The sequence below is a fragment of the Bos taurus genome, chromosome 7 (genome assembly GCF_002263795.3).
Source record: "Bos taurus isolate L1 Dominette 01449 registration number 42190680 breed Hereford chromosome 7, ARS-UCD2.0, whole genome shotgun sequence".
Lineage (NCBI taxonomy): Eukaryota > Metazoa > Chordata > Mammalia > Artiodactyla > Bovidae > Bos > Bos taurus.
The window spans coordinates 32970743-33497839 of NC_037334.1; the positions used below are offsets into that span (position 1 = coordinate 32970743).

At 37.7% G+C, this 527097-nt stretch overlaps 1 protein-coding gene and 2 pseudogenes across 5 annotated transcripts; all 3 read right to left on the reverse strand.

Moving 5' to 3' along the window:
• Positions 1 to 95513: 95513 nt before the first annotated feature.
• On the reverse strand, positions 95514 to 95922 carry LOC100296599 (large ribosomal subunit protein eL32-like; annotated as a pseudogene).
• A 28878-nt stretch (positions 95923 to 124800) lies between these two features.
• Positions 124801 to 417795, reverse strand: PRR16 (proline rich 16). 5 transcript variants are annotated; one of them, XR_001500638.3, is made up of 4 exons: positions 417459 to 417795; positions 232922 to 233842; positions 231833 to 231936; positions 124801 to 126084 (listed from the first exon to the last, which is right to left on the reverse strand). XR_001500638.3 is itself a non-coding variant. In XM_059888698.1 (3 exons), exons 1-2 carry the CDS (start codon positions 417615 to 417617, stop codon positions 233087 to 233089), a joined length of 915 nt encoding a protein of 304 aa, XP_059744681.1. In that variant the 5' UTR covers positions 417618 to 417795; the 3' UTR covers positions 124801 to 126084; position 233086. The 5 variants fall into 5 exon arrangements, 3 of the variants coding, with proteins under 3 accessions (XP_059744681.1, XP_024850828.1, XP_059744682.1); XR_001500637.3 differs by lacking the exon at positions 231833 to 231936; XM_059888698.1 differs by lacking the exon at positions 231833 to 231936 and having other exon boundaries at positions 233086 to 233842.
• LOC782989 (elongation factor 1-alpha 1) lies at positions 311238 to 312808 on the reverse strand (annotated as a pseudogene).
• Positions 417796 to 527097: the final 109302 nt, after the last annotated feature.

Genomic DNA, 527097 nt, shown 5'->3' on the forward strand with positions numbered 1-527097 from the left:
GTCACCAAAGCCAGAGAAATGGCAAGAAACTATTCTAGACTGAAGGATAGTAAAGAAACTTTACAACTAAATGCAATATGTGATTCTAAACTGGATCTTTTGTCATGAAAGTTACTATATTGAAATCACTGATGAAATTTGAATAGGATTTATGGGTTGGATGGCAGTGCTGAATCAATATAAATTTTCCCAATGAGTAGTCTGAAATGTAGAGCATCAGAAAATCAGTTACTTTCAAATGATTCAGGAAGGAAATATTCTTTACAGTACTCACAACTTTTCTGTAAATTTGAGCATATTTCAAACATTCTTTTTAAAAGTGGTACCAAATTCAGTGTTGTGGTTTTGATTTCAAATCATGATCCCAACACTATACGATTTAAAATTTTTTAATTAAAAAGTGGAACAGCCGATTTTGATTTAATAACAGTTTCTATGTTTACTCAGTTAATTCATTTATTTATTTATGTTCATTTTACCTGTTCATGCAGCAATTTAACAACTAATCTGTATGGCACAGTATGGAATGTTCAGATGTTTATGTATATTTTTCATTTATTAATTATAATATCTCTGCACATTATGAGTTATTATTCTAATCTGTACATGGAAATAATGCTCAGAGAATTTATCTAATGCCACATAAAATATAGGAGAACCTGAGTTTAAGTCAAAGCCTAAAAAGTTAACACTTGACTCAATTAAGACATTTAAGGACAAATCATTTATCTTGATTAAATGGCTAGTTAATTAATAATTGTTCAGTTCAGTTGTTCAGTCATGTCTGACTCTTTGTGATCCCATGGACTGCAGCACGCCAGGCCTCCCTGTCCATGACCAGCTCCCAAAGTTTACTCAAACTCATGTCCATTGAATTGGTGATGCCATCAAACCAGCTCATCCTCTGTCGTTCCCTTCTCCTCCCACCTTCAATCTTTTCCAGAATCAGGGTCTTTTCAAATAAGTTGTGGTGTTATACAAAAACACCTTAAAACTATGGTATCATTAATCTTCTTTACTCAGTATTAACTGTTTCACAGTAACTCCTAATGCAGAAATGTGATCAGGAAAAAAAAAAAAAAGAGAGAAACTAAAATGTTTATTATTATGTGAAAGTATACAATCTGAAAATTCTACATACTTCTGAGACCAATTTGATGACATTGTGAAAAATGTAACAATCAGTTCAGTTCAGTTGCTCAGTTGTGTCTGACTCTTTGCAATCCCATGGACTGCAGCACGCCAGGCCTCCCTGTCCATCATCAACTCCCAGAGATTTCTCAAACTCATCTCCATTGAGTTGGTGATGCCATCCAACCATCTCCTCCTCTGTCATCCCCTTCTCCTCCTGCCCTCAATCTTTCCCAGCATCAGGGTCTTTTCAAATGAGTCAGCTCTTCGCATCAGGTGGCCAAAGTATTGGATACGGAGACAGTAAAATGACCAGTGCTTGCAAAGGGTTGGTGGGGAGGGAAGAATGAATGGATGGGGCAAAGGGGATATATAGAGCAGTGAAACTACTCTGCATGATACTGATATCAGATGTATACTATTCGTTTTTCCAAATGTGTAAATGTACAACACCCAGAGTGAACCCTAATGTAAATGATGGCCTTTGGGTGTTACTTTGTCAGGGTGGGTTCACAGACTTCCCTAATGTACCACTCTCGTAGGGAACATTGATAATGGAGGAGGCTATGCATGGTGGTAGGGGGAGAGGGATATGGGAAACCTCTGTACCTTCCACTCACTTTTACTGTGATCTTAAAACTTTTCTAAAATTAAGTCTATTAAAAGATTATGATCAGAGACCCAACATAGACCTGATACTTCCGCCTCATATGTGCAGCTAGCTGCTAAATCCCAATAATCTGGAAAACACTGCCAACATGAACCAGACAAAGACACCTACAGAGATGAGAAGATTCCCAACAAACTCTCCAGAAAATAAGGAAAGTATCAAGGTCATACTGTGAACCAAAGGAGACTCAGTTAAAACAAACAAATGTCCTTAATCACGTTTTGTCTCTCCTCTGAGCAAGAAATTATGATGATATCAATTTTTTTCAGGCAGTATAAGGGATTGCTTGCCACTGAAAACATTAAGAACATAAGAATGACTACATTTCCCAGGGAGAATATGCAGCAACATGTCTGAGCTAGAGCTCAAAGACAGCAGGAATAGATGGAGGGCCTGGGGATGAGGGTGAAGAGCAGTGTGGGGCTGTGAACAGATCCCTCCCTTGTTACCCACTGACATTCAGTAAAGTGGCAGGAGAGATCGCAGTGCTATTATGTGAGTTCCTGGGAAAGCTGAAAAGAGATAAAGAATGGAACCAAACTATTTGGGGGACAGAAGCTATAGGAAATCAGTAAATTTGCACAGGGTGGGAAAATGTGTCTCCCTAAATCTCCAAAAGTCAGGAAAGTCTCTAGAGTCCTTGGGTTGTATAAAAAGTGGCCCACATACATCATCAGATTTCCCTATCAACACATACCTGATGGAGGGTAAGTCCAGGGAAGAAGCTGAAAGTAAAGCTTGCTCATTCAAATTTTCAGTTTTTCTAAATGTGCTTGAAGAATTGTTGAAATTTTCTTCCTATGCCATTTGTGCAACGAAATTATTGATCATATGTGTATAATATTAATGTGCATATATTGCTAACATATCTGGAGAAGGAAATGGCAACCCATTCCAGTACTCTTGCCTGGAAAATCCCATGGACAGAGGAGGCTGGTAGGCTACAGTCCATGGGGTCGCAAAGAGTCAGACATGACTGAGCAACTTCACTTCATTCACTTCACTCACTTCATACTTTATCATTAGAAAAGGAAATGGCAACCCACTCCAGTATTCTTGCCTGGAGAATCCCATGGACAGAGGAGCCTGGCAGGCCATGGTCCACGGAGTCGCAGAGATTTGGACATTACTGAAGTGACTGAGCATGCCCACTAACATATCTACACTATCACAAATATATACTCATGTTTTTATACATGTAATGTACATCTACATGTAGAAGATATATACAGAGAACATAAATTCTCAACTTATGATGAATTAGGTTCCACAACAAGGACTCAGAAGCATTTAAAAAGGTGTGTGCCACAGCGTAAAGCATAGACCTTCCCTCCTTCGTTCTTTATAACACAATACAGTTTCTTATTAGAAATAATATCATTATTTCTTTGATTAAGGACTATATAAAGCTGGCTAATCTCTTTATCTTTAAACAGGAGAATAACACTTACATTGGTGGGTTTAGAGAAAAAATTTCATAAGAGACTGGCTAGGAGATAGCAGAGTCTCAACTCCCGTTCCTCCTTCCTGGACTAGGGAGAGAATAATCAGTACTACTTAAATCATAACCATTGTTCTTTTTGTGGGAAAAGTATGGAAATATAGATTCCCATTAGTTTAATGTATATGATAAAACTATATTCCATTAAAGTGTTTGTATGTATGAATTCCATCACAAGTGAAAGTGGAGGTTAAGAAAATCCATGAAGAAAAGCTTTAAAAAATATACCAGCAGGAAAATTGTTTTAAAATGAATTTTACTCTGTCACTCACTTCAACAAATAATTATTTTGTGTCAATCCAACACTGCATGCCAAGTAGCATGAAAAGTCTCTTTCCTATGTGTTTTGATATGAGAATAAATTAAGAAGGACAGGGAGGAAGGGAGGGAGGGGAGAAGGGAGGGTGAAAGCTAACTAAAGGAAAGAAGCTCTAGTTGATACTTTGAAAAGTACTCTTTAACTTTGCTTTTATGGTACTTATAAATTATATGGTAAGTTTAAAATCAGAATTGTTATTAATTCAATAAACCTGGAAATTCTATAGGCTCACTAGGCAATGATATAAAAAAGAAATCTGAATTTTTTTAAAAACACGTTAGAAAACTGAAAACACAGGCAGTGTGTTAAATAGTGGGTTAAGTAGGATTAGATTGAACAAGATTGAGTATGGAACTGAGAACAAAGGAAGTCATTGTTTATAGGTGTTCACCTCTACATGTGTAACAATATCCACACCATCCATGCAAGCTTGCATTTTGGAAACATGTATCTTTTAAATAATATAGACACAAAAATCTTATTCCTTAATCAGAAAACAGACCAAACCAACAAAACTCCAACTTGGCACACTCTCTGATATCACATCAATTTCATTCCCCTTGCCTTGCAGGCCCACAGAGCAATTTCCCCATGCAACAAGCCCATCACTGATATCTGTGTGGCAGCAAGTGATATTAGAAGACTGTATAAATTCTAGTAATGGCAGGTGAACAGTTATAAATCCCTGCTCAGTCATTATCTATGTCCATCTTATAGAGATGCAGAGACAAGGACCATGGCCAGTGACTCTGTTAAGTTTCTGGCTCCAGTTCAGTAATTCTACAAAAGGCAAACTCATCTTGTTTCTTGTACACAGTATCAGAGGGTAAGAAAAAACTCTACCACAATAGGTATGCCTATACACACATGCAACCTAAATGTTAGCCGGGGCATTTCCAGACTTCAAAAGCAAGGTAAACTTATTGTGAAACTCTGTGCATAAAAACTTAAGCCTCATCAAATTTCTGCCAAGCCCTGAGAATTACCCCTGCATCCAATTTCTATAGTTTCACATATGTTTCTCTTTCACTTCATGCTTTTACATTCATCTCAAATATAGACATCTGCAAGGTTTACAAAAAGGATACATTTTAGTAAATTTTACTAGCAAAGATAAAGTATGGAGAAGGTGGTTACAGCCACCTGCCCTCTAAATACACAGACTCCTCTCTAATCTCTCTCTTTCCTACACCCTTCTCCAACTCAGGATTCAAAACAGAAATTCTTATCACCTAGCGCACAGATTCATGCTCTTCTCCATAAACCCCAGTATTATCTGACATTCAGGCTCACAATGACTCAAATTCTATCTCAAATGAGCTTACCAAGAAATCACTCTCAAATAGTATGCACTGTAGGGGGAATTCTTATAAGGAGAATGTTCTCAAACTTATTACCTTTTACAGATGTAAAAGTTACACATACTTACTACAAGTATAAAAATCTGTACATGTGTGACAACTATCAGGAACTTTAACTAACAGATTTCACAAAGTGCTAAGCAGAGTCAGGAAAGAAGTTTAACTCATGACTTCTCTCTCCAGTGAGTTTACTGACAAAAGTGGCCTGAAATTTGGTGACCTTCTCTTCTCAATTTATCCCTTTTGGAAGCTAAATTTACTCAACTTTTTATTTCCAGAAACACTGAAGATTAATAATCTGAGACCATTCTCTCTGGACAACATATATTTATCAATATCATTAACACCTGGCTGAGTGCACATGGCATTAAAGGAAAACCTATAATGGCCATGATGTTCAGATAGTTTCTCTGACATTCAGTAGTCACAATGTTGGTCACTCAGCTGTGTCCAACTCTTTGCAACCCCATGGAGTGTAGCCCACCAGGCTATCCATGGAATTCTCCAAGCAATATTGGAGTGGGTAGCCATTCCCTTCTCCAGAAGATCTTCCCCACCCAGGGATCAATCCTGGGTCTCCTGCATTGCAAGCAGATTTCTTTACCGTCTAAGTCACCAGGGAAACCCTTCCTTGACATTCAAGTGTTTATAAAATATAGGTCCAATTCATCTCTCAGCTGCTACTGCTGCTGCTAAGTCGCTTCAGTCGTGTCCAACTCTGTGCGACCCCATAGACGGAAGCCCACCAAGCTCCTCTGTCCCTGGATTCTCCAGGCAAGAACACGAGTGGGTTGCCATTTCCTGCTCCAATGCATGAAAGTGAAAAGTGAAAGGGAAGTCACTCAGTCATGTCTGACTCTTAGCTACCCCGTGGACTGAAGCCCACCAGGCTCCTCCGTCCATGGCATTTTCCAGGCAAGAGTACTGGAGTGGGTTGCCATTACCTTCTCCCATCTCTCAGCAATTACTACCAAATAAAATTAGTGTCACATTAGAGGGTGATCATCGTTACTTTGGAATCATGCTTTCATGAGATTGTTCTAGACTAATACTACTGTCCCCCTCTGCCCTATCCCTAGCCTCTAATCCCAATTGTTAAATTTGGACGAAGAAACTGAGTATACCTTAAATGCAAATAAGAGCCCTTGTTTTTCCACGCTCCTCAGTCTTGCTGGTGCAAACAGCCTGTTCCAGAAAATAACACCTGAAATTATCCAGTCATACAATGGTTGGAATATGTTTAGGACAGAAGTAAAGCATTAGGAAGCCAGCTGTCAGTGCTGTCTAAAACTACATTTTCCAGTTGGCTTCATATGTGTAAAGCAGATAATGTTACACATCTTTCTCTCCCTCTCATGACCCTCTTCTTATTTGTTGATGTGTTTGAAGCTCTGGGAATCAGAGTAGAATATGAAGACAAGACTTACTGCTCTCTCCAAAATGCCAGCATGTTATAAAGTAGATTTATGAAAAAAAAAAAAATGCAATTTACTGTGACTGTCATCACTGAGCTGATGTCTGGTCCTAAGCACCCAAGAATTTTCAAAGTCTACAGGCTCAGTAAATATAATATAATTTATTTACAAACCAGACTAACTTCATATGCTTTCCAAGCACAGATTATTCCTCTATTGGATATTTGCCATGTTTAGTCATCCAGGGTATTCAGATCCATTTTCTGTTTAGAGAATTTCCTAAATTCTAAGTTTGGGGGCTAGTAGGCTCTTCTTTGGGGGTAATAGGCTGACAAAGGTCCCTATAGTCAAAGCTATGGTTTCTTCAGTAGTCATGTACAGATATGAGAACTGGGCCAAAAAGAAGGCTGAGTGCTGAAGAATTGATGCTTGCTTTTGAGTTGTGGTGCTGGGGAAGACTCTTGAGAATCCCTTGGACTGCAAGGAGATCAAACCAGTCAATCCTAAAGGAAATCAACCTTGAATATTCATTGGAAGGACTGATGGCTTCCATCAGTAAGGAGGTGGCTCTAATACTTTGGCCATCTCATGTGAAGAGCCAACTCACTGGACGACTCTGATTCTGGGAAAGATTGAAGGTAAAAGAAGCGGGTGGCAGATGGACAGACAGCATCACTGACTCAGTGGATATGAGTTTGTGCAAACTGTAGGATACAATGGAAGACAGAGGAATCTGGCATGCTACAGTCCATGAGGTTTCACAGAGTTGGACATGACTTAGCTACTGAACAACAACAACAAAGGCTCTTCAATGTTGAACCAATACCATCAGCCTCTAAGCCTGGTTCTTTAACTCTCCTGAAATGTCGTAACTTTTGCAATATCCTTTAATTGAATCCTTTGTGACTTGAACTACAGTAGATTCTGTTAAATACATCAAAGAACCAGAAAAAATTCTAATTTTTTCCAGGTAGCGTTATAGAGAATTACACTATCCCTGCCAGCTACAGCAGTATTCATTAACCTGAGGCTTTGCTCCTTATGTGCAGTCACTCAGCTGTATCCAACTCTTTGCAGCTCCATGGACTGTAGCCCACTAGGCTCCTCTGCCCACAGAATTTTCCAGGCAAGAATACTGGAGTAGGGTGTCATTTGCTACTTCAGAGATGCCCCTTATAATATCATTAAATTCAAGAGAGAAGCTTTTAACCAAAGGTCAATATATGTTAGATGTTATTTTTACTTTTCAAGTCTTAGAAGAATTTCCCATCTTCAAAAAGTTCTGCAAACCCTCATTTGTTATTTAAACTCTGAAAGCACAAACTGCCTACACAATGAGATTGTTCTTACTGAATATAGATTGCTTTTCCATGAGAATAGAGGGAGCTAATCTTATATTCAGTGTGCACTATGGATTATACATTGAGATAAATGCTTTATTTTACATTATGTCCTTTGACTTAACCATTTTAACTCCAAAAATAACATGAGTTTTCCATTCTTATTTTATAGGTGAAGAAAGCAAGGCTCACAGAAATTTAATTCTCCAACAGTCATACAGGCAGGACTCACATACGTCTATGTGATTTCAGTTATTTTCTTTCACTATAGTATACAATATAGATCTCATTTTTAGATCCATCTTATAAAATACTGAGTACTGTGTCAGGCATAACGTGTTGTATTTCAGGCAAAAGCCTCAGGGCAAGATGGTTCCCATGGAAACATGCACAGTAGAAAAGGAAAAAAAAAAACTGAAGCTTGAATGAACTCACATAAGGAATAGGAGAGGCCTGGTTGGTAGGTCCTTAGCAGCTGGCTCCTACATGTACCACCTGACGCATAACAGATTCATTCATAAAGAAGATTGTCTGCATTATTCTAACAATGACCACTAGAGCAGTTTTTTTCAGTGGCTAGCAGTAAGAAACCAGAATTAGAGCTAGATATTTATAAGCCATAAACAGACCATGAGGTCACTTCTTCTCATTATGTTTTGAGAATAGAGAACAATTGATGTTTGGGATTCTGATCATCAGTAGCAGAAATCAGCCATTGAGTCCTAAAATCATAGCAGAATAAAACACTCTCCGACATACATCACAAGAGGATCCTCTATGACCCACCTCCCAGAATATTGGAAATAAAAGCAAAAACAAACAAATGAGACCCAAATAAAATTAAAAGCTTCTGCACAACAAAGGAAATTATAAGCAAGGTGAAAAGACAACCTTCAGAATGGGAGAAAATAATAGCAAATGAAGCAACGGACAAAGAACTAATCTCAAAAATATACAAGCAACTCCTGCAGCTCAATTCCAGAAAAATAAATGACCCAATCAAAAAATAGGCCAAAGAACTAAATAGACATTTCTCCAAAGAAGACATACAGATGGCTAACAAATACATGAAAAGATGCTCAACATCACTCATTATCAGAGAAATGCAAATCAAAACCACTATGAGATACCATTTCATGCCAGTCAGAATGGCTGCTATCAAAAGTCTACAAGCAATAAATGCTGCAGAGGGTGTGGAGAAAAGGGAACCCTCTTGCATTCCCTCTGTTGGTGGGAATGCAAACTAGTATAGCCACTATGGAGAACAGTGTGGATATTCCTTAAAAAACTGGAAATAGAACTGCCATACAACCCAGCAATCCCACTGCTGGGCATACACACCAAGGAAACCAGAATCGAAAGAGACACGTGTACCCCAATGTTCATCACAGCACTGTTTACAATAGCCAGGACATGGAAGCAACCTAGATGTCCATCAGCAGATGAATGGATAAGAAAGCTGTGGTACATATACACAATGGAGTATTATTCAGCCATTAAAAAGAATACATTCGAATCAGTTCTAATGAGGTGGATGAAACTGGAGCCTATTAACAGAGTGAAGTAAATCAGAAAGAAAAATACCAATACAGTATACTAATGCATATATATGGAATTTAGAAAGATGGTAACGATAACCCTGTATGTGAGACAGCAAAAGAGACACAGATGTATAAAGCAGTCTTTTGGACTCTGTGGGAGAGGGCGAGGGTGGGATGATTTGGGAGAATGGCATTGAAACATGTATATTATCATATGTGAAATGAATCGCCAGTCCAGGTTCAACGCATGATACAGGATGCTTGGGCCTGGTGCACTGGGATGACCCAGAAGGATGGTATGGTATGGGAGGGAGGTGGGAGAGGGGTTCAGGATGGGGAACACATGTACACCCGTGGTAGATTCATGTCAAGCAAGCAAGCAATCGCTCAGTCATATCCGACTCTTTGTGATCCCATGGACTGTAGTATATCAGGCTTCTCTGTCCATGGGATTTTCCAGGCAAGAGTATTGGAGTGGGTTGCTATTTCCTTCTCCAGGGGATCTTCCTGACCCAGGGATCAAACCCAGGTCTCCTGCACTGCAGGCAGATGCTTTACCCTCTGAGCCACCAGGGAAGGATTCATGTCAATGTATGGCAAAACCAATACAATATTGTAAAGTAATTACCCTCCAATTAATATAAATTAATTTATATTAAATAAACCTTCAAAAATAATAAAAAGAATAAGATTAATAAAAGAAGGGGAGACCTGGATAATTTTATTAAACTATTAAATTTGGTCTTTTCTCTTGGTGGAAGAGAGATAATATTTTATTTTATTTTTGAATATATTTTTCTTATTTGGAAGTGGTGAATTATCAGCATAACAATTGGTTATCATTGATAGAGTAATCTTTTCAAAGACAATCTTTGTGCTTTTCGAAAGCACAAAGGTTTCGCTATTATATCTATATTGCTATTATATCGCTATTGTGTGTGAAATTTGAGAAGATTGTAGAGCTCCTTATGGGTAATATGTATGCTTCTAATGGGTTTTCACATAACTTTTAGATTTTCTAAGTATCTATTAAGTTTCCACATAGGTATAGGTGTCAAAATCTGGGAATCAAATTGAATGCTCAGTCATCATCATTTCAAATGGTTGCATAAACGTAATACTGAAGGAGAGATATTTCTAATTTATTCTTATCATCCCACACTCAATATTACCTTTATGTAGACAGGTCCCAATCACTGATTTTATACTGATAGGCTTTTCCCTCTACTTCTTTCTGTATTGTGATCTCTGCAAAATTACCAACACAGATCTCTAATCTAAGACACATATGTGCCTCTTCTAGGTATACAAAATACTCTAATTTTATGCTGTATTAAATAATAAAAGTGGTAATAATAGGGACAAATTCAAGAATATACACACAGAAATTATTTAGGCCAGGGATCAGCAAACTTTGTTCATAGAGGTTCAGAAAAATACACATATTAGACTTTGCAAGCCATATAGTCACTGTCACAACTACTCAAGTTTGTGGCTGTAGCTCAGAAGCAACCATATACAATAAACAAATGAGTGTGGCAATGTTCCAATAAAAGGTTGTCAAGTAGATTTAGTCTGCAAGCCACAGTTTGCTGACCTCCAATTTAGACACATGTACAAGAACACTGCAGCTATTTAATTGTAATAATTAAAATTTAGAATGCTTTCACTAGGGATGAAAGATTAAAATCAAAAGTGCCAGTTATCCGACATTTAAAGACTACAAAAACATAATCAATTACACACAATCCCTAAGGGTCTAACACGGGTCAATAAAAGCTGCTCTACTCAAGTTATCCACATCTTCCTCTCTTGTGACTCCCCACTGCTACTTTACACTCCACCTCCGGACAAACTGAAGGGGAGCATGAAATAAAAAAGGAGGAGATATATAACATAAATATAAACACTTTCTACCTTATGGGAACTAAATGTCAGTGGTGAGAAAAAGTGTCCCTCTGGATATAGTAAGGAAGCATTTCCCATCTCTTCAAGTCAAGTTTCGTGGTAGGAATGTCCAGCTTGAAAGTGAAAGTTGCTCAGTCGTGTCCAACTCTTTGTGACCCCATGGATTACACAGTCCATGGAGTTCTCCAGGCCATAATACTGGAGTAGGTAGCCTTTCCCTTCTCCAGGGGATCTTCCCAACCCAGGGATCAAACCCAGGTCTCCTGCACTAAAGGCAGATTTGTTACTGTTTGAGCCACCAAGGAAGCCCAAGAATACTGGAGTGGGTAAGCCTATCCCTTCTCCAGCAGATCTTCCTGACTTAGGAATTAAACCGGGGTCTCCTGCATTGCAGGCAGATTCTTTACCAGATGAGCTACCAAGGTCAAGCCTAAGCCCTCATAAACATCTGAGGTGCTAAGAAGAAAGGAAGATGATCACTTCATCCCTGGCTGGATAACTCATGTGCTGTAGAATCCTGAATTCCACCCTGTGATATTAATACAATTAGAGGGAGTTTGACCATAGGGAGATAGTTCTTGACATTTAACACTTGCAATTTGAGATAGTATGTAAACACTGAGGGTAGCTCATGGTATAGCTCAGCTGGTAAACCGTGAGCTCAGTATACATTTCTAGTCTATAAATTTCTAGGACTTGAAACTTCTTGGAAATGCTTGAATTAAAAAATGAATAAAGGAAACAATTATAACATTCTTGTGAAAAAATACAATCCTCCTCCCCATCTCAATCTTCATTATTAGAAGCCTTCACTCAAAACCTGCAGAAAATGAACTTGGCACTTTTGTGAAATAGGCACAAACTTCAGAAGAGGCAGTAAGCACTAGAAAACCCCAGAACCATCAAGTCTACTGTGTAGGCAATTTACCCAAGAATGACTTGAACATATACCACCAGTGAGATTGAAGGAGAATAAACCAATACCCTCTGAAATGTTCCTCAGTAAGGAAAGGGAATTGGATGAAATGGAACACTATTCCCAAAGAAACTCACAAACTTCCTACAAAAAATCAATCACACTGATGACCAAGGTAGAACCCATCAGCAGAAGACAAACTCTGACAAATTGATACTTCTCCATGATCAATGGCACTAGTGGTAAAGAATCCGCCTGTCAGTGCAGGAGATACAGGATACTTGGGTTCAATCCCTGGGTTGAGAAGATTCCCTGGAGTAGGAAATGGCAACCTGCTTCAGTATTCTTGCCTGGAAGATTCCATGGACAGAGGAGCCTGGCAGGCTATAGTCCATGGGGTTGCAAAGAGTCAGACATGACTGAGCACACATATGCAGGCATGATCAGTATAAACTTGTTTATAATAAGAACAATATTTTCCAAGTCTGTGTGACTCCAAATCTGGTAATAGCTGAAACATGAGAGATGCATTTATCATAGGTGTCCATGCTTTCCCTCTCAACTTTAAGCAGAGATAAAACTCAAGCCTATGATCAGGAAAAGAAGGAAGATAAATCTAAATTCAAACAGACTAAATTCTCATATTTAGAGGTTTATTAATTAAAGAAGAAATGAAAATCCTTCTGTTAAGGGATGTGAAGTGCATGCTAAGTCACTTCAGTCATGTTTGACTCTTTGTGATCCAATGGACTGTAGCCCACCAGACTCCTCTGTCCATGGGACTATCCAGGCAGGAATACTGGGGTAGGTTGCCATACCCTCCTCCAGGGGTATTTTCCCAACCCAGGGATTGAGCTCACATCTCTCATGTCTCCTGCATTGGCAGGTGGGTTCTTCACTAATAGCACCACCTAGGAAGCCCCTAAGGAATGTGAAGGGACATAGTTCTTATGTCATGCTTAGAAATAAAAAATTAATGTATTTCATATTTATTCATAAAAGACCAACTCAGTATATAACCCACAGAGTGATATGTCAGTTAACTGGAATATTCAAACCAATTATAAGATGATCTATAGAATACTTGTTTCAAAACAGGGAAAATTTCAGCTATAGTGAACATTAATATATATACATATATTTTATAGAGGCAACCATCCAGAGTATGGATCCCTATAATGTATACTGCTTTAGTGTGCTCTTTCAAAAAAGGAAGAAAATTGGAATATATTGCTGTTCCACCCATTTATCATGAATTCTAGAATATCCAGAAGGAATTTCCCAGAAAATATTCATTTATGTATGTCATCCAAAACTCAGATAAGAGTCAAGGAGCAGTTGTTGGGATCTAAACATGCTTGAAGTAGCACTGCATTTTCAAACAATAGAAAAAGCTTATTCTGTGACTATATAATAAAGGCTATGATAGCATCATCATATATCAAGGTGGTGGTATAACATAGCCATTGGTTATTCACTGTTTGATAGGTCACAGTCAAGTTTCTTCAATTACTATGGGATCAGTTACTCAATATGAGAGCAGTAAAGAAACCAGACCTTTTAAGTACCATGTGATTATTAAGTACCTTGTCTCATAAAATCCTTTAACCAAACAGTTCTGCTTTTATGAAAAATGTTAATTCCAAACACTGCAATTTACTGCCCTTAGAACATTACATAAAATTATATATGGTACCTAGCAAGGAAATGAAAGATTTTATAACACAATTTTATTCTTTCTATTAGTCAAGGGAACAATTTTAACATAAAGTATTATGCTGAAGGCATCTAAGAACAAAATAATCCTATGGTAAAGAATGAGAGGTACATAAAAGCAAAACTACAATCTTCCTTTTCAACAACTCATTACTGTATGCATCTACGACAAGTATGGGTATTCTAGAGATTTGAACAAAGATATAAGTCTGGGTTCCAAGAGAAGAATAAAGAACATAATATATTGGATAATCTAATAAATGAATGTCTTCTGAATACTTAGCAGAGATACACAGAATACAAAGCAAAAAAAAAAAGCCAACAGCTTTAGATACAAATGTGATGCCACATGATACAAAAACATTGTAATGATAATATATGGCTATTAGCGCGAAGCTTTCAATTAAATGTGATGGATCAAACTTCTGTTTATAAAACTATGTATTTAAAAGACATAAAGACTTATGGACAAAAGGAAGAAGAATGATGACAAAATGACAGCAAGTTAAAGGTATGAAAAAAATGATAGCAGAACTTGCCTGGTGGTACGGTGTATAGGAATCTGCCTGCCAGTGCAGGGATATGGGTGCAATTACTGGTCTGGGAGATTCCACATGACATGGAGCAACTAAGCCTCAACTACTGAGCCTGCGTGCTGCAACAAAGCCTGTGTGCCTAGAGCCTGTGCTCCATAACAAAAGAAGACACCATGGTGAGAAGTCCATGCATGGCAACAAAGACTAGCCCCTGCTCGCAGCAACTAGAGAAAGCCCGCATGCATAAAAGACCCAGCTGAGTCCAAAATAAATAAATAAATAATAAAAATATAATTTGTAGTTTCTTAAAAGAAATGATAGCAGCTTCAAGTTTTAGAAAATAGGAAGCAGAATAGCTAGAGATGACTGGTGTATCATAATAGATTAAAAAAAAAAAAATATATATATATATATATATATATATAAAATCACTTGGAGATCAGTAAGGCAATCAGAAGCAAACTCATAGCTACAGCATCATTTGCGGACTGGACACTCCTGAACCTCTGAAGAAATGGTGTGAGTTTTGTCTCAAAGCAGAATTTCTTGAAAACCTATATACATATAAGCATCATAAGATTGTTTTTTTTCCCAACTCCACCCAGCACAGGACTACTTATCATCCATCATGACAGACACTTAGAAAATCAATCAATGAAAGTTAGATTTAGGAACTTTCTGGATTTGGAGATACTGGTCACAACTGAGTGTGAAGCAGTTATACTAAAATATGATGATTCATTATAAATCTGGACAATGAAGTGGGAAATGTTCCAGTTCTCTATGTATGTGTGTGTTTAGTTGCTCAGTCCTGTCTGACTTTTTGTGACCCCATAGACTGTAGCCAGCCAGCCTCCTCTGTCTGCAGGGTTCTCCAGGAAGGGATACTGGAGTGGGTTGCCATTGTGCTCTCCAGGTGATCTTCCCAACCCAGGGATCAAATCCAGGACTCCAGCATTGTAGGCAGATTCTTTACCAGGGAAACCCTCCAATTCCTGAGGCAATTCCCCAAACAGATTTATCTCCCAGGCTGGAAAATGAAACATTTTGAAAATATCTGACTGACCCATAATAAAATTAAAAAATTAAAAGTAGTGTGATTATGTCAGGACCTGTCATGATAAATTGTATCTTGTCCACTGTGGGTCCCTATATTGTGGACAGAAATGTTGACTATGTGATTTGATTTGTTCAATGAGAAGTGACTAAAGGTAGCACTCTCCAACAGAAGTAAAGTCATTTCCTAATTTAACATATTTCTTTTTCCTTTGTTGGGATATCTGGCAGACCTATCAGCCTAGATACCACAGTACAGACAACACTGAGCAGCCACACGAGAGCAGCTTTGGACAAGTGGCATGAGTAAAATAAGGATATGGCTTGCAAAAGCAAAAATCAAAAGAAAAAGAAAATGAACAGCAACCAAAAAAAAAAAAAAAAACCACAGAGCCACACCAACTCACAATACTTCAACTAACAATGTTTCAGAATCTAATGATAAAATTAAAGATATAAAAAATTTCCAAAGAGGTAATAGCTATCACACTAATAATTACTTTTGTGAAAGGCATCAGACTACTCAGCTAACTGTAATACTGAGAGCTAGAAGACAGTGAATCAATGCTTTGATAATTTTGGTGGAAAATTATTTCCAAACTTGAGGTCTATTTTCAGCCAAAGTATCCATAAAACATGATAGAGAGATACAGTTTTGGACAGTATCTCAGAAAAACCGTATGAACCACAAACCAAGAAAAGCTTCCAGAAGATGCATTCCACAAAAATAATATAAAAACAGAAAAGAGAAAGACACGGCAGACAATAAAGAATTTGACCTTTTTCTCTGGTTCCTGAAAGGGAGATTAAATCCTTGGGATGTTTTAAGTATTATGAATGCCTATGTTAATCATGAACCCTTATATCATATATCAGTTTATGCTAATGAGATGAGTCCTGGAGGCTGGTCAATAAAAAGGCCAACTATGCAATCAAAGTTGAGACTTTGAGACAGCCCAAACTCCAGAAAGGGAAAGGGTACTAGAAAGTGAATTCAATCATGTGGCCAGTGATTCAATCAATTATGTCTACTTAATGAAACCAGAAAAAATAAAACACTCTGTACACCAAGGCTCCCTGGAACTTCCCAGTTGGTGAACACTTTGATGTGCTTGAACAGTGATGAACAATGAGTCCCATGGAATCCCATGGGAAGAGGGAATGGAAGTTCTAGGTTTGGGCTCACCCAAATCTTGCTCATTTTATCCTCTATAATTAAAATTTAATTGTTAACAAAAAGGACTTGACTGAATTCTTTGATTGATCCTAGCAAATCATTTAATCTGAGGGTATCCTGGTAACCCCTGAATCTGTAGACAGTCAAAGTTACAAGTGATCTGGGGACCCCAAAAGTACAACTGGTATCTGAAGTGAGGGCAGTTGGGCACCATGTCCTTTAAGTTGGGGGGGGGGGAGTCTTTGTTAACTTTGAGGAGTTATCAGAATAGTATTATAGTATAGCATTTGGTGTCACAATGGTACCAAGGCTGTTGCTCCAGAGTCATAGCCCTGCCCCTCTCTTGAAAGGAAACCAATTACTCTAATCTAAGATTCAGGAAGAAGATGCAAAGAGAGTAAAACAAGAACTGGTTAGAATCAACAAGGCCTAAGATGGCAGACCTTGAACTTCATTAGATGTTCACTGAAATACATTGACGTGCCAGATGACGCATCCACCAGCATCACAAAATGCCGGGAGCCGGCATATTGCATATTGAGTGCATATTGCATATTGAGTGCAGCACTTTCCACAGCATCACCTTTCAGGATCTGGAATAGCTCAACTGGAATTCTATCACTGCCGGGAGCCAGCGTGAGGAACTCCGCCCATGACAAAGGTCATGAGGAAGGAGGCTCGGCACACGCAAAGGCGGGATCGAGCCTCAGGAGTCCCCCTGGAAATTCTCGAGCATCTACCCCCAAAACCAGAGTCTGCCTACTTTCTGCTTGTGCTTTCACCTACACCTCTGACTTTACGGGGGGTTGTCCCCCACTACCTCTCTCTGAAAAAAAGAGTTAGCTTACAGCTCCAGTTAATAATTCCTGGGTGTGACAGTGTTTAACCTACAAACTCCTTTGGAAATCCTCTAGCCTACCTGAATAGGTTTTTCCGGCCACATGTGATTGTTCAGAGCCTCCCAACTGTGAGAGGCAGGAGATGTTCTAAACTGTCTAAACACAGATTCTTTTGAGTAGTTAAAAGATTGATTAGAAATTGTATTGGTGAAGGGATTTTCACTTGTTGGGCCAATGTTTGCTGTTAAGTTTCCATATCCCTTACCTGCTGTGTCCCTGGCAGTGTATTGATTAATATAATTGGTGTAAGTAGTAGCTTTAATGTTTGTAACCTGGGACCCTTGAGTTAATTCTTTTTCTTGTTATAGCCCACCACACCTTTGCGCTGTAGGAATGCAACTTTATCTAATGCTTTTGGAGGGTGGCTCCTGACCAATCACCTTTAGAGAAAAATAAGTTTTCTGAAGAAAAGGTCTTAAAATGTTAACAGGCCTCCGGGCCAGAAGATGATGCAAATCACCTAAGCTTTTGCATATGATAAGTTTGCAAGAAGAAAGCCTGGCTTGCTGCATGACTCTACCCCTTCCCCCTTTATCCTCTATGCATAACTTAAGGTATAAAAACTACTTTGGAAAATAAAGTGCGGGCCTTGTTCACCGAAACTTGGTCTCCCCATGTCGTTCTTTCTCTTACCTTCTGGCTGAATTATTCAGCCTCTTGTCTCCACTGAATTTCCTCACTGAGCTATCCTTATTTCAGCCTCTTTTCTCCACTGAATTTCCTCACTGAGCTATCCTCATTCTATTACTCTTTATATCCTTAATTAACATTTAATTAAGCAATTGTTTCCTGATCTTCGCCTACGCTGTCTCTCCTTCGAATACCCTGGATCAGCTGGGGCTGGTCCCCGGCAACGAAAGTTGACAATTGCCACAACTGGAAAAGTCCATACAGGGACTCACAGGAAGAGTTGCCTCAGTTCCAGGAGATCAAACCAGTCAATCCTAAAGGAAATAAACCTCGAATAATCACTGGAAAGATTGATGCTGAAGCTGAATCTCCAATACTTTGGCCACTTGATGCAAAGAGCTGACTCACTGGAAAAGACTCTGATGCTAGGAAACATTGAAGGCAAAAGGAGAAGAGGGCAGCAGAGGATGCGATGGTTAGACAGCATCACTGACTCAATGCACATGAACAAATTCTGGAAGGTAGTTTGGAGACAGAAGGACAGGGAAGCCTGGTGTGCTGCAGTTCATGGGGTCACAAAGAGTTGGACACAATTTAGCAACTGAACAACAACAATCAGTTCCAGTTCCAACCATGCCTTTGTTCTCAGATAACTCGTGAATATTCCTCCTACTCTTTCCCATCCGCGGAATGTTCCTCCTACTCTTTCCCATCCGCTCGCTTTTACCAGATTGTGCTATATATTGGGTTTCTCTGCCTGAATTGGGTTGAGAATTTGATCTGTTTCCCACTTCTCCATTATTTGGCCACTGAATTAAAGTTTGTGCTGTTCCAGTCTCAGTTTTTATCACTGGCTACATAAATCTTATCAGAAAGAAAGGCTCCCTGGCTGAGACAAAGGGTCTTGGCCTGGACCTCAGTGCCAGTCTAGTCAACCAATTACAATTCCTTGTAACAAGAATACAAGAAATTCAATAAGTCTAAGTGAGAGACAATTAGATAATTCCAAGGTTGCTAATGTGAGGAAGTTCCAGGTTGGTAGCTTGAAGGTTTAAAAAGAAACCATTCCAGAGCAAAGGATGAAGGAGGGCTCCTAGAAAAACTAAACTGAGAGATGACCTGATGGTTTGGATCATATACAGAGGATATTTTTGATTCCTTGATAGATTGTGATTGAATTATTGAAAGCTACATTAAAAAATAGCAAATAATAAAAAGTAATTATTTACTACAGGTAAATCATAAAATTATAGAGAATGAAAAGCATAATATATTATGTGTCTCAGCTCTAAATGATAAAGGCATTAATCATCTCTCAATCTTTTTTTAGAAATATGGATAGTAAAAGTTTGATATGAGGGAAATAAGTGCCTATCTACCTCTTTATTAAGTCAATATGTATTCTCCAAAATTTTAAATTTGATACTATAAAGCAAAATATCTAGATATATGAAGGTACAAACCATAAATGGTGAGTAAAAGAGTAGGGAATACTTTAAGTCAAGGATGATCTTAGAGCCTGGGTCTCTGTAAACATTCAAATTTACTGGGGATTCAGAGCTTGTAAGTTTTCCATTTAGAAAAGCAACAAATTACAAGTATAATAAATATTGTGTAACATATCCAGTGGAGTTTTTGGAAGTACCCTATAACATCTATATTCAAATTTATTAAGAAACCCATTTGAATGTTCACAGTTCTGCTGCTGCTAAGTCGCTTCAGTCATGTCTGACTCTGTGCAACCCCACGGACAGCAGCCCACCAGACTCCTCTCTCCACAGGATTCTCCAGGCAAGAATACTGGAGTGGGTTGCCATTTCCTTCTCCACAGTTCATGGACTACTAAATATATATAGTTTCCTGAAACTTTAGACAAAATATGGAATTAGTTTTTAAATATCTTTTGTCTTTCTAAGCTTTTTGAAAAGTAGAATTGTAGAGAAGAATTTCTTACCTGTTTGAAAATTTTATTTTTAAAATTATGTGTATCCTATTATTTGCTAATATACAGAGCTTAAAAGATAAATAAAGAGTAGATAATGATATTAGAAAAAATGGAAATGGTTTGGTCACTCACTTTCAGATAAACATGAAGGCTTATAAAATAGAGTTGGTGAAGAGATTCAAGGAAAGGCAAAAAAAAAAAAAAAGAAAGGTTTGAGTTTTGTGACCTTGAAGTTAAAGGGAGCAAGATAAAGAGCAAGCTAATTTAGTTAGTATAAAGGATATAAAAATACAAAAATTTGAGTGTGTAAAGGTACATTTTTAGAGTAATATAATAAATTATATTTATCATCAAAGAAAATATATTGCAAGTTAAACTACATTATATTAAACTTATAAAATATCTAAATGATCAATATATAAAGACCACCTGAACAATTTTACAGAGGTTGAGAGGAACCTGGTTTCAATGAATATTTCTTTATTTAATGATCTTCTTGTATCTAACACAAAGTGCTGTTTAGAAGACTGACAAAAATGAAGTATGTGAGAAGAGCACTGTAAACTCAATAATGTTCCCAGATATTATCTTTATGATGTGTCTATGGATTGCTGAGGTTGCCAACTGGTTCAATTGTTTTCTTTCACTCACATCTGATTCCCTCTTTCGCAGCATAATGAGGAAAGGATCATCTGAGATTTGTGTCTGGACGATGTCCCAGTGCCAAGGAAAAGGACTCTGAGAGTAGTATCATTCTTAACATGATAAGAATGTTGGAGACCCTTAACATGATAAGGGTCTCCAAGAGGTTTCCCAATGTCAGGGTCAATAAATCCCTCTTGAGCAGTGTGTTATCAGATATGTGGAATGACCCCTGTTCCCAAAGGAATTTCTAATTTGAAAAGTAATTAGAACAGATTCTTTCTTACTAAAGAGCCTTATTTTTCAAGGTTGAGCACAGTGTGGGGAGACTAAATTTTTGTGTGTAAACAAACCTGATCATTAATTGAATGCCCTACTCTAATACATAATTGATGGTTTATACTTTTTCTCTTTGAGCAGTTGTTTCCCCCCAAGCATGCCCTGCCACTTGCTGTGTTGTCTGGTCCTTGATCATCTTGTTACAGTAACAAGAAGCAAGCCTACAGAGGGAGCATCCAGTCTTTCCTTCCTGCTGAGCTTTCAAAGCCAGCTTCTATAAAAATGTATGTTACATGTAGAAAAAGATTTTCATAAGCTGTGAAAAGCATGTCTTGAAAATAACATTCTAAGTGAAATCACTGTTTTATTTTCCTAGATCAAAATAACAAATCGTAATTCAGAAAGGAAAACGGTTCTGCATTCTCTATAAACCACCATTCCTCTCTTTCTTTCCCCTGTATCTCACATATTGAAGTCTCTATTAAAGGCAGTAGAGTTCAGCCCACCTTCTGCAGCAGGGAGACAGGAAGACATCCCTTACAAAGACAGTAAGAAGTGCTGGCATGAGTACAATAGAGCATCAGAGAACATTTGTCTGATCTTCCTCCTCTTTTCCTTATATTTTCTGCTATCCTCTTCCTGTCTTCTATTTGCACCCCTCAGGACTTAAAAACATGAAGGTATTACTGTGAGAAATACAGAGACTATTACCAATGCAAATTCAGTGAAGAAATATGATCATGGATTGCTTACATCCCCAAGGACTATCCTATTAACATGAAGAGTAGCCTAAGAAAAGCAAAACAAAATCAACTTTATTCAACATGATTTTACAAAAGTAAAAAATCCAATGCTAAAAACAATCTTATCTGCCAATACTCTGCTAAAGTTAGCATCTTGTTTTATTTCTAGAACAAATTCCGAGTGTTACTTTGCATCATATTTCTTCATTCAACAGTAATATTTTGTGTTGTGTCTATTACATGCCAAACACTCTTCTATGCACTAGGGATTTAACAAAACAGACAGACTCTGTCGTGATAGAATCTGTGTTCTAAGGGGAAAGATTAGACAGCACAAAAGGCTTAAACAGGTTTATGTAGTATGCTTGAAAGTAACAAGTGTTTTACAATGAAACAAAGCAGGTTAATGTGCTAGAAAGGAAGGGAAAGAGCAATAGGACTTGAGTCAGAAAAGTAAGGAAGCTCAGCTCATGGTGGGCCTTGCAAAGGAATCCTTATGACTCTTGTTTTTAATATGAATCAAAGGAGACAGCCATTGGGCTGTTAAACAGATGAGTAACATTATCTAAACTAAGAATTTTTAAAAGATCACTGTTGTGAAATGGTACCTCATAGTGGTTTTGATTTGCATTTCTCTGATAATGAGTGATGTTGAGCATCTTTTCATATGTTTGTTAGCCATCTGTATGTCTTCTTTGGAGAAATGTCTATTTAGTTCCTTTGGCCCATTTTTTGATTGGGTCATTTATTTTTCTGGAGTTGAGCTGTAGGGGCATACACACTGAGGAAACCAGAAGGGAAAGAGACACGTGTACCCCAATGTTCATCGCAGCACTGTTTATAATAGCCAGGACATGGAAGCAACCTAGATGTCCATCAGCAGATGAATGGATAAGAAAGCTGTGGTACATATACACAATGGAGTATTACTCAGCCATTAAAAAGAATACATTTGAATCAGTTCTAATGAGGTGGATGAAACTGGAGCCTATTATACAGAGTGAAGTAAGCCAGAAGGAAAAACACCAATACAGTATACTACAGTATACTAATGCATATATATGGAATTTAGAAAGATGGTAACAATAACCCGGTGCACGAGACAGCAAAAGAGACACTGATGTATAGAACAGTCTTATGGACTCTGTGGGAGAGGGAAAGGGAGAGGGTGGAAAGATTTGGGAGAATGGCATTTTGGGAGAATGGCATTGAAACATGTAAAATATCATGTAAGAAACGAGTTGCCAATCCAGGTTCGATGCACGATACTGGATGCTTGGGGCTAGTGCACTGGGACGACCCAGAGGGATGGTATGGGGAGGGAGGAGGGAGGAGGGTTCAGGATGGGGAACACATGTATACCTGTTGCAGATTCATTTTGATATTTGGCAAAACTAATACAATTATGTAAAGTTTAAAAATAAAATAAAATAAAAAAAGATCACTGTGACATGAAATCATTATAAGAAAAAAAAAAGTTATACCCACAGTTCCTTCTTCTTTTTAGAAGCCTCAGGAACTAAATTCTTTACAGTGTTAAGTGGAATATTATGAACTAGATCAGCAGACTGGATTTACAATATCTGGAGGAAAAAGTTTTGGTCCAAAACCAAAAAGAAAAGGCCAAGCAAGCAAATTATTTAGAAAAGCATTCCAGCAGTTTCAAGAAATGGCTTTAAGAAATTAACCACCAGTGGAAACAACCCTTATCTGCTTTCTTCCTAAAGAAGCCTCCTGTTCATTTTATTCCTCTCACATCACTCATCCATGGTGGCTACTGTTCAGCCAGGCTTCACACTCTGAACACATCTGCTCTCAAGAACATCTGTGCTCATGCCACCTTAGAGACACATTATTTCCTCATCTCTGCTTCAGCCCAACTTAATTCATTTACTGCAGTGCCCTTTGATGTAGTCATTTTTCTGAAATGCTGTTTTAGAGACTCCTCACTTCTATTCCATAAGTGTTTTGAAGTACTTCTTGTACTTTAACCTCTTCATAAATGTTCTTCAAAGTTGAAGGATCTTAATTAGGCACAAATTAAATTGCTAATGTCTTTGATAAAGAGCCCCTTCATGGATCACAGCCTTGTCATGGTGAAGGGGCTTGCTTAACTCAAGGAAGCTCTGAGCCACGCCCTGCAGGGCCACCCAAGACAAGACAGGTCATAGTGAAGAGTGTTAACAAAATGTGGTCCAACGGAGGAGGAAATGTGGTCCAATCCAGTATTCTTGTCAGGAGAATCCTAAGAACAGTATGAAAAGGAAAAAGATATGACACCAGTGATGAGTTTCCTAAGGTCAGAAGGTGTCCAATATGCTACTGGGGAAGAGTGAAGGGAAATTACCAACAGCTTCAGAAAGAATGAAGTGGCTGGGCAAAAGCAGAAATGACACTCAATTGTGAGTGTATCTGGTGGTAAAAGTAAAGCCTGATGCTGTAAAGGACAGTATTACATAGGAACCTGGAAGGAATATTACTAGGTCCATGAATCAAAGTAAAATGAATGTGGTTGAGTAGGAGATGGCGAGACTGCACATCGACATCTTAGGGATACTGCTAACTGCTACTGCTACTGCTAAGTCGCTTCAGTCGTGCCCAACTCTGTGATTCCATAGATGGCAGCCCACCAGGCTCCCCCGTCCCTGGGATTCTCCAGGCAAGAACACTGAAGTGGGTTGCCATTTCCTTCTCCAATGCAGGAAAGTGAAAAGTGAAAGTGAAGTCGTTCAGTCATGTCCGACTCTTAGCGACCCCATGGACTGCAGCCTACCAGGCTCCTCCGTCCATGGGATTTTCCAGGCAAGAGTACTGGAGTGGGGGTGCCATTGCCTTCTCCGAAAATGGATGGGAATGGGTGAATTTAATTCAGATGGCCATTGTATCTACTATTGTGGGCAAGAATGCCTTAGAAGAAATGGAGTAGACCTCACAGTCAACAAAAGAGTCCAAAATGCAATACTTGGGTGCAGCCTCCAAAACAACAGAATGATCTCAGTTCATCTCCAAGACAAACCATTTAACATCACAGTAATCTAAGTCTATGCCCCAATCAATGATGCTGAAAAAGCTGAAGTTGACCAGTTCTATGAAGACCTCAAAGACCCCCTAGAACTAACACCAGAAAAAGATGCCATTTTCATCAAAGGGGATTGAAATGCAAAAGTAGGAAATCAAGAGACACCTGGAATAACAGGCAAGTTTGCCCTTGGAGTACAAAATGAAGCAGAGCAAAGGCTAATAGAGTTTTGTCAAAAGAACACACTGGTCATAGCAAACAACCTTTCCAAAAACCCAAGAGACATCTCTACACAAGGACATCACCAAAGGTTAATACCAAAATCAGACTGATTATATTCTTCACAGCTAAAGATGGAAAAGTTATATACAATTAGAAAAAACAAGACCTGGAGATGACTGTGGCTCAGACCATGAGCTCCATATTGCAAAATTCAGCCTTAAATTGAAGGAAATAGGAAAAGTCACCAGGTCATTCAGGTATGATCTAAATCAAATCTCTTATGATTGTATAATAGAGGTGACAAACAGATTCAGGTGATTAGATCTGGTAGACAGAGTGCATGAAGAACTATGGATGGAGGTTCATAACCTTGTACAGGAGACACTGACCAAAATCATCCCCAAGAAAAAGAAATGCAAGAAGACAAAGTGGTTGTCTGAGGAGGCTTTACAAATAGCAGAGGAAAGAAGAGAAATGAAAGGCAAGGGAGAAAGAAAAAGATATACTCAACTGAATGTGGAGTTCCAGAAAACAGCAAGGACAGATAAGGTCTTCTTAATAGCAAGGAGAGATAGAGCCTTCTTAAATGAACAATCAGATCAGATCAGATCAGATCAGTCGCTCAGTCCTGTCCGACTCTCTGTGACCCCATGAATCACAGCATGCCAGGCCTCCCTGTCCATCACCAACTCCTGGAGTTCATTCAGACTCACATCCATCGAGTCAGTGATGCCATCCAGCCATCTCATCCTCTGTCGTCCCCTTCTCCTCTTGCCCCCAATCCCTCCCAGCATCAGAGTCTTTTCCAATGAGTCAACTCTTCGCATGAGGTGGCCAAAGTATTGGAGTTTCAGCTTTAGCATCATTCCCTCCAAAGAAATCCCAGGACTGATCTCCTTCAGAATGGACTGGTTGGATCTCCTTGCAGTCCAAGGGACTCTCAAGAGTCTTCTCCAACACCACAGTTCAAAACATCAATACTTAGGCACTCAGCCTTCTTCACAGTCCAACTCTCACATCCATACATGACCACAGGAAAAACCATAGCCTTGACTAGATGGACCTTTGTTGGCAAAGTAATGCCTCTGCTTTTGAATATGCTGTCTAGGTTGGTCATAACTTTTCTTCCAAGGTGTAAGCGTCTTTTAATTTCATGGCTGCAGTCACCATCTGCAGTGATTTTCGAGCCCAGAAAAATAAAGTCTGACGCTGTTTCCACTGTTTCCCTATCTATTTCCCATGAAGTGGTGGGACCGGATGCCATGATCTTTGTTTTCTGAATATTGAGCTTTAAGCCAACTTTTTCACTCTCTTCTTTCACTTTCAACAAGAGGCTTTTGAGTTCCTCTTCACTTTCTGCCATAAGGGTGGTGTCATCTTCACATCGGAGGTTATTGATATTTCTCCCAGCAACCTTGATTCCAGCTTGTGCTTCTTCCAGTCCAGCGTTTCTCATGATGTATGCTGCATATAAGTTAAATATGCAGGGTGACAACATACAGCCTTGACATACTCCTTTTCCTATTTGGAACCAGTCTGTTGTTCCATGTCCAGTTCTAACTGTTGCTTCCTGACCTGCACACAAATTTCTCAAGAGGCAGATCAGGTGGTTTTGTATTCCCATCTCTTTCAGAATTTTCCACAGTTTATTGTGATCCACACAGTCAAAGGCTTTGGCATAGTCAATAAAGCAGAAATAGATGTTTTTCTGGAACTCTCTTGGTTTTTCCATGATCCAGCAGATGTTGGCAATTTGATCTCTGGTTCCTCTGCCTTTTCTAAAACCAGCTTGAACATCAGGAAGTCCACGGTTCACATATTGCTGAAGCCTGGCTTGGAGAATTTTGAGCATTACTTTACTAGTGTGTGAGATGAGTGCAATTGTGCAGTAGTTTGAGCATTCTTTGGCATTGCTTTTCTTTGGGATTGGAATGGAAACTGACCTTTTCCAGTCCTGTGGCCACTGCTGAGTTTTCCAAATTTGCTGGCTTATTGAGTGCAGCACTTTCATAGCATTATCTTTCAGGATTTGGAATAGCTCAACTGGAATTCCATCACCTCAACTAGCTTTGTTCATAGTGATGCTTCCTAAGGCCCACTTGACTTCACATTCCAGGATGTCTGGCTCTAGGTCAGTGATCACACCATCGTGATTATCTGGGTCATGAAGATCTTTTTTGTACAGTCCTTCTGTGTATTCTTGCCATCTCTTCTTAATATCTTCTGCTTCTGTTAGGTCCATATCATTTCTGTCCTTTATCGAGCTCATCTTTGCATGAAATTTTCCTTTGGTATCTCTGATTTTCTTGAAGAGATCCCTAGTCTTTCCCATTCTGTTGTTTTCCTCGATTTCTTTGCATTGATCATTGAAGAAGGCTTTCTTATCTCTTCTTGCTATTCTTTGGAACTCTGCATTCAGATGTTCATATCTTTCCTTTTCTCCTTTGCTTTTAGCTTCTCTTCTTTTCACAGCTATTTGTAAGGCCTCCCCAGACAGCCATTTTGCTTTTCTGCATTTCTTTTCTATGAGAATGGTCTTGATCCCTGTCTCCTGTACAATGTCACGAACCTCATTCCATAGTTCATCAGGCACTCTATCTATCAGATCTAGTCCCTTAAATCTATTTCTCACTTCCACTATATAATCATAAGGGATTTGATTTAGGTCATACTTGAATGGTCTAGTGGTTTTCCCTACTTTCTTCAATTTAAGTCTGAATTTGGCAATAAGGAGTTCATGGTCTGAGCCACAGTCAGCTCCTGGTCTTGTTTTTGCTGGCTGTATAGAGCTTCTCCATCTTTGGCTGCAAAGAATATAATCAATCTTATTTCAGTGTTGACCATCTGGTGATGTCCATGTAGAGTCTTCTCTTGTGTTGTTGGAAGAGGGTGTTTGTTATGACCAGTGCATTTTCTTGGCAAAACTCTATTAGTCTTTGCCTTGCTTCATTCCGTATTCCAGGGCCAAATGTGCCTGTTACTCCAGGTGTTTCTTGATGTCCTACTTTTGCATTCCAGTCCCCTATAATGAAAAGGACATCTTTTTTGGGTGTTAGTTCTAAAAGGTTGTAGGTATTCATAGAACCGTTCAACTTCAGCTTCTTCAGCATTACTGGTTGAGGTATAGACTTGGATTACTGTGATACTGAATGGTTTGCCATGGAAACGAACAGAGATCATTCACGCCAGGGGCAGTGGCCGGGAGGACCAACCCCACTTCCCAGGAGCCATGGCTGCATGGGCGCAGGAGGGCCTAGAGGAGCTATCCCACGTTGAAGGTAAGGAAGGGCGGCGGTGAGGAGATACCCCTCTTCCAAGGTAAGGAGCAATGGCTGCACTTTGCTGGAGCAGCCGTGAAGAGATACCCTACGTCCAAGGTAAGAGAAACCCAAGTAAGACGGTAGGTGTTGCAAGAGGGCATCAGAGGGCAAACACACTGAAACCATACTCACAGAAAACTAGTCAATCTAATCACACTAGGACCACAGCCTTGTCTAACTCAAGGAAACTAAGCCATGCCTGTGGGGCAACCCAAGATGGGCAGGTCATGGTGGAGAGATTTGACAGAATGTGGTCCACTGGAGAAGGGAATCGCAAACCACTTCAGTATTCTTGCCTTGAAAACCCCATGAATAGTATGAAAAGGCAAAATGATAGGATACTGAAAGAGGAACTGCCCAGGTCAGTAGGTACCCAATATGCTACTGGAGATCAGTGGAGAAATAACTCCAGAAAGAATGAAGGGATGGAGCCAAAGCAAAAACAATACCCAGCTGTGGATGTGAATGGTGATAGAGGCAAGGTCCGATGCTGGAAAGAGCAATATTGCATAGGAACCTGGAATGTCAGGTCCATGAATCAAGGCAAATTGGAAGTGGTCAAACAAGAGATGGCAAGAGTGAATGTCAACATTCTAGGAATCAGCGAACTGAAATGGACTGGAATGGGTGAATTTAACTCAGATGACCATTATATCTACTGCTGCGGGCAGGAATCCCTCAGAAGAAATGGAGTAGCCATCATGGTCAACAAGAGAGTCTGAAATGCAGTACTTGGATGCAATCTCAAAAACGACAGAATGATCTCTGTTCGTTTCCAAGGCAAACCATTCAATATCACAGTAATCCAAGTCTATGCCCCAACCAGTAATGCTGAAGAAGCTAACGTTGAACGGTTCTATGAAGACCTACAAATGAACAATAGAGGAAAACAATAGAATGAGAAATACTAGAGATCTCTTCACAAAAATAGGAGAGATCAAGGCATGAAAAAAAAAAAAAAACCAGAAATGGTAAGGACCGAACAGAAGCAGAAGAGATTAAGAGGTGGCAAGAATATACGGAACTGTACAAGAAAGAGGTCTTAATGGCCCAGATAACCACAATAATGTGGTTACACACCTGGAGCCAGACATCCTGGAGTGTGAAGTCAAGTGGGCCTGAGGAACAATTATCATGAACAAAGCTAGTGGAGGTAACAGAATTCTGGTGGGGCTATTTAAAATACTAAAATACGATGCTGTTAAAGTGTTGCACTCAATATGTCAGCAAATTCGGAAAACTCAGCAGTGGCCACAGGGATGGAAAAAGTCAGTTTTCATCCCATCCCAAAGAAGGGCAATGGCCAAAGAATGTTCAAACTACTACACAGTTGCATTCACTTCACAAGATAACTAGGATATGCTCAAAATCCTTCAAGCTGAGCTTCAGCAGTACATGAACCAAGAACTTCCAGATGTACAAGTTGGATTTAGAAAAGGCAGAGGAACCAGAGATCAAATTGTCAACATTAATTGGATCATAAAGAAAACAAGGGAATTCAGGAAAAACATCTACTTCTGTTTCACTGACTATGCTAAAGCTTTTGACTGTGTGGATCACAACAAACTGTGGAAAATTCTCAAAAAGATGGCACTATCAGACTACCTTACCTGTCTCCTGAGCAACCTGTAAGTGGGCCAAGAAGCAACACTTAGAACTGGACATGGAACAACTGACTAGTTAACAATTAATGAAGGAGTAGGACAAGGCTGTATATTGTCATCCTGCTTATTTAACTTCTATTGATGTACTTTATGATGTAGAGTCCATCATGCAAAATGCTGGGCTGGATGAATCACAAGCTGGAGTCAAGACCACTGGGAGAAATATCAACAACCTCATATATGCAGATGACACTACTCTAATGATAGTGAAGAGGAGCTATAGAGCCTCTTGACAAGGATGAAAGAGGAGAGTGAAAAGCTGTCTTGAAACTCAACACTGAAAAACCTAAGATTACGGCATCCTGTCCTATCACTTCATGACAAAGAGATGGATAAAAAGTATAAGGAGTGACAGATTTTTTTCTTGGGCTCCAAAATCACTGTGGACTATGACTTCAGCTATGAAATTTCCTTGTAAGAAAAGCAATGACAAACCTAGACAGCGTATAAAAATGAGAGGCATCACCTTCCCAGCAAAGGTCCATACAGTCAAAGCTAGGGTTTTTCCAGTAGTAATGTACAGATATGAGAGCAGGACCATAAAGAAGGCTGAACGGTGAAGAACTGATGATTTAAACTCGTGGCCCTGGAATACTCTTGAGAGTGCCCTGGAATACTCTTGAGAGTCCCCTGGACAGCAAGGAGATCAAATCAATAAATCCTAAAGGAAATCTACCCTAAAGGTTTTAGAAGGGCTGATGCTGAAGCTCCAATACTTTGGCCACCTGATGTGAAGAGTCGACTCACTGGAAAAGACACTGATGCTGGAAAAGACTGATGGCAAAAAGAGAAGGGGGCAGCAGAGAAAGAGATAGTTAGATTGAATCACCAACTCAATGACGTGAATTTGAGCAAACTTTGGGAGACTTAGTGGAGGACAGAGGAGACTGGCATGCTATAGTCCTTCGGGTGAGAATGAGTGGAACACAACTTAATGACTGAACAACAGCAACAAAGGATAAACACACACAATTTTCTATTCTTCTACGAAATGTTATAGGAAATTAAACTTGTTCATTAACTAGTTAGAAAAGTTTTTATGTACTGCTTAATACACCTACATGCAATCACCATCCTAGTTTTATACTTAAAAATGATGCACTTCTAGCTCTTTAAAAGTTCACAGTCCAGTGAAGTATAAAGACAATAAACAGGCAAGAGCAGATCAGAGAGATACTGGCAGACAAGAACTTGTAGAACTAGTACCTCCCTCACATTTGACAGAGGGGAGTCAGGAGTTGTCCAGGCAAAGAATACAATTCTAAGTAAAACTGAAAATACAGGTTAAAGACTGAAAAAGTTACATGAGACATCAGACAGCTTAAAGAGTCTTTGGACTAAATTGTGCTTCCCTCCAAAACTCTTCAGTTATAACCTCAAATGTGACCATAGTTGGAGATGAGGGCCTTTGAGAGGGCAATTAAAGTTAAATGAGGTGATAAAGGTGGAACACAAATATAATAGGAGTGGAGTCCTTATACATATATGAAAAGACACCAGGGCACGTGCACAGAGAAAAGGCCGTGTGACAACACAGAGAGAATGCTTGTTGCAAGTCTAGGAAAAAAGCCTCAATAGAAACCTAACCTGCCGGCACTTTGACCTCAGACCTTCAGTTTCCTGATCAGTGAGAAAATAAATTTTCTGTGGTATTTTGTTATGACACTCTGAGCTGACTAAGACAACAAGATCAAAGACAGCCAGGATCAAGGACAGTCAATAAATAAGACTAGGGCATAGGATATGGTGAGGAGACTCACAGAATGAGGACTGGCTAGCTGCAACTCTGATAAGATTGGCGGTTGTCAAATCAGGAAGATGGTCTGTAAGTCTGGACTGAAGCCTTCAATAGAAGTCAGACCAAAACAAGTTTCAGTTCAGTTCAGTTCAGTCGCTCAGTCGTGTCCGGCTCCTTGCGACCCCATGAATCGCAGCACACCAGGCCTGCCTATCCAGCACCAACTTCCAGAGTTCACCCAAACCCATGTCTATCGAGTCAGTGATGGATCCAACCATCTCATCTTCTGTTGTCCCCTTCTCCTCCTGCCCCCAATCCCTCCAAGCATCAGGGTCTTTTCCAATGAGTCAGCTCTTCATATCAGGTGGCCAAACTATTGGAGTTTCAGCTTCAACATCAGTCCTTCCAATGTACATCCAGGATTGATTTCCTTTAGGATGGACTGGTTGGATCTGCTTGCAGTCCAAGGCACCCTCAAGAGTCTTCTCTAACACCACAGTTCAAAAGCATAAATTCCTCAGTGCTCAGCTTTTGTTATAGTCCAATTCTCACATCCATACATGACTACTGGAAAAACCATAGCTTTGACTAGACAGACCTCTGCTTTGTAATATGCTGTCTAGGTTGGTCATAGCTTTTCTTCCAAGGAGCAAGAGTCTTTTAATTTCATAGCTGCAGTCACCATCTTTAGTGATTTTGGAGCCCCCAAAAATAAAGTCTCTCACTGTTTCCATTGTTTCCCCATCTATTTGCCATGAACTGATGGGACTAGATGCCATAATCTTAATTTTCTGAATGTTGAGTTTTAAACCAACTTTTTCACTGTCCTCTTTCACTTTCATCAAGAGGCTCTTTAGTTCCTCTTCGCTTTCTGCCACAAGGGTGGTGTCATCTGCATATCAGAGATTATTGATATTTCTCTTGGCAATCTTGATTCCAGCTTGTGATTCATCCAGCCCAGCATTTCTCATGATGTACTCTGCATATAAGTTAAATAAGCATGGTGACAATATACAGCCTTGACGTACTCCTTTTCCTATTTGGAACCAGTCTATTATTCCATGTCCAGTTCTAACTGTTGCTTCTTGACCTGCATACAGATTTCTCAGGAGGCAAGACAGGTGGTCTGGTGTTCCCATCTCTTTCAGAATTTTCCTAAGTTTATTGTGATCCATATAGTCAAGGCTTTAGAATAGTCAATAAAGCAGAAGTAGATATTTTTTCTGGAACTCTTGCTTTTTCAATGATCTGACAGATATTGCCAATTCGATCTCTGGTTCCTCTTCTATTCTAAATCCAGCTTGAACATCTGAATGTTCACGGTTCACGCACTGTTGAGCCTGGCTTGGAGAATTTTGAGCTTTGCTTTGCTAGCATGTGAGATGAGTGCAACTGTGCTGTAGTTTAAATATTCTTTGGCATTTCTTTTCTTTGGGATTGGAATGAAAACTGACCTTTTCCAGTCCTGTGGCCACTGCTGAGTTTTATAGATTTTCTGGCATATTGAGTGCAGCACTTTCACAGCATCATCTTTTAGGATTTGAAATAGTTCAACTGGAATTCCATCACCTCCACTAGCTTTATTCATAGTGATGCTTCCTAAGGCCCACTTGACTTCACATTCCAGGATGTCTGGCATCTACATTTGTTATCACAAAACTCCTGTTCTTAATTATCTTTATAATAACTAAGCAAATTAATATACCTATATACAATGAACAGTATGATTAATATTTTGAAGAATTTGCATAAAGATGTAGAATAAACAACACTCAGACAAAATAAAAATGTTAGAATCATCTGGACTGGCTCTCTCATTTTACAGACAAAAATGAGGTTGACGTAAAATAAAAAGTTCAGGGACTCCCTTAATGCTGTAAGGCCATACAGTAGTTAGAATTTAAGAGGGCTTATGCTTCCCATATCTGTGCTCTGCTTATGAACTCCATAAATGCACACACATTCCAACAATTCTTATAATTTTTACCACTAAATGCTAAGTGCTGTACTTTAGAGACTGAATATTTTAGGAACTGTGTAATCTGACTCTCTGTTTCACAGATGGCAGAACTAAGACCCATATATTCAATTAGGGCTTCTCTCATGGTTCAGATGGTAAAGAATCTGCCTGCAATGCGGGAGACCTGCCTTCAGTCCCTGGGTCACGAAGATCTCCTGGAGAGGGGAATGGCAACCCATGTCAGTATTCTTGCCTGGAGAATCCCATGGACTAGAGGAGCCTGGCAGGCTACAGTCCATGGGGTGGCAAACAGTTGGACACAACTGAGGGACTAACACTTCCACTTCCACTATTCATACTTAACTGATGGGACACAACATGAAAGAGTAGTCTCCTTATAAGTACAGAGCCAGACTGATGTATATTGCCTCACAGCCTTATTAGGTAATACAATGCCTGGTACACAAAACGGTGATGCAGTAAGGATTATGTGGATAGAACAAACAATCATAGGATGCATAATCTGCAGAAAAAAATAAGCTAACTATACAATTTGGTCTGTTTTTAATTATCATTATGTACCATTAATTCTAAACAACTTCAATGATAAAATATCATTAACAGAATCTAACTTGTCAACCTCCTAAACAATGTTGAAAATAGTATTTAGTTTTTTGCAGTGTATCCATAAGCTTCAAATTTACACATATTTATTATTTATCCTTTAATAGGCATCATGTTCTACATAGCAGGAAGTTTAGAGTATTCCCAGTTATCCAGCTCCAAAAGGAGTTTCTGATGCGCCTGGAATCGTTTTATGTATCAAGAACAATTGAGACTATACTCAGCTATTAAGATGGTAAAAGTGCATCTTGGTTAACAACTTGCCTATAAAGATGATTTGAGTATGTTGATTTCTGCTTTTATTGGCTTTCATTATGCACCACATATATTAATTTATTATACATAATATATATAAGAAGGGAAATTCAGCAAAAAGTTAAGCATTTTGCAGGGATAGGAACATTTTATTGTGAAATATTGAAAGAAATACTTGAAAGTTTTTATAAAAAATAATATCTACTTATTTTCTTCAATGTGTTTACCACAATGGCTCATCTGAGCTGAGCCTGGTGAAAGCAATGCCATGTCAAACCACGTGTCTTCTCCTTCCCACTCTCTCTATTCTATCAGAGGATAATCTGATAGAACATATAAGTAGCCCCCAGTGCCTACCGTATGTGTATACACAAGACAGTTTTTCACACTTCTTGAAAAAAAAATTCCAGTTTGAATTCAGGATCAATAACTTAATTACCCCACTTAGGGCTTCCCTGGTGGTTCAGTGGTAAAGAATCTGCCTGCCAATGTAGGAGACACAGGTTTAATCCCCAATCTGGCAAGACCCCACATGCTGTGGAGCCACAAAGCCCCTACCCCACAAATGCTGAGCCTGTGCTATAGAGCTCAGAGGTCACAACTATGGAGCCCACATGCCACAGCTACTGCAGACTGTGTACCCGAGCCCATGCTCCTCAACAGGAGGAGCCACCACAGTGAGAAGCTCTTACACCACAGCTACAGAGTAGACCCCACGTGCCACACCTAGAGAAAAGGCCATGTGGCAGTGAAGATCCAGCACAGCCAAAATAAATTTATTTTAAAAAACTATCCTACTTATTAAAAACCCCCAATCTTGAGCCCAGCAGTCTTATGTTATTATGAAAGTTAAACTGAAAGTCGCTCAATCATGTCTGGCTCTTTCCAACCCCGTGGTCTATACAGTCCATGGAATTCTCCAGGCCAGAATACTGGAATGGGTAGCCCTTTACTTTTCCAGGGGATCTTCCCAACCCAGGAATCGAACTCAGGTCTCCCACATTGTGGGTGGATTCTTTACGAGCTTAGCCACAAGGGAAGCCCAAGTATACTGGAGTGGGTAGCCTATTCCGTCTCCAGGGGATCTTCCACACCCAGGAATCATACTGGGGTTATGTTATTATGAACTCACTCAATTTAACTATGTCAATGGACACCCCAAGTCTATTCACAATGGATTATCCAGACAGGCTCTTCGTAGCAGGAACTTTTAGACTTTGTAAACTCCATAAATGCTCTAATGCTACATATAAAATGTTATATATGTGCAAATCTTTTTGACAGAAGATCCACATTTCTCACAAAACTCTACGAGGCTGTCAATCTAGTGAGCTGAGAAGTGAAAACCACATCAGTAAGTATTTATTCCTATATTCAAATAGTAAGGAAATTTCATTTATTAAATCTAGGGCACATGGGATTTGCATTTTCTAGTCATCTGTTCAAAATAGTTCATAAGCAAGTTTCTAAAGAATGAATATCTTGAAGACAATGGCAATAAATCAAATTTTCTTCAAATAAATATCTATCAGTGTTTCACGGTGAGGAGCTATTTACTATGTAGAGTTTACTAGATAGACAGACAGACAGATGTGAGTACAAAAGATTGTGTGCTGAGTCCAGATGTATGTTAATCCGTTATAGGATACAAGAAAGAAGTAAAACACCTTTGTTTCATCATGGCAAGAGCTGTCACTAAAATCCTGAGACACTAAGTGTGGCTTCTGAGATCTTTATGAGGACTCCATTCCACCCCAGGGTAGAATCTGTGCTCTAGAGGCAGCGCTGACTGAGAGTCAGTTCAAACTCTTTGATTTAAAGATACATTGTTTTATAATTAATAGAAATTAGAACTATTCTTCCTCTTGTTTGAGTAAAAATGCTACTGCTATTTACTTAGTACCTGGACAACTTCGTTTGGATTCTCTGAATGACTGGAAGTCAAAATAAAATAAGGAAGAGAGCAAAGAAGGAAAGAAGACTAGTACATGTTTTTTTGTTAAAAGAAACAAAATTAAATGCCCTATACAATACAATCATTCTTACTGTTCTATATTTAATCAGCATAAGGCAATTTACCAATAACTAGGTTCATACCAGGAGAAGGCAATGACAACCCACTCCAGTAGTCTTGCCTGGAAAATCCCATGGACGGAGGAGCCTGGTGCGCTGCAGTCCATGGGGTCGCTGAGGGTCGGACATGATTGAGTGACTTCACTTTCACTTTTCACTTTCATGCATTGGAAAGGAAATGGCAACCCACTCCAGTATTCCTGCCTGGAGAATCCCAGGGACAGGGGAGCCTGGTGGGCTGCCATCTCTGGGGTCACACAGAGTCGGACACGACTGAAGCGACTTAGCCGCAGCAGCAGCAGGTTCATACCAAGTAGAGAAAATTTAGCGTCCTAAATGCCAAAATCACTTATATTATTACAAATCCTAAATCCACAACTTAAAGACTTTAAAATTCAATAGAGTGATGAGTTATAGCATCCTACATGTGATATTCTGGTTGAAACAAGGGGAAGAAGGCAAAAGCGAATAAAACATCATCCCTTCCCATGTTCTTTTAGAACATCTGCCAGTCCAGGTTCGATGCACGATACTGGATGCTTGGGGCTAGTGCACTGGGACGACCCAGAGGGATGGTATGGGGAGGGAGGAGGGAGGTGGGTTCAGGATGGGGAACACATGGATTCATTTTGATATTTGGCAAAACTAATACAATTTGTAAAGTTTAAAAATAAAATAAAAAAAAAAATAAAAGATTGTATTCTAGTGAGCAAAAAGACAGGCAATATACAAGTTTATTTTTTCCTCTTTTGAAAATGAAAAATAAAAGCAAATAATACAATATTCAATTTATCACTCGGATTTAATAGAGGCTAACTTTTTTACATATGTAACTTATTTTTAAGAAATAAGATGTTAGATATTTTTCAGGATTCCCTTCTCTCTAAAACCAATAGGCCCTACTTCTTTCAACTCAATCCCTTCCCATCAAGTCACAATTCTGAACTTGTGTACATTCTTCCATGAATGCACTTATATCAATATCAATATGTGGTATTGCTTTGTGCAGATATACAATGAAAAGCATAGCTTCATTTATTTTCTAGAAAAAGTATTCTAGCCTTCTGTTTCATTATCATTTATCTGTTATCAAAATGTCAGTATTTGTTAAAATTTTCTATCTTAGAAAATGAGTTCTTCCTTGTCTGAATGATTGTTATGTGAACAAAAGTTAATCCACATAAAACAGAAAAGTGAACAAAAAGATTTATTAGAATATAAGCTTTACACATCAAACTAAATTTATAAAATTTCAGATTGTGATAATTACTTTAAAACATTAAATTTAAAAGATAATAATGTTTCAAGTGTTTCCCAGTGTGTTTTTCTAAAAAAAAATGTATGATAAAATAAATCTACATTTATCTCTTTGCATTTGACTTACTCTATCCTTATTTTGTTTTCATTATTGACTCTTTATCAAATTTTCAGTGTCTTCCTTAACCTGATACTCAAATCATTCTCTGTTGAAACTCAATTAAACACTCATGTAGATTTTCTCTTTTCAATTGTAAACTGCCCCATGTCTGCTATAAGGTTATCAGTAGCTTTGTTTGTAATTTACACTTAATACCACTTTCATTAACTTTCTAAACATTTTCAATTTGCGATTAGTTCCCACTGTCTTTTGTGTTCTACATAAAGTATTAACCATACTGGATTATGAAAAAATAAATCAAGATTATTACAGAATATATGATTGAAATTAGATTTACTTTATAATCATCAAATTCATCATTAAATAATTTCAAAAATGCTATGTTCTCAAATACTAAGATAGCCTAATGCTCCCCTCAGCCTGACAAATTTCTTCCTCACCATGGGTCCCCTGACCTCCCTTTTCTTAGAGCTCTGCCACATCTGTAATGGATAAATCTTCTTCAAAAGTCTCCTTGCAGTTTCAAGACTCAGTAAGGTCTTTTGCAAGTACCTGGAAATGATATCTTTAAAATATAATCATCCAGGAAGATCTAACAGTCTTTGGGTGATGGTAGGTGCCTAACTTCAAGGGACACCTTGCTCCAAATTGTAAAACTCCTGCTATCACAAAGATACCAGCTTACCTTAAGAAAAGAAAGAAAGTTAAGTCGTGTCCAACTCTTTGCGACCCCATGTGACCCCCTGCCAGGCTCCTCAGTCCATGAAATTTCCAGGCAAGGATACTGGAGTGGATTGCCATTTCCTTCTCCAGGGGATTTTCCCAACTCAGGGATCAAACTCTGGTCTCCCACACTGCAAGCAGACTCCTTATCATCTGTGCCACCAGGGAGGCCCATAAGCTTACCTTAGGACAAGTTCAGTTAGCAAACTGAAATGACCTGTGGTCTCCACATCCCATTCCAGCTCTTAAAAAGTCTCCAACCCTCGGTATACTTATGCCCTTTATATGTATACCTATGGCTGATTCATGTTGATGTATAAGAAACCAACACAATATTGTAAAGAAATTGTCCTCCAATTAAAAACAAAATTTAAAAATCTCCAGTCTTCAATTGAGTTAAGCTCAAACTCTTTCCTTTACGGTAACAGTTTTGAACAAAGCCTTCCCTGCCTGTTTAACTCATGTGATTCAATTTTTCTCTGACAATGCTTTTTCTATTTTATTCCCTTAATTGCCATAACTCATATATATAATGAATACTCAGCCAACCATAAATTCCTCTATTTCAGTATTAGACAATTTGGGAGGGTCCAATTGTTTTTTACAAAGAAGTTAAGAAATTTTGCAAAGTACAAAGCTTCATTATTAACATATTTACTGTTTAACTTTAATAGATATGGTGCAGTTTTATCATTCAAACTGTAATATTTGATTTTTAAGAGCAAGGGCCCTGCTTTACTGTTTTATCCATCATGCTTAATACAATACTGACTGCATAAAATGTTTCTAAAAAATGTGGTCCTGTTATGTGATTATGGCTATTTGATTCCTAAATTTCTATCCCTGAAAAATAGTTGAAATGTAATTACAAGTAATATTAAATTCAAGGTATTTACTTGTGTTTCAGACAACACAGGTGCACAAGAAGTGGGGGTAAAAAAAAACCTACATACCCAATTGTAGAGGAGAGCTAGTTTAATAAATTATAATAACACATATTTAGTGGGATAATCTGCAACATATATATCAATATATTTGATTGGATAAATGGTTAATTACAGACTTGGGGTAGGAAATACAAAAGGTGAGAATGTGTTATCTTATTACTACTGAAAAGGAAAGCCACCAATGAATTTGCATCTAGTCCAAACAGCATAGAATCCAGCCGAAGGGGCCAAAGATGGAACACATCGAGTAGCCAGATAAAACATTAGTTAGTTAATGCAAACAATTCAACACACTAGGACTAAAACAAGCTTTTTAGTTCACAGAGATTTTTCTAAAAAGACAAGGAAAGACAGAAATCCAAAACTCCAACTAATTTTATAAGGAGTAAATAGCACCAACACCTTATTCTTAAAATTGACATGTAAAAGAAAATAATTAAGCATTTATCTTAACTTTCTTGCATAAATTATTCAGTGACCACATAAACTTAGTTTATAAATGAAAATGATTATTTACAGACAAATTCCTATCAATACATGTGCAATGATGAAAATTTCAAAATCATAATTTTTAACCACTAATGAGATAATTGACTCAGGCAATGTTTATCGATAGATTATGCTAGTACATTATACCAACAGATAAAATGTTAGTTGAGATCAAGTCACCACCAATTGAATCCAGTGATGATTCTCAGCCTAAGTTATAACAAGCAAATATCGCACACTGGATGACTGGGTGACTACACATAATATGAGTTAAAGACACCACCACTTAAGTATTTTGCCACAAAGAAATGTCTAACCTAAATGTAGTTAAGACTGTAGCTGAATTATATTGCAAAAATACAAAGGACCATTTTCTTTACTGAATCAATGGCATTAAAAAAATTGACAGCAGAAATTGTTCTATTTGAGGGACATAACGATAAAATATTATATATGGTCTTTTTAAATATCAATCCAAAATTTAAAAGACAATTTTGATAGGTGTGATAGTTGTACTGTGCTCATAGGAGAAAATGTCCCTATATTTTAGAAGTATATACTTTATATATAATACAGATACTGAAGTATATATTAAGATTATACAACATCTACATTGGCTTCAAAAATATCTCAGCAACAACCGAAAAAGTGAAGGATTCATACCATGACCTCTAAAAGGTAAATTCTTCAGCATCATATGTTGATAAACAATAAACTGAGATTTAAATCCATATCTGTCTGGTTTGGTATCCAACTGTTCTTTGAAATGCTATGCTGGCACTACTCTTTTTACCCCAGGCATAGCCCAAACAGGCCTTATGCACAGATAGAACACAGAGTTCAAGTAAGGAAAAAAAGAGTTAAAGTCACTTGTTCCAGCTGTTTGTTGATCTGGAAAACTAAGTCGCTTCCATTTAAACCCCATTTGGATTACAGATCTCAATAAACTTTTAAAAAATTGCCACCAATTAAGAAATATTATTTAAAGGAGACTGCCAAATTGGCTCCTTTGTATTCTACAGCAATTATACTCGTGAGATGATACACAGTTCCTTCAATCCTTCTTTATCTCTGCAGCTGCATTCTACACAGTTATAGATGCTAAGAGAAATGGACAGCAAAAACCCTCGGCTCCCCACAAGGCATCACACCTGGTTCCCCAAAAGTCCTTTGGAACACAGAGCATCTAGGTCACATTTCATTTATCATCATGTTGCTCAAAAGAAAAAAATGGCACCCAGTCCATTTTACATAATCATAAGAGAAAGGATGGATACTGCATGAAAAAGAAATGCTAATTATAGAAAGAAAGCAGGTTGCTTCTACTTATTTGAATGAAGCTGACCACTCTGCCTCACAAAAGCAACTCCTACCCCAGATTTCCATGACACAGTCCTTCTACATATCAGTATCCTTTAAAAACTGAGTCTATCAAAATAAAGGCAAGCATCAATCTCTATCCCTTAAAAACTAAAATTTAATAAGTGGATGAAGAAAATGAATACAAGTTATGTATTCTGAAGATCTATTATAGAATTTCTATGATGTGTTCTTGGTCTTTTAAAATATAATAAGTTCACACCACTTGAAATCCAAATTTTTAATGAGCCTGATATCTTTCACACTGACTGTACCACAAAAAGTGACATTTCCTTAGCAAAGAGCGCATTTAGCACACACAACTAATTTCTAACCTATTAGTCTCTAAGCTATAATTTTTCTTTTTTGGCATTGATAGGTAGAATAGGAAAAAGGAGTTCAGCATGGTGGCAGCTAAAAGACAAAGAGGGGAAAAGCCCACAAAAGTAGAATAAAGGGAGGTTGGAGGACCGGAGTAGGACCTCAGGTAAAATAAACAGCCTCCTGGGTAGCCCAGTTTACATAGGGCAGGCTCATGGGGAAGAGAAAAAATATGTAAAAAGAGGAGCCAAACTTGAGCCGGGGGCCTCTCTTCTCTTTGTGTCTTTTGGGTCAGCATGCCCTCACGCCTCGAGGATGTTTTTTCCTTTACTTTCTAAATAAAATTAAGTTGTAACACAGAATCATAACATTGGTCCGTCCAAGGTCTGTCACCCTGGTCCTTCTGAGGGCTGTAACGCTGGTCTGTCCGTTGCTTCAAATTTTTGTTGCAACGAGACAGAACCGAGGATATTACAAACTCCCCCAACAGCATCACAACATATCCTGAATCCATTCACTTCCTTTGCAACCCTCCTACCAGAATTCCAGTCTCGCCATTTTTCACTAGAGCTGTCAAAGTAAATCCCTAAACTATCTACCTGCTTCCAATCTTACTCTCCTTCAAATTACCTTCCAAAGTAAGATTAGAGTGGTTTTCCAGAAAGCAAAACTGTTCGTAAACTTCTCATTAACCACCAGATATGATGCAAGTGATTTATCATGACATCTATGATCCTTCACTATTCTAGCTTTGCCAACTTTTCAACTTCACATCCTACTCCTCAGCCTGTACTCTGCACTGAAATTATCCAAAATCACTTCTACTTTCTTGAACAAACTAGGTAGTCTAAAACCTCATAAACTGACTCCTTTCTACTCACTTTTTCAGCTTCTTCCAGACATAAACACTGATCTGTTTCCACTGAGCAGTGCCCTGTGGGACTCTCTCCAGATACTATTAAATACATTGTTTGTTCTCCTAACTCATTCTGTTAATAAATCCTGCAACAAGTCTTTGATTCTCATCCTACTTTTGCTTCTCTACCCTCTTTCTCCAAACCAGAACCTGCCTTGTTCCCCAATTCTGTCCAAGTTACAGCATGATTTAGGTAAAATGGAGAGCAAGATTCCCCAAAGAAAACTTTCATTGACAGTTTCAAGAATTTCCACCCCTTTCCACCATCATCATAAGCTACAGAAACTCAAAGTCTCAAATTAGGTATCATCTTCTTTGAGAAGTCTTCCTTAATATCCCCCATGGAGCAAAACCTTGATTCTCTCTGCTTTTATAACTTAGGTACGTGTTTTCTTGTCTGTCTTTGCTAGACTGCAAACACCAAGAGGGCAAAAGCCCTCTTTTATGTTTGATGCCTAGGCAGGAAGTGAAATAAAAGTGGTGTTTTCAAGTATTTCTGGGATTAACTTGAAAAAAAAAAAATTATAATCACCTTTTACTGACCATTCTCCTTCTTATGCTCTTCACCTCAAGTCCGGTGCTACAAGTGACTTTGGTTCTAACATGAAGAACTATATTTAAATGAAAAATGAAAAAATATATATTTAAGAAAACTCTCTGGACTCTGAGAGGAAGTCAAAGATGGGTCAATATTTGTTTTATAAATGACATTAAAGATATTACTTCAGTACTTTCTATCATTATAAAAATATATTAGTATATACAAAGTTTCCCACTCTGTCTCATATGACAGAAGCTCTCCAAAACATGGGTATTAACAATATGGAAATACACAAAGCAATACCTGTAATGACACACAGCTAACTAGCCTTGGGTAATGAAGCCTTAGAGTATTTTCACAAAGGATGGTTGTTGTTGTAGTATGTACAAACCTCACCTCCTTAAAATATATACACTGGTAATGTGAGAAACTAATATTTACACAGTTGGCAGTTTTTAAATTGCTAGACTCCAGCTGAAGAATGTTTTTCATCTGTGGCCTCTGTATATTAGAGCCTGATTCTTTACCAAAAGGAAAACACTTAAGAAAGAAACATATAGCAGCAGATACTATGGAAACTCAAAGTGTTAAAGGCCTATTAATAATATCTTTACTGCTTTGTTTCTAGTCAATCTATATTCCAAATAGAGCAACATAAAACTTATTAACATGCTGTCACATAAAGGGTTTAACTTTGAATTCAAACATTGGTTTGAAATTTTGTATAATTAAGAAGACTTTTAAATTTCCAAAAGCCAAGCTAATAGGCTAAAATATTCAAGTTTCCTTCGGTTAAATGATCTCTCCTTTTTATTCACTGATGTGCTGTTTCCATTCTAAGCAAAACTGTTATCTACCTCTTGAACTCTTGGGAAATGGGAGCTGTATACACTCAAATTGACAATAATGGGTTTTGATCTCCTGATGAAACAGGCCAACTGAAAATGTGCTCTGGAAGCAAAACGCTCCCACATGTGAGGATCACCTATATCAGGGTTAGAGAGGTAGGCTGGACCCAGACAGACGGGAGCATTTCTTTTCACTATATATTCCCGATTTTCTTCTGCTCTGATAAACCTGCTCATGCTATTATTTCTACTAGTTCCACTTCTGTGATTCCTGGGTTCTTAAGTCTCATCAGTTCTACAAAAAGCATCACAATGACACATTAATGGGTTTGCCACTTCAACACCCTGGAGTACAAATGTTTCACACTTTCACAGGATTTGTATCTAAATTTAGCAAATATGATCAAAGTACTCATAGTGAAAATTATACTTAAAGTACCTCAGGAGAGCTCCACTTTCAGATTATCTTTCAAAAATCTTCTCCCACTCAGAAAGATCATTACTCTTGAGCTGAACAAGAGTAAAGAGATTCTAAGAACCCCATCCCAATATATGTCACTAGTCACACGTGATTACTCAGCATTCAAAATGAGGCGAGTGCCAAGGCAGTGAAGTGAAAATTTTCTTGAATATGTTTGACTCAATGAAATAAATTATTAAAATTAATTGTACCACCTCCAGTTTCTGGCCCAGGGTATAAGGAGCCTAGAAGTCACCAATCAGTGCCAATAACAGGTAAAAATCTGAAATACTAAAATATCAGTAATTCTTCTTAGACTTGTCAGAGATGTGAGGTCACAGAACAAACCACTATCCCCCACTTTGGAGAGACAAACAACAAATACAAAGAATCCTAACCTACTTGAAGGGAAACCCCTGAGCAGTAATCTTTGCAGGAATCAGCACCAGGTAGGAAAATGCTGGATGATCAGCATGGATAAGGCAGAGTTAAAAGTTTCAAGAGGACTAGTCATGGGGAGACGCCCACAGTTTTGTGAGTTTGACCCTCAGGACTCGACCAAGTTCTCACAATGAATATCTGAGAAAAATTCAACAAAATTTGCAAGGCATACTAAAAGGTGAAAAATCATATGAATCAGAGTCAAGTAAGGCAGGGATGCAGGAATTAACAAATCAGAAATTTTAAAAAATGTATTGTCAATGCACTCAGCATTTTAGTGGGAAAACTGCCGGGGTCCAGCCCCGGTGGATCCAGGGAATTCGAAGCGGGAACAGCGGGCGAGGATCAGGAAACAACTGCTTAATTAAATGTTAATTAAGGATATAAAGAGTAATAGAATAAGGATAGCTCAGTGAGGAAATTCAGTGGAGACAAGAGGCTGAATAATTCAGCCAGAAGGTGAGAGAAAGAACGACATGGGGAGACCAAGTTTCAGTGAACAAGGCCCGCACTTTATTTTCCAAAGTAGTTTTTATACCTTAAGTTATGCATAGAGGATAATGGGGGAAGGGGTAGAGTCATGCAGCAAGCCAGGCTTTCTTCCTGCAAACTTATCATATGCAAAAGTTTAGGTGATTTGCATCATCTTCTGGCCCGGAGGCCTGTTAACATTTTAAGACCCTTTCTTCAGAAAACTTATTTTTTCTCTAAAGGTGATTGGTCAGGAGCCACCCTCCAAAAGCATTAGATAAAGTTGCATTCCTACAGCGCAAAGGTGTGGTGGGCTATAACAAGAAAAAGAATTAACTCAAGGGTCCCAGGTTACAAACATTAAAGCTACTACTTACACCAATTATATTAATCAATACACTGCCAGGGACACAGCAGGTAAGGGATATGGAAACTTAGCAGCAAACACTGGCCCAACAAGTGAAAATCCCTTCACCAATACAATTTCTAATCAATCTTTTAACTGCTCAAGTAATCTGTATTTAGACAGTTTAGAACATCTCATGCCTCTCACAGTTGGGAAGCTCTGAGCAATCACATGTGGCCGGAAAAACCTATCCAGGCAGGCTAGAGGACTTCCAAAGGAGTTTGTAGGTTGAAACACTGTCTCACTCAGGAATTATTAACTGGAGCTGTAAGCTAACTCTTTTTTCAGAGAGAGGTAGTGGGGGACAGCCCCCCGTAAAGTCAGAGGTATAGGTGAAAGCACAAAGCAGAAAGTAGGCAGACTCTGGTTTTGGGGGTAGATGCTCGAGAATTTCCAGGGGGACTCCTGAGGCTTGATCCCGCCTTTGCATATGCCGAGCCTCCTTCCTCATGACCTTTGTCATGGGTGGAGCTCCTCACGCTGGCTCCCAGCAGTGATAGAATTCCAGTTGAGCTATTCCAGACCCTGAAAGAGGATGCTGTGGAAAGTGCTGCACTCAATATGCAATATGCACTCAGTATGCAATATGCCGGCTCCCGGCAGAAAACTAGTTAATGTTTTAGATATATGATGTAACCAGAGAGATGGGAATTCTAAGATTCAGAAATGTTGGAGATCAAAAACCCAATAAAGCCATGAAGGATACTTTTGAGGTGCTCAGTAATAGCTTGGACATGCCTAAGGAGAGAATCTCTGAACTTCTGGATATAACAATAGAAACTTCCAAAACTGTAAAGCATATTAATCACAGTTTTTTTTTTAAATATACATTCCTGGTTTAGAATATCTATTATCAAAAAACACAAGAGATAAAAAATGCTGGAAAGGATGTGGAGAAAAGGGAGTCCTTGTGTACTATGGGGGAGAATGTACATTGGTATAGCCAGTATGGAAAACATTAAAGCGGTTTCCAAACAAATTAAAAATAGAATTACTATATGATCCAGAAATCCTATTTCTGGATCAAAAAGAAATGAAATCACTATCTCAAAGAGATAGTAAACTCCCAAACACCCCCATGTTTGTTGCAATATTATTCAAAATAGTCAAAACATGGCTATCAAGTTAGAAATGGACAGAATAATACATATGCACCATTTATCATTCAGGTATGAAAAAGGAAATTCTGCCATTTGCAACAACATGAATGGAACTTTAGGACATTATTCTAGGTGAAAGAAGTCAGACAAAAACAAGTACTGTGTAATATCATTTTATATGTGGAATCCAAAACTGTTAAGTCCATAGAAACAAGGAGTAGTTTGATGGTTACCAGAGACTGGAAGATAGGAGAAATGTGGAGATTTTGGTCAAAACATACAAATTTCCAGTTATAAGATGAATAAGTTCTGAGGATCTAACACACAGCATGATGACTACAGTTAAAAATATTTCATTATGTATTTGAAAGTTGCCAAGAAAGTAGAACTTAAATTTTCTCCCCCAACACAAGCAAAAGATAATTATGCTAGGTGAGGAAGTTTCATTAGCCTCATTTAGGTAACTATTTCACAATATATGCTTGTATCAAACCATCACATTGTATACCTTAAACTTATAAGATAGTGTATGTTGATTATATCTCAAAGCTGGGGAAGATGTTATAGTTAATATTTAAAAATTAAAATGTATGCCCAAGATTTAGTACACTGACAACATAAATCCTGGCAAGAATGTGGAGGAACAAACCTCTCATTACTATTAGTGGGAATACAAAATTGTACAATCTCTTTGAAAGACAGAGTGTCAACATCTCATATTAAAACTGGATTATCTTACAACAAAACAATAATGTTTGTGCAATTCATTGGAGGAAAGAAATTTTGTCACTCTGTTCTAGATGTCTAGAAGTAACCTGCTTGAAAGCAGGACAGTTTTAGGTGTAAACATATATCCATATGATATGTTAGTAGGTTGATTCCCTGGTAGCCCAGACGGTAAAGAATCTGCCTGCAGTGCAGGAGACCCGGGTTCAATCCCTGGGTTGAGAAGATGCCCTGGAGAAGGCAATATCTACCCACTCCAGTATTCTTGCCTGGAGAATCCCATGGACAGAGCCTGGTGGGCTACAGCCATGGGGTCACAAAGAGTCAGATATGACTGAATGACCAACACTTAACTTTCACTTCAGTGGGTTGATTAATACTCATTAAAATAATGTTTGCTTATTTTAAATTTCAGTGTATAAATTGACTTCAGTTCACTGCATCTGATAATGATGAAGTAAGTTGAAGTAAACACACTTATCAAAAACAAGTAGAAAACAGCAACCAAAGGAACTACAATTTGGGCAGGTTAGAATTCTGGAAAGAACAAGAGCTCACTGAAGTGAGCTTGGCATAGAAGTGAACTATACTTTTCCCACAGGCATGTGCTGATTGCTAAGTTGCATACAGCAGAGAGGCTAAAAAAACAAGAAGGAAGCAACAACTAGAAGGATTATAATATGAGGTCAGCTTTCAGCAGCCTCATGGAGTTGGAGAACCAAAAGTTAAGAACTCAGGGCTACTAATCAACCAGAAAGTCTGAGGCCATTATCTCAGAAAAAAAGAAAGTACACTAAGATAAACAAACAGAAACTACTGTGTTGCTAAGGCATTCACTTATTTATAAGCAGCTTTGTGGTCAAGAGGCTAAGAAGGTAAGGAGAATGCTGGCTAAGAAGAGCACTTTGGGAAGTTTCATGGAGCAAGTTAACACAAATTAGGAATTAGAGTTGGCCAAGAGAGAGTGACTTTGGCATACACCTTAAATTTCCACATAAGACTCTGGAAGTGCTACAGCTTACGAATAAGTAAAGACCTGAACACGGGCCTACCACAACAAAAGTCTTGATCCTAATCACACAAGTTCAATCTCAAACTGAATTACAGTAATTCACTCCAATTCTACCTACATGTCAGGCTTTCCTGGTGGCTCAGTGGTAAAGAATCTGCCTACAATGCAGGAGACCCAGGTTAGATCCCAGGGTCAGGAAAATCCCCTGGAGAAGGGAATGGCAACCCACTCCAGTATTCCTGCCTGGAGAATCCCATGGACAGAGGAGCCTGGTGGGCTACATACAGTCCATGGGGTCAGCCAGAACTGAGCGCTAACACACACTACCTACATATCAGAAAGCAACTGGAATTCCTTTCTGGTAAGGAATAACACTGTCCGGTGTTTCTAACAATCTGTGCAAACTTTCATAAGCAACGTTTAATATGCAATCAAATTTGTGCTGTACTTAGTTGTTCTGTCATGTCTAACTCTTTGTGACCCCATGGAATGTAGCTCACCAGGCTCCTCTGTCCATGGTGATTCTCCAGGCAAGAATACTGGAGTGGGTCGCCATGCCTTCATCCAGGGGATCTTCCCAACCCAGGGATCAAACCCAGGTCTCCTGCATTGCAGGCAGATTCTTTACCATCTGAGCCACCAAGGAAGTCCAATAAAAGGTTACCGATTATATAAAGTAAAACTCAAATGAATGAAAACACCAAGGGGAAAAAATTCCAAAGATTCAAAGGCAATCCAGGTATTAAACCTCTTACACATGAATTTTAAAATAATAGTGATTAATATATTTTAAAAGATTAGAAGACTGAAATTTAATACCCAAACTATGTTTACTTTAAATAAGAACCTCATGGAAAATTTTTAAATAAAATATTATACTTAAATATATTGTAAAAATTGCTAATAGGGGATTGAGTACAATAGAAGAGAGGTGTCAGTAGACAGGTAAATAATAAATATTCAGACTGATGCATGGAGAGTACTGAAGGATGGAACATATATGATATAGCTGATATGGGCTAATAAAAATGACTAGTTGAAGACCCAGTAAGAAAGAAGTTGGGGGCGAGTGAGGAAAAAAGAAGTAGAGGTATAGGTACAAAAAAGTTTGAAGTAATAAGATATTTAAGTCACAGATGTAAAACTCTCAAGAAATAAGAAGGCTTTCTTCTCTCTCATTATTCTTTGAAATTCTGCATTCAGTTGGTTCTATCTTACCGTTTCTCCTTTGCTTTGTGCTTCTGTTCTTTTCTCAGTTATTCGTAAGGCCTCCTCAGACAACCATTTTGCCTTCTTGCATTGCTTTTGCTTGGGAATGGTTTTGGTCACTGCCTTCTGCGCAGTGATATGAACCTCCATCCACAGCTCTTCAGGCACTCTGTCAAATTAATCTCTTGCATCTATTCGCTACTTCCAGTAGAAACAAAGCAGGGTAAATATAAAGAAAGCAACACCTAGGCACAACACAGGAAAACTTTTGAAATCCAAATACCAAGAGAGAATCTTAAAAACAACCAGAAAAAAACTTAAATCCTACTGTCAAAGGAGCAACAAATAAGACTGACAAATAAGATTTCTGTGTTTCAACAGAAACAATGGAAGCCAGAGACAATTAAAAGACATTTTTTTGTGTTGAAAAGAAAATAATTGTCACCTTAGAAGTATATATAGCAATATTAAATGGTGAAATAAAGACATTTTCAGGTAAAAAAAAAATGAGAATTACCACTAACAAATTAAAACTAAAAGAAATATGTAAAAGAGATTTTTAAGCAGAAAGAACCTACTTCAGCTAAAAACAAAACAAAAAAGTGCAGAAAGTAATGAACAGTATACAAAGCACACCCTTATCTAAAATGATGAAGGTAATGAAGATGATACTGGTTTGAGAGTTTAAAGTGTAGAATTATAATTCATGTCAAGAATAACACGAAAGAATAGTGGCTAAAAGGAGACAAAATGGCATTCTGTATAGGAAGTGGTAAAAGTACTAATTTGTCTTAGATTCTACTAAACCAAGATTTCAAACTGTAATCTCCTAGGTAATCATTAAAGATGAGTTTATTTTACAAAATTAAAAGGCTAATAAAGGACAAAAATGAAATGATTAAAAACAACTTAAACTCTATATTGACCCAAAGGTAATGAAAAAACAAAACAAAACAAAACAAAACAAAAAACAGAGAATTAAGGAATTCAAGGGGAAATTTTAGATGGTATATGTAACCCAAATATAAGAGCACTTTATTCACTCAAGGCCAAAGATTTCCAATTATTTGGCAGTCAGTCCCTGCTAAAGCTGAACATAAGGATATTCTATGAACTAGTAATTATTCTCATAGTCATAGTCACATATATCCCACAGAAATGTACATGCACTTTTGTCAAAAGACACACAAGGAAGCTTTATTACTTTCAATAATAATAGCATTATTTGCAATAGCTGAAAACTAGAAACAATCCAAATATTTATCAACAATGAAATAAACTGTGTATAAAAATCTATTAAATTAATTACTCTGCTGCAGATAAAATGAACAAACTACCGCTAGAGGAATCACATAGCAAAATTTCATAAATAAAATGCTAACTTAAGCAAGCCAGACACAAAAGAGTACATAATGTACAACTACATTTGCTTCGAAAAAAAGTTAAAACAAAGACATTTAAAATCAGGATAATGGTTAATTTGAAGAGGATGGAGCAGGACTAATGGGGAAAGGTATTAAGAAGTTTCTGGTGTGCTGGTAATGCTCTTTGTTGATCTGGATGGTGATCATGTGGGATCTCTTTATGAAAATATAAATAAATGACATATTCTTTTCTGAATGATGTTATTTTTCAATATATGAATTCATCTTTCAATGTAAATAGGTCATGAGAGGCTCTCAATGTAAAGAAAATTTCAATATGTGGAATTCTAGAAATTAAACAAAATGAATTTAAAACTTTTAGCTAGTTTGTAAACTTTCTTATTCCTAAAATAGCATTGTCTCATATGTTATCCAAAGAAATAAAATTAATCAAGTCTAGATTTCCAATATTGATGTTTTCTAACAAAATGGTTGTGTATCTTTCTTTTAATCTATTTCTTTAGCAACTATTCATTACGTTTTCTGTGGGAAACTTTAGAGGCTTCACAGAAAACAAATGCTTAAATAGCATAATAACACTCCATGTTATATGAAATAAAGTGAAGAAATTGAAAATTTCAATTTTGATTCAATTGAAGATTTTAAATTATGATATTTTTTAAAGTGAAGAAAGTACGGAAAACCACTAGACCATTCAGGTATGACCTAAATCAAATCCTTTATGACTATACAGTGGAAGTGACAAATAGATTCAAAGGATTAGATCTCATAAACAGAGTGCCTGAAGAACTATGGACGAAGGTTTGTGACATTGTACAAGAGGCAGGGATCAAGACCATCTCCAAGAAAAAGAAATGCAAAAAGGCAAAAGGTTGTCTGAGGACACCTTACAAAGGCCTTCTCTTCTAGGCCTTACAAAGGCCTTCTCTGTGAATAGAAGAGAAGTGAAAGGCAAAGGAGAAAAGGAAAGATATATCATTTGAATGCAGAGTTTCAAAGAATAGCAAGGAGACATAAGAAAGCCTTCCTCAGTGATCAAGGCAACTAAACAAAGGAAAACAATAGAATGGGAAAGACTAGAGATCTCTTCAAGATAATTAGCGATACCAAGGAAAAATTTCATGGAAATATGGGCACAATAAAGGAAAGAAATGGTATGGACCTAACAGAAGCAGAGATATTAAGAAGAGGAGGCAAGAATACACAGAACAACTATACAAAAAAGAACTTCATGACCCAGCTAACCATGATGGTATGAACACCAACCTAAAGCCAGACATCCTGGAATGCGAAGTCAAGTGGGCCTTAGGAAGCATCACTACAAACAAAGCTAATAGAATTGATGGAATCCAGTTGAGCTATTTCAAATCCTAAAAGATATGCTGTGAAAGTGCTACCCTCAATAATCTGGAAAACTCAGCAGTGGCCACAGGACTGGAAAAGGTCAGTTTTCATTCCAATCCCAAAGAAGGGTTATGCCAAAGAATGTTCAAACTACCACAAAATTTCACTCATCTCATATGCTAGCAAAGTAATGCTCAAAATTTTCCAAGCCAGGCTTCAACAGTATATGAACTGTGAGCTTTCAGATGTTCCAGCTGGATTTAGAAAAGGCAGAGGAACCAGAGATCAAATTGCCAACATCTGATGGATCGTCAAAAAGCAAGAGAGTTCCAGAAAAACACCTACTTCTGCTTTATTGATTACACCAAAGCCTTTGACTCTGAAGATCACAACAAACTGTTGGAAATTCTTTAAAACATGGGAATACCAGACCATTACCTGCCTCCTGAGAAATCTGTATGCAGGTCAAGAAGCAACAGTCAGAACCAGACATGGAACAACAGACTGATTCCAAATAGGGAAAGGAGCACGTCAAGGCTGTATATTGTCACCCTGCTTATTTAATTTATATGCAGTGTATATCATGCAAAATGCTGGGCTGGATGAATCACAAGCTGGAATCAAGACTGCCGGGAGAAATAGAAATAAACTCAGATATGCAGATGACACTACTCTTATGGCAGACAGTGAAGAAGAACTAAAGAGCCTACTGATGAAAGTGAAAGAGGAGAGTGAAAAACTTGGCTTTATGTTCAACATTCAGAAAACTAAGATCATGGCATCTGGTCCCATCACTTCATGGCAAATAGATGGGGAGACAGTGGAAACAGCGACAGACTTTATAATGGGGGGCTCCAAAATCACTGCAGATGGTGACTGCAGCCATGAAATTAAAAGATGCTTGCTCCTTGGAAGAAAAGCTGTGACCAACCTAGACAGCATATTAAAAAGCAGAGACATTACTTTGCCAACAAAGGTCCATCCAGTCAAAGCTATGGTTTTTCTAGTAGTCATGTACAGATGTAAGAGTTGGACTAAAAAGAAATCTAGCACTGAAAAACTGATGGTTTTGAATTGTGGTGTTGTGAACTGCAAGGAGATCAAACCAATCCATCCTAAAGGAAATCAGTCCTGAATATTCACTGGAAGGACTGATGCTAAGGCAGAAACTCCAATACTTTGGAAACCTAATGTGAAGAACTGACTCATTGGAAAAGACCCTGATGTTGGGAAAGATTGAATGCAGGAGGAGAAGGGGACAGCAGAGGATGAGATGGTTGGATGGGATCACTAACTCGATAGACATGAGTTTGAGTAACCTCCAGGAGTTGGTGATGGAATGGGATGCCTGCCATGCTGCAGTCCATGGGGTTGCAAAGTGTTGGACATGACTGAGCGACGGAAGTAAACTGGATTTACATGAAATCGACATGAGAGAAAATGTGCTTCCAGGTTTTCTGTTCTCCTCTTTTCTGATGCTGTATCAAGCATTTCTTCCAAGAATGATACATCCTCTCCATTTAGGAAATTATATTCAAACTGGTTAGCAAATTTTATGTTAGTTTTTATTGAGTTACAGATCACTTTTGGAAGTATAAAAAATTGTAAAATTCAAAATTATTTTCTGTTTTTTAAATGAATTTATTTAAATAAATCTATTATGTCTTCCTGCTAATAACATTTGAGAAGGAGAAATAAAACAGAAAACATATGGTGAAGAGTTCACTTGTCAAGAAAACAATCCATAACATTCTTCATGAACTGCTTAGCCAGACTTCATCTCAGACTTCATGGGCAGTACACATTTGAGTTCAAGACTAACACCTGGATGACTATTTAATAGCAGCCTGCAGGGTCTCCTGAGATGGGATGGAAGAAGTCAGGTTGCATTTCCACTGCACCATCTTTCACAGCGTATGTTAAGTCCAAAATATCCTAGGGAAACATTAAGCCACTTGTTCTACAATTGGAAAAGGGAAAAGGTGTATGCTCCATCTCATAACAATACCCTCTCCAAAGCTCAAGGTCAACTTATAACCCTTGCTAAGTGTTAAAGTACAGCTACATCAGCTTTCAAATCCCCTAAATCACATAATGTGTCTCTTTATAGAGTGGGAAAAGCACTATGGGTCTGTGGAAGAGAAAATGTGCTGGATTGAGACGTAAAATCTATCTGAAATTGATTCGAAACTCTTAGTAAATGACTCCTGATGTGAAATGAAATCTGGAAAGACGTACTTATGAAAATTTGAGGATTCATTTAGAAAAGAGATTCTGTTATACTTAGAAAAGCACATGCCCTCACATCCTACACTATACCCTGCAATAGCGTTTACATTTCATATCAAACTTACTATCTTATTTTCAATAAGTCAATTGAACAACATTGGTTGAAGGTCAGTCTTCTGGCTGTCATTATCAATTAAGGAGCTGACAAAATCTGTGGATGTTATAAAATAATAAAGGCATTAAAGCACTCTAATATAGTCAATATAGAACAGTACAAGGAAATCTTTGTTCAGGTAAATTATAGGCAGGATAAAGAGTATACCCAAAGATCAAAAAATAAAAATGCATCTGTAGTATTTGGGAGATAGTGATGCAAAAGCCTGTTGGAAGTGAAAGCTATATGTTTCAGAACTAAGTTATAAAGTATAATGAAACATTAGAGTGCAAGGTATGGCAAACCTTGAATGTCAGAATAAGCATTATGAACTGACTCTGCACTCATTTCATTGGATGAGGTTGGCTTCAAAGTATTAAATAGACTAGAAAGAGATGAAAGAAGCCAAAAAATGGATGAGCCAGCTGGAAGATTTGTTGAGTTGATTCAGGCGTGTGGTCTAGAATACTATTAATAAAAATGAAGAAAAAGAGACCTGTGGAAAATTTAAGACAAACTGCTTAGCAGCTGAAAGGAAAGACAGGGATCACAGCCAAATTTACTAACCATGCATAATATAGCCTTCATTTGTGCTTAATATTATGAATATAGTTAATAATACCACAAAGGTGATTTTTAATAGTAATGACTAACTAAAAGCACTTAACTGAAAAGACTAGTTGTGTATGTTCATTTCTCTATGCATGGACATTTCAAATTACACAGATCAATAGGAAATCTTAATATGGATAGGAAAGCAGAGAAAGGCTTAATGTCTTAATTTCAGTCCTTTCACTGAGATAAATGATTTTTAAAGGCACATACTGAAATTTTAGAATGTTCTTATGACAAAATAATCACAAACAATAATAATGTTTATGCTGTCCTTACCGTATACCAATAACTATGTTAAACATTTGAATAAATAATTTCATCTATTCCTCAAAAAACCCCTTTGGGGTAATATCTATACTTAACTTCTTATTATAGGAAACAAAATTGATGCTGAGAGAGTCAAGAAAACTGCCATGGTCGTAGAGTTGCTAAGCAGGAGAACCTGAAGAGATAGACATAGGTCTACCTGTTGACAAACTCTGCCCTTAAATATAGGCATTGTCCTAAAGCAATCTTTTGTCAACCTTTCACAGCACTGTTTGTAATGTATTATACTATGCTAAATTGCTTCAGTCGTGCCTAACTCTGAAACGTCCTGGACTGTACCTGCCAGGCTCCTCTGTCCATGATATTCTCCAGGCGAGAATACTGGAGTGGGTTGTCATGCACTCCTTCAGGTGATCTTCCAAATTCAGGGACTGAATCATGTCTCTTATGTCTCCTGCACTGGCAGATGGGCTCTTTACTGCTAGCACCACCATGGAACATTTCACAGACCATATGACAGGAGTTAAGATACCTGAATATTAAACTTTGGTCTGTTACTACTGGCTCTGTGACTTTGGGCAAGTCAATTAATTCATCTTTATGATTCACAATTTCTCTGTATAAAAAATGAGAAGACTGGGGAACTCAGACTCCTTTAAAAATAACATTATAAGGTTAAGTAATATATAATGCGGTGGTGTTGGAGAAGACTCTTGAGTGTTGGAGAAGACTCTTGAGAGCCCCTTGGACTGCAAGGAGATCAAATCAGTCCATCCTAAAGGAAATCAGTCCTGAATATTCATTGGAAGGACTGATGCTAAAGCTGAAACTCCAATACTTTGGCCACCTGATACGAAGAACTGACTTATTGGAAAAGACCCAGATGCTGGGAAAGATTGAAGGCAGGAGGAGAAGGGGATGATGGAGGATGAGATGGTGGGATAGCATCCCTGACTCAATGGACATGAGTGTGAGTAAGGTTCAGGAATTGGTGATGGACAGGGAGGCCTGATGGGCTGCAGTCCATGGGGTTGCACAAACTCAGAAATGACTGAGTGACTGAACTGATATGATTAGATCATATTTATCATATAATTAAGTTTTCAGAACTGCAACGATTTATAATTTTTACTTATTCTGATTTTAGTATTCAATCAATAATAATTCCTCATTTCCATCTAGTCAGAGAGTTGGGATGCTTGTTGCTTGTTAGCAGCCTAAATTATAATTACTCAGCTTTGTAGTTGTTGATAAATACTTATTTGCTTTTAGAGCACTTTATTTTGCCCTGCTCATTCTGTCTGTTGTATATCATATTCTGGATAGCACTATACAGAAGAGCGTAGCATCTTTACTCTCAGCATTAATACTCAATCATGAGCTTTCATTGAAGCTTCTAATATCACAGCAGTAAATCCATTTAGTACATAAACACATTTAGAAAGAACATATTTAGCATGGATTACATTTGCACTCTACAATTAATATTCAATCCCTTCCAGAAAATTATAACTATGAGAAAACTACATGGTGAGATTGGACAAAGTTAAATTATGGTTTTTAATTTTAAAATCACAGATATGGATACATACACACATATAAAAGATATTTTTGCTTTTCCACATCTGGTAGTAATCTGAGTCACAACTTGCACTTGCTTGAATTTGGCAGCAACTGTTTCTTAAAATGTTAAGCATAAGCTCTCTGGATATATTCTAAAAGACAATATCAAATACACTTAGGTAATTAAAGTGTAAACAAATTACTGGGCTTCCTTGGTGGCTCATTGATAAAGAATCTGCCTGCCAATGCCTGAGAAGCAGTTTGATCTCTGGGTAGGAAGATACCCTAGAGAAGGAAATGGCAACCCACTCCAATATTCTTGCCTGGAAAAATTCCATGGACAGAGGAGCCTGGCGGCTATAGTCCATGGGGTCACAAAAAAACTAGTACAAAACTTAGTGACTAAACAACAATAACAAATAACTTACTAAGATTAAAGCAAATTTCATGGCATTTAGTAGTTATAATAAAAGAACTGGACTCCCCAGGTGGCTAGTGGTAAAGAATCTGCCTGCCAATGTAGGAGACATAAGAGATTCAGGAAGATCCCCTGGAGGAGGAAATGGCAACCCACGCCAGTATTCTTGCCTGGAGAATCCAATGGACAGACGAGCCTGGTGGGCTATGGTCCATAGGGTCACAAAGATTTGGACACAGCTGAAGTGATTTAGCACATAAAATAACTAATATATTTTCAGTTCAGTTCAGTCACTCAGTTGTGTATGTCTTTGCGACCCCATGGACTGCAATACACCAGGCCTCCCTGTCCATCACCAAATCCCAGAGTTTAATAAAATTCATGTCCATCACGTCGGTGATGCCATCCAACCATCTCATCCTCTGTCATCCCCTTCTGCTCCTGCTCTCAATCTTTCCCAGAATCAGGGTCTATTCCAAGGATTCAGTTCTTCGCATCAGATGGCCAAAGTATTGGAGTTTCACCTTCAATATCAGTCCTTCCAATAAATATTCAGGACTGATTTCCTTTAGGATGGACTGATTGGATCTCCTTGCAGTCCAAGGAACCCTCAAGAGTCTTCTCTAACACCACAGTTCAAAAGCATCAATTCCTCAGTGTTCAGCTTTCTTTACAGTCCAACTTCACATCCATACATGATTACAAGAAAAACTATAGCTTTGACTAGACAGACCTCTGTTGACAAAGTAATGTCTGTGCTTTTTAATATGCTGTCTAGGTTGGTCAAACTTTTCTTCCAAAGAGCAGGCGTCTTTTAATTGCCTGGAGCAGCCACCATCTGCAGTGATTTTGGAGCCCCCCAAAATTAAGTCTGTCACTGTTTCCACTGTCTCCTCATCTATTTGCCATAAAGTGATGGGACCAGATGCCATGATCTTAGTTTTCTGAATGTTGAGCATTAAGCCAACTTTTTCACTCCCCTATTTCACTTTCATCAAGAGGCTGTTTAGTTCTTCTTCACTTTCTGCCATAAGGGTGGTGTCATCTGCATATCTGAGGTTATTGATATTTCTCCCAGCAATCTTGATTCCATATTATACTTCATTCAGCCCAGCATTTTGCATGATGTACTCTGCATAAAAGTTAAATAAGCAGGGTGACAATATACAACCTTGATGTACTCCTTTCCCTATTTGGAACCAGTCTGTTGTTCCATGTCCATTCTAATGGTTGCTTCCTGACCTCCATACAGGTTTCACAAGGGGCAGGTCAGGTGGTCTGGTATTCCCATCTTTTTCAGAATTTTCCACAGTTTATTGTGATCCACACAGTCAAAGGCTTTGGCATAGTCAATAAAGTAGAAATAGATGTTTTTCTGGAACTCTCTTGCTTTTCCCATGATCCAGTAGATGTTGGCAACTTGATCTCTGGTTCCTCTGCCTTTTCTAAATCCAGACTGAACATCTAGAAGTTCAAGGCTCACATACTGTTGAAGCTTAGCTTGGAGAATTTTGAATATTACTTTACCAGCTTGTGAGATGGGTGCAATTGTGTGGTAGTTTGAGCTTTGGCATTGCCTTTCTTTGGGACTGGAGGTCACTGTTGAGTTTTCCAAATTTGCTGGCATATTGAGTGTAACACTTTCACAGCATCATCTTTTAGGATTTGAAATAGCTCAACTGGAATTCCATCACTTCTACTAGGTTTATTCATAGTAATGCTTCCTAAGGCCCACTTGACTTTGCATTCCAGGATGTCTGGCTCTAGGATGGTGATCATACTATCGTGGTTATCTTGGTCATGAAGATCTTTTTTTGTATAGTTCTGTGTATTCTTGCCTCCCCTTCTTAATATCTCCTGCTTCTGTTAGGTCCATACCATTTCTGTCCTTTATTGTGCCCATATTTCCATGCAAATTTCCCTTAGTATCTCTAATTTTTTTGAAGAGATCTCTTAAGTCTTTCCCATTCTGTCGTTTTCCTCTGTTTCTTTGCATTGATCCCTGAGGAAGGCTTTCTTATCTCTCCTTGCTATTCTTTGAAACTCTGTATTCAAATACGTATATCTTTCCTTTTCTCTTTTGCCTTTAGCTTCTCTTTTATTCACAGCAATTTGTAAGGCCTCCTCAGACAACCATTTTGCCTTTTTGCTTTTCTTTTCTTGGGGATGGTCTTGATTCTTGTCACCTGTACAATATCACGAATCTCTGTTCATAGTTCTTCAGGCACTCTGCCTATCAGATCTAACCCCTTGAATCTATTCGTCTCTGCCACTGTATAATCACAAGGGATTTGATTTAGGTTATATCTGAATGGTCTACTGGTTTTCTCTACTTTCTTCAATTTAACTCTGAATTTGGCAATAAGGAGTTCATGATCTGTGCCACAGTCAGCTCCTGGTCTTGTTTTTGCTGACTGTATAGAACTTCTCCATCTTTGGCTGCAAGGATATAATCAATCTGATTTCTGTATTGGCTATCTGGTGATGTCCATGTGTAGAGGCTTCTCTTGTGTTGTTGGAAGAGGGCGTTTGCTATGACCAGTGTGTTCTCTTGGTAAAACTCTATTAGCCTTTGCCCTGCTTCATTCTTACTCCAAGGCCCAGTTTTCCTGTTACTCCAGGTATTTTACCTGTATCAATTTTCTTTTTAAGAAGAAAATAGATAAATGACTACCACAAGAACAATAACATAGCCATAAATCTGGTTCAGGTTTTCCAAAAATATTAGGAGTAACAGTATTTGATTCTTGCCAAATATAGGCATTCAACGTTCTTCATTATGATACCCCACAATACAGGTATATCTTTTTCAACCACATGTAGTTAGTAGATGTTTTAAAAATCTCCATCTTTGAAATATGGAAAGCAAAGCAGCATCAAGTTAAACATATATTTCACTTGCACCAATTCAGTTCTGTGTTTCAAAAAGATCCTCAGTTCAGTTCAGTCACTCAGTCATGTCTGACTGTTTGAGACCCCAGGAACCGCAGATCACCAGGCTTCCCTGTTCATCACCAATTCCCAGAGTCCACCAAAACCCATGTCCATTGAGTCGGTGAAGCCATCCAACCGTCTTATCCTCTGTTGTCCAATTCTCCTCCTGCCCTCAATCTTTCCCAGCAGTAGGGTCTTTTCCAATGAGACAGCTCTTCGCATCAGGTGGCCAAAGTATTGGAGTTTCAGCTTCAACATCAGTCCTTCCAATGAACACCCAGGACTGATCTCCTTTAGGATGGACTGGTTGGATCTCCTTGCAGTCCAAGGGACTCTTCTCCAGCACCACAGTTCAAAAGCATCAATTCTTTAGCATTCAGCTTTCTTCATAGTCCAACTCTTACATTCATACATGACCACTGGAAAAACCATAGCCTTGACTAGACAGACCTTTTTTGACAAATAATGTCTCTGCTTTTAAACATGCTGTATGCTGCTGCTGCTGCTGTCACATCAGTCATGTCTGACTCTGTGCGACCCCATAGACGGCAGCCCACCAGGCTCCCCCACCCCCTGGGATTCTCCAGGCAAAAACAATGGAGTGGGTTGCCATTGCCTTCTCCAATATGCTGTCTAGGTTGGTCATAACTTTCCTTCCAAGGAGTAAGCGTCTTTTAATTTCATGGCTTCAATTACTATCTGCAGTGATTCTGGAGACCAGAAAAATAAAGTCAGCCATTGCTTCCACTGTTTCCCCATCTATTTGCCATGAAATGATGGGACCAGATGCACTGATCTTAGTTTTCTGAATGTTGAACTTTAAGCCAACTTTTTCACTCTCTTCTTTCACTTTCATCAAGAGGTTTTTTAGTTCTTCTTCATTTTCTGCTATAAGAGTGGTATCATCTGCATATCTGAGGTTATTGATATTTCTCCCATTAATCTTGATTCCAGCTTTTGTTTCTTCCAGCCCAGGATTTCTCATGATGTATTCTGCATATAAGTTAAATAAGCAAGGTGACAATATACAGCTTGACATACTCCATTTCCTATTTGGAACCAGTCTGTTGTTCCCTGTCCAGTTCTAACTGTTGCTTCCTGACCTGCATACAGATTTCTCAAGAGGCAGGTCAGGTGGTCTGGTATTCTCATCTCTTTCAGAATTTTCCACAGTTTATTGTGATCCACACAGTCAAAGGCTTTGGCATAGTCAATAAAGCAGAAATATACATTTTTCTGGAACTCTTTTGCTCTTCTGATGGTCCGGCAGATGTTGGCAATTTGATCTCTGGTTCCTCTACCTTTTCTTTTTTTTTTTTTTTTTTGAATCTGGGCAAAGTATTTATCTGAATCTTAATTCAAGACTATATACATCTTCATGTTATTATTGATTTCCCTCTACCTTTTCTAAAGCCAGCTTGAACATCTGGAAGTTCATGTTTCACGTATTGCTGAAGCCTGGCTCTGAGAATTTTAAGCATCACTTTACTAGCGTGTGAGATGAGTGCAATTGTGCAGTAGTTTGAGCTTTCTTTGGCATTGCCTTCTTTGGGATTGGAATGAAAACTGACCTTTTGCAGTCCTGTGGCCACTGCTGAGTTTTCCAAAGTTGGTGGCATACTGAGTACAACATTTTCACTGCATCATCTTTTAGGATTTGAAATAGCTCAACTGGATTTCGTCACCTCCGCTAGCTTCATTTGTAGTGATGCTTCCGAAGGCCCACTTGACTTCACATTTCAGGATGTCTGGCTTTAGGTGAATGGTCACACCATTGTGATTATCTGGGTTGTAAAGATCTTTTGTTAAGTTCTTCTGTGTATTCTTGCCACCTCTTCTTAGTATCTTCTGCTTCTGTTAGGTCCATACCATTTCTGTCCTTTATTGGGCCCATCTTTGCATGAAATATTCCCGTGGTATCTCTAATTGTCTTGGAGAGATCTCTAGTCTTTCCCATTCTATTGTTTTCCTCTATTTCTTTGCATTGATCACTGAGGAAGCCTTTCTTATCTCTCCTTGCTATTCTTCGGAACTCTGCATTTAAATGGGTATATCTTTCCTTTTCTCCTTTGCTTTTTGCTTCTCTTCTTTTCACAGCTATTTGTAAGGCCTCCTCAGACCACCATTTTGCTTTTTTGCATTTCTTTTCCTTGGGGATGGTCTTGATCCCTGTCTCCTGTATAATGTCTTGAACCTCCATCCTGTGGTTCAATCAGGCACTCTATCTATCAGATCCAGTCCCTTAAATCTATTTCTCACTCCCGCTGTTTAGTCATAAGGGGTTTGATTTAGGTCATACCTGAATGGTCTAGTGGTTTTCTCCACTTTTTCAATTTCTGTCTGAAATTGGCTATAAGAAGTTCAAGATCTGGGCTACAGTCAACTCCTGGTCTTGTTTTGGCTAACTGTATAGAGCTTCTCCATCTTTGGCTGCAAAAGATCCTAGTCAGCTAAAAATACCAATTTAAATAGTTGGAGCAACCTATGTCTCTTTACCTAAGCTTAGACATGAGAAGGAAGACAGAGATTTTCTGGTGTCTCCTGAGTTTTTTTCATTGTGCATCTCAGCAGAAGCACTCACTGGATTATATGTAATGTGAGTGCACAAAAGTATATATTGTATAACATGTGCTCAGATAGTAGCACATGTTTTAATACTTAATATTAAGTATATATAATACTTAATACAGTGTCAACCAACACAGAAACCAGCAGAGTATTAGTGTTCTGTTGCCAAGATGCCTATTGAAATTTATAAGGAAATCCAGAAAACATGTGAGTGAGAACAGATCTGTAGAGAGTATAGTGACCTGGAGGGATCAAGAGACCCTTTCAGGTTTCCAATGAGGTAAAAACCTGATGTAATGACACTAAGACATTGACCTCTTTTAGCGTTCTCAAGTAAAAGCGGAAAGCAGATGCCCATAATAATTTACACATCTTAGTAAAGAGATTCATGTTGGTTTCTAATGTATTCACAAATTATAATAAAGATGAATTTATATACTTAAAAAAGTAAAATCTAGAGCTTTACACATACTTTTCATTTTGTCAGTATAAAGGTATTCTTGTTGAGAAAAACAAAACTCTAACAGTTTACTAGCTAGACCTGTAATTTTTAAATATTTAGATTTTGAAATGTGGGCCTCTGTATTCTTGTAAAACAGAACTTAAAATTATGGGGGCAGGCGTGTTTTTCTTATGCCATTTTTCAATCAAAAGCTACTCAGAGGAAGGAAGAATACATGTGTTTTACACATGTTTTTTAACTAAACGAAAGAGCCTCTTAATGAAAGTGAAAGAGGAGAGTGAAAAAGTTGACTTACAACTCAACATTCAGAAAACCAAGATCATGGCATCTGGTCCCATCACTTCATGGCAAATAGATGGGGAAACAGCAGAAACAGTGACAGACTTTTTCTGGGGGACTTAAAAATCACTGCAGATGGTGACTGCAGCCATGAAATTGAAAGACTCTTGCACTTTGAAAGAAAATTTGTGACCAACCTAGACAGCATGTTAAAAAATAGAGATATTACTTTGCCAACAAAAGTCCATCTAGTCAAAGCTATGGTTTTTCCAGTAGTCACGTATGGATGTGAGAGCTGGACTATAAAGAATGCTGAGCACCAAAGAATTGATGCTTTTGAACTATGGTGTTGGAGAAGACTCTTGAGAGTCCCTTGGACTGCAAGGAGATCCAACCAGTCCATCCTAAAAGGAAATCAGTCCTGAATATTCATTGGAAGGACTGATGCTGAAGCTGAAACTCCAATACTTTGGCCACCTGATGTGAAAAACTGACTCATTTGAAAAGACCTTGATGCTGGGAAAGATTGAAGGCAGGAGGAGAAGGGGACAACAGAGGATGAGATGGCTGGATGGCGTCACAGACTCAATGGATACGGGTTTGAGTAAACTCCAGGAGTTGGTGATGGATAGGGAGACCTGACATACTGCTGTCCATGGGGTCTCAAAGAGTCGGACACAACTGAGCGAGTAAATTGAACTGAACTGAAGAAAGAATCTTTTTGACCCACCACCATTACTAGAACACAACTCAGGATATAAAGTCAGTAACAGATATAATAGTAGAGACAGCAGAAATCAGTATTTGATCTTTACTTTAACTATTTTTAGAATTTGTTCACATTGATTAGCATTCACCTATGAATGCAGGAGGAATATTTTTAATTTAAATATATATTTCTTTAAAAGAGAATTTATATAAATGAAACCTTATATTGGCAAGTGAGTCTATTCAATATAGATTTCTAAAATGAGATACTAATGCTATGTAAAAATAATTTTACATCTACAAATAGTGTTTAAAGATGCAGTTGTTATAACTGGGTGGTACTTTTACTGTAATTATGGCACTGGTAACTTATTAGGAAGCTGAGGGCACACTAAAAAACTTTATAATGCTCTCTGTGAAAAAGTGTGTGATAGATCCCCTTGACATATGATTAAATGTCTATAAAAATAAAGTCATATACCTTCTACTTCTTTAAAATCAGAACAGACCCATTTGCCAGAATAGTGATGCTTTTCTAACCCACTGTAGACATAGTATCTGCCCCATATATTGGTTTGTGTTTTATAAGATACTGGAAATTGCTGATGGGAAAGATTTCAGTACACCAGCACCCATGTCCACCAGAGAACAATTCAAAAGGAGTAGTGATCAAGCAATATTACATAGACTCAACAATTTTACTCCTAGAAATACTTACTAAACTCATAATTTGAGAAAAAAATTAAATCAATTTGTATAATTCAGCTATTAACAGATATAATAAAAGGATATTTCATTGCTTCTCATTAACACTTACTTGAAAAGTAATAATTTGGCTCAGAATTAAATGACATGATGAATCTCAAATGTTAGTTCAGGCATTTGCCTAATCATAGATTCCTTTGTTGGAGAAGGAAATGGCAACCCACTCCAGTGTTCTTGCCTGGAGAATCCCAGGGACGGGGGAGCCTGGTGGGCTGCCGTCTATGGGGTCGCACAGAGTCGTACACGACTGAAGCGACTTAGCAGATTCCCTTGTGGAACACACACATTACTGTAGGATTTGGGCCATAAAAGGATGGAATTTTTTTAATGGCTACTTCATAAATAATGCTTTTTTCTTTAAAGTGTTTTAACTTTAAAGTGTTAAACTCGAAGCTGGATTGTTCTGCTATCTATCTGTGGTACCTTCGTAATAGCATAAGGTCATGAGAACACAGTATGCCTGGTACACATAAACAGTAACTTTCTGTTTGTGTATTTAGAGAGAGATCTCTACAGTCACTCCTTGTGAAAATAGTTTGGAAGATATTAATAAATACTGGATACTTGCTCTGGAAGGGATGACTTTCCAGCAATGCATTTATATGAAACTCTATAAAATTAAAGTGACCACTTTCTAATTACATCCATAGAGCAATTGGAAAGAACTGCGAGTAAAGCCACATAGAGGGACATGCCTCTTATTGAAATAGTGAAAAGCAACGTGAAGTCCAACGTAAACATCCTATACTTGTGGAGAATATGATTCAATTTAATTTTTAATATCTTAAACGTGTTTGTTCTCTTCTCCACCAGTTTCGTAAAGGCTGCAAAAAGATGAGTGCTCAAATAAGGGCTTCACTGGTGGCTCGATGGTAAAGAATCTGCCTGTCAATGCAGGAGACATTAGAGACTTGGGTTCATTCCCTGGGTCTGGAAGATCCCCTGGAGGAGGGCATGGCTACCCACTCCAGTATTCTTGCCTGGGAAATCCTGTGGACAGAGGAACCTGGTGGGCTGTAGTCTCTAGGGTTACAAGAATCAGACATGACTTAGTGACCAAACAATAAATGCTCATGTAAATGTGCACACAGCTCATTTTGTCTTCCCTAAGTTCATTCTTATATTTCTGTAAATTGCTTGTAGTGTCTTTATTCTTGGTATATTTTAATTAAGGGAACAACAGATGGTTAGTTTTATGTGTGCATTGTTGCTGGTTATAGCATTGCATTGCACTTCATCTTAGGAAAAAAAAAGAATATACTTGGATCCTTGGATATAAGTGAACAAATATTTAAACACAGAACAAAAGAAACTTTGATTTGAATTCATTTTTTGATGTAACAGAAATAAAGTGGACAAGTATTACATAGAAGTGATAGTTCCGGCCACCCTCATGATTCTGCCTGAAGAGAGGCTGTGGGTGAAAGGCTCGGTTAGATGAACTGTCCTGCCACAGACCACCTGCCAGACCCAGGAATATAGTGAAACCAAGACAGGACACTGACTGTGAAGCCACAGTCAATCCTGTGAGACTTTCCATGAGACAAAAATATTGGGAAGAATGACAGAAACTGTTCAAAAATAACTAGTGATAACAGAAAAAGAAAACCCAGTGAGCTGAAAAAAACGTAGTCTGGTTGAACGGTAGGTAGTATTTGCATGGGGTGTGGAGCACGTATGTGTGTGTTTGGGTCTGTGTCTATGTTTAGGGGCATGCTGTGTGAGTCAGTCTGTCAGATATGTGTCTTCTGTGAATTTTCTACTCTACTATTATACATATACTGGGAATGTGTGGCCATTCTGCTTTTGGTCTTTTGGTAATACCAAATTAGTCTTAATGTTTAAGCACATATCTTTGAAGTTATTCTTTATGACTCTATGCTACCTGGAAATGAATTTCTATCAGAAAGTATTTAGAAAGAAAATAAAAATTTTCTTATTTCATAATATCTGATATTTTCTCTATTATAGCCAATAAGATCATGAATGCTCTCTTCAAATATATAGGATACTTTTTTCCCTTCAGCTGGTTCTATTTCAAGAGAAAAAATACACTAAAACTACTGTGTTTAGGATTTTCTTTTTTAGAGTTGGCATTTTCTTAGAAGAGAAATAAGTCTTCTTTAACTAAAGTTCATGCAATTACAATATGTTCACAGAGAGACCTGAACCAATGCACTTCCAGAGTGAAACTAAAAGGGAAAGAAAAATGGAACTTTGTGTGGTTATGTAATTTGAAAGGTGGAAATTAGATCAGAGTAGCCTAATAAAGAAAGGTTGGAAAGGAATTCTGGGAAGAACTGGAGACAGACTATGTGTCTGGGCACTGTGTAGAAACTGAGCTAATATAAGGATATGTCTGGGCATGGCAGAGGCAAAAGGGATACACAGAAAGTAAAATGATTCATACAATTTTTAAGTTGATACATATATTTTCCCCCAATTTCCTCTGTGAAATGAGTAACACCTACACATCACTCTGATGATTTTAGAGTAAACTCACTGGGGAAAACTTAAATTGGTCCTAAATTTGAAATATGAGTTTGTAGAGGATGAAAGGTAGTGAAAGTGAAGTCACTCAGTCGTGTCTGACTCTTTGCGACCCCATGGAATGTAGCCCACCAGGCTCCTTCCTCCATGGGATTCTCCAGGCAAGAGTACTGGAGTGGGTTGCCATTTCCTTTTCCAGGGGACCTTCCGAACCCAGGGATCGAACCCGGGTCTCCCGCATTCCAGGCAGACGCTTTAACCTCTCAGCCACCAGGGAAGCAGGTATCTAAAATACATATGTTCTGCAATGTTTTTTTTGTTTTTTTTTTCCAGTTTTATTAAGGTATAAGTGACTTAAAATATTTAGTAAGTTTAAGGTGTACAATGAGATTATTTCATATATATGAGCATGTGTGACTTTACATGTATGTTTGTGTGTGTGTATATATATATCAGAATGTTACCACAATAAGGTTAGTTAGCATATGCTTCAGCTCGTAAGACTTTGTGGTTGCAATTGTTATGGTGAGAAAATTTAAGTTTCACTCTCATAGCAACTTTCAAATATATTATCAGAAAACTACTAGAGCTCATCAATGAATTTGGTAAACTTGCAGGATACAAAATTAATACACAGAAATCTCTTGGATTCCGATACACTAACAGTGAAAGATGAGATCAAAAAATTAAGGAAACAGTCCCATTTACCACCACATCAAAAATAATAAAATACCTAGGAAACCGAGGCCAAAGACTTGTACTCAGAAAACAGCTGTGGTGTGTTACATGCACGTGAGTGTGCACTCAGTCATGCACCACTCTTTGCAACCCCGTGGACTGTAGCCTGCCAGGCTCCTCTGTCCATGGAATTTCCCAGGCAAGATCACCAGAGCAGATTGCATTTCCTATGCCAGTGGTTCTTCCTGACCCAGGGGCCACATCTCCTGTGTCTCCTGCACTGGCAGGCAGATTCTTTACCACTGAGCTATCTGGGAAGCCCACTCAGAAAACCATAGGATACTAATGAAAGAAATCAAAGATGACACAAACTGATGGAGAGATATGCCATATTCTTGGATTGGAAGACTCAATAACATGAAAATGACTATGCCAACCCATGCAATCTACAGATTCAATACAATTCCTATCAAACTACTAAGGATATTTTTCACAGAGATAGAACAAAAAACTTACAATATTTATGAAAATACAAAAGGCTTCAAATAGCCAAACCAACCAGGTTCAATATCATGTCAGAGGAGATTAGAAATAGACATAGAATGAAATCATTTGTAGCATGGAGACTGGATAAATAACTTTTGGTGTAGTCATATGCTAAAATATATTTATAGTATGGTAATAATAAAACATAAATAAATAAATCATGCCCACTTATAAAAGTGGGTGAATCTTAGGAAAAGAATGATGAGAGAAAAAAGCAAGTTAGACGATATGATACAATTCCATTTTTGTGAACTTCAAAACCATGCAAACCGAATAATATTCTGTTTAGAGATATAACCATATATGGTAAATATTTTTAAAAGTATTAGTTAAGACATTTAGTGAATTTTCATCACTGTGAGTGGAGAAGGATGCGATCTGGAAGGGACCCTCAAAAACCTTAAAAATTTGGATAGTTTCCTGTGTTCCTTTTTCCTTTAAGGTAGATAATGAATAAAAGGGAGCTTGCATTGTTATTCTTTATATTGAATCATAGGTCATAGATATTATTTTGTATATATTCAAATTTCACACTGGCAATTTTGAAAAAATCAAAATAAAAAATTAAGGATATCATAACTAGAAGATAATTAACATGTAGATTTTTAAATATTACTGGAGAAGGGAAGAAGATCAAAGAAAGAACTCCATCAAAAGTCAAAAAAAAGGAAAGCTAAAGCATGAAAAAATAAATAAGATCTCAGAAAACATAAAGTGAAAATATGCAAGGTTTCCTTTGGATTAAGGAAAAGAGCTGTCAGGGAATGGCAAGAAAACTGGTGGCTTTAGGGTGGGGTGGAAGAACGAGCCTGAAAATAGACAAGCCAACCTGAAGGAAATATTGTTCAGTTAATCAGTTTATGAGGTCTGCTTCTGGTTTTTTTTTATTTTAGTCCATTAAGATTTTTAAAATAGCATATCCTCAATATTTTATGTTTGAAAGGCAATTGTTTGTTCTGTGGGAGAGAACCGGAAAAAGTTCAGAAACAGGAAGAACAGTGAAGGGCTCAATATCATTGCAACTTACTTTTCACATTTAATGCAGACACTGTTTTCTAGTGTTTATGTTTAGACCTTCCACAGAAAATATACTTCTACAGTATGACTGGAATCAAAATCGCCGAGAGAAATATAAATAACCTCAGATACGCAGATGACACCACCCTTATGGCAGAAAGTGAAGAACTAAAAAGCCTCTTGATGAAAGTGAAAATGGAGAGTGAAAATGTTGGCTTAAAGCTCAACATTCACCAAACGAAGATCATGGCATCTGGTCCCATCACTTCATGGGAAATAGATAGAGAAACAGTGGAAACAGTGGCTGAATTTATTTTGGGGGGCTCCAAAATCACTGCAGATGGTGATTGCAGCCATGAAATTAAAAGATGCCTACTCCTTAGAAGGAAAGTTATGACCAACCTAGATAGCATATTAAAAAGCAGAGACATTACTTTTTCAACAAAGGTCCATCTAGTCAAGGCTATGGTTTTTCCAGTGGTCATGTATGGATGTGAGAGTTGGACTATGAAGAAAGCTGAGCGCTCAAGAATTGATGCTTTTGAACTGTGGTGTTGGAGAAGACTCTTGAGAGTCCCTTGGACTGCAAGGAGATCCAACCAGTCCATTCTAAAGGAGATCAGTCCCTGGGTGTTCTTTGGAAGGAATGATGCTAAAGCTGAAACTCCAGTACTTTGGCCACCTTATGCAAAGAGTTGACTCATTGGAAAAGACTCTGATGCTAGGAGGGATTGGGGACAGGAGGAGAAGGGGACGACAGAGGATGAGATGGCTGGATGGCATCACCGACTCGATGGACGTGAGTTGGAGTGAACTCCGGGAGTTGGTGATGGACAGGGAGGCCTGGAGCGCTGCAGTTCATGGAGTCGCAAAGAGTTGGACATGACTGAGTGACTGAGCTGAACTGAATGCCATAATTTCAATCTAGACCTGTGTGATAACCACTGTTTGCTAACTACCTTGCTTCTCATTTGGACAAATACGTGCAACTTTTCTTAAAAACTGAGAATATATCTTATCTTGAAGGTTAATCAATGATACAACACTTTAAAATATGAGATATCAGCTTCTGAAAGTACATTTGCCATTAGAATTCACAACTGAGAAGCCAACTTCTGTTAAAAATTGCATTAAAATAATTCATAAAGGGAATTATAAAAGACTAAAAATGGATCTATATAAAATATTTAAAAGACAGTATGTTAAATAAAAAGAACATTGACATGTTTTATTTCTGGATTAATGGTATTGGTAATTAAAGAAAATGTTTCTTTATAGAATTTTAGCTAGATGTTTATAAATTCCTTCAGCAAAAGCTACAAACAGAAACAGTATAGACTTGGGAAACAAGGAGACTAAAGTTCTAATCATAGTCCTGCATTTATTAATTATGTAACTTGAGCAAATTACTTAATTCTCTGAGTCTCAGTTTCTTCAGATACATAGTAAACACAATATTGTGATAGACAAAATTCTAAGATATTCCCCAAGATTTCTGGTCCTTTCTGTGTATGCCCTATATGATATTTTTGTTGTTTAATGTGTGAGTGATCTATAAATACGATTCATTTCCATGATTAGGTTCCATCAGATGTTAAAATGATATTATATAGGTGTAATTAGGTTCCCCAATTAGTTGATTTTGACTTAATCAAAGGGAATATTATGCTAAGTCAGCAGTTGTTCTTAAAAGAGTGTATAGATGTCACAGAGATGTACTTCTGTTGGCTTTTTAAAAACAGTAAATTGTCATGTTGTGCGAGGATAATAAGTAGGTGACCTCTTGGAGTTGACTTGCGATCTCCAACTGCCAGCCAGAAAGAAACCTCAGCCCTACAACCACAAGGAACTGCATTCTACCAGTATCTGAATAAGCTTGTAAGAGGACCTCTGGCTTCCAAAGAGACCATTTCACTGGCTCCAACTTGATGTTATTCTGGTGATACACTAAGCACCAGACCCAGCTAACTCATACCCATTCTCCTTTGGATTGCCAAATCATTCTTCTGGTAGAAAAGGAATCCCAGATTATAAAGCCTGAGTTACTTTAAAATGTCTCAGCTCTTTCTCTTATAACAAAGGAAAGGTGATTATAAGATACCACATTATAAGGTACCATATTTTTTAAAACTTCACTTATTTGTTTATTTCTGGTTGTGCCAGGTTTTCACTGCTGTGTGGGATTACTCTAGTTGCTGAGAGTGGGGGCTACTCTCTACTTGCGGTGTGCAGGCTTCTTATCGCAGTGACTTCTCCTGGTGCTGAGCACAGGCTCTGGGGCTCACAGGCTTCAGGCAGTTGTGGCACAGGGGCTCAGTAGTTGCAGCTCCTGGGCTCTAGAGCACAGAATCAACAGTTGTGGCATATTGGCTTAGTTGCTCCACAGCCTGTGGGATCTTCCCAGATCATGGATCGAAGTTATGTCTTCTGCATCAGCAGGTGGATTCTTTACCACTGAGCTACCAGGGAAGCCCACAACCATCAGATTTTTAATGACATACCATCCTTTCTTCTATTCATAAGATAAACCTTAAAAAAAAAATGCATTCCAGAAAAACTCCTTTTTAGCTACCATTGGGTTCCATGACTGTTACCAAAGGAGCATGGGATGACTATTGTTGGCACAGACCAATACAATTCATTCCATGATGATGGATACATGGATATCCAAACACTAGTGTTTCAATCCATGTTAGATGTCTCTCAACATGGAAAACCAGAAAAATGGCTATTTAATGACTACCTTTCTAGGGGTCTTTTCTCAGGGTTGTGCAAGATAAGGCTGCTTTTGGTGACCATTTATCTTACCCTAGAGCTTGGGATAAATTCTGAATGTCTTGTGGATTAAGGAATGGATTAAGGAATGACAGGAGGAGAAGGGGATGACAGAGGATGAGATGGCTGGATGGCATCACTGACTTGATGGATGTGAGTTTGAGTGAGCTCCGGGAGTTGGTGATGGACAGGGAGGCCTGGCATGCTGCAATTCATGGGGTCGCAAAGAGTCGGACATGACTGAGTGACTGAACTGAACTGAACTAACTGAGAAAAGGGGAAATGTATAAAGCTGTGAGCTTATGCTGCTGCTGCTGCTGCTAAGTTGCTTCAGTCATGTCCAAATCTGTACGACCCCATAGACAGCAGCCCACCAGGCTCCCCTGTCCCTGGGATCCTCTAGGCAAGAACACTGGAGTAGGTTGCCATTTCCTTCTACAATGCATGAAAGTGAAAAGTGAAAGTGAAGTAGCTCAGTCATGTCTGCTCTTCGCGACCCCATGGACTGCAGCCTACCAGGCTCCTCTGCCCATGGGATTTTCCAGGCAAGAGTACTGGAGTGGGTTGTCATTGCCTTCTCCACTATGAGCTTATAAGAGAAGGTAATTACCCTCTATCTTCCAATCATTCCCAAAGAACAATGCTGAGGCCTGGAAGATTTGCTGGAACAGTTTTCTGTTTCAGTGAAGGAACCTCATTCCTCCAATACTTTTCTTATCAGTTAAAGGATACACAAACTCCATGGACATCAAGATTTTGGTGCTCAGTTTTTATAGGACCTTTATGGAAATGATAGTTGCCCAGCACCTCACAATGAGTTCTATAAGAAGTTGCAATCTTCCTGCATAAAAGAGAAAGTCACCATTACCATATAAACTTTTTGAATACAGCACTTCCACTAGAAGGAGTTGAATGGATTGGTTCCAGCTGGCTTATTTCCCAGGCAATCCAGAATAAAATATAATCATTTTCTGAAAATTCTTCCCCAAGGTTTCATCAAGTATAATTTTCTATCTATTAGCCTGTCCACATGTTGAATAGGAATAGACTTCTATTATTTGTCATTCCTTCATCCTAACCTCTTATTCCCTGTTTGACTTTGGCATCCAAACTGAAGTTTATCATTCTCCATGGGGGTGTGTCAAAACTGTCTTTTTTTTTTTTTTTTAACATTTTGTTCTGGTATTACATAATAAGCTCTGTGAGAATAGAAGAGTTGTAGTCTGTCATCACCACTGACCTCTCTAAGAACAGGAGAAGATGAGTGGAAAACCACCCAATGCAAAGCCACTTTCTACTCAGGTCCTTTCAGATACAACCTAACATTTTCTTGGCTCCCCTGGTGGCTCAGCAGTAAAGAATCTGCATGCCAACCCACATGGAAAATCCCATGGACAGAGGAGCCTGGCAGGCTACAGTCCAAGGGGTTGCAAGAGAGTCAGACACGACTTAGTGACTAAATAACAATAGCAAATCATTTTCTCACTTAGGTGAAAGTAATGAAGAAATTTATTGTCTCTTTTTATCCCTTACTCAACCTGGAGAAGGAAATGGCAATCCACTCCAGTACTCTTGCCTAGAAAATTCCATGGATAGAGGAGCCTGGAGGGCCACAGTCCATGGGATCACAAAGAGTCAGACATGACTGAGCGACTTCATGATGATCCCTTACTCATAGATTTCCAAGAGTCTGGGAGCCCTGCCTGGGAAGACAGTTTTATTTGCTCCCTCAATGGGCCCTTCTTTCAATATACCAACTGAGATATCTTTAATTTGATCTGCCTCAAAGTTTCATGTGTTGGTGATCACTAAAGCCAGAGATGCAGGGAATGATTTTCTGAAGTCACAATTAGCGCTGATAGTTTCAAACGCTGATGACAGTGCTTTCTGTGTAGATACAGATCACTCCTACCCTCCTCAAGTGCTATGAGTACAGATGGCAATGATCCCAGTTCCTGAGATGCAGACGGCCACATTGCAGTTACACATGTCAAGGTTCAAGTGCTGATTTCTACACAAAAGCCAACAACTTCATTTGCAACTGCATTTCCTCACACAAATTCTAAAAATTCACAGACACCTTAAACTCTTTTTTAGTTCTTGCTTTCCCCCCCGCCCCTACAATTTCACAACATTATGATTTTGTCATGTTGGGCAGGAAGCTATTACTTGACTCTAATTTAATATTTTTTTGCATTGGAGAAGGAAATGGCAACCCACTCCAGTGTTCTTGCCTGGAGAATCCCAGGGACGGGGGAGCCTGGTGGGCTGCCGTCTATGGGGTCACACAGAGTCAGACACGACTGAAGTGACTTGGCAGTAGCAGCAGCCATTATCAGTGACCTGTCTTTTTCAGTTAGCTTTCCTTAAAATTAATTCTTTATTAGAAGTCACCTCATTCTCCCACATAAATTGATAAATACCTGCCCTAAACCAATAGTTTTCCAGGTATGCCTGAATGCTGGGATGAATACAGCATTGGCTGAAGTTAGTGATCCCCCTTCGTCCCACTCATGAGATTAGAATCTTAAATATCCTTTTCCAATATGTACTATTTTTTCACCTGTTTCCCTATATTGATTGTTAGTAAATTTTCTGAAGAATAAATGTGACCAAGTGACTATTTTTAAGAATATCAAAGAATAATACTCTCCCATATGTATTTCTGCATTGCTGAAAAGTTTTTTAAGAGTACACCATATTTCTGTCCTTTCAAAAAATATAAAACAATATATGAAAAAGGATAGAATACTTAGAAATAGGGAAGAAATGCAGCTTCAGGATATAGGCAGACTGATGACAGACACTGAGTGAAAAGAGGAAGTTGAACTTTGGTACTGAATATGTACTTTCCTATGATTCTGAGTGGAAATCTACAACTGATCAACAGAAATGAGCCTACACCTTTCCCCCCCACCCCCATCTCTTTCCCCACCCCCATAACTTCCTCACAGGATCTTCTTTTCAGGTCAAAATCTCTATATTCTTCATCTAGAAGGACTATTTCCTTCTTTTCTCTTCAAACAAAAGGTTCTGCATTTGTGCGAACCCTGAAAACATATTTATGATAAAGAGAATGTAGTGCTCTAACCTCCCATGAGACTGTCCTTTAGTGGCGCCTTCTGGAACAAATATACTCAGGGAACAGCAAGATTTACCAAAAATAAAAATAAAAACACAGAATGGTAAACTGACCTGAGTTTTCTGCCCTTCCATGAAATTGTTTCTCCTAGGCAACTTGAAAAACATTAAGAAAATGAGGAAAGCGACTACCAATCAAATGTAAACTGGAAGAAAATCACATGCTTGCACTAAAAGCAATCTTAGCCATTGAAGTACATGTCATTAATGTCCCTTAATTCTTTACCTTTCCCTTATCCATATCCTTCACTTATGACTTGGCAATACTTTCTCCCATGAAGGACACAGAAGATATTTCACCAGCTTTGGCTTTTGGGCTTGGCACATGATCTGCTTGGGTTAATGGGATGTTAACAGAAAATACATTTCTGCTGTTGTACCCACTCTCTTTCACATCTGCCAGAGCAGAGGAACCAGCTGGGGCTAAGGAGGAAGATTAGGGGATGCATGGAACTGAGCCATCCATGGATATATAAGCCTAGAACAGGAGACCCTCAGGTGACGTATAGACTGTGAACTAGGTAAGTGCATATTGCTGTGGAATACTGAGCTAATGGGGTTGATTTTGGCATTATATTAGTTGATACCATGTCCAACAACTTCAACTCCTTCCATTAATAAAGGAGAAAACTGAACCCCAAAAGTGGAAGCAGATGAAGAGTAGTGTCAGGGCTGGAAGCTAGGCCCTGAAACAGAACCTTGAAGATCTGAGTATTTACTCCAGGCCACATGCGCCAGCCACATGGACATTGGAAAGTCAATTAGTTTCTCTGAATCTCAATGTTCTGTTTGAAAATGAAGGTAAAAGGTATCTGAAACAAAAACTAGAAATTGTCTGTTTTAAATAAGGCATTTGATAAGAAGTTCAAGGTTAGTGCTTAATGAATGCCAAGTGCATTACGAAAACTGTTTACATGATGCCACTTTATCTCATTTAATCTTTTAGATACCTGCCTATTAATAAGATAGGTGTGCACTCATTTGTTAAAAAAAAAAAAAAAAACAGGTGATTATTGTGTGCTTACAGAGCCAGATTCTATGGACATTTAATGAACAAACAAATTCTGGCTAAGGGAACTTTAATAGCCTACCCAAGTAACTTAACCTCAAAAAACTTGGCATGTTTTTATTAATCAGTAGGGAGCCTGCTGATTGTAGCTCAGGAAAACTGTTAACCATTATAAAATAACTTTCTGCTACTGGTCACCCAGAAACATGCTAAAAAGTTATTCAAATTAAATTAGAGTGTCTGCCTAGAGCTTTGATGTGAAAATTTTTATTAGAAACATCTTTGTTTTTACTATCCAAGATGTCTTGATATAAATGCCATGCCACCTGCCATTAACAGTTACTCTTGTCTCTAATTACAACAACATTCCATCTGCTCTGGAAGATGACTACCCTTCTTCTCTCTGGGCACTCCCAAGGGCATAAGCTGCCTTTCAAATATGTCACAAGACCTGTATTTTGATTCAAATTACACCCAACATACCTTTAAAACTCAGTAATATGTATCTTTAGGTTCAACTTCTCAGCATAAGAAGGACTGACTCCTTTTTAAGGTATCCCATAACACTTCTCAAAATTGAATACATCAATACAAGCCTGTGCAAATCTGGGGAACACTCATAAGAGAAAAACCCATTTATTTGCACCAACAATTATTATTTGGGAAAACATGAGGTCAGTGCCCTAAATTACTAGGAAAGCTTATCAGCAATAAAGACTCTTGCTCTGAGTGAGACTTATACCATGAAAAAATTGAAAATTGTGTGAAAGCAAATAATTTCTCAGCTTCAGGAGTATTGAGTTAAAATTCCATTCCTGGCTTTCTAATTGCATTATTGTTGGGGTTGTTCAATTGCCAAGTTGCAACCACAAGGACTGGAGCACACGAGGCTTCCCTGTCCCTCACTATCTCCCAGAGTTTGCTCAAACTTACGTCCATTGAGTCAGTGATTCCATCTAACCATCTCATCCTATATCACCCCCTTTTCCTCTCGCCCTCAAATATTCCCAGCATCAGGGTCTTTTCCAATAAGTTGCCTTTTCACATCAGGTGGCCAAAGTATTGGAACTTCAACATCAGTGCCTCCAATGAATATTCAGGACTGATTTACTTTAGGATGGACTGGTTGGATCTCCTTGTAGTCCAAGGGAGTCTCAAGAGTCTTCTCCAACACCACAGCTCAAAAGAATCAATTCTTCAGGGATCAGCCATCCTTATGGTCCAGGTCTCAAATTTGTACTATAATTGCATTATGGTTATATATATGAGAAGCATGTTCTCTGAGATGAAATCTCATGTAATTTCTTAGGGTCTTCACAAATTTTAGTTAATCAAGATTAAAGTAAATTGATCAGATCATGAAAGGATTAAGATAATTTGCTTTTCAGATCAGATCAGATCAGATCAGTCACTCAGTCGTGTCCGACTCTTTGCGACCCCATGAATCGCAGCACGCCAGGCCTCCCTGTCCAGCACCAACTCCCGGAGTTCACTCAGACTCACGTCCATCGAGTCAGTGATGCCATCCAGCCATCTCATCCTCTGTCGTCCCCTTCTCCTCTTGTCCCCAATCCCTCCAAGCATCAGAGTTTTTCCAATGAGTCAACTCTTTGCATGAGGTGGCCAAAGTACTGGAGATTCAGCTTTAGCATCATTCCTTCCAAAGAAATTCTAGGGCTGATCAATCTCCTTCAGAATGGACTGGTTGGATCTCCTTGCAGTCCAAGGGACTATCAAGAGTCTTCTCCAACACCACAGTTCAAAAGCATCAATTCTTCGGTGCTCAGCCATCTTCACAGTCCAACTCTCACATCCATACATGATCACAGGAAAAACCATAGCCTTGACTAGACAAACCTTTGTTGGCAAAGTAATGTCTCTGCTTTTCAATATGCTATCTAGGTTGGTCATAACTTTCCTTCCAAGGAGTAAGCATCTTTTAATTTCATGGCTGCAGTCATCATCTGCAGTGATTTTGGAGCCCAGAAAAATAAAGTCTGACACTGTTTCCACTGTTTCCCCATCTATTTCCCATGAAGTGATGGGACCAGATGCCATGATCTTCGTTTTCTGAATGTTGAGCTTTAAGCCAACTTTTTTACTCTCCACTTTCACTTTCATCAAGAGGCTCTTTATTCCACCTCAAAATCTCTTTTCCAGTAAAATATATTTGATACAGATTCTACTGTGCATGCTAAGTCACTTCAGCTGTGTCCAATTCTTTGCAATCCTATAGTCTGTAGCTTACCAGGCTCCTCTGTCCATGGGATTCTCCAGGCAAGAATACTGGAGTGGGCTGTCATTCCCTTCTCCAGGGGATCTTCCTGACCCAGGGATTGAACCCGCATCTCTTATGTTTTCTGCATTGGCAGGCAGATTCTTTATCACTAGCACCACCTGGGAAGCCCATAGGTTCTACTGGCATGTCTTAAAATTTACAATATTCCAAAGATACTGGAGGATGATGCTGGAGGAAGGTAGTGGGACCCTACCAGCATCTGAGATGACTTCTGTCTGGGCAAGGTTTCATTCTGTTTATTTTCATCACAGAGTTACAAATTCAGGACACAAAGAAATGAAGGCACAAGGAGTAAGGACTTCCTCTTCAACTTCTTATAAAGTTTTGTAGGTGTATGTGTTCTTGTTTTTGAATAAAACTCCTTAAGTCATAATTTCTGAACAAAAATGGGTTGTAGACAAGAACTTTGCACACATTTCATATTCTTTTCCTTGTTGAAATAAGGAAAAGAAGCATACATTTGGAAAGAAACTCTTTGATAATTTGCTTGTTCTGGTTAAATAGTTTAATTGTATATATTATGTATATATATTTATATAAATGTAATAGTATATATAATTATATATATAAAAGTAGGTTAGTAGTAGTTTATGTGTGTATTTATATACTATATATATACATATATATAAATAATAGATATGGACAGGGCAGTATTCCCGTTCACAAAGGAAATTTGAACTTAAAAGGTCATTAACAGACAAAATACACAAAATACATTTTCTTACTGAAAATATTAATACACACTATGAAAGACAACTGTGGCTTTGCAGTAGTATCTGAGGCAGGACACAGATGGGCCCCAGGCTGAGCAGCTGGAGTTCATCCCCTGTGGACAAATACTCCAAAATAGCAGGAGTGAGAGAAGAGTTGAGCCCTGCACAGATGAAAGACCACATATTCATCATTCTCCATGTCAAGAAGACCTTCCCAACTACACATATGCAGAAAATCTCCTTGGAGGTCAAAAAGGGAGGGGGCATTAGCCCATAGCAGTGATGGCAATCAACCCATAGACCTCTTAGCTAGAATTCATCTTGGCTAAGAGATGCACACTCACAAATGGGAGGACCCTGAGAAAAACAAAATCTATCTGGTTCTGGACTCAGAACCAGGTGAAGCAAAATGACTGGCCAAAGAAACCAGTGATTCAAACCACAAGTGTGCAACTATGAGTCTGCCTGTAAGTCTATCCACATATACTCATTTTCATCCTAATAAAGGTTTTACTACTTTCTGTCTTAAAGTGAAAATTCATTTCTACACAGCTGAAGGGCCAGACTCTTGTCCCTGATCCCTAGGATTCACTGTTCTCACTGCCGCGGTCTGACTTCAGTCTCTGGCCAGGAACCAATACCCTGTTTCAAGGGGCTGCAAGCTGAGGCCATCCATTTGCATTTTGTAAACTCTAGGAAGTACTTTCTAATCCTCTGGCTTTATTTCAAACAACACGAAACAGTCACTGTGTCAGATTAAGTCATAATTTATATTCACAAATAAAAAAGTGTTCCTGAAGAAATGTGTTTTTCAGCATTATTGAGAAATAATTGAGAGATGAAACCATAAGATATTTCAAGTGTATAACGGGATGATTTGATAAAAATATTTGAAATGGAATTCTTTTATGGTTAGTAAAGTGTTTACTATGCTTAATCTCCACTCAAATCAACTTCCCTTTTATTTGAAGTTCAGTTCAGTTCAATTCAGTCACTCAGTCACGTCCGAGTCTTTGCAACCCCATGGACTGCAGCATGCCAGGCCTCCCTGTCCATCACCAACTCCTGGAGTTTACTCAAACTCATGTCCATTGAGTTGGTGATACCATCCAACCATCTCATCCTCTGTTGTCCCCTTCTCCTCCCGCCTTCAATCTATCCCAGCATCAGGGTCTTTTCAAATGACTCAGTTCTTTGCATCAGTTGGCCAAAGTACCATTGTTTCAGCTTCAATATCCATCCTTCCAATGAATATTCAGGACTGATTTTCTTTAGGATGGATTGGTTGGATCTCCTTCCAGGCCAAGGGACTCTCAAGAGTCTTCTCCAACACCACAGTTCAAAAGCATCAATTTTTCGGCACTGCATAAAAACATATGCTTGACGTTTCATGTTCCTTAACCTCAAAAAAAAATGTTCACGACCCAGATAATCACGATGGTGTAATCTCTCACCTAGAGCCAGATATACTGGAATGCGAAGTCAAGTGGGCCTTAGGAAGCATCACTATGAACAGAACTAGTAGAGGTAATGGAATTCCAATTGAACTATTTCAAAACCTAAAAGATGATGCTGTGAAAGTGCTGCCCTCAATATGCCAGCAAATTTGGAAAACTCAGCAGTGGCCACAGGACTGGAAAAAGTCAGTTTTCATTCCAACCCCAAAGAAAGGCAATGCCAAAGAATGCTCAAACTAATGCACAATTGCACTCATCTGACACGCTAGTAAAGCAATGCTCAAAATTCTTCAAGCCAGGTTTCAACAGTGCATGAACCATGAACTTTCAGATGTTCAAGCTGGTTTTAGAAAAGGCAGAGGAACCAGAGATCAAATTTCCAACATCCGCTGGATCATGGAAAAAGCAAGAGAGTTCCGGAGAAACATCTATTTCTGCTTTATTGACTATGCCAAAGCCTTTGACTGTGTGGATCACCACAAACTGTGGAAAATTCTGAAAGAGATGAGAATACTAGACCACCTGACCTGCCTCCTGAGCAATCTATATGCAGGTCAGGAAGCAACAGTTAGAACTGGACATGGAACAACAGACTGGTTCCAAATCAGGAAGGCTGTATATTGTCACCCTGCTTATTTAACTTCTATGCAGAGTACATCATGAGAAACACTGGGCTAGATGAAACACAAGCTGGAATCAAGGTTGCTGGGAGAAATATCAATAACCTCAGATATGCAGATGACACCACCCTTATGGCAGAAAGTGAAGAACAACTAAAGAGCCTCTTGATGAAATTGAAAGTGGAGAGTGAAAAAGTTGGCTTAAAGCTCAACATTCAGAAAACTAAAATCAAGGCATCCTGTCCCATCATTTTATGGCAAATTAAAAAGCAGAGACATTACTTTGCCAACAAAGGTACGTCTGGTCAAGGCTATGGTTTTTCCAGTAGTCATGTATGGATATGAGAGCTGGACTATAAAGAAAGCTGAGTGCCAAAAAATTGATGCTTTTGAACTATGGTATTGAAGATTCTTGAGAGTCCCTTGAACTGCAGGAGATCTAACCAGTCCATTCTAAATGAAATTAGTTCTGAATATTCATTGGAAGGACTGATGTTGAAGCTGAAACTCTAATACTTTGGCCACCTGGTTGGAAGAAGTGATTTGCTGGAAGAGACCCTGATGCTGTGAAAGATTGAAGGAGGGAGGTTAAGGGGACAACAGAGGATGAGATGATTGGATGGCATCACCGACTCTATGGACATGAGTAAGCAAGCTCTGGGAGTTGCTGATGGACAGGGAACTGTCCTGATGGTGTGCTGATGGTGTGCTGCAGTCTGCGGGGTTGCAAAGAGTTGGACACGACTGAGCAACTGAACTGAACTGATTCTGTTGTTTGAGAAAAGAAGAAAGGGGTTTTTCTCTCAATCTCAGCCCTGACTATTTGCACTGGTGTGCTGCTGCTGCTGCTGCTGCTAAGTTGCTTCAGTCATGTCCGACTCTGTGCGACCCCATAGATGGCAGCCCACAAGGCTCCCCCGTCCCTGGGATTCTCCAGGCAAGAACACTGGAGTGGGTTGTCATTTCCTTCTCCAATGCATGAAAGTGAAAAGTCAAAGTTAAGTCGCTCAGTCATGTCGGACTCTTCGCTACCCCATGGACTGCAGCCTACCAGCCTCCTCCGTCCATGGGATTTTCCAGGCAAGAGTACTGGAATGGGGTGCCATTGTCTTCTCTGGCACTGGTGTGCTAGTTAAAAGTTATTTTTTTCCAGAAGAAAACAAAGTCTTAATTTGTACTGTTTGTTAATTTATATGCTATAAATTTTCCCACTATGACCTATTTCAAACTATCGCTTTAATGACACTGCAATGTGAATGTGGGAAGAAATGCTCACAATCAGATCCTCAGAGGTACAATCAGCCAACTCAAAACACTTCTCACTACTTTTAAGCCATACACACTGGCAAAAAACAAGCATCTAGAAATAACAATATATGCTAAGGATACAACTCCCCATTAATAAGACTTTAGACAAGTACATAAAGAGAAGAAGTTGATGGCATAAATAGCCTAAGAATTATAACACAGACTTATTAACTTATAAGGCCATACACATTGTGTCTGAATTCATTACAGAATTCAGATGAATAAACTGAGGGTCTCAGCTTTACATAATTAGTAAATGGCCAAGTGGGGAACCAACCAAGGAACTGTTTCTCAAACTGTCTCTCTCCATGAGCTCAACTCTGGACACAATCACAAATCCTTTTCTCAAGACCTATATCCTAAAAAAAAAAAAAAAAGAGTCTTAGCTAGGCACACAATTCTTACCAGTTGATATATTTTTTAAGGGTAAACACAATCCAGCATGTTGAAAATATGAAAATCTGTCTGTGAGGGACAACCTTATTCCATTAACATCCTTTGCCCATAAATATGAGATATTTCTAATATGATCCAATGGAAAAAGAAATGAGTAACTTTTTGATTTGGAAGAAGAAAGTTACATAAATTTCAATAGTTTGAAGCTCTACTGTGATAGACGGGGAAGCAAATATAAGCCTAAAATGAGAAGAGAGGCAAAAATAAAGACCCCTTGGAAACAATAATTGGCTGACCTATTTATCTTTTTATCCCTCTGGTTCAGGATGTGATGTGGCTGAACTCAGAGTAGGTGCTAGATACTATTTTGAAGAATGGAAAGAAAATTGGAAGGAAAGCCAGATGGAAGGAAAAACAAAAGGGAAAGAAAAAATTCAGAAGGCAACAAGGGGTACCTGGTGAGCATTATTTTAGAAATGTGAACAGTACCTAAAAAGGATATGACTGCTGTGAAATATGAAATATGAAATATGTGAAATATGGCCTGACTTTGACATTCACCTGAGCACTGACTTCTACTGGACTATAATTGAGCAAACGTGTTTGTAAGCTTCACCTTGTTCACCTTGCCACAACATGGAATTCTCCTGATCACACTCATTTATAGGACATAGTTATTAAAAATTGTGTAGGGCGATGTAGGTTCTCATGTCATGTCTTTATATTTGTATATTTAACAGCAATTAATCATAAGGGATTTGATTTAGGTCATACCTGAATGGTCTAGTGGTTTCCCCTACTTTCTTCAATTTAAGTCTAAATTTGGCAATAAGGAGCTCATGATCTGAGTCACAGTCAGCTCCCGGTCTTGTTTTTGCTGACTGTATAGAGCTTCTCCATCTTTGGCTGCAAAGAATATAATCAATCTGATTTTGGTGTTGACTATCTGGTGATGTCCATATGTAGAGTCTTCTCTTGTGTTGTTGGAAGAGGGTGTTTGCTTTGATTATACAGTGGAAGTGAGAAATCCATTTAAGGGACTAGGTCTGATAGATAGAGTGCCTGATGAACTATGTATGGAGGTTCGTGACATTGCACAGGAGACAGGGATCAAGACCATACCCATGGAAAAGAAATGCAAAGAAGAAAAATGGCTGTCTGGGGAGCCCTTACAAATAGCTGTGAAAAGAAGAGAGGCAAAAAGCAAAGGAGAAAAGGAAAGATATAAACATCTGAATGCAGAGTTCCAAAGAATAGCAAGAAGAGATAAGAAAGCCTTCCTCAGCAATCAATGCAAAGAAATAGAGAAAAACAACAGAATGGGAAAGACTAGAGATCTCTTCAAGAAAATCAGAGATACCAAGGGAACATTTCATGCAAAGATGGGCTTGATAAGGGACAGAAATGGTATGGACCTAACAGAAGCAGAAGATGTTAAGAAGAGATGGAAAGAATACACAGAAGAACTGTACAAAAAAGATCTTCATGACCCAGATAATCACGATGGTGTGATCACTCACCTACAGCCAGACATCCTGGAATGTGAAGTCAGGTGGGGCTTAGAAAGCATCACTATGAACAAAGCTAGTGGAGGTGATAGAATTCCAGTTGAGCTATTCCAAATCCTGAAAGATGATGCTGTGAAAGTGCTGCACTCAATATGCCAGCAAATTTGGAAAACTCAGCAGTGGCCACAGGACTGGAAAAGGTCAGTTTTCATTCCAATCCCAAAGAAAGGCAATGCCAAAGAATGCTCAAACTACCGCACAATTGCATTCATCTCACACGCTAGTAGAGTGATGCTCAAAATTCTCCAAACCAGGCTTCAGCAATATGTGAACCGTGAACTTCCTGATGTTCAAGCTGGTTTTAGAAAAGGCAGAGGAACCACAGATCAAATTGTCAACATCCTCTGGATCATGGAAAAAGCAAGAGAGTTCTAGAACATCTATTTCTGATTTATTGAATAGGCCAAAGCCTGTGAGTGTGTGGATCACAATAACCTGTAGAAAATTCTGAAAGAGATGGGAATACCAGACCACTTGATCTGCCTCTTGAGAAACCTGTATGCAGGTCAGGAAGCAACAGTTAGAACTGGACATGGAACAACAGACTGGTTCCAAATAGGAAAAGAAGTACGTCAAGACTGTATATTGTCACCCTGCTTATTTAACTTATATGCAGAGTACATCATGAGAAACGCTGGACTGGAAGAAACACAAGCTGGAATCAGGTTGCCAGGAGAAATGTCAATAACCTCAGATATGCAGATGACACCACCCTTATGGCAGAAAGTGAAGAGGAACTCAAAAGCCTCTTGTTGAAAGTGAAAGAAGAGAGTGAAAAAGTTGGCTTAAAGTTCAACATTCAGAAAACTAAGATCATGGCATCTGGTCCCATCACTTCATGGGAAATAGATGGGGAAACAGTGGAAACAGTGTCAGACTTTATTTGGTGGGGGGCCTCCAAAATCACCACAGATGGTGACTGCAGCCATAAATTAAAAGACGCTTACTCCTTGGAAGGAAAGTTATGACCAACCTAGATAGCATATTGAAAACAGAGACATTACTTTGCCAAAAAAGGTCCTTCTAGTCAAGGCTATGGTTTTTCCAGTGGTCATGTTTGGATGCGAGAGTTGGACTGTGAAGAAAGCTGAGTGCCGAAGAATTGATGCTTTTGAACTGTCGTGTTGGAGAAGACTCTTGAGAGTCCCTTGGACTGCAAGGAGATCCAACCAGTCCATTCTGAAGGAGATCGATCAGCCCTGGGATTTCTTTGGAAGGAATGATGCTAAAGCTGAAACTCCAGTACTTTGGGCACCTCATGTGAAGAGTTGACTCACTGTAAAAGACTCTGATGCTGGGAGGGATTGGGGGCAGGAGGAGAAGGGGACGACAGAGGATGAGATGGCTGGATGGCATCACCGACTCGATGGACATGAGTTTGAGTGAACTCCAGGAGTTGGTGCTGGACAGGGAGGCCTGTCGTGCTGCGATTCATGGGGTCGCAGAGTCGGACACGACTGAGCAACTTAACTGAACTGAAGAGCAATTTAAATTAAATCAATAAAATTTATGTTTTAAATTGCATAGGCAATGTACATGCTTTTTATTTTTCTATGAAAAATAAAGGAGATTATCTTATTCAAAGCATACTGCAACAAAGAGTGAAATAAAAACGCTAGAAAATTCTCCCTTTTCATGCAGTGAAATAAACGAAATTTCTACCTGGAAAATGATGATCTCATTAGAATCACTTCATAGATTAATGGCAGTTTTTTGTATGTACCCATTGATAAAAGACTCTTTCTGGCTTTTAATAAAGTACTGTTTGTTCCATAGAGGATTTTATAATCTCCCAATCTGATTCTTTTTAGAGTGGTTCAGTTGTTTTTTCCACTACAGTAATTTCCATTCATTCTCCAAACAATAATAATCTAAAGTACACTCTCGGTAGCACTGTAGACTTAGATTATTAATGGACTTTTAACTGTCCAAGTTTTGTTTTTTTTTTTTTTTTTAACATAGCGATTATCAAGAGTTAACTATTTTATTCCTTGACCAGAGAGAAACATTTATGTTATGAACACTTTTATTATAAAAGAATGTAGTACCTCCCAATACCCTGTATAACTTAATGCTATTGGTTGAATATTTTTCCAAACCTTCAGTTCAACTGAAATTATCAGGATCAGCTATTCATCAAGTTTGAGATACTTATTTTTAAAAGCAGAAGCTATTCATATTGTACAAGGCAGACAATATCATTTGTTCTTCAGTTTAAAAATCAGTGAAAAAAAAGTATTTTTCATGTCTTTTTGCCTTCTTTATCTCTCTTTATCTGTTCAGAAGAAAAATTAGTATTGTCATTAGGCACTGTGTACCTAAGGAAAAGTAGAATCCCTTGACAGATGTGCTGCTGCCGGATAAGGGGAGATGATGGACGAAAGTCACTTTACAGAAAGAATTTTCCAAAATAAGCCAGAGGAAGACACCCAGGATCTATTGGATGAGCTGCTGAGAAGATAAGGCCACAGCCCTGTGCCTTAAAGGAATGAGACCTGGGAACAGTAGGCAGTTGGCAACCAGATTTAATGAATTTAATCACCTCCTACTTCAGGAACTCTGAATTCACTGAAAGGACAGTAAAATGGATTTATTCTATTAAAATTTAATTTAATAAAATGTCGGAGGCTTTTGCTGCTTACAGGGAGAAACTCTGTTTAAACATTCATGCATATCAGAGGTGACAATCAGTACAACACTTATCAATCAGGAAGAACATTAGTGACTACATGAATTCAGAATCCTTGAGGTGCCCTGAATTATACCAGGTACTAATCCTTCAGAGAGTGAATCATGGAGACTCGGGGATCTCTGATATAAAAGGTTAGTGAATATCTGCCAGGTTCAGTGTTTGTTATCAGTGCCTTCTAAATGAATATAAGCCCCATACAGCTTTTGATTTTGTACATACTTATTCCTTCTAATAGATAATGTTCAGGTTCTTTTTGACTAATGTCTATTTCTTCCTATCCTCCTAACCCTGATGCATTTTAAACAGGCGATAGTTCATCTCACTATCAAATTACAGCACTTAGATACTATACCCTTATGTTTTCCTCTCACTTCATATTTTGAGATTAACTTCCACAATGACACCATCGTCAAGGAATATAAAGTGATCCCCCTGTAGGTTGCATTTTCATCAATGATACCACTTTTTCTCACCATGGAGTTTGCAGATCACCCCCATTCTCCCTCCTGCAAATGGTGATTATTAAACTCACAAGAAATGTTTAAACAACTTACTTTGTTCACAGGCCAAAAATTAAATCTTATGTAGAAAGATATATTGGAGAAGGCAATGGCGACCCACTCCAGTACTCTTGCTTGGAAAATCACATGGACAGAGGAGCCTGGTAGGCTGCAGTCCATGGGATCGCTGAGTCAGACACGACTGAGTGACTTCACTTTCACTTTTCACTTTCATGCATTGGAGAAGGAAATGACAACCCACTCCAGTGTTCTTGCCTAGAGAGTCCCAGGACGGGGGAGCCTTGTGGGCTGCAGTCTATGGGGTTGTGCAGAGTCGGACACGACTGAAGCGACTTAGCAGCAGCAGCAGCAGCAGCAGCAGAAAGATACATAATAATCAAAAATCAATATAAACATCTACACTCCCATCATCTTTCCACACTCACCTTCATCTTACCTGGGGGAACATTTTACTTAGAATATTTTTCCTTTCATCTGCTTAATATGTTAATAAAATTAATGAGGACAGTATTTGGGGACAGGGAAGAGAACCAGAATGTGAATACTCATATGTCATAATTCCTCTTACACACATGCATCTTGAATATGATTATATAAACTGACTGAGATACTAAAACTTGAAGGGGCCTTGCATGCCACAGATGTTGAATGTGGATTTATGAGAAAAAAAAAAAGAACGGAAAATATTTATGTCTAGGAAGAGCTCTCCATCCACTAGATACCTCTGCCCTTCTCAAGCTATCATGGCTATGTCACACTGTGTAGTCAGCCACAGGTATGGCCAACTATCAGAACTGGAAAAGAAATATAAATGAACTAAATTCCTTTAGACTTGCAGATGATCTTTGCACACATTCTAGAAATGGTACTATTCTTTCCTCTTTTAACCTAGGATGATAGAGCGAGCACATAGCTAGAAGGAAAAAAAGAGCTTTACTGAATTTAGTCAATAAGTGCTTTTCAGTACCTACTATGGGCTGATGCTAAATCACTTGAAATCCCTTTGAGAAGTAGGTAAAGAATGATACACCAGGTACTGGTTAGCCATTAGAGATGCTAGACAGAAAAAGATGATTATAATATAGTATTGATAAGTACCAAGATGGGGATAAACAGTTGGGCTATTAGCTATCAGAGTAACACAGGAAGACAGCGCATGCAAGGAGAGGGGATAACTTTGGAAGCTTTCTGGAGTTGCTGTTGCTGAGCTGAGTGACTACCAGTGAGCCCCTCAAAGGGAAGGTAGAAAGGATGCTCCAGTCAGTGGAGGTTTGAACGGTTTAAAGGAAACAGGCTGTAAAGTTGTAAAGGGCAAAGGAGGATCTGAATCTGAACTCCCTGGTTTAGCATCTATTGGGCCTGGGCAGATGACTTTTTTCTAAGTATCTATCTACCCATTGGCAGCCTTAGAATGAGAGAGTGAAAAAGAGAAAAAAAAAAAACAACAACAATGCTTAGCAGCACTTAGGTACTTACACTCAGGAACTCTATACATCTGGAGCAAAAAATATCCAAGTTAGGTAATGATTATTGAGGTAGAAAAGAAAGTTGAACACTAAAGGACTGTCTGCTAGGAATTACTAGTTGTCGCAGGTTGTAATTTACAGAAGCAGATACCAAGCAGAGTATGGGATACAAGATGTTCATAAGGGATCAAAACATATGAAAGAAATGGTGAAATAGGATAAAGCAGAGGAAGAAGTCAAACTGCAAGGCAAGCACAAGAAAGCCCTGGCCAGCCCAGCAGAGAATTTGCGAGTGAGCAGTGCCTTTCAGAGTTACATACATGGGCCAAAATGGCCATGTCTTTATCTCTTTGCCTCACTCAGTTACAAGTGGACTGTCCCAGGAAAGACATGACGTCAGACAAGGCAGCTCCCAGCTCCCATTTGCTAAGACATGAATTCTCTGCATTTGGGCAGCAAGTATTTCCTTGAAGGGGGATCTAGGAGGCACATCTCTGTATCTATTGCAACAGCATTCCCTAAAAGCATGTCCTCCCCTTGTTCTGGGTGAAAGCAAGATGGCACTTCTCAGACCCTGACAGATGGGCTGTGCACCTGATTATTTGTGGATAATGAAGACCCTACTTGCAAGTCTTCTGTTTCTCTCCTGCACCAAGGAGACTGTATGTTCCATATGGCAGAACCAAAGGGCAGAGGAGCCACCCTCCACCTGCATTGAAGACCAACTACATGGACATGATTCCGAAGAGTTCAACCTTCAGATGTAATACAGTGAGGAATTGTGTGATAAGCTCTTAAGGACGATGGTGACATGATTAGATCTGCCTTTAGAAAGATCAGTTTAGCTACAATATGCAAAATTTTGGAAATCAATGAGGCAGACAACTCATTATCTACTACTGTTGGAGTGAGACAAACAGGGTAACAAAAGATTTCCAGTCAAAGAAAGAAAGTAAAGCCAGCTAGGGCTAACTATACTACTGATGACAGGTTGGATGAAGGTCAGAAAATGTAGTTTGTGAGGCTGGGGTCTCCTACTGTATTTCCCATAAGATCAGCTTGATAAAACAGTAAGAGCACTTAATGTTAACTAAATGCCTTTGTGCACTAGTCACTCTGCTACTCATTTTGCATGCATTGCCCCCTTAGCCATCACAGTCCTCCTATCTGCTTTGCTGGCAGAAACCCAGCTTTATGAAGGAGCTAAATTTTTTGTGAATCTTTAGGGGCCTTGCCTATCTCCAGGGCTAGATGTTAATCAGTCTGTGCCAGTCACGATAATTTCATTTCCCTTATCATGTCTCAGAGAAACAAGACAAAGAGGAAAGTCTAGTGAGAGGCTTCTGGGATTGTTTTTCTCATAACTAACAAAAGGGAAATAAAATAGAGATTCACTTGTTCCTACCTTTGCCATTGCCATGTGATGTCTCTATGTTGGGAGCTATTTGTATTCTCTCCGGGCTGAAAGAGGGAAAGTCTAGAGACTCCCAGAGAGAGTAACCAGGAACCCTCACACCATGGAGCCTAGAAGGTAACCAACTCTGATAGAGCCGACCTTGGGACTTCCAATTATGCAATACCGCACATTCACATTATTCTCTTTGTTTAAGCCACTTTTAGTTTATTCAGTGATTTCCACCTAAAGGATCCTAACTGATACACCTGTTTTAGTGTTAACAATGTTTGGTGGAGGTAGGAGAAGGAGCAAGGGAATGACCCAAGTTCCCGAAACCTACCAGAAAGAATAGGAAATCCTTTCACAATTTTGGTAGTCACCCCAGTGGAAGGACTAAAAGTTTAAATGCAAGTATTTGAGAAAATAATTTGCTTTTTTCACTCTCTTTTTTCCTGAGACTTGAGCTCAGGCTTTCACAACCTCATGTTTACTTCTCATGTGTAAGTCACCCTTTGTTTCATGGGATTTTGAAGTCACTTCATGCTCTGGCCCTTAAATATTTCACTGGCTCCATTCACCACACTATGCGAAGAGTTGTCCTTAGCTCCAAATGTAACTGGTCAAGAACTGACTACAGAAATTCAGTCTTTCACTAGTGACTGGTGTGCAATTCTGTAACACCCAATAGTCATGCTCTGTAGATCACAGGACTGGAAATGGCAGTTTCTGTGGCTGCAGATTTTTGAAGGACTATGTTCTTTTGAACAGAAGACCCTGCAACCACATTTTCATATTCTGTCTTTTGTTTCCACAGTCTCATCTGCTGTTCAGTCTCATCTGTTTTTCCATCAGGATAAAATTGTTAATTTGTTTTTTTCCTTCAATAAATACAACAAATAGTATAACCTTTAGAAAATTCATTCTTTTTATTTTCACTTTATAGGATATAAGGCAAGATATCCCTGAAGAATATATAGAACTGGGAAAATTATGTGTTCCAAACCAGAAAATAAATCAAAGAATATTAATCAAATCTTAACTTGAGCCCAATCTTATTTTGCTGATTTTCTTTTGGTTCTACATTAAGCACAAAGAGAGCAATACATACTTTTAGCATGATGTTATGTATCCCAAAATGAAATACGGCATTAATTATATATTAAATTCTTCTACTTGGGGTTTACATCCCATGGCTTCTTAAAGACTTTCCTCAAACACTCCCTCTCCTGCATCAATAATTTCTCATTTCTTGGTGTAATATTACCACCAGCATACAACTAAGCACTAATATTGGGTTTTTAAAAACTAATCAAATAAAATCTCCCATGACCTTGATCTAAATTATCTTCCTACCACTGTTCCATTCCTTCTCAATTCATTGTAAATTTTTTTGATAAAGAGTCATGTCAAAAGATCTTTCATATCCAATTCAATCAAGTTTTCATCCCTTCTATTCCAGAGGAAAAACCTTGTCAGGGTCACAAAAACAAATATCCGGTGGTTACAGTTCATTATTTAACCAGATCTTTCCACTGCTTTCTACATAGCTGGTCACCTTCCTTACTAAAACTTTCTCATCTCTTAACGTCTAGGACCCTATGTGCTTGTAACTGAGCGTCTGAACTGTTAGCTGTTTCATCTCTTCTTTGCTGCTTCCTCTTCTCTTCAATTATTAAATGTCCTGGGCTCTCTAGGAACTTGTTTACTATGACTTCCACATCTGTACCTCAATATCCAAATATGTCTTACAACTCCAGAATCATATATCCAACATCCACTGAATATTTGTCCACAGGCATTTTAAAAAGCATCTTAAAATTAACACAGTCAAGATAGAACTCTTGATTCTCCATATAACTCAACTACCAAACTAGCTGTTTTTTCAGATTAACTTTTTTGAATAAATAACTCCATCCAATTTAAGCCAAATTTTCAGGGATTTTCATTATTGCTCATTATCCATCAGAATCCTCACTGTCAAATGTACATATATAAATTATCAAGATATCATGTACAATTTGCCTTCAAAATATATCCTAAATCTGTTTTGTTTTCATTTCTATTATGTAAACCATCATTGTTCAGATTATTCACAGCACTCTAGCTAATCTCTCTACTTCCATTCTTCTTTCTACACAATAGCTTTTTGTTTTTGTTTTGTTTTTACTCATTAAATTTACTGAAATGTGATCTACATTCGATAACAAAGCACATATTTTAAGTTTACAATTTGGTGAGTTTGTCAAATGTATACACCCATATGTTCATCAACCCTATCAAGATACGGAATATTTCCATGATAATCCCCTGCCAGTCTTCCTTGTTTGCATTTTATCCACCCTCACCTCTGGCTTAGGCAATAACTGACATGCTACTACTACGGATTAGGTTTACCTATTCTGTGATAGTATATACATGGGTTCATATAGTGTGTGTTCTTTTGTGCCCTAGGTAGCTCAGCATATTTTTTGATATTTGTAAATGCTGGGTGCCTAGTAGTTTCAATTTATTGTTTGGATACACCACAACTATTTTAAGAAAACATCAAACAAAATTTTTGTGATCTTAAAGGATAAAACTACTAAATAGGCTATAATTAAAAACACCATCACATGAACTGCCCAAAATTAATACAACTTAAGAGCCCAGGGAGATGATGCTAGGGAATATACCAAACAAACCATTCATTCTAAAAATCACATAATCAAAAGGCTGTATACTTCTGAGCCCATTCTTCAATATGGAAGTACTAAGATAGAGTAATTAAACATAATTAATAGATACATAGTGAATTTGAGGGGAAAGAGATTGTTTTTCAGGATAATCACATATAAGTAACAAGCTAAAAATGGCATAAAATTCCTTGAAATTTCTTACATAACATTACAAAGTATCTGAGGGATCCACACTGGAGAAAATATGCCCTACCAGTTAAGGAATGGAAAGTTAGTCATAGGGCATTTCCAACTAATGTAGTAAATACTACTGTAGTATTAAGCAGACAGAAAGTCCTGCTTTCCAAATGAAATTGCTCCTATTATCTTTAATAAATGATGTGTGTACTTCAAAGTCTGGATAACCATAAAGGAGTCATCCCCGTAACATGCTTCCATTTAACGTGAAATCAAATGAAAGGTGTCCCAAACAACTGCTTGGTATCATTTTTTCAGTGAAGCATTAATCAATTTTATGCTCCACTTGTTGAATGTGCTCTTTGAAAACACTTTGTATTGTTGGGTGAATTATTCTATAAATTTCAATATGACTGTTGATTGATAATTTATTCAAGTCTTTTATATCCTTGTAATTTTCTGCAGAAATTTCAACCATAATTGTGGATTTGTCTAATTTTGTTTATAGACTTTTTCAATTTTTGCTTCATAAGTTTATGAATCTCTATTATTAGAGCTTCAGAATTATTATATTTTCATGTTGAGCTCACACTTTTTTTTTATGAAATGCTCCTTTTCATCTTTATTAATACTCCTAGGTTTGAGGACTTCGCTGTACACTTTTCCATCCTTCTCTCAGACAATCTGCAACTTCATATTTAAAATTTATTTTCTCTAGACAATATACAATTGGATTTAGTTCTAAAATGCAGTGTAATATCCTTTGCCATTTATTTGAAAAGTTTAGCACATTTATAATTAATCTAATAATTTATATGGTTGTTTTAAAGTATGATCTGGCTATTTGTTTTCAATTTATCCCACATATATATATATATATATTTTTTAGTTTTATGGTTTTAACACAAATATAATGTGCACACAAGCTATCTATTCATTTTCTTTGCTGTGCAGACTGGCATTGGGATTGGTGACTCTGATGGCCAGCCAGGCTGCTCTTTCCACAATGGCTCTGAGTTTCTTGGAGGAGACGATGTGAGCAATCACAGCACAGTAATGTGTGTTGCACATCAGCAGTGTTTCAAGTTCCTTGACGCTGTGGATGAGGAACTGCCAGAAGCCCCTGGGCAGCACATGCTTTGTCTTCTTGTTTCTCCAATAACCAATGCTGGGCATCAAGATCTGGCCCCTGAATCTTCTGTGTGCCTTACTGCTGATTCCACGGGGTTTCTACCAATTCCATTTAATTCTGACATAATCGGTCTGACTGGCACTGAATGGACTTCTTGCTCCTCTTTGTGGTAATCTTTGACTTCATGAGAGGTCTGAGGGTGACCATGATGCCAAAGAAATGACTACCACCTCCACAGGCAGCACCAAGGAAAAGAGTGTGCCATATTTTTTGTTATTTGTCTCTGAATTCTGACTATTTAAATATTTTCATTATTCTTTCTCTACCATGGTCATATCTTACTAGCTTAGCTATAATTTTTAAGTTTATACAGTAGAAGCTCTAGGATTTGCAATATGTGTCTTATCAGTCTTTCTTCAAGTAATATTATGTCTCTTCAGTATAAAAGGAATATTACTATTATTCCCACATCTACTTTTTACTTTTATTGTGAAACAATCTACATCTACCTATGTCATAAGCCCCACAATTTTTTTTTTAATTTAAACAATAACATATTTTAAAGAAATGGAAGTTCTGGGATTTGTGTTGGTACTATCTTAGCTCACGTTTCCTGAACATGTGAATTTTTAACAGAAAAGTTGCTAGACAGTGTTCTTGGGAAGTTCGCCTGTAAGAATGTGAGAAAGGCAAGATATGGTACAAAGAGAAGCTGAATCACAATGTACAGTTTACTTTTGAACAATGAGAGAGTTGTTGAACAACCCTCCACACAGTTGAAAATCTGAGTCTAACTTATAAATGGCCCTCACTCTGTGTGGTTCCTTCTTATATACTGTTCTGCATCCATAGATTCAACAACCTGAATACTATAGTATTTATGATTGAAACGTATTCAAATAGAAGTATGTGCGTGCTTCAGTCGTGTCTCTTTGTGACCCTATGGACTGTAGCTCACCAGGCTCTTCTGTCCGTGGGATTTCCCAGGCAACAATACTAGAGTGGGTCGCCATTTTCTCCTCCAAGGGATCTTCCCGACCCAGGGGCTGAACCTGCATCTCTTGCATTGGCAAGCATATTCTCTACCACTGAACTATCTGGGAAGCCCAATGTATATGTATAGAGAGTGACAATCGCTCAGTCGTGTCTGACTCTTTGCAAGCCCATGGACTATAGCCCGCCAGGCTCCTCTGTCCATGGAATTCTCCAGGCAAAAATATTGGAGTGCGTTGCCCTTTTCTTCTCCGGAGGGTCTTCCTGACCCAGGGATTGAACCCAGGTCTCCTGCATTTCTGGCAGACTTTTTACAGTCTGAGCCACCAGGGCATTTGTATATCTATAACTTCTCTTTATACCATGAATTTCTAAAAAGCAGGAACCATCTCATTTCCTTTTGATCTTTAGTGACTAGTTAAGGGACAGTTATCAGGTTATGTTTAAGACTTATTTTCTGACTTTGATAAATCCGTGTTACTCATATGTCACCCTTAATATAAAATGACAAAGCTAGGTTTCTAATCTTGTTTTTTATATGCTGGTAGCTTGCCAGTATCAAGATTCTGGTAGTGATGAATTAGTCATGTTAAGTGGCAATCCTATTTTACACTCATAGAACACTATACTTGAACGTTATAGCATGTTTCACAAATGTAATGAATTGGATATATATTTAGCTCTTTACTATTTTTTGCTCTTGTTCTACAAGGATAGAGTCTACGTATGTTCTATTGATGACTACAAATCTTATACCTAGTACAAAGCCTTGCCTTAAGAAGACACTCAATTTTTTAAGAAAGTATACATATGAAAATGTTGCATTTGCAGATCTATAAAACACTGTTATAGAAAAAAATACAACACTTCATATATTCATCACAGAAGATAAATTTTTGGTAGATTACTTTTGGTATTAACTGCCAATTAAAGAAAAAATTAGTGATTTACATTGAAGTAGTCGGAGAAGGCGATGGCACCCCACTCCAGTACTTTTGCCTGGAAAATCCCATGGATGGAGGAGCCTGGTAGGCTGCAGTCCATGGGGTCACTAAGAGTCGGACATGACTGAGCAACTTCACTTTCACTTTTCACTTTCATGCGTTGGAGAAGGAAATGGCAACCCAATTCAGTGTTCTTGCCTGGAGAATCCCAGGGACGGGGGAGCCTGGTGGCTGCCGTCTATGGGGTCACACAGAGTTGGACATGACTGAAGTGACTTAGCATAGCATAGCATAGCACTTTAAAAAGAAAGAACCAGGCTTCTCTGAGAAAAAAGCATGTAGATTTTGAGGCTAAGATTCTGAGCTAAAAGAACAGTCTTTGTGAGGACTAGGTGTAGTTACTGACCAGTTATTAAAATTTCTAAATATTCCAAATATTTAAAGTCCTGAATTTAGTCCCAAACAAGCACATACTTAGAAAACATATAGATCCCAAGGAAATAAATGTGCTTATGATAAACACAGTTATTTTCTGAAACAAATACCAACACTATCCAAACAGAAGAAAAAAGGCAAAGCTCTGTGGAGGATTTTCAAGGTAATACATTTGGTAAAAGGAAAACAAGAGTTGCTTACTAACTTAGCAAATGATAAGAGTACTAAAATGTTAGTGGATAAGAAAGTGGTAAGGATTATTACATGTATTAATATGCTATGTTAAATGTGTTATATTTACTTTTTTTCAGAAATGCAAAAGAAAATTTTTAAATGAATTCATTTCAGACTTAGTCAATTTTCTTGTTGTTAATCATGAAAATCAGCTGAGCTCAGAATTGTCCATTCATCCCATCTCCGTTCATTCCTCGATTGAGTCTCTCCTTCAGTTGACAACGAATGAAGCTATGTAATACTGGTTCCTACTAAGAGTATATTTGATGGAGGAAACCGGGTCTTATAAACTAAAATCAATGTTTGGCTTACATTATGATAGGAACTCAAACCTCCATTAGTCAAAGGACAGTTATAAATACAGCAAACCCATCAGGGCCTCTGATAATTGATGATTCAATATGCTGAAATAAATAGGGATGACTCACATTCCAGTAAATCATCATTACTGTGAGCAAACCAGGCTGTAACCTTTCAGTCTTCTTAGAAGAAATTGCTTATTGATCATAAACAAAAATCACAGAATTTGATATAAACATAATGAAATGAGGAGGGAAGTATTCTTCATGTTAAAGGCAGTTGACACTGCCATGGACCTTCTTTCAAAGTAATTCATATCTACTTTAATGAGATTCTCTCCCACAAGAAACATTTTCCAAATCCTGAAATTTACTGTGTTCATTCCCTTAGATGTGTGGCAGGATTTATTTTCTAGAATAATGGCTTTAGGCCCATAGAGCCTTCTTCCATTTCGGACTTATAACCTCCTTGTTCTTATTTCTTTCTTAGCTTATGATTAATGGAATAGCACATATAAATCTCCACAATTAATCATTAATTTCTTTTAGGCATTTTCCCTGTGCAGCTTCAAAGTAATTTTCAGACATGTAATATTAAGTATAACCATTTGCCTTTCAAAAATACTAAGAAAGATATGTCCATTGCTCTATCTTCAAACATCTAGATTACAGTTTTTTCTCCATGAAATTTCTTTTTACATTAGAATTTCATATCAAGTAACAATAGATGTTTTAATACTAAAACAAAGAGTTGAAAAAAAGGTTTTATAAAAACTACATTTTAATAATGACTATGCATGGTTCAGTATAGGCTGAGATATGAATGGAAGTCTCCCTTTACTACCTTAAAACACAAAAATTATGAATAAAATAAAAATGCTTCATAGGAAAAGATAATTAGCTTGTTAATGAATTGCCTTCTATATAAGGTTTAATTACAAACTACATCAACTTAAAAAATAATTTATATTTTAGGCAGAAATATATCCTATGAATATGTAATGTGAGCTCAAGTTTTTGTGTTAAATTGTAGAAATATTATCATTTGTAGAAATGAATATCATTTGTTAATGTAGAAATGTAGAAATATTTGTTAATAAATATTAACACTGTAAGGAAGACATCTGTTTAAACTTATAAATTCTAAAAATGGGCCAACAATCATTATTTTTAAAATCTTGAACAAGAAACATATTATTATAATTAGCTTTTTTTTTTGCCATGATATATAGTATATTTGATTTAGCCTTATGTATAACTGTAGAATAAATATAATACTTGAAGATTTAAATATAGTATTATAAAATATAATTAGAAATAGTATAGGGAATATTTGATGAGCATGAAATAAACACAATTACCCTTATAAACCAATCAGGAAAAAGGATAGAAAGATAAAATTATCAAAATTCAGAATGCAAGAAGAATATTTTTTATAGATTATTTGGACTTAAACTAAGAGACTATTAGGATCAACTTTATACCAGTAAACTAGATTACACAGATAAAATGGAAAAATTCTGTAGAAAACCTACTTACCAAAAATGACATAAGTTGATACAGAAGCTTTTAGTATCATTGTAAATACTACAGAACATGAATTAATTAAAGAAATCTTTTCACAAAACTCATAGCAGTCCACTGGTGAATTCTATCAAACTTGCAAAAAACAAATACTACAATTTCATACAGAAAACATGTTTAAAGATTGTAGAGGAAGAAACACTTCACAATTTATGTGGCCATCATAACCCTATACAAAAATTTGATAAATACATTTCAAGAAAAGATTATACATATTGAAAAAAAATCTAAGATGCATATTGAGCTCTAAATTTAAAAAGAAAGTATGTCATGACCAAACTGGGTTTATTTCTAGAATTCAAATTTAGTTTAACATTTTAATACTATATAATACAAGATATTAATGGAAAGAAGAAGAAAATTTACATTTATCTCAATAGTCACAAAAAAACCCTCTCAACTCACATTCATGATGAAAAAGAGAACTAAAAAATAATTCATTCACTCTGCAAAAACTTATTTAAAAATGCAGCTAAGACCATATATTATGGTGAAGTATTGAATTTTCCCTCCTAAAGATCAGTGACACTACATACATGTCACATATACTGTGGGTTCTATGCAATGAAATGAGATGATAAAAAATAAATAAAAGATCAGAAAGGAAGAAAGAAAACTGTCTCCATATTTGAAAATGACATAACTGCCATTTAATTCTGAGCAGATAATTCTAATTTCCAAATCAATTACTTCAACTAATAAGTAAGATAGAAAGATTTCCAGGTATAGTCATTATAAAAAAAAATCAATTATATTTTTATAAAGTTGCAAAAAACTGGAAAAATTTTGATTGTATTAACAACATTGTCATATAATACACTTGGATAAATTTCTTTCAAAAATATAAACACTTGTCACTGAACATATTACTTAGACAAAAAGAAAAGTAGAGATGTATCTTTTTTATGTATTAGAAGGCTCACTATTCCAATCCCAAAGGAAGGCAATGCCAAAGAATGCTCAAACTACCACACAATTGCACTCATCTCACACGCTAGTAAAGTAATGCTCAAAATTCTCCAAGCCAGGCTTCAGCAATATGTGAACCATGAACTTCCTGATGTTCAAGCTGGTTTTAGAAAAGGCAGAGGAACCAGACATCAAATTGCCAACATCCGCTGGATCATGGAAAAAGCAAGAGAGTTCCAGAAAAACATCTCTTTCTGCTTTACTGACTATGCCAAAGCCTTTGACTGTGTGGATCACAATCAACTGTGGAAAATTCTTCAAGAAATGGGAACACCAGGCAACCTGAACTGCCTTTTGAGAAATCTATATGCAGGTCAGGAAGCAACAGTTAGAACTGGACATGGAACAACAGACTGGTTCCAAATAGGAAAAGGAGTACGTCAAGGCTGTATATTGTCACCCTGCTTATTTAACTTATATGCAGAGTACATCATGAGAAACATTGGGCTGGATGAAGCACAAGCTGGAATCAAGATTGCTGGGAGAAATATCAATAACCTCAGATATGCAGATGACACTACCCTTATGGCAGAAAGTGAAGAGGAACTCAAAAGCCTCTTGATGAAAGTGAAAAAGGAGAGTGAAAAAGTTGGCTTAAAGCTCAACATTCAGAAAACGAAGATCATGGCATCTGGTCCCATCACTTCATGGGAAATAGATGGGGAAACAGTGGAAACAGTGTCAGACTTTATTTTTCTGGGCTCCAAAATCACTGCAGATGGTGACTGCAGCCAGGAAATTAAAAGACGCTTACTCCTTGGAAGGAAAGTTATGACCAACCTAGATAGCATATTCAAAAGCAGAGACATTACTTTGCCAACAAAGGTCCATCTAGTCAAGGCTATGGTTTTTCCAGTAGTCATGTATGGATGTGAGAGTTGGACTGTGAAGAAAGCTGAGTGCCGAAAAATTGATGCTTTTGAACTGTGGTGTTGGAGAAGACTCTTGAGAGTCCATTGGACTGCAAGGAGATCCAACCAGTCCATTCTAAAGGAGATCAGTCCTGGGTGTTCTTTGGAAGGAGTGATGCTAAAGCTGAAACTCCAGTATTTTGGCCACCTCATGCGAAGAGTTGACTCATTGGAAAAGACTCTGATGCTAGGACGGATTGGGGGCAGGAGGAGAAGGGGACAACAGAGGATGAGAAGGCTGGATGGCATCACCGACTCGATGGATGTGAGTTTGAGTGAACTCCGGGAGTTTGTGATGGACAGGGAGGCCTGGCGTGCTGCAATTCATGGGTTCGCAAAGAGTTGGACACAACTGAGCGACTGAACTGAACTGAACTGATAGTTAAAAACACAAATCATGCCAAAATGCAATACAAATCCAATCAATAATCCTAGCTGTTCTGTAAAACTTAACAAGCTAATTGTATTTTTTAAAATTGTTTTCTTCAATAATTTTATTTTTATTTATTTTTAATATGTTTATTTATTTTAATTGGAGGCTAATTACTTTACAATATTGTATTGGTTTCACCATACATTGACATGAATCTGCCACAGGTGTACATGTGTTCCCATCCTGAAGCCCTCTCCCACCTCCCTCCCCATCCCATCCCTCTGGTCATCCAAGTACACCAGCCCCAAAGATCCTGTATTATGCATTGAACCTGGACTGATGATTCATTTCACATATGATAATATACATGTTTTAATGCCATTCTCCCAAATCATCCCACCCTCGCCCTCTCTCACAGAGTCCGAAAGATTGTTCTATACATCTGTGTCTCTTTTGCTGTCTCGTATACAGGGTTATCGTTACCGTCTTTCTAAATTCCATACATATGCGTTAGAATACTGTATTGGTGTTTGTTTTTTTTTTTTTTCCTGGCTTACTTCACTCTGTATAATAGGCTCCAGTTTTATCCACCTACTTAGAACTGATTCAAATGTATTCTTTTTAATGGCTGAGTAATACTCCACTGTGTATATGTACCACAGCTTTCTTATCCATTTATCTGCTGATGGACATCTAGGTTGTTTCCATGTCCTGGCTATTATAAACAGTGCTGCAATGAACATTGGGGTACAAGTGTCTCTTTCAATTCTGGTTTCCTTGGTGTGTATGCCCAGCAGTGGGATTGCTGGGTCGTATGGCAGTTCTATTTCCAGTTTTTTAAGGAATCTCCACACTGTTCTCCATAGTGGCTGTACTAGTTTGCATTCCCACCAACAGTGTAAGAGGGTTGGTTCCCTTTTCTCCACACCCTCTCCAGCATTTATTTCTTGTAGACTTTTGGATAGCAGCCATTCTGACTGGTGTGAAATGGTACCTCATTGTGGTTTTGATTTGCAATGAGTGATGTTGAGCATCTTTTCATGTGTTTGTTAGCCATCTGTTTGTCTTCTTTGGAGAAATGTCTGTTTAGTTCTTTGGCGTATTTTTTGGTTGGGTCAGAGAGGAAGAAAGAAAAACGAATTAAAAGAAATGAGGACAATCTCAGAGACCTCTGGGACAATGTTAAATGCCCCAACATTCAAATCATAGGAGTCCCAGAAGAAGAAGACAAAAAGAAAGACCATGAGAAAATACTTGAGGAGATAATAGTTGAAAACTTCCCTAAAATGGGGAAGGAAATAGTCACCCAAGTCCAAGAAACCCAGAGAGTCCCAAACAGGATAAACACAAGGAGAAACACCCCAAGACACATATTAATCAAATTAACAAAGATCAAACACAAAGAACAAATATTAAAAGCAGCAAGGGAAAGACAACAAATAACACAAAAGGGGATTCCCATAAGGATAACAGTTGATCTTTCAATAGAAAATCTTCAGGCCAGGAAGGAGTGGCAGGACATACTTAAAGTGAAAAAAACCTACAGCCCAGATTACTGTACCCAGCAAGGATCTCATTCAAATATGAAGGAGAAATCAAAAGTTTTACAGACAAGCAAAAGCTGAGAGAATTCAGCGCCAACAAACCAGCTCTCCAACAAATACTAAAGGATCTTCTCTAGACAGGAAGCACAACAAAGGTATATAAACTCGAACCCAAAACTACAAGTAAATGGCCACAGGATCATACTTATCAATAATTGCCTTAGATGTAAATGGGTTGAATGCCCCCACCAAAAGACTAGTTGAATGGATACAAAAACAAGACCCTTATGTCTACAAGAGACCTACCTCGAAACAAGGTACACATACAGACTGAAAGTGAAGGGCTGGAAAAAGATACTCCATGCAAATAGAGACCAAAAGAAAGCAGGAGTAGAAATACTCATATCAGATAAAATAGACTTTAAAACAAAGGCTGTGAAAAGAGACAAACAAGGACACTACATAATGATCAAAGGATCAATCCAAGAAGAAGATATAACAATTATAAATATATATGCACCCAACATAGGAGCACCGCAATATGTAAGACAAATGCTAACAAGTATGAAAGGGGAAATTAGCAATAACACAATAATTGTGGGAGACTTTAATACTCCACTCACACCTATGGATAGATCAACTAAACAGAAAATTTACAAGGAAACATAAATTTTAAATGATACAATAGACCAGTTAGTCCTAATGGATATCTATAGGACATTTCACCCCAAAACAATGAATTTCACCTTTTTCTCAAGCACACATGGAACCTTCTCCAGGATACATCACATCCTGGGCCATAAATCTAGCCTTGGTAAATTCAAAAAAACTGAAATCATTCCAAGCACATTTTCTGACCACATACTACATTTTCTGACCACAATGCAGTAATATTAGATCTCAATTACAGGAGGAAAACTATCAAAAATCCCAACATATGGAGGCTGAATAACACGCTGCTAATTCTAAAATTTAAATGAAAACATGAAGGGCTTACAATGACCTAAACAATTTTGGAAAAGAAAATAAAGGGCAAAGTTAGAGGACTAATGACATGGATTTAAAGTTTAGTGTAGCACTATAATAATCAAGACAAAGGCATTGGCCTAAAGAGAGGCAAATAGATCGATGGAACAGAAAAATGACCAGAAATGGACCTGTATTTAAAATTCCAATTGAATAAAAGTAATTTAGCAGTGTGTGGACGCAAAATCTTTAAAACAAATGATGCTGAAGCAACTAGATATCAGTATTTGGGGAGAGTCGACAAAGATCTTGACTTAACTCACATCAAATTCAGAAACATATATTTAAGGTGTACTACAGGCACTTTCCAGACAGTCTAGTGATTAAGACTTCGCCTTCAAATGCAGCCGGTGGGGAGGTTTGACGTCTGGTCAGGGAGCTAAGATCCACATGACCTGAGGCTTAAAGTTCAAAATATAAAAAATAGAAACAAAGGTTTCCCTGGCAGCTAAGTGGTAAAGAATCTTCCTGCGAATGCAGGAGACACAGGTTCAATCCCTATTTCCAGAAAATCACACATGCCACACAGCAATTCAGCCAGTGTGCCATAACTACTCAGCCTGCACTCGAGAGCCTGTGGTCTGTGACAACAGAAGCCACTGCAATGAGAAGCCCCCACACTGGAACTGGTGAGTAGCCCCAGCTTGCCCCAACTGGAGAAAAGCCTAAGCAGCAACAAAGACCCAGCACAGCCAAAACTAAACAATTAAAAAAAAGAAAAACAAAACAATATTGTAACAAATTCAATACAAACTAAAAACAATTCACATCAAAAAAAGAGATGTACTACAGTTCTTAACATAAAAGCTAAAATTATAATGCCCTAGATGAAATGATGTGGAAATATATTTATGACATAAGAATAGGTAAATATATCTTTAATAGGACACAGGAAAAGAATAATTTGAAAAGGAAGAGAATAAACTAACCATCAAATTTCTTAAAAAGCTGTTAATCATAGGATACTATACCAATTGAAGTAACAACCGCAGATGAGGAAAAAACATGGCAAACATATATCTGATAAAATTGTGATATCCAAAATGCATAAAATAATTCTACAATGTGATGTTTAAAGCAAATAATCCAACAAAAAGCAGGAAAACTACTATAGATACCTTACAAGGGAAGGTATATGAATGCTAAATAATCCTATGAAAAAATGTTCAATTCTTTTAATCATAGAAATTTAAATTAAATATACTACACACCCACTAAAATGGTAATTCAGTTCAGTTGCTCAGTCATGTCCAATTATTTGCGAACCCTTGAACCACAGCACACCAGGTCTCCCTGTCCATCACCAACTCCCAGAGTTCACCCAAACTCATGTCCATTGAGTCAGTGATGCCATCCAACCATCTCATCCTCTGTCATCCCCTTCTCCTCCTGCCCTCAGTCTTTCCCAGCATCAGGAACTTTTCAAATGAGTCATCTCTTCACATCAGGTGGCCAAAGTATTGGAGTTTCAGCTTCAACATCAGTCCTTCCAATGAACACCCAGGACTGAGCTCCTTTAGGATAGACTGGTTGGATCTCCTTGCAGTCCAAGGGACTAAGGCTAACTTTATTTAAAAAATTTTAAAAGACCAACAACTCAAGAATTGTCAAGAATGAGAAGTACACAAACTCTCACACATTTGTGGTGAAAGTAAAATAATTTTAAAAATCTTTGAAAAACTGCAGTTTCTTTAAAAGTTAAACATATACCTACTTTATGACCCAGAAATTCTAATCCTATATATTTATCCAAAAGAAATGAAGATGTATGTTTACAAAAAAACAAAAAACTTGTACAAAATATGCATAGAAATGTCCATAGCTAAAACCTAATAAAAACAACCCAAATGACCATCAACAGAAAAATACATGAACCAATTGACTGTGGTGTGATTATATTATGGAATACTGTCCAGCAACAAAAATGAACAAATTACTTACACATAAAACAACATGATTATATAAGTAATCTCAAAGACATGTTGAGGAAAAGATGTTGAATACAGAAGAGTATATTCTTGATTCTATTTATATATAAACTAAGAAGACTCAAAACAAATCTATAGTGAAAAAAAGTCAGAGAAGTGAGTGGATATTGAGTCTCAGGGACTTGAACATTTCTGAAATGATGGAAATGTCATGTATCTTGACAAGGTTGTACATTCATCAAACTCACCAAATTATTAATAAACACTAAGATTTGTGCATTTTCTATGATTGATGAACCTATAATGACACATCACAATCACCCAAAGTTCATCAGAGTTCACTCATGTAGATTCTATGGGTTTGGACAAATGTATAATTACATGCATCCATCATTAAAGTACATTAAAATACAGAGCATTTTTTACTGCTCGAAAAATTTCCTGTGTTCCATGTAGTCATCTCTACTTCAAATCCTTAACAACCACAAATCCTTTTACTATCTCTATGGCTGTGCCTTTTTTTTTTTTTTTAATATAAGGAGTAATAGAAAATTTTGTGCTTGTGGGAGTTATTAAACAAATAAGAAAAACAAAATAATGATATAAGGCAGAGTTGGAGACAGCTCCTGGAGTGATATCCTTAAGCAGATAAGGCAAGATGTACTCTAGCTCACAAGTAGAAGAATTTCCTTTGGCCATAAATAAGTACTTGTGGATCATCTGTGATAACAGATGGAAAGGCACACTATGTAGGTGTGGATACCTGTAGATGGTAAGACTAGGAGTGGGAGTCTGTGGAAGTTTTCTCCTGACAGCTTCAATCGGCACAGTGGAGTAGTAATCAAAGTCAACCTCTGAGAATGAGTTGAGAGGACACGTACTAATGATATGAAGAGAAAGGAGAATATATGAGTGTAAGAGTGAAAGAGTTTTAGAAAACATTAAAGGCTTATTTGCTCTTCTTGTTCATGAATTTATAGTGGAATGAAGGTGTGTAGTTTTATTTTCTTTCCAATCATATCCAATTTCATTCTGTGTGTGTGTGTGTGTGTGTGTAAACTTGAACAGTTAGATTCAGTCATAGATGTAGTTATGCCCAGGATTTCCCAGGTGGCTCAGCAGCCAAGAACCCACCTGCCAATGCAGAAGATGTAGGAGACACAGTTTCAATTTCTGGAAAAGATCTCCTGGAGTAGGAAATGGCAACCAGCTCCAGTATTCTTGCCTGGAAAATTTCATGGACAGAGGAGCCTGGCAGGCTATAGTCCATGGGGTCACAAAGAGTCAGACATGACTGAGCAACTAACACTTTCACTTTTCATATTTTTAGCTAATAGATATTAAGCATTTATTAGATGCCAAGCAATGTAAATGTTTTGTAAGTGTGTATATATATATATATATATATATGTTTTAACTCAATTAATTCAAACATTATGAAGTACATGTGATTTTCATCCTTATTTTACAAATGACAAAACTGAAAGACAAGGTTAAATAATCTTAGCTAAGATCACAACACTAGTAAGTGTTTATATTTAGGATTTCATGCCAGAGAATCTGGCTCTGTAAACCTTGTATTTATCTATAAGCTAATAAATGACAGTAATGATGAATAGTAATTTTTCATTTGTATATGTGTGGTCTGTCTTAATAGAGTCTCATTTTCATAAATTAAATGTTGACCTAAAATAAATGAAAAAAAAACACAAAAAATTTAACTGAAAAAGAAAAAGATGCTCACTTAGAGAATTTCTACAACAGTGCACAGAATGAGACAATTATGTTGTTCTACTTTAATTCTCAGTCTTTAACTGAACACCTGGATTTACCACTTTACATTTTTGAGGATGAAAATGATGTATTTAATGAATTCAGTTAATTCCTCTTGGCAGATTTTAACTATTGAACAATTTAAAAACATTCATTTTTTACCTGCTAATTACAGCTATTAGGCAGAACAGAAATACTTACCACTCCAGAAACACAATTAAGGAATATTTTTGACAACAATAATGCTCCCAAGCCCATTCCGAAGTTTCCAGAAAAACATCTATTTCTGCTTTTTGACTATGTCAAAGCCTTTGAATGTGTGGATCACAATAAACTGGGGAAAATTCTGAAAGAGATGGGAATACCAGACCACCTGACCTGTCTCGTGAGAAACCTATATGCAGGTCAGGAAGCAAAAGTTAGAACTGGACAGGGAACAACAGACTGGTTCCAAATAGGAAAAGGAGTATGTCAAGGCTGTATATTGTCACCCTGCTTATTTAACTTACATGCAGAGGACATCATGAGAAACGCTGGGCTGGAAGAAGCACAAGCTGGAATCAAGATTGCCGGGAGAAATATCAGTAACAACAGACATGAAGATGACACCACCCTTATGGCAGAAAGTGAAGAGGAACTCAAAAGCCTCTTGATGAAGGTGAAAGTGGAGAGTGAAAACGTTGGCTTAAAGCTCAACATTCAGAAAACGAAGATCATGGCATCCGGTCACATCACTTCATGGGAAATAGATGGGGAAACAGTGGAAACAGTGTCAGACTTTATTTTTCTGGGCTCCAAAATCACTGCAGATGGTGACTGCAGCCAGGAAATTAAAAGACGATTACTCCTTGGAAGGAAAGTTATGACCAACCTAGACAGCATATTCAAAAGCAGAGACATTACTTTGCCAACAAAGGTCTGTCTAGTCAAGGCTATGGTTTTTCCAGTGGTCATGTATGGATGTGAGAGTTGAACTGTGAAGAAAGCTGAGCACTGAAGAACTGATGCTTTTGAACTGTGGTGTTGGAGAAGACTCTTGAGAGTCTCTTGGACTGCAAGGAGATCCAACCAGTCCATCTTAAAGGAGATCAGTTCTGGGTGTTCATTGGAAGGACTGATGTTGAAGCTGAAACTCCAATACTTTGGCCACCTGATGTGAAGAGCTGACTCATTTGAAAAGACCCTGATGCTGGGAAAGACTGAGGGCATGAGGAGAAGGGGAAAACAGAGGATGAGATGGCTGGATGGCATCACCGACTCAATGGCCATGGGTTTGGGTGAACTCCGGGAGTTAGCAATGGACAGGGAGGACTGGCATGCTGCAGTTCATGGGGTCACAAAGAATCGGACACGACTGAGCAATTGAAGTGAACTGAACTTACTCAGAATCAAGTCCAAAGTGCTAAAATCACTACAAGATTCCACAAAACCTGACAGAACCCTTACAACAATGTGCCCCATCTCCCGTTACTCTTCCCTCACTCATTCTAAGCCAAACAACTTTTCCACACTTGACACAGGGTTCTCACTCATATACTTTCCTTTCCTGAAATCGTCTTCTCACAGATCACACAATCTGGCTCCACAAATTCCTTTGGCTCTATGTTCAAATGTCACCTTATCAAGTGCTCAATAAAATAGCATCTTTACAACCCTGTCTTTCCAACCTTCGCCATTTCCTATTCCCCATATGCCACTGTATTTTTCTCCAGACATTTTATTAACATAATATTTTGCCATTTGCAACAACCTGGATAAACATGGAGGGCACTGTGCTAAGTGAAATAGGTTGAACAGAGAAAGACAAATACTGTATGATATCACTTACATGTGAAATCTAAAATATACAACTAATGCCTCACAGATACAAAGAACAAACTAGTGGTTACTACTGGGGAGAGAAAAGAGCAGAGGGGCAACATAGGGGTAGGGGAGTAAAAGGTACAGACTTATGTATAAAATATGCCACAAGCATATACTGTACAATATATATCCAATATAGCCAATATTTTATAGTAACTATGAGAATATAACGTTTAAAAATTGTGAATCTCTATATTGTACATCTGTAACTTGCCACCCCTCAAACTCTGAAAAAAAGACATATTCTTGATATTAAATTTGATATCTTGATATTAAAGTTGATATTAAATTTGAAAATGCAGAAGAACCAGAGATCAAATTGCCAACATCGGCTGGATCATGGAAAAAGCAAGAGAGTTCCAGAAAAACATCTATTTCTGCTTTATTGACTATGTCAAAGCCTTTGACTGTGTGGATCCCAATAAACTGTGGAAAATTCTTCAAGAGATGGGAATACCAGACCACCTCACCTGCCTCTTGAGAAATCTGTATGAAGGTCAGGAAGCAACAGTTAGAACTGGACATGGAACAACAGATTGGTTCCAAATAGGAAAAGGAGTATGTCAAGGCTGTATGTTGTCACCCTGCTTATTTAACTTCTATGCAGAGTACATCATGAGAAATGCTGGGCTGGAAGAAACACAAGCTGGAGTCAAGATTGCCAGGAGAAATATCAATAACCTCAGATGTGAAGATGACACCACCCTTATGGCAGAAAGTGAAGAGGAACTAAAAAGCCTCTTGATGAAAGTGAAAGTAGAGAGTGAAAAAGTTGCCTTAAAGCTCAATATTCATAAAACAAAGATCATGGCATCCGGCCCCATCACTTCATGGGAAATAGATGGGGAAACAGTGGAAACAGTGGCTGACTTTATTTTTGGGGGCTCCAAAATCACTGCACATGGTGATTGCAGCCATGAAATTAAAAGACGCTTACTCCTTGGAAGGAAAGTTATGACCAACGTAGATAGCATATTCAAAAGCAGAGACATTACTTTGCCAACAAAGGTCTGTCTAGTCAAGGCTATGGTTTTTCCTGTGGTCATGTATGGATGTGAGAGTTGGACTGTGAAGAAGGCAGAGCGCCGAAGAATTGATGCTTTTGAACTATGGTATTGGAGAAGACTCTTGAGAGTCCCTTGGACTGCAAGGAGATCCAACCAGTCCATTCTGAAGGAGATCAGCCCTGGGATTTCTTTGGAGGGAATGATACTGAAGTTGAATCTCCAGTACTTTGGCCACCTCATGCGAAGAGTTGACTCATTGGAAAAGACTCTGATGCTGGGAGGGATTGGGGGCAGGAGGAGAAGGGGACGCCAGAGGATGAGATGGCTGGATGGCATCACTGACTCGATGGACATGAGTCTGAGTGAACTCCGGGGGTTGGTGATGAACAGGGAGGCCTGGCGTGCTGCGATTCATGGGGTCGCAAAGAGTTGGACATGACTGAGGGACTGAACTGAAGTGACTGAACTGATCTGCCTATTTCCATCAGAATACAAACACTGCCTGTTCCTATGTATTATTTATTATATCCCAGTTCTAAGAATAGTACCTGGCCTAGTAGACAGTGATTAAATATTTTTTGAATCCATTTTTAATTCTGGTAGTCTGTCTTCTTGAAATTCTAACGGATTTGTTTCTTCTAAAATTAATATACTTCTCAAGTAATCAAACATACTATATTCTCTCAAATTTCTTCTACTCATCTAATTGTGTAAACCTTCAGTTACTGTGTCTTTGTCACTTCTAGTAAATGTTGGAATTTTAGCCATTAATATGAACAGAACAACAGATATTCAAATACATTGTTTTCTCAAATAAAACACAGGAATTAAAAACAAAAGCAAGGTTAATGTACAGGTTAATCATCTTACCATAAGAGGTCACACATTCATTTATAAAAATCTATTTATCTGTGTGCTAATGTAATTGGAAGAAAACACACAAATGAAACAGAACAGTAGCAACAAAATCATTACTCCCAGTTCCACAACTTCTGAGGAGTTATTTTGAACACATAAAAAATATTTCTGCTGCAATCCAACCAGGTTCCTAAAAATCTTTGTGTTAATGAGTACTCTCTTAACTTCTAAATTTTAGTAGGAAGCTTGGTAGAGATGGTCTTTATTGAAGAAAATATCTCAAAAAGGGTCTTAATGGTCAACTGCTGTATATCATAAAGTGACAATAAGGGGGTTGAAGGCAGCTAGAAGGGGAGAATAAAGGTCTAAACAGAATTGGCTGAGAAGATAGCTGTAATTTGGATAAGGAAGGAAAAAGAAAAGTGGGATCTAATCAAAGAGAAATCTCCCCTTGTACATTATCAAATGTGAAATTTTAGGTTACTATCATATAAATTATAAAGTAAAATGAGTGCTGGCACTTGAGCTAGACTAAAATCCTCCACCATCTCTCCTTAGTTTTCGTAAAACATTGTAGACTTGGAAAGTCTTGTGCTGCTTGTGCTTTGGCAGGAACAGAATAGGTGCAGTGTTGAGTCTGAGGAGAAAAGCTGTAAAGAACATCAGGTCCAGGGGACAAGATGCAGACAGATCAGTGACCATGGGCAAGGGGAGCAGCGGGGAGTGAGGAGAAACACACACTTCACAGACACTCTGGAAAGAAGCTGGGTTTTCCCACAATGTGAAGGAGATAAGAGTGAGGTTATTCAGGGTGACAAAACAAATCCAGAGGATCTGGGAACTCCCAAGCAACTTAAGTTTGGCTTATACAGAAGACGGGCTTACACACTGAGTCCTCCAGTTACTCCAATGTTTGGACTTGGAAAAATAATAAACAGACTGCATTAGCCTATTAACTCACAAAACTCCTCTTACTGAAAGGCACAGTACTTCCATGAAAAGCTCTCAGCTTTTATTTAATTTCTTGACAGTTTGTCTTCCTCTTTCTACAAAGTATGTGGCTCTCCTTTTCAGTTTTGCCTGGACTTACAGAAAGTTCCAAGTTAAATTTTACACTGAAGCAATGAAAATGCGGGACATAATATCCACTCAATATTAGTTGAATGAGTGAAGGAGATAACAGCAAGATATTAAACTGGATCTATCGTAAATTCAAGGATCATGGCTCTGCCAGAGAAAGTACAGATGGCCTGAAAGTTTTGGATTATAAGAAGACTCAAGAAGTAATTTCTCAAAAGTTGGGATAACTGCTTCCAGAAGAGACTGAAAGGGAATACCTTAGGGTGTCTTTCAGTAATTTAATATCTAGGTTATCTCAGCCAGAATCTCTAGTGAAAGTGAAAAGTGAAAGTTGCTCAGTCATGTCTGACTCTCTATGCCCCCATAGACTGTACTGTCCATGGAATTCTCCAGGCCAGAATACTGGAGTGGGTAGCCTTTCCCTTCTCCAGGGGATCCTCCCAACCCAGTGATCAAACCCAGGTCTTCCACACTGCAGGAGGATTCTTTACCAGCTGAGCCACAATGGAAGCCCAATATCTCTAGCAGGTAATGTTGGCAGATCTTTTCTACTGTGAAAGATTTAAATCTCAAAGAGCCTTCTCACAAAAAAAAAAAAAAAGAGGCTGTTTTTCAAATTTTGTTTGAAAGAAACCCTTGTCTTGCTGCCTTCTTTTGCTTCTTGCTTGTTCCAGTTGTTTTGATTTTCTCAGTAAAATTGCATTGTTTTACTCAAGAAAGCATTTGAGTGTCCAGGTTATATCACACATGCTGAAGAAAAAAAGATATGCAAAGGAAAATCTATTGGCAAAGACCACTTTTATTTCACTAGCCTCTTTGTCTACTCTCTAATGGTTTTCTTCTTTGATGGAGGAGTTTAGGAATTTAGAAAAGAAACTTTGTTTTTCCTTTCTTTTTGGTGGGGAAAAGGTGGTTAGGGTGCATTTTTAACTGAGAAAATTAGATGGTTTTATTCTCAACCATCTATTAATTGTTCCTGATAATACCTACCTATGGTGTTATTACTTGGGAGAACACTAATACAGAACATTAATAATGTAAATGTACAAATAGAATCTTCTGACATTTGAAGTTCAAATACATTATATATTTTCATCTAAAAGAAGTGTTAGGCTACCTAAGTGGATATGCCAGTTTTGTACAAAACAAACACACACAAGAAAAAAAACCCTCAATTAAATACACATGCCTCAATTAGATACACTTGGGAGACCAGAGGGCTTCCCAAGTGGCTCAGTGGTAAAGAATCTGCCTGCCAATGCAGGAGATGTCTGTTCAATCCCTGGGTCGGGAAGATTCTCTGGAGAAGGAAATGGCAACCCAACCCAGTATTCTTGCCTGGAGAATCCCATGGACAGAAACTCTTTATGGGCTACAGTCCATAGGGTCTCAAAGAGTTAGACATGACTGGGCATACACGCACAGGATACCAGAAGGGGCAGCTCTCACAAGAGGAAGAAGAAAATGTTTTCTTCTTTTCTGGCAAGAACTTAACCAATAAAAAGACATGCACCGTGTTTACTACAGCCCTCCCAACTTCCCCTTCCTCTCTAAGAAAGCACTCTTCTCCCCTTGCCATGGAGGGACCTGCACACAGCTCACGAAGTTTGCAGACCTTGAAATTCTCCTCTGAACCCAAATCAACCCGTCTTTGCTGGAGGAATAACTGATAGTCAGCTTGTTTTAGGTCAACTGTTTGGTCTTCCTTAATTACTACATGCACTTTCCTTCTGTAAATGATGATTTCTAAAGGAGTCAATTTCATGACTAAAACAGTTTTCATAAATTATCATGCAGAAAAATACATCTTCCATTTTATACTATAACTGAACAACTATTTTATCTCAAAAACATAATATCATTTCAGAAAATTTTAATGGCATCTTTAAAAGGAAGATGAAAGATTAACTCAACATTGACTGAAACCACACATTTAAAAAAACACAGTAGTTTTCAATGTTTTGCAAGCATAATTAAGGAGCATGTTTTGCTTTTTGAAATATACTTATTTTCTGTCTTCATGTTTCCTAAACTAATGCCTGCATCTACTTTTGGAAAGTAATAATTACTCCACCAAATGGCACTTTTCCAGTGAAATCTCCTATTACCTTTCAAATCTAGTTCTTATGTTCTTCTAGTTTCATTTCCTTTTAATTGAGTAGAATTTCCTGATATGAAAGAGACCTCACATACCACTATTACTACTACCAAATAATAATAAAATTTGAAATGCTATAATATTGGCCGTGCGTGTTCAAAGAAAAAAATGAATTTCAATTTCCACCTTAGAGTGTGTACATGTGCACAGAAAATCACCTCCAACTGGTGCTGCATGAAGAACTGATTATAAGAGCAAAAAACAAGTAAACTAAACATGTAAACACAAAGAAGTGAATAATTAAAAATGCATAGGGAATTACCAGGAGATACAAACAGCAATGTGGAAAGATCTTTAAGATTTATTCTTGAATAGTACAAGTTCAGGCTGTAAAACATTATATAAATTATGATGCCATTCATAGAAATCACATATATACTCATACCAATATGCACATCAATAAAGTATTGCTCTATTGGTATAGGTATCTATGCCAAAGGTTTTAGTGGTCCTTTGGAGACTGGATGGGGTGGGCAAATGGTAGTAAGTGGGAAATTTTATACAGATCATTTTTATGGTAATAATGAATTATAAATATATTTTAAAATAAAGTGAAAACTGTATACTTCCTCATTTTATACCTAAGTTCCTTTCCCTCAATTTCTAAGTATTCAAAATTAAAGTGTTAAGAATGTTACTCTAATGTATATCAAAATCACAGAGGTACCACCTCACATCAGTCAGAATGACAGTCATCAAAAAGTCTACACATAACAAATACCACAAAGAGTGCAGAGCAAAGGGAAACCTCCTATGTCATTGGTAGGAATATAAATTGGTGCAGCCACTGTGGAAAACAATATGGAAGTTGCTCAGAAAACTAAAATTAGAATTACCATATGATCCAGCAATCCCAGTCCTGGCATATACATGGAAAAAACTATAATTCAGAAAGATGCATGCACCCCTTTGTTCATAACAGCATTATCCCCAATAACCAAAATATGGAAACAACCTAAATATCCATCAACAGATGAATGTATAAAGAAGATGTGGTGTGCACACACACACACACACAACGGAATACTACTCAGCCATAAATAATGAATAAAATAATGCAATTTGCAGCAACATGAAGGCAACTAGATTCAAACTAACTTAAGCAAGTCAGAAAGACAAATCCCATATGATATCACTTACATGTGGAATTTAAAATATAGCACAAATGAACCTATCTACCAAACAGAAACAGACTTACAGACGTAGAAATTAGACTTGTGGTTGCCAAGGTGGGGAAGGGGAGGGAAAGTGACAGACTGGAATTGAGGTTGGTAGATACAAACTGTTACATTTAGAAAGGATAAACAAGGTCCTACTGTATAGCACAGGTAACTATGTCCAATCTCCTGGGATAAACCATAATGGAAAATCATTTTGAAAAGTGCCTATGTGTAAAACTGAGTCACTTTGCTGTACAGCTGCTGCTGCTGCTGCTAAGTCGCTTCAGTCGTGTCCGACCCCATAGATGGCAGCCCACTAGGCTCCCCCATCCCTGGGATTCTCCAGGCCAGAACACTGGAGTGGGTTGCCATTTCCTTCTCCAATGCATGAAAGTGAAGTTGCTCAGTCGTGTCCAACTCTTCACGACCCCATGGACTGCAGCCCATCAGGCTCCTCCATCCATGGGATTCTCCAGGCAAGAGTACTGGATTGGAGTACCATTGCCTTCTCCATTTTTCACCTCTAAATGTCAAATTATCTCAAATACATTTATTAATAGCTGTTATTGCATGCATTCGTAACTGGCACAGGACCTAAAATGTCTCTGACTTGTTAGGGAAGTGTACACATCTGTGGGGACCTACATTTTCTATGGAAACCCATAAATCTACTTCCTTAAATATTTACTTTTTAATTTTATGGTGTATTGATTTCCTCTACTGAAGCCTTTGAAATGTCTGAATCTTGTCACCACAACCAATGAACAAACATCTCTTTAGGGCTTCCCTGGTGGTTCAGACAGTAAAGAATCTGCCTGCAATGCAGGAGACCCAGGTTTGATCCCTGGGTTGGGAAGAGCCCCTGGAGAAGGGAAATGGTAACTACTCCAATATTCTTGCTTGGAGAATTTCATGGACAGAGGAGCTTGGCAGGACAAGAGGAGCTTGGCATGGACAGAGGAGCAGGCAGTCCATGGAGTCACCAAGAGTCGGACACAACTCAGAACCAATGAAAAAACATCTCTCTAGCTATGCTTAAACCAAAAAAAGAGAAAATGCTTTCTTAGAATCAGCATAAATTAATGAGTCCCCCAAACTCTGGTGCGTATTAAGAAAAAAGATTTGAGGCCTTAAATTTCAATGTTTCCTTTTTCCAAAAAACAACTGATAAAAAACACCCTAGTTCAGTTCAGTCGCTCTGTCGTGTCCAACTCTTTGCGACCCCATGAATTGCAGCACGCCAGGCCTCCCTGTCCATTACCAACTCCCGGAGTTCATTCAGACTCAACGTCCATCGAGTTGGTGATGCCATCCAGCCATCTCATCCTCTGTCACCCCCTTCTCCTCCTGCCCCCAATCCCTCCCAACATCAGAGTCTTTTCCAATGAGTCAATTCTTCACACGAGGTGGTCAAAGTACTGAAGTTTCCGCTTTAGCATCATTCCTTCCAAAGAAATCCCAGGGCTGATCTCCTTCAGAATGGACTGGTTGGATCTCCTTGCAGTCCAATGGACTCTCAAGAGTCTTCTCCAACACCACAGTTCAAAAGCATCAATTCTTCGGCACTCAGCCTTCTTCACAGTCCAACTCTCACATCCATACATGACCACAGGAAAAACCATAGCCTTGACTAGATGGACCTTTGTTGGCAAAGTAATGTCTGTGCTTTTGAATATGCTATCTAGGTTGGTCATAACTTTCCTTCCAAGGAGTAAGCGTCTTTTAATTTCCTGGCTGCAGTCACCATCTGCAGTGATTTTGGAGCCCAGAAAAATAAAGTCTGACACTGTTTCCACTGTTTCCCCATCTATTTCCCATGAAGTGATGGGACCGGATGCCATGATCTTTGTTTTCTGAATGTTGAGCTTTAAGCCAACTTTTTCACTCTCCACTTTCACCTTCATCAAGAGGCTTTTTAGTTCCTCTTCACTTTCTGCCATAAGGGTGGTGTCATCTTCATATCTCAGGTTATTGATATTTCTCCCAGCAATCTTTACTCCAGCTTGTGTTTCTTCCAGTCCAGCATTTCTCATGATGTCCTCTGCATGTAAGTTAAATAAGCAGGGTGACAATATACAGCCTTGACGTACTCCTTTTCCTATTTGGAACCAGTCTGTTGTTCCATGTCCAGTTCTAACTGTTGCTTCCTGACCTGCATACAGATTTCTCAAGAGTCAGGTCAGGTGGTCTGGTATTCCCATGTCTTTTAGAATTTTCCACAATTCATTGTGATCCACACAGTCAAAGGCTTTGGCATAGTCAATAAAGCAGAAATATATGTTTTTCTGGAACTCTCTTGCTTTTTCCATGATCCAGCGGATGTTGGCAATTTGATCTCTGGTTCCTCTGCCTTTTCTAAAACCAGCTTGAACATCAGGAAGTTCATGGTTCACGTATTGCTGAAGCCTGGCTTGGAGAATTTTGAAGATTACTTTACTAGCATATGAGATGAGTTCAGCTGTGCAGTAGTTTGAGCATTCTTTGGCATTGCCTTTCTTTGGGATTGGAATGAAAACTGACCACAAATGAGGTACTGATTAATTGTACTAACCAACACATTAGAATATCAGAACAATGAAGTGTAAAAATCTCCAAAGTCAAAATCTCTTATGTCATCTATAAATGCACATTATCTTCTGGAGCACAGTCACAATTAGTGTGATGAGATGTTCACAACAGGAAACATATAGAGGTTTTTCCACATCATTACCAATCTTGGGTATATGTTTACAGAAAGGAATAGACATGAGTATAGTAGAATTCATAAAAAAAATTAAATGTTCACAGGATATGACTCAACTATGTTATTTTGCTCTTGGAGACGAGTTGAAAATTTTATTTCCTAAGTTTTGCATATAATTTGGGCTTCCCTGGTGGCTCAGATGGTAAAGCGTTTGCCTGCAATGCGGGAGACCCGGGTTCGATTCCTGGGTTGGGAAGATCCCCTGGAGAAGGAAATGGCAATCCACTCCAGCACTCTTGCCTGGAAAATCCCATGGATGGAGGAGCCTGATAGGTTACAGTCCATAGGGTCACAAAGAGTCGGATATGACTGAGCGACTTCACTATAGTGACTAATATCTCCAACACTTAAGGCTTCCCTGGTGATCTAGTGGTTAAGAATCCATCTTCCAGTGCAGAGGACATGGGTTCAGTCTCTGGTCTGAGAGGATCCTACATGCCTCTGAACAACTAGGTCCACAAGCCACAACTACTGTAGCCTAGGAACTTTAGAGCCTGTGCTCCACAAGAGAAGGTACCGCAAGGAGAAGTCCAAGAATCGAAATAAAGAGTAGACTCTGCTTACCACAAGAGAATGCCCGTGCTCAGCAAAGACCCAGCACAGCCAAAAATTAAATAAATACATTTTTAAAAAATAAACAAAACAAAATCTCCAACACTCAATTCACGGCATGATGAATTGGTGCATTTCTAATGTCTTGCGGCAGAATCAGACAGTTGTGCACACTCTCATTCTCCCCAGCCTCTGTAATGTCCCATTACCAAGTTTAAGGTGGCAATGTGCCCACCCAAGGGACTACATTCCTTACCTCCTTATGCTGGTGTGGCCAGTTGGAACAAGAACAAATATACCAAAATACTGTGTGAACACATTTTAGCAAGTTTCCTTAAGGAGGAAGTGAGCTTTTTCTTAATCATGCTGGTTTGCATTCAGTTAGCCAGTCCATTCTAACGGAGATCAGTCCTGGGTGTTCTTTGGAAGGAATGATGCTAAAGCTGAAACTCCAGTACTTTGGCCACCTCATGCGAAGAGTTGACTCATTGGAAAAGACTCAGATGCTGGGAGGGATTGTAGGCAGGAGGAGAAGGGGACGACAGAGGATGAGATGCCTGGATGGCATCACCGACTCGATAGACGTGAGTTTGAGTGAACCCCGGGAGTTGGTGATGGACAGGGAGGCCTGGCGTGCTGCGATTCATGGGGTCGCAAAGAGTCAGACATGACTGAGCGACTGAACTGAGACATACTTTAACCCATTGTTCTATTGTGCAACTGTATGTGTTATTTTGTTTGGGAGTAGAAATAAAACCTTTGGATGGCAGGGAAGGAGTGGGATCAGCTTTAGTCTTTTCAGGAATTAAACCCACATTTGTTACAGCAGATACATACGCTATTACTTCCATATACTTACTATTTTTACCTTTCATGATGTTTGTTTTCTGCTTTACTAGGTAAGATCTGGCTTCTATTCCACCAGTTTTCCCTGTGCTACCCTTTTTTACCCTTTGCTCCAAGCTAATTGTGTTCAGGTGGTCTGACATCCTATTTTTATGCCCCTTTTCACTGCTTTGCCCATGATTTTGCTCCCTTTACCAATTTAGTCACCCTTCAGGTCTTATTCCTAAGTTTACTTCCCTCACTGAGTAAGATGCACTGGATACATGGTCTGGACATATAGCATACCTTTCTGCATAGAACTTAGAATAGTTGTACTTATTTTGTTAACCGGTGAAATTACATGTTTAATGTATTTCTCTCCAACTAGATTTTAAATTCCATTAAAATATCATCTGCATCTTTTTTGGTAATCTGTTTTTTCATAGTGCTCAACACAATTCATGTTCCAGAGTGAGCACTTAGTAAATAAAGAGAATTTCTTATCCATGTTAATAAACCTGATAACTACATGAAGTAGGACCAGCAAGGAGAGAGGTGCCTACAAATGTAACACACCTGTACTCTAAAAGCAACTGCAAGGAAGCAGAGATTACCTACACTGACATTCTCAACTCTAAAAGTGTGTATAAGTTGTACTTTTCAATGGAACCGAAGATTGTTAATAGATTTTGCAAAATTAATACTGAATTGTGAAGACAGCAAAGCTATCCTCTTGAAGAGAATGAAAGAAGATCCAGTGAAAGACAAGTGAAATTACTTGGAAAGTAAACCTAAGTTGAAGAGAATAAATAAATTTAATTCAAGGAAAATTTTGGACTTTTTTCTGGTCTGTGCCCCATCTTCCCTAGCCTCATTCCCTTTATAAATTACTACCAGTTATCCTGCTAAATAGCACTCCTGGTTATGTCACATCTTTGTAAAATCTTTTAGAGGTTCTCCATAGACCACAGCAGACATATCACTGTGTACTGTTAAGAATACTCACAAAATGAAGAACTATAATTTTTATCATTCATTCTTAATGGATTTTATTGTTAGATGTTTGGAGAGTAGCTTTCTATTTACAGTTTTAAATAATTCACAGCTCAAAGCAATCAGCATGGATTTTAAAAGACTTTGAAAGAGTCCAGGTATCTATACTTTAATGCCTCACATTCCACAAGAACTGGCAATCTGATTCTTAGCTGGATTATTCTCATGTACAATGTCTTCATTTTCAGGAGTTGAAATCGTGCGTGACAAACTAATTTTCTTCATTATGTTACAGGATACTCTAAGTATTACCAAGAGAGATTGCAGAGAGTAAATCATTTTAAGTATGAAGAACAATATAATGAAAATTTAGTTTCAGATCATACTTTGGGAATAAACCTAAACACCTACTCTTTTAATTGTTAAACATAATTTGTCTGTGGTTGTTGGGGGTTCCAGTACAAGATGGTGATGCAGGAGTCCCAGGAGGCTCTTGGACTCATCTCTATCCACAAACACACCGAATCTGTAGCTACATACTGAAAAACTTCCTCTGAAGAAAAGCTAAAAACCAAGCAACTCATTTGCATAGGCTAATAAGAGAAAGCTCACAGTGAAGCTGGTGGGAGAATGTGGAACACAATCTCACCATAAATGCCACCCATAGAGCAGAGACCCACAATCTGGAGCGAACTCAATCAGGAGCTTTTCTCCCTGTGGAACAAAGGGTTTGAACCCCACATTGAGCACCTCAACTTTTAAGACCTGCAGCTGAGAAACAAGTCCCTAAAACATCTGACTTTAAAACCCCACCTCCACAAGACTACTACAAACTAAGAAACGCTTTTAAATGGCTCATTTGACTCACCTGACCAAGGGCTCAATGCACAGGCTGCCAAACCAGAAACTTCAGATTTAAGTGAACAAGACTCCAGCCTTGCTTGCTTATCTTAAAGCATTAGCCTGAGGGGCAGGCATCTAACTGAGTTCACATCCAAGGACCTGCTGGCTGGTGGCACTGCCTTCAACAGTCCCTCTTCCTTGCTCTGTTGCTCTGTCCAGCAGGCACCATCTTTTTTTTTTTTTTTTTTAAGCATTGCTTTCTGGGTCCCCTCCAACATTCTGCTTAGGTGTTTTTTCCCCAGCTGGAGCCACTTACATGCTCCACCCCCTGCCTCCTTTTATCTATAGCAGACACCATCTTTTTTTTTTTTTTTTTTTAATTCTAAGCTTTTTTCACCATGGTGCCTTCTACACTCTCTCTATGCCTTCCTCCTAAACATAAATACCTCTCAGAGGGGAGTTTAACACACATCTAGTGCCCCCGGTTTGGGGAGGGGTGGAGTGGGCGGCCGCTCAGGGGACATCCCTTAATTGCTTGGGTCAGGAGGCCAGGGGGATATATGATCCTGGGCTCAACCAGAGAACCATTTCTTGGCCAACCACCACCCTCGGGCACTGCACAGAGACCAGAATGAAAGACCAGTCTTTCTGAGGAAAAGGCCTACTTACCTCTCCTGGAGCTTTGGCTTGAGGGGCAGACTTCTGGTTCAAAGCACAGCTTACCACCTAGGAAGGGCCTGGGTGGGGGTCTGTACGAAGACAGTTATACAGGCAGTCTTTGCGCTGTCCCTCTGCCTTGCTCCAGCTCCCTTGTGTGTCCCCTAAAAGAATTTATCTCCTTGTCCAACAACCCAAGTTTTCCGCCTGGTACCAGAGAACACTTCTACATTGCCTTGGCTCTGGTGGCCAATGGGGCTTATGCTTGTGGGTCCCACAGGATTTCAATCAAGGGAAAAGGAGTTCTTAAAGGGCTACTGCCTGCAGGGCACAGCAAAAGGCAACAGAAACAGATCAGTCTTTCTATGAAAGGACCCTGTTCATTTACTAACAGGTTTTCTGAGAGTCTCTCACAAAATACTCATCTAAGGGTTGAGTGTAATCCTTTCCAAAGACCTCAGAGGACCGGTGCTATGTCTTCCACTCTCCAGAGCATCCCAGACATATCCATAGTTAATAATACTCTACTGCATATTTAAAAGTAGCTAGGAGAAGGGGTCTTGCAAGTTCCCATCATAAGAAATAACTATGTGTGCTGACAGATGTTACCTAGACTTATTGCAGTAATAATTTTGCAATATACACAGATATCAAGTCATTATAATGTACACCTGAAATTAACATAATTTTATCAATTATATTCCAATTAAAAAAAAAGAATAATTTGTGGGAGCTGCACACTACTTACTGGTGATAGCAATGATCATAAATACAGGCTCCAGCTGATGAGTTGCAAGTAAGGATGAGAACTTTGTGGGCACTCAATAAGTCCTTGTTGATAAGAACACTGTTTTTGCTCCAGTATAATTGTCTAGTCATTTTTACATACAATGATGGAAGTTCTCAGCAGACCTCTGACTGAGGACTCATTAGATATGATTAATGGCCTATATATATATATATACACACACACACACACATATACATAAATTATCTTCTTTTAGAGCAGAATTTCAAGAAGACAATTTAGAGGACATCCTTATTGATAAAATAATTATTATTTTTTCTTTTCCAGCAATGTCCTCAGTATTTTAAAACTAACTTCAGATAGCATAACTAGAATATTAAAAAATAATCCTTTACAAGAAAGTTCTCATGAAAAATATATCAATTCTTCTTCAGAGTTTAGGGAATAGAAAACACAATTTTATACCACAAAATATTTGAAATTTTAGTATTCCAGAAGTTCTGAATTTGTATGACAAAAGCTTACCTATGACCAAAGAAAACTTATCTTCCAGGTAATGAAAAGCAAATCAAATGAGCAACTACGAATAATACAAACAACACATTTATTTAGAAAAATAAACTGAAAATGCTGTTTGTGTAGTACATTTCCCCATGAGGCATAGATAAATGGCTATAAAAATCTCTTATATGTCAAATACAAATTACAAATGATTTTGTTAAGAGAACAAATAGATGTTCAACACAGATGTTTAGTGTACAGTTCACTGTATTTGACTTCTTCGCTGTAAATGATATAAAATGATCCTCACTAAAAAAAAAAAAAAAAACAATTTTTGATCCCTTTTTCATTCGTTGGACCACCCTGATGCTTTTTCATTATTATTCTGTAGTTCTTTAATCTGAGACAAGTCCATTTTTTTATAACTGATTTTTTTTTTTAATGGAAGAAAGAGAAATCAATGCCTGGAGAATTCTTACATGTTTCCTTTTTGGACTCCTGCAAGAAACTGTTTGTTGTGGTCTCAAAACTCATGGGACCATCTGTGCAAATAACAGCACACATCATTACCCTGAATGGAAGTGACAGTGCAAATAGTAGAAGTGCGTTGGGAAGTAATCAGTAAGAACTGACCTCCCCTCTCTCAACCAGTATGGAGTGAAGGATCGAATGCAGAAACTTTTTAAGCAATTGACAACAATACTCTTACACCATTATGGCTTTGAAGGTGTACACAAGATGACAAATGTCCTCTCTGTTTGCAAACAACAACATTCTGTCCTTATACTGTTCATTGCGGCAATATTCCTCTGTTCAGTTTTTGTTGTGTATGTTTTTGTTTTGTTTACATATTTTGAAATGCTGAGTAATTCTAGCTATAGACACCTATTTCTATACTTTCACCTTCCCAAACGTTACATCAATTTATAATTTACTGGCTTAATTACTAAATATAAACTTTGGGAGGTTCACATCTGGGGATAATTTCAATGATAAAGTGAGATGAATTTTGTTTGTTTGCTTTTTGGTTTTTTGTAGGCTTGCTTATTTAGTCTTTTTCATTTCTTTTTTTTTTTTAATCTTCTTGGTAATTTCTGAGTGAAGACATTTAAGGCTGTGGCTTTTTTTTTTTTTTTTTTGCCCCCAGGGCTCTGCTCATGGCTGTCAGACTAGAGGCAGATAGTTTTAAGCAGACCATATCAGTGATCATTTGTGCTCCAAGTTGAGGGGTTTGCTGCTCCAAGATGGACAATTTTCTGGTTATTTCAAAATTAGATCTGGCCTCAAGAAGTCATAGTGATGAATCTGAAGTGAGAAAAATGAACTGACATGCCTCCAAATAAAGGTGTTCCTTCCAACCTGAAGGAGCTGTCAGAAAAAAGAAAGCAAAAGACAAAATATCAGTTTAAATAGCAAGTATAGTTTAATAAAAGATATAAAAATTATTTAAAATGAAGAAATAATTTGTTAGTAGTATGCAATTTAAAGTTCTTTGAATTATTAAGGATTTTACTTTAAAAGTATAATCACATTTTGAACATATATTCCATTTAAATCTTATATATAAAAACAATATTTGATAACAGTCATCAAAATTTAGTAGCACCATGTTTATATTTCAATTAAAAGATCTCTTACCTCTGACAGTTTTTAAAACTTAGGGTAAATTTGTCCACTTGTACCAAGTTCTCAAAAGAGTTCATAAATTTTAAGACAATAAACTTTTCAACATGCATCACCCTCAAAAAAAAGTTAATCAAGAAATCAGACCTATTAAGGTAGGACCTTCATTTTCAATTACCAAACAGTATTTTCAAAACATTTTGCCTAATGTAATGTTTCATTGCAATTTATATAGTCTAAATATATTATCAAACTGCCAAAAGACACCCTTTTTCATGATATACCACAACTGCCCAAGAACTAGCCTTTCTTTAGAATCTATGGTACCTTCAAATTAGCACCTTAAAATAACGTATATCCACATTTGTAATTAATGAATAAATTTTTCTGAAAACATTGGAAAATAAAACCTAGCCATAATTTTCACCCTGCCTTCCTGACATCAAACAGGCTCAGCACCACTAATGTCGAGCAAGTATGGTATTCTCTTTACATTATGATATAATAGAGAATATTTCTGTAATAATTTATTATAATAGATCCCAAAAGTTATTAAAATAAATCTTGGGCCATAATTGAACAGCAAATTATTAGAAATCTCAGAGACACAGAGTAATGGTTTTAAGTGTATTTTTAATCCCTTAAATCCATCTGAGACCCCCCTGTTTTAAACCTTTTCATTTGAGGGTAGGTGAGGCCCAAGTTCAAGATATTTTCTCCAATACACAGACATACATATAGACAACAGCATAAATCTTTTAGTCCTTCTGTGAGAGACCCTTAATCATTACCATTCTATTGGATGAATTAGAATTATTTTCATTTTTACTCTCAACTACCAAGATACAGTTCCACAATGAAATAATGTAAATAATCAAAATGAAAAAAATAATGCTCTCACTCAACTCTAAGATTAAAACTAAAGAAGTCACCCAACATAATTAGTAAATGTGTGTTGAGGACTTAATCTGGCTCATCATTAAAGATGTTTTATGAAAGAGAAGTCATAGAAGACAAGCTTTTGTCATGTAGTTGTTTAGGATGATGTGAGACTGTATCAGTACAGAGGAGTGGAGAAGGCTGGACTGAACTGGCCTAACCTGTACTCAGTGCAACATGGCTTGTATCTGCCTGTGTCATTTTGTATCACCTAGAAATATAAATCCTTTATATATGTTTTTCTTTTGCTTATATAGAGGCAATTGGCATTCAAATAATTACTAACGTATTAGCAACCGTTTACAATAATTAAACTTTCAGTTTTACTATTAAAAGCATGCAAAATACACAAAGGTGACTTTCTACAAATATTTAGGAACATAATTCATGTACTTGGGACCAAGACAAAAGTCAGTGTACCAATTATATTGTCATAGCTCTGTGATATCGGAGAAGGTGATGGCACCCCACTCCAGTACTCTTGCCTGGAAAATCCCATGGATGGAGGAGCCTGGTAGGCTGCAGTCCATGGGGTCGCTAAGAGTCGGACATGACTGAGCGACTTCACTTTCACTTTTCCCTTTCATGCATTGGAGAAGGAAATGGCAACCCACTCCAGTGTTCTTGCCTGGAGAATCCCAGGGACGGGGGAGCCTGGTGGGCTGCCATCTATGGGGTCACACAGAGTCAGACACGACTGAAGCGATTTAGCAGTAGCAGCAGCTCTGTGATATAGAACTCCTTAGTAGGCTATATCATTATTTATTACAGCTTATTGAAACTGGTAAAACAATCTATCGTTCATTCTAAAATATGTATTCACCTTCCATTGTATATCAAATATGCTATAGGAATCAGAGATATAAAAATGCAATCTCCTGCCCTCAAAAAGATTAGTACCAAAAGGTAATAGTCATAGTAAAAGAAGAGTTGTGTCATAAAATATATTTAACGAATGGGAGCATGCGAGTAGAAGCCTACAGAAAAAGGCATTTGAACTGAGACTTGATGGATGGGTTGGAGTTTGCAAAAGTGATATGTTGCTATTTATTATGAAATGTAAGTATTGCAGATGGAGAGAACTGCATGGGCAAAGATGCAGAAGCAGGGGAGAGTGTAGTACCTTTAATATTGTATAGCATAGAAGTGGAGGGAGAAAATATGAGGCTAGCAGGGGCCAAAAATGTCTTTTTATTCTATGTGAAAATATTTAGATTTTTATCTTAAATGCAATAGGAACCACTGGAAAATTCTGATGAGAAGAGTGGCTGGAGGAAATGTGGAAAGTACAACGCAAGGGAAGAGGGATGCATATGGCAGACATTTACAGAAAAGCAATGGCAAAGCCATCGGCTGAAAGCAACAACTAATAATTCCAGTTGCAGATGCTTTTTTAGTGGCAAAATGAAGAGAGAAAAATAACTCATTCTTTCTTTCTTCATTGGGACAGGGTTTCATTCATTTTCTACCTATTTACGATAAGAGCAAACATTATGAAACTTTCCTTGTTCCACCAAGTTTTCATGGAAGCAGATACTGCCTCTGAGCCCTAAGTGATCATACATTTAAAGTAGAGAATAAAATCTTCTATTCAATAACTAGTACATGTCTAAGTCCTCGATTAGATTCTAAGATTGGGTATTAAGGAACGCATTTAAGTCTTGCTGAGTTTTGAAGATACATTGCCAATATCCAGGCCTTTCACTGTATGGTATTAGATATCAATTCAATCTGTTAATCTCAGACTCAAATATTTCCTCCCACTAAAGAAAACCCCAAATAACATTTTGTGTATAATTTCACAATTAAAATTTTTCATTCATTTTCATTATTACAGGTCTTAAAATACAAACATTTTTAAATCTTAGCATTCTCTTTTTTTTTTATGTTTGCTTCAAATATGGAAACATGTAATACACCATCACAATTACACAAGTTAAATAAATTTACTCAGCAGTGAAATATGAAACATAAATAACATATACCAAAATTTTGTATAATCAATAAATTGAAGTGCTCATGGAAATGCTTTCTGATCCATTCTTCAGATTGGTGGGTTGTTTCATTCTTTTTAAAATTTTTAGGCTTTAAGTCATTAAATGTCAAATTACTTTATGTAAGTAGCATCTTAAGTGACTGAGAACATTTCTACACAGCAAGAACAACAAGATTTTAAAATGTCAAAGACAGCAAATAATGCTAAAAAAAAATTGAAAATATTACATAAATTTTGTCCAAATAGAAGTGTCTTATGATTCTATACCTATGTGAAACATGTAATTTTTATGATTCTTTCCTTTATATTTCTTAAATATAAATACATAAATTTTATATAAATGTGTACTATTCTAAAATATAGTTTATAAAAAAATAAGCATTTATATACAAATATATATTATGTACATATATATAAAATTTAAAATATTTTAAACTGTGGGATAATGTGTCATGTTTCATGAGTCTGTTTAATTTTAAGAAGTAGTAACTATGAAGAAATCAAAGTCATTTCAATAAAATCTGTCTTATTTCCCCCAAACTGTTAAACTGATAGCAGCAAGATAAAGTCAAACAAAGATGTATGAAGTACCTATTCTAAGGAAGATATTAGGCCAAGCATGGAAAATTGAGAATAAAAACTTAGATTTCTCTTATATCTAAACACAGAGCTAAATACTTTCACATATTATTTAATCATTATATCAAGCTATGAAATAGATAGTGGTGGTTTAGTTGCTAAGTCACAACTCCATGGACTGTAGGCCTGCTAGGCTCTTCTGCTCATGGAATTCTCTAGGTGAGAATACTGGAGTGGGTGGACATTTCCTTCTCCAAGGGATCTTCTGGGCCCAGGGATTGAACCCATATCTCCTGCACTGCAGACAGACTTTACCGCTGAGTCAGCAGGGAAGCCCCTAATGAAGTAGATGGTCTAACCAATTTCCAAGTATGGACATTCTGGCTCTGGTGAGACTAAACCTGAAGCCAAATTCACTATCCCTATGCCATTTGACACTATCGCTATAGAGATGACTATTTGTTAAACAGAGTAGGATCCACATAGACTGAAATATTTGCTATCTGAGCCTTTATAGAAAAAGTTTGTCCATCCTGGTTGAATCTATCTAACTTGTCTGTTGTAGTATTACTTATGAATCTAACTTCATATTTTCCAAATGGATTGCCAACTATTTTAACTATGGTTACTGAATTATCTAAATCTTACTGTGTTTTGATATTCTATTGTTATCATTAAACAATTCACATACATACATGATGTATGTCTGGACACTAGTCATCTCCAGTATACATTTCAGATTCAGATGTCTTTTTCTTTTAGCAAAATTTTAAAATTCTATGGGTCAGCATGGGATTTATAAACTAATTGGGGCAGAATTGACATCTTTATTACAATATTAAAGTATTAATATGAGGAACTTATTGGATCATCACAACTATTTAGACTCCCAGATTAGGTTGCTCAGTACTATTTTCTTCATAGGCATCTTTAACATTTCTTGTTCAATTTATTCCTAGATAGTATATAGCTGTTGTTTCTATTATGCTAGAATATCTTAAATCACATTTTGTGTTAATTACTGGTATAGAAGACTATGTTGAATTTTTAAATATCCTTATATCTAGCTAATTTAATTACTTTCTCTTATTGGTACTAATACATGAAGTGAAGTGAAATGAAAGTCGCTCAGTCATTTCCAACTCTTCGCAACCCCGTGGACTATACAGTCCATGGAATTCTCCAGGCCAGAATACTGGAGTGGGTAGCGGTTCCTTTCTCCAGGAGCTCTTCTCAACCCAGGAATGGAACCCAGGTCTCCCACATTACAGGTGGATTCTTTATCAGCAGAGCCACCAGGGAAACTAATAGGTTTTCACCAATTCTCTTGGATTATCAAGATAAATATTCATATCATCTATAAATACTGTTTCATCTTCTTTTCAAAGTTTAGACCTTTTGTGGTTTTTATTTTTGTCTTTTTTCATTTGTTTAGTATCTCTAGTAAAATGTTAAAACAGTGTCAGTGATAGAAGTGGTTCATAAATTTTTTTTATTATCATGCCTATAATATGGGAAAGTCTTGACTGCTTTTTGTTTTCTTCTCTTGTTATTGTTTTTAAAAATGTTTCTTGAGGCTTTTGGTTATTTATGTTTTTTCTATAAAATTAACTGTTCTACCTACACTGAAACATAGAAACCCTTCCCTTTAAGTGCTTTTCCTTCTGATTCCTAAAGTTCCTCACTTATTTTTTTCTTCCTCATCTTCAATGGCATGATAGACTGAGTAGTTGTATCCCTCCAAAATTCATACATTGAAACCTAATCCTCAATCTGATGCCATTCGGAGGTGTGGCCTTTTGGAGGTGACTAAGTAATGAGGGCAGAACCCTCACGAATGGGATTAGTACTCTTTTTTTTTTTTTTAAACTTTACAATATTGTATTGGTTTTGCCAAATATCAACATGAATCCACCATAGGTATACACGTCTTCCCCATCCTGAACCCTCCTCCCTCCTCCCTCCCTGTACCATCCCTCTGGGTCGTCTCAGTGCACCAGCCCCAAGCATCCAGTATCGTGCATCGAACCTGGACTGGCAACTCGTTTCATATCCTCTATGACCCACAGTGGGATCAGTACTCTTATAGAGAAGACGACAAAGAGCGCTCACCCATTCTGTCATTTAAGAAGTACAGGGAGAAGTAGTAACCAGGAATTGGGCTTTCACCAGACTCTGAACCTGCAGGTGCCTTGATCTTGGACTTCCTGGCCTCCAGTTGTGAGAAATAAATGTTTGTTGTTTAGACCACCCAGTCTAGTATTTTTGTTGACCCCAGTCCTAACTTTTTAGACATTTGGCAAAAAGAATTATGTTGACATTCTTTTCAAAATAAAACAAATTATTTTTAATCAAATCTTCTTTCATAGTTTGATAATTTTTGTTAATTTTGTTTTTGTTTTTATTAGTTTTTCTTATCTACTTTTCTTGAGATCATTTTATTATTCTTTTTTCAATTTTCTGAGTTACACTATAGCTGTCATTTTGAATTTTATTGCATTGTAAGTCAGAGAATAAGGCCTGTTTGGTAATTCAAATTCCTAATATTTGTGTTTTCTAATATGAATGGAGGGATGGCAAGATATTTTTTCCTTCTTTATGAAAAGAAATATGACCTTGAGAGAACTTTCTAGCTTAGTTTCCATGGAAACCTATGTCAGCTGTATTATCAGGCTACATTGCTTATCATAAAAATAAGCCCTGAAAAAAAAAAAAAAAAAAGCCCTGATTTGTAAACTGAATCTGGTCTGGGGGGCCTGTGTATGACTATAAATACCTTGTAGAATTTGAGTGAGGTACATTTTTGTAACTGGTGATATTTTTTGCTTATGGGCTATTATAAAAGATACCGACTCCTATCTGGGACATGGGAAATATTAGAATAGGTCTCATCCTTACCCATGATCTCATATTTATACCTGAGCTGTCATTTCACAGTACTGGAGAAAGACTTTAGCCCTAGACACTTGTGGGAACTGCCATGTTAAAGAATCACCTGAATGTGCTCAACTGATTCACATGGTTTATTGCATTACAGCCTTCTAATGGAACCATTGTCAAGTGTGGCCTGTTAGGGTCATGTGAGACTGACTGTCCAGTTGAGCCTAAAACCAGTACTGGGTATTATACACATGGAGGTTCTTTTTCATCCATGCATTTATAAAAATGTAATTGGCTTCAATATTCTGTGATGTATAGAAGGCTAAGCATAGTCAGGAGAAGGCTTAAGGGAAAACTGTGTACCCCCTGCATCTTGTACTATGGTCTGAAGATGTAACTAACACCTGAGTCCCCTCTGGATGATGCCAGAGTTGTCTTAGTCATGATATGCCTACAATAATGAAGTCTGATGCAAGGGAGAATTTTGAATGAGATTAAATAACACTCTTTCAGAAAGAATTAATAAAAATGAACAAGCCACTATAGCAAAAGAAGTTGGACAGAGTTTGTTTTTTTTTTTTTTAATATGTGCAAAAAAAATGTTTCAAAAACCTTTTAATAAGAATTCTGAGGCAATCTTTTTCTCAAAAGATAGGTAAGCAATGTGTAACCTGTTTGAAAGAGAATGTAGATGAAGCATTCTAGAACATAGATAAGAAGACCTAGGTGGGCTTTTAAAAACATGATGTGACATTTCCTCTCACTCATGTAGCATGCTTTATATTCTGCCCATGTATTGGGTCCAAGTTATAAAAAGTTGAATTGTTTTAGTTATTACACAGATACACATATAACTTGGTCTAAAGCAATTAAATTAGGAAAAGCCAGTTATGGATGTACTTCATTGTCATCTTTACGTTCCATTAAACATCTAGCTAGTTTGGCATAACATTTTAGTCCATGCTTCACGAACTATGAATACTGAGAAAATTACCTTGAAAATGTTTATTCTGATATGAAGAAAAGCATACTGCTAATTCCAGCATCATGTTTTACGTTGGCACAACTAATTTCTTCTTATGAATTATCTATGACATTTTCTAAAATAGAAGTGTGATTCTCTGATAGCTTTCCTGTTTTTCATATCCCAGAGCAGTGCAGATCCTGACTAAGAAATCTGTAATTCCATGAGCAGGACACACTGAACAAACTATGTAATAATGGACTTACTGGGGATATTTAGTAAATACGTGTGTGCCTGACCAAGCAACAGTTTAGAGAGGCGACATTCAAGCCTTTAGGAACAGATGTCATTTTCTAAAATACCTGATACCCTAAAAGACCATGCACCTCAGAATTTCCCTTCTCATCTGGGCTAGTGTATCAGACATGACATTCAATAATCTATTTGTAAATTACTAAGTCTAGTTCCAAAATATGCAGAGTCCAGTGAAAAATAGAATGAATGTCCCTTGTGCAAAAAGCAAGAACAAAAGCTCTGTCCTCTCCTCCCTAGTCTTTCTTTTGTGTGCTATCTAATGTCATGCTCTTCTGAGACAGGTTGAATGCAGACTCGCACAAGCTTTACCTTGCACATAAGAACACATCACACGGCTGCCAGTGTTTTGGCCTCCACCAAGCCAAAGGGCGGCAATGATCTTGGCATGTGGGGGGAAGTGGGTAGCCCGGAGCTCATCCTGGTGGGTGGTGAATGTAGAACCACACCTGAGGGAAAGCTTCAAGCCCCAGAACATTCTCTATCATCCTAACAGACTGTACTTATGCAACACAAATTCAAAGATAAAAATTACAAGACAATGACTGCAAAGCATTAAACCCCAAGCTTAAGGCGGTATGTGGGCACATTGCGGGGCGGGATGCTTCTGAAGACACGGCCCTATGCAATTGCAATGGTCACACACCCATGATTGAAAGTTGTCCCAAATAGACTGTTTCATTGGCCCCACTCCAAGCTTAAGGAGTTAAGCTTTGAAATTCAGAATAGCCCAAGCACATGTCTGCTGCTGCTGCTAAGTCACTTCAGTCATGTCCGACTCTGTGACCCCATAGACGGCAGCCCACCAGGCTCCCCCGTCCCTGGGATTCTCCAGGCAAGAACACTGGAGTGGGTTGTCATTTCCTTCTCCAATGCATGAAAGTGAAAGTGAAGTCGCTCAGTTGTGTCTGACCTTCAGCGACCCCATGGACTGCAGCCTACCAGGCTCCTCCATCCATGGGATTTTCCAGGCAAGAGTACTGGAGTGGGGTGCCATTGCCTTCTCCGAAGCACATGTCTAGCTTTGTCTATTACTATGTTCTGTTAGCTTCATTTTTTTCTTCAAAAGCAACTACATAAGAACAATGCACATACCTATATAAGGATTTACATGAAATAAGCTTATTTACATAAATAAGCTAAAGATACACCTTAAAATGTTTACATGACATGGCAACGTCTTAGCAAATGGTCACTTTATTGTAAGTAAATTATTAGTGCCCACTTGCTAAGATGTTTTTTTGTTTTTTTTTCATAGAAAAATAGAATCTTTATCTAGTGTGTAAACTAGCCATCCAAACGTTACCTTCTAAAATAAGGACATACTTTGTAAAATTCATGTATAATATATAGTGTTAGTGAAAATCACTCAGTCATGTCCAACTCTTTGCAACCCCATCTACTGTAGCTGGCCAGGCTCCTCTGTCCATGGAATTCTCCAGGAAAGAATAGTGGAGTGAGTAGCCTTTCCCTTCTCCAAGGTATCTTTCCAACAAAGGGATCAAACCCATGTCTCCCACATCATAGGCAGATTCTTTACCAGCTGAGCCACCAGAGAAGCCCAAGAATACTGGAGTTTGGTAGCCTATCCCTTCTCCAGTGTATCTTCCTAACCCACAAATCGAACTGGGGTCTCCTGAATTGCAGGTGGATTCTTTACCAGATGAGCTACCACAGAAGCCCATAATATATAAGTACTGGACAACTGAATATGGGGAAATTCTCTAAGAAAATTAGCAATAAATATAAATAAAAATATAGAAGTTTTCCTATCCATAGAATATCTGCATCTGCACAGCAGAAAACACTTTGTTATCATGTTAAACTTTAGATTTCTTTTTTCACATGTGTTTATCTATGTAGAATCCTATCAGTTTGAAAAGGATGTTTTTCAATTATTTTACCAATTAATTTAATTCAGTTGAAATCAATTTTATGACATAGTTTTTAATAATGATGGAAATTATGTGTTCTGAAAGATATTATTTACAATAGTGAAGTTACTATAATGTGGTAATGCTGTAAGGTATTAATGAGATATTTACAATTATTTCAATATATGTATATCATAAAAGACTTTCAAAAAAAATCTTAAAAGCTTACCTTAGACAGTGGATATTTTTGTCAACTTTTTGAAAAAAAAATTATTACTTCTACATAAATGATACAATTAAATATCATAGTTAAAGTCTTCTTTAGGATAAGAGTAAATTGTGTGGAAAAAAAAGTACTTTTATTTCATCCTTTCAGTTGAAGGTGGAAGTATTACCTTGAAGAATACTTTCTACAAATATTTTTCCTCTGCTCATTATGGGCACAAATGAATCACTAGATTACTCAAGATTGCCACCAACTTGGCTAATGCTAAACTCTGCATGGATTGATCAACTAGCAAACTCTTGCAAATTCTAAACACAGTGCCTGGTATGATGTTATGATTTTGGAGTCTGAGGATCATAATTAAGTTCCATACCACAGTACTTTTAAGGACAAGAAAGATTTTGAGACAAAATTTCCTCATTGGTCAAAAAAAAAAAAAAAAATCACATAGCATTGTTAGGGGAAGCACACTGATTGAAACCGCCCACCCTGGCCAGGCACCATAGTAACCATTTGCATGAGTTATTTTATGACAGAAGATCCTGATAAGGAATACAGAACTAATAAGCCACCACCAACTGGAAGAGTTCGGGAAAGATCTAAAGGAGACACCGTGTGTCCGTCCACTTCCCAGAATCCCTCTCGCTAGCATCCATCTTGACTGAGTGATGCGTGCACCACCAGGAAAGACTCTGAATTAGAATGATTGGCCAAAGACCACCCGGAAACTAATCCCATCACCATAAAACCCGAAACTGCGAGCCACGCAGCAGAGCAGTTCTCCTGGGTTCCCTTACCCTACTGCTCTCCACCCGGGTGCCCTTTCCCAATAAAATCTCTTGCTTTGTCAGCACATGTGTCTCCTCGGACAATTCATTTCTGAGTGTTAGACAAGAGCCCAGTTTTGGGCCCTAGAAGGGGTCCGCCTTCCTGCAACAGCATGAATGCCATTTGCAGCAGCATTGGTAGACCTAGAGATTATCATATTAAGTGAAGAAAGTCAGACAGGCAAAGACAAATATCACATAGTATCAGTATCACTTATACGTGGTGTGTGGGTTAGTCACTCAGTTGTGTCTGACTCTTTGTGACCCCATAGACTGTAGCCTGCCAGGCTCCTCTGTCCATGGGATTCTCCAAGCAAGAATACTCGAGTAGGGTGCCATTTCCTTCTCCAACTCATATGTGGAATCTAATTTAAAAAGTGATACAAAATGAAGTTATTGACAAAGCAGTTACAGATATTGCAAACAAATTTATGGCTACCAGATGGGAAACGTGGAGGGGAGGGATAAATCAGGAAGTTGAGATTAACAAACACACAATACTATATATTTATATATCTAATATGTAGTTACTTACAATACTATATATAAGATAGATAACCAACAAGGACCTACTATAGCACAGGGAACTCTACTCAATATTCTGCAATAATCTATATAGATAAAGAATCTGAAAAAGTATAAATATAAGTATATATATGACTGAATCATGTTGTACAATAAAACACTATATTGTAAATCAACTATATTTTAATAAATTTAAAAAAATGGAATGACATTAACATGTACCTCCCAGAGTTGATGAAGAAAATACATGAGAACGTAGGTAAAAATGATTTTACAACATTGACATATTTCCTTTCATAAAAAGAATCATTGGACAAATATACTTTGGGGCAGATAAGTCCAAAGGAGACTTGCCATCATCTGGTGCTCCACCTCCCACAGCTGGATGAGGCCACAGCAGTGGATTTCTCAGGAAATAAAACCAGAGTCAAAATAACCATTAGCAACAATGGCCATTTTTGCAACCAAAGTGTTATAAATGTTTTCTAATATGTAATTACTTTAGGGCAATAAAGTGCATGGTGAAAAAGTACAGAAGTGTAAACAAATGCTTAACGAATCAATATAGAAAAAACAGCAGTACACTTAGTCTTTTTCTGTGAACACAGAAAAGCACACTAAATGAGGATATTTACTTCTTAATCTGAGGAAGTTGGGGGGCGGGTGGAATTTAACTCTAAAACCTGGATGTTTACTTACCCTGGTTCCCCTTGATCTACACTAATGGTGTTCAGAGGACAGTGTTGTTTTTGTGTTTATATTGTTTTATTTTGTTTTTAAAAATTCTCTGCTTTCATAATGTTTTCATTAGCCTAGGCTAAACAGGAATATCACTCATGCTAATGATTTTGAATTGTTTTCTTCAAAGCCAAGAAGGTTTTAAAACCCCTCTTCTTCCTAAATCCCCTTTTTCCTGCCCCTCCTTTTAATTTCCTTTTTTTATTCACTGACTTGCTGCTTAAAGAAACAGTTGCAGCCAGATTGGAGAGCACTGTGAAATGAATGGCTGTGGTATTTATCCCTTCTTTTGGCAAAACTCCTTTGTGTAAGTGCACTAAAGACAGCTGAAACTAATGTTAACACGTGCACATTTCAGTGAGTTTCCCTGGAAATGAGGCATGCTGGAGGAATGGCATGATTTTTTCATGTTGGAATGAAAGTATCTTCAATCAAAACAAAATTAAAATGCTAACGCTGCTCCCTCCTCCTTGCTTAAACATTCTGTCAAACCGCATTCATTTCAGGTTTTTAATTTATTACATGAAACAAGTGATACCAATACTTCCCCCTCTAATATCTGCTGATGTTTTTCAACAATAAAGTTCTCCAGACAAGCAATAAAATGCTGCTCTCATTTTTATGATATGGTAGTTCTTTCTCCTGGCTTTTAAATAAATGATAGGATGCCGTCTGTGAAACAGCAAGTGCGACTTTATGGGTTGGATTTTTATTAACCTCATATAATCAGCTAACTAGTCTTTCTTCCCCAAGCACAGGTAGGGTTAGAAGTCAAGGACAGGGAAGTTAGCCATTAAAAATCTGCTGAATAAAGCAATTTTATAGTCTGAACAGGAAATCAGAGATTCTCTTGAGTTGCTAAGGTCTCTGAAGTTACTGGCATTCCCAGTAACTTCTGGGTGCAGTGGTAAAGAACTCACCTGCCATTGTAGGACACGCAAGAGATACAGGTTCAATCCCTGGGTCAGAAAGATCCCCTTGAGAAGGAACTGGCCATCCACTCCAGTGTTCTTGCCTGGAGAATTCCATGGACAGAGGAGCCTGGTAGGCTACAGTCCATGGCGTCACAAAGAGTGTGACTGAGCATGCACATGCATGCATGCAGGCTGAAGTCACTAGACTTAAGAAAAACATCTAGTTACCCATGCTCAGAGGCTACCTCTAGTCTCCATCTCCCTTTTTAAAACATTGTACTCAAAAGAAAATAAAAATAAAGCAAAATAAAATATATTCTCTTTAAATGTTATTTTTTATCTTCCAAAATGCTTTGCATTTTAGGCACACAGGACTGAATACTATAAGCTCAAGGATGGGCAAAATATCTTCCACCAACTATAATAAAATGGTATTTCTGGAAAGTTTTTGCAAATGCAGCATCTGGAATTTCTCTAACTTTTTTTTCTGCTCATCTTGAGAGGAGTAAGAGAATGTTACAAGTTTTTTAATTGGAAGTTATCTAGGATATTTTTCACTTAACTTGAGAAAAGGTCAATTTCCTATTACCTTTACTTCAATCTTGCCACCATTGGGAACTAGAAACCATGAGTATCCATATGTATACACTCACATTACCAATAGAAAACAGATGATCCTTAGTAAATGAGACAAGTAACTGAACAACAAGCTGTCTTCACTGCCATTAAACTTGAAATTAATCAGAAGGATGTCCCAGGTACCCTAACACTATTTGCCATGATACTTCACAAATACAATTCAATGACATATCTCTTTAATTCTAAAAGACGTAAACTATACTATCAAAGTGTCACTAACATATTATATTTAGAATTCAATTATTCTTTCAATAATGACTAAACCAAAAATAGTCTCAGTATTTGGCTTTCAAGGCACTTTTGAAGCCTAATATATTCTATTCAAATATTCCCTTTTTCACCTCAGGAAAAATGTACAGACAGCATGTATGATTTCTGCACTTTCAATTCTGCATTGTCAGTGGAATCCTAACTTTAATAGAGGCCCAGAAGCCAGTGTGCTTCTGGATAAACTGGATTCAGGGGTGGAGATGGGTGTAATTTGAAAAAGGCCTCATAGTATATACAATAAAAACTTAGAAGCTTGAGGCAACTTAGTGTGAATATAAACAGCCCCGTACATTTCAACAGCCTCCAGGTTCATCTTTAATAAAATATGTGCAATGTTTAGTATCCTTGGCATTACTAACATTCTGGTCTGTATAATTATTTCTTCAGGGTCAGGAGGTTATGTTGTGCATTATAAGCTATTTAGCATCATCCCTGGACTCAGGGTCATTCAATATCTTAAAACAAAAAGCTAAATGGTGTTACTTTGTTCATTCACCCAACTTAAAACCTGTGAACTCCTACCCTCTGCAATTAACTGTAATGAAGCTACTGTATATTTTTCATCAATAGCAATAGGAATTGTGGTTAAAAAGAGAGTAATACTTGTTCTACTTGAACAAGTAGATAATACTACATAATGCTTGTTCTTACATAGAACAATGTTCTATACTACTCATAATAGTATTTTAGAAAGCTAAAACGAAAGTTACAATTTTTAAGAGCTAATAGTAAAATTTTTATTTCATCACCCCCCCCCCCCGCCCCCGCCCGCCATGAATTCATCATCCCTCCATTATTTAGCCTGGCCAACAAAGACAGGTTTGACTACGATGTTCCAGTACCGAGCAACGTCTTGAATTTTACACAGTATTGTCAGTCCCATTACAGAAACATTTATTGGAAATGTTCATAGGTGCATGAATGGCTCAAGGCCTTTGGAAAACAAAGGTGAAGATATTAAAGGAAGTACCAAATGATTTTTGAGCAGAAATTAGAGAACAATGACCTCTGCTTGAAGGAATTGTGGAAGACTTTGAAGTCAGCTTCCTTGGTGTTCAATAAGAGAGGGAAAATTATTCAAGCAACACAGGGACAGAGTCAAAAATGCATATAAAGGGATGGTGAGAAATCAATGTAATTAAAATCTTACCTCCAGAAAGGGTAGCAATAACAGGAGACAAAGCCAGAAGGGGGAATGTTAGCAAGTAAATAACAGAAAGAGACCCTTCAGTGTTTTAAACTGGAAGGTGACCTGGTTCATATCTGCAGTTTAGAAGGACGGCTCTGCAGGTGTATGTAGAATGAAATGGAATAGAGCAGACCTAAAATACGAGATAGGGTTTGCTGTCCATTAAGGAGGTATTTCAGTTGAAAGTGAGATATTGAACTGAAAAAAAATTGCATAAGGGATTGAAAACAGAGGAAGAGATTCAAACAAAATTTAGGATGTAGAATGGACAGAACTGCAAAATGATTGGAGTTGAAAATGAAGAAATGAGGGCGATTTTTCTCTACTGTCTCCCATGAGGTGATTTGGCTAGATAGTAATGTCATTTTCAGAGATAGGAAAAGAGGCAAGGAACAAATTTTAAGGAAATGCATTGTTAACCGTAGAGAGTATGTCATTGCACTAAATACCAAAGCAACATGTATCACAAAGAATATTTACTGTATTCCTGTGTAAATTGTAGAAATGTTTGTTAAGATGGGAAATCTGGTTTCTTAAATCACAGGCTCTCCAAAAGGAACTTTACTTGTTGATATTATTTCTATTAATTATAGGGGATTCCACTGGGAATCTTTAAACTTCATTTCCATGAATGTAATGCCTTAATACAGTACAGTTAGAGAATGTGCTGGGAAACAGTACTTGAAACAGTAGTGTGCTCACTGGAGGGAAGAAAACTGCTGATTAATACACAAGAATTCTCTGACATTAAATTAAAGAAATTAATTTAAATTAATTAAATGCAGCCACGAAATTAAAGACACTTGCTTCTTGGAAGAAAAGCTATGACAAACCTAGACGGCATATTAAAAAGCAGAGACATTACTTGGCTGACATAGGTTCGTCTAGTCAAAGATATGGTTTTTCCAGTAGTCATGTACGGATGTGGGAGCTGGACCATAAGGAAAGCTGAGTGCTGAAGAATTGATACTTTCAAACTGGTGTTGGAGAAGACTCTTGAGAGTCCCTTGGACTGTAAGGAGATCAAACCAATCAGTCCTCAAGAAAATCAATCCTGAATATTCACTGGAAGGACTGAAGCTGAAGCCCTAATACTTTGACCACCTGATACAAAGAGCTGACTCATTGGAAAAGACACTGATGCTGGGAAAGATTAAGGCAGAAGGAGAAGGGGATGACAGAGGATGAGCTGGTTGGAATGCATCACCAACTCAATGGACATGAGTTTGAGCAAGCTCTGAGAGATGGTGATAGACAGGGAAGCCTGGCATGCTGCAGTCCATGGGGTCACAAAGAGTTGGACATGACTCAGTGACTGAACAGCAAATCCTCTAGACAAATAAATGGTATGGACTTATCCCTTAAAATAGGCAGATGTACACCTATGTAATCTTTCTCTTCCAATTTCTAAATTCATAGACAGCCTTCTAATTTCATGATTTTTATATTCATGAATTCCATTCTTTGCATGGAATTCATCTTGTACAACCCTTGATTTAGGGTTGTACAAATTTAATCATAGGTATTATTTTTAAAAATCAAATATATATATATACATGGAGGTATATCTTTAGTGTCAATAGGGAATATTCTTTCTTCCAAATAAACTCATATAGATCATGGTTTTACAACCCTGTACTACTGACATTTCAGTTGGATCATTCCTCACTGACAGTAGGGAAGGGGAAAATGTCAGGTGCACTGTGAACCTCTGCTCACTAGCATTAGCAACCCCCAGTTCTGACAATCTCAAATGTCTCCAGGATTTGTCAAATGTCTACTGGAAGGCACATTCACTCCATTTGAAAACCTCAGCTACAGAAAATGACTAGTACTTTTGTAAAACTCCCACAAAAGAATGTCTGATGTAATTGGCCTCTATTATCAATAGGTTTTGCATCCTCAGATTCAACCAACTTCAGACTGAAGATATTTAAAAAATTCAAGAAAGTTCCACAACTTGAACTTGCCACACTGGCAACTATTTACATGGCATTTGCATTGTATTAAGAGTATTAAAAATCTAGGGATGATTTAAAGTATACACTGGGTGGGGGGGGGGCATGCCTAGGTTATATACAAATAGTATGCCATTTTATATGAGGAACTTGGGCATCCTTGGATTTTGGTATCTGTGATGGGGGGATAGGTGTCCTGGAACCAGTCTCCTGCAAAGATACTAAAGGATAAACACAAAACTATGAGAGAAATCTAAATGACCTGGGGCAAAGTGATAGCTTTAGATACAAATCAAAAGTATAATCCATGAATTGTTCTTCTTTCCAAAGAAAAATCTTCTCATGGGAAAATTTTCTAGAACAGAAACAGCTAAGGCCAGTGTTTAAATCTCCTAGTTTGAGGGGGACAACTCAGTATTTTCTCCTACCTCCCTATTCTCATTGTAAGAGTGAAAATTTTCTATTTTTCATGGATGACTGAGATTTAGACAATAAAGTTATTATATCACAGCAGCTGCTTTTTATCTATTTTTTTCATCTTCCTTTTTACAAAATTAACTTTCCCTTTAAGAAATTAAATCCTCAAACTTGAGTAAGGAACAAACTGATATCTTCATATCAACAGGAAATTCATCAACTAAAAAAGAAGTGAAGTACTGTAAAATTTAGTTAATAATTGAATATAGTTCCATCTGCAATATAAGCAAGTTTATGCTCTTATGGAAAATGTTAACTTCATTTAATACTGTAATGGGAAATCTGTAACTTATGGGCAAGTTAAGGGATATATTAGGATCAGATACAAAAATCTGCTAATACTCATATAATACAGTTACTGAAGATTTAATAGAAAGCCTGTTTTTCTCTTCTCTGCCATTCCTTTGTCCCAGTCTTGCTCTGTAGAACCAAGTATTTCGTCCCTCTCTTTATTATCATTCATATTTCTTAGTCTTATTTTCAGGATACTAGAAATCTATTTGCTCCCTGTATTTATTTCCTTGTTTCCTGATATATTATCCATTTCATTCTGGGGGCTACTCCTCCCCTTAACTCTTAGCAGGTAGTCTGATAGAAATAGTGTTTTTCCCTTTAACACAGAACATCTGATTTTTCAGCTAGACAGTTGGTCACGCAGAATAGATACTATCCTGATGGTATATGTGGCCATCTAACAAAGCTGGAAGAGGATGGAAGTGAAAGTACTGAGTGGCAGCATTTGGAAAACTTTTTAAAAGAGAAGTTCCCCATACTGTTGTTAACGTTTCTCCCTTTCCTCAAACCTGTTACCTGGAATGTAGATTTGATGGCTGGAGCTCTGGCTGTACATTTACACATTTAGTATGAACACGCTATGTCAGAGATGCCCAAAAGCAATGCTGAAAGGAAACTCAGTGTTGCCTTTGTAGACCAGGACTGCCATATCAGCCCTCATCTGCCTCAAGACTTGTATATAAGAAACAAACTTGAATAATGCTTTGTTTCTAAAACTGTTGTGATTTGGAGACCCTGTTTTTCACATAGGAATCTAACTTTAACAGATATGGGTGAGAATCTACTCTGAATGGAGCACATGATCTAAGTCTAAGTTAAAAAGTTGATCACATTTCTCTGTTTCAGAGGGAGACATTTACTACACCAGTGTCTTGTAAGAAGGCATACTTAGAGCTATCTCAAACTCATACTTAGCCAGAAAAATATTGATAAGTGAACTATAAAGATGCTATCCCTCTCACAAAACCTCTAAGTATATTTTGGTTTAAATATCAAAATTCATATGACCTTGGTGCGTAGTAAAAACATCACATTGTCGTTGTTTACTCAGTCACGTCCAACTCTTTTTGACTCCATGGACTGCAACACGCCAGACTTCCCTCTCCTTCACTGTCTCCTGGAATTTGCTTAAATTCATGTCCATTGAGTTGGTGATGCTATCTAACCATCTTATTCTCTACCACCCTCTTCATCTTTTGCCTTCAATCTTTCCCAACATCAGGGTCTTTTCCAATGAGTTGGCTCTTTGATCAAGTGGCCAAAGTATTGGAGTTTCAGCTTCAGCATTAGTCCTTCCAATGAATCAGTTCAGTTCAGTTCAGTTCAGTCGCTCAGTGGTGTCTGACTCTTTGCGACCCCATGAATCGCAGCACGCCAGGCCTCCCTGTCCATCACCAACTCCCGGAGTTCACCCAGACTCACGTCCATCGAGTCAGTGATGCCATCCAGCCATCTCATCCTCTGTCGCCCCTTTCTCCTCCTGCCCCCAATCCCTCCCAGCATCAGTCTTTTCCAATGAGTCAACTCTTCCCATGAGGTGGCCAAAGTACTGGAGTTTCAGCTTCAGCATCATTCCTTCCAAAGAAATCCCAGGGCTGATCTCCTTCAGAATGGACTGGTTGGATCTCCTTGCAGTCCAAGGGACTCTCAAGAGTCTTCTCCAACACCACAGTTCAAAACCATCAATTCTTCGGCGCTCAGCCTTCTTCACAGTCCAACTCTCACATCCATATATGACCACATATTCAGGGTTAATTTCCTTTAGGACTGACTGGTTTGATCTCCTTGCAGTCCAAGGGAATCTCAAGAGTCTTCTGCAACACCACAATTCAAAAGCATCAATTCTTCGGTGCTCAGCCTTTTTTATGGTCCAACTCTCACATCCATACACGATTACTGGAAAAACCATAGCTTTGACTAGATGGACCTTTGTCAGCAAAGTGATGTCTTTGCTTTTTAATACACCGTCTAGGTTTGTCATAGCTTCATAAGCAGACTACATATGACTTCCAGGGGTAGCAATGAATGACCTCACAGTTACACAATTAAGACAAATATGTAGGGAATCATGAAGCTTCTTCACAGGCAATAAATGCTATAACTAGAACAGTCTGATGTGAGTTTAACATATTCTGGGATTTGTGATCTGTGGAAAACCATGGTGTCTGGTGCTAACTGCAAAATGCCTTTTGTTATGCGGCATGATGCAGGAGCTAAACCATCTTCACTCACTCATTCCAACCATTCCTTCCGGGTCCGCTGCACAAATGCCAGAATCACAATGTCTTCTGACCAGTGTGTGAGAAAGAGAAAAGGAAGCTTTGTAGCTTATGAAGGTATAACAAAATACAAATTATAAATAATACAAGGAAATACTGATTTCATTAAAAAGCAGTCATCCATTCTCAGTCACTAAAAGCAGTTCACATAGAATTAACTCAGCACTCGAACTAATACTACTTAAAGAACATAGTCCCTCTCTTAATTGTATGTTCAGATAATTAACTGAGCACAAGAGGCACAGTGCAGATCACAGCATTGAGTTTTCCCATCTTGTTTAAATTTGTAAAGATGTAGCAAGTGGATATATAAAATGTTCTTATACTTGTTTTTCAGTGCTAATGTATTATTTTACTTGAAATAATGCATGGACATTGAAAATGCTCAGAAAGTATGAACAGTAAAAGAAGGGGTAAAATATCACTCTTTCTGACACTAAAAGACAATTGATATTATGGCTTTGGCATATTTTATTCCAGTTTTTAATTTTTTCCTTAAATTGAACCAGTTTCTATTGCAAAATGTTTTTTTTTAACATATCAAAAATCTTTGCAAAATTATTTAATGGCTATATAATATTTTAAGGTAAAGCTATGTTCTCTGTCATTTTTAAAGTATATAAGTCCTTAATATAAAAAATACTAATACAAAAATAAACTCAAAATGAATTAAAGACCTAAATGTAGGACAGATACTATTAAAACTCCTAGAGGAAAACTTAGGAAACTTACATAAATTTCAGCAATATTTCTTTGGATCTATCTCCTAAAGCAAAGAAAATAAAAGCAAAAATAAACAAATGGGATGAAATAAAAGTCTTTGCATAGCAAAGGAAACTATCAACAAAATCTGTATTGAATGTTGAATAAGAGAAGATACTTGCAAATGATGAGTGGTAAGTGCTTAATATCCAACATATATAATCAGCTCATACAATTCAACATCAAAAAAAATAAACAACCTATCCTTTAAAAAAAATGGCAGAAGAACTGAATACACATTTTTCCAAAGAAGACATGCTGATGGCCATCAGGTGCATGAAAAGATGCTTGACATCATTAATCATCAGGAAAATGCAAATCAAGACCACAATGAGATATCACCTCACACCTGTCAGAGTGGCTATCATCAAAAAGAACACAAAAACAGTTGTTGAAGAGGATGTGGAGGAAAGGGAATAGTACCACACTGTTGGTGGAAATATACATTAGTACAGACACTGTGAAACACAATATGGAGGTTTCTCAAACAACTAAAAACTGAACCCCAGAATTCCACTACTGGGTATATAGTCTAAAAAAAGAAAAACACTAATTCAAAAAGATGCACACAACCCAATGTTTGTATCAGCATTATTTACAATTGTCAAGACAAGGAAGCAACCTAAGTGTGCATGAACAGATGAATGGATAAAGAAAAAGCAGTATGTATGTATGCATATATATATATATACACACACACATACACACACACACACATACATATAGAAAGAAATACTACTCAGCTATAAAAAATGAATGAAGTGTTGATATGTGCAGAAACATGGATGGACTTGGAGGGCATTATGCTAAGTGAAATATGTCACAGAAAGACAAATACTGTATGATATCACTTATACTGTTCATGGGGTTCTCATCACTTGTATGTGGATCAAAAAAAAACACAACACACTAGTGAATAAAACAAAAAAGAAGTGGACTCTTAGATACAAAGAATAAACTAGTGATTATCAGTGGAGAAAGGAGAGGGAGAAGAGGCAATATAGGGGTAGAGGGAAGACAAGGGGATTATTATAGGATTATATGAAATCATGTGTGTGAAAATTTTGAAAGTTACAAAGCACTGTAAAAGTTAAAGAATCTTTCACTCAATAAAAAAAGTACTTTAAGTACTAATAAGTATCTTGGACATAGGATTTCATACCTAAATAAACATTAATAGAGACCACATTAGTTACAGGACAAACTTTGAAAGAATAAAATAAGAAATGTGTTTCACAAATATGTTTGTGAAATACTGCATACAATTTGTTCCCTGTTGTAGTATCTTAAAAAAACAATAGCATTGATATGTCAATAATCATGATTTAAAGAAAACTAGCTGGTTTTCTTCTCATTTTCTCAAATTATTTTTATGACAAGAGCTTTTTCATATTACTTATTTGTGTGTGTTATATACTCTAGGAAATACTATAATAAAGAATTTTTAAAAAAACATGTTAGAGTGAGGCCAAAATTACCCACAATCTAGTTTTTAAATATCCCAGTAAAAGCATATATCCTATACTTCTTAAAATATTTCTGAAGAAATAATGAATGTTAATATTAACAAATGCAAAGAAGACAAAGAAGCAATCAAAATATTTCCCCAGTGGACTCTAAATTCTCTCATAAGAAATCACCACGACAAAAATGGAATGAACCCGATTCTAGGCATTTCTCAAATCACATATATAAAGATATAAAGACATACCAGTATGTAGGTATATTAATTAAATGTTAGTGGACAGGCTGATAGATAAGTAAATGATCTTTAAATTTTGCATTATGCTATATTTAAAAGTTATTTTAATAAAATGAAATTTTATTTTTAACCAAAGCAATATAAACTTGGAGACCCTGAAAATATTGGTAAGATACAAGTAAATTTTTCTTTCACAGATAAAATATTTTATAAACAATCTCTGTAAAGGTCAGATAAAATTTTGATAAATAGTAAGAGTTTCACATCATCCTTAGACTAAATAATTTAAACTACTTCAGACAATGTACTTTACTTCTAGCATTAAAGATGAAGAAATTAGCTCACTTAGCTTTTGTTCCACTTCTACTACATTCAAAAGTGTTGGAATAAATTTTTTAAGACCCAGTATGGTCTTGCAGTGTGTGGATTATAGTCTTTAGTTCCAGGATGTTTTCCTCTTTACATCTTTGAGTATTTTTGTGTTCTTCATATTCTTCAAAACTCCAGTCATGCTTCATTTTACTTTGACTATTTTTACATATAGTCAATTTTATCTTTATTACTTTCTCTTTCCTTTAAGTGCTTCTTTCAAGCCTATATCATAACCATAATCTCTAGTTGGGTTTCAATAGTTTTATGTTTTATAATATCTTTATCTTGTCACTCCTTTTTAAAAGAGAGGTCACATTTCTTTGCAATTTCTTTGAACTTGAAGAATTTTTGTCTGATATCTTGTTTTCCCCCTACAAGTAATTGTCCCATATTGTGTGTTCTTTAAGTATCTTTCTCTTCTCTTGTAGTTTCCATTTTTAAGGCCATGGATTTTATCTCCCCACTTAGGAGTTATGTTCAAACCATGACAGCTTGTGTACTGCATACTGTCAAATGAACATATAACACAACAAAAAGGAGAAGGGGCACCAACTTTGATTTCTTTTGTCTTGAGTACCCTCTTACTAAGTTGGCTATTTCATTTTGACACAAGCCCAGCCCCATCCTCACTCCTCCAATTATCAGCATTTAAGCAGTGCTAGCTGGGCTTCCCTGGTGGCTCAGCCAAAAAAGAATACGCCTGCAGTGCAAGGAGAGGCAGGTTCAATCCCTGGGTCGGGAAGATCTCCTGGAGGAGGAAATGGCAACCCACTCCAGTATTTCTGCCTGGGAAATCCCATGGGCAGGGGAGCCTGGTGGACTACAATCCATGGGGTCACAAGAGTCAGACACAACTTAACGACTAAACCATCACCACCACCAGAGGGGTGTAGCTCATTGATCTGGTGATTGCTGCTTCCTCTCCTCTCTTCACCCCTCTTGACATCCAGGACTCTCCTTTGCATAGAAGTTCAGTTACAGACAATAAAAATGACTACCATGTTTTCTCCATTAGTATCATGTTCACTGCCACGTTATGAGAATGAATTAGCTTTCTACACAGATGTCTCCTAAGTCTGTAATAATCTTAGAGCTCAGATGTCCTCATTCTACTCCAGGGATGAGGAGATAAACTTCCATCACTGCAACACCTGCTTTTACTTCCTGACCCAAGGATTGAACCAGGCTGTCCTGCATTTGCAGGCAGATTCTTTACCATCTGAGCTACAAGGCAACCTTGTAGCTTTCCCCCCCTCCCTTTTTTTCTATGTAGCTTCATCTCTCAGGCTATTCTCTGGCTCACATTTGGTAGTGGTCAGAGCTACTGGCAGCGTGTTCTGGTTGTTGCCAATACTTGTACCACTGATGCTCTCAATAGATTTTGAAGAAGGAAAACAGGTTAAAACTTTTCTTTTTTCTGCCTTCCATAGCTGGAAAACTGACTCCAGGCTTATAATCTTTGAAACATTGCAGGTTTATTTAAGGTGTGTTTAAGGATAGTTTGAGTATTGTCAGAATTTGTCTCTGTTTATTTTTAACTTGGAGTTTCCCTGGTGGCTAAGCAGTAAAGAATCTGCCTGTCAATGCAGGAGACACAAGAAACCTGGGTTCAATCCTTGGGTCACGAAGATCCTCTGGAGAAGGAAATGGCAACCTACTCCAGGGTTATTTGGAAAGTTCTGTGGACAGAAGAGCCTGATAGGCTACAGTCCATGGAGTTGCAAAGAGTCAGACAAGGCTTAGTGACTCAACAACAACAACACAAACAATTTCTAACTAAGTCAGCAAACATATCTAGTATACTTAATCTAGACCATGAACTATGCAAGGTAGCAGAAATAGAGAAATGAGGTTTTTTTTAATCTTACAGTTGAAGACTTCACAAATCCAGCACTGAAGGTAGACATGTAAATAAGCAGATAAGATGCAGTGTGTGTGTGCGTGTGTGTACATGTGTGTATTTTAATGACACAAATACACCAATAGAGGTATGGGAACTAAGAGGAGGGAGCAAAGGAATTGCCTATTACTGCAAAGAGAAGATGATATCTGAACTGTGGCTTAAAGTATTAATAGGAATTTACCAGGCAGAGGTAGACAGGAAGAAGTAGTTATTGAGAAAACTGTCTGCAAAGAAAGGCATGAAGGCATAAGATATCTTCGTTGGTTTGAGGACACTCAGTGACATTTTCTTTCTGAAAGAGTGGGTGTGTATAGGGAGGATAGAAGTGAATTTGAATAAGTAAACTTGGGACAATAATGTTAAGGACATTAACTTTTAACATAGAGAAATTAGTAGGGGATGATGGATGACTTAGTTTTGAGATTCTAATGAAGTAGGAAATGCAAGGCTGACCTTACATAGCATGTGTCTCTCAAGCACTAGATACTGCTTTGCTAAGACTGCAAAGTTTCCGTCTAAGGCATTTTGTCATCACAGCTTCAACTCTGTCCTCTCAAGCACAGCCCACTCATACAGAGCAACTCTATTATGTCTTAAGCTCGTTTTATTCTCAGATGCCATAGTATGAAAAGTGTTCCATTCCATTATTCAATTAGCTCCGCTGCAATATATAAACAGCAGGTACATTCACTCAAGACCACAGTGGTAGGCAACGTCTAAGCAGGGGAAGGAACTGGTCAAACCTGTTTTTGAATTATTTTGTTACACTTCACTTAAATTTGTCAATTATGGCTTCCTTTCAAATATTATTTGAATTTAATAGGAGTCCTAAGAAACATAACCTGCAGGAGCTCTTACTGCAAACCTTTAATTTCTTTCAAACAATTTTGCCAATCTTTTTTTTTTTGTAATTTCCTGCTCATAAAACCTCAGGTGGTTATTTTGCATGAAGTTAATTATTTTCCCCATATTTGTTGAGTATTAAACCAGGATAATGAGTTCTTGAGGTTTTTGCTTCAGCTTCTTCAAATGTACAATTAGAGGCAGATCAGAAAGTCAATATATTCAATTCATTCTATAGCAAAATAACTGAAAATTTCCAAGTACTGAAAATAAGAGAAGCCAGGGACCAAATATTGTACTATGGATAAATATACTATACAGAAATCTCAGTATGGGGAGAACATGACACAGTAAAATGAGTAGTAATATTAAGGAAAGAACCAATAAGTTACAATAGCTAACCCTTGTTCTTTAAAACCTTTTATAGAATGGTATTATAGGATTTTACTATTCTGCAAATACTAATCTATATTGACTAGAAAAAAAATATGGTGAAATTAACTGTATTGAGTGGACACCTCCTTTTATAAGTTCACTTATATGTGTCTATATATGACAAATGCACAGAAACCAAAAATCCACAGTGTTGGCTAGGGCTAAGAATGGATAGGTGAAATGATATTTAATAAGCATGGGGTTTTTCTGGGGTGATAAAATGTTCTGAAATTTATTGTGGTAATGCTTACATAATTTGGTGAATAAATTAAAAACCACTAATTGTACACTTCAACATGGTGATTTTTATGAAATGTGAATTATATCAGTGAAAAAAACAAGGTAACACAATAGAAGATTAGGAAAAGAGTTGAATAGACCCTTCACAAAAGAGGAAACCCAAATGGCCAAAAGATATGTCTTTTTTTTTAATGCTTAACTTCATTAAGCAGCAGAAAAATGCAAATAAAATGACACCAGTACATATCTATTAGAATAGATAGAGCAAAAGAGAAGTAATGCCAAATTTGGGGAAAGATGGGATACAACCACTACTCTCTTATTCTGACAGTGCGTGCGTCCTAAGTCACTTACGTCATGTTCAGTTCTTTGCGACTCTACAGACTGTAGCCCACCAGGCTCCTCTCTCTATGGGATTCTGCAGGCAGAAATACTGAAGTGGGTGGCCATGCCCTCCTCCAGGGGATCTTCCTAACTCAGGGATCAAACCAATGTCTCCTGCGTCTCCTGAACTGGCAGGCAGGTTTCTTTATCACTGAGCCAGTTGGGAAGCCCATTCTGACAGTAAGTATACTTAAACAGTTTATAAAAACTTTTTGAACTATCTACTAAAGCTAAACAAACAGATACATAAAACTCTTCAATTCCATTCCTAGGTAACTATACAATAGGTTTACATTGATAAAAGCACAGGTACTAAAATGTTCATGTGTGCTCAGTCATGTCCAACTCTGTACAATCCCAAGGACTATAGCCTGCCAGATGCTCTGTCCATGGAATTTTCCAGGCAAGAATACTGGAGTGGTTTGCCATTTCCTATTCCAGGGAACCTTCCTGACCCAGGGATCAAACCCACATCTCCTGCATTGGCAGGCAGATTCTTTACCACTGCAGCAAGTGGGAAGCACAAAATGTTTATAGTATCACTGTTTATAATAGCCAAAAAATTGGAAACCTCACTATTAATGATGTTTATCAAAACTGAATGGATATGTAAATTGTGGCATCAGTTCAGTTCAGTTGCTCAGTCATGTCTGACTCTTTGCAACCCCATGAGCTGCAGCACGCCAGGCCTCCCTGTCCAACTCCAGCTCCCACCCAAACTCATGTCCATTGAGTCAGTGATGCCATCCAACTATTTCATCCTCTGTAGTCCCCTTCTTCTTCTGCCCTCAATCTTTCCCAGCATCAGAGTCTTTTCCATGAGTCAGCTCTTCGCATCAGGTAGCCAAAGTATTGGAGTTTCAGTTTCAACATCAGACCTTCCAATGAACACCCAAGACTGATCTCCTTTAGGATGGACCAGTTGGATCTCCTTGCAGTCCAAGGGACTCTCAAGAGTCTTCTCCAACACCACAGTTCAAAAGCATCAATTCTTCCGCGCTCAGCTTTCTTTATAGTCCAACTCTCACATCCATACATGACTACTGGAAAAACCATAGCCTGGACTAGATGGACTTTTGTCGGCAAACTAATGTCTCTGCCTTTTAATATGCTGTCTAGGCTGGTCATATCTTTCCTTCCAAGGAGTAAGCATCTTTTACTTTCCTGGCTGCAATCACCATCTGCAGTGATTTTGGAGCCCCCAAAATAAAGTCTCTCACTGTTTCCACTGTTTCCCCATCTATTTGCCATGAAGTGATGGGACCAGATGCCATGATCTTAGTTTTCTGAATGTTGAGCTTTAAGCCAACTTTTTCACTCTACTCTTTCACTTTCATAAAAATATGTAACAATGAGAATAAAATCTGAAAGCTACATACAACAATATGGATGAATCTCACAGATATAATGTCGATTGAAAGAAGTTATAAAAACCTATGTTCTTATCTTCTCTTTTATATAAAGTACAAATCAGAAGAAACTAATCTGTGCCACTGAAAATCAAGAAAGCGATGACTCAGAATGTGAGAGATACTGACTGAAAAGGAGCATACAGCAGCTTTGGAAATGGTCTTCATGATCTACTTCTGTATCTCAGTGCTGGTTACCCAGTATGCTTAGTTTGAGAAAATCCATTGAGTCATAAACTAATAATCCATGGATGTTAACGTAAGCATATTGTAATTCAGTTTATTTTTATGGGTAAAAGAGGTTTTGTTTTGTTTTTGTTTTTTTAAAAAAACAAAAACAAATCTCTTGATTAAAAGATTCTTTTCATAGCCAATTCTTTTTATAAAAATTATTTTCTTAAATGAATATAAAGATGAAAAGACAAAACTTTAAGTGCTCTAAAAAAAATTCCCCCAGAGTTGGATTTTTTCAGTTTATATAATGCAGTTTGCTGAAGTTGATCTATTCTAAACAGTCTCTCACCACAGTGACAGTCCAAAATCAACAGTTTTTATTTATACATGTAAGGTCCTTCCAGGGTACATTTGAATCATCAAAGACAGACAAAGATGTGTTTAATTTCACTTGAGTCTATTTGGTTAAATCTTCACTCTTTGAACATCAGTAGAGTCATGTGTGATATCTAATGGAAAATATTTCAGACTATTTGCTTTAGCAGATGGCCATGTGACACTGTGTGATCTATTATTTATATTTTAAAGACATTTCATTTTAGAACTATATAATTTTGTTCTCTGTTTTCTTCCTTCCTTCTTAGGTATATACCCAATACATAAATGGGTTTACAAAAGTATAGGAACTAGAATATTTATGGCATCATTGTTTATTGTAGGCCAAAACTGCAAACTTCACTATTAATGATGCCTATCAACAGTAGAATGGATAAATAAACTGTGGTATATTTCCATAATAGTAGTATAGAACAATAAGAATAAAAATCAAAAGCTGTGTACAACAATATGAATTAAACTCACAGACATAATAGCAATTGAAATAAGTTCAGTTGTTCTTGAAACATTCATGAATCTCAAGGTTTAATTATTTATGTGTGAATAATATTCTGGTTGTATGTTTGTGTGTGTATGTATCCCAATTTGTTTATCTATTTATCTGTCAACACTTAGGCTATTTTCATGTGTTAACTATGGAATCATGCAGTGCACAATTTACATGACAATGCAAATATCTCTTTGACATAATGATTTTTTTAGTGGATTTGCTGGGTAATATGGCCCTTTTTTTTTTTTGGCTGAAACTCCAATACTTTGGCCACCTCATGCAAAGAGTTGACTCATTGGAAAAGACCCTGATGCTGGGAGGGATTGGGGGCAGGAGGAGAAGGGGACAACAGAGGATGAGATGGCTGGATGGTATCACTGACTCGACTGACATGGGTTTGAGTGAACTCTGGGAGTTGGTGATGGACAGGGAGGCCTGGCGTGCTGCAATTCATGGGGTAGCAAAGAGTCAGACACGACTGAGCGACTGAACTGAACTGAACTGAACTGATGGCCATTTTATTTTTAATTACTTGAGCAACCTCCATACTGTTTTTCATAGTCACTATATTAAAACTCTTCTTGATATAAAATTTAAAACAAATGTTAAATTTGTTACTTCTCAGTGCTATTGTAAAACCCATCTAACAAATGTTAACATCTATTTGTTGAATGTGATGAATATTTGACTAGAAAAGTTAATGTGTCAGAAACAACAGTTTTACAGTCAGGGTATTTAATGTTTACCTCTTCCAAGTTTTCTTTCCTTGATTTTCTTTAAGAAGGGAACTTAAGTTCAGGGATGTAAAACAATTTGTGGGAATAATGGACTTAGTGAAAGTAAAACAAATTTATCTCATATGAAGTGTTAATATTTACTCTACACCATCTCTTCAAAACAAACTGCATTGAGAAGCATGGGTTTTTTTCTGTATATATCCCATCACCCACCCAAATAAATTATAAACATATCCTATTCCAATAACAAACAAATGTATTCCTACAGTTATCCTCATAAGGGCATCAAAGTGACTATCTGCACTAAAATCTACTGGGCTTAAGAGGCCAGCATCACTCCCCTGACATATTAAGTAGGTTCCTGGGGAGTAGAGTAGAAGTAATGATCCTCTGAGAGGAGGTATTTGGAATATATTTGTGCCTAAACTTACCCACATTTATATGACATCCCACATTCCAGAGTCACACCTTTTTAGCTCCTCTCCTTAAATCAGAAAAGCTGTCAAACTATACAGAGTCATTGCTGAAGTAACTTTTTAGTGCATACGAAATCATTTAGTGTTTGTCCAACCAAGGGAACATGAGACAAAGCAAACAAAAAGGGAAAACAATTGAAATTAAAGTTTTAAAAATGTTTCCTTGGTAAAAATCAAGTTCCTGGTAACAAGTTTTGGTGGAAAATTATGCCTTCTCCCATGATATGCTTCAGGACAAGATAAAACCAGAAACATGGAAAAAATATTCAGGAAACAGCAATATATGGAACATGACACAGGAATCACAAATCTTTCAACATTGTCTATAAACAGTTCCTTTTCTAAACAAAAATTAATAAACACTAATACCAAATTCTATTAAGTTTACATTCTAATTTCTGAGCTTAATAGAAATGCAAACATTAGATTGCAAATGTTAAGTTATAACTAATGAACTAACATAAATGAGCCAGCAACCTAATAGTGTTCTTTTATTAAACCAGGATAATCAAAATCAGAAAAAGTAAACACAATGAGATATGTGTCATAGACATTTCAAGTATTAAGTGCATTGTTAAAGTTTTCTTTGATAATCTTTTCTAATATCTATGTCAAAATTCACTCATAGACAAGGGGAGTCTATGCACTAGTAGATGTATAAGATTGTTTTGAATTTCTTATTGTTTTGATTTTCTGTTCCAGCATTTCTCTTTCCTATGCAGCTGATAAGAAAAAACATAAGTACCAAGAAGTTTAGCAGAGCAATCTAAGAGTATGCACATAAAAACACCCACTAGTGTATGCTGACACATAAGTTGCCCAGAGACAGTATCTTTTAATGGTACTTAATATTTTTACTTTCCTACATTTTCTTTTCTTTGCACCCAGTGGACAACAAATAAAGATGAAAAGTATGGAAAATAAAAATAAGATTTAGATCATTCAAGTGTTTTGACTGAAGCCTTGCAATAAGTTGCCTACAACACAAAATTTGAAAAAATTGTTATTACAGACATGAAAAGTACTTTCAATTAGCAAGAATTTGTACGTACTAAATCCTGCTTACCTTTCTCTGAAAAGTGGACACGATACAGTAAAGTCTTTATTAACTGTAACCCCAGGAGGAATAATTACATTTTGTTCTAGAAAGTAGTTTCAAAATCAGGCAGTAATTGGTCCTGCCTCTGGGAAAGGAATATATGAGGATATATATTTCTCATCTAAAGAAAAAGCATAGCATATTTTGCCTAAATTTTCTATTTCCATTATATTATCAAACCACTAGTCATAGAAATAATGCCTCTGAATTTTTCCTTACTAAGGGATCCCATTATCAGAGGGGATAGTGTATTTTTCTACCATACTGGTCAACTGTTCAACACTATACACATATTCTGTTTACACAGTCATACCTTAAGGAAAAGGAAATAATTAAATTGAACACATGGAAGAAATCTGAACACTAGGAATTTTAATAAAACACCATATCTTTAAAATAAATAGAATATTAAATAAGCCCTCAGAAACCTGGATATTATTGGGTATATATTTTTAAATACATATATAAACATGTAATTTAGTTTGTAGATAGTCTTTACAGTGACAGATCAGTTAAAATGAGACAATCAAGTTAAAACTCATTTTACACATGACTACTGTCCTTATAAAAAGGGAAATTTTGAAGGCAAACATGTGCACAGGGGAAAAGCATCATGTGAATATGGAGGCAGAGACTGAGTTGATGTTTTTCTAAGTCAAGGAATTCTAAAGATTGCCAGAAAACCGCCAGAAGTTAGGAGAGTCATGGAACAGATTCTCTTTCACAGGCCACAAAAGGAACCAAGCCTACCAGCACTTTGATCTTTGACTTCCAGCCTCCAGAACTGTAAGAAATTAAGTCTTTGTTATTTAAGTCACCAAGTTGGTGGTACTTCCTTACAGCAGCCATAGCACGTTGCAATACCATGCTATATTCTGGTTTCCATAGTTTTATATAATGTCTCTTTTCTGTTCCAAGATCCCTCATAATTACATCCAATCATTATGTCTCCTAAGGATGCTTTTGGCTGACCCTGATAGTGGAGAAATAATAGATATTTTATAGAATGCTCCACTATTTGCATTTGTGTGGTATTTTTCATATGACTAGATTGTGATTATGACTTTGGGAAGGAAGACCACAGAAGTAAAGTGCCATTTCCATCACATCATAGCAATATGAGTTTTACATACTACCCACATGATTTATCAGTGTTGATGTTGACCTAGATCACTTAGCTGAAGCTGTTTTGTTAGTTGTCTCCAATGTAATGTACCTCTTTTCTGCTTCCTTTACATTAGTGTGAATTCTTCCTCAACAACAATGAAACAAAAACAACCCCAATTGAAAAATGTGCAGAAGATCTAAATAGATACTTCTCCAAAGAAGACATACAAAGGGCCAACGAGCACATTAAAAAGATGCTCAACATTAATAATTACTGCTGCTGCTGCTGCTAAGTTGCGTCAGTCATGTCCGACTCTGTGCGACCCCATAGACGTCAGCCCACCAGGCTCCGCCGTCCCTGGGATTCTCCAGGCAAGAACACCGGAGTGGGTTGCCATTTCCTTCTCCATAATAATTACTAGAGAAATGCTAATCAAAACTACAACGAGATACCACCTCAAACCACTCAGAATGGTCATCAACAAAGACTATAAGTAACAAATGCTAGAGAGGGTGTGGAGAAAAGGGAACCCCCCTACACTGTTGGTGGAAATGTAAATTGGTACAACCACTATGGAGAACAGTATGGGAAATTCCTCCAAAAACTAAAAATAGAGTTGTCCTATGATCCAGCAGTCCCACTCCTGGGCATATATCTGAACAACACTACAATTCAAAAAGATGCATGTGCACTGCTCATAGCAGTGCTCGTCACAATAGACAAGACATGGAAACAACCTAAATGTTCATTGACAGAGGAATGGATGAAGAAAATGTGGTATGTATACACAACAGAATATTCCTCAGTCATAAAAAAGAATGAAATAGTGTCATTACAGCAACATTGATGGACTTAGATATTATCGTACTAAGTAAAATAAGTCAGAAAGCAAAAGATAAATACTACATAATATCACTGTATTTGGAATCTAAAATATGACACAAATAAACCCATCTACAAAACAGAAAAAGATTCACAAACAGAGAATAGACTGTAGCTGAAAAGACGGAGGGAATGTGGGGGAAGGATGGATTGGGATTTAGGGGTTACTAGATGTAAACTATTATGTATACAATGGATAAACAGTGAATTTATACTGTATAGCATGGGAAACTATATTGAATACCCTGTGATAAACCATAATGGAAAAGAACTTCTAAAAGAATGTGCATGTATAACAATCACTTTACTGTACAGCAGAACTTAACACAACATTGTATACCAACTATACTTCAATTAAAAATATGTCTTCCTACTCTTTGGGAAGGAAATCACTGTTCATTATTTACATTTCAGAAGTTTTAAGTTATGCTCCTCCTCCTTGAAGGCATAGTATTTATATAACTTTTTGAAATTATCCTTCATAAGAGATATGCCTCTTCTCCTCCACTTATGTATTTAAACATTTATTTGCATCAATATAGACTCATGAAAGTTTATTTTATGCTTTGAGTTATAATTCAATACTACTTTCTTTGTGACCCAAATTGTTTGACCTTTGGCCATTGGAATTCTTTGTATTCTTTTGATAGATCTGTATTAATGTAGTATGTGTGTTTCAGCATGTCATTACTTTCTGGCACTAAAAGATGCTCCAAGATCATGTTGTGTATTTCCTGCCCTAGTCTTAAAATCAGCCATTCTCAAAAGATTCCTGATTTATTTTTACAAGAAATCAAAATCTGGGTACTACATTTGTACTAAAGTGGGTATTTGTACTAAATCTGGGTATTCATTTGTACTAAAGTGTCTTTGCTTTTAGGCTATTTTGGATGACGGTACAAAGAAACATATCGATTTGTATTTGCATACACATATATCTATAATTATGCTATTTCTATATGTAACCATATGTGCATTTGCAATAGCTAAATATGAGCTCTGAATGCTGTCTCCAATTGCAATCTATTACCACACGTATCATTCTAGCCTTCTCCCGTTGCTAATCTGTAAATTCATTGCAACACTGAGAAACCTGGCTCTTACCATCCACCATTCATTTACTTAACTGATCAATTCACTATACATGTATAGTAGCATCAGAATCAATTTGTACTTCAGTGGGAAGCAGCTTATTAACTACTGTTCAGTGTGTATGTGCAGTTCTTGGAGGCTCCACTCATATCCAGAGTTCCTTGGTCAGTACCTTTTAACTCCATTCCCTTAAGAGAAATTGTTTTATACATTTGTAATATGGTTAGATTCTCATCATATTCTGTACTTCTTCCTGGGATTTCCCATACCCTTAAGTAACATTAAATTTGCATATATTATGATTCACTTTGTGTGCTATAAAATTTTACAGGTTTTGACAAATGCATGTCATTTGTTGACCATTACAATATCTCATCTAAAAAGAATAAAATACTATGTTTCAACTATTCAACCCTGTGAGCTCTTGTCAACCAATGAAAATTTTACACTATATTTTTACGTTTTTGAGAATGACATATAATTGAGATCATATAGTAGATGCCTTTTTCAGATTTGGGTTTTCTTATTGTTGAATTTTAAGATTTCTTTGTATATTTTGAATACAGCTCTTTTATGAGATAAATGTCTTGGTAAGACAGTGAAGTAGCTCTAAACTTATTGGAAAGCTAAGAATTACATGTTATAAAGGAAATTTAAAGACTGATGCTATAAAAATCAATGGACAACTCTCAATTATTGCATTTTCTGCTTGTATTAAAAAGGATGTTTGAAAGGAAATATGCTCAAAAATAAAAATACAATAAAGTTATATCTTCATAGAATAATATACTTTTTTAGACTAAGCAAAAGAAAGATACCATTTTCCATATCATTTTTCATGTTCTACAACAGAATAAATTCCTTGAAGAAAAGATTAAAAATGATAAATAGTAAAATCAAAAAGCTAATATACATGAGGCCTATAATGAGAGAGTCATTTTCTAGGCAGGTTGATATGAAGTCTGCTGCTGCTGCTGCTGCTAAGTCGCTTCAGTCGTGTCCAACCCTGTGCGACCCCATAGACGGCAGCCCACCAGGCTCTCCTGTCCCTGGGATTCTCCAGGCAAGAACACTGGAGTGGGTTGCCATTTCCTTCTCCAATGCATGAAAGGGAAAAGTGAAAGTGAAGTCGCTCAGTCAGGTCTGAGTCTTTAGCGACCCCATGGACTGCAGCCTACCAGGCTCCTCCATCCATGGGATTTTCCAGGCAAGAGTACTGGAGTGGGGTGCCACTGCCTTCTCCCGATAAGAAGTCTAGGGGTCCCCAAGGAGAGAGGGGTCTGGAATTCTCAAGGAGGAAGAAAGGACATATGTTTTTTTTCCTCTACATTCCTTAGGATTATGTAACAATGTATCCTGCCTGAGGACAGTCTCTGGATTAAACCTTCTGGCTAATCCTGTTATCTTAAAATGTAAATTATGGGAGTAGGTCTGGTCTTCACAAGGATTATATAATAATAATGTATCCTGCCTGAGGACAGTCTCTGGATTAAACCTTCTGGCTAATTCTTAAATCTTAAATGTAAATTATGGAAATAGGTCTGGTGAGGTCTTTACAACCTCCAGACATCCTTTGGATTCATTGGAGAGTATATAACTCCATTGCTAACACTATCAAGAGGGTACTCTTTCTAACCCCTTCTGATGTCTATGTCAGAAGCTTTCTCTATGTCCTTTATACTTTAATAAAACTTTATTACACAAAAGCTCTGAGCTATCAAGCCTCATCTCTGGCCCTGGATTGAATTCTTCTCCTCCGGAGGCCAAGGATCCCAGTGTCTTTGCGTGATTCAGCAACAACCTTTCAATAATACAGAGCATCTAGTAATTGTAAGCCTTGGTACATATTTGCTCTTATTATTGTTCTCATTCATTATGAAATCAATATTCATACAAAATACCACAATTTGAGAGTATAGAAAACTTTGCCTAATACATTTCTTAATAAATGTAAATCATTTCCATTATTTTTACATCAAACTTGATTCAAAATAAGAACTCAATCCATAACCACAAATATTCACAGTTTAAAAAACTACTAGAGTGATGTGCTAATGAAGTTATCAACAATGTAACTACATTAAAATATATTTTTACATTCTAAGTTTATATGTAATTATTCCTCCTCTATATACTTAGTACATCTTGGGTTAACAATAAATTTTTACTCTAATGCACTTGTCAAAATTTTTATAAAATGATTATAAATATTTTTTCTTCCTATTTCAGTTTTCTTCCTATTTAAATCTAGAGACTAGAAATATCATTTTTGTTTTATGTATATGACTCATTAAAATTCTTCAAACTCAGAACTGTAAGAGGTTTTATTTGCAATTAGTTAGATACCATCAATTCTCCAAGCCTATGATCTCAATTTATCTGGCATCATTCTACAATTATTACTTTATTATTTAATCTTATAAGAGAAATACCATGATCTTATAGTTCAAAAATATTCATGTCAAAGCAGTTTTTATTATTATTCATATGATGATAACCAACAAAATAATTAAAATGACTAAGTTCTTATTTGCAAGCACTATTTATACTGTTCTATACAGCAAAAGAGAAGAACTAATGGGTCAAATTTTTGCCCATAGCCAACTTTTCCTAACTGATTTTTTTTTTTTTTAATTGTAATGAACTGTAAGCAAATTAAAATTCAGCTGATTTTATCTAAAATTGACTAATTAATTTCTGGTATTAACAACTTGCCTTCAGCTTTTCTGGTTGTAAGAAAGAGACACATACTTTAGAATGCTTTACTTGACAGGGGTTAATTATAAATTGTAAAAGGAGATAAAGAAACAGGAAATCTGCTCAATAGGGTTGGCCCTCAATAGTCTATATTCATGAAGGCTAAATGCCTTTTTTTTTTGCTTCTTTCTACCTGTTTTAAAATACAAACAATAATAATAGTAATATAAATTCAATAACTAATATTTATTGAAGACAAAAACTTTGCTATTTGCCATATGTCTGCCTTAAAATAAGCCCAACAACTTCATTTTGAAGATGAGAAAACAGAGTTAAAAAAAAGAATACAGAAACCTGCCAAATTAACATAACTAAGAAATTCCAGACCCAGGATTTCAACCCAACAGTTTATCTTCATAAAGTACCAAATTACTCTATTCTCAACTTTCTATAGTAAGACCTTCTAATAGGTTCACTCTATACCTCATGGCTTCTGACCTATATATTTTGATCCTGCCCTTAGCCTTTTTATCGCCAGTGGTATAAAGTTAGTAATAAATAAGATTAAAGATTGGTTTCTTCTGCTGAGGAAAACAACTCATTTGCTTTTTACTTATGTCAGGAAGACTGAAATATAAGATCATTTCTAAAAACATTCTGGTTAGTCAATGTCAGCTTTAAGGTAAATCAGAGTACATATCATTAAGTAACTAAATAACTTTCTACTTAAATGGGAATAGTAATAGTATACACCTCTGAGACAAGAATGAAGGGGACAGGGCACACCCATTAAAAGAATGACACAATTAAGGATACAGCAAAAACTGGTTACGACATACTAGGCCCAAGAGGGCAGAAGATTCAACTTCCAGTGGCCTTGGCCCTCATTATGTGCTTATTTTAATATATTAGCATACGATAAGTCATGGACCCACAGGTGTCATGACAGTTCTAAGGCTGACCATAAAAGGCCAAAAAGTGGGCAGTGGCCCAAATCTTGGAGATCCCTGCCCCTTCTCCAAAACAGAATATTCCTCCCACTTGATAGAATATGAAATTCCCCAGCCCATAAAATCTAACTACCCCCAAAATACCAAACCCTGGGGCTGCTCTCAACTTCTGAGATAGACTCACATGCTCTAATTAATATCTTACTTGCAACAAATAAGAGAAAAGTTAACTTCCTATGGCCTTATTTCCAACCATATTACTCTATTGAAATTATACTTTCACAAGTGACTGATTGTCAGATCCAAAGACCATTTCTTATTTTCTATGCTCCTGGACTTCTTCTAAAGCATTTAATTCATTTGACTCACTTTTTCTATAACCTTCTGTAACCTTCTATAACCACTTTCAAGTCTAACCTGCACACCAATATTTTACAAATGCTCTTTTTATCACATCACTGCTCGGCTGAAAACCATTAACATTTCTTCGTTTATTTGTGGGAAAAGAAAAAAGTCCTCAGCATTTCATCCTTCATTCTCCATAACCTTGTCTTCATTTGTCTTTATAATATTATCTGAATGAAAGACACAAAAAGTCTTATTTTGTGATCTGATTTCTTTAGCAGCATTTTGCCAATTCTCTCTGAGAAAATATATGTGCATGCTAAGCTGCTTCAGTCATGTCCGACTCTTTGTAACAGTATGGAGTATAGCCCTCCAGTCTCCTCTGTGCATGGGATTTCCCAGGCAAGAATACTTCAGTGGGTTGCCATTTCCTCCTCCAAGGAATCTTCCTGACCCAGGGATTGAACCTGTATTTCCTACGTTGGCAGGTGGGTTCTTTACCACTGAGGCACCTGGGAAGCCCCTCTGTAGATATATGTCAAAACCATACTCATAAAAAATTGATGATAGGACTTAATAAATATTAAAAATTCCTGTTCTATAAAGACACTATTGAAAAAATTGAATGATAAGCCCCAGCGTGGGAGACGTCAACACATCTCTTTCAGAATTGGACAGGTAAAGTGTGGAAAATAAATTGTATGTGGGAAATATTTAATATAAACAACAAATGTATGGAGAGAAAAAAAGGAGAAGTCTGTCTCTCAAAAAAAGTACATTGCTCTTATGTCAATAAAACACTTAAAAATGTCATATAACTTACCAGAAAAAATTTACAAAATTTGAAATATAAATTTGTATCTTGTATGCTCTGATAAATGGAAAATTAAAAATAAGAATTCAGAAATAGCCTGTGACAAAGATGAACTGTTTATAAATGAAGAAATATACTTACAAAAATTATTTAGCTCAAAGCTGAAATTAAAAGTATAGATTCTAAAAATCAAGGAAAATCAAAATAATTGATGACCACAGTAATAAAGCACAGTAAAATCTGTACTCAGAAAAAACTTATGGTCATGAACATCTTGAATTATAAAGAAGAAATAATAATTGAATAAAATACTAATTTGGGGGAAAACTAACAAAATAAACCAAAAGTAACAAATAAGAATGAAGGAAAAAATGAAATGGAAAACCACATGTACACTTGCATGTACATGCACAAACAAAATGTCTAAATCTAGTTTTTTTTCTTTTAATATGCCAAAAAGCAGAAAAGACATCTACAAGTTTAAGTTTATAAAATAGATAATAAAATAGTTCATATTTGGAATGAGAAAGAACAATTTAGTGAAGATTTATGAAGAGTATAAAAATAGGAGATTAGGACATATAATTTTATGGGAAATGAAAAAGGAAAGAAAATGCCTGAAGAAATGGATTATCATCTATATATGTGGTATATATATATTTCTCCAAATTAGAAAACTTGATTAGTCAGATTAACAGAAATAATTAGAAAGATGATTAAAATAATCAAGATCTATCAGTAAAGAGTATCAAAATACAGGAGATTAAGGAGAAATCTGGCAGAATCCAAGACAATTCATATCAACAGGAGAGATACAGATGAAGGAGTTCATATAACTAAGTATTCTTCTAGCAAAGGGAGTAATTCTCTTAAGGGAATAAATGTGGTTTACCCAAGTAAAGGGCAGAAATGGAAGAAACTGAAGGCATATTTTCTAAAAGAGGCAAATCAGAGTGGATTGTTTCAGATTTCTTATCTACAGTACGCTGAAGTTGCATGTGTCCAATAATTAATCAGATGACATATTTAAATACTTAATGAAAACAACATCTATAGATCTGACAGCAGGATAGATGACAGCCTCCAGTTCAGAGAATTCTTCACTATTTGGCCCAAGGGAATCAATTTAATCTCCTCAAGGTAGTAAGATTTCACTTATTTTCCTGAGTGACAGAGTACCCCTGGCCTGAAGTTTAAACGTGACTGCACATTTGTTGAAACTGACATTGATAAAGTCAGATTTCATGAAATTACTTTGCTTGGTTCTTTGATCATTTCTGCAGATCAGGATGTACAGAACAACTGCAGGACATTGGAACCAAAGAGAAAACTTCAGATAAATCAAACTCTCAAAAGCCTGTACAACAGGTAAATTAAGGCTGCTGTTATCGTTTAAGTCTCTAATCATATGCTACTCTTTTGCATTCCATGGACCGTAGCTTGCCAGGCTCTTCTGTCCATGAGATTTCCTAGTCAAGAATACTGGAGTGGGTTGTCACTTCCTTCTCCAGGGGATCTTCCCAACCCAGGGATCAAACCCAGGTCTCCCACATTGCAGGTGGATTCTCTACCGACTAAGCCACCAGGAAAGCCTGAATACCCAGCCAGGAAAACTAAAACTAAGGGGCAGTTTCTATTGTGTCCATCTCAAGAAATGAATAAGCTCCTACCTTCTTCAACTCAAATTCTACAGAAACTCTAACTGGGATCAAGTTGCCAACTTGGCCAGGAGAGGAAAGGACATTCTGCCAACAGTCCCTTTCAGATCTCAGCCCCTCTTAGACCACAACCCCCTTAGATCTAACATCATTGATGGTAGGTTAGTTCCTCAAAGCAAAATATATTGCTGTGCAAATATATGAGGAAATGCATAGTGGGCAGGCAAAAGCAAATATCCATTCCATACACCCTGTGATTTCATGATTCAGATATGTCCATTCTGTTTAAACACAATCATCAGTGGGAACCCATGACCATCCAAGGTAGCCTATTTCAGACAGCTCTGTTACACATTTTTCTCTTAAACTTAGCAGAATTTCCTTTGTTTATAGCTTTCATCTTTCACTTTGAATTCCACCCTCACAAAGCTCTCCAATCAATAATTTTCTGTCTTCGATATCAAACATTTGAAAGCAATTTCAAAAAATTTTAACTAACCACTGATCCAAACATCCAATGCGTGTATCTCTACCTTGTCTGGGGAATTGGGGAAACTGTTTAAAAGGCCTTGAAGTTTAAAAGGCCTTGAAGCTGTATCTCCCCAGTAGTGCCAAAAAAGGAGCTAAAACGGACATGACATTTAGAGACACGTTTCTAAGCTCTAGTGATCACCGCTTCCTTTTCTATTTTTTGTTTGTTTGTTTCTTTAAATCAATGTAATATTCGCTTGATCTTTTGATGCAAGTGACATCAAGCTTACTGATGATGAATGTGTGGATTCTATCTTCCTTTAAGATTATAAAACTAACACTTGCGCATCATAAAGCTTCCATTATCTTGCCCATTCCACAGAATGTTATTGAGATATTTCCTCAGTACTCTAAGAATGGAATTGTTTAAGACTCAGAAATAAGCACTCTCTTAAAAGTTCTCAGCATCATCAAAGCTCAAAAGTCTAAATGGGAAGAAACCCTAAAAACTGGTTCCACATCTTTTGTAGGTAAAGGGGATGACAAAAGTCATTTGTCTACATTACTTACTAATGGGGAACGCAATTCAGCTGTCAAATCATGTCTTTTCTTCTACCCACTTTCACATTACTTTCGATGAGTACTTTTTCTTGCTTGTACCATTACAAATGCCTTTTCATTTCTTAAATATATTTTTACCTATTTACTGAAACACTGCTGCTAGCTTAAAAATAATATTAGTAGGTAGCATTTATTTAACCTTTATTATATTCTGAGCATTATTGTTAACTGTTGACACATAATAACTCAATAATGCTCACAACAGACAACACGTTGTTTGCTTACCTGTTATCATACAGCTATTGTGTCCAGGGTCAGAATTTAAACTCAGGTGGTTTAATTTTAGATCTTGAATTCATAAAGATTACAAAATACTGCCTCTCAAAGCTCAGCTGTGAGTATACCACTCAGCTACTGAAATGGGCTACCATATTTATATGTTTATATATATACATATATATGAGCCATCATATATTTAGTTATATATACCATATATATCGGAGACGGCAATGGCACCCCACTCCAGTACTCTTGCCTGGAAAATCCCATGGACGGAGGAGCCTGGTGGACTGCAGTCCATGGGGTCGCTAGGAGTCGGACACTACTGAGCAACTTCACTTTCACTTTTCACTTTCATGCATTGGAGGAGGAAATGGCAACCCACTCCAGTGTTCTTGCCTGAAGAATCCCAGGGATGGGGGAGCCTGGTGGGCTGCCGCCTATGGGGTCGCACAGAGTCGGACACAACTGAAGCGACTTAGCAGCAGCAGCAGCAACCACATATATAAATTATATATATATACCCACACACATGTATATATATAGGCTTGCCAGGTGGCTCAATAATAATGAATCCACCTGCCAGTGTAAGAGGCACAAGAGACGTGGGTTCATTCCCTGGGTCAGGAAGATCCCTTGGAGAAGTAAATGGCAACCCACTCCAGTATTCTAGCCTGGGAAATCCCATGGACAGAGGAGCCTGGCAGGCTACCGTCCATGGGGTTGCAAAAAGTCAGACATGACTTAGCACCTGAGTACACACACACACACACACACACACAAATACACCCTCTTTAACCCTGGAAATGGAACACTGACTTCATAACTTCATTTTTCAAACTGATATTCCTACCCCACTTTCCTGTCAACTTTGTTAAAAAATCTCTAATGTACAAAACACTACAATCTGCAAGTCTGTTAGTAGCATCACCATTTTCTTATAATTCAACCCTTCCTTTAGTCAAGATTATTATGTTACTTTCAATATGTATCTTCCTTTAGTCAGAAGGCCCCGAAAATCCTTTCTGATTCCTAACTCTGTACCCTGAGACTTCAGTTTCTGATGTGTTCTTGCCCTTTATCACCGCCAGCCAAGTCTTATCCAACTTTCTAGTCATATCTCAAGTATAAGAAAATCCACGACTGTCTCTTAATAACTCACTGGGCTCTCATCTAGACTTATCTACTCTTTTCATATCTTCATTTCAGTTTGCCTTTAATTATAACCTTAAAAAGACAGACATGACTGAGCACAGATGCATAGACACAATCTTAAAAAAATTTTGAGTGTATTTTCCTACTTAGATTGAAAGTTAATTGAAGGCAGGAATCATGATGCACTTCTTTTCCAACACCTGATATCATGATGGACAAAAAGTAAGTGTCTAGTGAATAAATGTGCCTCAGTTCTTCATGTAAACTTATAAGACTTAACCCCCAAGTGACCTTCAGTAGGAAAATACACCATTTGATGAACTTTATAGTAAAATACTATTATAAATTTTTTAAAAATCAGGATTTTATTTTTTTTAACCCTATCATATACTGAGGACTAGCACATTTAAATTTCTAAACAGTAGTATTCTTGCCTGGAGAATCCCAGGGACAGAGGAGTCTGGTGGGCTGCCATCCATGGGGTCGCACAGAGTCGGACACGACTGACATGACTTAGCAGCAGCAGCAGTTTTTCTTCAGCAATTTCAATAATTAGTTGAAAAATTGTTTATCCTGAAGACTACAAATTACATAAGATACATATCAATAGGATATGTGTTCAGAGAAGGAAATGGCAACCCATCCCAGTACTCTTGCCTGGAAAATCCCATGGACGGAGGATCCTGGCAGGCTACAGTCCATGGGGCCATGGGGTCACAAAGAGTCAGACAGGACTGAGCGACTTCACTTTCACTTTAGTGTTATGATGAGGGAGTAACAGGGAGAGATTTTGACAACTAGCCAGAAAGCCAATGCAAACTTCCAGAGCATCTGTCTTCAAATGACTAGAAACAAATGAGTCAAATAATATTTAAATTACTGTGTATATTAAAAGTAAGTTAGACTGTGTTTATGACAATAACATAAGAGATAACATGTAAAATCTTCAGATTTAAACCCTTAAGAATTTTTCTAATGTTGTCTATGAAAATGTGCTTAACATTATCATTCAGTCGCTCAGTCGTGTCTGACTCTGTGACCCTGTGAATTATTGATTTAGCACTAATGCTTAGATATATGTAGTCTACAATGTTTTCAAAGAGGAAAAGAGTTTTAAATACATCTGTAGTTAAATCTTAGTATTTGCCCTCTGTGGCTAAACCTTTGACACACCATTGCCACTTGGTAGTGGCATACACAACAGAAATACTGGACTTTTTTTTTTTCTTTTAAATAAAGGTAAGTAAAATTTAAGCTGTAAAATTATAAAATTAAATTTAAGCAATGTTGACAATAAAATATTCTCTGATTTCACTTCTCTCACTTGCCTCAAATAAAAGTAAATTTTAATTCTAGCATTTCTAGATTGCTACATATTCTCTCATAGTCCCTAGTAATTCTTTCCCTTGTTCTCGGCCCACTATCCACACGAGCCTTCTTTCAGTTCCTTTAATTTCCCATACACGTTATCTTCTAACACAAAGATTTTTTATCACATTTCATTTATCTGTCTGACATGTTATTTACTAAATGAATGACTCTTTCATTCTCAGACCTGGGCTCAAATATCATTTCCTCATATAAGCTTTCCCAAAATTCATCTTAGATAATATCTTCCAAATGTTTCATAAGAACTTGTATTCTCCTCTCATACTATTACTAATGTTTTAGATGAAATATTCTCTGAATGCCAATTTCTCTCATGATTCCATATTTTCCACATTGACAGCTACTTTTTTAGCTTACTACCAGTCTCTGGCATATACTAGATGCATATAAAATGCTGGGAGAATGAATGAATTCACTAAACGATGAATTTTACATGAAGGAAAATTGCCTAAAAGAAATGTGATATTTTAGCATTTGTTCTCTAAAACTAAGACAAATATCTTCCTGGGAGAGAATCACCAGTATTTGGCTCAGGGAGGAAAATAGTTTTCAATCTTGGCTGTTTTGAAATTATCATTTTCTTTCCAATCTAAACATGCTGTGAAACTTACATGACTGATTAAAAATATGTGAAAGGAAGAAACCTATTTTTCTATTTCAATATGTTGCTCTCATAAAGCAAACATTATCGATTGGTGCTTGATAATTCCACCTACCCTAAAAGTGTAATCATTCAATAATATTAATATATTTACCAATGGTATCCCACATAGAGATTTGACAGTGTGGGAAACATTTACATTTTAGAGTTATTGAATAAAAAGTAGAAAACAAATGATGGCAATTTATGGTAAATCAATTAACTTTGTATAATTCTCAAGAAGAGTGATTTTTTAAATGTGGGGAATAGATTGTACCAAATGTAAATTTTTTAATCTCTTTAAATAAATATACTTGTGATAGCTATATTTTTGTTAATCTGAATAATCCATGGAGCAACATGAATAATAAATATCACTTTAGGAAATATTTGATAAATTCTTTCTTTTTTCCTTTTATTCTTTTCTTCCTCCCTTCCTCCCTTCTTTCCTTCTTGTAAAATACAGTAAATTCCTAGGTTCTAAGAAGCACCTGATTCTATTTACACATTTTGCTGTATTTCTTGGCTAAGTTATACCTAACAATTTAATATCAGATTGCATATCTACAGACATCCACTGTGGCTTTTTAGGTGGTCAATATGTTAGTTTCCTTAACATGTGAGACTATTGTTTTATAATAGTGACATCTCCCTCTGGTAGTCTTACAACATTTTGAGAATCACTGATATGATCTGGTCTACCAAGACTGGAAGCATTTTCTAAAAGATTAAACTATTCACATAAGATATAATAGAACCTGGTTAAAAACTCAGCCTACATATTTTACTCTGCCCTGAAAAGGGGCATTGGTTCTTAGCAGAGAAAAAGTTGGAATGCTTGATTTGCTGATGAAATTTTTTTTTTTTAAGAAAACTTGAATGTACAGAGAATGACTAAGATCTTCTAGTACAGTGGTCCCCAACCTTTTTGGAACCAGGGACTGGTTTCATGGAAGACAATTTTCCATGGACCAGGGTAGGGAGGGATCATTTTGTGATGATTCAAGTGCAATACATTTGTTGTGCACTTTATATCTCTTGTTATTACATCATCTCCATCTTAGGTCATCAGGCATTAGATCCCAGAAGTTGGGACCCCTGTTCTAGCAGCACAGTAGGTTAATAGGTAAATATAAACTATAGACATCTCTCTGCTGCTGTTGCTGCTAAGTCGCTTCAGTCGTGTCCAACTCTGTGCAACCCCATAGACGGCAGCCCACCAGGCTCCCCCGTCCCTGGGATTCTCCAGGCAAGAACACTGGAGTGGGTTGTCATTTCCTTCTCCAATGCATGAAAGTGAAAAGTGAAAGTGAAGTCCCTCAGTTGTGTCCGACTCTTCAGGATCCCATGGACTGCAGCCTACCAGCCGCCTCCATCCATGGGATTTTCCAGGCAAGAGTACTGGAGTGGGGTGCCATTGCCTTCTCTGAGACATCTCTCTAGCCTCACACATATGAGCAGTCTCTAAGGCAAAATCTGTATCTATAGTTCTTTTTTTAGTTTCTTTTTTTTTTTTTAAATAGTATTTTAAATATGTATTTAACTTATTTTTCTCCTAATGATAGCAGGTTTCAAGTAAGCTTGAAATCACAATTTCTCTTCAATAGTCAATGAAGAAATTAATCTTTCAGCAAATCTGATAGAGTAACATCTCAAATAGATCTGACTTAAACACTAAGGTTTTAATATTTTCATCCAAATTTCAAAAGAACACTTGCTCTGCTTCCATTTCCCAGAAGAAAAGTTCTCTTATTCAGTAAAGATGCTGGACAGTAATTTCAATCAAAATAATTTCTCTTGGGCTCCAGGTGAGGGGGAAACAATTTACTTTCATTTATTTTGAATTGCAGCTATGTTAAGCCAGTGTCCCCATACCATCACTTCTGAAGACTGGTTTCCCTCCTGATTCATTTTCTGTTACAATGGCTCTCAACTCTGGCTGCACCTTTAACACTTACAGGTGCTTTTTAAAAAAATACCATTATCAGAGTCCCTCCCCAGATAAACTGAAGCCAAATTTCTGAGGCTAAAACCTAAGCAGCTTTTTTTTCTTTAAACTTCCCATGTGCTTCTAATGCCCAATGAAGGCTGCAAACTCTTAATCCAGTGTTTCGTCTAAAAGAAATTAGTCAAAGGTAAATACCAAGGAGTTAAGGAAAAACTGTTGACAAAACCAGGAAGTTCTAGATTTACCTCCCAGTCGGTTCAAGAAATCCTGTTAAGATATGCTTCACCAAACAGTGCATATAAATGCCTGTCATGGCTCCAAATTTCTTATTTTCCTCCGAGACTGGAGGGTACATTTCAGAAAATCAATTTTAACTTCAGAGGACAGTTGTTTTCCCAGGTTCAAATCATGCTTAAGTACAACAGGGACAGGACTTGGAAGTGGACATCATTTGCCTCACTAACTTCATGCCAAAGTCAACTATACTTACATGGAAATCACATTCACCAAATATTTCCATACGGAACACTAATGGAAATGATCCAAAGGAATAAAAAGTAAAATAATTAAGTAGAAGAAAAATTACTTTTAGAAAAGACTTAACCGACCTCAATACAAACTTCCAAAGATAATAAAATTCTGTTAAGTTTTAATATTTCACTGCCTCCAAAGCTAAAACTATGGGTGTAAGTAGGCTAAACACAAAACAAAACCCACCAAACAACCAACCAACAAAAACCTTCCACAAATACAACAGAGGTCATCAAAACAAGAGCTGGTAATCAGAGAAAGAGAAGGCTTATTAAAAATATTCTACAAGGCCTGACTTGGTATAGCTCTATCTACTACCAAAATGAAAAGTACAGGGAGAGAGGGGTGATTTCACAACATTCTGAAAAATTTTTCTAAAAATCCATGTCTGGAAAGAGCACAATGTGAATACATGGAGGCAGCTCAAAGAGGACCAAAGACCTCAGTAAAAGGATAATCGATTGACCATTGTGGTTTTGTTTTTCCTGCTGGAAGAAAAGCAGAGAGAAAAAGCAGAGACATTACAGACAGGCAGAGGTAATAGCCCATGGATATACAAGAACTTAGTTAAATACAAGTACAGAGAAAAGAGATTTCTGGGGAAAGTATAAAATAGAAGAATCTGTGGAAAAAATCTTCAATCCACTCTAAACTAAGTGTTGGGACTTTAAAATCAAATTGTGAATCTTATCCTATTACGCTTTTGGAAATTAGAAAAAACTTGAGGAAGACAGAAGCAAATAGGGTTTAAAACTACTTAGGCAGCTGCTTTTTGATAAACACTGAGACTTCTAGACTTTTCACCAAATTTATAGATGCCATTTGAAGCTTGAAAATTTTCTAACATGAATTAGGATACATCTTTTGCAAAGTGAACTGGGTATAGGACAATGATAAACAAGGTACAGTTAAATTTTTCTGATTAGATTCATGCCTGGTCTCCACTGATTGCCACTGCTCCCCATTTGCTATTTCCTTCTCTCAGATAAACACAGAACACACACAAAGACTTGCTGTGGCTTTGAGAACAGATGAATAGGACTGACACAGGACCACAAAGAAAGCACTTACAAAAATATGCAAACAATATCAGTGCACATAGGAAGTGTCGGCCAAATTCTCCATGCTAAAATGAGCCAGGTGAAAAATAACAGAAGCTCTATTTTAGAAGAAAATTAATGAATAATTTACATTAAAAATTTTAATAGAAAAGATGATTCTAATAAACCAATTCCTAAGCGATAAAATTATAAAACAAGAGAAAGACATGAAAAGGGAGATTGAAGAGTGAGTAAACAAATATTGGGTCAATGTTACACTATTACTAAATTAGTGAATATATTAAATGCAGAAAGGAAAAAAATATAGACAGGTGAAAAATATCTGACAAATAGGAAAAAGATAATACATTCAGAAAAGACAAAGGATAAAACAGAGTGATTCAAGCAGTGAAAAGACTATGGGTATGGAAGGCAGTCAAAGATGACCAACCCAAGGCTAGCTGATCTCCCTGGAGAATCAGATTCAATGTGCTTAGACGTTCAGTTGTATCCAACTCTTTGTGACGCCATGGTCTGCAGCCCGCCAGGATCTTCTGTCCATGAGATTTTTTAGGCAAAAATACTAGAGTGGGTTGCCATTTCCTTCCCTGTGATGGAAAGATCCCCTGCAGAAGGAAATGGCAATCTACTCCAGTATTCGTGCCTGAAAAATCCTATGGACAGAGGAGACTGGCAGGCTGTAGACCACTGCATCCCAAAGAGGTGGACACGACTGAGTGACTAAGCACCACAGTCAGAGATGATCAATCCCAGGATAACCGGTAGAAGCAAATTCATTGTAGAAGCAAACTGATTAATGAAATATAAATACTTTTAGAGAAGGAGGAAACTTTTCTGAAATACAGAAAGTTTCAGAAACAAAGATGAGAGCATATAACATTTCTTGGGGAAAAATTTGATACAAAATTATCAAAATGAAATATGTCTTGATTAAGTAACTGAAATTCAATGAGGAAGAAATTTTGCAAAGTCACTTATGACTGGAAAAAGAGCAAGCTATCTTCAGACTTCTCCACTAAATTGAATGAAAAACTCATTAGTGCAATAACTCTGAAATTTTGAAGGAAAGAATATTTGACCCAAGGGGATTATACCAACCACACTGGTATTCTTAGTAAATGCTATAGCCTGCATCCTCAAACACACAAAAAATAATCACTTAGAAAATATAGCATTAGTGAAACTTTCTTGGAGAAAACAATCAAATGTAAACTTCTGAAAACTGAATTTTACTAATTAAGATATTAATAAAACACACTGAATTTATTTATATAAAATGTAAGGGGGAATAACCAGGGAAATAAGATTACAAGAGATTGTTAGTTGCCAACCTCATGAGTTTCTTGAGTGAAATCTGAAATTAGCTTCCATATATGGAGAACAAGGAGAGACCAAAGAAAGAGGCAGTCTACTTTGAATTTGTAGGTGGCCATTATAATAAGTAAGGGAACTCCCACGTGAGGTTTGTCATGGGCAGTCATAACATGAGTAGATCTTCCTTATCTGTCTGCCAGAATCTTAAAAGTTTATGGCAAGGCCTTAACTGGGTTTAGTCATGTTTACTGTCCAGATGTTCTTAACAATACATTGCTCTCTTCAGGCTGTGACCTTGAAAATGGCTCCCACTGTGGAAATGGTGAGCAGAATGTAAATTCCAAGGACGTGGGAGGGAGAGAAGAGCCACTGATTGCCCAGATCCACCAGCAGCCAGATTTTCTCACTGACCTCCTCCAACAGAGATACATGTTTGAATATAAGCCATATAACAACACTTGAAAAGAGATATTGAGGGGGAAAAAAAAGATGGAATACTACACAGAATAAACTCTCCCCTCCAAAAATGTCTCTATTCCAATTCTAGGAACCTGTCAGTGAGTTATATTACATGACAACAGGTGGAATGGGGGATTTACAAATGTGATCAAATTAAGGCTCCTTTGATGGGGAGATTTACTTGGTTTATCTGGAAGCCTTCAATGTAGTCACAGGGGTCCTTATAAGTGGAAGGTTATGACAAATAAGGAGACATAATAATGGACATAAAGGATGGAATGATACAACTGCTTGATGGAAGAGGGTCATGAACAAAGGAATGTGGGCTCCACAACCTGAAAAAGGCAAGAAAATGGAATCTCTCTTAGAGCCCAGAGAGAACCAGTCCTGCTGATCTTAACTTTAGCTCAGTGAGACTGACTGTGGATTTTTGGACTCCAGAGCTGCAAGAAAAATTTGCATTGTTTTAAACTGCTAAGTTTATGGGAATTTCTTAAAGCATCAATGGGTGAGTTGCCATTTCCTTCTCCGATGAACGAAACTGAAAAGTGAAAGTGAAGTCGCTCATCCGTGTCCGACTCTTCACATCCCCGTGGACTGCAGCCTACCAGGCTCCTCTGTCCATGGGATTTTTCAGGCAAGAGTACTGGAGTGGGGTGCCATCGCCTTCAACTAAAGCATCACTAGGAAACTAATACAAATGGAAAGCAGTTTAGGTGCATTCATTTTTAAACTTTCCTTAAAGAAAACTGCTGCAACTGCTGCTGCTCAGTCGCTTCAGTCGTGTCCGACTCTGTGCGACCCCATAGACGGCAGCCCACCAGGCTCCTCTGTCCCTGGGATTCTCCAGGCAAGAACACTGGAGTGGGTTGCCATTGCCTTCTCCAGTGCATGAAAGTGAAAAGTTAAAGTGAAATCACTCAGTCGTATCTGACTCTTAGTGACCCCATGGACTGTAGCCTACCAGGCTGCTCCATCCATGGGATTTTCCAGGCAAGAGTACTGGAGTGGGGTGCCATTGCCTTCTCCTAAAGAAAACTAATAGGCATTAAATATAGAAATAAATCAAGAAATAATGCTTTCAATCTATTTCATCAAATTATAAGAAGAAACCAAAAAATTTAAATAAGAAAATATCAACCAATACAACGGTCAACTGGTAGCTGGCACTGAAAAATGAAAGATCTTAACTTAGGATTTTATGTATACTATTAAAAGTTTTAGATATAATAGCTAATTTAAATAACACATTATAAACTTTCTAAAATACCTAAAGGAAAATAGGCACAAACAGACATACACATGTGTGTGTATGTGTACACATGAACACACAAACACAGGACTAAACTATAAACAGACAAATATGAGGAAAATAAAATAAAAATGAAAAATATTGAAAATAGAAAAAAGCGTTAAAAACAAAGCAGACATTACAGAATTACAAACTAATCCACATGTCATATCAATAAAAATTAATTCATTCAAGGGCTTCCCAGGTGACTTAGTGGTAAAGAATCCACCTGCAGTGCAGGAGAATGGGGTTCTAAACCTACTCTGGGAAGATCCCCTAGAGAAGGAAGTGGCAACCCACTCCAGAATTCTCACCTGGGAAATCCCATGAACAGAGGAGCCTGTCAGGCTACAGTTCATGGGATAGCAAAAGAATTGGACACAATTAGTGACTAAACAATTCATTCAATTGTAATAAAAGAAAAAAATTAATGTATTTTATCAAAAAATCTTTACATGTTGCTTGAAAGAAATGCATTAAACACTATGATTGAGAAAGCGTAAAGGTAAAAGTAAATAAAGGCATAATAGACAAATGCTAACATGAGGGTAGAAAAATATCTTAATAAAAGCAGAAAATTCACTTGGTAAAATGTAGCACTAATTATTACAGAAGAAAACTTAGGAAAAAGAGAGAGAGGGAGAGAGGGAACTTTTTAAGTCTAATAAGTATCTATAAAAGCCCCAGAGAAAACATCAAACTTAATGGTAAAATAATGAATACTTCCCCTCTGATATCTGGAAGAAGACAGATATACATCCAAACACCACTGCTGTTCAACTTTGTCCCTAAGGCCAAACTTTTAAAATAATTGAAGAAATAAAACTTGTAAGTGTGGGGATGGAAAAAATAAAATTTTCATTATTCATAGGTGACTTAATTACAAATATAAAAAATATGAAATAACATAAAATTGTAAGAATAAATTAGCAAAACCACTGAATGTATTAACATAAAATGATTGTATCTGTATTTTAAAAAATAAATAAAGAAGAAAATTAATAAACAAAATATGCTATTTATTTTTGCTATTGTTATTCAGTAGCTAAGTCATGTCTGACCCTTTGTGACCCTATGGATGGCAGCACACCAGGCTTCCCTATCTCCTGGAGTTTGCTCAAATTCATGTCCATTGAGTTGGTGATGCTATCTAACCATCTCATCTTATGTTGCTCCCTTCTCCTTTTGCCTGCAACCTTTCCCAGCATCTGGGTCTTTTCCAATGAGTTGGCTCTTCATATCAGGTGACCAAAGTATTGGAGCTTCAGCTTCAGCATCAGTGCTTCCAATGAATATTCAGTGCTGATTTCCTTTAGGACTGACTGGTTTGACCTCCTAGCAGTCCAAAGGACTCTTAAGAATCTTCTACAGCACCACAATTTGAAGCATCAATTCTTTGGCACTCAGCCTTCTTTATGGTCCAACTCTTACATCTGAACAAGACGACTGGAAATACCATAGCTTTGCCTATATGGGCCTTTATACTAGAAGCATAATCTATCAGATGTGGAAGAATATATATCTAAGGAAACATTTTCAAGACTCTTATGTCTACAATATTTTGAAATAAATTAAAAAAAAAACAATTAGAGAGATTATTATGTCTTGAGTTGGTATACTGCATGCCAAAAACACCAATTTTCCTCAAAGTAATCTGTATATTGAATGAAATTGCTTGAAAATCCAAGGAATGTTTTTCTGAGAATGTGGGAAAACTGATTCTAAAATTTATGTGGCAATAAGAAAGGTTAAGACTAGCCAAGGCAAAAATAGGTACAGAAGCCAAGGACTTAACAATACCATATATCAAGACCAGAGCTGTTGTGATTAAAGTAGTTTGTTATTGGAACATGCATACAGAATGAGCAAAGGAGCAGAGAGGCCACAAACAGACCAACACACTTAGAATCAATGGATTCATGATAAAGGTGGCAATGAAGTACAATAGAAAAAGTATTGCTCCTTCAATAAAGAATTGAAATGTGAAAACATGAACACAAAAATTTGCAGAAGGTCTGTAACTTATTTATAATTTTCAAATGGCAATTGTCTTTTTAATCAGCACCCAAAATACAAAAGCTAAGAAAGACATATTAGGTAAATTTGAAGTGTTGACGTTTTTAAAAGAGAAAAATTATAACTTTACAAGGGGAAAGCTGACCAATAGCTTATGCTTTCACAAATTACCCAGATAAAGGGCCACTAAGAGAAGAGGGGGAAAAAAATGAATCAGAGCACAACTTTTCTTACATTTAAGTAGACACATGCCCTTAAGAGATTAAAAATGAAGACGTAAGTACCCTAAGTATTCAACAACATTATCATTATTTTGGGAGTAATAATGACCAAATTGCACTCATCTCACATGCTAGTAAAGTGATGCTCAAAATTCTCCAAGCCACACTTCAGCAATATGTGAACCATGAACTTCCAGATGTTCAAGATGGTTTTAGAAAAGGCAGAGGAACCAGAGATCAAATTGCCAACATAATCCACTGGATCATAGAAAAAGAAAGAGAGTTCCAGAAAAACATCTATTTCTGCTTTATTGACTATGCCAAAGCCTTTGACTGTGTGGATCACAATAAACTGTGGAAAATTCTGAAAGAGATGGAAATACCAGACCACTTGACCTGCCTCTTGAGAAACATGTATGCATGTCAAGAAGCAACAGTTAGAACTGGATATGGAACAACAGACTGTTTCGAAATAGAAAAAGGAGTACGTCAAGGCTGTATGTTGTCACCCTGCTTATTTAACTTATATGCAGAGTACATCATGAGAAACGTTGGGCTGGATGAAGCACAAGCTGGAATCAAGATTGCTGGAAGAAATGTCAATAACCTCAGATACGCAGATGATGCCACCCTTATGGCAGAAAGTGAAGAGGAACTAAAGAGCCTCTTGATAAAAGTGAAAGAGGAGAGTGAAAAAGTTGGCTTAAAACTCAACTTTCAGAAAACTAAGATCATGGCATCTGGTCCCATCATTTTATGGTAAATAGATGGGGAAACAATGGAAACAGTGGCTGCCTTTATCTTTTTGGGCTCCAAAATCACTGCAGATGGTGATTGCAGCCATGAAATTAAAAGACACTTACTCCTTGGAAGGAAAGTTATGACCAACCTAGACAGCATATTGAAAAGCAGAGACATTACTTTGCCAACAAAGGTCCATCTTGTCAAAGCTATGGTTTTTCCAGTAGTCATGTATGGATGTGAGAGTGGGACTATAAAGAAAGCTGAGCACTGAAGAGCTGATGCTTTTGAACTGTGGTGCTGGATAAGACTCTTGAGAGTCCCTTGTACTGCAAGGATTCCATTCTAAAGGAGATCAGTCCTGGGTGTCAGTTGGAGGGACTGATGTTGAAGCTGAAACTCCAATACTTTGGCCACCTCATGCGAAGAGCTGACTCATTTGAAAAGACCCTGATGCTGAGAAAGATTAGGGCAGGAGGAAAAGGGGATGACAAAGGATGAGTTGGTTTTATGGTATCACCAACTCAATGGACATGAGTTTGGGTAGGCTCTGGGAGTTGGTGATGGACAGGGAGGCCTGGCGTGCTGCAGTGCATGGGGTGGCAAAGAGTTGGACACAACTCAGCGACTGAACTGAACTGAATTGAATGACCAAATCATTAGTCTACCATTCAATTAGTTAAACTTTAAATATTGAATATTAGATGGTGGTTTAGTTGCTAAGTCAGGTCTGACTTTTGCAACCCCAGGGACTGTAGCCTGCCAGGCTCTTCTATCCATGGGATTTCCCAGGCAATAATATTGCAGTGGGTTGCCATTTCCTTCTCAGTTGATCTTCCTAACCCAGGAATCCAACCCAGTCTCCCACATTGCAGGTGGATTCTTTACCAACAGAGCTACAAGTGAAGTCCTAGAATCCTATAAATTATAATATTGCCATTTCAGAATGTGAGTATATTTGCCACAAAACAGCTTAGTAGATCAAGATTCTGCCATTTCCAATTTTATTTATCATATAATTTTTAAAATATGCTTTAGTTTTTCTACTAATTTATCTGAGGCTTATTGAAAAATCACTTGAAAAATTCAGGATTTTTAGAAGGTTGACAATTGAAACATTCATCTATCTTTAAATATATTTTAGACACCACTGTCTTATTAAAATACCAACTTCTTATAGTAATCATTTTGCTAATGATAGGAAAAGCAAAGAAATTTCTATGGCTAAAATGGAATACAGAAAAGATTTCTTGGCACTCCCACTGATATGCTTAAAGTTATGGTATTGGTGTCATATGTACACATAAAATAGACCAGCTTGGTGACATGGTTATTTATTAACTTGATTTCTGTGCCAATCATGAGTTTCAATGTATTGTTATAAGAGGCTGACTTTTCTATATATAACTCACACATAACAACTGCTTTTTAAAATATTTGCTTTCAGACTTAACTTGGACAAAGAAATGTAATCTCTTCATTCTATATCTATATAACGTTTTGAGATCTTCAAATTCAGTCTTGTCATTAGATTGCAACAAACTTTTGATACATATTTAGATATAAGTAACTTTGGGAGTTCAGATCAATATTCATATTTCAACATTACAAGTTTTATAAAAATATCTAATAACTCATAATACAGAAAGCATGTTTTATAAGTACCCTAGAGAAGTATCGTTCTTGATGCATACTTAGCATAGAAACTTTAATTTTAATTAATGTCTTTTGCTAATTTCTTCTCTAAAGATGTTTTACCAAAATTATATAATATTATACTACTTGATTCCCCATAGCTCAGTTGGTAAAGAATCCACCTGCAATGCAGAAGACCTGGGTTCAATCCTTGGGTTGGGAAGATCCCCTGGAGAAGGGAAAGGCTACCCACTTCAGTATTCTGGGCTGGGGAATTCCATGACTGTTCAGTCCATGGGGTCACAAAGGGCTGGACACAACTGAGCTACTTTTACTTCACATACTACTTGCTGTGCATCCCAGGGGGCTCAGTGGTAAAGAACCCACCTGACAATGCAGGAGACAAGGGTTTCATCCCTGGGTCAGGAAGATCCCCTGGACGAGGCAATGGCAACTCATTCCAATATTCTTGCCTGGGAAATCCCATGGACAGAGCAGCCTGGTGGGCTACAGTCCATGGGGTCACAAAGAGTCCAGCACAACTAAGCAACGGAGCGCATATGCCAGCAGTACTGCCTACCACTCACCTCTGTTTGTTTCTATTTATATTTATGTTCCCAAGGGATATGAATGATGTCTTATTAGTCTTTTTATTCTTTGCCAGTACCCAGAAGAGCATTCTTATAGTATGTAAATAACATCTTTATATGCAGGAATTAATGAAGTGGCACAAATATTCAAGAAACCAGATCTCTGCAAAGATTAGCAATTGATCCAGTCAGTGCCTTCTACTTGATCTTTGCTTATCTCAGGAAAAGTCCCTATCTCTCCTCAGTGCTTTTTGCTAAGTAGCCTCTTAAAGGAAGGATGTTCCTGCTCAAAATTGTACTTACTGGGAATGAACACAGATCAGTCAGTCACACTCTGATGAGAGAATATTGCAGAAACCAGTAAGTGAGAAACCAAGCACCACACTCAGAGAGTTGGGGAACTCAGGTTTACTACACTGGTGGGCCCAGAGGAGTTAACACTCCAAGTTCTGAGCCCCAGTCGAAGGGGTTGCAGAATTTTTATGGACAGACTATAGTGGGCAACACTAGCTGCTAATAGGCTGGCTTGAGCTAAGGGGTTTCATGCACATGGGAACAGCAGTCGAGATGGGGAGAAGGATGCCTGACCTTTACATGGACAGGCATGATTAAGCAAGTTTGCAGGGGCTGGGCAATTGCAAACAGCAGGACAAGGGTGAGTGAGACAAGCTCCAATTTCTGGGATGGTAAGTCCCCACTTTCTGAGACTACGTGACCTACGAGATCCAGACTTTGCAAGGAGTAATCTGAATTACAGAGGCAGAAGGAGCAGGAGGTTATGTAAAATTTTAACTTTTCCTCTTCAATAAAATCAACTTGGTACACAGGTGGCTCAGATGGTAAATAATCCACCTGTAATGCCGGAGACCTGGGTTCAATCCCTGGGTTAGGAAGATCCCCTGGAGAAGGGAGTGGCAACCCACTCCAGTAGAATTTCATGGACAGAGAAGCCAGATGGGCTACAGTCCTTGGGGTTGCAGAGAGTCAGACACAACTGAACGACTAACACATTTACTTTCACACAGATGGCTACCAAGATTATAGGCCAAGTTCTGAGCTCTGATTTTAAGATGTGAAATCTAAGATATGCTGTGAGCCCATGACTTCTTACAATTGCTTGTTTTAGGTTCAGCTATAAGAAGTCACTATTAGGACTTCCTTGGTTGTCCAGTGGTTAAGAACCCACCTGCCAATGCAGGGATCGCAGGTTCCAGCCCTGGTCCAGGAAGATTCCATATGCCTTGGAGTAACTAAGCATGTGTGCCACGACTACCGTAGCCTGTGCACCCTACAGCCCATGCTCTATGTCAACTGCAAATTGGCACTTACCAAGATCATTGCCAATGACTGAACAACAAAGGCGTTTGCCGTCTGCCTCTACGGAGATTGAACCCCATGCTGCTATAGCTGGTGACCTTCAACACCCCCTGAGAGAGTTCAGAGTGGACTGAGGCACTCTGCTCCAGGGAATCTGGTGAGAAAAGTCTTTCAATAGTTGGATATTTTTAGGAACAGATTTTATGATCTCCATCATTGTATCTCCTCATATCTAGAGAAGCACTAAATCCCTTCATAGTGGCATCAGATCCTCATGACTAACAAAAAATCTTTTATAAATTGAGTGCTTCACGGCATTGAACTCCCCCTTCACCAAAACCTTATATATTGACTTTCCCCACTGCCGCTTTGAAGCAGTCTCTCAGAACTGTCTGAGATGCTGCCTCCCAGGCTGCAGTCCTCACTTTGTCCCAAATAAAACTTAACTTGCAACTCTCAAGTTGTACATCTTTTTTTTAGTTGACATCTGCAACAAGAAAAACCATCACAATGAGAAACCCACGCACCGCAACTAGAGAGTAGCCGCTGCTCGCCACAACTAGAGGTAGCTCATGTGCAGCAACAAAGACGCAGCGGTGAAGCCAAAAATAAATAAAAGTTTAAAAAAGAAGTCACTACTAGTTTAAAAGGGCTTACTAACATATGCAAACCCATCCCTAGTGTCAAATTAAGATGGTAGAGTAGGAAGCCATAGAACTCTTCCCAGGAACACATGAAAAATATATCTACATGTGCAACAGCTCTCACTGAAAACTAACTGGAGTCTGGCAGAAAAAACTCCTGTACAACCTAGGCTATGAGAAAGATCCACTTGGGTCAGAAGGGAAGAGAACTAATTAGGTCATAATCTGTTTTCTTCTGAATCCCTTCCAGGGTCACAGATTCAGAGAACGCCCCTGGGCAGTGTATGATTCAAGCTACCTATGGGGAGCCACAGCCCTGGGTCTGACAAGGGGAAGACAAGTTCCCTTGGCTGGTTGGAGGTCTGGTAGACTCGTAAGAGGACTGTGGGAAGCCTAGATTTCACTCATGAAAAGTGAAGTCTTGCTCGCTCCTAAAGTAGGGTGGAGAGGGCAGACTGAAACCTATGAATGGCTGACTGATTTCCTGTCATGGGCCCAGCATGCACCCCAACCTGAGTTGACAAACACTCCAGTCCTGCTGGCCTTGGATTGTAGCCCCACACTAAAATGAGGGCTGTGACAAATAAGGAAAAAATTGAGCCGTGAGACATTGAGGTTGGTCAAACTGCAAACAGCCTCTGAACAGGTAGGGGACAGCCACTACCGGTAATTGCACAGGTGGTATATCAGAGGCAGTCTGGATCTCTGATGTCACTCTGACCCTTGCCAAATACTCTTAGTGAATATGAGCAGAATCTGTGGGGCTCCTGTGCAAGGAAGCCCTTCCATGTCCCCCTCGTTTGTTATTTGTAGGAAATATGCTTAAGCCTCAATGACCTTCCTTGAGTTTTCCAAAGGGCTTTCCAAAAGGATTTAAAACAGTTGCTAATAAGGGAACAGAGGGGATGCAGAGACAAAGGAGGAGCAGTCTAGAAACAATAGTGCAGCCTTGGGACAGGATCCTGGTGCCCCCCAGGGGATGCACATAACAATATCTTTGAGCTCTTTGCAGAAATAAAACCCTCACCAAATGGAAGACTACTTAACCACTTGATGAAGTATTCTTCATTCCAGAGAGAAGTCACAGTTTGATAACCTCAAGGACCGCCTGAGGCCAGATTAAGGGAATGCAGGCCTAATCCTTATTAGAAACACTTTCAGATTCTTATTAGAAAACCCATCCTTGAACCATTGCTGTAAAACTTCTCACCAAATCCTCTAGGGTGGAGACACACAGTTTTTGAGGGCACAAAACTGCTATGTCCCCCTTTGCCTGGCAAAACGCTAAAGCTACTCTTTTCAACTTCATTCCAAACTGTGTCTCTGAGATTTGATTTGGCACTAATGTAGAGAGGCCAAGACTTTGCATCAACACCAGTCTCTCCTGCTCTAGCCCTGCTTCCTTCTGGGACAAGGGTGCAGGTGCTGGGAGGGGGAATGCTGCTGCTGCTGCTGCTGCTAAGTCGCTTCAGTCGTGTTCAACCCTGTGCGACCCAATAGATGGCAGTCCACCAGGCTCCCCCGTCCCTGGGATTCTCCTGGCAAGAACACTGGAGTGGGTTGCCAGTTCCTTCTCCAATGCATGAAAGTGAAAAGTGAAAGTGAAGTCGCTCATTTGTGTCTGACTCCTAATGACCCCATGGACTGCAGCCTACCAGGCTCCTCCATTCATGGGATTTTCCAGGCAAGAGTACTGGAGTGGGGTGCCATTGTCTTCTCCGGGAGGGGGAATAGCATAAGCTAAAAGGAAATTGAGGCAACCTGGACCCAACCTTCAGGGCTTCTGCTCCAGCAACTTGGACAGTTTCAGCTAGAACAAGAGAGAGGACTCAAACAATTTAAGAAATGAAAGGATAGTGGCAGCTACAAATTGGCATTTGCCAAGAGTATTTGCCAGTGAACAACAAGGACATTTGCCATCTGCCTCTGTGGAGAATTCACGGTGGAAATTGAGGTACTTTGTGCTCTAGGGAGACTGGTCTTTAGATAGCTGGATATTTTCAGGAACTGATTCCATCATCCCAATTCCTACATCTTCTCATTTCTAGAAAATTACTATATCCCTTTATCAGTTCTGAGTTTGAGTGAACTCTGGGAGTTGGTGATGGACAGGGAGGCCTGGAGTGCTGCGCTTCATGGGATGACAGAGTCGGACACGACTGAGCGAATGATCTGATCTGATCTGATCTGTAACTAGCAGAAAATCTTTTGTAAGGTAAAGGCTTGATTGCACTGAACTCCCCCTTCACCAAAATCTTATATATTGACCTTTTCTCGCTACCTCTTAGGAGCAGTCTCTCAGAGCTACCTGAGGTGCTGTCTCCTGGGCTACAGTCATCATCTTGCCCCAAATAAAACTTAACTCGCAACTCTCATATTGTGCATCTTTTTAGTCACCAGCAGATACCACTGGGATAAAAAAAACCATAAACAAATTGGACAACCTAGAAGAAATGGACACATTTCTAGAAACACCCAACTTTCCAAGACTGAATCAGGGAGAAATAGCCAATCTGAACAGATTATCCTTAGTAATGAAATTGAATTGGTAATTTAAAAATTCCCTGCAAATACAAGTACAGGATCAAATGGCTTCAGTAGGGAATTCAACCAAATGTATAATGAAGAGTTAATACCTATCTTTGCCAAAATCTTCCCAAAAATGGAAGAGGGTGGAACACTTCCAAATTTATTCTATGAGGCCAGTATTACCCTAATATCAAATCCAGACAAAGACATTAGAAAAAAAGTTACAGGTTAGACTATCTCTGATGAATATAGAAGCAAAAATCTTCAAGAAAATATTAACAAATCTAATTCAACAATATATAAAAGGGATCATAGACAGTGATCGAGTTGGATTTAATACAGGGGTACGAAGATCATTCAATATTTGCAAATCATTTAATGTGATACACCATGTTAACAACAGGAAGAATAAAAATCGAATACTAATCTCAATAGACAGAAAAAGCATTTTCCAAAATTCTACATCCATTTAAGATAAAAATTCTTATTAAAATTGGTTTAGAGGGATGAAAAGTTGGTATAGAAGTTGAAATACATATTTTAACATAACAAAGGCCACTTATGAAAAACCCATGCTAACATTATATTTACTGCTGAAAAGGCAAAAACTTTTTCTCTAAAATCAGGAACAATGCAAGGAAACCCACCTTTGCCACTTCTATTTAACACAGTATTAGAAGGCTTAGCACAGCAATCAGACAATAAATAAAAAGCCTCCAAATTAAAAAAGAAGAGGTAAAACTGTCACTGTTTGCAGATATGATACTATATACAGAAAGCTGTAAAGTCACCAAAAAGTTATTAGAACTAATAAATATATTCATTAAAGTTGAAAATACAAGATTAGTGTACAGAAACCTGATGCTTTTCTATACACTAATAATGAACTATCAGAAAGAAAATTTAAGGAAACAACCCCATTTACATTCACATCAAAAAAATAAAATACCTAGGAAAAAACATAACCAAGGAGATGAAATACCTATACCCTTAATACTATAAAACTTTGATGAAGTAATGGACAATGATATTAAGAAATGGAAATATATCACATGTTCCTGGATTAGAAGAATTAAAATTGTTAAAAAGTACATACTATGCTGGTGAGGGACAGGGAGGCCTGGTGTGCTGAGGTCCAGGACTTAAAAGAGTCTGACATGACTTGGCAACTAAACAACAACAAAACTATCTAAAGCAATCTACAGATTTAATGCAATCCCTGTTAAAAATCCCAAGGCATTTTTCACAGAACTAGAAAAAATAATCTTAAAATTTATATGAAAACTACTAAAGATTCTGAATTAATCTATAACAAAGGAGACAAGAATACACAATGAAGAAAAGCCAGTATTGTCAATAAGTGGTTCTAGAAAAATTGAACAGCCTCATGTAAAAGAATGATATTAGAATATTTCCTCACATCATATACAAAAATAAACGAGGTGGATTAAAAACCTAAAATGTAAGATCTAAAAACATAAAACTTCTACAACAGAATGCAGGCAGAATATGTGGACATAAATTGTAACAATATTTTTTTGGATCTGACTCTTAAGGGTAAATAAATAAAGCAAAAATAAACAAATGGATCTAATTAAACTTAAAAGCTTTTGTATAGCAAAGGAAATTATTGGCAAAATGAAAAGAAAACCACTGAATGGAAGACGATATCTGCAAATTATATGATTGATAAGGGGTTGATGTCTAAAACATATAACAGTTCGTACTGCTCATATAAACTTATATAAACAGCTCATACAACAATTCCACCCCAAAACAGAAAAAAAGCCCCATTAAAAAATGAGCAGAAGGCCTGAATAGAAGGCCTACATTATTCATAAGAAGATATACAAATGGGCAACAGGGCACACAAAAAATGCTTAATATCGTGAATCATGAGAGAATGCAAAGAAAAACCACAATGAGGTAACACCACATACTCGTCAAACTGGCTATTATTAAAATATACAAGTAACAAATGTTTGCCAGAAGGTGGAGAAAAGGGAACCATAGTATATTGTTAATGGTACTGCACATTGATGCGACCACTATCGAAAACAGTATGGAAGTTCTTCAGATAACTGAAAATAGAACTGCCATATGATTCAGCAATTCCACTGCTGGGTATATATCTGGAAAAAAAAAAAAAATGAAAACACTACTATGAAAAGATAGATGCAGCCCAGTGTTCATAGTAGTATTATTTGCAATAGGTAAATTTTAAAGCAACCCAAGTGTCCATCAACAGATAAGACATTGTGTTTATATACATATATATATATATATATATATATATATGTATACACAATAGAATATTGTTGTTTAGTTGCTAAGGCTTGTCCAGTTCTTTACAACACCATGGACTACAGCCTGCTGCTGCTGCTAAGTCGCATCAGTCATGTCCGACTCTGTGCGACCCCATAGACGGAAGCCCACCAGGCTCCTCTGTCCCTGGGATTCTCCAGGAAAGAACACTGGATTGGGTTGCCATTTCCTTCTCCAATGCATGAAAGTGAAAAATGAAAGTGAAGTCGTTCAGTCGTGTCTGACTCTTAGTGACCCCATGGACTGTATCCCACTAGGCTCCTCCATCCATGAGATTTCCGAGGCAAGACTACTGGAGTGGGGTGCTATTGCCTTCTCCCACAGCCTGCTAGGCTCCTCTATCTATGGGATTTCCTAGGCATCATTACTGGAGGGGGTTGCCATTTCCTACTCCAGGGGATCTTTCTAACCCAAGGTTCAACCCTGTCTCCTGTAAGTTTCTTGCATTGCAGGTGGATTCTTTACTGCTGAGTGATCAGGGGCCACAAAATAGAATATTACTCAGCCATAAAAAAGAATGAAATTCTGCCATTTGCAACAACATGGATCAACCTAGAGAATATCACGCTTAGTGAAATAAGTCAGACAGAATAAGAGAAATACCCTATGTTATTACTTACATGTAAAATCTAAAAAATAAACAAATTTATGTAACAAAACATATTCACAGATTTAAAGAACCAACTAGTGGTTACCAGTGGGATGAAGGAAAGGGAAGAGGAGGAAAAAGGATACGGGATTTAGAGACACAAACTGCTGTATGTAAAATAAGTAAGCAACAAGAATATTTTGTACAGCACAGGAAAATTTTTTGTCTTTTTTGTAATAACTCTAAATGGAATATAATCTATAAAACTGTTCCATCACTAGGCTGTACACTTAAAACTGATATTGCAAATTAACTACACTTTAATAAAATCAATAAAAATACTAACTTTGTCTGTGCCATACTACTGAACAGTCTTCATTTCTCTCTGAAATTTTGGGGCACAATTTACATATTAAAACATTGAAGAAAATAAAACTATAAACATAGTAAGCAAAAAAGAAGCATTCCCTTGCTTTCAGTCATGATGATGATATCATCCAGTTTATTAGGTACACAAAGTTGGGAAGCACTCGTCAATAGTATGACTTGAAGAGTCTAAAGCAAAGTTCTGAGGATTAAAGTAGACTGTTTGTGAAGTAATATTATATTCAAATAATTTCTAAATATAATACTTTTTTAATATAGTGAAGACATCATATCTAGGTTGGAAAATCTAGGGACAAGGCTGGGCAGACACCCTCCTTTTATCCTCACCCTCTAACTGAATGACAGTTACTTTTGTCTATTAAATCAAAAGGAACTTGTGAAAGTTGCTCAGTCATGTCCAACTCTTGTGACCCCATGTACTATAGAGTCCATGGAATTCTCCAGGCCAGAATACTGGAGTGGGTAGCCTTTTCCTTCTCCAGGGGATCTTCCCAACCCAGGGATCAAACCAGGGTCTCCTGCATTGCAGGTGGATTCTTTACTAACTGAGCTATTACAGAAACCCAGGAGCTTGCAAGATGTATAGTTGATAAGCTGACTGTTTAAACAAGAATGTCAATCATTCTTCATTATACTTTTTATGAAGAATTGTATTTTCTATAAATACAAGTTTTTTTTTCTTTTTTTTTCTGGTCATTTTTTCTTCTCGGTTGATTCTCTATATTTTCTTAATATCTAGTTTGTACACTTTTTGCCCTAAGACGCATTATCAAAGGCTTGGTTTCTTCTGTGTATTCTCTAGTTCCTAAATCAATCTCTACGAATTGTTTTTAAAAAGTGCACAATACATTGCCAAACATCAGTACTGAGTTAGTGGATAGGGGTACAATATCATTATCTGCCTAGATATTCTAAAATTCAAGCCTTTAAAAACACACTTTTTATTTATTCTGGGCATTCAAAACTGCTTAATAGAATAAATACTTTCTAAAGCAAGATTTACCTCTTGAAATGTATGCATGTATTTATTGCATGTAACCATTAGAAGCTATACAAAAAGCATGCCCATTTAGCACTTACTTGTATCTCCCAAACAATTTTAATCAGACATCTGGTTGAATGTATTTTAATCATTTGATCTCTGTTTTTCAGGAGAAATAAAACAAAACACAGCCCCAAATTCTGGCTTTCAGGAAAAATACAACAAAACACAGCCAGTGTTGTTCTCTGTTGTTATACTGCCTCTCCTTTTTCTAAGCTATTGTAAGTCATGAAGCTCGGTATTATGTCCTATACAGCAAAGCTAAAGCAAGCATGAAATCGAAAGTGGTAGTCACTTAGTCGAGTTCGTCCGACTCTTTGTAACCCCATGGACTGGACTGTTCATAAATTCTCCAGGCAAGAATACTGGAGTGGGTTGCCATGCCCTTCTCCAGGGGATCTGCCCTACCCAGGGATCAAACCCAGGTCTCCTGCATCACAAATTCTTTATAGTTTGAGCTACCCAGGAAGCCAAAGCAGGCATAGAAATCTTGAAACACAAAAGGATTTTAAAGCAGAAAAAGCAAATCAATATTAAAATTCAAAGCATGCTAACGATTCTATCTTCGAAGTGTAGAAGATGGATTTTTAATTTTTTTTTTCTCCTTTGCATGTCTTTCAGAATATAGAGATACAACTCTTCAGGTACTAGTACATTAGAAATACCAGCAAAAAAGAAAGGTTATAAACCCAAGTCTTAACCTCCAAGGAGTTGCTTGTTACTTTTATGGGATTTATAACATTACATTTTTTTTTTAGATTTCTATGCTCTGCTGTATCAAGTTGCTTCAGCCCTGTCTGACTCTTTGCAACCCGTTGGACTATAGCCTGCCCAACTCCTCTGTCTATGGGATTCTTCAGGCAAGAATACTGGAGTGGGTTGCCATTCCTTCTCTAGAGGATCTTCCCGACCCAGGGATCAAGCCCATGTCTCTCACCTCTCATGCACTGGCAGAAGTTTCTTTACTATTAACGCCACATGGGAAGCTCAGCCACAAAAGCAATCAAGAAATAGATTTTGTGAGAAATATTCTTAATTTTCTCAAGTAATTATTTTAAATATAATAATATTTTCCTAATAAGAGTTGGTATACATGTGTTTGGGATACACAAACGTTTAACAATTTCTAAAGGAGAGTACATGTATAAATGGGGAAACTGAGGCACAGATAATCAAAAGGAAAAAAAATCTTTTTGAACAGAAAATGTAAGAAATTCAGTAGCTACACATTACTCAGAGTTTCAAAAAACTTCATATTAAATAAATCAAGAGGAGATTGGAAAATAAAAGGGAATCAGATTATTTAACTAATGAGTTTGTAGCATCTATCCACCCCAACAGGGCTTCCCTAGTAGCTCAGTTGGTAAAGAATTCACCTGCAATGCAGGAGACCCCAGTTAGATTCCTGCGTAGTGAAGATCCACTGTAGAAGGGATAGGCTACCCACTCCAGTATTGTGGTCTGGAGAATTCCATGGACTGTATATTACATGGGGTTGCAAAGAGTCAGATATGACCGAATGGCTTTCACTTTCACTATCCACCCCCACCCCACACAAGTTTTAAATAAGGAATTATGTAGTTGAAATCAAATAAATGCAACTTTTAAGTATACTTGAATGTATTTGAAGTTATGACCAACCTAGATAGCATATTCAAAAGCAGAGACATTACTTTGCCAACAAAGGTTCGTCTAGTCAAGGCTATGGTTTTTCCTGTGGTCATGTATGGATGTGAGAGTTGGACTGTGAAGAAGGCTGAGCGCCGAAGAATTGATGCTTTTGAACTGTGGTGTTGGAGAAGACTTTTGAGAGTCCCTTGGACTGCAAGGAGATTCAACCAGTCCGTTCTAAAGGAGATCAGCCCTGGGATTGCTTTGGAAGGAATGATGCTGAAGCTGAAACTCCAGTACTTTGGCCACCTCGTGCGAAGAGTTGACTCATTGGAAAAGACTCTGATGCTGGGAGGGATCAGGGGCAGGAGGAGAAGGGGATGACAGAGGATGAGATGGCTGGATGGTATCACCAACTCGATGGATGTGAGTATGAGTGAACTCTGGGAGTTGGTGATGGACAGGGAGGCCTGGCGTGCTGTGATTCATGGGGTCACAAAGAGTTGGACACGACTGAGCAACTGATCTGATCTGATCTGAATGTATTTGAACTATGGTAAAAACTCTTTTCCATATAAATAAATAAATAAATGTACATATTTTTTTCTCAAATGAAAGGAAACATTGAAAACACTGTGAAATAAAAAGAGACACACAAAGAAAATCATTGGTAACAAGGACTTGAAAGAAGCCTTTTAACCAGCTCAGGAAAACTGTGGGAAGGCTGGGTAATCAGGATGGACGCTTAAGGTTCTGTGCCAATTAAAGCCTGAAAGCTATAGCTGCTTCCTGGTTGCATAATAACAAATTCACTGAGGAGATAATTTGTGAGAGAACTAAGCACGGGTCTAATGCTGTTCATGATTATAGACCCTCTTGAATACTGCATGAGAAATTTCAATAATTTTCAGTAATACAGGTAGAAACTTAACACAAGTTCTATAATGAAAATAACAATTTAGTGGAACAGTGGGATCAAAGGTGATTACGAACTTGTACCTGTTAATACAGCGCAGTATTTTGAATGGATGGCCAAAGGAAATTGGGTCTAACGACTCATAGCATAATATGCTTTCATTTCCAGACTGATCTTGCTGGAAATTCAGAACAGACACAAACACACGCCCTGGGCAATTGTGTTTCAGTGCTGCTGTTGTTGTTTAGTCACTAAGTCGTGTCCAATTCTTTGTGACCCCATGTGACTCCAGGCAAGAGTACTGGGGTGGGTTGCTCTTTCCTTCTCCAGGGGATCTTTCCGATCCATTGCTTGAACATGCATCTCCTGCATTGGCAGACGGTTTCTTTACCACTGAGCCACCAGTGAAGCCCCTGCCCTGTGTTTCAGTGTACCAGGGCATAAGAAGAGCCCTACTAATGGAGCATATTGAAGGCAATTGCATTTGCCTGTCTCTTCTGTTACTAATGCAACTCCAGGAATTATTATTAATAATCATGGCTCAATCGGTAAAGAGTCTGCCTGCAAGGCAGGAGACCAGGGTTCAATCCCTGGGTCGGGAAGATCCCTTGGAGAAGAAAATGCCAATCCACTCCAGTATTTTTGCCTGGAGAATTCCATGGACAGGAGAGTCTGGTGGGTTAAGTTCACCGGGTCACAAAGAATTGGACATGACTGAGTGACTAACACTTTCACTTTCTCCAGGAAAAGTAAAAAATTCCATAGGATCAATACAGCCTCTGTGTGCAATTTCAAGCTACCAAGAAGACCTGATTGGATATGGAGTTGAGAAAAGATGTGCACAATCAACTTTTACAAGAAGGTGTGAGCCAGCCACCCACAGAGACAGCAGCAGTCCCTAAATTTTGTAAGAACAGCAGTCCCAAATAATCATATACATGACTTCCCTGGTGGCTCAGACAGTAAAGCGTCTGTCTATAATTCGGGAGACCTGGGTTTGATCCCTGGGTTGGGAAGATCCCTTGGAGAAGGAAATGGCAATCCACTCCAGTAGTATTGCCTGGAAAATCCCATGGACAGAGGAGCCTGGTAGGCTACAGTCCATGGGGTCACAAAGAGTCGGACATGACTGAGCGACTTCACTTTGGCTTCTTGTATAACTTAAGAGCATTTAAATGACATTTATGAAAATGATTCATCCACCATTCTTGATCTCTATATTCAGAATCTATAACACATTTTAGTCTACTCTACACTATAAGTGTGTACTATCCACACAGATTTCTAACTTTTCAAGGGAAATATTCTATCAGATACATGCATAGGAATTTTGTTAGGTTCTAAGATCTGTTGAATTATCAAGTATCTTTTATTTCAACTTTTCCACACATGTTGTGAAACCTTAGTGTCATACTTTAAACATGGTTGAAGAATTTACATTTGATGGTAAGTTGTGAAAGTGAAAGTGAAGTGAAGTTGCTCAGTCGTGTCTGACTCTCAGCGACCCCATGGACTGCAGCCTACCAGGCTCCTCCATCCCTGGGATTCTCCAGGCAAGAGTACTAGAGTGGGGTGCCATTGCCTTCTCCAGAAGGCAATGTATAATTTATGTTTTAATGATATGCACAGCCTCATAGAAGATAAAAGGATTAACTCTAATCTCCATATGAACAGCTTGCAGTCTGAGTAAGGATAAGGATAAGTGAGCCTGGAGGCACTAAAAAGAGCAGAGAAGTCAAGTTTAGATAATACAGTAGCACTAGTAAAAGCATCTCAGGGTAAATACTCATTTATTTTCACATTTATGAGTTATAACTTTGACTCCTTATTTGATAAATCCCCCAGATAGCTTACATTCCATGCTCCATCATCCCTTCTTAAACAGTACGCTCATGGTTTTCACTGGTGCCAAACTATCCTAGCTTTCTTTGTACATAGGTTACAATTTCTTTTTTATCTCCTTGCTCCTTGTCCTAACCTCATGCCTGAAAAGTCAATCATCCCCAAGTGTCCATCCATGGCCCAGTGCTCTTCTCTTTGTAAATCTTCACAGATTGATACTTTAAATATTCTTATAATTTCACCCGTATGTAAAAGACTCTCAAATCGATGTGTTCAGCCCAGAAATTTCCCCAAGCTTCAGGTTCATCTACTATTTTTTCAGCTGGACAACTACTGCTGAGTATTCCACAAGCCCTTCATGGTCTGTATGACCTTAAATGTTGCATATCTATTTCTGCCTCTTGTTTTTCACATTGGTTGTACTGTGATTAACTCTGTTACCTACCTTATAGTCCTGAGAATGCATCCTTAAGAGAGCTGCTTAGGAGATCTATCAGACATACAAAGGTTTCCATACCATTCTATTGTACCGAGTAGTCCATTGTCACCATTAAAATGGTGTATTTCTCTCGATTGGAAAGAAGTAAAATCATTTCTAAAAATAAGCCATTACTCAAAACCCTGAATGTAGTACTCAAGGTAGTTTATAGAAATAAAAATAGTCCTGGTTGGCACATTATATTCAAGTTAGAGAAGAAAAATGGGAGTTGTAGGATAAACCCCACACACATGGCTTCCTTTTCACTTCCTTGGCAGTTCTGAGGTACTCTTGAGGAGCCCATTTGGGTCTCCATAGCAAAGACTGAAAGCTACCGGATAATAGAAAAATAGTTTCTTTCTTGGAACAGCATGCAAAGTCCTCCATGACTCAGTGCTCCTCCCCTCGTTACCCTTCACATCCCAGCAATATCAAACTGATGGCATTTTCCCCAGATGTCAGGCTGTTTCTCATTTCCCAATTTGCTTATGTTACCTCTTGATAAAATTACTCTTTGAGCCTCCTCACTCCTATCATGTGGCCATTTACTTTGCAGCTTTAGGATTTAAATCAGATAATATTTCATTCATTCAATTATTCAGTCATAAAAAGAAGATACTTGCTTTCATGGAGTCTTAAATTTTGTGGACTCTAGACAGACAGTAAGCAAACCAACATGCAAACCCCAGCTAAGAGTGAACTGCTTGAATCACCAAGCAGTGATGATTAATGCCATGATTAATGCCGTGTTGACCACATACTAGATCTTCTTGACCTTTAAGAAATCATGAATGAACACGATTGTCATGCACAGTGCTACATGCTTTCGTATATCCACTCATGTTAAATCTCAAAATTAAGAAATAAAAGTTATTCTGACACTTTGGTAGATGAGGTGATAAGGGTTCAGAAAGATTTACAAATTTACCTATGGCCACATAGATGGAGAGAGTCAGAATCTAAATACAGCTCCAGAAATGTCCAATTTCAGAAACTATCCACGTTCATGATAATATTGGCTTTCAGGTGATATAAAAAAAAAAAATAATAAAGGCTCCATCTTTATTTGAAATCAATTCATATGTTTAAATCGCCTCCATCAGAAATGGATTCGCTTAGTTCTAGGAAGCTTAGAGAAATTTTACATTGTAGCACTTTACAATTCAAAAGAACTTAATCATAAGCAGGGAATCTGCAAAATAATGCTCTCAGAGCCCCACTGATTTTAGCAATAGGGGAGAATAGTCTCCTGCCGCATCTGTTAGAATGAAATGACTCAGAGGCGGTAGAGGAAAAGCATAAATGATGTACCGAACACCTGGTATTTGAGGCATTCTTTGCTGTATAAGCACCAAATTAAAGCTTCAGTTATTCATCCTGAAAATGCTTCTATCTTTGCAATAAGATTCTCAAATAATAGATGTGAACTTCAAACATAATCACTAACAAATGATTTAATAGTAATACATGGCTGTTACAAGAATATAGTGAGAATAAGCAATGTTAAAAATAAGGCACTTGAGAGCCCGAACTGCAGGTTGCTGCTGCCCAGATGTAGAAAAACACTCCAGTTTGACAGACAGATAAAGCGTTTTCCTTTAGAGTCTGAATAAATGCTCTTCTTGAATCTGGCAACATGAATTCTCAAGAGAAAACAAACCCAGCAAATCTCAGGTTCATAGTTGATTTCAAATTATCCCCTTCCATTTATTGCTTATATAGTGCGGCCATATGGGAATTTAGTATAATCTGGACAGGTATGATTTGCCATCGGTGTGAAAATATCCCCTTAAGATCACTTCCTAATTATGTCATTAAAACTTAATAACCTAAAAACTGCCTCCTTGCTGGACAAGGGGAAAAATCATTTTGCTGTTTTTGAGTCACATTTTTTACACGCAAAATGCTTCCAGACTCCTCTAAGAAAATCCATTTTGAAAAAAATTTTTGTTTTTATTGCTGCTTTCTCAAAATATTATAGCCTGTTTAAATACTTAAATTAGTTTATTTTTAGGTCAGAGACTATTACTTTGCTAGTTTAATTTTTTAAATTACAAAAGCAAATTATAATAAATAATATTTTAAAAATTAACTCACTTTCCATATATAGCTATAATATATATTTTAAATTTTATTTTCATGCCATACTCTTTTTATATATAAATTGATCAAATAATACATGTTATTCTATATCAGAATTTCTTCTTATGATGTTAAATTATAAACACTGATCCACACTGTCAATAGAATACTGAAGAGAACATTCATTGAAAAAATATCCTGCAGTTTACTTAGTCAACTTTGTTTGTAGACATTTAGATAATGTTTAGATTTTCTCCGCCTGTATTATTACCTGTCTGCTTGATCTTTAAGAGACTCCATGCATTTTAAATATTAAAGTTTTCTTAATGATTCTAGAAATAAACTATGGCAACCTCTACTAGTGAACTTATTTTCTATGTCTCCATATTTTAACATGGATCATCATCTAAAGCCTCAGCTTTATTTGGATGCATGAAACAACACTCCATTATTTTTAAAACAATATTTACTATTATTTAAATAGTATTTAATATTTGCTATTGCTAAGTCACTTCAGTCGTGTCCAACTCTGTGCGACCCCTTAGACAGCAGCCCACTAGGCTCCCCCGTCCCTGGGATTCTCCAGGCAAGAATACTGGAGTGGGTTGCCATTTCCTTCTCCAATGCATGAAAGTGAAAAGTGAAAGTAAAGTCACTCAGTCGTGTCCGACTCTGTGCGACCCCATGGACTGCAGCCCAACAGGCCCTTCCGTCCATGGGATTTTCCAGGCAAGAGTACTGGAGTGGGTTGCCATTGCCTTCTCTGATTTAATATTTACTAAATATTTAAAACATATCTACTACATAGTCATCACAGCAATTCTGCAAGGCACAATTATTCTTGTTTTCCAGATAAACTATTCAAAGTGTTTAAGCAATGTTCTCATAGCTTGTTACAAGGGGTGTCTGCATGGCAGTACAAGTGATAAGTATTAAAAGAAATTAACAATACAGGTTTGTGGAAAGGAGATGGAATTTTGTCTTGAATATATTCAGTTTCTGTTGCATGTAGGATGCCCAAGCGCAGTTATATGGTAGGAAGATGAACACACATCTGGAACTTTGAAGAGAGGGTTCCTCTGAAGACACAATTTGGAAGTCCTTAGCTTATAAATGAATTTCAAACCATGGAACTGAAAGGGTTATCCTGGTAAAGTGCAACATGTGAGGCAAAGGCAGGCAAGTACAGAATCTTGGAGGCGCAGATACATTTGGCAAGAAGAAAGGACTTGGGGAAGGAAAAGGAAGAAAAGACATGAAGGAATTGTGGGTGAAGTCTTACAAATCAAAGAAGGAGACACTTTTAAGGACAGGACACTGATAACTCAGCAATAAAGGCAACATTGGTGATCTTGGTTAGGGGAAGTTTCAGTGGTATTCTGAACTGAAGAGGACTTCTAGTGGATTGATGAGCAGCTATCTTATTAACAGGACGAATTTTTTAGAGAACAAGCATGAAAAATGAGAAATCTACAAACTATGGTAACAGTGTTCCCACTGAGTGGGTAGAAGCATGAGTCAGTTGCCATGGAGATCTCAAAGGGGTCCTCTGAACATGCACAGCCTGAATTCAGCCCTGTTTATGGAAATTTGGCATGTAAAGTTTCCTCCCCATAAAGAGTAGACATATCCGTCAGAACAGTCAATAGATATCACTTTTCCATTAGTGCATGTCCCCAAAGACTAAAACCAACAGCAGGTACTACATTAAAATTTACTCTGTTCAAGTCATCTGTGGGCTTCCCTTGTGGCTCAGTGGTAAAGAATCTGCCTGCAGTGAAGGAGATTCAGGAGATGCAGGTTTGATCCCTGTGTTGGGAAGATCCCATGGAGGGGGACATGGCAACCCACTCCAATTTTTTTGCCTGGAGGATCCCATGGACAGAGGAGCCTGGTGGGCTACAGTCCATGGGTTTGCAAAGAGATACGACTAAAGAGACTGAGCCTGAAGCCATTGTTAAATATTAAAAGTATTAAACTACAAACCATGAAACATTAAACTAAGAGATACTAATTTATATAAGAACCAAAGTACTAAGTTACAATGGGGACAGCTACCTTATTCCAACGGCAGGCCATTTCTTTTTTGCTAAGAACCAAGAGAGAATGGTAGAAGTCTAGTTTTGTTACCTTACATACCTTTTATATATCTTAAAAAAAAAAATCAATAAATTGTAGGGCATTGTGGAAAGCTGTGCAGACATTCCTGTTCCCCCACTGCCCCCACCCCTCGTGTGACCTTTTAACAGCTCAGCTCTAACCTCCACCTCCAGCTGCACTGCCGACAGAAGGCTCAAAGAGGAAAAGTGCATCTGTGATTTCTTGACACCCACAGATAATTACTATACTGTTTGAATCTGAAGCAGATAGTTCTTTGTTCTGCTCTTCTTTTGTTTAGCAAAAAAAGAACTATTTACATCTCAACTTTCTTTATGTTTTACATTCAAAGCATTATCAAAACTACAGAGATCTCACGAAGCCCACGGCATTCTCTTATTCACTATATTCGGTACTGAAATGGGTAAAAGACACTTTTAATTACATAAAATGAATAAATTTAGTGCCAAGTATCAAGACATGTGTTTAGTATAATAAGCCTTCCTCTTTCCCAAGAATCCCCAAATGCTGATATTACCAGAGCATATTCAACCTCTCATGTTTCAGAGTGGCTAGATTATAGATACGCTGCAAGTGGAACTCACTGGCTTCCTCACTGAGATGACAGAAGTTCCTCTGTTTCATCACTGTGTTATTCATTCAAGGAAAAAATAATTGAACACATTTTTTGTTCAATAGTTTTTAGGACCTGAACACTCAGAAGAGTGAAGTGAACAGGAACTCACAGTCCAGCAGAATTCCACAGGAAGGACAGAAGGTGCTTGCTATCCAGAATGCTCCAGCTGGGTGCCTGGATGGGATAAGGGGGCTCCCAGAATGCCTGGTATGAGACTGGGCCTGTGGTTAGCTACAGTGTCTGAAGATGTTTTTTATTATAAAATTACTAAATATAAATTTATGTTCAGTTCAGTTCAGTTGCTCAGTCATGTCCAACTCTTTGCGACCCCATGAATTGCAGCATGCCAGGCCTCCCTGTCCATCACCAACTCCCGGAGTTCACCCAGACTCATGTCCATTGAGTCAGTGATGCTATCCAGCCATCTCATCCTCTGTCGTCCCCTTCTCCTCCTGCCCCCAATCCCTCCCAGGATCAGAGTCTTTTCCAATGAGTCAACTCTTTGCATGAGGTGGCCAAAGTACTGGAGTTTCAGCTTTAGCATCATTCCTTCCAAAGAAATCCCAGGGCTGATCTCCTTCAGAATGGACTGGTTGGATCTCCTTGCAGTCCAAGGGACTCTCAAGAGTCTTCTCCAACACCACAGTTCAAAACCATCAATTCTTCGGTGCTCAGCTTTCTTCACAGTCCAACTCTCACATCCATACATGACCACAGGAAAAACCATAGCCTTGTCTAGACGAACCTTTGTTGGCAAAGTAATGTCTCTGCTTTTGATTATGCTATCTAGGTTGATCATAACTTTCCTTCCAAGGAGTAAGCATCTTTTAATTTCATGGCTGCAATCACCATCTGTAGTGATTTTGGAGCCCAAAAAAATAAAGTCAGCCACTGTTTCCACTGTTTCCCCATCTATCTCCCCAAGACACAAATCTGATCAAAGAAGAAAAATTAAAAAGCTTTCCCCCTCAAAGCTATAAAAGGCATAAGTAATAAAATAGCCCATATAGATCAGTGAAGAGACATATCTAGACCTGTATCTCTACATAGAAAATTTTTGACAATCTAAAATAAATTGATTCAAAAACATTAACAAAAAAGTCATAAATTTAAGTTTTTTTTCTTTACCTAGAGAATAAACTCTCAATTAATGTAATTATAATGTGATCATATCCATCCCTAACTTTTACAAATATTAACAATTTTGAAATATAAGTACATAAGTATTAATATTAAATATTAAAACAATAATTTTTAAGCACAGCCTCTGAAGGGCAGCAAACATGTCATAATTTGTTTGTGTTTCTCCAGTGCCTGCACAGCACCTGATATAATATAGGTCAGACTTTAAATCTGTTGAAAAGCTGTGAAACTGCTGGAACCAGTAGAAGTCTCGGGCAACTAAATGTCCAATATTTTGCATATATGATACATTTTCAGGGTATTGTCTATTCCCTTTAATTGCAGGATGAAAGACAAATATAGTGCTTTGGGTACAAGAGATGTTATTGCTAGTTACTAGTTATGTAATGATATTAAAAAACTATCATATTAGCTATCTTAATTTTATGACTCCTTGTTTTCATTTCACGCCATGTGAAATAGAGCACAGTAACATCACAGTTTTGGAGAAATGACCTAGACATTAAAGCAACTTCCTCAGAAGGGAGATATTTGACATGAGTAAAAGGGACTTATTTGACAAACCAGTCAGAATAATTGCAATTAAATACTCATTATATGACATTAGACTAGCCTAGGGAATCAACTGATGTTTCAGTAGAGTTTGTTGATGAAAATTGCTTTCTTTAAGAAAATAAAAATATTTGATCTTTTTTACATACCTTTAAAATTAAGAATAGTACATTGGGGTTTTGATTTTTTTTTACCATAATTAATGCAATGCATGTAAACTAGTTTTCAAGATTTTTTCATCTGTTGATGCCTTAAATCCTCAAATTTGGAGATTTTGTATCATCTTGTTTCATGGACAACATGGCAAAGACAACAGTTAACTCCTTTGAATACTCTGTACTAAGACGTTTCATTGAAATCTGCTTACTCCCATGGAAAACTGAGAGGAAATTATATACACTTCAACCACACAGTTCTCCCCTGCTCCTTTCGTCAAGCTTATAAGGTGTACTTAATACAATATACTGATATTTAAAATTCTTAATATACAATGAAGAATTGCACATGCAAGTCATCATACCAGAAGAAATGGATGACAAAGTGATATAACACACTGTTCTTTTCCTACTTGTTTAAATCCAGTCAACTAGACCTGCAAGTAACAATTCAAACAATAAATAATATTGTTCCCTAGTCCCAGAATCTGATCTCCATGCTCCCATGCCAGTGCCACTGAGTGGCAGAACTGTCATCAGGTCCCAAAGCAGAAAACTGGGAACCTCAAGGACTACCTTCTCTTAACCCAAAATATGAAACATATTTGAAATACCATGGATTCTACCAATTTAATACAGGTTTTATAGCTGATCCCTCCTTATTTCATCTTTCACATTACCAGCAGACTTTCCCCCTGACCCAAAATAAAGCTTGATCATATTATACCCTATTGTCAACTCTGCACTTGCCTAGAGGATGGAATCCTAGCTCTTCCTGGTAGTATCAAGAGCCCTCTTGTGGTCTGACATCCACTCGCTATTGTTTCTTTCTTCCAGTGCCTCCTGGTACCTAGTATCTTTCAGCTGCATCAAACTGCTGGAAGTCCCTGAATATTCTGCTGTTTTATTCATTCTACTCTGATTGACCAAACATCTGAATGGCCTTAATCCCTGCATCTTAATCATTTTTTTCAACAAATATTTACTGAAAGACCTATTCTGTGCCAGGTTCATGTGTGCGTGTGTACTCAGTCATTCAATTGTGCTCAACTCTTTGGACTGTGTCTGACCCTATGGGCTGTAACCCAGCAGGATCCTCTGTCCATGAAATTTTCCAGGCAAGAATACTAGAGTAGGTTGCCATTCCTTCCACCAGGGGAGCTTTCCAATTCAGGGAATGAACCTGAGTCTCCTGCAAAGGCAGGTGGATTTTTTTTTTTTTTTTTAAACTGCTGAAACACTTGAGAAGTCCCTGAACTATATCTTGGGAATAAAACAAATCACTTAAATGTGAAACCCTCAAGGAGATCACCATGAAACCAAGGATAAAATTGATCCTTTCATGATCTCATCTCCTTCCCTTTCATACTCACTCTACTTCAGCCATCTGATCTCCCTGCTGACCAAAGAGCTCAAGTTGGCTCCCACTTTAAGCCCTTTACACATGGTTTCTTTTATTGGCAATACTCTCTCTCCAGAGTAGTGCCAGCTCTTGTTCCTTTATCGTATTTGATTCTCTGTTCAAGTATCTTCTCACAGTGGTCTGTTCTAATAATCCTTTTCAAGCTAAAATGATGATTTGATCCTCTGTCACTTAGGTTTTCTTTTCTCCCCAAATATTTATTGCTGCTGCTGCTGCTGCTGCTAAGTCGCTTCAGTCGTGTCTAACTCTGTGCAACCGCATAGACGGCAGCCCACCAGGCTCCCTCTTCCCAGGGATTCTCCAGGCCAAGAACACTGGAGTGGGTTGCCATTTCCTTCTCCAATGCATGAAAGTGAAAAGTGAAAGTGAAGTCACTCAATCGTATCCAACTCTTAGCGACCCCATGGACCGCAGCCTACCAGGCTCCTTCATCCATGGGATTTTCCAGGCAAGAGTACTGGATTGGGTTGCCATTGCCTTCTCTGATTTATTGCTACAGATATTATATTATACATTTATTTTTCAATGGAAATTCCATGACAGATGGATTTTATCAATTAGTCTGCTGCTATTCTCTCAAATCTTAGAACTGTGTCTAGTGTGTGGGCGGTTCCTCATATATTCGGTATAAATGAATTACACAGATATTTACCTATACCCTGAAATGGCAAACTAGGATGATGGAGTGAGACGAGGTTTTAACAATTGAAGGTTATAGTAGTTCCCCGAGTGATGGGAATTTCCTTTTTCATATTGATAAAGTTTAAAGAATAGGGTATTTGGAAAGTTTAAAGAAGAGGTAAAAAAAATCTTCTTGCAGTTCATTTAGACAAAAGAATAATAAAGGAAAAAATATTTTTAAATCCATCACAAAACTGTTCAAGATTCTGGGAAAATGCTTGCCCTAAATATAGAACAAACATAAAAATACAGTAAAAATATGAACAGTAAAGACATTTCTGTCACTTACAGTCAATTATTTAGGAATTTTATTTCTAATTTTCCAAATTTTCATTGTTTGATAGCTCCTTGACCAAAATGTGGAAAAGAGAAATGAGGACAGATTATCCTCCATCTCTCAAAAAAACTATTTCTACTACAAGTTGATAAAAACCAGAAAAAAAATCTGATAGACATTGATAATTCTTTGAATTCTTATGAATTAAAGCAAGTGAGAATCTTGGGAGAATTAAGTTTCTTACATATGTAGAATAAAGATACATTATTTTTTTGCATTCGGAAGAGATAAAAATAATAATGTATCAAAAGGTAACCTAGTAAACTATAAATTTGGGTAGGAAAATGGCAAAATAAAGATGAAAACAAGAATAACAGTGGAAGCAAAAAAGAGAGGAAAAATATAAAACATGTAGCGACTCAAAACTTGAGTTCTGAGTCTGGTGCGAGGCCCCGTTTAGTAGATTAGGAGACAGGAGGCAAGAGTCACCTTCTTGTAGCTATAATTATTTTGGCCCCCCGTTGGCAAAATGAAATATCAACAAATAAAGACTTTAACAACTATTCTCACTTTTGTGCCCATATTTAAGCAATTAATCAATAAAACCCTCTACTATATACAGAACTTTGTACAGGGTTTTTCCACTTTTTAATTAGAATATGCCATGATGTCTTCCAAATTAAGACCAACCATGGCAGTTATTTCACTTTACAGGAGTTTTATACAATCTTTTGGGATTTCCAATCAATTACAAAACAGGCATGCCATTCTCATCTAATATCACCTCACATGAGAGATCAAGAAAAAATGATTTTTAAAAGATATTTGATTTAATCTGTGTCATTAGTTTCAATTAGAATGTTTCCACAAATAGAAAGTTGAGAGTATGTAAATTACTTTCCATATAACTGTCATGCTATTTTCGTAGTCTCATCTAGAACTGGGAACATGCATTTCATGAGACAATACTGGCTTTTGTGGTTGCTGTTGTACAACATGTCTCAAATCACAGCACTACTTGCAAATGGATTTAATGAACATAAAAATGTTCCCATCAGCTACAACCCAAAATATCATCATTTCTACTCTCTCTCCTTTTATGATTATAATTACAATAGAAGAATTGAAAAAAGGCAACACATTGTTTTGTTATTTTTGTGACAGTAAAACTGATAATTACCTTGATGGAGTTAATTTATTGTATAATGCTTAATGATATTTAATATACAATACAAAAGCTCAAAATAAAATATTTCCTACAATCCATATGGCATCACATATAGTCAAATTAATGGAGCCAACATGCATGTAACATCATGATTGTCTATTATCATTGTCCTTATGAGTCTGATCAATCAAACTTACCAGGTATGAAATAACAAACTTTAAAGCTATAAGGAAGCATTAGATACCACTTTGTGCATACATAATCCAAGACAATCATACAATGTTGCTGTTTTCAGTCCCTAAATCCTGTCTGACTCTTTTGTGATTCCATGGAATGTAGCCTGCCAGGCTCCTCTGCCCATGGAATTTCTCAGATAAGAATAATGGACTGGGTTGCCGTTTTCTTCTTCAGGGGACCTTACCGACCCAGGAATTGAACCCACATCTCTTGTGTCTCCTGCATTGGCAGGCGGATTCTTTACCACTAGTACTACCTGGGAATCCCAAAGCATATCTCATTTAAAAATTAAATTGAAACTATAATGTGACTGAAGTAACAACAAAAATCTTTAAGATACCTTTCACAATTGGTCAAAATGATGCACTGAAAAATTGAAAACCATCAAATATATTTCCTGATATGTTCCTAATAGGCAGTCATAGACACACAGCATTAATATTTATCCTCTAATCTTATCCTCTCATCTATAGTATTTTCATTTTCTCCTCTCAATCGAAAATCATATGCCTTTCTCAGTACTTCTCTTCCTAACCCCACAGCATCTAGTACATGCTTCTATTAGGGTGTACCTTGGGGGTACTGTTTATAATCCTCTGTTGTCCTATTAGTCTCCTACAACAGACTGTAAAATTCTTCAGGGCCAGAACCTAGTTTAATTTGTAATACTTGTGGAGGTAATATTTGTGGCCTAACAAAAGCTGAATCCTTATACGTAATTCCTTGATAGTAGAGTTCTGACTCGGAGAAGGCAATGGCCTTTTCCAGTACTCTTGCCTGGAAAATCCCATGGACGGAGGAGCCTGGTGGGCTGCAGTCCATGGGGTCGCACAGAGTCAGACACGACTGAGCGACTTCACTTTCACTTTTCACTTTCATGCACTGGAGAAGGAAATGGCAACCCAGTGTTCTTGCCTGGAGAATCCCAGGGACTGGGGAGCCTGGTGGGCTGCCGTCTATGGGGTTGCACAGAGTCAGACACGACTGAAGTGACTTAGCAGCAGCAGCAGCAGAGTTCTGACTATAGTTTAGGTGCACCCATAAACAATATGTAGTCCAGAGAAAGACATCTTTCCTGGACCAGGATAAGCCAAGGATAGTCGCTTAGCATTGTAATTCTCTTCTATTACCAGTGGTTAGTTTAGGCATAGTTGTTAGACATAATGCTGCTCAATCAGAAGTGAGGGGCAGCATTTTAAGTAGCTTCTGGAAAAGATTATTTTAAGCCTTTAAAATTAAAAAAAAAAATCAAGAATGAGTTGACTACTCCCCTTCTTTGGAGACTTATTATTCCTCATGTCAGGTCTGCAGCTGCAGAAATAATTTAGCAACCATGAAGGGAGTTTGCCAGAGATACCAAGAACAGAAAACAAACAACTTGTTTCTTGTTTATATCATTTAGCTCCAGAATCACCACCCCTGGAGTCATATATCTTCTTGGTATGAAAGATAAATGATTTGTTAATTAAACTTGATAGACTGGAGTGTTTTGTTATTTGTGTTAATGTCTCCTATGTAAATGTCACTTTTTTCACTTTACTAGGCCCTAAAATATGTTAAATGAATAATAGACTATAGTTTCAATTAGAATGTAAACATCAGACTGGAAAAAAAAAATTAAGGCCATGTTTTTTCTAGTAGTCATGTATGAATGTGAGAGTTGGACTACAAAGAAAGCTGAGTGCAGAAGAACTGATGCTTTTGAACTGTGGTGTTGGAGAAGACTCTTGAGAGTCCCTTGGACTGCAAGGAGATCCAACCAGTCCATCCTAAAGGAGATCAGTCCTGGATGTTAATTGGAAGGACTAATGTTGAAGCTGAAACTCCAATACTTTGGCCACCTGATGTGAAGAACTGACTCACTGGAAAAGACCCTGATGCTGGGAAAGATTGAAGGTGGGAGAAGGGGACGACAGGAGATGAGATGGTTGGATGGCATCACCGATTCAGTGGGCATGGGTTTGAGTAAACTCCGGGAGTTGGTGATGGAAAGGGAGGCCTGGCGTGCTGCAGTCCATGGGGTCACAAACAGTTGGACACGACTGAGCTGAACTGAACTGAATGCGTATGTAAATGTCAATTTTTTCACTTTACTAGGCCCTAAAATATGTTAAATGAATAACAGACTATAGTTTCAATTAGAATGTGAACATCAGACTAGAAGAATTTAGCAAAAATCTTATCTTTTTATTCTGAAATATCACCAGCAATATGAACTTCCAATAATCAAAGTTCTATCAAGTGTAATGTATTGCAAAGGTGATGAGTTGAATCCACAAGGCATTTATCTCTTGTCTTATTAAGAATTCTAGACTATGGAAGGAAATAAGCAACATATTCAATTTCTATCACTTCAAATTTGTAGTACTGAGTGTAAGTTACAGATTAAATGTAAAAAGCAAATCCCACATAAATTTCCATCTTGATTTGTGTATTAAATGATAAAATATTATAAGTTGTTATAAATTTTCCTTCCTGATATTCAGCTTTAATGAATACTCTCTTGACTCTAAATAGTATGGTTCATTTTTCAAATGAGAAGCCCGGAGTCATGGAGAACTTCAGATGCGGGAGGATATTATACCAAGAAAACATCAAACATTGCTCATACCAGCCCCTTTTCAAGTCAAATGCCATCATCTTTCTAGGCAAGAAGAAAGAGACTGCATATGTGCCACACATCATTGCAATCTTGTTTGCAGCCCGTGACTGAGTAGAAGACTGAAACTACACAGGTGTAGGAAGCAGCTTTGTGCTTTCTATGCAGATCTATCCCCCTTGAGTTTATTAATCAAATCATTATTTTTGTCAGGTTACCCATGGACTCCCTCAGAAGTTTTCAAGAATAAATGATCAAAGATAACTATAGAAAAACTCAGAAAGAAAGATTAAACCAGAAGTAAACTAAACACAACTACAATATTCCCTTTAAATTTTTTTTTCCAAAAAATAAAGGAAGTTCTAGGAAATCTTAAAAAAATTTCCCTCTGGCTAAAAATATAAACAAGCATAATCCAATAGTTATAACTCATTTCCCAAAAAGTGAAGGAGACAAGAAAGAGTTACAGCTTAAAGTGTTCATATCTTTGACCTAATGACTGTACAACAGAAAAGATGTTTGAAATTATTAGTGACGAAAAACTTTAGTCAGATGTTCTTCACCAAACTACAATACTTCAAGTTCAAAATAATTGTCGAGGAAGGGTGAAGCAATTATAGAAAGTATTGTTAAGCTGTAAGTTCAGTGATGAAATGAACCATGTTCATCTCCCTCACGCTCAGTTCTCAGCACATTACCTGGTGCAGATAAAATTCTCAGGAATCCCAATTCATTCACTCACTCACTCATTCTACATATCCATCCACAACTAGGTATTAAGCCTTACATTCATCCCAGGAATTAAGCCAGCACCAGTGATACAGGCAGAACACATGCAGTTTTGTCTTCAAGGGGTGGTAATTGATGATACAGTCAGGAAAGGAAGAAGAACAAAACATAAATACTGTGGGGAAATGCTAATGCTCAGTAGGTGACTGGTGATTGTAATGGAAATATACAAAAATGTAATGAGAGTTAAAGAGAAAAATGGTGGAATTCATTTAGAGTCAAAGGACAGGGGGAAGTTGGTGATGCTTTCTGAGAGGACCAGTCATAGAAGTGGGAAGACAGATCTCTGCTGGCCACAAAGTCAAGGAAGGGGAAGGATTTGGAAAGGAGCTGAACAAAGAAGGAGCCTGATGAAAGTTTGTTGAATGAATGTAATGGGAGAAGATGATGACTGAGAAGACGTCCCATTTGTGATCAATATTTCTCCATGTTGGAATATTTCTGGAGGTGTTTTCTTACCAGGCTCTCCCAGTTTTCCTTTTTGTGTTTAAAATCTGTGATAGGCAGGTAAGAAGTATTGGTGCCAACCTCAAAAACAGTGCATTTTCTGGAATAGCCACAGAATAATAATACAAGGAAAAACAACAAGCAGTTTATTTTGCTTTTCATACATACCACCACTGCTTTCATCTGCTTTTGCTCTGTTTTGATTCTTAACATGGTAAGAAGAGCATAACACAAAATGAGATTGTATTGGCTCAGAAATGAAACTGAACCTCAAGGTGACTAAGTGTTGGTTACTATACAATACTCCTAAATGGAAATCATATTAAATAGTATATGAAATATTACCATAAGTAAGAGTATTTTCACTTAATTTTAGCTTCTGAATGCATCTAGGACATATTATTTACAGCTTGCTTATTACTCAATTTTTGTCATAAATATATGTGTGTGGGTGTTTATTTTTCATTGACTTTCAAAGGATATAAACATGAAATACTAAAATCAAAACAGCTTCCACAGTGCCTTGTGACAGTCATAATAAAGTCCTATAATTTATTTTTAAAGGCAGAACATGTAGAATTCAAAATTTAACAAGGTTGCTGCTTACAGATCAGACTTAGGAAATCAATTTAACTTCTATACTCCATATCCCAAATCACTTCTGGCAAAAGGCAATTCTTATCATAACACTTTTTCAGAAAACTCAATTATTTCCAATTACATATTTTACATTCAGTACTTCTATATTTGATTTTAATAAAAATTCTAACAAGTTCCTTGACATTAATCATTGACTATAATAATAACTCCTGCTATTTACTTTCCATGGACACTCCTTTTCATGAACTTAATATTACTATCTATTTTAACAGACATATATAACACAAAGAAGAAATTGATTACCTGAACAAAATAAGACAATAAGCCAGAGAATTGGTTTTTTTAAAAATAGTTTTTGAATCATAATATACCAGTAATGTAAACCAAGCCCTTGGGCACTAGTACGGTTCATGAATCTAGGAAATGTATTAAAATTTTGGCTGAAGAGCAGTTTTTGATATAACCTAGGCTTTGATATAGGAGAACAGCTTAGAAAAAGATTACTTATTGAAGTCAAGGTATATTCAAAAGCTTTTATATCATTCTAACTATAGTCATACTTATTAAAGTGTAGTTGTATATATTGAAATTCTACAACTTTCATTGGACCTACATTCTATGAATTCAACCAACTATTAATTTCAAAATTATACTGCATTTGAAAAAGGGGATGCATTACAAATAGACAGTTTTATGACAGAGAGAAAATTACTAACAAGAAGTGCTAGGTTCTAACCCACTATGGAGCTGAGGGAACCTGAGCAAGTAACTTACTGCCTTTTCAACTCAGATTTTTAATCTGTAATATTGATGGCTTAATCATATAAGTTTCAAGTTAAAACATTTAAAGATTCTTTTTTAACATTCTGAACTGCCATTTATATCCTATCAATGCTTTTATATTCCAGTGGAAAGGAAAACAAGTAAATGAGTACAATAATTGCAGTTGTGACAGGCAGAAATGGCTCCCCAAAGATGTCTATGTCCTAATCTAAGAATCAGTGAATATGTTAGGTTACATGGAAAAGGGAAATAAAGATTGCAAATGAAGTAAAAGTTGCTGATCAACTGACCTCAATATGGGAAATCATTATTATCCACGTGGGCCCAATATAATCAAAAGAGCTCATGAAACATGCAAAAGAGAGAGAGAAGAGCCAGTATCAAAATAATACCAAGTAAGAAAAACTCAGCAGGCCATTCCTGGCTTTCAAGATGGAAAAGGGCCATGAGCCAAGGAATGGAGGCTAACTCTACAAGCTGAAGAAGTCTGGAGAATCCTCTAGAGTCTCCAGAACGAAACATATCCCTGCCGACTTATTTTAGTCCAGTGAAAATGACTGCAGACTTCTGACCTCTAGAATGATAATACATTTGGGTGGTTTTAAGCTACTATTTGGGGTAATATGTTACAACACCAATAGAAAACTAAAACTATAGTAATACATGCTAGGAATACACCTGTAGTCATAATGAGAAGAGCATACCTACTCCTTTCATGAGCTACTATGCATATGGTAGGGCAGCCTACCTGGCTGAGTATTTTAAAATATTCTAATGTAAATGCATTTAGGAAGTTCATATGCTTTGCTGCTGGTCACATGCCCACATAATAAGTAATTTTTTTCCCCACTGGATATATGGGCAGAGTAATGAGGGCCTATGTGATTCTCAGTAACTGACAATAATTTTGAGACTCCCTTAATTTCTCCAAAATTATAAATTTTAAAAAAAGGACCCTTTGCAAAATAAAGTCAATGAATTTAATTATATACTTATAAAATGTACCACTATGGTAAATTCAGTTATATTAACTTAGTATATAGGTAAAATTTACTACATTTGAAAACAATTTTCTCCTTTGGCAAGAATTCATATGTAGTTTATATGATTATGAAACCATTATAGTCAACTGTCAACCAAAATGGTTAATGGCTGCCAAATAATTTCTAAAAGAAATTCTAAATATCCAAACTTTAATGGAAAATTCTATCTAATGTAGGATGTGGGAATATTTTAATGTGTGTAATGTCATGCAGGAAAGATCTCTGATGGTAAGGGTGTCTTTGGTCTGTGAGAGTATTCAAGGGCCCTGCTCACCACTCCTTATTGTTTTTCTCATAGACAAACACCCAACTTCTTTTACATTATCAGCCTGTACTCTGATTACAACTGAGCCGGTGACTCCCTATCTAGTTACCCATTGACAAGCTTAGAAATAAGAGAAGGAAATTGCCTTCACGCTGTGTTGAGGCTTCAGTGACTACAGCTGAATCACTTCTATACCTGCCCTGATATTGACCCTCCAACACATGTCACATCAAATCTCATTTATGCCTTACTTTCTAATAATAAAATAAAACATACTTATTGAAAAAAAATTGAAGACAAATGAAGAATATTGAACAAAAACATACTTAAGAAGCCAAGGGTTCTAGGTTCAGTTCTGCATGTTTAATTGAGAATTTGGCCCAAATAATCCCTGAATTCTAAAACGTTTCTGGCTGTGCCTTCTAGAGTCACAGTAATTCTGAGTCTTGCTTAACAACTGAGGGCTAGCAGAAATTCTCACCTTTAGGACTTCCTCTAGCCCCAACTTCTTCAGGATAGATCACAACTGCTTGGAATTTGGAGGTATATAGGTTAGTAAGGCGGAGAACCCACTCCAGTGTTCTTGCCTGGAGAATCCCAGGGATGGGAGAGCCTGGTGGGCTGCTGTCTAGGGGGTCACACAGAGTCGGACACGACTGAAGTGACTCAGCAGCAGCAGCGGGGTAGTAAGGATTAAATTGAGGTATGTGTCCATTAGAGATATTCCAGTGTGACATCTCCTCTACAATTCATCATTGTAGTCTGCTTTTTTTTTTTTTTTTTAAACTTTATTCTTCCTGAAAATTCTGAAATTCTAGAGTCTATTTGGGGCAAATGCCTGAAAGAATAAAGCTGTACAAGGAAACACAAATTGTAAATCTTCCTTCCAAAATAAAGGTTGGAAAAATTCCACTATCACAAGAGGAAGAGTATCCTTGTTTCAAGACAGCTGGGGTATTACTTAATTGTTATTTGTTTCTAGAGGGACAAACATTTTATAAATTTAAAATCGTTAAGTATATCAACTTGTAACAAATCATTGTGAATCTGAAAATAAACCATCACTAAAGCCAGTGCTGTTTAACTCAGGCCATTGTCCTGTTTTTGAGATATCAAACTAAGATCACATGGTTTTATTTGAATTTTGTGGATTAATAAAAATTGTTTATTTTCAGTATAAATTTCTACAAGTAGAGATTATCACACACAAGATTAGATGTAATTATAAAGAGTTTTTGAAGGGAATGCTAAAGGCTGGTAATTAATACTTTGAACAGATAATGATAAAAATTCTCCCCTGGAAAAAATCTCACTGCAAGTGTTGGCATTCTTTGCAGATGACTAGTCAAAAATGGCCTGAAAATACTATTATAACTAAATGCTAACTTAAACTGAATGTGTTTGATAATGTCCATGTACCTTCTTTAATTCTGTTTTCTATTTTCCGAAACTCTTAAAAATCTGAAGCTATGCATGTACACTTAGTTTAATTCTCGTCTCCTTCTGAAATAGATATGTTTAATACAACCGATAATAACATCTCCTAGTGTTCACAGTACTTGAAAATGGCTCCTTGTACCTCATAAAATCATGAGTGTCTCCTTTACCCTATCCATTTTATTTCCTTAGTAATAATAACAGCATTTTTAGCTTTTCCTATCTGAGGTTTATTAGAATACTGGCATAGTCAAGTAAGGAAGTTTTAAGAACATTTCATTTCAAGTATCCTAAGGAAATCATTTCCTGACAATTAAAATCTAACCAGGAGCTCATAAGTGCTGTTGTAAAAGAAAATGACCCTTCTGACAGAAGAAAAGATGGGTGTTTTTAGCCATTCTGTTGAAAACCTGAAATAAATGATAGACATGATTAGAACACTGGTTGGAATTTTATAGCTTTTGATATACTCATTATCTAAAAAAAAAAAAAAAAAAAGTCTTTTGTCTTTCAAACATCCTAAGATTAAAAGCAAGGAATGGACAACATTGTCAACATTGACCACGTTTCTTACAGTAAATGCCTCACTGGGAAAGGTGAACGATTAATCCTGATAGTTACTAAATTCAAGAAGAGATTTTGCTGAGGATAAGAGGTGTCTTTATTACTGCCATCAGAAATGCCCCCAAAATAGATGGTTGTCATTTGATAATTTTTTTTAAAAATCAAGACTAAAATCATTAAAGTGAAAAATATTAAACATTTTCATAGATGCTGATTCTGTGAAGACAAACACAGTTCCTTCTATTCTTAGAAGCTAAAAACTGATCAGTAACCAACAGGTAACTTCAGTCTCCCTGGGCCATTGGTTTATAGCCTATGATAAGAATCTATGCCCGGTGATGCCACAATTATATCTAATTCTGATATGCAACAGAATTGCCCCTGACAACTTTTCATACTTTGTTTCTCTCAAGATTTTAATCAGAGAGAAAAAACCTCCATTTATTAATAACTTAAGTTATTTCCTTTAAGTTTCCTTTTCTTCTTTCCCTTATCAAAAATGGTACAGTAACTCATAAGTACTACAAACAAACGATTTTCATTTGATGGCAAAATGGAAATTTCCTGCAGCTGTTTCACAAATATCCTAAGAGAATCATTTGCAGCCTGTAAGGAGCCTTTATTAGAAATAAGGAACATAGCAGGCAAGCAGATTAAATGGCTCTTGCCCTAAAGCTGCATCTGCTTTTAAGTCAATAAAATATTCAGATTGTTTAAAACTATAGAACATGTGGCATACAATAGTTTCAAGTGAATACAACTTTGCTAGGATAATCCTTTCCTTAAAGTTGCTGGAGAGTTTTAGGAAAATAAGGACTCAATCTTTGAAACTTCTCAGGCAGCCAGTGCTGTCCTCTTGCCTGGGAGTTTTATAAGGCCGCAGTATACTGGAAGGTTCATAGGTCTTGAAACAGATCAGAATTATGGTGAAGTCACAACTCTATCTCAAGTAGAAAACCTGCCTGCCAATGCAGGAGCCACAGGAGACACGGGTTTGATCCCTGGGTCGGTAAGATCCCCTGGAGGAGGAAATGGCAACCCATTCCTATAGTCTTGCCTAGGAAATCCCATGGACAGAGGAGTTTGGCAGGCTACAGTCCATGGGATTGCAAAAAGTTGTACACCACTGAACACACACACACAAACACAACTCTGTAACTTAATAGCTGGGAAACCTTGGGTAAGTAAACTTTACCCTTCCAAGTCTCAGGTTCTCAGTAACAAGGGAATAACCATCTCTCCTAAAGGAGATCAAGACAGTTTTCACATTCTGCTCAGCTTAACTCAACTGTAGACAGGGCTCCAGGCTTCCCTGTCCTTCCCTATTGCCTAGAGTTTGCTTAAACTCTTTTGTCTATTGAGTTGGGAATGCTATCCAACCATCTCATCCTCTGTTGCATAATTTTTAAATTACTTTGAATCACTGTTTTATTTTTAATTAAAAAAAGGGTCATACATAGGGTTATAGAAAACAATTTAAGAACCAACCAGATTTATTGATGTTTTGCCATAGATGATTGAATTCCATCCATCTGTCTCTCTCTTATGAAATAAAATATTACAGAAATAAAATACCCAAATAACTAATAATGGTTGTTCAGTAAATAATTACTTTTTTCTCTATCTCCCTCTCTTTCCAAGCACACAATTCTCAGAACAGAGATCCCTGAAAATCCCAAATGTCTTTTTTCCACGCAAAGATCAGGTATATGGGTATGATACGGTTGTTAAACAACTTTTGTTTTTTATGTAAGAACAGATTCAAGGAATCAAACAGCAAGTTATATTCCTGGCATCTGCTGAGCTGGTCTGCACATTAGCGCCTGTTACAGTGATGGGCTTTTTGACAGCTGCCTCTTGGCCAGAGTATCCAGAAGGTCTCCAGCCCAAATGCAGTGCCACTCACACCAAATTCCAAGCAGAGAGGGCAAATACTTTGTTCCCTAAGCCAAACTGCAAGTTTTCTCTTTAGAAACGGATACAATCACGGCACAGGAATATCAGAGAGCCATCTCATCAAGAAGCATGGGGATGGCATGGACAGTAATAGTAAATGTAAAATCTCAAAGACTGAGTCTGAATGTGATCTGAGTTAACCCAAAGAAATCCCCCTTTCCAAGAGGCTCTCTGAGTGAAAAATAAAGCACAAATCACTCACTATCAGTTTGATTTTCATGAGTATGAAAATGGCTTTTTATTCTCTAGTAAGATCATTCCAAAGACTATTTGGCACCATTTTTACATCCATTTTAATTAGACTCCATTTCTCTGAACATTGCTACATGACTCTTAAAGGGGAATGATACAAAATATATGAATTTTTAAATAAAAGTGCTTTTTCAAAGGTGAGTTTCCTGTTATGGAATAAGTAATCAGTGACATACCAAGATCTCTGTTGAAATATTTGATAATTTTTTTGAAATGCTTTACAACTTTTTTCAATCCATATCATCTTATGACAGGCTCCAGTTCAACTTATAAACTGGCAGTATTTATTTCTAAGAGTAATTACAACCAGATCAGTAGAGAGCACTGCAAATTATTTATAACTATTAATATTAATAGTTAATATATAATTTGAATATTTTTAATGATTATATGTCCTTATTGTAAGCTTATGCTCTGAATGCCAACAATAACTTTTATTTCTTTAGCCAAAGAGCATAAAAACAAAGGAATAAGAAAATTTAAAGTTTGTTAAATTTAGTGAAGGAGATAAGCTGATCATGAAAAATAAACATAATTAACAGAAAATTAATCTTGAAGTAGTTATGCAGAATATTATTTTTCTAAAATTTGAAAATTGACTTCTACTTCCTTTGCATAAAAATGAAAGACATATACAGACACTTAAAGCTTGTTTAAAGCACATGTGGAAAATACCACAATATATTTAAGCTTGTTATAATTAACATGACTTGTAGAAAGAAGAATTTCAGGGAGGCCATGAAGACTGTAAGATTTCTAGCAATGTCAGGATATTATATTTTATACTTTAGCTTAAATACACCATCAGAAAATATGAATAACAAATGACAGTGAATTATTGTCATAAAATTAGGATAATACTCTATATTCATATTTAACTTAGAATTACTGATTCCTTGTATATTACAGATACTTAAGCAATATTCTTAAAATGTCTGCACTTCTACTTTTGGTTTCTCTCACAATTTAATATCAAGTTTTACTTTTCACTTTTTAAAACAATGATGCAGTAAATCACAGGAACTTTGAGTGGCAACATAATATATACATTCCCCGCTTTCTATTGACCTTAAGTACATCTCTAGCTCAGGGATTATCTTTTTAATGCTGCATTAACCAAAACAAGATTTTAGTGCTCCACATAAGCCCTTTAAAATATAGATTTCTAAGTACATTCTTCTCTTGCTTATATGGGAAAAGGAAAATATAAATAGATTCCATATTGATTTCATGCTGCTGCAATTAGGATAAAATAATATTGGATGTATCATTCTCTGTATATTATTATTTAGTGGTTCTTAAAATGCTGATATCGTAGAATCACTTGAGTAATTTAAAAATAGTCTAATATTGAGCTAATATTGACTATGAGCGATTCTGATTGAACTGGTTCAGGATAGAACATGTTGTACATCTTCCCAGGTGATGCTGATATCTGGCCAGCACTGAGATCCACACTGGTATAGCACAAACGCAAAGGAACAGACTCAGAGGACATCTGAAATATCCCTTAGCACAGTGATGCTCTACTTTCTACACCATACAGCTTTAAGAAATTTTAGAACATATATTCTGGGATTTCTTCATCTCTCCATCTGGAAAACATCAGTTTTTTCTTTGGTACAATTAGCACTCCTTTTTTATAAAAACCCTGCATTTATTCTGATTTGTAATAACATCCCCAGATCAGCAAAGGAGATTAAAAAGAACCTCAAGCCAAGGGAGTCAGTCTCCCACACTTGTGAAAATCCTGCTTTCCACAGCACTGTCTGCTCAGAAGCTATATTTAGGCATCTTTTATCCTCTCTACCACCTTCACTGGTGTTTGTTTCCTCTCCCCATTTTTTCTTTTTCTTTTTTAAAGAAGCTATTTTCCTAGGAAGTTCAGAAAGGAGTGTAAGAAACTGTGTTCTTGTATTAGCTTCTGTGTTTGAATTCTCACACTTAAAAAACAAAACAAAACAAAACTTGCACAGTTCTGTTTGCTTATATAACCAGATGCATTGTTAGTATTTAACTCAATATAGAAAACAAGTTAAGATGCCTAAAGGTAATATATACTACCAGTTCCAATTCCACTCCTCTGTTGTTTAAAGGACTAGTGTGTATCAGCTGCTGTTTATATCAGTCCTTAGGTTATAAGAAATCCAGTATAGCTTCCCTCATTTCATGGATTAGGAAATTTATGAGGTCTAACCTTTATAACCTAAGCTAAGTAAATGTCACACATCTTAACCATCAGCAAGAAAGCTCTCACACACACTGAACCAAAGATACAAAAATAGTCTTTTCAAATTGCATTCCAATCTCCCCAAGCATTGCAAGGCACAATACATTAAATAAGAGCCATGGCAAAAGCTATAGGAAACAGTAATCAATAAAACACTTCACAGCAGACTGTTCGCTCCATGACTTCTGTCAAAAATATATTGAGAGGACTGCTCATCTTTATCAGAATGATTTTATCAAGCACAACAGAACATTCTGGATTCAGTTCACAGAATAAGTGCTCTAACAGAAAACATGGGGGTTCAGTTTTCTAGGCTTAGAAAATAAATTTTATGTTAAGTGCTGAATTAGAATTTCCTCAGTGAGAAGAAAATTTATACAACTTGTATATTTACTCCAGTAAGTGGAGCCAGGTTTAGGGTGGCTTGAGGAGAAGGAAAAGGCAACCCACTCCAGTACTCTTGCCTAGAAAATCCCATGGATGGAGGAGCCTGGTGTCCATGCGGTCGCAAAGAGTGACTTCACTTTCACTTTCACTTTCAAGGAGAATGCTATCTATAACATTCCAGTTGCAAATAGTATTTACCTCTTTTTCTTTGAGTCTGGCAGTGTAGTCCTTGCTGCCTGAGAGTACTGAGATGTCCCTGACTATACCAGCGTAGCGATCTGGTAGAGCTTAGGTAAGATGGATCCTGAATGCATGCAGTGAAAGACAGTATAAACCTAACTAAAAGCCTCCTCATGAGAACATTTACAAGACACACCTGACTTTCACAAAGCCCTCTTTATACAACACACCTGAGTCACAAATTTCTCATATCAGCCATCTACATTCCTGGGAAGGAAAACGTCTTTCTTCCACATTGCTGTCAAAGTAGAGTGTATCTTCAAATTCAAAAAGGTATGTCAAATAAAATAGCCACACTCTACATAAACGAAGTTTAAGCAGTAAAAAATACAACTCAACCTTCACGTATTAAGTGTATAGCCTTCATTTTATTCCATTGTATTCGGCTCACTTTTTAGATGAGATTTTAATTGCTTACCTTTTTTCAATTTTCTTTTTACTTCCCTTCCTTTTTTTGTCTAGCACTTTCTGCATATGTGATAAACCTCACATTACTAGCTCACATTTTCTTGCTTATTTCTTCTCTGCCAAGATCCCATTTCTCATGCATCAATATGCAGCAATCTGTCTTCTACTGGGAACTGCTTAAGTACCCAAGAATACATTTCATATCAGGTGAGGAAACTTCCAGTTCTCTACATGAATTCGAATGAGTTTACTTGTCCTACTAAGAGGTCTGTTTTATAGCCTATTAAGTGAAGAGACTGGATTTAATCATGGTAAGTTTCTTTTACTCTAATATCCTTTTTTTTTTTTAGTGAAAGTAGATAATAAATAATTGCCTTTCCACAATATTAATTTAAGAGATAATATGTATTGAAATTCATATTTGTTTAATTAATAGTTGGGTATTTTTCCCAAAGGCATTTTTATGTTTTATACTTTTGAATTTTTACCTGTGTTGTACCCATTTTACTACTGTGGGTTTTTAATATTTTATTTGTAATGAAAAGATTGAGATAAATAGTGGAAATCGAGTGAGCAAGATTTACAAAAGCTCCTCTCTTGAAACAGAGAGGAAAAATTATTTCAGCCTGGGCTCAGGAGAAGGTATAGTAATAGGAACTGAGTAAGGCCTGCTAGGGGAGAAGGCAATGGCACCCGTCCACTCTTGCCTGGAAAATCCCATGGACAGAGGAGCCTGGTGGGCTGCAGTCCATGGGGTCGCTACAAGTTGGACACGACTGAGCAACTTCACTTTCACTTTTCACTTTCATGCATTGGAGGAGGAAATGGCAACCCACTCCAGTGTTCTTGCCTGGAGAATCCCAGGGACAGGGCAGCCTGGTGGGCTGCCGTCTATGGGATACACAGAGTCGGACACAACCGAAGCGACTTAGCAGCAGCAGCAGCAAGGCCTGCCAGGAGGTTGGCCATTTTGACTACTTGGCGGGAGCAGTCTTACTAGTGTTGAGCTCCCTTAGATTAGGTGCCTTGGAAAAGCTTTTACTCTCCAATTAGCTCCCTAGATTAGAAGTCTCTGAAAGGTTTTTGCTAGAACTGAACTGCCAAGCCCATACTTAAGAATTTTAAACAGCAGATTATCCTGAGTCTTGAAATTTTCTGGATTGAGATGAAATAGTGAAAGGAAAATTTCTCTGTTGGTATTTGCAGAATTGCTTTTGAACTGTGGTGTTGGAGAAGAGTCTTGTGAGTCCCTTGGACTACAAGGAGATCCAACCAGTCCATCCTAAACGAAATCAGTTCTGAATATTCATTGCAAGAACTGATGTTGAAGCTGAAACTCCAATACTTTGGCCACCTCATGCGAAGAGTTGACTCATTGGAAAAACTGTGATGCTGGGAGGGATTGGGGGCAGGAGGAGAAGGGGACGACAGAGGATGAGATGGTTGGATGGCATCACTGACTCAATGGACATGAGTTTGGGTAAACTCCGGGAGTTGGTGATGGACAGGGAGGCCTGGTGTGCTGAGGTTCATGGGGTTGCAAAGAGTTGGGCATGACTGAGTGACTCAACTGATACTGATCTGCAGAATAGTCTGGCAGCTGAGGTAAGAGTATGAGTGACAAACAGGAGGCAATGTAACGTCAAAACGCAGGGGGTAAAAGCCTCCATGAGGAGAGTGTGATTGAGTATGGCATTACCACACACCCACCCACAACCACACACACGAACTGGCAAAAAATTCAAATCACTTGGGTAAAAGAAAAGGACCAAAGGAGAAGGAGTATCCAAATCCAGCTTAAATCCAGCTTAAATCCAGCTGAAAATTGGAGCTTTAATAATTAGAAGATCTACTGGAAAATCATAGGCTTCCTTGGTGGCTCAGATGGTAAAGAAACTGCATGCAGTGCAGGAGCCCCGAGTTCAATCCCTGGTCAGGAAGATGCCCTGGAGAAGAGAATGGCTACCCTCTCCAGTATTCTTGCCTGGAGAATCCCATGGACAGAGGAGCCTGGTGGGCTACAGCCCATGGGGTTGCAAAGAGTCAGACACGACTGAGCAACTTTCATAGAAGAGCTATTTTAGTATTTTAATACTAAATTTAATACTAATTTAATACTAATTTTCTGTAATACTGATAATAAAGCCACTCAGGAAAAAATAAATCTATTAAAAAAAGAATATCAGTACTATATTTAAAATGTTAGGCAGAATGTAGTCATTATTTGACATAACTATAAAGTTTCGGAAAACAAAGGTGAGAGAAATCCAAATATTCCACTTTTGTCCTTAAGAGTGGCTTGAATTGTTGGAAAATAATTGTTTTGGATGATAATTTTGGACTGCTATTAGCAATATTTACTTATACTTAAGTCATAAATCACTGTGATCAAATAACTTTTGGTTCTTAGTCTTTTGGGGAGGTACCACACCATTTCAGTGTAGTCAAGTATATCACACTCTGTTTAAGGCAAAATAAGAGTTAATAGTCAAATTTTACTAATATCACTGACAATGTTTTTAACCACAAACACAGACATTCCTTTTTTTAAACAAAAGCTTGATGATTTAATCTCTTATTTGACCAAACATTTTTAGGAGTTATAAAGGCCCAGTGGTATTAGACTTTATTTAATTTGATAAATTATATTATAAATGAATTTACTCATGTACTATTAAATATTATCATAAATAATTAAAATTAAGCTATACTTGTCAAAACAGTTTAATAAACTGGACTCAATTGTAGTCACCTTGAATTTCTAGCATGTTCATTTTCTAATTCACAAAATCTAATAAGTCAAGAATGAGAGTTCTACATTTGAACTAAGAGGGTTCTAAAAAATTATTAGGCTTACTTGAAAATAGTAACTTAAAAACTATGTAAAATGATTATTTATAAATGAGATGAATAAAATATCATTAGCATCAAACTAGGCAAAGACAACTCAATCCATGATTAATACAGAACATGGTAATTTGGTAAGAAGTATAAACTGAGGTTTTACTATTAGCAAAATACTTTCACATTCATTAAATCATTAGGGCCTTATAACAACATGTTGTAAGGTATCCTTTAGAGGAGAAATACAAGGACTTCCCAGGTGGCTCACCATTAAGGAATCTGTCTGCCAGTGAGGAAGAAAAAGATTCAATCCCTGTGTTGGGAAGATCCCCTGGAGTAGGAAATGGCAACCCACTCCAGTGTTCTTGCCTGGAGAGGAGCCTGGAGGACTGTAGTACATGGGGTCACAGAGAGTTGGACACGACTGAGCATACACACACATAGAAAAAAGTTTAGGAAATTGGGTGCTAGTAGAGGATGGTTAGTCTATCAGTATTACTCTGGTAGAAATAATACGTGTGGTATCAGGCAATTTGGGGAACAAGTACCTCATGAAGGTATAAACAAAATAAGGCAGAGGAAATGCACATCAGGAAAGAGACATGAGCTGGAAAATAGTGGGAATTTGAGCAAATAAAGCAGAAGAATGATGGAACTTTGTATGTAACTCACTCTGTCAGCAGAGCTTCATCCTATGCAAATACTATAATGGAATTTAAACCAAGACATAAAGTAAACAGTAATTAGCTATGCTGCCATACATAATTTACTTAGCACCAACCTAGAGGAAGAGTTTGGGACGTGTTTCTGATGTATGCAAAGAATGAGGTGGAATGATTTGGTGATTTTTGTCTGCTCAATTGTGCTACAGGGTACAGACTTCTTGAAACCTAAAACTGCCTACCCGTGTTGCTTCATCCATTTTTACCTTTCAGCACTGCTGTCTGAGAAGAATGGAAGCTTACGGTTCTGATGCCATAGACATTCACTTGGGGTTTGAGAAATTGCAGCATCCTTCTGCTGATCTTAATCTTCTTGCCTCTTACTTTGTAAAGGAGGACTGGGTGAGCCCAGAGTACACACAGGCAAGTGGATAGTGACTCAAGAACTCTGTGCTGTGTTTAGTGGCTCAGTCATGTCCGACTCTGTGTGACCCTATGGACTATAGCCCACCAGGCTCCTCTGTCCATGGAATTCTCCAGGCAAGAATACTAGACTGGGTTGCCTATTAGGTAGAAAATAACACAGTTAATCTTCATTTGAAAGCCAGTTTCAGACCTAGTTAAGCAATTTGACCAAGAACACATGGGAAATGGGAAAACTGAACCTCAAATCTAGATCTTCTGGTTTCAAATTTACATTTTTATCCTATAAATTAACATTATAAACATGACATAAGTTACATTATCTATGACAAATTTCTGTAGTAGAAAGTCATATTTTTTTTTACTAGTTGGGGTAAATAAGTTGTCAAAGGTTGATCTATCGTTATGAGGATAGCTATTCATATAGTATCCTAATATACTGAAAAATTCTTCATTCAAAAATTGCACTCCTCAAATGTTTAAATAAAACATATATGTTGGTGAATAATCTCAGAATTCAACTATGATAGCTAGTCAGTCAGTTGAGTCGCTCAGTCGTGTCCGACTCTTTGCAACCCCATGAATTGCAGCATGCCAGGCCTCCCTGTCCATCACCAACTCCCGGAGTTCACCCAGACTCACGTCCATTGAATCAGTGATGCCATCCAGCCATCTCATCCTCTGTCGTCCCCTTCTTCTCCTGCCCCCAATCCCTCCCAGCATCAGAGTCTTTTCCAATGAGTCAACTCTTCACATGAGGTGGCCAAAGTACTGGAGTTTCAGCTTTAGCATCATTCCTTCCAAAGGAACACCCAGGACTGATCTTTAGAATGGACTGCTAAGGTTGAGATAAAATCTACCTGTCATCTTCATAAATGCTGTCAATTTCCTCCATTAAATTTTTAGCAAGGCTGTTAGAGTCACATCTTTTCTCTCCTTCTTTGTTTAAACTGACATGGCATTGTAACTTATGGTGAGATTAAACAAATGTCAAGTAATATGAAAGGGAAAGAAAAGGAAGTCTGTAACATATTCACATTATACACATGCCAAAAAATTACTCCTTTGGAAACCATGGTTGAAATGACTGGTACTCACCCACATGTGGATATTCTTTCCTTTCTTGAGGATATGGGGATGACAGAAAGGGCTACATGACTAGTTTTGGCCAATGACACAAACAAGGACTGAGGAAAAGGAACAGCTAAGATTCTGCAGTCTCCTCTTCTTCTGTCGTGGTGATTTTGGAAGAGGACGCATGGCCAGGTGCTGGAGACACATTCAACCCAGCCTGGATCACTGAATGGCCACCTGAGGTACACCTGCCCTGGAGAATCTGAGGGAATCAGGGTAAACTTGGAGTAGACGAGAAACAGCTCAATGCTTCTGTGATACCAGTTGTTTGCTACCACAGCATGCACTCGTCTATCTTGGCTTATGTTTTTACTTTCTATCTGCCAGCATCTTTCAAGTAAGTTTCACTTAAATGTCTGTAAGCTTTATAGATGACCTGTGCACAGTGCAGGGGCTGTGCTTTGAGCAGTCCTGAGAAGGGGTGAACAATGTGGGCTGTGGAAGCTGACTTCCTGCCTTACAATCCTGCTGTGACCACCGCCTGGCTCTATGACCTTGAACAGCAGTGGCACAGTTTCCTCATTTGTACAATGTAGATAATAATACAGTGTCTAAGACATGGCATTTTTAGGAGGGAAAAATGATATTATGAGGGAAAAATAACACAAAAACACACAGAAGAATGACCCAAGGCAAACCATTGATAAGGGCTAGATAGCATGTATTGTCAACATCAACTCTAACCTACCCAAGGGCACACGATGTTTTATTTAGCTGACCCCAAATTCCCTTTGGTGGTTAGGATAATTGACAACTACATCATCAAATAGTTGAAAAAACCTATCTATAGTCTAATAACAAAAGGATGGAAATGCTTTTATTAGAGCTCTAATGCACTGGTTCTTTAGATAGATCCACAGAGTGGATCTATTAGCTGTCAGGGTCAATGTTAAACAGATGAAACTCCTAAATGAAATACCAGTAATGGAAGTGACACAGGTAGTGTCAAATGGTATTACTACTATAAAATCAGAACTTGTTAGGGGAAAAATAATCCAGAATAATAGACAGCCTTTGAACTTAAGATAAAAAACCAGAAAGGTAACGCCTCTGGTATAACACATGAGAAAATGAAGCTTGAATTATTCAACAGCTCATTCATTTTGATGGTAGGGAAATTGCCTGAAATCCCTTTCACATTCTGCAAAGATCAAACATATTAGGAATGTCAAAATAATATTAGACATCCCCTTTCAAGAGTCAAAATAACTCCTCAGAACAAAGGAAAAAAAGGGCAAAGTTCAGGGCTCTAAAGAACACAATTAAATGCTGATATTGTGGGGAAAAAAACATGGAAGTCCTGCTGGTACTATTAATAAAATGCCAGCCAGTCATTTACTAAGGGGTCAGTTTTGACAAAGCACTGAAACTGAGGTTCTGGATTTCTTCACTTTTAAATCAGGTTAATAATTTCTATTTTATACATTCATATGAGAATTAGAAAAAGCTAATGTATGTAAAGTTTCAGAAAAGATTAAAAATATTAGTTTACCCATCTTTGATCAGTCTGGAAGTCACAAGTCATAAGCAAAGTTTCCTATGTATTTTGCTTGGTCTTCACATAGTTCTATATCCCAGGTTGATCTAACTATGTTTTAAAGAGAATATTGTTTGCAGAGCTTCTTTATGTTCCACTGTGCTGCTGCTGCTGCTAAGTCAGTTTAGTCGTGTCTGACTCTGTGTGACCCCGTAGACGGCAGCCCACCAGGCTCTCCCATCCCTGGGATTCTCCAGGCAAGAACACTGGAATGGGTTGCCATTTCCTTCTCCAATGCATGAAAGTGAAAAGTGAAAGTGAAGTTGCTCAGTTGTGTCTGACTCTTAGCGACACCATGGACTGCAGCCTACCAGGCTCTTCCATGCCAATGCCTTCTCTGCTCTAGGTTTATCCAAAAGGACCGGAATGATAAATCCAAGTGCTTCCAATGAAATAACACCCTTCTTAAGGGATGCTCCACTAAAATGCAGCTAATGCAGTTTTATGGGTTCCCCTGGTGGCTCAGTGGTAAAAAAATCCACCTGCCAATGCAGGAGATGCAAGCTTGATCCCTGGGTCGGGAAGATCCTCTGGAGAAGGAAATGGCAACCCACTCCAGTATTCTTGCCTGGGAAATTCTGTGGATAGAGTATGGTCAGCTACAATCCATGGGGTCGCAAAAGAGTCAGACATGACTTAGCGACTAAACAGTAACAATGCAGTTTTATGTTCAACACTGCTGCTTGCCCAAATGGCAGTATCACACCTATCATTATTTCAGAATCAGGCAACTTACACAATTCTAAAATCGTGAAAGGTTTAGTCTAAAAATTTGAATACAGTGTCACAGTTCCATATGGACTTAAAAAATGTCTGTGATTTTGCAACAGTATCTAGTAAACGTCAGATTCTGTGTACTTTACTTAATTATGTGATATGGAATTTTATTGCTCATAAAGCGTTTCCTCACTTAGAAAACATCACTAGGTACAAATGCACAACAATGCAATCTTTTGCTACAAATTTGAGTGTACATTACAGCATGTGAAACTGGGGAAAGACCAGAGAAACGGGAAAGAAACCCGAACCAGGACAAATACAAGACATTGCATTATTGCCTATATTCCATGGGAAAAAATTCAGTCAAGGCAGTGATTCAAGACTTGATTACATCATTCCCAGAGCAATTACATGTGGAACTACTCAGCCTTTTCTTCACGGAGCATCCAAGAGCTATAATTAGAACATGCAGATAAAACGTCCTGCAGAGTTTCAGAGACTGTGTAGCTGCTGTTTTTGGTGATGTTAAAAGCAACTACTGATTTGTCTAAAGAAAGCCATATAATGTACAGTGCCTTATTCCTTTATTCTTTAAGCAGTTAGATGCAGGCATAATTCAAACCCAAGATTTTTCAGGTTAATTAAATCGCTTCAGTTAATGGCAGACATCTTTTCATAGACTATTATTAAACTAATAGGAGGTATGAATATAATCAGACTGAAGAGTGGGGAATTTCTTTTCTTCCATGCCCTGTATTTTTTAGCAGGTATTTTATATTTAGCTTAAGCATGGCCTAAAAAAATCAGTTTTATTTCCTTTTATAACTCCTATAACTACTGAGAGATGGAAGAGAACTTTGGTCAACTTTCTTTTCTTTTCACCACTTAGCAGTGGAGATACAATAACCTCTCATCACAAAAATGGGACCATCTGTGTTTAAACTAACAAGACAAAATTTTTCCTTGTTGTTCAGTTGCTAAGCTGTATGTGCATGGACTGCAGCATGCCAGGCTTCCCTGTCTTTCACCATGTCCCAGAGTTTGCTCAAATTCATGCCTATTGAGTCAGTGATGCTATCTAACCATCTCACCACCTCAGCCTCTGCCTATTTTTCTTATTCCAATTTAATTAATGGATATAGGTTTTTGAGCCATATGTTCTACCTTTCACTATAAAGAGATGCGGTCATAAGCAGTACTACCACTTTTATCTTGTAGAAACATTATCTTCCAAAGGAATATGGAGGTCAGCTTTTTGGTATACTACTCCATGGAGTAGAATAAAAGAGTTAAAATCATGATGTGAAAAAAGACCATGCTCTTAAAGATTTGGGGAAAAAAAAATCCTGCTTTGGTATATTAAGGAAGAAAAAATATAGACCATGTTTTACGATGATTTAATAAATGACATGCAGAACTTGCATTTCAGAATTTAAATTTCAAAAGCAAGAGTTGGCTGATTACAAAAACTGCACTGCCACTTACGACACTTTAATTGCAAGTTTCCAGGCAAATATTATGACACTCTATGTTAATTACTTTCCATGTTTTACAAGTTTATATATATTTAGAGGCATGACTAAGTTCCAGTGAATGTTAAAAAATTATTGGGCAAAAAACCCCTATTGGCCCAATATATTCTATTCTATACATTAGTGAAAAAAAATAAAATAAAAAGGAAAGGGAACAAAAAACTAAAAAGAATGCCCAACACTTGCTGTAATCTACCATTTAATGTTGACTAAGTGATAGACTGTAATAAGAGAAGAAGGTCAGCAACTGTAACTGTCTTAACGCTGAGGCTGAACGCAGCTTTACAGGCCAGTAACTTATAAATGTGTTAAATAAAAACAGGAGTTGTGGTTTTGGCATATGTCACTAATCAAACACAAAAAGATGATCTTTTATGAGGTAGCTTTGTCTAAAATTTGAGGAAGAGAGATGGCTTTGAACTTCAGAGACTGTGTCTAAGCATCTGGCTCAAATATCCTTAACCAGCAAGCTTAAATCATCCAGCTTATTCAACTTGCTTTAGTGCAAATGAGTTATCTGCTCCATGGATGATATGTGACTGTTAGTAAGATCAATTTTGAGGTCCAGGTTGGTTCCAAGACATCACAAGGTTCAAAGTCTCAAACTATAATTATTAGGTCACAGTAATTGGCTGTGGAAGAAAGAGGGCCTGAAGAGAGAAAAGAGCAAGTCTTCTACTACTGTAATATAAAAAGGCCTATCACCAGATGGACATTTGAAAGGATGTAAATATTTAAATCTAGAAAGGTGATAAAATCCTGGGTTTACTTATAACAAGCCTAAATGAACACATTAAAACATTAAGAATATATGTGTAATTCTGATATTCAATAAGTCAATTATTTGTTTACCTGGCCCACATTTATTAAACATACGGATCATACAGTTAATACACTTTACATTCTGGTCTTTGATTATTGGTCTTGTGTTCTGTAAGTTTCTGAAAAGTTGGATTTATTCTGCTTGCATTATCTTCATGTCCAACACACACACAACAAAAATCATGCAGAGTAAATTTTCAACATGATATCTCTATTTTTTTTTCCTTATTTCATTGTTCCTTTAAAAAATAAACTTATTTTCTTTAGGAAATTATGCTTAAAATATATTATCACTTTAAATAGGAAGTTGTTCAAAAATAGTATTCCAAATTATTATGATATAACTTGAAAAAGGCAACAAAGAAATATGATTGAAGAGTACCTCTCTGCAGCAGCAAAAATTAAAGTTTTGAGATCAAAACCCAAATATTCAAAAGTATTACAGTATTCTTTTTTAAGTTGCATAATAATCAAATCTCCACTAAAGACTCCCTCTACTCCTGCCACTTTATGGACACATTTTGCCCAGGCACTTACCTTTCATCATGATTCTAAGGGAGTAAACCCATTTCTCACTCCAGGGCAAATCACACTATCAGTCCAAATCATGGTAGTTAAGAATTGGGTAAGTATCACCTAAGCTGACAAATTAAAGAGAAGCACATTTATTGGATATTAGAAGGAAAGGATTTCCTCTCTCCCTTTTATAGAATAACAAAGAACCCTGGCATATTTCACCTCTGAAGGGAATCAGCTTAAGGCAAATGCTAAAAACATCCTGTTCCGGAAACATCTGTATTTTCCCGTATGATTCGCCTATAAAAGAGGGACGCCCTTGGGGAGGCAGAGAGCCTGATGATGCAGGAGGTGAGTCATCCCACTGCTTCAGTGAGCTGGTTTATGGAGCGTCCGGGAGGCATGCTGAGAGTGAGGGGGACCTTCAAGGGCTGGCATGCACTAGATCATCCTTGAGGTGCCAAAATGGAAGCACACCATATGAAAATGTGTACAGTCCTATTTAGTACCTGGATTATGACATTTAATTTGAAACATTCTGACTTATACTCACAGTGATCTCCAAACTCTGTCAGAGTTGCTATCCATTTTGATGTAAATTACCATGTTAATTACCACTGAGTGAACCACTGCTTCATTTGAATTCCGAGGAACATTTGGTTTTGTTATTATTTACCGTTGTTTATTGACATATATTTCCACAGACCAAATCTTTCATTACATATATAGGTGGACATAGGATCATAATTGTATAGCATAGAAAATAAACCTTCTTGTATCATCCTCAGCATTTAATTATGCAAAACTAGTGACAAACATCTTTAGAAAAAAATAATAAAACAGTCCTTCAGTATTAAAATTTCTTATTAAAAAGCATGACATTGAAGTTAAGAGTATGGCATGTTATTAATGCATAGATGAGTCAGGCATGAATAAAATGAATCTAATCCCATCTCTTATAGTAAATCAAAATCTTTGACATCTACAGTTTGTAATGGGTTAACTGTAAAAAAATGATATATTCAGTTTTTTCAATATTCTGTGGTTTCTGATCATGTAACTTTTTAAACAATGAATACTCAGGATATAAACAAGGTACTGCATACTTACCAGGTGATTTTTATGTCACTCTGCTGAATGCAGGATAAATATATTTGGGCTTTTTATTGCTTGAGTAGAAAGTGCTCATTACTTATTATTTTATGTTTATAATATAGAAAAATTTTAAAAAAACACAAAAAAAACAACAAAAAAAATGCTTTTAAATGGCATACATCACACTGTTGTAGTGGTAGACTTCCTCAAGATCGTCTTCTGTGGTTTTGGTGCAATGGGAGGAGGCACAGTTGCAGGTCTGAGGGGCGGGAAGCTGTTACTGTGGCTTATTCCCAGCCCCCCGTTTTCTAGTGGAAAAGGAGGGAGATGAGGGGGAAGTGGGTGGGGAGGGCCTTGGGGAGGAAGCTTTCCTGGTGGGTGGACGGGTTCACTGTGTAAGTGGACCTCCCTGTTCTTTACGTGATACCTGGTGTCACAGTCAGGACAATAGCCATGGTACTGGACTTTTTCATTAAACCTTACTCGTTCCCGAGGCCCAGCTTGGGGGCACCTGTCTTTTTCGGGTCTGTGCATCAGAGGCTGCCCGGGAGCCTTGTCCAAGTTACTGCTGGGTTTGCAGTAGATATCTCCATTGGGGATTTTGGTTGGTGCCCCAGGGAAGCCTCCATTTCGCAGAAGGGTGCCGTTGGTCTTTACCGGATTGACAGTGGGCACCACTCGCTGGGAGTCTTCACACTTCACGGGTGTCAACCGTGGAGGAGGCGCTGGAGGGTTTGGCTTTCTCAGGACCGTGAGGATAGCAGATGGGTGGGCTGGGGGCTTAATGAGGGGGGCATTGGCCTGCACTTTGATCTTCTCTATGCTGGAGGCTGTTGTCCCGCTTGAGCTACTATTCAGGGTGTCCGTTTTGGAACTGTCAGTCATCTCATCCTCCAGCTGTAGGTCAGAGGTCAGGGTATCGATCTGGTCAACCACCTGGTAAAAAGGACAAGGTAATCATGTTGAATAACGACCCGAAGCAAAATATACCACAAATGTCTTCCTATTTCATAATCAGATATGGGAACAGGGACTAATACTGAATGGTGAATTCCATTGTTCTTAAGTTTTCATTCAACAAATTTAGAGTATCTACCAGAAGAGCACAAACTATTTGATAACATAATGATTTCACATGTCTAGAATATGTTATTTATGTATATGTTCTATCCCTGACTCTGCTGTATCCAAAGATAAAATCTAATACAGAAATGTAACTGATTTTTAAAACTGATTTACAATGTTAGGTTCAGGTATACAACAAAGTGACTTGATATTTTTATAGGTTACCCTTTATTTAAATGTATTATAAAATATTGGCTATATCCCCTGTGTTGTACAGTATACCCTTGTAGCTTATTTATTTTATATGTAGTAGTTGGTGCCTCTTAATCACTTACTCCTATTTTCCCCTCCCCTCCCCTTCTCCCCACTGGTTATTAAACTGATTTTAAACAGAGGAGGGGGCTTTCCTTCTGACTTACCCTGTAGAAAGCATAGGAGAACATTAATCTCATGCTGAAATGAAACAAAGCCTGATAACCTGGAAAAATCAAAACTTTTCTAGAGATTATCAAAGACCTGAGATCACAAAGTAACCAAATAAACTTAACTGTAAAGAGCTCCAAACCCTGTGAGGGTAGACAGGACACAAAGACTGTTCCATCTTTGGCCAATCACAGGGAAAAGATGTAGTACACAAAAGTGAGTAAAGAAAACAGCCAAGACATTAAAGAGCAATTAAAGGCAGGATGTGCTATCATGACAAGGTAGAAACTTGAGGACCCCAGACACAACGTAGCCTGTTCTCACTTGGTGCCCCTTTTTCCATAGGCTTCTCTGAGGGCAGGCAGAGACTGCAAAGAGTCCCTCCTGGGCAAAAAAACTCACCCATTTCCCAGACCTTTCTTATACAACAGAAGCCTTCAGCACTAGGGGGATGGCAAGAAGTCCTCTAAACTCTAAGACATAGGCAATGATCTGCTGCTTCTAGGCTGGAAGAAAGAGGTGTCTATGTCCTTGGTGAAGGAGGTGAAACATTCTCTTGTATCCAGGAATCTACACTACTTTTGTCTGCTACCACCTGGGGGAAGGATCCAACTCATAGCTGCTCAGTATATGCCAAAGACACAAGACAGAATCAGGAAGTCAAGTAAGACTGCAGGCCCATCACACCACAATGCAGGATCAACCCCGAGTGTAAGAGAGTGCTTGTGAAGACATGGAGTTCTAGGCCATGCCTTTCTAAGGCAAGTTGGGCAGGGCCAGCGGAGAGCCAAGGAGTTAAGGAATCCAGCACCTCCTACGACCGGCCAGCTTAGAGTCTCTTCGCTGTTAAGTCATGGTCTGGGATAGTCCCTGGGAAACATAGTCTCGGCTCAAATGCTCAATTTCAGAGCCAGGAAGTTTGACCCTCTGTCATTTACACTCTCTGAAGTCACAGATCTTAGAGACCATTCTCACAGCTGCCGTCCATGTACTATTATGTTTAACTATGAAGGAAGCTATGGGTGACTTCAGAAATAATTTATTTTCAAATGGAATGAGTCCCTTCATCTCATGTTTCCATATGTAGGCTTTTTCCTCCTCTCTGACTCAGGCTGAAGTGTGTTCAACTGTGAAGTTAGCCCTTTGACACAAGATTGGGCTCAAAATGAAGACATCATAACCAACCAGAAGGTAGAGAGGACATGGAGAATCTACTTCTTCCACATGTGAGTCTTCTGTGATTGGTTAATACTAGTACCATGAGAGCTAGGCCTTCAATTTTAGCTCCTGAATCCACATTCACTTCTCTCCATCTTCCTTTCTTTGATCCCAGTCTGAGCCTTGCCTCCCCTCTCAGTTCTATAATCTCAGTGATCTTTTAAAACACTGAATTGTGTTTTTGTCATTCCCTGCTTAAAACTTTCAATACCTGCTCATTTCTTCTGTGATACATATCAATTTAACATGGTGTCCAGGGGCTTGCAAAGTCTCAGTGTTGTTCTGGTAATTGTTGAATAACTGGCTCTTAGGGATATGTGTGAATCCTGATTTAAAGAGTTTGCCAGTTTCCATGGTGTGGTCTCATGCCACGGTTAACTTCAAGTGAGTAAGGCAGCATCACTGAATGTAAGACTGGGAAGAAACATGTAAGTGTGTATCATTATAAATAGTTTCCACCGTACCAGTAGAATAGACATAAACTCAGGAGTACAAATACATATTAAAATGTAGTAAAATAATTAGGAATGACTAGAATTAGACAAAAAACTTTTCTTTTTAATGTAATGTATTTAATATAGGTTTGTATATTTCGATTTTCAATAACAGTTATTTCACAACTGGCTCACAAGATTTCTGAAAATAAAACAATTAGCCCTTTTTAGCCAGTATGAGACAGTACTCCTAATGACCTTCTATATGTTGTTGTATGTGTATGTGTGTGTGTGTGTGTGTGTGTGTGTGTGTGTGTTAGCCATTCAGTCTTATCTGAGTCTTTGCAATCCCATGGACTATGGCCCACCAGGTTATTCTGTCCATGGAATTCTCCAGGCAAGAATACTGGAGTGGGCTGCCATTCCCTTCTTCAGGAGATCTTCTCCACCCAGGGATCAAACATGAGCCTCCGGAATTGCAGGCAGATTCTTTACCACTTGGGCATCAGTTGTTGTTGAATCACTAAGTTGTGTCCGACTCTTTGCAACCCCACAGACTAAAACACACCAGGGTTTCCCGTTTTTCACTATCTGCTGGAGTTTGCACAAACTCATGTCTATTGAGTCAGTCATGCCATTCAATCACCTCATACTTTGTGCCCCCTCTCCTCTTGCCCTCAATCTTTATTAGCATCAGTATGTTTTCCAATGAGTTGGCTCTTCGCATCAGTTTGCCAAAGTATTAGAGCTTCAGTTTCAGCATCAGTCCTTCTGATGAATAGTCAGGGTTGATTTCCTTTAGAATTGACTGGTTTGATCTTCTTGCTATCCAAGGGACTCCCAACAGTCTTCTCCAACACCACAGTTTGAAAGCATCAATTCTTTGACTCTCAGCCTTTTTTATGGTTCAACTCTTACACCATACATGACTACTGGAAAAACCATAGCTTTGGCTATATGGACCTTTGTTGGTAAAGTAATGTTTCTGTCTCTCTCTTTTTTTTATCTCTTCTTTTTAATTCGCTAAGTTTGTCATAGCTTTTCTTCCAAGGAGCAAGTGTCTTTTAATTTCATGGCTACAGTCACCATCTGCAGTGATTTTTCAGCCCAAGAAAATAAAATGTGTCACTGTTTCCACTTTTTCCCTATCTATTTGCCATGAAGTGATAGGAATGGATGCCATGACCTTAGGTTTTTGAATGTTGAATTTAAGCCAGCTTTTCACCTTCATCAAGAGGCTTCTTAGTTCCTCTTCACTTTCTGCCATTAGAGTGATTATCATCTGCACATTTGAGGTTGTTGATATTTCTCCCAGCAATCTTGATTCCAAATTGTGATTTATTAAGCCCAGTATTTTTCATGATGTACTCTGCATATAGCTTTTAAATAAGCAGGGTGATAATATACAGCCTTGATGTACTCCTTTCCCAATTTGGAACCAGCCTGTTATTCTATGTCCAGATTTAACTGTTGTTTCTTGACCTGCATACAGATTTCTCAGGAGGCAGGTCAGGTGGTCTGGTATTCTCATCTCTTCAGGAATTTTCCAGTTTGTTGTGATCCACATAGTCAAAGGCTTTAGAGTAGTCAATGAATCAGAAGTAGATTTTTTTTTTTAATTCCCTTGCTTTTTCTATGATCCAATGGATGTTAGAATTTGATCTCTGTTTCCTCTGCCTTTTCTAAATCGAACTTGTACATCTGGAAGTTCTTGGTTCACATACTGTTGAAGCCTGCCTTGGGGAATTTTTAGCATTACTCTGCTAGCATATGAAATGAGTGCAGTTGTATGGTAGTTTGAACATTCCTTAGCTTTGAGAACCCTCTATATTCAACTCAAATAATATTCCCTTTCTTTTCTCACACTTCTTGATATTCTTTTGGATCCTCATAATTGCCAGTCTGCTTCCCACCCTAAGGCATTTGAACATACTATTTTTTCTTGAAATGCTCTGACTTCTCCTCTTTGTCTAATTAACTCTTACTTTTTATAAAAATCTTAGCTCAGGAGTTAAACTTGTGAAGTACATTTTCCCCTCCTACTGCGATTTCCCTTATTGGTCTAGTTAATTTGTTAAATATTCACAAGAAAACATTTCTTTCATTTAAAGTTATCACATTTTTTTAATATTATTTGTTTAGTAGTAGATGAGCATTGGAATAATGTCTTCTCTCTAAATCTCAATCTCAGTGAGACTGAGGACCTTGTTGGTTTTACTCTTGTGAATGTGTATACCATTCACAAATATGTGAATGGTATACAAAAGGGACTCAACAAAACTTGTTGTATGAATTCACTGAGGTTGTTTCTTTGATTCAACTGTGAGCAAAAGCACTTCTTTTTCTATTTGATTTTTGAAGGTGTTACTTTAAAATTCATAATCACTGAATTCTAGAATCAAATCAGGGGAAAATGACTTAGCTATAAGTGATACACAGAGTTCAGTTCAGTTACTCAGTCATGTCTGACTCTTTGCAACCCCCACGGACTGCAGTATGCCAGGCTTCCCTGTCCATCAAAAACTCCCAGAGTTTTCTCAAACTCATGTCCATTGAGTTGGTGATGCCATCCAACCATGTCATCCTCTGTCGTCCCCTTCTCCTCCCGCCTTCAATCTTTCCCAGCATCAGGGTCTTTTCCAATGAGTCAGTTCTTCGCATCAGGTAGCCATAGTATTGGAGTTTCAGCTTCAGCATTATTCCTTCCAATGAATATTCAGGATTGATTTCCTTTAGGATGGACTGGTTGCATCTCCTTGCAGTCCAAGGGACTCTCAAGAGTCTTTTCCAACACTACAGTTCAAAAGCATCAATTCTTTGGCCCTCAGCCTTATTTATAGTCCAACTCTCATATCCATACATGACTACTGGAAAAACCATAGCTTTGATTAGATGGACCTTTGTTGGCAAAGTAATGTCTCTGCTTTTTAAATGATGCACAGAGTAGGTATCACATTCTCTAGCTCTTGGCCAGATATCAAAGAAATTCAAGTGGAAGGACACCTAAATATCATGATAGATAGATGAACATCTTGGCTCATGTGTGCTGTGTACTGTTTAACCCAGAGTGGTTACCTACCTAAGCCTTTTTTTTTTTAATCTTCAGCAAAGGAGAGAAAGCTAGTCTACTGTGAGGAAAGTGAAAATGATTTTTCAGAGATAAATACACTGCCTGGGGCCCTAATGGTTCAGTAGTTCCTAACTGGTTTTGGTCTGTACAGTGCTATTTCCCAAATGCCTAAAAATGCTAATAGAATAACAACAAAAAAACCCAGAAACAAGCAAAATAATGCCCCCATGGAACAGGATATCTAGTGGAATGGCCTGACATCAATGAGGTTCTCAAACACGTAACTGTAAAAGCACAAATGCCCCAGGTGCTTTGAAAGATAAATACAAGCTATTATAAGAGGACATAAAACCATGTGAGAAGGTGGGTGAAGCACTCCTGAAGGAAGAGGTACAGTGAACTGGTAGAACAGAAGTGATTCTAGAAGTCCATTTAGGGAAGAGCCTCTCAAGGTACTTGGATAGAAGAGAACCCCTGAGTGTGAGCAATTTAGAGAGGACTCTTGGCTGAAGGACACTTTGAGAGACAAGGCTGGAGAGTTGGATAGCAGCTACGCTGTGAGAGTCCTAGTTATGTTGTGATAAAGGACTACATATTTTTTAAAGGATTTCGGAAGTGGGTTTCAGAAGTGAGAGAAGCAATATTCAAAGAGACAATGAATTCAGTTTTTCAGAACTAATTAAAGAAGTATGCCGAGTCTCAAGCAGGAAAGCATAAGCAAACACACAACCAGAGATACTACAGTGAAAATACAGAACATTAGAAAGTAATGATTAAAGTTTTACAACCACAAAATAAAACACCAACTATTTATACAATAACAAAATTTAGACTGACAGGAGATTTTCACACAAGCAATGGAAGCCTCAGTAAAATTTAGAAATATGTTTCCTACTGAAAGAAAGAAATTGGATATGGAATATAGTGTAACTTTTCTGTAAAAGTGAGAGCGAAATAGACATTATCCATCAGAGATGAAAAATAATGAGTGAAATAAAATTGAAAGCTCATGTACACACACACACACACTCAAACAATGGGATAAAAGTTATAAAGAAGTCATTCACATAAGGTAAGCTCCAAATTTTCAAAAATCATACCCTCAGTCTCACGAGTAATCAAGCTAGTGCAAACTGAAGAAAAATGAGAAAGTATTTATTTTCTTCTGAGTAGTTTAGGAAAAATGAACCAGTCTGATGGTTCTACTTGATGATGAGGTGAATCGATGGGAACTTTGTATATTGCCAGTGGAAATGTAATTCAGTGCATTGGGAAACTTTTTGACAATGTCTTATAAATTGGATAAGGTTCATACTCTATGGTATAGGTCTTCTAGGAACAAAGTCTGGACTATTCTGGAGGAATTCTAAGAGATGTGCACAGGCTTGAAAAAGCACAAGGATAGTTCTTGTATTTTTTTTTTTTTTTCCTTTTTTGGTTTGTTTTGCCATTGCAAAAAATTGGAAGCAACCTAAATACCTGTTAGTAAGTGATAAGGTAAGTAAATAAAACTAGTTCAAATGAAGTAACTATAGCTATACATATCAACAGTGATAAATCTCAAAAACTTTCAGTTGAGCACAAAAATGTTAAAAAAAATCCACTAAAAGTATAATATATACTGTTTATATGTAGAAACACAGATATTTTAGTTTATACAACATGAAATAATTGATATACATTAAGTTTAGGCAAGAAGGAAGAGGAAAGACTGTCAGGAGACATCAGCTACATAGATGAAATATTTTCTTTTAAAACTTCACATAAAGTAATTATGATAAAGTGTTAACATTTGTTAAGTTCAGGTTATATTTGATATAGTATTTATTTTATGTCATGTGTAAAGTCTTTTATAATTGAAGATAAAATAAATATATATCACTACTTAAATAAATTTAGAAAGAAATACAAGTATTTCTCATAGCTGCCATGTGGAGAACACATTGAAGGCTGCTGAAGTTTATTTACTTGGGGAGTTAGAGGATATTGCAGCCAAGTGAAAGATGAATAAATTAACCCGACAAGGAATACACTGTATCCTTATAATTACACTTCTACGTTTTGCTAACAGAATTTCAAAGTATCATATTGCAACTAAAGGAATTATAACCACAGGCATGATGGAATTAAGGGGAAAACAAAATAAAAGAAAGGAGGACTAGAGAGACATGGTGCAGATATATAGAGGTGAGAAGGCAGCATGACATCAATCAAAAATATAAGAACATCCACACCTAAACATCAGGAGCAAAGGAGAAACGTGTATCTCGAACTTGAAACTGAGTCATCTGTCCAAGTAGAATCTATTTATGGGAATGAAACAGCAAGACTTAAAGAAAGGATAATGCATTCAGTGATCTCAGGAAGTTTTCTTTCTTGTTGGAAAATAAATATGAAGGTTATAAACTTGCTTAAAGATTCTTACTAAAAATTGAACCATTTTTTGAGACAGAAGGCAGTATATGCTTTTGAAGGTATTTGTGTCAATTTATACCCTTTTCTTTGAAAGTAAATAAGATTTAAAAATAACAATAATCATAATTCATCATCAAGCCTGATCAACAGAAAATAAGCTAAAACTATAATGCAATTTTTCTTCTTTTTATGTGGGGTCAGTTGGGTTTGACAAATATTTATTGTACAAATAGTATTAATCTGTTACTATATGAGACACTGAGGATTAAGAAATGAGGCTTCTAGTTTAATAGATACTGATCATATGTACTTAGTGCCTTCCTTTGCAAATCATATTCAAATGAGAGTAAAGAAATAAAAGCAGTAATAAATTCAGAAAATCTTCTCACACTGTGGTCTAAGTGTGATCAGAGATTTTTATAAGTACATGAAAGTGAAAGTGTTAGTCACTCAGTCATGTCCAACTCTTTGTGATCCCATGGACTGTAGCCCGCCAGGCTCCTCTGTCCATGGGATTCTCCCAACAAGAATACTGGAGTGGACTGCTATTCCCTTCTCCAGGGATCTTCTCAATCCAGGGACTGAACCTGGGTCTCCCGCGTTGCAGGCAGGTTCTTTACTATCTGAGCCACCAGGGAAGCTCGTATGAATACTTGAGTGAATTAATAAAAAGGTGGTAAAAGCACTGATGGAGTCCCAGAAGGATTCCAAACTTGAAAATGAGATAGAGAGACAGTAGGCACGAGAGATAATGCAAAACTCAGGGTGTGAAATTGCTGAGTGACTATCTTTCACAATGGAAAATAGTTTGTATCAGATGGTGCAACAAGACTGCCAATGTGCTAACAGCTTACATCCCAAGACAAACTGGAATTCTTGCTGTAAGGAGACTGAACAATGTCTCTGGATAAGAAGGCCCTAAATGTGGTTGGTAGCATCTCAAAACAAAGCTCTTCTCCCCTATTTTTATTACAATAATAATATTAAGTTTTTCCATTGGGAAGGTGATAGAAATGGGGCAAGAGCAGCTAGCCTGTCTTCTAAAGTACTGCATGCCATCTGACATATTCACAATCTTCAGTCAGCATCCTGCCTTTTCCTGTATGTAGGAGAGGCTGATAAAACATCTTAATAATTCCAACATCACAAAATAGAAGGACTAAGATGAATGAACAGATCAATATTAAGAAAAAGTGATAAAGTGACTGTTATTAATTAATTAAGAGAACTTTGTAATAATTTTAATGAATGTACTAGAAGTTTGAGAAGATATTGCAGCTATAAAATAATACAATGTTATAAAAGAAGAGACATAAAGACACATTTGAAGTATAAAACATAAATATAAATGTAAGAAAGAGGTATTTTTAAGAAAATCTAAAAGAATCTAAGAAATATTCCTAATCATAAATCAAAATATTTTTTCAAGGAAAATGTAAGAAAATATTTAAAGGCATGGAACACAAGAAAATGAATCTTGCAGCTTCAACAACTGAGAAGTTCTAGTAAAAATGGGGAGAAAAAAGAAAAAAAGTGGGATTGCAATAATTAAAAAAAAGAGGAAATTTCACAGTTCACAAAACTAGGAGCTTCAGATGGAAAGAGTCAACTGAGTGCTAATCAGGATGAATGAAAAAGAAAACAAAGTCAATAACTTACCAAATAAACACAGAAAACCCAGAAAGAGGTGATAATTAAATAATCATCACAGTGTCTTCTGGATGAGTGGAGGATGAAAGACATTTTACCAGTAACCTCCAAAGGTCTGCGGCAAAAATAATTTTAACCCTGATTCTATAGTAACTAAATCAACAATTTATTATAATGAAAAATCAAAATGTTTACGTATTAGGACAATTTACTTCTCTAGTGTCTGTGCTTTAAAAGTTAAGGATATTCTATAGCTCAGTAAAATGGAATCCAAGAAAGGAGGAAAGCACAGGATGCAAGAAACATAATTAACACAGAAGTGTGAAAACAAATTTAAAAAATTAAAGAATGATAACTATACTAGAGTCCCCAAAGTGACTATTCTAAGCTAAAACAGGAAATCAGAAGACTTCAAGAAAAAAATAATGAATTACATTCAACGGTCAAATAACTGGAAAGTTGTCAGCACATCAGTGATAGGGAAAAGAAAACTATTGCAGTGAGTGATGAGTATAATGTATGTAAAAAGAGAATCCATTTGAAACTTGAGCTCTCTTTTGAAAGGTTCAGGTTTAGAAATACAGGTGTAAATTTATTTCTTTGTGAGTTCATTAGCAGTGTTTCATTCTACTTTTATTATTGAGATGCTGGTTACTGAATGAAAGGAATTTTCCTTGTGAATATTTAACAAATATTTTGTGGCACCATCCAAAAAATGCATAAAGTTAGCTCCTTGACAGAGGATGCACATGGACATACATATTTTAGTAGGTTAATTTCTTTTTAAGTCAAATTGTTTTGTAGCCATGGAATGAACAGCATGTAGAAAGTCCAGGTCTAAATATAAAACCCTAGATATGATTTATCCAAAAATGTTAATAGGTCTTGGCAGCCTTAGAAAATTACACAAGTATCAGTTTATCACAAATAACAGTTTATGTTATTTAAAGCACTTGATCCAAATTTAGTAACTACAATTTGCAAAAATGAAGATGTTTAATTTTTTTAACTTATAATACAATAGTACCTGGTTTCATTTAAATCATTTCCTCATAGAACTGCAAGCATTTTTGAAGGGCTGTTGGAGGAAGTAGAAATCCCCCAAATTATCACACGCAGTTTCTAAATGTCATCTACCCACATGCTTGCTGTTTAGAATAAAGAAACATAAGACAACTGAGAACCAAGGGATTAAGTGCTATTAACACACAGCTCAGCTCTAATGCACTAGCTGTGATGATCACTTCATGTAAGTCTCATGTTTACTTGCGGGTTAGTTTTAGTGAGTATTTACAACTTTTCTTTCCTCTGTAACATTACCCACAGAATATGACAGTTGAAATGCATTGCTAAATTTAATTTCTGTTCTCATAAAGTACCTTGTTATTTTAATGGGCAATATGCTTGTACTAAGATTTCTTGTAAAATGTGGAAAAGGAAACATCCCTCATCACAATTGCTTCAGCAGCTTAATAGATATAAAAGACTCATCCTCTTGCCTTTTGTAGTACACACACCAAAATGATTCCATTATGTTAATAATGTAAAGGAGGAAGCTGCAACTCAAGATAATGGACCTGTAAACTTAGCACATGCTTAGAGCTCTCAATCTCTAATATCTTTCTGTATTTGTAAAAGTGCAAATGAATAAACTCAGATTGTGCATTACATTCCTTACTGATGATAAACTAGATCAATACAAAATATTCTGTAAGCATCATGAGTAAAGCTGTAAGAATAAAATTCTCTATCTAACCCATTGTCTCTTTCATTTAATCCAGTTTTTGCACTGCAGCCAGACAGTGCTTTCCTTGTCTGTACATATAACATAAATTATTAAACCTTAAGTGGTTTCCTATTGCTCTTTGGATAAAGACTAAATACTTAATAAAAACATGATCTGGGTCCTGCTTTGTACATCAGCCTGCCCCGTGCCCCAGCTTTTTCTATTTCGTCCTGTGTTTAGAAGATGCTAAGCTAGATCTTTGTATAAGTCATCCTCCACCAAGACTTGGTTATCCTTCACTGTCGGCACAAAACACGCACACTCATAGGCACACATATTCATATTCACACATATTTTTCCTTAGCCTTCAAAAATTAACCCTTATTTCTCCTCTTCAAGGAAAGCTTCCCGATAGCCCTGAAGTCCTGCAACACAGCCTCGAGCTCCTGCATCTGTGCTTCACAGTATGAAATGCACTAACAAAGTGATGGATCATGTAAATAGCTCTTTAATGCCAGTCTCCATGGTGAAAATGTAAGGACCCAGAGGGCAGAGCATCCTGTGCCATTATGCCTAAAACAAAATATATATTGAATGAAAAAAATCATGACATAAATAAATAAAGCAAAGATACTATAACAAAATACTTTTACATTAGGTTGCTACTGCTTATGGTTTGGTGCATATTTGTAAACTTTTGAGGTGATGGATTCAGGTTGGAAATAAACTAAGTTCATGAGACTGCTAATCTATTTCTTATCTTAAAAATATAAGGTATTTTCTATTAGAGGAAAGACCCTGCAATGATATATTAAAGTACATTTGCAAGATTACTAAAGGATATCATTTACCAATATCAGTATTAAAATATTTATATACACATTAAAATGACACTTTGACATATGTTTTTACTGTTTATCAGACACTGAGTTTACTATATAATGTAAAGGAAGAGAAAGTTTGTAACTTAGACTAATATTTGTCCAAGTTATCTTATAATCTATATGAATATTAAATTACTTGTCAAAAACAGAAAAAATCTATTACTCCTTTCTTGATATCTCAAACACATAATTACAGAAATGACAGCATTTATTGAACTTTCAATATTTCTAGAAATGCTGATGTTGATAACATAGCTGGATTCGAAGGTATGGCAATTGGACATAATTATAATTTGGGCTCTCATTAGCTGTATGATAGTGAAACTGGGTCTCCCTTCCTAATATTAGTTCTCCCACATTGTTAATTAAAAGAAAAAAGATGAAAGAAAGAAAAATAGTCTGTGGTATCTGTGCACCTGTTAGAGTATGATTACATATAAAATATTTTGAGAGGAGAGAGGAAGAACAGTTAATTCTGCCAGAGAGGGAGAAACAATGTCAGAAATAGGAGTATTAAGCTTCTTTGGTGGCTTAGCTGGTAAAGAATCTGCCTGCAATGTGGGAGATCTGGGTTTAATCCCTGGAGAAGGGAATGGCTACCCACTCACCTGGAGTATTCTTGCCTGGAGAATTCTATGGATAGAGGAGCCTGGCGGGCTACAGTCCATGGGGTCCCAAAGAGTTAGACACAGCTGAGCAACTAACGTACTTTGGAAGGATCAGGTAGAAAAAGTGGAAGATAATTCCAGGCACAATAAAATGCAAAGTAAAGGAAGTGGAGTCGCTCAGTCGTGGCTGACTCTTTATGACCCCATGGACTGTAGCTTATCAGGCTCCTCAGTCCATGGAATTTTCCAGGCAAAAGTACTGGAGTGGGTTGCCATTTCCTTCTCCAGAGGATCTTCCCAACCCAGGAATAGAAACCGGGTCTCTTGTATTGCAGGCAGACGCTTTACCAGCTGAGCTACCAGGGAAGCCCTAAAAAGTAAAGGAAAGGAGGTTTGAGAATCAATTGAGATTTCCAGTAGAAAGCTGTAATGTGGTAGATGGAAAGGCGTATGGTTTGTGCATGTGCTGTGTGTGTGTTGACACACATTTGGGGGCGTGTTTAATAGATGCAGAGGTAAACTAGGAAAAGCAGAAAGCGCATAGAGACAGAAAGAAAACGGGATGCAGGTGAGGAAGTGCTGCAAACCAAACGGTCTTCAACACCATGCTAAATAATATAAGTAGGCCTTTACTTGAAAGTTAAAGGCAAAGCTGAAACAGAAAAGTGATGTGAGCAACTATGATTGTAGCCTTGAGGAAATGGAAAGACAGTGCCATGAAACAAGTCATTAAAAAAGATTATTCTTGTCATAAGCAAACCTAGGGAAAATTATTGAAAATGATTCAAATGGGAAGGTTACATTACATTATTTTTGCATTAGTGAAAAAAAACATCTGAAAATCTCTAAAGCCCATCTTTAGAATGTCCTTCCCAACTTGAAAATATCTAGTCTAACCCAATTATGGTGGAAACATGCGGGGCGTTATCCTTGGTTTAACAAAGGTATGAAAGCATTATCATATTCCCCTCTGTGCCCGAGTTCTACTCCATTCTTAATGGAGTAAAGGGAGTTGCATTTTAAAATTTAACACCTTCATGTCTGATTTAATGAGCCAGAATATATGAGATGAAAGAGAGGGGATTTAAAATTTGGAATTCTTTTATAATAGGCTTCTCAAGCATCTGTCTTCATTGTCACAGGCCTCCAGAGATATTTTATAAAAAATAATTTACCCATAATTTGAAAAACAACAAAAAATCTTACCACAGAGAGTCAACAGCCATTTAAATCTGCTAGGACTTTGAAAATTGATTTTTCACAGCTGTCATTTTGTTGAAAAATATGTGAAAGACTTCAGCATGGATTTTTTTTTTTTGACAAGAACTGAGTATTCATAACAAAAGCTATTCCTACTGTTTAGTTCTAACAAAAAGATATGCAAAGGTACTATAAATACACATTATTCCATATATGGTATTTAAATACATGAAATGTAGAATATTTTTCTAATACTTTTAAAATGTTAAGGCAATGAACATATGAAAACTTATCCCATCTGTGAGTTTGAAATATTGACTACTTTTCACTTACTAAATTATAAAACAGTGCCTTACCAATATACCTCAAATATTATATTTTATGTACCGTCAGGATAAGATTCTTGCATATTCTATATACTATAACCACATTTACATTTTTGCCTTTAACCAGGTAAACTTTGGTTGCCATATAAACTTCACTGTTTATTTTAACAATTATGCTTTCATTGGTTAAAAAAAAAAATATATATATATATATACATATCTATCTATCTATATATATGAACTGATGCGAAGAGCTGACTCATTTGAAAGGACCCTGATGCTGGGAAAGATTGAGGGCAGGAGGAGAAGGGGATGACAGAGGAAGAGATGGTTGGATGGCATCACCGACTCAGTGGACATGGGTTTGGGTGGACTCCAGGAGTGGGTGATGGACAGGGAGGCCTGGTGTGCTGAGGTTCATGGGGTTGCAAAGAGTCGGACACAACTGAGCGACTGAACTGATACTGATATATATATGAGAGCCCTCTAGTGGCCAAAATTGTAGGTACTTCTACTGTACTTCGGCTTCCCAGATGGTGGTAGTGGTAAAGAACTTGCCTGCCAATGCAGAAGTAAGAGACTTGAGGGTCGATCCCCGGGGGTCAGGAAGATCCCTTGGAAGAGGGCATGGCAACCCACTCCAGTATTCTTGCCTGGAGAATTCCATGAACAGAGGAGCCTGGTGGGCCACAGTCCATGGGATTGCAGAGTCAGACACGACTGACTGACCACTGACTGACTACTCTGCTGCTGCTGCTGCTAAGTCACTTCAGTCGTGTCCGACTCTGTGTGACCCCATAGACGGCAACGCACCAGGCTCCACCATCCCCGAGATTCTCCAGGCAAGAACACTGGAGTGTCCTTCTCCAATGCATAAAAGTGAAAACTTGGACTGCAGCCTACCAGGCTCTTCTGTCCATGGGATTTTCTAGGCAAGAGTACTGGAGTGGGGTGCCATTGCCTTCTCTGGACTGACTACTCTACTTGGTCAAATTCTCTATTGTTGTTTAAAAAACAGGGAGACTTCCCTGGGAGTCCAGTGGTTGGGACTCTAAGCTTCCAATGCAGGGGGAACAGGTTAGGTCCCTGGTCAGGGATCTAGTGTCCTTCATACCATGTGGCATGGCCAATAAACAAACAAACAAATAAATAAAAATTATTAGCCCATTTGTTACATTGCTCATCTAAATCCCAGGAATACTGTTTCTTCTTTCAAAACTACACTTTCTTTTTTACCAGGGTCTAAATTAATGAAAAGGTGGAATAAGTGTGCTACTTAACATCATTAAGAAAGGAATTTTTAAAAATATGCCATATAATACAAAATTATGAGGCAGTGTGAATAAAATGTGCTGAAATTTCAAAGCTTAACTAGCAGAAAAATTAGCTTTTGCATATGGATTTAGAATACATATAATCCAAGAATTAGAGGATGATGACTAAATATTACAGGTAATTTGTAATATCTAGCCATTTAGACTTTTTTCCCCAGAAGGCTGGTGTTAACCATATGTTTACATAATAATGATGTAAATAATATGTTTTATGTACATAAAACATAATTATGTTTACTTAATAACGATGAGGAATGCTTATAAAGTAATGTCGCATTTTCAGATATACCACAAAAAAGAGTAGTCAAATTTAACTAAGGAAGGCCTGTGAGTACATTGCAATGAAGAAGGGAATTCGGTGGACAGTAGAAGATATGACTGTCTAAAGCAAACACAAAGAGGGCTCTGTCTTGACCTTTTGAAAGATTTTAAGAGGGAGAGAAGAGTGACTTTATTATATAAAGTTTACAGATTTTTCAAACATACACACACAAAGACCATGCAAACCAAATCTGTACACAGGGGTTAGCCAGCTTACACCACACCATTTTGAGAGCCCTGGCACAAGAGACTCTATGTCATTGTACCAGTCCGATTTAGAATTAGTCTCTTTTTGCACCTTTGAGAAAACGTTTAGACAAACGGTTCTGAAAATGAATATACTTGAATTAGCCTTAAGCAATAAATGAGGGCATCTTACTTGCTGCAGGGTCAGTTTAGCTCTTAAAGCATTCTCTCAACCTTTCATTGCCTCATTATATGTAGAAAGAAGTGTCCCTTGAGTTATTCTTCCCAGTACCAAGCAGATCTTATGGAAGACAAGGATTTGTCTAGCTGTCCATATATTTGTTAGTTTAATGTATGCTTCACGAGTTAGAGTTAATTTTTTTTTAAGTAAATCAAGTCCCCAACTTCAATGTTTATTATTACTAAACAAAATTCAACTGTAGTCCACCTCAGAAGATATTGCAACATAAGGCTGTCATCTTTTATTACAAGATGTTTCAAAGCATTGCTCAGCAAATAGTGCCAAGACACAGATAGTTCACTTAGATTTAGTGGTCAAAAACAATACAGTAATAATCCAATTCTCTAAAATATAAGGGGAGTACTCTATAAGGATGTTAATGTGTATATTAGAGAGCGAAGAGTATTTTAGAATCTCCTTCCTCATTAACAAATAAAAGGAAAAACAGTAAAAATGCTTAATTTCATAAACAAAAATAAATATAAATAAAGAGGCACAGCCCACAGTCTTAAATTTGAAACACTGAAATAAGCAAAAGAAATAGAATTTTAACTCAAGTCAGTACAGATCTTTAAACTGGTCTCAGTGCCTCAGGATGGTACCAGTGAAGTTAACAATAGTCTTCAAATTTTCCAAATTGTGTCAAATATGAAAAAAAATAGATGTGGACTCTGAGTGGGCAGAACTGTAGAAGAGAAGACAGTGAAACAATAAGTAAGCAAGGGGCTGAACTCTAGGAATAATACGACAAAAAAAGGGCAAATGCAAAAGCCTTGAATGTAGTAGGAGTATGAAGTAGAACACGACATTTACTTTTTCTAAAAAGGGAGAGCAACAATTGCAGGATCCCTATTCACCCTTCTCCTGCCCCCACTGCCCTGGCCTTCAAGGTATAGAACTGTGATTAGAACATGAAATAAGCTCAGTTTTCATACTGAGGCTTGCTTGGGAAGATAAGTCAGACTTAAGACATGCTAGGAACATAGTTAGGAAAAGTCACCCATATTACTTGAGGCCATTGGAAGTTCAAAGCAGAGCTACTTAAGTTAAGCAAGACAAAAAGAACTGGCATGGTGACTCTATAAACGCAATTGTGGCAAGAAAAGAAAAGAAGCAAAAGAGTACATTATGCAAAAGACAGGTAAAGAACTCATTTTGGAAGAAATCTGCCCTGAGTGCTTTCCGTGCTATAGAAACACTCAGTGAAATAAAATAAACAAACGGAAGAATAAAACAGAAATGGAATTGAAGACCCAAAGAAACATGGTGCATTTCCAAATACAACCATTACTAAACTCACAAGTAAAATGCAAACAGCAAGCTAGAGAACAGACATGACTGCAATGCAATTACTGACAAAAAGGGAAAGCTTGACATGATCTCTGTGACTGCAGAAAGGAAAATCTGGAGTTTCAGATAGGCTTGTTTGGAATATTTTCAGCATCTGGGGTAAAACTAAAATACCATACAATGAAATATTAAATAATTGTAATTTCAAGCTAATAAACTATTTTAAAATGTTTACAGAATCTCTGGACAACTCAGCATCCACATCAGAGGGAGGCAGAGAAGACGGACAAATTCCAGCCCCCAGGCTCTAACCCAGGCCCATCACTCTCCTTTTCCCAACCATGAGTACCTCAAATACATATGTGTGCATACCCCAGGCCATACTTCCAAACTCTGTCCAGTCTCTACAGATAGTTAACATTTGACCAATAGACCTAAAGACAAATAAGTCTGTGTGTGCTTAGTCACTCAGTCGTGTCTGACTCTTTGCAACCTCATGGGCTGTATGTAGCCCGCCATGCTCCTTTGTCCATGGGATTCTCCAGGCAAGAATACTGAAGTGGGTTGCCATCCCCTCCTCCAGGGGATATTCCCAAACCAGGGATTGAACCGAGGTCTCCCACTTTGCAGGTGGATTCTTTACCGTCTGAGCCACCAGGGAAGCCCAAGAATACTGGTGTGGGTAGCCTATCCCTTCTCCAGGGAATCTTCCTGACCCAGGAATCAAACCGGGGTCTCCTGCATTGCAGGTGGATTCTTCACCAGCTGAGCTATGAGGGAAGCCCCAAATAAGTCTAAAGATAAATTTATCAGTGGTGTGGTCTATATTCAGAAAGCTATAGGAAGCTACCACACTCCTTGAAATGTGTTTGGAGCTCATGGTAGAGGAATTCCAGAATCTAGGGTGCTGCAGTATGTTCCACACAGGAAATATGGACTCTGACTGCACATGGCTGCCTGGGTCTCCTGCAGAAGATAGAGGAGGGTGGGGTTGGGGAGCTCTAATGTACGGTGTTCAAGGCAGGAGTCTGTCTTGCTCAGATCTAAAGATAGTGTTGACTGCAGAAATTAGAAAACAACAGTAACTGCGAAGGAAATTCAAAGTTGATATACAGCACAGAGAATATTGGTTTTCCTAGGAAGTAAACATTATTACAGAACAGAAGGAACAACACACTCAAAATGCTTAATTTCTCTGAAAGGAAGAAACTACCAAATTTGGCTGTTAAACTATGCAATATGCTGCAGTGAAATCTGTTGGTGAATGATTGCCACTAAGGAATATCCAGCATTTTAAGGATAGACATCAAGGACAAGTTGCAAGTTAAATGCATGGAAGAAAAGTCTGGTATCAGAAAAGTCTGGTATCAGCCTTTACCAGGGCAACATCAAACAGAAGAGGGAAAAGCAGTATATACAAAGTTCTGAGGGAAAGAAAGTGTGAGCCAAGAATGTCATTCTCAGCCAAATTGCTATGCAAGTATAAAGATAACAGACATAACAACCTCATATCTCAAGTACCCAAAAAAGATAGCAAACACCAAAATTCACCAGTCCAAAAGATGGCAGGGAAGGCTGTGATGAAAGTGAAAGCCTTAGTTGTTAAGTCCTTTCCAACTCTTTGTGACCCCATGGACCGCAGCCCACCAGGCTCCTCTGTCCATGAAATTTCCCAGGCATGAATACTGGAGCAGGTTGCCATGCCCTCCTCCGGGAGATGTTCCCAACCCAGGGATCAAACCCGGGTCTTCTGCATTGCAGGCAGATTCTTTACTGTCTGAGCCACCAGGGATTAACTCCATATTCCATGGCCAGGTTCACACATTTTGAAGGACAAAAGTACACTCAGTTCAATTCAGTTCAGTCGCTCAGTCGTGTCCGACTCTTTGCAACCCCATGGACTGTAGCATGCCAGGCTTCCCTGTCCATCACCAACTCCCGGAGTTTACTCAAAATCATGTCCATTGAGTTGGTGATGCCATCCAACCATCTCTTTCTCTGTTGTCATTACCAGAATATTAAAAAAATTTAAAAAGTATATTACCAGAATATTAAAAAAAAAGGTCCTTCAATATAGAGACAATGGACAGAGATTCTGAAGAATATAAGAACACACAGATTACAAGATCTCTTGAATACATCTTTGAAAACAAACACAAAACAAACAAAAATTACTTGACACTATACTTGACAGCATGGGCTCATATCAAACATGGAAAAGTATTTCAAATCCAGTTTTGCTTTTTACATTTCATAGTCGTTAAATAATAAAACCATAATTTAAAATAAATTCATAAATTATACACTTTATGTAAATTCTAAAAACACATTTAGACTACATATTATCATGAGTACCGATGCTGTTAAAGTTCAAAAGCATGTGTAGGGAGAACAAGCAACAGCTTCAGAAGGAAAGAGGCGTTTGGACTGGGAGTAAAGGACTCAGAAGTTTGGGGGTATCTGTGTATTTTAAATAGGAAAAAGAAGCTCCTAGGCAAACATGACAAACAAGGATAAACCTCAATCATTTGTACCAGGTGCTTATTTTTTTTTTTTTATACTTTCTTTCTATATGCTTAATACATTAATAATTAAAAACATTTAAAACTGCAAAGCCTGCAAAATGTATTAGTGTGCTTTACCATGTAGCAGCTTTGAACATTTTAACTATATTTCAAGTGATGTTATCAAAATGCAGATTCTCTATTAAGAAAACAACAAGAAGAGCCCTGTGGCAAGCTTCTTCTGCAGTGGCATCTATCAATGAAAATAAATTAGTCACAAAATATGTTTCCACTGATATCAGATGAGTTAAAATATATTGATAACAATGAAAACTGTTCATAAGAAATATGATCTCAAGTTTAAAAATAACTATAATATATATATTTGGTGACCAAAAGATAGAAGGTTCACAAGTACACTGTAAAATTCTTGCTTTGCCTACAAGGATGACATGTATTTATATTGTCCTTAAACTAGCTTCGTTGCATCAGGATGAGTTTAGTAATGAAGCACTCTAATGTAGAGTTCTTTGCCCTTCTCATGAGTGAGTGATCTCGAGTTCATTCACATTCAGTTCTAGGTGCTACAAGGGTGTCCCCCTGCCTCCACTGCGTGGAGCTGAATTGGCAACCGTAAGATGCCCTATTTGGACTAACCCATGTTTTCAGACCGCAGTATGCCATTAAATGTTTAACAAGCAGCTCTCCAGGGGAGGGAAAGCCTCTGATTTGTGTCATTTATCAATTTCCATGGTGTAAATACTACAAACAGGGCTAATTTCAAGCTACCAATACAATATCACTGAACAGAGAAGGTGTGAAAGCAAGGGGCTCTCACAGCCCTGTGAGCTGACTCTAGCAGCCACTGCCCAGTGTCATTCTGCAAGCTGCCTTGTATCTGTAACTTAGGTCATATTGTAGCTCCAATCTGATTATGGTGAAGTTTAATTTCTCAAATGCTTTAATTCTGGGTTGGCAAGAGGAGTGCTAATTATTTCTTTCCTTTAAACATCAAAATATATAGAGGTCCAATATATGGGCCATTTCCAATTCACCTTTATGTCTCTTTAAGACATACAGTAAATCAAACACACTAAGCACTTAGCAAATAAAAATGAGTAGATACATTAGCTTTTGAAATGTTGTAGGGATATTTCCATATATAATATATATATATATGTATGTATATATATCAACATATACATAAATAATAGCATGCTTTGCCAACCTTCTTTCAAACATGTCAGCCTTTTGTTAAAAAATCATTTGGCTGTACTAAAGTAAATGAAGACATTTCTCATGCTAAAGCTCTGGGAAATTAAAAATAGCAAATATTCTTTTATTACTAGCCTCAAAAATTCCTACTGAAAGCATTTGGATCTGCTTTCTTCACAGATATCTGGTAATCATATTATATATGTAGATTGAGATTGAATGAAATACATTTCCAAACAGTTTAATACTGAAACATTAAGCACAAAATATTGCATATGTATTGTAGAAAGTCTCTTCCTTTTGTAAGTAAGCAAGAAATCTCCAGAGGACACACTTGTTCAGCTTAAGGTGCAAGGAAGGCATCATAAGTGAGAGACTATTTCATTTGCTTACACTTGTTTATACCAGACACAAAAATTACATATGTGGCTATTTTAAACATTGGTAAAAAGCTGCTTTGGCAAACTGTCAACTTAAATATGCCCCTTTTACAGGTTACCTGCAGTCACAATTACACTGAATTTTAGATGTTGACATTTATATTTACAATTATTTTCTCCATTCTGTTATGTTTGATAAGTTACTTAAACTTTTTTTTTCCCCCCAAATAGTAATTACTACCATGAGAAAGTCTATTTTCTTTGGAGTTTAGTGTGGCAAGAGACTATGAAAAAATTTTTTTATCCAAATCATAGCTACCAACCACGCTTGAACCTCACATCTATTAAGAAAAGAGGTGCCATAAGAAGTGGAGAAGACTCTTGAGAGCCCCTTGGACTGCAAGGAGATCCAACCAGTCCATTCTGAAGGAGATCAGCCCTGGGATTTCTTTATAAGGAATGATGCTAAAGCTGAAACTCCAGTACTTTGGCCACCTCATGCGAAGAGTTGACTCACTGGAAAAGACTCTGATGCTGGGAGGGATTAGGGGCAGGAGAAGAAGAGGATGACAGAGGATGAGATGGTTGGATGGCATCACTGACTCGATGAACGTGAGTCTGAGTGAACTCCGGGAGCTGGTGATGGACAGGGAGGCCTGGCATGCTGCGATTCATGGGGTCGCAAAGAGTCAGACACGACTGAGTGACTGAACTGAACTGAAGAAGTGGAGAGACAACTGAGCCAAAGACAAGCAAACACATAACCTTAAATCGGCTACCCAGTTTAACTTCTCAGTTGACTTCTTCTTTCAGGATGCCCAATGAGAGCCAAATTGCAGATTTTCAGTCAACAGAAATTAAAGTACAATGAAACTCCATTATAATGTGGTAAGCAGCATTCAAGAGAGTTATTCGTGTAAAAGGTGGCAGTGATATTACAAGGATAATGAAAAGAATTGGACAAGTCTGAATAATTAGTTTAGAATACTATGGGTCTAGCTGTGTGTTCCAAATCTATAAAGTCCAAGCTGGAATTTGGCACCACTACTCTGTCTTAAAGTAGAAGGAGGAAAAATATTTAGTGCCAATTCTATTTGGGATCGCCTGTATAGTGACAGAAATTCAGGCCTCTCCTGATTAGCTGTCATTTGTCTCAACATCCCCATGGAGAGTGCTGGGAAGGATGAATAACATGAATATGAGAACTCTCCTCAATTTTCCTGACTCCCCAAGATTGGGGGTGGGGGAAGGTCTCACTCTTCCTTCCATATCCAGCCTCCTCATTAGACCGTTTTCCTTTAAAAATGTGGGCTGGGTTAAGAATAAAAACCAATCATCAATCACTAGCATCCAAATTTGCATTATCATGGGGCATGTAATTGCACGGTTTGATTGTACTCTGTTCTCCATTACTAGAGGATTGCAATGGACAATCCCACATATCGTATTCCTAAGCATGTAGATTTTATATTAAATAAAGAAATGTTAGAGGAAAACAAAAATTAAATTGATTCCTAAATTATTATTAATCTACCTAATATACTACTTCTCTTGCTCTTTCCTCTCCTTTTCTAAATTTATTTATATAAAAGCTTCTAAATATATTAATATATCTGTAATAAATATCTTATCTTCCTTCTGTTCTTTCCTTTACGTACTAAACTATTAAGCACCATAAAAATCTCTTGTAAAAAGTCAATTCTGAATTGAAGAAAACCCATCTATTGAAAATGCCTGTCAACATTATAAATATCTATCTTTTTGATTTGTACAAGTAAATTTGACAGACTGATGTCAATAAGCCAATATACAAAATCACCAAAATAAATTGAATATTTATATTATTAAAGATCACATTATTAAGTATTCATCATTACCAGAGACCACAGTTAACAGAAATAATAAATAAGTATAAAGTTATAAGGAAAGGATGGAGTGCTGTCCATCAGTGGAAAATAAGGGGGAAATGTGAACAATCAGAAGCATATCTCTTTGTCTTATAAAGCTTCTGAAGTTTTCTGATCTACAAGCTTTCTGTCTACACTCAGGCTCCATTGATGGCTCAGTATAACTTGTTTTTTTCCCCCAAGCTTTTCTCTTTTTCTAGCATCAGATCTGCAATACCTATTCCCTTATCTTGTTCATTGTCAGGACCCACAAAGGAAATGGAAAAGTTCACAAATATAGGCATATTTCTTTTTTTTTTTTAGGCATATTTCTTATAAAGAAAAAATACTGCCCAACCTTGTCATTAAAATATCATTTTCTAATCAGAATAGCAAAAGTAAAAAGGTTTATAATAATTACTGTGGCAAGCATGTAACCCAAAGCAGGTATTTTATTTAGACAGTTTGGTAGCCATTGTTTGAAAAGAGAACACAGGAAGGTTGCTTGGTCTCAGCATAAGCAGCTGAACTCCTTACATTAATGTTTCTGACCTGAGGCATCATGAAATCTTTGTGTGGAAGCACATGCCACAATAATTTTGGTGAGTAATTTTAAATTAATCAAAATAAAACATACCCCTCAGTTCTACCTCCAGGAATTTATCCTATCTGTGTATGCATATATTTATACATATAATGTAATACTTTCACTTAAGTACTATTTATTACATATGTATATATGTGTAACTCTAAATATATCCCCATCATGTATATGAGCATGCTAATCTAAATATCACTAGTTGAAGCACTGTTTGCCAGAAACAAGTAAAAGAACAAAAGCAAATTCTCACAAACTGAAAGAAGCAAAGTGAAACAAAAACACAAAACATAATGAAATGTCCATCAATGGGAAACTGGAGTATACAGAGTGCAGCTGAATAAAACTGATGTAGAAAGGTCTGATGTACTGATATGGCTGACTAAGAAAGATCAAGAAGCTGTATTTTTAAACAAGAACAAAAATACAGAATGGTACATATGGTGGGATTCAGTTTACTATGAAAATCCCCGAGGAAGACTCTAAGTTGGAGATTAATATATGCTTTTTCCATAATCTTAACACAGGAAGTTTTATACTTCTATCACATTTTCCCTTCAGCCTTGGAATAGTTCACTGTTTGACGAAGTAGCAGATGAAGTAATTAGCTTGCTTTTAAAGTCCATGTTGTATATATGGTGAACTAATGCAAATATGCACACATATAAATAACAGAATCACATTCAACTCTAAATGATGCTAATATGATGCAATGTCAGGGGAAGAGAGATCAGTGAGTCTAGATTTATACACAGTACATTTATATGCTCACTCCTGAGCATATGGACAGTGAACAGACTACATATTTAAATCTACCTCCCAAGATCCTTTGTTATGCTGAGTTTGCACACATAGCTAAACTCCATAATTCAAAGGAGTTATGTTGAAAATCCTCTGAAAATAATACACTTTTGAAAAAATGAAGGTATATGTGTGAAGGTTTTATAGAAGGATAAACCATTTGTGTTGAGACAGTGGGACTGATAATGTTCTGGGATTTTGGATTATAAAGAAAAATGTACTTGGAACATAAAGAGAGATATTTTTTATATATCTTTGCATTTAAATTTTTGCCATGTGTATATGTCATTTTTTTTTAAATCACAACACATCCTTAGAGAAATAAAAGTGAAGTCGCTCAGTCGTGTCCGACTCTTCACGACCCCATGGACTGTAGCTTACAAGGCTCCTCTGTCCATGGAATTTTCCAGGCACGAGTACTGGAGTGGGTTGCCATTTCCTTCTCCATTACAGAAATAACGCTATGTAGAAACAGGACAAAAATAAAGAGATTTAGGAAGGGGCATCTGTAGTCAAGAGTATTGAATGCCATCTATGTGACTTAGGCCTAGGTTTATGATGAATGTGCTTCCATAAGTAATTAAAATGAAATGTACAACCTTACAGATAAAAAGCCAAAATCAATGTAATCATTTAATGTTTCTAGTGCTGAGTTTCTCTCTTGAGCCCCTTACTGACAGCCATAATAAGTGATATTTCTCATACTTAGGTGCTTCTTATGGTTGCCTGACTGCTCGAACCACCTCTACTCTTACATCACTTTATTCTTCAGGTCACAATTATGTGACATTTTTCAAAAATGAGAAATTCCTTGGTCTAAACCTCTTCAGTTGCCCCTATGCTGCTGCTGCTGCTGCTGCTAAGTCACATCAGTCGTGTCTGACCTTGTGCTACCCCATAGACGGCAGCCCACCAGGCTCCTCTGTCCCTGGGATTCTCCAGGCAAGAACACTGGAGTGGGTTGCCATTTCCTTCTCCAATGCATAAGAGTGAAAAGTGAAAGCGAAGTCGCTCAGTCATGTATGACTCTTCTCGACCCCATGGATGTGGCCTACCAGGCTCCTCCGTCCATGGGATTTCCCAGGCAAGAGTACTGGAGTGGAGTGCCATTGCCTTCTCCATCAGTTGCCCCTATCCATCATCTAGGTAAATTCTAAACTTTTAAACAAGCCCATGAATTGTCCCCTAACATACTCCCCTTCTTCTCTCAGTAAAAGAATACTTGAATATGAACTGTGACATACAGTGGATACCTACCCAATGGAATATAAATGGTATGTTCAACCTCCAGAAAATACCTTTAAGGGAGGAGTTTTTGATCTGCTGCCCTTTCCTCCTTTCTGATGCTTGAAATGTTGACATAATGACTGAAGCAGCCATCTGGGACCACAAAATAGGAGATGAACATTAAAGATTCACTGGACTGCCTATCTTATATGAGAGATAAATTGATTCCTCACTCATTTAAACTCCAGCTATGTGGAGAATTAGCCCCTCAGAGTTAAGTCTGATCAGAATGAGCACAAAACATCCTTTACGATTTCCTTTCTACCTGTCTTTTTAACTTCATTTCTCATCACTCCTACAACTGCATTCTACATTGAAACTACATCTACCACTCCCCATGTTATTTCCTATGTCTGCATATTAGTGTAAGTTGTCCCCTTTGTCTGAAATGTCTCCTACTTCTACTCAGCCTCAGCTCCTTTTCATGGGAAGCTAGCCAAGGCACTCAACAGAAGACAAAAACAGTCTCTCGTTGGCCCCTCACTACATAATCTATTTGACGCATAACAGTTGTTTCAGAAAGTTCAGACAAATCTTAGCGCTGAAGAAAGTCTTCTTAATCTATCATCCACTCTCACTGGTCTAGGAGGGGAGAAACAGGTAGAAAGAATTTAGAAGAAATACTGTGGAGATAAAAAGTGAACCTCAAATATCATTATGAATATCCTTAGAGAAAGAGAGAATGTACTACATCCAGTGAAAAAGAATATTGTTCTATGAAAATATGTAATAAAAAATGAGAAAGGCCTCTCATATATTAAACACTTTATTACCACATTTCAAACTCCAGTAAAAGGATTAGAAGATAAAATTCCAGAAAACAGGATAAAATGGCTGAAATGAAAAATAGGAAAAAAATGATAAAAACATTGTAGCATCAATCTGGGACATTCTATAATCAACTTCTAAGAATCATCAGAAAGAGAGAAGACAGACTGTGGAGAGAGAATTATCGAAAACAGTACGTGAGTACATCTCAAAACAGTGAATTATACTCAGTAAATACTCACTGAACTATGCATACAGTCATTCTTTATCTCATGTAAAGCCAGTCATAATCACTGACCACAAACTACTGGGTAGGCCAAAAAAGTTTGGTCAATTCCAAACGAACTTTTTGGCCAACTCAATACTTGCCAGAATGTAATACTAGGCACTGGAAAGAAGAGATGAGTAAGATAATGTTTCTGCTTTTCATGATCTTATTCTATTAAAGAACAAAGACATAAAAAATCATAACTACAACATGATGACATAATAAACATTTATAAGACCTCTTCCTGGGAGTCCCAGGTGACTCGGTGGTAAAGGATCCACCTGCCAATGAAGGAGCTGCAGGAGACAAGAGTTCGATCCCTGGGTTGGGAAGATCAGTTGGAGGAGAAAATGGCAACCCACTCCAGTATTCTTGTCGGGATAATCCCATGGACAGAGGAGCCTGGTGGGCTAGAGGCGATGGAGTTGCAGAGTTGGACATGACAGAGCTACTGAGCATGCATGGAAGAATTCTCTAGAAGAGTGCAGAAGGAATACATAGCCCATCCAAGTTGGAATTTCACAACATAATATTTATGTGTTACACTTATGAGTTAATACAGTGGTGTTCCTTACTTTTCATTTTATTTTGAATCATTTCCCATAAAATGTATTTTGGTATTTAATGTTAAAAAAAAAAAAAACTTTATAATTTATGTAATCCAAATGTTATTGAGCAAAATCAAGTAATTCCATTGCTTTTTAAATTGTGTAACATATATACAGATAAACATAAAAACCCTAGTATAGGTCAAAAGTTTTTTTCAAAGTGAACACAGCCAGGTGACTAACACAGAGACCAAGAATCTGAATATTCAGTTCAGTCAGTTCAGTTGCTCAGGCGTGTCTGATTCTTTGCGACCCAATGGACTGCAGCACGCCAGGGCTCCCTGTCTATCACCAATCAGGAGTTTACCCAAACTCATGTCTATTGAGTGGTGATGCCATCCAGCCATTTCATCCTCTGTCATCCCCTTCTCCTCCTGCCTTTAATCTTTCCCAGCATCTAGGTCTTTTCAAACGAGTCACCTCTTCACATCAGGTGGCCAAAGTATTGGAGTTTCAGCTTCAACATCAGTCCTTCCAAAGAACACTCAGGATCGATCACTTTTAGGATGGACAGGTTGGATTTCCTTGCATCCAAGGGACTCTCAAGAGTCTTCTCCAACACCACAGTTCAAAACCATCAATTCTTTGGCACTCAGCTTTCCTTATAGTCCAACTCTCATATCCATACATGACCACTGGAAAAACCACAGCCTTGATAAGACGGACCTTTGTTGGCAAAGTAATGACTCTGCTTTTGAACATGCTGTGTAGGTCGGTCATAACTTTCCTTCTAAGGAGTAAGCATCTTTTAATTTCATGGCTGCAATCACCAACTGTATCGATTTTGGAGCCCCCAAAAATAAAGTCAACCACTGTTTCCCCATCTATTTGCCATGAAGTGATGGGACCATATGCCATGATCTTCGTTTTCTGAATGTTGAGTTTTAAGCCAACTTTTTCACTCTCCTTGCCTTCACTTTCATCAAGAGGCTCTTTAGTTCTTCTTCACTTTGTGCCATAAGGGTGGTGTCATCTGCATATCTGAGGTTATAGATATTTCTCCTGAAAATCTTGATTCCAGCTTGTGCTTCATCCAGCCCAGCATTTCTCATGATGTAATCTGCATATAAGTTAAATAAGCAGGGTGACAATATACAGCCTTGATGTACTCCTTTCCTGATTTGGAACCAGTCTGTTGTTCCATGTCCAGTTCTAACTGTTGCTTCCTGACCTGCATACAGATTTCTCAAGAGGCAAGTCAGGTGGTCTGGTATTTTCATCTCTTTAAGAATTTTCCACAGTTGATTGTGATCCACACAGTCAAAGGCTTTGGTGTAGTCAATAAAGCAGAAATAGATGTTTTTCTGGAACTCGCTTGCTTTTCTGATGATACAGCGGATGTTGGCCATTTTAATCTCGGGTTCCTCTGCCTTTTCTAAAACCAGCTTGAACATCTGGAATTCCACAGTTCACGAATTGTTGAAGCCTGGTTTGGAGAATTTTGAACATTACTTTACTAGCATGTGAGATGAGGGTAATTGTGCAGTAGTTTGAGTGTTCTTTGGCTCTGCCTTTCTTTGGGATTTGAATGAAAACTGACCTTTTCCAGTCCTGTGGCCATTTTTGAGTTTTCCAAATTTTCTGCCATATTGAGTGCAGCACTTACACAGTATCATCTTTTAGGATTTGAATGAGCTCAACTGGAATTCCATCACCTCCATTAGCTTTGTTCATGATGCTTCCTAAGGCCCACTAGACTAAGGCCTACATTCCAGGATGTCTGGCTCTAGGTGCGTGATCACACCACCATGATTATCTGAGTCATGAAGATCTTCTCAGTATAGTTCTTCTGTGTATTCTTGCCACCTCTTCTTAATATCGTCTGCTTCTGTTAGGTCCATACGATTTCTGTCCTTTATTGAGCCCATCTTTGCATGGTATGTTTCCTCAGCATCTCTAATTTTCTTGAAGAGATCTCTAGTCTTTCACATTCTATTGTTATCCTCCATTTCTTTGCACTGATCACTGAGGAAGACTTTCTTATCTCACCTTGCTATTCTTTGAAACTTGCATTCAGATGTTTATATCTTTCCTTTTCTCCTTTGCCTTTCACTTCTCTTCTTTTCCCAGCTATTTGCAAGGCCTCCCCAGACAGCCATTTTGCTTTTTTGCATTTTCTTTTCTCGGGGATGGTCTTGATCCCTGTCTCCTGTACAATGTCCGTAGTTCATATGTACCTCCGTCCATAGTTCATCAGGCACTCTGTCTATCAGATCTAGTGAGAAATAAATCTATTTCTCGCTTCAACTGTATAATCATAAGTGATTTGATTTAGGTCATACATGAATGGTCTAGTGGTTTTCCCTAATTTCTTCAATTTAAATGATAATCAGCACCCAAAACATCTTTGGACCCCTTCTAATCACTGCCCTTTTCCAAGGGAAATGACTTCCCTGACATCCAGTAGCATGGATTAGTTTTACTATCTTTGAACTTCATAAAAATGGCATCATATCCCATATGTACTCTTGGATCCGGCTTCTTTGGCTGAATATTATATGATAAGATATTTCTACATTGTTGGATATACAGTTTTATTTTAAATAAAGCTTTTTTATAAATAACATTTTTAGATTTACTGTATATTTGAGAAAAAAATGCAGAGAGTTTCAGCCTGATTTTCCCTATTATCAGAATCTTATATTAGCATGGAGTATTTGCCACAATTAACAAACCAACATCATCCCACTGTTAAATAAACCTTTGTTGTTGTTGTTTAGTCACTAAGCTGTGTCCAACTCTTAGCGACCCCATGGACTGTAGGCTCCTCTGTCCACGGGATTTCCCACTCAAGAATACTGAGAATTATTTCCTTCTCCAGGGGAACTTTCTGACCTACAGATTGAATCTGTGTCTCCTGCATTGGTAGGTGGGTTCTTTACCACTGAACCATCAGGAAAGCCTGTGAACTAAAGCTTATATTTACTGAAATTTTCTCAGTTTTTCCATTATGTTTTTTCTGTTCCAGGGTCCTAAGACCCCACATCATATACAATCATCATGTCTCTTTAGGCTTTCTTTGTTGTTCCAGTTTCTCAGATTTGTCTTTTTCTTTTTTCCTCAGGAACTTGACAGTTTTAAGGATTATTAGTCAGGTATTTTATAGAATGTCACTCAATTAGGATTTATCTGATGTTTTTCTCATGGTTAGTCTGAGGAAATGTGATTTCAGGGAGAAGACTGAAGAGGTAAAGTGCCCACTGACATCACATGATATAGACGGTATTTAATATCAATATGATTTATCACTGTTGGTATTAATCTGAATCACTTTGCTTTAGGTAGTGTTTCTCAGATTTCCCCACTGCAAAGTTACCCATTTTTCCGCCCCTCTCCCTTTCATATTACGAAGAAAGTAATACACATGCAAAAATAACAGGCTTATTTAACATAACATGACAGGCTATGACTCCCAAGCACAGCATTTTAACTAATACACTACATAGAAACCTACAAGGAAATCACACTTACCACAGATCCAATGTATGACATCCATGTATAATATCAGTCCAAAAAGCACAGACATACTATAAATGTGTTTTTCTTACAGAATCATCTAAATTATCAAAGCAGTTAATTAACTCGATCTTTAGATCAGTATGCATCTATAGAAATAGTCTTAGACTGAGCTGATATAAGGCCAAGTGAAAGAAGTAGACAGTAACTATACAGTTCATACAAGGATCATCTGAAGATCTGGGTTAGTACAGTTTTGGATGACTCTTTTCCTTTTTCATTCTTTTTACACATGTAGACCTAATTACAGATTTTCTAAAGAAAATTTCCAAAAATACACACCATATCATATTAAAAGTTGACATTACAGAAGAAAAAACAGAACACTGAGGGAATTTATTCACAGAAGATTAGAACAGATCACATCATTTAATGTATTAAGGAATACCTCATTAAAAACATAACAAATAAGTTGTTGCTACCTAAGAAGACAAAATTTCTAAGTTCAGTGGGACATATGCCTGAAGAAAAATATTAACTCTTTCTTTAGTTTAATGAGTAAAACATTCTATTACCCTGACAACTCAGAAAGCAACATACTATATTTTCTATATACTATACTGTAAATTATAAATACCCCACTCCAGTACTCTTGCCTGGAAAATCCCATGGACTGAGAAGCCTGGTAGGCAACAGTCCATGGGGTCGCACAGAGTTGGACCCGACTGAGTGATTTCACTTTTACTTTTCACTTTCATGCATTGGAGAAGGAAATGGCAACCCACTCCAGTGTTCTTGCCTGGAGAATCCCAGGGATGGAGGAGCCTGGTGGGCTGCTGTCTATGGGGTCGCACAGAGTCGGACACGACTGAAGTGACTTAGCAGTAGCAGCAACTCTTAAATGCCATTCAGTAATTTAAATTATTTTCCCAATGGCCAGTTACATTTGTTCACTTTATGTTTAAACCCACTTTTCATTCTCCTTTTTGAACTGAAGTAAAAATCAGACACTGGATAACTCATGTCTCCTGTACACTCAGTAGTGATAGAAATGATAGTGATCTTCAAACACAGATTTTGCTGTCATCATTCATCCCTGAGGCAAAATGACTCTTGATCTTCATGCTAACTTTGAAGGTGTGGTCTGCCCTGACTGTTATACACCACAAATCTGAATAATCAATTTAAATCAGCAAGAATTACACTGAAACCTTCCTAGAAAACTTATGCTATTAAAGTTCAATCAACTTAAAACTGATATTCATACTAAAACTTCAAAAGAGTAGGAGAAAACTATATTGAGCTAGAGCTAAAATGTTCCCCAGGCTACTTGTTTTCTACATGATCCAGTGGTGTGCTGGGAGTCAGTTCATATTGGCTTATGAGAAGCACTTGCTAAATATTTTAGAATTTGTGAACCTATTGTAAAACACAGACATTATTAAAAATTATTCTGTAAAATTACAATTAACCATACTAAAAACAAAGGTAATAACTATTCAAAACTCTTCAATCAGAGCTGTGCTATCATATAAAACTTTGTGGTCATTTACATCTATTGTGTGTGGTGAAAAAGTTCTACATAACACACAATTGTATGTTACTGTGCATCTTTTCCCAATTCCACATTCACTAACATCCAGTTAGTAGCCTGAAGTAAGTCATCATGGGAATATTTAAACCATGAAAGTTAGAAAATAAGCAAATGTCATAAACCAGGGTTTTGCTTCCACATCTCAGAGAACTGGCTGTTAAACATTCATCAGCACACCACCAACCAAGCACATATTTAACTCTCTCCCAACTTTGCTAATTCTCTCTGCACCCCTTTCATCAAATTTCTTAGTGTTGATTGTCTTTAGAGATATTTGTTTTGAGTGAACTTTCAGCTTTGTACATAACACTGATTCATTTAAAAATAATAACTATTTTTATCCTTTTGAGAGAAAAGTAGAAAATCAACGCCATTCCCCAAAATCATTGAGAGAGTGTCTCTGTGAATTTCAATTTTACAAAATGTTAATGTAAAGAAAGGTTTGAGAGCTTAGTGAATTTCAATTTTACAAACTGTTAATGTAAAGAAAGGTTTGAGAGCTTACTGTTGGTAGACAGAAGTGGGTTTAACTCTTCTTACTACTTACTACACTGGGAACATAATCTAAGCTTGAATTCTTGCTTTCTAAAAAAATGTGGTAATATCCAATGTTACAGAGTTTTTGTAACAGCACCATGAGATGATATATGTGAAGTTATCATAGATGCTCAGTAAATGTGAGCTATCTTATGGTGCTCACACAGGCTTGGCAACATATCAACACATGTGAAAATAGAAGCTATGATTCAAAAATAGTTAACAGGTGCAAGGTAGATTAACATTTTCTAAATTGTTTGTATATTTATACTGAGTATTAGCAAACCAAACCTCAGAGGAGTTCCACATATAAGAAGCCAGTATGTATGGCTTCTCTGGTGGCTCAGATGGTAAAGAATCTGCCTGCAATGTGGGAGACCCAGGTTTGATCCCTGAGGTCAGGAAGATCCCCTGGAGAAGGGAATGGCTACCCACTTCAGTATTCTTGCCTGGAGAATTCCGTGGACAGAAGAGCCTGTCGGGCTACAATCCTTGGGGGGTCCAAAGAGTTGAACAGGAATAAGCAACAAATACTTGCACTTCGCTTTCATCTATCTATCTATCTATCTAGCAGCGTTCCTAAAAGTTCTGATATTGTTCTTGATTTTCCAATTTCAGTAAATTGTTAACCCATTCCTCTCCAAAGTACTATAGTGTAATGAGTTCTCTCAGTTCTACCTGTGTCATGTGGCTAAATATGTATTTATTACTGTTTCATTTCTCTGGGAGTACCTAAGTCAGGCTCTCAGTACTTCTCTACAAACAAAATTATGTAACCTGGGAATTTCCTCATGCTGCTAAGTCGCTTCAGTCATGTCCGACTCTGTGCAACCCCATGGACTGCAGCACAGCACCTGTAAATATCAGTTGCTTCTAAAGTACTTTAGGAAATGATATTGAGATGAAGCATGACACTTGGATGCTTTTACAAAGGCCTGCAACATATCTAGGCTATAGAGAATTTAAAATAATGGTAAGTTTTTAAAGAGGGTTCAGAAGTCAGCCAAAAGCAATTATAGATTATACACTTATCTATAGATAATCTTTTAGAAACAAATTATTATTAAAGAAATAGCCTGAAGAGTGGCATTATAATGGATGTCAGTAAGTTAAAGCTTCACAGTTAAAGGAATCAGTCAAATGCAGTCTATCAAGCCACACACCAAGAGCAGATGAGCTTACATTTTTGGTATAAGTGATTAATTATACTAAAGTACAACTACACAAAGAAAAATTTCTTGGCAGGGACTGATACTTACTGCCCAAATATAAAGTGAATCTGTATATGAATTCTTTTTTTAAAGTATCTCTTTGAAAATGAAGTAGATCATATATCTGTAATCTTTTAATTGTCATCTACTTGAAGACTAGAAAACACCACAAAGCTCTTTTGCATCAATGCTTTTTTGCATGATTGATGCCAAGACACATACTGGACAACAGTTGAATAAGAGGGGGCAGAACATGTCAATATAGTCAGTATTTCTTTCTTAAAACTTCTCATCCCATGATTTCTCTGTCAGGGCTTTATTCTAGTTCTTTCCTTAATCTTAAGTTCATTTGAGATTAATATGAATTATTTATAATTTATTTCAGAAAGTATTTAATATAAATTTTATTATTATTACTGTCATTCTATAAAATTTCCAGGACTGAATATCTCCTATTATGGCAGCTTCAGGGACCTGAAACTGTCATCCACCTAGAGATTCACTGCCTTTTCTTGCCATAGCATGCTACCCCTATTCCCTGTAAACAAAACAAAGCAAAATGTAATGCCTGCTCCCTGGTGGCTCAGTGGTAAAGAATCCTCCTGCAATGCAGGAGGTGTGGGTTTGATCCTGGGTCAGAAAGATCCCCTGGAGAAGGAAATGGCAACCCACTCCAGTATTCTTGCATGGGGAATCCCATGCACAGAGGAGCCTGGCAGGCTACAGTCCATGGGCTTGCAAAGAGTCGGACATGACTTAGCAACTAAACAACAACAACAGTTCTGTTGTCGTGTTTCTGTTGGTCTTTTCACTGCTAATTCATTCTTGTCTTACTTACATTTGAATAAGTCATCTCAATTCTTGTCTGTAACATTGCTAGATATGCATTTTATTATAATTTTGTTCCTCAGGAGCCCAAATCAAGGTTTTAATCACTTCTCAACTGTTGATACAGCCTCTGGTCAGCAGTTTCATACCCATTCCTCACCCCATGTCATCAATCTTATATATCATTGCCAAGTTTCTCTTCTAAAAGAAGCTCTTACTGCATCACCTTCAATATCCGAAATATTGAATTCATCTCAATGACTGCTAATTGCATCCATGCATTTCACACTCTGTGCATCATCCCAGAGGTTTCTCACCCTTCTGCTATACATGCACTAAGCTTCAAACAGTTGTCTGAGCTATCTTAACTTACAAATTTGCTAATAATGTGTCCTTTACCTGGACTGTCCTCCTCTTGCGTGCTATAAAATTCTCCAAATTCTCCAAGCCTATGCATTCATTCTTTGATTCATCTAGCAAAGAGGGACAAATTGATGACTAAGATGATCATTTTTCCTATCCTTATGAAGTTCCAGTATGGAGGCAACAAAAGAAAATTTTAAAAAGATCTTACATGTAAATGGCTGCAATTGTAAGCGGTGCCAAGATGGAAAAGTTAGTGGTACTATTTTCTAAAAATGAATAAACAACACAACTGAACATTTTTGACATTTTCTTTATCCCTTACAACCACAAAGATTAATAATCATTCCATATTTATCACTTTCTGGTCTGTATTATACTTATTTGCAATCTGAATTTATCTTCCTATTTGGGGGATTGTAAGTAACTCCTATTTCTGCTTTATTGACTATGCCAAAGCCATTGACTGTGTGGATCACAATCAACTGTGGAAAATTCTGAAAGAGATGGGAATACCAGACCACCTGACCTGCCTCTTGAGAAACCTATATGCAGGTCAGGAAACAACAGTTAGAACTGGACATGGAACAACAGACTGGTTCCAAATAGGAAAAGGAGTATGTCAAGGCTGTATATTGTCACCCTGCTTATTTAACTTATATGCAGAGTACATCATGAGAAATCCTGGGTTGGAAGAAGCACAAGCTGGAATCAAGATTGCCGGGAGAAATATCAATAACCTCAGATATGCAGATGACACCACCCTTATGGAAGAAAGTGAAGAGGAATTAAAAAGCTTCTTGATGAGAGTGAAAGAGGAGAGTGAAAAAGTTGGCTTAAAGCTCAACATTCAGAAAACGAATATCATGGCATCCGGTCCCACCACTTCATGGGAAATAGATGGGGAAACAGTGGAAACAGGGTCAGACTTTATTTTTCTGGGCTCCAAAATCACTACAGATGGTGACTGCAGCCATGAAATTAAAAGACGCTTACTCCTTGGAAGGAAAGTTATGACCAACCTAGATAGCATATTCAAAAGCAGAGGCGTTACTTTGCCAACAAAGGTCCGTCTAGTCAAGGCTATGGTTTTTCCAGTGGTCATGTATGGATGTGAGAGTTGGAATGTGAAGAAAGCTGAGCACCGAAGAATTGATGCTTTTGAACTGTGGTGTTGGAGAAGACTATTGAGAGCCCCTTGGACTGCAAGGAGATCCAACCAGTCCATTCTAAAGGAGATCAGCCCTGGGTGTTCTTTGGAAGGACTTATGCTAAAGCTGAAACTCCAGTACTTTGGCCACCTCATGCGAAGAGTTGACTCATTGGAAAAGACTCTGATGCTGGGAGGGATTGGGGGCAGGAGGAGAAGGGGACGACAGAGGATGAGTTGGCTGGATGGCATCACCGACTTGATGGACGCACTCGAGTCTGAGTGAATTCCGGGAGATGGTGATGGACAGAGCCCTGGAGTGCTGCGATTCATGGGGTCGCAAAGAGTTGGACACGACTGAGCAACTAAACTGAACTGAACTGAAGTAACTCCCAAAACATCTATTCCTCTCAGGTAAGTAATCTAAATCAGTCATAGTCCCTACAGTGGACAGTAAGACATAAAAGGGGAGACTACTGGGCTGTTTCCAGGAAAAAATGTCCTCTGTCTTAAGAAAGATAACCGTAAGATTATATAGTATATTTTCCTTCTTCCAGTCACTGATATTCAAGATGTAATGCCTAGAAGTACAGCAGATAATTAGTCACCAGAATGAGTTCAATACCCAAACCAAGGATGACACAATGGTGCAAAAAAGGAAGATTGGCTCTTGATGATATCTCCAGGCTGCTGAATGAACCAATTCTGTGGTACCCACAGACAGACCTATCTCAAAACTTTTTATTAAGTGACTTTCAAATTTCCCCTCTGTTTAAACCAGCAATTTGCAGCAAATAGTGACATATTACAATACTAGACTGTAAACATGCTGAGAATGGAGACTGGTGTCACTTTTTTGCTGATAATAGCTGGTCAAAAATAGTAGCTTGGAAAATTAAAGTTGGATTTCAACTAAAACATTTTTCATGTATATTCTATCTCTGTGTGTATATGTGTGTGTGTCCAGGTTGTTAAGGACTACACTATTAGGTTTAAAGTCTCAGCTCAATTAGAATGTGTTTCCTGTGATGCTATAACACACAGGTTGAACACCTACAATGATATAAAAAGACAAAGAGGAAAAGTACTCAACTTTGTTAATCTTATTCTTTAGTAAAGAAAGGATTCATGTCTTGTCTCCATAACAGGCCATAAACACAGTCAAGTAATTTGCAATTTTAAACAAAAAAGGTCTAAGTGTCAGAGAAGTTGAAAATATTGAAAACTCTCCAGAGATGACAAGACATATGAATGCTGGCAAGGCACCAAATCAGAAGAGAGCTACAGGGATACATATGTGATTTTAGTCAACAGCTGGCTGTGGATGAATAGGTTGTGAGATGAATCTTTTTTACTGTAAATGAAAGTCAGGGAAGAAGGCTTTCTAACAAAGGTCTCATTTCAAGTAATATAAATTACCATATGGCTTATGAACTCAGAGTATAAACCAACAGAACCACTAACTTATTTCACTATATGAAATGCCCTCAATGGCAACGTTCTAGCTGAGAAATACAGGCATCATCCATTACTCAAAGAAACAAACAGGAGTGACTTTTCAAATGCCAGGTCAGATGAAGAATGTGACTATGCACCATAAAGAATGAGGTAGGCCCGGCTCTCAGCTCAAAAGTTTATGAAATATTTGACCCAAGAGACAACATTCGATGAGAATATAAATGCGATTCAATTTTCTGTTGACTCAGGTGTAAATGAAACAGCAGGCTATCAGAGATTCCGGAGAGCTCTGTCTGCACTCCCTGGGTGCATTACCCTGTACCACCTATCTACTTATACATCTTTAACTCCCATCAGGCTCTTTTATTAAGAACATGAGCAAGATTAAACATCATTTGTTATAATATCAGCGTTTGACATTTCCCAAGCTTATTATTCTTAGAATACTCGAACACTGCATTTTGCCTCTTTCCCAGAGCAGCCTCACTAAAATATCAGAATTCTACAGAGGACCAATATTCTATATACTGGAGTCAAATAAAAATAATAGCCAATATTTATTAAGTGGATTCCATGTGCCAGAATTAAACCAAGCACTTAATGTACATTATCTCCACAACTACTCATTATGAGACAGTTATTATTATCTCTATTCCCCAGAAGTGGAAATTGGAGATTAGAGAAGTTAATAACTATCATATGCAGCTAGTAAGAGAATATGTAGCTTTGGAACCCAGGTCTCTGGGTTCTATGGCCTTGGCTAAAATGGTTTAGCCCTAAGGACACCTCCTCGTCCACCCCACAATGATGGTCAGTAGTAAAGGATCTGCCTGCAGTGCAGGAGACATAGGAGACATAGGTTCGATCCCTGGATGGAGAAGATCCCTTGTAGGGGGAAATGGCAACCTACTCCTAATTCTCTTGCCTGGAAAATTCCATGGACAGAGGATCCTGGTGCAGGCCAATGGGTCACAAACAGGTGGACATGACTGAACACGCAGCACAAGAATACCCTCACCCTGAACTTCATCCAGATTTACTGAAGCCCTATTTGGAAAAGGGTTTCAGTAAAGCCGACTGCAATCCTTAGGTTGGGAAGACTTGGGTTCAATCCTGAGGTTGGGAAGATCCCCTGGAGGATGGCATGGCAACCTTCTCCAATATTCTTGCCTGGAGCATCCCTATGGATAGAGAAGCCTGGTGGGCTACAGTCCATGGGGTCGCAAAGAGTCAGACATGACTGAGCAACTAAGAACACATATTTGGAAAAGAGATCACCTGCTTAGCTTACAGTGAAGAAACATTGGTGGCTGACAGGACCAAGACTGGTTAGTGAATGTGCTGTCCCAACCAGCCAGGTGAGAAATAGCAACAGCCTGAAGGATCAAAGGAAAGGATAAACAGTAGACAAGTTTGGGAGGTAGCACAGGCAAGACTTGCTGAATTAGGAGATGTGGAGGAAAGGAAAATTAGGGAAGGCACCAGCTTTCCATTCTGGGGAAACAGGTAGCCAATATGAGACTTACATAAGAGGGAAGGACTGAGGTGCTTGGGGACAGGAAGCATAGGGAACCAGATGGACACAATATTTGACATATTGGCTTTGAGGTTCTGGGCATAACCCTTTAAATATGATCAATATGCAAAAGGACATCATCCCTGAGGTCAGGATAAAAACAACCCTGTGGTGCAGATGAATTCTCTCGTCAGATCTGTGAGGGAGAGTGAAGCTACATACGGATGATGGCATGTTTTCCATGAGAAAACAGTTCTCCAGACACCTTATACTTGCTGCTTTTATTTGAAAGGACGAAAGTCAACTAAAGCAGAAGCAAGCTTCAAGTGTTCCCACATGGCCAGAGGCACATGGATGGATGTCGTTTTCCACTCTCAAGGCATGCACAGTGGTCCCATGCAGAAACACTGCTTGAGGATCATTCCCCATGACATTCAGGACAGTGTGACGCTGTGACGATGCCGCCTGGAAGTGGGGTGCTCCTCTCCCAAGCATAGAAAAGCTGGAGAACTCAGGAGGAGAAAAAACATTTTTTCTCTTTCACATTTTTCAAGAACTACAGAGTACTTATACGTATGTCTCTTGCTGCTCATCTAACTGTATTATAATTATTAGTTTTGTCTGTCTCAGTCATTAATCTGTTAGCTCCACCAGACGAGGTACTGTAACTTTTTAATGGTTGAGTCTGTGGCCATTACACATAGGCCTCAATAAACATTTGGTAAATGAATAAGGAGCTTGTTTGCATACAGAGAAGATAGGTCATATTCTGCTCAGCCTCGGTCTAATTTTAAACTAGAGGAAAGTTCTATTTAGCTCCCTCACTCTCACTGGCTGTCTGCTTTTGTTTGTTGCTACCTTTTGCTCCCTTCCCATCTCCATCACTAGTCTGCTCCTCCGGCTGCCAAGGCACTGGCCTTGCAATGGCCTCTTTTTTTTAAAAAATTAGGCAATGGCTATTTCTCTTATTTGCTGCCTCAAGGCTCTGCAGGAAGTCTGCCAAATCACCGAGAGCCAATTCATAGACAGACAATTCTCAGGATGGCCATGTGAAAACAGCCTAACCAGTAAGCTAGCTCTCCCTAAAGGGTTAAAGCCCAGTAGTGGTTTTATGGGTGAAACATTCAGGGAGAAGAACAGAGGAGATGAGCTGTGTTTTGTGATGTTTTGCCTTGGTATTTTTCTTGAGTTTTTTTTTTTTGAGATTAGTGATATCATTTGATAGTACTCTTTGTCTACTTTTCAATAAAGAAGAAAGAGTTGGCTCAAAGTTTTCCTGTGAAGAAACAGCAGGACAATTCAGATTCTACCTTTGGCCCCACCTAGCATTCTATGCAAATGCATATGTCAGCCTCTAAAAGTTATTCCTGCTCTCTATCCACATATAAATGATTAGTACCTAAATAAAACACACTTTTTCTAAGGATATACTGCCTTCAAAAATGCCACTGCACTGATGAGAAATTACAATGTCACCGACTAAACCATACATGGAACAACGGACTGGTTCCAAACTGGGAAAGGAGTAAGTTAAGGCTATATATTGTCACCTTGATTATTTAACTTACAGGCAGAGTACATCTTGCAAAATGCCAGGCTGGATGAAGCACAAGCTGGAATCAAGATCGCTGGGAGAAATATCAATAACCTTAGATATGAGGATGGCAGAAAGCGAAGAGACACTAAAGACCCTCTTGATGAAGGTGAAAGAGGAGAGTGAAAAAGCTGGCTTAAAACTCAGCATTCAAAAAACTAAGATCATGGCATCCAGTCCCATCACTTGATGGCAAATAGATAGGGAAACAATGGAAACAGTGATAGATTTTACTTTCTGGGCTCCAAAATCACTGCAGATGATGATTGCAGCCATGAAATTGAAAGACGCTTGCTCCTTGGAAGAAAAGCTATGACTAACCTAGACAGCATATTGAAAAGCAGAGACATTACTTTATCGACAAAGGTCCATCTAGTCAAAGCTATGGTTTTTCCAGTTGTAATACATGGATGTGAGAGTTGGACCATAAAGAAAGCTGAGCACAGAAGAATTGATGCTTCTGAACTGTGGTGTTAGAGAAGACTCTTGAGAGTCCCTTGGACTGCAAGGAGATCAAACCAGTCCATCCTAAAGGATATCAGTGCTGAGTGTTCATTGGAAGGACTGATGCTGAAGCTGAAGCTCCAATACTTTGGCCATCTGATACAAAGAGCTGACTCATTGGAGAAGACCCTGATGCTGGGAAAGATTGAAGGCAGGAGGAGAAGGGGATGACAGAGGATGAGATGCTTGGATGGCATCACCAACTTGATGGACATGAGTTTGAGCAAGCTCCAAGAGATGGTCATGGACAGGGAGGCCTGGTGTGCTGCAGCCCATGAGGTTGCAAAGAGCTGGACACGACTGAGTGACTGAACCGACTGAACCGATGTAGCATTAGGAGGACAACCTTCAAGAAACCATGTATGTCTGTTTCATGTTTCTCTTTCTTCGTAGATCCAGATACATTAATGTCATCAATGTACACATTTTTGGAGTATTTACAGGTCACAGATTTAATTCAGTTCCATTGATTTAAAATGACAATGAGAATATTTTAAGGGAAAGAAGAATGAGAACCTGGGAAGCTACCATTATTTTGGGACTTTGGATTTTGAGCATATGCAAAGCATTTCTATACAATTTTTTGCCAATCTTAATCTAGTCAGTCAACCTTCAGAAGAAAATAGAATATCGTATACATTGATATGTTAAGATAGGAAGCAAACTGTACTTTTTATTCATTAGACGTTTATTTCCATTTCTTATAATCTCCTTAATATAAAACTGATTATAATTAAGTTTTGTTTCTTTCCAAACAATTATATGATATAAACAAATACTATAACTATAGTAAACTAAAATTTTTAAATTTTAAAATAAAAATAGATTAATTGAATCCAAAATCATAATTAAAGCTTATATTGATTAAAAGTTCATAATGTATAAAATGGCTAAGCACCAAAAAATAAGTTACTTACTAATGATAAATGTCATTCATTGCTTGTTTTGAGTTAGTTGGAAGCACAGATGTTGAATTAAATCACTAGATAGTGAAGTTTGAAATAAAATCTGTTATTTTCCAATAACAACGAAGCACGAGTTATAATGATTTTAGAACTCCTTGAACTGAACTACATGGGTAAGATCTTGGCTTTAATCCAGTGAAACACAAGCCACAGTGCCTCTGAAATAACATCTTTCATTAGGATTGAAGCATTTGCCACTGATCAAATAGTCCACTATATGGGGGTCATTATTATAAAATGAATAAGCGAGCTTGCCCCTTTTCTTACTAATCAGACAGACAGATAGAAAGATAGATAGAGGCAGAGTTATTTCTATGATAAATTTTACACCACAGACTCCGTATATTTGGGGGACGTGTGTTGGATGTGTATATTGGAGAGAGTGTGTGTGTGTGTGTGTATGAGTGTGTGTGTGTGTACATGAAGCCAGAGACAGTTCACAGCAGTAGTTCACAGTTAGACTGTGGAGTCAGACTGGAGATGCAATGGTTGCTGGTCCCAGCTTCACTGTCTCCTGGCTATATAACTTTGAGAAGGAGCCTGACCTCTCAGCAAACCTTGTCTTTATGTGGGATTTTAAGAGAATTTCATGGACTTGGAATTAAATGAGGACTTAAACAGGCAGTCTTGGAACAGTGCCTGGTTCACAGTTTTATCTTTCAGTGATTACCATTATGATATTCTTCTAACTTCTCTGTCATAAATTTTCCTAAAAATATTGGGTCAAATACAGTGTTCAGACAGCTTTTTCATATATGTGTGTTTGAAAATAACACATTGCTAATAACTTTATGGATGACTTTGGTAAAATAACCTGTCTGTTGTGCTATTTCTATATTAAACATTTCTATATTTTAAAAGGGTTACTATGCTGCCTGCTAACACTGGAGGAGGAGTTAATGAATGATTAATCAATCAGGCTGAAATTTCTAAGAAAGAGGATGACATAATATTATTACAGTATCTCACTGTTTTTTTTTTTTTTTTTTTTCGCCTTTATGTGTTACTTTGCATTCATTTCAAAGCAAGCCAACAAAAAAACTGCTAAATCAGAGTTTCTTTTGAGACAGTTCTTTTTTAAAAGTGTGTGGGATAGAATTAGTTGAAAGCAGCAAAAAAAAAAAAAAAAAACCAGGATGACATAAAGGCAGAGGAAGTAGATTCATCTAATAGGAAGAAAAACCAGAAAAAAAGCAACACTTAAATGGTAAACTGCTTTCCTTCAAATCTATTTCTTTTCATGCTCAGTAGAAAAGGAGTATTCCAGGTTATTATTACATCAATCAGTTCAGTCACTCAGTTGTGTCCTACTCTTTGCGACCCTGTGGACTGCAGCCCGACAGGCCTCCCTGTCCATCACCAACTCCTGGAGTTTACTCAAACTCGTGCCCATTGAGTCGGTGAAGCCATCCAAGCATCTCATCCTCTGTCGCCCCCTTCTCCTCCCACCTTCAGTCTTTCCCAGCACCAGGGTCTTTTCAAATGAGTCAGCTTACACATGTACATATAAAATTAGGGCTTTGAATTTGCCCCAGTTTTAAAATATCTGCTCTTACTTTATTATGGTGATATATAAAGGATATACAAAGATGAGGTCTTTTTCATTTGGAATCTAGTAAATCCCCTGTGAAATTTTGTTTTAAATAAATCTTCATCATCTGCCTATTCTATTGTCATCTGCTTCTTCGTTTAATGTTTGGATGAGTCAATCCAAACATTAAATATCTGTGTATTTGTGGGTGAACACTGACCATTAGGAAAACCATAGTTAAACAACCAGGGGGCGATGGGAGACTTCTTTTTGTCACAATATACCAGACTAGATCGACTAGAATACCTGAAACTTTTCTAAAACATACATTCAGATTTGCTCAAAAAGAAAGGGGACTATCCAGGTGCCAGAAACAGAAAAGTAAGCCAATGTGAGCTGGCACAGAAACAAACCCTTTGCAAGGTGACTGTCTAAGTAATCAAGTGGTTTGGGGCTTGGCGCCCACAGAGATCACAGATAATGAGGTAGCGACACCTGCATCAAAGCAGGATCTGAGAAGAGCTGAATCTCTGCAAAGAGGCAGGCAAGAAAAAAATAACCATCTCCTTAAAAGTAGGAGACAGGGACAGGCTTCTAAACCACAGGTCAAGGGAAACAAAGTGGTCTTTTTGGTAACTTTTAAAACACTTTACCTGGGTTTTGGATTTAAATGTATAGCATCTGAACAGCATGGTTGTCCCAAAACAGGGAACTATAAAAGCCTATCTAGACGTGGGCTTTCCTTTTGACTCAGATGGTAAAGAATCTTTCTGCAATACAGGAGACTGGGGTTCGATCCCTGGGTCAGGACGATCCCCTGGAGGCAGGAAGGGCTACCCACTCCAGTATTCTTGCCTGGAGAATCCCATGGATAGAGAAGCCTAATGGGAAAGAGTCCACGGGTCGCAGAGAGTTCAGTCATGACTGAAGTCACTTAGCAGATGTCCAGCAGTGATAGCACAGAAGCCTCTGGAAAAAATAGAGGCCAGTCAGACCGTAGGAGATTTTAAAGATTTAGATGACTTTATAATAAAAAAGTGACAAGATACATAAAGAAACAAACCACTAAAACTGGGAGCACAGAGCACACCAGCAGGATTAGAAACCCAAACACTTGATATTAACAACAAAAGATAAATGGTGAGGGACTTCCCCCTAAGGTTCAGTAGTTAAGACTATGTTCCTGATGTAGGGTGCACAGGTTTGATCTGTGTAGCGGAACTAAGATCCCTCACGTCATGAGAACAACCAAAATAAAAATAAATAAAATTCTAAAAGGTAAATTATGAAATAAACACATTTAAAGTTACTAAATAATTAAAAACAAACATACAATAAGATAATGCATATAAAAGTAAATAAGATAATAAGCAAATTAAATATCAAACTAAACACAGTTAATGATGAAAACCCCAATACACTGGCAACCTGGGGTGAAGATCTGACTCATTGGAAAAGACCCTGATGCTGGGAAAGACTGAGGACCAGAGAAGGGGGTGAGAGAGGATGAGATAGTTAAATAGCATCATCGAGTCAATGGACATGAATTTGAGCAAACTCCAGGAGATAGGAGAGGACAGAGGAACCTGGAGGGCTGCAGTCCATAGGGTCACAAAGAGTCGGACACACATTAGCGACAAAATAACAGCAATGAGGAAAACAGTTAACTAGAGAAATACACGAAGGAACAAAGCAGAAAAATGTAAAGATTTTTAAAATATTAAAAATTTAAGAGACGTAGAGAGAATAGGAAGGAACAAGGTGTAATAAAAGTTCTGAGAGAGAGGGAGGGAAGGAGACAATATAAATGAAAATAGAGAAAATGAGAATAAATGAGTATTTAAAGGAAGAATGGCTGAGTTTTCCAGAATTGCTGAAAAACACAAATCCTCTGACAGAGGGGGAAATGAGATGTGAATGTGATTTGAAAATAAAATGCAAATCTGAGTCATCATAATGAAATGACCAATGACCAAAGAATACAGAAGATCTTAAAAAGAGAGAGAAAAAAACAGATTAACTTCTAAAGAATCAAAGTTATGCAGACGGCTGATTTTAGACTGTTCAAATGCCATAGTCAAAACCAGAAGATAATGGATTAATATTATTAAAAGGCTGATTGGAAGTAACTATTTTTCATAGAATCTTATGCCCAGTAAATGATCTAACATGAAGGAAAAAACAAATATTTTTCAAAGCAAAAACTATCAGCTTCTTGTACCAGGTGTTCTTAAGAACTAGAGGACATATTTTAGGAATATGGAAACTGACCCAAAAAGAACTGAGACGCAATGCTAAGTGAAGGTATGGGGAAGCATCAGAAAATATAAATAAGCCCTGTCAGTATAACAGAGTAACAATAATAATGACCTCTTTAGGGCATATAAACCATAATGGATCTAAACTATTGAACAATAAAGTAGAGAGCAGAATTAAAACATTCTAAGATCCTTTTGTTGGTCAAGAAGCTTATAGAAACTCTGCTAGGCATTTAAATTTGCATTTTAGAAACATATATTGCATAAAGCAAGCATGCAGGCAAAAAAGTAAATGTAGTTTCTAAAGACAGGGAGGCCTGCCATGTTGCGATTCATGGGGGTCTCAAAGAGTTGGAGATGACTGAGCGGCTGAACTGAACTGAACTGAACTGAAAGAGCAAGAAAACAAGTGTGGACTTCAAACAAGTTAAAGGAATTCAACAATGAAAGTCAGGTTCCTGCCTTTAAGATGCTTACTGTTGGGTGGGAAAGACACAGATATAACTTCACAAAACAAAAGATAAAAATCTGCTTTATTCTAGAGAAATCCAATCTCTTTTGCCTACACTTTAAGTCCTTTCCTCTTTACAGCCTTAGGCAGGTAAAGAGTTCCAATAAACTTACATGTTTCCTAGACTTTAAAAGGCACAAGTTCTGGGCTTTGCCAAAAGCACATAACAGAAACAATCCATTATTCAACATATGCAGAGAGAGTTCTAACAAGTGTCTGCAAACTTGCCAATACATGTGCTTTATATTAAGTCCACCCCACTCAGTCTCACTTATACTTAAAAAACAACCATCTTGAAAGTAAAATAAATGTAACCAGAAAAATGTTTACATGGTTCCATGCATACTGTTTTCAGAAAAAAAGATATGCATCTTTGTTCCCTTGCTGTCAGCACAACAGTTTCTGAAGGCAAAAAAAACGTGAAGTGAAAACAGGAGGGCTGAGAATAAAAAACAAAGCAGCCAGGCCTGACGTTCAGCCTTCTAGGGAACAATCCATCTTCGTGTGTAAAGAACACAAATTCACAAAAAGATAACAGAACAACTGAAGAAATTATTATAAGGTCCATGTTGCTGCTAAAAGAGGATATATAACCAGCAGAATCAGGACAACAGAAAGGTGCTATAGTTAAGAAATATAATTGTACTAAGAGTAGATCAAGAGATATTGTTTTAAACAACACAAAGCCCACTTACACTTCTTTTATTTCTTTTAAGAGAGGGACTAAAAAGGAAAAAATGGATTTGTGAGCTTTTGACAAATCTGTCTTTAACAATAAGTCATTGAGCCCATAAGAACTGGACTGAGATGCTTTTAAGCATCAGGATGTGTGCCATTCAGAACATTCCTGGGGAGGAATAACTTGGAGATACATCAGAGCAAAATGCTACCTTTTGTAAAAGCAGCGGTGTGTCTCTCTTCTCTTGTTTTGATGTATGGTAAGCCAGCACTATATTTAAATAATCTATAATCCTTCCCAAAGTTCAGGAATGAAAAATGATGCTCTCAGGATCATTATTTTTAAAGGGTACTGTGATGGGGCATCATACTTTTCTCCATCTGCTCATTATAATTGATAATGTACATCAAACACTATTATAATGTATTAATTACAAGTCATATTTTAGACCTGTACTATCTGCAGTCCTAATTTACTACATGATGTTAACAGGCTCTTACAAGATGATAGTAATGAAACCACTTAGGAACCCAGCTATGATATCTAATATAGATCTACAAAACTCATCAATCAGCACTTATCAAATATCTATTTCAAACAAAAAGTGCCGAGTATTAGGATCACATGCAGATTATGTGTTCAGGAAAACTGGGCACTAGGTCCACATCAGACACGTTAAAGCTACTTGACTTGGGCTTAACCCTTGTATGTCTCTGTTGTCTTATCTGCAAAATGGGGGAAATGATAAGTGAATGACTTGCATATCTCATAAAGGAGAAATAAGTTGAAAATCAGAGGATAGAACATAGTGAAACTGGGTAATGACTATAATGCAGTGTTATGAATGAACTATGCCAGCATGCACGTAGTGCCCAGGGTGCAGGTAGCAGGCTACCTGTGTAGATATTCCTCTATACATGAACTCTCGCAGAGTCGGACATGACTGACTGAACTGAACTGAACTTAATACTATGATGCAACTTCCATTTAAACATTTTCATTTGAAGAGACATCTAATTTCTAATTTCTTTCTAAAGTCCGATACCCCATTTATCACATCAAAGGGAAATTATAGCTGAACAGAGTTCTAAATAAATAACACTTTCTACTTTATTGCCAATTTATTTTTTATGTTAATGTAAAAACTCATGTTTTATCTTTTATTCATTAAATTATGGAAAGCAGACAAACACAAAACTTACAATGGATTATAAACTTCTGAATTTGATTTTCAGTCTGCCTTATCAAAAAAGTATGGTCCAAGACATTAAATTTCTAGGCCATGATCCAGTTTGTCTCTTATTAACAGCATTATTAAGAAATAATTTACGTAAGATAAAATTCACCATTTAAGTGGAGAATTCTTTTAGCAAATGATCTTTAGTAAATTTACAGATTTGTGCAACCATCACCATAAATGTCCATTGCCCACTAAAAACCTCTCATGATCCTTTGCAGTCAATCCCTATTATAACTGCTAGTCCCAGGTCACCAATACTCTACTATCCTATTCTATTACTTTGCTTTTTATGGATATTTCATATAAGTAAAATCACACACTATGTGGTCTTTTCCATCTGCCTTCTTTTACTTAGCATACTTTTTTTACTTAGCATTTCTTTTTGTTAGCATAGCTCAGAAAAGGAGTTGGTTAATTTTTACTGCTCAATAATATTCTATTAAATGCATAGTTCATGTTTTGTTTATCTAATATCAGCTGATGAACATCTGATTATTTCCATTTTGCGCTATTCTGAGTAGTGCTGCCTTGGACATCATAATCCAGTTTTATGGATACATGTGTGTGTGTACACACACACACACATAGTGCTTACTCAGCCTTGGGGAAATTGGTTCTCAGATACACAAACCATAAATTTAGACTTTCCAGGTGCTCCATTGTTCTAAAGTTTCCAGGTGAAGAGAGAGAGAATTCGTAAAGTGGTTAAGAGCACAGATTCTAGAGTCTGGTTCCTTGGGGTCTGTAAACCAATTTGACTTCATATATTCTAAATTAGGAGGGTTCTTCATTAACTTCCTTGGTTTCCTTCACTGTAGAATGGGGATAATGACAGTGGCTCCATTATGAGTTTATAGTGAGAGTGTGAGTCACTCAGTTGTTTGTGATTCTTTGTGGCCCCATGGACCCCATCACCAGGCTCCTATGTCCATGGGATTCTCCAGGCAAGAACACTGGAGTGGGTAGCCATTCCCTTCTCCAGGGGATCTTTCCAATCCAGGTCTCCTGCATTGTGGGCAGATTCTTGACCATCTGAACCACCAAGGAAGCCCTTATATTAAAGATAAGATGATGCAAAAGACACTTAGCAAAGTGCTTACTAGATGTTAACTATTATAATTAAAATTGTGCACTAAACTATCGTTAAATATTTTTTATTTCCCTGGTGGCTCAGATGGTAAAGCATCTGCCTGCAATGCAGGAGACCCGGGTTCAATCCCAGGGTCAGGAAGATCACCTGGAGAAATAAATGGCAACCCACTCCAGTACTTTTGCCTAGAAAACTCCATGGATGGAGGAGCCTGGTGGGCTACAGTCCATGGGGTCACAGAGTCGGACACGACTGAGTGACTTCACTTTCACTACTGCTGTTAAAACAAAATGTTTAGAAGATTTTTTAATCTATTTTCCCACTCAACCAGTCAATCTTAAAGGAAATCAGTCCTGAATATTCACTGGAAGGACTGATGCTGAAACTGAAGCTCCAATACTATGGCCGCTTGATGTGAAGAGCTGATTCATTAGAAAAGACCCTAATACTGGGAAATATTGAAGGCAGGAGGAGAAGGGGATGACAGAGGATGAGATGGTTGGATGGCATCACCAACTCGATGGACATGAGTTTGAGCAAGCTCCGGGAGATGGTGATGGACAGGGAAGCCTGGTGTGCTGCAGTCCATTGGGTCACAAAGAGTCGGACACGACTGAGTGACTGAACGTCAACAACACTTTCCCACTAAGAGATGCAACTCTTATTTTTGATTAATACAGTATAATTATCAAGCACAGACACTGCCCGTTTTTATATGAGGTATAGCAAAATACCTAGTTTCCTGTCTGGCCATCGCCATATAGTCATTGGATAGGGAATATTATCTAATGACCTCTTGCTTCAAGGTCTCCTGCTGGATTCAGAGAAAAAGTAGCAGACTTAGATTTACCATAGAGAAACCATTCTTCCTGCTCTCACACCCTCTTGAATGTAACATTAGACTCGTGACAGAAGGAAGAGAATAAAAAATAAATAGCTTAGGATGGAAGGACACATGTACACCCGTGGCTGATTCATGTCGATGTATGACAAAAAACACCACAATATTGTAAAGTAATTAGCCTCCAATTAAAATTAATTAATTTAAAAAATAAATAAACAGAAAAGGCAATGGAATGGCTTCTCCAGCTTAATTTAATTATTTAACAATATATAGTGCATATTATGGGTCAGGAACAGTTCTGAATTCTTTAAAAATAGTAACTCATATCATCTTTATAACCACCCTATTAAATAGTATCTATTAGCCTCAATTTTGGATGAGATAATCAAGGCACAGAAAAGTTAAGTAATTTAACCAGGATCACACAGCTTGTAAGTATAAAGCGGAGTTTCAAACCAAGCCCCCGGGGTGTAGTGTTTGGTTTACACCACTATGCTTTGCTACTCCTTTTGCTAGAAGACAGAAATAGCTGACTGAAGTGGATGCATTCCCAGAAAAGACAAGTAGAAGCACAATCAGTTTTGTTTGGCACATAGACCCATTTCCTTCAATCAGACTATTTGGCTTACGAGATAGCATATTAAAAAGCAGAGACATTACTTTGCCAACAAAGGTCCATCTAGTCAAGGCTATGGTTTTTCCTGTGGTCATGTATGGATATGAGAGTTGGACTGTGAAGAAGGCTGAGCACCGAAGAATTCATGGTTTTGAACTGTGGTGTTGGAGAAGACTCTTGAGAGTCCCTTGGACTGCAAGGAGATCCAACCAGTCCATTCTGAAGGAGATCAGCCCTGGGATTTCTTTGGAAGGAATGATGCTGAAGCTGAAACTCCAGTACTTTGGCCACCTCATGCGAAGGGTTGACTCATTGGAAAAGACTCTGATGCTGGGAGGGATTGGGGGCAGGAGGAGAAGGGGATGACAGAGGATGAGATAGCTGGATGGCATCACTGACTTGATGGACATGAGTCTGGGTGAACTCCAGGAGTTGGTGATGGACAGGGAGGCCTGGTGTGCTGAGATTCATGGGGTCGCAAACAGTCGGACACGACTGAGCGACAGAACTGAACTGAACTGAACTGAAGCCACAAAGAAATGCTTCTTGCAAAGATAAGTGAAATAAGGTAAGTTATATTCCACTTGAAGTTTCATCTTAAACTCTCATCCATTTTATGTAAATGTAATGCTGAAAAAGTCAAGTGTTTCAAGTTCACAGAAGAGGTTCTTTAAATATTAGAAAGGCTCCCTAAGCTGACCATATGAACATACTCTTTGTAATCAATCATTCTCACTGTGAATTGACAGAGTAGTACACCCTCTGTGAGAAAATATCCCCAATTTTAAAAAATCTAGTGTGATTTATATCATTCTTGGAAGATCATGGTTCATATAAACATTTTAAACTCTTTAATTACACAATTATTAGGTACATACTTGTGAAAGAGAAACCTACAGATAAATGAAATGCAGCTATAGTAATATTTTAAAGGCTTTTAAAAGTTCTGATGGATATAAACTAAATTTGTTCAATGCAGCATTTATTAAACTATTACAATAATGGAATCTGCTTTTTTCCCTCCATAATAGCTTTTTTACCTATACTGACTGGAAAATGCTAAGAATTGCTCCAGACATCTAAGCAATCCAAAACATGTTAATGCAATCATTTCCTATTCTTCTGATGAAACCTTATTCCAATACAACCTCTGAGATCTGAGTTATGAGAAAGATGACAGTTAATAACATATGACAGCATGAATAAGTGTCAAGAAGATAATAAACAGAGTAACATTTATCAGTATTAGTAGGGGCTTATCAGGCCCCAAACATTATGTTCTTCATTTTTATCTTATGGAATGCTCAAAACAACTGCAAAAGGCACGTATTAATTTGTTAATTCTCATTTTACAAAATAAGAACTAAGTAACATACCAGAGCACACAGATATTAAGAGGTGAGGCTGGGCTTCAGATTTAGGCATTCTAAACCCAGAATTCATATTTCAGCAGTTATACTCAACTGTCTTCCACAGGATAGCAGGCAATCATTTCACTTACACATGTAGAATCCCTAATAGTAGGAACAAACTAGGAAATAAATATTACATAAACCTACCTAGCAAAATCTAGGAAGGCAGATATGATTTATTCATCACAATGTGTTTATGTTAACTCTCGATACTTTTATTATTCTAATACCTTTCCACTTTTGCACGTCTCTTCTCTTTAGTAAGTAGTATGATGATTAGAACTTTTTTCTTTCTTCCCTGTCCTAAAGTAACTGCAGGGACAGCACATTTTCAAATGGTGATATATTCTGAAAATACTAGAAAACAACAAAATGGATCTGCAGTCAAACACTACTTCCTATTACTTTTCATTTTTCTATCAAAGGATCATTCATACATTAATATCTCATTCTAAGATATAAAATGTGTTGTTTGTGAGTGAGCAGTACATTTTTTTTATTGTTTTCTTTCTATTGCATACTTTTCAAAGTGCTAACATTAAGTTTCTGCAAATCAAATTCTATTTTGACATACAGCCTTTTAAGTGCCAAAAAGGAAATCATGCAAGAAGCACTAGATTTAAAGACTACAAAAAGTTGTGAAAATATGGAATGCCAAGTTCTAAGAAATGCACATTTTTCATGCTTTGTTCTAAGAAGACAGTATCAGAGTAGCATGTAAGACATTTCTTCAGCTCTCTGTAGCTACTTTATTTCTTGGTAACATCTTTAAAGCATCCGAAGATGCAAAAAAGAAGAACAAATGGATCTATAGAGAGAATTTTCTTTTTTTTTCTTTTACTACATACTTATTGTGCCATGATTTTTCTAGATGTCAAGGATCCAGTCCGCTGCCCTGAAGGAAGTTACATTTGACAGGCAGGGGTCAACAAATAAGAAAGCAAATGCATAACAAGAGCTCACAGAGTAGTAAGTGCTGTGGAGAAAATCACAGATAGCACTATGAAAGACAGGACTGTGCAGGCGAGGGAGTAAGAAGCAGGCACACAGTCAGCCAGAGCCCAGGCTGGGTGGTTGGCAAAAGCACCTCTGAAAAACATAACATAGACACTGATGCTAAAAAGAAGAGAAGCAGCCAGCTATGTGCATGCTAAGCGCAGAGGCCCAGAAGAGGGAATGGACTTGGGCAGGCCAAGGAACCCAAAGAATAGCTTGTGATGTAGAGTGCCAGGCAGGGGCACCAGACTCTAACAGAAGATGACTTCTGGGCTCAGAATAGATCACAGTGGATGGATCACAAGGTAAATAGCCAAGGTCAAGAGACTGAAGGAACTCTCAAAGGAATGGGGAGCCACACAAGTATTTCATGTTAGATGACACAACCTTTTACATTTCAAAAATTATACTTGTGCTGCTCTCAGGAAAACAAATTATTGGAGGGCAAGGGAAGAAGCAAGATCTGGTTAGAAATTTGTATGAAGGCAATCTAATGAAAAGATGAAGATAGCTTAGATGGGCATAGTGGAGATGGTACAAAGAAGGATTTAAAATGTACTTTGGAGGTAGACTTGACTAAACTTTCTGAAAGAATGGACATGAGGGGTGAATGAAAGGGAGGAAGCAAAAATGATGCCAAGAGTTCTGGCCCAGGTAACTGGTTAGATGATAGAAGAAATGACATAGAAGAAACCAAACAAGAAAGTTCTGGGTCTGAGCATGATTCTTAAGTTTTGCTTTGATATCTAAGTACCTGTTAAATAGCCAATGAAGATGACTGAGTGGGTTCAGGGAAAAGTTTAGAGCAAGAGATAAAAACTTGGCAGTCACTCACATATACTTGGTGTTTCAATCTATGGGACTATATGAAATCATCATGGAGTTGGTGGTGGGGAGGAAGAGGACAGGATAGGAGGGGAAATAAAAGAGTGTGAGAGAAACAGAAAGAGCGGGGAGAGAGAGAGAGAGGAGACCATGCATCTGCAAGTGAGCACGGATGGATAAACAAGCCCTCAAACTAAACATCTGGGCAATGTAACATTTAGATGTTAAGGAAGCAAGGATTCAGCCAAAAACACTAAGGAGGAACAGCCAGTGAGGTAGAGGGGAAATGTAAATTCACCTCTTCCATGCATAGAACCTTGACAGATAACCTTCTAACAACTGCAGCCAAAAAGTACTTTCTGGCATTTTTCACCTATAGCATTGCTCCTAGAACTACTTATTTGCTTGCTAAGGTTGGATGTAAACAATACTTTTCTAGAATAATTTCCACAGTGTTTTAACAACAAAATCAAGCAACACCATCTCATAAGCACAGGCCCCTGCAGGTTATCAATCTCTGTGCATATCTGGGGGAGAACTGCAACAGAACCATGAACCTGACCTTCCTGTTTCACCATTGCACCTGCTGGCCTTGCTGTTACTGTGTTCCATCATTTTCACCCTTATCACATTCAAGGCCATATCTTGTGATGAATAAATTTAAGATAAGTTTCATTCCCTGTTTCCTTCTGGATGGGCACAATCTTATAAAAGTTCTCATAGGTATTTCTCCTATTCTTCCTTTCATTTTGCTAACAAAATCAGAAGACTTTGCCATGGCTTGCTAATTCCCTGTGTGCTCCTTCAACAGAATTCCAATGATTATTAATACTTATTTTAGTTTCTGAGCCACTTTGATTGTAGCTTCTATTTTAACCATCCATCCTTGTTTCATAAACTCAATTAATTACTTTGTATGGTCTCTCTGATTTACCTCCAACTCACTTGTCTTATCTTGTTTATTTTTTAACTCTTCTGGTAGACGCTGAACATATCAAGGGCAGAACTGTGTCTTATTAATCATCACATCTCTTATTTCTAGCATGGTGCCCAGTACTAAATGCATGTGCATTTAATGTGGAATGAACGGATGAATTAAATAATCTACTAGATTAGTTCAAACTGTTCTTTATTGAGTTTGACAAAAATGATTAAGATGTAAAAAGACTGCTTTATTATATTTTAAATAAGACCCTTAGGAAAAACTTTCCTGTTGCTGAGATTCATCAGTGCCTCAAATTTTCCTACCTTCCTTCTATTTGCATATGTAATTTTCATTAGTATGCTAGCATAAGTGCAAGCAATTTTGAGTGACAACAGCTATTCAATTGACATTTGATTTTTTTTTTTTCTTTTTATCTTCAGGAACTACCAGTGTGTTTAAACTCAGTAGCAACATTAAATGTTGGATTTTCTCTTTTGCTCAATGTAGCAAAAATTCAATTTTAAAATTCGAAGTACCTACAATTATTATGGAAAGACACTACACAGTTTATATTACTATTTTACTAGTCAACTTCATAATTACTTCAACAGTGATTTCACCATTTTTAATCAACTAAACTCTGCTGAAACAGTTAAATATTAGAAATTAATATTTTTTATAGAAATTTTATGAAGTTTGAGAAGTTCTATGACAGTGTGACAAGTACACCAGATGTCTAGAGGCTGCAAATACTTCATTAAAATGAGACAGATATTGTTTCAATGTAGATTATCAAGATTTTATTTCAATTAAAAGATGCTGAGCCTACAGTGCCTCACTTTTTCTGTAAAATTTATGTCAATAGAATACACAGAAGCTAAATCCTGAATCCTCTGGTTCATTTAGTCAGCTGAAGGTCTTGGGAACTCCGATTAAATAAATGACTTGCAGAATATTAACAAGTAAATTAACATTAGAGTTAGAATTTGAAAAATCTCCATTTCTGTTCTCATATCTTCACCACGTAATTTGTTCTTCAATTTGTCACATAGCAAAATGGTGAATTCATAAGATGTATGAAGAATGAAGGGAAAATAAAAGCAGAAATTATAAATATTTCTTCATAGGTCTTGTCTATCAGTATAGACATAGCCAGATTTTTAAAATCTCTTTATCCTAGCTTAGTCAACAACTTATCCTTACTTTCTTTCAGTATATTTTTACATTTATATAATGCTCTATACTTTCTAATTTAGTTACCTCTAAAGTAGAATTTGATTAAGAAGTTAAGTATAGCTAAATTCCAAATAGCATTGTCTCTTGTTTTCTAATTAGGGCACATAAAGAAAAAGACTTAATGCATGACATAGATCCTAACTGTGAAAAACAGTACGATTGCTACAATCTCATAAATGAAGATAGTTTACTAAGTTCTTGAGGTCACTGTATAGGAATGTAGCAAGGTTATTTAATAGGCTTTCAAGTACAAAACCAATATCACTCAGAGGAATTAATTTTAGAGTATTCCCAAATGATAAATGCATGTAAGTGTTTAAAGAAAAACAGTAATTGTAAACATGTCAATATGTACTCAGTATTTGATATTATCCAGCCATCTTTTATTTTTGGTTTTAGATAGAATAAATTCAGTCTTCAAATTAAATAACTGACTGATCACAACCATCTCTCAGATTTATCTAGATGTGGAAAAATTTAGTTTCATATTTAAATGATAAGTAGAGTCCTATATAGATAGAAATTATGAAATTAAATTATTGCTCCAGAAGCAGCAGTGGTTAATGATGCTTAATATGGGTTAATACACCCATAATCTTTCATATATAGAAAAACAGACACTAATGAAACCTTTATTGTCAGCCTTTTATGGTAGGAAACATAAAACTGCAACAGAAGAACATTTCTGACTTTACATGTTTTCACTTTAGGAATACAAAGCTAGTAAAGGTAACAGTCCTTCTATGGTCACATATAGTGAAGGCAGGACTATCCCTAAATTGTTAATGAGTCTTATGTACCCCCAAAATCAACTTTCTTTAAAAAAATGAGCATTAATTCAATATTTGATTATAAATAATATCATTTATATAATCTTGTTTTCATTTTCATGGTGAAACTTCCTACTTTCCTATAGTTGTTGTTGTTGTTAAGTCACTTCAGTCGTGTCCGACTCTGTGCGACCCCATAGACGGCAGCCCACCAGGCTCCCCCGTCCCTGGGATTCTCCAGGCAAGAACACTGGAGTGGGTTGCCATTTCCTTCTCCAATGCATGAAAGTGAAAAGTGAAAGTGAAGTCGCTCAGTCGTGTCCGACTCTTCGCGACCCCATGAACTGCAGCCTACCAGGCTCCTCCATCCATGAGATTTTCCAGGCAAGAGTACTGGAGTGCGGTGCCATCGCCTTCTCCGTTCCTATAGTTAATAAATATAATTATCAAAATTTAAGCTAGTTTTGTTCATAGAAAACATGGATGTTTTAACATGAATTTGTTAATCCTGACACCTTAAAATTGAAATTTTGCAATTTGAAAAACATCATAAATGTTCCTCCGAATATTTTAAAAATGTTACAAAGAAAACATTGCTGAATTTCATGATACTATTATACATATTTTCCTCTATGGAATTTCAATATAAAACATAGACTAAAAATATGACAATTTCTATGGTGATAATTAGTGTGTGATGGTTAATCGTGTTACTATGGTCATTATTTAATAACTTTAATATTCAAAGAGATCTAACTGGTAATTGTATCTTGTATGTATATTTCAAATAACAAATGATACCATGGACTTGCGTGTTTCTTAGAAATGCAATTATGTGTTGTCTAAATTCCTGTAAACATCATGGCAAAGCAGTGCTGACCTTCTCGGGCATTTCCTGGTGTCCTGTTCTCACTGCCTGCCGCACTGTTTCCCTGTTTCATCATGTGGGGATGTGGGAGTAGGTAATGGAGCTTCTGTTAAAAAAATTAGAGAACTTTTAAAAATAATGTATTTACTTTAGACTTTCCAAAACACACTGAACTGAACAGGTACAGGAGATGATGAAGTGGGGAGTGGGGGATTGATTAGTCATTATGAAAGCATAGGCTGTACTGATGAACACATGAATGGAAGAGAGGAGTTAACATATGCAGCATGTATATGGTGGAAATGCACATGAAGGACTAAATAATGTGAACGAAAACATTAGAACCATGGGACAGATCAGTCAGTCAATCAAGACTTCAAGAACATTCCCTGAGAATCTATTCTTTCTGAATATAGAGCACTAGATTAGAGCAAGTCACTAGAAACTTTCTTTAGATTAACACATTCATTAATCAATACTGTTTTAGTATTGCTGCCCAACATATTATTAACATAGACAAATGAGGACCACCTCTGGAAACAGTAATCAGAAGAGACATGTGCTTAGTTGCTCAGTTATGTCCAACTCTTTGCAACCCCATGGACTGTACTCCACCAGGTCCTCTGTCCATGGGATCTTCCAGGCAAGAATACTGGAGCGAGCTGCCACGTCCTCCTCCAGAGGATCTTCCTGACCCAGGGATTGAACCTGAGTCTTCTGTACCTCCTGCACTGCAGTTGGATTCTTTACCCACTGAGCCATTGAGGAAACCCTTATCAGAGAGATGGGGCAGTCAACCATGTCACAAAAGCTGATACAAATACTCCCAAGCAGTGTGGTGGTACAGAGGAGCCTTTGGAAATGAGAGCGCTATCCTGAAATATCTGAAGGGACGACTTGTCTCACAAAACCTAGGCTTGTTGTATGAGGTGCCAGTGGACTGAACCAACCTCTGAGAAACATACTCCAGGTCATGGGAACCAAAGATGACGCTACACCTGAGTGACCGATCTGGTTACAACAGAGGCAGAGTGGTCTCTTGGCCGTGACACTGTCAGGACGCCAAGTATCAGAGGGCAGGGGGACAGAGTCCATGGCCTGAGAGGTCTAAGTACTGAGCCCAAGTGCATGAGTTACAGTCAGTCCCCAAGTGTGCAGTCCCTCATTCCTGCCTTAAGCCTTTGGTAACATGTGCCCCAAACACTGCAGTTGCTATACTTAAGGACACGGGTTTCAATCATCCACTGTGCAAAATCATTCATGCATTCTCTCACTGCTTGAAGAGCACTATGCTTGGTCAGTACTAGGAATGCTGAGATGAATGATAAAGACCCCTCCTCAAGTAGCTCAAAAGAACCAGCTTGGGGCCATGTTAAGGAAAGGCACACATTTCTCAGCTTCCTTCTGCTTCCTATGCTATTACCAGTTTTCTTCATCAATAAGATCTTTGAAAATTTATTAGAAGAAAAGCAAAAGTATACACATGAATAAGCTCAAGGCATTTAACATCATCAGTCATCCATTTATAAGGAATGTCAATTCATGACATACTCACTGAGCACCAATTATTTGCCAGGAGTACTTCTAGTTGCTGGTAAAAAAAAAAAAGAAAGAAAGAAAGAAAAACAAAAACACCTGCCCACATTTTTATTACATATACACACATTAGAAGAAACATTTTGTTAACAGTGAATTATAAAGTCTGGAAGCAAAACACTTAAAATTAATTTAAAAACCTAATGAATAGTATTATGCAAGCACTATTTGTTACTTAGTATTGAAAAATTTTATGATTCAAACATTTAACAAAGTTAACAGTCAAAAAATAAGGAGAGCAATAAAATGTTCCAACCACATTTCACATTAAATCTACATGAATACCCTTAACAATGTTGTCAAAAATCAGATTCATAAAGTTATAATGCTGCAGTGGAAAAGCAAAGCAAAGATAAAAATCACCCTAAGTTAACACTTCTGATGAAAATTATGCATCTCTGTTCTCCCCTTCTACCCAAAGAATGTTTACCCCCAAAAACCACTAAAAAAAAAAAATCCTTAAGGACCTATGAAAGGAATAGAGACTTTTCCATTGAACACTACCGTTTCATTCGTCATTCCAAGACACTGGGGACTGGTGGTGGAAGTATGGTGGCCACAGTTACACTCACTAGCCATGTGGTCTGAGGCAAAGTACTTACTTCTCTGCTTTGTCTTTTTTCTCTTCCCTGCTGCTGCTGCTACTGCTGCTAAGTCGCTTTAGTTGTGTCCAACTCTGTGTGACACCATAGACGGCAGCCCACCAGGCTCCCCCGTCCCTGGGATTCTCCAGGCAAGAACACTGGAGTGGGTTGCCATTTCCTTCTCCGATGCATGAAAGTGAAAAGTGAAAGTGAAGTCGCTCAGTCGTGTCTGACTCTAGCGACCCCATGGACTGCAGCCTACCAGGCTCCTCCGTCCATGGGATTTTCTTAAAGTACTGGAGTGGGGTGCCATTGCCTTCTCCGTCTCTTCCTTGCAGGGGAGGTAAAAAAAATAGTTGATCCTTGAATGACTGGGAGGTTAGGGGTATCTACCCTCTTGTAGTCAAAAACCCATATAACCTTACCATCTTCACTCTTTGCTCAGTTCTGAATCTATGGATTCAACCAACCACAGATCACATGCTACTATAGTACATTTCTATTGAAAAAAATATGCATGTTAGTGGATCCACACAGTTCACACCAACATTGTTTATGGAACAACTAGATTCATAGGGTTAGTGTGAAAATTAAATGAGCTAACACATGAAAAGGATTTAAGACTTTTTAAAGCACATAATAGGTGTTTATGTGTATTAAATTGGAAGAGCACTACAGCAACTATGCATGTTGAAATCTTTACTGACAGAGGTTCTCAGAACACTCTAAATGAAGGGGGAAAAAAGGTGCAAATGAACTTATTTACAAAACAGGACTCACAGATGTAGAAAACAAACTTATGGTTACCAGGGGATAAAGGATTGGTGGGGGGGGGGGGAGATAAATTGGGAGATTGCAATTGACATACACACTCCTATATATAAAACAGATAACTAATAAGAAACTACTGTACAGCACAGGGAACTCTACTCAGTACTCTGTATTGGCTTATATGGGAAAAAAATCTAAAAAAGAGTGGATATATGTACATATATAACTGATTTACTTTGTTGTACTCCTAAAACTAACACAATACTATAAATCACCTATACTCCAATAAAAATTTTCAAAACATAATTCTGAACCAAGCACCTAAATTTGGCATTCATCAACCCTGTGGACTGTAGCTCACTAGGCTCCTCTGTCCTTCGAATTCTCTAGGCAAGAATACTAGGGTGGGTAGCCATTCCCTTCTTCAGGGGATCTTCCCTGACACAGGGATGGAACATGGACCTCCTGCATTGCAGGCAGATTCTTTACAGTCTGAACCACTAGGGAAGCTCCTGTCATTCATTAATCTGGATCAAATATTCCCCAGGCAATACAACAGCAAAGCTGCAATACTTGGTACCTATATATATATTTTTTTCTTTTTTTTTTTTTTTCTGTACAGTTCTTCTGTGTATTCTTGCCACCTCTTCTTAATATCTTCTGCTTCTGTTAGGTCCATACCATTTCTGTCCTTTATCGAGCCCATCTTTGCATGAAATGTTCCATTGGTATCTCTAATTTTCTTGAAGAGATCTCTAGTCTTTCCCATTCTGTTGTTTTCCTCTATTTCTTTGCATTGATCACTGAGGAAGGCTTTCTCATCTCTTCTTGCTATTCTTTGGAACTCTGCATTCAGATGCTTATATCTTTCCTTTTCTCCTTTGCTTTTTGCTTCTCTTCTTCTCACAGCTATTTGTAAGGCCTCCCCAGACAGCCATCTTTTTTGCATTTCTTTTCCATGGGGATTGTCTTGATCCCTGTCTCCTGTACAATGTCACGAACCTCCGTCCATAGTTCATCAGGCACTCTACCTATCAGATCCAGTCCCTTAAATCTATTTCTCACTTCCACTGTATAATCATAAGGAATTTGATTTAGGTCATACCTGAATGGTTGAGTGGTTTTCCCTACTTTCTTCAATTTAAGTCTGAATTTGGCAATAAGGAGTTCATGATCTGAGCCACAGTCAGCTCACGGTCTTGTTTTTGCTGACTGTATACAGTGTCTCCATCTTTGGCTGCAAAGAATATAATCAATCTGATTTTGGTGTGGACCATCTGGTGATGTCCATGTGTAGAGTCTTCTCTTGTGTTGTTGGAAGACGGTGTTTGCTATGACCAGTGTGTTCTCTTGGAAAAACTCTATTAGCCTTTGCCCTGCTTCATTCTGTATTCCAAGGCCAAATGTGCCTGTTACCTCAGGTGTTTCTTGACTTCCTACTTTTGCATTCCAGTCCCCTATAATGAAAAGGACATCTTTGTTGGGTGTTAGTTCTAAAAGGTCTTGTAGGTCTTCATAGAACCATTCAACTTCAGCTTCTTCAGCATTACTGGTTGGGGCATAGACTTGGATTACTGTGATATTGAATGGTTTGCCTTGGAAACGAACAGAGATCATTCTGTTGTTTTTGAGATTGCATTCAAGTACTGCATTTCCAACTCTTTTGTAGACCATGATGGTTCCTCCATTTCCTCTAAGGGATTCCTGCCCACAGTAGTAGATATAATGGTCATCTGAGTTAAATTCACCCATTCCAGTCCATTTTAGTTCACTGTTTCCTTCATGACCAAGATAATCATGATGTGATCACTCACCTAGAGCCAGACATCCTGGAATGTGAAGTCAAGTGGGCCTTAGAAAGCATCACTATGAACAAAGCTAGTGGAGGTGATGGAATTCCACTTGAGGTATTTCAAATCCTGAAAGATGATGCTGTGAAAGTGCTGCACTCAATATGCCAGCAAATTTGGAAAACTCAGCAGTGGCCACAGGACTGGAAAAGGTCAGTTTTCATTCCAATCCCAAAGAAAGGCAATGCCAAAGAATGCTCAAACTACCACACAATTGCACTCATCTCACATGCTAGTAAAGTAATGCTCAAAATTCTCTAAGCCAGGCTTCAGCAATAGGTGAACCGTGAACTTCCTGATGTTCAAGTTGGTTTCAGAAAAGGCAGAGGAACCAGAGATCAAATTGCCAACATCCGCTGGATCATCGAAAAAGGAAGAGAGTTCCAGAAAAACATCTATTTCTGCTTTATTGACTAGGCCAAAGCGTTTGACTGTGTGGGTCACAATAAACTGTGGAAAATTCTTCAAGAGGTGGGAATACCAGACCACCTGACCTGCCTCTTGAGAAATCTGTATGCAGGTCAGGAAGCAACAGTTAGAAGTGGACATGGAACAACAGACTGGTTCCAAATAGGAAAAGGAGTACGTCAAGGCTGTATACTGTCACCCTGCTTATTTAACTTCTATGCAGAGTACATCATGAGAAACGCTGGACTGGAAGAAACACAAGCTGGAATCAAGATTGCCAGGGAGAAATATCAATAACCTCAGATATGTAGATGACACCACCCTTATGGCAGAAAGTGAAGGGGAACTAAAAAGCCTCTTGATGAAAGTGAAAGAAGAGAGTAAAAAAGTTGGCTTAAAACTCAACATTCAGAAAACGAAGATCATGGCATCTGGTCCCATCACTTCATGGGAAATAGATGGGGAAACAGTGGAAACAGTGTCAGACTTTATTTTTTTGGGCTCCAAAATCACTGCAGATGGTGATTGCAGCCATGAAACTGAAAGACACTTACTCCTTGGAAGGAAAGTTATGACCAACCTAGATGGCATATTCAAAAGCAGAGACATTACTTTGCCAACAAAGGTCCATCTAGTCAAGGCTATGGTTTTTCCTGAGGTCATGTATGGATGTGAGAGTTGGACTGTGAAGAAAGCTGAGTGCTGAAGAATTGATGCTTTTGAACTGTGGTGTTGGAGAAGACTCTTGAGGGTCCCTTGGACTGCAAGGAGATCCAACCAATCCATTCTAAAGGAGATCAATCCTGGCTATTCTTTGGAAGGAATGATGCTAAAGCTGAAAGTCCAGTACTTCGGCCACCTCATGTGAAGAGTTGACTCATTGGAAAAGACTCTGATGCTGGAAGAGATTGGGGCCAGGAGGAGAAGGGGACAACAGAGGATGAGATGGCTGGATGGCATCACCGACTCAACGGACATGAGTTTGGGTGAACTCCAGGAGTTGGTGATGGACAGGGAGGCCTGGCGTGCTGCAGCTCATGGGGTCACAAAGAGTCGGACACGACTGAGCGACTGAACTGAACTGAACTGAACTGATATATTCTTTCTCACAGTGAAGTGCCAGATTTTGAGTGTGTTGCCAGAATTCCCCAGCTTCATAATTGACACCACTTTTTCCATTTTGACAGTATAGATTCTGTCTTGCTTTGGCAAAGACTGTTTGGCTTTGCATAGTGGAAAAACCTATTACTAAACCACTCCAGCCATAACTTGTGGTCTTATTCAACAACAGAGCCCTTTTATCAAACACAAGCTAAACGAGTCCTTCCTTCCTTTCCCCTATGTATTTTAGACACAGTCTCAGACTAGGCTAACAGCAAAATGAAAAAGGTTTGAAAACTATCTGTTAAATACTGAGTAAATCATTAAGCTATATTTCAATTATCCAGAGTATTATTACCCAATCTAGAAGGAAAATGTCTAAACTTTATACTTGGAATCACTATCGGGAAATAATAGAAGATGATGTGAATTTGTTAGAGGAAAGAGTACCAAACTTGAATTCATGACCAGTGTGCATTTATATTTTTCGCATTCCCAGAATTAATCAATGTCCACAGTCTGTTTTGATAACTCTGTCTTGAGTATTTGCTTATCCTTCCAACAAGATGGAGAAATGCCCTCAGGATGAGAACTGAATGTTGAACAGGTTACTCCTGAGTCATGGGTTTTACACTGAATGTGTCACATTATCGTGTCTCCTTTATGATCACTATCATATGCATTTGTACAATGTGTCATGTGCACAGGGTCACAGTCTGGTTACAGAAGAAAAGATGTCTCTGTATGAAACCATCAGATTTATCTAGGAATTGAACATACACCTATAACCCACAATCTACAAATATCCATCAACTGAATCCCTGTGGATGAGTACTCTGCGAAGGAAAGCATCATTCAAATTCTAGTCAGTATGCAACTGGCTGCACTCAAAGTTCCTCTAGGGAAGCGATAAACTTATTCATTTTCATAGCACCAGAATCTAAGAATCAAAGGAGATTTGTTTATTGGCTGAACAAACTTAATTAAATTTCACCTCTTAGGCTAAGTAGCAGAGGGCTATTGATTCTAGCCCAGATTTTAAATAAATCATGTGTCTGGATATAAAGACTTAAAATGCAAGGTTCTGTTTCATTTTTAACAACCATTACTTAAATGATGCATTATTGCCTTAAATAAAAAGGTATTTATTAAGTACAGCATATAACTATGGTATTGGAATTGCACCAAGAACTCCAGAAAAGCTGACAATATAAATGTTTTTTTAAAAGCTGAATTTAATTCAATAATAGATCATACCTATAAATTGATCATATGAATTAAATAAAATGTTCACATTTTGGATTACGCTTATTTATTTTGTCCTAAATGAAAGGTAAAATGCATGGTCTAAGTAACGTTCATGTAAATAAGTTGGGACTATCACAGGGAGATTTAAATCATGAAGTTTGGTATTATACTTATAGCATTATGGGGGAAAATAAAACCAAATCATGACCTTTCACAGGACTGCTACTGCTAAGTCACTTTAGTCGTGTCCGACTCTGTGCAACCCCATAGATGGCAGCCCACCAGGCTCCCCTGTCCCTGGGATTCTCCAGGCAAGAACGCTGGAGTGGGTTGTCATTTCCTTCTCCAATGCATGAAAGTGAAAGGTGAAAGTGAAGTCGCTCAGTCGTGTCTGACTCTTTGCAACCCCACGGATTGCAGCCCACCAGGCTCCTCCGCCCATGGGATTTTCCAGGCAAGAGTACTGGAGTGGGGTGCCATTGCCTTCTCCTTTCACATGACAATTTAAGATAAATATTCCAAGATTTAAGAGAAAACAAAATAGAAAAAAAAATTTTGTAAAATTTAAAATTTAAATCATTTTCAGCCTAAGTGCTATCAGAAAGATAAAATCCAACCATACAATCTAATATTTCTCATTTACAAAATACCAACACTAACTTTAATTGTGCATTTTATGATTATTCAGTAAATCAGCAAATAAACAACAAAATATGATCCTTGTTTTAAATTTCATGCTTAATTAGTAGATTTCCTTCACTGTGTTCAGATACCAGTTCAATTCAGTTGCTCAGTCGTGTCCGACTCTTTGAGACCCCATGGACTGCAGCACACCAGGCTTTCCTGTCCATCACCAACTCCCAAAGCTTGCTCAAACTCATGTCCACCAAGTTGGTGATGCCATCCAACCATCTCATCCTCTGCCGTCCCCTTCTCCTGACTTCAATCTTTCCCAGCATCAGGGTCTTTTCCAATGAGTCAGTTCTTCACATCGGGTGGCCAGTGTATTAGAGTTTCAGCTTCAGCATCAGTCCTTCCAGTGAATATTCAGGACTGATTTCCTTTAGGATTGACTGGTTTGATCTCCTTGCAGTCCAACGGACTCTCAAGAGTCTTCTCCAATACCACAGTTCAAAAGCATCAATTCTTCGACATTCAGCTTTCTTTATAGTCCAACTTTCACATCCATACATGACTACTGGAAAGACCATAGGTTTGACTAGATGGACCTTTGTCAGCAAAGTAATGTCTCTGCTTTTTAAAATGTTGTCTAGGTTTAATATGCTGACCCAGACTTGCCTGTGAATGTCCAGGAGTCTCCAGTGGAGCCGTAGGTCAGCACTATTCAGACATGGACAAGATGTATTATACCCATGCTCCATGTATAACTTCATGGGTAAATAATAGCACTATATGTCCTTCAGTCTCTGCCAACATGCTCACTGAATGCTTTTCCCATAATCTTCACAAAATATGTACAATGCTCATATATTTTCCTTCTATAAGAATTTAGTTTCAGTTTCAGAAAATAGTACACAGCAAACTTTAATCTATAACTTCAATAAAATGAAAATGTAAGTTCTGTAACTTTTCAAGATCAAATATGATCATGTCACCTCAGTATTCAATTAAATACATACATGCATTCATACTCACACTAAAAAAGAATTGGATTGTGTGGAAGTAATAGTATATGCATATTTTACTGAATAATGCAATAGAAAATTGCATTTATTATAAGCATTTTAGAGCACAAAATTACATATTTTTAAAATAAAATGTATGTATTGAAATGTTTTTGTTTGCTTTAAAGTATATATATGAACTGTAGTTAATATCATCTCAAAACTAAAATCTCATGTTGCCACTTCAAACATTCAGGTTTAAATAAAGGGAGAGTACAGCTTTGAAAAATAATATTTCAAGGCAGTTTAATTTTGAACCAGTTACCTTTGTAGTGAAGGGTATTTATTCATTTGGCCCTAGCAAACAGATGGACAGTGATGGAGGAAACCAAACTCCACCACAAATCTACACATTAAATGGAAAGAAACTGCTTTACCAACTGTCTTTGCAGCTTAACTGTTCAAGGTGCTAAAATGGCCCTGTAACACATGCCCACGCACATCTGGGATTAGATTGTACAAATACACCTGAGGATAAACATCCTTATTTACAGAATTTGAGCAAAGCAGAGGCCAGGCTTCAATACCCAAAGACACTAGGTCTTCGTGGGGCCTGAGATTTGGAAAGCTAAGTACAATGTGAAAATGTAATTCTGAGACTTTAGTAACAGAACTGAAACTGTGTAAGTTTCTCCTAGTTTAAACCATTATTCTAGGAATAGCTCAGGGAAATAGGAAAGAAAATGAAGATTTCCAGATAATAAAAATGAGGAATTTTTTACTACTGTTTTTTAGTCATATGAGTAATATAACATATATATCCAATTCCTATGTCTAATTGCAAATAAAACATTTTTAAATAACTTTGAGTATTTCAGATTTTACCTAGATAAAAGAAAATGATTTCATAAGATATACATCGCTTTGAGCCATACTATATCTATATCTGTCTATCTATCTATATTTATTTCTAAGTATGAAAGGCAAAACTTCAGCAATTTTAGAAAAAAATTATATAATTATAACCTTGAAATATAAATAAATTCTTAAGACTCAAAAAGCACAATGTATGACACAAAATGGTGATATATTTGACTAAAAAGTGTAAGAGATACTATAAACAATATTCCAAATAATGAAAAAATTAGAAACAGATATTTTCAAAGCTATATCATATGAAGTACCAGTACTCAAGCATAGCAAAAAACCTTCTAAAAATCAATACTAAAAATATAAATTATGTAAACAAAAATTTTAATAAATGTGAAAATCCAAATGGCCAATGAATATTCGTAATCAAGGAAACAATTATTTAAAATATTAATTAAATACATTTTAATATCCTTAATAACAAAACTTGAAAATCTATAACTGCCAATCAATGGGTGAGTGCATATATATGTACTATATATATATGCACTATATATATATATATAGTGGTATGTCTTTATAATGGAATGCCCTATATAGTCTATAATGGAATAATATCCATCAGTAAAAGTGTATAAGCTCTAAGCAGAAATTTTAAGAAACATGTGAAAAATTATTTGCACAAGTGTATATGACACATATTATACAGAATTCAAAGAATGATGCATATTATGTATAAATTTGTACATAAGGAGAAAACATAGAAAATATATAATAATAATCGATACTAAATTCAGGAGTTTGTTTATATCTAGGTACAGAAAAAAAGAGAAAGGAAAGGAAAGGGGGATTAGAAAGGTTTATTCAAGGCTTTTAAATCGTATTTGTGATATTTTATTACACTTCTCTAAAATTTTAAATTAGATACACTAAATGTCTAGGCTTTTCAGCATAACCAGGCTCTAGTTTAATGAAAACCATGCATCCTCACTTCAAGTGTTTTAACTTCACCCTCAGGCAGGTATACAGAGCTCACACTCTTACCGCAGTATTCAGATAAAGTGGAGTTCACCGTATCTAGTAAGAGACAAGAAACTTTCCCAAAAAGCTCCAGCAGATGCCTTCTCACATCTCATGAACATAAATAAAGACTACAGCTTTAATCAGTCCAGTGGTCAATGGATTAAAAAAAAAACTGACAAGACATCAAAAAGGGGGTATCAGGTAAATCTATTATGTGACAGGTAAAGAAATAGATAAAAGTACAAGTCATGAGACTTTTCTGTATTTCAATGGCTAATTCAAAGCAAAGCCAAGTAATTGCTGACACTTCAGAACAAAGTCATCCTTAACACAGAAGAAACTTCTTAAATTTTCACAATAGTTACCAATCTTTGACCTTGCTATGAGTATCTCAACTTAAAAAGGGTACTCATAAAATATTACATGTTGATAGAAAATATATTTTAATGATGGAAACACTCAGTTAAGTTGCAAAGGTAAATTCTTTGAATTAGGACTACTGTTGAGATAAAACAATACTGTGTTATGCTTAGTCGCTCAGTCGTGTCCGACTCTTTGTAACCCCACAGACTGGAGCCCACCAGGCTCCTCTGTCGTTGGGGATTTTCCAGACAAGAATGCTGGAGTGGGTTGCCATGCCCTCCTCCAGGGGATCTTCCCAACCCAGGGATTGAACCCAGGTCTCTCACATTGCAGGCAAATTCTTTACTGCCTGAGCCACCAGGGGAGCCCTAAAGCAATATTAGAGATCTAGAACACTTTAAAGTATTTACATGAAAGATAAACACTAATTGGTGAAAGAAAAAGATTCTTAAAGGGAAATATCAAATTCACATTAGGACACTTTGAGAATAAAGTGATTTCTCACATTACTAATTTAAAAAGGAAATCACAAATATAGTAGCTATCTTAGGCTTTTGTAACTATCCAAGAGTTTAATTTTTAGAATTATTAATTTAATTTATTTAATTATCTCATACTATTCCAGAAAACAGAGTAAGACATCTTTAGAAGTTAGCATTTATCACTGAGACTATGGAATATTACACAGAAAACATATTAATAAAATATCAATAATATAACACAATATGTCCACATGCCCTATAAAATAATAATAATTATCATGAAAATCCAAAGTTAATTATTAGCTAAGATATATACTGTCTCATTTAAACAATAATTTATGTTCTACCAAGGGTGAATCACTAAGAGAGTGGGCAACAAAGAAAAAGGAAAGATACACAATGCGTAAACTAGTTGTGTTTCAAATTACTTTTGAAGCAATCATTGCAAAAGATTATGGTTCCATCATTTGCTAAAAGCCTGTTTCCCTAAAGCCACAATATAAAAAAATTATTGTTTACTATGATTCAAACACTTCATATAATGTATTGGTTGATGTAATATATGTCAAGACAAAATAAAATAAAACAAAGTATAACAAATGGGCTGGTCCTGAACATGGCATTTTACAATTTGGTCATGTCGATTGTCAATTTAGTCAGGAATATTTACTAAGCATCCACTGTGTTCTAAAAGTTATTTTGCATTTCACTCCCCATGTATACAAGTATTTTTTCATTTTAATAAGTAGAGTGTTTTGATTTGAAATTTATATTTGAAAGAGAGTGTTTTAGAAGCAGCATATAGATGTCAAGTGAGGTAAGTATGCTACCCAAATTTATAGAAGAGGGGAATGATATCTTCATTAGTATGTATGCTAAAACTATAACATACTATAATGCCTTGGTTATACTAGTTTATCTTCTCAGACATTTTGATGATGAAAATGATAGACATCCAAAATACCATATAAAGATTCAAGCTGTCATACTGCATAAGGAAAAAAACTCTGTTGGTAGCTTGATAGGGATTGCGTTGAATCAATAAATTGCTTTGGGTAGTATACTCATTTTCACTATATTGATTCTTCCAATCCATGAACATGGTATATTTCTCCATCTATTAGTATCCTCTTTGATTTCTTTCACCAGTGTTTTATAGTTTTCTATACATAGGTCTTTAGTTTCTTTAGGTAGATATATTCCTAAGTATTTTATTCTTTCCGTTGCAATGGTGAATGGAATTGTTTCCTTAATTTCTCTTTCTGTTTTCTCATTATTAGTGTATAGGAATGCAAGGGATTTCTGTGTGTTGATTTTATATCCTGCAACTTTACTGTAGTCATTGATTATTTCTAGTAATTTTCTGGTGGACTCTTTAGGGTTTTCTACGTAGAGGATCATGTCATCTGCAAATAGTGAGAGTTTTACTTCTTCTTTTCCAATTTGGATTCCTTTTATTTCTTTTTCTGCTCTGATTGCTGTGGCCAAAACTTCCAAAACTATGTTGAATAGTAATGGTGAAAGTGGGCACCCTTGTCTTGTTCCTGACTTTAGAGGAAATGCTTTCAATTTTTCACCATTGAGGATAATGTTTGCTGTGGGTTTGTCATATATAGCTTTTATTATGTTGAGGTATGTTCCTTCTATTCCTGCTTTCTGGAGAGTTTTTATCATAAATGGATGTTGAATTTTGTCAAAGGCTTTCTCTGCATCTATTGAGATAATCATATGGTTTTTATTTTTCAATTTGTTAATGTGGTGTATTACATTGATTGATTTGCGGATATTGAAGAATCCTTGCATCCCTGGGATAAAGCCCACTTGATCATGGTGTATGATCTTTTTAATGTGTTGTTGGATTCTGATTGCTAGAATTTTGTTAAGGATTTTTGCATCTATGTTCATCAGTGATATTGGCCTGTAGTTTTCTTTTTTTGTGGTGAAAAGATGCTCAACATCACTCATTATCAGAGAAATGCAAATCAAAACCACTATGAGGTACCATTTCACACCAGTCAGAATGGCTGCGATCCAAAAGTCTACAAATAATAAATGCTGGAGAGGGTGTGGAGAAAAGGGAACCCTCTTACACTGTTGGTGGGAATGCAAACTAGTACAGCCACTATGGAGAACAGTGTGGAGATTCCTTAAAAAACTGGAAATAGAACTGCCTTATGATCCAGCAACCCCACTGCTGGGCATACACACTGAGGAAACCAGAAGGGAAAGAGACACGTGTACCCCAATGTTCATCGCAGCACTATTTATAATAGCCAAGACATGGAAGCAACCTAGATGTCCATCAGCAGATGAATGGATAAGAAAGCTGTGGTACATATACACAATGGAGTATTACTCAGCCATTAAAAAGAATACATTTGAATCAGTTCTAATGAGGTGGATGAAACTGGAGCCTATTATACAGAGTGAAGTAAGCCAGAAGGAAAAACATAAATACAGTATACTAACACATATATATGGAATTTAGAAAGATGGTAACAATAACCCGGTGTACGAGACAGCAAAAGAGACACTGATGTATAGAACAGTCTTATGGACTCTATGGGAGAGGGAGAGGGTGGGAAGATTTGGGAGAATGGCAATGAAACATGTAAAATATCATGTAGGAAACGAGTTGCCAGTCCAGGTTCGATGCATGATGCTGGATGCTTGGGGCTAGTGCACTGGGATGGCCCAGAGGGATGGTATGAGGAGGGAGGAGGGAGGAGGGTTCAGGATGGGGAACACATGTATACCTGTGGCGGATTCATTTTGATATTTGGCAAAACTAATACAATTATGTAAAGTTTAAAAATAAAATAAAATTAGAGAAAAAAAAAAAAAAAAAAACTCTGATAGCAATCTTAGGATTCCTTTTTCTCTTAAACACATCAAATAGAAACATAAGCTACTCTTGCAAAACTTTAGCATGTCTCTTAAAGAAGACACCATTCTAAAACTTTTATTTTATCTTGTTTTTTTAAAGAATCAAGACAATTCATTCAAAACACTTTTTATACAATTTGCAATGGTATTAATCTCTATGAGTTTACTATTTTTAAATAAAAATACTATTATTAGACTGGTATTGAAATAATTTGGAATACTATTAGATTAAATCTAAAGAATACAAAATATATATAACCAATGAGGATCAGAGAAGCTTTCTTCATGGTTTACTACTATGCATCAGAACTGTGATGAATAATTATGATTATATATACATATACACTCATTTTTATTCATAGTAATAATAATACCTAACCTTAACTGAATGGTCATTATGAGACATGGACTTGAACTTATAGTCAAGATCTTGTTCCACCTTCACCAAACAATTCACAATTTCTCCTTCTCCATTTTACAGTTACATAAACTGGAACCTGGGGAGATGGCAGATCTAGAAGCAGCTACATACTAATACGAACTCAGACATGTTTGACCTCAAACTCGCCCCCAAACAGTTCAAGCATCAATTTCAGCTGTTGAGAATCCTAGGTATATTAGTTACCTCTCAAAAGTTTGAAGATCTCTGAAAAAAGCAAAATTTTCTAAAACTTTAACATTGAATCAGTCACTACAAAATGAGCATAAAAGTATTACCAATAATTACAGAATTAGGATAAAAGAAAACACTGGGCTTCCCTGGTGGCTCAGAGGTTAAAGCATCTGCCTGCAATGTGGGAGACCTAGGTTCGATCCCTGGGTTGGGAAGATCCCCTGGAGAAGGCAATGGCACCCTACTCCAGTATTCTTGCCTGGAGAATCCCATGGACGGAGGAGCCTGGTGGGATACAGTCCATGAGATCGCAGAGTCAGGCATGACTTCACTTTCACTTTCACTGACAAAATACTTGAGGTAAACAGGAAAATGAGGCAAACCCCTCTCCAGCCATTCACTATTTCCTAGTAAAAAAGTTAAGTGTCCCAATTAGTTCAGGACAGAAAAATAGCAGATGGATAGAGTAACATAGGCACAAACTACCATAGGCATTTAAAAGCAAGAGAAGATCGCAAAGGGGCAAAATCAAGAAACTGCCAGATCTCAAAGGATCCAGGCAGGGAGAGGCTGGGACATGAGGGTTTGCTCAGGTAACAGAATATTTGACAATGAGATTTATTGTTTGTTTATATTCTATTGAGAGGAAAACATTCTTATAGTCAAGCGTTTTCTCAAAATCATGACTTAGAATATGGAGCAAAAATAATAGCTGAAAGGAGCATGAGAGAGAAGATACCTCTTAAAAATGTACTAAAAGGGTAGATATTGTTTTCTAATCACAAATGAAAATAGTAAGTAAAAAGGGCAAGAGGAAAATTCTGGAGGTAACGGATATGTTTATGGCATTGATTATGATACTAATTTCAAGTATATGATACAAACATATACTTATCTCCAAAGTCATTAAGTTGTATACATTAAATATATATACGTATCTTTTTCTATGCCCCAACCAGTAATCCTGAAGAAGCTGAAGTTGAACGGTTCTATGAAGCCCTACAAGACCTTTTAGAACTAACACCCCAAAAAGATGTTCTTTTCATTATAGGGGACTGGAATGCAAAAGTAGGAAGTCAAGAAACACCTGGAGTAACAGGCACATTTGGCCTTGGAATACGGAATGAAGCAGGGCAAAGACTAATAGAGTTCTACCAAGAAAATGCACTGGTCATAACAAACACCGTCTTCCAACAACACAAGAGAAGACTCTACACATGGACATCACCAGATGGTCAACACTGAAATCAGATTGACTATATTCTTTGCAGCCAAAGATGGAGAAGCTCTATACAGTCAGCAAAAACAAGACCAGGAGCTGAGTGTGGCTCAGACCATGAACTCCTTCTTGCCAAATTCAGACTTAAATTGAAGAAAGTAGGGAAAACCACTTGACCATTCAGGTATGACCTAAATCAAATCCCTTATGATTATACAGTGGAAGTGAGAAATAGATTTAAGGGCCTAGATCTGATAGATAGAGTGCCTGATGAACTATGGAATGAGGTTCGTGACATTGTACAGGAGACAGGGATCAAGACCATTCCCATAGAAAAGAAATGCAAAAAAGCAGAATGGCTGTCTGGGCAGGCCTTACAAATAGCTGTGAAAAGAAGAGAAGTGAAAAGCAAAGGAGAAAAGGAAAGATATAAACATCTGAATGCAGAGTTCCAAAGAATAGCAAGAAGAGATAAGAAAGCCTTCTTCAGCGATCAATGCAAAGAAATAGAAGAAAACAACAGAATGGGAAAGACTGGGGATCTTTTCAAGAAAATCAGAGATACCAAAGGAACATTTCACGCAAAGATGAACTCGATAAAGGACAGAAATGGACCTAACAGAAGCAGAAGATATTAAGAAGAGATGGCAAGAATACACAGAAGAACTGTACAAAAAAGATCTTCATGACCCAGATAATCATGATGGTGTGATCACTGATCGAGAGCCAGACATCCTGGAATGTGAAGTCAAGTGGGCCTTAGAAAGCATCACTACGAACAAAGCTAGTGGAGGTGATGGAATTCCAGTTGAGCTATTCCAAATCATGAAAGATGATGCAGTGAAAGTGCTGCACTCAATATGCCAGCAAATTTGGAAAACTCAGCAGTGGCCACAGGACTGGAAAAGGTCAGTTTTCATTCCAATCCCAAAGAAAGGCAATGCCAAAGAATGCTCAAACTACCACACAATTGCACTCATCTCACACGCTAGTAAAGTAATGCTCAAAATTCTCCAAGCCAGGCTTCAGCAATAGGTGAACCGTGAACTTCCTGATGTTCAAGCTGGTTTTAGAAAAGGCAGAGGAACCAGAGATCAAATTGCCAATATCCGCTGGATCATCGAAAAAGGAAGAGAGTTCCAGAAAAACATCTATTTCTGCTTTATTGACTATGCCAGAGCCTTTGACTGTGTGGGTCACAATAAACTGTGGAAAATTCTTCAAGAGATGGGAATACCAGACCACCTGACCTGCCTCTTGAGAAATCTGTATGCAGGTCAGGAAGCAACAGTTAGAAGTGGACATGGAACAACAGACTGGTCCAAATAGGAAAAGGAGTTAGTCAAGGCTATATATTGTCACCCTGTTTATTTAACTTCTATGCAGAGTACATCATGAGAAACGCTGGGCTGGAAGAAACACAAGCTGGAATCAAGATTGCCGGGAGAAATATCAATAACCTCAGATATGTAGATGACACCACCCTTATGGCAGAAAGTGAAGAGGAACTCAAAAGCCTCTTGATGAAAGTGAAAGTGGAGAGTGAAAAAGTTGGTTTAAAGCTCAACATTCAGAAAACGAAGATCATGGCATTCGGTCCCACCACTTCATGGGAAATAGATGGGAAAACAGTGGAAACAGTGTCAGACTTTATTTTTCTGGGCTCCAAAATCACTGCAGATGGTGACTGCAGCCATGAAATTAAGACACTTACTCCTTGGAAGGAAAGTTATGACCAACCTAGATAGCATATTCAAAAGCAGAGACATTACTTTGCCAACAAAGGTTCGTCTAGTCAAAGCTATGGTTTTTCCTGTGGTCATGTATGGATGTGAGAGTTGGACAGTGAAGAAGGCTGAGCGCCGAAGAATTGATGCTTTTGTTTTTTTTTTTCTCATTAAACTTTTTTTAATGGGTCTCAAATTCTGTGACAGATTTTTGGTCAAGTTGTTTTCATTAAAAAGTACTGATTTTAAAAACTAATAACTTAATCTGCCACACACAAAACATATGGTCCACAAAAACATTCTCCTTTCCTTCTGAAGGTTTTACGATGCATTGTTATCATTAACCAGTCTTTTACTATTAAACTTAAATGGCCAATTGAGAGAAACAGTTCTGAGACCGTTCTTCCACCACTGATTAAGACTGGGGTGGCAGGTATTGGGGATAATATTCATTTAGCCTTCTGAGCTTTCTGGGCAGACTTGGTGACCTTGCCAGCTCCAGCTGCCTTCTTGTCCACTGCTTTGATGACACCCACAGCGACTGTCTGTCTCATGTCACGCACAGCAAAACGGCCCAGGGGAGGATAATCAGAGAAGCTCTCGACACACATGGGCTTGCCAGGAACCATATCAACGATGGCAGCGTCACCAGATTTCAAGAATTTAGGGCCATCTTCCAGCTTTTTCCCAGAACGATGATCAATCTTCTCCTTCAGCTCAGCAAACTTGCAAGCAATGTGAGCTGTGTGACAATCCAGCACAGGTGCATATCCAGCACTGATTTGGCCTGGATGGTTCAAAATAATCACCTGAGCTGTGAAGCCAGCAGCTTCCATGGGTGGATCATTTTTGCTGTCACCAACCACATTGCCACGACGGACATCTTTGACAGACACGTTCTTGATGTTAAAGCCCACATTGTCCCCAGGAAGGGCTTCACTCAATGCTTCATGGTGCATTTCTACAGACTTCACTTCAGTTGTTACACTGACTGGAGCAAAGGTGACCACCATGCCAGGTTTGAGAACACCAGTCTCCACACGACCCACAGGGCCAGTACCAATACCACCAATTTTATAGACATCCTGGAGAGGCAAACGCAAGGGTTTGTCAGTTGGGCGAGTTGGTGGCAGGATGCAATCCAGAGCTTCAAGCAGGGTGGTTCCACTGGCATTGCCGTCCTTATGGGTGACTTTCCGTCCCTTGAACCATGGCATGTTAGCACTTGGCTCCAGCGTGTTGTCACCATTCCAGCCAGAAATTGGCACAAATGCTACTGTGTCGGGGTTGTAGCCAATTTTCTTAATGTAGGTGCTGACTTCCTTAACAATTTCCTCGTATCTCTTCTGGCTATAGGGTGGCTCAGTGGAATCCATTTTGTTAACGCCAACAATTAGTTGTTTCACACCCAGGGTGTAAGCCAGAAGGGCATGCTCACGGGTCTGCCCGTTCTTGGAGATACCAGCTTCAAATTCACCAACAGCAGCAGCAACAATCAGGACAGCACAGTCAGCCTGGGATGTGCCTGTAATCATGTTTTTGATGAAGTCTCTGTGTCCTGGGGCATCAATGATGGTAACATAGTACTTGCTGGTCTCAAATTTCCACAGGGAGATATCAATGGTGATACCACGCTCACGTTCAGCTTTAAGTTTGTTCAAGACCCAGGCATATTTGAAGGAGCCCTTTCCCATCTCGGCAGCCTCCTTCTCAAACTTTTCAATTGTTCTCTTGTCGATCCCGCCACATTTGTAGATCAGATGGCCAGTCGTGGTAGACTTCCCTGAATCTACGTGCCCAATGACAATGATGTTGATGTGGGTCTTCTCCTTTCCCATTTTGGCTTAGGTTTAATGGTGGTTTTCACGACACCTGTGTCCTGGCGGCAAACCCGTTGCGAACTGTGGTGTTGGAGAAGACTCTTGAGAGTCCCTTGGACTGCAAGGAGATCCAACCAGTCCATTCTGAAGGAGATCAGCCCTGGGATTTCTTTGGAAGGAATGATGCTAAAGCTGAAACTCCAGTACTTTGGCCACCTCATGCGAAGAGTTGACTCATTGGAAAAGACTCTGATGCTGGGAGGGATTGGGGGCAAGAGGAGAAGGGGACAACAGAGGATGAGATGGCTGGATGGCATCACTGACTCAATGGACGTGAGTCTGAGTGACCTCCGGATTTGGTGATGGACAGGGAGGCCCAGCGGGCTGCGATTCATGGGGTAGCAAAGAGTCGGACATGACTGAGCGACTCATCTGATCTGATCTGATCTTTTTCTAAGTCAATCATGTTTCAGTAAAGTGTTTACAAAGTACTAGCTGATGATCCTAAATAAGAAATCAAATAAATCAACTATGAATCACAGAAACGGTTTTGAGTAGAGAAGGAGGACATGATTACTATCATGGATAAGGGAAAACTATTATTAGCTTAAAGGTATCTTTTGGTAGGCAAATTAAGAACCCAATCCCGTTCCACTTGTTGCCATTTGGCCAGTAAGTCTAAGGATCACCACCCTATACCCATATCCTCAGACTAAACCAGTGTAAATGGCAATAAATTTTGTATTGTGCTGGACATTCCTATATTTTGAAACCTTACGGATATTTTCCTTAGAATAGGCTACATTACATTCAACTGGTAAGGGGAAGTAGATAGAGATGGGAAAGAGAGTAGCATCTGCAAAGGTGAGAAAGTTGGAGCTAATAACCAACATTCAGAAAATTAGGCATGTTTCTGGTCAGTTGGAACATACATTTTTTAAAGCATAAGATACATTTCAGAAAGTGTCTTTTATAAAGAGCCTTGCAAAATTAGGCAAATGAGCTTACTTTTTATTCTTTATTAAAATACAAAGCTTAGTTATTTATTCTATAACAACCCTATGAAGTGGGTTTTGCTATTATCCATATTTTATAGAGGATAAAACTGAAGCCGAGAAAGGCTAAACAATTTAAGGTCACATTGCTAGGAAATGGCAGAGCCAAGATTCTAATCCAGGATGTTTACTGGGACTTCTCTCTTTAGTAAAATAACATTATTAGAACTGGGTTTTAGTATAAATAACATATGGATCCTATGTTAGACATAGAGGGAAGGACTAGATTGTCCAAATATTTTCTAAAAGAGCAAAATAAAGGAGAGCAAAAGATAAATATCCTAATATTTAGGCTGAGAGTTGCTTAACATATTACATTCAAGATAATTTTGCACATATCAATTTAAAATGTATTTTTGTATTTCATTTCATCTTGGAGAGCAAACTTCAAGATAACAGGACTACCAGAACTGAAGGTAATGTGTTAACATGTATCTGAAACATATATGCTCATCTTGAAATACTAATCTGAACTGTAGCGGAAATTCTCAATGAAATGTAAATAATTGGGAAGACAAACAAAAATTAAGCTTTATCTTCAACCAAAGAGAAACACCCGGTCAGTTCTTCATTTTCTGAAATGAGCAAAATGTTCTTAAGACTGTTATGTACTGATGTGTGCTGCTGTCCACTGACTTAAAATTTAAATAGTAAAAAATTAGACCTCCTTCAATAAACCATCAAGTACAGGAGTGGAATTGACTTATCTGTCTTGTTTTTATTTAGCATTGCAGAGTCCATTGATGGTTAAGCTGTTTCAACAATTGAATCTTTCGTTTTTCTGTGGGGGAAAGGTAAACACATTGTTGTTTTATTTTAGAGAATACTTTTAAGAGACTGAGGACAACAGTAGGCCAATATGGTGGGGTGGAAAGGCTAGGAGCTTGGATTCCATCAGGGAACATTTCAATCCCACTCTGCCCACATCGTGATGGAAATGACCTCTGCTTCACAGATCTCCCTCTTTACCAGGGCACTTCCATCCTGTAGTGAAATCACCTATTCTCATGTCTCTTTCTTTTGGTAGATACAGTACAGGACAGAGAGGACCTTGTTCATTTTTATACTTGCAACATACAATGGTTGGTCCATAACAGATACTTAATGTCAAGTTAGATCCATAACCCAGTCAGGATAACCTTTGAAACTTGCAACAAATTCCTGGAATGCCTGGGTTAAATGCCTAAATTGATTACAGCAGCTAGGCCAATGGGTCGAGTATCCTCCTAATATTAGGCAACTCGTGGCAGGCCTCCAGACAGAGTGCCCAGTACTTCAGAGGTAGTTTCCATCCGAACAACAAATAACATCATTCTGATATAATCCACCAATCTCCAGAGTTGTCTTTGTGCCAGGCAACTAATCTTTAGCCTTGACAGTTCAACATGTCCAAATGTCATGAGATTTACAAACAACTGCAATGCCATTCTTGACAGTTATTTCATCTTTGACACAATTATTTTATTTTTTAAATCTGTTTCCAGTCATATGCCATGAAGTAAATTCCTATTTTCTCAGAACAAATACTCACCAAAATGTACAGGCTAAAGAAAAACAAAAATAAAGTCTCCTCTTGTGAGTTGGCCTAGTCCCTGTCATGCTTAATAAAGTATCTTCTGGAGACAAGTGTGACTCATTGCTTCCTACCTGGCTTGCCAGGCCCTGGCAAGTTTTAGAACCCTCAGATGGAACGGCAGATTGTATTTTCTAAGCATGGTGATACATACACATACACGAACACATATCCCTTCCTGCACATTTCAATAAAAATGTGATGGCAATCCTCCAGTGAAATGTGAGGTCTAGGGTCTCTCTGTCTTCAAACTGGGTGGAGTTTAGTAACTACCTTAATCAATAATATGTAGGGGATGTGGTGCTCAATGATTTCTGAGGCTAGGTAATAAAAAGCAAAAGGACCTCAGACTAGATCACCCTCTGACTTAAGACACTTGCTCTTGGAACCCAGCCACCATGTTGTAAGGAATCCCAGGCTAAATGAAGCGGTCCTAGGTAGGCATACCAACAATAGCTATAGCAGGCTCCCAGGGCCAATCTGTGCGTGGATGAGACTTAAGTAGTCCCAACCTCCAATGTGTGAATCCTCCAGCTGAGACCCATGGAAACCACCAGAGGTAATGGATGAATATGGCTGTTTTAAGTCATCAGGTTTTGGAAATATTTGTTATTCAGCAACAGATAATGAAAATTGATTTGGCAGGATGCCTAACTTTTGGAATGTCCATTTACAATTATACTTAAGACCATTTTAGATCTCTCACATTTTGGGGGCATTTTTTAATTGAGAGATGATCTGGAAATAACCATTCTGAATTTTATATTCCCATACCAAATATCACCAATTATGGAAGAAATAAAAATGAATCAGAATGTACTGTCCTAAATATCTTAAATGCTTGATAAAAAACTCCAGATTATTGTTAAAGGCCTTCACAGTATGTCCTCATCCATTTTGTCACAGGTATTTCTTCAACAGAGTTTGTTCTCACTGGTTATTTTTAAAAATGTGGTTCTTTCCATTTTTAATGACACATGAATATTTTTGGCAAAAAATGCACAACACTGTAAACCCCAGGTACGCTTTATTCTCTCATAGTGAAATCTTTCCCATTTATTTGATTTTAAATCCATTCAAAAATTTCTCTGAAACACATTTTTGTTCACTCAGTTTTCATTCTTAGATTTCACTCCTCATCCCACCTTTAACCTACGGCCAACTCAAACCTATGGTTCTTTACCCAGTCACCCACCAACAAATACATCAAATAGTCTACAAACTTGTCCTAGAATGTGCCAATCAGAAGATCTCCTTCTTATCCGCTAAATAGCACACTCCTGAAGTCAAAATAAGTCAATTTACTTTTTTAATATGGGCTTCCCTGGTGGCTCAGATGGTAAAGAATCTGCCTCCATTGCAGGAGACCTGGGTTTGATCCCTGGGCTGGGAAGATCCCCTGGAGAAGGGAATGGCAACCTACTCCAGTATTCTTGCCTGGGGAATCCCCGTGGACAAAGGAGCCTGGCTGGCTACAGTCCATAGGGTTGCAAAAAGTCAGACATGACTGATTATGCTACTAAACATAGAACCTTTTTAATTGTTTGCCTTTTCTTATATGATTCAGTTTTCCCATCTATAAAATAGGGATGATAATTGTACCTGGCTCCAGAGTTGCTGTATTAATTGAAAATATAAGCATTTTAGAGGTCAGTATATACCTATAATTCTTATATTTACATCTTATGTTCATATTTGTATTCAGGCTTTTAGTGAGTAGGTTTCTTCCTCACTGTACCATTGTGTTCAGTTACTTAATATTCATTATATGTGATTATCCACAGTTGAAGAAGGTCAGAATGTTAAACCATTAAATTATTTATTGACATTAAACATATTCAAATTCAAAGGATGACTACTGTTTAAAATGCAGCCATAAAACTAGAAAAATCAGCCTCTTCCAACATTCCATATAGATTTAAATTTTGACAGACTACATGAGTATTAGGAAACCAAGATACAATTGAGGGTATAATTAGAACAAAAAACAAAATTTTAGAAACTAGAACTTCCTCTGCTATAAGTTCAGTGAACAGTCTTTTCCCCAGGAATACTATAGCCCTTTCTCTCAAATTTAAAGGGGTGAAGAGGTGCAAGACCAAAATAATAATAATAATAATAATATGCTTTGATAATCTCTCTGGACTCAAAACTCCATAGATGATTTTGAAAACCAAGTCAGGTGTGTGATTTACACTTCAGTAATATGATGATGAAAGTCTAAGTAACTAAAGGTGATAAGAAGTGGTGATAAGGTGATAAGAAGATAAAATAAAAATAAAATAAAATAAAATTAAAAATTTATGAACACGGTGCTTACTTTGTGAAAGAGTTAATCTTCATTTGAATATTCCTAATACGTATTGATAAAAGACTTACTTGCAATGTCTAAAGAAGAATTAAAAAAAAAAATAGGTGTCACAGTTGTAGGAAAGAATCTTATCAGTATTCTAAGATTTTTGGAAAGTTAACACTGAGGTGCTCTATCTTAAAAATAAATGATGTACAATTTATCACAAGGAAATTTGCTGTGGAAGAGTGAAAAGGCTTGGATGTTAAGGGTTTTTAAAATTCATTTTAAAAATAAATATATAGCAATTCTATATAAGAGGGTAGTTGTTAATAACATCCTTGGGGAGGGAGGAGGGAGGAGGGTTCAGGATGGGGAACACATGTATACCTGTGGAGGATTCATTTCGATATACGGCAAAACCATTACAATATTGTAAAGTTAAAAAATAAAAAAAATTGTCAAGAGTCTAGTATTTTAGAAGTTTGCATAAAATAATTATTCAGAGATATAAGACTAATCCAAAACTGGGAAAAAGTTGTGTGGATACTGGTGTTCATATTTGTAGTGTGTATCAGAGAGAACAACTAAATGCTTTCAACAAACATAAGTATGTTGTGGGTTCATTTTCTTAACATATTATACCACATAAACGTGTTTACAAAGATTTATAATAACTCGGAAAATACTGAAGGTAAATGTTCAGTGAGAAAACTTTGTTTTTGTTTTTATGACATGCAGTCTGGCATGTGGGATTTTAGTTCTCTGACCAGGGGACTGAACCCCGGCCCCCTGCATTGGTAGCACAGAGTCTTAATCACTGGACCACCAGGGAAATCCCAAGTGAGGAAATAAAATAACTAAAGCGCATGTATAATAGGAACACAATCAAGCAAATTTACATATAGCATAATAACTAAGGGAAAATATAAAAGAGGTCCTATGGTTTGTGGCTGTCTGACTTTTTCCATATTTTCTGTTATTTTACCAAATATTTCATAATAAAAATATATTTTACAATGAAATATTTTAAAATTAATTTTCTTTTTTATCTTATCCTCACTTCCCTCTTTCTCTTTATTCTATCTCTTTTCTTCATTCATAAGTTGGCATACCAATTAAGAGTTTGGTTTCTGAATTACTCAAAAATTGCATTTAAATTATACCTCAAGTCACTTTCTACTGGGCTTTCCACATGGCACTAGTGGTAAAGAATTCATCTGCCAATGCAGGAGACTTACGAGACTCGGGTTCAGTCCCTGGCTTGGAAGAACCCCTGGAGGAGGAAAGGCAACCTATTTTAGTATTCTTGCCTGGAGAATTCCCATGGACAGAGAAGCCTGGTCGGTGACACATCCATAGAGTCGCAGAGTCTGGTACGACTGAAGTGACTTAGCATGCACATACACTTTCTACCAGTGTGAGTTTATGTAAGTTGGTAATGTCCTAGTTTTCTAAATCTGTACAAATTAGCATAACAATAGCATTTCCATTTCTGATTGCTGGAAAATTGAGACAACAATAATAAAACTCTTGGCATGGTGCCTACTATTACATGGCCATTACTTAACAGATGAGACCTGTTACTCTGCAGTTTCCGGCCTGTCATTCCTCCTTCTGTGTCCTTATTTACCTCCCTTTTGAGAAGTTCCCTGGTGGCTCAGATGGTAAAGTGTCTGCCTACAATTCAGGAGACCTGGGTTGGATCCCTGGGTTGGGAAGATCTCCTGGAGAAGGAAATGGCAACCCATTCCAGTATTCTTGCTTGGAAAATCCCATGGACAGAGGAGCCTGGTAGGCTGCAGTCCATGGGGTTGCAAAGAGTCGGACACGACTGAGCAACTCCACTTTTGGTTCTCTTTAAGAAGGTCAATATTAACAAAAGCAGAAGGAACTTCAAATATTATCTAACTAAAGCAAACATTTGTGTGTTCTTTAGTGTTGCTCTGACATGTGTAAAAAGATTTGAGAGCAGTTCCAGGGAACAGTGTTTTCTAAAAACATCATGGAGAGTCAGTGTTTCAGAACAGAAGAAACCCACAAAATGAAAACTTATCTGGAAGAAAACAGTGGTACTATTTCTTTGTTCCTAATTGATTTTCTCAAACCTGAACTAATGTGCTAATCAAGTTACTGTCCATTGTGAACATGGATGGGCCAAGGTCATCCTCTAAACCTCAACAATACAGTTTCTCAAGCTTCGACATTTTTCAGTTTGCAGCCTTTGCTGACAGAGATTACGTATGCTAGTGACTTCTCAATATGAAAACTGCAGGAGTTTAAACAAGGACATTTGAGATGAAAATACAATACCTTTTGGCTTGGATTTCTTTGTTAAATATTTCAAAGCACATCCTTGGAACACACACTGCTTCTGTCTGTACACATAGCTATATATAGTTATGTGTGAATCATATTAGCGTGAAAGCACAAGAATATCCCATTATTCACCCATTTTGAACCATTTCCTGGAATTCACCCATGCTTATTAAAAAAAAAAAAAAAGAAGAAGAATCTGCCAGCATAAGTAAACCAACTTTTTAAAAAACAGTGTCTGTATTGGAGAAACATAAGAAACTGAATGCATACAGAGAGAGGAATACAGAGAAGGATTATAAGGAACTGGCTTAGATGATTATGGAAGCCAGGAAGTCCTGCAATCTGCAGTCAGTAAGCTGAAAATGCTGGAAAGTTAATATTGTAGTTCCAACACCAGTCCAAAGGCATGCGAACCAGGAGAGCCAATACTGTAGGCTTCATTCCAAAAGCCAACAGACTGGAGACCCAAGTAAAACCAATTGTTCAGTTCAAGTTCAAAAGCAGGAAAACAGCAACATCCCAGCTTAAACAGTCACTGATTTTAAAATTTAAAAATATTTTTCTGATTTCTCCAGGCAAGAATATAAGAACAAGTAACAGCATGATTAAGTAATAGCTCAATTTAGGATAATAATGGGAAAAGGATAGTGTATAGAAGTAGGCATTTTTCTTACTATCAGAAAGACTTTTTGTAAAAAATGTTAAGCTTTTTCTCTCAAAGGAGTCAATTCTGGGCATTACATTAGCTGTAACAAAGAATTAGCAAATTGAATCCAACAACACATAAAAAAGTCCATGCATCATAACCAAGTTGGATTCATCCCAGGGTCACAGGAATGGTTCAACAATTTGCAAATCAATCAATGTGATACACCACATCCACAAAAGAAAAGATAAAATCACAAGATTATCAAAATTTAAAGACTTAGATATGACATGACCTCTAAAACTACTAGAAGAGAACAGAGGCAAAACATTCTCTGATATAATTCATAGCAATGCTTTTTTAGGTCAGTCTCTCAAGACAATAGAAATAATAGCAAAAGTAAACAAATAGGACCTAATCAAACTTACGAGCTTTTACACAACAATGAAACCATAAAGCAAAAAGACAACCTATGGACTGGGAAGAAATAGTAGCAAATGACATGACCGACAAGAGTTTAATTTCCAAAATATACAAACAGCTCAGACAACAGCAACAACAACAAAAACTTCCCCAATTAGGCAGATGACCTAAATAGACATTTTTGCAAAGAAAATATATAGATGGCCAATAGGCACATAAAAAAGATGCTCAACATCACTTATTATTAGAGACTTGCAAATTAAAGCTATAATGAGGTACCAGCTTATACAGGTCAGACTGGTCATCATTAAAAATTTATAAATAACAAATGCTGGAGAGGGTGTGGAGAAAAGAGAACTCTCCTATACTGTTGGTGGGAATGAAAATTGGTACAGTCACTATGGAAAACAGTATGGCATTCCTCAAAAAACTAAAAACGGAGTTGCCATATGATCCAGCAATTCCACTCCTAGGCATTTATTAGAGAAAACTTTAATTTGAAATGATACATTCACCTTGATGTTCAGAGTAGCACTATTTACAATAGCTGAAATACAGAAGCAACCAAAATGTCCATTGACAGATGAATGGATAAAGATGAGCACACACACACACACACATGTGCATGTGTGCACACACACACAATGGAATACTATTCAGCCATAAAAAATGAAATTTGCAGCAACATGAATGCACCCAGAGATCAACTAGGTTAGATAAGTCAGAAAGAGAAAGATAAATTGCCACATAGTAGCATTTATATGTAGAATCTAAAATATGACACAAAGGAACTCATTTATGAAACAGAAATAGACTCACAGACATAGAGAACAGACATGTTCCCCCTTTGCCAAGGGAGAAGTAGATAGAGGAAGTCTAGACTGGGAGTCTGAGATTAGGAGGTAAACATTATTACACATAGAATGTATAAATAACAAAGTCCTATTGTATAGCACAGAGAGCTATATTCAATATCATATAATAAACCATAATGCGTAAGAATATATAAATCTATATAAACATATATATGCATGACTTAATAACTTTGCTGTACATCAGAAATAACACAACACTGTAATTTAACTATACTTCAGTAAAAGTCTGGCAGGCAGGGCTTCCCTGGTGGCTCAGACGGTAAAGCATCTGCCTGCAATGCGGGAGACCCGGGTTCTATTCCTGGGTAGGGAAAAATCCCCTGGAGAAGGAAATGGTAATCCACTCCAGCACTCTTGCCTGGAAAATCCCATGGACGGAGGAGTCTGATAGGCTATAGTCCATGGGGTCGCAAAGAGTCGGATACGACTGAGCGACTTCACTTAATTTCAGTAAAAAATAAATTTTAAAAAAGTTCTCAGAAAGAGATCTTAAAAAATGGGTCATTCAGAGGGTTAAACTAATTATGTTCCAATCTTCATTTTAGAAATTATCTCAAAATTACGTATGTATTTTATAAAAAGTTATACATACACACACACCTATATACATTACTCACAATGAGGAATAAGTACATCAATCGTTATCTTTATTTCATTAAATAAATTAAAGTTAGTAAAGGGAAGACAGCATTCAAGCCTTATAAGCTCTAGATTCTGCCTGCCTTTCCAAGTTGACTGCACAGATTAGATATATGACACTGGCCAAGTTATTTAACCTCATTAAATCTCTATTCTTCATCTGTAAAATGACAAGAGTAATTCCTATCTCAGTTTACAGGAAAGATTCTTTCAGAGAATATGTGTAATATAATTAGCATGGCACCTTCTTTTTCTTTGCCATCATGATGTAGAGGTGATATTACTACCATTAACATCATTGTCATCAGTATTAGCTAGTGAGTAATGGCACCCCACTCCAGTACTCTTGCCTGGAAAATCCCGTGGACGGAGGAGCCTGGTAGGCTGCAGTCCATGGTGTCGCTAAAAGGGTCTGACACGACTGAGCGACTTCACTTTCACTTTTCACTTTCATACATTGGAGAAGGAAATGGCAACCCGCTCCAGGGTTCTTGCCTGGAGAATCCCAGGGACGGGGGAGCCTGGTGGGCTGCCGTCTATGGGGTTGCACAGAGTCGGACACGACTGAAGTGACTTAGCAGCAGCAGCAGCAGCAGCAGCAGCAGCAGTAGTTTGTTACTCCAGAGAGTTCTAAGTCTGAAACTTTTCACTGTGCTCCTTAAAAAGTCTTACTAAGTTAGTGCAAGAGAAGGCTGATGCCTTGCCACAATGATATCAACAGCTCACACATAAATATATTCATAGACAAGGCAGGAAATATTAGTAAGATAGTAGATAATGCTGTGAACTATGACCAGCTGGGAAGTAGAAGCCCAAAGGCTTTCAAATTCAATTTTTTTCTTCATGCAACTGAAACTTGCCATTTGACGTAATAGTAAGAAAGCATTTTTAAACAAGCATTTAAATTCGAAGTGATGAAACCTTCTGTATATTTAACAGTGTCAGAAGGAGACAAATAGAAGCATATTCAATGACCAGAAACAACTCTAGTTGACATTCTTTAAATCATAGACATCAGCTTTGGCAAATACCCTTAAGTTGATACAAATGCCCAGGGCCATCCATTTGCCCCTGTTCAGATATTGAGGCCAGAAAGAGAACAGGGTGTTTCTTTTTGGCAGACAAGAGGAATTCTAGAAAGTGTATTAAGGTTTTGTCCATGCAAGCTTTCTCTTCTTGTTCCCAGATTTTTTTTTTTTTTTTTCCTTGCAGCCACTCATACGGGCTTTTGTTTCTATGGCTCAAACAAAATAGCTCCTATAAGGGTCATCAGCAATCTAGGCTCCAAGAAAATATTCAAGTTTCAGTCCTCATTTGTGTAATCAGTGTGTAACAAATTTGATTATTCCCTACTCCATCTAATGATTTCTCTAGGCTTCTTAGACATCATTTTCCCTTGGTACTTCTACATCATGACCTACTCTTGATTTCCTTGCTGGTTTCTCATCATTTCCTAATAATTACAAATATTTGCACTTCCCTTAGGCTCAGTAATTAGATTTCTCCTCTCCTCCACCTACTCTTCCTCTCTAAATGAAACTCATGCAGTCCCATTAATTTAAATACCATCTATACACAGATAGCCTCTGCCCAAAGCTTTCTCGTGAACTCCAGAACCATATACCTGACAGCCTATTTGATATGTCCACTGGGTTCTCAAACAAGCAACTCAAACTTGCCATGCACAAAATGAAAACTTACCATGAACTCTGATTTTCCTTCCCATAGTTTTCCCTATCTCAGTAAACTACTCTGTTTCTCTAGTTGTCTGGATCAAAAATCATGGAGCCATCCCTGATCCTTCTTTTTCTCTCAAAAGCATATTTAATCCATTGGCCAAACCTAAACATTTAAAGCTATTTAGAATTAGTCACTTCTCATAGCCTGTACCTCTTGTGTTGCAACAGTTTATATATAGCCACAAATTCTTTGAGAGTCCTCCTATCAAGAGATAAAGTTTAGAGACTTCTCTGACTGTCCAGTAGCTAAGACTCTGTGATTTCAATGCATGGGTCCAGGTTCGATTTCTGATTGGGGATCTAGATCCCATATGCTGCAACTGAGACTCAGTGTCACCAAATAAATAATTTTCAAAAAAGAGAGATAAGTCGAAATCCCCAACCCTGGAATTTGGGTGCACTTTGTGACCACTTTGACAATTACAATGTGACAGAAGGGATGGTGTGGCACTTTCTAGATCTAGACACTGGTAACTATCACTTTTGCCTTCTTGGGATACCTGCTGCTGGAGTTCTAAACCACTATGTAGGTAGTCTGAATACTGAATAGACCATGTAGAGAGACCCTGGGTAGGTAGAGGAAGCTGTCTTGGATCAACAAATAAGATACCAGCTGAATATCTCCAAATTACCCTTGTTTGCTCCTCATGAAGCAGAACTGCCCGGCAGAGAACCCTGCCTATAACCTTGGCCCACAAAAACGTGATGTATAATAAGATGGTTGATGTACAAGCCACTAAATCAGGGGTAATTTGCTCCAAAGTTGTAAATGTTCAGAACACTCATACTCTCCCAAGGTACATCACCCTTTCTTGAATTAATTTAAACTCTTCTAACTGATCTCTGCTTTCCCTGATTCCCAGCTTGACCTATCCATCCTTCTCTCCACAAAGCAGTCACAGTAATCTTTTAAATAATACATCATTCTTCTCCTCAATGCCCTCCAATGGACTGCTATCTTATAGTGGTTAATTCCTATCTCAGGAAGACTAACAGCCAGGTCCTTACAATGGCTCTGACAGTCCTACATGATATGAACCTCCTCTACTGCTCTGACTTGATGTCTCACCATTCCTGGTACCCAGTCTCTCAGCCATACTGGTTTCACTGAAATTCTCTACAACACACCAACCACACTCCCCTGGCATTTCCTACTGCATTTGCATTTACTATTTCTCTGCCAAAACAGATTCCCTCCTTGTCACCCACTAAGCTCACCCTTTCACTTCCAGCAATTCTACGTAGTTCACCCCTTTACTCCCATCAATTCTCTGCTTAAACGGCATCTTTTAAGAGAAGATGTCAATGACCATGATATATAAAAAAAAATCCCACTACTGCATATTCTGTCATTTATTATTGTTTTATTCTTTTTCATAAGCCACATAACACAGTCTTCTACATTACCTATTCACTTGTTTATCTTCTGTCTCAACACTTTTTGTATAATCTTATTGCATTCTTAGGAGAAGGCAATGGCAACCCACTCCAGTACTCTTGCCTGGAAAATCCCATGGATGGAGGAGCCTGGTAGGCTGTAGTCCATCGGGTCACGAAGAGTCGGACACTTACTGAGCGACTTCACTTTCGCTTTCATGCATTGGAGAAGGAAATGGCAACCCACTCCAGTGTTCTTGCCTGGAGAATCCCAAGGACAGCGGAGCCTGGTAGGTTGCAATCTGTGGGGTCGCACAGAGTCGGACACGACTGAAGCAACTTAGCAGCAGTAGCAGCAGCAGCATTGCATTCTTAAAAGCAATATGTACTTAAAAAGCTATATATTTGAAAATCATTTGTTTTTAAGTTTACAAAAATACCATCATGTTTATAATCTTTGGGAATTCACTTTTCATTTAATATTTAGTAATTTATTACTAACATTTATCCATGTTGCTGCATATTGCTATGTGTATATGTGTGTGTGTGTGTGTATTCATTTTGCCTGTGGTATGGTTCTGTGAATATACAACAAATTACTCATCTACTCTTGTCTTGATTGACACTTAGATGGTTTTTAGATTTTCTACTATGAATACTATTTTATGTGCCTTTCACTGCCTCTGTTCAAGAATTCTCCTTGGTAAATACCTAACAGTGCAATTCCAAGGGTAATTTTTGATTGCGCTTTGTATGAGTCCATGTTTCTACTGAAAACCATCTGCGCTTCCTTAGTCCCTACATTATACATTTGGCACAAATTATTTTCCTATGCAGGACTTCTGGTGGTTGTCTTTTCACCAACTATGCTCCATTTTTACACCAATAGTACCCTAAGTTTCCTTTGGTAAGTTCATTTCTTTCCCATTTTTGGAAGTTCAGGTGGCTGTGTCGCAAAGCCAGCTCTAGAAATGAAACCGATAGGGAAGAACCATTCAGTACATCCCATCCTCTTGATCTACAGTGATCAATTCAAAAATAGCAGATATAGCACTTAGAGATGTTTGCTGGAGATTCTGGGAAAAAGTATTTTAATTGTCTTTTATGCTGCTGCTGCTGCTAAGTCGCTTCAGTTGTGTCCGACTCTGTGCGACCCCATAGACGGCAGCCCACCAGGCTCTCCCGTCCCTGGGATTCTCCAGGCGAGAACACTGGAGTGGGTTGCCATTTCCTTCTCCAGTGTGTGAAAGTGAAAAGTGAAAGTGAAGTTGCTCAGTCGTGTCCGACTCTTAACAACCCCATGGACTGCAGCCCGCCAGGCTCCTCTGTCCATGGGATTTTCCAGGCAAGAATACTAGAGTGGGGTGCCATCACAAAGAGAAGTTTTCATCTTGATAAAGATCGAAAGCTTGTAAACTTGGGACTGGAGCAAATCCTGGGGATATAGAGTCAAGAAACAATAACATAAAACCCATCTTGGTCACATCTTCACATCTTCTTTGTCACATCAAGTGGCTCATAACCCATATCTAAACTGAATTCTATTTCTGGAATTTTAAGCCATCATGATACGATGATCCCTACCATTTATTTATTTATTTAACCAGCTTTTGTTACCTGTCGCATAAGAGTAATAAGATATCCTTAATTTCATCTCCAATTGTTCCTTCACATGAACACTCTACCCAGCTGTATCAACCAGGTTCCTTATTTTCAAACACTCTCCTGACGTTTATTATTTTCTACTGTCTTTCTAGCAAATTCTCACCCACATTTTAAAGCCCCATTTGTTCCCTTTTCTTTTATGAACCCTTTCCTGACCATGCTGGGGCATCATATGACACCATAGTATTTTCCTGCTGTGCCTTTTGGGGGATAATGTTCTGTTCTTGTCTTCTCTTTTAGAGTCTTATGTTCCCATGGACATTTTCTGCTGTGCTGTGGTATGCACGTCCTCTTGTCCCACTAAGTACAGGGACCATGAGTTTTATTTCATTATCTTTCCCAAGACAATAAATCCTTATTGAATGAACACATTAGTCAAAGCAGGTCCATGCTTTCTCCATTATCTGGTAGTCAAATTTTCACTCTAGTATCTCAGTTCCCAAAATGTAAGATTCTGTGTAACCCCATTATTATTATGACTAAAACAATGAACTTGTCTTAACATTTGCATAGCATTGGTCTCTTTTCAGCATATTACTCTTAGTGCTCTGAAAATCTTGTGAGTTTTTACAAGTATTAGATTTGCAAATTTACAAGAGAGATCATTTTTAAAAAGTACCTTAATGCTTATGAAAGATAAAGTAAACAAATGATTGAAAATAATGTTTTATGAGTATAAAACAGGACAATTTAACACATTTAAACTATTTATATACATTTAAAAGCAGAAAGAAAACAAATGACCACAAAAGCAGGATAGTGATGAAAGAAATAAATAGAATGAGGCTGTTAAAATAAGAGAGAAATGAATGAATTCCATATGACCCAGAAAGAGAAACAAACATTCATAGATGGAGGCATCAGAAAGGGAACCTAATATCAGAGATCTGAGAAGTGCTTGGTGATCCTATCGTCAAGTTTGTCAAGAACCAGTGATAAGAGCATTCCAAAAACTTTTATGATTTGCCTAAAATTAGCTAAATTCACTGCAGGTAATTTTCTATGTAGATGGTTCTGAGAAGTTAACCTAGTAGATCAGACAGTTAAAGTATAAATCTTGTGTGCCAAAAAGCATGCAATCACTTAAAAAAAATGCTTGTAGTGTTTGTAGTCTATTATTACAAAAGAATGTGTAATTCTCACTTCCATAGTACACTGTTCAATCCAAAAGTAAAAAGCGCTATAGCCTATATGCTATGTTATACAACACAGACAATAAATCAACAAATATTGAACAATATTTTCTATTTAAACTGGTCCCTTCATTAGGTGGCAAAGGAAGTGGGGAGATGAGGGACAGGAGTTGATCTTTTACACTGCTTTTTTATATATATAGAATATTGCTATTGCTATTGCTAAGTCACTTCCATCGTGTCTGACTCTGTGTGACCCCATAGATGGCAACCCACCAGGCTCCCCTGTCCCTGGGATTCTCCAGGCAAGAACACTGGAGTGGGTTGCCATTTCCTTCTCCAATGCAGGAAAGTGAAAAGTGAAAGTGAAGTCGCTCAGTCATGTCCCACCTCAGTGACGCCATGGACTGCAACCCACCAGGCTCCTCCGCCCATGGGATTTTCCAGGCAAGAGTACTGGAGTGGGGTGCCATTGCCTTCTCTGATACAGAATATCAGAAGTCATTTTTCCCTTGAATGACTTTATTTTGGTTTCTTTCAAGAATGATCTTTCCCATAAACATCTCATTTCCCTAACTGTAACCAATGACAGAGTACATCTGTGATGACTGCTCTTTGGAACAGTAATTCCCTACTAGAAGCACAACTTTATCACATAGGGAGGCTTTAAAAGTACTGATCGTTTGGGTTCCATCCCAGCCCTATTGATCTAGACTCTCCCTGGGTGGTTTTGGAGACATGTTTTTTGAAAGCCAGCTTATTAGGCCCATGTATTTGCATTGCAGTCTATGCTCTTGCTGCACAGTGCCTGGTTCCATCTGCTTCTGTTTTTCTGGATTCCCGAGGTCTCCTAAAAGACAACTGAAATCCAGAGAAGCAATTACCTCAAAGCACAAAGCTTCTAATCACTTGTACCACTGGTGCTGGTGATGCATTAACAACCACAGAAACAGTGGAGAGTCCCAATATATTCATTTAAACTAGAGTTTGTATCACACTGTATTAGAAATATACTGTGCAACTATATGAAGTCATGGCTGTCACATATGCTGCAGTCTCATCCAACAGACATACGGAAGCTGAGTGGAAATGGGTGGAAAGAAGAATGAGCCTGCACAAGATAGGTTCTGGTCTAGAGGGACAGATCATTTCTCACACAGGGCTTTCTCCTAGAATTTAGTGAGCTGTCCTACCAATAACATCACACCAGGCTCTGTGAACTCTGTGCCAGGCAAATGTGATGGGAAAATCACAGTGGTGGGAAGGTCAACTGAAACACCATAGCAAGTTCCAGTCCCTCAGGTAAAAGGCTCTAGGAGGGCTAGACATGTCAAGGGCTAGACAGTCTGGGCTAATAAAATACCATAAACCCCTTGACTTAAACAAACAAACAAAAAAAACCACACACATCTATTTCTGATAGCTCTTGAGGCTGAGAGGTCCAAGACCAAGGTGCCAGTAGGTCTGATGTCTTATGAGACCTTTCCTCCTGCTTTGCAGATGGCCAGCTACCTTCTTACTACAGTCTCACATGAAGAAAAGAAGAAGTTCTCTGGTCCCTGCTTCTAAGGGCACTAATCTCATCATGAGAACAACTCACATGACCTCATCTAAACCTCACTCTCTCTCTAAGGCCCTACCTCCTAATACCCTAGCATAGGAGGTTAGGGCTTCAGCATAACAACCGGGGATAGTACACAAATATTTAGCCATTAATAGGGCCCCAGGCAAGTAGATTGTACTTCAGATGAAACAAATAAGACCAGTAAGCCAGCAACACAGACTGACCATACATTTGTAAGTTAAGAGCCAATGCTGTCAACATGTAGTCACGAGAGTGCCATTACAAGCTTACAAAGCAGGCATGACGTCTCCAACTTAGGATAACAGATGTATTCCTCTACATCAATTTACAAGATATGGTGAGCATGAAAGCATAACACTCACTGATCTGATAAGCTTGAAAGACCAAACACAAACTACTGAAAAGCTGTTTACTTAGAAATTATGCAGGAGTTAAGCATGCCTGAGGAACAACAACAACAAAAAAACTGAAAGAACTTTGTGAACTATATAAGATAATCACATTTTTACCAATTTAAGAGTAATATATCAAAGCACGATACTGACTAAGGTAGGGTATGAACTCTTTACTGATTGAATTCACAGAGAATTGCTTCTAGAATATGTATGGAAAGTAATTCAACAAACTGTTAAAAGTATTGCTTCCCAGGAGAAGGAATGAGAGCAGAGAGAGAGAGAGACAGGAGTGTTACTATAACGTGAATGCCCTTTTAAAACTTATGTTTTATAGAATTTATACCTATACACTACTTAGAAATTAATCAGTTTCAAAACAAGAGATGAGTGCTTGAATTTCTCACTTTGTTTTTTACAGATGGATATAACTATGTCGTGAAATCAGTGATCAAAAATACTTCCATCAGTCAATAGCATATCTCAGCAAAAGATATTGTTCTAAATAGTCATGAGGGTCAAGAAATTCTAAACTGTTGGCGAAAATAAACACCAGAAGAAAACTAAAACCCAAAAGGCTACAAAAGTTCATGTCAGTCAAGCTATTGTTCTGGTAACTTCCACTGGGATGCAATAAAAAGTCATACACCCCAGTCAGCCATGCCACGTATTTAACACAGAATATGCCACAATCCATGTGTGAATATGCTAAAACAGTCCTGTCAAGATTCGGGGGGGAGAACTATTCGGAATAAATTGAAAAGTCAAAATACTCTGAAATACGCTGAAAATACACCACATTTCAGCCAATATGTGGTGCAATTGTACAGTTAATTGTACTTATAATAAGCCCAGTATTAACAAAAAACAAAAGAACTATCATGATATTTTAGAGGTGTTGGGTTTTAAGAAGCTATTAAGGAATGTAATGCACTTTAGAATTAACAAGCCTTTTTCACAGGAAACACTCTTCCTTTCTCCATCCCACAAATCCTTAAGTAGAGTATTATTTTAGTTTTATTGTATGTGTAAGTCTAGAGATTTGCTAGCAGTCTCACTCATAGGAAGTAGTAGAGAAATGAATCAGAGTTCTGCTTTATTTCAAACACCTATGATCTTACCAGATCACATTTTGATGAATTGGAAATCTAGTCAAATAAAGCAGAACAAGTTCTTACTGAAACTACTAGTTTTGAAATGACTCTCCACATTTAGCCCAAGTTAATCATATCAGTCTAAATGGGCTAGTTTCAACATATGAAACATATAAAGAGTATAGAACCTCAAGATGTCATTTCATCTCAATGACATGTGTAATTATACCAGTTTACTACTTTTTCAAGGTTATACCTGGTGTTAATATATTTTTAAATGCTTTTTTTTCCCCCAGTCAACATCTGTTATATCACACATAAACTGAAAAGCTCAAGCTCAGCAAGGATTTTAGCACAAGTATAAACATAAGCATATAAATGCATCATAAATACACTGCTGCTGCTAAGTCGTTTCAGTCATGTCCGACTCTGTGCGACTGCATAGACGGCAGCCCACCAGGCTCCCCCATCCCTGGGATTCTCCAGGCAAGAACACTGGAGTGGGTTGCCATTGCCTTCTCCTAGCTTGCCCCAAAACTACTACAATGCTATACGCCACTCCCTCCATCTGGACCTAACTTTCAATTATAGGCAACTAACACAAGTCTCCAACCAGTCTATCCTAAAGGAAACCAGTTTTGAATATTCATTGGAAGGACTGATACTGAAGCTGAAACTTCAATATTTTGGCCATCTCATGCAAAGAACTGCCTCATTGGAAAAGCCCTGATGCTGGAAATGATTGAAAATGGGAGGAGAAGGGAATGACAGAGAATGAGATAGTTGGATGGCATCACTGACTCAATGGATATGAGTTTGAGTAAGTTCTGGGAGTTGGTGATGGACAGGGAAGCCTGGCGTGCTGCAGTTCATGGGGTTGCAAAGAGGTGGACATGACTGAGCGACTGAACTGAACTGAAAACAAGTCACTAAAGCTTTTTATGTTAATTTATTCTTAGGGTATAAAGAGTGCTATTAATCAAAAACAAACAAACAAATGACCAAATTAAGCCTGCATATTTTTGTTGATGTTGTAACTGAAGTTATTTAATTAATATTAAGCAAGAAGTCTAGTTCCTTATAAAAATTATGTAAGAAAAATTGGAATATATTGACAGCATCATTTGATAAAGGAATTTAGATATGGGTTTCAAAAATGATTACTCCATTATCTCTCAGAATAATATGAGCTAATCTTTACTTAAAATGATAGATATGCAAAATCATATTCAAATTTACATATGGAACTAACATTAGAGTCTAGTGACAAGATACCAATTTGGTTTCCATATTTCCTAGTGGTTAAGAATCCACCTGTCAATGCAGAGGACACAGGTTTGATCCCTGGTCCTGGAAGACCCCACATGCTAAGGCCCTGCACCACAACTTCTGAAGCCTGTGCTCTAGAGTCTGTGCTCCGCAACAAGAAAAGCCACTGCGAGGAGAAGCTCATGCACTGCAATTGACTAGCCCCCGCTCATTGCTTCCAGAGAAAGTCTATGTGCAGTGATGAAGAACCAGCTTAATCAAAAAAAAAGTAGATTTATCCTTTATCTAATCCTTCCAAATGTTTTTGTCCTTCCACAATTACATACTGTCTATATAAACAAAGAATTCACCTCCAAGTCATTATACCAATTTACTTCTTAATGGTCTTTTAATCCTTAGGTGGAGAAGATTTCAGTGTCTTTATTTTGTTTTGTAGAAGAATGGATTTTTATCTTATCATAGTTGAAGCTCTACTGAGGTAGAATTAACACATAAGATTGGAATGCTTTTAGAGTGTACAACATGATGATTTGATAAATGTATACACTATAAAAAAAATCCAACAATTAAGTTAATTTGTACAGAAAATGGATTATTTTAAACAATATTTCTTTAGACTTCTGGTTTTTAAATTGCAAAAAAATGAAAACCATGGAAATGCTTAAATAACCTTAAAATTTTTTAAATGCTACCTGAATATGGTAAAATACCTCATTTCTAATGAAAAGTTCCTGTATTTTATGATAGAACTTCAAAAGCTCTAACCAAAAACAATATACTGCCACTACTGAATTTGAAATGGCCTTTCCTAGTAATAGGTTTCAAGTAGAATGAGTACTAAAATGATCCTTCAGAAAAACCATGTACAAGAATTCTAACTTTGAAAAACATGTTATTTCCATGGAATGGTAAATAATTTCTAATTGTCTATAACTTAGTTATCAGATATAGTTTGTATTTTTCTAAGTATTTCATGAATTTAAATGTAATTATATACCACAATCCCTATTTAAGAATGAAAAAGAAACCACAGGAACTATAACTATATATATCCAAACTCATTTGCATGAGAAAATGGATATCTAGAACTGCCAGAGATTTTCCCAAAGTACTGGTCTTGGCATTGATTTTTTTCTGGATCTGACTTTTCGATCAAAAACACAGGCAATAAAATAAAAAATAACCAAATTTGTCTATATCAGACTAAAAAGTTTCTCATAGCAAAGAAAATAATCAGTACAATGTAGAGGCAATACAGAACATGCGAAAACATTTGCAAACCATATATCTGTCAAGGGATTAATATCAAAAATATATAAGGAACTCATACAACTCAACAGCAAGAAAGAAATTAACTAGATAACTTGATTTTTAAAATGGGCAAAGGACCTAGATGGACATGTCTCCAAAGAAGTCACGTGAATAACCAAAAGGTACACCATGGACTGCAGCCCACCAGGCTCCTCCGTCCATGGGGTTTTCCAGGCAAGAGTACTGGAGTGGGGTGCCATTGCCTTCTCCAATATGGAAAGATGTTCAACATCACTAATAGTCAGGGAAAAGAAAATCAAAAAACAATAACAAATCACCTCATGCATGTTAGGATGTGTACGTATGTGCTCATTTGTGTTTAACTCTTTGCAACCCCATGAACTGTAGCCCACCGGGATCCTCTGTCCCTGGGATTTTGGGTGAGAATACTAAGTAGGTTGCCATTTCCTTCTTTGGGGTATCTTCCCGACCCAGGGATTGAACCCGCATTTCCTATATCTCCTGCACTGCAAGAGGATTCTTTACCCACTGAGCCCCTGGGGACACCCCAATGGTTATTATCAAAAAGTAAAAAAATAACAAGTATCGATGATGATATGGACAAAAGGGTGTCTTTGTACACACTGGTAAGAATGTAAGTTGGTACAGCCATTACGGAAAACAGTGTAGAGGCCCCTCAGAAAAATAAAAATAGAACTATCATTTGATCCATCACCTTCTTGGGTATATATCTAAAGGAAATAAAATCACCCTCTTCAATAGATATTTGTACACCCATGTTAATCACAGCATTATTTATAGTAGCCAAGATATGGAATGTTCAGTGACCGCTAACAAACGATAAAGAAAAAAAAAATATATATATATATATATGTATATTATTTAGCCTACAAAATAAAGAAATCTCTGTCACTTACAACAACATGGATAAACCTGGAGGACATCACCCTACGTGAAGTAATCAGACACAGACAAACACTGCATGATCTTATGTATATGTAAAATAAAATTAAAATAGAGCCAAATTATAGTAAGAGAGAGCAGAATGGTTAACAAGGGCCAGGGTTTGAGCAAAAGGAAAGATGTTGGTCAGAGGGTATGAAATTCTAGTTAAATTAATAAAATAAATAAGTTCTGGAAACCTAAAGTACAGCATAGTTTGCAATAATGCACTGTGTCCTTGAAATCTGCTGAGAGAGTACATCTCAAGTGCTCTCTCCATACACAGAAAGGAGTAACTATGTGAGGTGATGGATTTGTTTTAGCTTAATTGTGGTAAACAATTCATAATATATACATATATCAAAATATCACATTCTCTACCTTAAATGTATATAACTTTTGTTTGTCAATAATAATTTAATAGAGCTAGGGGGTAAAAAAGCTAAGAAATAACTAGGTCAATTCTTTGAACTCAGATTTCCTGAAGTCCATATCTCTTTTTATCATATCAATATATGTTCAATTAATTGCATTAGCAATTACAATCTGAAGCAATTTATAAAAAAAGAGTGCAGATACAATCAAACAGCATGTAAGCTGAATAAAAATATAAAGAGGAAACAGAAAGTATTTATTTATTATACAGATAAAAGTATTATATATCTAGACCCAGAACTACAAGAGACTCCAGAGCTGTTTACTGAAGTTTCTTTTTGGCCACCAGAACATAGGCTTTTCAGTATGCTATGGGAGGAGACAGAAAAAATGTGAGTTAAAACATAGTTCTATTTTACACCACTTAAACTGTTAATTTTCTATTTCATCACACTCTGAGGCTTACAACAATATTGCTGGGTGCTTGGAGATTACATTCAGAGAGTATGACTTGGCTGATGTAGAATTACTGACAAAGGAAAACAAGAGCTCACCATTTATAAAAATAATTTTTTCTAAATGGGGAAACAACTGTGAAAATGGGCAGAATAATATTTTGTAAACTAAAATCTTGTTGTACCATATAGGGAAAAGAAAGTGACAGAGGAAACTCAAACCAATAAAATCTTACAAGTTTACCCAACAGATTAAAATCTGGGGAAAAAGTAAGTTACTAATTTTATAAATAGGCCCTGTTATGAATATTTTCAAGCTGAAGGGCTGTGTCCCTCCAAAATTTGTATGTTGATGCCTTAACTCTCTAGCATGATGGTATCTAGAAGTGAAGCCTTTGAGAAATAGTTAGGCTTAGATGAGATGATGAGGGTAGGTACTCCAGGATGGAATCAGAGTCCTTATATATGAAAAGAAAGAGAGACAGAGCTGTCTATCTTCTCCATGTGAAGGCGCAGCAAGCCAAGTAGAAAGTCCCCACAAAGAACAAAATCTGCCAACCCCTTGATCCTAGACTTCCCAGGCTCCAGAACTATGAAAACTAAATTCCTGTAGCTTTAATATATCCAGTCTGTGGTGTTCTGTTAACTGCAACTGGAGCTGACTAACACAGGTAAAACACTGTGTTTCCCCAAATTGACTTACTTGTAGCAGCGGACAACTCTTTTCAAGCAAACCTTATATGGTGCCTCTGAGATAAAAGAGCTTGTCAGAATATGGAAAATCTGGAGCAGAGTGATATTAAATATTATTTGGAATGAGGGCACAAATGCTGCTTTACCATGAATGAAGATATCATACTGTGAGTGCTGAGTTTCCTAAAACTCAAAGAATGAATGAATAAATGCTACATATTTATGAAGATTCCAAACTTGTCTAAGATAAGCATAATGACTTAGCAAGAATTGGGCTTCATCCTCTCTGCTGACATAGCCCTCCCTATATCGAGTGTCACCAGCATGAGCTTCCATGATGTAAGGCATGCTGCAACTGCTTCTGCTGTTTTTGGTTAACTTTTTTGTGTTAATATTGCAATCTTCACTAAATTCATGAGACAATTATGTCACATACTTCTATTATGTTCCTTCCTTCTCAGTTCAGTTCAGTAGCTCAGTCATGTCCAACTCTTTGCGACCCCATGGACTGCAGCACACCAGGCTTCCCTGTCCATCAGCAACTCCCGGAGCTTGTTCAAACTCATGTCCATTGAGTCAGTGATGCCATCCAACCATCTCATCTTCTATCATCCCCTTCTCCTCTTACCTTCAATCTTTCCCAGCATCAGGGTCTTTTTCACAGAGTCAGTTCTTCACATCAGGTGGCCAAAGAATTGGAGCTTCAGCTTCAACATCAGTCCTTCCAATGAATATTCAATGAATATTTCCTTTAGTATTGACTGATTTGATCTCATTGCAGTCCAAGGGACTCTCAAGAGTCTTCTCCAACACCACAGTTCAAAAACATCCTTCCTTCTAATCCCAACCTAACACAGTCTTTCAAGTTACAGAGCAACAGTAAAGTTGCTCTGGTTGAGGTGATGCGGGAAGATGGAAGTCTAGCTGTTGTGAGGCTTATGTGAAATAGTGTATGTGAAAACAACTAACAGATGATCTGCAGCATTGCTGAGGTCCAGCCCTGGCTGATCCAGGGTATTCGAAGGAGAGACAGCTTCGGCGACTATTTATTTGTTTATTTATCAAAGATATAAAGAGTAATAGAATGAGGATAGCTCAGTAGGAAAATTCAGTGGAGAAAAGAAGCTGAGTAGCTTGGTTTACGCGGAAAATCAATATAACCCGTGACACCAGGTTAGCTCTGACCACGGAGGCCGCAGGCGCCCTCTCGAATAGCAGAAGGTGCCCCACCTTAGACACCTTCTCGAGTGGGTCTTAGAAGCCCAGGCAAATAAATGGTCGCAGAGGATATCCACACTCCAGATGGAGACTCAGCTGGAAGTTAAGGAGAAGATTGACATGGGGAGACCAAGCGTTGGTGAGCAAGGCCCGTAGCTTTATTTTCAACAGGGGCTTTTATACCCTAAGTTACACATAGAGGATAATAGGGGATGCAAAGTCAGCAGTCTTTGATCCTTATCAAAAACCAGGGTTTCTTTCCTGCAAATTGATCGTATACAAATGGTTTAGGTGATTTACATCATCTTCTGGCCAGAAGGCCTATTAACATTTTATGACTCTTGACAAAGACTTATCAACAGACTTATTTTCTCTAAGAGTAATTATTTTAAGCTTTGGCACCATCTTCCGAAGATAAAATTGCATTCCTATAGGGCGGATGTGTGATGGGTTTACAACAAAGGAAAGAATTTATTACCTTAAGGGTCTAAAGTTACTAACACCAAGGCCGCTAATTTTTTCTACATACCAACTATTAATTAATACATATTCAAGGATACAATTCAGGGGATATGGAAACTTGGCAGCAAGCATTGGTTCATCAATGAAATCTTTTACTAGTTTTATTCTGACAGTTTCTAACTCTCTGAGAGGCTCTAAGCTATTTGAATATCTTAAGCTTCCCGTGCCTCTCGAGGCTGGGAGACTGTAAACAATCGTATGCATAATTGCAGGAGCCCGGGTAAACTTGTCAGGTGAGCTAGAGAGCCATCTGAGGGGTTTGGATTTAAACACTCCTAGTTGCCCAGGAACTTTATTAATTGGAGCTGTAAGTTAACTCTTTGACAGAGAGAGCGAGACGGTGGTGGGGGACAGCCCCCAGTAAAGTCAGAGGTGAGAACACAAAGCAATAAAGTAGGCAGACTCTGGTATTTTGGGGGTAGATGCTCGAGAATATCCAGGGGGACTCCTGAGGTTCGATCCCGCCTTTGCATATGCCGAGCCTCCTTCCTCATGACCTTTGTCACGAGTGAAATGCCTCACCGGCTCCCGGCACAGCATAGTCCTTACTCAATGCTAGTTCTACTATTTATGCTCATCCAATTTTGTCCCCATTCAGGAAATAGAATTACCTCTCAGATTAGAGCCAAGCTACAATCTGAATTGCATTATCATTTTTCCCCTTATACCTGAATTCCTATATTGCAATTTCATGGGATCATGTGTTCATTGAGCTAATTTAATGAAGCCATCCAGTTCTATAATACTCAGTTTTGTTTAAAAACAAACAAACAAACAAACAAACCCTGACCATCCTACTTGCATACAACTGATTTTTTAAAGTATTAATTGAGTATTTGAAATCCATCTACAGTAAATTTGGTAATAATTTCTCCCTATAGTGCCAGCTAATCAAGATCTCATTAATGCCAAATTTGCCATAAACAAATGAAAGAATGAATAAACAAACACTGTACATAGAAACGTATTCTCTTGAAAAAATGCACACACATTATTGACATGAAGCCTCCCAAAGTGGGAATCTGCAAAGAAAACCTACAAAATCATATCTGGCAGTCATGCCTAGACACCTGGTCCCTTTCAAAAACAGCATTACAGAAACTTGATTTTTAAAACTTGATTTTAAACTTCAATATGTTTTCTATCCTTTCTCAACTGTGTGTCATTTGCAAATTTAGTTAGTATTTCTCCTATGGATTCAACTAATCCAAGGAGAAGATACTGAAAGGGACAAAGCATAACAGAATTTATTAGAATGTTGCCAGAGAAGTGATTTTAATTACAGAAAATTAACCAGTCTGATCACATGGACCGTAGCCTTGTCTAACTCAATGAAACTATGAGCCATGCTGTGTAGGGCAACCCAAGATGGATGGGTCATGGTGGAGAGTTCTGACAAAACGTGGTCCACTGGAGAAGGGAATGGCAAACCACTTCAGTATTCTTGCCTTGAGAACCCCATGAGAACCCCATGAACTGTATGAAAAGGCAAAAAGATAGACACTGAAAGATGAATTCCCCAGGTCGGTAGGTACCCAATATGCTACTGGAGATCAGTGGAGAAATAACTCCAGAAAGAATGAAGAGACAGAGCCAAAGCAAAAACAATACCCAGTTGTGGATGTAACTGCTGATGGAAATAAAGTCTGATGCTGTAAAGAGCGATTATAGCATAGGAACCTGGAATGTTAGGTCCATGAAGCAAGGCAAATTGAAAGAGGTCAAACAGGGGATGACAAGATTGAACATGGAGATTTTAGGAATCAGTGAACTAAAATGGACTGGAATGGGTGAATATAATTCAGATGACCATTATATCTACTACCGTGGACAAGAATCCCTTAGAAGAAATGGAGTAGCCCTCATAGTCAACAAAAGAATCCATAATGCAATACTTGGATGCAATCTCAAAAATGACAGAATGCTCTCTATTCGTTTCCAAGGCAAATCATTCAATATCACAGCAATCCAAGTCCTTGCCCCAACCAGTAATGCTGAAGAATCTGAAGATGTGTAACAGTTCCATGAACACCTACAAGACTTTCTAGAACTAACATCCCACATAAGATATCCTTTTCTTCGGGGAGCGAGCTCCGCCCCTGGCAAAGATCATAAGGAAGGAGGCTTGGCATATGCAAAGGCGGGATCAAGCCTCAGGAGTCTCCCTGGAAATTCTCCAGCAATCTACCCCCAAACCAGAGTCTGCCTACTTTCTGCTTTGTGCTTTCACCTACACCTCTGACTTTACGGGGGGCTGTCCCCCACTACCTCTCTGAAAAAACAGTTAGCTTACAGCTCCAGTTAATAATTCCTGGGTGTGACAGTGTTTCAACCTACAAACTCCCTTGGAAGTCCTCTAGCCTGCCTGAATAGGTTTTTCCGGCCACATGTGATTGCTTAGAGCCTCCAAACTGTGAGAGGCATGAGATGTTCTAAACTGTCTAAATACAGATTCCTTTGAGCACTTAAAAGATTGATTAGAAATTGTATTGGTGAAGGGATTTTCACTTGTTGGGCCAGTGTTTGCTGCTAAGTCTCCATATCCCTTACCTGCTGTGTCCCTGGCAGTGTATTGATTAATATAATTGGTGTAAATAGTAGCTTAAATGTTTGTAACCTGGGACCCTTGAATTAATTCTTTTTCTTGTTATAGCCCACCACACCTTTGCTCTGTAGGAATGCAACTTTATCTAATGCTTTTTGGAGGCTGGCGCCTGACTTTAGAATAATCACCTTTAGAGAAAAAGGCCTCCGGGCCAGAAGATGATGCAAATCACCTAAGTTTTTGCATATGATAAGTTTGCAGGAAGAAAGCCTGGCTTGCTGCATGACTCTACCCCTTCCCCCCCTTATCCTCTATGCATAACTTAAGGTATAAAAACTACTTTGGAAAATAAAGTGCGGGCCTTGTTCACCAAAACTTGGTCTCACCATGTCGTTCTTTCTCTTACCTTCTGGCTGAATTATTTCAGCCTCTTTTCTCCACTGAATTTCCTCACTGAGCTATCCTCATTCTATTACTCTTTATATCCTTAATTAACGTTTAATTAAGCAATTGTTTCCTGATCCTCGCCGACGCTGTCCCCGCTTCGAATTCCCTGGATCCACTGGGGCTGGACCCCGGCACTTTTCATTATAGGAGACTGGAATGCAAAAGTAGGAAGTCAAGAGATACCTGGAGTAACAGGCAAATATGGCCTCGGAGTACAAAACAAAGCAGGTCAAAGGCTAACAGAGTTTCGTGAAGAGAATGTACTGTTCATAGCAAACACCCTCTTCCAACAACACAAGAGAAGACTCTACACATGTACCTCACTGCTGCTGCTGCTGCTAAGTCGCTTCAGTTGTGTCCGACTCTGTGTGACCCCAGAGATGGCAGCCCACCAGGCTTCCCCATCCCTGGGATTCTCCAGGCAAGAACACTAGAGTGGGTTGCCATTTCTTTCTCCAATGCATGAAAGTGAAAAGTGAAAGTGAAGTCGCTCAGTCGTGTCCGACTCTAGCAGCCCCATGGACTGCCGCCTACAAGGCTCCTCTGTCCATGGGATTTTCTAGGCAAAATGGTCAATAAATCAGACGGACTGTATTCTTTGCAGCAAAAGATAGAGAAGCTCTACATGATCAGCAAAAACAAGACCGGGAGCTGACTGTGGCTCAGATCATGAACTTCTTATTGCCAAATCCAGACTTAAATTGAAGAAAGTAGGGAAATCCACTAGATCATCCAGGTATGACCTAAATCAAAACCCTTACAATTATACCGTGGAAGTGACAAATAGATTCAAGGGATTAAATCTGATAGACAGAGTACCTGAAGAAGCATGGACAGAGGTTCGTGACATTGTACAGGAGGCAGGGATCAAGACCATCTCCAAGAAAGGAAATGCAAAAAGGCAAAATGGCAGTCTGAGGAGGCCTTAAAAATAGCTGTGAAAAGAAAAGAAGTGACAGGCAAGGGAGAAAAGGAAACATATACCCATTTGAATGTAGAGTTTCAAAGAATAGCAAGGAGCCTTCTAATTCTTGAAAACATTCACCAGTTGTTGTAGGTGTGGCATTAAAAATAAATTCTCTAAAGTAATGTGAACAAAGAAGATGGTGATGATTTCATGATTTTGCAGATACCTTATGAAGATAGTGCAGTGTGATAGTCATCTTAAAAATCAAGAGACCAAGTGATTTAAATAAAAAGCAGAAAAGATAAAGCATCTCCACAAGAAAACCAAAAAACTGCTGAAATGCAGGCCCGCATGAGTTATTATTCATAATCTTTCTCTCTTTGAAAAACTGTAAGTCATAATTTGAAGCATCTTTTCTTCTTGATTTGGGGGAGGGTCTCTCCACAAAGCAAAGACATAATGAGACCCTTGCAAAATACCTTACTAAGATCAAGTTATGATACACAGAAAGTAGTATGTAATTTACTATTTAGTAGTACTATGGAAACATTAAATGAATGGCATGATATTGTTCATAAGGAGTATATACAATACTCTGGTCACCATGGGTGGAATTCCCTGGTGGCTCAGACAGTAAAGAATGTGCCTGCGATGCAGGAGACCGGATTTGATTCCTGGGTCAGGAAGATCCTCTGGAGAAAGTAATGGCTATTCACGCTGGTATTCTTGCCTGGACAATTCCATGGACAGAAGAGCCTGGTAGGCTATAGCCCATGGGGTTGGAAAGAGTCAGACACGACTGAGCAACTAATACTTTCACTTTCTGGTCATTGTGATCTTTTTAACATCCCGAAACCATGGTTTAATAACAAGTCTATGTAAAATTTTGTAAGAATAATGACTTGTGTATGTACCTTGCATGATGTTTCATTTTTCACTAAGGTAAGAAAGGACTTCCCTGGTGGCTCAATGGTAAAGAATCTTCCTGCCAATGCAGGAGACACAGGTTCAATCCCTGGGTTGGGAAGATACCCTGGAGAAGGAAATGGCAACCCACTCCAGTACTCTTGCCTGGGAAATCCCATAGACAGAGGAGCCTGGCAGGCTACAATCCATGGGATCACAAAAGAGTTGGGCATGACTTAGCAATTAAACACGACCACCAAAAGGGAAGAAAATGATTTACCACTTATAAAAACCTGTTAACCTTCATTCTCCATGTTATCTAAGTGTTGTGGAAATAGAAGTAAAACTGAGGCAGAGAAGTTTTTTATTATATTTTTACATAAATTACTTAGTCAAATTTGTCATGGACATACCAGTTAAAATCTCTGGACTACCTATAAAATGAGAGAAATAGATGAGTTCTCTCTGAGAGAACTCATATGGACCAATAGATGGTCCATTCTCTGAAATGTGTGACCTCAGAGCACTGAAAATATTTAGTTAATATCAAGAGGCTGGCTAGTTAAGAAGGCAAGCTCAGTACTTCAGTCTCCTCATTTGAATTCTGATCTTCCTTTCAATATCAATATGCAGTGGATGACTCTAAAAATCAATAGGAAATGAGTGCTAAAGAACTTCCTAAGGCATGACATGCTATGGAAATAAAACTATAATCCTGATAATTTATTAAAGATTCTTCTGCAAAATTTTCATTACTGTAAGATACATTTTGTCTAAGCTTAGAAAGTTGCAGAACAAATTTGCACATGATTTATTTCCACAAGTTTAGTCCAAGGTCAAGAAAAAAGGCTTTGTTTTATATATAAAATATAATAGCTTCTGAATGACAAGAATTTCCTAAAACTCTTTCTAACATAAAAAAGAAACTGGAACAGTTTTGTAGGACAAGATAGGAATAATTCACATGTGACCAGAAAATACATTTTGGACTTTCAAGTTTATTTTAAGTGATATAAATGACATGGATTCTGAATGGTAAAATTATAAATATCGTGTTTCACTCTATGCCTCCTTTTTTTCATTTGATTCAGCTATATTCCAGATGCCAATGTGATTTCCCCAAAGGACATATATACCTATCATTTGGTTATAATTCTTCTGTATTTTGTAGATCATTTTAATGTCATAATCAATGACTATCAATAAAAAGAATAAAGCATCTAATTCCCACAGCAGTCACCTGAAGCAATATAATGAGACTAGAAAGAAGTGTTTACCACTACTTCCCACTGACAATATCTGCAGCCATGGTAATGAAGGGAACCACCAGAGGTTTCTGGGAGACACAAACTGAATTTCAAATCAGCATAATTCACGTGCTCTTATCAAAAGAGTATACCTATTGCATAGAAGGCCACTACTGCGAAGGCCATTGCCACTTTTAGTCTACGAATGTCACAGGGGATTGGGATCTGATGGGATGTCTGAGACTCATTTTTGTTTGTGACTCCATCAGCAGAAAAGTTTTCCTCTGGTTCTACAAAAGGGGGATAAATCCATGAAATGCTCTGGACATCCTGCACCGAGCTCTTGGTGGACATTTTCATTCATCCATCCAATCAAATGGTGTTGCTATTCAGTTGCTAAGTCATGTCTAACTCTTTGTGACCCCAATACTTGCTAAATAAGGCACAATGCTAGCAGATGAGAACCTGTTTTACCAAGTCAGAGAATTCACTAGTGTCTTCCCTCTGGTGATTCAGGCAACTTTTCCAGTGTGGCTAATGGTTCTCTCCATACTCCTGCACCAACACTGGGTCCACATCCAACAGCAATTTCTGTTACCTATTTATCATATCCTACCCTCACAAGATGGAGAATGGAATGGCAATCCACTCCAGTATTCTTGCCTGGAGAATCCCATGGACAGAGGAGCCTGGTGGGCTACGGTACGTGGGGTTGCAAAGAGTCAGACACGACTGAGCGAATAACACTCTGATACACTACCCTCACAATAATGCACAGGTCTTATGTTTCACCAAAGGAAGCACTGGCTGTGGGCAGAACATTCTTGGTTTACCACACAGTAACATTTGATATGGCTTCACATTCAGTTCGACAGAAGAAGCTAACATGCATTGGCATGCACTCATGATTGCTAAGAGAATAACTTGATGAAGGAGTACTTATTATCCACATTTAATAAAGGATGAATTTGAATCCAAAGTGAAGTTAAATAACGGGACAAAAGTCACACAGCTGGTAAGCCTGAGAGCCAGCAATTTAACCCAAGTTCATCTGATTTGAAAAGTCAAATCTTAATGCAGCCTCCCTGAATAAACACAATATTGAGGGCTAATGAAAAGCAATGAAGATTTGAAACAATCAAGGCATCTGCCAAGTTCGGCCTTTCCCTCCTTTAGGCTGTATTGTGTTTTAAAAAAAATGTTAATGATGAAGAAAAAAAAAAAAAAGGAGTGAGGATAAGAACAGAAAGAGGGATAAAATAAAAGAAGCATCTGAGTTCATCTATCATGCTGGGCACTTGCACAAGTATTAACCCAGTTAATCCTCTTAATAGCGTTTCTATTTTGACTGATAGAGAAATCACCCTCTGAACAGCAGCACCAGGATTTAAAACCAGGCCTGTTTGACTCACAGATGATACACTTGCAAACACCTATGTTTACTACATATATTGAGGTCCACTCACTCCTATCAATCCTAAACAACACAGAGGGTACTGGGACAATTCTTGCTCTCATGAGACTGGAAGAGAAGCAGAGCTGTGCTCTAAAACCTCTTTATTTACTCCTTTGGTAACTCACCTAAATCCTTTAGCTACTCACCAAACCCAGAAACTTCCTATATTTTGTGCCTGTAAAATAAACCCATAATTTAACACTTTTTCTGTTCCTTTCCATTTTCAGTTCAGTCAAATAACTTTTTGTTCTACAGAACCTCTTAGAAAAATTGAGATACAAAATATTCAAAGCTAATTACTACATCTGTAATTTCCCAACAAATTGTATAATGTCTTGAGTAAGCAGTGACAGAGGACTGTAGGTTTGAAGGTGCTTTTCCAGTGATGGGGACAAATAAAATAGCACAGAAAATGCCATATAATATCTCACGTTCACGAGGACGCTTTTATGAATGGCATTGCATTCTCTCTGTCAAGCACAGTCAGATCTCCTTATCATCACTTGTTAATGTGCATTCATTCTTTACTTTCCTCTCCTAAGAAACTTTGTTCTAATTTTTGCCAAATCCCCATAGGTATCCTTTCCAGGGCTGAGAGTGTTGCAACCGTCCGTTTCTATGAGGTGTTATATAGTTTTAGTCCCTCAGGGTAGAATATAAACTCCAGAAGAGCAGGAACTCCTCTCTTTTAATTCAACATTGTATCCCTAAGTGCCCAATAGCATTCCTATGCATAGTAGATGCTTCATAAGCGTTTGCTGAAATAATTAATTTGCAGATGAACCAAAAGTTAGGGCAACACAAATCTGTAGCCATGGAACACAATAACATTTACTGGTCTTGAAACTTAATTAATTGGACCAATGTTGCATCCTAGCCACTTTAGCCATGAACTGCCTTGGCCCCTAATTCATTACTGATAAATGTCAGACTCACCAAGTGTGTATTCAGAATCTTTATACATATGAGATGTTACAGAAGTACAAAGACATACAGATTGTGAGTACTCCTCTCAAAAAGTTCACAGTCTAGCTGAATAACTAATAAGCGGAGAGAAATTTGAGGAAGTGAAAAATGGCAGCAGTAACACAGGGATATCAGGAAGACAGTTCACTGAAGGTGACACAGCCAGAAAAGGTCTCAGGGTGGACTAGGGGTACAGGATGCAGTGATCAGCGAAATATGTAATGCATGTGGATTAAAAAAGGTGGTTTCACACCACAGAAACAGAGAAAACACTAGGTATTATGAAGGAAGGAGAAGAAGCTTTCTTGACTCTTACAGAAGATGAAGAAATAGTGAGGATGTTAAGGAGAAAGATCAGATATTAAGAAGTGTCTTAAAACTCAGACTGCAATTTCATTCTATGGGGTAGACCACAGAGAGTCACTTTCAATTTTTAATATTGGGAGGACATGTTGGAATTTATGTTCTAGGAAGATTATTCTAACAAATGTATCTTTTAAAGAATAAAGTAGAAAAATATACAAGTTTAGGCAACCTGGAAATATGAAGAAAATAGGTCAATACACTCTTCTAGAATGGTAATTTAGCTTTATTATTTATTTGTTATTTCTTTTTAAGAAACAAAGGTATATCGGTGTGTACATGGATGTGTATATGTGTGTGTGTGTGTGTGTGTGTGAAGAGACAGAGAGAGAACCTACTTTTTTTGGTTCATTTTTTTTTAACACCAACTCTCAACCTTTTTATCACTCAGATATCAGTGCATTTAAAATTGGTTCAGTATATCAGAAGCTAATTTGTGTAAGTTAACTGAAAGCAAAAAGCATAGCAGTCACGCACCTGTTTATATAACTGCCTGTTGCTTACTTTTTAAGTCACTTCTTGGCCAAGTCAGATCACATCAGAATGTTAAAATCAATCCATGAAAAGATAACATGTGTCAGTTCAGTTCAGATCAATTGCTCAGTTGTGTCCAACTCTTCACGACCCCATGAACTGCACCACTCCAGGCCTCCCTGTCCATCACCAACTCCAGGAGTTTACACAAAATCATGTCCATTGAGTCAGTAATGCCATCCAACCATTTCAAACTCTATCGTCCCCTTCTCCTCCTGCCCTCAATCTTTCCCAGCAGTAAGGTCTTTTGAAATGAGTCAGCTCTTCGCATTAGGTGGCCAAAGTATTGGAGTTTCAGCTTCAACATCAGTCCTTCCAATGAAAATTCAGGGCTGATTTCCTTTAGGATGGACTGGTTGCATCTCCTTGCTGTCCAAGGGAGTCTCAAAAGTCTTCTCCAACACCACAGTTTAAAAGCATCAATTCTTCGGCACTCAGCTTTCTTTATAGTCCAACTCTCACATCCATACATGACCACAGGTAAAACCATAGCCTTGACTAGATGGACCTTTGTCAGTAAAGTAATGTCTCTGTTTTTTGATATGCTGTCTAGGTTGGTCATAACTTTCCTTCCAAGGAATAAGCATCTTTTAATTTCATGGCTGCAATCACCATCTGCAGTGATTTTGGAGCCCCAAAAGATAAAGTCTTCCACTGTTTCCACTGTTTCCCCATCTATTTGCCATGAAGTGATGGGACTGGATGCCATGATCTTAGTTTTCTGAATGTTGAGCTTTAAGCCAACTTTTTCACTCTCCTCTTTCACTTTCATCAAGAGGCTCTTTAGTCCTTCTTCACTTTCTGCCATAAGGGTGGTGTCATCTGCATATCTGAGGTTATTGATATTTCTCCTGGCAATCTTGATTCCAGCTTGTACTTCATCCATCCCAGAATTTCTCATGATGTACACTGCATATAAGTTAAATAAGCAGGGTGACAATATACAGCCTTGACTTACTGCTTTCCTGATTTGGAACCGGTCTGTTGTTCCATGTCCAGTTCTAACTGTTGCTTCCTGACCTGCATACAGATTTCTCAAGAGGCATGTCAAGTGGTCTGGTATTCCCATCTCTTTCAGAATTTTCCAGTTTATTGTGATCCACAAAGTCAAAGGCTTTGGCATAGTCAATAAAGCAGAAATAGATGTTTTTATGGGATTCTCTTGCTTTTTTGATGATCCAGCGGATGTTGGCAATTTGATCTCTGGTTCCTCTGCCTTTTCTAAATCTAGCTTGAACATCTGGAATTTCACAGTTCATGTACTGCTGAAGCCTGGCTTGGAGAATTGTAAGCATTACTTTACTAGCGTGTGAGATGAGTGCAATTGTGCCTTAGTTTGAGCATTCTTTGCCATTGCCTTTCTTTGGGTTTGGAATGAAAACTGAACTTTTCCAGTCCCACGGCCACTGCTGAGTTTTCCAAATTTGCTGGCACATTGAGTGCAGCACTTTCATAGCATCATCTTTTAGGATTGGAAATAGCTCAACTGGAATTTCATCACCTCCACTAGCTTTCTTCATAGCGATGCTTCCTAAGGCCCACTTGACTTCATATTCCTAGATGTCTGGCTCTAGGTGAGTGATCACACCATCGTGATTATCTAGTTCATGAAGATCTTTTTGTACAGTTCTTCTGTGCATTCTTGCCACCTCTTCTTAATATCTTCTGCTTCTGTTAGGTCCATAGCATTTCTGTCCTTTATTGAGCCCATCTTTGCATGAAATATTCCCTTTATGTCTCTAATTTTCTTGAAGAGATCTCTAGTCTTTGCCATTCTACTGTTTTCCTCGATTTCTTTGCATTGATTGCTGAAGAAGACTTCCTTCTCTCCTTGCTATTCTTTGGAACTCTGCATTCAAATGGGTATATCTTTCCTTTTCTCCTTTGCTTTTCCCTTCTCCTCTTTTCACAGCTATCTGTAAGGCTTCCTCAGACAGGCATTTTGATTTTTTTTGCATTTCTTTTTCTTGGGGATGGTCTTGATCCCTGTCTCCTGTATAATGTCATGAACCTCTGTCTATCATGACACTCTATCAGATCTAGTCCTTTAAAATCTATTTCTCACTTCCACTGTATAATCATAGGGGATTTGATTTAGGTCATACCTGAATGGTCTAGTGGTTTTCCCTACTTTCTTCAATTTAAGTCTGAATTTAGCAATAAGGAGTTCATGATCTGAACCACAGTCATCTTGTTTTTGCTGACTGTATATATCTTCTCCATCTTTGGCTGCAAAAAATATAATCAATCTGAATCGGTGTTGGCCATCTGGTGATGTTCATGTGTAGAGTCTTCTCTTGTGTTGTTGGAAGAGGGTGTTTGCTATGATCAGTGTATTATCTTGGCAAAACTCTATTAGCCTTTGCCCTGCTTCATTCTGTACTTCAAGGCAAAATTTGCCTGTTACTCAAGGTGTTTCTTGACTTCCTACTTTTGCGTTCCAGTCCCCTATAATGAAAAGAACTTCTTTTTTGGGTGTTAGTTCTAAAAGGTCTTGTAGGTTTTCATAGAACCATTCATGTGCCAAGACCTAGTTTATTCCCAACTTCACTGACAAGAGATAATTCTAGGACAATTACCAAAGGAAAGAATAAGATTTGAGGGTTAATTATAATATTTGACCCTTTAAATTGATGCTACTCTGTCAACCGCGCAGAGCATAAATAGCCTCAATTGACCTGTTTCTTTCTATTTTTTTAAAATAAACTTCTCAATGTTTCTACTAAAACAACTCTGATTTGACTACCATGAAGCATTTTCCTTTGACAAGCAATGAAAAATACACAATACTTTTAAATATTTTATTTCTTGTTGACTACTTTTTAAAGACAATATCTTTATAAATTTCTTAAATTTCCAAGCCTTCATTGAGATGATTTACTTAAAAAACTGTAATTGACAGCTGGGTAAATGTTAAGGAGAAGATTATGAAAGAATAGTAACATAATGTAAACAAGTGACTAGAAAAGATTGATGTGTCTATAGCTAAAAACTCACAACTATATGTGGCTCAGGTAAGTTGCTAAATATTAAGAAATTTGATGTATTTGCAGCTCGTTACTTAGAAGTAGCTACAGGTAATATCAATCATGCATGTCTGTCTGCAATATTTGGTGATAGAGTCATACCATACTGGTTGCCTTTCTGAAAACAAGATTTTCAACTTGAAAAAACCCCCTACCTTCCTCAGTATCTCTTTAGACATAGCACTTTTATGATCAGCCCACAGATGGAGAGGAGACACATCCTAAATCTACCATTTATCATATTCATTTATCAAAAAACTTGGGGTTTTCATTGTCATTGTCCAGGATTTTTTGCTTTGCTTTCTTGTTTGCTTGTTTTTCATATCACTGAACTAAGGTCCCATGAAAATGTAAATAAATACTTCTCACCCTCTGCCTATGTGGTTGCCTGCTTTGGTAAAAAACTGATAGACTCATTTATTGTGCATTTTAATCAATTTTTGAAGAGATCAAATAAATTATTATATCTACAGAGGACCAGATGGTTGGATGGCATCACTGACTCAATGGACATGAGTTTGAGCAGGTGCCAGGAGACAGTGAAGGACAGGGAAACCTGGCATGCTGCATTCCATGGGGTTGGAAACAGTCGGACATGACTGAGCGACTGAGTAACAACAAAAATTCTATCCCCATAGACATTCATATCTTTACCCTTTTTTGAGTGTAAGTCTCACAGCAGGAAGATAATTCATAATTGTTGCAGAAATTTTTAAACATTTCAAATAAGTGACTACTTTGCTCATTTCAGTGACTGACATTCTGCTTTTCAAACAGCCTGGGACAGAAAGCAAGAACCTTTTTTTTTTTTTTTGGATCAATTATGTTCTTATCAGTTCAGATCAGTTCAGTTCAGTCACTCAGTCATGTCCAACTCTGCAACCCCATGGACTGCAGTATGCCAGGCCTCCCTGTCCATCACCAACTCCTGGAGTTTACTCAAACTCATGTCCATCGAGTCAGTGATGCCATCGAACCATCTCATCCTCTGTCAGCCACTTCTCTTCTTGCTTTCCATCTTTTCCAGTATCAGGGTCTTTTCAAATGAGTTAGCTCTTTGCATCAGATGGCCAAAGTATTGGAGTTTCAGCTTCAACATCAGTCCTTCCAATGAATATTCAGACTGATTTCCTTTAGGATGGACTGGAAGGATCTTCTTGCAGTCCAAGGGACTCTCAAGAGTCTTCTCCGACACCACAGTTCAAAAGCATCAATTCTTTGGCACTCAGCTTTCTTTACAGTTCAACTCTAACATCCATACATGACTACTAGAAAAACCAAAGCTTTGAATAGACAGACCTTGTTCGCAAAGTAATGTCTCCGCTTTTTAATATGCTATCTAGGTTGGTCATAACTTTTCTTCTAAGGAGCAAGCATTTTTTCATTTCATGGCTGCAGTCACCATCTGCAGTGATTTTGGAACCCCCAAAAATAAAGTCTCTCACTGTTTCCATTGTTTCCCATCTATTTGCCATGGAGTGATGGGACTGGATACCATGATCTTAGTTTTCTGAATATTGAGTTTTAAGGTTACTTTTTCACTCTCCTCTTTCACTTTCATCAAGAGGCTTTTTAGTTCCTCTTCATTTTCTGCCATAAGAGTGGTGTCATCTGCATATCTGAGGTTATTGATATTTCTCCCGGCAATCTTGATTCCAGCTTGTGCTTCATCCAGTCCAGCATTTTTCATGATGTACTCTGCATATGAATTAAATAAGCAGGGTGACAATATATAGCCTTGACATACTCCTTTCCCAATATGGAAGCAGTCTGTTGTTCCATGTCCAGTTCTAACTGTTGCTTCTTGACTGTATGTTCTTATAGATAATGCCAAAAGATAATCAGTATTGTAAAAAAAATGAAAATTGTATCATAATGAGGATGATCTACCTTCCCAAAGAGCCACATCTACAAATACTAGTCAAGGTTTTATAAAGAAAGATCACAGATAGGAGAGTCACCAGATCTTACATTTTTCTTCTTAGGACAGGCTGCCAGAGGCTCTGTCACCCTGTTTAGGCAGACCATGATGGATGGATAGGATTTGGTAAAATATTCAGGACTTCCTTGGTGGCTCAGACAGTAGAGAATCTGCCTACAATGCAAGAGACCTGGGGTTCGATGCCTGGGTGGGAAAAATCCCCTGGAGAAGGGAATGGCTACTCACTCCAGTATTCTCACCTGTAGAATTCCAAGGACAGAGGACTCTGGTGGGCTACAGTTTATGGGGTGACAAAGAGTTGAATAGGACTGAATGATTAACTCTTTTCTTCTGTTTTCTGCCTCACTTGGCAACTAAAATTATATCCCAAGAATTTCCATTTTGTTTCCCTGTCTTTTCTTGGGGGGGATGAGGTGTATTTTCCCAGGAATTAAGAAGGACTCAGTGATCTTGGAGTTTTTTGGCAGTCTTGGAAAATGATAATAGTTTAATTCTTTAGAAACATCTAAGGCTCCTTCATGGAGATGATTGGATTTCAATGCTCACCCCCAAGACTCCCAAGAGTAGAGATGACATCCCTGGTCAAATCCTTGCTCACCTCCCATGGTGTACTTTTGATTCAGCAGATCAGGCAGACAGTTGATCAATAATAGCAACTGTTGCTGCAAGTTACAAACACTGATAAGTAGACAGGGCTTGTAGATAAGAGCCTGGCTTGTGTACTGGAACAGGCTTCTGCCAGCTCCTGCTGTGCCAGGCAATAATCTTTTCACTTCTGAATGGGGGTGGACCTGTTGGTACACTGAGGGAAGCTCTGGCTGTAGGGAAGAGGGTAGGGAGACAAGGTCAGATTAATACTTATCTTTCAAAGGAAAACATTTCAGTAATTTCACAATCCAACAGGTAATCTTTATCACTAGGTACTGACTGAATATTAGCCATGGCTATATGATTGAAAACGATGGTGTTAGTTACTTAGTTGTGTCTGACTCTTTGTGACCCCATGGACTATAGCCCACCAGGCTTCTGTCTGTGAGCAAGAATATTGGAGTGGGTTGCCATTCTCTTCTCCAAGGGATACTCCAAACCCAGGGTTTCCTGTTTTGCAGGCCAATTCTTTACAATCTGAGCCACCAAACATCTCTATATTTTAGGGAGTATGATGACAAATATTGACAGCCTTGCAAATAAATTTTTTTTTTTTTACCAAATATGGATAAAGTGTTAAGAACATGGACTCTAGAACTGTGTTACAACATTTTAAATTTCAGCTTTTGCACTTATGAAATGGAAATGATAAAAATACTCCTTGTAGTGCTCTGAGAGTAATATATGGAAAGCACTTGTATAGCAAAGCTGGTACCGAGCTACCTCAGTTGAAGAAGATCAATCTTCATTGAACGACATTGTTGAGATCAACAGAAAACAGAACCTCGAGTGTATATTAAAGTACTCAAAAGGAAATTGATAAGAACACATCTTATTTTTCAAACTGTTTGAGAATGATATTTTCCTTCCACTTATATTTGGAAATTGAGGAGAAAATGGATGTGTAAGATCTACAAAAATCAAATCTGTAGTACCCAATGTCTTTTTATTTTCTTTTTAATAAGGCAAATTATTCCTTACAAGTAGTCTAACATGGTCTTGATATTTAATGATTCTTTGACAAAATATATGCTTTTAGGACATTTCTCCACTATAAGCTATATATCATGCAGCAATTTTTAAAAGAATGTAATTTAGAAAGAATGATATGACATCTTATTTTTATATTTAACAATTTCGGGGCCAATATTTTCTCCTAAAATCAAGTTTCATTGACTTATAGTATAAGAAGTGTAAGGTAAGATTTTTCACCCCACTTTATGACATTATGAAAGCCATGCCATATATAAGTTGTCAACCATATAATTATAAGGTGTTAGGGTTGAAAGAAACCCTACCAATGAGTTTCACATTAGGTGGAAAACACTGATCCACTCCAAATAAAGAATATAATCAAAATAAACCTCATGGACAGAATACAATATATAATGCCATATATACTGATTATGTAATGAAATTAATTTTTATTTGCTAAAAAAATAACTAAAACATTTGGAAGAGACAAAGATTTTTATGGATACATCTATGTGCATATGAACAAACATTTAGACATGCCACATGTAAGCAGTTAAAAGGAAGAAAATTATCTCGTCAACCAAAAAGACATGCAATGTTCCATTTAAGATTCCTAAATAAACCTCTCTCTGTCCCCTCTCTCCCATCCTCTCTGCTCAGCATTGCCTTCTTCTTGGGGACATTATTTCCCAGTATACTGGAAAAGTTTACTTGGAAACATCAAATTCCCAGCAAGCAATATATTCATACTGTCCTCAAGACATCAAGCTGAGAAAACCCCTCTGAGTTACTTCAGATATCAGATATCTTGGTGGGAAAATCACATACAGCCATCAGGAGTAGTACCTGCTAGATTTCTGAAAAGGAGCAGTGACTAGGAAATCAACCAATTGGTGGGTCTTGTACTCAATGAGTCTGTGTGTGACTACTTTTTTTCAAGAAGTGAAATATAAAACTATACAAAACATGTCATATTGAATAAAATTGAAAATTGTATTATGATTGTCATTCTATTTTTTAATTTTAGTTTCACATACACACATACACATGTAACACACACTCACACACAAGTGTGTACTGGGTTGTGAAGAAACAGGCACTTATTATGTTGAAATGGGCAAAAATGTTGGAAAGCTACAGAAACAGGAACAGAAATCACAAAGTGGCATCCACTGGATAAGTTCCAGACTCCTGAATATTTAAGGGTTGGTTTCTTTAAATTGAATTAGTTGCCAATAAAGATGAAAAGCTATTGATGTGGCTTCCTTTGAAAGGTCAAAAGATGTTCTTCTGGGGCATAGGCCTTGGAAGCTGAGTAACAGCTGCACCATTAGGAAAAGGATGGGCTCTTCAAGTCATCAGCATCCTTATCTCCTACCTTTTCACTCAGTTCTGTATCTGCTAGATAACATCATCCATTTGAATTTGTTCCCTCTGGTCTAGACTTTTGATCCCACAATGATCACAGAGGTCTAAGGATAGTTATAGAAACTCATGATTTGGCCTGAATTATTCCACAGCCTGACAGGACACTGAATAGTGACTGTACCTGATCATCAAAGAAATGATTACCAAATCCTCCATCTATAAAGCCAACATATGCTTTAGAGGTCCTCAGTTTAAACTTTCCATTTCACAGATGAGGAGACTGAGACACAAAGAGAGCAAGTAAAATGTTGAAGGCCAACGAGTTAGTAATTCCATGATTAGAAATAAATTCTCACTCCTATCTTGATGCCCTTTCAATAACACATGACTGCCTTTAGTTAAATGATTTTCAGAAGTGAAAAGCAGTATAAACTGAAGCCAATGTGATGCACTATGTGTAAATGATCTATGAGTAATACGGATAGGGCTTCCCAGGTGGCTCAATGGTAAAGAATCCGCCTGTCAATACAGGAGATGCAGGTTTGATGTTTCTGTCAGGAAGATCCCCTAGAGAAGCAAATGGCAACCCACTCCAGTATTCTTGCCTGGGAAATCCCATGGACAGAAGAGTCTGATGGGCAACAGTCCATGGGGTCACAAGAGTTGTACATGACCTGGCAATTAAATAACAACAACTCTATTCTCACTAATCTCATCTTTTGTTCACATTAGTTTTCCTCCTTATCTCCATTATCCAAGTGTCAGTTCAGTTCAGTTCAGTCACTCAGTCATGTCTGACTCTTTGCAACCCCATGAACTGCAGCACACCAGGCCTCCCTGTCCATCACAAACTCCTGGACTTCACTCAAAGTCACATCCATCGAGTCAGTGATGCCATCCAGCCATCTCAGCCACTGTCATCCCCTTCTCCTCCTGCCCCCAATCCCTCCCAGCATCAGAGTCTTTCCCAATGAGTCAACTCTTCACATGGGGTGGCCAAAGTACTGGAGTTTCAGCTTTAGCATAAGTCCTTCCAAAGAACACCCAGGACTGATCTCCTTTAGAATGGACTGGTTGGATCTCCTTGCAGTCCAAGGGACTCTCAAGAGTCTTCTCCAACACCACAGTTCAAAAGCATCAATTCTTCGGTGCTCAGCTTTCTTCACAGTCCAACTCTCACATCCATACATGACCACTGGAAAAACCATAGCCTTGACTAGATGGACCTTTGTTGGCAAAGTAATATCTCTGCTTTTGAATATGTTATCTAGGTTGGTCATAAGTTTTCTTCCAAGGAGTAAGTGTTTTTTAATTTCATGGCTGCAGTCACCATCTGCAGTGATTTTGGAGCCCAAAAAAATAAAGTCTGACACTGTTTCCACTGTTTCCCCATCTATTTCCCATGAAGTGATGGGACCAGATGCCATGATCTTCGTTTTCTGAATGTTGAGCTTTAAGCCAACTTTTTCACTCTCTTCTTTCACTTTCATGTGTGTGTGTGTGTGTGTGTGTGTGTGTATCTATCTATCTATCTATCTATCTATATATATATATATACACATATATATACTCACTCTCTTCTTTCACTTTCATGTGTGTGTGTATATATATATATATATATACACACATATATATATATATACACACATATGGAGTGTATGTATACTCCATATATATATGGAGTATATGGAGTGTACTCCATATACACTCTATGTATATGGAGTTGATTGAATGTAGACTGGTGTAAATCAATTACTATATAGTGTACCTGCTAAAATATGAAGAATCCACATTAATTTCCTAATTCTGACAAATATATCTCGGTAATGAAAGATGTTAACATTAGGGGAAACTAGGTGAGAGGTATATAAGAACTCTGGACTATCTTTGCAATTAATTGTTCTATAAAAACCTAAAATTAAAAGGTTTATTACAAATCATGAGAAACCATTAATTAAGATGTTATGAGAGTGCCATGTTAGTTAGCAGTAAAAACAGAAAAGGATAAATGTATCCTGAGGAAAATATCCCTTTATCAAAAAGCTACATCATCATAACTGTGTCCATACTCAAAACCTTGCCAACAAGATAGCTGAAGGCTTATAACAAGGTCATGGCTAAAACAAAGCCCAGAGGTTGCTCCAACTCTGAAACACAAAGCCCCCTGTAAGATATAATACACACACACACACACACACACACACACAGAGTTTTAGCCTTTTCGGAAGAAATGCCAATGATTTTAGTCTCAGGAAGACTACTTAAGTCTCAAGATTACTTAGTCTCAAGATAAGATTACTTACTTATCTTTAATCTATGGTGTCATTGAATACTTATGAGTATGAAAAAAAAAGAACAAAGGATGAGGGGACATCTATATACATATTTAATATGTATATTGATACGTACCAATGAATATATGTATTGATTCAGAAAGAGATCAGAAGCATATGAAGAGACCAAGATATCCTGGCAGAAATCCCTTTTCAGTTGGGGAATATGTCTATTTCCAAGATAGCCCACCTGGGCCCTGAAAGTTGTATGACCCCATTTATCCCAGCAGGAATGCTCCTATGTCTGGATCCACAGTTATTACTAAAAACTAATGTTTGTTATAAAAACTGATTTTGTATATGAGGGTATCTCAGCACCTGAATCCTAGGAAACGGGTACTTTTTCAAAATATCCTTAAGCCCTATATTTTAAAGCCCTATATCTACTGTGGCAGGAGACCACAATTTTTTTTTTTTTTGGCAGAAATATGGTGGAAGACCATATTTAGTTGATCACCAGTAGTTTTTAGGAGTATAATGCATACTCTAATGGGCATTTTGCTCTACACTGCTCATCAAAACCCTGTGCTTGTGACTAGAAATGAGACAGAGTTGGGAAGTATTGAAAAACGTTCAGACTTTCAAAAAACAGTAATTTAGTGCTATATTTCTAGACTGTGCTACTTCTGCCTTACATCAAACTCTAAAGCAATCCTGTATAAGACCTCAAAAGAATTGTTTTATAAATTATTTATATGACAAGTTATATATATATTATCCATATTTATGGATCTGAATTCATTTGTTTGAACAGTATTTACTGCGTATCTTCTGTGTTCATGGCACAGTTCCACATGCCTACCCAGAACATACATTTATTTGATCGGGGCTGGTAGATACTGAAGCACCAATAATAAAATTAATTACAGTTGTAATATGATAAATGCTACAAAGGAATATAGCACAAGATATTGGAGGATAGCACAAAGTAGGTATTAACCTTTTCTGGGGTCAAGAGAAGGCTAAGCTTTTTAGTCTGAGTTCTGAAGGATGGAAAAGAGTTGTTTGGGGGGAAGGGTGGGGTGCAGGATATCTAAGATCCAAGGCAGGAAGGAGTAAGACATTGTCAAGAGGCAGAAAACAGGCCCATGGGACCAGAACTCTGGCTGCTTAGGGAGGTATGGTGCACAGGGCACCTGGTGAGAGAGGCTATAGAGGATCTTAGAGGACTGAGAAAGAATCTCGCCTTTATCCTCAGAGCCCATAATTTTCAGGTAAAAGTAAGCCCAAGTCTGTAAGATGGGTCAAGGAGGAAAGAGGCATTTTCACACTTGTATTCAAGACAGATCAATTTGCTGCTTTGCACAAGATGGTCAGAGATGCTCCAGAGGGTCCTCAGCTGTGGCCGTGATAACAATTCAGGTCCCGGCTTGACAAAAAGTATGAACACGTTCACTGCATGAATGTGCTTGGCTCATTCAAGAAAACAACACTTTCATCACCATTTTCTGTCTAATGATCCACCACAATATGGAACACTGCTAGGTTCAACAAAATAGAAACTGGTTTCCAAGTGAAATAACAAGGGCATGGGTCTCTGCAGAAGCAGCTGTGTTCTCAGTTTTAGGAGTGATGTGCATGATTTCAACCAGACATTTTGAAATAACAAAGATCCCCAAATGTAAAGACAATAAACTCTAAACATGTCTCAGTCATCTCTCTCACTAAGCATAAACCACTCATCAAAAAAAAACCCAAAATAAAACTTAATATGCTTACAATTTTCTAAAATCATTTCTGAAAAAAAAAAAGCAAAAATAAAACACTACACACTTTAGGGCTTCCCAGGGGGCACTAGGGGTAAAGAACCCATCTGCAAAAGCAGGAGACACAAGAAACATGGGTTTGATCCTTGGGTTGGGAAAATCTCCTGGAGGAGGAAATGGCCGCTCCGGTATTGTTGCCTAGGAAATCCCATGGACAGAGAAGCCTGGCTGGTTACTGTACGTAGGGTCGCAAAGATTCGGACACAACTGCACTACTTAACACACAAAACACACACAGAGACACTTCAATTGCATTAGGCTGACATAATAATTATTGTTACAAAGATAAACATTCAATTATAACAAACTGATAATTCAAAAGACTAATGAGTGAATAATACAAGCACCTCATGCCTCATAACGTTTGTCTCCACACCTTCTGCCAACAAATACAGCTAATTTTTTTGCTAGATAAAAAGACTGAAATCAATCGTAGTCTAAGATGGTTGTTCACAAAATTAATGATTATCAATCTTTTAAATTTTGGAATAAATGCCACTTTAAAATCTTTTTGAATAACATGTGGTTATTGTTTCTTATTCCTTGGTCTCTTTTTTAAGTATCTGGTCCTGATTTGAAATAGTTTCAGTCTTTCAGGGGAAAAAAATACCATATTCAAACAAATAAAGCTGCTGTGTGTTATCAATATCAGAATTTTTTTTAAATCTTGCTTACTTCAATAGGAAATATGTATGAGAGACTGCATCTGTTCTCTTCATGCTGTAGAAATAGCCTCAAAGCTGCCTGTCACAAGTTTCACAAAATGCTAAAAATCATTCTGAGCTGCTCTTTCCTGCTTTCTCAGGAGTCCAGGTATTAAAAAAAAAAAAAATGCCTTTTCTGCCCTTAGGGTCATGATTTAGCCATTTTCCTCCATACCAACTTTCTTTCTCTCTATTTCACTTCTCCTACTTTTTCACAATCTTCCTCCAGGGAACAAATTCACAATACAATTTTTAGTCAGCAGCCAACACTTTGTTCCAGCAGTGGCGCTAAACTCCACCACTCCAAACCTGGCTGCTGCTGCTGCTACTAAGTCGTTTCAGTCGTTTCCGACTCTGTGCGACCCCATAGATGGCAGCCCACGAGGCTCCCCCATCCCTGGGATTCTCCAGGCAAGAACACTGGAGTGGGGTGCCATTGCCTTCTCCACCAAACCTGTCTGAAACTCCTAGAAAAAAGGAATCTGTGAGGTATTTCAGAAGATTGATATCTCCAAGGAACCAGATTATTTGGGAGCACTTAGAAAAGTCTGGGAAACAAGAGCAACATTCTTTTTTTACCTATAATTGCAACACATTAGTGTAAATGCTGAAGATCCTTTCAGTTTGCAAAAATACACTCTGGATCTATACCTTTCCACCACCACTCCCCTACTCTGGGCCCAAGGAAATTTAAACCACCAGTTCAGTTCAGTTCAGTTGCTCAGTCCTGTCTGACTCTTTGTGATCTTGATTTCAGCTTGTGCTTCATCCAGTTTCTCATGAAGTACTCCGCATATAAGTTGAATAAGAAGGGTGACAATATACGACCTTGACTTACTCCTTTCCTGATTTGGAACCAGTCTATTGTTCCATGTCCAGTTCTAACTGCTGCTTCCTGACCTGCATACAGATTTCTCAAGAGGCAGGTCGGGTGGTCTGGTATTCCCGTCTCTTTCAGAATTTTCCAGTTTGTTGTGGTCCACACAAAGGCTTTCACATAGTCAATAAAGCAGAAGTAGATGTTTTTCTGGAACTCACTTGCCTTTTCAACGATCCAGTGCATGTTGGCAATTTGATCTCTGGTTCCTCTACCTTTTCTAAATCTAGCTTGAACATCTGGAAGTTCATGGTTCACATACTGTTGAAGCCTGGCTTAGAGAATGTTGAGCATTACTTTACTAGAGTGTGAGATGAGTGCAGTTATGCAGTAGCTTGAACATTCTTTGGCATTGCCTTTCTTTGGGACTGGAATGAAAACTGACCTTTTCCAGTCCTGTGGCCACTGCTGAGTTTTCCAAATTTGCTGGCATATTGAGTGAAGCACTTTCACACATCATCTTTTAGGATTTGAAATAGCTCAACTGGAATTTCATCACCTCCACTAGCTTTGTTCATAGTGATGCTTCCTAAGGCCCACTTGACTGCATTCCAGGCTCTAGGTTGGTGATCACACCATCATGATTATCACCAAGCAGTGACCAAACTGTTAGCAGTGGAAACCTTTGTTCAGTCCATTAAATATACAAAGTGGCATTTTAATAGTATATATTAATGTTTATAAATTCAAAATTGCAATTTGTATACTCAGTAAATTGAATTGATATATATTTTAACAACATACATCAATTGATGTATATTTTAGCAACATACTACACCAGGGGCTCCCCTGGTGGCTCAGACAGTAAAGCATCTGCCTGCAATGCAGGAGACGGGTTTGATCCCTGGGTCAGGAATATACCCTGGAGAAGAAAATGGCAACCCACTCCAGTATTCTTGCTTGGAAAATTCTGTGGATGGAGAAGCCTGGTGGACTACAGTCTTTGGGGTCACAAAGAGTCGGACATGACTGAGCGACTTAACAACATAAAATTTTGAAGTGCTTTCACAAATGGATTACTCATGGATTTCATTGTGGTTACAGAACAGTGACAAAATTCTACATCACAGAGAAATACAGCTGAAATCGCCCTGTTTTGGGTGACTTCCAAAATCAGAATATCCATCAATTAAACTAATTCAGTTGCTTGAAAGAGGGGTACTAGAAATCTTGTTGGAATTAGAAATGCAAACATTAATAACAGTTTACTTACATTTTCTAAATAGTAAATATTTAATGTGGCTGAAATCAAGGAATAGACAATTCAGTGTCCCTTGTTCAGAGATGGGAAGACCAGACCACCTGACCTGCCTCTTGGGAAACCTGCATGCAGGTCAGGAGGCAACGGTTAGAAATGGACATGGAACAACAGACTGGTTCCAAATAGGAAAAGGAGTATGTCACGGCTGTATATTGTCACCCTGCTTATTTAACTTACATGCAGAGTACATCATGAGAAACACTGGGCTGGAGGAAGCACAATCTGGAATCAAGATTGCTGGGAGAAATATCAATAACCTCAGGTATGCAGATGACACCACCCCTATGGCAGAAAGTGAAGAGGAACTAAAAAGCCTCTTGATGAAAGTGAAAGAGGAGAGTGAAAAAGTTGGCTTAAAGCTCAACATTCAGATAACTAAGATCATGGCATCTGGTCCCATCATTTCATGGGAAATAGATGGGGAAACAGTGGAAACAGTGGAAACAGTGGCTGACTTTATTTTTCTGGGCTCCAAAATCAGTACAGATGGTGACTACAGCCATGAAATTAAAAGACACTTACTCCTTGGAAGGAAAGTTACGACCACCCTTAGACAGCCAATTAAAAAGCAGAGACATTTACTTTGCCAACAAAGGTCCATCTAGTCAAGGCTATGGTTTTTCCACTGGTTATGTATGGATGTGAGAGTTGGACTGTGAAGAAAGCTGAGCACCGAAGAATTGATGCTTTTGAACTGTGGTGTTGGAGAAGACTCTTGAGAGTCCCTTGGACTGCAAGGAGATCCAACCAGTCCATTCTAAAGGAGATCAGCCCTGGTTGTTCATTGGAAGGACTGATTGAAACTCTAATATTTTGGCCACCTGATGCCAAGAGCTGACTCATTTGAAAAGACCCTGATGCTGGGAAAGATAGAGGGCAAGAGGAGAAGGGGAAAACAGAGGATGAGATTTTTGGATGGCATCACAGACTCAAGGGACACGGGTTTGGATGGACTCTAGGAGTTGGTGATGGACAGGGAGGTGTGGCATGCTGCAGTTCATGGAGTCGCAAAGAGTCAGACATGACTGAGCAACTGAACTGAACTGAACTGTTCAGCAGAAAGTATTATTCAAAGTACCTTTTAACATTATATGTGTTTAAAAACATCATTTAAAACATTCAATATATCAGAATAACTATGGTTAAAAAAAATCATTATCATTCAAAAGTTCAAGAAAGACTTATTTCAGACTGACTCCACATTTTACTTCAGTTCCATTACTAGTCTAACTGCAGTTACCTGCATGTGACTAGGGTTAAAGAACCAGTATCGGAACTGAAAGGTGATCCTACTTGGCCAAATTCAGCTCCTTCTGACTAATAACAGTGGTGGGTGGGAGGACCTTCCAATTTAACAATAATTACTTGTACCATAGATAAAATGATACATTTATGATGAGATGGGTAATTTGTAAATACTTGCTAGAGCATCCACTAAGCTTTACTTTGTATGTAGAAGGTATCCTTTGGGAAATGAGAAATCATGTATCATTACAAATGAAGCAAATATAACACTATACCCTGTTATTCAATAACACATTTTCCACAGTTGCCAAATACATGCCCAGAAATTGCAGGAAAAACTGTTATTTCAAGAATCAGTTTGGTAAAACAAATTAATACACTGATTATTGTATTTCATTTACTTTCAAATTTAGCAATTAGTAAATGTGTGTCCTTTTAGGGTTTTTAAATGATTACTTTCTTAAAATTAAAGTTGAATCAAATAATGATTCCCACTGAAGCACGCTATCATGCTAAACAACACAGAAAACCAATAATCTAAAACTTTAAAAGATAAGGAAAATATCTTGGTTAATAGGAGGCAGATAGCAGATAATTCTAGTGCTATGATTTAATTCATCAGTGACTAATAAAGCAGAGATGTACTTAGTTATTCAGTCATGTCCGACTCTGCAACCCCATGGACTGTAGCCTACCAGACTCTTCTGTCCATGGGGATTTTCCAGGCAAGAATACTGGAGTGGGTTGTCATTCCCTCCTCTAGGAGATCTTCCCAACCCAGGGATAGAACCCAGGTCTCCCACATTGCAGGCAGATTCCTTACCATCTGAGCTACCAGGGAAGCCCAAAGCAGAGATAGATCCATTAAAATGTAAATATTACAATGTCATTTCTCATACATCAAAATTGCCATTTTTTCACACTAACATTATTCTTTCCATTATTTGTGTGTGTATATATATTTATTTCTAGGCGGTTTTTTTTGTTTTTGTTTTTTTTTGGTAAAATGAGAGAACGCCTTATTTGCAGAACCGTTTGAATGAGATAATGTTAGATATTTAACTGGAAAAGCAAAGTAACTTTGTAAAGTATGTTGTATAATGTAAAATATATGCAGTATTACAGCACTGGAAAAGGGGTGAGAACAACCAGTATTATGGGAATGAGTAAACACTGACATTTAAACCAATAGACTCCTAAGGAGATTCAAACAGAACTCTCTCGTGATCACAGAAAGGTCACAGTGTTTGACTGAAATTCTTTCAAAACAAAAAGTTTTAGAAATTATCTTAAGAGTGTATTTTTTTCTTTATGATGTTAATCAATAGACAGTAACTTATTGCTGAGATCTGCAACACTATTTTTAATTTTGAGGAGAAAAAGCAACAGACATGGTACCCTAATGGAACTCTTACATATGTTCATTATACATATATATATGCAAATATGTACAAATAAAATTGATACAATGTAAAGTGAATACAGAAAATCACTTTGAATTCAAAAGTCATTACAATCTGATTCATTATTTAGATCCACATCTCTTACTAATTATTAAGTAAACCATATTCTATATAAATTTAAAATAATTATACCCTACCCTACAATGTTCTGATACAGTTTTTGGTTCATTTACAATATTATCTCTAAAACTATACAAAAGTTCAACTACCAATAAAATCAAAATTTTTCATGCAAGAATTTTTCACACTACATACTGATGTGCCTTTTTTAAAAATTGCATTTGTCTTCTTTTTAATTTTACCGGTTAGGGCTCATACTTAAAGGTGACAAAAATGTACACCTAAAAAAATGTCTATTTTTGAGATAATCTTTGGAAATACACAGAAAATGGAATGATAGACCCACCTGTATTGAGTAGGGAGAAGAGAAAAAGTGAAAAATAGGAAGAGGTGAAATATATTTTCAAGTACAGAGAGTCAGACACATAACTCCAGTATAAAATGATACATATTAAAAAAAGATACAATAGAATAATTTAAGTGCAGTAAAGGACAATTGGACTGGAGTCTACCCTAACCATCTCCATTCATTGCTATGAATAGCACATTTATGTCTAGTATGTATATATTCTCAAAGAAGGATTATTTAAATTTAACAGATAAGAGTAAAAACATAGTATTTTTTTTAATTAATTTTATTTTATTTTTAAACTTTACATAATTGTATTAGTTTTGCCAAATATCAAAATGAATCCACCACAGGTATACATGTGTTCCCCATCCTGAACCCTCCTCCCTCCTCCCTCCCCATACCATCCCTCTGGGTCGTCCCAGTGCACTAGCCCCAAGCATCCAGTATCGTGCATTGAACCTGGACTGGCATCTCGTTTCATACATGATATTTTACATGTTTCAATGCCATTCTCCCAAATCTTCCCACCCTCTCCCTCTCCCATAGAGTCCATAAGACTGTTCTATACATCAGTGTCTCTTTTGCTGTCTCGTACACAGGGTTATTGTTACCATCTTTCTAAATTCCATATATATGCGTTAGTATACTGTATTGGTGTTTTTCCTTCTGGCTTACTTCACTCTGTATAATAGGCTCCAGTTTCATCCACCTCATTAGAACTGATTCAAATGTATTCTTTTTAATGGCTGAGTAATACTCCATTGTGTATATGTACCACTGCTTTCTTATCCATTCATCTGCTGATGGACATCTAGGTTGCTTCCATGTCCTGGCTATTATAAACAGTGCTGCGATGAACATTGGGGTACACGTGTCTCTTTCCCTTCTGGTTTCCTCAGTGTGTATGCCCAGCAGTGGGATTGCTGGATCATAAGGCAGTTCTATTTCCAGTTTTTTAAGGAATCTCCACACTGTTCTCCATAGTGGCTGTACTAGTTTGCATTCCCACCAACAGTGTAAGAGGGTTCCCTTTTCTCCACACCCTCTCCATAGTATTTTAAAAAAGATATTAAAAAACACAAGATCAACAGACCTAATGTTGAAAACCTCCAAACTCAGTCCTTGACTCCTGTCTCCTCTCTCACTTACTTAGTGATTTCATCAGTTTCATGGCTTTAAATAGCACCCCTTTGCCAATAGCTAACAAATTTAAATCTCTAGTTCAGACCTTTAGCATGAAATTTTAAGTGATTTATACAATTGCTTATTAAGCATTTCTGTCTGTATTTCCAAAAAGCACCTCAAGCTCCATCTGTCAAAAACAGAGCTCCTAATATTTCCCCCACCTGTCCCACTGAAACCTTCTTCATCTTAGTGGAGGCAACTACAAATTATCGAGCCAAAAACAATGAATTCACCTTACTCCTCTCTCGCTATTATAACCCACATCCAATCTGTCAGGAAACCTTGTTAGTATTACTTGCAAAACATACCAGAATCCAGCCACTGCTTACCATCTTTACTGCAACCTTTCTGATCCAAGTCATCAGATCATTATCTGTCACCCAGACTATTATAACAGTCCTAATTTTCTCTTTTCTGACTGTGATGTCCTACAGGCTATTCTCAACACACACACACGAAATAGAATTATCCTAAAGAGGGAGGGGACATATATATACCTATGGCTGATTCATGTTGATGTATGACAGAAATCAACACAATATCATAAAGCAATTATTCTCCAATTAAATAAATTTTTTAAAAATGTGTGAGCCAGAAAAAAAAGAAACATAGTTTAGATAATTTGCTTCTCTGTTCAACAGTTCACATCGGTCCCTTATTTTACTCAGATTAAAGCTGAAGTTGTTACAAGGGTTACAAGGCAAGGCTCTAATGTCTTTTTGACTTTAGCTCCTAGTCCCCTTCTCTCGCTTCCTCTATTCCAGTCACAAATGCTTCCTTGAATACACTTGGCATAATCCTGCCTTGGAAAGCTTTCCCTGACTGTCTACATATCAGTAGAAATCTTTTGCCATAGATACTCACATAGCCAACTCCTTCACCCTTTAAATTCTCTGCTCAAAGGACACTTTTGAAATAACCATCATACTCAAGATAGGAACTTATGCCTGTCTCCATCCATCCTGGAACTCCAGATCTGCTTACACCAGTCTACATTTTCTTTTTCCACATAACCTACCCTTTTCTAAAATGCTATACTAATTTACTAATTAACTTCTCAGTCATGTCTGACTCTTTGCAACCCATGGACTATAGCGTACCAGGCCCCCCGGTCCATGGAATTCTCCAGGCAAGAATGCTGGAGTGGGTAGCCATTTCCTACTCCAGGGGATCTTCCTAACCCAGGTCTCCTGCATTGCAGGCAGATTCTTTACCAGCTGAACCACCAGATAAGCCACTCTAAAATGCTGTGAAAGTGAAGTAGCTCAGTCATATCCAACTCTTTGCGACTCCATGGACCATAGCCTACCAGGCTCCTCCGTCCATTGGATTCTCCAGGTAAGAATACTGGGGTGGGTTGTCATTTCCTTCTCCAGGGGATCTTCCCGACCCAAGGATCGAACCCGGGTCTCTAGCATTGCAGATGCTTTACCCTCTGAGCTACCAGGGAAATGCTATATAACTTAACAATTTATTATGTCTACTGTTTACTATCCATCTCCCCTTTAAAAATTCGGTTCCAACATTGTCTCCATTTACTTATACATACCCAAACCCTGACAGCCTAGCACATAATAGGCACTCAATAAATATTTGTTGAGTTAAACTGAAATTAAAACAAACAAAGAAAAAACCTTAAGAGATACATATGTTTAGGTTTTTAGGAACTACTGAATCTGATGAATAAATGTAAAGATTTCTGCCCAGAAATCCAGAAGATTACTCCATAAGGGCAGGAGAGGAGAAGAGGTGCTTTCTAGTTAAGCTTCTTCATTCCATTTGCAGCAGATCCCTGAGGACGACAACCAGAGATGAAAAGGAAAAGAAAGCGCAGGGAGAGTAACAACCTTCCTGTGACTTAAGGGACCCTGCTGTAAGTCAGAACGACCTGGGAACACTGAAAACAGAAGGTAGACACAATCTCAACCCACTCATTCTAGTTTACACAGAAAAGTTACTAGAATGACATCTGCCAAATGTTAATAATGACTTTTCTTTCTGGAGAATGCCCTTTGGAGTGAGGTTTTGCTTTTTTGTCATTATTCTAGTATGTGGATTTCTTTCCAAATAATTCTACAACACTGAAGGTGAATTCTTACATAAAATTTCTTCTAAAAGCCTATGCACATTTCCTTATAAAAATAATATTCTTATAGGAGAAAATTGAATAATTAAAATTACTTCTAATTTCCCTGAATGTAATATTATACATTATAAGGTTTCAAGCATTCTATCCTGAGGTATGACTTGGACGATGAAGGTATAAAAACTGTCAAAATAAAAAACTAGAAATGTCAACCATTCTGATTAGGTGATGTCATATGAAACCTAACAAATAACTTTCTAATTGACTGTTATAAAGAAGGCAGAAAAGTGTTCCAAAGGAACTCTAGACAGTTTTGCTGAAGAACTTATGTATAAGAAAGAAATAAGGAAAATATTTCCAAACTACAGTGTATTATCCTAACCAATAATGGCATGGCTGGATAATCATAGTGAGACTGATGTGGAGGTTAGTCCAGAGTGAGGGGATTTGGTAAGATGGTGTCTCTGGGTCCTGATCAATAGGATCTCATTGACTTTGACATCATATTATATAATCATCATTTAAATTTCATTCTCATGTTCTCTGATAATACAAAACTCAATCCACACTTTCTTTTTCAGAATACCAGAAAAGAAAACCCTAGCATATTAAAAAAGGAAATTTCTAATGGAGTTTTTTTTTTTTTTTTTTAATAAGTACCCTTTAAATTAACTCACTGTAATAAGGTGACCGTGGATGTTTTCAATTCATTAGATGTCAGTTAACAACTCTTTTATCACTGTCTTGTCAACTCACCATATAATGGCTTAGCAGAGTCACATCAATAAATTAATGATGCTTTGTAGGATATTTACATATTTAAAGATGTATGCACAAATTAAATATAAGTTAGCATTATGAGTAGGAGATACTACTCCTTTTTCTTCTGTTTTCTCTTGGGTTCTTCTATACAAAATGTATGCCAATTTAGAGGGTTCTGAAGCACCATTTAGATAGTGACAGCATGTTGCAAGACAAACTGCCTAAATAATTGAAAATACAAATAAGGCAGAAATCAAAAGATCCAAAGTACTTCACCCAAAAATGAAGCTTTTATGAGAATGACCTGTTAGAGAGTGCCTATGTCCACTGACCTCTTTACTGTATTTAGGAATGACGTGCTATGGATGGAAGGGTGGACACCAGGCATATTCTTCTAGACCTCTACCAGCTCTCTTAGACCGCTACCTCACCTGCTTATTCTGGTCATAATAACACCAAGGTCAGTAGGGCATCACAGAGAAGAAACCAAGGAGCAATGTTCTCTTAAAGATCTGAACTGCTCCCACCAAACAATGATTCCCCATGGTTAAACTACAATCAAACATATCAACCTATAGGTCGCCATCAAACTACCATCACCAAAGACAGAAAGAAGATTCTTAGGTTCAAGAATGGTTCTTACTTGATAGTTTTATTTCCTTTAAACAGGAAAAAAAACCAAAAAAAACAAAAAAGTAAACTCTGGGTTTTCATACCTCTTTATTATTCCAGCCAGTGTAATTGGAAAACATAGAAAAATGGAGCTAAGCAAAGAGAATGTTTGATCTGGAAGAAAAAGAGACTGTCAGTGTATTTCTTTTATACTTCAATTATTCTTCACCAACTGTATTTCTATTTCTATCTTCTGCTTCACTAAGCTATGCACTGTATGCAATGATGGAGGTAAAATTCTAAGATTGCAATGTGCTCTACTAAAGCCTCCTGCAGAACGTCTGCTAAAGTCATCTACTATTTTGGTAGTAAAGATTGCATGAAGCTCCTTGGCATACATAGGAAAACAGAAACGTCTGTCTTGATGCTGCCAGGGAAACTAATCCTCATTATTCAAATCTCTCTTTCACTTAAGGCTGTTTCTTTTTCCTCCTATCAAATTCCACCCTACCACCCCTTTATTATGCTTACTTCCCTGCCACCCCTTTATTATGCTTACTTCCCCCGATTCCCTGCACCTCACCTCGTCTAAAATCAAATGTTACACGACCTTGCTAAAGTACACTGTTTCCTGTTGTGGGCTTACCCAAGCACTAGTGTTACGCTATTTCCCTTCTACTTTATCTTTTTTTTTTAATCCTCCAATTAAAAATGGGTGAATTTTTAAAAACAAGTTAAGAAAAATGGAAGGAAAAGGAAAACAAGGGAGCAAAAGAGAAGGGAACTAAGACAATCGAGGGAACTACAAACAGAAAGTTCAGGGAGACATGATGAGAGAAGGACAAAAAGAGATTAGACGTTGGAAAAAGGAAAGGTGGAAAGGTAGCAAAGAGATTCATCATTATTCGTAAGTAGTGAGGGCTTACTTAGGGGCAGGTTTTGTGCTAACTGCTTTATATGCAGCATTTAAGTTAAAAAAAAAATGTGAGTAGCATATTTATAGGGATAAAATTCTCTGTTGTGAATTGAATGTACTTGGTTCCCAAATGGTCAATTTATGTTAGCTTGATATATACCAGAAAAAAAAAAAATATATATATATATAATATGTACTATTTTAAGAAATGTAAGCTTCCTAAAAATGAAATATTGTATAATAATATATTCCTTTTTTCTCTTTTTATTCCAGCATACAAAACTCAATTTTGTATTAGTTTTATTTAATTTAAAAAGGCTAATATTAAAAAGAAAGGAAACCTGTAGCATTGTGTTCAATATTTTCTGGTATTATAGCTAAGTGACTTTATCTACTTATATACTCTTAAAAGATGTATCACCATGGTAACTAGATCCTTTGACAATTATTCTATTTTAGTGTAAACCAATACAAAGGGGTTAAAAAATATCCTGTTCTTTAACCGAGACTCTTTTTCACTCTTAAAGTTTATCCTTTTCTCCCCCGTCATTTCCCAGAGAATGTTTGAGGATTTTTCTCTGTCCTATTTCACTGCTCATCACCCTGATTTGCAAGCAAGCAGCTCTCAAACCATGAAAGCTGATGCACTTGGTGACAGTGAACTCCCAGCAGGGATTTTTGCACTTAATTGAAATGGATAAATGTTGCAGGGTGTGTTATATATTCCAAAGGTTATTTACTGTGATTGCTGTTCTACAGAGAAGAAAATTAGATTTTTATCTTAGAGGCAGGTATTTAAAAAAAAAAAATAAGGCGAAAATAAAACTGAGGCCCTTGTCCTCTCTGTTCTGTACTGGATTCCAAAATCTCAGCTGGAAACTCAGATGCCTTCAGAGAGCCCGAATTTCCGTCGGATTGAGGGACTCTTTGTACTTTCCCTGAGGTACCAGTTTTCCCATTATCTTCTTTTCATGGGCTCCCTGCCACTCACTGCTCTTTCCTCTACCCTCCCCTCAGAATATGGCAAAGTTGCCACAGAAAATGACTGTCATGATTCCTGTAAAATACTGCGGGGTACAGCAATTGCCACCACTCAGCTGCACTCAACTGAAGGGCATTTTGTGCGCATGCATGCTCAGTCCCTCAGGGGTGTCTGACTCTTTGTGACCCCATGGACTGTAGCCTACCAGGCTCCTTCTGTCCATAGGGTTTCCCAGGCAAGAATACTGGAGTGGGCTGCCATTTCCATCTGCAGGGGATCTTCCCAATCCAGGGATCGAACCTGTGTCTCCTGCCTTGGCAGGGGGATTCTTTACCACTGAGCCACCTAGGAAGCCCTAAAGGCCATTGTAGGTCAACAGCAACTGTATCAGTGGGTCTCCTCAACCAGGGCTCTCTCTTCTCATCTTTTTGGTTCTCCACAGTGCTGACAGTGCCAAAAGCTCAACATATTTTTGTTTCTATTAGTGTCACATTTAGATTCCCTGTTCTGATCTCATCTCTCCATTATGCCAACAGCAGCAGCAGCAGTCTAGCAGCCCCAGCTCAGCCTTGCCAGGCAAGAGGGGCTGGCCACCCCATCACTATCATGGTTTCTGCACGTTTTTCCTATCTGACTTGTCTTTAAAATAATACTAACCTAATCCGCATTTTTTTTTATTATTTACAAAAGGGTCTGTGGACTATCTGCTGATTTTCTTTCACTTCTTCATGCTGTTTCTGATTGGGCATATAGAGAGGGGAAAGGTAATTTCCATTCTTGTCTGTTTCCATTTCCAAGCTCCTTACATCTTTGGTGATGGACAGGGAGGCCTGGCGTGCTGCAATTCATGGGGTCGCAAAGACATGATTGAGCGACTGAACTACTGCTACTACTACTACATCTACAGAGGAGCCTGGAGGGCTACAGTGCTTAGAGTTGCAAAGAGTTGGACACGGCTGAGACAACTAAGCATGTATGATCACTGAAGAGAGGAAGTGAAATGAGAATCCCTTAGCACCTCAGTTAATGTGCCTTTTCTCTCTTCTGCTAAAATGGCCCCAGTGTCTAGAAACCTGCAAATAAGAAGGTATCTGTCGACCCCGTCTGCCCTCTTAGCAGAAAGTTCAGGCAAATGAAAAGGGAGAAAGGAAACTCAATTTCAGATTCCAGAACGTTCTTCCAGAGATCAGGGACCCATGACATAGTCCCAAGCTTTGTTTCCATTTGCATTCTACATCTAAAGTTGTTCAGACACTGTTTTAGCTGTATTTCTCACTTCATGACTCAAAATTAGCCAGAGGCTACTCAAACTGTTATTTGCTAGCATGTTAATTTGATCAGAGTCTCTCAAGGCTCTTTGCTTCCTTAATCCTTTAAGACCAAGGTCAGCGAAGTACAGCCCATGAGCCAAATCCAGTCTGCCACCTGTCTCTACACAGCACATAAGCTAAGAACGGATTTTACAGATGAATATCAGCAGTCAGTTTGATGAGAGGGAACAATAACTTTGAACCACTATTAAGGAAAATATTATTCCCCCTCAAAGTCTAATAATTCAATTAGACTTGTGTTACAAATATTTGTACTCATTATTATATTTTGAATTTCATGAATCAAAATTTATGGAAAAGTGTTCGTTATATAACTATTTACATTATGTCCTTGATTTTATCTCTCAGCCTACAAAGCCTGAAACAGTTATCTGGCCCTTTAAAAAACAGGTTTGCTGATCCCTGCTTTATTGAAACACAGCTGGAAGTAGTCCATGAATTGCAAAGAAAAACTTCCATAGCAGTTTAATGCAAGACTTCTAGGAGCTTCGCCTTATATACATTTTTTGTAACAGATTAAACTATAGACAGACAGATAGATAGATAGGTCTAAATATATACATATACATTTATCTCTATATAGTTTTTTCTGCTGGTTATAATGCTTATTGACTAAATATAATAAGTGGCAACTATGATTTTCTTACTAAAACACACGTCACTCTTTTCAAATTGGTATTCATTACTAGAATTGATTGACTGCTTACTAAGTATTGGGCTTTATGAACTTCAAACCCTTTAGGTTGGCATTGTTTCTGTTTAAAGATAATAATGAAATGCAAACTCAGAAAAGCTATCCAGCTTACCTAAGGCACAGAGCTAGTATGCAGCATACTACACTTTGACTACTGAGCTCCCGTTCCTAACCACACTAATGCCCTGGCTCCACTGTGGTTTACTCTCTCTTTCTAGCAATGTCCTTTAACTATCACCAGCTTCTATTTGTCCTAAAGACAGCAATTCTTCACTGCTGTTCACTTTGCCCTCCAACACTCATTGAGAAGCAGTCACATTGGCATGGAGATTTAGAAGTACATCAATAGCTATGTCTCAATGTTAATTTGAACTTCTGGTACTCTGACCTTGTTTAAATCACAAAGTCCGGCATGGAATTTTGAACAAAGGCCAAGACCCAAGATCCAACCGAGAACAAGCTATGGCTGCCAGATCCAAGAGGTTTGATTCACTGCCCTGAAATTAGGAGCTTTGGGCAAGGGAACTGATTTACTGTATCTGCCACTTAGACACTAACCTGAATAGACTTTAGGGACATATCATTGATCAGGGTGAAAACCTATATAGTTACAGGAAACACAAATAAATTGATCAGGAAAGTCAATGCTTTAGCAGTAGGTAAATCTACTTCAACCAGTGACTCCCTCTGTGACACTGTCTTCACTTCATACTACCAGGGGGTTTTGATTCCCTTACTATTTGCACTTTGAGGATTACGATGTCACCAAGCTTTACTTCCCATGACCCTTGGGCTCTAAAGTCCACCTACACAGTGACATAATCTAGAGAAGAATGCTATCTGAGTAGTGGCTGGGTATGAGAAAATTATTCTGATACTGTCTACAGATCACACATTACTGATTCTCTTCAAAGGCTTATCTAGAATAGTTAGGATGCTTCTGCTATAATGATATCATTGGAAACTTAAGATATATAGTCTATAAACTTTTGGAAAATAGCTACTATATATTATTTCATCTATTACTTTATTTTGAGGTTTCTAAAATCAGAGCATTCCAAATTTTTAAGAATGTGATTTAACCAGTTGATGCATTTACAGGCTTTAATATTTTCTGATTACCAGTCCCTGAAACACAGCAGAGGTGATAGAGGATGCAGTGGCTCTATTCCCAAAGATGGGCCCAGCCCAGGGAGTGGAGTGGAGCTCAGTGGAGCTCAGTGAATGCACTGTAAGATGAGTAAGTGAAGGAGGGCTACAGTAATTCATGTTATTTCCTGGATTTGTTGCCTGAGTAGCAAATACATAAGGTACAGAAAAAATGTATTCAGAAAGTCAAAAAGGGAAGTAAGTGTTACATGATTATAATTAAATGAGTCAGTGAAAGTCGCTCAGTTGTGTCTGACTCTATGCAACCCCACAAACTATACAGTCCATGGAATTCTCCAGGCCAGAATACTGGAGTGGGTAGCCTTTCCCTTCTCCAGGGGAATCTTCCCAACCCAGGGATCAAACCCAAGTTTCCTGCATTGCAGGCAGATGCTTTACCAGCTGAGTCACAGGGGAAGCCCAAGAATACTGGAGAAGGTAGCCTATATCCCTTTTCCAGTAGATCTTCCTGACCCAGGAATTGAACTGGGGTCTCCTGCATTGCAGGTGGATTCTTTACCAACTGAGCTTTTGGGAGATATATAGATGTGAAAGTACTTGTATGCATGGATTTAGGAATAACAAGGGATTGAGGTAGCCTGATCTGTGTTCCCACTGGGAAAGGCGGGTCTGGGTGGGACCTGGTGTGTGAAAAGGGAACAGCTTGCCAGGCTTACACTGATGACAAGAGGACAAGACCTCTCTTACCCAGGCACAGAAAGTCCCTGGGAGTACACTATATTTTCTTCACAGCTCATACCACAGCTGATCTTCTCCCTCAGAACAGAAAGACTAGATCTGGAATTGTGGACCTGATTGTTATCCAGTCTCTTCTCCTGCCAAGAATAAATTATATCAGATTGCTCTTTAGATCTAGCTTAATCTGCTGCTTTGCATGGGGGAATGCTTGTCCCAAAATGCTATCACTTCCTTTTGAACACATGAAATTCTTTCAACAGGGAGTAAAGCTTATCATTACATAACAATCCATTCATTGCCTCATTAAAAAAATAAATAAATGTTATGCTCAACATCTATTGCACCAACGTGACCATCTGAACTGCACAGTGAGTCCTCGTCAAGGCTTATATTTCAAAGTGCACTAATGACTTATAAACACCGATTCCTAACTGTTTCATGTATGTCCATTTGTCCACATTAGTTACTTATGGGTACAGATTTGGCAAGACAAGGCCCTCATAATACACATCAGAATTTTCTACTCAGTGGTTAACTTTTAAAATGCAATATTTTAAATGTCAATGCTAAGGGAAAATCATATGTTATTGAATTAGGTCATGGTTGCATATTCACAGTGGCCCATGGAACTGAAGAGTTTGAAGTGGAACATCCTCTTAGTAAATGTGTTTATTTATAATGAGTCATGTGCCAGAAAAAAATATAAGATGTCTTATAAAGATTTTTTAAATGGAGCAAGAGAACATAAATTAAAGGGAGGGGGGAATAAAAGAGAAAATCAATGGTAGTGGTACAATTTACATTATTTTGTTTAAGTCTAGGTATGGAAGAACTGGCAGAAATAAGGAGCTATAATGAGCCATGTAGTGTAGCTTGAGTCATTTAGCTTGCAAAGAGGACAGCGTGGTAAATTTGAAGTCAACCTGATTTAGTATATTTAAACATACAGTGAGAAAGCTCACATTTACATATCACTTTTAAGTATATATAAAAACACCAACTATATGCATTTTCTTATCTCAGTAACTCTGCAATAGTGATAAGGAAGCTAAGTCTCTTTGGAAAAAGTGATTTATCATGGAAAGCTGCTTTCTGTAGCCTATGACACCAAATGTTTTTAAGAAGACTTATATAGACATGAGAAGTAGAATTAGAGGACCTATTACAGGGAATCTCTACATGACCTTGTGAACAAATGGGACATTCCTTTATTATTATATTTTTAAAATATCACTTTCAATACTAGGCTGAACCACATGGAACTATCAGTCTGGAGGTCAAAAATGGTTACATATCAGCCATATTCACCCTCCTGATTTAGATATCAGTGAAAACAAAATGTGGCACGGATCTTGTGTTCACCCTCATTTAACTTTCTAGATTGTACATTAGACATGTTCTTACTTTATTAAGCAAAATGTACCAGCAAAGACACACAATTATCCTTAAATGCACTGAGATCCTTTTTCAGAACAGGAACTCAGTAACAACAATCTCTGGATTCTGGTACTGTGTTTTCTGCAGGGATTTTATGGGGCATATGTTGAAAACTATGTCATAGAGAAGGATAGAGCTTCAACACAAGTCAGCTTAACTGTGCTGATATCCCCATTCAAGCTGGTTTGGTGATACTGGGCAGGTTACATAAACATCTGTGTCTCACTTTTGTCATCTGTAAATTGAAAATGACTCTATCAATTTCTCTAACAATGAATGGTACATAACTGAGCCTTTATCGCTTTCTATTGTAGCCGGAAAACTCAGAGCCAGTTTGGAAATTCAGCTTCAGGAACTGAAGACCGTATGGTCTACATATTAATATTCTTTCCCCTGGTTTTCAGTGATAACTTTTTAAAACTTTCCTTTGCTTATATCTATATATTTCTTCTTTATTCTAATTTTGTGAGATAAAGTGTTTTTTAATATTAACTCAAATTTCTATGGTACAAGTTAGATTTTAAGAAATCAATAAATTAATTCATAAATAATACACACTCACTGTGAAATGCTGGCTAAAGGTGATTTCTGCTAAAAATATACATCATAATTAAGAATGTATATAAATTCAAGCATGATAAAGCTTTTTACCTCTACTGACTATAGGGAGTAATAACGGCAGTCAATTATGAAGCCCTCAGAAAAAAATCAGATTCAATTCAAAATAAATATTAAATAATAAAAAATTAATTAATGAGTTTTATGTTTAATAAATGTTATTATAAAGTTAAATGATATTAAACAGTATAAAGAGAAAAAACCATTTTCATTGACATCAGTACTAAATGGTGTTTAATATGTGAAAATAGAAATGGATTTTTGTACTTGTTTGTCCTACGGCCAAGTTCATAAATGCAATTCAAAACAGCATTTACCCCATTAGTAAAAGCACATTAATAATAACATTGACTATTAAATAATACACTAATTCTATATGTTGTAACTAAGAGATTCCATTGAAATATACTGTTTTTAGAGGCAATTACACCTAAAAAAGTTCCATATATTTTCCAGATACCAACTTAGAACAAATAATTAAGTTGAAATGATACATAAATGTAATGATGTGTTATTTTCTTGAAATGCTCAAACTATGAATTCTACCTCAAATAAGATAGTAACAAATAAGAAACTTAAAATCATTTTAGTCACCCTTTCGAAGGTAATTTAGAATAAGACAGCCTGGGATTCAAGTTCTATGACTCTGAATGAAGCCAAAAGGTAGATAAGAGTCTCAAAATATTACCACAAAAACGAGTCCCGTAAAGACAGGCAAGCTACCTGTGATTCTGGGTTGCTGTATACATATTAGAAAGAAAGTACATATATTCCATCAGAGATAAATGGCAATGATAATAGCAATAATAAATCTAGAAATTTACAGAATAAAAAACCTGTAGTACTAAAGGTGTGTTCTTTATGATTATTCTAATAAAAGGGAATAATCTCAGTTGAGACATTATAGTCCATGGGGTCACAAAGAGTTGGACACGACTGAGTGACTAACACACTAACATACTTTAACAATAGAAAATGGACACTTATTTTGAGAGCCTATTATTTCTATTTCCTGTTTCCTTAAACTCATTTTGCATTTATTGCATTTTCCCTCTATTCCCCTCACTAAATGTTGTCAATTTAACTTTGTATGCTGCCCTCATTCTGTCTTCGGAACAGAGGTCTAATACCCCCAGATGCCAGGATTGATGCCTGTGGACAGCTTACAGCTGAGTCCCATCTAGGACTCCTCCTCAGCCCAAGGAAGTTGTCTTAGCCAAAGCTACCCTCCCTCCTGGAGTCATCACCTACTCAAAGTCTAGCCAGTACGGAGGTACAAAGACTCTTGCCTCAAATCTAATATTTCTGAAGGGCCATACTAACTTCAGAGCCTTAGCTACAATTGGCTGAGCCCGTTCTTACGACCACGGCACAGTTCTGCTTCTCCTTCTGCCTGCCCTTTGTCCTCAGATTCCCTCATAGCTGTTTCCAAAGGCATTTCCTCATCAACCTCCTACAGATAAATTTCCATCTCCTGAGAAACATGACCTATGATACTGTGAAGGAAAAGTATTATGTGCTATAATTCATTTTAAAAGAAATTAACCAAAATGGTAATCAGTACAACCTTTATGAATTTTTTTTTTTAGTAGGAAGAGACAAACTCCAAATGGAGAAATAAGAAGCTAAAGGTTTTATTATTTTTTTAAATATAAGTTTATTTATTTAGGATTACTATTCTCGGCATTGTATAGAGTATGATTAATTTTCAAATGTACATGACAACTCACATAAGATGCCCAATTGAGGAGAACAATAAAATGCAATGATGAAATTTCAACCCACATCAAAAGATATCCAATGTTAATGCACTACAAGTAGTCAAATACCACATGTTTCAATTGTTAAAACACTGAACTGACATGAACCGAAATCTGGGGGAAAGGATTCTCTCAGCCTAGGTTCTTTTAAAGGGAAGAAGATGTCATTTATTGACAAGGACCCTTTGCTTTGTTTCCTTTCTTCTGGCTTTTACTGCAATTTCAGGATGAGACTCAAACTTTGCTGGCAAAATTCTACTAAAATACTGTATATTATCATATGACAGAAAAATGTGATTCTACTCATTCATAAACTTATGGTGCTTCCATTCATGTGATGCTTTTTAATAATAATGTTCAGGATTAACAGTATCTAGAAAAGATGAAGAGCAAAGCAAAAAGATTAGGTATTTTCAGTATAGAAAGGGAAAGCTGAAAAGGAGATAACCAAGTGTGAAAAAAATAAGAATAAAAACATAAAATGTATCATTTTCAGTAATTCTTCAGCATACCAAATCCCCTAATATGTCATCTCCGTCTTACATCTGTGTTCTTTTTTCACTGAATTATACCCTTAAATATTCAAAGCCTCTTGAATCTCATATCTTCAATATTAAAAGATTCCCGCAACTTCTGAAAAAGAGTTGTATTTATATCTTGTATTTATGTTCGTCACTACTGTTCCTAACCACCTACCTACTCCAGTCTGGCTGCCAACTCTACTGCCCAACGGAATTGTTCTGACTATGTGTCCTAGTGATCACAATGCCACTAAAACCGTTGGGGAATTTTCATCCTCACTTTACTCCACTTCTCAGCAGTAATTGAACATCCCTTCCATCTTTTAAAGGGTTCTGCTTTATTCTTCTGTGACACCAGGCTCTCATGGTTTTCTTTTTAACTTGCTGGCAGCTCCTTCTGTCTTTGGTCACCTCATACATGGATTTGTTCATTCATTCATTTATTTAGTAGAATGGAGTCTGGAGACACAAGAGTGAGCAATACTAGATGTGGTTCCTGCTATCACAGGGTCCGATACACCCTCTACAGCTTTACTCTGTACAAGTCGTTCCGCAGTATCACCACAGTGCTACACGTAGCTTTCATCTAGGTCTTCAACTATGCAGAGCTCTTCCTATCTCAAAGCTTTTACATGCATCCTGTCCTCTTCTTAGGAAGTTTTGCCCCAGCCAGCCCATCCCTAAAAACGGATTCCATGTTAATTCCTCAGAGAAATTTGCCCTGGTATCCCTCTCTCAATCAGCATATTCTCTTATTTTATTGTACACAACTTTTTTTTTTTCCCCTGTAGTAATAGAAATAGCTGGCACAGCATTTAAAATAATGACTCAACAACAGCAAAAAAAAAAAAAAAAACAGCTGTTGTTTCACTTCTGGTACAAAAGATGGTTTAGGTGAGAAATACAAATAGGTTCCTAAGAGATTTAAGTTCATAAATAAAGCAATCAGGAAAGACAACTGAGCTTTTTAATAATACAGGGTCATACACACCCAATAACAAACAAGAAAGATTCAAATCCAGGCAAGTTGACTGCAGATTCTATGATTCAATAGGGTGACGCATCCTTTGTTCTATGGACCCACAACTTTTCCTTCAGCCAAGTTACTCTATTCTCCTTGCAAGCACCACAGAGTCTCAAACTTTTAGAGTTCAGTAAGTCTTTGTAGATCTCATAGAAGTAATGCAGAGGAAGGTCACACATAGAGCAGAGATAGATAAGACACTTGTATCCAGTCTTCTGGTTCTCAGAAGAGAGCTCAGTCGATACCTCACACTGGACCTTCTCTACAGAAATCAAGTAAAAATTACTGAAACAGGCACAGAGCCATGTTCCACCTAGAAACATTCTCCTATTACCTACAAAGCATGAGCCATTAATATTCTGGAGTATTTCTCTAAAAAGAGAGCAATCTCTCAAAAATTCAGCTACTTTTGTAAAGAAAGCTAATCCTTATGGCCAAATTCAGACTTAATTGAAGAAAGTAGGGAAAACCACTAGACCATTCAGGTATGACCTGAATCAAATCCCTTACGATTATACAGTGGAAGTGACAAATAGATTCAAGGGATTAGATCTGATAGACAGAGTGCCTGAAGAACCATGGACAGAGGTTTCAGACACTGTACAGGAGGCAGTGATCAAGACCATCCCCAAGAAAAAGTAATGCAAAAAGGCAAAATGGTTGTCTGAGAAGGCCTTACAAAAATCTATGAATAGAAAAGAAGCGAAAGATAAGAAAAGGAAACATATACCCATTTGAATGCAGAGTTCCAAAGAATAGCAAGGAGAGATAAAAAAAACCTTCCTCGGGGATCAATGCAAAGAAATAGAGGAAAACAGTAGAATGGCAAAGACTAGAGATCCCTTAAAGAAAATTAGAGATACCAAGGGAACTTTTCATGCAAAGATGGGCACAATAAAGGACAAAAATGGTATGGATCTAACAAAAGCAGAAAATATTAAGAAGAGGTGGCAAGAATACACAGGAGAACTATACAAAAAAGATCTTCATGATCCAGATAATCACGATGGTGTGAACACTCACCTAGAGCCAAACATCCTGGAATGCAAAGTCAAGTGAGCCTTAGGAAGCATCACTATGAGCAAAGCTAGTGGAGGTGATAGAATTCCAGTTGAGCTATTCCCAGTCCTAAAAGATGATGCTGTGAGAGTGCTGCACTCAATATGCCAGCAAATTTGGAAAACTCACCAGTGGCCACAGGACTGGAAAAAGGTCATTTTCATTCCAATCCCAAAGAAAGGCAATGCCAAAGAATACTCAAACTACCACACAATTGCACTCATCTCACACAATAATAAAGTAATGCTCAAAATTCTACAAGTCAGGCTTAAACAGTATGTGAACCGTGAACTTCCAGATCTTCAAGCTAGATTTAGAAAAGGCAGAGAAACCAGAGGTCAAATTGCCAACATCTGTTGGATCATCAAAAAAGCAGGAGAGTTTCAGAAAAACATCTACTTCTGCTTTATTGACTACGCCAATGCCTTTGACTGTGTGGATCACAACAAACTGTGGAATATTCTGAAACACCACCTAACTTACCTCCTGAGAAATCTGTATGCAGGTCAAGAAGCAACAGTTAGAACTGGACATGGAACAACAGACTGGTTCCAAATTGAGAAAGGAGTATGTCATGGCTGCATATTGTCACATATATTGCTTATTTAACATATATGCACAGTACATCATGAGAAATGCTGGATTGGATGAAGCACAAGCTGGAATCAAGATTGCAGGGAGAAATATCAATAACTTCAGATATGCAGATGACAACACACTAATTGTAGAAAGCAAAGAGAGCCTCTTGATGAAAGTGAAGGAGGAGAGTAAAAAAGTTGGCTTAAAACTCAACATTCAGAAAATGAAGATCATAGCATCTGGTCCCATCACTTCATGGCATATAGATGGGGAAACAGTGGAAACAGTGACAGACTTTATTTTTTGGGCTCCAAAATCACTGCAGATGGTTATTGCAGCAATGAAATTAAAAGACACTTGCTCCTTGGAAGAAAAGCTAGGACCAACCTAGACAGCATATTAAAAACCAGAGACATTACTTTGCCAAACAAAGGTCCGTATAGTCAAAGCTATGGTTTTACCAGTGGTCATGTATGGATGTGAGAATTGGACTATAAAGAAAGCTGAACAGTGAAGAATTGATGCTTTTGAACTGTGGTGTTGGAGAAGACTCTTGAGTGTCCCTTGGACTACAAGGAGATCCAACCAGAACATTCTAAAGGAAGTCAGTCCTGAATATTCAATGGAAGAACTGATGCTGAAGCTGAAACTCCAATAATTTAACCACCTGATGGAAAAAAATCTGACTCATTTGAAAAGACAGTGATGCTTGGATAGACTGAAAGTGAGAGGAAGAGATAGATGGATGGTATCACCAACTCAATGGACATAAATTTGAGTAAACTCCGGAAGTCGGTGATGGACAGGGAGGCCTGGTATGCTGCAGTCCATGGAGTCGCAGAGTTGGACATGACTGAGTAACTGAACTGAACTGAATTCAATACAAAAACTTTAATTAAAAAAAAGAATGTATATATGTGTACAACGGAGTCACTTTTCTGGACAGTAGAGACTGGCACAACACTGTAAATCAAGTATACTTCACTAAAGAATTTTAAATAAAAAGTGAATAAAGCCAAAATATGAAATTGCTATTTGGACACTTCCCAGGATATTTTTTTCACCATAGAAGAGTTTTTTCCCCTCTCCATCTACATTTTAAATATAAAAAAAAATGAAAATCATATATTTTAAAAGGAAACCCACATGTGCCTGTGAAAAGCTTTTTTTCCTAAGTGAAAGAATACACATGAAAGGCTTAACAGTCTTCAGTCTTGAGTTTTTGAGGGCCTGCATGAGTGGGGAGTAGGCAGAGAGAGCAGGAAAAGAGAGAAACACAATTGTAGCTGTCTGGGCAGACTTATTCTTCAACTGTAATGTTCTAATTTCTCTTATAGGGGAATGAAATGAATTCAGGGCATTGCTTGTATAACTAAAATAAAATCAATACAACATTAAAATTAATGTTTTCAAATGAGCAAAAGTAGGCTACTCAAAAGGATTCAAGTCAAGAAAATCAACCTTGTTTTGTTCTTTGTCCTGTTTTCCTACAGACTATTCCAGCACAACCATGTAAGAGTTCAGTGCAGTCACTGAGTCATGTCCAACTCTTTGCAACCCCATGGACTGCAGCACACCAGGCTTCCCTGTCCATCACCAGCTCCTGGAACTTGCTCAAACTCATGTCCATCAAGGTGGTGATGCCATCCAACCATCTTGTCCTCTGTCGTCCCCTTCTCCTCCTGACTTCAATCTTTGCCAGCATCGGAGTCTTTTCCAGTGAGTCAGTTCTTTGCATAGGGTGGCCAAAGTATTGGAGCTTCAGCTTCAGCATCAGTCCTTCCAATGAATATTCAGGACTGATTTCCTTTAGGACTGACTGGTTTCCTCTTCTTGTTGTCCAAGGGACTCTCAAGAGTCTTCTCCAACACCACAGTTCAAAAGCATCAATTCTTCAGCGCTCAGCTTTCTTTATAGTACAACGCTCACATCCATACATGACTACTGAAAAAACTGGAGCTTTGACTAGACGGATCTTTGTTGGCAAAGCAATGTCTCTGGTTTTTAATATGCTATCTAGGTTGGCCATAGCTTTTCTTCCAAGGAGCAAGTGTCTTTTAATTTCATGGCTGCAGTTACCATCTGCAGTGATTCTGGAGCCTAAGGAGAGTATCCATTTTAAAATCATCCATGTAAAAGTATCCATTGCCAAAGATAACTTTGCACCAATTTTTTACTCCAACTCAGGGAAATCCCCAAGAAGCCTTCTCTTTGGGTTGTATTCACCTCAGGAGGATTTCTCACAGAATTTGCTAACAATAGAAATCATTTCTTGGTTATGATACAGTACCAGCAGGATGTTCAAAATGCCACCGGCCATTCTGTAGTCCTACCTGGCCAAGCCTGCTGGTAGGTACCATATGAGCCATATGGAAATTGCTAAAATAGGAAATAAAGCAGCAGGTTCTGAAGCCACCAGCTTCCCCTGCCATGGTAGAATTAGCATTAGTCTATGATGCAAAACATTTCTGCCTTTGAAATGCCCAATATCCATGGAATATCACCAATCCACGGTGCTACACCAAATAGTATTTCAACATATTCTGATTACCTTTTCACCTCTTTGGTGCCTGAAATAGCTACATTTTGAAATAAGAAAATTTACCCAGAAAAACATCCATACAGGCCATATTTTGCTCAGCAGAATTAACATTCTATAGACACTAATGTTGTGATAGGATGGTTTGAAGATGCAATCTAAATTCCTTATAACTGCTAATGTATGTCTGTACTTCCTCCCTGAGAGATAATATCAAGGGATCTTTTGTTCTAACATAAAAATGTTCAGACTTGAACTGTAATGTGGGGATAATACAGGGAAGCAATTGCACTAACAAGATGGACTTAGAGGAATGAAAATCACCTACCAGAAAATCCACAATAAGGAGAAAAACAGCAACAACTGAAGTTTAAAAGATGTTTAAGGTCAGGCTCTCTTGAACAAGAAATCCTTGAAGAAAGAAATAATACCAACATAAAATGTACAGAAATACTTCCCAACTGAATAAAACTGAAATAATCTGAGAAATATAAATGCCATAAAGGCAATAAATCTGAGATCTTTGCATAAACACACGGCACCCTTTGTTTCCATGGGTAAACTTCCTATATATTACTTCACACTGGTTGTGAAAATACGTGGTATTTACTGTGTAAATTAACATGCACATGGGTGCAGCTTATGTCAAAGACTGGTACAGTGTACTATTAACAGTGTTTTGGAGTCAGTGGATAAAATATTCTTAAAAAGAAAAAGATATCAGTAGGTGAGCGTATTCCTGATGTTGTTCACCCCAAGCAATTTCCATAGAAAAGTGCCATGTTCAGCTACATTATAAAAAATTCCTGTCACCCATGCCATCGTCTGTATTATATAAACAGCATTATCAATCATATATTACTTTTTCATTGATTTAAAAAAAAAAAAACATTATTTTAGAAAGACACTCCAACTGAAAATGGGATAAGGCATTTAGCATACTCTTCTTACTTAAAAAAAAAAAGAAACTAATCTATGAATATTAAGGAACCCCTAGAAGATAATTTAGAACAGTAGATATGCTCCCATATGTATATCTTTGACAGTTAAAGAAAATGCATTAACATTTCTTTATCACAAATTTGCAAAAAAGCCTTCAATTTCAAATAAAACAGAATGAACTCTTGGGTTTACTGACTGCCCAAGCATTCTAAACCCCACTTCACATAGAGGCATAGAGAATTGATATATCATTAGGCTGCAAATGGCATCTTAGGTTCATCCATTCATCATTCATTTATAAAAGACCTATTGAGTATCTGGCATATGTCAGACATGATGCTAAAAACTGGACATATAATGATGAATGAAACAGATGTTATCTAACCTTTTAAGTCTCACTGTGGGACTTAAAGAAGAGAGACAGAACTCCAGACAAAGGAAACATGCATGAAGGGTTTGAGCCCCAAGAGTCATAAGTATTTAAGAACTAGAAGGGGTCAGCATGGTGACAGCATAAGAAGCAAAGAAGAGTGAGATCTGAGCAAAGCCTGAAAGGTAGGCAACAAGAGATCACCACTGTGAGAGGTCTGTACTTCATGGGTCATCATGAAGTCATTCAAAGGATACCAACAGCATGGCCTGGATCTAAGCCTTAAGTAGACTGTTTAGAGAGTGCTTGTAGAAAATAGAACCTCAATATCTTCCTAAGATCTTTTTTCTACTGCCAGAAACCAACCTCCTGCAAGATGAAATTCATACATCCGTCCCATACATCTGGGAAGAATAGTCAAAAGCAAGCATCCTAGGAGGAAAGGATTTTCATATACCAAGTTCTGTCAGAGATTCCCCAGGCTTATGGGAAGTTTTCCACCTCATTCTCATGATGGCAGACCTTTTTTTAGCTAATTGCAGAACCATAGCCAGACAATTTTGATCTTCTATGGATTTGATCCTCTAGAACTTTTATACCCCTGATGCTCACAAAGCTGCAGAGAAATGCAGTTGTGTCAAATCAAAAAGTTAGGGAAATGGATATGGGAGGAAAAGGGATGTGTATCCTGAACACTATTTCTACATGGAGTGGGGGTGAAGGAAACAGGTCAATGGAAGTGGATTCCAGGAATATATTCTGGGTAGTGCTGGAAGCCTGCAGAGCTGATCAGCAGATGCCTGGATCTAGGGCAGTGCTATGAAAAGTAAGTCAAAGTGCTAGCTGCTCAGTCGTGTCTAACTCTTTGTGACTCCATGGACTGAAGCCCACCAGGCTCCTCTGTCCATGGGATTCTCCAGGCAAGAATACTGGAGTGGGCTACCATCCTCTTCTCCAGGGGATCTTCTCAACCCAGGGATCAAACCGGGTCTCCTATATTGCAGGCAGATTCTTTACTGTCTACGCCACCAGGGAAGCCCAAACCACAATAATAAAGCGTCACCAAATATCTGCAATGATAAAAACTAATTTAATTGTGGGGCGCAAAGCTTCACAGATACTTCTTTCACCAAAGCTTTTAAAAACATCAGTTGTTCATTTCCTTGGAGGGCCTCCAGAAGGAATGAGTTTCCTTACTTTTCTAAAATAATCCAAAATGATGGGATGACACAACCTAGAGCAGTTTCCTTGGTTTCTGTCTATGTCTGCTGACACTGAACTATGTCAAAAAGAATGCTATTTCTCCTCTGTTGCCTAGTTAATGGCAACCCAGTCTAGTATTCTTGCCTGGAGAATTCCATGAACAGAGGAGCCTGGCAGGCTGTCCATGGGGTCGCAAAGAGTCGGACATGACTGAAGCTACTGAGCACGTACACCTAGCTAATGTTTCAAAGGAATCTAAGTGTTTTCTACAGGATGAGAGGAAAATCTGAAAAAAATCAAATTGCCTCTTAAACACCAAAACTACCCAAATAAATACACCAAGTGAGTGGGAAGTTGCTCAAAGTCTGAGTTCTCTAAATATTGAATTAACCTGACATAGGCAGAGATGGTAGGAGAGGGGATATAACAAGAAATCCCACCAAGAACTGAGAAATAAGAGAGATAAGGTTTCCCTCTGAAAATTAAATTATAAAATAATCGTATAATAGGTGAAAGAGAAACAAGCTGAGAGAAACAACTCATTTTGAAGAGTCACAAATGGCTCCCTGATAGGGAAACCTGATTATAATGAAACTAAAGCCAAAAATAATGCATCAGTCAAAGGGAAATCAGCAATGAGATTTGAGAAAAATCTAGAAGACAAACATTCTTAGAGTTCTGGTGCAAGGAAGAGAATGATTTTGCCCAAGGATGAGTTCTCTCTGGTTCCATGGACAAATAAATCTTACTTGCATGAATTAAGTTACCTTACATTGATGCCATTCAACCTAAATTGATTTTGTGCAACCAGTAAAGGTTTTTAAAATAGATTCTGGTCTGTCAACTAGATTGCCTTTGAGGAGAAATCAGCTAGCCAAAAAATAATGGTCCCTTTAGTAGTGCTATTTTCATTACACATTAATATGCCAGCATTCTGCTTGTTTCCATTAATTTCTGGGAGCTTGCATGCTGGATGCTGAGAGACAGACTCACATCCAGAATGCCAATAAATCAGGTTTCTGAGACTGTAAAGCTGAAAACCAGACCATATCATGTAATATCATCTTGCAAACATGATATTAAAGTTTCCAAACAAGTAGGGAAATCACAACTGATACATCAGCAGATGAGATAATTAAAGGCACACGGCTTCTATGTGGCACACCAGAACTGGAATCTGGCTCTGATTCCTTGTCCACCTTGTATCAGAAATGTATGTAACACACGAATTATCTATTGACTCTCTGTCTAAATTCCAGAGTGTGGGATAAGTAAGAATTCCCTAGGCATTCCAATTCAACACTGCTAAGCTGAATTCATAATTAAGTGATTTTTCAAACTCCCCCTCACCATCACCCAGTGCATCCTATCTCCTTCTTCACTGGCCATGTATGAGGCTGTCTCTGAAAGTTTAAAAAAACAGTAGCATCATACCATGTCTAACACCCAATATGTGGGAACAGATGGCATTTCATAGGACATGATCCTTTTCTATAAATGACAAAAAGTGAAAAGTAAACCCTCAAAGATAGCAGGCTCTTCTGCACAACGATAACACGCCAGAGAGTAATTTTTCATCTTAGCAATTTCAACTTAGGAGCCCGTTTCAACTGTCAAGACTTATCCATTTCTCATGTTTCCCTTATGAACTGTATTCTCACATACATTAACAAGCTCCCACGGAACGTCCTGAATGTTACTATTTAGTATTTAAGTAGCTTTCTGAGAACACAAAGTGTCCTGCCAATCATGGGTACTTTGCTACTAATACCATCTCTTTGGAGGCAGGCAGAAATCATTCTCACTTTAACAGCTGAGAAACTAAGTTGGAGTAAGTTAATAACAAAACTGTTCAATTAATAAGCCCAGGTAGAATCAAAATGTATTTACCCAGTTTGGGCCATTCTCTTGTGAGACTCTTTTAACCCTTCATGGACTAGCTCTTTTTGAAATTTTCTTTTGGGCTAATAGAAACCTCACTGATAAACTAGCTCAAATATATACATGGAGAAGGCAGTTTAAGGAACAGAAAACTGGGAGCCTTGTCATGTCAGAAACTCAGCAGGTCAAGCTGGAAAAAAAAAAACCCTGATGAAAGGACCTGAAGTCCTGATAAGCTGTTAATAGATTAACTATTACTCAGTGACGGTACAAAATTCCAATTTAGGAGGTTATTCACTATTACTGAACATTTCTGATTGAATAGATAAATAAAAACTGAACTGTCTTGATATTCACCTGACTAGTTCATATTAATTTCTTCCTAAGTGAAAGTGAAAGTCGCTTAGTTATGTCCGACTCTTTGTGACCCCATAGACTCGTCCATGGAATTCTCCAGGCCAGAATACTGGAGTGGGTAGCCTTTCCCTTCTCCAGGGGATCTTCCCAACCCAGGGATCAAACCCAGGTCTCCTGCATTACAGGCGGATGCTTTACCAGCTGACCCACAAGGGAAGCCCAATTTCTTCCTGCTCTAACTCAAATACTATAAAGTAAAATCCTGCTGCTTTTAACACTGAGGGGCTGCCCTGGTGGCTCAGAAGGTGAAGAATCTGCCTACAATGTGGGAGACCCTGGGTCAATCCCTGGGTCAGGAAGATCCCCTGGAGATGAAAATGGTAACTTTCTCCAGTACTCTTGCCTGGAGAATTCCATGGACAAGAGGAGTCTGGTGGGCTACACTCCATGGGGTTGCAAAGTATTGAACATGATTGAGCCACTAACACTTTCATTTTCTTTAACATTGAAAGAAAACATAAACTCAATGGCCTCCAGTAGCATAAAATTGATGAAACTTTAATTTTAAAATTTAAAATCCTCTACTCCCAGTAACATCCAGATGCTAGTACATTTAACTCCAAAGAATGACAGAAGAAACTGCATAGATAAAGAAATCCTCAGTGGGGAAGCCCTTCTAAGCCATTGTTTCCTGCATCTCCCACAGAAAATAAAATGCCTCAGCCACCTAGCATATTCTCCAGCATGTGACTGCATCTAATTGAAAAAGTTCAGTAGCCCAAGTGACTTGCCATCAATCTTCTGGTGGTCTCAGCCAGGCCTTCTGCTCTCACAGGATCCTAGAGCATATGGTTATAAACAGTCCTACAGATGTATACAGAGAACTCAAAAGAAGCCCAGGGGGTAATCTGGCCTACAGATGTATGATTATACCAGTGGGCCTGTGTTACTCATGCAGTTAAAGTATTTACAAAATGAATACAAGAAACACAAAGTACACATGAATGTAAAAGATAAGAATTTATTGCACTACTGAATTTTGCCCACCAATTAGAAATTTGTTATCTAGATTCATGGGTATACGATATAAGATGAAAGTGAAAGTCGCTCAGTCATGTCCGAGTCTTTGCGATCCCATGGACTATACAGTTCATGGAATTCTCCAGGCCAGAATACTGGAGTGGGTAGCCTTTCCCTTCTCCAGGGGATCTTCCTAACCCAGGTCTCCCTCACTGAAGGCAGATTCTTTACCAGATGAGCCACAATGGAATCCCATGATATAAGATAAGGGTTATGAAATCTAAATCAACAACAGCCTATTTTAGAGTGAGAGCTAGTTTCACCAGTATATATGTTCAATTTTACAAGTTTTATTTGACTAAGAAAAACAAATGATCACCATCCGATTTCATACAACAGAAGTTACCAGTTATACCAGGGGAAAGAAGCACATAATAATGAATATTTAAATTCAGGTGATATTAAGTGTAGTAAGTCTCATGACATTTTAGTTTAACTAATCCACGGGCAGCATTTATACATTTAACATATTCACTGTTCAATACAGCAAACCACAAGCATAAAATAGCTTTCTCCCCAAACAAATGTCTTACTTAAAACCCACGATGATGATCCCTGCATATGGGGAAAACCTTCAAAACATAAAAGTAAAGTGTTTGCAGAGAGATATTATTCACATAAGGCACTGTTAAGTAAAGACAGATTTTATAAGCATATTCCTTATATACTGGGAAAGCCTGAGCCTCTAAATACAGGAATTTAATGATATAAAGAGGGATAATACCACCGTTTTAAAGCCTTTCCTTTCTACTGTAATTTCTAAAGCAGTTGAAACAGCCTGGATTACCATCTATCCAAAGGAAGCTGATTTTATCATATTGCAGCAGACTGCTACTGAAGGGGGCAAATTGTCATTAGTCTCCACATTTGCTCCTTTATGTTGCTATAACAATTGAAAACTGCATTCAACTGCACATTAAAAAAAAAAAAAAAAAAACCTGCTTTCAGCACGTAGGGGTTTACATAATAGAAAGTCCAATTTTCAAGTAGTCCAGGATGATGCAACAACTATAAGAAGTCTTGAATGAATACTTCAGACACCACCCATCTTAGTGTCTGGCATGCATCCTCATGGTCTCAAAAGGACAACTTTTTCTTTGGGCATTACATCTCTATCCCAGGCAACAGGAAGGGAAGGGAAGGAAGGAAAGGGAGAAAAGGAATATACAGCATCTTCCCTCTTTTAAAAGTGTACCCAAAATGTTACCAACGACTTATATTTTGAAATGACTGAAATGAGTATGTCACTTTTTAGTAAGAGAAGCAGAAAATTGTAGTTATTTACAATGGGCACATTAAATCCAATGTGTCTCAAATCAAAAGTAAGATTCTGACATGAAGGGAGAAAGAGGCACAGGCAGTGGGTAGGCAACAAGCAGTAGCTTGCTGTTACAAATATACTGCTTTGTTGTCCAGGTATTTCAGTGTATAATCCAACAGAATATAGTTCTGAAAGTCTCAGAATAGGAGATTCAGTTTATGCTGATTCTTTTTATCAGGCAGTGATTGCTGCCCCAAAGACACCCAAGCTCAAACTGCCATATTTAACACACGAGAATGACTTTGAAACACTAATAGTCAACGCACATGCTTTTTCCTTTCTCCAACCCTCATCTTGCCAGTTTGAAAGAAAGGTCATGAAAGAACTGGACTTATTCTCATACCCTATATTTGTAGAACATCAGACCATATCTCTTAACGAAATTTTTAAACGCTTTTTTGGAAATAGCTAATCCAAATATAGTCTAATATGTTTAAATTTTGGTTTGCAGGAATTTCTTCCAAAATACTATTACTTTTGTTCTTCCCTTCTAAGATAGGATAAAGATGGAAAGAGTTAAACATAAAGCCTAAAAACTAATTATTGTCAAAATTCCAAGTTAAAACAAGGACACACAGGCAGTAACTAGAAGGTAATTCATATGAAAATAGCCCACAGTTTCTGGATAGTATGCATGTCTATCTGTTTCTTCATTTGTTTTTAAAGTATCATTGCTGAAAAATCAGTATTTTTTTTTTTCCCTTTGGCTGCCTGAGGTCCTGGTTGCATCATGCAGGCTCTTTCCTTGTGGACTCTCCAGCTGGGTGCACAGGCTTAGTGGCTCCGTGTCATGTGGGATCTTAGTTTCCTGACCAAGGATCAAACCCACATCCCCTGCATTCCAAGGTGGATTCTTAACCACTGAACCACCAGAGAAGTCCCAGACATCAGTATTTTTCAGTTCTCATGAACTGTATCACATGATATGAGTTTACAAGTAAATGTGACAAAACAAGATACATTTTGTGCCCAAGAAGGTGAAAATACATATGCATATTATAGAAATACATATACATATTTCAGAAGAAGAGTAGTAAGTTTTCAAAGTAGGTATTATGAATCAGTTTCAAGCAGATAGAGCAAATAATTCATGAATAAGTTTTACGTTATACAGTTTTTGAGATTACTCATAGAGAAAAGACTACAAATGGTTTCAACCTGTTTAAAATTTTACTCTGTAGTGATCTGTTATCAAAGAAAAATGGAAAATTCCCTGCCACTTTTTCCATTAAAATAAATGCCAAACGTATAACTGCCAAACATTTGTAACCTTTGTCCTCCAGTGATGGATAGCTTGATAATTCTTATGATGAACAGTCTTAAACCAAATTTTGAGGGGCAGGTTTTAGAATTCCAGCTTTAGCTACTCAAGCACTCTCCATCTGGTAAGTGAGGTGCAAAGGAGTCCATTTGGGAAATTCATTTATGATTGAATACTTGCCCAAGCAGGAAGCAAAAACCACATTCAAACATGTTTAAAGTAACCCACTTCCTGTTAAAATTTCTTACCCAAGACTTGGATTGTTTTTATTGCATTTGTTCAGGAACACTTTAATAATCAAATAGATTAGAAATTGTTTCTTTATTAAGCACTCCATCAGTGTTTCTTTAGACATAAGAGTTTCCAATTCAAATACTTCTGATGAGCCTCATTAAATGTATATTATCCTGAAACTCATTTCTAGGAGTCAGAAAAGTGTTTGGAAGGGGAGAAGAAAGAGAAGAGGAGAAGAGAAGGCAGAGAGGATTAATCAGGTGGAATTCTTTTTAACATTATTCTTGAAACCACTCCAACACAGCTTGCTTCTCCAGATTACATTCCAAATGTTTAGAAAAAAATAATACTAAATTGAGAGAATTCCTAAAAACCCAGAGAGGTGCTACAATAATAGATGCCAACATCAGGCACAAGTGTTCCTGCCTTCTAAAATCAACCACTTCCTTCTGTACTCATGAGTCAGCGGGATCAGATCCTTGAGAATTCAGAGTGTTTCCTTGCCTACAGATCTATAACTGTGGGCCCTGTAAGATTTAATGTGACAGTGCAGGTAATCCTAGAGTATGTCAGTCTCTGACACTCACATTTAATAAGCCTAAGAAGCAGTAAGAAAAGGCCAGAGGTGCTGTCATCCACCTTGAGAGTCTAGGCTTTGGGGGACTGCATGGCTGTGCAGCAAGAAACTGGTTGCTGCATTTTTCTCAATTCCTGCCGGAGCTCCTCTTTAATGACCACATCATCATCTTCCTCCAGAGATCCTGCCCTTCTTGAACCAAATGTTCACTGCCACATCAACCCTCTGAAGGGTGACTCACTGTTCTCCTTGTTCACTGGAAGCACTTCTCAAAAAAACGAGTAAGAGAGTTTCTTTTCATCATGTGAACACAGTAGTTCATGGCAGGCAGTCACCAGGTAGTAGGAGAAAAAGATTTTAGGAATATCTCCACAGTGTCTTAAGGAACTTAGCTTCATGGATAAAAAACACCTGGTAAAAAAAAAATTAAAGAAATCCATCTCTCTTGATTTGTCTCCACTAGGATATGGTATGCCATGAGACCCCAAATTCCTGCTGCTTCGGATGTGTCGCCAATGACTTTTCCAACTTGAGATGATGGAACGTGGCTGGTTGTTAACATCCAGCGGAATCAGCACCAAGGCCAGGGCAGACAGAAGAAGGGTGTGGGCAAGGGGCCTCAGCCTCCTCTAAAAACCATTGTGTGGCCAAAGGCTGGACTACAGTTATTAACTGTATTAACTCTATTAGAGCACTCACACTATCAATAAACACATTTTTCCTACACCTAAAATGAGATCACGTAAAATTATGCCACTTGGTAGAAATCATAAATGAATGAAATTATGTATTTTTTTAAGAAACACTTTAAATTCTTATAATGTGCATCATTTTAAGTAAATGTTTTTCTAAATTTGCATTTTCTCTCCTTTTCCCTCCTTTCATTAAACATGAAATACTTTAGTCTCTAGAGTCTGAAATGTTATCTCAGATTTTTTATGACATTTACAAAAATTTTCAAAATTTAATTTTCTAATTTATTCTTAAATTTTCTTAGAATTGCTGGTGGAATTTGATATTTTTAAGATTAACTGAATGGGCAACGATTAACTTTTTTAACCTAGTGGCCCCCTAGTATTTATGTGCTTCAACATAACATGGAAATGTGAACCAGCAAAATATTTTTCACATAAAAAGATAAGTTGCAGGTTACTTGAGCTAAACATTTCACTAGTTAATATGAGAAGGCTTTTAAATGGACAGAAAGGTTCCTCTGCCTCCTAAAAGGAGACTTTTTGCCTAAGAAGAAATCACTTTTTTTAGACAAAACTTCATTAGCTCTATAATAAACTCATAGATCATTGGTGTTAGGAAAAAATCGATTACTCATTTTATTAGGGTGAACCAAACTGCCAGTATGGAAGTGTTTGACCAAAAAAAAAATGGCAATATCATATGCTTCAACTAATAAAAAGAAAATTGCCTCCCAGAGGGGTTAATGGACTTGTCCAAGGTTAGTAACAAAGCTGGAGAAGGCAATGGCACCCCACTCCAGTCCTCTCGCCTGGAAAATCCCACGGATGGAGGAGCCTGGTGGGCTGCCGTCCGTGGGATCGCTAAGAGTCAGACACGACTGAGCGACTTCACTTTCATTTTTCACTTTCACCCATTGGAGAAGGAAATGGCAACCCACTCCAGTGTCCTTGCCTGGAGAATCCCAGGGACGGGGAGCCTGGTGGGCTGCCATCTATGGGGTCGCACAGAGTCGGACACGACTGAAGTGACTTAGCAGCAGTAACAAAGCTGGAATCCAAAGCAAAACCTCTGGTTTCCCACATCAGGTGGCCTTGAATTTTAAGCACACAGAGCTGCTTAACATACCAGTTGTCTTTTTATTACAGTTTTTGTTTTCTACCATTTAAAACACTCCTGTCACACATACAAGGCAGAATTAAAAAGATTTTCTGCCTGAGGAGTAACAAAGACAATACAAAGAATTTAAGACTTGACTAGATACTGTATGGGGTTTAAAATGGGTTAACTGTTACAATTTTAGTATCTGCTTTTGAAAACAGTATTTTTTGGATTTCTTTAAGAATTAGGAAAATGACACTTTCAGTTGTACAATGTAAAAATAAATAAGAGCAGAAATATGAAGAAAAATAAGAATAAAGAGAACACATAAAAGAAAATTGATATAGATATTTTGATGCATACTCTGTTATTTAAATTTTTCTCTGCTTCTCTAATTATTTCCTCTTAAATGGAGTCTATTGTTTGCTGGGAAAAAAGAGTTTGCATGACTTCTGATGAATATTGACAAAAATGTCCTTCGGAAATATTGTTCCAATTTACACTCTCATTAGCTTTATTTTGAAAATGCTTGATTCTCTCCTCCCTTGCACAGTGACTTTTTAAATGCACACCAGTCTTTCATTTCTTTTTTCTTCTTTTGTGAACCACTAGATCACATTCTCTGATATTTTGTATTTATAGAAATAAATGCAACATATAGAAATGTCTAACCAACATATGTGTTCTATATGTTCTAACCAACATATAGAAATGTCAGCTTAATGTAAATGTCCTTTAAACTATAGAGAAGAATAGTTTATTAAATATATCCCCTTAAAATAGGGTTTAAAAATGTGGCAAATAACTTGTTTTGCATCATACCATCATAAATTAGACATTTTTAGAAGTTAATCTTTACTTATCAAGATTCCACATTATATATGTATGTTTATATGTGTGTATTTTAGTATCTCCAAGCCCTCCTTTTTTCTAGACAAAAAAAACATCTGGCACATAGTTAAACTTTTGATGGACATACTATCCTCTTTTCAGTTTCATCAGAGTAAATGTTTAAATCTATTTTCACTTAAAAGTTACTGATGATAGGATTCAGATGTAAGGTTCAATTAATTTACTTTATGTGATTAAGTTAAGTATGTCATTCACAAAGGCTAAACCCAATTCTGAATATTCACTTAATTTATGTTAATTAATTAATTTATTCTAATTAAGTTAATTAGAATTAATTTATTCTACACATTTCTACCTTCCTCAGTCCTTTCACATTTACTATATATATTCAGGAAAAATATTCTGTATTATTTCAAGATAACAACTTTAATGCTTCTATGAATAAATTTAAAAGCCTCTCTGCTGAATTCTCTGGGGGCAACTGCTCAATCTTCTCATCTTTCATTTCTAATGTAGTTCATACCATAGTTACTCACTTTGTTTTTTAAGCTTTCTTAGTTGTTATGTAAGAAAATATCATAAAATGAAAGCAAGAAATTCTCATCCTAGCACTGAATTCTATTCAACCTACAAGACAAAGAAAAGAGTATAAAATGTATGCAGTTTAGCATGAACTCAAATAATTATGATTCTCTTCTCATGGGCTGACTTTAATCAGCATGCTACAAGATCCATTCTTTTAAATAACAAAACATAACATTAAGGTATGTCCGTCAGTGAAATTCTCTATTTGAATTTAATGAGATTGACAGAAAGTTTACATTTTTTGAGAGGGAATCTGCTTTTCATGTGGTGCATGCTTAGTCCTGTCCGACTCTTTGCAACCCCATGGACCGTAGCCCACCCAGGCTCCTCTGGTCCATGGAATTTTCTAGGCAAGAATATTGGAGTGGGTGCCATTTCCCTCCATGGGATCTTCCCAACCCAGGGATTGAACCCAAGTCCTGTTTGGCAGGCAGATTCTTTACCACTGTGCCACCTGAGAAGCCCCAATGCATGATAGGCACTGCTCTAAACTAAGAGAACACAGCAATATAAGACATATGAGGTGTTTACTCTCATGGAACATGTATTCTGACTATAAGGAAGAAGATGCCCAGTGGGTAATATGCTCATTAAAGAAAAAAAAGATGGCACTTTTCTTATTAGATAATTATATTTGTAATTCTGTTTCCCTGCTAAATGTCATTTAAAAACACAGAAATTATGGTGATTAAAGAAACAAAAAATGAGCCATTAATCTTTATTTTCTGTTATAATAACAGATCAGATACTAAATCAAATTTTGGTATTTCTTGGTTCTCTTTAGTAATGGAATCCTATTTGAATATAATCAGCAAACGATTTCAAAATTTATTTTGGAAAAGAAATATTCTAGGCAAATTGCAACATATTTTACCTAATTCTATAAAAATACTACAATCTAAAATTTTCTTTATCACTTACCAAATTCTGTGTATTAATGGAACTTGTATTAAGAAGATTTTCTTAAATGCACAAAAGGATTTTTTAAAGTTATACTCCTAGACATGTATTGGTTTTCACCTGCACTGAGAAAAGTAATATGCTTTCAATAATTTATAGGAAATATATTAATATAATGTAGTATTATTTAGATCTCTATTTTCAAAAAACACAAGATCTCCCACAGACTTTCAGAATTCTATAATACACACATGTACTTCTATACTAAAAATGGAACCAATATCTGTAATGATATCTTTTAAAATGCTGGTTAAGTGTCTGTGTTATTTTTGAAAATTATCAAATATTCAAAGGAAATAAGTTAGCCAAAGTGCTGTCTGCTAGGTACTTCTTTGTCAAAAAGTACTTCAGGTCATTGCCAAGTTCAGGAGTACTATACAGGGTGACTTTGAAGAGGATGTATGAAAACATTAATTCAATCAGTTCTCATACATTTTCTGTTGTTTTCAAAAATCTGCCTGCAATGCAGAAAACCTGGGTTCAATCCCTGGGTCAGAAAGATCCCCTGGAGAAGGGAATGGCAACCCACTCCAGTATCCTTGCCTGGAGAACTCCAAAGACAAAGAAGCCTGTCAGTCTATAGTCCATGGGGTCTCAGAGAGTTGGACACGACTTAGCAACTAACACTTCCACCTACAGTAAAACAAGACAATTTTATATAACTGTGCAGGAGATCAAAGTTTCTTACTAAAGAGTTCTTAATTGGTTTAGATTTCCTCACAATTTAAAGCTATCATCCTCTTGTGTAAACTCAGACATGAACGTGAAAGTCGCTCGGTCATGTCCAACTCTTTGCAAACCCATGGACTATACAGTTCATGGAATTCTCCAGGCCAGAATAGTGGAGTGGGTGGCCTTTTCCTTCTCCAGTGGATCTTCCCAACCCAGGGATCGAACCCAGGTCTCTGACATTGCAGGCAGATTCTTTACCAACTGAGTCATCAGGGAAGCCAAACTTAGTAAATCATCTCCCATCTTCAGTAAATGTTATAATGGTATTCTAACTCTATACAAAGCAAGCTTATTACTATATTTTTAAATTAAATGATAGCCCCTGCTCTTTTATTTTTCTCTGCAACTCTGTTCAAGTATCAGTGCTTTTTAAAAATTGCATCCCTTTTTCCATCAATTTTCTGAAGAAAGAAGTCACATGATCAGGAGCCAATAAAATTTTAATATGGTTAGAAATATTTCAAATCTAAGAGCTAAGTGTAGCAATATAAGCGTTATCTCCAATAAATACTACTAAATCAGTAGAGTGACCAAAAAAAGCATTATGAACAGGAATTCAGATAGTGGTTCAGTAACTATCCCCATTTAGCCACAAAAAAAAAAAAAAAAAAAATTCAAGAAGTGTTACTGGCCAACCTAGTATTAAATACAGAGTATATCAGGACCTAGGGTTGTCAGTGAGTAATGGACTTCATTAGACATTATATTTATTAGTAATAACAACTTCAGAAAGCAGATGTTAAGTTCTCAAGCATTTTGGTACATACTGTCTATAATGAAACAACCCCAAATAGGCATCGGTGCCATATTATTATTCTGCATATTTTAAAAATATGTTTCCCCAAGGGCATACAATGCAGTCTGTTATGAATAAGGTTAAAGTATTGAATAATTCTCCCCTTAAAATATATAGTATGAATGTTGAGTATTAGATTCATTTAAAATGCACTAATCATTATAATATCGAAGGATTTCCAGGGAGCAGATAGAGCTTAGAAAAGAATGTCTCTGAAAGTCACTTAAATTAATTTATTATTTCTATTCTTTTTTATCCATGCTTTGTCTGACTATGAGCAATAGTAGGCATCAAAGTAGTTCAAAAGAGTAGGCATCAAAGTAGTTTTAAAACTATAGGGCATTAATCAAACATAAGTAACAATCTTATATATCAGTTTAGAAAAATTCACTTCAAACAGTAGCCTCGAATTTTTTAAAATTTCTGAATAGTAATAATTAATTTAGTTAACTTTACAATTTAAAATTATTTTCTCTTCTATATATGCTAGAAGTTTTAATATTCTATATTAAATGAGAATAATATAATATATATATATAATATATAAAGTAATATATACATTATTTAAGGGCTTCCCTGGTGGCTCAGATGGTAAAGAAGCTGCCTGCAATGCATGAGACTTGGGTTCAATCCCTGGGTTAGGAAGATTTCTAAATTTTCATATTTGTTATTCCTAGAGATACCTTCATTATTTCTTAAGGTATCTTTAAGCTAATATATTTAGATAATGTTTCAGTATATTAAAATAAAATTATGTCAATTATTTAAATACTTTAAATTCTGTGTTCAAAGACACAGCTCTAGTTAATACAGCTTTTGTTTTTTTTTAAATTTTAGCATGTGGGAGGATTCCTGTTCATATCCAAATTGCCCAACTAATATCTAGAATTTAGTTTTTAAAACTGAGGAAAATTCTGATCTTTAAAGACAGATGTTCAAGACACCCACAATTTCCCCTGACTAAAGTGCACAGGTTAAAATTACACATATGAAAAGACAGACACAATCAAATCCCTACAGGAAAGGGGAGAAAGAATGCTGTTCATACAAACATTGGAAATTCACTAACTGGATAATATAATCTCCAGAGTGAAAAAAAAAAAAAAATATATATATATGTATATACATACACACACACATGTATCAGGTAAAGAAGGCCTTATTTCTACATTAATGTGTGTTCTTTAGTATCTGAATAAGCTAATTATAAGTACTCATATTTTTGAACACTAGAGGGAGTACACAAAAGAAAAAAAAAGAAAAAGAGGCCAAATACAAATATTATCTAGCTTCTGAATATTTTGCATAAAATCAGGTCTTCTCAACAAACTGCTTTCTTATTTCTTATGGACATAGTGGAATGATTAAAACATATTTAAACAATATCTAAAACCTCTTTTGCATGTCATTTTCTAGTTAATTTAAAATTTATAATGACTAACGGTAAGACAGGTACACAATGTTCAAAAAGCGGAAAAACATAGTAAATGCTGTAAAAAACAAATATATATATATACTTTCTCCACATTTTAGTTTACACACAATTAGAAGAAAGTAGAATTGCATCTAATGTGCTTCAAAGAGCTTAAAATGACAACTCTGATCTTTAGGGAATAATGAGCTCTGAAATCAAAGCCGGACTTGTCTGAAGGTGAGGGCCTAAAGTTACACCACATTCAGGGTTGAAATAGACAGGATGTCTCTAGAATTTCCATATAGGAGGGGTAATAAGGGAGCCAGTGGTTGGGTTCAAGAAAGGTGAGGACTTAATGAGTTAATGTTTTTTCAACATTTAGAACCTTACATGACACATAGTAAACATTACTGAGAGATCCTTGGTCCACTTCAAAGAATATTTGGGTTTAGTGTAGTGGGTTTAGTGAGGTGAGTAGATTACAAAAATCAAAGCAGGGGACCAAGAGCTGCCTCCAGCCAACCTACAACCTACCACCACATGAAAAGGCAGGAAGATAAAGCATCCACGTAAAAAGTGTTTAGACAGCATCTAATACATGTTCTTTCTCTCTAACTGATACATATGCATTGGAAAGTGAAAGGTAATCATTTGATCTTTGAGAACTTTAATGGAACAAGACTTGGAAGAGCCTCGGTTATTCATAAATTCATTTAATGAGCACCTATTATATGATAGCCACTGCTCTAGTTCTTTGAGATACATAAAACAAAGGTCACTGACCTCTAGGAGTGAATATTCTAGATGTGGGAAACAAACAAACAATGAATAGTAGAAATAAGCTGTTTAGTATATCAGAAACTATCAAGAAAGAGAGAAAAGTTGAAATAAGAAAAGAAAGATACAGGATGCCAGAGTATATAGTCACATACGGAGCCACCAGAATCAGCTGTGGTGGGATAACACATGAGGGAAACTTTAATAAAATAACAGAGCAGTAGGGCAGAGTTAGCCATGGAAATGTGGATGACACGTTCATGCTTGAAATAGCCAAGGTTAATGAAGTTGAAGCAGAGAGAGCCAAAAAACTAGTAAATGAGCAAGACAGTGGAAGTCGGCATGAAAACAGCGGGAAAAGGAAATCTGGGGCCTTGTAACCACTGTAAGCACTTTGAGAATGGCCAATCATTACACAGATTTGAGAACAACAATATGATCGTGGTTTACCCAGACTGCTGAGCTAAAAATGAGGGCTCAAGGAAGCAAAAGAGAAGAACAATCAGGATGTTACTGAAGCAACTGAAGTGAGAGAGGATGTTGCTGCCATGGACTAGTGGGGTAGCAGCGGAGGAACTGGTCAAATTTTACAAATATTTTGAAGGTACAGCCAACCAGACTGTGATGAATTTGACTCTAACACTATCTGTTGACTTGGGAGAGACTACAAAAGCTAAGTTTTGAGGGAAAGAGAAAAAACAGTATTCCAATTTGCACACAAAAAGGTGAAGATGTCTCTTAAGACATTCAGGTAGAGATACAGAGAAGACCACTGATCTTATAAAATTAGAAGAAAGGTCTGGAGAAACCAGGGTTCTCTGCCATGGGGATTCTCCAGGCAAGAATACTGGAGTGGGTTGCTATGCCCTCCTCCAGGGGATCTTCCCAATCCAGGGATCGAATCTAGGTCTCCCACTCGGCATGTAGCGTCTTTACCATCTGAGCCACCAGGGAAACCCCAGGTAGAGTACAGGTCTGATCAAAGGGGGTTTAGGAAAGAGTAAGAGGAAATAGGTGATGGCAAATATAAAACTCAGGATATTCGATAAAAGAGAGCTAAGAAGTGGGATGGTAATTTTCAAGGCAAGTGGAGTCAAGAGAGGGCTTTACTATTATCATTATTTTCACTTTTACATTCATGGGAATCATCTGGGGAGAATGAACAAAAGATAATATAGGAGAAATAGGTGAGAACTGTTAGTGATTTTCTTAAGTAGATGAGAAAGAACAGGCTGTCATGCACAAGTAGAATTACTGAGTTTTAGTCCTTAACATCTTTAATAAGTATTACTCAGAATTGGATCCTCAAATTTAAGTTCCTCATCAGATAACAAGAGTAAGACTTTAAAAATGTTGCAATGAATATTACATGGTTACTAACCAAAAGAGAAAGGTTACTAATTTTTTTAAGGCACAATCATGGAACGATTGTTAAGGAACCTAAGAAAACACAATTGAGTGGCATAGTGACCATAAACATGAGGAATACGGAATTCAAGTTGGGTAAAAACTGTGATGTCAAGATTGTCTGGGATGATCTTTGCTTTACTCCTCAAAGAAGAGGAGATAAGGCCAAGCTATAAAAATGGAACTGCTAGATATCAGCCTGGAAGTCTGGGTTTGTTCATTTGACATTTTAAGTATCAGGAGAATAGTGTGTGATCTTTTAAGCAGGGGAGTGGCCTGAAGAAAGCAGTGTATTAAGAAGATTAATCTGGTAGTGTTTAAAGAATGAACTGGCAGAGGAGAGGTGAACAAGAGACAGATAGCTCTAGGGCTATTAAAACATCATCCATGAAATTCACAGCACAAGGATAAGAGAGGTGGCAGTAGGAAGGAAGGCGATCAGTCTGAAAACCCCTATTTAGAAGAACTTACAAGACTTCCCAATGATTTTATGCTCCTGCTATACCAGGAGCTTTTCTTTCACAGCCTTTAACATGCCTTAAAAAATATTATCTCTGTTATTTATTATTTGAATAATGTCTTCCTATTAGTGTGTAAGTTCCAGATGTCAGGGGTGCTGTGTGTTGCTCAATACTGTGTTTTTATTCCCTAGTACACTGCCTTGCATATAGTAGCTATTTAAAGAATGTAGAAATTTAAACAAAATTTTTGCATACGCGTAAAATATATTGAGGCATAATCAAAGAAGCTTACGCAGCATATCAAAGAAGCTTATGTGGAAGGAGAAGAAGGAAAAGAGAAGTTTCAAGAACAAAAAAATGAAGAAGACAGAGAAGAAGGGAAGAACAAGAAAGGAAAGTGTGACAGATGAGGTAGAGGAAGAAGGAGAGAGAAAGAGATTATACTGAAGTTAAAAGCCTGTAAATAGCAGAGTAACACTATTTCTGCTGACAACTGGGAAGTTGTACTTCTGGACAATGATCTAAAGGGAGAAGTATCAAGAGACCAACTGCATCTCTGCTCTCTATATTGGTGGATCAGCCAAAAAGATTATTCAGGCTTTCCCATAACACCTTACAGGGGAAACTCAAAACAAACATTTTGGCCAGCTCAAGTTATCACTCCATTTCACCTACCTCATACATAGGACAATCATAATGACCTAAAGGGACGACTGAGAGGATTAAGTGTGCTAACTCAGAACAGCTCCTGTTACAGATCAGATCAGTCCTTCAGTCGTCTCCGACTCTTTGCGACCCCATGAATCGCAGCACGCCAGGCCTCCCCATCACCAACTCCCGGAGTTCACTCAGACTCATGTCCATCGAGTCAGTGATGCCATCCAGCCATCTCATCCCCTGTCGTCCCCTTCTCCTCTTGACCCCAATCCCTCCCAGCATCAGAGTCTTCTCCAGTGAATCAACTGTTCGCATGAGGTGGCCAAAGTACTGGAGTTTCAGCTTTAGCATCATTCCTTCCAAAGAAATCCCAGGGCTGATCTTCAGGATGGACTGGTTAGATCTCCTTGCAGTCCAAGGGACTCTCAAGACTCTTCGCCAACACCACAGTTCAAAACCATCAATTCTTCGGTGCTCAGCCTTCTTCACAGTCCAACTCTCACATTCATACATGACCACAGGAAAAACCATAGCCTTGACTAGACAAACCTTAGTTGGCAAAGTAATGTCTCTGCTTTTGAACATGCTATCTAGGTTGGTCATAACTTTCCTTCCAAGGAGTAAGTGTCTTTTAATTTCATGGCTGCAGTCACCATCTGCAGTGATTTTGGAGCCCAGAAAAATAAAGTCTGACACTGTTTCCCCATCTATTTGCCATGAAGTGATGGGACTGGATGCCATGATCTTCGTCTTCTGAATGTTGAGCTTTAAGCCAACTCTTTCACTCTCCACTTTCATGTTCATCAAGAGGCTTTTGAGTTCCTCTTCACTTTCTGCCATAAGGGTGGTGTCATCTGCATATCTGAGGTTATTGATATTTCTCCCGGCAATCTTGATTCCAGCTTGTGCTTCTTCCAGTCCAGCGTTTCTCATGATGTACTCTGCATAGAAGTTAAATAAGCAGGGTGACAATATACAGCCTTGACGAACTCCTTTTCCTATTTGGAACCAGTCTGTTGTTCCATGTCCAGTTCTAACTGTTGCTTCCTGACCTGCATACAAATTTCTCAAGAGGAAGGTCAGGTGGTCTGGTATTCCCATCTCTTGAAGAATTTTCCACAGTTTATTGTGATCCACACAGTCAAAGGCTTTGGCATAGTCAATAAAGCAGAAATAGATGTTTTTCTGGAACCCTCTTGCTTTTTCCATAATCCAGCAGATGTTGGCAATTTGATCTCTGGTTCCTCTGCCTTTTCTAAAACAAGCTTGAACATCTGGAAGTTCACGGTTCACATATTGCTGAAGCCTGGCTTGGAGAATTTTGAGCATTCCTTTACTAGCGTGTGAGATGAGTGCAATTGTGCAGTAGTTTGAGCATTCTTTGGCATTGCCTTTCTTTGGGATTGGAATGAAAACTGACCTTTTCCAGTCCTGTGGCCACTGCTGAGTTTTCCAGATTTGCTGGCATATTGAGTGCAGCTCTTTCACAGCATCATCTTTCAGGATTTGGAATAACTCCACTGGAATTCTATCACATCCACTAGCTTTGTTCGTAGTGATGCTTTCTAAGCCCCACTTGACTTCACATTCCAGGATGTCTGGCTCTAGGTGAGTGATCACACCATCGTGATTATCTGGGTCATGAAGATCTTTTTTGTACAGTTCTTCTGTGTATTCTTGCCATCTCTTCTTAATATCTTCTGCTTCTGTTAGGTCCATACCATTTCTGTCCTTTATCGAGCCCATCTTTGCATGAAATGCTCCTTTGGTATCTCTGATTTTCTTGAAGAGATCTCTAGTCTTTCCCATTCTGTTGTTTTCCTCTATTTCTTTGCATTGATCACTGAAGAAGGCTTTCTTATCTCTTCTTGCTATTCTTTGGAACTCTGCATTCAGATGTTTATATCTTTCCTTTTCTCCTTTGCTTTTCACTTCTCTTCTTTTCACAGCTATTTGTAAGGCCTCCCCAGAGAGCCATTTTGCTTTTTTGCATTTCTTTTCCATGGGGATGGTCTTGATCCCTGTCTCCTGCACAATGTCACGGACCTCATTCCATAATTCATCAGGCACTCTATCTATCAGATCTAGGCCCTTAAATCTATTTCTCACTTCCACTGTATAATCATAAGCGATTTGATTTAGGTCATACCTGAATGGTCTAGTGGTTTTCCCTACTTTCTTCAAGTCTGAATTTGGCAATAAGGAGTTCATGGTCTGAGCCACAGTCGCCTTCATGTTCCTCTTCTTCATCATCACCATCATTGTTATCCTCATGACCATCACTGCATTTCTTCTATAACTTGTACCATTCCACAGAGCAGTGGCACCATTCAAACCTCCCCTATATCTCTACGTACAAATGCATATGACACTGTTGTTGTGTTTAGTTGTGAAGTCCTATCCGACTCTTTTGTGACCTCATAGACTGTAGCCCACCAGGCTCCTCTGTCCATGGGATTTCCCAGGCAAGAATACTGGAGTGGGTTGCCATTTCCTTCTCCAGGGGATCTCCCTGATCCAGGATCAAACCCACACCTTCTGCAACTGCAGGAGGATTCTTTACCACTGAGCCACCAGGGAAGCCCATGATATTGTTAGGCAGCTCAATAATTTGGAGCCTTGTAAATAACTCCACAAGCTTCTCTATTCATCTGTCACAGCAGAAAGTGAAACAACTGTAAAAACCCCAGACATTTCAGAAAACTTAAGGACAGTAATCCCCTTCAAATACAATTTGAAAACAACAAAAGAGAATAAGTTATTGAAATAGTGACAGACTTTATTATCTTGGGCTCCAAAATAACTGTGGATGGTGACTGCAGCCATGAAATTAAAAGACATTTGCTCCTTGGAAGAAAAGTTATGACAAACCTAGACAGCATATTAAAAAGCAGAGACATTACTTTGCCAACAAAGGTCTGTATGGTTAAAACTATGGTTTTTCCAGAAGTCATGGACAGATATGAGAGTTGGACCATAAAGAAGGCTGAGCACCAAAGAATTGATGCTTTCAAACTGTGGTGCTGGAGAAGACTTCTGAGAGTCCCTTGGACAGCAATGAGATCAAACCAGTCAATCCTAAAGGAAATCAACCCTGAATAGTTACTGGAAGGATTGATGCTAAAGCTGAAGCTGCAGTGCTTTGGCCACCTGATGTGACGAGTTGACTCATTGGAAAAGACCATGATGCTGGGAAAGACTGAGGGCAGGAGAAGGGAGAGACAGAGGATGAGATGGTTGGATGGCATCATCAACTCATTGGACATGAGTATGAGTAAACTCTGGGAGACAGTGAAGGACAGGGAAGCCTGGCATGCTACAGTCCATGGGGTCACAAAGAGTCGGACATACTGAATGACTGAACAACAAATCCTTTTAAATTCATTTGAAACTTCTGAATATAATGCTCAAGATCAGGAAGTACCCATATTAGTTGCTACTTTATTTTCTAAGTCATAATATAAAAAAAGTGATGTCATATTATTATTAATGTTTTTGCTGAAGAGTAAACAGGTCAAAAGTAATTCACTGCACTACCTACTTATTTGAAGGATGAAAACTACAATGTCTAATCAAGCCACTGTTAGTTCTGCCTCAATACTGGTGCCCAAAACTGAGTACAACCCAACAAAAACAATGTTATCACAAAGAAGCAATCCACTCACAACAAGATGAAAAGTTTTATCATTTTCACTAGAAATCGAAGAAGAAGAGTCTACACATATACAGATACCAGGGGTAAAAAACTTGTGAAAGACTCCCTGGAAGATAGCTCAGCAAAGTGGATTGAAGACTTGAAAACTTTCACACCCTTGATTTCTAAACAAATGGGGGGAAAGTAGGAAAACCCAGAGCTTAGTGGTTAAATGCCTGAGTTGTGCTGTGTGTCCAGTCATGTTCAACTCATTGGGGCCCCATGCACTGTAGTCCACCAGGCTCCTCTGCCCATGGAATTTTCCAGGCAAGAATACTGAAGCAGGGTGCCATTTCCTACTCCAGAGGATCTTCCCAACCCAAGATTCAAATCAGTGTCTCTTGAGTCTCGTGCATTGGCAGGCAAGTTCTTCACCACTGGTGCGACCTGGGAAATGCCTGGGCTGCAGCACTAAAATGCCTAGCAATGAAGCCCCACTTACAAGTAAGGGACCTTGGCAAGTGACTGTATGTCTGACCTTTGTTTTCTTATCTGTAAAACAGTAACAACTCTACGTTCCGTCTGTTTTGAGAATTAGAAGTCCTAATATTAAGAAATATACTTAGAATAGTACCAGGCAGAGAGTAAAAATTTCTTTGCTGTTTTTATTGTCAAAGTTATTCTTTTAGAGATCCTTAACAACCACAAAAACTTGTTAATAAATAGGCTGTTGAACATTCAGTTCAGTTCAGTCGCTCAGTCGTGTCCAACGCTTTGCGACCCCATGAATCGCAGCACACCAGGCCTCCCTGTCCATCACCAGCTCCCGGAGTTCACTGAGACTCACTTCCATCGAGTCGGTGATGCCATCCAGCCATCTCATCCTCTGTCATCCCCTTCTCCTCTTGCCCCCAATCCCTCCCAGCATCAGAGTCTTCTCCAGTGAGTCAACTGTTCGCATGAGGTGGCCAAAGTACTGGAGTTTCAGCTTTAGCATCATTCCTTCCAAAGAAATCCCAGGGCTGATCTCCTTTAGAATGGACTGGTTGGATCTCCTTGCAGTCCAATGGACTCTCAAGAGTCCTCTTCAACACCACAGTTCAAAAGCATCAGTTCTTTGGTGCTCAGCTTTCTTCACAGTCCAACTCTTACATCCATACATGACCACTGGAAAAACCATAGCCTTGACTATATGGACCTTGTTGGCAAAGTAATGTCTCTGCTTTTCAATATGCTATCTAGGTTGGTCATAACTTTTCTTCCAAGGAGTAAGTGTCTTTTAATTTCATGGCTGCAGTCACCATCTGCAGTGATTTTGGAGCCCAAAAAAATAAAGTCTGACACTGTTTCCAGTTTCCCCATTTATTTCCACATTGCTGCTGCTGCTGCTAAGTCGCTTCAGTCATGTCCAACTCTGTGCGACCCCAGAGATGGCAGTCCACCAGGCTCCACCGTCCCTGGGATTCTCCAGGCAAGAACACTGGAGTGGGTTGCCATTTCCTTCTCCAGTGCATGAAACTGAAAAGTGAAAGTGAAGTCACTCAGTCATGTCCGACTCTTCGCGACTCCCTGGACTGCAGCCTACCAGGCTCCTCCGTCCATGGGATTTTCAAGGCAAGGGTACTGGAGTGGGGTGCCATTGCCTTCTCCAATTTCCACATTAAGGGACCTATAAAGTAACTTATAAGAGATTTATATAATGGTTATGATCTAATAGTACTCCAGAAAGCAGAAAACATCCTTGTACATAACTTCATAATTTTACATGACTTTGTCTATGTTAAAAATACACATACAAAAAGACAGAAGGGCTTGTCTGGTGGTCCAGTGGTTAAGAATCCACCTTGCAGTGCAGGGGATGCATGTTCAAACCCTGGTCAGGGAAACTAAGATTCCACATGCTATGGAGCAACTAAGCCTGAGTGCCACAACTAGAGAGTCTGTGAGCTGCAATAAAGACCCAATGCACACAAATTACATAAACAGATATTAGAAAAAAAAAGATGGAAAGAAAATGTAGCAAAATTCTCAATATATTTATATATGTGTGGCATTAAAAACAATTTTTGTTTTCTCCTTTTTAGTTTTTTAGACTTTTCCAAACTTTCTATATTATTCATACACTGTATTACTTAAGAAATCACAAAAAATTTCAAATATTTTCTTTAAAAAAACTAGTACCCTCAGGATTTGAAGGAAAGAAAAATAGGTGGAGCAGGAATTTTAGGGCAGTGAAAATACTCTATAGAACACCAAAATGATAGATATATATCATTAGACATTTGTCCAAAGTCACAAAATGTCCGAAATTAAGAGTAAACCCTAACATAAACTATGGACTTTGGATGATAATGATGTGTCAATGTGGTTTAGACACTAAGCCACATCCAACTCTTTGCAACTGCATGGACTGCAACACACCAGGCTTCCCTGTCCTTCACTATCTACTGGAGTTTGCTTAAACTCATGTCCATTGAGTCTGTGATGCCATCCAGCCATCTCATCCTCTGTCAACCCCTTCTCCTCTTGCCCTTAATCTCTGTATATCCATCAATTATACCAATGTACCAATCTGGTAGGGGATGTTGATAATGCAGGATGATACATACGTAGGGGGACATGAGGATATAGAAATCTCTGTACCTCCTCCTTGATTTTGCTGGGAATCTAAAACTGCTCCCCACCCCCCTGGCAAAAAAAAAAAAAAAATCTTAATAAAATGCACAAATTAATCCTTTAAAGAAAAAAAAGAACCCTTCATTGTTACCAAACTTTGATTTTCAGCTTTATGTCAGTTATGTACATATTAATCAGAAATTAGTTAGCATATTATTGGAAATTTTCCCTTTTAATTTTAAAAAATTGCCCATGCTATTTTTCATGAACTAGTTCTATAGAAGCTTCTGTAGTTTAATTTATTTGGGAAAATATGTTTTACTCAAACTTACATTCTATCTTTTTCTTACACTTTGTTTTAATTACCTGAGATCCTCAGAGCAGTAAAGGTAGAAAAAAAAAATAATGCAGGTAACAAATTACTGCCTTGGTTTTATTATCTATTACTTCACTATTGCCTGAAGTACACTATTTATTACTTTCAGTCTGCTTGAATTTCTTATCAGGTAATTCTCTGAGTCTTAAATAGTTTAATGCATTGGAAATAGAGAGACAGTAAAGGATGGTTACTGGTTATTTTTATTTTCTCAGAACCATGCTGCTCTTTTAGTAACATGCTAAGCCATCATGCTTAAGAAAAGAAAAACTAAAAAGCATTTTAGCAGGTAAATATACTTGTTTGAGAAGGCAGACTATTGAATAGAGTAGTAGAACTACAGCTATAGCTGCAATTGAATTAACTATGAAATTTTACTCATTCACAATTTTAGAACTTAGAAAATACTGCAGAGATTATTTTCTGTAATTTGTTCAAGTAATGAATTGTATATGCATGGATTCATTAACCAGAAAATATTTGGTAGGATTTCCCTGACCAATAAACTACAGCACTTCATGTGGATAAGGGTAAAAACATTTAAAAACAAAAATATTTTACAGATAATTGTTAATTCTATTTTGTTGTTGTTGTTAATTGGACTAATTCTGTTTTCAATGCCTCCCCAAAATGGATCATTTCCTAAGGTTTTCAAACTTTTTAAAATTAAACTTAATTTTATTTCCTTTTATGACATTATAAGAAAAAAGATGAATGCTTTCCAATTAATAGTCACAAAGCTGACAAAACCTTCCCACTCATGGAGTCCCATCAGTCAGTCACTGTGGGGCAGACAAAATAACTCGTCTTAGCCGGTTTCTCCATAACAGTCATGTCTACTCACATGGCTTAGCTATATGTTATTTACATATGTGTATGTCTATGTATATGTATATATACAGATATATGTATGTGCACATATATTTAACTCATATGACAGTCTTGTTACTTAAAATCATAAAATGAAACAGTATGAAAAATTACCAAGGCTATAAACAGTCTAAATGAGAATCCAGCTAAAGCAGCAATGAATTTTGTTTCCAAGTAAAAAGCTACTTATTACATATTCCAATATTGCCCTAATCAACAAGATCTGTGATCCCATACTAACAGCAACACTTGAAGCAACCCAAGTTTACCAGTGACTTCATGAAAGAGCTTCCCAGGTGGTGTAGTGGTAAAGAATCTGCTTGCCATGTAGGAAACATGGGAGGCTAGAGATGTGGGTTCGATCCCTGAGTCTGGAAGATCCGCTGGAGGAGGAAATAGCAACCCACTCCAGTATTCTTGCCTGGACAATTCCATGGACAAAGGAACTAGGTGGGCTACAGTCCAGGGGGTCACAAAGAGTTGACTTCTACTGAGTGACTGAGCATGCAAGCCTCTTCATAAAGAACAGGAAAAATGATATGAAGAGCTGTCTGATTATGAGAATGATTTTTTTAAAGCACTCTTTCTTCTGCATTACTTCATTAAAAAAAAAAAGGATCATTCCATACCTAATAAGCCAGAAATTGCTAATTTTACCCCTACAACTTTAGTGTTTCACTACTAATTTTTTCTCTGTTTTTCAATGTGTATAAAAAAGCAACATGGAGTTATCTTGCACTCCAATGTTATTTCCCCTCAAGTCCTCCTTTCTACCTTTTCAAACCTTATTCACATCTCAAAGACCCCAAATTTTCATTTTCAACTCTTCATTCCCCCTAAGAGCTTAATCATCATGAAAATCTCCACTGTTTATTTGTATTTTCTTTACTGGGGTATAGTTGTTTCATAAAATCTCCACTGTTTAATTGTAACAGTTGGATATGTGAGTTCCTGTATATGGCACTGATCCATGTTTGTTAATCATGACAATCTGAATAAACCATAAGCTTCTTCAAATTCATATCTTACCATCTTTTTTAAGCTTCTACTACTCTTTTCACCAAAGGTTTACCGTACTACTAAGTGCATAGTAAGTATTGGTTTATAAATCTACATATTCTTATTCTCAAGTCTCTTTTCTTAGATCACAGTAAGAGTACCCACTAAAAGCAGCAATGTCTTTTCACAGTATTGATGCTGAAAGACAGGATAAACGTCTCCCAAACAACTCTCTGAGTTCACTGAGATCAGAAGCTTCAAACTACTCATACTGGTAGCAATAAAAAGATAACATAGTATTTGGCACACAGTAACTACTGAATAAATATGTTGGATTATACTTAAGGCTTTTCCATTATAGTAGAGAAGACCCAGAAACTCATATTACTTCTGAACAGTCAAGCTACTTGAGGTTTTACTAAATTCAGACCCTTAGATATCCTAATCTGTAGAAATCCCAATCCTCTTCTCCTAATATTCAATCTAGTTATAAATGGTTAAGTAACAATAGCTAATGATAAGAGACACCAATAGTAATGAAATTTTGTTACTATTAAAGAGTTCCAGGCACCTACTATTCTATTTGAATCCATCACACTACCTGAATTTTCAGATGACTGAAGTCCAGAAAACTTCTAAAAAGAAAATAAATTTCAAAACAACATCAAACAAAAGTCCAATATTGTTGGTGCAGAATTTATACAAAAATAAATGACAAAATATTCAAAAAAAGAATACTGCATTTTAGAGTAAACAGGGGGAAAAACAAATACCATATGGTGAATGATATAGTAATCAAGTCATAATCACCTTCTTATTTCTAACTTCTGTTCCAAGCTAATAAGAGCTCTGTGCTAATTTATATCAAAATACATCATGGCCTAAAAGTATACCATTGCCAATAAAAGAATTAGAATTCTAAATGCAACAGTTTGTGTTTAATATATTCCTATGATAACCTGCCAGAATAGCGAATGTAACTGATGAATAGTGATATTTACATTTACAAATCATAAGTATAGACACTAACAGGTTTTTCAGTTACTCCCCCATTCAAAATTACATCATAGACATGTTCAGTCATGTGTGCAACATTATCTTAAAAAGATAAATGCTGGACAACTGCAAGATGTCACAGGTTAAACATGCCCTATAAATATTTTGTTCTTGAAATAACTCTTTCTCCTACAATATAAATGGCCAGCGTTTTGAGATTCAGACACAATATATACAACTCCATGTGCAAACTTAGGATGATGATATCCTTCTCACAAAAGTAATTAACAATCACATCAAATCATTTATCATTCATAAAGTTTACTCCTGAGAGTGAAATCCTTAATCAATCAGGCCCCAACACCCAATCAAAACTTACAAAACATCAAGTCAACATTTCATCTTTAGATATGCCTAGAAGACAGATCCTTTAATTTAATTGGTTGTACATTTCTATGCTTTTCTATTTCTTTTACATACCGGTTTGCTTGGTGGTGTTTTCCCTAAAAAAGAAAAATCCTCAAGCAAATGAAAACACAGAAAGAGTGAAAGGGAGAGAGACCCACAGACTCCCTGATTTACTTCTTTGTGATTTTAACCAAGATCTATGGTGAGGTTAAAAGTTTCACAATACATCAACCTGGTCTGCAAACATCTACAAAATAAGGATACAAAGCAGAACTGGGACCATGTGCAGTTTCTTGTCAGTTATTCTGCGTAAAATAGAGAGTGGAGTGACACGTGGTAATATAAGAAGTATTTGCCCAAAGATGCCATTTTCATTGACTACCTTTCTCCTAATTTCAGGCTCCTGGATGAAACAGTAAAAACGTTCCTGTGCTGATTTAAGTTTTCCACATCCCCCATCTTAGAAACCTCAACAACTGAAAAGCACAATTCTGCCAAAAGGAACTTGCAAAAATTTGCTCATTTTTTAAAAAAACATAATAATGTTTCAAATGAAAACACAACCTGCCAAAGATGTCAAATAAAAGGGTAACAAAGAAACACACAGCATCTTTAGAATTGAATTTCAATGCATAACCTTGCCATCTGCCAACCAGTTGTGAAGCAGTGATCCTAGAGAAGCCCTGAAACATGAACTAGTAAGTTTCCTCCTCGGATTGATCACCTGTATCACTCTCCGCTTCCAGGTTAGTAACTATATTGTCGATGGAGCAGCCTCCAAAAATGACACTTGCCATTGGCAAACCCAACCCTGTTGATAAATGGGCCATTTAAACAGACTTGCATTTGGTAACATTTGCGGAGTTCAGTTCACAGAGACAACGAGGAGACGGGAAGAAAAAAGGGGGGCTCTATCTTTACATTTGGATTGGAAATTGGACAAAAGAGGTCAGTCTCTAGAGTCCAGACATCCAAAGGACCCTCAATCTCCTCCCACTTGGCCTCTAAAACAGGATTACAATTTTGGATCTAGACTATGCCCCACCCCTTCCCTTCCCACCGTGGCTACCACCTTAGAAGTTACCGCGGTAGCTCTCCTGCGACTAGGGGTGCGGATTCTCTGACGCAAAACAGCACCGGGCACCAATTCAGTAGCGGGGAACTACTGGGTTGGGACAGCCACCGGCTCCTCCTAGAAGCCACCTTCGGGCTCGCGGGAGACCCCACCGCCCCAGCCCTGCCCTCGCCCCGGCCTGGAGCTGCAGCGGGAGTTACGCATCCTCAGCCTGGACACTGTCTGCGCTTCTTTCTATCCGGATCAAGGCTGGTGGGGGTGAAAGGATAGAAGAATGGGGGTTCGTGGGAGCGAGGGAGAACCAAAACAGTCCGGGTCCCCAAAAGCTAGAACTCAAGTGGCCAGAGGCTGGTGCACTCGCATCACACACACACACACACACACATACATGCGCACACACACACCCCGAAGCGCTCTGTGCCCCAGCTTCTATGCCAACTGGCGATAGGACGGGAAGAAGAAAGGAGGTGGGGTACCGGGCAGGCCCGGAGTTACTAAGGAGTGCAGCGGCTGCCTCCTGAACTGCGAAAGTGAGGAAGTCCCAGACCCTTCTACATCCCCACGTCTGAGATCTCCTGCAAGCAACCCCGGGTCGCTTTCCTTCCAGCAGGGTTCGGGGCTCGGGAAGCGGGGAGCAGAGCTGGAGTCTAGATTCTCCCAGGCTGCCCTCCCGGGTCTGGCTCAGGGCCGAAACCCGCCCCATCAGCTTTGGTCCAGGAAGGCTGCCAGGCAAGGAGCGACAAGCCTGGGAGAGCAAGAGGGCAGGAGAGAAGCATCTTGGACTCTCAGGCCGGTGGCTGGTCTCTTCCTCTGTCGACACACCCCCAGTGAATCCCCTACTCTCTCTCTCTCTCTCACACACACACTCACACACACACTTAGATACGGAGGCTCGCATGTTTACCCCTCCCACCAGCCCAGGTCCATCGATTAAAAAAACACTAGTTGATTTCTTCCTGATTAAAAATAAGAAAGTGCAACAACTTCTCGGGAGTCGCAGGAGCAGAGCAAGTCTATCTGCAGGCGTCCTCTTTCTTTAGTTTCCTAGGAGTTAAGAAATCTGGCGGTCCCCAGTGAAAACGGACCCCTAGTGGGTAAAAGACAACGAACTCCTTTCCCAGCCCTCCACCCCCCAACCCCCGCCACCTCTCACCTCCTTAAGTTCCTTGGCCACGTCCTTCAGGTCGCCCAGGACTAATTCCAGATCCTCCACGATGATCTTGATCTGTTCCTTCACCTTGGTTTTGGAGGCTGCCGGCGGTCCCTCGGCTGGAGAGGACGAGGAGGGGGTCCCCTTGGACTTGGCTGACATTCTTTGGGGGCAAGCGAAGCAGGTCAGCACAGGCGGGCCAGCGGAGGCTGCTGCGCGCCCCGGTCCCCCCACATCCTGGACGCTCCCCGGGCAGCGGCGGGTGGTGGCTGCGCTCGGCGCTCGGCCGGGCGGCCGCACAGTGGTGGTGCTGCCATCGGCTCCCCGAGACACGGCGCTCGGCGCCGGGCTGCAGACGGGCGAACAGCGCGCCTGCGCCTCCGCCCGCCGCTCTCGCGCACACACGCGCTCGCTGTTCCCCGCCCGCGCGCGGAGAGGGGCGCCGGGCCGCCGGCCCGGCTGTCAGCTGCAGTCCCCAGGCACGTGCCTCCTCCCGGATCTCTCCGGAATACCTGGGCGTCTGGGAGCAGGGTCCTGCCCACCCTCTCGTCTAGATCCTGAAATGCCCTCCCTCATTTGATCATGCTCTATGTCTTTTCACATCCAGCTTGGATTCCTTCTGTTTCCCCACCAGCAGGGACCAGGATCCCCACCACACTTTTTCTGATCAATTAATAAGAACCACAAGAGGGTCAGAAGTTGGATTTAGGGTTAGTAAAAACGAACCTAAATGTTTATCCAGGGCGAGAGTATGTCCAGAAGGCCTCCAGTCACTCTCCTACTCAGCTAAGAGTTAACACAGACGTACAGGTTTAAAAAAAAAAGAGAGAGAGAGAGAGAGTTGTCCATAAAATTGACCCCTCACCCCCTGGAATCATGATATTTAAACAGTGTTCTTGAAAGAGGTAGCTTAATCCTGCTGATTCCACAAACCTAATAGAGGATTTATTAATTGCAAGTCCTCTCACCAAAAAATCCCCTGGGAGACTGTCTGACTCATCTTGGCACTACTTATCTGGGACAGTTTTTTGTTTTTTATACTGTCCTTCCTCTTTTCATGACCTATGCTGATGTATGTTTTGGGTAGAGGGGGAAATACACTGGACCTCCTGTTGTGAGAGAGAATAAGAAGAGTTTGCTTCCAACTTTTTTCTTTTTTGTTTTTGTATCTATTTCAAATCTTTTGCAACTAAGTAAAGAGGAAATAACTTTTTGACTGCTCTATTAAAAAGATCTAGGGAAGGGAGTTAATAGGAAGCCTTGGGTTTCATTCCCAGTAGGTGGCTAGGATTCTCATTAGTTAAAAGTTCTAATTTCCTGAGTGGCAAACTCATGGGTTATTAGCTATTGACCTAGAGGGCTGGATTTACTTTGTTTTCTTCAGTGCACTTTACTCCAAATTACTATTTTAATAGGCTTCCCATTTGGTCATGCCTTAGCAGGCATCTCTGTCTCTTACTTCTCATACCCCAGGTTGTTCCAACATGCTTCCATACAAGAAGAAAATCTTGGCAGCTCCCCTCTTCCTAGTCCCTTAGGCCCCTCATATTCAGTCTCTTCATTCTGAATAATTCATCTTGATAAATCCTTGTAAGTCTTATTTGCAATATGGAAGGAAAAAAGAGACAACAGAAGAAAAATGGGAATTTAGAAGTGGTGTCAAGAGAATAAAAAAAATTAATTTAAAAATTTAAAATTCATTGAAAAATCAGAGGGAAAAGAAGAAAAGTAGAAAGCAGAGGCTGCTGGAAGAAAATTAAAATAAGGCAAGAATAAAGAAACCAGTGTACACTAAGTAAACTGGAGAGAAGAGGGAAGAAATAATTAGAAGTGTTAAATAAATAATGTGCTTGAGTTCTCTAAGGTAAAGAGAATGTATAGTTTTAAATGACCATGTGTCTGCAGGTTCTTCTTTATATTAAAAGATAATCTTTAATTATACTCTTACTTAATGTCGGAAGAAGGATAAGTGGTCAGAAATGGCAGGAAAGAAGGTGAGAAAGAGGGAAGGTGCTACTCCTTTATATCTGATTTTTTGACTCTCAATAGTAGACAAGTGAATAGAAAAGTCCTTAAAACTCAGAAATAACAAAGTTAGGCAAGAATACTGGAAAACAGGAAAGAAGGTGGTGTTTTGGTGTTTTTTCCCCACAGACAAAGTAAGTCTCATTAATATAAGAATATTTTCATGCTATGCTAAATCTCCTTCACTGACAATTTAAAAATTTCTTTTCTCCTATAATATCTATGAAATCAATCCTGAATATTCACTGGAAGGACTGTTACTTCATGAAGTTGAAGCTCCAATACTTTGACCACCTGATGCCAAGAGCCTACTCATTGGAAACGACCTTGATGCTGGGAGAAGTTGAAGGCAGGAGGAGAAGGGGACAATAGAGGATAAGATGGTTGGATGGCATCACTAGCTCAATGGACATGAGTTTGAGCAAACCCCAGGAGAAAGTGAAGGGCAGGGAAGCCTGGTGTGCTGCAGTCCATGAGGTCGCAGAGTTGGACACCAATTAGTGACTGAACAACAGTAGATTAGTGAGTCCAACTATTTTGGATCAAAATTGAATCATAATTATTACTATAAAACATGCTATGCACATCCATATCCAAATTACTTTTAAGTAAAGGCTATCCTCCATCTATATATCTATCATCTATCAATCTGTAAATATGATATGGAGTTAACTGAAAGAAAAAAGTTAAAATTGGCTTCCAAATCCAAACTATAATAGCTAGACAGCCCCCAGCAGTGATGACTACCACTATCTATCAGTCATTAATCAGGTATGCATAAAATATTCCTAAAGAAAAAAGTTTTACAAAGAAAGTTAAAGATATTGAGGGGAAGGAGACAGAATGAGAAGAACAGGATATAGTCAAGTCTATTCACTCTATTTTTTAATCACCCTTGGGAAAAATTGGGCTTCCTTTGTGGCTCAGCTGGTAAAGAATCTGCCTGCAATGCAGGAGACCTGGGTTTGATCCCTGGGTTGCGAAGATCCCCTGGAGAAGGGAAAGGCTACCCACTCCAGGATTCTGGCCTGGAGAATTCCATGGACTGTATAGTTGCAAACAGTCAGACACATATGATGTTTCAAAGCTAACTTATGGTGATCACACAGCAAAAATGACACCTAATAAGATTTACGAATGTGTTCATAAATACGTTTATGTACTAGTGGTAGAGGCAAATGAGTACATACGCAAACCACATCACTTATAAATGTAGAATAACAGACTGCTAATAGAAAAGTGTCTTATTTTTTTAGAAATGACTTTGCAGCCAGCATTTTATTCTTTCTATCTCTTTAGTCAGTATTTTCTGAGTGTTGCAGCAGGAAGGATTGGATAATTATAGGAGATCATCTAATGGTGGTTTGTTCAGTTCCGGGCACTTATCAATATTCTCCTGTTTGTGTGTTTAATCTACTGAATTCAAGCTATAATAATTAACCTACATGAGGAATGCTACAACACTGCCATACTTTTTAATTCATGAAGAACTCAAAAATATTCCCAAAATATTTTGTTGGCAGCAGCTTTTATTACTATACTATCATAATAATGTTCATTGCATCTTTAAAAAGAGGATAATACACATAATAATGGCAACACTGTTTTCATTTTTTTTTCTTTTGCATAAACTTTGTTTGTAAAATCCAGTGAAGTCATTAGAGATTTTTGAAACCATTAAGAAAAAAGAAAAAAAATGGGGGAGTGACAATTTTGTTCCCACCAAAATAATGGAGTGAAAAATAATGGAGAACAACATGGATATCTATGAGAGAAAATACTGCTCGTGAAATGCAACAGAGGAAAATGAGTTAAGTTCTCCACATGCACACTAAGAAATATACTGTACACGATATGCCTAGGCAGCGATTCTCAAAGGCACTAGAGCTTCTTACTGTTAAGAAGAAGTAATTCATCACTTCTGGGGGCTGACTAACTGTTATAGTTTGGATTTGGAAGCCAATTTTAACTTTTCTCCTTTCAGTTAACTTCATATCATATTTACAGATTGATAGATGATAGATATCGGAGAAGGCAATGGCATCCCACTCCAGTACTCTTGCCTGGAAAATCCCATGGACGGAGGAGCCTGGTAGGCTGCAGTCGATGGGGTCGCTAAGAGTCGGAAATGACTGAGCGGCTTCACTTTCACTTTTCACCTTCATGCATTGGAGAAGGAAATGGCAACCCACTCTAGTGTTCTTGCCTGGAGAATCCCAGGGACGGCGGAGCCTGGTGGGCTGCCGTCTATGGGGTTGCACAGAGTCGGACACGACTGAAGTGACTTAGCAGCAGCAGTAGCAGATGATAGATATATAGATGGAGGATAGCCTTTACTTAAAAGTAATTTGTGATATGGATGTGCATAGCATGTTTTATAGTAATAATTATGATTCAATTTTGATCCAAAATAGTTGGACTCACTAATCTACTGTTATAGTTCAGTTCAGTTCAGTTCAGTCACTCAGTCGTGTCCAACTCTGCGACCTCATGGACTACAGCACAGCAGGCCTCCCTGTCCATCACCAACTCCTGGAGTTTGCTCAAACTCTTGTCCGTTGAGCCGGTGATACCACCCAACCATCTAATTCTCCGTTGTCCCCTTCTCCTCCTGCCTTCAATCTTTCCCAGCATCAGGGTCTTTTCAAATGAGTCAGTTCTTCACATCAGTTGGCCAAAGTATTGGAGTTTCAGCTTCAGCATCAGTCCTTCCAATGAACACCCAGGACTGATCTCCTTAAGGATGGACTGGTTGGATCTCCTTACAGTCCAAGGGACTCTTAAGAGTCTTCTCCAACACCACAGTTCAAAAGCATCAATTCTTCAGCACCCAGCTTTCTTTATAGTTTAAGTCTCACGTCCATACGTGACTACTGGAAAATCATATATCAGAGCTTGTTAACGGACCCCACTACCAGGGTGTCTGACCCAGTAGGTCTAGGGCAAGGGTCTGAAATTTGTGTTCTACTAAGTTTCTAGGCCGATGGAAAGGGTCAAACTCTGAAAGCCATTACCTAGAAAGACTGAAAGAAAACTTTAGGCTCCTTTTAGCCAAAATAAACCTTAAAGATCATCCAGTTACAAATCTTCATTTGATAGATGAGGAAACATGGTCTGGGGAGGTTAAATGGTACCTCATATACATCATATCTAGGGAATATAAACTGGAAGCTAGAACCTCATCATCTTGTGGTTCTAGATGCCTCAGACATCTTGTGGTTTTGTCTCTATTTGTCTGGAGAAGGTCTCCTTTTTAATGTATCCATTGCTTTTGGCATAATGGCTGTCTATTACAGAAGCATATTGGTGAAAAACAAATGTGATCTGGCAGTTAAAATACAAATACCCATTGTAGTATCCTGAGTAATTAGAGCTGTGTCTATTCCAATGTAGCTGATTAATAAATACTTGATAAGGAGATGAATGAATGAAGTATTGTCTATCTTGTGTGTTTTGAAACGAATTTAATTTGACAAATATTTAGCAAATGGTTAGTTTAGGTAAGAATCTATGCTATGGAGTAGATGTGCTGCTAGGATTAGCAAGACACAGCCCCAGCAAGAACAATTAGATAATCCCACACATGACTCTAATATAAAATGATTTTACCTCAGAGTATCTCTTTTTGGCCTCTTTCTCAACAATAGTCAGTTTACTTTACTTACTTACAAAGTTAATGTAGATTTAACATTGTTTTCCTTACTTTTTATTCATGAGACAGAAACTGAACTTTGCTTAACTGAACAAAGGAAATTATCTCATAGCTTAACCATAGAAAAGCAAGAAGAGAAATATTTTCTAGTAGAACTGGAGCCAGAAATGGAGCCAGAGTCCATTGGGACTACTTATTTTTGTCCTTGTATCCCATCCCCTTTTAGTGGATTGGCTTCAATTTCTCCCTAAAGTTGAACTTTGGTCACTGATAAATCCATATTCACATCTTTTAACTCTGCAAGTAGAAAAAAAAAGAGCTAATTACAGTAAGCTCCTAGGAGAGGACTTTGATAGGTCCAGCTTCGGTCATGGACATACACAGTGGCCAATCACTATGATAGGCTCAGGTGCTAAGCTACTATTACAGTGCGCCATTCTTAGAGAAAAGTCTGATATAAATAAATATATTTGTATATTTATTACCATGACTCTCCAGCAGGTGGCAGTAAGATGAGTCAGTCTACAAAAATGGGTGTATTATGATAATTTTCTAATATATAGAAGTAAAGTATCTTTAGGAAGCAAAATTTTTTTCAGATTCATACAAAGAAAGACACCATATGAATCAGCAATGGTTCTACCTGGGTCAGGGCTTCTGAGGTAGTGTTAGTGGTAAAGATCCAGCCTGCCAATGAGGGAGATATAAGAGATCCTGGTTTGATCCCTGGATTGGGAAGGTCCCCTGGAGGAAGGCATGGCAACCTACTCTAGTATTCTTGCCTGTAGAATCCCATGGACAGAGAAGTCTGGCCAGCTACAGTTCATAGGGTCATAAACAGGCAGACACAACTGAAGCAACTTAATATGCACGTATGTACTACTTGGGTCAGTAACTGGTAATGAGGCAGTTCAATGACTGGCCAAACTTGGGTCAAGTTTCCTACACCTCTGGCCTATTTCTCCCTCAAAGGTGGAGAAAAGTTATCTACCATACAGCCTATAGATTTTTTTTTGCATACTTGTAGATTGACATTTCTAAATTTCTTAGTTTGCATGGGGTCCATAAGAGTCGGACACGACTGAGCGACTTCACTTTCACTTTTCACTTTCATGCATTGGAGAAGGAAATGGCAACCCCCTCCAGTGTTCTTGCCTGGAGAATCCCAGGGATGAGGGAGCCTGGCGGGCTGCCATCTATGGGGTCGCACAGAGTAGGACACGACTGAAGCAACTTAGCAGCAGCAGCAGCAGATTGACATTTCTAAATTGCTTAGTTTCGCAAAGCCAGCTGCACTCAAGAACCCCTTCATCCATTCTCATTTTACGGTCCCAGCTCTAAAGACCTGCAATATTAATATTGTGATATATATACGTGTGTGTGTGTGTGTGTGTGTCTGTGTGTGTATAGGTGGTCATTCAGATGAACACAGCCCCTAAAACCCTTGGAATTTCCTGGGCAATAGTAACTGTGATAATGTTTGGTCTCCTGTCCTTTAGTTCTTGAAAATGCTACAAGGAAACTGGCTTTTGGATCTCACCCAAGGGAGAGTGCTGGTTGCCAAGAGAATCAACCATATGATTAGAAAGTTGGACTTTAAATCTCACTCCCTGATTCCCAGAAAGAGATGAGGGGCTTGGGGTTAAATCAATCACCATTGGCCAATGATTTAGTCAGTCATGACTATGTAATGAAACCTCCATAAAAACCCAGAAGGATAGTTTTATGCACCCCTTTTTGGACAGCTTTCAAGATGGGGAACAAGAATGTTTCCAAGTGCTGGCCCCAGCCTCCAGGTGGACAGAAGTTCTTCTGTTCTGAACCTCACCCAATGTATCTCTTCATCTCACTGTTGATTTGTACCCTTTAACATCCTTTAATAATAAATCAGTAATCTAGTGAGTAATGGGTTTTCTTGAGTTCTGTGAACAGTTCTAGCAAATTCTTTGAACCTGAGGAGGGGATTGTGGGTACCTCTGAATTTTAGCCAGTTGGTCAGAAGTACGGACAACAACCAGGACTTGTGATTGGGGTTTGAAGTAAAGGGAGGGGTTCTGGAACTAAACACTTTACTTGTAGAATCTAATTCTACCTTCCAGTAAATAGTGTGAGCACTGAGTTGAATTTTCAGACATGCTGCTGGTATTCAGAATTGCTTGTTGGTGTGGGGAAACCTACACACATACACACACACACACAAACACACACATGCACACGTGCACACATTGGAATTGAGCCCATGAACTCATTTCAAGGACTCACTAAAACCATAGTTGTTAAATTGCCCCACCATGTGTGCAAGCAAATACTGAAACTACTATACCCTTTCACCTAAGTTTTAAGAATTTCTATTCATCCTGAAACCTTGGGACCCATGCCTGTCATCTCATTCTACCCAATCTCATTCTACCTCTCAGCTACAAACTGCTGGACCAAGTGAAAAAAGAACCTGAGATTTTCAATACTCCAGGATTCTTATAGACTTGGCCAAAGAGGTGTTCTAAAAACTTGGCCAGTTGCCACCCTGCACAGATTAACAGCTTTTGCATGTAAAGAGATTCAGCTACAACTAAAGAATATCTGATCATTCTGTAGAGCCCAATACACCCTGCAAGCACTAAAATGACTGAAAGTTCTAGTCAACCATTCATCAGTTCAGTCACTCAGTCATGTCCGACTCTTTGCAACTCCATGAACTGCAGCACGCCAGGCCTCCCTTTCCATCACCAACTCCCAAAGTCCACCCAAACCCATGTCCATTGAGTCGGTGATGCCATCCAACCATCTTATCCTCATTGTCCCCTTCTCCTCCTGCCCTCAATCTTTCCCAGCATCAGGGTCTTTTCAAATGAGTCAGCTCTTCACATCAAGTGGCCAAAGTATTAGAGTTAGAGCTTCAACATCAGTCCTTCCAATGAACACCCAGGACTGATCTCCTTTAGGATGGACTGGTTGGATCTCCTTGCAGTCCAAGGGACTCTCAAGAGTAGTCTCCAAAACCACAGTTCAAAAGTAAGAACTCTTCAGCACTCAGCTTTCTTTATAGTCCAACTCTCACATCCATACATGACCACTGGAAAAACCATAGCCTTGACTAGATGGACCTTTGTTGGCAAAGTAATGTCTCTGCTTTTGAATATGCTGTCTAGGTTGGTCATAACTTTCCTTCCAAGGAGTAAGCATCTTTTAATTTCATGGCTTCAATCACCATCTGCAGTGATTTTGGAGCCCCCCAAAATAAAGTCAGCCACTGTTTCCACTGTTTCTCCATCTATTTGCCATGAAGTGATGGGACTGCATGCCATGATCTTAGTTTTCTGAATGTTGAGCTTTAAGCCGAGTTTTTAACTCTCCTCTTTCACTGTCATCAAGAGGCTCTTTAGTTCTTTTTCACTTTCATCAAGAGGCTCTTTAGTTCTTCCTCACTTTCTGCCATAAGTGTGGTGTCATCTGCATATCTGAGGTTACTGATATTTCTCCTGGCAATCTTGATTCCAGCTTGTGCTTCTTCCAGCCCAGTGTTTCTCATGATGTACTCTGCATATACGTTAAATAAGCAGAGTGACAATATACAGCCGTGACGTACTCCTTTCCCTATTTGGAACCTGTCTGTTGTTCCATGTCCAGTTCTAACTGTTGCTTCCTGACCTGCATGCAGGTTTCTCAAGAGGCAGGTCAGGTGGTATGGTATTCCCAACTCTTGAAGAGTTTTCCACAGTTTATTGTGATCCATACAGTCAAAGGCTTTGGCATAGTGCACCCAGTTAATTTTATATATACCTGAAGATCCTTATCCTTATTAAGTTTCAGGATTGTTTTGCCCCATGGAAATTAATAAAAGTGGGCCAAGAAGCACTGCTGTTTCTAACAGAGTAAATAGGACAGAGAAGTTGGCAGAGGCTGTACCGCTCCCTCTGCTTATAGACAGCCTTGACCTCAAGGAATATAAAGCCATATCCTGCCAGGTGTAAAGTGGCACCAATATTATCCATTCTGTATGGCTAGATAGAGTGTGCAGTTTAGTCTCTCATCTGGGATAGAATGACCCAAATCTGCATACAATCTAGAACATCCTGTGTAATGATTAACTTCCAAAACTGTGAGAAAAATGAATCTCAGTGTTGAATGTACCCAACTTACAGTAGTGTGGTGTGGAAGTCCAAGATGACTAAGATTTAGCATTTTTTTTGTTCTTCTAGCTTCATTTAAATATAATTAACATATAATATTGTGTAATCTTTAGATGTAGATGTGTTAATTCAATACATTTACATGTTGCTGAATGATTATCACCACAGAATTAGCTGACACCTCAATTCCATTACATAATTACAATTTCTTTTTTTGTAATAAGAACATTAAGATCCGTTCTCTTAGTACCTTTTAATTATAACATGCAGTATTATTAGCTAAAATCACTGGGTTTCCCTGGTAGCTCAGATGGTAAAAAAATGTGCCTGCAATGTGAGAGACCTGAGTTTGATCCACGGGTTGGGAAGATCCCTTGAAGAAGGGCATGGCAACTCACTGCAGTATTCTTGCCTGAAGAATTCCCATTAACAGAGGAAACTGGTGGGCTACAGTCCATGAGGTTAGAAAGAGTCGCACACAACTAAGCAACTAAGCACACACATACCACTCTTTATGTGAGATCCCCAGAAGGTATTCAGCTTACAACTAAAATTTGTACCCTATGACCCAATTCTCCCCTAGCCCCTACCCTTTAGCCCCTAGTAAACACCATTGTACTGTTTCTAGAGTTCAACACTTTTTAGAGTCAATATATAAATGATATTATACACTGCTTCCTCTGTCTGATGTATTTCACTTAGCATAATACCCCCAAGATCCATCCATGCTGTTACAAATGCCAAGATGTCTTGTTTTATCATGGTTGAATAATATTTCATTGTTTATGTACACCACATCTTCTTTAGATAAAGAAGATTCATCCATTGACTGACATAGGTTATTTCTGTATCTTTCCCATCATGAATAATGCTTCCATGAACATGACAGTATACATAATTCTTTGAGATCCTGATTTTACTTCCTTTAGACATATATCTAGAAGTGCAATTGCTAGATTACCCAGGAATTCTAAAATAGGATTTTGATATTGAGAAATGGGGCACTGCTGTGACAAATACCTAAAAATGTGGAAGCAGCTTTTGAACGGGGTAATGGGTAAAGGCTGAAAAGGTTTTGAGGTGCATGCTCGAACTATGGGCATTTAGGCCATTCTGGAGGGGGCTGAGAAATAAAAAAGGAGATCAGAATAAAAAACCTCCATCTTCTAAGAGATTGCATAAATACTCACGAATAAGATGTTTGTAAAAATGTGGACATGAAGGGCCATTCTGGTGATGTCTCCTGCAGACCTAAGGATATGTTATCGTGAACTGGAAGAAAGGCTATCGTTATTATAAATGACAAAGTACTTGGTTAAAGTATGTCAGTTCAAGTATTTTACAGAAGACAGAACTCATGAGTAATGAAGTTGGATATCTAATTAAAGAGATTTTCAAGCAAATGTTGAGGGAGCAGTCTGGTTCCTCTTGACTGTTTACAGTATAAAGCAAAAAAAAAAAAAAAAAATGAATTGGAGGGATTTTTAAGCAAAAAAGGAATCAGACCTAATGATTTGGAAAATTCTCAGTCTGACTATTTTGCAAAAAAAAAAAAAAAAAACACACAAAAGCATATTCTGAAGAGAATACCCAGGGAAAGGCTGGACAATCAATCAAAGATATTATGGAATTATAAAAACTGAAATATAGCCACTGAATTGAAGGGGACAGAGATGGAACAAAATGAAAGAAGGGTGTCAGACTTAGATTCTATTGGGTTCAATCATATTTCTATAAGGATGGAAATATGTACTCTCTTTCAAGGAAATGGAAAGATCCCAGAAATCATGTCGAGATCATCAGGGTCACCACTGCGGATTTAATAGGCCAGATGGCTTTCATCCAAAGACTTGGGTATGAGACAGTCCTGCAAAGCAGTGGGATGGGGCGACCCAGAGTCTTGGGGTATGAACCCCTCCCATCAGATTCACGGAGAATCTCTGTGACAACTTCAGCGGGTACTGAAGGCAGAGGTGCTGCCACGGCAGGCCTGTAGTGTACAGCACTGAACCGAAACATGATCCTACAGCACCAAGATGAGATGGGATTTACCTTGCTAGATTTTGGACTTGCTCAGAACCCATCATTCTTTCCTTCTTCCATGTTTCTCCCTTTTGGAATGGGAATGCCTATCTATGCCACCACTGTAATTTGGAAGTACGCTGACTTATCTGGTTTCACAGATTCACCGATAGAGAGTACTTCTGCCCCAGGAAGAACTGAAACAGAGCAGGACCCTATGGTCCATCCTCACCCTACCCCTCAGAGGCCACCATGTCCTCTACCTGCCTTTTGTCTGTTGAAAAACTTTAGCCAAAGAATAAGCTTAATCAGAGAAGTGAGAAGATGCGGAAGCTAAGGAAAGCAGTCAAAATAGTAACAGTTCAGTCATTAAGCAAAGTCAAGGAACTTAGTTCCTCCTCAAGGGCTACAGATAATATTCTGAGCCATATCCTTTGAGCCATTTTGTAGATACTGAAACCTCCACCAGGTGGAAGAAGTTAATTGTATGATGACAAGACTGTAGCCATAACATAAACTGCTACGATTCTGGGAATATGCCTCAAAGAAGTGGGAAAAATAAATAAATAACCCTGGAACTGAAGACTAACCGTACATAAATCAATCAAAATGACATGGATCAGACGACTGCATGGCCAATTTCAAGATGATTGTCAGAGTTGACTATGCTCTGTCTGCATGTAGCCCCCTCCCTTCACCTATAGAAGCTCTTGCCCATTTGTCAGTGCAGAGAGTCGGCCTTTGGACACAAGTCTGCTTTTTCTCCTGAAATAAATCAAACTTTCCTTTCCACCAACCTTGCCTCTTGAGTATTGGCTTTAGAGTGGGAAGCAGCCAGACCCCACTTTTGGTAACAAAATTATACCTGATGTCTCACACATATCTGATTAATATAATATTTATATGAGGCTTTAGACTTCAGATTTTAAATGATGCTGGAATAATTTAAGACTTCGGGGACTGTTGGGATGAAATGAATGTATTTTGCATTTCAGAAGGACTTGAATTTGGGAGGCCAGGGATAAAATGGTATGGAATGAATGCTTACTTTCCCTCAAAATTCCTATGTTTATGCCCTAACCCTATGTTATAATATTTGGAGATGGGGCCTTTGGGAGGCAGTTAAGATGAGGTCATGAGGTTGAGCCTTCAAGATAGGATTCAAAGAAGAGGAAGATTCTCTCTTTTTCCCAACTCTCCACTGTCACCTTTCTCTCTCTGTCTTTCTCTCCATCTACATGCACCAAGGAAAGGCCATGTGAGGACATAGCAGGAAGAGGAAGAATAAGCCAGGAGGGGACCTCTCACCAGGAACCAAATGTGCTGACACCTTGAACTTGGACGTCTCAGCTTCCAGATTGTAAGAAGATAAATTCCTGTTCTTTAAGCCACACAGTCTATGGTGCTTTGTTACAGTAGGCAGAGTTCCCTGAAAGAGGTATTGTCCACCCCAGAGGAGTTCTACAATTACATGAAAGTGGTGGCATCTCTCTTAGGCAGTATGTGAGATAAGCTTTGGAGTTTGGCTAGTACACAGAGCATAGATATATGTGAGGCCCTCTGGGACTTTGCAATTCACAGGGGATAAATTTGAATGTTAGAGTCTTCTGTGATGGAGAGAAAGGATTAGAGAGAGAGAGCAGAAGTCTGCCCAGGTAGGATGTTGGTTGCTTTGGATGTGCATATAGCCTAAGGGCCTAAACTACATAGAAATAGTGAGCCTAAATTGGAGATAATCCATAGGTTTTTAGGATTGAGAAGGACTTATCAGCCACATGATCTGGTAACTAATTTAATACATCAGTAAGAAAGAAGTTAAGTTTGATTTTAAGTTTGAATCTAAGTTATTCTCAAATGCCCATTCTAATGTTTTGAAATATAGCTAAAAGTCATGCCTAATCTGGTAAAGGTGCATTTTGATGGAATGAAGGAAAAATAAGCAAAATAAATATACCATATAGCATGAAGTCAAATGTCCATACATTGTTCTCCTAAGAGAACTGAAGTATGTATATAAATAATATACCATACAAAGACCAAGCAGTATTTTCTAAAAGTTCATGTATAAAAATAGTCAACATCACAAAAGAAGCAGATGTTTGCACTCTAACAGAAAATACTGATTGTAGCAAGAGTTTAAAAAATCTCAGTATTTCAGAAATGGAAATGATTTAGAAGCTATATAATCCAAATATTTTAGTCTTACTGATAGAGATACTGTGTTTAGAGAAATTGTAGGACTAGCTGGAGAATCAACAAAGTCAACAGAGTCAACAAATGATCAGAATCAGACTTTCATACATGGACCCTTGAATGATACAAACAGATTAAGATAATATTACCTATCCTTAAACTAACTCTTTTTGAAAGCACTGTATAATAATGAGGTAGTAGAAGTTATTTTTCCTATCTTAAGAGATTCCTACATCTTAAGACATAATTACTAAGATCTCTTGTACTTTAGAAGCTGGCTTAAAACTCAACATTCAAAAAGCTAAGATCATGGCATCCAGTTCCATCACTTCTTGGCAAATAGATGGGGAAAAAATGCAAACAGTGACAGACTTTATTTTCCTGGGCTCCAAAAGCATTGCAGATGGTGACTGCAGCCATTAAATTAAAAGATGTTTGCTTCTTGGAAGAAAGGCTGTGACAAACCTAGACAGTGTATTAAAAAGCAGAGACATCTCTTTTCTGACAAAGGTCCATATAGTCAAAGCTAAGATTTTTTCGGTTGTCATGTATGAATGTGAGAGTTGGACCAAAAAGGAGGCTGAGCACCAAAGAATTGAGGCTTTTGAACTGTGGTGCTGGAGAAGACTCTTGGATAGCAAGGAGGTCAAACTAGTCAATCCTAAAGGAAATCAACCCTGACTCTTCATTGGAAAGACTGATGCTGAAGCTCCAATATTTTGGCCACCTGATGGGAAGAGCTGACTCATTGGAAAAGACCCTGATGCTGGGAAAGATTGAGGGCAGGAAGAGAAGGGAACAACAGAGGATGAGATGGTTGGATGGCATCATTGACTCAACAGAAATGAGTTTGAGCAAATTCTGGGAGATAGCGAAGGACAGGGAAGCCAGGCATACTGTAGTCCATGGGGTTGCAAAGAGCCGGACACAACTGAGTGACTGAACAACAACTAGTACTTAAAAAGATTTTGCCAATGATATCCTTTGGAAGAGAGCGATAATTAGAGAATGCTGGAGATTCTAGGAAAGTAAAATCGGAGACCTCCAAAGACAGTATCAAAATTAGAAAGAAAGCTGTCAACTAGGCAATACAACAAAAAATTAGTATGTAACTTTTCACAACACAGATTCCTTTTTTGTTTCAAAATTTAGGATGGCCACATAGGAACTATTTTAACCATCTCTTCCTAATAAAATTTGACCAAAGCCTTGATATCTCTGCTATTTTAATAATATACGTTCTGTCATTTTTTTCAAATTTCTTTTTACATACGTATAAGCTGTTTTCCTTTTTTAGTAATTGTTCTAATCCACTGAAATTTTTTTCAACTCACTATGTATTTGTAAATGCTATAATTGAGAGGAAAAAATGCTTAATGTCAATAAATTTAAAGACAAAGTCTTTATTCTATAATAATATTCCATCATAATGACCATCTCCTCTTTACCTTTAGCTTTTCATATAATTTTTGTAAAAACATTTTAGGATTATCATGTGTAAATCACTACTAGTTTGTATTTTCAGAAAGCTTAGCACTAGCTAAACTAATAGTTTAGCTAGACATTTGAAAATGGTTCAGCTCTTTCCCACATAGCACAGACATTTAATATCCCTCATTCCAGTAAATGCCAGTCATACCAGCTGTCCAGACATCTAAAATGCCCCCTACGTGGTGGTACTGTTCTCTTTTAAACACACTATGCCTTTTTGTTTTGTCCATGCTTTCCTTTGCTATGCAAGAGTTTTAAGTTTAATTAGGTCCCATTTGTTTATTTTTGGTTTTATGTTCATTACCCTAAACAATGGATCCAAAAAGATCTCACTGTGATTTATGTCAAAGATTGTTCTGCCTATATTTTCCTCTAAGAGTTTTATTTGCAAAGGAAGCAACTGACAAGGAATTAATCTCCAAAATATACAAACAGCTCATGCAGCTCAATACCAAAAAAATGAATAACCCAATCAAAAACTGGGTGGAAGACCTAAATACATATTTCACCAAAGAAGATATACAGAGGGCCAACAAGCACATGAAAACATGCTCAACATCACTAATTATTAGGGAAATGCAAATCAAAACTACAATGATGTATCAGCTCATACCAGTCAAAATGGACATCATCAAAAAATCTACAAATAATAAATGCTTGAGAGGGTGTGGAGAAAAGGAAGTGCACATTCCCCTGCACTGATGGTGAGAATGTAAATTGGTACAGCCACTGAAGAACCGTATGGAAGTTCCTTAAAAAAACTAAAAATAGAGCTCCCATATGAACCAGCAATCCCACTCCTAGGCATATATTTGGAGAAAATCAAAACTTGAAAGGATTCAGGCATCCCAGTGTTCACTGCTATTTACAATAGCCAGGACATGGAAGCGACCTAAATGTTCACTGATGGAGGAAAGAAGATGTGATCCATATATACAATGAAATATTACTCAGCCATAAAAAGGAATGAAATAGTATCATTTGGAGAGATGTGGATGGACCTAGAGACTGTCATACAGAGTAAAGTAAGTCAGAAAGAGCAAAACAAACATCATATAATATTGTTTGTATGTGGAAGCTAGAGAAACGGTGCGCATGAAATAATTAGCAAAGCAGAAAAAGAGACACAGACATAGAGAATGGACTTACAGTTACCAAAGAGGAAGCAGGGGGGTGGGATGAACTGGGAGACTGAGATTGACACATGTACACTACCTGCGTATAAAATAATGAGAACCTACTGTATAGCACAAGGGCAAAGGAGAGGCCCCAGTATGATGGTAGGAGGGGCGAAATTGTGTTTAGCATCAGACCCCACACCCGCCAGAGATGCCCAGAGGGTTCAAACATACCTTGTGTGTACCAGGACCCAGAGACCCCATAAAGACTGAGACAGAACTGTGTTTGGGTGTCTCCTGAGGAGGTACGTGTCAGCAATGGACTGTTGAGGGGGCAGGGGCTCTGGGTGCAGTAGACCTGGGTATAGCATAAGCCCTCTTGGAGGAGGTAGCCATTAACCCACCATAGAGCCACCAGAACTTACACAGGACTTGGGAAACAGACTCTGGGAAGGCACAAACAGAAACTTGTGCATACCAGGACCTAGGAGAAAGGAGCAATAAGCCCACAAGAGACTAATCAAGACTTGCCCATGAGTGTCTAGGAGTCTCTGGCAGAGGCGTGGGTTGGTGTTGGCCTGCTGCAGGGTTGGGGGCATTGAGTGTAGCAGTGTGCGTGGGAGCTTTTGAAGGAGGTCACCATTATCTTCATTACAGGCACCATAGTTGGGCCTCAGGTCAAAAAACAGGGAAGGAACACAGAAAATTGGATTAAAGATTTACTGTGCATGTCCCCGCCCATCAGAACAAGACCATTTCCCCCTCAGTCAGTCTCTCCCATAAGGAAGCTTCCACAAGCCTCTTATCCTTCTCCATCAGAGGGCAAACAGACTGAAAATCATAATCACAGAAATTTAACCAATCTGATCACATGGACCACAGCTTGTCTAACTCAATGAAACAATGAGCCATGCTAGGTAGGGCCACCCAAGATGGACAGGTCACTGTGGAGAGTTCTGACAAAACGTGGTCCACTGGAGAAGGGAATGGCAAACCACTTCAGTATTCTTGCCTTGAGAACACCATGAACAGTATAAAAAGGCAAAAAATAGGAAATTGAAAGATGAACTCCCCAGGTTGGTAGCTGTCCAATATGCTACTGGAGATCAGTGGAGAACTAACTCTAAAAAGAATGAAGAAACAGAGCCAAAGCAAAAATAACACCCAGTTGTGGATGCGTGATGGAAGTAAAGTCTGATGCTGTAAAGAGCAATATTGCATAGGAACCTGGAATGTTAAGTCCATGAAACAAGGCAAATTGGAAGTGGTCAAACAGGAGATAGCAAGAATAAACATCGACATTTTAGAAATCAGCGAAATAAAATGGACTAGAATGGGTAAATTTAACTAAGATGACCACAATATCTACTACTGTGGGCAAGAATCCCTCAGAGGAAACGGAGTAGCCATCATAGTCAACAAAAGAGTCCGAAATGCAGTACTTGGATGCAATCTCAAAAATGACAGAATGATCTCTGTCCATTTCCAAGGCAACCATTTAATATCATAGTAATCCAAGTCTATGACCCAACCAGTAACGATGAAGAAGCTGAAGTTGAACGGTTCTGTGAAGACCTACAAAACCTTCTAGAACTAACACCCCCAAAAATATGTCCTTTTCATTACAGTAGACTGGAATGCAAAACTAGGAACTCAAGAAATACCTGGAGTAACAGGCAAATTTGGCCTTGGAGTGCAGAATGAAGCAGGGCAAAGACTTTTGCCGAGAGAATGCACTGGTCATAGAAAACACCCTCTTCCAAAAACACAGGAGAAGACTCTCCACATGGACATCACCAGATGGTCAATACCAAATTCAGAGTGATTAAATTCTTTGCAGCCAAAGATGGAGAATCTTTATACAGTCAGCAAAAATAAGACTGGGAACTGACTATGGCTCAGACCATGAACTCCTCATTGCCAAATTCATACTTAAATTGAAGAAAGTAGGGAAAACCACTAAACCATTCAGGTATGACCTAAATAAAATCCCTAAACAGTGAAAGTGACAAATAAATTCAAGGGATTAGATCTGATAGACAGAGTGCCTGATGAACTATGGACGGAGGTTCATGACATTTTACAGGAGGCAGGGATCAGGACCATCCCCAAGAAAAAGAAATGCAAAAAGGCAAAATGGTTGTCTGAGGAGGACTTACAACAGCTATGAAAAGAAGAGAAGTGAAAGGCAAAAGAGAAAAGGAAAGATATACCCTGCATTTGAATGCAGAGTTCTAAAGAACAGCAAGGAGAAATAAAAAAGCCTTCCTCAGTGATCAATGCAAAAGAATAGAGGAAAACAATAGAATGGCAAAGATTAGAGATCTCGTCAAGAAAATTAGAGATATCAAGGGAACTTTTGATGCAAAGATGGGCACAATAAAGGACAGAAACGGTACGGATCTAACAGAAGCAGAAGATATTAAGAAGAGGTGGCAAGAATGCACCAAAGAACTATACAAAAAAGATGTTCATGACCCAGATAACCACGATGGTGTGATCACTCACTTAGAGCCAGACATCCTGCAATGTGAAGTCAAGTGGGCCTTAGGAAGCATCACTACGAACAAAGCTAGTGGAGGTGATGGAATTCCAGTTGAGCTATTTCAAATCCTAAAAGATGATCCTGTGAAAGAGCTGCACTCAATATGCCAGCAAATTTGGAAAACTCAGCAGTGGCCACCGGAATGGAAAAGGTCATTTTCATCATAGTCTCAAGGAAAGGCAATGTGAAAGAATGCTCAAATTACTGCACAATTGCACTCATTTCACACGCTAGCAAAGTAATGACCAAAATTCCCAAACCAGGCTTCAACAGTATGTGAACCGTGAACTTCCAAACATTAAAGCTGTATTTAGAAAAGGTAGAGGAATCCGAAATCAAATTGACAACATCTATTGGATCATCAAAAAAGCAAGAGTTCCAGAAAAAAATCTATTTCAGCTTTATTGACTATGCCAAAGCCTTTGTGTGGATCACCACAAGCTGGAAAATTCTTCAATAGATGGGAATACCAGATAACCTGACCTGCCTCCTGAGAAATCTGTATACAGGTCAAGAAGCAACAGTTCGGTTAGAACTGGACAAGGAACAACAGACTGGTTCCAAACCAGGAAAGGAGTATGTCAAGGCTACATATTGTCACTCTGTTATTTAACTTATATGCAGAGTACATCATGAGAAATGCTGGGCTAGATGAAGCACAATCTGGAATCAAGTTTGCCAGGCAAAATATCAATAACCTCATATATACAGATGACACCACCCTTATGGAAGAAAGTGAAGAACTAAAGAGCCATTTGAGGAAGGTGAAAGAGGAGAGTGAAAAAGTTGGCTTAAAGCTCAACATTCAGAAAACTAAGATCATGGCATCTGGTCCCATCATTTCATGGCAAAAAGATGGGGAAACAGTGACAGGCTTTATTTTGGGGGGCTCCAAAATCACTGAGGATAGTGACCACAGCCATAAAATTAAAAGACGCTTGCTTCTTGGAAGAAAAGTATGAGCAACCTAGACAGCTTATTAAAAACAGAGAGATTACATTGTCAACAAAGGTCCATCTAGTCAAACCTATGGTTTTTCCAGTGATCATGTATGGATGTGAGAGTTGGACTATAAAGAAAGCTGAGTGCTGAAGAATTGATGCTTTTGAACTGTGGTGTTGGAGAAGACTCTTGAGAGTCCCTTGGACTTCAAGGAGATCCAACCAGTCCATCCTAAAGGAAATCAGTCCTGAATGTTCATTGGAAGTTCTGATGCTGAAGCTGAAACTCTAATACTTTGGCCACTTCATGCAAAGAACTGACTCATTTGAAAAGACCCTGATGCTGGGAAAGATTGAAAGTGGGAGGAGAAGAGGATGACAGAGAATGAGATGTTTGGATGGCATCACTGACTCAATGGATATGAATTTGAGTAAACTCCAGGAGTTGGTGATGGACAGTGAGGCCTGGTGTGCTGCAGTCCATGGGACCACAGAGAGTCAGACACGACTGAGGGACTCAACTGAACAGAATGACTATATTGTACAGGGAACTCTACTCAATGACCTGTGGTGAATGAAATGGGAAGAAAATCTATGAAAGAGTGGATAGATGTATATGTTGTAACTGTTTGCTGTACAGCAATGCAACATTGTAAAGCAACTGTACTCCAATAAAAGTTGATATTAAATAAAAACCACTATGCCAAAAGTATGCAGGATCTAGTAGGAGGAAAAGTCTCTATCCTTTATTTTGAACTTTCAAAGAACAGTACAAATGCCTCACTGTGTCTCTTTTTCAGTAGTAGAGCAGTGGGCTCTGGTGGAAAGCTAATGGATTCGCAGCAAGACACCTTCAGTTTGAAAATCATGTTCTGCCACCAGCTATGTGATCACAGCAGTGAAAGTCCACCACCATTTGCTTCTTTATCTGCAACTAGGGATATAGTACCTATTTTACAAAGGTTGATTGAGAGTCAAGAGGGAGGATGCAGGTGGAAATGTTTCCTAATCTGTAAAGGACTGAACAAATGTTAGTCATTGTTATCCTTTTTTGTGTTTGTTTTGACTGATGTTCACTGAGTATCAAGGAAAACGCTACCTTCGCTGTTTCAGAATTTGGCTGCTTTTCGAATTGCTTGATTAAGTAAATCTTTCTACAACAGCATTTTTAAAAAATATGTCTCAGCAGTTTCAATTAAAAAAAAAAAGGAAACTGCATAATATGCACCCGTCTTACACAAGTTAAAGTCAAATATCAGTAGGTTAAAAAAAAACAAAAGAATATATCCAATTAATTTTAATATCCAAACTTGTTTCTTTTGACCATGAAATTCCCAAATCCCCTTCTTTCTGTGTCTCTTCCTTTCCTGTCTTTTTTCCTTCTACTTTTCCAGCCACTCTTGCCCTTCCTTCCTTCTTCTTTTAACATAACACTTATAAGTATTCTGCTTAAAAAATTTCATGGAACACAACTTCTTAAGATCTATTTAAAATGTTTCTAGTGACTGCTACTGCTGCTGCTGCTAAGTCACTTTAGTCGTGTCCAACTCTGTGTGACCCCATAGATGGCAGCCCACCAGGCTCCCCCGTCCCTGGGATTTTCCAGGCAAGAACACTGGAGTGGGTTGCCATTCCCTTCTCCAATGCGTGAAAGTGAAAAGTGAACGTGAAGTCGCTCAGTCGTGTCCGACCCTCAGTGACCCCATGGACTGCAGCCCACCAGGGTCCTCCATCCATGGGATTTTCCAGGCAAGAGTACTGGAGTGGGGTGCCATTGCCTTCTCCGTTCTAGTGACTACTTTTGATCATATTTTGCTTTTCCTAAGAATGGACTGGCAGCTGAATAGGAGGTCTTCTGTATTATTCTGTATAGGAGGACTTTACCAGGAATCATAGTGTGTGTGTTTCAATATTTTTATGCTGATGTATTTTTCCATATGACAATTTTTGTTCTGTATTTTTGTTTATGCTGTTGTTGCTCAGTCACTAAGTCATGTCTGACTCTTTGAGACCCCATGGACTGCAGCACGCCAGGGTCCCCAATCCTTCACTATCTCCCGGAGTTTGCTCAGATTCTTGTCAATTGAGTCAGTGTTGCCACTCAACCATCTCATCTTCTGCTTCCCCCTTCATCTTTTGCCTTTAATCTTTCTCAGCATCAGGGTCTTTTCCAGTGAGTTTGCTGTTTGCATCAGGTGCCCAAAGTATTGAAGCTTTAGCTTCAGCATCAGTCCTTCCAGTGAATATTCAGGGTTGATTTCCTTTAGGGTTGACTGGTTTGATCTTGCAGCCCAAGGGACTCTTAAGGGTCTTCTCCAGTACCACAGTTCAAAAGCACCAATTCTTCAGCACTCAGCCTTCTTTATGATCCAACTTTCATATCTGTACATAACTAATAGAAAAACCATAGCTCTGACTATATGAACCATTGTCAGCAGAGTGATGTCTCTGCTTTTTAATATGCTATCTAGGTTTGTCATACCCTTCCTTCCAAGAGCAAGTGACTTTTAATTTCACAGCTGCAGTCACTGTCCAAAGTGGTTTTGAAGTCCAAGAAAATAAAAATTGTCACTGCTTCCACTTTCTCCCCCTTCTATTTGCCATGAAGTGATCGATGCTGTATTCATACAGAACTTTACTGTTTTCCAAGCATGTCCCAGTGTCACATCATCATCTTCCTTTACTCTCAGGATAATCCAACAAAACTAAAGCAGGGAAGTTCTGTTATCCTCAATTTACACACAAGGCTTACAAGGCTAAGAGAGTTATTCAAGATCACACATAGCTATGTGGGCAAAACTAGCAACAGAACCTGGAAGTCCTCATCCTTGCCCTCTGAGCTTTCCTCTACAAGGTAACACAACTTAAACTTTTTGCCTTTCAGACTGTCAACTTCCAGATCTCTTTGCTATCTTTGCATGACCCTCTCCCCTCCACACCCACCAAAAAAACCCAAAAAACAAAAACAAACAAACAAACAAAAAACAGTGGGGCTTCCCTGGTGGCTCAGATGGTAAAGAATCTGCATGTAATGCAGGAGACCTGGGTTCGATCCCTGGGTCGGGAAGATTCCCTGGAGAAGGGAATGGCACTCCACTCCAGTACTCTTGCCTAGAGAATTCCATGGACAGAGAAGCCTGGTGGGTTACGGTCCATGGGATCACAGAGTTGGAAAGAGTCAGACACGACTGAGCAACTAACTCACACACACATTTTCTTCTCCAGGTCAGGAATGTGAAAGGTAGAATTTGCTCACTTATTTTTAGCTGCCTATAACTGAACCCCTATCTTTATTTGCTACAGGCTATTTGGGAACAGGAGGGAAAGACAGAGAAGTTTATATTTGGTTTGAAATACTGAAGGAACATCCCCTGCTCTCAACTTCAGACAAAGATTTATTCAAGAAATGTCAAAGACTGTAGCTCTTTCAGATTGTTTTTTAGCATAAGACTGCATCCTCAAAGGTTTGGATTAATAATTCTGAAGTAGAACAGTATGTACTATATAGCAATGGGACTTATCCTGCCATAAGGGCATGGCAATGCTTTTACAAAAAGAAAGCTGTATTCAAGTGGTGCCCATCTGGGGCCATAAAAGAGCTCAAAATACACTACTGCAACCAAGAAAACAATAGGGAAAGCTTTCCTATGGACTTTCCACCATGCATTTGACACACTGGCAGCTCAGTAACATTCCTGACATTTCTGAGCTTTCAGGAGAGCAGCCCATGAAGAGAAAGTGTAATTGAGGCTACTTCAGAACAGAACCATGCTGCAGTATAGGAGTTTCAGACACCTTTCCTGGTTAGGCTGAATGCCAAGTAATCTATAGTCACATGACTTGATGACTGGAAATCTACACTATGTACCAAATTCTCAATAATGTAACCATTGGATTCAATTTGCTCCTTCCCCAGGATTTTTATTGTTTTGGGAGTCACAGCATAAAAATCAATAGGGAGAGGATATATGTATATATATAGCTGATTCACAATGTTGTACAGCAGAAACTAACAGAACATTGTAAAACAATTACATTCTAATACAAAAATAGCAAAAAAATCAACAACTTATGCAACATTGATTGTAGTAGGAATGTAAGCTGTTTCTTATTTATCTGCAACATATATGTTTTTAACCTTAAACATCATTGTAATGGATCATGTTTCACTAAATCCAGCAATACATGACCTATTATAAAGCTAATTTAAAATTCTTTTGATTTTGCTATACTATATACATTCAGATCTCCTTTAGTCAATTTTGTAAGGATAACCCTGTTAAAGTTATAAAGTTAAGATGAGGTTCCATAGTATTTTCCACTCCATAGTATTTTCTACTGAAGTGATTCTGTGCTAACAAACGTGTACTGGATGGCAGGTGGGGGCTAAGAGGGTGAATGAATGGAATTCGATGGAGGAATCATCAGAGTAAGAGTTTGAATTAATGAAACCAGATACACTGCCCACTGTTGTTTGCCCTGATCTCTGCACAGGAGATTCAATTGTATAGACTACATTCTTGATGTCCTTCGCCCTCTGCCTTTCCAGATTGGTTCAGGTAATCAGGACTAGAGGAAAGCTATTTCCTTGTCTGGCATATTTCCTGTAGGACTGACCATGTCCCTTAGTCATAGCCCTTGACAAAGGTCTTCCTGGGTTCTATTTATATTATTCTATTTTCTTCTTCCCTTCAGGCCTCAGCTCCTTCTCAGGTTCTGCACCACTGCTTGGTTTCACTATACTCTAAGCCAATTTCTGCTGACTGTCCTTATGTTAAACTCTTTTCAAATTACCCAGTGGGAAAGCACTATGTTTTGGCTGACTCTGCCTTATATACACCAGAAGTCACACATGCCTGCACAGATATGGGTGGCCAAGTAGTTAGGATCCCATCTGTAAAAGTATAAAAAATATAGGAAGTGCCTCAGTCTAGGAAAAGAGAGACCTAGGGTCCCGCACAGTAATCCTAGATCCACTGTAGGAAAATAACGTGTGGGGGTTTTACAATCAAGTGTGTATCTGTTTTCTCATTCTCCCCAATGTGTACTGCTTACACATTAGTTTAAAAACAGTAGAATTTTTGGCAAGTTTATATGGTCAAATGTTTTTACAGGTACACACAAAATTTTATATTTTTCTGGTGTTATTCTTTGTTTGGCTCTCACATTTAAGCTAGGAAAATAACTTTATCGTCATATACACCTTGTTCAGATTATTTTTCTAAGCAATGAGACATATTCAGAAACAGTTAGTATGTGTTTCTTCCATAAGCAGTAGCAGGCAAATCAAAGAGATTCAGCAACACAATCCTAGGTGGCAATAAACATATTTTCAATGTACTTGAATTACTTTTAACTCCTGTGCTTCCAGGTTCCATAGCATAGGCAGCAGCAGTGCTGATTAACTTGAAAGAACATATCTAAATTGCTTTACATGTTAATTATTTTAGAAATTCTATTAGAAGCTCACGTTTCTTTTCATGATGTTCTGGCTTATTCTGCTTATTTTTTTCTCATTTGGGGAGAGAGAGAGAGAGAGATGGAGACACTATGCATATATATACATACACAGACACATATATGGAGAGAGACTGCATCTCTATCCATACATGGCCTCTCTCTCTCCATATATATTTGTGTGTGTGTATATATATATATATATATATATATATATATATATGTACAGTGTCTCTGTCTCTGTCTGTCTGCCTGTCTGTCTCTGTCTCTCTGTCTCTGTCTCTCTCTCTCTCTCTATATATATATATATATAGTGTCTCAGAGTATTCTAGCTTTTAGACAAATCTTCAGCATGTTTTTGTACAGTTACATATTGTTGGAGTCCTCCAGCCTTCATGATAATTCTATAAAATAGAAGTCTTGAGAAGACATGTTGGACTGATTCTCACTGAGAGGGTGGAGTGTTACTGATCATATCTTTAAAGAATTCTCCTAGTACATCTGGTGAACATAAAAGTGTCTGTCCTTTGGGAAAATGTAGCTAAAGTTAACACTACAGTCGTCCCTCAGGATCTGCAGGGGATTAGTTCCAGGGGATTTGGTACCTACTATGGATACCAAAATCCAAAGATACTCAACTCCCTCATAGAAAATGGCATAGTATTGGCATGTAATCTATGTGTATCTTCCCATATACTTCAAATCATCTTTAGATTATTTTTAATACCTAATACAATGTAAATGCTATGTGCTGCTGCTGCTAAGTCCCTTCAGTCGTGTCCGACTCTGTGCGACCCCAGAGACGGCAGCCCACCAGGCTCCCCCTTCCCTGGGATTCTCCAGGCAAGAACACTGGAGTGGGTTGCCATTTCCTTCTCCAATGCAGGAAAGTGAAAAGTGAAAGTGAAGTCGCTCAGTCCTGTCTGACTCTTAGCAACCCCATGGACTGCAGCCTACCGGGCTCCTCCATCCATGGGATTTTCCAGGCAAGAGTACTGGAGTGGGGTGCCATTGCCTTCTCCGAAATGCTATGTAACTAGCTGTAAATACAATGTAAATGCTATGGAAGTAGTTGCTGGCATGTGTCAAATTAAAGCTTTGCTTTTTAGAACTTTATGGAATTTTTTTTCAAATATTTTGGATCCTCAGTTGTGGAATCATGGATGTGGAGGACCAACAGTACAGATGAGAATATTGAGGTAAAAAGAACTTAATTGCATATAGTCAGGCAAGAAGTAACAAAGTTCTAAATCAATCCCAAGTGTGATTGACTGCAAAATCAGTATGCTTAAGTACTAGCTTTGAATCAAGAAATAGGAACTCTTATTTATTATCTGCCATACATTTGCAAACTTTAAAGTTGTTGTCCCTTCTTGATCTTAATTTTTCATCTGTATAATGAAAATACTTTATGATCTCTAATAAATTTTCTACCTATATTATTCAATATATTCAATCAATCACTTACTTAAAGAGTTTGCATCAAGTGCTCAGAAATTTTAAAGTACATCACTAGATTACCTGGAGAGTTTAAATTAAAATAATTCACTTATTTGCATTATTTTTCTCATGAGATTCCTCCAGGAGACAGAAATAACTCATCATCTGCATTTTTTGCTTCTTTCCCTAGATTCCTTCCATCACCAATATTACAGACACACACATAATTTTCTTCACTAACTGCTGGGTCACATCCTCTTTACCCTAATAATATTTTCTTTATTCTAGAGACAGAGACAGAGTATACTTATTGAAAACCCTTTATAGTTTTATAATTGACTAACTAACTGCTTTTCTCATTTTCCTTTCAGCTCTACAATAATAAAGCAATGAAAAAAAAAAAGAATACTTTCTCTGATGGTTGAAATCTATTACTTGGACCATAAATTTGATGTCAGAAAAACACAAGATCTTTTATAATCACACATTTTTATGTCCCTGGACCTATAAATGTTTGCCACAAAAGTATGTAAAATAATTTTGTGGTTTTATTTTTTGTGTTTCTAGAAGTCCTACATAGTCTACATGTCAGAAACAACTACTTTGACCATGATTTTCACTTTGTCCAGGGACTTAATTCATTTTACTAATTATTCAATATGTTTTCCTATATACCAACACAGTGACATCTTATGATTATGCACTGATTTAAAACCTGTATGATACTTTCATTTTGTAAACAATATATGCTGCTCTTTATTGTCTTGAAATAATAATGCCAGAAAAGGCATCTATACTGAATTCATCTACACTGAATTATTATATTGTGTTCCACTGATCACAGGCTGGCTCCCCCAGAAAACTGTCTGCCAGGTGGTTTATAGGGTCCATTGTACTGGATATTTGTTATCCTAATAATCCCTTTCCTGTCCTTTCTCCCACTCTGTTCTACATCACAGGGAACACCATTTTCCTGCCAGCTAGTTTCTCTTGCCAACTGGATTCTGGGTAGCTTTAAGCAATGGTTAAAAAGGGGAAGGTGAGAGCAAGAGAGAAACCAGAGTATTTCTTTCTGTCTTAGATTCTTCAGCAACAACTTTGTCTGCAGCTGCATCCTCTCAGCTCATGCAGAACAAAAACCTCTCCCCTAGAGACCCAACTGCTGATGGCCACAGTTCTTGCCCTTTGAGTACTCCACCTTCTAGATCTGGTATCACTGATAGGAACAGAGTAAAGGGACAAAGTAGGTGATTACATAGTCAATCCCACCAACCAATCATAAGTGGAGAGGAAAGTATGGGAGATGCCATAATGATTACTCAAGAAAGTACGCTTGTCTAGCAACAAAACTGTGCAAGAGAAGTGTGAGTCATTCCCCAAAACAGTAAAAGAATGGTGGAATGAGATCCACATACTACCTACTGAAGTCAATAAGTTAAGGATCCTTGCCAAGGGATTTTTCTGCCTGTAATAAGAACCAAAATGTAGGGGAAAGGTGACATCATACTGAAAGTTGAGATGATTTACCACATTTTAGCATATGTTATCACCTTTTTGTTCATTTCTATAGTGCCTTGATAGTCTGGGTTTCGCCATATAGGGACCAGAAAATTCTCTCATCTGACATGGAGGCAGAGATAAAGATGGAAGTGTGACATCTACTCAAGAATGAATAAGAAGATGGTCTTCTTCCCCTGCCTACTTTTCTTTTGACTGTAAAAATGTAGCCCACTAAGTTCTTGTGGTGGCAATCCCTTGCCTGCCCGCTTGTATCTCTGTACTAATAAACTCTTTCCTTACCAGTCACCCTGCCTCTTGCTGAATTCTTTCTGCACCCAGACATAAGGTCTGTGCTCTACTGAGTTTTGAAATGTCTTCTATAGCTTCATCACTGCTTCTTCCTTCTGTCCCTTCTTCTCTATGTTAGTGATGCTCCCAAATGTTATTAATCACTGGTTTGCCTCATTATCCCTAATTGACTTACCACCTCTTCTACTGGTTCCAAATAGGAAAAGGAGTACGTCAAGGCTGTATATTGTCACCCTGCTTGTTTAACTTCTATGCAGAGTACATCATGAGAAACGCTGGGCTGGAAGAAGCACAAGCTGGAATCAAGATTTCTGTGAGAAATATCAATAACCTCATATATGCAGATGACACCACCCTTATAGCAGAAAATGAAGAGGAACTAAAAAGCCTCTTGATGAAAGTGAAAGAGGAGAGTGAAAAAGTTGGCTTCAAGCTCAACATTCAGAAAACGAAGATCATGGCATCTGGTCCCATCATTTCATGACAAATAGATGGGGAAACAGTGGAAACAGTGTCAGACTTTATTTTTCTGGCCTCCAAAATCACTGCAGATGGTGACTGCAGCCATGACATTAAAAGACGCTTACTCCTTGAAAGGAAAGTTATGACCAACCTAGATAGCATATTCAAAAGCAGAGACATTACTTTGCCAACAAAGGTCCATCTAGTCAAGGCTATGGTTTTTCCAGTGGTCATGTATGGATGTGAGAGTTGGACTATAAAGAAAGCTGAGCACTGAAGAATTGATGCTTTTGAACTGTGGTGTTGCAGAAGACTCTTGAGAGTCCCTTGGACTGCAAGGAGATCCAACCAGTCCATTCTAAAGGAGATCAGCCCTGGGTGTTCTTTGGAAGGAATGATGCTAAAGCTGAAACTCCAGTACTTTGGCCACCTCATGTGAAGAAGTATTTTATTAGAAAAGACTCTGATGCTGGGAGGGATTGGGGGCAGGAGGAAAAGGGGACGACAGAGGATGAGATGGCTGGATGGTATCACCAACTTGATGGACATGAGTTTGAGTGAACTCCTGGAGTTGGTGATGGACAGGGAGGCCTGGCGTGCTGCAATTCATGGGGTCGCAAAGATTCAGACACGACTGAGAGACTGAACTGAACTGACTGACTGCCCATGCAAACAGTTCCATGAATTTTATTTCCTCTGTTTAAAAGACCTAGTATGGTTTCTGTTTTTTTGGACTGGACTCATAGATTAACCTATGCTTACTCCTTTCGTATTCATCCAGCAAGACTTCATTATATATCAAACTTGTGCAAGGCACTGTTTAAGGGTAAGAGCATGTCTGTGAACAAGATAAAATACTTTCCCTACCCTTTATAAAAATTATAGTCCAGTGGGAAAGATAGATATTATATAATAAATTATGTGTGTGATGCATATTATAAAAGATAAATTATATTATATTATGGGGTCAAAAACAAGAGAACGTTAATCCTAAATGAGTCATGGGACTTCCCTGTCAGTCCAGTGGTTAAGACTCTGTGTTTCTGCTGCAGGGGGTGTGGGTTTGATCCCTCATGGGGGGAACTAAGATCCTACATGCCACAGGAAAATTCTTAAGTTTGTGCCTTTTCAAATGAGATCTAAAATGCAGGAGAGTCTTGATAAGATGTATATGATAAGAATAATATGTGAGAAGAAAAGAACTTACTGTAAAAAACATCTCACCTAAGTTACCTTCCCATTTGGAGCTATGTATCTGTGAGTGGAGAAAAGGAGGAGGCTCTATTATGTACATTCTCCTATAACCTTTGAATAATGCTAACTGCAAGTATCTCATGTTCAAAAAGATCATTTAAAATTATCTTTAAATATCTGAAAGCCTCTCAGACAGAACTGATAAATAATTTTTCTAATTTAAAGTAATATCCAAAGAGAAGTACATGACAGTTCATTGAGGTTTTTAGACTCTCTGGATAATAGAGAGATTCTAAGTGCCCAAGTAGAATGAAGGCAACACACATATTTCAAATATTTAAGTAGAAATGTGAATCTTAGATAACATATAACCCCAGGTGCTTAAATAATAATGTAACATAAATATATTGGCTGTCTGTGTAACCTTTAATTAAAAAATCTCCTGCAGCCCACAAGAAAGAGGCACAAGGTTGGCACCTGCAAACGTAAGTGCTGAAATATGTCCCCGTGTCGCCTTGTCCCTTTACTTAGCCTGAAAATACCAACTTATGTTAAACCAATTTTGACTTGCTCTAGTACTTCATTTTCCTTATTTTTTGGTGTGTGTTCAATTTGGTGTAAAATACTTGTTAATTATAAGGTACTATTTGTGGATATGAGGATGATATAAAATACAAAATACATATCTTGCCCTAAGGAAATTTCTGTCTGAGAGACGCAGGCAAGTGAACGAGTGCTTATGGTATCTTATGATACATTTCAAGAAAGAGGTTGGTACAATGTGTTAAGGAAACCCAATAGAAAGGGATCCAGCCAGCCTTGGGAAATTAAGGTAGCTCCTTAACGATGTCATAGTTAATTAGAAGAGGAATCAAAGGCTTTTTGGTGGAAATATACAAGCTATAAATAAACAGTTTTTTGATAACAAGATTGAAACCAAACAGTAGTTAATCTTCAAAGTAAGCCAGACAAAATGGCAATTTATTTAAGAGATTCAGTTTATAATTATTATAAAAGACTATAACTTATATGGGCTACCCTGGTGGCTCAGGTGGTAAAGAATTCACCTGCAAGGCAGGAGACCTGGGTTCCATCCCTGTGTCAGAAACATCCCTTGGAGTAGGGGATGGCTACCCACTCCAGTATTCTTGCCTAGAGAATCCCATGGACGAGAAGCCTGGCAAGTTACAGTTCATGGGGTTGCAGAGTTGGACACAACTGAGTGACTAAACACACACACCCACAACCTATATATTAATACATTCACTGTAATATAGCCCCATCAGTGACACTTAAGGGTGATTGCTGATGAAAGAATGTTTTCTGAAAGTTAAGGCATAGAGGTCTCCTTATTCCCTTAAAAGAGTTACAATTAGAGCCATAATTAGTCAACTTCTCATTATTCTTAATTAAATTAGACATTATCCCGACATCAAAAATTATAATATACTCCAATTACATGCCAGAGTAAGTCATTCATGTAATTGGCCCCACACTTAACATACAATTAAATGTGCCAAATAAAGCAAACAAACAAAGCCTCTCTGGAGCTCCCTGATTACAGAGTTCCATGTCTGCCCAAACTGCTCACTAGTTCCCTTTTCTCTGAACTTTGACTCTAAATAGCTCTCCCTGTCCTGCTCTATAAGAGGAAGTCAGGGAAAGGTTGGAGAGGCTCTAATTGCCTGGAGAATCCCATGGACAGAGGAGCCTGGCAGGCTACAGTCCATGGGGTTGCAAGAGTATGACATGACTTAGCGGCTAAACGGCCACCACCACCAATAAGCATCTGAGCTGTCTACTCATGGCCACACCCCCTCCTCTGTGCAGTGCGACTTTTTATTCGGATCCTTTGTTTCCTTGCACTGTCTTGTGGCCATGATGGCTGCAATCATCTTGATGCCAAATTCTCCTCTCCTTTTAAAGCTTTCAATTGATGATAGCATTTTCTCTTTTCTTTTGACAAAGTAAGTCATTCAACATGATGTCTCTCATCATTCTTAGTTTTCATTTCACCAACACTAAATTTTAACCTTTCTCCATATATAGAGAAAAATGCAGTTCCTTCTTTCTAAGATTAATTATTTTTCCTTGACTCTTCCTCATAACCAGCTTTCTTAAAATCCAGCAAATGCTCTTGCATAATTGTTCTATATTTTTCTTCTACTTTTTATTTCCTTCATCTGTTGGCTCCTTTTCATCTGCTTGTCTCTCTCTTTGTCTGTCTCTCACATACAATATATAGACATTTGAAGAATGTTTATACAAATGCTTTATAAACAATAGGAAGTGAGTGGTTGGGAAGCTAGGGAAAAGGGTTTTTAAGACTGAGATTTAAGCTAAGCAGTGAAGAATCAATAACTTTTACTTGATCAGAGGTTCTCAAACATTTTTGATTTCAAGAACCCTTTATGGTCTTAAAAGCAAATGAGGACCCCAAACAGCTTTTGTTTATGTATGTTAGATTGATCAATAAAAATCAACTGCATGTTAATATAAAAATATTTTTACAAAAAATAGCCACATTAAAAAGAAAGCAAAGTATTACTGTTTTACAATAATATGTAACATTACACTTTTTACTGTTTTGCCAGTTTCTTTAACGTCTGTAGAACATTACTGGTTTCTCATACCTGCTCTGCATTTAACCTGTTGTAGAGTGTTGTTTTGATTAATGTATGCAAAGAAAACCCTGCCTCACTCAGATATATAATTGAACAAGGGAAGATGATTCTAATATACTTTTCATATAATTGAGACTATTGTTTTTGATATTATGCTAAAACTCAGTAAGTAGTAAACCCCTAAAAGTTAGTTGTTATATGCAACCTGCATACGTCAATAACCTATTCTTGCCCTGTTTCATTAAAATCCACTGGCCTGCCTTGCACTTTGAGGTTTTCCTCATGAATTGTAAATTTTACATTGTTTATTTGGAAGATATTTGCTTACAGAACTATGCAGATCTTTCAAATTTAGATACCTTCCATTATAAAACGTAAAATATATATATCATTCATTAATATCCTCACCAATATCATCAGAAAAATTTTCAAGCTTTATAGAGTGGTCCAGACTACAGTGGCAAATGAAAGTTGTCCAAAATTCCAATTTCTCATGTAAATCTCAAATTTTATTATTTTTCTTTCTTGAAGTAATAGGCTCACTTTGTTCATTTTCCAGAGAATATATGCCAAACACCCAACTCTGAATAATCATTAAGTTATTCTTTCAAGTGAAAATGGTGTTAATTGGAAAATGAAGCTAGTTCAGTTTAAAACTCAAATAATTGCACAATATTTTGAAATGACCATTGTATATCAGCGTCCAGCATAAGTGCTTTACTATGTATTTCTTTTTTGCCACAAAGAATATTTAAAGTTTGAGTAAGCAAGAGTCACAATTTAACAAAATTAATAACTTCATTGTTCTGTTAAAGACACTATTAAACAAGATATAATCTCTCTCTCTCCCTTTGTTTCTCCCTATCTTTCTTGCTCTCTCTTTTAAATGCAATTGCCTGGCTGTGAAAAATCCAGTAATTACTTACATAGTTTGGTGCCAATGCCTTGACTGGTGCTAAGTTTATCTACTATTACTTGTGTAAAATCAATGCAAATGTCAGCATAGTGATAAAAGGCAAGTTATGTCAGAGTTTGTTTTGAAAATAGTTTTGATCTCTGGACTCTCTCTGAAAGAGTCCTAAGAATCTCCAGGGATCCCTGGAACAAATTTTGGGAATCACTATTGTAGCTCTAGAAGCTTAAAAAATAATCTGGTATAAAAAAATACATATAAAGATTAGAACATCACATGTTTATCAACAACACCTAATTATGTACTCTCTGCTCCCTAAACATGACTTCTTCTTTTAGTCTCCTCACCATTGAACCCTTAGACAAGTAAGGTAGATAATGAAACACCTGGAAACACAAGTCATGGGGGCACTGTGACATTCACTTGTCTCTGAGGTCCAGTCTGGTAGTAGAATCAGTAACATACTACTTCACTGTTACTGGTTTCTGTACACTGCTCTTCCAAATCTCTGGAACTGAAATGTCTAATATGATGGTCATTAGCCTAATGTGGTTATTCCAATTAAACTTAATTAATATTAAATCACATTATTCAGTTGCTCAGTTGAATTGTCATATTTCAAATGCTCAGTATTACATGTGGTTGGTGGATATTATATTGATTAGTACAGATAGAGAGCCTTTCCATTATTGTGGAAAGTTCTCTTAGGTAGGGTTAGGGTGGACTATCTTACTCTTTTTATCCTCACCATAATTTACTGCTTTCCCATTATCCTAGTGACCATCATAGGAGAAATTCTGTATCACCAGCTTTATTAACAATTTTTTGTTCTGTTTTCTTTTGTTTAACATCAACCTCCATGAGAACACCCGACCCAATACACTAGACTCATTCTTTAATGTCCTATATTTCCAATGTCCTTCACCTACAGGTCACTTCTTAAGCAACCCAGAACCGCTCAATTTCTAAAATCCTAAAATTCACTATCTCATTTCTCAGATCACATATTCCTATCTTCTAGCTCCTACTTACTTATTTCCATCTCCCTTCTATTTGAACTCATTAACATTCAAGTTAATGGAGAAGACTCTTGAGAGTCTCTTGGACAGTAAGGAGATCAAACCAGTCAGTCCTAAAGAAAATCAACCCTGAACATTCATTGGAAGGACTGATGAGAAAGCTGAAGCTCCAATACTTTGACCACCTGATATGAAGAGCCAATTCATTGGAAAAGACCCTGATGCTGGGAAAGACTGAAGGAAGGAGGAGAAGGGGGCAACAGAGGATGAGATGGTTGTTATAGTTTATATTTCCCTCTCTTTTTTAAAGTTACTATCAGTATAATAGGAGAAGGCAATGGCACTCCACTCCAGTACTCTTGCCTGGGAAATCCCATGGACAGAGGAGCCTGGTAGGCTGCAGTCCATGGGGTCGCTAAGAGTTGGACACGACTGAGCGACTTCACTTTCACTTTTCACTTTCATGCATTGGAGAAGGCAATGGCAACCCACTCCAGTGTTCTTGCCTGGAGAATCCCAGGGACGGGGGAGCCTGGTGGGCTGCCGTCTATGGGGTTGCACAGAGTTGGACATGACTGACACAACTTAGCAGCAGCAGCAGCAGCAGTATAATAAATTCTGACATATAAAATATTTTTAATTCCAGTAGTTAAACTAATAGGACTTTTAGTTTAATCTCTCTCCTTCACTTTCTCTAAACCATCCTTCATATATGCAGCACATATTTATATCATAGAAGAACAGATTAAAAGTGATCCAAACAGTCTATTAGCCAGTTGACACCAGTTTTAGGCAAGCTTGAACTTAAATGCAATGTCAAAAGGTTATTACATGTAAGCAATGGTATGGAAGTCTAGCCTCTATCATGGCAGAAATACACACACACACACACACACACACACTCTCTCTCTCTCTCTCTCTCTCTCTCTCTCTCTCTCTCTCTCCAGGTCCAAAACTAGGATCTGGGAGCCAGGAAGATTTTTGCTCCATTTCTGAACACAAAAGGCATATAATACCAAACTTTGGGAAAATTTAAACTAACTTGATGTTCAAACAGAAAAAGTGGAATAAATACTTGGGATCTGCCTATCTTTGATAGCCACCCCCCATTACTTTTCAGCCACATAATCTTTTTTATTTTTCCTTATCATATTTAGTGCTTCCTCTCATGATTTTATGTATGCATATGTTGTCTGTCTCCTCCATTAGAATATTAAGTCTCTGAAGGCATCCCCTTTGATTTGCTCAAAATTCCTACCATCTAGAATAGTATAACATAGCTTTTCTGCTCAAGAAATATTTGGGTGAATGACCAAATACAAACATAGTTGCTCTTTACAAAAGAACATACAGTTGCTCTTCACAAAAACACACACACACACACAATAAAATTAAACTCTTCCATATGAGAAATAGTACATTAAATACTGAGAGACTCAATTCCTAGGCAGGTTGGTAAGAAGTCTGGGGTCCCTGAGGAGGAGAGAAGGGATCTGTGGTTTTCGAGGAGATAGGGGTCTGGAATTCTCAAGGAGGAGGAATAGACAAACATCTTTTTTTTCTTTTCTCTCTACATTCCTTAGTCTTAGTCACATAACACATGTTTTTCTTTAAGCCTGGAACTGACGATTACATAACAGACAACTCAGTTTAAACTCTGTATTAAGGATTATATAACAACAATGTATCCTGTTTGAGGACAGTTTCTCCTTCCTGAAAACCTGACTAATCCTGTTTCCTTCAGTTAAGTTTGGTTCAGTCCCTCAGTCATGTCTGACTCTTGTGACACCATGGACCGCAGCACGCCAGGCCCCCCTGTCCATCACCAATCCTGGAGTGTACTCAAACTCATGTCCATTGAGTCGGTGATGCCATCCAACATCTCATCCTTTGTCATTCCCTTCTCCACCCACATTCAATCTTTTCCAGCATCAGGGTCTTTTCCAATGAGTCAGTTCTTCACATCAGGTTGCCAAAGTACTGGAGTTTCAGCTTCAACATCAGTCCTTCCAATGAACAGTCACAAGTGACTTCCTTTAGAATGGACTGGCTGGATCTCCTTGCAGTCCAAGGGACTCGCAAGAGTCTTCTCCAACACCACAGTTCAAAAGCATCAATTCTTCAGTGCTCAGCTTTCTTTATAGTCCAACTCTCACATCCATACATGATTATTGGAAAAAACATTGCTTTCACTACATGGACATCTGTTGACAAAGTAATGTCTCTGCTTTTTAATATTCTGTCTAGGTTGGTCATAATTTTTCTTCCAAGGAGTAAGCGTCTTTTATTTTCATGGTTGCAGTCACCATCTGCAGTGATTTTAGAGCCTAGAAAATAAATAAATAAATAATAAAGTCTGCCACTTTTTCCACTGTTTCCCCATCTATTTTCCATGAAGTGATGGGACCAGATGCCATGATCTTCGTTTTCTGAATGTTGAGCTTTAAGCCAGCTTTTTCACTCTCCTCTTTCACTTTCATCAAGAGGCTTTTTAGTTCCTCTTCACTTTCTGCCGTAAGGGTGGTGTCATCTGCATATTTGAGGTTATTGATATTTCTCCTGGCAATCTTGATTCCAGCTTGTACTTCATCCGGCCCAGCTATTCTCATGATGTACGCTGCATATAAGTTAAATAAGTAGAGTGACAATTTGCAGCCTTGATGTACTTCTATCCTGATTTGGAACCAGTCTGTTGTTCCATGTCCACTTCTAACTGTTGCTTCCTGACCTGCATACAGATTTCTCAAGAGGCATGTCAGGTGGTCTGGTATTCCCATCTCTTTCAGAATTTTCCAGTTTGTGGTGATCCACACAGTCAAAGGCTTTGGCCTTGTCAATAAAGCAGAAGTAGATGTTTTTCTGGAACTCTCTTGGTTTTTCAATGATCTACCAGATGTTGGCAATTTGATCTCTGGTTCCTCTGCCTTTTCTAAATCCAGCTTGAACATCTAGAAGTTCATGGTTCACATGCTGTTTAAACCTGGCTTGGAGAATTTTGAGCATTATTTTACTAGCATCTGTACTCCAAGGCCAAAGTTGCCTGATACTCCAGGTATTTCTTGACTTCCTACTTTTGTATTCCAGTCCCCTATAATGAAAAGGACATCTTTTTTGGGTGTTAGTTCTAGAAGGTCATGTAGGTCTTCACAGAGCCACTCAACTTCAGCTTTTTCAGCATTACTGGTTGGGGCATAGACTTGGAATACTGTGATATTGAATGTTATCTTAAATACTGTTAATAATGTAATAATTACTTTTATCTTTAAATGTATATTATGTGACTGGGTCTGGTAAAATTTTTCTATTGTTAAGTTCTAATCCTGTTATCTTAAAATGTAAATTGTGGGAGTGGGTCTAGTAAAATTTTTACAACTTTGAGATGTTCTTTTGATTTATTGAACTCTTTATTGCCAAATTCAGACTTAAACTGAAGAAAGTAGGGAAAACCTCTAGACCATTCCGGTATGACCTAAATCAAATCCCTTACAATTATACAGTGGAAGTGAGAAATAGATTTAAGGGACTAGATCTGATAGACAGAAGGCCTGATGAACTATGGACGGAAGTCCATGACACTGTACAGGAGACAGGGATCAAGACTATCCCCAAGAAAAAGAAATGCAAAAAAGCAAAATGGCTGTCTGAGGAGGCCTTACAAATAGCTGTGAAAAGATGAGAAGTGAAAAACAAAGGAGAAAAGGAAAGATATACCCATTTGAGTGCAGAATTTGAAAGAATAGCAAGGAGAGATAAGAAAGCCTTCCTCAGAGATCAATGCAAAGAAATAGAGGAAAACAACAGAATGGAAAAGACTAGAGATCTTTTAAAAAATTAGAGATACCAAGGGAACTTTTCATGAAAAAATGAGGTCAATAAAAGGCAGAAATGGTATGGACCTAACAGAAGCAAAAGATATTAAGAAGAGGTGTAAAGAATACACAGAAGAACTATACAAAAAAGATCTTCATGACCCAGATAATCATGATGGTGATCTATCTATGTGATCATCAATCACACAGAGCCATATTTCCTGGAATGTGAAGTCAAGTGGGCCTTAGGAAACATCACTGCAAACAAAGGTAGTGGAGGTGATGGAATTCCAGTTGAGCTATTTCAAATCCTAAAAGATGATACTGTGAAAGTGCTGCACTCAATATGCCAGCAAATCTGGAAAACTCAGAAGTGGCCACAGGACTGGAAAAGGTCAGTTTTCATTCCAACCCCAAGAAAGGCAAAGCCAAAGAATGCTCATACTACCCCACAATTCCACTCATCTCACATGATAGTAAATTAATTGTCAAAATTTCCAAGCCAGGCTTCAACAGTATGTAAACATTCGATTTCCAGATATTCAAGCTGGATTTAGAAAATGCAGAGGAACAAGAGATCAAATTGCCAACATCTGCTGGATCATCGAAAAAGCAAGAGAGTTCCAGAAAAACATCTACTTCTGCTTTATTGACAAGGCCAAAGCCTTTGACTGTGTGGATCACAACAAACTGTGGAATATTATGTAAGCGATGGGAATACCAAACCACCTGACCTGCCTTTTGAGAAACCTGTATCCAGGTCAGGAAACAACCGTTAGAACTGGACATGGAACAACAAACTGGTTCCAAATAGGAAAAGGAGTATGTCAAGGCTGTATATTGTCACCCTGCTTATTTAACTTATATTCAGAGTACCTCATTAGAAACTCTGGGCTGGAAGAAGCACAGCTGGCATCAAGTTTGCCGGGAGAAATATCAATAACCTCAGATATGCAGATGACACCACCTTTATGCCAGAAAGTGAAGAAGAATTAAAGAGCCTCTTGATGAAGGTGAAAGAGGAGAGTGAAAAAGTTGGCTTAAAGTTCAACATTCATAAAACTAAGATCATGGCATCTGGTCCCATCACTTCATGGAAAATAGATGGGGAAAGAGTGGAAGACTTTATTTATTTATTTTTAGCTCCAAAATCACTGCAGATGGTGACTTCAACCATGAAATTAAAAGATGTTTTCTCCTTGGAAGGAAAGTATGACCAACCTAGACAGCTATTAAAAAGCAGAAACATTACTTTACCAAGAAAGGTCCTTCTAGTCAAGGCTATGGTTTTTCTAGTAGTCATGTTTCCTTCTCCATGTATGGATGTGAGATTTGGACTATCAAGAAAGCTGAGCACCAAAGAATTGATGCTTTTGAACTGTGGTGTTGAAGAAGACTCTTGAGAGTCCCTTGGACTGCAAGGAGATTCAGCCATTCCACCCTAAAGGAATTCAGTCCTGAACATTCATTGGAAGGACTGAGGCTGAAGCTGAAACTCCAATGCTTTGGCTACCTGACATGAAGAGCTGACTCATTTGAAAAGACCCTGATGCTGGGAAAGATTGAGGGCAGAAGGAGAAGGGGACGACAGAGGATGAGATGGTTGGATGGCATCACCGACTCAATGGGCATGAGTTTGAATAAACTCCACGGGTTGGTGATCTAAGGGAGGCCTGGTGTGCTGCAGTCCATGGGGTTGCAAAGAGTCAGACATGACTAAGTGACTGAACTAATGAACTATGTATTTAAAAAGTATATAGCTCCCTTGCTAAAGACTAACGAGCGGGCCACTCTCCACCCATTTTAATGTCTATGTTAGAAGCTTTCTCTGTCCCTTTGCTCTGTAATAAAATTTCTGCTACATCAGATCCCTGAGTGGTCAAGCCTGGTCTTTGTTCGGAAGCTAAATCTTCTTCGGAGGTCACAAATCTGACATCGTTCACCATAAGCTATAAGTATTTTATATGTATAGTTATTTAATGCTAAGAAAAACCTTAAATATTAGGCCATATTTGTTTCATTTTAAAGAAAAGGTAACTGAATCTAAGAAAAGTTGAGTTACTGATATAAAATCAGAAGCTGATATAAAATTAGATACATACTTCTAGTTTAATGGCTAGAGATTCTCCATGAACCTGCTCCCCCATGAAACTGGGGAAAACCATTTTCTAAGAAAAACCACTCTAAGTTTCTAGAAATCGTTTTAAGAGCATACAGCAAAAGAAGAAACATTTCTTTAAAAAATACATACTAAAACTCAAAAAGAAGAGTCTGTGATACTTGAACGAAGACCCACTTCTTCCTTCCTCCTTGGGGCTCAGAGACTGAGATTCCACCCATTCACAGTGCAGCCCAGAACAGGGTCCCTCTCCTGTGTCTCCCACTCAGAGGCTATGGTCTCAGGAGCCGAGACCATCAGCATTTTTTATCCTATCCCCAGCTATGTGTTGTTGAGACTAAGTCTGGGCAAGTGTGACTAAGAAATCGGGGGGTCACTTCTTCTGCTTGACCTTACTCAGTCTTCACCACAGCTGAAAACACTAAGGCTCTCATTGCCCTTGCCTTGTTTGTATGCTCATTTTAAAAATGAATTACATTATCATCACAGTAATAAATGCATATAGTGGTAAAAAACCTTTCGAAGCCTTATACTTAAAAATAGAAGTTATTTTTCTTTTCACGTGATGAAGCTGTCGTAAAAAATTCATTGACTGTTATTTAGCTAAGTGTTTGAAGAGAGAGCATATAAACACCAGCAGTAGATCAGGGAGGTAGTAACTTCAATGCAGTGGAGAAATGAATTGTTGCAGTAGGAAATCTGTGATTGAGAGAAAAGGCTGTGTGAGGGGTTCCAGAGAGCATGGCTGCCTGGGATATGAGAGGAGCGAAAAAGAGAATGCTAAAAATAAATTGTCTGCTTTGTTATTTTGTCATGGTTTAGTCCAAATGTTGGTGATCAGCTCTTGGGTTAAGCAGAGTCCTTTTCAGCTCAGAGAGAGGAGATATAGGTTAATGCAGTTGACCTTGCACCACTGTCTGCAACTGCTCAAAGCAAGAGACCCGTACAGTCTTACCACATCTCCTGAATCAATCATTGGTCCTTATATATTCTCAGGAGATAGCTAGGTCCTTCCTTAACCAGAAAACCCTGAGGCAACCACATCAGACCCACAGTCATCTCAAGAGAAATGGTAGTGCCAGAAGGTTCCAAGCATGAATAGTATTATCATATTCTTAGATGAGCAGAATGACAAATATGGCAAGTGGGATTTAGAACAGCAATTCCCTAAGTGTGTTCCATACATCATTATCCCAGTAGATGCTCCTTGCGGGGGGGCGGTCGGGGAGGTGCAGTGGGCAAAGGGTTTTGGATCTATTCCATCAAAAGCATTAAATTACTGGGAAAAAAAAAGTTTATACCCATGATGTAAAATAAGCACATTAGATTATGGAATAAAAGTAACAGGTCCAACAAAATTCTGATTTTCCCCTGGTGTTAACTCCTGATGCTTTAAAAAATATTAAATTCTGACATAATTTTCCTTCCCAGTTTTGCTGGTGTCCTAAACATGTATTTTATTTGCCTAATGGTTAATGGTTGTTCTGGCACAGGTTCGACAGCTAAATAATTTGGGGAAGTGAGGCATTTTCTGTAGAAGATCCATACTGCATGTGAGTATATTAATGAGTCTGACAGCTCACTGGAGAGGAAAATGTGCAAACTTAACACAGTGTTTCCAAATTGTGTTTGACCTTAGAACCCATTTTTCACAGTATACATATTAGTATTCTATTGAACTAGTGGTCTGCAGAAGATATTTGGATATCACTGCTTAGAGGACTGAAGTTGGACAAGGCAGGCATCGGGCCCTCACAAGCCCCATCGTATCCAACATTCTGCACAAATAGACATGATGGCACCAAAGATTAATCTTTTATGACATCTGTTCTCTTAACATGGAACATAAATCCTAACCGTCTAAATATACTTGCTTTTTTTTCCAGATAAAATATTTTCTGTACCTAACTGTAGGATAACATCAGTGGTGCTATTTTAATTGTCACTTGATATCATCTCAGAAGCAGCTGGCTATGTTTGGAGTGTGATAAAATTGACAGAAGTTGTGTATGTGTAATGTGATTTGTGATTCTCTAAAGTTTTGACTTGTGTTCTTGAAAAGTGCTATGTGCTTCAATAGATGATAAATCACTCAAGGGATTTGAGATTCTAACAATCTGGTATTGATCAGATGAAGAGTCAGTAAATGTGAATTATGTGTAAATTGAAAGATAAGCAAAAATCAGTTCTCTTGGTTTAGAAATATTATATGCAGTACTACAAGACCTTTGCAAAGTATAACCATATGTTATACATAAACATTTTCTCTGATAAACATAATAAATACAGTGATCTCCTAGAGTAATGCCATCTTGGAAGATAAATTCAACTGTATTACATATGTGTGTTAGTCGATTAGTCGTGTCCAGCTCTTTGTGACCCATGGACTTTAGCCCACCAGGCTCCTCCATCCATGGGATTTTCCAGGCAAGAATACTGGAGTGGGTTGCCATACCTTTCTCCAGGGGATCTTCCTGATCCAGGGATCAAACCCAGGTCTCCTACACTATCTGAGCCTCTAGGGAAGATCCGTATTATGTACTAATCACGTGGTAATAATGGTGAACTTGGAGGTGACAGCACTGGCTAACTGCTGGAGATTTATTTTGAGATATTTTTCTAGTATAATTTATAGATATGTGTTGACTCATTGCCCTTGTTTCATTTTTCCTTGCTACCAATGGCATGAAATAAAAAGAGATGGCTAAGATTCAGAGTACAATCTATGACCTTGGAAAAAACACAGCCAACCTGCCCAAGTGAGAACTATGATATGGTTCCTTAACATAGAGCTTTGCCCAGCTGAGTCAATAAACTAAAATATATGTTTTTACAATGTACATGGTATAATTCTTAGTATCTCTTCTTCTGTCTTGATCATCAGAGCTAAATGGACATGAAAAAATCTAAACTCACTGTGTATCTCATCATCAAAAGAAGACCTTATCAGTGCTTATATGTTTTTAAATGAATAATAACTAGTTGCTATTAAGTATTTGTGTGCATGCTCAATCCCTTCAGTCATTTTGACTCTTTGTGACCGTATTGACTGTAGCCTTCCAGGCTCCTCTGTCTGTGGGATTTTTCAGGCAAGAATGCTAGAGTGGGTTGCTAAACCCTCCTCCAGGGGATCTTGCCAACCCAAAATCAGAGGCTAATTTATTAAAAAAAAATACACTTACTTTGCAATTTTTTGATGACATATGATGTGAAACAGCTTTTCATATGCTTATTTGGTACCTATCTTCTTTGGTGAGGTGTCTGTTAAGATCTTTAGTCCACTTTATAAAAAAGGAATATTTATTTATTTGCTGCACCAGGTTTTAGTTGTCACATGTAGGATCTTCAGTCATTGTTGTGGCTTGTGAGATCTAGTTCCCTGACCAGGGTTCGAACCAGGGTCCCTACACTGGGAGAATGGAGTCTTAGCCACTAGATCATCAGGGAATCCTTTGGTCCACTTTTTAATCAAGTTGTAGGTAAATTCTTTGTATACCCAAAATTTTAGGAATAAAAACGATTTAATGCCATCAGTATATGTTTCATCCTCTATTTTGTGAAGTAGGAGACACTCTCCATTGTTTTTCTTAATTTTGCAAACAAAACATATCTTAAAACATTGCCTAGAAAATTTCTTCCTTGTTAAGCACACACCATTGAGCACTCAGCCCTCAGAGTTTGCTGGACTATTTCATTGGAATGGACTAAAGATAGGAAAGTATCTTGTGTTAATTAACATTTCTTTTATTCAGTTCTAGCATAAATAAAAAGAATCCTCATATTGGGATAGATAGAATGTAAATCTGAATTTTTCTATAAATAATATGCAATATTATGAAACATTTCATTAAACCTATCAAGTTTTAATTAAACCATCTATAGACAATTTCTGGACAGAAATCATAAAGTTTTTTTTTTTTTTTAAATGAGTGATGTTGAGCATCTTTTCATGTGTTTGTTAGCCATCTGTATGTCTTCTTTGGAGAAATGTCTATTTAGATCTTTGGCCCATTTTTTGATTGGGTCATTTATTTTTCTGGAGTTGAGCTGTAGGAGTTGCTTGTATATTTTTGAGATTAGTTGTTTGTTGGTTGCTTCATTTGCTATTATTTTCTCCCATTCTGAAGGCTGTCTTTTCACCTTGCTAATAGTTTCCTTTGATGTGCAGAAGCTTTTAAGGTTAATTAGGTCCCATTTGTTTATTTTTGCTTTTATTTCCAATATTCTGGGAGGTGGGTCATAGAGGATCCTGCTGTGATGTATGTCAGAGAGTGTTTTGCCTATGTTCTCCTCTAGGAGTTTTATAGTTTCTGGTCTTACGTTGAGATCTTTAATCCATTTTGAGTTTATTTTTGTATATGGTGTTAGAAAGTGTTCTAGTTTCATTCTTTTACAAGTGGTTGACCAGATTTCCCAGCACCACTTGTTAAAGAGATTGTCTTTAATCCATTGTATATTCTTGCCTCCTTTGTCAAAGATAAGGTGTCCATATGTGCGTGGATTTATCTCTGGGCTTTCTATTTTGTTCCATTGATCTATATTTCTGTCTTTGTGCCAGTACCATACTGTCTTGATAACTGTGGCTTTGTAGTAGAGCCTGAAGTCAGGTAAGTTTTATCCCTTACTATAGACAAAAACATTGACTGAATATTGTATATAGGAAAAAAAGTTATGTAATCTATCCCACAAAAAATATCTTTATTTCTGGAAAAAAAAATTTATGTATTTAGATAATACTCATATTTTTGAAAATATCAATCCTATACACAGTAGAAAATCTAACACAAGTCACGATACAAGGTATATACCATAAATATTAATAGATAACATTATTTTTCAGAAAAGTAAAATTTTTATTTACATGATTTTAAATATACTGTCTACTAAAGGTGATTATTTTTACATTCTCTATCCAAACATCCACTGGAATGCTAAACTGAGTAAGTCAGTAGAGAAAACGTGTATCATGTTTCTAACTTCTTTAGACATTTCTCAGAGTGAGAAAAAGAAACCTTCATCTGTCACCTTCGCTCTTCCTTTTCTTATCATTCTAAGTATCATCGTTCATGGGTCTTGTCTAAACCATCCTTAAACTCTCTCTGCCACAATTACTTCTTGATTTAGCACAACCTGCTAATGGTCACTCCCAAGACCACCCCAAAATCTCTCCCTTGACAATGCTCAGGCCCTGCCAAAGTTCTTAGCCTTGTAGAGAATATTCTGTCATCTGACAGACATATACACGTATCTCACTCTCTAATTCAAAGCTCTGTTTTATTTGCTTATCCTCTCTTCTCACTTGACTTTGTTGTTGTTGTTTAGCCTCTAAGTTGTGTCTGATTCCTTGCCACCCCTTGGGCTGTAGCCCACCAGGCTCCTCTGTCCATGGGATTCTCCAGGCAAAAATACTAGAGTGGGTTGCCATTTCCTTCTCCAGGGGATATCCCCAACCCAAGGATCGAACGCACGTCTCCTGCATTGGTGGCAGATTCTTTACCACTGAGCCACCAAAGAAGCCACTCTCATTCAACTACAATTTCCAAAACAGTGCATGATTTCTTCTATATTTATTCTTATAAAATAGAATTTGACTCCATTTTTTATGTTTGACCTGTCATCGTTTTAGTTGCTCAAGTCTATTTGCTGTTACCCTACAAGGGGAACCAAGATAGAGTGTCTGTGAGCCATTCATCCTGTGAAGTCAGTGGTAACCTCCCTGGCAAACCCCAGGCAGCATGTGGGCTCTGCCCCTGCTCCATATCCAAGTCACTACAAGTATCCAAGGCACTCTCTCTGCTTTGCTTTTGCTTCACTCCTTAAGGAACTTGAACCCTTCACCTTGGAAATCCTTTCATGGTTTACTATCTTAGTAATAAATTCTATTTCACATCTATTGATATCTGTATATCATTTGTCCCGGCATCCATTATATATTCCTAGGGGGGTGGATTTATAGCAAGAGATGTTAGTCACACATATAAAATACTTTTTATACATTTATTTATGCCAATTAATCTTATCTTTGTCAACTGTACATTTTTTGGAAAATGTTAAAAGCATGCCTTAATTTCTTTTGTGTCCAATGCAGGTATTTATGTAACATTTTATATAGTAGATAATTTTATATTTATGTATAATAGATAATATATTATAAAAGTATCCATTATGTAATCATTTATATAAATGTATAATTAATGTCTATCTATACAAATATTCTCTGTCTTGCCAGGAAAATTATTAATAGTAAAGGCTATTTTTCTATGATTAGCATATTATAATAGATATTTAATAGATCATTTTTAATTTGGAGGTAAATGGATTTAATTAAAATAGAAAGAGTGAGGAAACAATATATTTCCTTAAAGTCTAAAAACTAATTATATGTCTTATATTTGACTGCCCAATACAATATCTGGACAATATAATATTAATTTTGCAATATCTTGTTTTGCAACTTGTCTTAGTATATACATATCCTTCAAAGTCTCATCCCTCTTACAGGATATCTTTTCAAGCTTCCTTTTCTCATTTTGATCTCCTGATATGCTGATCATGGGTATAGCTCTGTGTGGATCAGCAGCCAGCTCTTTGCATTTAGAACAAGGTTTTTAACCTCATCTCTTTTTACTATGAGTTACTATGATTTACAAATTATTTCCTATGAGAAAGTATCTTTTTATTGTTAGAATTTATGTCAGTCACACATTATTGCAGACATCTGGAAGAGAGAAGAAAACAGTTCAATTCTTTTTCAAAAATGCCTCAAAGCCCAAGCAACAGGATTCTATAGTCGAATAGCATAAAAGGGCAACAGAGAAGAGGTAACAACACTCAGTATTTCTCACTGAGATTATTAACACTGCGAGTATAATCACATATTTCATCTCATGTGATGAACATATCAATTATCCAGACTATCTTCAGTTAGGGATCGGAGATTAATTTTTCTTTTGACATTTGTGGTTTCAGTATTTTTCACATTTACACCAAACAAGGGTTTTGTGCAAATGTGACATCAAACTCAAACGATGATAAATGACCATGGCACAAATATAAGCCCTTTCATGGATCACTGTCTTGTCATGGCGAAGGGGCTTGCATAACACAATGAAGCTATGAGCCATGCCATGCAGGGTCACCCAAGACGGACAGGTCATGGCAGAGAGTTCTGACAAAATGTGATCCTCTGAAGGAGGGAATGGCAAATCACCACAGTATACTTTCTGTGAAAACCTCATGAACTGTATAAAAGGCCAAAAAGATATGATACCAAAAGATGAGTCCCCCAGGTCAGAAGGCATCCAGTATGCTATTGGGGAAGAGTGGAAGAGAATTACCAATAGCCCCAGAATGAATGAAGGGGCTGGGCCAAAGTGGAAACAATGCTCAGCTGTGGATATGTCTGGTGAGGAAAGTAAAATCTGATGCTGCAAAGAACAGTACTATATAGGAACTGGAATGTTAGGTCCATGAATCAAGGAAAATTGGATGTGGTCAAGCAGGAGATGGTAAGAATAAACATCAACATCCTAGGAATCAGTGAACTTAAACGGACAGGAATAGGAATTTAATAAAGATGACCTTTATTTCTACTAATGTAGACAAGAACCCCATAGAAGAAATGGAGGCGCACTCATAGTCAAAACAGTCTAAAATATAGTTCTTGGGTACAATCCCTAAGACGATAGAATGATCTTGGTTCATTTCCAAAGCAAGCCATTCAACATCACAGTAATCCAACTCTATGCCCCTACCACCAATGCTGAAGATGCTGAAATTAATCAGTTCTATGAATAACTAGAAGTAACACCTAAAAAAGATGTTCTATTCATCACTGGGGATGGGAATGCAAAAGTAGGAAGTCAAGATATACCTGGAATAACAGGCAAGTTTGGCCTTGGATAACAAAATGAAGCAGGGCAAAGGCTAACTGAATTCTGCCAAGAAAATGCACTAGTCATAGAAAATACTCTTTTTTCAACAACATGAAACAACTTTACACATGGATATCACCAAATTGTTAATACCAAAATCAAATTGATTACATTCTTTGTAGCCAAAGATGGTGAAGCTGCATAGAGTCAAAAAAAACATGACCTGGAGCTGACTGTGGCTCAGATCATCAGCTTCTTATAGAAAAATTCAGGCTTAAACTAAAGAAAATTGGGGAAAACACTAGGCCAGCCAAGTACAACTTAAATCAAATCCCATATGAATGAGATAGTCAATTCCTAGGCAGGTTAATAAGAAGTCTAGGTTCTCCAAGGAGAAGAAAGGGGTCTGGGATCTCAAGGAGGAGATAGGGGTCTGGAATTCCCAAGGAGGAGAAAAGGACAAATGTTTTTCTCTACATTCCTTAGTAAGGATTATATAACAATAATGTATCCTGCTTGAGGACATGTTTCTCCTTCCTGAAAAACCTCTGGCTAATCCTGTTATCTTAAAATGTATATTATGGAATGGTTCTAGTAGGATGTTTACAACCTTGAGACATACTTTTGATTTATTGTAATAACCAATTAAACCTCGCTAAGACTAGGGATGGGGGGCACTCTCCATCCCACTTCCAATGTCTATGTCAGAAGCTTTCTCTGTCCCTTTTCTTACTTTAATAAAACTCTGCTACACAAAAGCTCTTGAGTGATGAAGCCTGGTCCCTGGTTCCAAAGCTAAATCTTCTTCTTTGGATATCATGAATCTAACATAGTTCACTGCAAGCTATTATGAATTTGCAATTCACTTCAGTTCATTCGCTCAGCCGTATCTGACTTTTTGTGACCCCATGGACTGCAGTACGCCAGGCCTCCCTGTCCACCACCAACTCCTGGAGTTTACTCAAACTCATGTCCGTCCAACCATCTCATCCTCTGTTGTCCCCTTCTCCTCCCACCTTCAATCTGTCCCCAGCATCAAGGTCTTTTCCAATGAGTCAGTTCTTCACATCAGGTGGCCAAAGTATTAGAGTGTCATCTTCAGCATCAGTCCTTCCAATGAATGCTCAGGACTGATTTCCTTTAGGATGGACTGGCTGGATCTCTTTGCTGTCCAAGGGACTCTCAAGAGTCTTCTCCAACACCACAGTTCAAAAGCATCAATTCTTCAGCACTCAGCTTTCTTTATAGTCCAACTCTCATATCCATACATGACCACTGGAAAAACCATAGCTTTGACTAAATGGACCTTTGTTGGCAAAGTAATGCCTCTGCTTTTTAATATGTTGTCTAGGTTGGTCATAGTTTTTCTTCCAAGGAACAAGTGTCTTTTAATTTCATGGCTGCAGTCAACATCTTCAGTGATTTTGGAGCCAAAAAAAAAAAAACTCTGTCACCGTTTCCACTGTTCCTCCATCTATTTGCCATGAAATGATGGGACCAGATGCCATGATCTTAGTTTTCTGAATGTTGAGCTTTAAGCCAACATTTTCACCCTCCTGTTTCACCTTCATCAAGAGGCTCTTTAGTTCTTCATTTTCTGCCATAAGGGTGGTGCCATCTGCATATCTGAAGTTACTGATATTTCTCCTAGCAATCTTGATTTCAGCTTGTGCTTCATCCAGTCCAGCATTTCTCATGATGTACTCTGTATATAAGTTAAATATGCAGGGTGACAAAACACAGCCTTGATGTACTCCTTTCCCAATATAGAACCAGTTTGTTGTTCCATGTCGAGTTCTAACTGTTGCTTCTTGACCTGCATACAGATTTCTCAGGAGGCAGGTCAGGTGGTCTGGTATTCCCATCTCTTGAAGTATTTTCCAGTTTGTTTTCATCCAAACAGTCAAAGGCTTTGATATAGTCAATTAAGCAGAAGTAGATGTTTTTCTGGAACTCTCTTGGTTTTTTGATGATCCAATGGATGTTGGCAATTTGATCTCTGGTTCCTCTGCCTTTTCTAAAACCAGCTTGAACATCAGGAAGTTCATGGTTCACATACTGTTGAAGCCTGGCTTGGAGAATTTTGAGCATTACTTTACTAGCATGTGAGATGAATGCAATTGTGTAGTAATTTGAGCATTCTTTAGCATTGCATTTCTTTGAGATTGGAATGAAAACTGACTATTTCCAGTCCTGTGGCCACTGCTGAGCTTTCCAAATTTTCTGGCATATTGAGTGCAGCACTTTCACAACATCATCTTTTAGGATTGTAAAAGCTCAACTGGAATTCCATCACCTCCACTAACTTTGTAGTGATGCTTTCTAAGGGCCAATTGACTTCTCATTCCAGGATGTCTGACACTAGGTGAGTGATAATACCATCATGATTATCTGGGTCATGAAGATCTTTTTTGTATAGTTCTTCTGTGTATACTTGCCACTTCTTCTTAATATCTTCTGCTTCTGTTAGGTCCATACCATTTCTATCCTTTATTGAGCCCATCTTTGCATGAAATGTTCATTTGGTATCTCTAATTCTCTTGAAGAGATCTCTAGTCTTTCCCATTTTATTGTTTTCCTCTATTTCTTTGCATTGTTATCTGAAGAAGGCTTTCTTATCTCTCCTTGCCATTCTTTGGAACTTTGTATTCAAATGGGTATATCTTTCCTTTTCTCTTTTTCTTTGGTTCTCTTCTTTTCATAGCTACTTGTAAGGCCTTCTCAGACAACCATTTTGCCATTTTGCATTTCTTTTTCTTGGGGATGGTCTTGATCACTCCCTCCTGTACAATGTCATGAACCTCCATCCATAGTTCTTCAGGCACTCCATCTATCAGATCTAATATCTTGAATTTGTTTGTCACTTCCACTGTATAATTGTAAGGGATTTGATTTAGGTCATAATTGAATGGTCTAGTGAGAATTTGCAGTAGAGGTAACAAATAGATTCAAGGAACCAGATCTAGTTAACAGTGTACCTGAAGAATTATGGACAGAGGTCTGTAATATTGTACAGGAGGTGGCAAACAAAACCATCCCAAAGAAAAATAAAAGCAAGAAGTCAAAGTAGTTATCTGTGGAGACTTTATGAATATTGGAAGAACAAAGAGAAGTGGGAACAGTATATCCAATTAAATGCAGAGCTTCAAAGAATAGCTAGAAAAGACCCAAAAAGCTGTCTTCAATGAACAGTGTTTAATAATAGAATAAAACAACAAAAGGGGAAAGACTAGAGATCTCTTTAGGAAAATTGGAATCATCAAGGGAACAGTCTGCCCATAGATGGGCACAATAAAGGATAAAAATGGTAGAGACCTAGTAGATGCCGAAGAGATCAACAAGAGATGGAAAGACTACATGGAAGAACTGTATAAAAAAGATCTTAATGAATCAATTACTATGATGGTGTGGTTAGTCACCCAGAGCCAGACATTCTGGAATGCAAAGTCAAGTGGGCCCTAAGAAGCACTGCAGTTAATACAGGTACTGGATGTGATGAAATTCCAGCAGAAATATTAAGATCCCAAAAGGAGGATGCCATCAAGGTTTTGCATTCATTATGTCAGCAAATGTGGAAGACCCAGCAGTGCCCATAGGACTGAAAAAGGTCAATCCTCAACCCAATCTCCAAGAAGGGTAGTACTAAAGAATATTCAAACCACCAAACAATTGCACTCATCTCCCATGTTAGTAAGGTTATGCTCAAAATCCTCTGAGCTAAGCTTCAGCATTATGTGAACGGAGAACTTTCAGATGTTCAAGCTGAGTTTAGGAATGCAGAGATACCAGAGGTCAAATTGCCTACATTTGCTGGATCATAGAGAAAGCAAGAGAAAAAAAAAAAAAAACACCTTACTTCTGTTTCATTGACTATGCTAAAGCCTTTGACTGTGTGGATCATAACAAAATGTTATGTTAAAGAGAAAACTGTTAAAGAGATGGGAAAACTAAAAAAGATATGGGAAAGCCAGATTATCTTACCTGTCTCCTGAGAAACCTGTATGTGGGTCAAGAAGCAGCAGATTGAACCCGTTATGGAACAACTGGTTGATTCAAGATCGAGAAAGGAGTGCAACAGGGCTGTCTGCTATCACCCTGTTTATTTCACCTATAAGCTGAGCACATCATGAGAAATGCTGGGCTAGGTGAGTTATAACCTGGAATCAACACAGGAGGCAGGAACTTCAACAACCTCAGATATGCAGATGATACCACTCTAATGGCAGAAAGTGAAGAGGAACTAAAGAGCCTCTTGATAAGGGTGAAGGAGGGAAGTGAAAGAGCTGGCTTAAGACCAAATATTAAAAAACAAACAAACAAACAAAAAAACTAAGATCATGGCATCTAGCCCCATTACTGCATGGCAAACAGAAGGGGAAAAGGTGGAAGTAGTGATAGATTTCCTCTTCTTGGGCTCCAAAATCACTGCTGATTGTGACTACAGCCAGGAAATCAGAAGACAATTGCTTCTTGGCAGGAAAGCAATGACAAACCTAGTGTGTTGATAAGCAGAGATATTACTCTGCTGATAAAGGTCTATATAGTCATGGCTATGGTTTTCCCAGTGGTTGTGTATGGTTGTGGGAGATGTACAGTAAAGAAGGTAGAATGCCAAAGAATTGATGATGCCTTTGAACTGTGGTGATGGAGAAGACTCCTAAAAGTCCACTGGACAGCAAGGAGATCAAACCAGTCAATTGTAAGAGAGATCACCATGAATATTCACTGGTAGGACTGATGCTGAAGCTAAAGCTCCTGTATTTTGGTCATCTGATGTATTTTGGTCAACAAATGACTAATTGGAAATGTCCCTGATGCTGGGAAAGATTGAGGGCAGAAGGAGAAGAGGGCGTCCCAAGATGGCTGGACGGCATCACCGATGCAATGAACATGAACTTGGGCTAACTTCGAAAGATGGTGTGGGCCAGAGAGGCTTGGTGTGCTGCAGTTCATGGGGTCACATGACTGGGCAACCAAACAACATCAACACGCAAATAAAAGTGCATCAGAGCCAGGAGATAAAAGTTACAAGTGGTGCCATAGCCTTGCAATTCTTGTCTTTCTTGAATCTTGTTTAAAATCATTAACATTTTTTTGTCAAGTAATTTCCCTTTTATTTGACTTTCATGGAACTCTTTCCAAAATAAATTTAATAACCCTATGCCTAAATAGTTATCTCAGAAACTGAAGTGTCATTTCCTGTCTCAGCATACTTATGATCAATTTTTTAAATGCAAATAAAAGTTACCTGCGGGCAAGTGAAATTGAATTAAAATTTATGAAAATATACCTCAAAGATTTTACATGTGTTGAAATATTTCACTTTCTAAACTAACTGAAACAAGTAGTCTAAACTTGCAAGGGGAAAAACTTGATAATGACTTTGTGAATCATGATTTTAGCACATATCCTAATAAAGAAAATAATTGGTAAACTCTTCAGAAGAGACTAGTGTGTCAGTGAGTTTATTAGACAAAAATGACAATTTTATATAAACAATAACTCTGAGGGAGAAGTAAAGAGGAAATGCTTTCATTCTAAGAATGAGTCTTAGAAATGTTTAGGACGACTTGTGCCCTTTACTGACCTTCTATCCTGATAAGTCTTAAAAAAAGAATGCAGTACACTCAGATTGGTGCCTCTCTTCAAGAGTCCCCTCTTTCTATAAATGGCCCTATACACAGGAGACATGTGCGTGCGTCCATGCTCATGAGCTTCAGTCGTGTCCAACTCTTTGCAACCACAGGAAACACATTGACCCTTAAAGGTCATGTAACCTGGCTTCTACTCTCTCAAGCTCATTCCCTTAAAAACTGTTTCAGCCTGAGTCAATCAGAGAAATTATTTAAGAAATTTGAAAATTCATAATGTAACTAAAGATACTTGTTGGAGTAGAATTAACTTGCTAGTGAAGTTGGTGAAGTTGCTCAGTCGTGTCCGACTCCTTGTGACCCCATGGACTGTAGCCTGCCAGGCTCCTCCATCCATGGGACTTTTCAGGCAAGAACACTGGAGTGGGTTGCCGTTTCCTTCTCCAGGGGATCTTCCCAACCCAGGGATTGAACCCGGGTCTCCCACATTGTAGGAAGATGCTTTTACTGTCTGAGCCACACTTCCTAAAGACAAGGTCCATGAATTTCTCTTGTTGAAGTCCCCACAAAGTTCCTCATTTAATTTTTCTCTTGACCTGTGTTTTCCAGCTCTTTGATTCCTAATTTCTACCCCCGCTATTTTACAAACAAACCATGTTGCTGTTATGGCTGTTACTTTGTCCAGAGTTGGTTTCTGTTGCCTACTGATAAAATGGAACTTTAAGTTATACAGATACTGCTACCAGAGAGCGAATTGTAGACAAAAGATCTTTAGGGACATGGTAGAATATTAGCAATGGAATATCAGGCCAAGGAAAATGGAAATATATTGAGTTCTTATTTTAAGATGGCAAGTATTCTATGGTACAAAAGGTCAAAATAAGCCAATCAGTTTCTGTTCTGTGATCCACTGACCATGAGTTCATTGAGGCTAAAACCCTGAAGATTTGAACAAATGACACTGTGGAAAATTTAAAGCAAATATTCCCAATAGTATTGAATAACAGAAAACAAAAGCTTCAAAGACAGATTTTAAATTCTGGACAGACTTCATGGAATTGATTCAAAATTCTAAGGGTGGTAAGAATAGGTCTAATCCATCTACAAGTAGAAACTTGCGGTAGTCGGCTTCTGTCACTGTGTCCTGGAAGGGCAATGGCAGAACTCCGAGAAGTACATTTCCCTGATCTACTTTAACTAGAAGAAGAGATGAACTAGCCAGTGGTTAACAGTGTAATCAAGCAGTCAGGGCTTCAGATGAAAGATGGAGGATTAACAGCAATGTGACTGGAAAGAAAGGTTGTAAATTAACCTTTTGGGATGGTCCCTGAACTTGAATATATCTTTGCAAATGCTCATCAAAAGAACCTTTCAAGAAGAAAGTCTTAACAACCAAAAGGAACAAGAGGTCCTATTTTGTGGGTATCATTTATCTTTCCTTGTCATCCAGGTCACAGCTTGATCCTAAAAAAGTGGCCGTGGGGACAGGGAAGTAGACTATGCATGGGCATGATGACATAGACTTTCTTCAACAAAGTCAATCCTACCACTACTACAGATTATATTGTTACTGTTGAAACCCTGTTTGGCAGCAGGATATACAAGTTTTTAGCTCCTTTGTAGTAACATGTGTCAAGATAAGCTACAAGTTACCTGGTGGCAGATAGATTCTACTAGATCCCATCCATTATGAAGTGCATAGTATATTTTTTTCTTGCCAAAAAAAGTTTACAAACTAATTTGAGTTTACCTCTGACAGCATCATCTTTGTCGACTTATCAACTTCCCTATATATAATGATGATATTCCATACAACTGTACATGAGTATAAAACTTAAGAGGGACATAAACAAATTAATGGCTGCACATGTTTGAGATTTACTGGTATTTTCATGCATTCTACTATCTAGAAGCATTGGAAGAATAAGAATGCCATATTGGGACTTCTGTGGTGGTCTATGCCCTTGCTTCCAATGCAGAGGGCCCAGGTTCAATCTCTGGTTGGAGAACTAGATCCCACATGCTGCAGCTAAGAGCCCACCTGCCACAATTAAAAAGATTCTTCAGGCCACAGCTAAAGGTCCTACATGCTGCAACAAAGATTCTGGGTGCCACAACTAAAACCCAGTGCAGGCAAAATAAATGTATGTATTTTCAATAAGAGTGCCTTATTGAAGTCTCAGCAGTGGTGATAATCAGCTTTTCTGAGAAGTCAGAAAGTCATGTTTTGGCTGAGACTTGAAGGTTAGTAGGAATTAAGTCAGGGGCTTACCTGGTAGCTCAGCTGGTAAAGAATCCATCTGTAATGCAAGAGACCCTGGTTCAATTCCTGGGTTAGGAAGAACACCTGGAGAAGGGATAGGCTACCCACTCCAGTATTCTTGCCTGGAGAATCCCATGGACATGGGAACCTGGTGGGCTATAGTCCATGGGGTCACAAAGAGATGGACACAACTGAGTGACTAAGCACAGCACAGCACAGGATTTAAGTCAAGTCCTGAGTAGAGGAAAAGAGTTTCACATTTTATTTATTTTATTTTTTTAAATTTTATTTTATTTTTAAACTTTACATAATTGTATTAGTTTTGCCAAATATCAAAATGAATCTGCCACAGGTAATAAGTAAAAATATCCCCAAATTCAGAAAACTAAGAACATGGCATCTGATCCCATTACTTCATGGCAAATAGATGGGGAAACAATGGGAACAGTGAGAGACTTTATTTTGGGGGGCTCCAAAATCACTTCAGATGGTGACTGCATCCATGAAATTAAAAGATGCTTGCTCCTTGGAAGAAAATATATATATTTTTCTTTTATATTTATATATATATATATTTATATTTATATATATATATAAATATATATATATATAAAAATATAACCAACTTAGACAGAATATTAAAAAGCAGAGACATTACTTTGCCAACAAAGGTCCATCTAGTCAAAGCTATGGTTTTTCCAGTAGTCATGTGTGGATGTGAGAGTTGCACTATAAAGAAAGCTGAGCACTGAAGAATTGATGCTTTTGAACTCTGGTGTTGGAGAAGACTCTTGAGAGTCCCTTGGACTGCAAGGAGATCCAACCAGTCCATTGTAAAGGAGATCAGTCCTGGGTGTTCATTGGAAGGACTGATGCTGAAGCTGAAACTCCAATACTTTGGCCACCTGATGCAAAGAGGTGACTCATTTGAAAAGACCCTGATGCTGGGAAAGATTGAAGGTGGGAGGAGAAGGGGACGACAGAGGATGAACTGGTTGGATAGCATCAGTAATGCGATGGACATGACTTTAAGTAGGTTCCAGGAGTTGGTGATGGACAGGGAAGCCTGGCATGCTACAGTCCATGGGGTCGCGAAGAGTCGGACACAACTGAGTGACTGCAGTGACTAAATTGATCCCAAAATAGATAAGAGCTTTGTGTGCTTGAGGAACTATCTGGTTGGTCTAATGGAGGTTTAGTGAGAGAAGGCCCTGGCCAGATTTTGCAGAGCCCTGGGCCATATTACAGAATTTGGAGTTCATCCCAAGTCCAAGAGAGGGTTTTTAGGGAGGGTGGTGCTACTTAATTTAATTAAATTTTCAGAAGACCACTCTGTTCCTTCTGAGTAGAAGGTTGAACAAAGAATAATCCACAGATTTTAGGTACAAGATACCCAGTAAACACAGTTGTCATCTGCAGTTGAATGCTGTGGGCAGTTGGACAAACTGACCCGAGACACCATCGTATCAATACTTATCAGAGTGCGTGTAGGGCATAGAATATCTGCACACTGCTCCAGCTGCTGATTTTAAAAGTTCCTTTGAAGCTTACTTAAACATTTAGGTAATTGATTCATCATGACTGTTGGCTCTATAGCTCACAATAGGGAAAACTTATTTTGACTTGAAACGTTTGAACTCAGATGCAAATAACCTCAACCATAGAATAACTTCAGCTTAACTCCTGTGGAGCATTTGACTTAGAGTCATATAGCACCCTCAGGGGCCTGTCAAGGGCTGCCTGGCTGCAAATACACACTTTGAAGTGGCTGAAATGAAGGATGGGAGGGGGTTATATAAAACTCTATTTCTGTCTTGAAGCTTGTCTCCTAAAACAACAATCTTAGTATTTATAAAGTTGATGCCTAGTTATTATTTCCGAGAGTAATTAGAAAGTGGGTTTTTTAAAGAAGCCTATTTAACATCTTTTTAAGGCTGGAATTTAATTGACCCTATTGCCATTCGTAATTATTTGAATTACAAGTATTTCACGTAACAGATTTTGAAGAAGTGCTAAAAGGCTGCAACGTATTATAAGCTAATGCAGGTTAGTTGTAGAAATAAACTTGCCATGAGTGAAAAGTTTGTGTGGTCACTGAAAAAAGGCATGCATTATTTGCTGATATCATTCTTTACTGATATAATAGTGTATGGCAGTAACTCTTCATATAGTAGTTTTTCTAAAAACTATATTTTCACTCGTGCAACACCTTAGATTGCAGGATTGAATCATGCAATTTAAGAAAGATATTAAGGGAGTTTTCAGAGGCTCAGACAGTAATAGATTTACTTTGGGTATTCTCATTCAAAAGCCTATGCCCTTAACAGTCAATTATCCTACATTTAACTCAATCTATAATTTGTGATAATGTAATTTATATATTGGTGATAATGGATAATGTAACTTCTTTAATCTACTCTGTCTTGGTGATGAGAATAATATTTTGGAAGTGTAAGACATGTTTTCATTTCCTTACATAAGTTGCAAGGAGGTTAGTATCTGACACCTTCAGGATAGAATCTAGCTCTTTAATATGGTAACAGTAGCAGAAACAAACTTTCTAATTTCTGCTTCATTTTTTTCTCGCCATGCACACTGAGTTTCAGATTGCAAACTGTTTGAATGAATGTGCCATGATATATCTGTGCCAAAGGCCAATACTGGGGCCTGTCTGAAGAGTCAAGTCCTCTTGACTTCCTTCCATCACAATCTGACATAAAATTGACATGGTATGTTTAATTGATTCATTGTCAGTCTTTCCTATTAGACTATGAGCTACATAAGCCCCAGTGTCAAACAGAATTTTTAATATGTACCACTCAATTCATACTTAGTAAATGTGTAAATTGTGAATGAAGTACAGGTTCATTTAATTATTTAATTATGTAGCTTAAATTTTAGTTAAATGAAAAATTAGTACAAATTAGTACCTATGTGGCTCTTAAACAGTCAATAATATTTAAGACTAAGTTTGTGTCAATAAAGAACATACAACGTCTACCTTTAAGGAAATAATCAATAGTCGTTCTGATCTGTGGAATCATACAAAAATATATATTTACATATTTCAGATTTAAACAACACAACAAAGTATATTAAAAAATGAAAGCAAAATATCAAATTACATACAATATATGATAGGGAACTATAGATATTAAATAGAACAAAAGCAAACAAAAGAAATCTCTTTGTGTGATTAAAATAAAATATTTTGTCATAGTACCTATGTAAGAATATGAATTGAATATTCAATATATTATGTACATCAACGTATATATCACATAGCTTAAGAAACAATATATTAGCAGTACAGAGGAACCAGAGATCAAATTGCCAACATCCGCTGGATCAAGGAAAAAGCAAGAGAGTTCCAGAAAAACATCTATTTCTGCTTTATTGACTAGGCCAAAGCCTTTGACTGTGTGGATCTCAATAAACTGTGGAACAGACCACCTGACCTGCCTCTTGAGAAATGTGTATGCAGGTCAGGAAGCAACAGTTAGAAGTGGACATGGAAAAACAGACTGGTTCCAAATAGGAAAAGGAGTATATCAAGGCTGTATATTGTCACCCTGCTTATTTAACTTATATGCAGAGTACATCATGAGAAACTATGGACTGGAAGAAACACAAGCTGGAATCAAGATTGCCAGGAGAAATATCAATAACCTTACATATGCAGATGACAACACCCTTATGGCAGAAAGTGAAGAGAAACTAAAAAGCCTCTTGATGAAGGTGAAAGTGGAGAGTGAAAAAGTTGGCTTAAAGCTCAGCATTCAGAAAACGAAGATCATGGCATCTGGTCCCATCACTTCCTGGGAAATAGATGGGGAAACAGTGCAAACAGTGGCAGAGTTTATTTTTGGGGGCTCCAAAATCACTGCAGATGGTGACTGCAGCCATGAAATTAAAAGACGCTTACTCCTTGGAAGGAAAGTCATGACCAACCTAGATAGCATATTCAAAAGCAGAGACATTACTTTGCCAACAAAGGTCCGTCTAGTCAATGCTATGGTTTTTCCTGTGGTGATGTATAGATGTGAGAGTTGGACTGTGAAGAAGGCTGAGCGCCAAAGAATTGATGGTTTTGAACTGTGGTGTTGGAGAAGACTCTTGAGAGTCCCTTGGACTGCAAGGAGATCCAACCAGTCCATTCTGAAGGAGATCAGCCCTGGGATTTCTTTGGAAGGAATGATGCTAAAGCTGAAACTCCAGTACTTTGGCCACCTCATGCGAAGAGTTGACTCATTGGAAAAGACTCTGATGCTGGGAGGGATTGGGGGCAGGAGGAGACGGGGATGACAGAGGATGAGATGGCTGGATGGCATCACCGACTCGATGGACGTGAGTATGGGTGAACTCCGGGAGTTGGTGATGGACAGGGAGCCTGGTGTGCTTTGATTCATGGGGTCGCAAAGAGTTGGACACGACTGAGTGACTGAACTGAACTGAATGAAGTCATAAGTAAATCCCTTTCTACAAACCTGTAAAAAAAAATTCCTCTTATATGTAAATAGATGACAGTTTTCTTCTTTTTATCTTTTCTTTATTCATTTATTTATTATTATTACTATCCTGAATTAGAGTCTACAGAATATCCTTGGGAAAGTGGTAGTGAGTATTCTTGTCCTATTTCTGCTTTCAAAGGTAATTACTTTAGCATTTCACCAATAAGTTTATTTCATGAAGATTTTCATAAGCTAAAATATATACAGTTAAAAAATTGCTTTCTATTTCTGGCTCTAATCATGAATGCATGGTGAATTTTTATTGGGAAGATTTTTAATCTATTGAGGTGATCATAACAGTTTTTTTTCCTTTACTCTCTTAAACCATCCTTGCATCTCTGTCAAACCATACTCATTTAAAATGTATTATTTTTATACATTGGTGGATTTAGTATGCTGGTATTCTTCTTTTCTTTGGCTCAAAAATAAGATTAATTTCCCTTTCTTTTTCTTAATTTGTATGGAATTTTTAACAAAAATATATGAACTTCATAAAATAATCCAAATAATGTACTGTTTTTCTTTTGTTACTTTAACAAATTACTACAAGCTTAGTGACTGAAGACAATATAAACTTATTATCTTACAATTGTATAAGCTAGAATTTTGACATGGGTTTCATTGGCTACTATAAAAATTCTTAAAGAGATGGGAATACCAGACTACCTTGCATGTCTCTTGAGAAACCTGTATGCGGGATAAGAAGCAACAGTTAGAACTGGACATGGAACAATGGACTGGTTCAAAATTGGGAAAAGTCTACACCAAGGCTGTACGTTGTCACCCCGCTCATTCAATTTCTATGCAGAGTACATCATGCGAAATGCCAGGCTGGATGAATCACAAACTGGAATCAAGATTGCTTGGAGAAATATCAATAACCTCAGATATGCAGATGATAGCACTCTAATGGCAGAAAGTAAAGAGGAACTAAAGAGCCTCTTGATGAAGGTGAAAGAGGAAACTGAAAAACCTGGCTTAAAACTCGACATTCAAAAAGCTAAGATCATGGCATCTGGTCCCATCACTTCATGGTAAATAGATGAGGAAAAATTGGAAAATGTAGCAGATTTTATTTTCTTGGGCTCAAAATCACTGTGGACAATGACTATAGTCATGGAATTAAAAGACATTTGCTCCTTGGAAGAAAAGCTATGACAAATCTAGAAAGCATATTAAAAAGCAGAGACATCACTTTGCTGACAAAGCTCTGTGTAGTCAAAACTATGGTTTTTCCAGTAGCCATGTATGGATGTGAGAGTTAGACCAAAAAGAAGACTGATCACCAAAGAACTGATGCTTTCAACCTGTGGTGCTGGAGAAGACTCCTGAGACTCCTGTGGACAGCAAGGAGATCAAACCAGTCAATCCTAAAGGTAACCAACCCTGAATATTCTTTCGAAGTACTGATGCTGAGAAACTGAAGCTCCAATACTTTGGCCACCTGATACAAAGACCCAGCTCATTGGAAAAGACCCTGATGCTTGGAATGATTGAGAACAGGAGGAGAAGGGGACAACAGAGGATGAGATGGCTGGATAGGATGGCCAACTCAATGCACATGAGTTTGAGCAAACTTTGGGAGATGGTAGAGGACAGGGAAGCCTTGCATGCTGCAGTCCACGGGGTCACAGAATCAGAAATGTTGAGCGACTGAACAACAACATTATACTAATAGAATATTCTGAATTTGACTATTCATTTATGATTAATGGTATGTTGTATATTTTTATATGTTTTTATATTACCAGTTAGCATCCTTTCATTTCAGCTTGTAGAACTCCTTTCAGTTTTTTTTCTGTCGGGCAGTGAAGGTGATAAATAACCTCAGCTTTTGTTTGTCTGGGAAAGTCTTTATTTCTTTTTTATTTCTGAGGAACAGCTTTGCTAAAAGAGTATTCTTGGTGGGCTATAATATGCTAGATAGAATATTTTCTTCCAGTACTTTGACTATGTCATTTTATTCTCTCCTGGGCTGTAAAGTTTCTACTGAGTAATTAACTAGTAGTTGTACTGGGGTTCCATTACAATTTACAAGTTTTTCTCTTTCTTAAGTGTCTCTCTTTGTCTTTGATAAAAATATCAAGGAGGGTATTTTTATATTTATTTTGTTTGGTGATCTATGACTTTCAAGAATTTGCATATCAAATTTCCCCTAGCTTTGGGAATTTCCCAGCCATTATTTCTTTAAATAAGCTTTCTGCCTTCTTCTCTCTCTCTTCTCCTTCTGAGTCTTCAATAATTCTTAAATTGATACTTTTGATGATACCCAACATATCACTTTTACTTTATTCTTTTTTATCCTTTTTTCTTGGTATCCTCCAACTGGGTTATTTCAAATTTCCTGTATCTGACCTCACAGATTCTTTCTTCTGTTTGATATATTCTGTTGTTAATTCTCTCTATTGCACTTTTCATTTCAATACTTACAATTTTGAATTTCTATGACACCTCCATAATTTCTATCCAGTTCTTTTTATTATGATTGCTATCTCTTTGCTGAAATTCTCATTTTGTTATTATATTATCTTCCCAATTTTGTTGAACTCTCTTTCTATATTTTCATGTATTTCATTGAATTTTCTTAAAATAGCTATTTGAATTCTTTATCTGATAAAAGCAGATCTTCATGACTCTGGGTTCATTTACCAGAAGATTACTATGATCCCTTTGTGGTATCATGTTACTTTGATTTTTCATATTCTTTGTAGTTTTGTGTTGTTTTCTTCATATTTGAAGGAGCAGTCACTTCATCCAGTTTTTACAGAGTGCCTTCAGAAGAGAAATACCTTCCATTGCCCCTGCTAGAGATGTTGAGGCTATCTCAGACTTCCTGTAGGATACTTGCCTCACTCTTGGTTTCTGTCTTGTGGCAGAATGTTTAATATTGTGGACTTTCTCTGGATGATGCAATATACCAGGCCAAGTGCTGACAGTCTTTCTTGTTTTCTCAAACATGGTGTTAAAGCTGAAGTTTGTGGTCTTACCATGGTCCACAGATTCGACTGACTTTCTGTGGCTATTCCCTAGCTGCCTGTCAAAACTCTCTCTTGATGTTGTGGAAACTCTATGAGTAGAGCTGACCTCAGGGCAGGTGTGTACATGTGGTGAAGCATATAGAATGCAGAAGGTGCCCATAGGGCAGGTGGGGCATCCTCAAGTGAGGTAGCTCCAGTCACTTGTGGATTGCCTTCTTGATGGAATCCCCAGTGCAGTTAAAAACCACAGCCCCTTATAGGCATCCCTCATTTTATTCTATTTTGCTTTATTGCACTTCATAGACAATACATTTTTTAAAAAATGAAAGGTTTATGGCAACCTTACATTGGCAGATGATGCTTAGCATTTTTTGGTAATAAAGCGTTTTTGAATTAAGGTATGTGTAGTGTTTCTTAAACATAATGCTATTGCACACCTAATAGACTACAGTGTAGTATAAATACAGCTTTTTATGCACTGGTAAGTAAAACATTCATGTGACTTGTTTTACTGCAATATTTACTTTATTGTGGTGGTTTGGAACCACACCCTCAGTATCTCTGAGATATGCCTTTAATATCCTCAGGAGTTCTATCTACCATTCTCCCTGCCTCTTTCCATCCCCCAGTCATGGTTCAGTGCTCTAGATGATATGAGATAGAAATTAGTCATTTTGGCAGCATCCTGCAGAGCTCAGGAAGCCAGGTTTTCACTCACACACTCTCTCTTTCCTTGATTGAATAAATCATAGGCCAAAAAAAGATGTTTCTTGATCCTATGCTGTACTTCCTTGAGGCAAGGGATGTAGGTAAAGTATAAGTGTTTCTCCTGCCCACTGCAGTGGATCCAAACATATACAGATAAATCCTAACCTAAGATGGTTTCATTTGTAAGTGGAATCCCTACTTAAAATTTTTCAGTTTTACAATGGTGCAAAAGCAACATGTATTCAGTAAAAACTTGGCTTCAAACTCTGAATTAAAGGGCTAGGCTGATGACAATTGATACTTTCTTGTGATGCTGGGTAGTGACCGTGAACTATAGCTCCTAGTCAGTCGCATGATCACAACAGTAAACAACCAATATATTTATGGGCTTTCTGTACCCATACAACCATTCTGATTTTCACCTTTAGTACAGTATTCAATTAATTACATACATGAGATAGTCAACACCTTTATTAAATAATAGGTTTTGTGTTAGATGATTTTGCCAACTCTAGGCTAATGTAAGTGCTCTGAATATGTTTAAGGGAGGTTAGGCTAAGTTATGATGTTTGGTAGGTTAGGTGTATTAAATGCATTTTCAAATTATGGTTCTTTCAGCTCATGAGGGTTTACCAAGATATAACTCCATTGTAAGTCATGGAAGATCTGTAATTTTTCCTCCAACAAAATGTTGAAATTTCTTTTTTGGAAACCTGGACTTCCATAGAGGCTCTCTTGTTCATGAGTGATCATCTACATTAGCATTCCCCAGGGCCTCCTGAACTATAACTGAAAGGAACTGGAGCTGGTTTACAGGACACTGCAGAATCCACAGCCAGAACCAGGGACCCTCTGCCTATCACTTGACACAAAGATGGACAAGACTCCTCTTATATCCGTTCACATATGGTGGCTAACCCCACAGTTTCTTCAAAGGCACTTTTGTTTGTGGATGCCAGATTTTCATTGTTGATGAATGGAACACAAACAAAAGACATCTTATGCCACTGTGATTCTGACTTTACTGCCTGTACACCTATTTTACCTTTATTTTTTATTAACAACATATATGTGAATTTTACCTAGCATCAGTGCCTTCATTTTTGTTTGTTCATTTATTTATTACTGGTGGTTCTATTTCCTTTATATGTATTTCAATCATAAAAATGTAAGACTTGATATCTCTCTTGTTTTGTTCTATTTTGTCTATATTGTTTGATTCTCCTTACTATACTATTTTTTAGGATTGATTTTTTAAAACTCTAAATCTTCTTTTGGAAGTTACACACACTTCAAATATTTCAATGGTTGCCATTGTACTTTTACCATAGATACATAATCATTCAAAGGTTAATCCTAGCCTACAAACTAGGATCTTGGAACACTTAAAATCTTCTCATATCTCTCTTTTTGACTTATATGTTATTGTCTAATATGTTTCTATTGGTTTTTAACTTCTAAAATTAGATAACAGGATTGATAATTCATATTGTCCCAGATATTTACCAATTTCTTTGTTCATTATTGCTTTGTACATCTCAGATCTTCCTTATTTAAAAAATGTTTTCTCATTTGTAAAGTAAACCCCTAGCATTTTATGTAAAAATGCCTGTTGTTGGTAAGCTATTTCAGTTTATATTTGTCTGAAAACTCTAAATTACAGTACTTTTTTGCAGGAACCAAAGTGCTCTTAGTTCTCATTATAGACACAATCTGCGGCATAAGCAGTCTTTCCTTTGGCCATTTTGGTCAAGCACATTGGTTTAAAATGTCAGTGCTTGATAAGGATGATAGGCAAACTGCACTAACTCAATCAGTGGAGCCTATTGAGCTCTCAATTTATTCTTGGGCCATGTGTGTGTGTGTGTGTGTGTGCGCGTGCGTGCACGCGCACGCGTGCAGGCTCAGTCCTGTCCAACTCTTTGGGACCCCATGGACTGTAGCCCACTAACTCCTCTGTTCATGGAATTTTCCAGGCAAGAATACTAGAGTGGGTTGCCATTTCCTACTCCAGGGGATCTTCCCCACCCAGGGATCAAATCCAAGCCTCTTGCATCTCCTGCAATAGCAGGCAGATTCTTTACCACCAGCGCTACCTGGAAAGTCTGCTTTTGGGCCATGGGACACCAGGTGAACATTCAACCTCAGTTGTCTGTCATGAATTGGATGTCTTCTGATGCAGCAAGCTATAAATTTTGACATTACTGGGATTATGCCACAGTACTTGAAGTATTTGATGTGATATAAGGTGGTGCTATAAGTGAACAAGGCCGAGAGCAGATGGCTCACATTCTCAGTGTGTTTACTCCTGCTGTATTGCCCAAGAGCCCTCAGACCATAGTTTTAGCCTCATATGGAGTTCTCTAGTTTAATAAGGAGGAATAATAACAAGCTTAACTTACAGATCTCTTTATACAGAATGGCTGCGCTTGCTAGAAGTAGACTAGTGGAGTAGTACAGCCCAACCTAGGCTTGACCCTGAAGGATAATAGAGAAAACTTCCTTGTAGGTAGGAAATATTTTTTTTTCCAGAAAGGAAGTATATTCCAAAGTATCATAGACACTTAAACATCAGAGAATGAGCTAAAGAATGGTTTGCCAAGATGGTCAAGGATTTGGAAAGAGTAGGAATGGAGAATTGGTAAAAATTTGGAAAACTTTCCTCTTGGAATGGATCTTATGCTGACAAAATAAACCACTGTACAGGTATCAGTCAGCTTTTTGACCCAAGCATCTGCATAACTCGCTTAATGAATTTATTGATAAAGTAGTTATGGTAGAAGGAATGGAGGTAATGGACAGATGTAAAAACACAGGATAACCATCATCTAAGTTGACATTTTCCACCAATTTCACCTGATATAATATCAGCTATGTCTAACCTTAAGCCTTCCACATGGCCACATATCTGAGTAACAAATCACCTGATGGCAAATAAATTACTTCCTAAAATTTTTCCTGTCTTAATGGAGAGTTATATTGTATATAGTTTTTACTTTATTGCCCATCACACTTCTAAAAGTAGCAATATCTGTATTCTATGAAATGTTTACCACCATATTATCTAATTATCTCTTCTGATCAAGAAACTCATGTTCAGAACGAAAGAAGCTCTTGTTTATAGGATTCATTAGCTTTACCACGTGTCTTATCACCTAGAAATCACCTAAACTATAGACCAGTGGACAGGAATACTGAAGACAGCTACAGTACTTGCTTGGAAATACACATTAAAATGTTCTTCAAATAGCAGTACATGGTTCTGTATATTTCATTCCCCAAACCAGAATACGTGGGTCTGGAAACTTTGTAAGTTATCAATATGAGACTGCACCTCTCACTATCACAACAAAGACCACACTCACAGTGTTGATTGCCCTGCAATAAATTCCTCTCTGCTCAAATTAGCCGTAGCAGATCCTGTCTTACATAAATAAGAGCCCTGACAGATATAGGGCCTAAAAATACATACACAAAGTATACTGATTAAATGTTTTTGGAATATGTGAATGGAATTTTATGAAACCTAAATAAGATAATGTATGCATACAGTTTTATAGTGTGACTCATTGGTCAAATTAAAAAAGAAAACATTTATTATTAGAAACTGTGAGCGCAAATCTGGGCACTGGGTACGTGACTCAACAGGATCTTCTTGAGCCTTTATTTCCTTACTTTCTTTACTTGAGCCTGAGTTTCTTTACAGTACTGGAAGAATGTTAATCTAGGTTATGTTTGTGAAAGGACTTGACTTAAGCACAAGGACCATGTACTTGCATGTATCTAACATCTACCATGTTATCTGACACATTGTGTCAATAAATGGTTGTCCAACTGAATTGCAAAGTTTAGGCATCATGAACATGCTAATGATTCATTTAACAAATTACCTTAATAATACCCTTTATTTAATTATAAGGATCTAGATAAAGAGATGGAGAAGGCAATGGCACCCCACTCCAGTACTCTTGCCTGGAAAATCCCATGGATGGGGGAACCTGGTGGGCTGCAGTCCATGGGGTCGCTAAGAGTCGGACACGACTGAGCGACTTCCCTTTCACTTTTCACTTTAATGCATTGGAGAAGGAAATGGCAACCCACTCCAGTGTTCTTGCCTGGAGAATCCCAGGGATGGCGGATCCTGGTGGGCTGCTGTCTATGGGGTCGCACAGAGTTGGACACGACTGAAGTGACTTTGCAGCAGCAGCAGCAGCAGGAGATAAAGAGAAAATGTTTCTTGCATACAGGCAACAAAATGCCATCAGTTTTACTGAGTTAAGGCCGTAAGAAACTTACTTGGAAGTTGTATGTCCAGGGCTATATGTCAACTGGCAGTTGAGTAAATCTGTGAGATCACCATGAAATCTGTGAAAGAAAGGAAGCAGAGACAAACAGGTTTAGACTAGTGGAGGGAAAGTTGAGATAAAACAGTGACAACTGAATAAAGAATTTATGGGATGACTGAAATGTAAAATGGGATATTTATTAAGGCCTTTTCCATGTAAAGTTTGGTATAAACCTTGTCTTCTCTTTTCTTGAATCTGACAAATAAAATCTACATAGCTCACTAATGATTTGGTAGTGGATTTAATTTCAGAGGCCATGATGAAACACCAAATCCAGTTTCACAGTTTGGGGAAACAAGAAGCTGTTTAAGATATGACACTCACATATAGGATACACATTTAAACTGTTGCTTATGGATGGCCTCCAGAACACCTTCATAAATGCATGCAGATTTCTAATTAATAGAGCAATTGGGGGAGTTTATATTTTATAGCCATTAAACATAAAAAATTAGTGTATTTAGTATGTTTATTACAAAATGTCTTCAATGTATAACATTGTTTTTAGTTTAATTTAATTAATAAAATAAAAATTAATAAAATAATTAATTAATAAAATAAATAAAATTAATTTATTTGTTTACTCAATCCATTTTAAAGTATCTGAAATAATGGAAAAAGTGAGAGACTTTATTTTCTTGGGCTCCAAAATCACTGCAGATGATGACTACAGCCTGAAATTAAAAGACACTTGCTCCTTGGAAGAAAAGATATGACCAGCCTAGACAGCATATTAAAAAGCAGAGATATTACTTTACTAACAAAGGTCCATCTAGTCAAAGCTATGGTTTTTCCAGTAGTCATGTATGGATATGAGAGCTGGACTATAAGAAAGCTAAGTGCCAAAGAGTTGATGCTTTTGAACTGTGGTGTTGGAGAAGACTCTTGAGAGTCCCTTGGACTGCAAGGAGAGTCAACCAGTCCATCCTAAAGGAAATCAGTCCTGAATATTCATTGGAAAGATTGATGCTGAAGCTGAAACTCCAATACTTTGGCCACCTGATGTGAAGAACTGACTCATTTGAAAAGACCCTGATCCTGGGAAAGATTGAAGGCAGGAGGAGAAGGGGGTGACAAAGGATGAGATGGTTGAATGGCATCACTGACTACGGACACGAGTTTGAGTAAACTCTGGGAGTTGATGATGGACAGGGAAGCCTGGTGTGCTGTCCTTGGGGTCACAAAGAGTCGGACATAACTGAGCAACTGAACTGAACTGAACTGATGGAGACATAATTCATATACTATACAATTTACCCATTTAATGTATGTAATTTAATGCCTTAAAGTATTTCATAGATTTGTGCAACCATCACCACAAACAAAATTTAGAACATCTTTGACCTTTCTGAAAGAAACCACAAATCTTTTGCCTCCCCATGATACCTCTATCTGTCAGCAATAACTAATCTCATTATGTCTTTGTATATTTGTCTGTTCTGGATATTTCAAATACATTCAATCAGACAAGATGTGGTTACATGTCACTATGTTTTTTCCCTTAGTATAATGTTTTCAATCATCTTGTTGTAGTGTTTATCAGCATTTCATTTCCTTTTATTGGCAAATAATATTCCATTGTATGGATATGCAACATACTATTTATCTGTTCTTTGGTTGATAGACATTTTGGTTGTTTCCACTTTGGACTATTATGAGTAATACTGTTATGAACATTTGTGTACACATTTTTGTGTAAATAATTGTTTTTACTATCTTGGGTGAAGGTGTTGACTCATACCGTACTCTATATTTACATTTTTGAGGAATTTTCATATTGTTTTCCAAAGTGACTGCAACATTTTTTTCTACTAAGAGCAATGTCTGAGGATTCCAATTTCTCCATATCCTCAACATCACTTGTTACTGTCTTCTTAATTATAGCTCCCATAATTGTGGGAGTGAAATGGCATCCCATTGTGGTCTTGATTTGCATCTTATTAATGACTAATGACATTTAGTGTATCTTCACATGCTTTTTGGTAATTTGATATCTTTGGAAAATATCATTTCAGTTTCTTTTCCATTTTTAATTGAGTTATTTGTACATTTATTATTGAGTTGTTTTGTAGAAGGCAATGGCACCCCACTCCAGTACTCTTGCCTGGAAAATCCCATGGATGGAGGAGCCTGGTAGGCTGCAGTCCATGGGGTCGCCAAGAGTCAGACACGACTGAGTGACTTCACTTTCATTTTCCACTTTCATGCATTGAAGAAGGAAATGGCAACCCACTCCAGTGTTCTTGCCTGGAGAATCCCATGGATGGAGAAGCCTGGTAGGCTGCAGTCCATGGAGTCGCACAGAGTTGGACACGACTGAAGCGACGCAGCAACAGCAACAAGAGTTATTTGCACATACTAGATATAAGCATTTTATCAGATATATGATTTAGAAATATTCTCTTCCATTTTGTGCATGGTCTTTTATTTTCTGGATCATATCATTTGTAGCACAAAACAATTTTTTAAAATTTTGATGTGATTCAATGTATGTGTTTATTTTCTTTTTTTGCTGATGCTTTTAGTCTTGTGTCAAAGAAACTACTGTCTATTTTAAAGTTAATACGGTTTATCCCCATATTTTTTCCTAAGGATGGAATACTTTTATATTTAATTTTGTGATCTAGGTTGAGTTAATATTTTTGTATGGTATGAGACTGAGGTTCAATTTCATTCTTTTGCATATGGTTATCCAGCTGTCTTAGTACCATTTACTGAAAAAAATATTATTCCCCATTTAACTGTCTTGACACCCTCGTCAACTGACCAGAAATGTAAGAGTTTGTTTCTGGACTCTCACTTCTGTTCCACTGTTCTATATATCTAATGTCAGTACCACACTCTCTTGATTACTGTAGCTTTGTAGTAAATTTTGAAATATGAAAGTATAAGTCTTCCAACTTTGTTCTTTTTCAAATTGCTTTGGCTGTTCTGGATTCATTGTTTTTTTTAATATAAATATTATCTTTAGATTGTCAGTTACTACAAAAAAGAATCTAGGATTTTGATACAAATTGCACTGAAGCTTTAGATCACTTTGAGAAGTACTGTTATCTTAACAATATTAAATTTTCTGATCCATGAACATGAAATGCCTTTCTCTTTCTTTAGATCTTCTTTCAACAATGTTTTGTCACTGTCAGTGTTCAAATGTTGAATTTCTTTTGTTAACTTTATTTGTATTTTGTTTTTTCATGCTATTATAAGTGAAGTTATTTTAATTTTTTTGAATATTAATCTAGTATATAGAAATATTTATTTTCTGTATATTTATCTTTTATCCTGAAGTAAATCCTGTTAAGCTTGCTTATTAGTCCTAATAATTCAATAGAGTAATTAGAATGATTATACACAAGTTCACGCCATATGCAAATAGAACAAATTTTACTTCTTTCTAATCTGGATTTGTTTTTCTTTATCTTGCCTAATTGCAAAGACCTCTAATACAATTTAGTTGACTCACTGGAAAAGACTCTGATATTGGGAGGGATTGGGGGCAGGAGGAGAAGGGGACGACAGAGGATGAGATGGCTGGATGGCATCACTGACTCGACAGACGTTAAGTCTCAGTGAACTCCTGGAGTTGGTGATGGACAGGGAGGCCTGGCATGCTGCGATTCATGGGTTCGCGAAGAGTCGGACATGACTGAGCGACTGAACTGAACTGAACTAATACAATTTTAAACTTAAGTGGCAAGAGTGGATCTTCTTAACTTGCTCCCAATTTTAAGTGAAAAACATTCAGTTTGTCAATATTTTGTGGCTGTGGGTTTTTATAGATATCCTTTATCAGATTGAAGAAATTGTCATCTAGTCCTACTTTGTTGGGCATTTTTCTCATGAAGATATTTGCTGAACTATTTGAGGTAGTCATTTGTTTTTTATACTTTATCTATTGGTATGGCATATTTTATTCTTTTGTTTTAAGCTATTAAAACAGCTTCAACTTTTGCAATAAGTTCCACTTGGTCATGATATGTAAACCTGTTTATGAATTGTTAGATTTGGTTTGCTAGTATGTTTTAAAGTCATTCAATCAAGCAATAAATTAAAAGTATTCTGCTATATATAAAGGGTGAAATTATGATGAAACTCATACATAATCCTTTCCTTCATGAGTTCCTTGTTCAGCTGGGGAGACAGATTTTATTCAAATAGTCACACAAATTATTACTAGTTACTAATGAAAACAACTATTATAAAGGGAAATAACATGGCTATCAGTTCAGTTCAGTTGCTCGGTCGTGACCGGCTCTTTGCGACCCCATGGGCTGCAGCACGCCAGGCCTCCCTGTCCAGCACCAAATCCTGGAGTTTACTCAAACTCATGTCCATTGAGTTGGTGATGCCATTCAACCATCTCATTTTTTGTCATCCCCTTCTCCTTCCACCTTCAATCTTTCCCAGCATCAGAATTTTTTTGAATGAGTCAGTTCTTCACCTCAGGTGGCCAAAGTATTGGAGTTTCAGCTTCAGCATCAGTCCTTCCAATGAATATTCAGGACTGATTTCTTTTAGGATGGACTGGTTGGATCTCCTTGTGGTCCAAGAGGCTCTCAGGAGGCTATATGTGAGTTTATAACAAAGAGAGAGACCCAAGTTGAAATATTTTCTTTTCCTATAATATAAAGGATATTTAGTTTCTAACTAGGAAATGAAAGAGCATTCTAGAAATTCTAGAAACATTCTGGGAAGGACAATAACATATTTGAGAAGACTACACAAATATGATCATTTTTAGAGAGATATGGAAAAATGCTTGAAACCTAGACAAAAGCCACATTATCCAGGTTCTTCTGAGCCATGTTTTTAATTTTCAATCTTACCCCAAGAGCAGTAAGAAGCTATTAAGTTTTAAGCAAGTGAAATAATATGATCAGATTTTCATTTTTAAAGGATAACGCAGACTGCCTTGTAGAAAATGGACTGACAGAAGGATTTAATGATAATCAGGAAGTTATTCTGGAGGCTGATGGTAGTAGTACAGGTAAAAGGTGCTGCCTGATATTATCACAGGCTGGTGGCAGAGGCGATTCGTGTATAAGGAACTGTAAGAGTTCTTTAGTTAATTTTATGGCCAAAGCTGTCTGTCACATACTAAGTGGCTAATACGTGTCAAGAACTACTTATCATTTTAATCCCCATCACAGCTGTGTGAAAAGGGTGGTGTCACCACTCACTATGTTAGAGGAGAGGAAACTTCAATTCACAGAAGTAAAGAACTTTTCCAATTTCATATTGTTAGGAGGCGACAGAGCTAGGATTTGCAAAAAAAAGAAACTATGAAATAAAGATGAAATTATACCACTGGCTTTTTAAACAATTACTGCAATGTATTAAAATGTATAATTTGCAGAATTGACAACATTCACAAAATACTTGCACCCAGATTATTCAGATTTTAGAGCTTTATGTCATATGGAGATAATATAATGATAAATAAGAAATATGTAAACATTTATACAAGGAATTGTATAGCACCATTGTATAGTACCAAAACTAAACCAAGCTTGCATATCAATGTTCAAACTGTGTAATGAGGTGAATGGAAGAACTCCATTTAAGGAAAAATACTTCCAGAGTAATCTAATGTTTTCTAAAGAACATGTGTGTCATTGAGATTGACTTTTCATACTTCTGCTTTTACAATATGGTTTTAGTTGTTTTAATGTTTATAAATTAGGTAATACTATTATTTTAGAAGTGAATTATTCCTGGTTTTTGTTGTTGTTGTTTTGAATAATATGTGTTGCCAGGGCAAATTTCAATAAGCAAGGAATTTATTTTATCACAAATTCTAGTTTATAATATTTTGATTTTACAAAATCACATTTTCAATGATGAAAACTAATTTTTACAAAAGAGCAATGAAAATTTTATTTAAAATACATTTGGTTGCACATATGTTTGGAATAAAATTGTTGTTTTAAATGGTTTAATTAGAACAGTTTGTCATACTTACTGGGAACTGGTATAACGGCATTGCTTTAACCACCCAACTCATTCACACACAAAACAGAACGTGAGAAACACTCTTTTGAACCTTTATTCTTCTGTGTCTTTCTGGGCAGTTTTATCTGTCTTATTATCTTCAAGGTACTTTCACTATAAAACTGAGATATTCAGAAAGATGTTATATTAGGACATAGATAAAGATCAGCTTCTCAGTTGAGTAAAATAATGTCTATTAAATGTTGAGCATGTGCAAGCTCTCTTTATCTATAAATTAGAAATTTCTCTGAAGAGAGTTTGATTTCTAATGTTGAATTTCGTATTCCATGTTTTGAGCTAAATGCCCACAGATGGCACTTTGTCCAGTATGAGAAGAAACACACCGTAGTTTTCATAGAGTCACATTATCCGTGGTTCCTAGGGCGCTTTTCACCAGCAACTTGATTGCTTCGAGGTAACTATTCACATCCTGCTTTTCTCTCAGTGTGTCCTCCTATACTACATACTCTGAGAAAATTAGGCTATTTCATCTTTCTGCAAAACAACCCATATTTTTCTTATTTGTTTTCACTGGAGGATACCACTGCCATGTCTCAACAACCTCACTTGTCCAGAGTCTTTCCAAACTTCAAGTAGTAGCTTTCCAAACTTGCTAAACTTCCCATAACCCAAACCCTAATGGAGATAATTCTGTCTCTCTTCATATTTCCATAGTAATTCTGTTTCTTCACTATGACCTTCCATTATAGCTATTTATATACTTGACTAACTGATGTACTCTATGAGATTATAAACTCCTTTGTGGCCAATTCTTTCTTATTTTCATATTTTACCTCTTTGTCTCAAACAGTTCTTGGTGCATAGCACTGTCAAAATGAATTGCCTTTACAGAGTTACTGGTAGGCTCAAGCTCATGATGCATATAATGAGTGAGTGAGTGACTCATAGAGCCAACAGAAGGAGAAAAGCCTGCTGCTCCCAGCTTTTAATAGTGCCCTAGAGATGCATTTGGAGAAAGACTTCCTCTTATAGCAGTTTCTTACTTGTCAAAAGAAAAAAAAAGGAAGTAAAGGAAAAAACCAAGGGAGTTAAGAATTTTGACCCAGAAAAACAGCAATGGCACTAAAACAGAACTGAGATAAGACTAAGAATGAAATAATCAGTGCATCTCCTCAATTAAAGCTGAGACTTTCTACCAAACACCTCTTTCACCGTTTCCAGTAGAAATCTTTGATGCATAGCTTATTTTTGGAAACTAGCCCAACAAAGTAACTTTAAAATCTGAATTAAAAATTTTAAGTATATATCATGGCTATATGTTATTCTTTTCTGGAGAATCAGTGTCTTCGCTTCTTTACTACACTTGTGAAATCACCTCCCACAACCTTGTGAGTTTTGATGGGATTAAAAGAATGTGCTCAAGTTCCAGATATCCACTCTTGTACTCAGAGTTCCTCCAAATGACCTAGACGTTGCCAAACAGGTTTTTGGAGAGGACCAGCTAAAGAATCTGGCTGAGAGGAAAATTCCAGCAAGATCAAAATGCCAGAAGCAACCAGAGCAGGGGTGCTAATGTGGGTGTTAAGTGTTCAGGGCTAACTGTGCCGAAGTGCAAGGAGCATCTTCCATGGCTTTGTGGGAGGTAGCCTTATGTCTTCACCAAATATATTCGAATAAGGAGTTTGGGGAATTTTTCTAGATGACTTAATGATTCTATCCACAACCTAATATTCTTTGAGCATGCTGTTTTCCATAATGCAGCAGATGACTTTTCTGTCCATATCTCCCTTAACAGTAGCTGCCAACTGACTTCCAAATAGCAACACCTGCTCTTTGCTTGAGGGTTTGCTGTGGCTGCCTGAGCCCTCTCTGTGTACAAAGAAGGTTAGAAATGCTGGTGAATCAATGGTTCACAGGAATAATCTTCAGCCATCAACTGCTAGGAGCTAGTTCTTAATACCCAGCTCTCTCCTCTCAGAGGTGACAATCACATGGGATTAAATTACTACGGCAGCCTATTTAATAATGTGATACTTTTTTGGTTTCCTTACCTTTTCTCTGTCATTTCCTCACTCCTCTGTTCATGGTTACTGGGATCACTTCTCAAATAAACTATCTGCATATGACTCTTATTTCAAGTCTGCTCCTAGAACCTAAACTAAAACACTTAAATAATCAAAAATTGGTTTACATTGTTTAAACTCCGAACACTGACTTCCTTCCTTTATTAGTGAATTTGACATCATATAAAAATGTCTAAGTCATTTTTATATGTCACATGCTAAGTAATAATCAAAGCTCTATAATGTTTCTTTCTTTGTCTTTTTATGTCTTTGTTATTTTAATTTTAATTATTTAAAAAAGTGTGGACTTTGGAGTTAAGGTCAAATAACAGATTTAGCTTTTATTAAGTGTCACTGGATTATTTACTTCATTCTTCTGAATCTCATTTTATTCTCAAAGAAATGATGTACTTATAACTCTCTCACAGTGAAAGTATATAAAATAAATATTTCAGATGTCTACACTGTACCATTCACACTAATGCCAATCATATGTACTTTCCTTTCCTCCTCTTCTTACTTTGGTCTACCTTTTAATCCTTTCCTTGATCAACCTTTGTTTTTCTTTCTTTAAATATTAGTTGAACAAAAGTCAAAATAGTTAAAGAAATACAGTTTTGGTGAGGCAACTAACCACTCAGGAAACTTAGAAAATGTTGACAGTACATGTCCCGCAAACTGGCAATTCTGATTTTATATTTGTTGATGTTCTCACTAAATATAAGTCTTTACCTGAAACTCGTTCAACAACAGTTGCCTTACACAAAAGCACATCCGTATAGTATAGATATAGCTCATTCAAGAGCTGCTTTTTATACCCACTACTTTTTGGCAGCTCGCACTTCACTCCATCTCACATACTCAGCACAGTTACCACACACCCTTAGCACAGAAAGTATTTCCCCCAAAGAATTTCCTTCCTTGAAGCTCCATTTTCTAGACTTTTCCCTCCACTCCTCTCCCTCATCTCGGTCTATTCTAACACCTCCTTGAAGTCTGGACAATTAACTTGACTAATCTGACAAACGAGTTTAAGACAAAATACTCTTTCAAATAACATTCATGTCTTTATTTGGGTTTTATTAACTCTGAGGAACTATGAGAGTTTTAAGCATAGAAGAGACTCTTTCAGTTCAGTTCAGTTCAGTCGCTCAGTCGTTTCCAACTCTTTGTGACCCCATGAATAGCAGCACGCGAGGCCTCCCTGTCCATCACCAACTCCCGCAGTTCACTCAGACTCACGTCCATCGAGTTAGTGATGCCATCCAGCCATCTCATCCTCTGTCGTCCCCTTCTCCTCCTGCCCCTAATCCCTCCCAGCATCAGAGTCTTTTCCAATGAGTCAACTCTTCGCATGAGGTAGCCAAAGTACTGGAGTTTCAGCTTTAGCATAATTCCTTCCAAAGAACACCCAGGGCTGATCTCCTTCAGAATGGACTGGTTGGATCTCCTTGCAGTCCAAGGGACTCTCAAGAGTCTTCTCCAACACCACAGTTCAAAACCATCAATTCTTTGGTGCTCAACTTTCTTCACAGTCCAACTCTCACATCCATACATGACCACTGGAAAAACCATAGCCTTGACTAGATGAACCTTTGTTGGTAAAGTAATGTCTCTGCTTTTGAATATGCTATCTAGGTGGGTCATAACTTTCCTTCCAAGGAGTAAGCGTCTTTTAATTTCATGGCTGCAGTCACCATCTGCAGTGATTTTGGAGCCCAAAAAAATAAAATCTGACACAGTTTCCACTGTTTCCCCATCTATTTCCCATGAAGTGACGGGACCAGATGCCATGATCTTCATTTTCTGAATGTTGAGCTTTAAGCCAATGTTTTCACTCTCCACTTTCACTTTCACCAAGAGGCTTTTTAGTTCCTCTTCACTTTCTGCCATAAGGGTGGTGTCATCTGCATATCTGAGGTTATTGCTATTTCTCCCGGCAATCTTGATTCCAACTTGTGCTTCTTCCAGCCCAGCGTTTCTCAAGGGAGCTAAATTTGGACATGAAGCTATTTTTCACATTTTAAACTCCTATCCTATAGTTGACTATTATTCCAGCAGAATATAATATAAGCTCTAAGATTCCTGGATAATAACATATATCCCATTCTCTTGACATTTTAGCAATTATCAACAGTCTTTCTGTCAGTATGTCATACACCTTGACCTTAAAAATGAGAATCCTCTTATTAATGATCTATATGACGAACACTTCAAAACACTATTGTGTTGACAACATTTTCCCAGACAGTAAAAGTCAAAGAATAAAGATTCCCATACTCTAAGAGCATAGGTATTAATTTTGAAATCAAAGAATAGAAATATGACGTTGTTATAAGTTGAAGCTTATACATGACTTAATTTCCAAAGAATTTTTTTATGCCCAAAACATCCTCATATAGTTCCAGAATGTTAATATAAGTGGATATTAGGACAGTTAAGAACAAACTATACTGAGTGTGTGAAAACTGGGGCAACACTTGAATACAAGGAGGATATTTGGATATGCAATGAGAAAGGAGATGGGCAGCCTAGGTTGGGAGAATCACTGGAGCAGTAACTTAGAGACTGAGGGTACCTATACTGGAGAGTGAAGTGACCCATCTGAATGAAGCAGAGTTCCAACGTTGAGAAATAAATAACCTGAGTGTGGCCAGATTTTGCTTGTTTATTTAGAGAGGTACATGTGCCTACGGGTTATGATATTTTGTGTTAAGCTATACAGGAAGTCACTGGACATACATTGTATACAATTCTGGATCAAAACTTTCACTCATATCTAAGGGAAAGATAAATAACATCAAAACCAAAACTAGATCAAGAATATGTTGGAAGATTCAAATGTAACTCAGCAGAAAGACCTAAGCTGCAAACAGAGATTTGAGCTGTATTGACCATAAAGAGGACAGAATACTAAAGAATTGATGCCTTCGAACTGTGGTGCTGGAGAAGACTCCTGAAAGTCCCGTGGACAGCAAGGAGATCAATCCAGTCAGTCTTAAGGGAGATCAACCCTGAATATTCACTGGAAGGACTGATGCTGAAGCTCCAGTATTTTTGGTCATCTGATGAGAACATATGACTCATTGGAAAAGTCCCTGATGCTGGGAAAGATTGAGGGCAGAAGGAGAAGAGGGCATCAGAGGATGAGCTGGCTGGATGGCATCACTGATGCATGAACTTGGGCAAACTTCAGGAGATGCTGAAGGACAGGGAGGCCTGGTGTGCTACAGTCGATGGGGTCACAGAGTTGGACATGACTGGGCAATTCAACAACAACATCCTATTGGTAGCTACAGACCAGACTGTATGTGAAATCATCAAACATAGTGTTTAGAGTAAGACAGCCAGAGTCTGGGGACAGACAGAACAAGAACTGCATATAAAAGCGCTTGAGAGTAATTTGTAGAAGTGTGGGGTGATCTAAGAGAGGTGTTGTGGGGGCTGTAATTTTAAAAAAGGAATTGTTACCACTATGAAATAATGTAGAGTTCAAATGAAATACAGACTAAAAGGTATCTTTTATATTTAATTCTTTGTTGTTGTTCATTTGCTAAGTTGTGTCTGACTCTTGGGAACCCCATGAACTGCAGCATGCCAGGCTCCCCTGTTCTTCCCTATCTTCCAGAGTTCGCTCAGACTGATGTCCATTGAGTCAGTGGTGCCATCCAGCCAGCTCATCCTGTTGCCCCCTTCTTTTACCTTCAATTTTAGTGATTAGCAATGTTTGACAGAGTAATTTCAGGAAAATGGTGAGTTAGGGAGTATGATTAGTGTTCTTTTCTTATCTCCTGAAAGTAACTTTCTCTTAGGAGATACTCTCTGGTGCCCTAAAAGAGCTTTCTCAACCACCCTGGTACTCTGTTGTTATGGCGATCTTTAACATATTACAGGAAAACCTGAACAAAATTTTTTGGCCAACCCAATATATACCTGCTCAAGTTGACTATTTGACAGCAAAAAGTAGGGAGAAGATTTTCAGGAACGATCCTAATATGAGGAAACCAGCATGTGGAGCAAGTTTTAAAGGCCCAAGGGCAAAGATCTTGGCATGAGCTCTATCAGGCACTGACAGGTCTGTCTCCAAGGAAAAATATTCCCCTCAAAATGGTTATAAGCATCCAAGGCAGAACAAAATTACTTTCTTGGTGGGGAGGAACTCTTTCAGAAAAATAGGCAAATATAGAGTGCAAGTATGATACTCATGAGCATTGTTAAGCTGTAAGTTTGAGAGCTGTGGTTTAGGCTTCTACTCCCTAAGATAACTTTAAGTTAGATCCTGTTTTTAAAGTTAGAATCTAAAAATTTCATCATACAACTCAATGGTTTTCAAAGGTATATAATTTCTATTTTAAATACAATTGCTGTGTCACTTTTAAAAATGTATTCAAAAACAGTACAAAAAACAGTTTTTGACAGTTTTTTTTTTTTTTTTTGCTGTCAAATAGTACAGTATTTCAAAAAACTAAAAATAAAACTACCATATGACCCAGCAATTGCACTCTTGAGTAAGTAAACGAAAAAACAAAAACCCTAATTTGAAAAGACACATGCACCTCAGTTTTAATAGCAGTATTATTTACAGGATATGGAAGCAACCTAAGTGTCCATCAACAGACAAATGAATAAAGATGTAGTATATAAGGGAATGTTACTCAGCCATAAGCAGAATAAAACATTGCCATTTGCAGCAACATGGAAGTACTTGGAGGCCATTATGCTAAATGAAATAAGTCAGAGAATGGAAAATACTGTATAATATCACTTATATGTGGAATCTAAAAAATACAATGAGCTAATGAATAAAAGAAAAATAAGAAGCAGACTCACTGATACAGAGAACAAATTAGTGGTTAGCAGCGGAGAGAGGAAAGGGAGGAGGGGCAACATGTGGGAGGGGAGTAAGACATACAAACTATTAGGTATAAAATAAGTTACTAAAATATATGGTATAACATGGGGAATTTAACCAATATTTTATAAGAACTATAAAAGAAGCATAATCTTTAAAAATTATGAATCAGTATATTATATACCTGTAACTTATATAATGGGTCTTCCCCAGTGGTTTAGTGGTAAAGAATCCATCTACTAATGCAGGAGACATGTTTGATCTCTGGGTTGGGAAGATCCTCTGGAGAAGGAAATGGCAATCCACTCCAGTATTCTTGCCTGGTAAATTGCATGGACAGAGGAACTTGGTGGGCTATAGTCCATGGAGTCACAGAAGAATTGGACACAACTTATTGACTGAAATAAACAAACAAAACATATAATATTGTACAGCAGCTATACTTCAATAAAAATTAAAAAAGAAAATCCAAAAGGAGTATAAATATAATCACAATGATACCATTATCCCATAATTCAGTTAAAGATATACAAACATACTTTTTTAAAATTCAAAAAATCTGATTGCTTTTTCCTCAGTTAAATTATATTTTCATTCAATTTTACCTACAGATTTCCATTCTTATATATTTTTATGCTTGAATGTGTTTATTAAACACTATATCATATTTCTCTGCAGTAAAAAGGCATCATCAAAAAGACATTTATTTAAAATTTTCCTTGAACATCAATTGTAAGTGTCTAAAATTTCTTCTAGAATTCATTATGTCACAATAATTATCATTAACAATTGTTCAGGACAATATTATAAATCATTGTAAGTAACAACTGTAAGGAGAAGAAAATGGCAAGCCACTCCAGTATTCTTGCTCGAAGAATCCAATGGACAGAGGATCCTGGCAGGCTGCAGTTCATAGGGTTGCACAGAGTCAGACACGACTGAAGCAACTTAGCACAACAATTGTAAAACATAAAAAAATAGAAATGCTACTGGAAATGAATCTACTAATGAGATAGATGGGAAGAAGGGTTGTGGTAGATTAAAGAGGTTTTCTGTAAGATCTGGGAGCATGTCTGCATTTCTGGAACATGTAATGTGCAATACTGGGGAAGGGGAAAGGAGCGGAAAAAAAAAGAAAGAAAGGAAAAGGTGATTACCTAAGAGTAGCTGGGAAAGGAGAACAGATATGTCCCCTTCTTCATAGCGAGCATTTTCCCCGGAAAGAGAATACATAGAATTTGAGGCTCTGGAAATCAATTTCCTTAATCATATCCTTACACACACTTAAGGTCTCTCTTTATGTGCCCTCAGGGCCCTCCACTTAAAAAGCATTTCAAGTTAAAGAGTAAAACTCTCCTGAAAAGAGAGTTTTCTTTTCCAACTCACCCTTCCCATTTAGGAAATAAAGTCTGTCTTTTGTCAGTAGTGTGTCTGGCACAGGAGATGTAATACATATGAATTGTTATTTCAAGATCCATTATTGGATTGTTTTTAACTTACGTAAAGGTATTCGGGAATTATTCCACTCCCTTATTCCATTCTAATGCTTGAATTTCTTTCCTTACTCAAGTGGCAACATGACATTATTAAAAGGACTCTGTTGAAAAATCCACCAAAGGATTATGCAAAAGACTTGGGTAGACAAAACAAACAGGTGCCGGGGTTCCCATGGGCACACTGTCACTGCCATGCAGTAGAATTCTATGGAAAAGCAGGCATGGGAGTGAAGGCAGGAAGAAGGAGTGGGGCTGGGTTTTGAGTGGAGGTAAGAATCAGAAGGTTTTGGTATGAGTTTCCCTGGTGGCTCAGACAGTTAAGAATCCGCCTGCAATGCAGGAGACCTGGTGGGTTCAATCCCTGGGTCAAGAAGATCCCCTGGAAAAGGGAATGGCAACTCACTCCAGTATTCTTGCCTGGAGAATCCCATGGACGGAGGAGCCTGGCAGGCTATATAGTTCAGGGGGTCGTGAAGAGTAGGACATGACTGAGAGACAAAGCATACAAACAAGTTCTCAAGAAAGACCCATAGGATTATACGTAAGTGTCAAGCTGCTGCTGCTGCTGCTGCGAAGTCGCTTCAGTCGTGTCCGACTCTGTGCGACCCCATAGACGGCTGCCCACCAGGCTCCCCCGTCTCTGGGATTCTCCAGGCAAGAACACTGGAGTGGGTTGCCATTTCCTTCTCCAATGCATGAAAGTGAAAAGTGAAAGTGAAGTCGTTCAGTCGTGTCCGACTCTTAGTGACCCCATGGACTGCAGTCTACCAGGCTCCTTCACCCATGGGATTTTCCAGGCAAGAGTACTAGAGTGGGGTGCCATTGCCTTCTCCAAGTGTCAAGCTACTAGCCATGAAAACAGTTGAAGAGAAATATTTATCCCTTTGAAGCAAAAAGCATGTAAAATGATGAGAAATTTGATATATAGCCACTGATATTTAAGACATTTACTTAGTAGCAAAAGGAAGGGTGATCTCATATTTGGGGAATGACATTTAGGGTGAGGCTACACTGTCAAAATGTATACAGAAGCCATTTTACAAAAATAGTTTTAATTTTTGTATGACTTTGTTGAACCTTGTTTCAATGATGTGGTGAAGAAAACATATTGTCTGGTGTTTTCCAAAGAAGAGTAGCATAATAAATGTAAGATGTTGCTGCTGACATTAGAACTCATGCATCCCACACTAGTAAAAGAAAAAAATTAAACCAAAAAAAAAAAAAAAAAGAAGAGGTAGAGTCTAAGACACTAAGCAAAGGATGAATCATATCCTGTCCTCATAGAATTTTATGGCTACATTTGAATTACACAATTTAGTTATGGGAATCAGCCACTAGAAGTCTGTATAAATGTTTTTCGACTGAACTGTGCAGAACCAAAAAGGACAAACAGTCTCAAGAAGAGGAAATTGCTACATCTTCAGAGTAAATCCCTGGCATTTACTTAAATTTGTGCTCTAAATGTCAAATTCAACACAAGACAAAGTTTAGCTGTATTTAGGGTTTAATACTTGATAAACATTCTCAGCACAGACCCAGCTCACTGGAAGAACACTCAACACATCTTTTTAATGAATATATGAACTAATTAATGAATGAATGGTTGGTGTCCCCATCAAAACAAACAAGCAAATGAGCAAAGAAAGCCCAAACAAAAACCATAAAGTGCAGATAGGAACAAATACTTTATATTTTGAGATCTGTGAAAACCTATTGCTATTATATTAATTTTAGGAAACAAATTTATTCAGTACCTGAAAGTGGTGATTTAAACATTTTTATTTTAATTGTATTTTCCTATTTTACTTTATTATCATGCATATTCTTTTTTTAAATTTTATTTTATTTTTAAACTTTACAATATTGTATTAGTTTTGCCAAATATCGAAATGAATCCGCCACAGGTATACCTGTGTTCCCCATCCTGAACCCTCCTCTTAAAATTTATTCATGAGTTATTTTCCTCCATAAAGTATATATTCTAAAAGGTTTTTTTTGAAAGGACAAGTTAAACTAAAGACCAAAGATGTACTTCAAGCAAAGCCACTCCAGAGTGGGTGTTTCCTTTTATTTCATTTATGTGATATTTTTCCTTTTGCTTCTTAAAGATGGAGTGGAGCAGTCAAAGAAGTTTAATACCCCATGTTGTGTCTACTACAAAGATATGATAATTCACAGATGTGCAAATGAATAAACTCTCAAATGTGAATTTTGTAGTTTTCCTGAGCTGAAAAGAAAGGAAAATTGCAACCAAGTTGAGCTGACAACTTATATGTGTTTTATAAACATTTTATAGTGTTATTAAAAACCTACTAAGAATACAGAATGAAAACATTTATCATATCATTTGGAACTCATTTTTTGGTAAAAAGGCAAAATAGAAGAGTGAAAAATCTTTTTCCCCTAGTCAGTTATTAGATAGAAAAATGATTCATACAACTGTTATGAGATCTAAGTGTAGGTCTTTCTACTGAATTGAATGAGGAGCTGAACTTGACATTCATTATCTTGTATATTCTGTATGTGGTTCATTGCTGTTCAGTCTCTCGGTTGTATCTGACTCTTTGCGACCCCATGGACTGCAGCATGCCAGGCTTCCCCGTCCTTCACATCTCCAAGTGGTTCAAGGAGAACTGTGTTTATGGTATTAATATTACTGCATTCTCAGGCAGACTGGGGGTCCACTCCCACTAAAGCTTCACAGATATGGACTCAGATTTAGAAAAACATGAGAATTTAATGCTTGAAAAATCAAGTGCTCCTTGAAATGTATAGTTTTAGAGTTAAAATTAGTCATACTTTTATCTGAAAATAATGTCATACTTTGCCAAGTTCATGTTAATGTTATTTATTCAATTTCCAATTTTAAATTTCATTAATGCATTGCTTCAGTGAATTACATACTATTCTTTTCCTGTATCTTCCGAACTCCAGTGTTAACATAATCATTTTATTTTTTTTAATTTTTAAAAATTTATTTTTTTTTAATTTTATTTTTAAACTTTACAATATTGTATATCCACTATCAAATCATTTAAGTAGATTTTGGAAGTTAGTAAAGGTTTTATATGTGTTACTTTCTCTTCCTCTCCAACCCTAGCATTTAGTTATTCACCCAAATATTTACCAGATGTTGCCAGCTTACTTGGACATTAGTGCCCTGCAGTTCAAGTTGATTTCTCATCTGTGACCACTGTTGGGATGACTCTCTACTGCCCCTTGCTACAGATGCTGAATCATCCCAACCTAGCTGCAAGTAAACAATAATACCCAGCTGACACGTGTTATGTATCACCATCATCTGTTTCATCTCGTCTATCATTTTTCTTACACAAATGAGCTTATATAAATATACAAACTTTTTATAAGAGTCCTTTCTCTCTGCCCATCCACATACAAAGAAAACATATTGTTTATATCATAATACTTGCTTTAAGAAATTAAGGTATTTCACACACTCCAAACAACTTTATTTTACAAACTTCCAAAATACATCTTTCAAATCTGATATTTTGGCAAAGGATTTTTCACAATTAATTTTAAGTTGGCTTCCAGACATTGGTTTTTCCATAGGTAGCATATGGTTGTTAAATCGAATTATTTAAAGATAAAATCCACAAACTTAACCACCTGGTTGTGAATTGAATTTGACTTAAGACTGTTGTATTTCTCTCTCTACATTTTTATTTGTGGACGTGTGTGCACGTGTGTGTGTGTGTGTGTGTGTATGTATATAGTGTTATTCAACTTGCTAAGTATTTTACTGGTCTAATAGAATATTTTACGACTAACAAAACTCTTGGCTCATAGGTTAATTTTAGTACTTACATGGTAAATCATATTTCAGAACTCAAAGTTTTAATCAGTCTTAAAATTTGTCTATAATTGTTGAGTTTTATAAGCAATTACAAAAAATGGTTATTCAAAACAATTACCATTTGAAAGTGAGTAAAACATCTGCCTACTGCTAATGTAAAATACTCCAGATGACATCTGAATGACAGGGGAACCCTGAGCATGCTTAGGCTTATAATGAACAGCTTCAAGAAAATTCCCCTGTAGTTGCCTTGAGCTTTCTAAATGTAATATTCTTGGGATTAACATTTTTCTATGTTTAAAATATGCCTTCAACATAAACTGTATCTACCACACCACAGAGATTGGACTGCATGTGCATTTTTATACATGCAAATTCTGACATGGAATTTCAGATGTGATAAAAGAGTACTTGGAATGCTCAGATGGTTAAGTGATATTAGAAAGGACCCAGATATGGGAAGAAGAAAGAACAAGATTTCTAAGTGGAAGGGAGAATCACACTCAGTGGATAGCTACTTAATTTACTAAGAAGATAAAATAACAAGACAGAAACGTAACTAATTTCTATCAAAAATAACTCTAAATTGGAAAAAAAAATTCCAGTATAAGTTACCTACCAAATTTAGAATTTATTTAAGAATATGAACAAATTTAATGGACTCTGACTTGATCAGTTAATTAAATCTTATAAAATAGATACATATGCTCCTTCCTTTTATTTTGAAGTAAATGAAAATACTCATGAACATATGTTGAAATATAACTTCTCTATATAAAGATGAGGCCAACCTGTCTTTTAAGCTAGGAGTCAATTACTGATTGGATAAAAAACCATGATATTCTAGGAAACAAATCCAGCTGAGTGTAACATCCCTGAAATCTCCTTTTCATCTCTAAAATAGACTAGGCATGGACTTGCCCAACATACAAAGCACAACTCCTTGGGAGGCAACTCCTGACTGAGTCCATGATAGCATAAAAAAATTCTGACCATCAGATCACCCTTATAATTATACTGCAAGAAAGACCAAGTGTCTTTCCTTTTTGTGTAAGTTTCCCTCAATCCAATATTTATTTGAGTCATTATATAGTTACTTAAACCAAAACTAGGACTTTCCTGGTGGCTCAGACAGTAAAGTGTCTGCCTACAATGTGGGAGGCTCAGGTTCGATCCCTGGAGAAGGCAGTGGCACCCCACTCCAGTCCTCTCGCCTGGAAAATCCCATGGACAGAGGAGCCTGGTGGGCTGCAGTCCATGGGGTCGCTAGGAGTCCCACACGACTGAGCGACTTCACTTTCACTTTCATGCATTGGAGAAGGAAATGGCAACCCACTCCAGTGTACTTGCCTGGAGAATCCCAGGGACGGGGGAGCCTGGTGGGCTGCCATCTCTGGGGTCGCACAGAGTCGGACACGACTGAAGCGACTTAGCAGCAGCAGCAGCAGGTTCGATCCCTGGGTCGGGAAGATCCCCTGGAGAAGGAAATGGCAACCCCCACTCCAGTACTCTTGCCTGGAAAATCCCATGGACAGAGGAGCCTGGTAGGCTGTAGTCTATGGGTCTCAATGAGTCAGACACTGAGCAACTAAACTAAAACCAAAACTAACTCAATAAATTAGACAGTTACAACCAAAACTTACTATATTTATTCTGAGAACACATGAAAGGAAAGGAAAAGGAAAGTGAAGTCGCTCAGTCATGTCCAACTCTTGCGACCCCATGGACTGTAGCCTACCAGGCTCCTCTGTCCGTGAGATTTTCCAGGCAATAGTACTGGAGTGGATTGCCATTTCCTTCTCCAGCAGATCTTCCTGACCCAGGGATCGAACCCAGGTCTCCCGCATTGTAGACAGATGCTTTACCATCTGCAGCACCCCAAATTTTCCATTACTAGCTAATTATATGTGTGTGTGTGTGTATGATTATTATTTCAGAATAAGGACAGCTTATATAAAACTTGTCCTGTTATTTTTCTTCCCTAATAGTATTATTCATTTCTTGTTTCCCACTCTGGTTAAAAAAACAGTAAATTGAGTCTAATTCTCCATCATTGGTTTCATCCCAAACTGTATTATTATGAACATAAATGTCCATGTTCTAAAAATATTTAACATGTTCATTAATTAATATTATTTTAGAAACCTTTCAAATGAGAACTTTCTTCTATGTGACAAAAGTTATTTCTAAAGAATTTTTAAAATAAGTAAAAATTCATAAAACATTGCCTACTATTTCCTTTATAATGGCAAAGCAAGGGATGGAAACTTTCTTTAATAAACTCAGTGTGACATTTGCAGGTTAACAGTTAATGTTTCAAGTCATTGTGACCTCTGTTTTCTGCTCTGAAATTAGTGGAATGAAAACATAAGAGAAAAATAAGTTTTATTTTTAATGGAACTGTTAAGAACTACTGCCAAATATATTGAAATATGGGCCAAACTGAGGTCTAATACTCAGAATGTAAACCATTTTAGATCTCAAACAGGACACAGAGAACTCCCAAATTAGGAGGCATGCCCTTGGCGGCAGAGAGGGGGAAACCAGTGGTACTTTCTTTGGAAAAATAAGGCCACTTGATAAATAAAGGCTACAGGATACTCTCTGTGCCCATGTGACACCATGGATTGACAAAGGAAGTGGGATAAGATGAAGAATATCAGGAACACATTGTCTTTGCCTGAGGCTCTTGTCACTGCACAAAGAGGATGGAGAAGCACAGTGAGTACATATCATTTCTAAAACTTCAACTCTCTGGCAACTAAGAAGTAAAAAACTAGTAAAGGACATGTGACATATAGGGTTCTGCTGGGAGTCAAAAATATCTTCTGCTGTCACTGAGTAGAAACATACCCAAGACAAGAATGTTACTGAATTTGTGTAACTGACCCAAATTCCATATGTATGCTTTTCCAGTGCAATACCCTGACTCAGACTCAAGCACTATTTATCGTTAAGCAGCAAGCAGGATCAGAAACATCTGTCATTCCAAGATTAGTAATAATCAGAAAGATAAAGTATATGAAGTATGTAACATAATTACAAAAAATACTTAAGCAAAGAAATATAAAAATTTAAAAACACTCAAATATAGCAGTGGGAACTGTACTCAATGCTTTGTGGTAACCTAAATGGGAAGAAAATCTAAGAAAAAGTGGATATATATGTACATTTAACTGATTCACTGTGATGCACACCAGAAACTAACATAACATAGTAAAGCAACTATACTCTAATAAAGATTAGTTACAAAACATTGCAAAGACTATCAAACAGGAGAAATTATTGAGATAGAATAATATCTCTTTAAAATCAATTATAGACTACATACTTACATAATAAAAAGAAGCTCTAATGACAGTTAACTGGCTTCAAAGAAGATATGATGAGGCCATATAAGGACAGAACTGGCACAGCTCAGGAATCCAAGAAAAAGTAAAATTATTTCGAAAATTGAAAAATAGCTGAAGTATTAAAGAGAATAGATATTACTGAAAAAGAAGTCAGTTACTTTGATAATGCTCAAACAAAACAAAATATGAATATGAAAATGAAATTGGAATGAATATACATGCATAGGAAGTATTTGGAAAACAAAAATAATTTGAAAATAATGCTTCTGGAGAGACAAAACAATTTGCCAATCTTAGAAGTGAGAGAGAGAATTACTTTTAATTATATACTTTTCTCTTATTATTGAATAATTTTTAACATTAAAAGTTTTATAATATAAATTTGCTATTGTGTGCATACCCCACTACATTATACTATATTCCTACAGACATTTGTGGCAAATTAAATTTGTACTTTATTGAGGCACTTTTTTAATGTAGACTATTTAATTGAAACCATACCGTACAATGATTGAGCACATCTAAAAATCATGTGATTAGAATTAGATGTAGATGGAAAAAGTTACAAGTGTGGAAGAGAGATCATAGAACATAAAAAAAAATGAAATGAAAAAAGATTTCAAATGATCAGAGACCAGAATTATTAACAGCACATTTGTCCAGATGAAAAATATTATTTCTGTTTCCTCAAGAATACTAGATCAGCTAAAAACCTGCCATGAGACTGTGTTTTTTTTTTTTTTTTTTTGCATGCAACATTTCCGGGCCTGGACACAGCTCATTTCAGTGATTTGGGTCAGAGTACCAGTTGTCAAGTTGCCCTTCTTACACCATTGTTTTCATCATATCTCTCTTTTATTAGTCACATTAGTACAGGACCATGCTTAAAGGATACAAAAATGTCAAGTGAAATGAAGACATCACTTTATTTGATTAAATGTGTACAAATTACATGATTTATATTATTTCATGAAGAAAAGGACAATTTAACCATTTAATCATTGTAAGCAAGTCTTTTAAAGTTAAGACTAAAAAAACCCAGGATATTCACGGATGACTGATATGGTGAGTACCCACCTGCAGTGCAGAAGACCCACGTTCAATCCCTGCATCAAAAAAATCCCCTGGAGAAAAGAATGGCAACCCACTCCAGTATCCTTGCCTGGAGAGAATTCCATGGACTGAGGAGACTGTGTACAGTCCTGGGATCACTACTTTCTCTTGACTTTCAAATGTGACAATATTTTTGAGTTAATAATGGTAATTCAGTTCAGTTCAGCTGAACAGTTGTGCCCGACTCTTCGCATCCCCATGAAATGCAGCACTCCAGGCTTCCCTGTTCATCACCAACTCCCGGAACCTACTTAAACTCATGTCCATCGCATCGGTGATGCCATCCAACCATCTCATTCTCTGTCGTCCCCTTCTCCTCCTGCCTTCAATCTTTCCCAGCATCAGGGTCTTTTCCAGTGAGTCAGTTCTTCGCATGAGGTGGCCAAAGCATTGGAGTTTCAGCTTCAGCATCAGTCCTTCCAATGAATATTCAGGACTGACTTCTTTTAGGATGGACTGGTTGGATCTCCTTGCAGTCCAAGGGACTCTCAACACCACAGTTGGAGAGTCTTCTCCAACACCACAGTTCAAAAGCATCAATTCTTCAGTGCTCAGCTTTCTTTATAGTCCAAATCTCACATTCATGCATGACTACTGGAAAAACTGTAGCTTTCACTAGATGGACTTTTGTTGGTAAAGTTGTCTAGGTTGGTCATAACTTTTCTTCCAAGAAGCAGGCATCTTTTAATTTCATGGCTGCAGTCACCATCTGCAGTGATTTTGGGGCCTCCCAAAATAAAGTCTTTCATTGTTTCCATTTTTTCCCCATCTATTTGCCATGAAGTGATGGGACCAGATGCCATGATCTTCGTTTTCTGAATGTTGAGCTTTAAGCTAACTTTTCACTCTCCTCTTTCACTTTCATCAAGAGGCTCTTTAGTTCATCTTCACTTTCTGCCATAAGGGTAGTGACATCTGCATATCTGAGGTTGTTGATATTTCTCCCAGCAATCTTAATTCCAGCTTGTGCTTCATCCAGCCTGGCATTTTGCATGATGTACTCTGCATAGACGTTAAATAAGCAGGGTGACAATATGCAGCCTTGACGTACTTCTTTCCTGATTTGGAACCAGTCTGTTGTTCCATGTCCAGTTCTAACTGTTGCTTCTTGACTTGCATACAGATTTAGCAACAGGCAGGTCATGTGGTCTGGTATTCCCATCTCTTTAAGAATTTCCACAGTTTGTTGTCATCCACACAGTCAAAGGCTTTGGGCAAGTCAATAAAGCAAAAGTAGATATTTTTCTGGAACTCTCTTGCTTTTTTGATGATCCAGAGGATGTTGGCAATTTGATCTCTGGTTCCTCTCCCTTTTCTAAATTCAGATTGAACATTTGGAAGCTCACGTTCAAGTATTGTTGAAGCCTGGCTTGGAGAATTTTGAGCATTACTTTGCTATTGTGTGAGATAAGTGCAATTGTGCGGTAGTTTGAGCATCTTTGGCATTGCCTTTCTTTGGGATTGGAATGAAAGGTGACCTTTTCCAGTCCTGTGGCCACTGCTGAGTTTTCCAGATTTGCTGGCATATTGAGCGCAGCACTTTCACAGCATCATCTTCCAGGATTTGAAATAGCTCAACTGGAATTCCATCACCTCCACTAGTTTTGTTTGTAGTGATGCTTCCTAAGGCCGAATTGACTTCACATTCCAGGATGTCTGGCTCTAGGTGAGTGATCACACCATTGTGGTTATCTGGATCACAAAGGTCTTTTTTACAGTTCTTCTGTGTATCCTTGCCCACCTCTTAATATCTTCTGCTTTTGTTAGGTCCATACCATTTCTGTCCTTTATGGTGCTCATCTTTGCATGAAATGTTCCCTTGGCATCTCTAATTTTCTTGAAGAGATCTCTAGTCTTTTCCATTCTGTTGTTTTCCTCTATTTCTTTGCATTGATATCTGAGGAAGGTTTTCTTATCTCTCCTTGCTCTTCTTTGGAAATCTCCATCCAAATGGCAAATCTGTTTACAAATATACTAACATGTCATTGTAAGCTTTGATTAGTTTGTATTTGCAAGGAATGGCTCCCACAATGATAAACTCTGTTTTATTAACCTTTATGCTTGGAACCTTTGGATCAAGCACCCTTAGGAGGATCCTACCTTCTCAGTGCTGTAGGTGCTTTAGCTCCTGTAAGTCCTTTGCAGCACAGTTCCTTTCTTCTCTAGGAGGGCCCTGGGCTTTTCCAGCTAGGTTATGGCTGTGAGTTAACCTTAATGCTTCATCTGATCAACATAAAATGTGAAAAACTTGAAATTATTTTACCTAGTTCCTAATTTTATAAATATAGATATAGGCTCAGAAATGAATACGTAATTGCTACTTGTAATGCTTAATTTTTCCGATTACTGTGCTATATTTACTTCTGAGACAATCTAGATTTTGTTGTTGTTGTTGTTGTTAGTAAAGAAAATTAGAATCAAATCCAATTTGGGGGGTGGGGTATATCATATTTCACTCGTTTGCTAGAATGTTTAAACTTGTAAAATACAAATTTTTAACACATTTTTCACTATTTGAAATCTCAAACAAATATTTTGGGGTATATTTGTTTATGTTAATGTATTCCCATTTGGGGGATAGTTGGATATCTGCAGTAGCACTTTTAACCAAGCAATTTCAATATTATTTTTATATTTCATTTAAATTTTATCTGTGTAAATATCTCAAGCTTACTAATAATAGTAAGATGATGAAATCAAGGAAAGTGTTCCTTTTATTTTAAAGCAATCATCATGTGTTTATCTGCCAGGTCATCAAGTAAGCATACATTATAGATATAATGGTTAAAATCTCACCAATAATGATGGACAAAATTGCATCCACTTCTAATAATTTTATTTAAAAGAAATTATGCCTCTAAAGATACATTATTCTTGTTGGAGTTCTTCCCTTAGGGCAACATTGATTTAGATGATTCATCTTCACTTTTTTCCAGTAATATGGAAGAAAACATCAGAATATAGATTGACAGTCTTTTACGTAATATTATTTCTATTTTTCGCTGACCTAATTTTCTTTCAGCTAATGAAAACGTCTAAAGTGGCTCAAATAAAACTCACTCAGGATCATTTGTAGGAAAATGAATGAAGTTTGTTCATGTTATAAACCCATTTCCCTGTTTATAGATTTCCTTTTCTGTTTTTCTTAATGGTCATTAGTAAGTGGAATCCAGCTTCAGGCCAGAATTCTATGTAGTCTTTCAGGCCTTCCCATTTGGCAATGACAAGGCTTTGCATGGCAGGCTTCACTGGGGCAGCTGTCCTTCTCACACACTAAACTCAGTGCATAGGCAATGCACTGAAGTTTTTGGAGGCAGTTGCAGTGAAGGACTCCAGTCCCTCTGGGCCAGCCATGCTCATATGCTTATCTCCATTCCTGGCTGTGAAATTCTATTTGGAGGCCTCCTTCTTGGGAGTCCTGGCTGATGCACTTTTCAGGTGCTTCCACCATAAACCCCTTTATCCTGAACTTTTGCTGATGTAATTTTGCCACTTCGATTCAGTCATTCCTAGCCCTTCCCCTTCACCGCATCCCTTCAGCCCATTAGTTCATTGTTGTTCAGTCACTAAGTCATCTTTGACTCTTTGTGACCCATAGACTGCAGCACGCCAGGCTTCCCTGTCCTTCACTATCTCCCAGAGTTTGTTCAAACTCATGTTCATTGAGTCTGTGATGCCACCTAACCATCTCATGAGTCCTTTAAGAGACAGAATCCTTTTGCTGAGCCCTGCGTCCACCTGGTAGCATTCCCTGGGGAAAAATGAAATACTAGGGCACTGGCACCACTTTTGTCTCTTTCTTGTCCTGTCATAATAAGTCATCAAATCTTGGTTGTTACTTTCAACTTTGTCCTAACTGACCACTGTACACATAGATGTCTAACAGTTAAGCATTTACCAAATTTTAAGTGATCATCAAACTTGTTTTCTCATTGCCAAAGATCCTTTATCTCAGTGATATGTTCCTTGTTAAATGTACCATTCTCTTCATCCAATATTCAGATCTTATGAAAGTGCTTTTGAAGACACAAATAATTTTTGAGGCTTGAAGGATAATCAAAAAGGATTGAATTTTAAGCATTGTGATAAATAGTATAAGGCTTGGGAGTATATACCTTGAAGAGCTGTTTTTCTTTTTTCTTTTTTTGTGGTAAGAATTCAACATGAGATGTACTCAATAAATTTTTGAGTGCACAATACCGTATCCATAATGGTAGGCACAATGTTGAACAGAGTTCTAGAACTTATTCATCTTACATACTGAAACATTATACTGTTGAAAATCAACTTCACCTTTTCCTCTACCCTCAGCCTCTGGCAACCACAATCCTCCTTTCTGTTTCTGAGTTGGACTATTTTACATACTTTCTATAAATAGAATTATGTAGCATTTGTCCTTCCATGATTGGCTCATTTCACTTAACATAAAGTCCTTTAGGTTTATCCCTTTTGTTGCACTGGCAGGATTTCCTTCTTTAAGGTTAAATAATATTCTTGTATTATTGTATGTGTGTTCTATGTACATACCACACCATCTTTATCAATTCATCTGTTGAAGAATATTTAGGTTGTTTCTATACTTTGGTTATTGTAAATAATGCTGTAATAAACATGAGAGTGCAGATCTGAGATCCTGATTTCAATTCTCTGTGGTAAATACCCAAAAGGCTGGAATTTGATCCACATACCTGCATAGACACCTTCACTTCTATTGATAGTGTTAGCATTAGTTGCTCAGTCACGTCTGACATTTTGCAACCCCGTGGACTGTAGCCTGCCGGGCTCATCTGTCCATGGCATTCTCCAGGCAAGAATACCAGAGTGAGTAGCCATTCCCTTCTCCAGGGGATCTTCCTGACCCAGGGATGGAACCCTGGTCTCCTGCATTGCAGGCAGATTCTCTACTGTCTGAGCAAACAGGGAAGCCCCCTCTAATGATAGTGGCCATTCCCAATTTCTTTAACAATTGCGCTCAGCAGTGTAGCTAAATATTTGCATGTCTGCACAACCTCACCACATGTGTACTCCTTTCCTTCTATGTTGCAGAGATAAGCTGAGTTTGTAAATAACCCAAAGTAAAAGCTGAAATTGATACAATGACCCATGAGAATCTACTCATTCTGTCCTTGTCCCTGGATATTTTTCCAACCTCTCCTCTTGCACCTTCCTCCTTTCTCCCATATGAAGCCACATGAAGACAGACTTCTGCTCCAGGACTTGCACATGTTCTTCCCCCACACCAGGAATGCTCTTTCCCCCAAAATCTACTAGGTTGCTCCCTAACTTTTTCTCACAGGTTATTTCCCAGCTATCCATGTTCTCTGCTGCTGCTAAGTCACTTCAGTCGTGTCTGACTCTGTGCGACCCCATAGACGTCAGCCCACCAGGCTTCCCCGTCCCTGGGATTCTCCAGGCAAGAACGCTGGAGTGGGTTGCCATTTCCTCCAATATATGAAAGTGAAAATTGAAAGTGAAGTTGCTCAGTCATTCTCTACCAAGTCCCTAATATCTAACATGTATGGGCATATATCGAAGGTGTTCAATAAATATTTGTTGAATAAATGAAAAGAATAAATATGCCTACAAACCAGGAAATCAAGAATACTCTTTGTAGTCACAAAGCTATGATGCTTTTTCACTGTAACTCCTTTGTTATTTCAAAATAGATAAGTAGCCTATTTCTAAAGTCCTTATAATGGTGGGATTAAAAGAGAGAGAAAATTCCTAAGTGGCTGTGACTAGGAGAATTATTCAGAATTGCAGCCATAGGAAGTAACAAATAATCCTGGATCTCTGTGTACAGCCAAGGCATTATTTTCAGATCACACCTGGCCTGGATACAACCCTCTTCCTTTGTAAAGCAAGAGCTGAAAAAAAAAAAAAAATAATCTTCCACTTTGGCAGCATAGTTCAGAGAGAAATATAGCAAAGATCAGAGAGCATGGAGAACAGAAAGAAATAGCAAGAGCACACCAAATACAGAGGACATTCTTCTTAATGAGTCGCTGCAGGCAGCACTGGAAAAATAAGCAAGCCTCCTGCAATTTCTAGCACTCCACAGATTCATGGAATGATGAATAAAAACAATTGCTTCAAGTGTGAACCTTCAGCAATTACAAAGGCTCCAAGAACGGTCTGTAGTTAGTGTAAACCTATTCCAGAGGAAGTGACTATTGAAGTGCAGGTGGTTAGCTAACCTCTACCTGCTCTTGGCCACATATTAAATATTATCTCATTTATCCCTCACAACTTCATGTAGTCTGGTACTCTTTTGCAAAAAAGAAGATTACTTGAGAAAATTGGGTTTCTTGCTCAAAATTACAAGCTAGGAAGTTGTGAGTTCAGAATTTGAACTTAGAAATTAATGACAGAGCATATGGAAGAGCTGCCAAAGGGACGAACAGGGAAAACCAAGATCTGACCTAGCCTTGCCAGGCTAAGCATATCAAGAAATACACACACATACATATATAAATATATATATATACACACACACATATTTTTGTGTGGTTGTCATATGTGTACATATATATACATACACTCTGTTCAGTATATCCCCAAGTTGGGATTTAATTATTTGCAATTAACAGTTTTGTGTTACTCCTAACAGCCTGAGTAAAAGAATCAAAATTTTATAAGTAGTATTTCTAGAGAATTTTCTATATTTCCTAGAGATTTTTTTTTTAAAGCAACTTTGAGTTGTCTTTAGTATGAAAACAAGACAAAATACTAATTTATAACTAGTATTATGGAACACTTACTAAGGGTCAGGCACTGTGACAAGTGTTTTATACACATCACATTCATAAATATGCATATCAACAGTTATCATTTTTATTCCAATATTTCATATACGTATGAAAATGCTGAGATGTAGCGTCATAGTCTAATTTATTCAAAGACATATAGATTCAAAATTAGTTCTGGCTAGCTTCAAAGTACTCACCATTCACCAACATGACATGCTGCATAAAAAAAAATAGACTATGCAAAGAAAAATAAACCAGTAGAGTCAATTTATACCATGTTGAAAAAAGATGGTTTCAAGCAATCTTATTAAAGCACCATCTGTCTCTATAGCTTTTTATCAAAACCAAGTTGACATCAGTTATGGTGTTAATGATTATCTACCATTGCTTTCCTTGTATGGTCCACTGCTCAAGTCTTTAGTTCTACACTGTCTGAGAACCCCCTGGATTATTGGTTCACAGGTTAAACCAAACTCTCTTAGCCACGTCATTGAATGAGATCATGGCCGTGGGTGAGCACAAGTCAAATACAGCTATGAATACGACCAAATGGAATTGGAATCTGAACCTGAGAGTGCATATTTATAGCTGATAAAAGTTCAACTAGGTGGAGGTATCTTAAGAGGGAGGATCTTGAGATCTACTTACTTAAGGATATTGAGATACAAAATGCTTATTGATGGTCTTTTCTGGTAGCTCAGCTGATAAAGAATCTTCCAGCAATTGCAGGAGATCCTGGTTTTATTCCCAGGTCAGGAAGATCCCCTGGAGGAAGGCATGGCAACCCACTCCAGTATTCTGGCATGGAGAATCCCCAGGGACAGAGGGAGCTCGGGAGGCTACAGTCCATGGGGTCACAAAGAGTCGTACACAACTGACTGACTAAGCACACAGCACATGCTTATTGATACTCTGTGACTGGAAGACTTCTAAAGAATATAACAGATCCACTGGCCATGCATGTAAGACCATTCACAAGACTGTATTGTATCACCATTTTAATTATAGTAAACGAAAGGAAATTGCAGAGAAGGCAATGGCACCCCACTTCAGTACTCTTGCCTGGAAAATCCCATGGACGGAGGAGCCTGGTAGGCTGCAGTCCATGGGGTCGCTAAGAGTTGGACACCACTGAGCGACCTCACTTTCACTTTTCACTTTCATGCATTGGAGAAGGAAATGGCAACCCACTCCAGTGTTCTTGCCTGGAGAATCCCAGGGACGGGGAAGCCTGGTGGGCTGCCATCTCTGGGGTCGCACAGAGTCGGACACAACTGAAGTGACTTAGCATAGCATAGCAAAGCAAAGGAAACTGGCCCATTAAATATCAGATTATTTTTTCTTATGAGGAAGTTAATTCTGAGACTTAGAGAAATATTTTATCCCCGGTCAGCACCATAAGCTCCATATGCCTATTTTATTTTGATAAAACAGCCAGAAATATTCAGCACAAACATCTATATCATATTATAACCCACATAAATAGAAAGATTCACTTCATGAAACAGGATCCTATAGTGATTTCAGGGTTGCCAAATGAATTTTGATATGATTTTGATATTTATATGCACTCATTTACTCTATTTGTCTCCAGTTTATGCTAGTGTGCATTACCATAGAGCATTAAATCTGTGCTGTCACTTCTTTTAAAAGAACATGTGAATGGTGATTAAAGTATCATTTAAAAAAACATGTAATACTTTGTTGCTATAAGAGAACATTTAATGATGAAAGGAAATAAAATGATGAAAGAAAAACTGTTAAAGATATTACTGAAAGAACATCATACATATAAATGAATTAATGTTTGTAAATGGGAATAATGGTAAGTTCAGTTCAGTCGCTCAATTGTGTCCGACTCTTTGCGACCCCATGAATCACAGCACGCCAGGCCTCCCTGTCCATCACCAATTCCCGGAGTTCACTCAGACTCACGTCCATCGAGTCAGTGATGCCATCCAGCCATCTCATCCTCTGTCATCCCCTTCTCCTCTTGCCCCCATTCCCTCCCAACATCAGAGTCTTTTCCAATGAGTCAACTCTTCGCATGAGGTGGCCAAAGTACTGGAGTTTCAGCTTTAGCATCACTCCTTCCAAAGAAATCCCAGGGCTAATCTCCTTCAGAATGGACTGGTTGGATCTCCTTGCAGTCCAAGGGTCTCTCAAGAGTCTTCTCCAACACCAAAGTTCAAAGGCATCAATTCTTCGGCACTCAGCTTTTTTCACAGTCAAACTCTCACATCCATACATGACCACTGGAAAAACCATAGCCTTGACTAGATGGACCTTTGTTGGCAAAGTAATGTCTCTGCTTTTGAATATGCTATCTACGTTGGTCACAACTTTCCTTCCAAGGAGTAAGTGTCTTTTAATTTCATGGCTGCAGTCACCATCTGCAGTGATTTTGGAGCCCAAGGAAATAAAGTCTGACACTGTTTCCACTGTTTCCCCATCTATTTCCCATGAAGTGATGGGGACCAGATGTCATGATCTTCATTTTCTGAATGTTGAGCTTTTTTTGTTGTTGTTTTTGTTTTGTTTTTGTTTTTTTTTAATTTTATTTTATTTTTAAACTTTACATAATTGTATTAGTTTTGCCAAATATCAAAATGAATCTGCCACAGGTATACATGTGTTCCCCACCCTGAACCCTCCTCCCTCCTCCCTCCCCATACCATCCCTCTGGGTCGTCCCAGTGCTCTAGCCCCAAGCATCCAGTATCCTGCATCGAACCTGGACTGGCATCTCATTTCATACATGATATTTTACATGTTTCAATGCCATTCTCCCAAATCTTTAAGCCAACTTTTTCACTCTCCTCTTTCACCTTCATCAAGAGGCTTTTGAGTTCCTCTTCACTTTCTGCTATAAGGGTGGTGTCATCTGCATATCTGAGGTTATTGATATTTCTCCCAGCAATCTTGATTCCAGCTTGTGCTTCTTCTAGCCCAGTGTTTCTCGTGATGTACTCTGCATATAAGTTAAATAAGCAGGGTGACAATATACAGCCTTGACGTATTCTTTTTCCTATTTGGAACCAATCTGGTGTTCCATGTCCAGTTCTAACTGTTGCTTCCTGACTTGCATATAAATTTCTCAAGAGGCAGGTCAGGTGGTCTGGTATTCCCATCGCTTTTAGAATTTTCCACAATTTACTGTGATCCACAAAGTCAAAGGCTTTGGCATAGTCAGTAAAGCAGAAATAGATATTTTTCTGGAACTCTTGCTCTTTCGATGATCCAGAGGATGTTGGCAATTTAATCTCTGGTTCCTCTGCCTTTTCTAAAACCAGCTTGAACATCTGGAAGTTCACGGTTCACATATTGCTGAAGCCTGGCTTGGAGAATTTTGAACATTACTTTACTAGCGTGTGAGATGAGTGCAATTGTGCAGTAGTTTGAGTATTCTTTGGCATTGCCTTTCTTTGGGATTGGAATGAAAACTGACCTTTTCCAGTCCTGTGGCCACTGCTGAGTTTTCCAAATTTGCTGGCATATTGAGTGCAGCACTTTCACAGCATCACCTTTCAGGATTTGGAATAGCTCAACTGGAATTCCATCACCTCCACTAGCTTTGCTCATAATGATGCTTTCTAAGGCCCACTTGACTTCACATTCCAGGATATCTGACTCTAGGTGAGTGATCATACCATCGTGATTATCTGGGTCGTGAAGATCTTTTTTGTACAGTTCTTCTGTGTATTCTTGCCACCTCTTCTTAATATCTTCTGCTTCTGTCAGGTCCATACCATTTCTGTCCTTTATCGAGCCCATCTTTTCATGAAATATTCCCGTGGTATCTCTAATTTTCTTGAAGAGATCTCTAGTCTTTCCGATTCTGTTGTTTTCCTTGATTTCTTTGCATTGATCACTGAGGAAGGCTTTCTTATCTCTTCTTGTTATTCTTTGGAACTCTGCATTCACATGCTTATATCTCTTCTTGCTATTCTTTGGAACTCTGCATTCACATGCTTATATCTTTCCTTTTCTCTTTTGCTTTTCACTTCTCTTCTTTTCACAGCTATTTGTAAGGCCTCCCCAGACAGTCATTTTGCTTTTTTGCATTTCTTTTCCATGGGGATGATCTTGATCCCTGTCTCCTGCCAATGTCATGAACCTCCGTCCATAGTTCATCAAGCACTCTATCTATTCGATCTAGTCCTTTAAATCTATTTCTCACTTCCTAATCATAATCATAAGGGATTTGATTTAGGTCATACCTGAATGGTCTAGTGGTTTTCCCTACTTTCTTCAATTTCAGTCTGAATTTGGCAATAAGGAGTTCATGATCTGAGCCACAGTCAGCTCCTGGTCTTGCTTTTGTTGACTGTATAGAGCTTCTCCATCTTTGGCTGCAAAGAATATAATCAATCTGATTTCAGTGTTGACCATCTGGTGATGTCCATGTGTAGAGTCATCTCTTGTGTTGTTGGAAGACAGTGTTTGCTATGACCAGTGCATTCTCTTGGCAAAACTCTATTAGCCTTTTGCCTGCTTCATTCCGTATTCCAAGGCCAAATTTGCCTGTTACTCCAGGTGTTTCTTGACTTCCTACTTTTGCATTCCAGTCCCCTATAATGAAAAGGACATCTTTTTGGGGTGTTAGTTCTAAAAGGTCTTGTAGGTCTTCATAGAACTATTCAACTTCAGCTTCTTCAGCATTACTGGTTGGGGCATAGACTTGGATTACTGTGATATTGAATGGTTTGCCTTGGAAATGAACAGAGATCATTCTGTCATTTTTGAGATTGCACCCAAGTACTGCAATTTGGACTTATTTGTTGACCATGATGGCTACACTATTTCTTCTAAGGGATTCCTGCCCACAGTAGTAGACATAATGGTCATCTGAGTTAAATTCACCCATTCCAGTTCATTTTAGTTTGCTGATTCCTAGAATGTCGAAGTTCACTCTTGCCATCTCCTGTTTGACCACTTCCAATTTGCCTTGATTCATGGACCTGACATTCCAGATTCCTATGCAATATTGCTCTTTACAGCATCAGACCTTGCCTCTATCACCAGTCACATCCACAGCTGGGTATTGTTTTTGCTTTTGCTCCATCCCTTCATTCTCTGGAGTTATTTCTCCACTGATCTCCAATAGCATATTGGGCACCTACTGATCTGGGGAGTTCCTCTTTCAGTATCCTATCATTTTGCCTTTTCATACTGTTCATGCGGTTCTCAAGGCAAGAATACTGAAGTGGAATAATGGTAAAGTAATCATGAATCCATCTTTGCTAAAGATCCCAAAGCAGTAAAAAGGAGAAATATGGAAGTCCATATTTATTTTATGGGATAAACTTTGAATCAAATATCATTATATAAACAGGAAAATACTAATATGTGCATTAATTATGGAATAGTCCATAAAATATGAGCTGAATCAGATAAACCTGAAGCAGAAATTTAGTTTAAGTTGTAAGTTACCAAAAGGCAGGACCAGATTTTAATTCAAATTGGAGTTAATACTTGGAACCAAGCTGACTTTGGTTATGAGTAAGGAATTCACCATTCAAATGTTCTTTTAAAAGAAGTGACAGCACAGATTCAATGCTCTATGATAATGCACAGTAGCAAACTGAAGACATTCAAACTAGAATATTTTGCATGTAGAACTTTTTCAGGGCAACAGCTATAAACCAGGAGGATTATCCCAAGCAACCCAGAAGTTACAGTTACCTTATTTATGAGGTATGACATGGCACCTACTAGAAGGACCTCAACTTGATCCTCACTTGCTCCTAAATTCAACTTTTAAAATGGTAAGTATCATGGTATGAAAGATGAAGGATTCTGACTAGGATAATGTACTAAGAATTTAGTGTGTTTGTTCAGCAGTCTTTAGTTTACTGTAGTACAGAGGTAGAAGAAATTAGGGTTGCATCTACACACCGAGGGTTCTGAATCAAAGAGAAGGAAAAAGCTATGCATAATTATGTACAACCAGTATTTATTAACTGCTACACTTGGCACTGAAACTGTATCATTTTCAAATGATGAAACAGTCACAACTGTGGACGAAACTGTATCAACAATACTATGATTAATCATTACTTGCAGTATTACTCTGCCCAGAAAAAATATTTTATGGATAAAGAAGGCAAGTTTCTCTCACCAGAATGACTAAAATGAGAAAGAAAGGCAGTACCAGCTGTGAGTGAATGTGTGGAGAAACCAAAAGTCACATACACTCTTGGTGAGTATGCAAAGTGATGTCATCATCTTGCAAAACTCAGGAAAATCATTTTGCATTATTTACTAAAGCTGAATACACACTTATCTTTTGGTCCATCAATTTCTATGCTAACAAAAATGTGTACATATATTTACCAAAAGACAGACAAAATGTTTATAGAAGAATTTTTCATAGCAGCTGCAAACAAGAAACTGCTCAAATGCCCATCAGTAGGAGATTAAACAACAGATAAAAATAAATGTTGATATATTCACACAATGAAATATACCAGTGAGAATGAAGAAACCACCACTACTCTCAAAAGTACGAATCAATCTCATAAAAATAATCTTTAGCAGAGTAATACATTTACTAGCATGCATATGGTACGTTTCTATTTATGTAAAATTGAAAGGCAGGCCAATCCAATTGATGGTGTTAAAAGCCAGGATACTTCTTAACTGCTCTGAGGCTGATGAGATTTTTTTACTTGATCTGGGTGCTCATTATGTGAGTGCATTCAGTTTTAAAAAAATTAATTCTACTGCAGCATATTATTTTTGCACTTTCCTTATGTAAGTCAAATTCCAATAAAGAGGCATGATTCAGTGTTGTCAATACTAGTGGAAATGATAATAAATTTAAAATTAACAGAGTCTGAACTAATGATGTTTTAAAGCATACATAAGCATCAATTCTCTTTTAATGTTTGGGAAAATAATAGTATGCAAATATTGGGCTGGCCAAAATGTTGATTTGTGTTTTTCTGTAAGGTCTTATGGAAAAAATTGAATGAACATTTTGGCCAACTCAATATGTTCCAAATTTTTATAAGATAGTTTAAAAAGATTATTTCCATTCTAAATCTCCTTTAGAAAAGAATATACTAATATCTTAATAAAACTTGGAATTATAAAAATAAATAATATGACCCAATTTTTAAGCTTTCTTGTGTGTAGAAATAGATATACACACACATATAAGGCTGCAGTCCATGGGATTGTGAAGAGTTGGACACGACTGAGCAACTTCACTTTCACTTTTCACTTTCCTGCTGTGGAGAAGGAAATGGCAACCCACTCCCAGGGAGGGGGGAGCCTGGTGGCTGTTGTCTATGGGGTTGCACAGAGTTGGACACAACTGAAGTGACTTAGCAGCAGCAGCAACAGCATGTACATAATATGCATGTATGAATTTATAGTACTGATGACATTCTCCCATATTTCCTTTTTAATAATCACTTGAAATGCTTTTTTTAAAAACTTATTTTAAAAATGTTCTAAAAATATAATTGCTACAGTTTTGAGGATTGTTTTCTAGACAGAAAAAATAATGTATTGAAAAGACACTCTGATTACTATTTAGTGGAAAGGAAAAATTATTGTCAATGGTTTCACCTTTGTTAGCCTATTAAAAATAAAGAATATAGAATACAATTTTATTCCTCAACTAAAGTTACTTAACAGGCTGTACTCAGTCATTCATAATATATTCAGAAATACTTGGAGTGACATTATGTTGAAAAAATTCTGGAAATGAAATTATCCTTCTCTTTTTGTTATAAATGTGTAAGGACCTACCTCCTGCATTCTAAACTCTCATTGTTAAAACATTTGCTATTTGTATAACTTAAATACAAAAATTCTATGGCAAATTATGTTTTAGTTCATAAACTAGTCATAAAATGACTTTCTTTTCATATTTTATTTTGATAAATAATATTTGTATTACATATATAATCACATTTTTCAATTTTATTTATATGACAATACATGGAAGTAAAATTATTAAAATGGGAGTAAAATATAATTTATGTCTTATTCTGTATGTTATAATTGTACTTATTAGAACACATACCACTCACTAGCTAGCTAAATATTGAGTAAATACTCAATTGACATTTTAAACTCTTTATATTGTGTGTTATTTAGATGTTTGAGAGAATTATAGCAATATTTGTAGAAATTGGAATTTGGGAGTAGGTAAGAAATTTAAATCTGGAAAACTCAGCAGTGGCCACAGGACTGAAAAAGGTCAGTTTTCATTCCAATCCCAAAGAAAGGCAATGCAAAAGAATGCTCAAACTACAGCACAATTGAACTCATCTCACACGTTAGTAAAGTAATGCTCAAAATTCTCCGAACAGGCTTCAGCAATACGTGAACCATGAACTTCCAACTGTTCAAGCTGGTTTTAGAAAAGGCAGAGAAACCAGAGATCAAATTGCCAACATCTGCTGGATCATCAAAAAAGCAAGAGAGTTCCAGAAAAACATCTACTTCTGCTTTATTGACTATGCCAAAGCCTTTGACTGTGTGGACCACAATAAACTGTGGAAAATTCTTAAAGAGATGGAAATACCAACCACCTGACTTGCCTTTTGAGAAACCTATATGCAGATCAGGAAGCAACAGTTAGAACTGGACATGGAACAACAGACTGGTTCCAAATAGGAAAAGGAGTACGTCAAGGCTGTATATTGTCACCCTGCTTATTTAACTTATATACAGAGTACATCATGAGAAACACTGGGCTGGAAGAAGCACAAGCTGGAATCAAGATTGCCGAGAGAAATATCAATAACCTCAGATATGAAGATGATACCACCCTTATGGCAGAAAGTGAAGAGGAACTAAAAGGCCTGTTAATGAAAGTGAAAGAGGAGAGTGAAAAAGTTGGCTTAAAGCTCAACATTCAGAAAGTGAAGATCATGGCATCTGGTCCCATCACTTCATGGGAAATAAATGGGGGAAACAGTGGAAACAGTGTCAGACTTTATTTTGGGGGGCTCCAAAATCACTGCAGATGGTGAGGGCAGCCATGAGATTAAAAGACACTTACTCCTTGGAAGGAAAGTTATGACCAACCTAGATAGCATATTCAAAAGCAGAGACATTACTTTGCCAACAAAGGTTCGTCTAGTCAAGGCTATGGTTTTTCCAGTGGTCATGTATGGATGTGAGAGTTGGACTGTAAAGAAAGCTGAGCACCAAAGAATTGATGCTTTTGAACTGTGGTGTTGGAGAAGACTCCTGAGTGTCCCTTGGACTGCAAGGAGATCCAACCAGTCCATTCTGAAGGAGATCAGCCCTGGGATTTCTTTGGAAGGAATGATGCTAAAGCTGAAACTCCAGTACTTTGGCCACCTCATGCGAAGAGTTGACTCATTGGAAAAGACTCTGACGCTGGGAGGGATTGGGGGCAGGAGGAGAAGGGGATGACAGAGAATGAAATGGCTGAATGGCATCACTGACTTGATGGACATGAGTTTGAGTGAACTCCGGGAGTTGGTTATGGACAGGGAGGTCTGGCGTGATGCAATTCATGGGGTCACAAAAGGTCAGACCTGACAGAGTGACTGAACTGAACTGAACTGAAGGAATTTATATGACTTTTCCAAATTTAAATAATTGAATATAGGCTCAAAATGTGAAAATTCATTATGCAGTCTTTCTTTAAAATTCAATTAGATTTAGAGAAAAAGATATGCCTTTACGATAAGAAATTAAAATGACACAAATCCTGAAAACATATTAGTTACATTTCTGACTATACAAGTGGACAAGTGTTTTAGGTCTATCTTAAAATGACCAAAAAAAAATATAGTGGAGATGGTTTGGGAGGGAATTTTCAACTAAAACATTTTAATGTCTTACAATAATTTGTAGTGTATCTCCTTCGTGAGAGCTAGGACAAGGGTGTACATGAAAAATATAAGTGAAAATTCTTGTATTTCTTAGATATAGATGTATGTTTACCTATAAAACATATCATATGAATACACACATTTATTAACTCCCTAAGATATTAATAATGAAGGATGCTGGAAAAGTTAAAAATAATTTAGTGTAGGATAATATTACAGGGCTGAATACAGAGAATAAGCAAAAGAAGAATCAAGAGGATATTCAAAAAGACAGAAGGAAACAAAACCTAAGATTTCTAGTCCAAACTCTGAATAGCAGACTGATGAATTCATATGAATTCATGGATAAAGCTGAATTAGACTAGACAATAAAAACCTTGAGCACTACGTCCTTACCTTGCCCCAAAGAAACAAAAGGATAGCTTCCCCTAGCTTCCTCAAGAAGCTGGTCCCTTTCTCTGTCCACAAGCCCCTAGGAACCTCTTGGCCTTACTGTCCTCTTGTCCATGGAGGATTCTATTACATACAGGAAATAAGAGATTATTGAAGCCATGCCCTTTTTCCTCTCAACTTTTTAATTTTGCTGTCTGTTGTGAGAGAAAGAAATTCATCAAACAAGGCATTTTCTTTAGTTTCTTCCTCAGTGACTAGGAGACAAAATTTTTACAATGGACATGGTTAGGGACTTTGATTAAGAAATGTGAAAATCATTTGTAGTCATTTGTATAAATAAATTAATGTGTTAATCCCTACCTAGTGAAGTCACTATTCTGAAGACTAGCTTGGAAAATATCAGGACCACCCTTACAGACTTCAGTATTAACAAAGTTAAAATCTGGGTGTTTCACATGTTTCAAGTCCATACAAATGCCTTTTCAGATCAGCAACACAGAATTTCTTCCCTAGCTATCTCAATTTCAAATTGCCTCATGAAGAAATGTTCTGCTTAGACAATTGATATTGAAGATTTATATGCTAAACACTTATTCCTCTAGACTCTGAGTTTTACACCTCAATAATGACCAGAAAGCTGTATTCCAAGCCTCTGTTGAGTTCTCCTATTGAACTCTTATTTAAGTCTTGGTCTTAGGTCTTTGCTGAGGTCTTCGATAAGAGAAGTCCCTGTGTATTATGTCTGCAGAGGCAGATTTCTCGTGAACATGAAGAAATTCAAACTCCAGGGCCTC

Excerpts from the sequence above, each read along its gene's own strand:
- PRR16 (XM_059888698.1), bottom strand. The coding sequence starts at position 417,617 with ATGTCAGCCAAGTCCAAGGGGACCCCCTCCTCGTCCTCTCCAGCCGAG. Across the intron at positions 233,843-417,458 it reads TGGCCAAGGAACTTAAGGAG|GTGGTTGACCAGATCGATAC; the intron begins GTGAGAGGTGGC and ends CCTTTTTACCAG.